We start from the raw sequence: 416,549 nt of genomic DNA, 5'->3' as shown, positions 1-416,549 counted from the left end.
AAATCTTTCTGGGCAGACTTATTCTTTAACCTTATGCACCTGTCCCTGTGATCCTGAACTTCGATGCGGAGTGCCAGAGGACCAACCAGGTTCAAGAAGAAAACGAAGTTCTGCGTCAGAAGGTTCGTTCTGAGCCAGGTTGGAAGCTGGGAAGCACTTCTGCTTCTGGGTAGCAGCGGAGAGCTGGTTAAATATAGAAAAGGTGAACTGTTCTCAGATGAAAAGTGAGTCACCAAGTGTGGGGATCTGGGGCTGTGCCAGCCCTGATAACCGGAGGTGAGAGTCATGCTTGGAATCGGGGGTGTGTGCTGCATGAGCAGTACGGCAACAAGAACCAACTTGTGAAAAGAGGACAGTGTGCGTCTTACAACCCGGCACACCTTGGCTCTTTTCATCTCTTGTTCCTTTAAATGACGTGTGTGGTGTGTGGATATGGGTGTAGGTGCCCCTGCAGGCCAGAGAGGATGTCAAATCCCTTGGCATTGGAGTTCCAAACCTGTGATCCACTGGATGTGGGTGCTCGGGTCCTCTGCAAGGTCAACACTCACTCTTAACTGCTGAGCCATCTCTCCAGTTAATCTGTCAATTATCTTCCCAGTCTTTTTCCTTATACCCACACATATACTGTTTATAACCCAGATAAAATTGTTCTGATTCAGCGACATATTTGATGAAAGACTAGCTCCAAGATGCCGGGGCTTGCCTTTACATTTTGCCTGAGGAGTCTCCCCGTCTTGAAATGAAGATCCGTGTCAGTGATTTTTTGGGAAAAGGAAGCTTTTAAGCTATTTGGGGGTTTGAGATTCTTGGATGCTGCCTCGTTGTCTCCAGGCAAGGGCTAAAGATGCTGTAATACCGTAATGTATTAAAAATATTTTTCTCTGCAAGTTTCAGAGGCCAATTTTGCAGATTCCAAACATCAAAGCAGGATCCCCGCCTCCCCCAGTGAATTCAGGAAGAAACAAGTCAAGTGATTAGAGGAAGTAAATCAAATGATAAAGAGAAGACAACACAGTGGTTTTGGGTGTCTAAGGGTGACTGCCTTTCTCAACCCTCAGAAGTCCATTATCAGCTGTGGCTCTCTCATTTTCCCACTGTTTGATGAGTAGAAGTGTTCCTTACAGCTGGGTTTGGATGTGGCGTGTCAGGGAAGCTCCCTGAGTAGAGGGGAGGTCACGTGAGGTCACTGGCTAACTGAGCTTCGCCCCTCCACAGCTTTTTGCATTGCAAGCTGAAATCCATCGGCTCAAGAAGGAAGAGCAGCAGCAGGAAGAGGAAGAGGCCTTGGTCCAACACAAACTCCCACCTTATGTCTCCAGTATGGACCGCCTTGGAGATTCGGAGCTGTGAGTGTGCTTGAGGGTTTAAGTCAGTGAGGGGAGGGGGGCTGCTGTCTCTGCTCTTCTGAACGTCACACTGACTTCCTCCCTGGCGGCCCCCTGTGTCTGCTGAGGGAGAATTGTCAGAGGGGGCTTTGGCACGCTTGGTTCCGAGTTGTATCCGTAAGGTCCCTACTCTCTAAGATTTTCCCGGGATGGAGAACTATACAGCTGTGTCAGGGTCCGTGGTGGTGGAGTCCCGCGAAGCTGCTTCATAGGGTGGAAGGACTGGTCACCACAGGTGGGGATGTTCCTCAGGAGAAGCTGCTGGGGTGTAAAGAGGAAGGCAGTGTGGGAGAGAAGTTTGACCTTTGAAAAACTGCCAGTTGAAGCAGAAGTCTGAGGTGATACAAGAGAGAGGCAGTAGCTCTGTAGCTGGAGGTCAAGTGCCCGTCAGAGATGTAATGAGAAGGTTTTCAGTAGAGAAAGTAGGAGGAGACACACAGTTCATCTTAGTGGCGTATTTTATGTAACCTTGTATTCTCAAACTAGTCCAGTGCAGAGTAAACGACAACCACAATAAATGGTTGTGTAAATGAACTCCTCTACCTTTTTTTTTTTTTCTCGTGCTAAGGCTTTGCATCCCATCCTATCTCGCCCCAGCTCATCCTCATCTGGATTAATACAGTCAGGTGCTCGGTAGAAAATTGTGGATGTGTGGCCAGCAGCCACGGACTAGGCATTCTGAGCTTTCCTGGGTCTCTCTCTAAGAGCCACAGACTGCACTTTTGGGCCAGATGAACTTCGGGTTCTTTGTTCAGGAAATGGTCCCAAAGATCGTGCCACCTTCAAGGCCAGGCCTCAGAACCTAGCCAAGGCCCCAGTCACTGACCTGGGCCAGGAGTTCTGTGTTCTTGGATCCCTCCTTGTTCCCCTCCAAGCCCTAATGCTGTGGTGTGTTTACTTGGCCAGAGCCATGGTGTGCAGCCAGAGGACTGCCTCCCTCTCCCAGTCGCCTCGAGTGGGCTTCCTGTCCTCACTGCTGCCTCAGAGTAAGAAGAGCCCTTCAAGGCTGTCACCTGCCCAAGGCCCCCCTCAGACTCAGAGCTCAGGCAAGAAAGACTCTCTCAGCAGTCAGGTGAGTGTGGGCCCTGCCTTTGTGTGCTTGTCAGGATATTTCCACCGTCTCACTTAGAACTCCTTGTCACACGTGAACTCGTGGGTCCTTTTTTCAGGGCCAAAGTTTTGGATGTGCTAGGAGATCCCAAGTTCATTTCTCCTTTTCTTTCTTCTCCCTTCCAACCTCCCGCCCAACCTTGTAGACCCATGCATTCTTTGCAGGAGTAGAACAGAGATAAAACTGTAGAGGAGGGATTGAGGGGAAAAACCAGAAAATCCACCTGATAAACCGCTTTCCCATCTCACTCTGGCTGGCAGTGAAGGGCGTGATGCTGGGATGGAGGGCAGCGTGTGTGTGGACATGCCAACAGTGGATCTCGTTGACCCTCAGGCCCTCCCTCGCTCTCGGCCTTCCAGCCCCAAGTGGCTGTGCCCCCCTGCACCGCTGTGACCGCTCTCAGTCTGCCGTGCTCCATTAGTGAAGTGACAGATGGTGGCAGAGAGGAGGTTTGGAAGGGTCCCTTCCCTTTGCTTAGGCTTCCCGTGAACTCATAAGGGGTTTTGAGTGTTTAGGTAGCTCAAGTGTGAATTCTGACAGTTAGGGAATTTTGAATTTTGAGTGATATAAAACAAGTGTCGGGCCAAAGAGTAAATCCAAGCGCTCTCCTTAAGTCCATGCCTTCATTTAAGTGTGGTATTTGCTGATTCTGCAAAGGATTTCTACCATCCTTCAATTTAATGGCATATGGTAAGAGGCCTTTGATGCCGGCTATGTCCAGAGCAGCCAAGAGTCCCACTTTAATAATCATAGAAAATGGCTTAGTCAAAAGAAGCCAAAACTATACAATGGAAAAAAGAAAGTATCTTCAACAAATGGTGCTGGCATAACCGGATGTCAACATGTAAAAGGGACCTCGATTTCTCTTTTTATGTGTTTTTACTAGTTACTGAGAGGGCAAATTGTCACAATCTATACCTTCTTCTTCCACCTCCCTTGGAGCAGTTTAGGAGTCAGCTTGTGCCCAGCATGTTGGGAGTCTGCACCAGATGGCCACAGGACTGTGTATGAGTTAATATTGTTGAGCGGGAGACACTGAGCAGGACCCTGGGGAAGACAGCATGGGCTCTGGACTCAGGCAACTTTCTTTTTACTTCTGGCTCATTAAACTCTCCCCAGTTTGCTTGGGATAATTAGTAGTGTTGACTCTTAGGGAAGGAATAGAGCCTACAGAAGTGCCCTTGGTATCAGCAGTGCCCAGCAGAGGCAGTGCCCAGCAGAGGCAGTGCCTAGCAGAGGCTAAACAGTAAAGTTTGGTAGGAGCTGGACCCCTGAAGGTCCTAGGAATCAGCTCTGAGATCTCAAGGACTGTCAATGCGGTGTGACTGCCACCTCGGCATCCCTGAGGGTGGAGACAGTCATAAATCAATCAGAGCTACCTCTGCAATTGCTTTTCTAAAAGTTCAAATCTTACGAAGTAGAACTTCGGGTCTTTCAGAATGCAGCTAGGCTGCTCTGCTGTTTGCTTTCTGGGTCTCTCTCAGCGGGCAACATTTTAGAAGCTTGATAGATGGTGGGTGGAGCCTTGAGTCTCTTGAAATCCAGCTTCATTCAGGTTGAAAGCAAACACAAAGACTGTTTTGGATAAGCCTGTGGCCATGGTTTTGATAAGTTCAGGAATTATGAGTCACATAGTTAAGCTGAATGGCATGGTGTATTTTTTTGTACAGTTTACAGCTAAAGGTGAGGGTAAAAATGTGCAGTTTTCAGGGAAGCATTGGTTAGCTTGCCTCTAAAATACAATCGCACCCAAGTTTGGTCACTGTGTTGTATATTCAGTGCACTTTCCAGATCCTTAAAGGAAACCACAGCTGTCTACAATCTGAAAAAAAATTGACTAAGTCATTTTTTTTTGCTTTAAATTTTTTAAATTATTTTATTTTATTTTTTTCTATTATCAGCTTGATACAGTGTAAATTCTTATCCTAATAGTGAAATGTTTCACTGAGGCTTACCTAGTGATTGAGTAAAACCAAAACTTATTATAAGCCACAGTTATCCTAGGGTCCCCCCTGCTGTATAGCCTCCCTGGTTCTGTGGGTTGCAGTCTGATTGTTCTTTGCTTTATATCTAGAATCCACTTATGAGTGAGTACATACCATGTTTGTCTTTCTGGGTTTGGGTTATCTCACTCAGGATGATTTTTTCTAGTTCCATCCATTTGCCTGCAAATTTCATGCTGTCATTGTTTTTCTCTGCTGAGTAGTACTCCATTGTGAATATGTACCACATTTTCTTAATCCATTCTTCAGTTGACGGACATCTAGGTTGTTTCCAGGTTTTGGCTATTACAAATAGTGCTGCTATGAACATAGTTGAGCATGTATCTTTGTGGTATGATTGAGCATTCCTTGGGTATATGCCCAAGGGTGGTATGGCTGGGTCTTGAGGTAGATTGATTCCCAATTTTCTGAGAAACCGCCATACTGATTTCCACAGTGGTTGTACAAGTTTGCACTCCCACCAACAGTGGAGGAGTGTTCCCTTTGCTCCACATCCTCTCCAACATTGACTGTCGTTAGTGTTTTTGATCATAGCCTTTCTGACAGGTGTGAGGTGGTATCTCAGAGTGGTTTTGATTTGCATTTCTCTGATGATTAAGGATGTTGAGCATTTCCTTAAATGTCTTTCAGCCATTTGAGAGTCTTCTTTTGAGAATTCTCTGTTTAACTCTATAGCTCATTTTTTAATTGGATTGTTCAGTATTTTGATGTCTAGTTTCTTGAGTTCTTTATATGCTTTGGAGATCAGTCCTCTGTCAGATGTGGGGTTGGTGAAGGTCTTTTCCCATCCTGTTGGCTGTCTTTTTGTCTTAGTGACCGTGTCTTTTGCCCGACAAAAGCTTCTCAGTTTCAAGAGGTCTCATGTATTAATTGTTGTTCTCAGTGTCTATGCTGCTGGTATTACATTTAGGAAGTGGTCTCCTGTGCCAGTGCGTTCAAGAGTACTTCCTACTTTCTGTTCTATCAAGTTCAGTGTAACTGGATTTATGTTGAGGTCTTTGATCCACTTGGACTTGAGTTTTGTGCATGGTGACGATATGGATCTGTTTGTAATCTTTTACATGTTGACATCCAGTTATGCCAGCACCATTTGTTGAAGATACTTTCTTTTTTCCATTGTATAGTTTTGGCTTCTTTTGACTAAGCCATTTTCTATTTTTATTATTTTTAATTTTTTGTATGTATGTGTCTCTTTGCAGTACACGTGTACATGACTGTGTGGGTGTATGTGTGTGTGTATTGAGGACAGAGATTTACATCAAGTGTCTGATTTTTTGAGCAGTGTCTCTTACTGAGCCTGGAGTTCACATGGGTGTCAGGGAAGCGACCCCAGGTCCTCATGCTCCCATGGGAGGCACTTTACCCTTTGAGTCGTGCCCCCAATATCCTCATTTGCTGTTTCCAATTGATGGTAGATTATTTAGGCTCAGCATTTGCTTCAATTCTAAAACTAACTTGTAGATTTGAGGTTCCAGGGAATGACAGGGTTTTAGAGCTGGAAGTAGATTTCAGGGTCACCCCTCTCCCCTGTCCTGCTGCACATCAGGCTAGAGTCTCCTGTGCTGTGGCTCTCACTGCTCTCTAAGCTGGGCATTTGCTTGCGGTGGCTCTTAGTACAAGCCCTTTAACTCACCTGTGGTGACCTTAGCTTGTCCCCCAGGCCACACAGAAGGGGGCTTCTTGTTTAGAGCTGCCCTTCTCTTTCCCAGTGTCCTGAGCTTTTCTGTCCATCCCACTGTCTGTTTACTCCGGTTGCCATGACGATACCCCTCCCATATGGAGCTCCTCCCTTGGAGGGGACGGGGTGGAGGGAGGGAGGGAGGGAGGGAGGGAGGAAGGGAGGGAGGGAGGGAAGGCCGATGACATTCTGATGTCTGTCATTTTGTCGTAAGTGATGTTCAGATAGTGTTGTAGCTGTCCCTCTCACTGCTGTCAAGTGCAGTACGTGGTGGGGCACTTCCTGTGATGTAACAGTATATCCCTGTGGACTCCGAAGGCACTGACCGGGCTCTACACCAGCTTGCTGGGCCAGTGCGTGTTAGGCTCCATCTTTCCTCACCATCCCAGAATTCTTTTTTCTTCTCTGCTGTTAAAGGACATGAGCACACAGAAAACACAAATGCTATTTATTGTTAAGTGAGCGACATATGGAGTTATTAGACTTTCCTCCTTGAAGTTTTATTTACATAGAGTGCTGTAAATTTTACGCACAGCATTTTGCCTGCACATGACAGGTCATGGAAATCATGATCACTCTTACTGAAATGGTCGTAGAATTATTGTTATTGTTGCTATTGTTATTATTAGTGAGATGGAGTCCCACACTGTATAGCTCAGGCTGGCCCCAAACTCTGGCAATCCTCCTGCCTCAGCTTTCTGAGTGCTGCGATTACAGGGCAGAGCCGTGACATCTGGCTTCATACCATTGTGGACACACACTCTGCAGGGTTTTAGTAGAAATCTGGAGGCAGAATTGGGAGTATGGGGGGTACCTATAAACCACAGTTCCCGAAGTCTTTTGGGCTCTGTAGCTGTAAGAGCCAACATTTGTCAACAGCAGTGGGTAGGCTGGGGCTTCCGCTCTGCTGCATCCTTCCAAGGATGCAGTAATTCTGGGCCTTTCACACCCGCTCCGTGAGTCAGGGGGCAGCAGGTGTGAATTACTTTATTGTGGACATAGCCCTGTTTGGCTGTCATGTAAAGAAAGAAAGCACCCACAACCTCTGCCAATTCCCTCTTCCCCACTGAGACACCAGTGCTGAGGACAGCTGGCCTGGGCCTGTGTCCATGGAGCTGGGCAGGATGGCAAAGGTGCCTGTCTACAGTGTGTGTGCTATGAGACCCTGTCTTCTGGGTGACCTTGGCCCTCAGATGAGACCTGTTTCCCACCAACGCTGGACAGCTCTCTAGGAACTGTGATTTTGGAGTCCTTCTGTATGTTCTGAGGCACTGATAAGTCACCGTGCATCTGTCTCCAGAAGGAGCAAATCACAAAAGACAGGCTACAGACACCTCTTCTGAACTGTTGGGAGCCAGGCAGGTTATGACTGGATAGAGTTTAGACCATTGGAATGTTGTGTCAGTCCACTTGTTAGGGTTTTTGTTTTTAAGGCCTATTTTATGTATGTTTGCCTACAAGTATGTATGTGCACCACATACATGCCTGGTGCCTGCAGAGGCCAGAAGAGGGTGTTGGACACCCTGGGACTGGAGTTACAGATGGTTGTGAGGCCCTTTGTGGGTGCCAGGAACTGAACCTGTGTTCTCTGCAAGAGCAGCAAGTGTTCTTAACCCCTGAGCATCCTCCAGCCCCATCCACTAGTTAGGATTTTTAGGAGGTTTGTCCTTAAAACTTCCAGTGACTAGTGATGTCACGGCAAACATTTTTTAAAGTTGCACACATTTATAGCCATATAGACACACGTTTACCTCCTTACTAAAGTTCTTCAGCAGCAGCTGCCTCCCACAGATACCTGCTGTATTGGTATCGCGTGCCCACCACAGTTAGTGTTGAAGGACACTGTCTTCTCGTCCCCAGCCACAGCTGAGAAGTCACACTTAGGCCCGTATTCTCTTGGTATCAATGACTCTTGTTGAAAGGCCCCTCTTCTTATTTTACTGTATCCCCTTTGTTAATACCCATTTGTATTTTCATTTTGGAAAATAGAAGTTTCGGGGCTCTGGTGTGGTAATATATTGGACAACCCCCATGCCTTCCTGACTTGTGAGGGAAGGATCCCTTTTTATTTCCTGCTGGTTTTTTTTTTTAAAGATAAAAATTATTATCATCATCATAATATTATATTATAAAATATAATGCATATTATGTTATATATGATGCATATGTTATATAAAATATATATTATGATATATATCTATATATTATTATTAGTGTGTGTGTATGTGTGCGCGCACGTGAACACACACATGTGTGGAGGTCAGAGGACAACTTTCAGGAACCAGTTGTCTCCTTCCACCGTGAGTTCTGGGGACTTAACTCAGGTCATTGGGGTTCTGTGACAAGTGTCTTTACACCTGAGCCACCACCTCTCTGGGTCTTCCTGCGGGGCGCTCTGCATTGACTGGGGAGGTCTTAGAGGGCTCTTGACCCAGCCAGAGAATCTGCAGCCTCCGTACTGTCTGAATTGAGCCCCTTAGCACCACACGTTGAAAGAGGGAAGGACACTGCTTACTGGGAGTAAGTGAGCAGAGCAGAGTTCCCAGTGCTCCCTCCCTGCCTTCTTGTGCAGAGGCAGGGTACCCTGTGGTCCCTGGATAACACAGACAGGGCATGAGATAGGCAGCCGTCTCTAGAGATGTGATGTGGCTGTTGGTGCCTGCCTTTTTGGCAACTGTTCTGTGGTCTCAGATCATTATCTGAAGAAGCATGTGACCACAGCAGACCTTGTCCTCAGCAGTGCCCCCCACTTGAACAGACCCCTTCCTCACGCCATTCTTCCCAAGCCCATCTTAGGAGCAGACACTTTCTCTCACTGGCACGTGTCTTCCCAGGACCCATCCACAGCTATCCATTTCTAATCCTGGGAATTCACATGGGCCGTGTCTGAGTGGTGTAGCGTTCCGTTCTTGCTCTCTAAGGTTTATAGCAGACCAGCAAGTGTCGCTCTTTTTGTCTGGAGGGGAACAGTCATGAGTACAGTTGATAAGAAATTCTCCGTGTGCGGAGAGGAGGGAAAAGCCACAGAGAAGTGCTTCAGCCTTAGCTGGTGTCAGTCGGCCACGCAATCTTAACCCTTAATAGACCCTTCCTTTCTTCTCTTCTGCTCCACACCAAGTCCCTAGCCATGTCTTCAGCTTATTATTGTCAGGGCTTCTGCACAGCCTGTGACTTAACTTACCTAGTACTTTGCTGATGTGTGTGCAGGGGTGTGTGTGTGTGTGTGTGTGTGTGTGTGTGTGTGTGTGCAGGTGTGTGTGTGTGCAGGTGTACATGTGCGTACATGGAAGCCAGAGGACAACTTTGGGTGTCAATCCTCAGGTGCCATCCACCTCTTTTTGAGACAGGGTCTCTCACCTGGCTTGGAACTCACTGAATAGGACAGGGAGCCCCAGGGGTCTCCTGTCCCTGCTGCCCCAGCGCTGGGATCATAAGCACACACTTCCACACCGGGCTTTATTGTATTTTATTTTTCAAATGTGGGTTGTAGGGCTCATCTCAGATCCTCACGCCTGTGCGGCGGAGGCCTCTCTGCAGCCCCTGTTCTCACACTTTCGGGTAGATTTGCATTACTCTTTATGACTCGAATGCACTACTCTTTCCTGTAACCGTTTGCTTTCTTCTTGGGCATCCAGTGACCAGCGTTTCTCCCCTCAGATCTGCTGTCCCACACATGGGCACCTTTTTCCTTTTAAAATCTCTTCTTTTCTTTGGATGTTCTGAGCTATGTTCCCAAAGCCACAGCCCGTGTCTCCCTGTGCTGGGATCCCGTTTCCTTCACACATCCTGGCCGAGTCACTTTTTCCTCAAGACATTTTGTCACGTGAGCGTAGCCAGCCAGCTTCTCTTGTAAGTCCGTGATGGGCCCAGTGTGGTGGATCTTTTCCTTTACTTTCTGTTAATGAAATTGTCAGCAAAATAGTTCCTCAGACGTTCTCCTTATATAGGTTAGGCCTCTCTAGTCCAGGAATGTGGAATGTGAGCTATCCAGGGTGGGGTTTGTTTTTGTTTTATTTGTTTTCCAGTACTTGGTGCCAGATCGGGGGCTGTGCACACGATAGGCAAGCACTCTACCACTAAATCCCCAGACCTTTAAAACTGTTGTGTAAAATTATCTCTCTGCTGTGTGTATAAAAAGTATACGAAGCATAAATGAGTTTCATGTTTAGATATGTGTCACATCCCCAAGATATTTCATAATGTGTCTGCAAATATTCTGAAGCCTGAAAAATGAAACCCAAAACACTTGGTGGATTGGGAACAGCCCGCCTGTCCTAGAACGAGCGTGGCTGGTGTCAGAGCTGTCCTGGCAGACACTCCCCGGCCCTGCAGCCTCACCTCACCGTCAGTGCCTGCACTCATTGTTAGCTGTGGATAGCCGGGGCCGCGGCAGGCTGCCGGCAGCTGTAGATGGGCATCATAGTCTGAGGGGAGCTTGATGGTTGAAAGAAACTCTCAGAAGGGCTGAGTGTCCTGGTGGGCAGGTGTCATGGAGTGGTACACAGTTCTTCCAGCACCTGTCTTCACTCTAGGGTCTGTCCATCCAGGGACTCCACCTCAGCCTGCAGTGTAGGAATTTGATTGGCGGTGTTAGCTTTGTACTGTGGCTTCATTCTCACTGATGTCTTAGCCGTGTTGTTCCTACCCGCTTCCTACCGACCTCACTGACCAGCTGAAAGGGTGACATAAAGAACTCCGTCTTCCCTAGCGTCTCCGTTTGGGGTTTCTCACTTCCCATCAGGAGTGGATGGGAGCTCCTGGTTCTCCAGAGCCTCACCCGCAGCGTCTGGTGCCCAACCCCGGAGCTGGTGCCAGCATGATGTGTAGAAAATGGAATCTCAGTTCAGATTAAAAAATAATTAACGTGTGTGTGTGTGTGTGTGTGTGTGTGTGTGTGTGTGTGAGAGAGAGAGAGAGAGAGAGAGAGAGAGAGAGAGAGAGAGAGAGAGAGAGAGAGAGAGGAAAAGAGAGAGACAGAGACGGACAGACATGTGCACGCGTGTATTGCAACACAGGTGTGGCCGTCAGGGGACAACTTCTGGGAGTTCCTTCTTGCCCTCTGGGTCAGGAAATAGGAGACCAGTAGTTCTGTGTGGTGAAGGTTGGCATTTCAGGACACCATGGTGTCCCAGCACTCCCAGCTGTTACCCTCACCCCCCTCTGCTAATGGGAAGGGGAGTGATGTAGTGGAGTGGGTGTGAATTACTACATTCATCCCTTTGCTATAGACTTGGACCTTATCTCTCTTGGTGTGAAAAAAAAAATGCTAGGAAAATATCATTGCCTTTCCTTTCTAATTTATCTTACACAGAAATCCTTGCGTTTCTAGATAAGTTCTATTAAAAATGCCTGGTGGTTTAGTCATTTTTAAACCAAATGATTTAGTGGTTCTGGCTTTTTTGTTTGTTTTATTTTGCTGCTTTTGAGATTGAACCCAAGTTTTCTTGCCTGCTAGGCAAATACCCTGCCACTGAGCCCGCCCCTAATCCATTTCATTATTTGTTCACAATAGCCAGCTTAGTCCTGTAGTTGGCCCCAAACAAGACTTACTGTGTTTCTTTTTCCACTGTAGAGGAGATTGGCTGGTGTGTGTGTGGGGGGGGGGGGGGGGGGCCTGGCCTACTGGTGAGTACTGGGTTCCTTCACTGTAACAAGCGTTGATAATTCCTGTTGGATAGAAGGGATTCTCTCTGCTTCTGTCCGGGTGAGAGTGCAGGCTGAGGCCAGCAGGTGACCTGGCGAGAAGGAGCTCAGTCTGGTCCTGAGAGCTGGTGGGGAGAGAAGTTGCTCCCTGGCATTTGCATCCTTCCTGGTCCAGAGTCACTGCCTGGACAACCTGGAAGAGACTTTTCACATCCTGCTTCTCGTTCTCTAGGCTTCCAAGGGCAAGGACCCAGTGCCCGGGGCCAAGGATGGGAAGAGCCTTCTGAGCGGGCCAGCGCCTGGGGAGACCAGCTGGACACATCAGCGCCAACGGCGTCTGCAGGACCATGGCAAGGAGAGGAGGGAGCTGCTGTCCACCCCCTCCTCCCAGGTATAGAGTGCCCAGGCTGCTGAGGACCCCTCGGGGTTCCTCTGAGTTCTGCTGGCAGGGAGGGCCTGCTCTGGCCTGGTTGGTTATTATCACACTGGTGTTTGGGTTCTGTTTTGCCTGCTTTTCTCCTGGTAGTATTTCCTCAAGAGGGGCCAGAAAGGTCTCTGAGTTCTGAGGACCCCACTATACCAGTCCTTCCCATGGGGGACCGGTGTGTGGTAGCATGGCATGGGGCCTGGGGCTTGATCTCCTCAGAGTCTGACACAGTGGCCCATAGTGTCTTTCTGCTCCCCCGGAGGCCCTGCTCAGTGGCTGCTGTGCTGACAGCCATGTTCTTGCTGTGTTAGATGCTATAGCCGTATCGTCCCTGTGGGGAGCTCTGGAGACAGGGGTCTCTTGCTCTGAGAATGTGAGACAGCATCTGCTCTTGCTGATAGTGTAAGCTGTTTCTGCCCAAAGCCCAAGTGACTTACCGGCTCACCCTTTTGGATGCTTTCTCCCGGTTGGTCCCTGTTGTTCATTTAAAGGATTGTGGTGAAGGACTCTTGGTGCCACAGGGAGGTAGATGCTGGATTGCTGTGGAGGTCGTCAGGCCTCTCTTCATGCCTGGCCATTGGGCTCGGTTTCCTTGGTCCCCTCATGAGGAGGAGATGCTGGCTGGCGTAGGTGCACTGCCAAGGCCCGTCAACAGATCTGGCTTCACACCCAGGTTCTCCCCTCTGCCAGCCAGTGCCCTAAGGTGCCTAGCTTCTGCCTCAGTCCAGTGTCCGCAGCTGTAAGTGGGGTGGTAACATCATCATCTGGATGTAAGTCAGGGATAAACTGAGTCACTCAGCACAGGGGCTTACCCACAGTCAACTCTGTTAAACTGTTCTCTACCTGTGCTGGTCAGTTTTATGTCAAGCCGTACCTCCCCACGGCCTCTGCATCAGCTCCTGCCTCCAGGTTCCTGCCCTGTCTGAGATGTCCTAACTTCCTTTGATGATGAACAGTGAGATGTGGAAGCCAAATAAACCCTTTTCCTCCCCAACTTGCTTTGGTTATGGTGTTTCATCACGGCAATAGTAAACTTAAGACAGACACTTGTACCAGGGTAGTGGGCTATCGCTGTGACAGACCTGGCCATATTATTTTTGGGAGGATTGTGGAAGAACTTTGGAACTTTGGGCGAGAAGATCCATCAAGTGTTCAAAGCTTGGTGAGCTGTTCTGTGGGAGCTTGGAAGACATGAATGTTGAGAGAAGTGCAGACAGTGGAGGCCTGGCTTGTGACGTTTCAGAAGGAAATTTGACAGTTACCTAACGACTGTCAGGGCCGTTGAACATTTGCTATTTTGAATTATGATTCTGTGGTTCTGCTCAGTTGGGACTAAAGAGTCAGCTGGGATTTACAAGAGACTGGCACCACTGAACAGACACCTTTGCTCAGCTCGAGCTGAGAAATTATCAGTGATTAAGAAGAGACCAGCATCACTGAGGTGAAATCTTCTGGGAAGTGTTTCCTGAGAGTCAGCACACAGAAGCTGTGTCCACAGGTGGCCATGGCTGGTAGCCAGACTTGGTAGTTAAGAGTCACCCAGGTGGTACTGGTTTGAAGACATGAAGAGGTCATGGAGAACAGCTGAGGCTTGGCACTGTGAGAGGTCAGGAGAGGTCAATGGTGAAGGTGCAGCCTCAGGAACAGTTGAAGCCCTGTGATTGAAGGGGTCACGCAGAGAAGTTGAGGCTGGGCACCAGGAAGAGAGCCCAGGAGAGGCTGTTTGTAGCAGGAGACCCCAAGAGTTTGGAGATGCCAGTACCATGGGACAACCACTAAGAAGAGCAGCGGTGGTGGAGTGGAGCCTGCCTGAGCTTAGAAGACCAGCTGTGTGTGTTGCAGAGGGCGGAGCCAGAGAAGCCCCTTGGAGAAGTCCAGAAGATCATGAGTGGATCCCAGATGTTGGACATTGAGTTATTTATACCGTTGGAGTTTGGTTTTACTTTGTTCACATTGTGACTGTGCCCTGGTTCTCCCTCTTGAAGGAAGAAAGTATTTAATTTGTTTTTGATTTTATAGCCGCTCACAGCTATGAGACTTTAAAGTTTTAAAAAAGAGATTTTGGAATTTTACAGGACTTTGGATTGTAAAAGAGACCAGATACTTTTAGAGAGACAAGTTCTAAAGTGTTTCAATTTGTAAGGCTGGGGGACTTTTGAAGTTCATGAAATGTTTTATATTGTGATGTCTTTATTAATGTGTGATCGTGGGGATAACCAAGAAAGGAAAGGTTGTGGCTTAACAGTGATGTGTTTGTCAAGTTGTCCAGGGGTCAGGTGTGCTGGTTAGTTTTGTGTGAACTTGACACAAGCTAGAGTCGTCTGAGAGGAGGGAACCTCGGTTGAGAAAATGCCTCCATAATATCATAGGGCTGTAGGCAGTGGTTCTGAACCTTCCTAATGCTGCGACCCTTTAATATAGTTCCTCATGTTATGGTGAACTCCAACCATAAAAGTATTTCATTGCTACTTCATAACTGTAATTTTGCTACTGTTATGAATTATAATGTAAATATCTGATATGAAGGATAGCTGATATGTGACCCCTGTGAGGGTCAAGACCCACAGATTGAGAACCCCTGCATTTTTTTTTTTTTCTTAATTAGTGATTGATGTGGGAGGGTCCAGCTCATTGTGGGTGGTGCCATCCCTGGGCTGGTGGTCCTAGATTCTATAAGAAAGCAGGCTGTGCAAGCCATGAGGAGCAAGCCAGTAAGTAGCACCCTACCATGACCTCTGCATCAGCTTCTGCCTCCAGAACCCTGCCCGGTTTGAGTTCCTGTCCTGACTTCTGTTGATTTTGGAAAGCGATGTGGAAGCATAAGCCAAATAAACCCTTTGCTCCTCAACTTGCTTTGGTCATGGTGTTTCATCATAGTGATAATAAACCTGACGGAGATATTACCCTCTGTCTGGACTACACCAAGACACAGTCATGCTGAGTCCCACTAGAGAGGGCAAGGCCAGCCCTCTCCCCAACCAGGGCCTTGAGGAGGTTGCAGTTTCCAGGAAGCAGGCACCCTACTCGCCCAGGGGAGCTGTGCATAGCTCTCGAAGCTCCGAGCTGACCTCAGTTGGCCGTGACCACCTGTAGTCATCTAGTGTGTTCTTGTGGTGAAGGCGACCCTTTCTAAGCTGACATGTCCCTGCTTTGCTGGACAGTGCACAGAGAAGAAGCCGGAAGGCAGTGGCCCAGAAGCTGAGCCCTGCCTGGAACTCCACACGGGGCCAGTAGAGCCGCTGGCCCGGGTGTCCACAGCAGGCTCTGAGGGAGGCCGCCCCGAGCAGCCCTTCATAGTGCTGAGCCAGGAGGAGTATGGGGAGCACCATTCATCCATCATGCACTGCAGGTGGGCCCAGGGGTGGGGGTGGGGGGCTGGGATTTTAGGCAGTGTGTGAGAACGTTGGTGGCAGGAAGTGTCCTTGAGAGGGTTAGTGGAGTCCTGCTGGACTGGACATTACTGTTTGAGTGGTCTCCCTCAGACCATTCGGTTTTATTTGCTTTATGTTAGTGTTTGTGTGGAAATTTTTAACATGTGTAAGTGTGTATTTAGGTAGGCATAGTGAAATCGTGGCCTTGAAGAACAGCCCTTAAGGCATGTGCCCTCAAGGCATAGACAGTTCATGTTTGGACAGCCTTGATCCGTGCTTGGCTCTTGGGTTGATTTGGAGCCTAATGGGGGATGCCCCAAATCTCAGATGGCAGGTGCCCTGAGGGCACACTCTGCTGCTGTTCATCTCACGTGTTCCCGGCACAGCCTTGTATGGCACAGTGTGTATCGGTATTCCATTTGTGTACTTATGTATTTCTTATTGTGCGTATGCGTGCTTGGTGTGTGTGTAAATGTATGCTTGCACATAGAGGTCAAAGACAGCTCTTGGGAATTGGTTCTTCCACACTTATATGGGCTCCAGGGATCTGAGTCAGTTCAGCGGGCTAATGCAGTATCTTACTTTTATCAGAAAGATGAGCCGTGTTTCTGGTGTCCTGTAGTGTTTCTTGGACAAATGAATGTTTCTAGAGCGGTTTACACGTATCCTTTGAGTGCAGGTGTTGAGCATTAGTTTTTAATGCGATTGGAAAGTTGAGAGAGTGATGTCAGAGGGTGAGGCCAGGACACTAACCCCACCCTTTGTCTGTCACAGAGTGGACTGCTCTGGTAGGAGAGTCGCCAGCTTAGACGTAGATGGGGTCATCAAAGTGTGGTCCTTCAACCCCATCATGCAGACCAAAGCGTCCTCCATTTCTAAGTCACCGCTGCTCTCTCTGGAGTGGGCCACCAAGCGAGACAGGCTGGTAAGTGACACTTTGCATGCAGAGCTTGCTCTGTGTTCCAAGTTCAGAAATTCTCTCTCGGAGGCTCTTGACAAGTCAAGCTTGAGGTAAGCTGAAACTCCTCCCTGGCCGCCACCAGTTGGGGCGCCAGGACCACACACCTAGAAATGTCTCAGCAGGCTCCTGTCTGGAGTGAAGTTATTCCTGGAGACTGTGGAAGACTTGATCCTGTCTGCCGGTCTGTCTCAAGAGACCCCTGGCCCTCCCCGTCCCCCAACACCCGTGTTTCCGATACAGTATTAGTATACCCTCTTCTCTTGCTGAGACCTCCCTGTCCTGGCACAAAAAGCCGCAGCTTATGTTGGTGAGAGGACTGTGGTTCCCACCACAGGCCCAGTCTCTCGGGGAATGGCCCAGGGCTCATTTTCCCGGTGGACATTCTATTTGAGAGAGGGCTTGCAGTTGAGGAGTTCAGATTGATTGCTTGCAGCCCAAGAGATAGACACTGATTTTTCCAGATGTCTGGGAAACGTAGGAAGGAATTGTCCTCATAGTACGCTCATCTCAGTGCTGTCCCTGAACTGCTGTCCACTTCCCAAATGGGTGCAGAGGCCATTACCTAGCGAATGTTCCTGGGGGTACCCCAGACCTGGGCTGCTCTGGCATTAATCTCTGTTACTCTTTTCTATACTCTTCCTCAAATGAGTCCTGAGGTCCCAGAGGCGGGGAGCGTATATACTTATATACTCTATTATTCTGGAGGCCTGGACGGAGCCGGAGCTGTAAGGCAAATAGAACAGTCACCACAGCCCAAGACTGGCCAGGGCCAGGCCTGCGGCATGGGGGAGAACATAGGAGCGGGAAGGAAGGGTTGGGACAGCTGGTATTTAAAGCTGAAAGGAGGGAGGGAAGATCAAGGGTCTCAGGTAACCAGCCAGAGTATTTCTGGATGATTCTCCTCTCCCACAGACACAATAGAAGTCTGCTTTCTGTTGCCATAACAGCATACTTGAGGCTGGATATTTTATGAAGAAAAGAAGTCTATCTAGCCCACAGTTCTGTAGGTTCAAGAACATGGTTCCAGCATCTGCTCGATCCTGGTGAAGGCTCCCTTCGTCATGACGGCGGCTTGTGTCAAAGGGAAAGATCCCATGGCGAGACAGGAAGCCAGGAAGGGAGTCAGGGGCAAAGCTCGCTTTTCAACAACCCTCAAGAGAGAGAACATACTCACTTGGAGCCCATCATTAATCTCAGCTGAGGGTGATGCCCCCAGTGGTCTAATCACCTCAACTTAGTCCCACCTCTTCAGTGCTCTGCCCCTTTCTCATCAAAATACTGGGGACCAGGCTGCCAGGACACTCACACTAGAGTTAGATTAAAGCAGATGACCTGCCATTTTGTGTCTCTTCAAGTTGGCTTTGATGTCTTCATGACATTCTTTTTTTTTTTTTTTTTTTAATTTAATCAGGTGGACGGTGGTGGCACACACCTTTAATCCCAGCACTCAGCAGGCAGATCTCTGAGTTTGAGACCAGCCTGGTCTACAGAACAAGTTCTAGGACAGCCAGGGCTACACAGAGAAACCCTGTCTCAAAAAAAAAACCAAAACAAAATCTTTATGTCTTGTCTGCGCACCACATCTGTGTTTGGTGCCTGAGGAGGCAGCAGAGGGCATCAGAGCCTGGGGCTGCAGTTGAGATGGTTGTAAAGAGCTCTCTGGGTGCTGGCAATAGACCCGACTCCTCTGGAAGAGCAGTTCTCTCAACCAGTGAGCCATCTCTCCAGCCCCTCCCTCTTCACGGCATTTTAAGTGAGGTCCAGTGTAGCCAGAGTTTCCTGGCTGCCTGGGTAAGTGGGTAAGGAGCTCGCCCAAGCAGCCTGTCCAGAGCCACACCATCCAGGAACAGTCCTGGCCCCTCTCACCATGGTGGTCCTCCCTGACCCCTGTGCTGTCCTCCTCAGCTTCCTGCCTCTTCTCCTTCCAGCTCCTGCTGGGCAGTGGTGTGGGGACGGTGCGTCTTTATGATATAGAAGCCAAGAAGAACCTCTGTGAAATCAACATCAATGATGACATGCCCAGGTGAGCAGGAGCCGCCCCGTGTTCTACACGGCCTCAGGTTGCTGCTGTTGCTCTGTGAGCCCCACCTCCTGGAGTGGGATTCACCTCAGGGCCTGTGGTAGTGACCGTCCGACCCCGGCCTGTGTGTGTTGCAGAATCCTGTCTCTTGCCTGCAGCCCCAACGGGGCTTCTTTCGTCTGTTCAGCTGCAGCTCCGAGCCTCACCTCCCAGGCGGACTCCTCGGCCCTGGATATTGGCAGCAAAGGCATGAACCAGGTTCCTGGCAAGCTGCTGCTGTGGGACACAAAAACCATGAAGCAGCAGGTACAGGACCGCCTGCGGGTCTCCTGGGGCTGGGCATGCTGCCCGGAGGGGGAGGGCACCCTGTGTGGAGGGTGCGCTGCCCACACTCGCTGTGTGTTTCTAGGGACTATTGTCTCCCTAGTGCTTTCACCTGAGGGTTTTGATTTGCGAGTACTTTCCCAGGTTTTAAATGCTGAAAAGTATCATGCCCTCGTTGGGCAGATTATGAGCAATAGTGTTGTGCCGTAGACTTAGGTTACCCAGACCCACCAGCAGGCTAGACAGCATATGTTTTAGGAGATGGCTCTAGTCTTTCTCTCACCCACTAGAGACCTAAAGCTGCATGGGGATCACAGGAGCAGCCAGAAGTACTAAGGACAGAGGTGACAGCTGGCAGGTTGACTAGTCATGGCTCACCTCCCTGGAGCTGAGGACCTGTTTCCTCCAGAATAGCAGTGCTGGCAGTTGTTACTGTAGCCCTGGAGAGAGGTGAGGTTACTTCACCTGCTTGGAGTGGTGGTGCTCCTTGGGGCGATGTGCTCCTTGGAGCGTGGTGCTCCTGGACATGGCTCGTTTCAATGCTTAGAAGTCTCGAGTGCTTACAATGCCCACCTTGCCCTGGTGTCCCCAGCACTCGAGGGTCCCTGTCTAAGAGGAACCGATTTCTAGATGCGTGGGCTGCATCTTCGTGCTTCTGCTTGTGGAAACAGGCCGTGGGCCCACTGGAGACATCTCACAGGCCTTTCAGCCTATAGACTACCCTGGATTCTTGACTTCCACTCCCTGGCAAATATGCCCCACTTAGATGTTGGGTGTTCCCCCCAGAGCCTTCCTCCCCCTCCGCTCACACAGTGCCACCTTACTTCCCGGCTGACCATTTTCCCGTGTCTCTAGGGACATATTCTAAACCTGTCCGCAGTACCCCCAGTGAGACAGCTGCAGGGCCCCTCTGGGGACTCCGCCACTGTCCTCCATACCAGTTTAGTCCTGAGTCTTCTCTACTGGCATTCTGTGGTCCTCCTCCAAAGTTCTTAGTAGGATTCATAACCCTAAGTTTACTTAGGGATTTCAGTTTTCCCTTAAATATTGAATACTTAGACAAGAATGTAGGAAAATGAGAAAACAGTGGGGTGGGCTCCCCACTTAGAGGTAGCATGTCACCAGTACTTCCTTTAGCTAAAGAACATTTAAAGTGTGTGTGTGTGTGTGTGTGTGTGTGTGTGTATGTGTGTGTGAGTGTGTGTGAGTATGTGTGAATGTGTGTGTGTGTGTGTGTGAGTGTGTGTGAATGTGTGTGTGTGTAGACCAAAAAACAACCTGTGGGAGTCAGTTCTCTTCCACCTTGTGGGTTCCAGTGATTGAACTCAGGTCCTCAGCCTTGGCGGCAAGCACCTTTTCCCACTGAGCCATCTTGTTGGCCCCAACAGTCCTTATACTCACGGGTCCTTCCGATCTTTGTTGCCTTCCCCTTTCACAGATATCTTGTCTTGAGTTTTGAGTTGCGGTCTCCTAGGAGTTTAACAGGTGCCTTGGCACATGGGTAGATACCCACACACACCATAGTTTCTGCTCCACGGGCTTTCAAGCTTTATGTGTGTGGAATCGCAGGGTACATATTTTTCTAGAATTCTGTATTCAGGTTGGAAATGGGTCTGCCCCCTCACTCTCTGGCTCTGTCTTCTCTTCTGGCAGCCCATGCTGAAACAAAGAGGCTGACTCTCAGTGCGCCTCACCCTCTCAATGGCTGTCTTAAGATCTGATCTGGGTATCTCAGTGTGGATTTTCTAAGCAAAAAAAAAAAAAAAAAAAAATGTGGTGGTGCATGTCTGTACACTTAGCACTTAGGAGGTGGAGGCAGGAGGATCAGGAATTCTAGGTTAGCCTCCAATATACTATTCCCTGCCTCAAAAAATGTTAACAATAATAAAATAAAATTTCCAACCTCAATGAAAAAATAAAATTAAAATTGCAGCTTTGGATTTGTTTCTTTTCCTGCATGAGAGGATTTGTGTCTTTGACCAGTTCTTGAAAATTCTTAGTCACGTTCTTTCCAGTGTTAACATTTCTCTGGTTCTCTCTTGTCTTCTCCTTTGCTTCCTTTGCTGTCTTCATGACATCACTTCCTCAGCTTTAACAGAGCAGGTTCTCCCCACTGTCCCCAATCTTCAAATTAGCCTGTGGGGACATTCAAGTCCTGCTTCTCATTTCCAAGAGTGCATCGCCATCCTTACACACTGGCTTGGTCATGCTACCATCTCCTCTTCCTGCACTCTCTGGCATTCTGTTAAACATATTGAAAGTTCTGCAGTGTTCTGGTAACCCCACCCAGTTGCAGCTCCCTAGATGCCTGCTTCTTCACGTTATCTTCCCGTGTCCTGTGAATTCCACTTCAGGTTCCCATCTCTGGCCCTTTCTCCTTGTGGATGCTCTGAGGCTTGTTGAGGGGAGGCATATTTCTCTGAAGGAGATTTGCCTTCACTTCTGCCAGGTGGCCGGGGGCTCCACCAACAACTGAAAACTTTGAAATCCATCCTCAGACTACATAGGGGTTGTGAGTTTGGTTGGAAACCCACACCAGCCTGTGGCTTGTACTTGGCAAAGAGGTGCATTTTCTTAGCACTTTCTGTAACGTGCACAGAGGATGTTGCTCTTTGGAGTCTTACAGCGTGTGGGAATTTTTTAACACTGGACTTGGTCAGACCATTCACTTTGGGCTCCAGGCTTCTGAGTGTTCCTTGCCTATTGGATTCACTAGTCCACAGGGCTCTTGTGCTCCCCTTGCCTTTGGTTTTGGAGGACCCCTTTGTTTACAGCTCAACACTGTGCCCGTGTGTGGATGACATCATCTAACATTGGTCTTGCGGTTTCAGTCCTAGGAGGGTTCTGTGTGTTTGGAAATGATATTCCTCATTATTATCAGATTAGTAGACCTTATTTACATCTTCTGAGGTGACTTTGTTAGGTCCTGTGGAGATGCTGGGCTCCGTAGGAAGGGCCTGGAGCAGCTTCGGGATGTGTGTGTCCTGTCACTCAGGACTGCCTATAGTGAAAGGCAGTTGATGTACTGTTAGTTCCTCATGGCATAGGAGTGTTCAGTAAGACTTAGCTTGGAGTCTGCTTGAGGAAGGGAAGCATGGGCAGCTGAGATATGGGTCACTCGTAACTGCCCTGGCCTGGATTATGCCTCAGCACAGAAACTAGAGCGTCTATAGACCAATGACGTTACCTCTCAAAAGAGCACATCAGGCGGTGAGTGTGCTGTCACAGAGGCGCAGATCACTTTCTTCAGAAACAGGCCTGCGTTGGACTAGTCTGCTCATGGTGCTCTTGCTTGTGTCCATAGCTTCAGTTCTCACTGGACCCAGAGCCCATTGCCATCAACTGCACAGCTTTCAACCACAATGGGAACCTGCTGGTCACGGGGGCAGCCGATGGTGTCATCCGGCTCTTTGGTACGTAAGTTGTGCTGGGGCAATCCTGGTCCGCTCCTTAAATGGCCCGGCTGCAGCCCAGGCCATTGCAGAAGCCCAGTTTCAAATGCATTGTATTGCTTGACTTTGCTCAGTGCTTTCAAAACTTCCACCACATACAGTCAACGTGTATGTGCTTACTGTCTGTGCACATGGGAGGGGACAGAGCTCAGTAGTCCTTTGGCCGTGAGCTGATTGACCTGAGTCCTTGTCACCTGTGTGGAATGCAAGAGGTTGCAGGAGAAGAGTGCCATCCTATTCGCTTGCTTGTCCTCTGTCCCCAGGGAGAGAGGCCTAGGTTCTAAAATGGGATAAGGTGACTCCTATGTAACAGATCCCCGAGGTGTCTTGGGGGCAGTTATGGAGGTCTGGTAGGAAAGATCCCTGTGTCTTACAGGACATATCCCCCCCAGTAAGCTCTAGCTGTCCCCAAGGACCCCCAGTCCTCCCTTTGGCCCAGTCAAGAGGCTGCTCGGAGGCAGGTGGCCTTGGCAGGGTCAGCCCTTTCTGGTCCAGGAGACCCCTGGCCTCCAGAGCGGCTGTCCTGGAGGGTGAGGGGCCTGCTGTGCACGCCCTTCGCAGGTGTGGTCGGCGGCTAAGGAGTGTCTTGCTCTCTCAGACATGCAGCAGAACGAGTGTGCCATGAGCTGGAAGGCCCACTCCGGGGAGGTCTACTCTGTGGAATTCAGCTGTGACGAGAACGCCGTGTACAGCATCGGCGAGGACGGCAAGGTAGGCACCAGCAGCACTCGGCGGTGGCCGGCCATCCGTGAGCTCTGTCGTCTGGGGCTTCTTTCTGCCTCCTTTGCATCTTCTGCAAAATAGGGATACACAGAAGTCTATCTCTGAGCGTCTTTGTGGGGTTCAGAGAGTTCAGTGGGACTCGGCTGTTCTTGTAGATGGGAGTCCCATCTCTGTTTTCCCAGTTGTGGCAAAACTGACTCGTCTCACCGTAGATGGAACCACATTTAGGGGAAGATACTCTCTGGTGAGTTGTGGTCACCGTCACAGGACAATGCATGGAGTTTGCTGGGGGCGGGGCTGCAGTCGGCATACTGGTGGGAAACAGGTCTGAGCAAAGCCCAAAGAAGTATAAAGGAAACCCCTGCCTCCTAGACAGTCCGAGACAATGCCCTTTGTAGAGTTCCTCTGCAGAAAGGATATTGTGAAGAAGGAAGACAATAGCCTTGGGCGGAGGGCGAGGTAGGCAGAGGTGGAGGAAGACGTAGCTGTCTCATACAGTCTCCTGAACCCCGTGGGGTTTTATACCGTTCGTGCTCCCCACTGAAAACAGTGACTACAAAACAAATATTTATTTATTAGATCATATCTCCCTCTACAGCCCAGGACTGGCCTCAGCCTCCTAAGTGCTGGTGTAACAGAAGTCACCCACCACACCTAACCATACTGATATATATTTACTTAAGTTATTTTGAGACCACATCTCAGTGTGCTGTCCAGCTTGATTTCAACTTCCTGGGCTCCAGGATGCTCCTGCCTCAGTCTCCCATAGGGACAGGATTACAGATGTGTACCACAGTGTCGTATTTCAATTCTTCCTTTGAAAACTCTGTGTAGGGCTTTTAAGTCAAAGCTGGACACCCTGTTGTGTGGGTCAGACTCCCAGGGGAGCCAAGTAGCCGGTCCACAGTGTAGACTGTTAATTATCCACATCACAAGGGAGACCGAGAACACACCACCCAGCATGTGATTGTACTGCTGAGAAACTGAAAATGGGTTTGGAATCTGTCCATCTGTCCTCTATACTTCGTTCCAAGGTCCGGAGAATCTAGGCATCCCCACCCCCACCCCACCCAAGAGACCAGGAGGCCCTGCAAAGCTGCTGGCTGTCCCTTGTCCTCTCTTCAACTCAGGAAAGAGGAGGGTTGAGCTTTGATGTGAAGTTGTTCATTGTTTTCTAGAACTTTTTCCCCCCTGAAAAACCTTGTATTGGTAAGGGGTGGACTGTGGTCCCCACAGCCTTGGGTTGCTTCCTGCCGTGAAAGGCTTTTTCAGGGCTCGGACTGGCAAGGGAGGCAGTTGTTCCAGCCACTCACTGCCTGGGGTCAGCCCTGGCTCTGCCTCTCAGGCCTAGGTGGTGGCCACTGTAGGGGACTCTGAGGGAGCCTGGGTAGTGGCCTCTGTGTGAATGTCTGAGGGAGCCCCTGTGGTGCTTTGTGTCTGCAGTTCATCCAGTGGAACATCCACAAGAGTGGCCTCAAGGTGTCTGAGCACAACCTCCCTTCAGATGCCACTGGCCCCTTTGTCTTGTCTGGCTACAGTGGCTACAAGCAGGTTCAAGTTCCCAGGGGCCGACTCTTCGCTTTCGACTCAGAGGGCAACTACATGCTGACATGCTCTACCACGGGAGGCATCATCTACAAGGTAACTGGGTGGCAGAGTCCTGCTGGGCAGGGGTTTCTCCTTGGGGGTCAGCTTGGGCTGTGTGTGGCCCCATGTCCTGTGACCTGCATAGCTGAGTGTGAACCCATGTCCTGTGTTCTGTTTAGCTAAGTGTGTCCTGTGTCCTGTGTCCTGCATGGCTGAGTGTGTCCTGTGTCCTGCATGGCTGAGTGTGTCCTGTGTCCTGCTCACAGCTGTCATATAGAGCGGTGCTGCTAGCGGCCATCTTGTTTCCGTTTCCCAGAGCTCTTAGCATCTGGCCCTTCACACATGTGCACATCTTAGATGAGGGTATGGTGCTGGAGGACTGCCTCGTTCACACAGTAATCAAGGCCTTCCTGTGCCAGGCCCCATTCGGGGTGTTGCAGCTGATCATGGAGGCCCTGCCCTCCCACAGTTTGCATGCCCACGGTGAGAAGGGTGTCTCAGATGAATGAATAGGTGCACAGGGCAGACTCAGCCAGTGACTGACAGCTGATGCTGTAGCAGGTGGATGCTGTGGGAACAGACAGGAGAGGTGCAGGAGCGCTTGCCCCTGTCTAGGTCAAGGCAGCAGAGGAAATACCATCTTTCGAAGAGCATCTCAGGGACTTGATGTTCACATGAGGTGGGCTGGCCACAGTCAGGAAAGTGCCAATCTAAACAGGCTTTCCAGAAAGGTGGAGGTGTCGGCCAGGCCACATTCTCAGATTGGGATGGCCACTCCAGGTTCAAGGTAGTTTGGGGACACTAAAAGTGAATGGATGTGGAGCTGGGTGGTAGTGGCGCACGCCTTTAATCCCAGCACTTGGAAGGCAGAGACAGGTGGATTTCTGTGAGTTCGAGGCCAGCCTGGTCTACAGAGCGAGATCCAGGACAGGCTCCAAAGCTACACAGAGAAACCTTGTCTCGAAAAACCAGAAAAAAAAAAAATGAATGGAAGTGTATATGTGTGTATTTGTCTGCTAATTTACCCTTCACTCCTGTCCTTTTGCAGCTGGGCAGTGATGAGAAAGTTCTAGAGAGCTGCCTGAGTCTGGGTGGCCACCGGGCCCCTGTGGTCACAGTGGACTGGAGTACTGCCATGGACTGTGGGACGTGCCTCACAGCCTCCATGGATGGCAAGATCAAGCTGACTACCCTCCTAGCCCACAAGCTCTGATGTCCTGCCGGGAGCGACACACTGGAGACAGGATTGTCCCCGGTGGGAGAGAGATGAGACAGAACGGGACGGTGCCTCTGGCTCCGCACTGTCAGCGCTGTGGATCTTCAGGGAAAGACTGCCGAGGGGCCAGCCATCCAGCTGCAGCTGCTGGAGGAGTCGTCTGCGGAGCAGGCTGCGTGTGCTTCCTAGAGACTTGACTCGTGGCTGGAGCAGGGCATGCTCCAGAGCACAGGATGAATGACGAGGAAGGGGCCATAGTGGTGCCCGCCATGTTCATGGTCCAAGAGGAACTGACAGTATTTTGTACATAACTGCTTCTTTTTTTTTTTTTTTTTTTTTTTTAAGGAAAAAAAAATGAGAGAGAGAGAGAGAGATAATGCTCTTGCAGTCACTTGGTATCTCTTTCTAGAATGTCTGAGTCACCTGGGCCTAGTGATAGCCATGGCTTCCTGCCTTGGTTCTTGTACCTCAGCTCTCACCTGCCTCCGCTGCCGTGTTGCAGGCGGAACCACATCTTTGTCAGAGTTGAGATGTGGACTACAATACCATCTTCTGGGCTCAGGCCAAGATCAGTGTGTCTTCTGCTGAACTGAAAAGCTGTTGCCTTTGGTTAAGAGGGTTCTTTAGACAAGAGCGGGGCCTGAGGTCTGGGACTCCAGCTCCCTCTCCCTCAGGGTCTTCTGGTCCCAAACTCTCATGTGGTGGCTCTCTCATTCGTCCAGCTTGAGGTCTCTGAGCTTGAGTAATACCAGCTGCCTGCACCCTCTGCCTGGTGTCGCCAACCCTGGACCAGCTCTATCTGTACGCCTGCACTCTGTCCCCTCATTTGGGAGGACCGTGAAGAGGCAGGTTCTTGCAGAGTGGGGAGGAACAAAAGTCCCCTCTGTAGTCAGTCCTACATCCTACTGCTGAGGCCAGCCTCACGAAGAAGCCACTGGAGGGTCAGTGAGCCCCGGCCTGGGACTCCCACACGTGGCAGGGGTGACCTTGTTACCTACCCAGGGAATGCCATTTCCATGAACAGTGACTGTTTGGGCTCCAGGCTAGTCGTGGCCTGTGAGGTAGAGTGGGGTAACTCCCAGGTGCCTACACTGGGAAAAGCAGCAGTATAGTGTGGCCTTGGCTCCCTTCTGGGGCTGAAGGAAGAGTAGAAAGCGATATATAGAAAGACCAGAGTAGTGGTTATCTATTTATTATTGGTGTGTGTGGGTGTGTGTGGGGGGGGATATGCCACAGCAGAGGTCAGAAGATGACTTGGTAGACTCGATTCTCTCCATCCACCTTTATGTGGGTTTAGGGATCAAACTCAGGTGGCCAGGCTGCATGGCCAGGGGCTTTACCTGCTGAGCTAGCTCCTAGTTCTCTCTTCTTACCCATTTTCACACTGTCATGAATAGATTAATTCCCTGCTATTTCTCCATTTGGGCTTGGACACAGCCTCATCTATTTGACCTAGATTCACGGTCCTGGGTTTCATTTGAGTCAAGAGCCCATATTTAACTTTTCCTCCCAAAGTTTTTCTGTCTTAGGATATGTTCTTTCCTCTCGGCATCCCCCACAGCCTGCTGAAGCAATTTTAAGGCTCAGAGACAGAGAAACACCCCAAAATCAGTCCCTCCCTTCCTTACCCCTCCCAGGAAGAGCACTCATTCTCAAAGCATTTGGAATGTACCTTTTCCTTCAAAGCGCCTTTTTTTTTTGAATCCTTAGGAGCCTTAGTAAGTAAGGCTCCCTCCTTTGCTGTCTTGGGTGAAGGCGGCGTGAAGCAACAACCACGGAGGCAGGCTACACCACAGACTCTGAGCCACTCTTCCAGGGCTTGAGAACCTGGCCCGCCAGGTGCAAATCCATATTTCCCATCCATGTGCTCAGGGACCTATCTGCTCAGCCCTAAGCCCAGTCCCCTTGGTGTTCAAATGCCCAGGAGCTCGGCATGAGGTCTGGAAGTACAGTAATAAATACATTGCAGGCTGACTAAATGAAGCTAACTGACATTTGTTACTATATCCAATAACCACATACAGTTTACCTTTCATTTTAAAAATAATAAAAAACCCATGTTGACTCCAGCACAGGCAAATCTAGCTTGGTTCCTTACTCTTTCCTGCACACTCTGTGTGCAGACACACAGGTTCCTGGTCTTAAGCCTTATTTGCTAGGTGGCCATGGAGAAGTTTTAAGAAATGTGCAGGCTTGGGGAGTTATACTAAGGATCAAAGGAAACATGCCCTTCCACCCAGCCCGTTAGACTTGGTTGCCTCACATCCGGTGTGGTTGAGGACTCTACAGTCAGTGAATGATACTTTCAAGACAGCCAGGTGCTGCCCTCCCAGAAAGGCTGAGGTCTAACCCGGTTCAAGAGCAGCTAAGCCGACCTTACCATTGGTTTATGCCATCTAAGAGACTTTAGATTTCCTGACCGGGGCTGTTGGTTTAGCATTGAAGATTAGCATTCTAGACGGCCCTGGAGAAAACAAAGGCTTCACAGGGGCGCCGTGGGTGCCCCAATCCAGAAATTGTAGTTCTAGCACCGGACAGAAACTGCTGTGTGATTAGCCAGTTTGCTGTAAATCCAATATAGTTAGTCTTCATTTCTCCGTTTGGGGGAGACAATCAGATCTGAACTTCCGTTTACTTGAGTGTGCCAGGGAAGGCCCTCCCCTGTGATGGCCTGCTCTGGTGTTTTCAGTCGTTGTCCCCAGGGTTCCTCTCCTAGTCACCTCAGGCTGCCCTAAATCATGAGTGAGTTTAGCTGAAAGCCCCCGGGGAAACCTGGGCAGCTTGGTGGCGCCTCCCGCCCTTCTGCAGGGGGCACCCTGGGCCGCCAACCTGAATGTTAAACATTAGTAAACGGGAGTTTGATTTCTCTCTGAACTGTCAGGCACTCGTCTCCTGTCTCCTGGCACGTGGTGAACTTGGTTTCCTCTTGGGGATCCTGGGGCAGGACTGTCAAAACCAGAAGCCCTTTCCTTCCCCTAGTCCCCAACTCTGGGCACTTTGACTTTCTAATAGCCAGCAGCGGCTCCTCAGCCACAGACAGCAGCGGACAGACCCCGGGGCCTGTGCATGTGGCTTGCGGTCTGCAGGGGGCACCCGGGGACCTCCGCGCCAGCCAGCGGCCGGGTCGGGAGCGCGCGGGGCCGGGAGCGCGCAGGGGCCGGAAGGGGCGGGCGGTGGGATACGTGAGGGCTCCGTGGTTCTGAATCCCTTCCCGGAACCGGCCGAGAGAACTGCTGGGCCGCCCTGCCCTGTTAGTCGCCTGTCCGGTCCTGTCCCCGGGTCCCCGCTCTGCGCCCTCTGCGGGTGGGAGGGAGTGGCGTGGCCAGCTCCCGGCTAGTGCCCCAGGCCCCGCGTGCGTTTTCTGGGTGAGATTTTTCCAGGGACCCCCGGGCCCGACACCAACAGCACTGAGCTCCAGAAACCTTGCGGTCTGTGCGAGCTGGCTGCCGGCTCGGTGGTTGATGCCCGGCTTTCTGCGACTTCATGCACGTTAACTGTAAATTGCGTCTGTTTCTCGTCTGTAAAATGGACGTAATGATACATGAATTGCCGCGTCTGATACATTTCTGTGTATTGTCACTGGCTGGTGTCCCTCTTATCAACTCCTGTGACTGGACAAGTTAGGTTGATGCCCTGCTAGTTTTTTTTTTCTTTCTTTTTTTAAATGGAGCTGTAAACAGTTATTCTGGATGAACCAAAATTTCAAGTGGTATATGTTGGCCGAGGGGATGGGGCACTAGTGGGCTAATGAAATCTGTGAATCAGAAGGCCTCAGGGTTCTAGTAACCAAATCACTGCAGAAGTCTGTCGTCAGGGATGATTGTTTGGAGTGCAAAGGAAAGGGAGACCCGAGTTTCCTGCCTTCCTTCCTCCTAGGGTGCAGAGGTGACAGGAAAGCATTTCTTGCTGCACCATCTACCTGTGTGGGCCACAGAGCAATGGAGGGGTCACAGAACTTGTTTGCAGGCCCCATAGTCCTACCTGCTGCTCTCCCTCCATTTGACACAACACAGATGACTTGGCCATCTGGGCTCTGCTCACCTCTAGCATGCCCCACGCTGACCAGTAATTGTTGCTGGTAACTGAAAGAGCTTTGACTTAGTAGAATATACTGACTTGCGCCCCCCCCCCCCGTAGGCATCAAAGATTGGCGACCATTGGGGACAGATAAGCCTGGTGTGACAAGAGAAAGTGACTTTTGGTGCTGCACCAGAGAAGCAAGTCACTGAGTGTGGGAAACTGTAGCCATGGAAACCCTAAAATCTGAGAACAAGAAAAGGGTCCTTCCCTCATGGATGACAGCCCCTGCGGACGAGAGGAGGGTGTTGTCAGCGAGGACACCCAAAAGGAAGAGGACGGCGGCTGTGCAAGCTGGGGCGGCAACGAGGTGGGAAAACCCGGGGTCAGGGTGCTTCTCAGTGGGTGTCCTGTCCTGTCCTGTGGGCAGGGCAGTGGGGTGGTGGCATCCTTCCAGCAGCGTCTGAGGTCTCAGCCCACAGAGGAGCGCCACCCGAGTCTCGGGGCTGGTGGGGTCCTGCCGTCCATAGAAGCCGTGCCCTGAGGAGCCCGCTGTCCAAAGTGCTAGTCTAGTCCCTTCATTTGTGACAAAACTTCTAAGAAGGCGAGATGAGTGGATCTGAACTCTGGTCGCCTGAGTGGGGTCTGCATTTCCTGTGGACAGTCAAGAAATCAGAAATGTGGGTGTGAGTTAGGTGAACGTTGGTGAGTGGGGGTGGAGAGTTTTAGGTCGCCGTTGTCACGTGGGAGCCAGAAGGGACGCTAGGCTTCCAGCTGCCTCTTCCTGGCCACCCACACCCTTTGTAGTTTCCGCAGCCTTTGCCTGGATGTATTCTCACCTTCAGGTACAGACTGGGCCCTGGCCTGATGGCTACATTTGCTGGGTCCATTGTTTGTTTGATTTTTTGAGACAGGGTCTGTGTAGCCTTGGCTAGCCTGGAACTCACTCTGTAGACCAGGCTGGCCTTGAACTCACAGAGATCCACCTGCCTCTGCCTCCCGAGTGCTGGGAATAGTGTGTGCCACAAGTCCTGGCTGTCCACTGTGTGTTTCGAGGAGTGACCGTCATCCTGTTCCCAGGTCCTTGTGAGGGAGTCCACGGAGGGTGGGTAGCCCTGTGCTCTGTCCTGGGCCACCAGGATGAGGAAATTCTTCAGGGAAGCGTTATCTCCCCTCCTCCCCGCTGCCCATGGAGGACACTTCTATTTCCTTCCTCCTGTGAGTCCCTCTGTCCTCAGCTGTGGCTTTGTGTCTTTATTTCAGGGCCCCGGCCACCAAGACTGTGTACTGCATGAACGAAGCCGAAATGGTAGATGTGGCTCTGGAGATCCTGATTGAGGTAACATCAACCCTGTGTCTTCTGTGACTGGAGACTATTCATGGGTTGAAACTAGCATAGGTCCTGGTGACAGAGGCGCTCCTAGGCTGCCTCAGGATCCCACCTCTTCCTCTTGCTGGCTCTTCTCAGCCACTTCCTGTGTGTGGTGTGTATCACGTGGGGTGAGCCTTTGAGATTAGCTGTGCGGGCAGGGTGTGGGTAGCCCCTGGCACACAGGTGAGGGGCACACACTGTTCACTTGTGGTCTTGGGGAGGGAGGGTACCAGTTGAGTAAGAGGGCTCCTTACCAGCCCTCCTCTCCGCAGAAGGCTGTGGAAGTTTCCTCCTGGCTTCCCGATGGAGCGAGAGCGGCACTGTGTCACGGTGCAGGGTTCTGGTTTTCCACATGCTTTAAAGCAGTGGTGCATCATCCCTTCGGGGCTCATGGTAACTAACCCAGGGCTGCAGTGATCTGGGATACTGCTGTCCCCAAGAAGCCGGAGCTGTGCCGCCAGCTAGCGGTAGTTCGGCCCACAGCAGGTTTTGTGACTGACTGGGCTCCTGGTTTCCTCTTGCCTCCCCAGACATGTTTTTCAGTTGGGTCTTGTTCCCTTTTACTCAGCTCTTCCTCTTACCTAGGCCTGCGTCGTCTTTCCCCAGTGGGTCCTGAGTGAGGTGTGGGGAGCCGTGGGGTGAAGGGTGGGTGGGTGCCCGCGAGGCGGGAGCGCGGCCTGGCCTGGTCCTCGGAGTCTGTCCACATCACTGTCAGACAGACGTGCGTCAGGGGAACAAGCTGTCGTGTTGAGCCTGCCATTTCTTACTCTGCAGGGCCGAAAACAGGAAAAGCCGTCTCTGGTGGCCGCTGATAAGCTGCAGCTCTCCCCTCCCTGCTCGGCGGCGTCTCCTCACACCAGTTCCCCTGGGAGCAGCAGTGAGGAAGAGGGCAGTGGGAACAGCTCGCCTGCTCTAGGCCTCAGCCCTTCCCAGGGGCCAGAAGCCGCCGACTCTCCCTGTAGCAGGATCCCCGAGGAGGAAAAGGAGGAGGAAGATGTGTTAAAGTATGTCAGGGAGATATTTTTCAGTTGATGCAAACTGTTCACTGGACTTTGTGCCGAGAGCAGTGGGGTCTGCTGAGAACTGTGGCCACTACCCACCCCTGGCACCCTGGAAAACCAGACTTTGCTCCCAACTTCCAGTCCCGGGGGGGCCTTCATTTTGGAGGGCCTTTCTGAATGGGGGGAGGTATTGCAGGATGCAGACCCGCACCCCATTAGTGTCATCCTGCACTGCCCTCTAGCTCGGAGGGTCTGGCACCCCAGCCCTGTGTTTTATTCAAGTACCAGCAAAAATGAGGTCATGGGCCTCATGGAAGCAAAGAAAAATATAGCTGCGGAGAACACTGGGATTCCAGGTAGGCAGCCAGATCTGGCCCTGAGGAGGAGGCCTATGAACAGTCTCCATCATGACACAGTCCAGCCGTCGGCTTCTACCCCTCTAACGGAAAAGGCTGGCAGCTGCCCACAGTTCCCTGCCAGGCTAGCAGCAGGGGGCCCTCTCCACCCCGTCACCTCTCTTCCACCTGGGGCCTCCACCTTGGTCCCTGTGCGGCTCTAAGGGAGAGTGGGACAGAAAACACTGAGGACAAAAGATCACGCCAGAGTCCGTGTTTCTTTGTGTTCATTGTGGCTTTTCAAGAGCATAGAATGAAGAACTCGTTGCCATGTAGGTTTTGTGCTATACAGACATTGAGAAATATATAATGACGCCCCAATGCATAATAAGGACCGTGTTTCTGCCTTTTCCAGTTCTGGGCAAGGTGAGGGGATGCAGTGTGTGTTTGTGTGCGACTATGAAGTCCTGTTCACCTTCAAGGCTTTGGCACATCTTGATCTGCATTCCTGGGCCACAAGAATGGTTTAACAGTCTGGGGTCAGGTCCAAGAGCCCATTCAGGGGAGCCCACAAAGCCAGCAAGGCTTCTCTTTGTACCCTGTGTTTCTTAGCTGAGTCCTTGTGAGGTTATTCCTGGACCCCCAGGGCTGGAGTTCTGGTGTGGGGCTCATCACGCTGGAGGAACAGAAACTTGCTAAGAGGACTTGATGGTAAAGCACTTTCTTCTAACCATCCATTTGTTGCCGTACACTTTCACAGAGTTCTTGTTTGACACTCTGGCAAATCTGCTTGGAAATCTGGCCTCTGACAGTCAGGCTCTCATCTGCCTGAAGCTAGCGTGAGAATTGCTCAGAGTGGCTGATTAAAGCAAGGACCCATGTGCTAATGAGCTACTTGGTTTTAGAGTCCTCCAGAGTAAGGAAGGACACTACGAAGCTGCAGGTACCCCAGCCATCCATGATGCCTCTGGGCTCCTCGACACCACAGCCCTACCACGCGGTGGGTGGGTCCCCCTGCTCGAGCTTGGGCTCAACATTAGCTGTGGAACAAGGTGGTTGAGGGGACCCGCCCAGCCACAGGTTCTCTGGCACCTTCTTGGAGCGCAGCTGGAACTGAACCCTTGTAATCCCATAAGCCTTTAGACTGGGCTAACAGTTCTCCCACTTGCCCTTGTCCTTCTTTTCCCTCGGAGGGAACATAACAGTGGCTATAAGCAAGAAGATGAGTAAGGCCTGGGCTAGGCACAGAGCTAGAAAGCCAGGCCCCAGGAAGGTGAGCCTGACCCACTTCCACACGTACAAGAGGAAGAGGCTTAGTCCACTGGCCAGCAGCACGGAGGACGCTGTCAGGAAGCCCACTGCCAGCTGCCACTCTCCTTCATCACTGTTGCACTGGGCGAGGAGGAGAGGCAGAGGGACAAACATTGTGAGGACCAGGGCCCCATACACACCAAGCCTGGCCAGGGCTAGGCCAACCCGAGGAACCCCCAGCGCCTCCAGCTCAGGGAAGTTGTAACACTGTAGGGAGCCAGTGTCCTCCTTCCACAGACAGAAGTTGTAGAAGCCGACTCTCAGGTTAGGCAGGTCCACGAGGTTGCCAGCCTTCCAGAGGAGAGCGTAGGCCATCAGGGAGAGGACCACAGCCACGAGGATCATGATGCCCACAAAGGGCAGGCAGTTGCTCCGCCATGGCCTGGGGATAGCCATTTCTTCTGCAGTTGCAGGGGGACCTGGAAAAGGTCACACCATGAGTACCTAGCCCTTCCCTCAGGCCTTTGTGTTTAGAAGCTCCTGTTCTTTCTGCCCTCCCCAGACAGGAAGTCCCACTCTCAGATCCTCAGTGGACCTCTGGTTTGAGGTCTTTCCCAGGCAGCTGTGGAGCCTGAAGCCTGAAGCCCCCATGCCAAAGGCTTTACAGCAGCATAGACAGAAGCCATCTGAAGCTCTGTGAGGGGGAATCTCATCCTCATGGAGGTGGGTTTGGATGTGTGTGGGGTGAAGGGCAAGTCTCTCTGTTAGGTGGCAGAGAACCATCTGGATCTCTGTGAGTTCAAGGCCACACTGGAAACAGAGCCAGGCAGTGGTGGCACACATCTTTAATCCCAGGACTTTGAGATCTCATGCCTTTGCTTGGGAAGGACACACACCTTTAATCCCAGGAAGAAATGGCAGGAAGCAGAAAGGTATATATGGCGTGAGGACCAGGAACTAGAGGCTTTTGAACAGTTCAATTGAGACCCTCAGGGGTAAGGAATCAGAGGCTTTCAGTCTGAGGATTCATGGAAACAGGAACTCACTCTCTTTGGCTGAGGATTTCTAGCAGTTAAGAAAGTGGCTGGCTTCTTTCTGCTTCTCTGATCTCTCAGTTTTTACCCCAATATCTGGCTCTGGGTTTTTTATTAATAAGACCATTTAGCAATTTCTGTTACATGTCTGTCCACCCTCTCCCCATAACAACAGTAACCTATTAATTCTAGAAAATTCTGGAAATAGGTTTTAAAGAAAAATTAAAACAATCCTTTTTCCTACCACCCCAGTAAAACCACTGTTCATATTCCACAAATATTTTCCCTATTGTGATTGTACTTTTTTGGGGGGGCTTTTCAAAACAGGGTTTCTCTGCATAGTTTTGGTGCCTGTCCTGGATCTTGCTCTGTAGACCAGGCTGGCCTGGAACTCACAGAGATCCACCTGGCTCTGTGTTGGGATTAAAGGCGTGTACCACCACTGCCCAGCGTGATTGTACTTTTAAAAAGCATATTGACTTTTAAAAAGCACAATGGTTGTTCATTGACTATTGTGACCATTTTTCATAGTTGTTGAAATAGTCTTCAAAATGTGATGAATGGTTACATAATTTTGATTCATAGTCTGGGTGTGGTGGTGCACACCTTTAATCCCAGCACTTGGATGCAGAGGCAGAGGCAAGCTGATCTCTGTGAGTTCCAGGCCAGCCTGGTAAGAGTGAGTTCTAGGACAACCAACCAAGTCTACACAGAGAAACCCTGTCTTTAAAAACTTAAAAAAAAAAAAAAGTGCCTATTTTCACTTCTCTTTTATTCAGAAGGGACTTTCAAATTGCTTCTAAAATAGTAGTCTGCACACTGTGCCTTTCTGTATGTACAATTTCCACTCAGGAATAAAACAAATATTTACATTAGGAATGACTAGGAATGCAGAGCTGGGAACCTTGTGAGACACAAACACAAGGCCCAGACACCAAGTCCTGTGGGCCTAATCCAGGGAGCTAGGTGCAACCTAGCATTGGTGGCTCTGGGGAAGGACCCAGAGACCCTGTGGCTCACCTTCCTAGGGGACTCCTTTGGGGACCAGCTCCTCTAACACAGTGTAGTGGAATCTCTGTGTACCACATTTGTTTTACAAGAACAGAAAGGAATTAAAAGAGGAAGAATACTTGCCAGACTTAAAAGTGTATGTGTGTGGGGCAGGGGATTTTTTTTCCAAAGGCTTCAAATATATGACACCATAGAGATTCATTGGTGGGTTTTAGCAGCTCCCTGGCAGTCGACATGTGCCTGTTAGGATATTGACTTGGGAATCCACACTGCCTTTTCCCAGCATCTGGCTGTCTGAGTAGCCTGTCCAGTTCCTGGCTCTCATGGTGGCCTCCCCTCCAGAGGAGCCCCGCAGTGACCATCTTAGAAGCAGCCTTGGCTGCTGTTCCTTGGGCTTTTGTCAAAGGCCCTGCAGGCTGCGGCCAAGGATGCCCTGTTTGAATGTACTAGAAATTCTTGAAGCAGTGATGCTTGCTATAGAAAGATTTGTCAAGACTGTAAAAAGGCAGCTTTAGTCCATATGTCACTGAGTTGGAAGGATGAATACTCCATGTAGCCATGGTATGAGGAAATTCCCAACATATTTTAAATGGTTTTACCCATTTAGCAAATTTTTGCAAGGTTTATTTGTGTGCTTTTCAAGGGGTATTTCAGGATGTGGGGTGGATTTCTGGGTGTGGGACCCCTGTTTATCCAGTGATGCCATAGGAAATAAGGCTTGCCCAGCCTGCAGTATCCAGAAACAACCAGGATGGGAACTGGGAAACTCCTGTTTGAATTGTGTGTATTTAGGTTCAAATGCTACCCTTGAAGCTCTGTCAGACATCGAACTTGGCTTCTCAGAGGAGGCTATGGTTACCTCAGCACAGCGCCTGCCAGGTACCAGGAGCCTTTGTTTGTAGCTTCATCTTCTCTCAACTGACCTTTTGGAGGTTTTGGTAGGTTACTGTTTTGTTTTGCCCTGTTCTGAAATGAGTCTCTCTATGTAGCCCAAGTTGGCCTCAAACCCTATGATCCGCCTGCCCCAGCTTCTGAAATGCCGTGATTATGGGAATGTACCACCACACCCGACATTCCAAAGGCCTGTAATGGAAAGCGGAGCAAGAGAAAACTGGAGGGAAGGAGCACAGGCCAGGCATGTGGAGAAGGCCTGTCCTGACTTTCCTCTGCTCTGCCCTCAAAGGCAGAGGTCAGTCCTAGCTCCTGTGCCTGCCCTTGAGGCTCTCTACTATCCGGTATGTCTTAGAACGTGCATTTTACTGGGGCTCAGGTCCCTTTGCCCTCTGCACTTGCTTTTTTGTGGTCAAGCTTCTCTGCTTAGGCTGTGCCTATTTCCCCCAGCCCACACTCTGCCAGTCTCCAATCTCTTTGGACGGGCCAGAAGTTGGGATGTATACTAGAATCGGTGTTCCTAAGGAAAAGTCGTCATCTCTTTTATCTTGCTAGGCTGGTAGGATTTTTTTTTGAATGAATGAATGAATGAAAATGCCCTCTGGTATCCTTAGGTATACATCATGTGTTATGGCCACATCTCAGCAAGATGGCAGAGCATCCTCAGGGGCCCTGTGTATGGCTTTCATTTTACCAGGAGGGTTGGGATGTCCATTCGGCTTCCTCCTGGAAATACAGACTTCAGAGGCTGGTAACGAGGCTTCACTCTTCATCTCCCTCGCTGAGTACCTGTGTGTTTGGTTGGAAACCGATGACACTCGTCCAGCTGCCCCAGCAGCCTATCCTGTGTTGTTTCTCTAACAACCATGGCGATCACATTCTCACCACAAAAGGACCCTAATGCCCTATAATAAGCCTGTGTGTCCTTCAAAGGGCAAGAGGCCCTAGAGCTGTGGTTCTCAATCTTCCCAATGCTGTGACCCTTTAATACAATTCCTTATGTGGTGGTGACCCCCAACCTGAAAATTCTTTGCATTGCTACTTCAAAACTGCAATTTTACTACTGTTATGAATTATAATGCAAATATCTGTGTTTTTTAATGGTCTTAGGTGACTTCCGTGAAAAGGTCATTTGCCCCCAGAGGGCCGTGACCCACAGGTTGAGAACCACTGCTCTAGAGACCGCTGAGTCATGGTGGCCATTTTTAGATAAACTCCTTCCTGTTTATAATAAAGTAATGCATGTTGGTTGCAGAAAACTATCAAAACATGTCAAAGTGTGGAGAAAGATTAAAAATCATCTACAACTTCTGGTAAAGTGACCAGCGAGCACATCTCTCCCACTCTGCAGTTGGGATCACAGAGATCTGGGTGTGCATTTCATGTATCGTTATAACATACATGTTACATATAACATTTATGTCCTACCATTGTTTCCTGTTATCCTTAAGGGCTTCCTGTCGCTCTCATAGCTTATAGTCTTTTTAAATTATTTTTATAATTTATCTCATAATCATATGAATAATGCTATGTGATGTGTTTGTAAATAAATTTATCCTTCTAGCAGCTTAACTTAAAAATTTACACTTTATATTTGTGTGTGTGTGTGTGTGTGTGTGTGTGTGCGCCATAGCACATGCAGGGAGGTTAGAGGACAGCTTGCAAGAGTCAGCTCTCTCCCTCCACCGTGTGGGTTTGGAGAATGGAACTCAGGTTGCCAGCCTTGGCAATTATCTCTTTACTCACTGAGCCATCTCAAGGCTCCACCTTGACTTTTGAACTCCACTGTATTTTAGAAATGAGGTCACTCCACTGCCCAGGCTAGTCTTGGGCTCCTGGGCAACAGTAAGCCTCCTGAGTAACTGGGGCTACAGGCATGAGCTGCTTGCTGGTGAGTGCTGATCTTACCCCATCCTCTCAAATGTTGCATATTCTTGAACCATCTAATCTTAGACATTGATGAGTCACTGTTGCTCAATGCTTCCTTCCTTCAGAGACAGGAAAGTTCAGCATTTTCAAGTGTTTACTGACCATCCATATCTTTTCTGTGGATTTCTTTGGCTTTTTAAACACAACTTTTGAACATGTGCAAGGCCTTGGGTTTGATCCCTATACTGCCCAAAAGAAACTATTCTGAATTTTAGTTTTCCGTGCAGACAAAGGCTGCCAGACTGTTAGTCCCTGGACCACAGGAAAGCAAATCTTCCTGCTGCCCCAGGCCCCCAGCACTAAGCCCTGAGCTGAGGTTCCAGTTTGTGTGGATTTGAGGGCCGCAGCATGAGAATGACCTCAGAGGGTGGTAGTTTCTGCTTGAAGGAGAGAGAATTCCTAGTTCTGGAAATAGGAAGATTAATCTGAGGTTGAAGTTGGTTGGCTGGTTGGTTTAAGCATCTTTACAATTATCCTAGCAGAGAATAGGCTAGTGACTGAAGGGGCATGACCACTAAATCATTCTACCCTGAATTATGAATTATGTTCTTGTCAGGATCATTTTTAAAGAGTGAAACAGATCTCAGATCTCTGAAGACCATTTTAACAACCCTCTGGAGGCCTGGGAACCTGCACACCAGGTAACGATGAGAAATGAATGAAGCAGAGAACTTCTCCACAGCATAGCTTTGGGTGTGTGGCCCTGGCTCTAAGATGAGCCACCTTCTGCCTATGAGGAACACTGGAGAAGGGCTGAATAACTGTTGCTTTTGACACTTGCTTCCTACTTAAGACGGCTGTTGTTTTAACCCTGGCACAGTGGCTGCACTGAAATCTACTGCTATTTCAGCCAGCAACTGCAACTCCACAGTTACCGACCGGCCTGCTTCTCTAGCAGCTGCCTGACCGCTTAGGCCACAGCCTGATGGGAATTCTATTCCCACAGGCACCAGCTCTGATGCTGCCACTAAAGGTCGCTTTAGCATTCTATTTATAAATAAGACTAGAGATTCAAAGGCTGGGGTAAAAACCAGTGAGCTCAGAGAGGCCGAGTAGCAACCAGCTAACCCTCTCTCTTTGCTGGCATCTCCAAAAGACCCGGGTTTCTGCTTTGCCAAACCAGAAAAAGCTGTACCACTCCAGATCCCTCCCTGCTACTTCCTGTGTGTCTCTCTCTCCTGGATGCCTTCTGATGCTCTATGATTACTTTCTGTCGACTAGTTTCTATCTAGTCGATAGATGCAAAGTTAACTTTAATTAATACAAATGCAAACTCGGGGTTCACAGTGATCGAATGTCCCCCAACAGACGGCTGAGTCTGTTGCTCCCTGCCCCAGGGAAGGTTCGTAGCACCAGCTTCCATTCCTAGCTATTCCTGGTACTTGTTTCCTTCCATGCAAAACTGCCTATTATCTTAAACACCACGGGACTTTCCTGATCACATACTTATAATTTCAAGTCGGTCACTGCTCCTCATCACTACTAAGCTAGCATGTTCTCATCCTGATATTCAAGAGCCTCGTAACTCCCCTTTCTCTACGTTGTCTTATGCAGAAACAAACACCCCTCACTCACAGGCTCTTCCTCCGTGTCTCATGGGATTCAGGTCTACACTTGAGAGCAGGGCTTCCTAGCTTCCCCGCTCACCAGCCCACCACCTCAATTCCCACGTCCCTAACACTGTCCGCATGAACTTTGCCTTCTCTGTCTAGGCTAGTCTTACAGAAAAACCGTCTGCTGCTCTTCTTTTTTTTTTTACATCAGATCACCCACCACCAGTGAAAATTCATTCCATTCATTTCATAAATCTTTACAGTGTGCCAAAAGGAATGAAGTTTGCATGCAGACAGTCCCCACAGTCAGTGTTCCCTCTCCAGGAATGGGCCACCTAGACGGCTAACATTTGATTTCTTCATCTGTGAACAGTGTCATATCATCTGCCTGGCAGGTGTTCATGTGCCCTGAGCAAGCTCCCAAGTAGGGTGAAGGACTGCTGCTACCCAGGAGCTCCCTTTTCTTGGGTGACATTAGAAATACTTGGACCTTCTTTCTGCTTCTTAGCAGTAAGACCCCTCCATATGTCACTCCACACCCTCCCTCCCAGACGTGCAGTACGCTTGCTCTCTCCTCCCTCCCTTACCACACTGGTTTCTCTGGTATTTTCTGGAAATCTCAGACAAGCTCAGGACTTTCATCATTGTTACCCAATCCCCTTCAGGGCTTCGCTTAAATGCCTGCCTGTATGTAGGGGCATCTTCCTTGGTTAGCACTGTGGAAACCGCAACATCCTCTTCTTCCAGGAGGCCAGCCTGGTGCTCTCATCCTTCCTCATCAGCATACGTCACCATTGACATAAAACACTTCGCTTACCCCATCCTCCAGCAGAATGGAACTCCAGGGGAACAAATGCTTGTCTGTCTGTTTGTTTGTTCTGTTTCGTTTTGTGTGTTCGTGTGTGTGTGTGTGTGTGTGTGTGTGTGTGTGTGTGTGTGTGTGTGTGTAGCTGTATCTTCATGTGCGGAGGTCTGAGAACAACCTTGGGTGTGCCATTCTTTCCTTAGGAATGCCATCTACCTTATTTTTTGAGACAAAGTCTTTCATTGGCCCAGAGATCACCCATTAGGCTAGGCTGGCTGGCCAGTGAGCCCCAGGGATCTAGCTACTCATCTCTGCCAAGTGCTGGGATTACAAACACTGGCCACCATTCTCACCTTTTTATGTGGGTGTTGAGAACCCAACTCAGGTCTTCATGCCTGCATGGCAAACACTTTACCAACGCAGCCTTCTCCTTACTATGTTCTGTTTTCCATCCATCCATCCATCCATCCATCCATCCATCCATCCATCCATCCATCCACCTACCTATCACATCTATCTACCTACCTATTTGTCCTATCTATCTATTTATCTATCTATTTTTTTTTTCTGTTCTGTCCTCAGCACCAAAGGCTGCTCCTGGCATCTAGAACACACTCAACAAACATCCCCTAGATGACAGGAGTGGTTGACTGGATGTCAGCAGTGGCACGCGTGACTTCTCATAAGCTTCTTCCTCTTTCACTTTCTTGACTTGCTCCACTGTCCTCTGGTTCAGTTAAAAAATTCTTCCCACAACCACCTGGGTTCAAGTCTCTCTCTTGTCACTATCTTCTGGTTCTGCATGGGGCTTTGGGAGGTTGAAATGAGTTGTTCTCATGAATGGACCAGTTCCTGGCACATGCTTAAGCGCATGTGTATGTGTGCTCTGATCCTGAGGCTAAAGCAGTGATTTGGGGGAAGAAAAGGAAACTGAGGTAGAGGCAGAGGGTGGGGTATGCAGTGAGTGAAGTCAGAACAGTAACTGACAAGCTTCAGGGAGAGCAAGGCTGCCCATTTCTTTGTCAGAGGAGGCCACTGGCCCTGGCTAAACATGTTTAAGATTAGCATTTGTGGCTTAGGTGTGGTCTTCACAGGAATAGAAAGGAAGGAGAATGGGAAATGGGTCATGTTTCCTTTGGCAGAAGCATGAGCCCATGTCCCAGTTTTTCAAAAATGGGCTAGGGCATTGTTATTGCTTGAGTGTGTTTAGTGGTGTAGGTGCCCTGCTCTGCCCTATAAATAAAAGTAGCTTGACCAGCAGAAATATGACTACACCAAGAGACTGTGACAAAAAGCCAGACGCATGGTCTAGGCTGAGACGTGGACGGCAAGTCATTGAAGTAGCTGACTAAATGGCTCCTTTAATATTACTTGGTATTTGTTGCTCACTAGCATAGGGCATAACCCAGCAGGGAACAAAGTTTACAGAGACCTGGGAGGTAGAAAGCCTTCCTTGCCGTGAGCACGAACCTCCACCACTTTGCACTGGCAGGTCTCTCAGCAGGTTTAGGACCGCTGACTCATGGGCTGAGGACAGGCTTCCCAGGACCTGGTTCTCATTACTGAGCCCTGCCACTCTTCCCTGCAATTCTGAGAGGTGCCACTCCCTTTCCCAGGCTAGGATTTCATCTCTTGACCCCACTAATGATGCCTTTGGGAGGTCCTTGAGCCAGGGGTCCTGAAGAATTAAAGACACACTGGCCAAGCAAAATGCCCCCCCCCCCCTCAGCTGAGCCTGTGCTCTGCTTGTAAGACATATACCACATAGATTTTTAAGGAGATCATTTTGAAAATCTTTGGGAAGGAAATGAACAGGGCAAAGTGAGGAAGAGAAACCAGCAGGAATATGTAATGTAATGGTTCCATATTAGAGTGTCGGGAAGAGCTGTATGCACTAGAGACATCAGGTTTGAGGCCTGAGAGAACCTTCCATTAACTAGCTAATGCTAAAGTGGCTGATTATTAACAAGCCCCCCCCCAAATAAAGAAAAACCCCAAACTATTTTAGGGCATCACCTCATACCATATGCTAAAATACATTTCACATGGATTCAAGAATGAATCTGTGTAAAATGAAATCTAAAAAAAATAAACTTTGGTTTATGAATGAGAAAGCACATTCTGAACTTACATCAAAACTACAAGGAAATTATAGATTTAGCTATTTAAAAATGGAGATTTCTGTGCACCTGTAATAAAAGCAATACAAAATTAAAAGACAATGAGCATAGAAAGTATCTACAATAACTATAAGGTGATTAATATGACTAATATATGGAAATGTTCATGCAAACATCAAAAAACACTGCATGATATAAAAATGAATGAGGGAATACAAATAATTCACAATAGAATGTAGCTAATATGAAAAAAATCTATCTTTCCTAGTGCCTCCAAGGTATGCTAAGTAACAACTTCTGTGTTTCCCTCTAAAAACTACAGATAACCCTCTCGGTGACATTCCAACTGGCAAGACTGACTTTCTAACACAGTGACTCTGGATTTGAAGTTTGTATGTATTTTGGCCTAATAACCCACTTTTTATAACCTTATCCCAAGACAGTATCAGGAATGTAACTCCTGATTTATTAACACAGGATGGGTTATCACAATATTGGGCAGAAAGCGGGTGGCAGCTTGAATTCCCAACATGAGAGGTTAATTATGGCACATCAAGGTGATGAACCAGCATGCAGCTTTTAGGAAGGTCACAGAAGCACATGTGGTGATAAGTCATCTGTAGAAAGAGGCATAGGAGAGGGGGACTAAGGAGTTAAAGTCCCGGTGCTGGCTAGCTATGGTATTTCTGGGTGAAGACTACATTAAAATCTTCCCGAAATTATGTGCTGTTTGTGAAAAAGTGAAATTTATAAAACAAGTCACCATAGCCTTAGTAATTTGATAATGTGGGAACCAAAGTAAGAACTGTAGAAAAGGTTGTGTGTAAAATATAGACCTGAGATTAGGAAGACCTGGTAGGGAAGAAAATACTGAAAATGTGCTCAGTTGTCTTGAAGAAAAGAAATATTGTCCCCATTTTCTCTCTCTCCTTACTGAACAACTCCTCTGATTTTACAGACTAAAGAAGTATAGTGGAAGGTACTCATCAGCCCAGATTAGAAAAAACCAAACCAACCCCCCAAACTCTCAAGATTGTTCCAAGGGACCCCCCCTCCCCCTCCCCCCATGAGTTTGCTTTGTGGGGCTGAAAGGCAGTCTGTGACGACATAGGATCTTAAAGTCTCTTAGATCCTGTACTTCTCTTTCAGCCAAGAACACAGACCTTTCCTTGGTGTTTTCTGAAGTCCTGGTATTAGTTTAGCTGCTGCTGTAGTGACCTGGTTTTGTTTGTCTATTTCTGGAGAACAGTGTGTCCTGCAGCCACAGGTATTTACTGGTACAGGCTGTGCAGAGACCCGGCTGCACGAAGTCAGCTTGTGTGTTTCTAACCATTTCCCAGTGTTACCTTTATCGTCTTTGAGGCCGAGGTACACAGAGTGATGCTTAAGAGCATGCGGGTAGGACAGAGGTAAAAGGGTGAGCACATCCCAGGGAGAGAGGAGGCCACAAACACCGAGCAAGCCTTTCCCCTTTGCTTGTTGTTAGAATGTCTCTGCTGTGGAGCTGTGAGGAGGTACTTACGAAAACCAAGGCTAGAGCCCACGAACACTCATCAAAAGGTGACACAGGAAATCGACTCCGGGAATGGATTCTCTCCTGGGCTGCTTTCTGATGTCAGGCTCCAGGAACTAGGGCAGAGGAGAGCAGCTGCAATCCCCAGCTCGGAGCGAGTGTCCTCCTGCATTCACAGCAGTGTCCAAGTAAACAACTCTGAACTTTGGTACATTTGTGCTGACTGATGTCACTATCAGCTGATTTCACTTTCGGTTTTTAACTTGCCTGTGTCTTATGACTTTTCAGAAATGAAGAGCATAAACAACTTCTTGTTGCTCACCGGAGCACATGACCCACACCTGAGCACACAAACCACCTGATCAGTGAGCCAGGTGAGGGTGCTGGTTGTACCACACTAACTTCTGAAAGTAGATGCCAGCTTCCAGAGCTCCAGGGGATGTAACCCAGATAAACACAACCTAGAATCTTTCTAGGGAGGGCTTTAGATCATGTGGCCAACCCCCCAGCCAGCGCACAGGTGGAACCTGGGTCCCCTCTACTCATTCATTCAGAAGGCAGCTATACCATGGACCCATTTTTTGGGGGGGCAGGGGAGGGGGACTGTTTTTCTGTATTGGGAACTTTGCCATCAGCAAAGTAATGCTCAACAGTTGTGGAGCAACAGGAGCAGTGTGATCCCATCTGAAACTAAAAGAGAAAGAGAGCGTTGAGTTTCAAAGTCACAAGGAGGGGACTTGTGGCCCGGAGTTTACAACTTGCCTTCACTGCTCACATGATCGCTGGAACTTAGGAATTGGGTAAGCTTGGGAAAGACAGTAGACAGCTCCCCAATAATGCTAAATTCTCGGGTTTCTCTTCCTTTCTCTAGGACACCCTGTACCCAACTGAGGTCTTACTTCTTCCTAGGGATTCTCTTTGCCTCTATGCTAGGTTCGATTTCTTATTTTTCTGGATCAGAAACTGTTCTCTTCCTTGGTTTATTCACTCGTTAGAATTAATCTCCGTGATTTCTTGAGAAAGGAGGGACACCAAAGGTTTTTTGTTTTGTTTTGTTTTAAAGTTTGCCAAACTGATAAGATCTTTATTTTATTCTTAAGCTTGTTCAAGACAGAACTTGTGGTTAAACTCATTTTCCTATACAGTGTTGAGACTGTATTCCACACTGTCCACCTTTGCTGTTATTGTTCAGAAGTTCAAAGCTTTTTGCCCTCTCAGCTTTTTGCTTTTAAAAGAAAGTGCCATTTTAGTGAGGTCTTGGGAAGAAAAAATTAAATGTGCAACCACTGTTCCATTTTCAACTGGAGTCTACGTCAGCCTGCCCCCTACAATGTTTCTGTCTTTCCTTCTTTTATTATTGTGAGGCACGGTCTGTCTCACCTTATAGCTCAGACTGGCTTCCAACTCTCAGAAATCCTCCTGCCTTTGATTCCCAAGGGCTGGGATTACAGACCATATCTGGCTCCTCCTCATTTTCCCTTTGTTTTCATTCCAACAGGGCTAGCTTGCTTGGTTGTTAACTGGTTCTCATGATCTACCTAGTCCGTGGTCGAGCTTACTGCTTTTAATAAGCAACTAACCTCTTGCTGCCAAAGCCTTCACAGTTTAGGCATCACTTTGCCCTCGAACTTCCCCACACTCTGCTAAACAAGTTTCCTTGGGAAGAGTTTCAGAACTCTTTGCTCTTATGTATGCTTTTCCCGAGACCTGATATCTGAGCTATTTCTGTGGAGCTGCTGTTTGTGACAGTGTTGCTTGTCTTGAATGACATGGCTGTTCTTAGAGTAGGTGCTGGTGAGGCAGTAGTCTGGTCTGTTCAACTTGACAGTTCCCATATGGAACTTCTACCTTATGAAGAAGCTGGTCAAAGGTGACTAGCTCCAGTACAAAGGGGAAGAGCCTTTGTACTATGGTTGGGTGGCAAAGGGATGTCTCTAATCTGCTTGCACCTGCTTGGAGCAACTTGCCTCTGTAACTTGGAGAAGGGCTGAAGGAGGAAGTCTGAAGGGAGGGAAGTGCATACAGCCAAGCAATTATTATGAGGACTCTAACTTTTCTGGAATGCAACCTTTTCATTTATTGTGTTTATTTATCGTGAGTGTGGGCACACGAGCCCACACACAGCAAGACTGTGGAAGTCAGAGGACAACTTGCAGGAACCGTTTCTCTCCTTCCATGTGGGTTCCAGTGATTCACTTCAGGTTGTGTGGCCTGGAGGGAAGCTCCTTTACTTGCTGAGCCATCTCACTGGCCCTGCAATACATTTTGGGGACAACTTCTGGAGACTTTAGTTTTTCTAAAAATCATTTTACCAGTTTTTATTTATTTTTTATTGGGGAACAGGTAAGGAAACTATCCATTCTAGGAATGGATCTCTGCCTACTTTTTATATTTCTGAAAAGAACTCCAAAATTTTAGGTTCACTGCAAAACCGAGAGAAAAGTACGTATAATCCTGACTCACTCAGTGTCATCTCGGCTTTCTCCTATATTGTCTGCTAGTGTTTCACAGCTTGGGATTTGATGATCCACTCTGAGTTAATTTGTGCTGTGAGGTCTGTGTCTGGATTCCACTTCGTTTGTTGTTTTGTGTACGCGTGTTCAGTTGTTCTAGCACTGCTCCATCACACTGCTTTGCTTTTTTCTCTAGAACTTTCCTGGGCTATTTTGTCTCACTAGTCTGATGATTCTTTTGCCAGCACTGATCACTGTAGCTTTAGAGAAAGTCTTGAAGTCAATTAATGTTAGTCCCCTGACTCAGATCTCTTGCAATGTTTTCTGTTTCATATAAACTCCAGACCCAGCTTGTTGAGATCCACAAAATATGCACTGCAGTTTTGAGACTGACCCACGGATCAAGGTGTGAAGAGCTAACATCTTGACACTACTGGGCCTTCACATCCATGAACATAAAATAGAGCTCCATTTATTGACTTCTCTGATCTCTCCAAGTTTTTAAAAATTTTCTTCATATATTTTGATGTTTTGTTAGATTTGCACCTAAGAATTTTATTGTTTGGTGTTAATGGTCTTGTGATTTTTACCTTCAAATTCTAAATGTTCATTGCTGGGGTGCTTATGGGGTGGAAATTTACTTTTGTATATTAGGTGTGTTAATTAGTTTTCTAATGCTTTGGCAAACTACCTTTGAAAATAAACTTACAAGAAGGAAAATATAATTTTCATTCTTGGTTTTGGAGGCTTTGCCCACATCAGGACACACACAAAAATCTTACAAAAATCAGAGAAACTGAAATAACTCTGAGTATTATATCCGACCACAATGCATCAATAACAAGTGAATCGCTAGTAATTACACAAATTCATGGCAATTAAAACAACATATTGCTGAGTGATGAATGGATAAAGAAGAAATCCAGAAAGAAATTTTTAAAATTCCCAGAATTAAGTGAAAATACAACATGCGGAACCTCTGGGACACTTTATAAGCAGTCCTAAGAGGAAAAAATTATAGCTCTAAGAACCTACACTAAAAAAATCAGAAAGGACTCCAAGAAATGACTTGATGCATCTCAAGAATTTGGAAAAACAAGAACAAATCCAGTAGAAGGAAAAATAATAAAAATCTGAGTAGGAATTAAAGAAAATAATTTGTAAATCAATAAATATAATAAGTCATATAATTGGACTTAAAGACAAAAATTATATGATCATCTCAACAGGTGCAGAAAAGGCATTTGACCAACTCTAACATGCGTTCATGATAAAAGTCCTAGAGAGAGTGGAACTGGAGGGAACATAGCTCAACATGTATATGACAGATTCACAGCCAACATCATCCTAAATGGAGAAAAGCCTCACTTGTACCTAACTGATGGATGAGCTCAGCATTCATTAGTGTCTTTAATTCTGAGCCATTGTTTCTTAGAGTTTACAGCTCTCCTTATTACTCAACCTTTCTCATAGTACCTACTTATTCCACTCAAAGCCTTGGCATATTAATCTAATTACTATGAATTCCTGAGAGATCTAGTGGAGGTTTTCCAGAGAAGGGAACTTTTGAGTTTAATCTTCAAGGAGAAGTAGAGGCTTTCCAGTTGAACTGCAAGGTTTACATAATAATCAGATGGAATGAATGGTCTTTATGGAAGAGTAGCATACTTAGGGAATTTAAATATTATAACATGAAGGACAAAGTGAAAATGGTCTACATGTCAGGTATTTACAGCAAATAAGAGACAAGGGGAGGGACTGTTAGACAGCTCGGTGGGTATAGGCACTTGCTGCCAAGCCTGACCATCTGAGTACCATCCCTGTAGCCATGTGGTAGGAGAATGGACTCCAGCAAATTGTCTTCTGACCTCCATGTGTACCATGTCATACGTGACCCAATGGTGCATGAGCATTCACACATCCCCCCCCACACACACATAAGTAAATAATGTAATAAGACATTAAAAAATATGGTACAGGGCAGGGGATTATAAGGGAAAAGATAAAGGCAAAATAATTAAGGAAATACCTCTGTACACCCCAGTCTTCCAAGAAACCAGTTGGTTACTTTGGTTATACTCACAAAGATGTTCAACTCTAGAGTTTGTAGTCTCAAACTTTCATATAACTGAAGTTTCAAAGAACAAATGTCAATTTAAAAATTTAGATTTCCATGAAGTTTAGCTTTCCCTGATTTATGAGAACAAGGGCAGGTTGACTTTTGAGAGCTCGTATTCTATCACGGTGTCAGTTATCAAGGTAAGAATTCCTAGCAAAGAAATTAGGGACCTGAGAACCCAGACACCAACCCCCACAACACAGTCCTTACTGAGAAAAACAGTTGTTTCCTACCATGTATAAGGATTCTTGAGGAAATTTATGCTCAGAATTCCCTACAAATAACATTTCTTCTCTTAACACTGGAGTGAGCTCTCGAGTCCTCAGTTACTAGAAACACTGACTGCAGAGCCTCTTTATCCCACTTAGACCTGTGACCTGTGTCTCCTGCTTCCTCACTCACTCACCTTCATCTTGACTGACACACTTGCTACACTTACTCCTTTGCACATGCTGCAGGAATCTCTCCTTGTACTCACTGTATTTTTATTTTTATTTTTGTGTGATACTGGGGTGTGAACTAGGGCCTCCCCACATTAGGCATGTAGTTCTCTCACTGAGCTACACCCCCAGTTTCCCTCCTTGTTTTAGTCTTTTGGTTGGATACAGGATTTTATTAGGTTGCTGAGACTGCTCTTGAACTCATGTCGTAGCTCAGGCATGCCTTGAACTTGTGATCTGAGTCAGGTTCCTAAGCAGATGGGATTATAGCTTGTACCCCCTAGCCTGACTGCTCACCACCTTATGACAAATGTGACGTGTAGGACTTGCTTCTGAAGTATCCACTTGAATAAAAGGCTGGAGGTGTGCACTCACTGACTCTAGGAGAAATGGGACTTCTAATCTTTCACAACTTTGCTTAATTATGAGATGTAAAATGACTTTGAAACCATAATATATTTCCATGTCATTTGGTTCCCTTTGGTCTGTGCAATTAGCATCTTTTAATATGTGCTATTTCACCAATTGGAGGTATACAAATTAGTGCTTTACTATGTATTCTTATTCAGTTATTATTAGTATTTATTATCTTGCTTTTTAAATGTTGCCCAGGCTAGCCTTGAATCCCTGATCCTTCTGCCTCTACCTCCCAAGTGCTGGGATTACTAGTATGCCACTATGCCCAGTTATCATATGTGTTCACAGAAACAATTATATGATGTTCTTCTAGAAGGGAGAGATACTGCTTATTTCTCCTGTGCTTTCTCTATCATACCAACTATCTAAAAGAGATGCAGGAATGATGCTGGCTGCTGATTCAATAAAGTGACTAAAATCTCTGATAGCATGTCTTTCCTTTCTTGAAGTCTTAGTTTTTTGTTGTTATATACACACATAATTTTGGAAGAAATCAACAGTTTCAAGCTCTTTCCCATGTTGATACAAATTAAATATATGTGTTTTTAACATTTCTCTATTTCCTCTGGATTTTTAAAACCTCTGAAAGATGTTTCCTTTAAGGAAGATGGGCTATGTAAAATCTGTAGTTCAGTATCCACACATGCATGTGAAGGGGGGGAGGGGGGCTGCTGACTTTTACTGTGTCATCACATCTCTATCAGCCACAGTTCTGAGTAACTGGCAGCTTAATGAACTGTTGCCGTGGAGCTTCAGATGGAAGGTGAGCGGCCATTACTCTCATTTGGTTTCTTGTTGCTTTTAGTTGGTTGAGGAACCATCTGCTCAGAGCTCTTCAGGATGGACTCTTCAAGCTGAAGACTGTTGCCGTGGACAATATTTGCATCCATTTTAGAACGTGGGCGAACAGTCTCCTGTTTGCTGCTGGGTAGCGTCATATCTTCAGTGTCTCTGGCACAGAGTTCGGAATGCTTTTTCTTCTTCTGAAGATTGCAGAGGGGTGACAAACTTTCAAATGAGCCCTGGGGCACAGACCGGAGCCATTCTGAAGCATTTGTCATAAGATTCCTTTGGGTTTTAAAAGGGACATTTCTGGTTGGTGTCCAAGGTGTGCTGTATCTTCTTATATTTATGCAAGCAGTTGGAATAAGTCTAGAAAAGAAATGAAATGTATGAGTATTTGTCTAATGTGAACCTACTTTGTGGTCTTAGGTATACTGCCATAATGCAGATTGTATATTTTCCCTTGGGTGAGCTCAATTCCCCTTAAGACTTTATCTTCATCTTTATGAAGATGAACTAAATCTTCATCTCTGGCTCTAAGTGTTTGGTTCTACTCCAATCCTGTTCTAGATATCCAGAGGATGTGGTTATACTTTGCCATTAAAACGTAGTTTATTCCAGCTAGGTGGTGGCACATGCCTTTAATCCCAGCACTTGAGAGGCAGAGCCAGGCGGATCTCTGTGAGTTCGAGGCCAGCCTGGTCTACAGAGCGAGACCTAAAACAGGCACCAAAACTACAAGGAGAAACCCTGTCTCGAAAAACAAAACAAAACAAAATTGAAAAAAATGTAGTTTATTCCATTAGACTAGATAGATTATACATGGTATAGGATATTTTTAGATAACTAAGAGTCAATGAGTTTAAGAGAGAGAAGTTTCCCTCTTGAGAGAGATTTTTAAATCATTACTTGTAGCTACTTACAGGCTATTTTTCTTTAGAATTCTATTTAACTGGGAATTTTAGCTATACTTTCATTAAACTTTTAAGTTATGAAGTAATTGTAGCATCATGTGCACTTGGAAGAAATAATAGGGACAGATTGCATATACCCTTCACCTGATCCCTCTAGATGTGACATTTTGTAAAGTCTCAGTGAAACAGCACAGTGAACATACTGCCACTGGTGTGGACAAGATACAGAACCATGCCCTCATGTTGTTCTTATGGTGCCCACGTCTCTCCTGTCTTGACTTCTCTTTAACTTGCCCTCATGTTGTTCTATGGCGCCCACGTCTCTCCTGTCTTGACTTCTCTTTAACTTGCCCTCATGTTGTTCTTATGGTGCTCACGTCTCTCCTGTCTTGACTTCTCTTTAACTCCTGGAAAACATTAACTTGCCTTCCAAATTATATCATTTTGTTGTTTCAAGAATGTTATGTAAATGTAACCATACAGTGTGCAGCCTTCTGGAATTAATTTTTCTACAACCCCAGTATAATTCTTTGGGGGTTCATTGTTGTTCTGTTTCTCCTCTGTTAATTTTTTTTAATCAATTTTCTTGAGTAGTAGTCAGTGGCATGGATATATACTACAATTTAATGATTTATCCACTGAAGGACCTGTGGATCATTACCAGTTTATGGGTATTGCAAATAAAGCTGAATAAACATTTGTGTGCAGGATTTTGTGTGAACTTTTTTTCTTCTCACTGGGATTAAATTCCAGGAAAGCAGTTGCTAGTTATATGGTAGTTATATATTTATTTTTGTTTTATTTTTGAAAGAGACTCTTGCTATGTTGTCTGGGGTGGTCTTGAACTTACAGTCCTCCTAACTCTTTCCTCTCCAAGTGCTAGGATTACAGGTATGTGCTATCACACCAGCCATGAGATACTTACTTAAGAGACTATCAATTTTTTTAGAGTTGTCATCCATTTTATGTTGCCAGCAGCGATATATAAATGACCCAGGGTCTGCATCCTCACTGGCATACGGTGTTCCAGTTGTTTCATGTTTTTGTTTAGCTATTCTGATATGTGTGCAGCAATAGCTTATTGTGTATTAACTTGTATTGCTGATGCTGATACTTCTTGTAGTTGTTCACTACCTGTGTATTGCTTAGCTAAATGCCTATTTATGTCTTTTGCCTATTTTCTAATGACATGTTTTTTTCTGAAGATTTATTTTAAATTATATGTATGCCTGTGTGTTTGTTTGTGTGCCTGTGGAGGCCAGAAGAGGGTGACTGATTTCCCTGGTGGTTATAAGCTGCCCAGTGTGGGTGCTGGGAATAAACAGGTCCTTTGCAAGAGCAATTCATGCTGTTAACAGCTGAGCCATCCCCTTAGCCCTGAAATGTTTTTCTAACTGTTGAATTGGAACATTCTCTCTGTGTCTATGTATGTACATATGTGTATATACATGTTCATGAGTGTGCATGGTTTTGGAATGTACATATACATCTGGGGGCTTGAGGTTGACATTAGGTATCTTCCTCAGGTGCTTTCCACCTTTTTTTTTTTTTCAAGACAGGAGCTCTGAAGTTGGAATCACTCTAGGACTTACCTTCTTATAGACTTAGAGGGTCTCTAGGATTTCACTTTGCTATAAAAATGCACTATATTTATTTTATTAGAGTAGTTTAATTATACAGCAAGCCCCAGACATTCCTCTGTCTTTGCCTCTCCAACACTAATTAGTATTATAGTCATGCATCAACCACTCAACTTTTTACTTGGGTGCTGGGAATTGTACTCATGTCTTTGTTTGCCCACAAGCACTTTACTGATGAACAACCTCTCTAGTCATGGAGGGTTCTTTAATTAAGATAATAATATTTTGATGTGGTTTCTAAGTAATTTTTCCTATTTCATAGTACTTAGTAAAATTTTCTTTTTAAAATTTTATGTGTATGGGTGTTTTGCCTGCACATATTTGTGTACACTTAATGTCTGGTGCTAGAAGCTTCATAAGCTAGAAGAGAGCATCCAATCCCTTAGAACTTTAATTACAGACAACTGTGAGCTGCCATGTGGCTGCTGGGAACTGAACTTGATCCTCTGGAAGAACAGGCAGTGCTCTTAACCACCGAGTCATCTCTTCAGCCCATTTTTGTAGAATTTTAAATATGCTTTTGTGTCGTTTTGTGTTTTGGAGACAGAATTATTATATAGTCCTAGCTGGACTGGCATTCAGTTGGTAGCCCAGGTTGAACTTTTACTCACAGCAATCCTCCTGCCTTACTCTCCCAAGTGTTGGGATTACAGGCATGTATTACTGTGCTTGGCTTTTTATACGGGTCTTTTTCAAAGTAAACATTTTAAGTGCAACTTACTTTTTTCTCTTTTATGAATCATATTTTTGGTATTAGGCCTAAGAAATTTTAGCTTAGCCTTAGATCTGGGTATTTTCTATGTTTTTCTAAAAGTTTTGTAGTTTGATATTGTGTATTGGACTCCATGCTCCGTTTTGAATTAACCTACATATAAATAATGGATTTAAGCATATTTTGTTTGTTGTTTAAAGGTGGTTCAGTCGATTTGTGTCAATCTACTCTATTCCACAGATGTGTCTCCTCCTCCAATACTCCATTGTACTGCTGTCACTCTATGAAAGTTCTGGAAATCCATAGGCCAATTTCTTTTGCCTAATTGTTTTTGATGTTTAGTGTTTTTGTTACATTAGCCTTAATTATGTCTATAATGAGTCTATTGAGACTTTGATGGGAATTGTGTTGAATCTGTGTATCCACAGGAAGTGCTGACATCTTGAGTTCTCCAATCCACAAACATGTTTACCTTTTCCATTCATTTACATTTGGTTTTCAACATTCTTGTTATTTTCAGCTGTAAGATCTGTACATATTTTGTAGAGTTACATATATGTACTTCATTTATTGAGAAGCTGACAATGGTTTTATATATGTAAATTTGGAGGTCACATGTTTATTTCTTATAGCTAGAAGTATAATTATGTTTATATGATTGTCTTATATTCTGAGACCTGGAAGGACTTGCTTGTTTTTCAAGAAGTTTAAAAACAAGTTCCTTGGGATAGTCTACACAGAGAATACTATTTCGCAAACAGCAGGTGCTGTGTTTTTCCTTTCTTCCTGTGGATATGCTTTTCCTTTCTTCTTGCCTAGTTGCTGTGGCAAGAACCCCTGGCACAAGGGTGATTAGAGTGTCAAAGTAGTAAAAGTAGACTCCATAAAGTGGCATGAGACCCCCATTCCTTCTCTTCTGACAGCTGGGTTTTTTAAATCACAAATATTGACATGTGTCTGTGCCAATTAATAGAGTAATGTGGATTTTCTTCTTTATCTTGCACGTATAGAGGGTTACATTGCTTTTTAAGAACATTGAGCCATTCTTGAATTTCTAAAATAAGACCTACTGCCAAGAGGTAAATCATAATTCCTTTAAAATTTAGCACTGAATTCTATTTGTTAATAGAATGAACAGGGCAGAATTTCTTGATTTTTCCATTTTTGTTTTCTCTTTGGCTGATTTTGGTATCATGCCAATAGTAACTTCATAAAATGAACTGCAGACTGTTTTCTCATTTTCTGGAAGACACTGTATAAAACTAGTGTTAATTATTCTTTAAATGTTTTATGAAACTGTGCTGTGAAACCATATGGTCCATGAGATTCCTTTGGGGGTGGTTAAAATTATGAGTTCAATTTCCTTACACATACACACACAAACATGTAACAACGATTAAAGGAGGTCATGAATTTAAGAGGGAGTGGTGTGGGACATGGGAGGATTTGGACAGGGGAGGGGTGGGAATGATGTAAATGCATTGAAAAAAACCCTTCAAAATAAAAACTGAGCTATAGGGGCATGAAGACATTCTATTCCACAGAATGTAGTTCTGTGTGGGCTGTGGGATATCATTCTGTATGCTGTGAATATGTGTTGCTCTGATTGGTTGATAAATAAAATGCTTATTGACCAGTAGCCAGGCAGGAAGCACAGGTGGGGCAAGCAGATGAGGAGAATTCTGGGAAGAGAAAGGACCGAGTTGGAAGTCACCAGCCAGACAGAGAGTAAGCAAGATGTCATGGTAGAACTGAGAAAAGGTACCAAGCCATATAGCTAAACATAGATAATAATTATAGGTTAATTTAGGTGTAAAAGCTAGTCAGTAATAAGCCTGAGCTAAGGGCCAAGCAGTTATAATTAATATAAGTGATTATTTTATAAGCGGGCCACAGGACTGCAGGGGCCTGGCAGGACTCGAGAAACTTCAGACTACATTTAGCACCCAACGTGGGGCATTGATCCACACAGACCTACGAAAGCATAAAGATTCTGAATGCAGAGAAACAGAGCCACACTAGGCTTTCTAGTCTCACAGTCTCATGCCAGTAGCAGCATAGAGACTCACCTCCCAACAGCTGCCTGTGAGATGGAGGTGGCCACCAGCCACCATAAGCTATGCAGCATGATAATTTCTGCTGCAGTACACAGTCGTGTCTCCAAGCCACACAGTGTGGTCCATGGTGGATATAGCTTTTGCTAGTACAGACAAAAAAGAAAAGAAAAAAAGAAAGAAAGAAGAGAAAAGGAGAAAAGGTTTCTGGGCTACAGGCTGCTTGATGGAGGCATGGACCCACTGCCTCCCAGAATCAGTGGAGAGCATGGCTCCCAGAGCTGGTGGTGAATTATCTCCACCATGTTGAAAAGCTGAGATGGGTGGAATAAGCAGCCAAGGCTGCTGCTTCAGTACTAACCACTGCAGTTTAAAGCAAAAGATTCACAATAAGGCAGATTCAGATGGAATAAGACTTTAAATGGTTTACAGTGTGTGTAAAAATGTATGTAGGTTTGGAAGAGAGAGGAAAATGAATATAGACAGTTGTATAAAGAAATAGTTTCAAAAAATAAAGTCTTTAAAAAGACAGTAAAAGTAATATAAAAAAATAAGCCACATAAAGATGGAAACCACACATAGAATCTGGATTATAAAAGTCTTTGGGATTTTTAACTGCAGTGAGACATTTGATTGTAAAGGCTACTAAGTTAAACCAATATGTACATGTTAAAGGTATCTTGACTTCAAAATTTGTGTCTATATGTTGCTTTGGAAAAAAGGTTCTGCTTTTGTTTCCACAGAAGGTGAGAACCTATGGATTGCTTCTAGACTTATATGGTTTGATCAAGAAAGACCCCCTGAGAGGTCTCCAGATGTTCCAACATCCAGATCAGCTTCAAGGCAACTGGCCAAATTAATTAAGGGACTATTCTATTACTAATCTCAACTCTTTGATTCTATTCTGATTCTTTAAACTTTTCTTAAAATATAAATTTTATATCAAAATTTACAAGATTAATATATATATATATATATACACATTTTAAACTTTGTTAATATATAAATGGTCATATAGAGTACTAAGTAATTCTAAAAAAAAGACTTCAATTAACTACATATATATGTCTTTATGTTCGAGTCTCTTATCAGTTTTCTACAGGAAATCACGGCCAGGCCTAACATCAACTGAAGTCTCCAGGAAAAAGATGGGGTCCCACAACAACAACAATTCCACGTAGACAATAATAATATCACTAAGCTGACAAACATTATCTACAGATCAGCTTTAAACTACAAGGTGCTCAGAGCAATTTTGAGATGACTAGCTGAGATGATCCAATCCCAAAGACTACTTAAATAAAGACTTAAGATAAACCCTGAACTTTGACATTATACACAGACTGGATAATGAAGGATATAGTTACCTTTCCTAGAATTTGACAATTAACCTAAAATTTTTCTTTCAGGATAAAGATAACTTCGCCCATACCCAACAGGAAGCAATTTTAAGAATACGATGCCCACATTCCCAAAGAAGTGGTGTGGGGCGGGTGGTTTTTTGGTCTTTTTAATGGATTTTGGGTCTGGGATAATTTTCTTTGTTTAGGGGGGTTGGATACAAGTTGTTGTCAAGGGTTAGGAAAAAGGCTAAACAAAGGAGATTAGATTTAAGGTTCTTGTTTAAAAAAAAAGAAAAAAAGAAAAAGACAATTACTAGTTTTAAATACTTTACATTGGATTGGATTGTTTTATATTGTATACAAATTATATATATTGAAATTGATATTGTTAGAAAATGCTATATGTATATTTCTAATTGTACTTATACCGTTCATTTAACAATGCAATTTCCTGATCCTTGAATGTTATTATTACCAACTATAGGATATAAAGAAATGAAAGTTAGTAGTTAGACATTACAATAGAACTTGTAGTCATATTAGATATGTTTTAAAAGTTGAGCAGATATATTTTAGACAGGTCATCTTCAAACCCTTCAGAGATCTACAGAATATGGCATTTAAAATGTTTTAATAACTTAGAAAATTTTTCTTTTTTGAGACATGTCGGCTACTGGCAGTACCAATCTACTTCAGAGAAAATATGGGCATTGAAGAAACTGCATATGGAGTTAACTTTCATTGTGGCAAGTTAGCCACTAGACAACAAAGTATCCTCAAATCAACAGGACAAAATGGACAGACAGGACATAAAACAAAGGACTACTGACTCTTGATTCTTGCCAAAACAAGTGTGGTTATGGCTTTATCAAAAGGCATCTTCTGAGGCCAGGACAATATGGCACCATCCCTGAAGTGGCCTTCGCAATTCGGAAAAGGTACAGTGCCCTTTTCTTCGAAGGCAGCTGAACAGACAGTGGGCCGATGGCTTCTGATGTGCAATGGAACAGCAGCTAAAACAGTTATTCTTGAAGAGTAACTAAGCTCACGCCTCTCAATAGCAGACTGGCATTTGATAGAGGGATGTGGAGAAGAACGGGATGCTGAGATAAAGCCATATATACACAGACAAAAAGAATGGACAGCTGAATTAAAAAACCATCAACAATTTCCAGAATTTAAAATCCTAAATCATGATATGACACTAGTGGAATTCACGTGTTTTTGGTACATGGACTGCTCTCACCAAATGTGAGGTTGAACTATTGACCTTATGTACATCCTACTTCACAAATGAGTCTGTCAGATACGCTAAGCCTATAGGCTAAAGATGATGCCCCAGCACTGCGGAGAAACCTCAGGTCACTGTCCAGGCAGCTGGCTGTTTCTGTCAACTCACAAATTTTTTGGAAATTGCTTACATGCACTTCCTGTTTTTATTTTTGTTAGCTAATATTATTTCCTTCTTGGGTCTCTGAGGGAGTTAAAGATTAGTTAGTTATAGCTAAAGGTTAGTTAGTTATAGCTGAAGATTAATTAGGATAAAAAATGAATTAGATACATTTTGGACTTAGCAAAATAGGATAGATAATAAAATTATTTTCTCTAAATTTGTCAAATACAAATGGACTAGACATTGTTTAGGTATTTATTACTTGTATATATTGTATATAGTTATTGTACTTTTATATATAGTTTTTCTTTTGTTAGTTATAACCTTTTTCTTTTTTCTTTTTATTAAAATAGAAAAGGGGAAATATGGTGGTATTTTATTTGTACTGAAATGTGATTTTAATTGTATGTTAATAAATAAAGTTCCCCGGGGGTCAGAGCTATTAGAGCCATAGCAAGAGCGTGGCGGTGGTGGTGCACGCCTTTAATCCCAGCACTTGGTAGACAGAGCTAGGTAGATCTCTGTGTGTTCAAGGATACAGCCAGCATTGGAGACACACGCCTTTAATCTCAATCCCAACCATAGAAGACCTGGAAGTCTCTACAGACAGACAGTGACGAGGCAGTCATGTGTTTGGGTTTACAACCAATGAAAAGGCAGAACAGAAAGACTATATAAAGACAAACACACAGGAAGTAGGTCTCTTTCGGAGAGGTCTCTTGGCTTAAGAGGCTAGCTGCAGGGTAAGGCTCTTAGCTCTGATCTCTTGGCTTTCTTCTTTGCATTGGTTCTGTGTTTCTTATTTAATAAGACAGTTGGTTACATCTACATTGAATAATATGTCACCTTTCATCATTTTATTTTTGGCCTGCCTACACTGTCATATTTGAAAGCATTTCATGTGAACTGCATGCCATTGAACAATGCCTTAAAATCTATTTTGTCAATTTCTTTCATTGTTTTATTTAAACATCTGGGTGTGATGATGTACACCTAATTTCAAAACCTGGGTGGCCAAGGCAGAACTGCTTGAACCCACAAGTTCAAACTGATCAAGGAAATATATATAGCAAGACTGAATCTCAAAACCATTTTGAAACTTAAGCTGTTTACACTGAAGTACTACTGGTATGTTAGACTCAAGCCTGCTTATTTTTCTTCCAATTTCAATGCCTTGAGTCTTGTCTGTGGCCTATGTCTTTTTCCCTCCTGTGTGTGTAACGTTAACTTTTTTTAAAAAAAAGTTCTTTCCTTTCTTCTCCCTGTCTCCCTCCCTTTCTCTTTCTTTCTTTGGCAATGTGTTCTCTCTATCTCAGGCTCATCTCAAAAACACACTCTTCCTGCCCCACCCCCTTGTACTAAAGGATTACTGGCATGACCCCCAGACTCAACTGCCTGCAGTGGTTTTTTTTTTTTTTTTTCCTTCGAGACAGGGTTTCTCTCTGTAGCTTTGGAGCCTGTCCTGGTCTCACTCTGTAGCCCAGGCTGGCCTCAAACTCACAGAGACCCGCCTGTCTCTGCCTCCCAAGTGCTGGGATTAAATGCATGTGCCACCACAGCCAGGTTCTGCAGTGTTTTTTTTTTTTAACGTACCTTTTTGAATAGCTTTTTGAAAGGTTTATATGTACTATGTATGCAGGATATAATTATGTAGTTCTGGTCCCGTGTTTCTTGCGAGCTTGAGGGAAACTCAGAAACCTTCCTCCTTCCTTTATGTCTGTCTCCTTATTGTCTCACATTTATAATTGCCTTAAAAGTTTCCTTTACAAACATCAGTGTTACACAATCTTTGCCTTAACAATCAAGTATAATTTAGAAAGACAATATTTACCTGTATTTCTGCTTATCATTTCTTTTTCCTGATATTCCTTTTGTAATCTATTTGTTAATGGAGAAATTCTTTTAAGGTAGTCTTGCAGTCAAGAGTCCTGAGTTTTCTTCATCCAGTTGTTTACTGATTTCTGTCTTTCACAGGACACAGCCCTTTAGTCTGACAGTTCCTTTTCCACAGCTTACAGCAGGGAGTCACTTCTTCCTGCTCACATGGTTCAGACTGCTCTTCTACAGGAAAGATGTGAATTTCCTTTGGCTGATTTCAATATTGTTTTCTGCAGCCAAGATCTGGTATATCTAGTTGCTACAGTATTTGTCAACACCTTCAGCCTTAGGCCTGTCCACACTGTGGGCATTTCTAGATTTGAAGTATGTAAGGACTCTTTCATTACAACAACTAGAAAATAGTTACCTAGGCTTTTGCTAACTCTAAGAGTCTAAATTTCTCAGGCTCTTTGCCAATATCTATTGCATTTTGTAATTATTTTTCCTGATTTGTTATTTCAAAAAACATTTTGTATGTGTTTATGTTTGCTGCCATATGCATGCCCACCATGTGTGTGCAGGTGCCCACAGAGGCCTGAGAGGGTGTTAGACTCCTGGAATTGGAGTTATAGGTAGTTGTGAGCTACCATGTGGGTGCCTGAAGTGTATATAGCTCCTCTGCAAGAGCAGCAAGCACTCTAAACTGGTGAGTCATATCTCCAGCCTTCATTTATAATCTTTAAAAAGGATTTTATTTTTTATTGCATGTGTATCTGTATGTCTGTGTGGAAATGTGCCTGTGGAGACCAGAAGATGGTTCAATCCTCTGGAGCTGGATTATGGGCAACCGGGAGCCACTATGTGGGTGCTGAGAACTAAACTTCAATCTTCTGCATGAGCAGCATGCCCTCTTGGTCACTTAGCCATTTCTTTAGCTCCCTGATACATACTTTTGCTGATATTATACTCTATATTTGGTTTGCCTGCCTAGATTCACTTTACTTTTTCATATTTTAGCTGTCTAATTGTACTCAACTCCTGTCAAGTAGGGCCTTTCCCATCTTGACTGCTACAGCATTCCACTAGAAATCACCACCAACTGCCCATTTTTATAACCTATTGATTTTGATGATTATACAGTAAAGGAATTAACATCACCAAGAGGAACATTATTCTTCACTAATACCCATTCAAAAATAATCATTCTTGAGGATACGTGCTTCTAGGATTTTTCTTCTAAATTGTATTTGAATATGTATAATGCATACATACATGTAAACATAATCATACCAAATAAAATGGGTATATAACCCATGTTACACACATATATTGTGAACATCATTTCCTATTAATATTCACTTGCAATATTGAAGTACTACATAATATTTCATAATTAATTTAAACAATTTTTTATTCTTGAACATTTACGTTCTTTAATTTTTAACTCCTATAAACAATACTGAATGAACATTACATATGTCTTATAATTCTTAGTTTTTTCCTTAAAATCAACTTCCCAAAGTGGAATTTGCTTTGTCAAGATGGGTGGTGAGATGGTGGCTCAGGAGCATGTGTGAGGCCCTGGGCACAACCCCAAACCCCACAAAGAGAGTGAGGAAGAAGGGAGAACAACGTGAATCAGGAATTTTCATTTATACTGTTGAAATGCCTTCCAGAAACTACCTACTTGTGTCCCACAGTCAGGGAACAGATTCTTCCACTGAACAGCAAAAAATTAAAGGGTGTTTCATCTCAGATTTAATATGTAGTTTTCAAATTAGCAAGACTGAACATTTCTAAATGTTTGTTGGACATGGTATTTCTTTTGTGAATTGCTTGGTTATAATTTTTGCCTATTTTCCCATTTTTAAAATCTCTACAATTTTCCTCAGTTAATTTGTAGGCATGTACTTAGGACTTTGGAATCAAAGTTTTTAAGTGTTTGAATCCAAATTCTTCTACCTATTGTGTGGCTTTGAAAAAGTTGTTTAATGTCTTTGTACCTTAATCTTGCTATATGTAAAATGTAAGGCGCTCAGTTTGTCCTCTGTACTGGGGGGTTTTGTATCTGCAGACTCAACCAAGAACACACTAGGAATATATTTAGAGCTGAGATTAGTTATATCCAGGGATAGGGAAACTGTAAATATGGGGCCCTGCTGGTCATAAGTATATAACTTATCTAGCACATGGGAAATATTTTATAAAATGTTGTTAATAATACTATTATATTTGTTATTTTCAGATTTTATTATCTTTTTTTTCTTTTTTGGTTTTTCGAGACAGGGATTCTCTGTGTAGCTTTGCGCCTTTCCTGGAACTCACTTGGTAGTCCAGGCTGGCCTCGAACTCACAGAGATCCGCCTGGCTCTGCCTCCTGAGTGCTGGGATTAAAGGTGTGCGCCACCACCGCCCGGCTCTTTATTTTTATTTATGTAGTTTTCCTTTGTGCCTTGGAGATAGTTCGGTTTGTCATCTTTGAAAGAAATAGTCTTATTATTGCTTTCTGCTGAGTATCAAATAGTTGAAGTAGCCAAGATTCATTAATTAATCCTCCTCCCCTCCCTTAGGAGTATAAAGTTTTAAAATATCAAAAAATTGTCAAGTCATTCTCTAGTTACATCTCATTTATGCATACTTACTTTATAGATACAAACTAAATTATTTTATACAAGTAATAGGTCAGATAATGCCTGATAACTTAATCCTTTACATACCTGGTATGTAATTATGACCTTGGGTTTTGTGATGTAGTGGATGCTGTTTTTAAAAGCCTATGTTTGTTTCTAAAGATAATGAACTAACAAGCTGTATAAAACCATATTAAATAGTAAGGAATGGGCTTGGGGGTGAGTTGGAGGTAGAACACTTGCATAGCAAACATAATAAGGTCCTGGGTTTGCTACCCAACAACAATACATAGCTAAGCAGGATGAACACCATTGACTTACTGATGTTGTTGGAAGTCGGCTCCTGGATTGAATAGGTCTTTGATTTGAGTCGATTTTATGTTTTTAGAGGATTCCACGATAGGGAGTAAATATTGTAATATCTCCTGAGTTTGAGCTATTCTTTTATCCCTGTAGATTCTTTTTTCATCATCTGTCCAGTTTGTACCAGTCCTCTTGCTTTGAAAAGATGTGCGTCTCTTTGCTTTCCTTTTCAATTCATGTTGTGACTCTAGGGAGCAACCACAAATATATACATATATATATCTAGACATATGAATATATTCATTCAGCAATTTTGTCTTAATTCAAATGCCACACTAAGAGTTTTATCTGTAAGTCTTTGCTATCTAAAATTTATAGTTTAATGACAATGGGTAAAAAATAAGTAAAATACATAGTATGTTAGGTAATAAAGTTTACAGTGTAAAATAAGGCTAGGGAGGGAAATGGAGAATTCTGGGGGGAAGATGGTTGACTTACATATTCAAAAAGTATTAAGAGAAGGCCTATTTATGACTCTGACATATCATAGGAGTCATGGATTAAGCTAAATCGATATCATGGGAAAGAACACCAGACAAAGGTACAGTTAAGTGCAAAGGAATATGGCAGTATGCGAGGACCCCAATATGGCATCAGTGGCTAAAGCAAGTGAATGAAAGGGAAGCTATAAATTCAGGTAGCAGCTTGAATTTAGCCAATATAGGACCTCACAGGTCAGTGGTTCTCAACCTTCCTAATGCTGTGACCCTTTTTAATACAGTTCCTCATGTTGTGGTGACCCCCAACCAAAAATTATTTCATTGCTACTACATAACTGTAATTTTGCTACTGTTATGAGTCATAATGTGAATATCTGATATGCAGGGTATCTGATATGCAACTCCTGGGAAAGGGTTGTTTGACCACCCTCAAAAGGGTTGTAACCCACAGGTTGAGAACCACTGTCATAGGCCATTGCAAGAACTGTGAGTGTTAATGCAAGGGCTTTGGACAGAGATGTGCCAGTCTGAGATTTGTTTTAATAAGATCATGCTGGTTGTTGAGTTGAGAATGGCATAAACTGGGCAAAGGTAGACAAGCAAGGAGATTGCTTGTAAGACTCCTGAAGCAATTCAAGTAGTGGAGGTGGTTAAAAGGGTGAGAAGTGGGATGGAGGTCCTGGGTATGTCTGGGACTCTCTAAAGAACTGGACTGAGGTAAAAGAACAAGACAAGAATAGTGTTTGCAAAGCTTCTGTTCTGAGGAAAGGGAAGGAGTTAGGGGACACTGTAGAAAGAACATGCTAGAAATCCTTTCTTAACATTAGATATGGAAGAAGTGTTAATTGTTATATTAGAGTGCAATAACATATATTTATCTATTTATTTATTTACTTATTTATTCGAGACAGGGTTTTTCTGTGTAGCCCTGACTCTCCTGGAACTTGCTCTGTAGACCAGACTGGCCTCAAACTCACAGAGATCCACCTGCCTCTGCCTCTGAAGTGCTAGGATTAAAGGTGTGCCCCACCATTGCCCAGTGTAGTAACATTAAAAAATGTTTATCATGCCGGGCAGTGAGGGCGCACGCCTTTAATCCCAGCACTCGGGAGGCAGAGCCAGGCGGATCTCTGTGAGTTCAAAGCCAGCCAGCTGTATGTTTAAATTACATACAGCTACCAAGTGAGTCCCAGGAAAGGCGCAAAGCTACACAGAGAAACCCTGTCTCAAAAAACCAAAAAAAAAAAAAAATGTTTATCATACCCTATAGCTTTTAGCCTATTATTAAAAAATAAATCTCTCCCAAATCAGAGAAAGTAACAAGTATTGTTAAGTATTTAGAGAATTTGGAATCCTTGTGCACTGTTGATGAGGATGTAAAATGGTGCAGCTAATGTGGAGAACAGTATAGTGTTTACTCAAAAAGCTAAAAACAGATTAATCATGTTTCCAAGTGGATTCCACCAATCCCAAAAGAACTGAAAGCATGGCATAAAGACACATCTGTCCCCCCATGTTCATAGCAGCATTATTCACAAAGTGGGAGCAATCTAAGAGCCCATGAATAGATAATAAAAATATCATTCATCAATATGAAAAAATATTGACTTAAATCTTGAAGTCGTGGTGATAGTAAAATAAATAGTCACAAAAAGACAAATACTATATCTGTTTTCTAAATATTTAACTTCACCTATATGGAATGTATAGGTACAAAAAGCAGAATAATTTCCAGGGACTGAGAGAAGGAAAAACAAAGAGCTGTTTAATGTGCATAGTTTCAGTTTTTTAAGATAAAAAGAGTTTTGAAGATTGTTTGCAGGATAATGCCAAAGAACTTAACACTACTAACCTGTACCCTTAAAAAATAGTTGAGAGTAAAATTTAAATTACATACAATTTATCACAATTAAAATAAAGTCATCATACTTAGGAAGAAAGTGGATAAGACCCGGAAGGAAGGCTGCCTATTAGTCTAGCATCTTAAAGAAAGTGGCAATATCATTTATATTATAATATGTAAATTGTTATTCAACAGCATAAGGAAAAGTAAACCACAGTTAAAATTAAGTCAAGAAAACACACAGTGCTTTGTTGTTCCTTAAAGTAATTATCCAGTTAGAGATACATACTAGATTATTTGTAGGCAAAATTATAATTTGTAGAAACTGCTTTAAAATACTCCAGGAAAATCATGGTGGGAATACAGATAAAACAAAAAAGCAGGAAGCTAATAAAGGAGGTGGTGGGCCCAGTGAGTTCATTATTCTGTACTCTACTTTTATGTTTGAAAAATTCTCCAATGAAGTGTTTTTAAAATAGAACTGTCTATTACCAAAAGGAAAGTAAACAGAATACTAAAGCACTCATGAAATTCAGTTGGATCTGAAAGATAATGACCACAATATCTGTCAATGCTGACAAATGAACTTGTATATAGAATCTCTAGAAGCCACTATTAGGCTGCTGAATAGTCACTGGACACCTACTGTGTATCTATCACTTTGGTAGTTGGTAATTAAATATGGAAAACATAGTCTTTAATTTCATTATGTTGGGTCAAGACTAGAGAGAAACTAAAGCATTAATGAAATTCTATTTTTATTTGTGTATATATATGTGTGCACATGTATATTAATGTGTGTGTGGTGCACTCACACATGTATGCATGTGTGGAGGCCAGATGTAGATTTCTGGTATCTTCTACTGCTCTCCATCTTATTTTTGAGACAAGGTTTTTCACTGAACCTGAAGCTCACTGATTCAGGCAGACTGGCTAACCAGAGAGCTCCAGGGATCTGATTGTCTCTGTGATCCTCTCATAATCCCCCCTAACCCATGTGCTGAAGTTACAGGTGCTGCCACACTTGGCTTTTTACATGGGTATTAGAGATCTGAACTCAACTCTTCAAGCTTACCAAGTGCTTTACCTACTGAGCCATTTTTCCAGCCCCAAGAATGTGTTCTTATAGGAAAAGTTAGGATATGTAAATTGTTCAGGTTATAGATAGGTACTTCCAGGGAACTTATGGATGGGAACAAAGGATAATGGATGAAGAAAGATTCCTAATGCTTATATAAATCAGCAAGGTCTTGACAGATGAGAACAAGCTAGCTAAGTATAGTAGTGATCTAGATTAAAATATTTCAAACTGGCTCGGTGGTGGTGGCGCATGCCTTTAATCCCAGCACTCGGGAGGCAGAGCCAGGCGGATCTCTGTGAGTTCGAGGCCAGCCTGAGCTACCAAGTGAGTTCCAGGAAAGGCGCAAAGCTACACAGAGAAACCCTGTCTCGAAAAACCAAAAAAAAAAAAAAAAAAAAAAAAAAAAAAAAAAAAAAATTTCAAACTGAATTATATGTAATATGGGGTCATGAAAAGTTTGGCAACAGTGTAAGATTTCTGAACATGCAATGACCAAAAATGCATTAAAAATCAGATGCAAAATGAATCTGAGGTGTTTCTGGCACCACTCACCAGTGTTACATTGTGTGACTTCACTGAACTCTTGGTTCTGAACACTGACCATGTGCACTTTGCACTGTGCATGCCAGTATGCCATGTAACACCAACAAACTCTGCCTGAAGCACTTTAGCTCAGATTCAAAACTGTTGTATGTTACAAATTAGTGTACACACAAAGTTTTCTGTTCTTATAGAAATAAAATAGTTTAATTATAAAAACGAAGACTTTTAATATTTTCCTATCATTCCTCAGCATATAAGTATCTAATATAATTTTGGGTTATATTATGTCAGGTAATCAAACACATTCATATTATTATGTAAATTTGTTTTATTGCTATTATGTGTATGTGTCAGATATACACATGTTTGTACAGGTGCATGTGTACATGTGTGCATGAATGTGCAGGTAAGAGAACAACTTTGCATGCCATTCCTCAGGCTCCAACTTTTCTTCTTCCTTTCTTCTTCTTTTTCCTCCTCCCCTCCTCCTCCCCCTCTTCTTCCTTCTTCTTTTTCTTCTTCTTCCTCCTCCTCCACCTTCACCTTCTGCTCACTCTTTGTCCTCCTCTTCTTCCTTTTCCTCCTCTTCATTTTTGAGACAAGAGTCTTTTGCTGGCTTAGAATTCACCAGGCAGCTAGGCTAGCAGGCTAGCCAGCCCTAGGAATCTGTCTTTCTTTGACTCCTCTACTAGCATTACAAATGTATACTACCATGCCTGGCTTCTTGGTACCAGCGTTCAAATTAAGGTCCTTTTCCTTGCAAAGCAAGTACTTTACTGAGCATTCTCTCCAGACAATGTTTTCTATGGCGATATTTTATTTATGCTGAAAGGTGGTGGTATTTTATTTGTATGCTAATAAATAAAGTTTGCCTGGAGATCAGAGGAAATAGAAAGCCGTTTTAAGTAAACACAAAAGTCAGGAGGTGGTAGCACATGCCCTTAATCTGATCACTTGGCAGGCAGGGTCTCTGTGTGTTCAAGGCCCTACTAGGGAACAGAGCCAAGTGTGGTGACATACGCCTTTAATTCCAGTACCAACCATAGAGACCTGGAGGTCTGTACAGACAGGAAGTGACAAGGAAGTGAGGTAGCTGGGCTAAGAGCCAATGAGGGCAGTACAGCAAGGCAATAAAAGCCTGGGTAGACAAGAAGTTGTGGCATTTTGGAAGTTGCACAGCTGGTGAGGTAAGGTTGGTTGGTGGCTCTCACTATTTCCCTGATCTCTAAAGTTTTCACTGCTATATTTGGCTCTGTATTTTTTATTCAATAAGACTGCTTACAAATTCAGCTACAGTTTTCATCTTTAATAAATGGTAAAATCATATGTATATGGAACAATTGTTTTGAAATAAATTTCATTATAATTTATTATGCATAACTTTTGAGTTGTATATCTATTTTATAAACCTTGGATCATGGAAAAGTTTATCAGGTAAAAGGGGCCATGAATGGAAAGTTTAAGAAGACCTGATCTATATAGTAGACTAACATGGCACATTCAGAACACCACAAATTTGTTTTAGAATGAAAGGCTCATATGTCAGGTGTGATAAAGTTGCTCAAAATGAGAAGCTTTGTTTGCAACAATATTTTCAGCAGCTTCTCTGAAACAGGAATGCTTTGTGATTAGAAAATGATTAATGCATATGTTTAGAATTGAATAACTCAGAACACTGAAAATTTTGCTCAAGGACGTTATATAATCAGTTTATATTTTTTACACTTGATCTTAGCCAAAAGGCCAAGAAGCGATTTTATATTTTTTTAAATCAAGCTGACAGCTGAAGGATAGGATAGGATAAAAAAATGAGATGAGAGTTGTGGGGACAAATTAGGAAGTAAATTGCTGTGGAATATTCCTTTACACTATGTAAAGGTGAAGATACGTTACTGTGATTGGTTTAATAAAAAGCTAAATGGCCAACAGCTAGGCAGGATTTTTCAGGACAGAGAGAATACTGGGAAGAAGAGGGTGGAGATGCTGAGAGACAGAGAACAAGCAAGACATGCAAAGGAGAGCTAACAGGCATGAGACATGTGGCAGCACACAGATGAATAGAAATAGGTTAAGTTATAAGAGCTAGTTAGAAACAAGCCTAAGGTTTCATAATTAATAAGAAGTCTCCGTGTGGTTATTTGGGAGCTGGCAGATGGGACAGAGAAAGACTCACTACAAACAGCGTCCAATGTGGGGGCACATATTTCCACATAAGATCTGAAAAGGCTTAACAAAAAAAAGGTTCCAAACACACAAAAATGAAGCCAAATGTGGCTTCCTAGTCCTGCAGTCTCTCATGTAGGCCACAGTACTGAGACATATCTCCTGGCCACTGCCTGAGAGCTTGAGCAGCCAGCATGCCATGAGCTAAGCTGCATGGAGGTTTATATTTTGCTCATGCAGACAGAAAAGGTTACAGATATGCAGTAAAGCAGATCCAGACAGGAAAAAACCCTCTAAACAGGTTACAGTGTGTTTAAAAAAATGTGCATAGGCTTAAAAAAAAGGAAAGGGGGTATAGACAGTCATATAGAAAATAGTTTACAAATAATATGATAAAGTCTTTAAAAAAGAAAAATAAAATAATATAAAAAGGACAAGTAGGGCTGGAGAGATGGCTCAGTGGATAAGAGCACTGATTGTTCTTCAGATGGTCCTGAGTTCAATCCCCAGCAACCACATGGTGGCTCACAACCATCTATAATGAGATCTGGTATCCTCGTCTGGCATGTAGACATACATGCAGGCAGAACGCTGTATACATAATAAATAAATAAATTAAAAAAAAAAGGACAAGTAAAGATAGAAAATACACAAAGAGTCTGGATCCTGTACGGTGTTGTATTGACTTTAAATTTTTTGATTGCTGATGAACAAACAATAGCTGCTGAGAGACACTGGATTATAAAAACTACTAAAACAAATCAACCTATATATTTTTAAAATGTCTTGACTTCAAAGTGGAATAAATATATGTTACGTTGGGGAAGAGTGATATGCTTTCGTTTCCACAGAAAATGAAAGGCTGTGGATTCATTCAAGGTTGATAGAGATCAGACTTGATTGGGGGAAACCCCCTGAAAATCCTGGCTACAGACATAAAGAAATAAACCTAGAAAAACTATAAGACAGATGATGTATATTTTACCTGCTCAAACATAAAACAAAAAAAATCATCTTTGGCTGACTTGTGTACAATGCACAGTCTATACCTGTGTTAATGCAGAAATGTATATTACTTTGAAAGTTTATGTGCTTTCAGAGCAAGGAGACCAGACACCATTGAAAATGGGTGGCCCAGGTGATCCAGCCTTTCAGAGTGCCTCTGCTGCAGTTTCTTCAGAGTTCTACATCCAGAACAGCTTCAAGGCTGCTGGCTCAAATGGTCCACCCTCACAGATTACTTCAGTCAGACTTCAGATAAGCCCTGCATTTTGCCATCACACCAAGCCTATACAACAGTTAGTTCTCCCAGGACTTGAACATTATCCTAATTTTCTCAGGATCCCCCAAAGATGCCAATGCCCCCAGATACCTGGTAGCAGTCTAGAGAATACAATGACCACATTTCCAAGAGGTGAAATTGGTGATTTTTGCTCAGTCAGTGTGTTATGGATGTTTGTCATCTTTTGGGGGAGTTGGTTACAAATTGTTATTGGTCATGGCCAGAAAAAATGAACAAAAGAGATTAGATTCAAGAGTCTCTTTCTGAAGAGAAAAAGGAGGGGATATAATATGGATAAATGGGTGGATTGCTGAGTCTACTTTTGAACAACTATTAACCCCAAATATTTTACTTTGGTATGGATTTTGATATATTGATACAAATTTAAAGTTATTTCTGTTATACTGACTGTATGTTTCTACTCTTGTTTGGGGTATTGTACTTATGCAGTTCATTTAAAAATGTAGTGTATAATTAAGAAATGTAGGTTAGTAGTTAGTTATCTATAATAATCAAACTTGTAGTCATATTAGGTATGTTTTCAAGGTTAAACAGATATATTTAGATAGATGGTCTTCAAACCATTTAAAGATCTACAGAATATGACATTTAAGATGTTTAATAACCTGAGGCTTTTCAAGATAATGAGACATATGAGCTCCTGGCAACACCAAATTACTTCAGAGAAGATGATGAGCATTGAAGAAACTCCATATGGAGTTTGCTTTCACTATAGCAAGGCTAGCCATTTGGGCAAGAAACTACTCTTACCTTGACTGCTAGTAGTATGCTGTACAAACTGGACAAGCAGGACACAAACACACACACACACACACACACACACACACACACACGCACACACACAAGACTGCTGACTTTGCTGAAATAAAGTAGGACAGTCCTTCAAAATTCCTGCTTCACAGAAAAGTCTGTGAGATATTCTAGGCCCGTAGGGTGAAGATGGGTGCCCCAATGTTGGAGAGGAACTTGGCAAGCAGATGTCCAGGCAGCGAGATGTCTCTGTTGTTTTTGGAAGTGGTTTGCACTGCACTTCCTACTTACTCAGGTAATATTATATTTATGTAAATATCCTTTACACTATGTAAAAACATGTCACAGTGACTGGTTTAATAAAAAGTTAAATAGCTAATAGCTAGGCAGGATTTTTGGGACATTGGGAAGAAGAGGGCAGAGATGCCGAGAGATGGGGAATAAGCAAGACATGCAGGAGGAGAGCTAACATGAGCCATGTGGTAACACATAAATTAATAGATATGGGTTAATTTAAGTTGTAAGTTAAATTAATGTAATGGATAGTTCCATCCTACCCTCCAATTCTCAAATAATCACTCAGAGGCTTAATGTTACTTATGAATGCACAGCCCATAGCTCAGGTTTGTTACTAGCTAACTCTTACATTTTAAGTTAACCCATATTCCTTATTTACACTCTGCCACATGGTGGTACCTTTATTAGCATGGCACATTCATCTCCTGCTCCCTCTGTGTCAGGCTGGTGACTCCTGACTCCACTTCTCCTTCCCATCATCCTTAGTTTGGTCACCCCACCTATACTTCCTGCCTGGCTATTGGCCAATCAGTGTTTTATTAAACCAATTTCAGTGACAAATCTTTACAGTGTACAAAAGAATTATCCCACAGCATATAAGAGCTAGTTAGTAACAAGCCTAAGCTATCAGCCAAGCTTTAATAATTCATAAGATGTCTTTATGTGATTATTTGGGAGCTGGCAGGTGGGACAGAGAAAGACCAAATATAGTAAATGAAGGAATTCAAGGGACAGGGACAAAGAGGATCTGAATTAAAGCAATAGTATGAAGATAGAGTGAATAGACCTGGGAGAATCCTTAGGCATAGGATGAATAAATTTTCATATGTTGATACATAACCAGGGATTCAGAAGATTAGGGTATTACTGAGATAAATGGATGATGGCAGTATACTGACTGAGATGTAGAATGCAGGAGAGAGAAATTGTCAGTATGGTAAGGTAAATAGAAATACTCAGGGACCAGGTTAACAAAATGGAGATGCTCAGTAGACAGCTAGTTAAGTATAGAACTGGGGAATGGTTGAGATTGGAGATATACAATTATAATGGTTGTTTTTTGACTGAAGACATGTACAGAGGACAGTGCTGAGAAGGAAAGTATGAGGGGAGAAGAGAGATAACGAATAGAAGACTTAATGTTTAGATAGACATAGCATCCTCTATAGGCTCTCTTTCACATATTTCATCAGGTTTAATGAGCAGTCAGAGGAACTGAAATAAAACAGTTAATGACACAGAAAATTTAAAGAGATCAATGAATCAAGAGGGAGGGAGAGAGAGTTTACAATATACTAGGAAGAATTAGGAGTAAGAAAACTAGTGTAGTAAGGACTGATGGCTGTGGATATAATCATATCATTGATATTGTGATACTGGAAACCAGACTGTAGTAAGTTGAGATGTACACACAAGATGATATGAGGATGGGGCTTATTGTTTACTGATCATAAGGAAGGTATGAAGTAGTTACTAAAACTATACCACTAAGGAAATTGCTGGGCATGGGATCAGAACATTCCTTGAAAATTAATCTTAAAAAAGGATATTCATTGATTGAGATGAACTTAATTTTTTTTAATTGTAGGAGTTGTAGAAGTTGAGGACATTTTGCCAGATCACCTCCTGGGTGTGTGTTTGCATGTGTGTGCACAATGTGAATTAAAGTCATCTATTAAGAATTAAGAACTCTTTAATCTAGTACGTGGACAGGGAAAGCCAGCTAGATTCATCTAGAATTAGAGTTGCTAACCTAAACTGAGTTAGAGAAACAGTTCTAAAGATCTTGATTGCTAAGTTCATTCCAGATATAGTCAAGTTGACAACCAAGAATATCTACCATAGTTGGTGTGCAGGCAATGAAACAATAAGGAATGAATAGAATGTGTTAAGAGATTTACATATGATTACAAGAGCTGGAATATAAATTATACCCCTTAAGTTTGGAATTGGGTCAGCATAGGTCCCCTACCTGCCCAGCTCTGCTTATGTTTACATGCCTAGATTCTGACTTCCAGTGCCATCTGATGTGACTACAAGCACTGAATAGCCTCCCACCGAGAAGATGAAGAAGAAACTGTCTACCAAAAGAAAACAGTAGGGATTATGGATTTCCACGAGTAACAAACTTGATGACATTTGTTACATATAGTGCAGATGAATCAGCTGTAACTCCCATGGGATGATTTTAAAAATCTTTCTTAAGAAAAAGCAACATGACTATTAGTAGAAAATAAAAGAACCCCAGAAACAGTCTACAAATAAACTTTAACTCATAGGTGTGAGGGCTTAAGGCAAGGATAATTTATTGGCATTTGTGGGTATATTCTTGTGGACTTCCTTTTTAAAACTTAAGTATTCCCCAATGGAGAGAGGACAAAATGAGAAATCCTTTCTTCAACCCACTGTTCAGCGGCAACCATTTGTTTCCTTTTTGCTGCTTAGGCCTCACCAATATTTACGATATATCAATGATATTAGAAAAGCAGTTATAGAGTATAAGCAGAAAATATGTGGAAGTGAAACACTGCAAAAAGGAAATGACTTCTGGGTGCCATGACTTATTTCCAGAGCTGGATAAGTAGAAGAGAGGGTAATGCTGGAGTACAGTATTTGTGTTGGTCAAGTCTAAAGAAAAGATGACTTAGACATAAAACTGTTTGCCAGTTTTTGTTATCAATTTACTTCTCCACTCTGCTTTAGTGTGGGAGCCCACAGAGGTTTCCTTGTGAGACCTGAGTTTGCTTTACAAAGCAGGGCTGCATAAGGGGATGGATTGACCATGCATGTGGTTATCAGGTGTTTGGAAGGGTCTGCACTTGGTTGTGCTAGGGGGAGTTTTTTTGCTCCACCCCTTGGCATTCCTTTAAAAAGCCCTTTAGAAGAGACAGAAGGGGCTAGTGAATTAGGATCCAGGCCCTCTGGAGGCTATCCTGTGTTTCTATCTGTTTCTCTCCCCTCTATATTTCTATCTAAATCTCTTACCCCTCACTCCTCAAAAGTACCCTGGGAGAAAAAAGTAGGAGTGGGTCTCCCACAAATGGCGCCAGAACAGGGACCCAGGGACTTGGTGAAAGGGATGTCAAGGGACATCGCAAGTGTAAGGCATGCCGATAAGGATCTGATAAAGGTGATGGTACTTTATTCTTAGAAGTGTCTGAAGTGTATATTTCTCTCTATCTAGGTTTCTTTCTCTCTATTTTAATTTCTATCTATAAAAATTAAGGAAAAATATAAGGTAGAATATTGAAATATAGTGTAGAATATAGAAATATTGGGTAAGGAATATAGTTGAAGAAAAATTTTAGGATAAGATAAGCAACAAGACAGAGAAACTATGCCCTTGATTTTCCAACTATGGAGCTATGAATGCAAAATCCTGGGGAAGAATCAGAAAAATCTATAAAAAAAAAAAAAGAGAGAGAAAAAAATGGGCAGAAAAAGATTCCTATGGAAGCTTTTGGCCTGGAGACAGCTTAGAATCAAGCCCTGAGAGGAAGAGAAAGAATTTTTCCCTGAGGTAAATGTGGATAAAATAAAACTTTTCACTCTGCTGATACTACCATTGTATGAAAACATCGTACCATCAGAATTAGTCTCTGTTTGGCCATGGAGCCAAGGAGAACAGAGGTCTTAGGAAAAATCTTATTAATCTCTCTCTAAAAACCTAAAAGCTTTTCAGACCTTTCCTTTCTCAGATTTTTTTCTCTTTCTGTAAGAGCAAAAATTTAACTCACCTGGAAGTAACATCTATCACAATGAGAAAATCACCTGTAATTGCTCTAAGAAAAAACAAAACACCTCTTGTAATATGGCAAATTCTCTCTGCTCGTCCTGTCTCCTCTTCCAGTCAATACTTAAAAAAAGCAGCTAGGGGCAGAGCATTTGAAGAGGCACAGAGGAGGCACAGCTATTGCAAGACACTTGGTTGAGCCATGCTGCAGGAGAAGAGTTGGTCCTGAGCCACAGCACGGGCATCAGGGACCCTGCATCTTGGAGGAAGGGACAAGCAGGGACAAAAGAGATCTATTGGGGAGGGGAGGGGAAATCTTTCTAAAAAAGCTGTTGTTTCAAAAACTTTCATTTTCTTTCACTAACTCGGTGAGGCAGAAGAGCAAGCCCCAAGGAGTTTTTGCTTTGGGTACCAAAACGTCTGTCTGAGTGCATGCAGATAGACATGACCCATTCTGGGAACAGTGTCAGATGAAAATTCTGATTAGAGAGGTACACCTGTCAAAAGGTAACACAAGCGTCCCAAAGCAAGCTTAAGGAGAACAGAAACCTCCTATGGCAAAAAAAAAAAAAAAAACAAAAAAAACAAAAAAAACAACTCACTTGATCTTGACTTTTAGTATGAAAACAGACTGTATGAATGGAAGTTTTCTGCCAGACACAGAAAGGCAACCTGGGAAATGTAGTTCAAAAAGCAGCTTGGGAATTATAGTAATAGCATGATGCTATAGAGAAAGGCAGTCTTGGAAATGTAGTTTTTCAGCCCAAAATGGTGATAATGCCCAAAAACTGTTTTTTCAGCTCCAGATGCAGTTTCTTTTCCAAGTGATGTTAGAAAGGTTAGTCTTACCTCCTGAGAACTAGGAACAGGAGAACAGGTTGTCTCGAAGGAGATAATTAAAGTGCTAATACTCTTTGTCAACAAGACACTTTGAAATCTTTTAGATTTCAAAACAAGGGAAAATGGCTCTTACACTAGGAAATTGCTTTGGGTGTGAAAAAAACCTACAAGATTGAGTTGTGCTTAAAATACAACAGGGAAACATTGGCATCATTAAGGGAACTCATGGTAATCTTAAAAAGCAGCTTTAAAACATTAAAAGGGGGAAAAAAAACTGTACCCTTAGTCACCAAATAAAGCTTGCTGGCTACCCACAGGAGTCTCATATCAAAGCTGACCATGAATTCTGAACTTAGAAATAAAGCGGTGTTGAGTTCACTTATAATTTTTACTATGGTGCTCATGATTTGTGTACTCTCTACCTTATTATAAGAAAATAAGTTAGTTCTGTTAAGAGATTCTTTCTAGTGTAAGTTAGTTCTGTTAAGAGATTCTTTCTAGATGTCTGTAAAATAGCTCTATAGAGTTTCCTCTTGAATATAAGTTTGATAAATAGTTCTTCTAAAAAATCTCTTCTAGATATGTGCTAAAGTTTGTAAATTAGAGTTTCCTTATGAATATAAGTTTGTAAAATAGTTCTATAGAGTTTCCTTTTGAATATGTTTGTAAGAAGTATAAATAAGTATATGTTGAATGTGAGTTTGTTCTATTTTTTAATATGAATACCCTATGGGCTGAGCTTAGCTCCTTAACCTTTTAGAAACTCTGAAATTGTCATTTCAGTAAAGGTTTATTTTTTTGTTTTTTGTTTTTAAAATTTTTTGTATGTTTTATCTGCATGTATGTATGTATATATATATATAATATATTATATATTATATATCATGCACATGTCTTGAGCCTAGAGGCCAGAACAGGATGTTGGACCTGGAATTAAAGATAACTGTGAGTTGTCATTTGGGTTCTGGGAACCGAACCTGGATCATTTGCCAGAGCAATAAGTATTCTTAACTGTTGTGTTATCTTTCCGGCCTCTAGGGATTTTCCTTTAAATAAATATATGATACCATATGATGATCAGGTTAAAAACAAAAAACACTCAAGTTCACCTAGTAAATGCAAACCCTAGGATACATTATTTCCAAGTCATTGCAACTAGTAAACAACTACAATTCTAACATTAAATAAATGGACATATTCTATCACAAATTTTCATTTCTTAAAATAGTTATAAAAAGAAATTGACTTGTTGCAGAATGTTAGGCTTTGGACAGCCATTGAAATTAATGATCCATGAATCACAATCAATCTTATTTAGAAAAATAGTTCATATAATTAGTTTATGCACACATGATTGGAATGATAAAATGCTCTGTTATATAATTGTTCATAATTAAAATATTAAGTCACTGCTCTTGTTTTTAAAATTCCAAACAAGTTGATTCATAATTACTTTGTATTTACTAGTTCAGGGTTTTATCATTAAATTTGGATCTCCTTTTCTGAGACTCAAGGAAAGAACTTGATAAAACACATATGTAAAATCCAATGTAGATGCATATAAAAATAAAATGAAGGACCTGACTCCATCCTAATAATACCCTAAAATCTAAAACAAAAAAGAAACATATCATCTTAAAAACATTACCCAAGCAGAACACAAACTTATTAGAGTTTTATTTGAATATGATTTTAAAATCTGTAATTTCCTATCATTATCTCTGACAGCCATCCCACAAATGAAGAAAGAACCTCCCAGAAGTTTACTTACTTCCTCCCTTCTCCTTAGCTGTGATGGGTGATGTCATTCTGTATACTGTAAAAATGTGTTGCTCTGATTGGTTGATAAATAAAACTGTTTGGCCAATGGTGAGGAAGAATAAGGTTAGGCAGGACATTCTAAAGAGACATAGTAAGGAAGAAGACAGAGCAGGGGAGACGCTGCTAGCTGCTGCCAGAAGAAGCAAGATGTAAAGTAACCAGTAAGCCATGAGCCACATGGCAAAGTATAGATTTATAAAAATGGGTTAATTTAAAATATAAGAACTAGATAACAAGAAGCCTGCCATGGTCATAGTTTAAAAATAATATTAGCCTGTGTAAGTTTATTTGGGTCTGAGCAGCTGTGGGACCAGTGAGTGAGAGAGATTTGTCCTGACTATGGGCCAGCCAGGACACAAAAAAACTTTCAACTACACCTATATCTGATTTTTCATTTAGCATGATTTTTAGATTCATTCAAGTAGAATGAAGGAAGTTGACTTTAGCTTTACTTTCTACAACTTAAACAAACATCTGTCACTATGATGAATCAGAATTGAGCCAATGTTCTTTGGCCTTCTGTAAGGGGTAGTTTAGTACAGACATATCTCAAGACAATAACTATGGCCTACCGTGGTTTTCAACTGGTTTTGGGCCACTTTAAGAGAAACAAAGTTAAAGAATGTTCACTATCAGAATATGGTCATAGCATTAAGACAAAGTTCCTTGGTTGTAGGGTAGTGGTAATTGAGCTATCTTAATGAATGCAATTAAATTTTTTCAAGACTATATTAAACCAAGGAATTTTTAAATGTGCTCATTCAGAGATGAAATAAGCTACTTTTCAGAGACAGGAGGGCAATGGTTATTAATTCCCTGTTTACTAATGTAGTTTCTATAATCCCGATTGGATGAGATTTATTATGATGACATAATATAAAGGATTTTTTAAAAAAAGATTTATTTATTATGTATACAGTGTTCTGCCTGCATGTATCCCTGCAGGCCAGAAGAGGGCATCAGACCTCATAAGGATGGTTGTGAGCCACCATGTGGTTGCTGGGAATTGAACTCAGGACCGCTAGGAAGAACAGCCAGTACTCTTAACCACTGAGCCATCTCTCCAGCCCATAAAGGATCTTTGTACTTATTAAAATATTAAACAATAATTTAAAAAAACCTGTTGGTATCCTTGTCTTCCCAATCCAATTTGAAGTTTGTTTGTTCATAGGACACTTCAAGGATGCCACTTTGAAACAACTTTCATACATGTTGATTTCTTTGGACTGAACTGCTTCTTGGATTGGACTCTTAGAAGTTTCTAAAGTATATGTCCGTTGGTGTTTGTTAAGACTCTGATTCATACGTCTGGAGCTGAAAGAAATTGAGTACTGTAATCTCAATGTCAACTACTGATACAAGAGTAATGCAGTTTTTCTATTTGCCTTTTATACCTTAGTATGTAATCTTTGAGCTCTCACCAGCCTGTGATATAGGCAGAAGAGCTAGTAACAGTCCTATTTTAAAAAGGAGGATAATAAAGATTAATCAATTTTCTTATGCTCATACAGGTAATAAGAGGCAGCATCAAATCTAACAGTCCTATTTTCGAATTCCAATGCTTTTCCTATTATCTTTTTAAAGATTTATTTTTATTTATGTGTATGTGTTTGTGTCTGCATGAATTTATGTGTACCACATTTTAACTGCACAGGTCCTCTGGAAGAACAGTAAATGCTTTTAACTACTGATATCTGTCTTCAGCCCTGTCTTTTCTTATCTTGGTATTTATCATTTAATTTCTTTCCATAGGATATCTTATCTTAAAATGCTTAATTCTAGGTCCAAGTATAGTTATGTTCAAAAATGCCTGTCATATTATCATTTATGTAACCAATTCTCTAGGCTTTTGAAGTAAGAGAATATACAAACAGAACCCTTTTTATTGTCATTAAACAGAAATCAGGTCCTTGAGAAAGAAGCCACGGAAGGAAGAAAAGTTACACCATCACCTCTTGTAGTGAAATTACATAGTTGTGCAAATTCAGTGAATTCTCAGATGCTTATCTGTGATTTACCTAAGTCACTGTCCAGACAGTGGTTGATATCATTCCTATGGACAGGAAAACTGGCCAAAGGTAGTAGAGAAACAGTAGTTACCAGTTCAGGCAAAGATTCAAAGCTGGCCAACATAATCTTTGACTTCCCTTTCTGTGCCTTTTCCAGGCTTTAGATGCTAGTTTTACCTCTGTGTGACCAATGGTCCATAAACTATTTTTAAAATGAGAAATCAAATAATTCAATGATAAACACATAGAAATAAATATTTAGCTAAGACTTTAAAGTATCCATTAAGGACAGTTTGGGGATAACGAAATTGTCTCAGAACCCTTCAAAACTGTCTCTGTAGGTGCTCTTACATCTTAGAGTGATCTAGACAGGTAGGATCTAAAGATAAACTTGATCAACAACTTTTTTCAAAGAGTAATCTTATTTATTGCTTTAATTCAAAATCAAAACATTCTAAGACAGAAGAAAGAGAAATATGGTTAGGAGAAATCAAGAGTAGTTCACCTACCTTGAATGCGTTTTTCGGGGATAAAAGATATGTTCAGGAATTTTCACTAAAAAGGAGAATATACCATAAAATATCTGGTTACATTTTTTTGTTGTTTTTTTTTTTGTTTTTCGAGACAGGGTTTCTCCATGTAGTTTTGGTGCCTGTCCTGGATCTTACTCTGTAGACCAGGCTGGCCTTGAACTCACAGAGATCCGCCTGGCTCTGCCTCCTGAGTGCTGGGATTAAAGGTATACGCCACCGCCGCCCGGCTGGTTACATTTTAAGATCAACAAAAGTTAATTTTTTTATTTTCTTGGCAATTACTTTATGTACACTTAATAGCTAGATAATTTAGTTCATCTTTAGTTAAATGACGTCTTGTTCATACACATGAAATATATGAGTACACATTCCTCTTGTGAGCCTTTTAATAAGACTGCTCCAAGAGAAGAATAAACAGGAAAAATATCTATATATTAACTACCAATTGGAAAGTAATCTATGGGCTGGGAATTCAACTCAGTGGCAGAGGACTTGCCTAGCATGTGAGAGGCTCTGAGTACTCTAGAAAAAAAAGAAAGTAAAAAAAGAAGAAGAAAGGAGGAGAAGGAGGAGGAGGAGGAAGAAACAACCACCATCACCAAAAATCAAAACAAAACACCCCCACAAACCTGTGAAGGACATTTACATATATACTAATATGATCAGCATTTTAGAGAGTTGATCTAGGATGCAGATGTATTAGACCAAAGTAAAGTATAATGTATAATAACTACTATGTACATATTTTAATATAAAAATTGGGGCCTAAATTATATATTATTATATATTATTTTCTTTGACATTATTTATATCTTACTATTTAAGCAAAATAACAATAGAACTAGTTAACAGTGGCAATCATAATTAATAGCAGAACAAGTTAACTAGTGGATAGTGATAAAATATACTTTTATATTTCTTCCCTCTGATATAGACTAACTCTTTTTAAAGGTATGGTCTTATATAGTTCAGGCTAGCCTCAAATTCTCCATATAAGAGATCAGCATACTTCTCATGTAATAAGCAAGTGAGTTCACCACCTACTATTTTGACTGAACATTGTTGTTTTGGAGGAAGGTGAAAATATTTTCAATTGATTCAGTTTTTGTTTGTCCAATCCCAGATACATAAGACTTAAGTCTACTTTACCTCTTTTCCTTTAGGATGACTTAACAGGCAAATGAAGGCATGCCAAATGTGTGAATGAAGGATTTATTCAATTCAAAGTGAGGATGGCCACCTGGGACATAGTCTAGCAGCCCAGAGTAAGTGCTCTAAGGTTTACAAAATTATGGCTACATTTATAGTTTTTTAAATTTTATTTTATAATTTAATTTAATTTTACATATCAGCCACAGATTCCCTTGTTCTCTCCCCTCCCGGTCCCCCCCTTCCCCCCAGCCCACCCCCCATTCCCATCTCCTCTTGGGCAAAGACTCCCCTGGGGATTGAGTTCAACCTGGTAGATCCAGTCCAGGCAGGTCCAGTCCCCTCCTCCCAGGCTGAGCCAACTGTCCCTGTATAAGCCCCAGGTTCCAAACAGCCAGCTCATGCACTGAGGACAGGTCCCGGTCCCACTGCCTGGATGTCTCCTAAACAGATCAAGCTAATCAACTGTCTCACTTATCCAGAGGGCCTGAAGCAGTTGGGGGCTCCTCAGCTATTGGTTCATAGTTCATGTGTTTCCATTCATTTGGCTATTTGTCCCTGTGCTTTTTCCAATCTTGGTCTCAACAATTCTCGCTCATACAAAGCCTTCTCTTTCTTGCCAGTTGGACTCCTGGAGCTCCACCTGGGGCTTGACCATGGATCTCTGCATCCAGATCCCTCAGTCATTGGATGAGGTTTCTAGCACCACAATTAGGGTGTTTGGCTATCCTATCACCAGAGTAGGTCAGTTCGGGCTTTCTCTCGACCATTGCCAGTAGTCTATTGTGGAGGTATCTTTGTGGATTTCTGTGGGCCTCTCTAGCACTTTGCTTCTTCCTATTCTCATGTGGTCTTCATTTATCATGGTCTCTTATTCCTTGTTCTCCCTCTCTGTTCTTGATCCAGCTGGAATCTCTCGCTCCCCTAAGCTCTCTTTCCCTCGACCTTTGCCCTTCATTACCATCACTCATGTCCAGGTTGTTCATGTACATTTCATCCATTTCTCTGTCACTGGGCGATCCCTGTGTCTTTCTTGGGGTCCTGTTTTCTAGGTAGCCTCCTTGGAGTTGTGAGTAGCAGTCTAGTCATCTTTGTTTTACATCTAGTATCCTCCTATGAGTAAGTACATACCATGTTTGTCTTTCTGAGTCTGGGTTACCTCACTCAGGATGATTTTTTCTAGATCCATCCATTTGCAAGCTGCATGAAGAGTTTGAAATGATTTGTTCTGGCTAAGTTAAACTGTCTTGTAAAAAGTATATTGGGTATGTATCACTCTCTGGGTAGTTGGGGGTGGATTCTATTGTGCAAACTTAGTAGAACTTAATAAACAATGTTTTAGGAATCTGAAGTTTGCCAGGTCCTAAGATCATCTTCATCTAGGAGGTACTTGTGTTTGAACAGAGTTCAAAGATTTAACTGTGGATATATATGAGAGTAGATCTGTCTCCCTAGTCCATTTTAAGTGTCCAAACCAATTCTACTCTAGTTTATCTTCCTTGACAATCTCAAATTAGTTTCTACATGTTGTACCTCTATTGTTTGTGTGTGCATGTGTGTGTGCCTGTGTAAGTCAGAGGTTGATATCCTGTGTCTTCCTTGTTTATTCTATTTTTGTATATGGAGACAAGGCCTCTGACCTGAACCCAGACCTTCATGATTCATCTACTCAAGCCAGCCAGCTTACTCTGGGGATCCCACTTCTGCCTTCAGAACACTGGGATTACAGTGGCTCACCATGTCCACCTGGCTCTACTTTTAGATATCTGTCTTCCTAACTAGTTAGACATGCCCTTTAATTGTCAGTAAAACAACATAGTCATTTAGCCTTCTCTCTCAAGAGATGCACAGGGCAACTGGCCTTGGGATGGTACTCATTATCTTTTCAATATCCTTCACTGAAAACTGCTTCACAATAGTTGCTTCAGTGCTGAAGCTCTTTAGCAACAGAATGAACCGTATTGCAATTTAATAAACTACTTGGATCAAGTGTAATCAAAAGTTGTATGAGCTTGATGAATTAGGTCTAATGAATTAGGGATAAGACTAGAGTACTCTCAAAGTTTTTCTATGCCTTAGGATTTGATGAGATGTAAATGCAAATAATATTCTGTTCTCTCTTTGGTAGTATAAAACTATAAGAAACAGCCGGGCGGTGGTGGCGCACCAGCCTGGTCTCCAGAGCAAGATCCAGGAAAAGGCGCAAAGCTACACAGAGAAACCCTGTCTCAAAAAACCAAAAAAGAAAACAAAACAAAAAAAAAAACCAAAACAAAACTATAAGAAACAGATCTATGTCCATAATCAGTCATGCATAGGGAGGGGCACATTGAGCCCTACCCCTCTCTGTTCAACTATTGGTTATTGATAGCTTCTGGGAGAAGGGGAGTCATTTTCTTCAGTTGTATACCCACTGTCAATCCAAACAAGCTCCAATAGATAGCTGTAAATCTAAGGCTACCAAGTCAGTTCCAGTTAAACTTAGTCACGAAACACAACAAAAGACATAAATGTAGGAAAGGGATTTGTAGAGAGGAGGGAGAATTAATGGGGCTGGAAGGGAGATAAAAGAGGGTAGGTGCTATGAGTAACTGTATTTATATGTATGTAAATATATTTCATTGTCAAATGAAAGTTAATACAAAATTAAAAACAAATTCATGTATAACCAATTTCTGTTGGCTTTTTCTATGCATTTCTAGAGCCAGAAAGAAGCAAAAAAATAAGCTCCTTAATTTCTAGTAAGGTGAACTGCTGGTTGGCAATCTGATTTTAAGATAATATTTTATTCTTTAAAGTATGTAGACCTTGATCAGTAAAAATTATTATTATTATTGCACATGTTCAGATTGTAGGTGATCACACATTTCTGAGCCCTCTCTACTCACCCAAGCCTTGATTAGGCAATGGTCTTCTGAAACACTGAGCCACATAAACATCTGGTACAGTTGGCTTTGGATCTAGAAAAGATGGTAAAGGATCATAGCAAATGGAAATGAATGACTGATTATAGTTCCTTCATATTTTGTATCTCCTTTCAAAATGAAAAGTTCAAATAATGTCTGAACAGTAGGGTTTTTTTGTTTGTTTGTTTGTTTCTTCTTTTCTTTTCTTTCTTTTTCTGTTTTCTTTTTGAGACAGGGTTTCTCTGTGTAACAGCCCTGGCTGTCCTGACCTCACTTTGTAGGCCAGACTGGCCTTGAACTCACAAAGATCCGCCTGCCTCTGCCTCCTAAGTGCTGGGATTAAAGGCACACGCTATCATACCCAGTGTGTGAATAGTAGTTTAACTCAATGAAATTAACATATGACACCTTCAAATATAATTTTTTTTTGCTATATTTCAAGTATTTATACCTCTGGGGATAACAATTCCTTCTCTAGGAATTTATTAGAAAGAATTGTACACACAAATGGATAGATTTTCATGCTGTTTACAACAGAGGAAATTTAGCAACAAAATGAAAGCTGAACAATGGGCCTAGCTATACAAATTAAGATTTACAGAATAGCCAGGCGGTGGTGGGGCATGCCTTTAATCCCAGCACTCGGGAGGCAGAGCCAGGCGGATCTCCATGAGTTCGAGGACAGTCTGGGCTACAGAGTGAGTTCCAGGAAAGGCGCAAACGCAAAGCTACACAGAGAAACCCTGTCTCGAAAAACCAAAAAAAAAAAAAAAAAAAAAAGATTTACAGAATAAAATATTTTATTGTCGTTTTTCCATGCAAAACTGTTTATAAAATGCTCTAATTTTGCCAGACAGTGGTAGCGCATGCCTTTAATCCCAGCACTTGGGAGGCAGAGGCAGGCAGATCTCTGTGAGTTTAAGGCCAGCCTGGTCTACAGAGCAAGTTCCAGGACAGCCAGGGCTGTTACACAGAGAAACCCTGTCTCAAAAAACTATTAAAAAATCCCAAAATAACAAAACCAAAAAACTTTAATTTTAAATGAAAAAGGAACATGGAAAATAACAAGATTATGCCATTTATTAAGATATGGCATCTTAGAAAAAGGTAAAAAGTATTCTAAAACATTATTTTTACTTTCTTTTATCTTTTAAAAAATCTTTGTGTGTGTGTGTGTGTGTGTGTGTGTGTGTGTGTGTGTGTGTGCACATGCATGTGGGCATGTGCATGCCATAACTACCTCAGGGTCTCTTGTTTGTTTCTGCATGTATCATGTGTCAAGATAGTTGGCATCCAAGCTTTCAGAGATTCTCCTGTATACTTCTCCTACCTTACCCTGTATATTGTGATTACAGATGCTTGCTCTTGTGTCTGAGGATCCAAACTCAGGAATTTATGCTTGTGCAGCCACCATGTTACTCAATGGAGCTGTCTTCCTAGCCCCTTTTGTGTTTATCTTTATTTCTGATTTCTGACATTTTAAACAAAAGTTATATATAAAGAATTACTGAATTCCTTGGTGATCACTATCAGAAAGAATGGGAAGTTTAAAGTTCTAGTGAAATGAATATTATCTAACCTCTCCTGTTCTTGGTATGGTTTTTATCTTCCATTATTTAGTTTCCTACTTCACAGACTGAATTTATGCACACATGTACATATACATTTTTTTTTGTTTTGTTTTCAAGACAGGGTTTCTCTGTGTAGCTTTGCGCCTTTCCTGGAACTCGCTTTGGAGACCAGGCTGGCCTCGAACTCACAAAGATCCACCTGCCTCTGCCTCCCAAGTGCTGGGATTAAAGGCGTGCGCCACCACCGCCCGGCTACATATACATTTTAATTAGGTTATTTCAACTCCTTTTGGGGGGATAACGGTGGTATAAATGTATAATAAATCAGCACACATATACATAAAATTAAATAATTATCTTTGGTAAATTATCACGATTGACATATATTACATAAAGTACACATCTACATACTTATATATTTATTATACACCTTATGACTTTTCTTCAAGGGGCTTTAAGGATAAGGTGACAGAAGTTAAATATCAGCAAAGCTAGATCAATTAAAGACATATATCAGACAGCATTTTGCAGCAGAAACAAATGAAGGTTGCAGATTTCATATCTTTCCTGGGGTCATACTTCTTTCTATTAAGTTATGAGATGACAGGAGCAGACAGTTTAAGAACATGAAATCCCTATATTCCCCTTGAGGACAACCTTCCATAACCTTCAGAGTGGGCCTCAACTATGTGGGCTCTCTGCTGTTCCGGTCACTACTGCTCCTGTCACTGGTCCCTGGACACGTGGTTCATACTACAGGCCTTGTACCTTGTACACAGTGCTTGCTTACTTGCTTTTTTTCTGGTTAAAAGAGGAGCTCCTGAAAGGAAGAACTGGTATCATATATTTCTTTTTTTTAAAAAACACATTTATTTATTATTATTGTGTCATGTGTGCATACATGAACTGAGTGTATAGGGGGAGTATACGCCACTGAGAGTATGTGGAGGTCAGAGGACAACTTTGTGGATTTAGTTTTCACCTTCCATTTTTACGTGGGTCTTAGGGATCACACTCAGGTTGCCAGGCATGTGTGGCAAGCACCTTTCCCTGCTGAGCCATCTCATCAGCCAGTATATACATCTCAGACTCTCTGGCACCAAGCACAGTGGTGACCTCAAAGTTATGGCATAAAATGAGTGTTGCTGAATAAATGAACTGTTTGTAAGAAGGTAAGACAGAAGTTTACCTTTGACATCAGAATTTGATTCTTCTTGTCTTTGGAGTAAACGTTCTTTACCATAAGCCTAATGGAACAGAGAGTTGGAAAGAAAAGATGATATAGTACAAACATGAAACTGTAGTATGCTTCTTATATGATTATGATTTGATATGTTTTCAACAAACATTTCTTATTTATTTTTATTTTATTTCTGTCTTGCATTAATAAATATCAGGAAAAATTCGTATTTTTGTTCATTACTAAAGAGAGTTTTTTTCTCATACAGAACTCATGTATCTTGACAGAGAAAAAACATTAAAATTAGAATTATTTAAATTAGAAGTTGAAAGTATGAAATAGATGAAAATATAAACAGTTATGTGAAAAATCTACCAACAAGTTTCAGAACTATGCCTGTATACAAAAGGTAAAGAATATTTTCTTGAGCTTTGTGAAGAACTCCAAAACAAAGAAAACTTCAAGTATATTGCTTTCTTTTTTGAGGGAAAATACAAATGTGACTCACTGGACTAAAAGATACATACTGAACTTTTGACTGTGAACCTTGAATAATCTACAAATCACTGACCGAAAACATTTTCAAGCTTTTGTTTCTTTGCCTAACATTATAAAGAATTTTCTAAAAGGGTCTGAGGAAGGAAAGATGAATGAAAAGCATTTTTGCCAGCATATAGCACACATAATTCAGCAACACTAGACTATGAAATAGAGTTAGTGCTAGCATTTATAATTCTAGAGCTCTGAATCCAGCCTGGGCAACAAAGTGAAACCTGTCAATAAAACAAATCAAATCATATAAAACAACACACAAACACAAAACTTGAAATAGTTAAAACACAAAATCCATTTCTTTATATATATAATTGACAACAGATACTGACATATCTATGGAAATGAGGAAAAAGATAAAAATCAAAATTGATTATGGGGTTGAAGAAATTGCTCAGTAGTTAGGAGTAGTTGCTGGAATGATGAGGGTTTTTCTGACTATATGTAGTTGTTCAACTCCCACTAACTTTTGGCTGATTGCTCTAATGTCTTTAGCCCTACCCACAGTCATAATTTGATGATCAGGTTAATTTTTTAAAATGTCCTTTGAATAGGCAGGTCTAGAAGTTGTGTATGAGGTCTGTTCTGAGTTTTGAAGGGCTCCTCCCACCTGTCTCCCCAGTTTTCTCCTGCAAAGCAGCGAGGATACAGTTTAGCATGTGTTTCTAATCAACCTACCAATCTCTGCCTAATTTCTTTTTACCATATTTGCACAGGTTTTAAGAATTTCCCAAGCTTTAGCTTTATCCATCTGTTGCAAATGAAATCAATTCTTTGGGAAGAGACTAGGATGTTTTCTGTTGTACAGCCCAGCTCTCCCTCAAGGCAAACATCCCAAGCCTTAGTTCTGGATTTGGGGCTGGAGAGAGTGACATTCTTCTGACTGGAACCCGGCTCTAGTAGCCTTAGGTCTCCACTATTGCCTCTCCAGGAACTGAACTCATACTTTACAAGCCAAGGCAAGAATGACCAGGGCCCAGTTATTCAGTGGTGCAGCACCCAAGATGAAATCTCTAGCCCCAAACCGGGGATGGAGTAGGCTTCTTTGTCCTTTTCTCTGCACTCCGCTCGATTACCAATGCCTTGTTCCTCCTGGGAAGAGATCTCTGGTAGCTGTGGGGAAAGGTGCCACCTACTTTCTTGGCTGCACTATTCTGCAGTAGCATTTCTGTCTTACTGAGCTAGGAGTGGAACAAGGACAGTTGGGATTCTCAGATTGCTATTTTCAATGAATGTGAGGATTTTGAGTAGATTATCTTTTCATTTTGATCTTATTTTTCACATATAACCTTAGCCTTTGAATGGCTGTTCTTCTTTCTTTGTTAAGCAGTGTTTGCCATTTGCTAGTGAAGGGGTTTGCCGAGGTCTTGGCTGTCATTTGTCCATCTCTCAGCGCCATTTATTTTCATTCTTTCATGTTCTTTTAGGTTTCCTTGTTTTTATATTTCTTTTTCAATGCCATAGATTCATTCTGTAAGCTTTCTCAAATAATTTTAAAATAAAATAAATACAAATGAAATTCAAACATGGCATCTTAAGACAGTAAGACCTGTCTCTCACCTGTCAAGGATCTTTTGGGTTTTTGTAAACAGCAAATAATATGACCAAAGTCCTATTTATTTTTTTCTGAAGAAAAATGAGAACACATGACTTGCTATTCTCTTGCATTCATATTTAAAATATTTTAAATCATTACAGTAATCAAGATTTACCTCTCTTGTGTTATTCTGGCGCTTTGCTAGGGTGGCATTTCTTTCCCTCTTTGTTTTCAGATACTTTTTCTTGTTTTTTACCTAGGTAAAATAGTATTTTAAATTAGTATTTAATAAATGTGTCAAAGACAGTTTGACACATTTGAGTGTCTAAATACAGGCATTTTGAGACTCACTTCCTAGAAAATGGAGTAATGACCCCTTTCTTCCCACTGCAACTGTGCACCCTAGATGCATTCAAAGCAAGCACAAGAATCTATGAAAAAGTAATGGGGCTTTAGAAATGTTTCCTAATCCCCAGAAGAGAAGATTATTCCATATCTGCAGGGTAAAAATTTGTGGTTCTTGCCTACCATGCCCAAAGCCTTGGTTTTGGTCCCCAGCACACAGTACACATGCATGCAAACTCAGAATTGTTTTGGTTCTATGACTGTTATATACTACCCATTCTTCAATTTTAATGGGATGTCTATTATAATTTCCCAACTTCTGTTCCATTATTATAGATGTACATAAGAGGGGCAGATAACTTGCCTTATTTTATAGGTTTTGGTCCAGGCCTGGTGTAGTCATGATGGAGGACTGATAACCATGCCTGGATGAGATGCTGGGTATTTTGGAAAGGGAACAAATACTAGTAAATTTAGCATTTGGGCAGGAAGTTAATAACTGTGACCTAGAGGTGAACTGTGTAATGCTAAACCACTGTTTCCACATGTTTTGCCCTCTATAATAGGATTATGCATCCCTAGTTTTCACTGTGGAGCTCTGTAGAGCCTCTCATGATAAGTGGAATATACCTCTCCATTCTGTTGAATGTTGAGCCTGGCTGGCTATATGACTTACTGTGGCTAGTGGATTGTTAGTGAATATGGTATATGAAAATAAAAGGCTGACTGTAAATTACTAAGGTTTTGAAATTGTTTGTCACACTTAAGTATCATCTTTCTTTAGTAAGCCCATGCAAACTGTGATCTCCATATAAACTCTTTAATTGTTTCTTTAGGCATCTATCCTCATCTATTAAGTCATGTTTCACTTATTTTGTTGTGTCACTCTCCCAACTAGAACATACGAAAACAGAGGGAAAGGTTTTTTTGACTCATTGTTTTCACAGTTCTGTTTCCGGCACCTAGGCAGTGCCTGGTACATAGTTTGAGCACACTATTAACAATAAATGTATAATTAAATAAATGAATATTGGGTTAATAACGAGGTGATGTATGTCAGGGTACCACATGTAACATTAACAAGTGGTGTGGAATTTGAGAATTAATTTCACTTCCTGGATCTTAATACTCTCATAGATGAAGTAAGGGGGTTGGAATAAAAATTCTACGATTTAAAATATTCACATAATCAGAAAAACAATTATTACTCCACAATAATAATAGATGCACAAACCTTTTTCCTGGCTGTTAGTAACAACAATAATCAGTGTACCTGCTTAACATATCCACACTGAAGCAAAACTTGTTAATCATACCTGAGAGGTCAACTTGAGAAGATAAGTCTGAGTGTCATTGGACTCTGAACTTTCAGAGCCTCGACTACTAAAAGAGGAAAGTAATAATAATTACAGTTTTCAGAATTTAAAATTTCAACATTGCTTTCACTTTATCATCTTATTTGAAAGGACAATTCTAATTAGAAAGAGAATGATATTTACAAAAGTTATTTATCATTTGGTGGTCCCATATAACTCAGAAATGGTATTTTTATTTTCTGAATGATAGAAACTATAAATGTTTGGAAATATGTTGCTGGGATGTAAGCCCCATGAAAGTACCATTTATATTTTTCTGTCTGGTTCATTGCTATGCCATTAGGGTGGGAATAACACCTGGTACACAGTGAGGCTCAATAGTCTTTGTTAATAAGTAAACAAATAAGCAATATATCTGTGAAGTTCCTTAACTCTTATGGGTATCATTAACTCTTAAAATTAATTTTTATGTCACTATATTTCTATATTGTTTACAGACAGTTAAGGGCCACCCAAAGCATAGTACCTTAAGAAACAAAAGGTCAAACACAAATCTATTTCTAATTATAATCACTTAATACAGTGGTAGGCAAAATTTATTTGCTTGAGCAACAACTCATGAAAGGAAATATTTCTGGGTTGTATTTCTTATATATATTTTGTTAATTAATAGATTTTTACTTTTTTTTTTTTTTTTTTTTTTGGTTTTTCGAGACAGGGTTTCTCTGTGTAGCTTTGCGCCTGTCCTGGAACTCACTTGGTAGCCCAGGCTGGCCTTGAACTCACAGAGATCTGCCTGGCTCTGCCTCCCGAGTGCTGGGATTAAAGGCGTGTGCCACCACCGCCCAGCTAGATTTTTACTTTTTAAAAGCAGTTTTATGTTTACAGAAATGCACAATAGATATTTCACAGTTCTCTTCTGCTATTAGCTTGTTACACTACATGGTAATTTGCTAACAACTGAGAGCAAATTTATTGTTTACTAGCTGACTCAACATATATTCTGTAAGCTTTGACATATTTGTTTGTTTTCTGTTGTTATTTTTTTGAGACAGGGTTTCTCTGTGTAGCTTTGGAGCCTTGCCTGAAACTCACTCTGTAGCCCAGGATAGCCTCGAACTCACAGAGATCCGCCTGCCTCTGCCTCCCGAGTGCTGGGATTAAAAGTGTGTGCCACCACTGCCTGGCTTCTTTTACAAATTTATAAAGACAGGTATTTTTCACCACTACAGTATCAAACATTGTCTCAGACATTCTGTTTGACTATCCATGACTCTGTTTCCAGGAAACTCTTGGTAACCACTGACCCTTTCCCCTTCTAGTTTCGTCTTGCCCATTGTGTCTCACAGCCTTTTCAGATTTCTTTCATTTAACAATACTGTTATCAACACTGAAGTAGGCATTTAGGGACAAACTCCTATACTGATTTACCACTCAAGTATCTTTTCCTTTATTTCAACTAAAGGTTTATGAACAAAGCTAGATACATGTAGAGGCATTTCTGTCCACCATCTTTGTGATGAAAGTAAGCATGTGTGCCACCTTTAATATGCAAACTGAGCAGTCTCAAAGTGTTCCTGTCTGCCATTTTTACCTTTTCAAATCTGCTATATGACCCTGGGCCATGAATGTATCAATGTGTCTGTCATATTTCTTTCATAAAGCATGACTTAAAACTGAGCATGTTCAAGAATCTATTCCTTTACTGAGCACGCTCAGGAAAGTGTCCACCCCTCCAATGCTTTCTTATATTAATATTTACAGGCTTTCTAAGTAAAATTCCCACACTGTCTTTGAGGAAGCCATTTGCTTTTTGCTTTCCTTACCTGTTACAGGTAACAAATCTTTCTCAGCTATTACTTCTTGGCCATGTTTGTTTTGGTTTTGTACTCATCAAGATGAAACCCACTGTATGTGGTTGCAATATAATATGGACTTAGGTTTCTGTTCTGTCATATTGTTTCATGGTTTGGCAACTCACTTATTTTTATCATTGAATAACAGTCCATTATATGGACATACTTTAAAAAAAATTCATTCATCTATTGGAGGACATCTGGTTGCTTCCAGTTTGGGCAATTATAAATAAAGCTGTTTAAATACTATGTGGACTTGTTTTCAATTTATTTGGTTTAAATCTAAGAAACAAAGATGAGCTGGGGTGTAATAGTTTCATGACCCCCATGATGGGTCATACAACTGTGGCTGATCTGCCTGAGGGCAAAGAATCTAAGGGGTAATTCTAATGTGGCTACATTTTCTACATGGTTAAGATGGTATACCTCCCTGTTGTAGTGAAAGTTACATGACTGATAAGATATGCGACCGAGGCTGAGACATCTGAGAGTGGAACAATCCCAGTGGCCATTTTCTTCTAAATGGTATGGAGTGACATGTGTCCTAGATTAATGGGGTCTATCACACAAGTATCAGGATACCCCCAAGTAGATGATGGACTAGAGGTTATAATAGCAGCCTTTGAAAGTAGCATGTGGTAGAGAGTAGGTGGTGGTAATTGGGGGTGGTGGGAGAAGGTACCCAAGCAGACCCAAAGTCTAAATTGCAGGAGAGTAAGCGAGTGCTGTGCTTTCCTGGACCACTTCTCTATGAAGCAAAGTGTGTAAAGGGCCAAAAGAACAAACAGGGAAATATTTTATACATCACAGTGGTTGGAACAGATATTGGGATGAATGGGTTCCAGAAAGCAGAGCACTTAAATACGTGAACACCAATTTGCAGAAACAGTGAGAACTTTAAGGGCCAATCAATCAGGAGCAAGGCAATCAGAGGGCAAGAGGAGAGGGGCTGCTCCCAGTAAGAAGACATCAGGCTTGCAACAGAAAAATGTGGAAGTGACAACAACAAAGAGCAGACAGAGAACTCCAGGAAATGGAGATGATGACAGTACCAGTGAGACACCTCAGCCTCCTAGGAGGAAGAGTGCCTGAGTGGATCCTACTGTGGAAAATGAGGAAACATTTGTGAACAGGGTTGAAGTTAAAGAGTCCTGAAAGCTGCCACCAGGGCTCATGGATACCCGGGACTTGATCCCCAGGCAAATGATCTCAGTAAATGTGGCGCTCCATGGACCTGAGACATGGGTGCATCAGGGTGCTCTGTGAGAATTTCAGCATACTGCAGTCTCTCAGATTTTCATGATTTCCTCAAGTACCTGGCGAAGAACTCTGCAACTGTGCTCAGTGCCAGTGATTACGAAGTGGTTCCTCCTGAGTATCATCGGAAAGCCGTGTGAGGGGCGTGCTCTCACTCGTGTTTGGATCTCTGTAAACAGAGTTTGGTTCTTAGTCCTTCTGTACAAATGATGTACTTTGAAGATGTTAGTGTATAACAGAATTGATGTTTGTTTTCTGCTGGATTTTAAACAGAGAAAATAAAGGGAGCTCCTTTTTTTTCTTTTCTTTTTTATTTCAAAGTTTCTACCAGTGTATTCAATGATGGACAATAGAGACATGCTATAGATCAGTGGTTCTCAACCTTCCTAATGCTGTGACCCTTTAATACAGTTCCTCATGTTTTGGTGACCCCTCAACCTTAAAATGATTTCATTGCTACTTCATAACTGTAATTTTGCTACTGTTATGAATCATAATGTAAATATCTGACATGCAAGATAGTGGATATGTGACCTCCAAAGGGGTTGTGACCCATAGGTTGAGAACCACTGCTTTAGAGTATTACTATCATTGCCTAGCTGAGAAAGCTGCTTTTGAATGCTGGTAGTGTTCCTTTGACACTATGCACTTTTATAACATGTGTTTCCTCTATGACAAAATGCTGATTCCTAGTGCCTAAGGTTCACTTCTGTGCATGTAACTGAACACTCATCCATTTGTGCTTCTTTTTGTTAAATGTGCTTAAAAAGCCCATCCTTTGCAAGTCATCCTTGTTGTTCCTTACACATTTTATCTTTGTTCAATTGTTGAAGAATGGAGGGTTCATGGTTTTTATTTTTTCTGTCTAATGCATGTTTTAATATGGTAGATGCAATGCATTGTGTAGGTACAATTTTATAGAAAAGTCACTACTGTAGGAGTTGTTTTCAGATCTGCAATAAATTTTCCTTTAAATTTTAAAAAATAAAGAAAGTAGCATGTATGGGGCAGGATTGTAAGGAGGCTGTGGCATCAATGGTTTAGCCTTTGCTGTGGATGATAAGACATGCAATTAAGACTGATTTGTCTGCCCATAAAGAACTTGTCCAACTAAGGGAAGGATTATAAGGAAAAGACACATGGGTGCTATTTTTCATGTCAGTCTATGATTTTGCAGGAAAAATGGAAAACAGGAGAGAATAAAGTGACATGATAGAAGATACATCTCAATCTACCTTTAATATAGAAGGAGAAAAATCCATTATTCGGCATGAAAATAAAGGCCTTAATAATAGCTTGTATAGGAAACATGACAATTAGGGAATATTCTGCATCTGAACTGCAATTGTCTGCCAATCAAATATGATGTACCTGTTCATCTGCCTTCTCTTTGTAGACAGCTTACTGATGTAGAGAGATACTTCATTATTTTGGTGTGCAATAGTTACAGTGGAGACTCACAAATGGTTAGGTTGCTGAGAATCAGTGACGACTGCTGTGGAGTAGTGACTCTATGTCATTCCCTTCAAGGGTCAGGGAACAACACGGAAGAGAAGATGGAAAGAATATAAGAGCCTGAGGAAAAAGTGGAGTCTGGACAGCTATTTCCTCTGAATGAAAACATTTCTCCTGGAAAGAGTTTCATCAGACTCAGGAAGCTAAGAAATCTTTCAAGGCCCATAAAACTTACAAGGCTCAAGAAACTTAGAAAGTTATAAGATTCACAAAACTCCTACTTCAGGTTACATAAGAAGTCAACCTCTGGGAAGGAGGAGACTTTCTTTGGGAGATATCAACAATCTGATCAGGGGTCACTATGGATGCAACTTTTGTGAGTTGCCAGGCATGCTGTGAAGGGCTTTTTGGTACTGCAGCGGCCTTTGAGTCACTAATACTTCTGTTACTAATTCCAATATCATAGGCTAACCAAGCTAAATTTAAGTGAAATTATTCCTTTGGTCTGTTATTGGTACCCTATCTGTGATGAATAGAATTTTATTTACATCTCCTCAGGAAGAGTCACATAACATAATCCCATCAAAAGAGAGGTCCTATTTTCTCACATTTTTACTAGCATTTAGTTTTGTCAGTGCTTTGAATTTTAAGAAATTCTAAAATGTTTGTCATGGTATTTCATTGTTTTAATTTGCAATTTCCGAATGACAAATGTTAAATTTTCATTAGGTTTTTTTCCTTTATTAGTTTTAAGGCTTATCCTTTTATTGTTTTATTTTTAAAATATGAATGAATAAGTGCACTTTATATTCTTATTCCTTATAAAAGATATTATTCTACCTATATAAAACTTTTCTGTACTTAAAACAGACTATCAGCATATACAGATTTTCCTTATTTCAGTATTATATTCCACAGTCTCAATGTCTGTTATTGTTGATAGGACACTGGAAAACTACCTATCCTCAATAGCAATTCTAAATCAGGGTAAGAGAAGTAAGATTGAGCATTTTAATGTACAAAGAAATCTTTTATTATCTAGCACCATAAAACACTGTACAAATAAAGTGTAATCATGTGTTGTCTAGAATGGCCCTTGGTTTTTGAGACAGGGTATCAGGATGTAGTCCAGTCTGGTCTGAAATTCATAATCCTCCTGCTTTGGCTCCCAAGTCCTGAAATTATAGTTGTATACTATCATGCCTAACTAAAACTGCTTTTTAAACAGCTTGGCTTTGTTTGAAAAATTGAGACATTACTTTGCGTTCCTAGCACCAATATGCTTATCAATAAGAATCTATAGAATGCAGAATTATTTGGTTGGTATCTTTCCTTTTGGAAACTGTTATACTATGTAATACACAATGAAGAAACTTCACTCATGAAATTCAGTAATATTCTATGTAGTAATATGCATATTTGTCTTTTTAAAAGATGAACATGAAAACTACCACATGCTTTTAATAGAAAATTGCAAAGAGTTCAGAAGAAAACTTCCAAATATTTGAGGAACTTAGTATACAAAAGGCATAGCTGTAGTTTGTGCTTAAGAAAGCAAGAACATACTAGTAGTAATAGGTAAAACTATATGAAGAAAAAGAACTCTAACAATAAGAACTAACAGTGAGAAACGTCAACAGAGCATGTAGCACTTGTGAACGACAGAATTTGACAAAAATTGCATAACCATTAACACATGGTTCTTAAGCCATGAAAAAGACTCCATTAGATTATCCAAAACCTAATGGTTACTGTGTAATTTAACAATAGATCTTAAGAAGATAAAAGATTTACATTAGGAAATAGACAGAAAACATGTACTATTATTCATTGACTCACTTTTAGAAGAATCTATATTAGACAGAAAATGGTATTCTCATAAAGCAATTATAATTCTCATCATAGACTTCCCTCCTGTCCATGTCATAAAATTAAAATTAGATTACCAAGACAAGGCTGTATTAATTATTATTAAATTAATTTTTGATATTTTTATTTGTCACACCAAGTAAGTATTGGGGAGTATTTAATGTTCTGACTATATGTGGCATTCTTCTAATTCTAGGAATTTCTATACACAAATGAGGCATTCAAGGTCTATAATGAGTCAGCCTACTTAATTATATTATGTTTTAATATCTCTGTCCTAACACAAGTAAACATCCTCTTGTCCTTCTCTCTTGAGAAGAGAATGAGCAAGGGCCAAGACAAAGACAAAGACAAATTCTTCAAAGTTGTGGTCCCAACAGTCTAATTAGGCTCTCTCTTCTATAGTTCTACCATCTCCCAACAGTCCCAAATTGAATCCATCTTTAGATTGAACTGGTGTTACAGCCCTTATGACCTAATCCTCTCTGGAAATGTCCTCTCAATTGCACCAAGGGCTGTGCTTTACTAATCTTTTAGATGTCTCTAAAGCCAATCAATTTAACAATCAGCATTAATCTCACAATTGTCAACAATATTCAACCCAGGGTACACAACAGGGAAAGGACAGACTTTTCAACAGATGGTTCTAGGAAACTGTATATCTACATTTAAAAGAATGAAACTGGACTTTTATAGTGCAAACACAAAAGTTCAAAGTGATGTGGCTACTATTAAAAACAGTATGGAGGTTTCTTAGAAAACTAAAATATAGTAACTACTAGGTAATCTGATAGTAACTCTGACTAATACTAATGATACACATGACTGGGCATCAATCCAAGAACCCAAATCTAGAGCTGACGTGATAATAGCATTAAAATGTTTTATAAAAACATTTTCAAAAGCAGTTCACAATTCAACTATATTAAGTATCTAAAACAGTCTAATCCAGAGCATCAGAGAATGGTGGTTGTTAGGAGCAGAAGCAAAAGGAATGGAAGTTACTAGTTATTAGACACAAAGGTCAGTTAAGGAAGAAGAGTAAATTCTAGAGTTCTATAATACAATATTGTGCCAATCATCAACAATGATACACTGTCAACTTAAAATTTCATTGAAGGTAGGTCTCTTTTAAGAGTTCTTAACACTTGAAATTTAATTGTAAAGAGAAAGTATTTAACACCAATGCTAAAAGGAGCAAATAAACCCAAGCCAAAACAAACCCTAAACATCTCTGAGTAAAGAAGCCCTTTCTGCATGACCTGAGTGCTTCACCATATGGCCTGAGGCAATGTACCTCTTGGAATTTTATATGTGAAACCTATAACACTATACTAGTATTGCTATAAAGGGCAAACATAGTAAGCCAATACTATAAATTATACATTTACACTGGCAATCACATTGCTTGATTTCTAATAAAAAGAGATGAAAATAAATCACAGAAGAACCTGCACACGGATGTTTACAGAAGTTTTATTTATAATGCTGACACTTGGCAGCAACGAAGATGTTCTTCAGTTGAGTGGATAATTGTGGTATATTCAGACAATGCTTACTATTCAGAGCTAAAAATAAATGTGCCATCATACCATGAAAAGACAGAGGGATTTTATAAGCAAGTTACTAATTTTCAAAAGGCAATTTGAAAAGCTAACACAATACAAATCAAATGACATTCTGAAAAAGGTAAAACTAAGTAGACAATGATAGAAATCTGTGGTTGCCAGTTAAGGAGGAGGAATGTATGGAGGTATGAGCCCATGAAGTGAAGATACTCTGTCTTATACTTTGATGGTAGGACACATGCCATTATAAATTTGTCCAGACTGGAGTATCTGTTAATGTGAACTGGACACTGGGTGACAACTGTCTGTTAATGAAATTCACTCACTGAAACCTATATATCATCCTGGGATGTTGATAACAGGAGGAGGAGAAGGCTCTGGACATACAGGAATGGGGGACATATGGGAAATTTTTCTCATGTTTACTTAGTTTTGCTATGGACATAAAATACTCTAGATGAGAAAGAGAGAGAATGCAAAAACAATTTGGTGTGTCTTTCACATATAGTAAACACACGGCACACAGCAGAGCTCACATTGAAAAAATCAAATGAGCCTTGATATATTTGACCAAAATACTGCACTTGTGAAAACTTTCCCTAATATTAGCCAGAATTTTCTGTGTGGGACTGACGGTAACATCTGAGTATTACGATAAAAGCTCAGTAAAACAATGTAACAATTACTCCAATGAACCTGACTTACCTAGATTCTACATCCAATGAAATTTCTACTAGAGAATTATCTGAATCATCAAAGACTCTTTCCAAGTTTATATGTTTTTCCATTTCTTCTAATTCTTTCAGACACTGAAAATACTAAGGAAAAATTATAAATGAATTCATTATAAGAATAATATTACTTTCTAATTAAACTAATTTAATGATTATATATATCCATAATAACAGTTATCGGGTGACTACATACACCGAAACCCAGAAAGCCATTAGGATATTAAAAGGGAAAACCTGCCATAGGACAGCAGACAGGTTATTCATCTACAGCTTGAATCTGATACTTACCAAATTGATTTGACTTACCTTGCTCCGGTCAGGATCACAGTAGTCCAATAGAGAATCACAAAAATGATATCCCATTGACTCTAAGTCTTTTGTGCTGAAATGAGTGCCTCGTTTATTGCCTAAAAGATCAAAAAAATTTATTCACCCTGGAGGATGAGTTATTCATTTTTTCTTCTCAGATAAACCTAAACTGTGAGACACTATAAATAAAACATGGGTATAATTCCACATTCTGTCCTTTGGATTTTCTTTTCTGGAGCAGGTCATTTAACAGCTTCATGCTTTTGCTCATTCCTTTCCCACAACCTGGAGCAGAGCTTATTGAACATACATTGATGTGTATTGCAAGGCAGAAGAAAAGTCAGTAAGACAGTTACAGTTATGGTCACCAGTTACTAGCAGTGATAACTACTCAGAAAAATTCCACAAGAAAATGTCTTTTGTCGTCATGAATGATGTTACCTCAGTTTCAGGTTACATAAAAAAACTAGGGGATCTCCAGACATGGTGGCATATACCTTTAGTCCCAGTGACTCAGAAACAAAGATAGGCAGATCTTTGTGAGTTTGAGGCCAGACTAGTCTACATAGTAAGTTCCAGGACTGCCAGGGCTATGTAGAGAGACTCTGTCTCAAACAAGAGCAAAAATAGCAACTAGGTAGAAATTATATATATAGATTTCCAACATTTTTCTTTTTCAAAATGGGAAAAGTTCTTTTATGTAGCCCATGCTGGCCTCAAACTCAAGATCTGCCTGCCTTTGCCTCTTGAGTGCTGAGATTACAGGCAGACACCACCATACAACCTAGATTTTATTTCCTAAGAATGTTAAAATCACTGTAATACAGCATATTCTAACTTCACTAATACATGCCAAGTATGACAAAGATATTTCTTATGTGAGACTGAAGAGCATAGCTTCATTTTTACTTGTAGAAACCAAGGGCTTCCCTTCAAATATAAACTGACAACAAAAATGAGTGAATGAACCAACCAACCAAAGAAATAAACAATGCAAACAGCCAGTCTATTTTTTGCTTGGCAAACAACAAATCAAACAAAAACATTTTAAGTAAGTGCATTGCTTTTTCTTGACATCATCAGGAATTCCCATTTTTAAAAATCCATAGGAATTCCCTTAACAGCAACATCAAATACTTGAAAATTAGTAACGAAAGAGTGCACCCCAGAACATGCTTTTATAAACAAAAGTAAATGATGACATAGAGATACCACACAGTAGAAATTTATTCATCCTGTTTATAGGACTGATGGTGTACCTTTAAGTGAGAAGAACATGTTCACTACCAAACTGTTCATATCATTAATCTTACAGTAAAGCCTAGACTGATTTACTGTTCAGGAAGAGGTCATCAAGGACAATTACCAAGAGTAGATCCGCAGAAGGTGGCCTCCAGTGTGAAGCTGTTCCTGATGCCCATCTTCCACATCACAACCCTTCCTGTGCCCTCTTTGCTCTTCTGAACATTAAACTTGCAAGCTGAGAAGGAAAACTGAGAAGCAGTGATTAAAAATGGCACGTATACTTTTTGGGAAGAGGGTAAGAAGGAACAAGCAGGCAGCCTCTTTTCCTTTATTATTATTACACACAGATACAAGCACCCTTTGGCTTAATTTTGTTACATACAGATACATATGTACAAGTATAGGGGAAATAAAGAAAGCTCAAGGGAGAGTAGCTGAGAGTGGCTGGAGGGAAAAAAGAGGGAGAAAGTGATGTAATTCTCTTTCAATTGAAATTAAGTGGACAAAAAAACAGAACAAAAAATAAAATAGCATCTCAGCAAAAACTGTAATTCTCAAAGCTGAAGATGTTACCTTCTATATCCTGGTCATTAAATATAACTATTTTTATTTTAATAGTTATATTTAATATTTAATATTTAATTAATATATTTAATATTTAATCATTTGAGACAGGATCTCCTGTAACCTAGGGTGTCCTCTAATTCACTCTGTGGTTCAGACTCAACTTATGCCACCACCGTCCAAGCTGGGAAATAATTCATTTTAAGGATGATGTATTATATTTTGAGAAATAGAAATTATAAGTCCAACAATAAATATACTTTTATCATCATCATAATTTGTCCCAAATAAGCTTATTAATTTCTGCTACTATTAGTACAGGATCTTAAACTTTTAGAAACACTTCCTGTTTTGTTGCTCACTTGCTTTTTGCTTTTTTGAGACAGTGTCTTGTTATATAGCTCATGCTAGCCCCATACTCATGACACTCATCCCTGCTGCGATTACAGATGTGTGCCACCACACATAGAATCTTGTATTTTTAGTAAGTTCTAGAAGGTCTGCACGTTTCAGAAAGAAGATTCATCCTGTGGATTTCCAGAAACAGAATGAGAAGTTTTTGCTTTCATATGAAAGACCTTGTGGAGATGTACTGAAACACTGTTTATAAAGAGATCAATATTGTTTTGGGTTCTTTTACTAAGACAAGTGTCCACCAAGAGATTGGTGGGGTTATTTTTAACATAAAGTTTATTTGTGTCCATTCTGTGATTTCTAGTGAGTGCAGAGATTAATTACCACCATCACTACCATAATCAAATACAGAACAGTTCTCTCCCTGCTCCCATGTCCTGTCTTTAACTCCCCTCATGCTGTCCCCTTGCTGTCACACTCTCCTGCCACCCCACTTTTTCCTTTGTCACTATGTTTGTGTTTTCATGACTGCTGTCTAAATGGAATGGAGTTGGCAACCTTCTGAGACTGGCTTCTTTAGTATAATACCTTTGAGATTTATCTAAGTTGTTGCATGTAGAAATATTCATTCTTTTTTATCACTGAGGGGGAATTCCATTGTGTGTCTGTACTACACAAAGTCTAGTTTGGATTGTTTAATTTTTAGAAATTAAAAGAGCTTTTAAAATATTTGTATGCACAGGTTTACATATGAATGTAATTTTTCCTTTTTTTCTATGATTCATCCCTGGGCATGGGATTGCTTGATCACATGATAACTGTACATTTACATCTGTAGGCAAACTATTCTCTAAAATGTTGTATTATTAAGCATGTCTATGAACAATGTATATGTGAATTCCCGCTGCTCCAAATTCTTCTTAGCACTGGATATAGGCAACATTTTAAAACAAATTTTAGTCATTCTATTAGGCATATAGTTGTATCTCCTCTTCATAATTTTTACTTGTAGCTCCTTGAGGGCTAATGAAGTCAAATACCTTTTTCATATGCCTATTTAGCATTATATACTATCTTGATGAAGTATTGCGGTGGTTTGAATGAAAATGGCCATCACAGACTCATAGGAAATGGCATTATTGGGGAAGTGGCCTTGCTGGAGTAGGTGTGGCCTTGTTGGAGGAAATGTGTCACAGGGGGTGGGTGTAGCAGGAATCTTAACAGGTCTTATTAATGAAATCAAACCTGAGGCCAGTTATTGGGGTGAATGCTGGAAGATCAGAGAAGCAGAACAAGCCACAGCCACCTCACCTTGCTAATTCCTCAGCTGATTCTGTTTCCTCAGACTGGAAGCCTCTCAGCTGAACTGTGCTGCTAGAAGCCTAAAAGCTTAACCAGCCAAAAGCTTCTAGTTCCTGGTCTTCATGCCTTATATACCTTTCTGCTTTCTGCCATCACTCCCTGGGATTAAAGGCTCACTTCTTGGGATTAAAGGCATATGTCACCATGCCTGGCTGTTTCCAATGTGGCCTTGAACTCACAGAGATCCATGCCTCCAGAAGGCTAGGATTAAAGGTGTGAGTGTCACCATTTTCTAGCCTCTGTATCTAGTGGCTGTTCTGTTCTTTGACCCCAGATAAGTTTATTAGGGTGCACAATATTATGGGGAACACAATACCACCACAGGTGGGTTTTGAGATTTCAGAAGCCCAAGCCAGGATCAGTGTCACTCTATCTTCCTGATGCCTGCTGATCCAGATGTAGTACTCTCACCAACTTCTCCAACATGATGTCTGCCTGAATGCTGCCATGCTTCCTGTCATGACAATAATGGACTGAACCTCTGAACCTGTAAGCCAGCCCAAATTAAATGTTCTCCTTTATAGATGCCATGGTTATGGCATCTATCCACAGCAATAAAACCCTAAGACAATATCAGTAATATCACTCCTATTTTTATGTAAATTGTTTTATCACTGAGTTATTCTAAATCTAAGTTCCATCTCAGATATGAGATGCAGATATTTCTCTATCTATAGCATCTTTGCATCCTCTTTCCAAGACCTTTCATAGAAGAAAAGAATCCATTTTGAGGAAGTCCAACTTATTTATTATGACCCAATGGGTCATGAGTTTGGTATATATCTGTATCAGTTAGTTTCCTAGTTGCTATAACAAAATACCTGACAGAAGCATCTTTAAAAAAGGAAGGGTTTATTCTGGCTCACAGCTGAGTGTACAGTCTATCATGGTGGAAAGACACGGCAGCAGGAATTTGAGGCAGCTCATTATATTGCCTCCGCAGTCAGGAAGCTGAAAAAATGATTGCCCTTGCTCAGCTCACTTTCTTCTTATTTAGTATAGGACCTCAGCCCATGGAATAGTTATGCCCATATTTAGGTTGCAATGGTCCTCTCACTCTAAGTAATCTAATCTAGTTAAACTTTCAGACACACCCAGAGGCTTGTCTCTTCAGTGATTTTAGATCCTGTCAAGTTGGCATTGTAAAGATTCTGTCCTTAATTATGTCATCAGCCTGCGAGAGCGTCCTAGCCTAAAAAGCGGGTGGGCCCTCTGTGCGTCTCCTCTCTTTCCTTTCTGCTCCTTCCTTTCGCCTGTCCTCTCTCTCCCTCTCTTTCTCTCTCTCCCCCTCTCCTAATAAAGCTCTAAAAAGGTAACCATGGCTGTGATTCTTCCAATCAGCACTCTCCTCCACCGTCATGGCCGCTGCGGGCAGCGGCCAGCCATGAGCAGCGTGCTGTTTAACCAACAGGCATAGTAATAACAATCACAATGTTCAAGAAACTTTTGCCTATCTTCATGTGACAAAAGTTTTATATATAACATTTAAAATGTAAGTTTTAGGTAGAAGATATTTTAAATGTGACTGCCCAATTGTTCCAATACCATTTACTGAAAGGTCTTCCATCAGATTTCCCATGTACAGAGGAGACACACACACACACACACACACACACACACACACACACACACACGCTCTACTACTGTACCAGACTTGCTCTTAGTATCTATGCCCCTCCCTATACTACATCATCTCAATCATGATTGATTTATGCTATCTGAAAATTTGATAGTGAGATTCCTTTAACTTTTTTTCCAAAATTGATTTGCTAGGCCCAATTTCTTTGCATTACTTACAACAATTATGTTTTGATTTTTCTTGGAATTCTGCTAACTACCCATCATTTAGGAGAGAGTGAATATCTGTGTTTATTGTCTCAGTCCATAAATATCGTATATCTCTCATTCATATGGATCTTTGTCAGTATTTTAAGGTTTTAACATATAGATTTACACATTTTGTTAGACTTATAAATACTCATTACTGTGGAATTATGACAAAATAGTATTGTCTTAAATTTTGGCTTACAGCTATTCATTTTGACTAGAAATTGTGGACTGACCTTTTACCCTACAACTTATTTTAAAAGTTTTTGTAGATACTTTGAATTTCATATGTGGGCAAACGTGCCTTCACTGCTTCTTTGCAGTGAGTCTGCCTTCTTACCATTACTTTAAAATTTTCAGAAGGGTGCATAGAAAGAGAAGTATAGGACTGAGACTGTAGCTCAGTGGAAGAGCAGTCACCACACATGTATGAGTCCCTGAGATAAGTCCCTAGTCCTGCCTTAATAAAGGAAAGAGTAAGAAGATGTATCCTTTTTTATGATTTGATGAGAAAAATATTATCTTTAAAAAAGTCTCAAAAAGTCCAATATGATGTTAAGTATAGAATTTTTAGATGTCTCTTATTAGATTGGAAAAATCTTTAATCTTTATTTAATAAATGTCATTTTAAATTTTAATTCTTTGAAATTTTCATACATGTATACAATGTATCTTGATCATATCCACTCTTCACTCCTCCCTTCCAATTCTTCCAAGACCCTTCCCATCTTCTCTCCCTCCCAACTTCATGTCCTTCTTTTATATATGTTTTTTTTTTATCTGTTTCAATGTGGGAGTCCAAAGAGGCTTCCTAGTGAGGCCGTACTCAGGTTCAGAGAATATAGGCTTGCTTTACCCAGCAGGGCTGCATAAGGAGATGACTTGGCCATGGGCGTGTTTACCAGGTGTTTTGAAGGGTCTACACTTGGCTGTACAGTGTGCTTTGATCTTGCAAGGGTGAGGTATTTTGCCTCTCCCCTTGGCATATTATAAAAAGACCTTTTGAATGAAGTTCTAGGTGGCTGAGTATTGACCCAGGGCCCTTCCAAAGCTATCCTGTGTCTCTGTCTTTCTTATTTTCTCCTTCTACCTTTCTATTGTTTCCTCATTGCTCTCTCCTCCACCCAAGAATCCTTTGAAAGGTGGAAGCAGGTTGGAGCTGGACTCTGGCAGACTCCCACATTTCAAATATCATTTTATTATTTGATAATTCCATACAATATATTTTGATAATATTCATTTCCTTGCCTCAATTTCTCCCAGATCCTCCCACCTCCCTAACCACTCAACTTCATGTTCTCACTTTCTCTTTCTCCCCAGCATCATCATCATCATCATCATCCATAACACCACCACCCATGGAGTTCAGCTTGTTTTGGTCTACTACTCCTGGGAGTGGGGTCTGTGCTGGAGTGTGGCCAATACAGTAGGTATCATCCTATTGAAGAAAACTGCCCAATAGTTCCTTAGTTAGGGGTAGGATTTCATGCCTACGTCCCCTGCTCCATGTTGGGATTTTGTCAGGCTTGTCCTTGAGCAGGTCTTATGTATGTTGTCACAGTCTCTGTGAGTTAATATGTGCATCTGCCCTGTTGTATCTAGACAATGCTGTTTCCTTGAAGTCATCTACTTCAAGACTCTTTCTGTCCCCTCTTCTACATAGATTCCTGAGCCTTGAGAGTGTGATACATACAGATATCCCATTGAAGGATGAACATTACAAAGCCTTTTATTCTCTGCATGTTGATCAGTTGTGGGTTGATTAGCATCTAATGCAAGAAGCTTTTCTGATAAGGACTGAGCAATGTAAGGATCTATGAGAATAGCTATAGCTATGACATCAGTAGTTTCATTGCTATGGCCATTTATCAGAATAATAGTAGTAGGTTTCCCCTGGAGTCCATGTCCTCAGGTCCTCGTTGGCACACGATACCATATGAGTGTGGAGGCAAGAAGATAACTTGTGTGAGTTTATTTTCTCCTTCGACCATATGGGTGCCAAGTGTCAAACTCAGATCATCAAACTTAGCAACAGGTGCCTTTACCTGCTGAGCCATCTGTTGGTCTAGGAATTTTAAATATGGAATGACTATTTCTTTCTAGAAAATTGATATAACTTCTGAGAATATGGTATGTCTCCTAAATTTATTCACTGAAATATATGTAACAATATTTCAATGTTTTATAACAATTCAGGAAAAAGTTTCATCAAATCACAAAAATCCAAGGATTCTTGAATAGAACCACTAGGATACTCTTTTATTGTGCTTGTCTGCAGAATCTGCTCAAACTAATATCCCTCTTCCATTCTCGAGTTAGTAATTTTTGTCATCTTTCTCTTTTTGGTCAGTTTTGGTAAAGTGTTATCAGTATTAATTGATCTTTCCCAGTGTAAGTTTTGTTTTATGGTTTTCTCCATTATTTCTGTTTCTAACATCACCAACCTTTTCTTTATTGTCTGCTTCATTCTGCTCATTTTCAGTTTAGTTTGTTTTCCCTTTTCTAGTTTCTTATGTAGAAACCTAGGCATTGACTTGAAATCTGATTTATTCTAATATAAACTTTTCTTATTGCAAATTTTATTCTAAGCAGTACTATATTAGCTGAATCTCAGGATATTTTTTCTTTATCTTTTTTTTCTTCTTTTTTCTTTTTTTTGGTTTTTGTTTTTTGAAGACAGGGTTTCTCTGTGTAGTTTTGGTGCCTGTCCTGGAGCTCACTCTGTAGACCAGCCTGGCCTCAAACTCATAGAGATCTGCCTAGCTCTGCCTCCCAAGTGTTGGGATTAAAGGTGTGTGCCTCCGCTGCCCGGCCAGAATTTTTTTTTTTTTAATGTAGTACATTTCTAATCTTCCTTGAAATTCTCTTTGGTCTTTTTACAAATGTGGTTTAATTTCCAAGAGTTTGGACATTTTCTTCTTTCACTGATTTCTAGCCTATTTCCCTCATGGTCACAGAAGATACTTTATGATTTGAATTCTTTTTATTTGTTAAGATTTATTTTAAGGCAGTATCTGGTTTATACTGATGACTATTCTATGTATATTTACATATATTGTATATCCTGCTCTTCAGCAGAGTTGTTCTGTAATGGTCAATCAAATCCCGTTGGTGTTGGTCAGTTCTTACCTATCTCACTGCGGGAGTCTGTGGAGTTCAGCTCCAACCTACTCCAACCTTTTGAAGGGTTCTTAGGTGGAGGACAGAGGGATAAGAAAATATCAGATAGAGAGACCTAGATGACAAGAAGAAAGACAGAAATACAAGGTAGTTTCGGGAGGGCCTGGGCAATACCCAACAATCCAGAGGTTTATTCAAAAGGGCTTTTTATAATAAGCCAAAGGGAGAAGCAAAAGACCTCGCCCTTGCAAGATCAAAGCACACTGTACAGCCAAGTGTAGACCCTACAAAACACCTGGTAGACACGCCCATGGCCAAATCATCTCCTTATGCAGCCCTGCTGGGTAAAGCAAGCCCATATTCTCTGACCCTGAGTAAGTTCTCACTAGGAAGCCTCTGTGGACTCTCATGTCTCACCTGTTTTCTACCCACCTGTTCTTGTTTACTGAGAAAAACATTTTAAATCTACACTTTTGATTGCAGATTTGCACGAATATTGTAATGAGAAAATGTTTTAGAAAGAATATAGAATTGGGGGTGTCTATATTTTAAACAATCACTGTTTTAGGTGGAACATCTGTTTAAATGCAGATCGGTTGGTTATGGTGTTCAAAAAACGGGTCCATTTCATTTAAGGCGCAACTAATTAGAAATTGAAGAAATCAAGTAACATATCAATAAACATACACTAAAACAGCTTAGAGAAATGGGATAATTTTTTAGGAGTAGTGAATTCCACCTATGAGTGCTGACATAACATAATAATAGATTTGGGTATGGGATTTCTTTCTCTGATCTTCCCAAAGGGATAAATATTCTTGGAGCAACCAACCTGTTCTTTCAATAAATAGCTATTTCTAACAGATCATCCTTTCTTTTTGGTATGTTTGAGCCCCAATTAGTCTCAGACAACAGTGTTTCCCTTAAGTTATTTATAATTAAAATGCTTGGTTAGGAACTTGAAGAACTACAGGATTTTTTTGTTACATTACTTCTTTTCTCTAAAAAAGTAAAATTACTTCAAAAATTTGGTAATTGAGCAGCTCCAATGTTTTCACCATTTGCAAAAATAAATACACTGTATTCTCTTCTAATTCTACTTTCTATGTATTTTTGAATATTGGTCATTAAATTTTTTTGAAAAGTTCTAATAAATTATTGTATATTTCTTAAGATCACAATCTTTAGTCTGTATAACTTAGACACTAAAAAAAATCTTTAAAAAATGTTAGGTCTTGAAACTGATAATACAAATGACAAATAGAGGAAACTTCAGAAGGTAAAATATTGCTGGTCTTAGAAGGTAAGAATAGGGAAGCTTTGGGTTTTTTTTTTAAATATTTTCAAATTATTGGGCATTAAACAGACTCCAATAGTTGTTTTCTCATAGTTTTGTAAAAATCAATAAAAAAAAACTAAATAAAAAAGTAGGTTAGCAAGTAGGATGGCCCACTTCACTTTCACACGAGGGGCATTTACCAAAGGAAAGTTAAACTCTTAAAGGTACTTACTTGATTTGGGCAATTTTTGCTCAGCATGAGCGGAAAGATTCGTTGCTGTAAGTATAATCCTTTTGTTTTAGATCTGTGGCTACCATCACAGCCATACATGAAAATGTTCTGTTTCCTACTATGGCCATGAAGATCACAATATAAAATAACCTCTCGTTTCTCCATTAACCTATCAAAAAGAAAAGGACGAAGTCACTAAATTTTAACCTCTGAATCTTCTTCTATAGGTACTATAGATTTACAAGTTAATAAACAAATACAATTTAATATATATCCTTTTTGACCTTTTATGCTCTAGTTTTCCATAAATACAGCAATTTTCTTCCACTCCCAAGACTCGTAGCAGACCTCTCTGCTTTGTACTTTGGTTTTCTGTTGTCCACATAAGACAGATTACCTCTTCCTTTGCCCATTACCTTAACAAATGTTCTACTTGACAGGAGAGTCAGTCTTCCTCCTTCATCTTTTAGGTTCTCAGTTTTCAGACCAAGCTTTGTGTCTTACCCTTGCCTACCCAGCCAGTTCAGTGCAGAACTGATATGGTTCTGGAACTTGGCAACACCTTAATCATACTATTTCCTTGTTACCTGTCTAGGAAATTTTCATGTTTCGTACTTAAGCTTGTTAAAGATGAGGAATGATTAAAAATCACCTAGAACAGTGCTATGTACACAAGCACCCAAATATTTGTTAAAAATTGAGTGCCTCAGAACTTGGTCCTGGAAACAATGAATAGTTAACCTCTGAGAATACCATTCTGAAAAAAATGACACTAAAATTTAAACTGAATTTTTCTAATAAAATTCTAATAAACACTTAAAAGAAATTATCATGTATTCATTAAAAGGACAACCCAACACCTGTACAATTTAGCACTTGGTTATTTTAAATTAAAAAGCAAGCTTCTCAAACTGATGATGAAGTGTATTGGCAGAAGAGGCTTTAAAAGTGGCACTATGGTGGTACTATTAGCATTTTTGTCTCTTTCGTCCAATTTTCAGGCCTTATATGCCATTTCTATACCACCTAATCAAAATTACATGTGTTATTTGTTATAGCTAGAAGGGTAAATACTAAAATGTTAACAATGGTATTACACATATATATTTATAAAAAAATCAAACATCACTTTTGTTATAAACAATGGTTATGAAATTTAAAAAATGAAATTTGATGTGCATTAATTTACTACTTTATTTGATAAAATCCATTTAACACAAAGGAATCAACACATCATTACAAGTTCTTAGATAACTAGATTTTAAAGCATGACCATTAAATATGAAATATGCCATACATTTTTAAATCTAATATTCAGAGGTTTGGTGATATTTCAACTTCCTACAAGAGCATCTTTAGAAAGCTGTACATCTATGCAAATTAGTTCCTAAAGAAATATTACCTCTGAAGTCAAGTGAGATATTAGTATTTCTTCCCTTGCATTAATTAATAGTTTGGATTTTCTTTTTGTCCACTGTTAATTAAGTCTTATAAATGTTTGAACTAAATATCCTAATATCCACTCCTATGTGAACATGCTTTAAGTATACTTAATATTGTGTAGACTTACAACCTGTTACCTTCCTATACATAAGTGCTTGTCTTCTTGGTTTTTTTGCCTGCTCTTGATTAACTGCATTAAAGGTATTTCTCTTTCTTGAAATTCTTTCAGAAATTATTAAATTGACTCCTGCCTTAACCTCTCTACAAGGCAACTTGAGAACTGAGACATTTAAATTAGCTTCCATAGAGACAAGCCAAGTTATATTGGCTTGTAATCCATCATGTGTCAGACCAGGAATTCTTAATGTCAAAGATCATTAAATAGACAACATAGATAATGTAATAGGCATTCCATCAGCTATCTTTATATATGTTTCATTTTAAAATAACAAGATTGAGCCGGGCGGTGGTGGCGCACGCCTTTAATCCCAGCACTCGGGAGGCAGAGCCAGGCGGATCTCTGTGAGTTCGAGGCCAGCCTGGACTACCAAGTGAGTCCCAGGAAAGGCGCAAAGCTACACAGAGAAACCCTGTCTCGAAAAACCAAAAAAAAAAAAAAAAAAAAAATCTTGTTTAAGATTGACACAAAAGCTTTAAAAGTAGTGCTCTAGTCTACTTCTTTTGTAGTTTCTCTTTTGTTTAGCATATTGAATAACTGTCATGCTCTCAAAAATAAAGAAGCCAGTCTTGGTACATTACTGCCATGAACTAACCTCCCAACTTTTTTTTTATTTCATTAGTTTTTCCACCAATGTCCTTAATTCTATGCCAGAATCCTGGACATATTACATGTAGTCAGCCCTTCTTACTGTTCACATCCCCAGAATAAAAGAAATTACAGGTTACTCTTTTGTTACTTAAACATTCCTCAAACAGCTACAAGGAGGCCTGGAATCCACATTTGCAAAGGCTATATAAAAAACAGGATTTCAGGTTTTTATGGGGTTTTGCACTTCTTACTTTCCAAAGCAGATAAAAAGATTTATCTGAAAGTGAAAGTTGAGGCCAGACTGTCTGAGACAATCATAGCCACACCAGAAGCCTCTACCTTCTGTCCATTTCTCTGAGGAGCTGTGAGTGACCTTTGGTTCCTCAATTCTGTAACAAGTACCTTGTGTCTGTAGCTGTGAGAAGTCCTGGTATGAAAGCTGGATAAGAAGACAGTAATTTCTATAATGGGAGTTGTTATTATAACAACTGAGTAACTCTAAATATTTACAATGAGTTTTCATATCCATATAATTTTAATAAAACTTCTTTTGCATGTGAGAAATCATAATCATATGAATACATTTGGAGCTTTCAATGTTCTGTTCCTCATTTGGGCATATTTGTAATACTTTTCTCATTTAATCCTCTCAACTTTGTGATATTAGTCCCACTCTAGAGACAACAAAACTGAGACTTGTGTTGGTTTTTAAATTGCACAAGAGTGTACAGGTAGCAAATGATGTAATGTCAACTCCAACATAGTATGTTTAAGCCCCAGGCCTATAGAATGGATGTTATGTTCCCAGCAGACTTTCTATTCCTGATTGTTATTACTTGTCTCTATCTGATAATTCACCCTTCAAAAAAACACTAAAGTACTAAGTTGATTTTACTGTCTTAGATTTAGAAATTTTAAAGGAGTTCAAATTTTTCTGGGGGCAAATGAGACTATTATTCATGAAAATTTAAATAACTACACCAACTAATAGTCTAAAGACTCACTCAGCATTGATTGATCGGCAAAATGCCAGAAGGCTTTGGTCTGTAGTTAATTTTCATGTATAAATGATAAAAAATACAGTGTACATCAAGGCTACTATAAGCTTTAGTAAGAAATCAAGTTTGTGATATGCAAACTTCACAGTTTCACAAAGCCATTGAAATGTTCTGAGTCTGTTTCATCTGTAAGGGGAAAGAGTTTGTTTACAGTTCCAGAAAGGTGTATGATCAGAATTAGAAAGACAGTAAAATTGCTTATAAGCTACCTTAAGGAGAGTTAGTGTAAAAGAAATGAATGAGATTGTACGAGCAAAGTTCTTATTACCAAATTTACTAATTAAGCAGAGATGCAATTTGAAGATTATTTTACCTATGGATCATGTTCCTTGTATACCAAACAGAAGGGAAAGATTCCTTTAGGAGAGATGTATAATTACGGTTTAAATCCCGTCCAGCTAAGGAACATCGGTAATTTCCCACAATCACACCATCTGGATTCAGCATGGGTACCACCTTGAAGATGAAAGTGTCCCGAAGCAACCGTGCATCACTTGAGTCTCCTAAAATATAATCTAGGAAGCCTTTCATGATCCAAGAGCTGTTGGTTTCTCCTGGATGGACCCTTGCGGTCAAAATCACAGCCTTGCGCTTTCTTGAGTCACTATTCTTCAAGGGAGTAGTGATTGTCAAGACATACACCATATTCCTAGCAAGTGTGTGGCACAAGACACGTATTTTACAAAACTTTGATCTTACTGGGTCACTGTTGATGCCAGAAAGGTATTCTTGAAGGTTGGTGTAAGTGTATGGATAGCAGTGAGCAAAGTAGCAAGTATCCTTGCTGTGTGGAAACTGAAATGTCCATGTAAGAGAAAAAAAATGGCGCCCATCTTGCCCAAGGTTGTTTTTATAATACTTGATTTGGTCTCCTCTTCTCTGCCAGCCAATGTTATGGGTCTTGGCCTCTTTTTCAGAATAGAACAGTGGCCTCATACCCCGATTGTAAAGACTAGCAGGCTTGGTGAAGTTGACAATAGTGAATCTGTAGACTATTTCTGCTTGAGTATTAGTGACCTGGAAATAGTACCACTGAGTATGCTTATTTGTGAAGAGGTCTGGGCGCACAGTCAACTGGTATTCATAATCTGCCCTAATACACAAAAAGGAAGGAAAAAGCACATAAGAATGATATATCAGTTTAAGTTACATTAGAAAAATAATCTTATTTTTATCTATTTTATATAGTTATAGACAGCCTTTTTGGGAAGAAACAATGTATACTTAGAATTTGATAGCAAACAACCACAAAAAATAAGTTTTGGAAGTTTTATTTCATGAGAAACTGATCATATTTAAATATGTAGCCTTTGTTTCCTTTGTAAATACAGAAATTCAATAAAATCTTGTATGTTTCAATACAATTATTTCCTATAAAATAAACAGGTAAAGAGTTATTGAAACTGAGTAAAAAAATCAGTGTTTGATTTTTTTCCCCTTCAAGCACATACTTCAATTTCTAATAATTCCAGTTCTAGGAATATAAAATAACTATCACTAAGAAAGGTCTGAAAGACATGTAAAGTAACACAATCACATAGGTTTCAAAATATGAACTTGCAGCCAAACAATCTAATAACTATCTGTACCCATACTTAGTCACTGAAGTCATTTAATGAAGGCAAAACACTTTTAACTCTAAGATTTATTTACATGCTAATCTTTTCTGATTGTGACTTTTCCTTACCAAATAGCTTTTTATAAATGTTCATATACATAGAGTTATAAATACTGACCTAGGAATGGGTTAAATAAAAATAAACCCTTAATACCCCTAATTAGTTAGCATTTATACTTCAAGAATTACAGTTAAGTAATGGAGACTAAGAACTTTAACATTCCTAATCTAAAAAACAGTAAATAGCTAATGGCCTACTTCCTCTAATAAAAATAATTAAAACCTACACTTTGACTACCTTCTGTAGATTACCACTCTCAAACCTCGCTTCAAACACCAAAGTGTTGTCACAGTTATCCACAGGTTGTTTCAAGGGTGTTCGGTTACCCCCAACTCGGGAATACACAAAACAGGGCTCTTTGTAAGCTGATGAGAGAAGACCAAATCAGTGACAGTAAGATATCCAGATAATCTCATCTATAACATGTCTCTAAAGAAAAGCATCACAGGCATAGGCAACGATATTTTAAGCAGAATGACAAATCAGACATTGCATCAACATTTGTGGGCTGGAGTAAAAGCTATAACTTAGGGAAAAGCTTACAGCTTTAAATGCTCCTAAGTTTTAAACACTACATAAGATTTAAATTGGAGGACAAATTCTGGATTCTGCGTAGGACACAGAACACTGGAAAGTGCATGGTTTTAGTCTTGTAACAAAAAAATGCTGTGAGTAAATTTACAACTATTTTTGAACTACTGAAAATTCTATTATCTATGGTTGCAGGACAAATGCCCAATTCAAAATCTAAGGCCCTCCTAAAAGAGAGATGGGTCATGAGTACTGGCTTACTTGGTGCAGACCACAGCGAGGAACATTCATCTTAAAACAATCAGTTAGGGCTGGCCAGATGGTTCAGTGGTTAAGGGGCATATGGCTCTTTAGAGAACCTGAGTTTGGTTACCAGCACTTAGACATATTAGGTGGTTCACAACTGCCTGCAACTCCAGCTTCAGGGGATCTAATGCTTGTGACCTCCACTAGTACCTGCTTTTGTGTGTCCATACTCACACAAGAGATACATGATTTAAAAATATGTCTTTTTAAAAATTATAACTAGTCATCAAAAGGTTGAGTGTGGGCCAGAAAGAGAAAGAAGATTCTCTGAGAGAATATGAGGGATATTTGGCATAAGGGAATTTTGTCCCTCCAATAGTTCTTCTCATAGACATAACCTGATATTCACAAAAAAACATTTCTGAGAAAGCATTATTTACAATGCATAAAATCCTACCTAGATCATTTTTCCCTCCTCCTTACGTGACAAAATCTTAAAACCTTGTGAAGTAAGGACAACCAACACTGTCATCTTTAGGGCACTAGTGTTCATATACTTTATCTGGGAAAAGAAAACTGTTTTCGAAAATCCCAAATCCTTTATTACTTGGGGAAAGACAGGAATTACAGGATGGAACCAGATGTTTTATTGCTGACACTGGCACACTGCAAATGCCTCATGTGTGAGAACTAGGGACAAGGTGTGTGACTAAGAATCAGAACTCTGTGGTCTCCCCAAACAGTGTAAGAGGACATGAGTGAAATATAACAAGGATTTATGAATTGGAGAATGCAGAGTTCAGAAGGATTTCCCTGTAGTGTAGTATAAAGGAAAGATATAAAGCTAAGAATGGTCCAGAACTGAGACAATACCTCTACATCATCATAAATGGTGATGTTGAGGAATCTGAATCCTGTGGTGCTATAAAGGCAAGAAGACCAAGAATAAATCTAATACTAACTTAATCCCCAAACTGGCTGAATCAATACCCCCCAATCTCATAATATATACTTAAACAGTTAGACCCTGGAATTTTTTTCAGTTTTCACACATAAAAATTATTTGCTTTTCTTTACCACCTACATAAGCTCCTCAGCTACCAAACAGAGAATTTCAACACATATGCTCATGCACGCACATACACAGAGACAATTCCACAGACCTGGGTCCAAAGGGAAAATGATATAACCAGTTTAATATAATGAAGATGTTGGGTCAATCAGGTAAAAAATTCAGAAGGAGTAAGATAAGTTAAAGAACCAAGTGTAAAAGAATATGTGAGATCAGTTGGAAATGTAAGAAAGCATCGACTAGAATATAACAAGTGAAAAGCAGTTATAAAAACTGAAACTGTCTCTGATGAATCATCAGGAGACTTTACGGCGCAAAGAAAATACTCAACAAACATGAGGATGGTGAACAGAAACAGCCCAAACTCAAGCAGGAGTTTCTAAAAACAAAAGTAACACAAAACAAACAAAACAAGAATGCTGGGTCCAAGACTTGTTGGACAGTATCAAATAACCTAACATATTCACTTTGAAATCCTAGGAGAAGAAAAGTATGAAGAAACAATACTTGAGATTCTGACATTAGTCACTGACACCAAAGTTTTAAAAAGTTCAAGGCACAACAAACATATCTATGTATGAATAAGGATTAAGAGTCTCAGAGGCTACAAGTTTGGGACATTTTTCAAGTGCTATAAGATAAAATTTGCCAAGTAGACATTTTTTTTTCTGAGACAGAGAATAAATTTTCATTACAAGAAATAGTAAAGTTTTCTAGGCAGAAGTGTTATTAGATAGAAACTTGGATCTGTACAATAAATTAGATAGATATATAGATAGATAATAGATAGATACATAGATAAAATGCTTGAAGGCCAGGGAGCTAGATAGCTCAGTCAGTACAGTGTCTGCTGAGCAAGCAGGAGGATGTGAGTTCAATCTCCAGAACCCACATTTTTAAAAGTCAGGTGCAGTGCCAGAGCCTCTAATCCAAGCACTGGGGAGGCAGAGACAGACAGATCCCTGGGGCTTGCTAGGCCAGCCAATGTAGCCTAGTCAGTGAGTTCCGGGTTAATGAGACACCCTGCTGAGAGACTCAAGGCAGACAGCATCTGAGAAATGATGCACAGGTTTATTTCTATGTTCCACACACATGCATATGTTCACATATATGTGCACGCATGCACATACAAACACACAAAAGAAGTTAGTACTAGAAATTAAAAATAAAATAGTCATTTTTCTTTTTTCTTTTTTGGTTTTTCGAGACAAGGTTTCTCTGTGTAGTTTTGCGCCTTTCCTGGAACTCACTTTGTAGACCAGGCTGGCCTTGAACTCACAGAGATCCTCCTGGCTCTGCCACCACTGCCCGGCCATTTTTCTTTTTTTAAATGATTTAAAAGATCACTAATGAAGGAAACAGTAACTTTTCTAGCACATGAAAAAGTAAAAAAAATAATTGAAACTAAGACAAAAAGAAAATTGGGAATGCATTTTTATGATTTTTGTATTATATATGAAATGACAAGATTTGAAAGTAATTTTTATATTTATTTTAAAATTACTAGTTTTAAGGATTTATTTTTATTTTCATTTTTATATGTATATTTGAGTGCCTGTATGTACGTATGTATGTGCACGCCTAGTGCCCATGGAGGCCAGAAGAGGGTGCTGTATCCCTTGGAACTGGAGTTACAGGTGGTTGTTAGCTACCCAGTGTGGGTGCTACAAACTTAACTGGGATCCTCTACAAGAGCAGAAAGTGCTCTTAACTACTGAGCCATCTTTCTATCTCCAGTTAATTTACTTTTGGGACAAGTTTCCTCTGTGTAGCTCAGTCTGGCCTTGAACTTGTGATCCTCTCACTCAGCCTCCTGAGTGCTAAGATACAGGCATGTGCCACCAACACTAAGCTGCAAGGAGAATCTTTTATAAAGATATATACTGAAAAACATAAGGCCACACAAAAACCCAAACAGGTATACATATATCAAGAGCTGTGATAAATAGGACTAAATATATGCAAATTAATTACAAAAGATGAAATGTAATAATAAAAAAGATAGGAAAAATACAACATAGCAAGATGGTAGCTATGAAATCCAATTGCATCAAAACTTATATTTACTATAGTAATTTAAAAACATATCTTCAAACTATATAAAAAGCAAAGCACGGCTATATGCTGCATGGGCCTAAATTTTAAAAAATGAAGAAAATATGTTAAAATAAAATGATGGCACCAGGCATGATGGCACATGCCTTTAATCCCAGCACTTGGGAAGCAGATGCAGATAAATCTGTGAGTTTGAGGCCAGCCTGGTCTACATAGTAAGTCCCAGGCTAGCCAACATTACACAGTGAGACCCTGCCTCACATAACCAACAACAACATCAAAAAGAAAAAAAAAAATTTAAATGATGGAAAAAGATATAGTATATAAATACTAATCAAAAGAAAGCTCAAATGGCTATTTTCGTATCAAAGTATTCTGCTATGGATAAAGCTACATCATGTGATGTTAGACAAGCATCAATACATTAGCACAGAACAAACTGTCTAGAAATAGATTCACATGTGACATGTATACTGTGAGCTGACATTTCATAAAGGTAGATAGACATTTCTGTGGAGGAAGGGATAGTCTTTTCAATGGTTCATGGTGAAATAGTTTCAGAAACAGATATGTGGGGAAATAAACCTTAACTTTTATATTCTAAGTCATGCATCAAAAATTATTCAAGCTGGGTGGCAGTGGCGCACGCCTTTAATCTCAGCACTTTGGAGGCAGAGCCAGGTGATCTCTGTCAGTTCAAGGCCAGCCTGGTCTACAGAGTGAGATCCAGGACAGGCTCCAAAACTACACAGAGAAATCCTGTCTTGAAAAACAAAAAAACAAAAAACAAAAAAAAATTATTCAAAATAGATCACGACTATAAAAAGGGAGCAAGTTGTTACATAGTTAGACAAGGATGAATTACTTGGCATATTAGAGCATCAAGTAGCACAGTGAATTTGAAGAACACAATTCTGAGCCAGAGAAGCCACACACAAAGGCATGCTTGCTATACGAGTTTATCTCCAGGAAGCTTAGGATCATTGACAGAAATCAGAACAACACTTGCTCAGGGGAACATCTGGGAATTCACCAGCAGGTAGACAAATAGGAACTTTCATATTTTCACACCAGTGTTTAGTGGAAGGATGCATTATCTTTAAAAATAATTTAAAAATTGTAAATGTAGCCTATTTCACTGTTTATACAATTTACCTTGATTAATGCCCCACCCCCACTACTCATACAACACAATGTCAGTCTTCCATAGCCTATCCTAGGGTTGCAACTTTCTATGAACCTTTAGTTTTCATGGGTATTTTATTTATATCTTACCTATTGAAACCTTTTTCTATTGTTTTTATTATTAATAAAAAAATGGAGAAATGTAAGTATTTTCAAATGATTTTTTATATGCTGGGTGAAACTCAAGTGTGGTAGAAAGTTTTCATCTTCAAATCTTATTTCCATTACTTTCCCTTCAAACCATTTAAAAGCAGATCTTCACAACTGCTAACTTTAACACTAAAATAAGATGAAGCGGTTTTGAACAGCAATGGACATTGTTTCTCCTTCAGGCCCATCCTCTACTCTTCCCACTGCAAAGTTCTCTCTATTACATGTTTCTGTGGAGCCTGATCTTCACGAGCTGTCTGGGATGGTCTTTGAGCCTCTGGTTGGGGACAGTAGTAAGCTCTGGTAGGACTTGGGAAGGCTGTCTCCCACCAGTGCCACAGGTGGCTGCTGTAGGGTTCTCTACAGAAAGCCACAGTGCTTGGGAGCTGCCTTCTCTCCCAGGTCAAGGTTCTCGAGTCTCGAAAGCATGGCACTTTCTTACTCATTCTGACCTAGAAGACAGGCCATTGTCCTACTGATAGCCTCCCATTGCTCCCGTGACTGTCTCCCTCAGCCCTACCTACTCTGTTGTAAATTCAGTAAGTTTCATTAAGCTCTCTTAAGTTACTCTATGTAAACTTGGACAGGATCCTTACTAACCTACACCACGTAATCATAGTTTAGTGATCTCATTTCAGTTGTGTGGAAGATCTAAGGTTAGTCATGTAAATATTTGAAAAAAGTTTAAAAGTTGAGAGGTACTTATCACTTAGTGTTTGTATATGTATGAATATGTGATTTCTAGGATTGTCACTGTATAGAAACAGTCACTGTGAATTTTTTTTTGGCATTTTTGCCTTCTCAATATGTATATTCCCTGGAAGCTATTTTAATATATAGAAACAATAAGACATCAAACTCTGATGATGAAATTTTATAAAAGTCCCATAATTCCTGATATTAGTGCTTCAGGGACAGATTAGGACACTGGCTCAGACTTCTGTTGGGTTATTAGCATGCACTATCATAAAGGCAGATAAGACTTTTGTATTTGTAGAGCTCTCAAAATGCCAATGCTGATTTTGTATGTTAAGAACACATTCCTGAACTATAATCTTGGATCTTATTTGCAATGTGGACTATTTTCTTTTCTTTCAAAGATAGTAACATAAAAAAAAATCACAAAACAGGGATGAAATTAACAGCGAATCATTTGAATGATTCTACAAAGGTAAACTGTACATAGAGAGGGAATAATGATTTTGCAGATACCATCACTAGATTTGTATTTGAAAACAAACAAAACATAATTCATTCTATATGGAACTCTCCATTTAATGGACAGCATATTTTAAATGTGTCTTCAAAATCATAGTCAGCACTAAACATTTGCATTAATATGTAGCCACACATTTTTAAGACATCAGGGACTTCCTAGTGCTTTGAAGTTCCCTCTATAGATAAAAAGTCTAAGACATCAAACCAGGGACCAAAGTGCATTTTACAGCAATGTGTTAGAGTGTATGCTCACCATCTTCAGCTAGATAAACCACAGTATCTTCCTTGGAGTTTGGGTAAACAGGTTCTACTTCCAGGCCTGTCGGGACATACACCGGCTCAGGAAAAAAAGGAGTCCACTCTAGAAAAAAGAGTGGGGGCATTATTTGAATATGACTTCAACATAAATTTTAATATATGCTTTCAAATTACTAATTGATATATACCTAGCTTAAAAGTCAATGTTTCATGTAGGGTTAGAGTTTTACGAAGGATTCATCACAAGAAATAACATTGTCATGCTGTAACAAAACTCATGATCGGATGTGCACCTTCTTCTAAATTACTGTACAGTTTAGCAGCAGTTATTTTGTGCTCTTAAGTGCTACAGTCCCGTTTCTACGTCTCTTGAGTCCTCCCCGCCATTTTATCCCACCTCTAAGTGTCTTGCTCATTCTTCCTATTTTCTGCTTCCTCTGTCTTCAGCCGTTTGCTTGGTCATCCCTTAAACTTCTAAACACATTTGTTTCTTCTCTCTCTAGGAAGGGTGAATATTCTTAAACTTTCACAAAAATTCCAACTGCAACTTTTTTGGGGATTACACCGAATCTATGGCTTAGTTTGAAGATAAATGATGTCTTTAAAAGAATGAGATTTCCAAAATAGTACTAAATCCTTTCCAAATACTTGTGTATTCTAACAAAGAAGAAATCTTCCTATACAACCATTAATACACCCATCAAGACCATAATTTTGGTTTGTTACTACTGTCTAATCCTAAGATCCCAATAAAGACTTTACCAGTTGTACCAGTAGTTAAAAGGAACCACTTTAAAATTGCACATTACACTTAGGTTATGACATTTCTGAAAAGTACGGTCATACTTCCAATTTCAGCTAAGAGACATATAGAAGAAAAACAGAACATCATCCTCACAATAAAAAAATCAAGCTGGATGAATCCAAATTATTTTATCAATCTACTGAAGTTGCAGGTTACCTAGGTACTTCAAAATCTGGGGACAGCTGGGCATCTAAAAGTCAAAAGTAGACCCTGAGCACCTGTCTAAGATGTTGTCAACTCCACTAACTATTAAAAGGGCACAGCCACAGACTAACATAAATCCTGAGTGTGTGAAGTCCCTTCTCAGGGAGGGGGATATAGGACACAGAGGGTTAGCACATGCTTCTGGACTTTGCCTCCATTAACTTCTAACAAAACTCCATTAAGAGCCATCTATTTTTTCCCTATAGAACAAGATACATAATCTAGAACACCCAGTACACCTGGAGAAAGGGAACAGCAGAATGCACAACCTTTGAGTAGAGGGCAACCATGTAAGCTATTTATTATTTTTGTTACATTGTTTATTTTGTGTGTATGTGGGCACACACATCCTACAGGGTACATTAGATCAGAGGTCAGTTTGTAGGAGTCAGTTCTCATCTTCCACGACATAGGTTTGGGGATTGAACTCATGTTATTGGGTATGGCAGCAAGTGCCTTTACACAGAGTCATCGTGACTGCTCTATCCATGTTATTTTGTCTTTATGTATCTTCAAATTCTCATTTCACATAAATGCACTCACACAATATTTATCCTCTTTTTCTGACTTCTCAGAAACGTTTGTAAGGTTCACCCATCTTGTTGCATGTTTTTAATACTTCATTCCTTTGTATGGTTAGTTGCTATTTCATTATATAGCTACACCACGTTTATCCATTTATCTCTTGATACAGATGTGGATTGTGTTCATATTTTGGCTATTATGAATAACACTGCTACTGACATTTGTGAGCTTTTGTTTGTACACATTTTCTTTTCTTCTGGGTGTACCCAGGAGTGAAAACACTGAGTCAAATGCTCTTTAACGTTCATGCCAAAATGTTTCCAAAGTGAATGCACAGCTTTACATTCTCTCCAGCGTATCAGGCTTCTAGTTTCTCTACATCCTCATCAACACTTACCGTGATCTGACTTTTTGGTCTTAGCCATCCTAGTTCATGTAAAGTGGTATCCCAGTGTAATATCAATTGCTTGACAGCTAAGATGTCAAACATCTTTTCAAGTGTTTATTGGCAGTCTTTTAAACTTCTATGAAGAAATGTCTTACTGGATTCTCTGCATGGACTTTTTTTTTTGTTTTTTTTGTTTTTTGTTTTTTCAAGACAGGGTTTCTCTGTGTAGCTTTGCGCCTTTCCTGGAACTCACTTGGTAGCCCAGGCTGGCCTCGAACTCACAGAGATCCGCCTGGCTCTGCCTCCCAAGTGCTGGGATTAAAGGCGTGTGCCACCACCGCCCGGCTCTCTGCATGGATTTTTAAAGAGCGTGTGCCACCACCGCCCGGCTCTCTGCATGGATTTTTAAAGAGAGGCACTGATGACAGCAGTATGTCTTTAGGAGTCATTTATTATAGGAACATTTATATGTTTCTATAGCAGAACTATAATATATTAGGTTTTCCCCTAGGACCAGGACCTATCTAGTATCAGGTTCTTGGCCACTTTAGCAGTTTCAGGTATAGGTTCCATTTCACTGAGTGGGCCTTAAATCCAATAAAAAGTAGTTGGTCATTCCCACACACATTTGTGTCATGATTGCACCAGTATTGTTGCTACATGACTGTACATGTGCTGTTCAGTAGCCAAGCAAGGGGCTTTACATCCTACATAATCCATGCACTGCGTGATCATGTAATTTGCATGCAGCATGATCACACAATCTATGTGCATACATGGCGTAGCTCTGTAAGCCCACATGCACATGTGTAGGGGAATCCATAAAAAATGGGTCACAGACTCCTCCCCTCTTCTTCTCCTTCTTCCTCTCTCTCCATGCACAACCTTCCATAGGCCTAAAGCACATTCCCCTCTGTTCCTTCTCCTAATAAATTCTTATAGTGGGTTTTGTTGTAGCTTGTGGCTTTCCTCACATAGTAAACAGTGCCACTTAATGAATAACATAGTACCGCATAAAACTAACAAGTATAGCTTGTAGGCAGGTTTCTGTTGTAGGTTGCAGGGTTTGTAGCTGGGTGATATTGATAATAATTATATTCCTCCTCTAGTAGCATGAAGAATACCTTCCAGTACTAGGAATTCTAGTGATAAAACTTCCAGTTAGGGACCAACTCAACTTCTCCATGTTCAATGATGTAAGTATTTTGTCTCAGCAACAGGGCCTTATCATCAGGTTGTGGAGAGCAACCAATAGCCTTGACAGTAGCCTGTGATGTCTGGGGAGTGCCATGGGACCCCTGTGGTCAACAACTCAACAGGATGTAACCCATTTCTGGCACTGGAAGTTTTACTTGGTGGCTTAAGTATCTAGTTGGGACATTGCCTCAATTCATATTCCTTTCATATATGTATATTAAAAAATCATCCTGAGCCGGGCGATGGTGGCGCACGCCTTTAATCCCAGCACTCGGGAGGCAGAGCCAGGCGGATCTCTGTGAGTTCGAGGCCAGCCTGGGCTACCAAGTGAGTTCCAGGAAAGGTGCAAAGCTACACAGAGAAACCCTGTCTCGAAAAACCTTAAAAAAAAAAAAAAAAAAAGTCATCCTGAAGGTAGCCCAGGCCTAAAAAGACAATTATTATATATTTCTTCTTATATGTGGATGCTAACTTTTAAGCATTTGATATGTGTGTCACAATCTAAATAAAACAGAGGTTAGGTAGCTAGTAAGGGACTGAGGAGAGGAGAGGATTTCCCAAGGTAAGGAAATAGAATATAATGTTTGGAGGAATAAAGGGGAAATCATTCAGAAAGCATTTTTACTACCTTAATAGTTTCCTTGAAAGTATAATGCTCTCAACTTGAATGAAATGTAATTTATTGTTTTTTGTCATTATTCTTATTTTGGAGTCATATCTAGAATCCATTTCAAACCCAAACTTCTGGAGTTTTTCCTTTATGTTTCCTTATACAGCTTTATAATTTTGGCTTTTATAGTATATTTAGATTTTGATACTTTTTTTATATTTGGTGTTAGGTGGTAAGGATCAAATTTTATTCTTCTGCATGTGGTTGCTTATCCAGCTGTCTCAGTACAATTGTTGAAAAGATTAATCTCTTATTGAATAGCTTTGTGACCACCAACATGTGGGTTTATTCTGTACTTTTTTTTTCTTTTTTGAGGACAAGGTTTCTCTGTGTAGCTCTGGCTGTCCTAGAATTAGCTCTGTAGACCAGGCTGGCCTCGAACTCAGGGATCTGTCTGTCTCTGCCTCCTGAGTGCTGGGGTTGAAGGCATGTGCCACCACATGTTCAGCAATTCTGTACTTTTAATTTTATCCACTTGTCTGTTATATATTCTCATGGAAAAATAGTTCCAAACTGTCTAAATAACTGTTAGTTTACAGTAAAATTTGAAAGGAGATATGAGTCCTTAATTTGGTTTTTCAATTTTTTTTTTTTAACTTTTTGCTACTCAGTGTTTCTTGAGTTTCCATATAAATCTTAGGGTTGATATGTTAAGTTTTACAAAGCAATTAGTTGGCATTCTAATGAGAATTGAGTTTTGTTCCAGTCTACTTTCTGCTGCTGTATATATATTTCAAAGCTGCACAGTCACCTCCATAGTCTAAATCCTTGAGACACTTCCAAATACTGCCGACAGTGACAATAGCTAGAGAATTAACATGGAGATTACACTTCTATGCCTCTTAAAACAAGAACCAATGCACCAAATTAAACCAACATCCTGACTCATCATAGGAAAAAGCCTTTCACTATGAAAGCTTATTTGTAAAATTAGAACAGACAATGGATTCACAGATATGTAAACATCAACACAGAAAAGAAGCAGCAAGGAACATAAAAATTGCCTAGAAACAAACTATAGTAAAGGATATTTAAAAATGCCTTAAAGCAGTGGTTCTCAACCTTCCTAATGCTATGACCCTTTCATACAGTTCCTTATACTGTGGTGACCCTCAACCATAAAATTATTTTATTGCAGCCAGGAGGTGGTGGTGTATGCCTTTAATCCTAGCACTCGAAAGGCAGAGCCAGGTGGATCTCTGTGAGTTCGAGGCCAGCCTGCAGAATGAGATCCAGGAAAGGCACCAAAACTACACAGAGAAACCCTGTCTCGAAAAACAAAATAAACAAACAAACAAATAAAACCCAAAAAAACAAAAACAAAATAAAAAAGAAAAAAGGAAAAAATTATTTTATTGCTACTTCAAAACTTAAATTTTGCTACTGTTATGAATTGTAATTTAAATATTTGATATGCAGGATATCTGATATGCGACCTCTGTGAAAGGGTCGTTTGACCCCAAAGGAGTCAGGACCCATATGTTGAGAGGAATTAAAATAATGATCCTCAGGAAATTCAATAAGATGTGAGAAAATAGACGATTCAGGAAAATGAAGAAAACAATTCATGATCTCACCAAAGAACTCAACACAATTAAGATATTAAAAAGAACCAAACAAATCTTGAAGCTAAATGACTCAAATGAAATAAATTTGACAGCCTCAACAACAAACTAGGTTAAGATGAATTTAATTTTAATTGATTTCTAGAAATAGCAAAAAGTAGAGATTTCGTTTTATTATTCCCCATGCTTGTATCTATCTATATTTATACCTGCACCTTTATTTCTATCTATACCTCCATCATCTCTATAGCTCTATCCATATTTCCAGTTTTCCAAGCACCTGTTTTTTGTTTTGTTTTGTTTTAATGAAGATCATTTTTTTCTTCGGTGTGTTCTTGGTACCTTTGTAAAAAAAAACTCAGTTAGCTGTAAGTAGATGGATTTCTGGATCACCTCTGATTCTGACTGTGCTGCCCATTAGTTTTGCAGTGCTCAAACTCAGGGCCTTGCATGGGCAAGCCAGCTACTTCCCCAGGTCTACCATGTTGTTTTGCTTACTGCAACTTTGTAGTTTATTTTGAAATCAAGTTTTGTGATGTTTCAAGCTCTGTTCTAAACTCATTAATAAGGTACCAATTAAATTATGGTTCATTTACTTAATGAAATCTAACATAACAATCATAAAATATTGGTCTATATGAGCTAATTTGGAAAGACTTTCACATTAGACAACTGTGTATACAACCGGGCTAAAGAAAAGCCTGCCTTTTTTTGTTTTGTTTATCTACATGGCACACTGGATGTCTAGCTTTGACTCTTAGCTAAGAAAAGGACAGTAACATTAGTAGATGAACTGTTTAAGGTTTTAGGCTGCTCTGGTAACCCCCAAAAGTTTATAAACTTATGGCTTTCATTTGGCAGTACATTTAAACACGCTGTTTTAACCACATTATAGGAGAGGCACAAAACTTAGTTTTGATTTGCCTTAGTTTCTGAGGCAGAGTGATTCACTGCATACATGTTGTTTTAATCAGAAGTCTCTCTCTCTCTCTCTCTCTCTCTCTCTCTCTCTCTCTCCCCCCCCCCTCTCTCTCTCTCTCTCTCTCTGTGTGTGTGTGTGTGTGTGTGTGTGTGAGAATAAAGACTCTGGGAAGCTTGTACCAGGATGTCTTCTGGGCTCCAGCATTTGCCAGAAGCCTCTTTGTTTTGCTACACCATTCTTCTAACTTTAAATAAAAGCAATCTACAAGTGGAATTGTTTAGTCTTGTATGTCCTATCAAATATTTAAACTTGTTTTAAAAAGCAATCTCAAAGGAATGTATAAGACCGTGGAAAAGACTTTCTGAAATGACAGCATGTAGCAAAAGCTGTTAAAGATACCTGGGAGCTAATTTACAATTCTTCCTACATAAAGAATGTAGTAGAAAAAAAAAAGAATGTAGTAGATGTTGCAGTTTGATAACAAGCACAACCTGCAAATATTATAGGACACAGACTGAACAAAACAACATGGCACAGCCCTTACCAAAGCTGTCATCCTGCATGATTCTACCATGGAGAGTGTGTCACTAGTAACAGTGAAACTTCCATCATGACTCTAGGGATCTTGGGAAACCAATGCTGAGAAAGGTTGCATTTGCACCTGCATTGTGGAGTGTTTGTACCTTCATTCATAGGGGAAGCTGGGTTCATGAAGCTCAAAGTCTATTTAATGTGCAAGACACCTGAAACATGGCACCAGAGAATCTAACGATTTTTGAAAACAGGAGTTTGGTAATGTAATACACACACACACACACACACACACACGCACACACACACACACACACACACAATTTGGAATTGGTACCTGCAAGCATAAAACTGGGAGTGTGTATCAAGTAATCAGGGTGTAGAGACATTCTCCATCCTGAGGCATGGATGTCAATCACTAAGGACTAAATGGAAGTTGAAAATTAAGTGCTATAAATGTAAGAACAGGATGCACCAAAGATGTGAAAGTGGGCTGTCCAGTCAGGGGGAGAGAAAGTAGCTAAATGGAATCAGCATGGGGTAGAGGCATGCTGGGAAGCAGTGATGTGCTGGGCTTTACTTTCCTCTCTCTTTGGGTCTCTTCTGCTCTCATTCTCTTCTCACTCCCACAAAAGAGAGCATAGACAGAGGCCACAGGAGAAGCAGGAAGGGCATTCCTTCTCAACTCCAATCCCTTCTCACTGACACAGCAACAAAAAGAGATCAGGAAAACAGAAGCAAGACATAAAAAGGACTTGAGGAAGAGTTAAGATTTAGTGTGTAGTGGTGTTTTTTTTTTTTTTTTTTTCCTGTTTGATTTTTGTATTTCTTTCCCTGGTAAATGAACAAAAAGAAAATAGCTTTTAGAGGAGAAGTAGGATAACAGAGCTGAAAGGACAAACAGGAGATACCCTAAACTATGAAAAATATACACTGAAGTCATCTCTCAAAATAAATGGTGCTTATTCTTTCTTTTCTTTTCTTTCTTTTTTTTTTTTGGGAGGGTGGGGGCAAAGGGTTTCTCTGTGTAGCTTTTGGAGCCTGTCCTGGAACTCACTTTGTAGATCAGGCTGGCCTTGAACTCACAGAGACCCGCGTGCTTCTGCCTCCCAAGTGCTGGGATTAAAGGCATACACCATCACCGCCCAGCAGTGGTGCTTATTCTTAATAAATTTCTAGACCTATAATTTGGAAGTTGGGGGAAATTTTGGCTTTCTTCTCTATAAGCAAAACCACTATTCTTTCTGCTTCTCTATGCCCCTATCTGTTGAGTGCCTGTCTTGCCATGATACCTATCTCTCTAAAACCAGATAATGTAAGAAGAAAATTTAGTTTTTAAGAACTCCTTGCTGGGTGGTGGTGGTGCATACTTTTACTTCCAGGACTTGGGAGGCAGAGGCAAGCAGATCTCTGTAAGTTCAAGGCCAGCCTGGTCTACAAAGTGAGTTCCAGGACAGGCTCCAAAAGCTACACAGAAAAACCCTATCCCCAAAAAATCATTCATATACTGTGAAAATGTGTTGCTCTCACTGTTAATAAAAAACTTATTGGCCAATAGCTAGGCAGGATTTTTGGGCAGAGAGAACACTGGAAAGAATTTGGGCAGAGTCTGAGGAGTCTCAAGCCAAATGAAGAACCAACATGGGAATTTCATAGATGGGGTAAATGAGCCCTGGGGTAACACACAGATTAACAGAAATGGGTTAATTTAAGTTGTTAGGCTGGAGACAAGCCTAAGCTATTGGCTGAGCATTTATAATTAATAATAAGTCTCTGAGTGATTATTTGGGAGCAGCTGCCTACACATGCCTACAAAAAACTCCACCTACAAATGGCACCCACCATTGGGCAATGTAGATTCACATAAAACCTGAGAAAGCTTTAAAAAGGTTCTAAACACACAAAAACAGAGCCAAACCTGGCTTCCTAGTCTCATGTCTCTCATGCCAGCCACAGTACAGAGATGCATCTCCTGGCAGCTGCCTCTGGGAGGAGTCAGTTGCCAGCTGCCAGGCACTAAGCTAAGCTGCACCAATGGCTGCTAACATAGCAGTTTAGGATTCACCTTAGGCAATCAAAGAACAATTCAGATGCTCAGTAAACACATCAAGATGGAAAAAAATCTCTAAATGGGTTACAATGTGTTTAAGATATACATAAGCCTGGGAGAAAGAAGAGAAAAGTATATACAGTCACAGATTAAAAAATAGTTTAAAAATAATAAAGTCCTTAAAAAGGAGTGAAGTAAAATAAAAATAAAAAATATATAATAAGCCACATAAAGATGGGAAATAAACAGAGAATCTGGATTTTGTATATTGTTGCGTTGTCTTTAGATTTTCTGATTGCTAATGAAGACACAACACATTGGATTATGAAAACTGATAGATTAAACAACCATATTTTAAAATGTCTTGACTTCAAAATGGAAGTCAGAAGATATGTTACTTTGGGGAAGAGGTTATGCGTTTATTTCCACAAGAAATGGTAAGCTGTGGATTCATTCTAGGTTGATATGGATCAGGTTTGGTCAAGGAAGACCCCCTGAAAATCCTGGCTACATAAAGAAATAAACCTAAAAGAACCACAGAACACTTAACGCATATTTTACCTACTCAAACATAAAACAAAAAATCCTCTTTGACTAACTTGTATACAATGCATAGTCTATACTTGTATTAATATAGATATATATGTTACTTTTAAAAGTTTATGTATTTTCAGAATACGGGGACCAGACACCAATGAAAACAAATGGCCCAGGTGATCCAGCATCTCAAAATACCTCCGTTGCAGTCTCCTCAGAGTTCTGCATCCAGAACAGCTTCAAGGCTGCTGGCTGAGATGGTCCAGCCTCACAGACTACTGCAGCCCAGACTTAACTATTATCCTGAATTTTCTCAGGGTCCTCCAAGGATGTTAGTACCCCCAGAAAACAGGAAGTAGTTTAGAGAAAACACCTATATTCCCAAAAGATGGGTTATGAATGTTGTTATCATTAAAGAGGGTTGGTTACAAGTTGTTAATTTGTCACAGTCAGAAAAAAAAAGCTAAACAAAAGAGTTAAATTCAAAGATCCCTTTCTAAAGGAAAAAAGGGGGATATGATATAGGAATGACAGGAAAAAAGGATAGATTATTAAATCTACTTTAATCCAAAAACAACTATTAATCTCAAAATATTTTACAGCCAGATGTCTATGTCATTAGGTATCATTACACCCTTCTGGGTCTTTGATGTAATTAAAGACTAAATAGTTAAACTTATAGTTTTCCTTAGTCTTGTTAAAAGCTAAATTAGGCATAAAACTTTAGACTTACAAAGATTAAATACAGTATTTTCTCCAATTTTGCCAAATACAAATGGGATACATATTGTAACTATGATTCTTACCTGATAACTGTTTTTGTTATAGGTTTACTATATAAAGGTTAAAACCTTCCTTTTTAATTAGACAAAAAGGGGGAAATGCTGTGGAATAATCCTTCTGTACACTGTGAAAATGTGTTGTTCTCATTGTTAATAAAAAGTTGATTGGCTGATAGCTAGGCAGGATTTTTCGGGCAGAGAGAACACTGGGAAGAAGGGCAGATCCTGGAGATGCAAGCCAGACACAAAAGAAGCAACACTGAATTTCATAGATGAGGTAAATGAGCCTTGGGGCAGTGTACAGATTAACAGAAATGGGTTAATTTAAGTTGAAAGAGCTGGCTGGAGACAAGCCTAAGCAGTTGGCTGAGCATTTATAATTAATAAATTTTTGTGTGGTTATTTGAGGAGTGGCTGCTGGGACACAGAAAAACACCACCTACAGGCAGATCTTTGAGTTCTGAGTTTTAGGCCAACCTGGTCTACAGAGTGAGTTCCAGGATGGCCAGGGCTATGCAGAGAAGCCCTGTCTTGAAAAACCAAACAAAAACAAAACAACAACAAAAAAATCAACAAACAAAAAACTTCCTGAGTGGCATTTAACTTCAGTAGGCACTGTAATAATTACAGAGAGTTTTAAATTTTATCCACCCACAAATATTTTATTAGAGTTCTACATGGTAACAGCGTATGTGGACTCTACAATCAACAAGAGAAAAATAGCAGTGGGAAGGTGCAGAGCAATGAGGATTTTTTGACTGTCTTTATTCCACTGTCTTTGACTATGGACATTAAGTCTATGAGCTCTTTCTAGGATAGTAGAAAATGAATTTGGGAATGCACACATAAAGAAAGAAACAAACAAAAAATACACTTTAAATAAGCCTACAGTCCATCCGTGTCCACTGAAGAAAAGAAACAAGAAGTGGGGAAAAAAGGCAAAGACAAAGGGGTTTAAGGAGTTAGATAATCAAAGAGGAACAGAAATGGCAACAAGAGAAAGACAAGCATCAGCAAAGACATAGCGAGAAGAAAAGAGCCTGAGGGCAAGGATGGAAGAACAAAAATGAGTGAGACTACAGTTCACGAGTATTGACACTGGTACAGGCCCAGTATGTCTGACTAGGAAGTCATATCTTTTGGAATTGTTCGGAGCTAATACAGACCTGGGACTTTTGTTTATTTGAAATAGGAACCAGTGATATACAACCTAGGGTGGCCTTGAACTTGCAATCCTCTGCCTCAGCCTCCTGTGTGCTGGAATGACAGGTATGCCTATGTTCTGGCATACATTTTAAATCCTTCTATTTAAGCACAGTGAAATGTGAAGAGTCTGAATTCTGTATGTTATTGTGTTTTCTGAACTGCAATGTCCATAAGTATAAAATGCATACGAGATTTGGATGACTCTGAGCAAAAAGATAGTGAAATATTTTTATATACTTCAATTAAATGGACTATTATTTTAAAATTAATTCCACTTTTAAAGCTGTATAGCTAGTAGGAAATTTTTATTTATACATATGGCTTATGTTATACTTCTGGAATGCAGTTGTTAGATATTAGTCTCCTCATTAACATCAAGACTGATAAAAAAAATTTGCTTATGTCTGAATTCCCCAAACTTCTAAAAACATACCAATATGCTGGACTTTTTCATCAATAACCTCACAGTGGTATGGCCACCGTGTCGGGCTCAATGGACCAGAAGAAGAGACACCATATAAATCCCTTGGTTCACGAAGGCGTGGTACCCATCTTCCTAGCCGATACTCCAATAAAATCTGTGTAGTTCGAGGGAAGAATGGGTCACCAATAGCATCAGCTGAAAAAAGATTGAAACACAATCATGAGTGACTACAAGGAAATCCCTAATTCCTACGTGTTTCACATAGTTCTTCTTTTCCTTTTAATATACTAAATTTATACATATTTATAGATATATTAACTATTTAATAATTCACGACATTCTAAATATCTAAATGAAATTTTGTGATAACTGATCTTCATAATAGCTAAAAATGTTTGTTAACGTATATAGTATCATTTTATAATGAGAACCAATACTTTAAAAATGTCTGTTTCTTGTAGCTTCCCTAGCAGATCATCTAAATTTGACTTTTAAATGTGTGTGTGAGAGCCTATGGAGTCCAGAGGACCTTTGTTTTGGTTTCATCCTCAAGAACACTGTTCACCTACACTGGGACAGGGTCTCTCACTGGCCCAGAACCCGCCAATTAGGCTGAACTGGCTTTCCAGCGAGCCTACAGATCTTTCTGTCTCATAGACCTCTCCTTTGCTGGGATTACAAGAGCAAACCACTATGCCAGACATCATTATGGTTCGAACTCTGGTCCTCATATTTGCGAGGCAAGTACTTTACCGAATGATCTATTTCTCCAAGCCCTATATTTGACTTCTTAACCATACTAATTGTCCAGTGAGTTAAATACAGTCATTGACTATAACTTCACCACTTATTGGAACTGTATTCCTAAAGGTTGCTAGTGTTCTCTTAGTCATAAGCTTTTCACTGTGTGACCCAACCTCAGGAGTGTGGTTCATACAGTTATCATGGGCCTACCCTCTCAGCAGCCAGTGCAGTGGCCCTTTCTTTCTCTGTCAGTGTGTGATTGTATGGCATCAGTTTGATGTGAAATTCTAAGTTTATTTTCCTTCTTTTATATAACTACCAAACCTGTGAACTAACCTGGACATTCCACTAGGATCCACCTAAATTCTCTGCTCCACTTTAAACAATCAAATCTTTGCTTTGCTTATGAAGTCACTCTTTAAGTCTGTCTGTAGCTTAGATAGTGTTTCTAAACCCTTCCTGGTCTTAAGCACCCAATTTGTGGACTGTTGTTGCTCAAATCATCTCGTTAAATATGTCAAAATTACATTTTAATAGGCTTTACCCAAATTGGACCACCTTAAACATATGACTGTGACTTTATTTAATATGTATCACAGATAAATATCTACACTGATCCTTCAGAATTACTTTGATATGGCTATAAGAATTCATCTGTGGCTCTTTACTATTATATCTTCACTTGTAGAAGCTTTCCTTATAGTGCATAGTACAATATATACCTTGAACACAATGTGATGTGATTTAATTAATAATTTTCCTATTGTTGGATATTCAGATTGTTTCTAACTTTTGACTCAATTAGTAAGAGAGTCAGAAGAAATACTTGTCCTAACATATACCAAAATATCATATTTAAAGCTATAATTTACAACATTAACAGAGACTCATGAGTCCAGGGATGGAAAGATGGGATTTAGTACATGATAAAGTTAACATGTCTAACATGTGGTAAAGGTGTCATTTCAAATCAATGATAAAAATTGACAAATTTCAATAAAAATTACCACAGAATACAAAATGACACTCTAGCTATTTATATATTAGAAAATAAAGCCTACTCATGTGAGAAACTAAATATCAAAATTCAGATTAACATAGACAAGTACTTAAGATTTTTTTGATGAGTATACTCATGACCCTGGAGTAGAGTATTTTGTAATTTGAATAAGATAAAAATAAAGAGCCATAGATGAATACTGATAAACACAACCACACCAAAATAATTATAAATGATGGAAGCAACATAAGCAAAAATCAAAGAATTACCATGAATGGGCAATTCATAAAAAGGAATATAGACAATTCACAATTTCTCTGACAATATACCAGTTAAAACAAGGAGTTACATCCTGTTTTCCATTAGATGGCAAAGCTAAAAAAACAAAAACAAAAACAAAATAAACAAAAAAACAAATAGGTAGCAGAGAAGCATTCACAGAATAGTGTTATACAATTTCTATTACTATAGTATATGTATATAGATACACATATACACAAACACTTTATATATGCACATATAATACACACGTATGTATATACACATATATACACTTGTAAAGAGAAAAATCTAGAAAAATACATACTATGCTGGTTGGTGTTTGTCAACTCAACATAAACCTAGACATTTGGGAAGATGGAATCCTGAGAAAATGCCTCCACGACACTGGTAAGTAGGCAAGTCTGTGGAGTATTTTCTTGATTAATGATTGATGGAAGAGGGCCCAGCTCAATGGTGGAGTTGCCATCACTGGGCAATGGTCCTGGATGGTATAAGAAAGCAAGCTCAGCAAGCCAGGAAGCAACATTCCTCCATGGCTTCTGCTTTGGTTACTGCCTCTAGCTCAGTTCCTGGAGTTCTTCCCTGACTTCCCTTAGTAATGGAGTGTGACCTGAGAGTAATAGATGAAATAAACCCTTTCCTTCCCAAGCTGCCTTTAGTCATGGTATTGTCACAGCAACAGAAACCCTAGCAATGACACATACCAACTTAAGAAGAGTAAGTAAATCTTAAAAGTGAAGATTTGTTTTAGAATGGTGGTAAAAGACAAGTGAAAAGGCTTTAACATCAGTATTGGACTGTGTTAGATATGTAAATATTTACTGGAAATATTTTACAATTTGTCAGTACAACTATAAACGTTTACATTTTAAAAAATTCAGAATAAATCAAGATGCCCACACACACATATATAAATACTTGCAACTGAATAACCTTATTTTTAAAACTACTTATCCAACTATATATTACTGAAATAAATATGTATTTCTAATACTTTGTGTTTGTTATAGCTTATGCCTTTAAAGAACAGTTCTATTTTTTGAATAAAATGAAAAGGTAACTCCTTATGTTTAACAGTCACAAATAATCACTGCTTTCATTTAATTTCATTCATTACTTTATAATATTAACCAGGGTTACTTAAAACCATCCTGAAAAGTTTAAACTCCAAAGTGGATATATTTCTTCCTCCCTACCCACCAAAATAAGCACTGTTTTACTAAATCTGGATTTTTTTTCAGTTTCCTTCTACTACTTTTTATCCACTCAAGGTTTCATGATAAAGGGAGTTTGAAAAGACAAATGAGTTCAAACCTGCTAGTATTGTACACTGATGAATATCATCACTTACAAATTTCATGAATGTATCCACATCCTGAAACAAAAGAAGTTTAAAATTGAAGAACCAATAATATCAAAATCCGGAGTTTTGTTTAACATCTACTTGAGTACTTGGGATTGTCTTTAATAAATGGAAGACTCCAACAATTATTTGGGTAACTGGCCCCAAAGCAGTAGTTCCAATTCACTGGAACCTTAAAATTTGCATCTTTATTTCTCTTCTTCCACAGGGTATGGTCATGATAATGACTGCAGAGAAGGAATAAAGTTTAAAGATCCTGGGAACCCTTGGGAAAACAACTGGAGAATGAGAACACAAAAACACAGAAAGTTATGGAGAACTATATATTATTTGAATGACTTTGGGACTTTAAATATATTATAATTTATTCTTTTAAAAGGAACTCTCTTAGAACAGGTTGTAGGACCAGACACAGGTTTTCAAACACTACACCCATTCTCCTCCTTTCTCTACTCTCCACATCCTTGCCCTCTGTTATTAGAGAGGCATATTCACACACTGTGGTGAAACACAAGACCACCGGCAGGAACACCAGTGGTTCTAGGATGGTGCATATTATGCTGTAACATAATTAGCACATAAGGGAGTTAAGTAGATATGGGTTGTAAAAATAAAATCCCTAATGATTACATACATAAATTTAATAAAATCCAGAATAATCTTACCCAAGTATTTTCTCAAGAAAAATACTTTTTTCCTATTTTAAAAAAATGTTTTTAATTGAAATAGAATTAGATCTAAAATTTTAGCCCCCTTCATCCCTCCCAACCCTTCCCATTGCCCCTCCGCACTTTCAAGAAAAATCAATTCTTTTTCTTTCTTTCTAGCTAGGGTATATCACAAAATAAGTTTTTCAGTCAAGTTATTTCCTAACTTCCATGACAATGATTTCATCTTCCATTTTATTTTTACATCACATTATTTCTACAATGTTTTAATTGGGAATATATGATTTACAACACATTTTATCTCAAATTATGTAAAGTAATAGAGAAAGACATACCGATTCATCGTCATCACTGATACTTCTGTCTGAATAGTCTTCCTCCTCTGAATCTTCTGACATGTCTTCCAATGTCTGCCTTGAACTTTCTTTTCTTATGTGGGGAGGCTGACAAAGTCCTAAGGAAATTATTTGACAGCTTTTCTTTTAAGCTAAGGTGTGTATGTCCTACATTAAATGAATACTCCAAAACATACATAATTGTATTTAATTAACAGTGACAGATCTCTAAAAACTAAACTAATGATGATACAGGAAATTAATTACAATTTCAAAGATTTGAGGAAACTATCCACTACTACAGTAAAGACAAACCCCCTAAATGGTTATCCAATACCAAATGGTCAGCTCTATAAATATATACATACAAGCAATATTCAATAGACTTCTGCAGGTTGCATTTATATATTTATTTGCACACACATGTAGCGATAATAATGAAAAAGAGGTTATGAATCTGAGAGTGTTGGAAGAGGGTAAATGATGTAATTATATTTTAATTAAATAAAAAATTAAAATGAAGACACAAAGATCAGTGCACAGGGAATGGGGAGGTGAATCTGGGAGGAGATGGAGGGGACAACTAAATTTATAACATATGTTAATATGTTTAATGAACAAAAATAAAACTGAAAAAAGTCTGTTAAAAAAGAAGACATATCATGTAAATAATTTAGTTGAAAAACTTTCACAGCACATAGCCAAACCATTTACATTTTATATCTGTAATTAAACACTACACAGCAATAGTAACCTCAGGATTATCCCCAGGCATTAAAAATTAGGCAGCAAGAAAAAGTATAATTATTCAGGCAATAAAATGTTGCAATACTTTAAAAACTTTTCTCTTCCTCCTTAACTTTCAATTGACCCAAAAGTTTCAGTGTCTACAACCTGAGTTTCTCTTTAATTTTGATCATTACTGTACAGTTAATTACATCATGAGCACTGATGTACCCGAAGGTTCTGTTGGAGATGACCACGGCTGCTTTCTAGGCAAGCTTGCTACCAAGCAACGAAATAATCAAAACTCCTTGCCAAGATTTTACGCTTTGGAGGATACCAAAGGAATTTACCAATTTAACAACTACTGGTTTATGTTACCTATAAGAACAAGAGTTTAGGAGCGTGGGCTGCACGCAACTGACAAGACTCCACAGCCCTTGGTTTACAGAAGAGCGTGTTTGGGGGGCGCTGACCGCACAGAAGGCCTCGCAAGCTTCATCATAAACAACATCTGCCACCGAGACAGCTGTTCCTAGACGACATCTCAGAGTGGACGCTGACGCTCTAGCCCCGGGGTGGAAGGAGCTTCAGCCCCGGATGACAGCTCGAAATAGGGACGACAGCCGGCCAGGCACCCGGCCGCCGTCGCCGCCTCCTTACGTGCACGGGTGAGGCGGGCTAGCGCTGGGGGCTGGAAGCTCGCGGCCGCCGGGCCACGCCGGAGGAGGACGCGAACGAGGAGCCGCGCGGCCGCGCCAAGCCTTCTCCGCGGGCCGGAGCTGGGGGCCCGCGCCGAGCCTCCTCCACGCCTACTTGGGCCCCGCGCCGCCCCGCGCTGAGGGGCGCATTTCCCGCGCTCCCCTGCCGCCCGCCTCGCTCCCTCGGCCTCTTCAAGCCAGCCAGGTCGTTCCACCCTTGCCGGGAGAGTACTTCAGGACGTCCCCCAGACTCCCGGAGACCACAGGGCCAGAGGAAACACCATCGTAATTCAGCGGCCGCAGCCACGCCCTCCATGGAGAGCGGGCCGCTTGTTGCCGGGGCGACGGCTGTACTCTCGCGAGACTTCGGGCAGCTCTAGGGATTCACTTAGCGACTGCTAGGAAGGGAGTGAGGGTTTTTTTGGCGGGAGAGGGACGCTAGGGCGATGATGGGAACTCTGGAGGTTTGGAGAGGTTTGGAGTGTTGCAGGCTGGAGAGAGGGAAGGCGGGACAGCAATTTGTTCTGAGTGACAGCACATTTGTTTGCTAGGTCCCTGCGCAGAGAAGGCCGTAGAACATACTGTTTAAGGCTTGCGTCTTGAGGCTCACTTGACTTCTAACAGCCTGACCATGGGCAAGTTAATTTTCTGGACTAAACTTTCTTCATCCAGAAAAAGAATGCAGTAATTGTACTTGGAGTTAAAAGGTTGACTTCCATTCTGCATAATTGTAATCCGTCCTTAGCCTGGAAATGAAACTTAAATGCTTGATTTGGAGGAATCATGGTTATATGAGGGCAGACTCTCAGAAAGTCTCATTACATTAGAAATTCTTTGTTAGCCAACATTTTACAAGCAAAAAATCTTTTTTTTTAAACCTTATTTAAGTCAATGAACTACCCTATAACAGACTTGAGGGGTTTTTTTTTTTTTTTTTTTTTTTGTACATCTCATCCCAATTTATTAGTCATGTTTAACTTTGGTGGGTAATAGAGTTGGAACAATTTTCCAAGTAAAGTTAAAAACCCATAAAGACAAAGAACAAATAGGTGTTTGGTGCCCTCATGGGCCACATTATATGCTCTCAGACTTGTGATATTGTAGAAACAGGGGTAATAGGCTTGAAAAGTGAAATAAAGACGAAGCACTTTTATTTAAGCATGGAAATGGGTTAGCATCTCGAGATTTGGTAAGTTTCTGAAAATGTGTTTGGGTCAGCAATACAAAAGCTTGGGACTTGGTGTTTTTTTGGACATTGATCTGAGGAAATAAAGTGTACCTTAGATCATGATCATTTGAAAATTAGTTTTCATAGTTTGGTGAGCTCGGTTTTATGCCATATGTACATCACTAAAGGTGACCTGCTCAGAAAATCTTTGCTGTGGTTTGAGGGTATCCTCAAAGGTCCAGGTGCTGAAATTTACTTGCCATTGTGAAATTGTAAGGACAGAACTTAACCCTACTTGTGTTTATATGTGGGGCCATTCAAAGGCCATCAAGGTGGGCTCCTCATAATTAATACTTAGTGGCTTTATAAGAGAGACCAGAGGAGACACGCTCCCTGTTTCTGAACTCTGCCAGCAAGACCATCACCAAATGTGTTCCCTTGACCTGCATCTCTAGAACCATAGCCAAACTAGACGGTTTCTCTTTAAACTTACACAGCCAGTGGTATTGTGCTATTAGAAACAGTAAATGGGCAAAGACAGTCTTTATATATGGAATCTCTTTCTTTCCTGTTGGACTTTAGTCGTGGGTAAAGGCCATAGACTGTCAGGTTCACAAGACGAAGCTCTGAGAAATGACCCAGCCAGGTATGGAAGAGGCAAAGATAGGAGTTAAATTGTATCTCTCTCTACATATATGTGTCCATATGTGCACATTAGCATATGTCAACAAATCTTTATAGAGAAGAATGATGTTAGTGCATCAGAGAATAACTTAGAAATTCAGCCAAACTTTGAAAATCACATTCATTCACTATGCACCCGACCTTTACTGGTTAGCTCACATCACAGACGATTGGCAGTACAAGGCTATTGCAGGGAGCAGAACAGTTTTTCATGGAATTACATTCTAGTGGGAAAAAAGCAGAGAAAACAATAGAACCATGCAGATGAAAATCGCTATGAAGAGGAGTAAAGAGCATAGCAAGTGCTGGAGGTGAGTGGCATGGCAGTGTAGTTCTTCCAGATGAGGTGGCTAGGGAAGTCCTCTGCCTAGGCGGTGTTTGAACAGGAGAATAAGCCATGGGGATGACTAGAGAAGACCTTGCTGAGGGGGAAAAGGCAGCAAGTCCAGAGGCTGTGAAAGAAGTGCTGGCTGGAGCTGGTGTCATTTGAAAGACAAGTCAGATGGATTTTCCTCTCCTCCAGTTAAATTTAAAATGGCGTTTGAAGTGTCTGCTTTAAAGGTTTAAAAAATGAGTTTTAAAAATTATTTGTATTGCATTTGTGGGGGGACATGCATGGTACAGTGTATGTGTGGAGGTCAGGGGACAACTGGAAGGAGTCTATTCTCTCCTTCTTCCATGTGGGCCCTGGGATCGAACTCAGGTTGTCTGGTGTGGTGGTAAGTGCCTTTTCCCACTGAACCGTCTCCTAGTTTTACTTTTTTTTTTTGTTTGTTTTTTGTTTTTGTTTTTGTTTTTTGTTTTTCGAGACAGGGTTTCTCTGTGTAGCTTTGCACCTCTCCTGGAACTCACTTCATAGCCCAGGCTGGCCTCGAACTCACAGAGATCCGCCTGGCTCTGCCTCCCGAGTGCTGGGATTAAAGGCATGCGCCACCACCGCCCGGCTAGTTTTACATTTTTAATTTAACATTTTTTTAAATTTGATTTCAGACAGTAGCACAGACTAGGAATTAGAGTCTTTGCTCTTAAGTTAAAATGAAAATGAGGTCTGGAATAATCTCATAAAGACTTACGGAGTTTTGTTCCCTTCTCTGTGTGTGATCTCACCACCGAAAGCTACTGGACAGACTCATACAGCCAGTGTGTACCTTTTCCAGAGGCACATGCAGCCTGAAGTAACTTCCCTGTTCTACTTCCCTATAGCAGTAGGACTCACAGCATTCAAAACAAAAAACAAAGAATAAGAAAAAAGGAAAAGAAAGCTAAAGCTGTATTACTGCAAAGGCATAATCTCCGAATGGGCATTAGGAGGAAAATTCATTTTGATGAAATGGCAAAAATGTAAGTTATGGTTAGGAATATAACTTACTTTGAATAATTTATCATTTAGAATTTACTAAACAGATCTAGATAAGAAAACAAAATGACCAGAGCAGTCATTCTTTGTGACATCATAGAAGTTAGGTATCATGGGGACTTAGAGGTCTTTTCACACAGTTTAGTTGATGAAGCCATTCTGGGAACGGGGCGCCAGAGGCTGGCCAGAATGCAGCCAGAGGTGCAGAGGCTGCCCCTTCCTTGCACTTTCTGGTTTTAGGATGACCCACTCAATGGCCAAACCTCTCAAAGTGTTCCCAAACCCAGATCTTGAGATCTGTCCCCCTCAGCAGCTAACCAAGACTCAACTTAAGGGTCATTCCATAAACTTGCCTTCATTATGTTCTCTTTTCCCTTCAAGAGTCTTGCCTCTTGTTGGTTTGGGATTAAGACATCCCGGGGCCAAAAGGACAAAGGTCTCTTTACCTGGTCAAGTCACCACGTACATGGTTGGTCTCACATGCTTGTCTGTGGACTTCCTGAGGAGAGCAACTTCTTCAGGCCTCCTCTCCCCATCTGCACACACAATGAGCTCTCCTCAAGGCACAGTTATTATCTGGCAGTAATCTCATGTGCCAGAGTGAGGAGTGTAATAATTCAGAGTGTGGGTTTAGGAATCTATTACTAGTGGTTAAGTATTCTGTGACTTAACAGCTCACTGACTGTTGGCAAGTGTTAAAAGTTCTTTATAATAGACTAGTACCTCTCTTGTAGGATTACTGAGAGGCTTTAAAGGGTGAAGCGCACGTCAAGTTCTAAGCAATTACCTCTATTTCACTCATGTAATGTGAGGGACAAGTTCCAGCTGTTACTCTCTTCTAGCATAACACAGTGGTTTTCCAGGTATCCCGGCATGGAACCAGTAGCATTAATATTATTTGCTATTTTTTTAAGATGTAAATTCTCAGGCTCCACCCCAGACTTATAGAATCAGAAACTGGAGTAGAATAGTCTGTTTCCACAAGTCTAGCAGGTGACCTGGTTGTAACCTCCATTTTGAGAACCATTGGCACAGCAGGATAGGTGTTGACTCTGAAACTATGGTACCTAGTTGGGTGGCCTAAAAGAAATTCTTTAACCTTTCTGTGCCACAGTTTCCTTGTAAACAGGAATATAATGTCACCTACCTAATAGTGTTATGAGCATTAAGTGTTGGTCCTAGTCAGTGCTCTCATTTGTCGTCACTGACAATGTTTAAGCACATTCTCACACAGACCTAAGTGGGTGGGGAAAAGAGGAGGAGGGGGAGGAGGGTGCAGTGGAGGAGGAGGGGGAGGAAGAACTGGCTTCTCAAAGCAACATCTGCAAAACAGCAGAGTCACCATAGCATCAGAATCGTTGGAAATGCACTCTCAGGGACCTGTCCAGACCTACTAAATGACGTGCATATTTTATAAAATATAGTGAGTGTTCTTTAAAACAACATACCGCAGCAAAAATTCTGCTATTAAATCTGAAGTGGAGTGAAGTAAGGGGTCAGTATTATCTGTGGAGCTGAGATTGGATGAGCTGACACACAAACTCTAAAGCTGGGAACAAGACGATGCACAAAATCCATGACTCTTCCTGCCTCCAGCCTCTGAGTACCCCAGATCACAAGCTTGTGCTGGGCACCTAGCCTTTACTTTTGTTTAGAAGGAGAATTTTTTAAATGTTCTGTCAGTTGTCCACCTCAGGGCACTTTTGAGCATTTGGTTAGAAAATTCCCTGTAGTAAGAAATACTTTAAAATCTGATCTGTGCCAAGCATGCTAACAATTACTTGTAACCTCAGCACTTGAGAGGCGGAGGCAGGAAGGTCAGGAGTTCAGGGTCATTCTTGGCTTCATAATGAGTTCCAGGGCAGCCTGGGCTACATGAAATCCTGTCTCAAAATGCTATTTTCCTTTATAGAGTGAAACCAACACTCAACGTGAAGTGCAAGCACCTTGCCATCCTCCTTATTATTATAGACACATTTCTCACAATCAATAGAGCAAAGAAAAATGCATGAGGCAGAGATATTTGGAAGAATTCCATTTATTGTGGATGCATTTCACAATATATTTTTATTGCAGCGATCAGTCATCAGTGAAAAATACCAAGTGTTTATAATGTTTTTTAACAATGGCAGATTCACAGAACACGCTAGTCAACGTGCAGTTTCCTCTCTTAAAGATAACAGAGAGCTGTAATTGAACAAGTAAATGAGGAATTTGCTTTCCCAAAGATGAAATCCGAACAGAACAAAATTCTACCCTAAAACTCATGTCATCCAAATATTGGAATAAAATTTAGGATCAAGACATTCTTTCACAACTTTGAACTTTCTTAAAAGCAACAAAAAACCAAAAAACCTAGATAATAGCTGTCAGAAGACCTTTGTTCAAAGCTCTAACACATGTTCCCTCACCATCAGCCTTAAATTGAACTTTGATCCATTTTACTCCAATGATGGAAGTCATTTCCACGTGCACCATGTGCATTCTAGTTTATCTTGTCATAGACTTATGTCTACTCTGTCATGGGTAGATGACTTGTGTAGTCTTAGTGGCTTTCCTTCCTTTGGCCCAAGTTTGCTAAAAGCTAAGGAATCCAACTAACTCTTACTAATTCATGAGAAGAACAGACTTTTCAAGGCAGCAGTTACCCCTCAAGCCAACCTTTCCCTCTTGAAGGGAAATATGTGGATTAGAAATGGTTATTTTGGAGGCTCTCCCAATGCAGAAGGAATGGAGACTAAGATAATTTGGGTTAAGTCAGCTGAGGTATGAGTTTGTACAATGACACTATATGCATAGAATGGCCTATATAAGAACATTTTGTAAGATGCTGGAGTACTTTTCATTATCTACTAGGAAGAATGAAGACATGATGTCTTAATGGTGGAGTTCCTAAAGACCCCTGAGGGGGAAAGTAACACTATTAAAATTTACATATAGTTTTGAAATTTAAAGCTATTATCAACTTAGGACAGTACCAACTGACTAATAAAGACATAAAATTTTAATTTAAAAAGTCTGAGTACATAAAGATAGAAGCCCTGCCATGCCTTTGCTCACTTTACCTGTCTGCTTCTACATGAGGTAAAGTTGGTCTTTGTTTAGGCATCTACACGAATTCTGGTTTGTGCAATACTGTCACCAAAATGCTTGGCTTTAAGTAGAGAAAGAAGAAACCTTAGATATCATGTAGGTCACTTTTTGGGGAACTTCACTGTTAACAAATAAGTAGGCTTTGAGCTTGGTCCAGATGGTAGACTTAATAAAATTCACACTGGACTTCAAGACTGCCCTCAATTATAAACTAAATACTATGTCTTATAAGAAATTTTAACTGATTTTGACACTTCTAATCTCTTTTTTCAAATACTTTTTTCTTATAAGTCATTGGGCATTGAGAACATAGCTATACTTAACTTCCATGTTTCTACTGGCAAATATGAAATATTAATATAATATTGTGATTTTAACCTCCAAAAGCTGTGATATTGGTTAGTTACAAGGACATACTACTAAATATAATAGTCTAGCACATTTAAGAGCAGTCTACCATTAGTGTGTCTGTATACATGTATGCACATACATTACATAGTTGTGTTATCTAAATGTGGTTCAGGCTACTATCACTACCAAAGAAATCCACAAAGCAATCAACCTGAAAAAAAAATCAGTACCACTGTCAGCTAAAATAATCATCCAATTAGGTCTATGAATCAGCACATAAAAAAAGCAATATCTCAACAGTACATCTTTTTTTTTTAAAAAAAGACAATCATTATTGCCCCATATCAGATCTGAAATGGGTTACTTTCAGATATTTTCGATTGCCTTCTTTGATAATTTCTTCCATGCTTTAGTCTAAAGTGCAGAAACATGATGTCTTTATTGAAACAAAACAAAACCTACGGTTCATTTCCCCCACTAGATACTGCATACATTCCTCAGATAATCTTAACCTCGAATTCCTTTTGTTGACTTCCAATGTGGTTGGTGTCACTGTACAGATGACAGTAGACAGTAGCGAGTCTATTTCACAGCATGAGTTTCTTTAGAAACAGGCTCCTCTGCAAAAGCAGTACTTTGACCATGAACATCTCTAGTTGTGATTATTAAATATGGTGAGCATATACATGGGTTTACTGGGATATTGGAAAATTAAAAAAAAAAAGGAAAATGAACCCAATTTAGTAAATCAACATAAATATAAACAGAGCAATTAGCCCCCTACAACTGAGCTGGCCCAGCAAGACGTCTTGCAGTTGGGTTCTTTCTCCGATTGTTTCAAACCTGCTGAGAGAAGAGAACTTTAAATCAGCAGCCCACAGTGTTTTAGTAGGACAGATTTTGCCAGAAAAATAAACTAAAAAGACTCATGGTGTGATAGGAGTAAATATAAACAAGAAGAAAGGGAAGGGTACTACTGGCATTCTGTTCAAATGTGACCTTTCACTCCATCTTTATACTGATTTTTTTTTTCACTTTTTCTTTCTCCTGGATGTTCCTATGTTGACCTTCATCTTTTCTCAAGACACTCAAATTCAAGATGGCTTTTAAGCTCTCCAATACGACTGGGAATTTCCAGTGTTTTACATGACTGGTTAGCTCAGTCAAGGCCACATCAACATGTAATTATGACAGAGGATATGCTTATATCTGCTTTTCTCCCATATACCCCTAGCCATCTTTTTTTTTCTTACCCCTACACTCTGATCCCTGAGACTTATCTGACCCTTAATCTATTCTTACCCATTCCTCTCCCCTTCATCCAGCTGCTAAAAGTCCCTGCTGAGGTAATAACATATTGTATGACAGATTGCATTTTCAAAGTGCAGTGTATTTTTATTTCAAGGGAATGGTCACACAATAAGTAGGGAGTTTGATGTTTTGGAGCAGGAACCCCTCACCTGCTGTTAAGGGCTCATTAAATCAGCTAGGTCTGGGGTTTTACTATAACCGCTGTAAGAGATCAGTGGGAGAGGCTAGTGAGGGAGGCATGGGGCATGAAATGCACTCCTCCACTTTGGACCACCATGCTGCACAACCCCAAGTGCACCCTCCTTGCTGTCCTGTATGTGAGAGGTGTCCTTTTAGTCCCACCATTTCAGAGTGGTTTTGCTCTACTTTCCATAGCCCGAATGTGACCACAGGGCTTCTGATACCTGTGACAGTAGATAGTCAACATCCCCTGCTCAGAAAGGAAGCTGTCATAATACTTGGACCACTACTTTGGAAGATATATCTATGCTACCAGGATTTGAGTCTTAGGCCCACAAGTTCATTCTTTGTGTTTAAAAAAAATCATACTTCCCCTGCCACCAATAGAAAATTATGAAGGGAATTTAAGAACATTACATTTTCTGCTGAATGTACATTCTAAAAAATATGGGTAATGGTTAAGAATATAGGTTCAGAAGCCAGGCATGGTGGCAAATGCCTTTAATTCCAGCACTTGTGAGGCGGAGGCAGGTTGATCTCTGTGAGTTTGAGGCCAGCCTGGTCTACAAAATGAGTTCCAGGGCATCCAGGGCTGTTACACAAAGAAACCTTGTCTCAAAAAAATAAAATAAAATAAAATAAATAAATAAATAAATAAATAAATAAATAAATAAATAAAAGAATGTAGGCTTAGAGCAGAGTGCTTGAGTATCAGTGTAGGTATTTTTTGAACATAAACATTTTTATTTTTGTTTAATGTTTGTGTTTTGACTGCATGCCTAGTGCCCTTGGAGGCTAGGAGAGAGTGCCGATCCCTGGTACTGTAGTTACAGAGGGTTGTGAGCTGCTTTGTGGGTGCTGGGAATCAAACCTGGGACATCTGCAGGAGCAGCAAATGCTCTTAACAACCGAGCTGTCTTTCCTGCCCCTCAGTGCACATTGTCTAACAAGTTCCTTTACAAAAGTTATTTAATTTCTCAATGCCTCATTTTCTTCAGCTTAAAATGGGAATAATCCTACCACTTGCCTCTCACAGTAGCTGGAGGATCACATGAGACAGTAATGGTGCCTGCCAAACAGTAGCTGTTCCCTCAGTCTTGGTGGTTGGCAGTGGTGATCATCACTGGGTCCTTTTTAGCATACTTAGCAGTCATTTGGATAATGGGAGTATTTAGAAGTCACTTTAAGTAGAGAGGCTGGGCTGGTCACTGGGTCAAAAGAGCAATCAATAACCGATGGAGGAGGTGGAGCGGCACACTTGGGCAGCTGCACCAGGTTGGAGAGAGTGCAGAATGCAGAAAAAGGGGACCTCACTCCTTACTGCAGTGGGTCGCAGTGGGTCCTCTAGCTGCCTTCAGGAAGCTCATTAGCCTGGAGTTTGCTGAGGAAGTCTCTACCCTAGGGTTCTGCAGTACTTGGAAGCAGACTATTCTCACCTTATTACTGAGCTGAGTTCTCTTTCTAAATTTTCTCCTATTGGGGGACAGGCTGGATCTGTTTCTTGAAATGGGGAAAGGCCACAATTAGGAGGGCATTACCTCCTTATACAACCAGTAGTACTGGTTATTCTCTGAGTGTATTTTAAACACCACCCAGAGTGTGTTTCTGAAAAATATGCAAACCCTTTTCCTAGAGGACCAAGCATTCTTAGCCATTAGTCTTCACTGGATAGCATATTTTGTCTATTTAACATTTTTTCCCCATAGCCGCCTGAAGTCTGAGGCTGTGGGCAATGTCTCCTGGGAGAGTTCTAGAAATGGAGCCAATGAAGGAGACACACAATTTCTCCCAAGAGATTTGTTTTCCCCTAAATAACTGTGTAGCCAATCAGGGACCCTGCCAAGAAAGATAGCCCATGCTTATCCCATATGGCCCTCTTGGCCAGCTTTTCCACAACTATGACAACTCTTCAGAAACTGTCTTACTGGAAAGCATTCCATGACTGAGCCATTGATGCTGTAAGCCTGACAAACAGGCAGTGCCAATGGCTTTGTAAATTGTCCTTTTTCTGAGCTACACACAAGACTTTTAGAAACTGATGGTCGTCCAAGCACAGATTTGTGAGTCAGCAATATTTCTCATTTGACCCCAGGACATCTTATTCCATGATTCATCAGGAAAAAAAAATCAACAGCTGACACAGGACACCCCCCCCCCCAGGATATTACCTTAGTGGGGGAAGTGACCTTGTCCACGGATTGCTTTTCCCAGAGGTTTCGCTTGCCAGATACATCCCCTGGCCTCAAGTCCTAATGAAAGACAACAGGAAAAAAAAAAAAGATGATAGGTGACCATTCATGATTTCTGGCTAGGCCTATGTAAGCTAGCTACCACATCTACTGTCCAAAATGGAAGAACCACTAGCTTCTGACTTGTGAACAGACCTTGGCCTGTTTCATGAGAATGGGCTGAAAATGCATACAGCATCTGGGTTCTTCACAATTCTCTGGCTACAGATGTCCATGTTGCCTACCCAAGAGGCAGGCTGGAAGGTTAGAGTGCTTCTCAGGCCCACTGTGGCTTAGGGAGCGCACTTGGAAGCACCTGACCTCTGTAGTGTCTGCATGGAACTAAATTCTCCTAGCCCCCATGGTTCTGTGCTAACACATTCTTTGCTAGCTCCCATCTCCCCAGCTCATTCCCTGTAGTGTTTTATTCATGCCCTAACAACTCCCTTGTACAGGATCACTGTCTTAGGGTCTGGCAACCTGAAGGAAGACACTAAAATCATTCTGTTTCTTGATGGCCAAATGTATAGTTCAGAAGTGGATTAGTAGAACCTAGTCCCACAAAAATAATCACATGTCACAAATGATAACCCTAAGAGAAGTGGGCAATTGATGATGTATGTTAAGAACATGTGTGAATCCTGGGAAGGAAACAGTAAAATATGACCCATCATAGTTATACAGCCATGGGTTCCTGTTTACTACCTCATAATTAATTTCATTTGGATAGGGATCCAAATTTCTGTTTCCACTTACTTTTCTTCCAGCCTTTGCTTATATTAGTACTTGGCACGGGTAGTTTGGAGAAAATGAATGTGTTTTACTGAAATAGGACTGCTTACTTTGGCAATGCCTTTTCTCATTAGGAAGGCAAAGCTAGCAACTGTAGTTTTTCATAGATACTGGTTTTGATGAACATACTCAGTTTCGATGAACATATTTCTGACACAGAGCACCGGCCTCTCAATACTGAACGTGCACTGTTAAATAATGCCATATGAAGATTTGTCATACTCTTATTGAGTTTATGGGCTTGTGGCATGAATTCCTGATCTTCTATTAGAAAGCGATACCTATTTAACTTGGAAACGTTAGGCAACAAATCATATTTAAAAAGAAAAAAAAAAGAATTCCACTACATTTGCCAATGTGGGTAAAAGTTGCCAAATTGTCTGGAAGACCTAAAAACATTGGCAACTATAGTAAGGAACATGCTGGCAGAGGCTCTGAAAAGTGGGTATCATCGCTTATTTATTTGATTCATAGATGACAAATATTTTTCTTTCACATGAGTGTTCCTACCTAAGAAAATAGATTGCATTTCCCTAAAGTAGTGTTGATGAATCTTTCAAGATCACTTAAAGAGTTTAAATAAGGTGTTTTAAGAAAATATCAACATCCACATTGTAAGCCAGTATTTTCAAGCCAAAGAGGAAATATAAATGGAATTACCTGACCAGCCTATATGTTAGAGAAAGACCCACTCTGGGAGAAGAGGGAGAAATGAAGGCAGGAAAGGCAGGTTTCCAGTCAACCAGAGACGAAAGAGTGAAGAAGAGAAGCCAGCTGAGAAAGACATCATTCTTTTTAAACAAAAAGAAAGACATGTTAGCACTTCAATTGCTACATGACATGCAGTTTAGAAACAAAGAACAGACAAACCAGCTAAAACATTCAGAATTGAATTCCAGTTACAAAGTTATACTGGAAGTCTATAAATTTTACTCATAAGTAGCTTGAATGTCCCAGAAAAATACACAAGGCAGGACGATGTTTAATTTTAAATATGCTCATTTTCTGGGGGATAATGATAATTTTGAGCACCTGTAATTCTTGGCATCTCTGAAAATGAGGCCATAACTATTAAGTCTTGTATGGCTTTTCTTCTGGAGTTGTAGAACTCAACACACTAGCGGTAGTCCTGTGGATTACTCTTCTACTTGTGGGGGTTTCATTATGGATAAAGACTTTTGTTGAAAAAACTCTGACTTTGTTCTCATGGCCACAAGAGAAATACTTGCAAACAAAAAGCCTAAGATTTCTTCTCTATCTACCCATGGTGAGAATAAAAAATGGGTTGAGAATTGTATCTCATCCAGAATCAGAAGTTACTATAGGATTTCTCCTACTGGATGCTGCTTGCAAATAATGCTCTGATATCCTGGGCTCAGGATCAGTCTAACCAGAGCCCCAAAGGTCAAACTTGGATGTCTTGAAGGGCCAAGATGGAACCACACATGTCGGAAGAGGCTGGTATAAGAAAAGAAAGAAGGACTGGAACCAATACATTTAAGAATGTATGTTTCTATACTTCAAAAAAGTGCCCAAATTATAACTTGAAAAATAGAAACTACCATGGTGTGGGTCAGAACTTAGCTGCAGGTCACCACTGTGACACCTCGTGGACAGGACCTAAGATCCCTGTTTGACCTATCTTTGTATCTACCTTCCTTGGATGGTTTGTCTGACAGTCTACACATCTGCAGGATTCTGGTGGCCTTTTCCACACTGAAACTTTACCTCCCTCCTGCTGGAACTACAGAATCAGTGCTTCACCATTCCTGCCTTGCTGGGTTCCGAGTCATTCTCTCCTTCCAGGAGATGGCCACACGACTAGCTGTAATTTGACATGGTGGGTGCTAGGTCTAAATTATAGGAGGGAATACTACCAGAGGAATGTGTGCAAAGCTTAAAAAGGCTTAATGAGTATAACTAAACTAGTGTTTTATTTATGACATAAAATATGTATTTCTTATTTCTAATCTGGTTCTTATTTGAGGCCACACAAATTCACCAAACCCAATGAGAAGAAGGTGATCACCAAAATCTATACTAACTGTCATATTCTTTCCTTCTTTGCTTTCTTTTTTTTGTTTGTTTGTTTTTTTTTTTTTTTGTTTTGTTTTGTTTTGTTTTTCGAGACAGGGTTTCTCTGTGTAGCTTTGCACCTTTCCTGGGACTCACTTGGTAGTCCAGGCTGGCCTCGAACTCACAGAGATCCGCCTGGCTCTGCCTCCTGAGTGCTGGGATTAAAGGCATGTGCCACCACTGCCCGGCCTTCTTTGCTTTCTTAGATAAGTCTATAAGTCACTTACTAAATAGGAAGTGAAGTAGCCATTGATTTTATAAATCCCCTGTATTACTTTTCTGTCCTGTCACTTTTTAGGAGGCCATCAATAATCCCAGGAACTGTTATTGCTAATCTTTGATGTGGGATCCTTAATACAATTACATCTATGATAATAACTCCACTTATATTTAATCTTTTAAACCCTTGCACTGGGATGGCAATATATAAGGTGGGAAGCTAGTCATGTCAGGTACTGATAACAGATTAGAGAGAAAGCACTGGACCAAACACACGAGGACAACCTGGTACAGGAAGGAGCTAGACCGCACATGCTGTAAACATGGGAGGACAGGAATGATCATCTCCTCTATAGAGGTAGGATGCCATACTCAAAGAGAAAGCATTTATCTTTGTGTCCTTCCTTTTTCTCTCATGAGAGTATCTCAAGATGGGTATGTGTCCATGAACATCCCAAATTTACAAGTTATAGAAGGGTCTTTAGTTTCATTTGGCTATCAAAGGGATCCATAATTCAAAAATTAAAAAAATAGTAATCATGGGTCTAGAGCCATAACATTGACAGAAATGATCATAATTTATTTCTATTTAAAACTAATTTATACTTTCGTGTCAAGATGGCTGGTAGTGAAACTTGAGGCTCCAAAGACACATCTGGGTGTGGTGTCTTGCCTCCTTTCTTCTTTTATTGACTCTCTCCTTTACCTACTTGGGGGAAGGGGGTATTTTTTCAACGTATAATGTTTTCACAACTGTAAATTGAGTTCACTCTGGCGCATACCTCCTGTGAAGCCTTATGCAAAGACTCTTGGGTAGAATATTAACTAAAAAGCTCAAGGTGTTGCACCCAAGAAGGGAATGTAAACACTTCCATCTCTCCTTTATAATTTGGGAAGTGCTAGGATTTAGTGACTTTGGAGATTACATGTAGAGCCAACAGATGCAGTGAAATGCTACAGGGGCTTAACTCCTTAAAGGCTTGGGATCTGGGATATTTTTCTTCTTAAAGAGTGAAAGTTATGTTCAATGCCAGCCTGGTCTATATAGTGATTTCCAGGATAGCTAGGGCTATGTAGAGAGACCCTGTCTCAAACACACACACACACACACACACACACACACACACACACACACACACACTTAAAAACAACGTGGGTTATGGCAATTCACTTTCTGCTCCCTTGATACCAATAAAACTACAGAGCCAGCTTAGCAGAGAAGGCTGAATGGGGAACACAAATGGTTTATTTATTCTAGTAACAACTCTAAGGCAATTACATATATTCAATGAAAGAGTTAAAGGAATATTTATATAACTAGCTTATACTTAGTAAATAAGAAAGTTTTAGTGGTCTAAAATAATATGAAGCCAATTTTTGTAGTTTTCATTTTTACTGGTTATGGTGTATGTGGGGGAGGAGTATTCCAATTTTCTAGTTTCAATTTTTTATGGTTTTCCTTTGCAGGTGTTGATAACAAATTATTCAATTTATATTATATATAATAGCAATTTCAAAAGCTACTAAATAACTATTTTGTGTGAAGTTTTAGAAATTAGGTAAAATTAGAAAACATGGCCTCAAAACATACAATCTTTTCTTTTTTTTTTTTTTTTTTGGTTTTGGTTTTGGTTTTTCAAGACAGAAAATTTCTCTGTGTAGTTTTGGTGCCTGTCCTGGATCTTACTCTGTAGTCCAGGCTGGCCCCCAAATCACAGAGATCCACCTGGCTCTGCCTCCCAAGTGCTGGGATTAAAGGTGTGCGCCACCACCCCCTAGCTCAAAATATACAATCTTTTGGGAATAAGTTTTGAAACTTGTAATAGAGAAGTAACCAGACTAACATAGCATTTTGATTTCACATTCCTGTGTGTGATTTACAGACTAGAAGCCAAATAAACAGATAAATAAGTAAATAAACAAAGGAAAAAGGAGAGAAATGCAGAGGGTCTTGGTTGAACGGCCCCAGCATCGTGTGTTAGGGCTAAGTTTCCCTCTCGCTCAGGCAGAGGCCAGGCTCTGTTTTATCTCGAATCATGGTGCAGCTGCTCAGGCTGCTCTAGGTCTGCACACCCACCAGTGTGTTGCTCAGCAGCGGCAGAGGTTAAGAAAGCCGTTCTTTCCAGGCAGGCAAGCTAGCTGCTCTTTTATTCTGCTGTGTAGGTTGTGAGGTCCCAGAAACTCAGAAATGCCCCCAAGCTCACTTACAGAAGGCTTTGGAGCAGGTGACTTGTTGCCATCTGGTGATTTAGTTAGCCATTCATTGATCCGGCTGGAAACTCCCACCTTCAGGCCAGCGGTTTCCTGCAAAAAAGCCAGTCATCACAAATACTAAAGAAAAAAAGTACATTTACCTAGGAAATCTTCCGAGCGACTTCAAGGCATCCTTAAATCTGCAGTGGTTGATTAACAACCTGACTGAGGGAGTAACTAGAGAAGATGAAGACATCGCTGCCCTACCCCCAGATGTGGAGAAGCGCTGCTTTGCCTGTGTGCCTCACGGCTTACTGGGGAGTGCATCTGCCCAGTGGTTTAGGTAGCCAGCCTTCCTTCGCTGACAAGAACCCAGTTTTTCACCCTTCCAATGTGGACTAAAGCCCAGTAGCTCTCCAGGTATCCCCCAGGCCTTCATCACCAGATTGGGACTGCCAAAGCACCCAGTACCGTGGGCTAAACAGCCATCTTCAGTGGGTGCTCAGCCTCTCCAGCGTGCAGCCAGCCACGGTTGACCCAGCCTCCACCACATAAGCCGATTTAATACATTCCCCTTTATAATAATGTATATTTATTGTATTGATTCTGTCCCTTTGGAAAGAATATTAAGGGGCTGGAAAGGTGGCTGAGTGGTTAAGAGCACTGGCTGCTTTTCCAGAGGACCTGGGTTCAATCCCCAACACCTACATAGTGGCTCCCAACCATTTGTAACTCCACTTCCAGAGCATCCTATGCTCTCTTCTGACCTCTGCAGGCACCTGGAATGCACACAGTGCACAGACGTACATACAGGCAAAACACCCATACACATAAAATAAAAATAAATCTTTAAAAAAAGAGGCGTATCAGTTTTTCTTCCATGTCCCCTCATCCCATCCCAACCCTAATGGCTGATAATTAAATGCAAGCACTTCATTTAGTGGTCCATGGCCACAGCTGAGTACACAGGCTAGCCCCATGAATACATTTTCTATGAGCTTGCTTTATTTTGCCTTTTTTTTTTTCAAATCAAAGTGCTGATTGTACATTCTTTATTGCATTTGTTGTGAGTGAAGGCTATTCCTAATACAAATGGAGGAAAAATCCACTTTTCAAAACTGATGATGATGAGAGCCACACTCATACCTTATTTGGTGTTCCCGAGGCTGAGGGGGATGAAAACACGTTCCCTCTTTCCCACATGCTCTTGATATTGCGGACACCTTCAGCAGGAACAGGAAGATCCGATGCTGCAGGCTTAGTAGGTTTTGAAGCTTTTGTTCCCTGAAATGTGGAAATAAGTTTTAAGACAGCGTTGAGATGCTTGTCCTCATAAAATCACAGCGAGCTGGTCTCACTCAACACAATCAACTAAAAATGCCACGGTGTAAAGTCCATTGAAAGGGATTCGTAGTGTCTGTTGTACAACTCCATTCTGATGATGTGATTCTCCACACATACCATCAGAGCTGGAGAAGATGTTCTTTCAGAAAATAAATATGCTTTTTAGGGCTCTACTTATCATTAAGGTGACAGAGAACTCCATTTCTTCAGATTTTTTTTTATTTTTTATTTTTAAAATGTGCATGCATGTTTGCATGTGTATGTGTGCATGCATGTGGAGGCCAGAGGGGTGTGTGTGTGTGTGTGTGTGTGTGTGTGTGTGTGTGTGTGTGTGTATGTGCATGTGGAAACTAGGGGTTGATGTCCAGTGTCTTCCTTGATTGCTCTCCACTTTATACACTGAGGCAGGGTCTCTCACTGAACTTGGAGGCCACTGATTCTGCTACTCTAGCTAAGCAGCTTGCTCCAGGGTCCTTGTGTCTGCTTCCTAAATGCAGGCTGCCATGCCTCCAGCTTTTAGATGGGTGCTGGGCGTCTGAACTCCAGCCTTCAGATTACAAGGCAAGTCCCATGTGATTACACAACCTGCTGAGCCATCGCCCAGCGGATTGGTTTTTAGCACCTACTATGCATGTGAACTTTGGTAGTGTGTCAAAGCCAGCCAGTTTGTCCCATAAGCCACAGTAAGCTTATATTTTGATAGGCTAAGTGACAGTAGCCACTATACTAACTAGTACTTATTTTGCATTGTAGTAAACACTATGAAAATAATGGATTGCAGTATAGCCCTAGAAGAGAACACCTAACAGGAGAATGGTATTTAGTTTGGGGACATCAGTCAGGCTAAGGATACTCTGAGGAAGTAAGATTTATAACCAGATTCTACTGGAGACTCAGGAGTGGGAAAGGGAATAGGAAGGGTCTTCATTCTATGCAGAAAAACAGCATGTGCAGATGCCCTGAAGTGGGGAAGTTCTTCAAAACTGAAAGGCTGAGGCAGGACAGCATGGAGAATACACTGGAAGGGACAAAGGATACACACAAGAAGGGTGTGTCTCTGAGAAACTTTCCCAGTAGTCAACAAAGACAAGCCCAGATGGCACAAGTTTCTCCATCAGTCCTGATCTGTGGCCAATAGTTGGGCAGGGATGAGTAACATCTTCAGTAGCCCTAAGAAAATGACCTTACACATCTGTGCCAAGTCTGAGGCCACCATCCTAGCTTCATTTGTCAGTGCCAGGACCAATCCAACCAGAGAAATGAACTGTCTGCAGTTTGTCATATTTTAGTGGACACCAATCTTGTGAATAAAAATCACATCTTGGGTGTTAGAACTTCATTAAGTGCTTGATAAATCATAAGACCCCTCTCTCAACCTCTCTCCCCATTTGTGAGCTACTTTATAGGCATCTCTGCCCTGAGTACAAAGGAGAGGCGAAGAAGCAAATGAATCCAAGCCAGTGACTTCACTGAGGATGCTCTGATACAGGTTAAAACCATCACTCAAGGCCATGCAAAGACCAGCCCAGCATCACATCTTGATCAGTGATGCTACTCTTTCAGCTTCTGATGAGAAAGACACATTATTTCCGAACATAATCAAATTCCCAGGTCAACTGAATAGAAAACAGAATTGACAGAAGCATAAAACTATGACCCTTTAAATACTAACCAACCAAGTAAAAGGGATGATGATTAAACACAAGTTGGCTCTCATCTTGATGTTATTTCACGCTACTATATTTATTAACAGGAGTGTTCTGCAAACAAAATTCAGGATGTACTTGTGACTACTTGTGATGTATACATCCATCAATCTATTCATTAGTGACTAGAGAAAAAAGGCTTAGTGATTTAGAACACTTGCTGCTCTTGCAGAGGACCCAGGTTCAGTTCCCAGCATCTACATGGTAGCTCACAACTATAATCCCAGTTCCAGGGGTGCACATATAGACATGCAGGCAAAACATTCATATACAAAAAATTAAAAAATCTAAAAGAAAAATCTATTCATTGAATCCATTCACTTCAAAGAAAACGTAGACTGTAAGTGTTAAAAACAATCTACTCAAGAGTCCCTAATGCATCTTTCTTACTGTTTCTCCACAGCTAGTTCATAGTTGTGGAGATCATTATTAATATCGTAATATTATCAAGGTGCCAGACTCATTCATCACCCTGAGTGTTTCTGTGCCCACATATGTAGTCACAGCCCGTTTCCATTTTACGGGACTGTGACCAGGGAACAGCGCTCACCTCAATTGCGTTGGTATACTGCTCCAGCCTGCTGTCAATCTTGGAGACTACTGCTGCTTGATGAGTAGATTTAACACCACTGCCAAATAAGCACAGACATGAAAATATGAGACAAAAGACATCTCTCCATGTGTTACAGCTGGTGAGTCTCAACGGAACAGTCGACTGTATTTACCTTTTCTGCACAGACTTATTCAAAAATTCTGCTCGTTCCTCTATCTAGAAATAGAAAAGAAGAAGCCTTGTGAATTTGCAGAGGGAACAGTATGTGCAAAGATCCTAACAGTGGGAAGCTCTGAAGCTTTACAGAATGAAACATGGCTAAATGGAGACTATACCGATGTGCCTTTGAAATAGCTTCAGAACACTCCTGGAAGACAAGGCATACCCAGAATGGCCCAAGTTTCTCCTTTGGTCCTGTTCTGTGGCCTGTAGCTTATTCACAGTGCCCTTCAACTACACCACTATCATTCCTGAACCTAGTAAATAAAAGCACCACAGAGCATGTGAGGGCATTACAGTGATGGGCACGGCACCCAGATGGGGAGAAAACTAGGAATAATGTATGTGACACCAGGGGAGAAAGAGTAGGATTGGAAGAGGATAAAGAATGCAGAGAGGGAGAGGGGTTGGGGGAGACATTAAGTTTTGGAAGCAAGAAACAGCTAGAAAGATGGTCTTACATAATATAGACCAATGGCAAACTATTCATATACTTAAACCCAAATCTCCTGTGATGGCATTTGGAATGGGTCCTTTGGAAGGTAATTGTGTCAGGAGGGTAGAGTCCTCATGAATGGCATTAGTGCACTGATAAAAAAAGACAAGGGAGCTTGCCTACTGTCTGGTCTCTGTCACCTGAGGAGACAGCAAGAATGTGCCCATTTGTGGAGGAGGAGGAGGAGGAGGAGGAGGAGGAGGAGGAGGAGGAGGAGGAGGAGGAGGAGGAGGAGAACCCTTTCCAGAATCAGCAGGGCTGACATACTGATGACCTTGCACTTCCCAGTCTCCAAAATTGTAGAAAACAAAGGTTTACTCGGTTTAGCTGCTTGAGGTTTTTTGTTTGTTTGTTTGTTTTTATTTTGTTTTGTTTTTGAGACAAGGTCTTACTATGTAGTGTAGGCTGTCTTTGAATTCCTGATCCTCTTGCCTCAGTGTCCTAAGTGCTGGATTGATAGGCATGTGCCATCACACCCGGCAATGATAACTACTCAGTCTGTAGTAATCTGTTCCATTTATCCAGATTGATTTGAGAGAAGCGGGCACTGAAGTCCATCGACCTAGGGCAGGTTACTATAGTAGATTCCTGGACAAGGTAGGATTTGGAGCCTTTCGGCATGTGTGTTCCTTGGCAGACTAAAAGAACAATAGGTCCTTTAAGGAGAATGCACATTTAGTAGATTAGGAGAGCATATAAATAAAACATTTAAATGTCAGTGGTAGGTACCCTATTAAAGATGGGAACATGATGCTACATCCATAAGACAAAGTGGGGTGGGGTGGGGGAGAAGGCTTTTCAGAAGTTTTGATATTTGAACTGAGTTCTGTAGTTTACAATTTCTCGAGTGAACTTATGAAAGTGAGGGGAGGCACGCATGAATTAGAGGGGAATTTTTTTTTTTTTTTTTTTTTTTTTTTTTTTAGTAACTCAAATATTTTACAGAGACTTAGGGTACGGAGGATGGCAGGAAGTACAGTGTAGTCAGTACAGAGCAGAGCTGAGGCTTGTGTTTTGTGTATGGCTCTGCCAGCATCTTAGTCATGCTGGTCATCCTGCTGTCACACCAACTCAAGCCACAGGCCCTGTCACACTCCCCTTCCTCCTGAATAGTCAATCCAGCTTGACTTCATTTTCTAATTTTGTGAGGACTCACCCTCCATTTACTGACTCTTGCTGGGAAATGCCTTAACAGTCTGCTCTAAATAATCAGTTTGTGTGTAGTTTATGAATTAAACACTGTACAATACTTAAGGAATTTAAGGAGGGACTTTGGTGCCCCTGATGACCAGGAGCTAGCAGTACTGTCTCAACAGACTTAAGGAAGAGATAATACTGCTAGTTTTAGATATTAGTTTGTGTATTTTCTTTACTTCACACTCCACTTCTCCATCAATGAACTCAAACACAAACAACATCAAAGACCTTTAGATTTAATCTACTTAAAATTTATTCTTTGCGTATGTTATCATTCGTTGCTACCATAATCAAGCAATGAGAACTCATGTTTAGAATTTTCCAGACGGTGGAAATCATAAGTAATACAAAAATATACCATTCAGTATTATTTTGAGGTCAAAATTCAAATGTCCCCCTCCCATTGGCATTATACAGTACCACCTGTGTTAGAACGGTTATAACCAAAGCTGCAGTCTAGAGAGCATGGCTAGCTATTGGGTTCCATTATAGGATAAGCTGCATTTAGGAAAATCCCAGGAAGTTCCTTAAGGAGCATGCCATCAAGACAAGTGGCACATAGTATATTCCTACATGCTCATCTCTATTATGTAGAAATTAAAAACGCTCTGGTCCTTTCTATGCATTGACTTTAAATGGCTGTTGACATGTGCAGTTCTATGAGAGAGAACACAGAAAGGGGCTTTCTAGGAAGTTCAGAGGAAAAGAATGTAGCTGAAGGATAGACATAAGAAATGAGGACACTGAGGGGCTTGGTAGAAAGGTGATGATTAAAGAGTGAAAAGGGGAGGAAGCCCAGTCTCTCCAGAAATCAGAGTAGATAGGATCTAGAAGTCTCAGTGACTGCTCTCGTGTTATCAGGACTGTTCAAGGAAAGCTCAACTTGGGAGAGATGTTAAGGAAGGAAGAGAGAACATTGTTTTCTTTATTTGTTGATCCAGGAACAAGAGAGCAGACCTGGGGACAGGCTGCACCCTGTGACTGCTCAGAGATAACCAGAGTGGAGGGAGGGTTCTTCTGGTTGGTTGATCAGTGATTCTCAAGCCACGGTTGAGACTGGGTTTGCCATGAAGCTCCCAAACGATCAAAGGAAAACATTTTTTATTGTTTTGCATTTGTTTGTTGAGACAGGGTTTTGCTCTGTACCTCAGGTTGGCTTGGAACTCACTAGGTAGGTAGTCCAGGCTGGCCATAAACTGATGATCCCCTTGCATTAGCCTCCCAGTGCTGGGATCAAAGGAGTGTGTTACCATGTCCAGCCTTAAGCACTCTTTTTGAGGTTTATTTTTTTGTCATTTTATATGTATTGATGTTTTGCATGCATGTATGTATGTCTGCATGCATTGCCCATGGAGGCCAGAAGAGGTGTTAGGGTTCTCTGGAACTGGAGTTACAGATGGTTGCTAGCTGCGGAGTGGGTGCTGGGACCTGAACCCAGGCCCTCTGCAAGAGCAACAAGTGTTCTTAACTCCTGGCCATCTCTCCAGCCCCCACTTTTAACAAAAATTTACATTATTAAGAGGTTGAAAAACTATTTCATGACATAAAACAATTACATGAAATTCAAATTTCAGTGTTCAGAGATGGAGCTGGCTTACTGGAGGCCTTGTGCTGTGCTCTGAGGGCTCACTGGCTTGGATGTTGTTCCCTTTGTGAGTCCTGAATCATTTCCGTGAGGCAGTCAACTCGATTCCCATCAAGGGGCAGCAACCTCACTTTGCACTTTTCTTTCTCACAGTATGCAGCACGGATTAGTTATGTTATAAATATCAGATATTAAAAAATAAACTCCTACTCTGGCTTAGATTGGTGTGCTGGCTAGTTGTATGTCAACTTGACACAAGATATAGTCATCTGGGAGGAAGGAGCCTCAGTTGAGAAAATACCTCCACATAAGATCAGGCTGTAGGCAAGCCTGTAGGACACTTTCCTAACTAGTGATTGATGTGGGAGGGCCCAGCCCATTGTGAGTGTGCCATCCCTGGGCTGGTGATCCTGGGTTCTATAAGAAAGCAAGCTGAGCAAACCATGAGGAGCAAGCTGGTAAGCAGCATCCCTTCATGTCCTCTGCATCAGCTCCTGCCTCCAGGTTCCTGCCCTGTTTGAGCTCCTGTCCCGACTTTCTGCAATGAAGAACAATGATGTAGAAGTATAAGCCAAATGGATTTTTGTTAAGTGTAGGTCTTGGATTTTCCCACAGCAGACCCTGAGATGACTGTCCAAGTACAAAAGTCACGGATTTCCTTGCAACAAGGATACATTGTCCATTGGGTGATTTCATTGTGTGAGCATCATGCTTTGTTCCTACTTATAGAAACTAAGACACCTACAATGTCATTATGTACCAGTATTGTGCATGTGGTCTGTGATTAACCAAATATTACCCAATTCACAATGGTACTTTGGGAAGTATTAGAATTGTAACCAAGCTGGGTATGGTGGTACATGCCTTTAATTCTAGCACTTAGGAGACAGAGGCAGGTGGGTTTCTGTGAATTTGAGACCAGCCTGTTCTACATAACAAGTTCTAGGACAGCCAGGGCTACATAGTGAGGCACTGTCTCCAAATGAACGAACCAACCTGTGACTAGCATCCACACCATCATAAAAACTAAGTGAAATTATTTGAATTCTGAGGGCAGCTGAAACAGCTCATTTGGTAAAATATGTGTCCCAGAATCCTGAGGACCTCAGTTCAAACCCCAGTCTCAATGTAAAAAGCCAACTGAGGTTGCATTTGTTTATAATTACAGCTCTGGAGACAGGCAATTATAGGCTAAGAGGAGAACCTGACTCAAAAAAATAAAGATGGATGGCTTCTGAGGAACAACACTTGAGGTTTACCTCTGGCCTCTACAGGTATGTACATTCATGCATACATGTCCCCTCACACATGTGTACCCCCACATACACATAAAAAACATTCTGACAAAGAGGCCATAACTGTAAAGTGGAGGTGACTGGCTTTTGTTTACTTTCATACACCCATGTACATGTAGCCATGGGAGCCTAGTTGAGACTCAACACTGGCTTTCCCCGTTATTGATGGTTGTAGTCTAGTTAGGCTAATGGTAGATGAAGACAGGATATGAATGTTAAAGGTTCGCTGAGGCTTCACTCACTTACTTCAGTATTCATCTGCAAATATTTCTCAAATACCTTCAGTACATAAGGTAGTGAGTGTACTGGGTGTTCAAAGCCAAGGAGAGACTTGGTAATAAATGACCGATGGAGTCTGTTGCCTTTCCTCCCACATCTCAAGCACTCCCTGGTCTCCCTGGCTTCAGCTCCTTTTGCTCCTTCTCTCTTCTCTGGACAAGAACTTCCGTCCTAAGCGTTAGAGGCTGTTCCATGAAGGCAGTAGTAAGACCTACCTCTCCTGGAAAAAGGACCCTATCCACGTTGCAGCTCATCTCCTACAGTAATAGCTTTGCAGTTTGCACTGGACTAATTCCAGTTGTGCTTTTAGTAATCACAACATTAACATGAAAAGCATCTGAAAGAGTCAGTGGTCAAATGTCTGTAGCCCTCTAAAATTCATATGGTGCTAGCCAGTCCCCAAAGTGCTCTATAAAAGGGTAGACTCCTCATGAATGGGATTAGTGCACTTCTTAAAGAGGCCAGAGGGAGCTTGCTGGCCCCTTCTTCTCCCTCCTGCTGGATGAGAATAGCAAGAAAGTGGTGTCATCTACAAAGAACCAGATACTGAAATTGCTAGTGCCTTGATCTTGGACTTTTCAGCCTTTAGAACTGTAGGCAATACATGTCTGTTATTTATAAGTTACCAAGTCAAAAAGGTGTTTTGATATAGTAGCCTGAACAGATTAACATAGGACAGCAAAGAGTTAAATGAAGCAAAGGAAGTCTTGGATGATCAAAAACAAAGGGGCTCCAATCACATTACTGTGATACCGGAAGAGAAGTTTAATAAGAATTTCTGGGACAAAAATACCTTGAGAGAAGAGCCTTTAGGAGTGAAACACTTGAACGGCTTCTTGTCCTCGGACAAGCCATCTTCTGGCATCTTCTGGCGTTTCTCAGCAGCTTCTGCCCTTCTCTTTTCAATCTCTTCCTTTAGCCTCCTCTTCTCTTCCTGAGACAAACAGAGCAAATAGCAACACATCACAATCTGCTTCTAGTGCTGTGGGCGCAAGAGCAGCAGTCAGAGGCGGCTTAACTCTACCATGTATGTTATCCAATCTTCTGGGGTGCTCAGAAGAGAGGACCCCTGAGCACTGGAGTCCACTGCCTGGGTTTGCACTCTGGAGGGGTACTTTCCATCAGTGTGACCTTAATCTTACTCACTACCTGCCTCCGTTTCCTCATTTATAAAACAGAACCACAAGCAATCACCTAAGTTCATGACACCTAATTTAGAAAAATTGTGAGAATAGTTTAGACTGTCATCCTGCTGGACAAGTCTCCTTTAAAGGTGATATGTTACCATCTTGTAAGTCACTTAACAAAACCTTCCTCTTTTGAATATGTAAATGAATATGAAGGCTCCCCCTGCCTGTTTCCAGGAAGGGTGGTCAAGATGGAAGGAATCCTTTGTGTTACTGTCCTGATATCCCCTTGTAAGCAACCAATGTAGCATGACAGTTCCTGCTTTTTGAGTGCCTGTGATGTGTCAGTCACTGTGAATACAGCCATCTACTTAGTCATCAAAAAAATCCTGCAAAATAGATACTATTTCACAGACAAGGAAAATAAGACAGGGTAGCTCAGGGTGTCCCAAGGTCCCAGCTTGTCAGAGGCAGAGTCAAGACACAATTCCAGGTCTGTCAGCTTATAAACTTCTACTATCACAGTCACTTTTCAGTTAGAGGTCATGGCCTCATTGGAAATGGGAGTTGGAAGAGACATTGGAATAATTCATCCAGACTTTCCATACAACTTAGGGAAACTGTATACCATCCATTTCAGAAAAAGAAAGAGTGAAAATCTTGTCATATATTTGGAGGGAATAGGAGCTTGAGGCCTGGAAAGTTCTAGGCTCAGGAGTTGGAAAAGCAGGGTCCTCACGCTTATCCCATCACTTATCCATCAAACATCTTCAACCAAGTCACTCTAAGTATTAGATTCCTGGTTTCTTTCCCCGTAAAGTAAGAACAAACCCTAGGATGAAAGGAAAGGATGCACTTTATAAACTGTAGTGATCTACTTTGTAGCTGACCTAGCTGGTTTTTCATGTGCTGAGGTCAAGCTTTCCCCCTTGTAACCTGATCTGTTCTGTGTTAAGAATGAGACAAATGCTTTTGCCAGCAGTGGCAGGGCTCTGGTGGCCCAGCAAGCCACTGTTGGTCCTGGGATACCGTAGCGAACAAAGCAGATACCGTCTCAGCCTCTGTACATTCTAATCTGCTTGGAGAAACTTGAGGGCCAGGGAGATGGCTCAGCAGATAAAGGTGCTTGTGGTAGAAGCCTGGAGACCTGAGACTGATCCTTGGAACCCATGTGCAAGGAGAGACTCAACTCCACAAAGTTGTGCTCTGACCACCACACACAGATACACCACATGCATGCATATTACATACACACACATACACACACAGCAGCAATAATAATCTATAAACATCTCTACAAAGACTCTCCAAATATTAGATACCATGCAACAGCTATGTTTTTCTTTCCTTTCTCTTTTTGTTGTATTTTGTTTGCAGGCAGAATTTCTATGTGTAACCAGGGCTGTGTTGGAACATACTATAGAGCCCAAACTGGCCTTGAACTCAACATTCTACTGTCTCAGCCTTCCAGTGCTAGGATTCCAGGCATGAAGCCACCCATCCACTCTGCTTCCTGGCTTGGTTCTGTGACGGGTGGCAGACCTTTCATCTCTCTCAGATTCCCCACTGTTCCTCATTGAGAGGCTCTATAGGACAAGAGGCTCAGTGAGACAAGTATGCACACTCCTCTGTGCTTCCGTTTCTTCATCTAGAAAATGGAGACACAAGTATTCCAGGTTCAGAAACATGCCGGTTTACCATCATAATAAATGACTGTTATTATTACTGTGAGACAGGGTCTCCTATAATCTAGGCTAGCCTTGAACTTGATATGTAGTGAAGGAGGATGACCTGGAACTTTTGATTCTTCTCCACCTCCTGAGTGCTAGGATTATAGGGGTGCTCCACTATGTGGGTATATGTACTCCTAAGGATTGAATCTAGGGCCTTGTGCATGTTGAGCAAGCACTCTGTTGACTGAGCTACCAGGCTTGTTATCGATACACTATATGTTCAAGAGTGCACACTCAGAAGAGCAGCAGGGGACTTCACGGGACTGTTCCTCTCTGGGTTACAAGGTCATGGGCCATGCACTTAAGGACTTGGGGACATCCAGGTTTCCCCTGGCTGGGCCAGGCAGCCCTCACCTCCTCTCTGGCTTTGCGATCAGCTTCCTCCTGCTTCCTTTTCTGCTCCTCTTCCTCCAGGACCTTCCTTCTCTCTTCCCTCTTTTTCTTCAGCTCTTCCAGCTCCAAGGCTGCCTCCTGTTGTTTTTGTTTGAGTTTTTCGAACTCTTCGCTCTCAGTCTCCCCGCGGCGCCGGCGCAGCTCCTCCAGCCTCTTGCCAGCTTCCACTTGTGGGGCACCTTCAGCTTCCTTGTCCCCACTGGCCCGGCCTCCTGGGCGGCTGGGGCGGAGGGAGGAGAAAGGGCAACATAGTTACCTGGTTCTGTCTTGCAGCCCCCGTTGGAGGGAAGAGGATATCTGTCTGCAGGCACTATAACCAGGCACCTGATCCTTACACCAGCCCTGGGGTTGGTTGGGGATCTACATGGAATATAAGGACTTCATGAGAGCCTCTACTAGGGCAAGGTAAAAATGGTGCACCTAGTGTGGAGAGTCCAGTGCAATCCTGAAAATAATAATATCATATATATGATCTGGACAGACCACTTGGCACATAGTCAAAAGAATTGAAAGCAAGGTCTTGAGATGGTGGAACACCTACATTCATAACATTATCCACAAGAGCCAGGAGGTGGGAGCAATCTGAGTCCATTGTGGGATGAATGAATTAGCACAACGTGGTATATCCACACCATGGATATACTATTCAGCCTTCAAAAGAAATACCAACACATGCTACAATGTGGATAAACTTGAAGCTATTACGTGAAATGAGACAAGCCAGTTATAAAAGGACAAATACCTCAAAATTCTACTTGTATGAGGAATCTATGGTAATATCAAATTCATAGAAACAGAAAAGGAATGGTGATTCTCTGGGGCGTAGGAGGTGGCCAAGGAGGAGCTGTGTGTGAGTGTGGAATCCCAGTTCTGCAGGATGAAATGATTGTGGAGCTCTGTTGCAGGATGTTGAGAACACAGTTAGCACTACCAAACTGTAGGGTTTTTTTTGTTGTTGTTGTTGTTGTTGTTGTTTGTTTTTTGAGACAGGATCTCTCTACAGCTGGCCTCTAGCTCAAACTCATAATCCCTCTCCCTCAGCCTCCTAAATGCTGGATTACAGCTGTTTACCACTATTTGGGCCCTATTGTTTCTTGGATGAGTTAAACCCAGTAAGGTATGTCTGTTTTGACAGAGCCTCTGGGAAAATTTTCTTATCCAAAATGTGTATTTCTACCCTCTCTGACCCCAACACAACTGGAGTATCCTTTGTCAGGATTTAAAACTCTAAATTATTACAGATGTGGTGTGATCAGGGTGGTTGCTGAAGATCAAAGGGGTCGTTCATTATATCTTATGAATGTTTTCAAATGTATTATCGCATTAAATAGTCATGATAACTGGGGAGGTGGTGGTATTCATAAAAGCCTTATCTTATGAGTAAAGTGAGAGAGAATAAACAGTTTGTCCAAACTGTAGAGCATGGTTGAGGGCTGGGGAGATGGCTCACTCAGTAAAGTGTTTGCCATACACACATGGGGACCTGACTCAATCCCCAGAACCCATGTGGAAAAAACAAACAAACAAACAAACCTGGGTGTGATGAGAAGCAGAGACAGGCAGCCAGCTTGGAAAGCCAGCCCCGCCTACTCCAGATCAGCGAGAGACCCTGCCTTAAAACCAAGATGGATGGCCAATGAGGAACAACAGAATATACTCTGTTTTGCTAGTGACATCACACAAGCTGGATCCTCCCAGAACTGGACTGGGGGGAGAATTTAGTGGTGTTCTTGAAGGTCTTGATACAGGGAGTCTTTTGCTTAGAGACAGAGATGTAGAGTAGCTTCTATTTAAATACTTATTAACACACAGTGAGGTCATTACTAACTAGATCCAAGCACAGGAATCCCACACCTGACACCTTTGTATTCAGGAACAATGAATCACACTGTTTAATATTTATTCTGTGTAATGGATGGCACAATGCTTCCAGCTATGGAGTAAGAGAATGAAGGAAACAAGGAGTGATTGAGGATATGCAGTGCACAATACTGATCTTCTTTCTTTCTTTTTCTTTTCTTTTTTTTTTTTTTTTTGGCTTTTCGAGACAGGGTTTCTCTGTGTAGTTTGTAGACTCACTCTGTAGACCAGGCTGGCCCCGAACTCACAGAGATCCACCTGGCTCTGCCTCTCCAGTGCTGGGATTAAAGGCATGTGCCACTGCCGCCTGGCTTACTGATCTTATTTTATATACCTTATGCTTTTGAACACAGAGGTAGTTCAGAACATATTGTTTCCTCTAGGACAATGTTTTCAGGCTTCAGGTTAAAAAATAAAATCAATTTAGTAAATTGGTCTCAACATTTTAAAAAGTGAAAGAGAAAAACATCGAAGTGCATTGTGTAGAGGTAAAGACAGCACCATGTTTTGAAACAACTTATTTTAGCTCTAAACATGTATGTTTGGGGGTGGGTTATGATATCAAATTTGTTGCTGCGGGCTGAGATTATAAAGTATAACAGGTTCTTGATGGTTAAAGATGAACTCTCAAACAAGGTTAAAGAGTTTCTTACAACCTTACATTGCTCTTTCAGTGTTACAGAGTCACAAGCTTCTGACTCCTCTCTCAGGAAGGTCTTTGCATTTTTGGAAACTGGTTTATTCTCTCGGATCTTGTGGTGTGGATGAGAAGACGCTGGCCTATGGAATCTTCTCTGGGTTCCACTAGGTGTCGCTCAGTCTTTATTTTGTGTAATCAAAGGGCCGGTTGGTGTGAGGCTCTGGTTCAACAGTCATCTTGCAGAGCATGCGCTCACATCACTAAGTGCAAACTTAGATTTACTGGCACAGAAAGCTGGTTCTGTAGCACTGTCATTCACGGTACCAGACCCATTTAAAATACACCTTTCTGATTGCATTCACTCATATGCATATTGTACGGTCCTGTGTGCGTGTGTGTGTGTGTGTGTGTGTGTGTGTGTGTGTGTGTGTGTCTTAACTATTGTAAACATAGAGGAATGTCTGGGATAAATGTTTGTTACTGGTGGCTGAATTAAAAAAAAAATCTAACCTTAAAAATGAAGAATCAAGTCAACTTTCACCAAAACGGGAGTAAGACCTTGGCTATACTGCCTCTGTCTAAACATGCTGGTAGGCTTGTAGCACCAGGGTGGTATATGGGAATACCTTCCAGAAAGTTCTGTCTTGTCTTTGGCTTTTTTGGGTTTAAGGAAAATCAGATACCAGGCTTTTGCCCATGAAGAACACAGCTTGCTTTTAGCTCAGCTGGTAAATAAGCATCTAGCTAGAGACTCTTACTGTATTCCTCACTGTGTGAGTATATGGAGTATATCATTCTCTGCTTGTATGGGTATTAACTCCTAGCAGACACTGACAAAAACAAATTACATTGTAGTAACCTATTTCTCTCTCTCTCTCTCCTCTTTCATGTATATATATATATATATATATATATATATATATATATATATTATATCTCATATACATAGATTCCTCTCGTGTGTGTGTGTGTGTGTGTGTGTGTGTGTGTGTGTGTGTGTTTCTAAAATGGGAAAATGAAGGCAAATTTACACAGAGGGCTCTTAAAGTCCTATAGTAAAGGGCTGTGATTTGGTTTAACCTAATGTGCCCCAAGTTTTTGGACCACAGAATAATCTGAGCTTCACAAAACACTTATTTACAACTTTTACAATAATGAACTCTTAAAAATGGTACCGAGAAAGATTTGTAGAAAGTTGTTTGGACCACCTAAAGCATGAACCACTGATATTAATCTCAGTCATAGTATTTCTTAATACACTGATACAATATGAGCATATTGTCAAAACATGGAGACTCAGCATTACATGCTTGCTATTGAAAAAAGAAGAACTAGAAGAGGATGAAGCTATGGTTGAGCAATGATTGCTGGTCTGTTAGTGACAGGGAGACGGGATCTGCTGACTATGTATCTTTAAGACAATGGGAAGAATGTTGCCTGGTCAGATCCTTTCTGTCTGGAGGCGCAGGACAAAGAGACCCAGTCTCCCTCCCACATATGGGAAGACAGCGACTGTTAAATAGTCACAACTTACCTGAAAGCATTCTCAGTTTGTTTAAGTTTGTGAGTCATGAATTCTCCATTCTGCGCCTTCACTTCAGTAAATCCTTTCTTTCGATCCAAGAAGCTCTTGACTTCTTCTTTGGGTTCTTTGTCCTTTTTAATCTTCTCATCTTTGATCTAACCAAGGATACATATCAGGAAGATAAATAACTATAAACACCTTACTAGGTTTGGGCAGGCTATTACCAACACCCCAACTTTTAAAGAAGTCTTTGGACTTGACACAGAGCAACCATCCAGAACATAATGTAGAAAGGAAATCAAGAACATTATTAGAGAGGAAGCCATGTTTCTTTGGCCTGTGAGCCAACACCTGAACCTTAATTTTATGAAGTCAAGAGCTATCGCTGATCTCACTGGGGTTTTTATTTGGGGAAGCAGTATTGTTGTTAGTTTTGGAAACTATCAAGTTCTAGGAATTCTACCTAAGAGTAGTTGCTTGCAGTTCCCACTAAGAAAAGAAATTTCAGGTGTGGTTTGGATGGAAGAGTGGCCGTGTAGCTTGGCCAAGTTTCTTCTTGGCTAAAGGGAGCATCTTTGATAAGGGCCCAATAAGGAGGAAATAAGGGAAAAGCCAGCAGGTGACACAGATCTGCCAGTTCTGGGGGCTATGATCCAGGCATTTCAGTCAAATGATTGAGGGGACCCAAGGAGGGAACACATAACCTACCTTTAGGGGAAGGACTTAGAACCATGCATGACTGAAGCCACGTAAACAGTTCCAGGGTGCATGTTGATTTCCACTGGAGGAAAGATTTAGACCTCCAGATGTGGGTTTGTGATTGTTGTGTAACACAGAAGGGAAGGATATGCGGAGCAATTGGGAGCTTTAGTATTGTTGTGTAACACAGAGGGGAAAGATATGCAGAGCAATTGGGACCTTTAGTATTTTTGTGTAACACAGAAGGGAAGATTATGTGGAGAGCAACTGGGAGCTTTAGTATTTTTGTGTAACACAGAGGGGAAGGATATGCAGAGCAATTGGAAGCTTTAGTTTTTTTTGTGGGGGTTGTGTTGTGAAGTCCTCATGGTAGATGGAACAGATTATTTCAAAGTGGCTTCTGAGGTGGGCAAAGAGTTCACATTACTATCTCATCCATTCTTAAAATGTGAACAGGAGAAAGTGGCGTCCATTGTTCTTTTCAAGACAGTTGCAAAGAACTAGTGCTCTGCAGAAACACTTGGAAGAGAAAGGTAGAGCATAAGAATGTAGGGATTCCTGACTGCCGAGAACTCTCTCCCTTTACCTGACCACTAACTGCTTTCCAGCGATTTTTGACACCCTCTCAATATTTACCACTAAAAGGCATGTTTTACAAGGTAGAACGTGGTGTTACGGGTTACCTTTTATAGTCCTTTGCCTGATAATCTTCCTTAAACGGTACTAAATCACCCTGGATGGACTATTCACTGACATTGCTCTAGTTAAGACTTTGATTTTCCTCTAAGGTGGGGTATATCTGGGTGTCCCTTAGTGATGCTAAAGAGGGAACCTGTAACATTGCTGCAATGTCCTCTCTGGGAGATTTGTCTGCAGCTAAGGAGAGTGTTTGAGTCTAGAGCTGTTTGTCACCCAGTTTCTCTGGGAAGCTCATCAAGACATAGCTGGATGAAATGATCCCTTTCCAAATCCCACCCTGCCATTGCCCTCTTGGCCCCTGATGGGGTATGAGCAAAGAGCAGGAAGCTCAGGGCCTGTATACCAGTGTGATCATGGCTGCTTGGCGGCTGTCCCTACCTCTTAGAACAAACACATCAGTATTCATTGAATAGGTAGGAAGAGACAGTATAGTTTCATTTTGGCCTGTCACTGTTGAATAGAGCCCCAGAAACCATGGGCTAGAGTACACATCCTGGTTAATATGTCTGGGAATACACACACAGAGGTGAAGGGTGCTATTTCCGGGGTACCCATGTGATAAATTCTGAGTCAAATCTCATGGCTTATGGGGGCAACAACATAGGTAAATTTCTTTTAACTCATTTCTTCTATTTTGCAGTCCAAAATACTTTAAAGTATTACCAGATTTCCTGGCAAAAAAATTACTTCAAATAGATTTGTAAAAGAATGGATGTCTATCAGAAGAACAGCCTCCCACCCCTATTTCTCCAAGCTGTGCCTCTGTTGGGAAGGGTTATGGTGGGTGGTCTACTCATGTTCTCAGTGGGAAACTTTCTTAGAAACATTCTTAATCTAATAATGATGGCTTGAGTTTGACTGAGAATTATTTTCTCCTGAGAAATGAATACAACAGCTCTACAGGATCTTCAATTTTTAGTTTAAAGAATACAATGGATTAGATTCTTTGGCAAGGTCATGGCAAGCCCACAGCCTTGTGAGCCCCTAGGAAAAGAACTAGATTTTTTAGGTTGCAGTGTTACCACAGAAAAAGAGCTCCACTAAAGGGTTACTCAGTGGTCATGAACGCTGAAAGAGTAAGCCTGCTTCGTTCACAGGTAACACGGGTGTGCTTCTAAGACCGCCTCCAGACATTTTTTGGATGAGACTCCATACAGCTGGGTTACTTAGTGGGGGAAAACATGAGCATGTAGGGGTGCAGGTATTTACAAGGCATAGCCTTAAGCTAGACACAACCCCAAAGACCAAGGGAACAGGTGGACCTTCCTGAGCTAGGAGTCTCTGTCATGCTCCTCTGCATGATAAAGTTCCAGAGTAGCAAGAATTGGGTATCAGTTACAGGCTTTCCGACCACATTTAGCACATTTTTGTTAGCTTCAGACCCTAAATCCTCATCCGGCTCCCTCTTCCACACTATGGATGTTCTCCTGACTCTTTGCTCCTGAAATCTGGTTCCCAGACAACTCAGACCTTCAGCAGAGAGCTTAGACCCTGGCTTGGAGTAGCTGAATCATCTTTAACCAAATTGCAGGGTGCATCTGCACACTAAGGTTCAGGACACAAGGGCCTGGGTGACAGGAATATCAGGGTTCAACAAAAAACTCTCTGCTGGAAACGTTTTTTCTGTTAAAGGCCAAGGGAAAAACCAAATCGATACAGAGTAAAGAACTAAAGAGAGACAGCTTCTAATTGAGGAGGAGAGACAGAAAAGTTAATGTTCAAGATTGGAGAGCATCTGCACTCCAGGGCTGCCACAGAGTTCAACTGCAGTGAAGGAAGACAGGGGATTGGTTTGTTTGTGTTTTAAAGCACGGGAGGGACTTTGGGAAATGTTTCCCCTGGAAGGTCAGCGGAATGTTTGTGTTTACTTGTGGTTGAACTATCCTGCTTATGCTGTGTGGATTCCTGCCAGGGAAGGTTTCTGTTTGCTTTTATGTGACCAAAAAAAAAAAAAAGAAGGAAGGGGTTATTTAAAATGACTGAATCTTGCAAAAAAATGATCCAGCTAGTTGGGAAGGGGAAGCTCTATCCATAGACAGCAGTTTATCTATACAATATTAAAATTGATCTTCTGAAAAGCCTGGTTGGAGGAGATTATCTAGACTGGTGTAAAAATGAAGTCAGAAGTTATGAGAGCTGGAATGTGCTGTGGGGCAAACCGGGAAAGGGATAATGGCAGGTCTGAAACCAGCCATTCCCTGGAGTGTTTGACTGATACCATGGACTTTGCCTTATCTGAAAAGACGCAGATGGATGACTGAGGATGAGCCTCTTCTGACTCAGACACCATCCACAGGCATGGGATGCTTTGGCCATTAAAAGTAAAATCATTATCTTGGCGAAATGAATTAACTTTCACACCACCAGAGGGTGTTTACTACAGCCTGCCCCTCCCCACATTTCACCAGAGTTGCAAACTTCACACCCTCTTCCCCTGAAGGAAGATGTTCCTGTGTGTCCAGCTGTCTCCTTAGCTGCCTGGTAGAGCTAAAGTCAGTTTCTGGGTCACCAGCATTTACCCTCTCTCCCTCCTTTAGCTAGCCAGAGCTCATGTTCAAACCACCAGTTCTAATAGAAGCAGAGAGAAGCAAAAGTCTTTAAGTATAACATGCTGTATGAATGATAGGGTCTTCCTTCCTATGTGAATTTTACAAAGCCGCTGAAGAAAACCACCCTCCTGCGACTACTACAGCCATCTATTTTCTACACATGGAATTTTCTTTACAGTTCTGGATTTTCTTAATGGATGCTCTAACAGAGAAATGTAGCAAGAATCCATTTGGGCCAGTATCCAATGGCTACAGATCACTTCATCAGTCTCTTGGGCAACATAACTCAGGCATTTCTACCTCTGGTGGTTCTGTTTTCCATATCCAAACTCCTTGAACTGACTGGAGAGCATGGCGATTTGTAGTGTCATCTGAGGCTAGCATGGCCGGGATGGATAGAACAAGACAGGCTTTCTGCACGGCACCATATGCTGGAGTGCCGTGGCACTCAGTGTGCAGAAGCCTCATTTACTTACCTACAAACACCCTGGCGTCTGCTCCCCTGTGTGTGTGCCTCATGAATGAAATGCAGGGTATTTGGCCAAACTTTTCTTTTGAAAATCGTTTATCATCTTCAGCTTGTCAATTGTCTACTGCGATTTAGGTTGGGGGAGGGTGCATTTTCTTGAAAAAGTTAAAGCATTAATCAAAGCCAGCTGGAAATATTTCATGATTGAAATGCAAGCAGAGAGAGGCTCATGGAAACGAAAGTCGCACTGCAGAGGCCGGAAGCTGGAAAGACTGGGGAGCAAGGCTGTCTGCGTGCTTGACTATGACACACTAAGAAAGACAATTTGTATGAGAATGCTGTACTACTGTCTACATGCCCACAGATGCTTTCAATTCCATGTCTTTTTCTTTCTTTTGAACTACTGATTATCAAGTATACACATGTGTGTGGTGTTTGAGTGTGTAGGAATGTGTGTGCACATGTGTGCATGTATGTGGAGTATGAGTGTGTATGAATGTGTGTTCAAGTGTGTGTGTATGTGTTTGTATGTGTGCAAGACACAGGCTGATTTGGGGTGTGTGCAAGGCACAAGTTGATTTGGGGTTTGTGCAAGGTACAGGTTGATTTGGGGTATATGCAAGGCACAGGTTGATTTTGGGGGTGTGCATGGCACAAGTTGATTCTGGATGTTGTCTATGGCTCTCTACCTTAATTTTTGAGACAAGGTCCCTTGCTGAAGCTAGAGCTCACTAGTTGGCTAGCATGGCTGCCAGTGAGTCCCTAGGGTCCCCTAGTGATCCTTCTGTCTTTGCTACCCAAAACTGGAATTATAGATATCCCCCTACACCATGCCCAGTTTTTTTTTTTTTTTTTTTTTTTATGTGCATGCTGGGATCCAACGCAAGTACTCTTGCTTGAATGACCAGCACTTTACTCACTGGGCCACGTCTCCAGCCAGATTAAGTAGTTATGAGACACTCTACACTATCACATCATTCCATGACCCATGAGCCGTTGACTGAAAACCACGGGAGAGGGGTTACAGTTAGCCCCGGGATGCCGCTCTGGGTGTGGCTTTAGGTCTGAGAACTGACAGCATTTACCTCTTCCTTTTTGAAGGCAGGCTTGTCGTCTTGGGATTTTTGTCTTTGAGCTTGTCCTTTAGCTCCCTTTTCTTCCTCCTTTTCCTTGTCAAGAATGGTGAAGGTCACTCAGGTGAATAGAAGCCCTTGCTAGCTTGCAAGAGTGAGAGGGTGCTCGGATCACTCCGCGTGGACTGTGATGTCTCTGTGGCTGTCTTAATGCTGTACTCAGACCCCTTGGTGCCGGTGGTACCTGGTGCTAGTGCTCCTATCAGCATGTGCGGTGTGTCCCACCCCACCTTATTTTTTTCTCCTGCGCCTCCCATTGTGCTCACTGAAATCCGACACGGCACTGTGTTCCAGGTGTGTGTACAGCCTGCCCATGACCTTCTCAGCTACAACCATGTGCATGAGCCCTTGGTAGAGAAGCAGGGGTGAAAAACAACATGAGCACAGTGCAGGGATGAAGGGTTCACTCCGGAAAGGTGAACGTGCAAGCATTTCTGTTTTCTTTCATAGCTCTTAGAAGGGGTTTTTAATGCAGTCTTGCAGATAGAGAAGAAAAGAAGACTCCCAAAACTTTTGTAGTTTACATTTCCTGACCCAACTACTATTCCTATCCTTCCTAGAGCCACATGAACTTGGGCTACCCTCATGGCAAACAGGAGCAAACTGCATGTTCCTAACTGTCCATCAATTGTTAACTAGCACTACCCCCGCTGAATGACTTCCTGCAAGTCTACATTAAACCCAGGTCTACATGACGGCAAGTCAGGCTTTTGAAGGTATTTTTTGTTTTTTCGGGGTGGGGGGGGAGAGGTTCCAACAGTCTCCTTTCCCTCCTTTATTCCAGCTGACTTCAAAGGATATTTTTGTCTTGCTAATATAGTTCTTTATTAATTCTCACCCCTAATTTTATAATTAAAAAAATTACTATCAAACACTAGAGTGAGGTGAGAAGTATAGGCCTCTTGCCTCATGTACCCCCAGGAAAGACGTCAGAAAGAGGGGGTTCAGATGCAGACGCAGAGACAAGCCAACACAGCCCCTACCACATTCATCATCTTTGGGTTAATTCATTTTTTTTTTTATAGCCATAACACCCAAGCACAGAGCAATTAATTTCTCTCTGGTTGTCCCATGAATTTGGCTAATTGCATACTTAGCCATAGTTGGATTGCTTCAGGCTTGGGTATTGCTATGGCCTGAAAAAAAAAAAATGAACAGCTTGCCAAATGATCAAGCACGTGAGGTGATGTGCACGAGGCCTCAGCCCCCAGTTTGGTGTGCATTGCATGTCTCCTGAGTCCCAGGCATCACACAGTAGGTACCCAGGCATCACACAGTAGGTGCGCAGTGCTTACTGTACCTGCTTCTTTAGGACAGCTGTCTGGAGTCTGTCTTCTTGGGCTTTCCTTTCGTTCACTCCTTTCCTTTCCGTTTTCTCCACTCCCTTCTCCCCCTTGTCCTTGGTTTCTTGCTCCTCTAGTTGTTTTTTTCGCCTTTGCTCTTCTAGCCTAGCCTTCTCCTCCTCCGCCGCCCTGGCCCTCTGCTGCTCCTCAGCCACTCTTCTCTGCTCCTCCTCAGCCCTTGCCCGCTCCTCTGCCTCCCTCCTTTCCCTCTCCTCCGCAGCAGCCTTTTGCTCAGCTTCAATTCTTGCCCTCTCCTCTGCTAGCTTCCTGTCCTGCTCAGCCTGGGCTCTTTCTCTTTCTTCCGCTTCCAACCTCAGCCTCTCTGCCTCGGCTCTCTCTCTCTCTTCCTCCTCCATCCTTTGCCGACGGGCTTTCTCCTCTGGGTCTTGTTCCACCTCCCCCTCTATTTTGGACTCTTCTGCACTGACTTGCCCATTTTCCAATACCATTACCACGGCTTCCTCTTGGGGTTCTGGTGTTTTCTCTTCTACCGTCTCCTCTACCTGATTTTCGCCAAGGCTCCCTCCCTTCAGCTTCTCTTCCTCCTCCTCCTGTTCTTCTTTCTTTTTGTCTTCAGCATCCCGATAGCTGTTCTTCTGGTAGGACTTGGTGACTACTTCTGTTTCCTCCACCTCATATCGTCCTGGGCGACTCTCTCTTTTTTCTTCCTTCTCTGCTGTTTCATTTTCTGCCGTGTCATTTTGCGTTCTTCTGCTTGGGACGGACAGACTGGCATCTGTGATAGTTGGATCAAACTCCTTCTGACGCTCGAGGGCTTCCTGGAGGCGTTTTTGACGTCTCTCTTCTCGCCTAGCCAGGCGCTCCAGTAAGGCAGCCTCCTCATCACCTTCTACCTGAGTGTTCGTGGTGGCTGGCTTAGACTCTTCATCAGGGACACTGGATGACAGAAGGAACAACACCAAAGACAGCTTGTTGGTTAACCAGTCATCTAGAGTCACCCATAACCAGAGCAGAGCTAGCAGTATCCAGCTCACATGTCCCTAGATGTTACCACTCTATGCCTGCTTGTCTGGCTTCCAACTGCACCTAACCAAATCTTTCTCAGGTCACTGTGTCTCCTCAACCTGCTGTAGGAGCTTTGAGTATTAATGTCATCCAACAAAAGCTAAGGAGTGTCATCATATAAACACTTTGGTCTTTCTCTGTTTTGAAGGATAATTCTACAGTCATGGTTCTTACCAGAGTTATGTTCCAGATAACCACAGTGGCCACTTATGCCAAAAAGCAACCTTCACTTAGTTGCCTTGCCCGCCCTGTCTCACTTACCTACAGCCCTACCATTTTTCCTTGGATTACCTTACAAACTATTTGTGCTTAAACTGTGATTTCAGAATCTGGGTCACTGTGCATCCCAAGTATGACAAGGCTCAAATCAGAATAATGAGTGAATTCTGTGAGCATCATGGTTTCATATTCACGCCACCTAGGCATTCCTGATCTGGATTGGTGGGACCTGAGGTATTTAGAGGAGGAAGAGTATGTACAGTGTGGAGATTCGACATTTATGCCAGCAGTCTTCACTTTGGAGATATCTAAATGTCCTCCACAATTCATAGGGTAATGATTGCCAGTCAAGGATGGCATTTTCTACCCTCTGCCCTTCTTTGTACTTAGACAGGACCAGGTGACCAATGAAATGTGAACATAAATGATGTGTTCAGACCAAAGCAATTGAACAAGTGTATATTCTCTTTGCTTTGCCAGCTCTCTTGGTGTTCAGCAGGCTCTGGATCCTTAGGGGTAACAGAGTCATGGGGGAAAGAAAGACAGATGAATCCCGGGACTCACTGACCAGCCAGTCTAGCTGAATCAGTGAACTCCAGGTTGGGTGAAAGACCCTGTCTTCAAAAAAAAGTGGACATCCAGGTGTGATGGTGCACACCTTTAATCCCAGGATTTGGAAGACAGAGGCAGATGTATCACTGTGAGTTTGAGGCCTACCTGGTTTACATAGTAAGTTCCAGGACAGCCAGGGATACACAGTGAGACTCTGTTGTTGTTTATTTTTGCTCTTTTGGGAGGCCTGCCATCTAGCTCCCATATAAATCACACACAGAGGCTTATTCTTACTTATAAATGCCCGACCTTAGCTTGGCTTGTTGCTTGCCAGCTTTCCTTAACTTAAATTATCCCATCTACCTTTTGCCTCTGGCTTTTCCCATCCTCTTACTTCTGTAAATCTTACTCTTACTCAGGGGCTTGCTGTGTAGCTGGGTGGCTGGCCCCTAGAGTCCTCCTCCTTCTCTGGCTACTTCCTCTTTTCCTCCCAGATTTCTCCTTCTATTTATCCTCTCTGCTTACCAGCCCCACCTATTTCTCTCTCCTGCCTCACTATTGGCCATTCAGCTCTTTATTAGATCATCAGGTGTTTTAGACAGGCACAGTAACACAGCTTCACAGAGGTAAACAAATGCAACATAAACAAAAGTAACACACCTTAAAATAATATTCTATAACACCTGGTCTCAAACAAATAATAATAAAAAATGAAAGTATTAAAATAAAAATAAGGTAGAGAGCACCTGATCTAGTAAACAAGAATTTACACAATGCATTAGTACACTGTGTTAAAATACTGAAATTGCTATAGCAACATTACCATAACTAATCGAGCTCATCTAACTTCTTTGTCTAGGTTTCCAAGAATAAAGAACTTTTTCTCCTTCTTTCAAATTGGTAAAGACTAGCTAAATCCAATGTTTACTTAAAAAGAAAAGAAATGTAAAATCCAAACTGTAGCATGTCTATCATCTCCTCACTCTTCCAGTGCTGGACACTGCCCAGACCAAGGGCGTTGGCTACTCCTGGCTGGAATTACCAGTCATGTGAGACCAGAACTGTGACCAGAGCTGGAAGCGTACGTCTTGCAATGTTTAGAAACTCCATCAAATTTCATGGTTCATACCAAACTTGGCTCTTCTGATGTTCAAGTTCACTTGGTTTTGGAAAAATACATTTCATATTTAACAACAAAATATGGCCAAGGAAATCCTAGATTTTAAGCCTTTTGGCCTCTGCTGTTGCTGCGGGACACTGTCTCTGTGAATTAGTCACATACGGATGACATGTCCACAGAAATACAAAGAACTGGGAGTTCAAGGGAAAAGGTCTATGCACAGGATGCTTGGATCAACTGAGTTCTGATGTTGTAAAAAGGTACCACAAATTCCAAAGTGCTAGCCTGACAAAAATACTAAGAAATCAACAGACTCTACTGAGCCTTTCTTTGCCTTTTTTTTTTTTTTTTTTTTTTTTTTTTTATAGATCATGGTAACAATCATCAGTAGATGGTTAAGTGCCAATTAGAGCTGTTTAGCCCCAAGAAGGGGCTTTATACTTGTAGATAATTAATAGGTCTGTAAGAAATCACTTGTTTAGACCTCGATACATTTCATTAAAAAAAAAAACTTTTTTTTTTAGTTCTTTTGATACAGGGTCTCATGTAGCCCAGGCTAGCCTTGCACTCACTAAAAAGCCAAGTTGACCATGAACTCCTTCCTGCTCCTCCTGCTTCGACCTTTTGAATGCTAGGATGATAAGTGTGCACCATCATGCTTGGCAAAAGAATCTGCAAATTTAGGTAGTCTCATAAAATAGCTAATAATAAAATTAAAGCAGAAATGAAATATAAGTAGAAACAAGACCTATGTATGAGCTGTTGACTTTTTTATTGGGCCGAAGCTCAAACCCAGGGCCTTACATGCTAGACCTGCACAGCACTGTTATCTCAGTCCAGAAGCAAGGTTTTCAGAAGCAAGCAGAACAAAACAACCAGTTGTAACTTTTAAAACCATTGCTGAACACTCACTGATAACCAGATTCAGGAAAGGCCTCAAAATGTCATTTTGAAAACTATTTTTGCCCCCCTCTTCAGCTTGGAAACAAAAAAGGCAGCGAATGGCCCTTCTGTCCCCTTTCTGTGAGACTCTGCCAAGAGCACACTGTGCAGGGCATTGGGTGTTTTCCATATACTCTCATCTTTCTGCAGCTGAGCAGTAGTCTTCAAAGGGAGCTATGGTTGTACTTAGTACAGTGAAGGAACACACTTTGTTAAGTTGGGGTTCAAAGAAAGGGTGTGAAACCCAGTGATCATACCTGCTCCTCCATTCTCTTGACAACACTTCCTCCCCAATTAGGAACTAATTACCAAAGACCAAGGTTGCTATCTTCTACCTAAACATTAAATTTCTTGTTAAACTTGACTTGCGCTTCAGCATTTGCAAGACCACTCTGGGAAATGAGCGGAAGAGGCCATGACACTTCCCTTTAAGATTTTTTTTTTTTTTAAAAATAGACCAAGTTAATGGAGCTATTAGCAACCTCCTCTGAACATACACTAAATAAAAGAAACAAAGCAAAACCACATATAACCCGGGCTACACAGTGAGTTCCAGCTTGGGATACCCAATCAGACCCCTCTCAACACAACCAAAACCAACCAACCAATCATGGTTGAGTTGGTCTGAGAAGGCAATGATTTGCTAGCAAATTCTATTCAACAGGGCAGGCTAAGACCCACGCAGAGATGCCCCACTGAGAAGAGGACAGTACCTGTTCTGGGCATGGGCTTCCACCTGGTCTGTCACCTGTCCCAAGGCCTCTTCCTCCTGCTTCTGACGCAGCCTTTCCTGCCGGGCTCGGCGGCGCCGTTCCCTGGCGGCCTCCTCTTCGTCATCATCATTCCTCTGATAGGCGATTCTGCAACATCATAAAGACAGCTTCCTGAGCACGCCAGCTGACAAGTGGTGTCATTAATGTCCTGGCCCAACAGCCTTGAAGGGGTACTAGTGAGCCAGGTTCTAAAAGTACGGTCCACATTCTCAAGTTTGGAAACCCGACCCATTTGTTTTCCAACTTTTTAGTATTTGAAAAGCACTAAGCCAATGACTCAGGGAATGATTTACATTGATCCAACAAACCAGAACATCTACACCAAAGCAGGCTGCCTTTGGAGGCTGTAGGTTAGCATATCTGGACTTCCATGCTGAGCTGATTATCACATGCAAGATTTAGAAGTGGAAAGAGCAAGTATTGAACCCAAATAATCAACACACGTATTAAAAAGGACTCAGGACATTGTGTGAACTAGAGATGGCGCTGTCACAAAGATTAGAAAAGAATCTAGTTACCATTACTATTAAACCAAGACTCTGCTGCTAATAAGCCCAAGTTGTTCCCTAAAACTGAAAACACTGAACCTCTTCTTTGGTCAGATTTTGTTATTCCAGGATGTGTGTATCATTGGTAGGTGGCTTCACAGTGTGTGCATTGTGAGAGCATGTCAACCACCTTTTGTTCACTAAAACATGTATTAGTTCTTGCTTCATGAAAACGTCTTGTTCACTAAACCATGTATTACATCCCACCACCTGCATGCTGTGCTGTGTGTGCATGTGTGTTTGCATGTGTATATGTGTGCACATACACATGTGTGCACATGTCTGTGCACAGCCCTGAGGCTGATGTTAGGAATGTTTCTTGATTGCTTTCCACCTATTCGTTGAAGCAGGGCCTCTTGGTTGAACCAGAGTCTGCTGATGGCCAGCTAGCTAACTTGCTCCAGGTTGGAATTACAGGTGGGCCACCGTGTCCACCTGTACTTATGTAGGATCTGAACCTCGGTCCTCCTTATTCAGTGGGAGCTTTAACCCCTGAGCAATCTCTTCAACTCCAAAGCAAGAGATGTCCCTAAGTGGCACAAACTTTTAATTTGTACATAATTATAAAGATAAATTCATTTTCAAATGAAAGAAAACCAAACATCAGAACCGTATGTAAATAGTCCATCACATGTGACTGGTGGTAGATTGTTCATTTTAGATCTACAAACCAGGCATGTTTGGGCTTAGATCTAGTACTTCTATCTGTGTCCTCTTTTTACTTCAATAGTACTATGAATGTTAAAACTTCTGAAGGTTTGTTTATTTGCTTTTTGTTACTTCAGAAAAATCTGACTTTATGCTCACTAAAATCTGCTAGTGTGTCAAATGTCAATATAAATAAAGTATGTATATGTTCCATCTATATATCTAGTATATATTCTATTAAACTGGTAATTTTCCACAAATATGGAGGGAAGAGTAACATGGTAGAATTAACATATGACTAATAGTCAGAAAACTTGTTTTTAAGACTGATCTCTTAGGAATACGGGGCCCTTTGATCAACCTATCCTAAGTTTCCTTGTCCCTAAGAGTGGCAATCAATTAGAAATCATGGCTGTTAGGATAGAGCACGGTAAAGTGTGGCATCTTCTTGTTTGTTGTTAGTAGAGTTCAGCTAAGGAGCGGCCTTGTGAGCAAAGATGAGTTCGGTTTTAGACGTGTTGAGTGTGAAGGGACAACATGACATGATACAAATGTTCCCTTCTAATTCAGGTATGATGCAGGAGAGAGCCCTTCCCAGTGGCTTGGCTTTCCAATTCTTGGCCTAATATTTCCTTGGCTTATTTCTTAGTAGCCCGCTCCAACCACAGCAGAGAGAAGAGTACTTAACAACTGCTTCTCAAGCTAATCAAAGAGGAATTTTTTATTTGGTCGCTCCATCTCGGGATCAGTCATGAAAGCACCGTCTGTTTTGAAGCCTTCTTCTGAGACAAGCAGGAGACGTGAAAGGTACATACAGGGCATCTCCATGCTAAAAGCAAAGCTCTCCCTCTTGCAAAGCCATCAGATTCAAGCCAGAGTTTTCCAGGATATTTGAGATGTCACTCTCTTTCTCCTACCAACTCTGGGAGCTTCATGGGTGCTGACAGCATTTAGCTGGGAGATAAACTTGTTTGGTTTCCATGGCCGGGTCATGGCCAGCCTTCCATCCTCTTGTATTTCTCATTGGAGGAGTGGCCTGAGCAAATGTACCATCTCCACTGTCTCTTCTAACTCTTCCTGCTTATTGTAACTGAAGATCTGTGGGGAACCCACTCGCTGCTTATAGCCCTTCTTCTGGGACACAGTTCCCGGAGATTGCTTGGGAATAATCTTTTATTGTTGCTAAGAAAACGAGGAATTAAAGTTGTTTACCACATTAAAACAACAACAGAAGCACCGTCATGGTTTCGGGCTATTTTCAATCCTAACGGGCCCAGTCTCTGGATGAAGAACGTATCAGGTCGGACAAGGCAGGTGGTACACAAGCATCTGCCACACAAGTGTAAGCACTGGTGTTACAATCCTCAGCACCACGTAAATACTGAGACAGGGGAATGCCCAGAGCAAGCTAACTAGAGTAGCTGGATCGGTGAGCTCTAAGTTCAACGGAGAGACCTTGCCTCAGTTTACAAGGTGGAGAGTGACTGAAGAAAACACTCGACATCAATCTGGTCTCCTTGTACACACAAACCTGTACACACACATGAGCACACACACACACACACACACACACACACACACACACACACACACACACACCACATACACATGAAGCCAAAAAAGAATGTATCAGTTGACTTTATAAGTAAAATTGTGTGGATGACAAACTCCTCAACTGTGAGACTCCTACACTGGCCCTCTAAAATCAGCCTGTCTTTTATGCTTCCACCACTGATTTATTTCTTCTTTTCTTTTCTTTTTTTTTTTTTGAGTGGGTGGGTGGGGGAAGCTTGGGGGTTCAGAGATAGTGTCTCTGACTGTCCTGGAACTCACTCTGTAGACCAGACTGGCTTCAAACTCAACACAGATCCAACTGCTTTCAATTCCCAAGTGCTGGGAATAAAGGTATGTGCTATAACACCCAGCTAGGATTTTTTTTTCTCATTGGAAAAAAAAAAAAAACCATCTTAGTGGTTTGCTCTTCTGATTCTGAAAGTAATGGACTCTTGTGTTTTAAAACTAGACTGTTACCTAATGTATAAAGATAAAAGTGAAAATCAGCTGCTTAGGATCATGTCAACTAAGCTCTGACATGATGCTAATTTGATGTATTCTATACATATGTTCTTGGGTATGGAAATAATACATTTTTAATAAAGTGGGGCCATGGTATATGTATTATTTCATGAACAGTTCCTTTAATTAAACTTAGTCATGGCTACATTTTAACACATCAACAAACTACGTCAATGAAAACAGTATTTTATATCTACATACACCAGATGGTAATTTTGTAGATATACTATACCCTAATACTTTTCCTGCTGGTTATTAAATGTTTCTCTAACTTTATGCCCCTATAAGCAAGCAGTGGTACAAGGACTTAAAAACTTCTCAGAAGTTAGAAGTTCTGTGTTTATGAAGTTGAGGACACTTTCTTCGGAGGCTTTTGAAGCACTGATAAACTGGCCTCCAGAAAGTTAACATAATTTCAATGATATGTGGACATGCCCACTTCACCATCACACAGAATTTGTCCAAAAAGACAGACAAGGACGCAGGATCCTTACTTCATCTGCAATAGCAGTAGCTCTGTTCTACATTAAAGACAGAGTGTTAGCAGCTCCGATTTTCCACACATCAGCCTTAACCTTGTTTGAAATGCTGCTGACTGAGAAAATTCCTATCTAACCAGATGGTCAGAGAGGCATACCAACCCGTTTTTACTTCCATGAAATTTCAGCAGATTCCAGTATTAACCAATCCACTGTGTCCACGGCACACAAGCAACCACCTTTCCCAGATTTGGGAGCCTTGTGGGATCCTGAGGTCCTCTGAACCAACTGAGAAGGACTCAACTACATTTTATACAGTTTTAATCAAATGCTTTTCATTGTGACTTTTAAAAACCTGGCAATCCCCAAGTCCACCAAGCAACACTCTGTTAAATAAAACATCTGGGGGTCCATGAGCTCCTGAGCCATGTGAGAGGGTTTACAGTGGAGTGTTGTGCTTTGTCTCTTGGCAACTGCCTCTGCTCATCTCTCATCACAAACACCTGGAGATTTGATGGACCTTTCCAGTGGAAGGTCAGTGTTGCTAAGAGCAAAATGACTCAGCAGATATTTGGGACAAAGGGAGGGAATCTACCACGTACTCGCATGTAATACTTACAAACTAGTGCAAACAATCCCCAAAGCTCACAATAATTACATGCTACTTGACATGTGTGTCCATAGCATGAAAAAGTAAAGGGCTGGTGTTTCTTCCATTCTCAGAACCATTGCTTAAAGGCCCTGCTGTCAGGGCCTTGATAAGAAAACTAAGATCTCCACGCCAGGAAAACTCTTTCATAACACCTGGCTGTTCCAAGAGTCTCTAACACCGGAACTCCGCTACCTCCGTATATGACCTTGTTAAATTCCGGGCTTTTCAGATGGAAAGGTTCGAACAAATAAAATCATTGCAAACACAATGAGCAGGGAAATCATGGAGGATTCAGCTTCTTTGTATCAGTCCGTCAAGAACTAAATCTACACCAGACGAGAGAAAGGGACATACTCTCTGTCTCTTGCTCCTGTGTCTCCTCCTTCCATAGTCACCATTGACTTTTGCTCATGACTTACACAACATGGAGGAAATTCTTATCACAGTATCTACAGGATAGTCTGGGTATAGTGCTACACATTGTACTCCCAGGTACTTGGGAGGCTGAGGTGGTTTTATATAATCAAGTCCAGACAACCAATTCAAATGTGGTCTTGAAATAAAAATTGAAGAAAAATGGCTAGGGATATAGCTCAGTGGTAGAGTGCTTAACCTAGCATATGTAAGGTTTAGCTCCCAGTACCACCACCACCAGTAGCAGCCCCACTAGCACTAACCCCACCACCATACTACCACCACCACCACCACACTACACCACCATCACCACTACCACCACCACCACACTACACCATCACCACCACCACACTACACCACCATCACCACCACCACCACACTACACCACCCTCACCACCACCACCACCATACTACACCACCATTACCACCACCACCACACTACACCACCACCACACTACACCACCATCACCACACTACACCACCCTCACCACCACCACCACCACACTACACCATCACCACCACACCACACCATTACCACCACACTACACCACCATCACCACCACCACCACACTATACCACCACCACACTACACCACCATCACCACCACCACCATACTACACCACCATCACCACCACCACCACCATACTACACCACCATCACCACCACCACCATACTACACCATCACCACACTACACCACCATCACCACCATCACACTACACCACCATCACCACCACCACACTACACCACCATCACCACCACCACACTAACCACCACACTACACCACCACTGAAGAAACAAAGAAACAAAGAAAGGGAGGGAGGAAGGAAAGGGATGAAGGAGAAAATATATCTAAAGTATGTTTTTTTAAATGCCCCTCTTCCCTTTGTTTTTGTTTTTGTTTTTAGAATTTAACTCTTGATTCCCTTTGTTTTTTCCAGTTTGCTGATTTTCTGACTTGAGACTACAGGACGGTATCATTAAAGTTCCAATGAAATGCTGGCAATAGCATTTTATGAACAACAACAATAGTAAAAACAAACCCTGACCTGTTAGCAGGGAAATATACCTACAATTTCTCCTGGAGACTGACAGTGTGCACAAGACCTGCACAGGGTCAAAAGAACAAAAGCCCAGCACTGGGAAGGGAAGTGGACACCACACCTCACCCCTAGCCAAGAAGCTGTTTGCAACTGATACCTGCTGAGAAAGGGAAAATCCGTTTTCTCCAGTGCAGTGTCACTGGGGACATAAACCACACTCCAGGACAGGCCCCTTGCCCAGGAGGGGTTGGCCAATACAAAAAGGAATCCATATTTTTTGTGCATTTTTGTTTTGGTTTCTGTATTTTTTTGTCTTATTGATTTTCTTATTTTTAATTTGTCTGATTTCTTTTCCCTTTTCCCTTCCTTCCTTCCTTCCTTCCTCTCTCTCTCTCTCTCTCTCTCTCTCTCTCTCTCTCTCTCTCTCTCTCTCCTTCTCTCCCTCCCTCCCTCTCTTTCTTTCTTTCTTTCTTTCTTCCTTCATTTCTTTCTTTTAGAGAGAGAAAGAACATAAATTTGGATGGGTAAGGAAGTGGGAGGAGAGGAGGGAAGGGAAAGAATATCATCAAAACATATTGTATTAACTTTATTTTTAAAAAAAGAAAAATTAGTTACCACTTTTGTTGGAGGCAGGGAGCCAATTTCCTCACATGTTTAAGAGCATTAAAATCCACAGGTTCAATGAGAAAAGCCTCAGAAAATGAGAGGCTCAAGGTATTATAATGAGATCAGTTATAAATACTTCACTCAGATCAAAATTTGTAATCTGTTTTTCTTAATCGCTCCTGCCATGTTCCCATATCTTAAAAACAATGCACCTAAAATGCCAACAGACTGAATAATTTCCTCACTGGTGACAATAAATCTTATGGAAATCTATCATTTGTGAATTCTCAGTGATTTGAAAGGCCGGCAGAGAGTTGATGGAGCCCAAGATCAACTCTGACATTTCTGCATCTCACTGAACCTCCACTTTCATGTGAGTCGTCTGAGAGAAAGTGATACTGCTTAAAAGAGATTTCAGCTTTGTCACAGAGATGCCACTGCCCTGTTCCCAGCTTCCTACAGCTGTAGACTTCCTATGCAGGCTACATCTAGTAGAAGGAGACCCGGGCCTCACAACTTCCAAGAAGGTTATTATTATTAATTACTGTTTCTGCCAAAGTCCTTGTCTTAATGAGGTTCTTATGACAGGATCTGATTTAAAGAGTTAAAACTTTCTGTGGGTTGAAAATATGCTCATCAACTATTTGGAGGCAACATGACTCATGTACATCCGTTATTGTTTTTTGGGGTTTTTTTTGTACCAAAACCCCAGGGATTTTCTTTCATAATATGAAATGTAAGCAGATTCTCCATGCACATCTCACCAGCACTGTAAATGGCTTATTTGCTCTCCGAGAGTCTGAGGTCAGGCTGTGATCAAGAGGAGAAAATCCTGAGCCTTTGAAAAGAGTCCTATGTGTTCAGTAGCCTTAGTGCACCTTTGGAAGTTAAAAGAAGTTTATCAAAACATTCCAGGATCTTAAATATATTTTTGTTTATATGTGGTGTTGGCAAAATATTGTGGTTTGAATGCAAATAAAGTCAAATTCTGAAGTTTTTCCTTAGCATCCTTAAAAGGAAAGAAATTAAAAGTTATAATGGGAGAAAATAAAACCCAAGAAAATAAAAATATTTTCAGTCAGAATATGGGAAAGAAAACAGGTTTGTGTGTAAAAATAAAGGAGTGGGAAAAAAGCCTCTTTGAATGAAAGGATTTTTTTTGGTGGGTTAGAAAAGTAACATGTGCTATATATATTCATTATAGAGTTTATTGACCTATCATATCACTGTTGAGCCATATTTACTGGTGTCAAGGCACATGAGGAGATAGGTTACTTTGAAGACAATTAATTATCCAGGAAGAGAAGTACATCGCAATTCATCTCTTCCTTTCATCCCATGTCCCTTGAATATATCTGAGTCACTAAAGTTTGTATACCAACCATATTTACTTGGGTTTCCATAATATTTGCAAACTTTCACGTTCACGTTCTTATGTATGTCCTCATCAGTTGTCACCATCAGCCCATCATTTACTTTATACAAAGATGGTATTCCCTAGTTACACAAATCTCTCTAACCATGGACCATGATGAGGCTATGTGCTACAGAGCAGCAGACAGTGGGAAGGAAAAACAAGATCTTCTTCTTGTCTCTATATACACCTATATACCTCTATATACAACCAGAAGGCTGGTTCTTAACATCATTACATCAGCATTATGGGTAAACTGACCAACAGATTGGGTTTGGTTAGAAGAAATCAAGGGCACCAGATTTGAGAACATTCTAAAATGGTCCTACCCTAGGACAAACAGATTCTCAAACTATTTATGAATCAATGCATATAGTCACTAGAACATTTAAATAAAATATTCTAATAGATTGAAATTAGTTTTTAGATTAAAAACTTTTACCATAAATTGTGCTGTACCTGCAAATGAATATAGTATAACTGCACTTTAAAGAGTAATAATAGAACTGACAAACTGACATGTACATGCCTATCAACTCAGATACGGCCAGAGTCTAATTAGAGGCTTATGCTCGTCTCTTAAATACTATTCCTCTCTCTTTTGTCACCTGCCTGAATTTTCCAGTGTTTGTATTGCCCTCTTGCTTTTGTTTTGTAGTTTTAGCACCATGGTGTGCATTCCCAAATAATGCATTTTAAAAGTATTGCCTGTTAAAAACTTCATATAATAACTTCATGATTGATGACTTTCACACAGCATCATGCCTTGGTGTTTATAGGAATCCATGTAGTTTATAAAGATAGATGGGCCCCAAGCATGCTTTCCAAACCTTTCTTGAGGTTGGAGCTTTGGATGGGATAAATGACTATGATCTTATTCAACTAATGCCACTTTCTTTAATTAAAAAAAAAAACCCTAAATGGCTTATGATATTAAGTAGAAAATAAAATGGATAAAAACCTGGATGTATATTATCATGGAGTTGTTATTTTTCCCATGTTTCTTTTAAAAAGAAAGAATGTGTATCATTAAATTCAGATTTGGGAGGGCCATTCCATAACAGTTTCCTGAGATAAACTGAAATCTATTCATGTTCTCATGGAGAGGAATGAATTTGTTCCACTCCATCTAACCTACCATATCCAAACAATAAGTTTGTTCAGGCACAAACATTCACATTTTAATTTGTAAAGTTTACAAAGGGTTAGTAGGAGGACTGGAGAGATGGCTCCATGGTTAAGAGCATGTGCTGCTCTTGTAGAAGACCCAAGTTCAGTTCCCAGCACCCATTTCTGGTATCTTGCAATACCCTGCAACACCAGAAGTATCCATCACCTCTGGCCTCTGTAGGTATTGCACAAATGTACACACACACACACACACACACACACACACACACACACACACACACTTAAAGTCTTTAAAAAACAAAATGAAAAAAGGCAGGTGTGGTAGTTTGAATGTAATTGATCCCCATAAGCTCATATGGAGTGGCACTCTTAGGAGGCGTGGCCTTGTTGGAGGAAATGTGTCACTGTGGGGTTGGGCTTTGAGGTCTCCTATGCTCAAGCCACAACTAGCTCAGACCACTTCCTCTTAACTGTATGTCAAGATGTAGGACTCCAAAATGGACTAAACCTCTGGAAATGTAAGCTACCCCAATTAAAAGTTTTTCCTTTATAAGTGCTGCCATGGTCATGGTGTCTCTTCACAGCAATAAAGCCCTAACTAAGACAGTAGGTATAGGAAGAGAGGGTTGATGATGGAAAAGATCTACAAGACTGTTTAGTTGGTGCCTGAGCTAAACTTTGGTCAAAATGAATTACAAGGAGAAAGGGAAATGATTAAGTGGATGAGAAGGTAATTAAAAGGAAATTAGCCACACTCACTTTCCACTTTAACATTCAACCAAAATAAATGTAGCTAATACCAACTACTACCTGTGTTTTCATAAGCATTAGCTTGTCTTACATCCCAACCTAGGATTCTCTAATAAGCATCATGAATAATAAATACAAATATCATAAATATGAACATATGAATTATGAAAACATGGATCTTAATGTTCTTTGACTTTTAAAAAAGGCAATCAAAAGTAAAACTAGGGAGAGGGGTAGAATGAGACTGGAAATGCTCTCTGGCTATCATACCTATCAAAGGATCTTGCTTCAATGTATATAGTGTGTGGACAATAAGGCTAACTGTAGACAATTTTTAAAGTCAAACATGAGAAAACAACTAAAACCCAGGTGCCTATGACTAGCAATACCATATTTATCCTCTCTCTCTTTCCTGCAGAAAAGGCTAGATATACAGCTGACCAACACCTGTTAAACGAAGGCTGAAGGGAGATTCCCACAGTTCCATGAGCCCACGTGGCTGCATCCACAACTGACCACAGGTGTATCAATAAGAAAATTCTTGTCAAACACGCATTTCCATCCTCCCGTGTAAAAGGCATGAAGTCATCTTAGATGAATCTTAGAGTGATCTAAAAACTTCAGTCATTCTCCCAGACTTGAAGAATTCATGTGATGCAACACACAGGTCCATAATTGCATATGGTTTTGCTTCCAATTATGGTACCATTATCACGTGGGTAAACATTTGACAAAAGAAACAAAGGAACTGGAAAAAACGAAGACAAGATATCCTTAAATGGAGATTCCAAGGCTGTGAGTAATTGGAGGGAATCCCTGCAAAGGAAAGTGGTACTGCAGACACGGAGGAAATGGTGCACAGCAGGCGGAGGCCGTCCTGTCCTTACAGACCCTCTGTCAGCATCCTCCCCAGACAGACAGGCGGTGCTTAATGTGGGGGAATTTATGGATAATGGATTTTCATAACAGACCTTTTATGATCTTTCCCTCCCTGAAAAGTGCCCTCCAGAGCTTTTCTGCTTCCACTCTCAGTTTTAATTGGAAAAAGATTTACTATTCATTTCCTCCTTCCCAAGTCGTCCTTTTCACTCGGGTGGCACAGCCTCCCTTCTTGATTCCCTCCCTGTGTGTCCCTCAGCTCCTCTCAGGAACCAGACGGTTCTGATACACTGGTACATGAGACCAGGGCCCCAGTTCCTAGCGTCACCAGTGAAAGGCGTGATTGTCATTCAAACAAGAAAGCATATTGGGGTGGTTCCTACTCCCTGACTCCAGAGCTCCCACACAAACTCATCTAGAATCCACTGGCTTGCATCTACCCTCCACATGCTAGCATTTCAAAGGTTTGTTTACAAGTGAAGGTAAACCTTGAGGGGAGACAGGAAATGGAAAATGAAGGACCACATCCTGGACACTTGGCCCAAAGGAAAGGACATGTATCTTTGCAGGGGACTTGGCAGCCACCTCTGGGTCTAGCCTCCCTGCTGTTGGGAAAGGAAGTCAATGATTCTTCTCTGCTCTTGGTGGGTTATGGTCCTGTCAGGGGAAACTTTACTTAAGACAGGGCCTGCTCAAAATAGAGATGAGCTGACCCTCATTTATGCTTGGTAAAAAGCCAAACCAAAGACAACCTGTTTCCATATTTGAAGATGCCCTCCTTTCAAGGTGAAAATGTCCTCATTTTAACAGATGAGGTATCATTCAAAATCAAGCATCGTCTTTGTGAATATGATTAAATTAGCAGCATTGACAGCTGAAGGGCCAGAGAACTACTAAGCTTCTGAGAGGGCAATATGGGCCTTAGAGAAATTCTTGTATGGCACTTAAAGTATCTTGAAGAGTCCTCATCTGGACTTGTAGATCTATATTCCAAGAGATGACTAGCCCGGAAGGCTTATGCTGTTTTGTGACTAGACACGAAAGCAACCACTGCTGTAGCAATGGAGACAACAGACTATTAAACTGTCACATAGTTTAATTACAAATGACCATTTGCAAGAGCAGCATCAGCATATGGGTTTCTAATCTTGTGTACATTCCTCTCTCTAGCCAAACCACTGGCCATCTGGATCCTGACTCTGAAGGAAGGCAGTTCGGTTTAGTTGAGTGAGCAGAGCAATGAACCGTGGGCAGGATAGGGTAGGTAGACACCTAGAATGTGAGGCGGAGGCAGGGGATAAGGCAGATACCAAGGTGAAGTTTTGGCTTGTGGCATGGGATGCTGGCTGAGACTGCCTATGCATTATACCAGGTGGCTAGAATAAACCTATCCTTAAGAAGACGCTGATGGAACAGTTGTTCTGTTCAAGCAATGGAGGAAGGAAGCCAAGAGGAACAAAGCCTTAAAATGGAATTATAATTTGGTAGGTGAGCCAAAAATGTGCAAAGATGTAATGGAACTTCAAATGTGTTAAGTATTAAAGGAGACAGTTACAGAGATTGAATTGGATGGATAATACAGTTTTAACTGTGGGGTCAGAGAAGGCTTCATGGAGAAAGTGGTACTTGAGCCAGATCTAGGACTGGGTGTCTGTAAGGGGGAAAAGGCCCTTTCTTCATTCATAGAGCGCAAATGAAAGGTTGTAGAGTCAGGAAATATGGACATGGAAAGGCAAACAACTCTGTCTGGCCAGGGCTCACAGGGCATGACGGGCATTAGTGAAGCTCTGGTGTGTATGCTACAAACCCAAGCATGACTTCTAGTAAGAGAAAGAGCAGGCCAGACATTCTGCAGATCTTGAGAAAGGATCCCTTTAAAGGGTACAGCCCTGTGGAAACGTAGCCTAAATGGTTGGCAGCATATATGGAGGAGAATTTTCTAGTTCTGTCTCCACTCCAGGTGTTTCAACTCATTCTGCAGCTTTCTTGAGGAAATAAAAGAAACAGGGCCAGCTACGCAATATTAAGAGCTCCATAAATCTCAGCAGCAAGAGGGGCCTTCAGCTCAACAAATCCTTGGGTCATTCAGAACAGTAGTTTGTGGCAGACTTCTCAAGAGCAGTAAGCTAGGCCTTCCGTTCTTTGTGAATGGAATTGCTGGTCTCTTTCTTGTTGGTGTGCCCTCCGCTGCCTCATTCCCACCCTAGGTACCCACGGAACAGACTTTCATTTCACTCCTTCCCTAGCAGACTCCCGACTGAACCTCCACTTCTGTGTTAAGGTGTTAAAAGCTTAGGGGCTCAGACGGATACAACTGGATGGAACTGAGGAGGTTATTTTAATTTAAGCACCCCTTTGCACATGGTAGCCTGGGATCTGGGTGGGGCAGTGACTCACAGCACTCATTACAGTACCAGCACTGGCCCAGGTCTCCAGTTCCCATCCTTGGTGTCTTCCTAGCCTAGGGATTTTCTCAAGGTGTTCTGCCAGTTAACAAAGGCCTTCCATCATGGAAGCCAGGGACTGACAAACAGTGGCCTGCAGGTCAAACCCAGTCCATAAGGAGGGGTGGGGGGGTGGGGGGGGTGGGGAGTAGGGGGTGGTGGTGAGGGGGACCGGGACACACGACAGGACGACTAACAATTATCTTGTCTGTGATCCATCTGGGACTTCAATTTCAGAGCTGAGTTTAAGGGTAGAAGTTGCATAGCACCCAAATTTGAATGTAAACACTATTTTAAAAAACATGTTAATCAGACATGGTTATTTGCTGGTCATCGATCTATATCAATGGTTTTAAATCAAATTTTTATAGTATATTCCTATCAAAAATTAAACAGAGTTAGGTTTGGTAGCATACGTCTTTATTCCCAGTATTCAGGAGTCAGAGGCAGGTGGACCTCCATAAGCCTGGTCTACATAGCAAATTCTAGGCCAGCCAGAGCTACATAGTAAGACTTTGTCTCAAAAACAAACAAACAAACACACAAACACAATAACTACAAAAAACCAGGTGCCACTAATTACCTCTCTTGACTTATATCTATTCAGTTACTTACAAACTAAGCACATATAGTGCTATTGAAATAGTATTCAATAGCACATATAGTGCTATTGAAATAGTATAATATTGTTATAATATTACAAAATACAAAAAGAAATGCAAAAGAATAATACCGAAACAGATTTATTAAAGTGAATTGTGATTGGTCAATGTTCATAAAGCTTCTATTACTTCTTTAATCTTGGTTTTAACACACTATGGCCAGTTATTTGAAGGTCCAGCTAACACGAGGTTCAATTTACTCTTGCATTCAACTTTCAATGACAGTTGCAGACTAGTTTATTTATATGATTATTATTTCTTTTAGATTTTTTTAAATTTTATGTATGAGTGTTTGATTGAATTTATATTTGAACACCATTGTACATGCCCGGTGCCAGAGGAAGTCAGAACAGGGTGTTAGATCCTCTGGAACTGCAGTCATGGATGGTTATGAGGCACAGTGTGGGTGCTGGGAATTGAAGCGAGGTCCTCTGCAAGAGCAACTGCTCTTAAAGGCTAAGCTGTCTCTCCAGCCCCTTAGTTTTACCTTTAAGCCTATGAAAACTGTATGTGTACAACTGGAAGAAATAAACACTTGGTATGTTGAAGCATGGCATTAACACACTAAATCTCCCCAGTACCTGTGTGTATCTGTACTAATGTCTGCCATTTCTCCTTTCAAAGCCATGCAAAAGTGTTTACTATTTTAAATAACTTGCTTCAACATCAACTGAATGATTTCCTTGAGAGATTTGAAATAGTTTTTCAAGGTTAAGTATGAAGACATGATTGTTTAGTAGATCACATTTACATATTTTTCAATAACAAAATCAGAAATGAAAGGGCTATTTTCAACATAATTTTCCACCATGAGAGTTTCTTCTGATGATGAACACCATCTGCAGTGACTATGGCGATGGGCGTGCAATGGGACTACAAACCATGGGCTTGCACATGTGAAGTGTGTGAACTGTGTCCTGTAGCAATTGGGTTTCAGTAAAGCTTACGAACTTCAGGAAAAAGCTGTTAGAGCCTCACATGGCCTGCTGACAGGAGTGGGTGAGGGGCCGGGGAAGTGCTCCTCCACGTTCACTCCACAGGGCGGCCATTCTCTCCCTGTGTGTATCCTTTCTTGTATTTTGAGCAAATTCCCTTCTGCTTGTAGCCTCTGCACAAACATTTGTAAGTACAATTTATAAGCCTCTTTCACAAATGTAGTTTAAACTAGAAAGCCCTACTGCATGTAAACCCTCTGACCCAGCTAAGAGTAAAGGGCCGTGTGTCACTATGTGCTGCACATCCTAACCCCTGATCTTCCCTCTGGGGATGGAGCACATGCTCCTCCCTGAGGACGACACATGGCTAGAAAAAGGGACGGAGGCAAGATATCAGGGCCAGAAAGTATGACAACACCAGAAAAGCTTTAATTCTTTGCCCCTTAACTCCATTTTCTATTCCTTGTCTTACTCCTTCTACTTCAACGTATCCCTTAATATAAATGGGTTAATTTAAGTTAATGAAAGCTAGTGGAGCAAGCTTAAGCTAAGGCTGAGTTTCCGTAATTAATAATAAGTCTCTGTGTCGTCTTTTGAGGCTGGTGGTGGAAAAGAAAGTCTGATGACAAATGGCACACATGTACCCATATAAGGCCTGAGAAAGCTTTCTGGTGATCAGGGTCTCTCAGGTAGGCTCAATGCTAGCGGTATAGAGGCAAGGTTCTTTTAAGAGGCCCTGCTACTGAGCACTTGAATGGGGTTTGTGAGCAGCAGGAAGTGCACTACTCGGTGGTGGGAGACTAGGTAGAAATGCCTACTACAACGTGGACCCAGAAACTTCCCGGAGCAGGGGCAGTAAACATGGTTCCTGCCAGTACCGCTGGCATGAGCCTAGGCTCTCAGGAAACCGAGGTGGGCAAAGCCAATCACCAGAGTTGTGTGGCAGTAGCCTAGCCACTTAAGGTTGTCTCCCATAGTCAGAGAACACAGCAGACTTACAGAAAGCCATGTCCAGACACAGAAAACCTCTAAAAAGGTATGGTATGTTTAAAAACATGCTTAGGTGAAAGAAAGAAAGAAAGAAAGAAAGAAAGAAAGAAAGAAAGAAAGAAAGAAAGAAAGAAAGGAAGAAAGAAAGAAAGAAGGAAAGAAAAGAAAAAAGAAAAGAAAATAAGTATAGACAGTCATTTCAAAAGTTTAAAAATAATAAAGTCTTTAAAGAGAGTGTAAACTAATATAAAAGGAAAAGGAAAAAGCTACATAAAGATGGGAAATACACAGGATCCTGTATGGTGCTTTGTTGACTTTGACTTTTGTAAATGCAAATGTACAAAAAACAATAGCTGCTGAGAGACACTGGATTACGGAAAACTGATAGATTAAACCAACTTATATATTTTAAAAATGTCTTAACTTCAAAATGGAAGTCAGAAAATATGTTGCGTTGGAGGAGAGATTATGCCTTTGTTTCCACAGGAAACAAAAAGTTATGGTTCTCTTCAAAATTAATGAAGATCAGGTTTGATTGGGGGAGAACTCCTGAAAATCTTGGCTACAGACATGAAAAAAAAAAAGAAACTAAGAAAGACTACAGGACAGGGATATATGCTGATCCCTCTACTATGGGAACAGCTCTGAGACTGAATGAAACATGATAAATCTTGTTGGCTACAGAGTCCTTGTGACTTATTAGTACATGCCATCCTTTCATATAGCATGAATAGAGGTTTAGTTATATAGTCCAAACAAACTTAAAAATTTAACAGATGCCTTTTAGCTGCTCAAACATAAAACAAAAAATCTTTAGCTGACTTATGCACACTGTACATTCCATACTTGTGTTAATGCAGATATGTATGTTACCTTTAAAAGTTTGTGTGATTTCAGAACAAAATGACCAGAAATTAATAAAGACAAGACAAGACAAGGTGATCCAGCCTCCCAAAATGCTTCTGCTGCAGTTTCCTCCAAATTCTACATCCAAAACAACTTCAAAGCTGCTGGGTGAGATGGTCCAGTCCCACAGACTACTCCAGCCAAGACTTCAGATAAGCTCTACACCTTCCTGTAACACAAAGACTAAATAATAATAATAATAATAATAATAATAATAATAATAATAATAATAATACAGCTAGCTCTCCTAGGACTTGACCATTATCTCAATTTTCTTAGGCTTCCTTAAAGGTGTTGGTGCTCTCAGACAACAGGAAACAGTCTAGAGAACATGATGCCAACATTCCCTAGAGGTGGAATGGATGGTTTTTGGTCATTTGGTGAGTTATGGATGTTTGTTGTCATTTAGGGGAATTGGTTACAAGTTGTTATTGTTCATGGTCAGGAAGAAAGCAAAGGAGATTAGGTTCAAGGATCTCTTTCTGAAAAAAAGGGGGATATGAGAATAAAAGTATAAAAGAGTATATTATTGATTCTACTTTAAACTGAAAAGCAACTATTAATCTCAAATATTTTACATTGGTATTGATTTTTATATATTGATTAAGGTTATTTTTTGTTAGAACATATTCTACATATGTTTCTACTCTTGTTTAAAATATTTTTCTATATTGATACAAATTTAAAGTTACTTTTGTTATACTGTCTATATGTTTCTACTTTTGTTTAAGGTATTGCACCTATGCAGCTCATTTAAAAATATAATGTATAATTAAGAAATACAGGTTAGTAGTTAGTCATCTATAATAATCAAACTTGTAGTCATGTTAGGTATGTTTTCAAGGTTAAACAGAGATACATTTTAGATAGATATGTGGTCTTCAAACACTTCAGAGACCTACAGAATATGAAATTTAAGATGTTTTAATAACCTAAAACTTTTCATGACAGTGAGACATGTCTGCTCCTGGAAGCATCAATCTACTTTAAAAAAGGATGATGGACATCAAAAAACTTCCATATGGAGTTTGCTTTCATTTGTGACAAATTTAGCCATTGGACAAAAAACTGCTCTTGCCTCAACTGCTGACAGTATGCTATCCAAATTGGACAAACAGGACACAAAAGAAGGTGACTGATGAACTTTATCAAGACAAGGTAGGACAGTCCTTCAAAAATTTCTGCTTCACAGAAAAGTCTGTCAGATATAATAGGCCTGTAGGCTGAAGATGGATGCCCCAACATTGCAGAGGAAACTTGAGTGATTGTCCAGGCAGCCAGCTATTTCTGTCATTTTTACAGTTCTGGAAGTTATTTGCTCTGCATTTCCTGTTTACTCAGCTAATATTATATCCTTCTCAAGTCTTTTATGGGGGTTAAAGACTAGATAGTTATAGTTACAGTTTTCCTTATTACTAAATTTTTAAAAAACTTACAAGGAAGTGTAAAATATATAAGGTTGAAAGACATAAAAGCTTAAGTTGTTTAACCTAAGAAAATGTATTAAGGTTTAAAAAGATATTTTTAGGTTGGTAATAAAAGTTATGATAGAAAATAGTTTAGGTATAAAACTTTGGACTTATCAAGATAACACAGATAATAGAGTGATTTCTCCAAGTTTGCAAAATACAAATGGACTGGACATTGTAAATATAATTCTTAGTTGACAATTCTTACTTGATTGTTCTTATTGTATATAACTTTTATTTAGACAAAAAGGGGGAAATGCTGTGGGATATTTGTACACTGTATGAAGATGTATTGCTGTGATTGGTGTAATAAAAAGCTGAACAGCCAATAGCTAGACTGGAGGTATAGGTGGGACTTCTGGGCATAGAGAGGACTCTGGGAAGAAGAGAGGTGTAGAGTTACCAGCCAGACACAGAGAAAGCAGGATTGGCAGTACAGAGAAAGGTAACATGGCAGAACATAGATTAAATGGGTTAATTAAAGTTATAAGAGCTACTGGTACAAGCTTAAGCTAAGGTTGAGCTTTCATAATTAATAAGTCTGTGTGTCATTATTTGGGGCTAGTAGTGGAAAAGAAAGTCCAACTACAGTTGTCACATGTTTTTTGAAAGCTAGAGTGAAGTTCTATGTTTAGCTCCCCACCATGCACTTTTCCATACTACATTCATTTATTTAGAATGCATAAGTGCATTAAAGAAAAGCGTAGGGCATTTAAACAATGATTGATGGCACCTAGCGAGGCAACTGAAGAGTCCTGGAATGTGAGAAATTTCACTGAGGGGAGAAATATCTTTCAAGTTTCAATGTCATGACTCTGAGGTGACAGAGCAGAATCATGTTAAACCAAAACAGAGTGACAGCAGCAGCTTCAAAGCCAGGCTTGATGACCAGGAGACATCAACAACAAATACAAGAGCTTCCCCTCTATGTCACATTCTCTCAGACTCTCTTCTCTAAATGTTGAAAGCGAGAACCCCAACACATCACACTTCTTTCATATCCTTCCCTCTAAAGGTTGATAGCATTATGGCCACAAACTTTCTTTCCAGTGTTTGCTTGGATAAATGGCTGGTACATTTTGCAGACTGGTCTAGAATGCAAATATTTTAATGGATTTATCATAAATATGTTTGTCATTTTTATGCTTCTTTCTCTGCAGGGGTCGTTATTCAAATGCCCTTGGAGCTCAGAACTGGAAAAGGTCCAAAACACCCCTACCAAACCAAACCAAAACAAACCAAACCAAACCAAACCAAAACAAACAACAACAACAACAACAAAAGAACAGGTGGTGGTAGACTGAAAAAAATATCAGATTTGACTCTAGTCAATAATTAGAGCTAAGGCAAACTGGGTCAACGGGTGTTTTCCAACTGTGGACTCTGGTCCACTTCAAGGGCTTATCTTCCTGTGTGTTTGTATACGAATGTGTATGAGCCACCCACCTGTCTCTCTCTTTGTCATGTGATGGGTTATGACTTGGCTCATGAATACTGAGCAGTACTTCACTTTCTTGATGCTTTGGGCCATGTCATTCCTCTCCATGGAAGAGGAAGACCCTACACCATTATCCTCCCTTGCTGATTTCTTATATTCTCTATACTCTCTCTTCTCGCTAGCAAGCCTGGCATTGGTTTGGTTTTTTGTGTTGTCTTAGAAAGCAAAAAATAATTCAGGGTGACAGTGTATTTGACTTAGCCAAACCTTTAGAAATATTTAATGGGCCCTAGCCAAAACTGAATCTGTAATCCAATGGATGTTGTAAGAAACACAAAGATGGCTAGTTCCATCGTATCATGGGCTATCTTATAATTTTTACATTTTATTTCAGGGCTATGTTTTTAACTTAGTATAATCTACTTTGCAGGTTTACTTTAGGATGCATCAATGTGAGGCCAGAGATTTTGTTCAGTTCCATTCATTTTAACTACTTGTCTGGCCAATCTAAATATTAAAAGAACAGTTCAGACTGACTATTAAGTATCTTAGAACACTGTACTGACTATATGTGGTATCCTCAACCCAGGTATTAGTAGTCATAACTCCAAAGAAAGACTGTACACTGGCTTGTACTCTTTATAGCTATACTTTGGAGCAAAGTATATAATGTTGTGCTTTATATACTTATTCCCTCTCATCTGTGGGGATGGGGGTCTAAGGCCTCCCACTGATGGTTGATACTACATATAGCATGAGACCCTCTATGTATTTACTTATGTTGAAATTTAATTTAAATTAGGCACAAGTAAGAGATAAATTACCATAGTCAATAACAAAACACAACTAGAATGATATACTATAATAAATGTCATATAAAATGTATAAACTATGTCTAGAATTTTCAATTTAATACTTTTGAAGCAAAGGAGATCAGGGGTAATTAAAAATCAGTGTAGTGAAGCCCTAAGTCAGGGATACCTCCTGAGTACCTTTTTAGTGGACTTTACATAGAACCTTTCATTTAATGAGATCTTCTGTATTATTTATTTTCCTAACACATGTGACAACATATCCTGGAAGAAGCCCCTTCTGGGAAGAAAGATCTACTTTGGCTCTCAGTTTGAAAAGTTACAGTGAGGCTTTTGCAGAGAACCTGGGTTCAGTTCCCAGCACCTGCACTGGGTGACACACAACAGACTGTAACTTCAGTGTCAGGATATCTGATGCCCTCTTCTGGCCTTCATAGACACTGCACACATGCCGTACACATACAGATAAACAGACATATGCATGCACATAAATTTAAAAAAAATAATAAGTTATTTTTTAAAAATAATTATTCATTTAAAAAGAAAGAAAAGAAAAAAAGAAAGAAAGAAAAGGTCCAGTTCATTATGGTGGGAAGGTCCTGGCAGAGTTAATGGCAAGGGGAGAGCAGCTGAGTCTTGTCACAAGTCACCAACTAAGCAGACAGAGAACTCAGGAAGGAGGTAGGACCAGGCACTAACTCTCAGTGTCTTCCTCACCAGCATCCCACTTCCTCCAGCTTGCCCTACCTCCCAAGACATGACCGTTAGCTGGAGAAGAAGTGTTCAAAATGTGAGGTTGTAATGTGGACTTTACATTTAAAGCATCATACATTCCTTTATGACATTCTCTGCCAACCATTTGCTTTATAATTTCCTTTGTATCATGTAACAGGTTTCTTTCTCTACTCTCTTCTAGCTCAACACACTTTCCCTGGGTAATGTCACTGTGCCTTTAACCTGCTTGTCTACTTTTGCTGATAATTGTCCAATCTATATTCCCAGCTTAGTCTGCTGGGCCAAGTTTCCAAATGTCCCGTCTTCCTTGAGAATGGGCTACCCAGCCAGGCAGTGGAGAGTAAAGCATTACTTCAGACACCTGACTCATCCATGAGTTTACAAAGTTTTAACTCTTCCCAAGGCTATATTGTATTCTCATAACCTATTAGTTTTGAAGGATAAGTGGCCTTTATTTAAAAAAAAAAAAATCCCTTGGTTGTATCGTTTCATCTTTGCTAGATACAGCAATTTTACAATTTCACAATATGAAGTTGGCTTACTATTAGAGGAAAATCAAAGAGGTGTGTATTAATTAAATTGGATCTCAAGAGATCTATAACTTACGGGACAACAGAGAAACCTTGAAAAATCTAACTACATTACTTACAGCTTTGAGATGAATACACCGTTTTCAACTGTTTGGCAGAAAGTTTTACTCCTTCTGGGTGTGGAAAACAGTGTTTAAACAACACCCATGTGTCTAGAAGCTGATTTTGATTTCAACTACAAGTCTCTATTGTTGAGTTTAAAACAATTGGACTTGAACCTACTGGCCCAAGAAGAAACCTGTCTAACTCGTTCCCTGTACATACTGTATTTTCTTTAAAGGTTTCAAAATGTCAGAAAGAGTCTGGCCCTTGAGGGAAGCAGATGACACAATACAAGGGGCATTTGGGGACTTGGATCTCAAGGTCACCAACCTTAGCTAGACAATAGAATCACCTGGGGCAGCTCTTAAAAGTTCCTGATACCAGTTGTGCCCCAGCCCAGTTCAAGCAGAGCTGCTGCCCGGGCATAAGAACATTTCAAAGCTGCTTTAGCCATTCCAGTCTGCAGGCAGGTTGAGAAACACTAATTCTTACCGAGCGAGTGCCACAGGAAGAGTGTGGAACTGACGCAGCTATGATGGATGGCAGCACAGAGTCATTCAGAAAATAGAACTGAGAGGGGGTACAGGCAGCCACTCAAGTGATCAGAGGGGACACAGATAATCCCTGTTTCTTTATAAGCCTAATGCCAAGCTTCTTGTTTCCTCCATTCCATTTTAAATTGAGTTATATCAATATTTAAAAGCAATTGTAGGTCTTAATACCACTGCATGGATAGATTCTTAAAAACCTAAAAACGTTGGTTGAACAAACCAAATAGCAGGTCTCTTGTTCTTTCCATAACCAAATTTGACATCATTATCATCTATTCTGATGACCCAGGGGATTTAACCTATAACCGCAAATCTTTTTTTTTCCAATCATAGATAAACTGTGTCAGGATGGTATTCTCCAAGCTCAGCTGAAGAGCTGCGGAAGGACAAGTCTTAAAGTTTGTTTTACAGCATTTGAACTGTCAAAAGAAGAAACCAAGTCAGGAGCCAGCCAAACCAACAGAGATACCTGCCAAACCACACCTTATCCTCCTTGATCAGCAAAAATACCATCCACCGCCTGGTTCCCCTTACCTCACCCACAGGAGCTTGTGCATTGCCTTATTAGGACACGGGCAGGGCAGAGGCTGCTCCTGTCTGAGGGCCCAGGAGTGGCTTCAACAACATGTGTAGCTCATAAGAATGAAGCCAGAGTAATCGGCACAGAGAAGGGGGAGGGCGGCTGGAAACATTAAATCCTCACTCTATGGAGGACAATCCATTTCGAGAAGGCCACAATTATGGCTTTGGAAAACAAAACTTTCTTTAAAGGCCAAACCAAAATTAAAACACAATCCTGATTTTTTTTTAATAAAAAAAAAAATGCATTCTTAGGAAGGGTGTTTTTGAAACTTAGAAATGCAATTAAGAGAACTGTAATCTGAAGGATTCTAGGGAGCTGAGCACACATTTGTGAGCACCCATTCTTTGCTCTCAGTAAGGGGTGGGCTCGGGAGGTCCGCACACACTGGTCTGTCTCAATTCTAAGCCAGAGAATATTACCTAGAGACGTCATTCTCATTCCCTTTCTCTCTCTCCTCTTCCCTCCCTCTGTCACACACACACACACACACACACACACACACACACACACACACACACTCCCCTGAAGTGGGACACAGGCTCCGTCTCTTCTGTCTTTCAGACTGTCACCTGCTTACACCGTGACCTTCTCTTGGCCCTGACCCTAGCCTTGGCTGATAACCTCTTCCTCATCTCACAGTGAACCACTATTCACGCCAGACTTTTCTCCTACACAGTATTAACACAGCTGAGAGTTGCTTCCAAGTCAGAATGAGACATCTCCTTGTTAAGATCTATGTCAGCAGGGCTGCCTGTTAATCCCATCCTGTTTGGTGGCTAAACTGTTTCTGGGGCCAATTCTTGAATTCAGGGCCATCCAAGCTGTCACAGAGCACAACTATTTTACAAAGCACTTTCATCACATACAGGATGGAATCCTATCTTCATAACACCAGAGAGATGGATGCTCTTACCATGTCTGCTTCACAACTGAGAAGACGGGCTTTGAAGGGCCAAGGGACTGAGATTGAGAGCTAGGCTTCAACACCATTTTGAGTGTTGCTGATCAGTGCTCTCTTTTATAACCGAGATGTCCAAATTCTGGGTTCTGTTCAAGTAAAGAGTCTGGAAGCTGGCATCTAGCTGACCTCAACGTACTTGATGTTACTTACTCACTTCTTTCTGGGTGTCCCTTCTCTAACAATGACAGTAGAGGGTTTAGAGGTTAAGATCTGGGCAAATTCAAAGTCAAGAGAAGAATTCATTTTAATTGGCATAACAAAAGTTTTGTGGTGTGGCTAGCAGTTAAACTAAAGGAACTACTCATACAGCGGGGGTCTAGGTCTCCCACTTGGGGAAAGGGGCATGCTTATGATCACTTTTTAGGCCCTTCGGGGCAGTGTATTGTCCCCCGGGTTGGTAATCTTAGATTGAATCCAGGAAGATCAAAGGTCCTGGATTCATTTTCTTCCATCCGCTCCAGCCTTGCCCCTCCTGGAGAAGAAGCTTGCTCATCGAGTCAGGAAGTGATGTAATGATACAATTACTGCCAGAGTTACCACGCAAAGGCCAGAGGCCAGAGCTGTGGAAACACACAGGGAGCAGCACTCATTCAGCACAAAGCTCTAATGCTCAGGGCAGTCACCAGCAGCCATACTTTACCTACTCCCAGGCTGGGGAGAGATGGGCAAGAGAAGTAACCTCTCTGTCCTTATTGTCCTCTTCTGTAAAATGGAGACAATCCTGCTCACCATGCAGTGGTGCTGATAATCAAATGAACTAGTATTTTCAAAGTCCTTGAACAGTGCTTGGCATACAGAGATACTATATGAGTGTTAGCCGTTTTTTATGTTATCATCATCATCATCATCATCATCATCATCAAATGGGCTCTGTGCCTACAGGGAGGGTTTCCATGCTGTTGCTTCCCAATGAGAAGGGAAGGGTTGTCCAGGAAGGATTTTTAAAAATTGATTCTTATTTTATTTACTTGTGTGTGTGGTATGCGTGTGTGGATATATGTATTGGTACATGCACCCCTGTGTATGTGTGTACAAAGAGCAGAGGAGGACACAGTCCCTCTCTCTCTCTCTCTCTCTCTCTCTCTCTCTCTCTCTCTCTCTCTCCATCTTTACTCCTTCAGTGCTGGGGTTATAGGCACAAGCAGACATGCCTGGATTTTCATCTGGGTGTTGGAAGTTTGAACTCAGGTACTCCTGTTTGCACAGCAAACTCTTACCTACTGAGCCACCTCATCAGAGCCCCAGGAAGGAATTTTCCAACTCGGAGACCTCAAACTCCTTTTAAATGATAACATTAATATCAGAGAAATTGGGAAACTACAGTTTTAACATAGAATAAATGTAAGGGGGTGGGTCTTATCTCCTGTGTGTGTGCTCAAGTTTCCCATCACGGTTTCCTGTTTTGTTTTTTGGAGGGTGGAAAGGAGACAGGGAAAACTGCTTTTTTACTTGTTTGTTTTTGTTTTTGTTTTTTAAAAATCTACTAAATGGAATGCTTTTTCATCTCTTCTTTTCTCTGTCTCTCCCTTACACGCCACTTTTCATTAACATGTTGACAGGAATTTAACAACAGAGAGAGCTTTGCCTTCCCCAAAAGGGGAGAGGCTAATCCCTTCCTCTGAGCCTCTTTGCAGCTGGCACAGTACCAGGCCTCATGGAGGGGCGATGGATCAGAGCTCCAGGGTGCCTGGTCCTAACTCTCCCTGGAATGATTTTTAGACAGTGGGCTGCCAGGGAAAGCTCCAGCTATCCCTACTGCCTCAACATCCTCCAGCTAGCTGACATTTTAAATAGACTCAATAATTACCCCACTTATAGCTGAAGAATTAAGCTATGAAATGTCATGTTAAAATTTTACAATCTTCCAGTGTTTGTCATGCATGGTGACCTCCAAAAAACCTGATGTTGACAACTTAACTACCAGTACCTTGGAATGTGACCTTATTTGGAAATTAGGCCTTAGGACGAAGTCATTAGGGTGGGTTCTAATCCAGCACGAAATCTGGACAGGGAGTAAACTATGGGAAGAGATGGGACAGGAAGGCCACTGAAGGCAGAGGGTCAGAGTGACGCTTTTGCAAGCAGAAGGAATGTTGGAGACTGCTGGCAGAATGATAGACGTTGGGAAGCAGCCCTCCATAGGAGCTAACCGTGCTTGGAACTCACTTATTTTAAACACTGAACTTTTGAAAGCAGTTTTAGGTTTCAAGAAAAACTCAGAAGAAGGTAGAGCTTTCCCAGACACCCCTGTTCCCCCAGACTCATAGCCTACCCCACCTGAGACAGTCCCCACTAGAAGAGTATTTGTTACAATGGATGGACCCAGGTGGGACTCACTCTTTCATCAACCTGAAACTAGGTCTTGAGTGCATATTATCTTTTCCTGAGCACCGTTCTGTCCCTTAATGCTTGGGTTTAAATATGTATGGAAACAGTTTCTTAATAAATTCCACCTTGACTTCAAAACCAAAAACAAGTGGTGAGCCTGAATGGACAGACACAGCAGGACCGTCCAGTTCTTAGTTCATGTCAGGCTTCGGTCTCGGTGCTGTATGTTCTGTGAATTTGAGCAAGGCGTCACTACAGTGACAGTATACACCCTGCTTACTCACCCCTCCTAAATCTCTGGCTCTTTTTTTCTCCCCCTAATCTCTGGCAATCACTGATCTCTCTGCTGTCTCCATTCATCCTGACTTTTACAGAGTGAAGTACGGTTGAAATCGTGTGCTGCTTTTTCAGACCAGTTTCTTTCACTTCCTAGGATTGCTTCTAAGTTTCTGACATGTTTTCTTCATGACTTAGCCCCCCCTCCTTTTCAGTAGTGAATAATATTTCAATGTCTGGCTGTATCCTTCGCTCACTCACTGAGGGGCACTTACCCACCCACTCACCCGGGGAAGGACTGCTTGCCTATTATTTTAAGCCATTCAGTGGGTGGCGCTTTGTTAGGGAGGTCCCCAGGAAGCCAATGCAGAACCCAGTTTAAGGACTGAGCACTTCTGCTTTGTTAATGAACAATTGTAACATGATTAAGACAAAGATTAGTTACATTGTATTGGTACTCAGTCTACCTGATTCTTAAAATGCTGCCTCTCCTAACTTCTACTGTATCTTTTCACATGCTCGCTTTCCAGTTCTGCTGTGTTCTGGTAGTCTTCCCAAACGTGAGGGTGTTAGGAGTTTAACCTGAAGTTCTGAGCAGAGCTCACAATCCTTAGCCTTCCAGGCCTCCTGGGAGAAGTTGGGTAACAGAAAAATACTCTACTCTCTGGGGAAGGGGTTTCTCCATGGTCTCCTCCTAATTCACCAATCCTGAGACCCAGGCTCCTCATAGCTCATGGATCAAAGTGCATATTTAAGTGAGGTCAGACATTTAAAATATATGCAGGGAAAGTGAGGAGAGTGTGAGCTCACACAGACCTAAGCTTTATCTGTGTCTGCTTTGCTTTTTGCCTTGAAGATAACAGAGGTGACAAATACTTCCTGGGTGTCCTTCTTTCTAAGAGAAAAGTCCCTTCCTGTGTTTAGGTCAGGGAACTTTGGTGGTTAGGAAACACTTTTCAAAAGGTTATCTAAAGGCCCCTTCCAGGATGCAGGAGGTTTGCCCATTTTGTGGAGACATTAGCAAACTTTCAAAGTATGACTGGGCCTTTTGAGTGTCATGTAATTCTAGGAGGTCTACACACTCTCTGATGAGCTGAACTGCATTCCTCACAGAGGTATGTTGATATCCTAAACCCACAGTGTCTCCCATGACTTAGATGGAAGGTCTTTGCAGATGTAATGAGGTGGTGATGAGGTCATCTGAGTGGCATGCAATCTATTACGACCGGTATCGTTTGGACACAAACACAGACATGCACAGAGGGAGGACTGTGTGAAGAGATAGAAGAATGGCATGTGAATCTCTCTGAGCCATGAAGCCATGAGCTAAGGAATATCTGCAGCCATCAGAAGCTGGGAGAGACCAGGACAGACCCTTCCCTAAAGGTCTCCAGAGAGAGTCCTCATTGACATGTTGATTTCAGACTTCCAACCTCCAGAATGATATGTTTCTGTTGTTGGAAGTCACCCATTGGCCTCTGTACTTTGCCCCGCCAGTCCTAGGAAACTAACTCACCTCATCAGAGTTGGCCCTGCTTTGGGGATTACCTAGCAGTCCAGTTCTTCCATTCATCCCCTGTGTACAGACTCCTGAAAATGGATCTCATTGTAAGCCACCAACCCTCCCCCGCAACCCCTATCCGGGCCTTTGGAACTCTTGCTAAACACCAGGAGCTGTGCTAACTACAGTCATTTTCCTCTTTTTGTAGATGAATGTAGTAAGAAATTCGCAGACATTAAGTGCCTCACTCTGGGGCATACTGCTAATAAACAGATGGGACTGAGCCCCAAGAGTTTCAGGATGTTGAAGTCAGGATTTTTAACTTATACTCTCCTCACGTGTCAAGAATACTTGAGAACTGGCAGCATTTGACAGCCAACAAATCTTACCATATTCTCCTTCCCAGAGTATTCCGTCCAGGACAAGAAAAATAGAAACTCTATGGGTTGTTGTTGTTGTTTGTTTTACCTAAAAAGCCAGTTTTTAACAAATATACTTAAGACTAGACTTGCCCTGAGGATGGCTGTAAGGAATCTCCTTTCCAATAGTGAGTAAACAACCAAGTAAAATCAGAGAGACAAAGAACTCTGAGTTTCTGGACAGTAGAATATTATAATGAGCACAGGTTAACCATAAACTGAATTGTGTGGCATTTGCCCCAACCTCAGTAACTCTGGGGTCTCTGGGGAGTGGAATGCTCAGAGAGAAAAGCAGTGGTGTGGTGCAATGCCAGGCTGATTTAAGCTTCCACTGGAGCTCATGTGCTCTGGGAGCTGGTCCCTCTAACTTTTGCTAGCCTGTAAGGCAGGGAATGCATGTTATTTTCCATAGACAGAGAAGTCAGGCCACAGTGAAATTAACACCTTATTTGCTGTTGTTAATTTTCTTGTGGCTGTGACCAAAACTCCCGAGAAAATACCTTCAGGGAAGAATTGCAACTTTTGATTCACATAGGATTCTGTGCATGGTTGCTTGGCTCTGTGAGCTCAAGCAAAACATCATGGCCGTGAAAGCGTGTAATGGAGGATGTTCTTCACTTTGCCTCATGGCAGACAGGAAGCAGAGATCAACAGGCAACTGCCAGGACAAGATACCCATCCCCCAAACCTCCCCTTATCCCCACCCTCTCTGCCCAATGAACTTCTTCCATTTAGGCTCCACCTCCTCAAGTTTCCACAACCCATCAAAACAGCAATCACCAGCTGGGTAAGTGTACAACCATATGATGGTGGAGACACATCATACCAATCATAGACTCACTGCTTAACAGTGTTCATTTTATTCTCTTCCCTTGGAAACTTCACAGGGTGTTGTGGAATATGACTTTAACTGTGTAAAGATGTGTTACATTTGTTTATGCTGCATTTATTTAATTATGTAAAGGTATGTTGCTGTTCTGCCTTGCCTGTCTAAAGTACCTGATTGGTCTAATAAAAAGCTGAACGGCCAATAGCTAGGCAGTAGAGGGATAGGTGAGGCTGGTGAGCAGAGAGAATCAATAAGAGGAGGCATCTAGGCTAGAGAGGAAGAGAATGAGGGAGAAAGAGAGGGAGACGCCTGGGGCCAGCCACCCAGGCAGCTACCAGACAGCCAGACATGGAGGAAGCAGAAAAGCAGGACATACAGAATGAAAGAAAGGTAAAAAGCCCCAAGGCAAAGCGTAGATGAAGAAAAACAGGTTAAAAAGTTTTAAGAGCTAGTGGGACAAGCTAAGCTAAGGCCCAGCATTTATAATTAACAAGTCACCATGTCATGATTTGGGAGCTGGTTGGTGGCCCAAAAGACAGCATTCTACAACAGGGTTGTGATGAGCTGCCTTTGGTAAAGTTCATTGCTCTATGTGAACAGTGCTCCACTTTCTAAAATGCAAAAGGGGTCATTGCTTGTTCTTCTCCTAGGGATGGGGAGACAGTGTTTATTTGGTTGTTACCTTATCTTCTGTCTCCAACTCCCAAAGTGAAAGACAGAGCAATGTATAAGATGAAATTCTAGAAAAGATGACTGAAGGTGTTCCACTCAACAGCCATGGGTTACAGGCTTGGTCCCAGTCTGTAGGTGGGAGGTGGTGGTACTACTGTTAGTGGGTGGGACCTACTTGGAGGAAGTTAGCAGGGGAATGTCTATGTCCTAGTCCTTTCACGTCTTTCTGCTTCCCAGCAGCTAAGTTTGCAGACTTTCTCCTACCACGCACTTGTGCTGTGATGCACCACACCACCAACAGGCCCAAAGTCACCAGGCCAAATGATCATGGACTAACACCTCTGAAGCCATGAACCAACACAGACCTTTGCATACTTAAAGTTCATTAGCTCAGGGGTTTTTGTCACAGAGCATGAAAAGCTGAGGAACACAATCAGCAAGCAGCTGTGGAAAGGGAAAACAGAGACAGAGAATGAAATGGAGCAGGCAGAGGTAGCTTGTGACGGGGAAATGTCCAAAATGATTCCAACTCTAAGGAGGGACTGAGCACAAGTTGAGAGACACATTCATTTTACTCAGCATCTGCATGAGATGAGGTTTAGAATAAATTAGAAAGGAAATGTGAAAGACCAATGAGAAAAAAATGCCATATTTTATCTACAAGTTTATTGTTTTAAACTTTCCCTACCAGACAGTTTTGCTTAACATTAGTTGCCTTTAATAAAAAAGTGGCCTTAAACACAGTGGAAACAAATGTTGATCTACCTTGTGGGGTAAAACATAACATCAGGCAGAGTGTGCCTTGCACAAATTGGCTCAGAACTTAGAACGCACCGACCACCTAGTTACTTCTTTGATTTTTATAACCAGCAGAAGTATTGAAGGGCAGAGGGGTGAGGTGACCTAGCCGTGAAGCTAGTCACAACATCACAACCAAATGCCACCCTGAGATTTTCACTTATGAGGTTGTGCCATGGTGCAACCAGTTTCAGAAATCTTGCTGAGCTCTATTGAGAACACATGCTCTCCCCAAGTGTTCCTCTGATATTAAATGTTCATCGGGAAAGCAAGGTTATTGAGCAACAACTTTGCTGGTTTTGTACTTAATGCTTTTCTGTGTACTTCCATGGATACCTTGATGTTGGATGTCCCTGCTCACCCTTGAGCTGGGCACAGCAGGCGATAGCATTTCCTTTATAGTAGCCTAGCCATGTCACAGCACGTGCAAGTGACTTTTTGGAGATTATGGTGCCAATTACAGGAGTTAGTCCAGAATCGAGGCTTTTTGACTCCCATCTCAAATCTCTTTTCTTCCATCTTCAGGCTGATCCCAGGGTCCTACAGCCTGGGTGGACAGAGGTTCACCTGCTGCTATGAAATGTAGGGATCAGAGCAAAGATGTTCGTTCAGTATGCTCCATGCTTCACCCTTCAGGATGCGACCTGTTTGCAGCTTATGAAAGCTCTCTAGTGGGTCAGGACCAACATTTTAATGTGAAATAGAGTGGTATAGAAAATATCAAAGGCTATTATACATTGCAAAAGTTAACACTGCTGACATATTTATATTATACATAGAGATAATATGTCCATTCATATATATGGCTATAAAGAAAAGTGAATTTCTTTCTAGAGGTCATGAGAAAAGAAAGCTGAGATCCTTGGTGTAGACAATGCTGACTATGGGCCTGTGCTACTCTAACTGAAGCCACAGCCCTAAATGAGTGTGTGTGTGTGTGTGTGTGTGTGTGTGTGTGTGTGTGTGTGTGTGTATTTGATGGTAGATGTAGGGGGATGGCTAAACAAACACTTATGAAGTGTTTGGGAGGTTACAAAATGACATAAGCTTGGGGACATAGCCTGTGCTTTATTCTTTTTAATGTTCTTGGTGCCCAATACAACAAGACTAACTAGTACAGGAAATTCTCAGTGAATATTTGTTGAATGAATAGATGGAAATGAGGGAGGTTTACAGATTTTAAAAGACTCCTCTTAAAAATTCAATTAGGGTTGGAAATAAATCCAGCCAGTGCTACATTTATAGGAAGGCCTTTCCAAAACTTTCATTTGTAAATTGTGTTCTGGAGCTTCAAACACCATTCCACATGGTAGCTGAGATCTCAGGCCAGAGAGTCCAAAGCCACCTTTTCAGCCCAAGATACGTGGGCAGATACTAGGGCAGAGAAGGGCAGCTATGTGCCCGGGGGAAACCCAACCTCACCACCCTGTGAGGAAGTTAGCGTCCTGAGGGGAGCTGAGCTCTGTGCCTGTACCCTCTCTGCCTGCTGCACCAGTTTCTGCAGAACCACTTTTGATGGGTGAGGAGGGATGTGATAAGCAGCATAACATAAAGGGACGGCTTATCCCCCAACCAAGGCAGGGAAAAGAAAAGAGACCTACAGAAACAGCATCCACTGTGGCGACCAGGCACCTAGACGGTGAACTGGCCATTCCCAGGGCAGACACATGCAGAGAATCAAGAGTGTCTCCATGGTGGCTTGCAGGAACCCCACAACCACATTTCAGCAACAGTCTTGACGGAGGGATCAAAGCAAAATTATCCATTTTTATGCCCTTCTTTCCTATGCTTCATAAATAGTGTCATTTTACTGTGAACCAAAGAAGAGGCCCGGAAAACTCAACCACTTAAAACCTATCTTTGGGGATAGAGAGATGGCCCAGCTGGCAAAAGTGCCTGTCACACAAGCCAGAGGACCCGAGTTTGGTCCCTGGAGCCCACAGAAGGCTAGACGCGGTGACTTACATCTGTGATCCTGGCACTCCTATGGCAAGATGAGACTTAGAGACAGAGTAGGCCGGAAGTTCACAGGCCAGCTAGCCTGGAGTGCACAGGGCAGTGGAAACAAGAGAGACCTGCCTCAGCGAGGTGGAAGGAGAGAACTGACTCCCGAAGGTTGTCCTCTGACCTCCATGTATACACCTGGACTTACACACATCACATATCACTCTCTCTCACACACACACACTCCAAATAAAAGTTTTTTTTAAAGATAAGATATATATATATATATATCATGTGATATATATGATATATGTGATATGATACACACACACATACATATACGTATTAAAATCTAGTTTGCAATACAAAGCAACCGTCACAAATTGTACATGCCCTTTCTTTGTAAGAGAAAAGGCCACTGCTATTGGACTGTTAACTTTCACTCTGGTCTCTTTAACCTATGGTTTTCCTCATACCCCGGGCTCCTGCAGAGCAGACTGGGACATGAGAAGCAAGTGGACCGCCAGCTACTAGAAAAGGCACCAACGGTAATCCAGAGTGGTGGAGGGCACATTTGGGGGTGGGCATCACTGTTTTACCAACAGTGATCCAGAGTGGTGGAGGGCACATTTGGGGGTGGGCATCACTGTTTTACAGCATGTCTAAGAATGACGCCGATGATGACGATGCCCAGAAATTGGAAATTATTTTCAATGTACTGTAATATTGTTTATAAGAGGGGGAAGAAATAGTTTCTGTTATTATTAGGAAAGCCATACTATTGGGAAATCAAAATGTTACATTCCCAGGACACAGTGGGTTCTTATCCTTTTTTTTATTTCTTTATTTAATTTTTTAATGTATACAGGTATTTTGCCTGCAAGCAGGTCTGTGCACCATGTGCGTCCTGGTGCCCAGGAGAGGCGAGGACTTTGAATCCCGTGGAAGTGGAGCTACAGACCTCTGTGAGCTAGCATGTGGGTGCTGGGAATCAAACCTGGGTCCTCTGAAAGAGCGGCCAGTGCTTTTAACCATGGAGCCATCTCCCCAGCCCCCCAGTACTATTAACAATGACATTTGTGGTACAATTTGTTCTGTCATTTCTAAAAAGTCTTATAAAATGATGCCGGTCATTTACTAATTCACTGCAATGTTTTCAGATGATTTCCCTCAGACAGCAGTAGGATGGACTACAGCATTTCCCCATGTCTCTGGTTCCATGGCTTTAAGTCCGTCTGTCCACATTTGTCACACAAAAACCAAACTTTGAACTTTCATCCTGAAAGTCAATACGAAATACAACTCTTATTGGACTAAAATCAATACTTCTGGGAAACCCCCACTCTTGACTGAAGTACATTTCATGAACTTTGGGAACATGATCAGAGTCAGCAGGGGAGAGACGGAGCTGAAAGAGACAGAATGTGTCACTAAGCTTCCGGGGACAAGTTCAACACAGCGCAGAATCTGAAGAACTGGATAACATTCACACCTGCTCCAGAAAATACCACGGCCCTTGCGTAGTTCTGGTCTTCAGGAATTTTAATGCACCTCTTAAAAAAAAAAAGATCAGTGCTAATCTTGCACCATAGGTGATGGAACTGAGATAAATGAGCTGATAGAAATGGACAGGAATTTCTAGTTCATTGGGTTGGGCACCTGCTTTAGCATTTAGTCTAATAATTCTTACAAAGCAAAATGTCCGGAGGCCTTATACACATTCAAATGATGGAAATAAAAAGTGGAGTAGTTGAATTTCTTCCATAATGGAAAACTTAAAGGATATGTTTATCTATGAATCCATATCTGTGTGTGTGTGTGTGTGTGTGTGTGTGTGTGTGTGTGTGTGTGTGGTGTGTGTGTGTGTGTGTGTGTGTGTGTGGTGTGTGTGTGGTGTGTGTGTGTGTGTGTGTGTGTGGTGTGTGTGTGTGTGGTGTGTATATGTGTGGTGTGTGTGTGTGTGTGTGGTGTGGTGTGTGTTGTGGTGTGTATATGTGTGGTGTGTGTGTGGTGTGTGTGTATGTGGTGTGTGCATGCATGTGTGTGTGTGTGTGGTGTGTGTGTGTGTATGTGGTGTGTGTATGTGGTGTGTGTGTGTGTGTGTGTGTGTGTGTGTGTGTATGTGTGTAAATCAGTATTAGCACCATCCTGGATGCTGGAGATTCAAAATAGTTCCTACCATCAAATGAATTACTATCAGAACACCGACATGTTGTCCACTGCCTTGGATACCAGACTAACAATAGAAGGATGCACATGGGTTGTTAGAGTGGAGAGAATAGAGGAAGGAGGGATGTTTAGTGGGGACAGCAGCAAATGTGTGGCGAGACAGGGGCAGCAGGTCAGCACTGGTTTAGGAGGCAACAAGCAATCTACTTTGGAGCAGGAGCGCTCCCAGTGAGAAGGAAAACTTCGCTGTGTTAAGGAAAGTGGACTCCAGCAGCCTCCCCGATGAAGATGGGCTAGGATGGGGCCTGGATGGGCAGAGGAGAGCGAGATGGACGGAAATCCCCATCATCCAGGTGCAAGACCAGGAAGTCAGGAAGTGACAGAGTAGAAGAGAGAGAAGCATGGAGAAAGTAAATTGCTAGAACCACAGGCATGCTGGAGGGGTGCGGGGCAGACCAGGTGTGAAAGGGAGAGTGGTGGGGCAGGGGAAGGAGGGAGGAAGCCTTCCCATAGCACCCCAGACTCTGCTGCCGACCAGCTGTGGGGGCTGGATGAGGCCTCCACCTCCATGTGCCTTTGGTTCGTCATCTGTAATCAAGGCATCGGGAAGGATTGGTGGTTCCTGAGCCTTTCTAGGGACTCCTAGAATACCAAGGAAGCTTTAAGAGAGATGCTTGGACCTGGGTAGGAGGCAGGAAGGAGAGTGGGGTAGAGATGCCCAATGGGCTGTGACGGGACAACGTAATGGGGATTCAGGATTCAGATCACACTCACTTTTCGAGAACACCATTATTACATAATAGGACTCTTTAAAAGATTCTTTTTTTTTTAAGTTTAACAAGCACTGAACTGTAGAGACAACCTCCCAGGTCCCTCTGAACTCTTCCATTTGAGTGACCAACTTACAAAAACTGGTTAACCAAGGAACCTGCAAAACTGTGGGTGTGTGTGGGGGGTCTCATTTTTAAGGACCCCACCAAGCTCTTCTATTTATCTGACCAACGGTTGCAAACTCTGGGACAACTGGAATGGTGATCGTGATCCTGAACGGGGCCCAAACTCTCAGAAACAGGGAAAACTCATCGCAAGGCCATTGGGTGCCCTTACTCTTCCACACTCCCTCTTCCCAAGACTCACAGAAGGCAGTGTGAAAAGGGCCTGGCTTGGGTAAGCTGAGTTATCTCTCTGGGCTCCTTGTCTGTAGAAAGGCAGCATCACCCAGAAGGATCCCAGAGGCCCCTTCTCACTTTCACATTCCAGGATTTCATACTCCTAAAGGCTCGGAGCCCCCATGTTATCTGAACAGTGCCCTGATCAATAGCATATGCTCTGGCCCAGTCTGACGGTCCGGTCCGTGTGCTGAGGGCTCTGGGCTGTTTACTTTAGGGATTGGGCAACCCTGGCTTAGGGAGATCTGGGAGTTCTGTAAATGATAACTCTGGGGTGGAGGGCTCAGGTCTAAATCAACAGCAGATCTTTAGCAGCACAATGCCCCGTGGCCTGGGTTTGGAAGAGAGAAACCCATGTCCTAGGTAAAACCCCGGCTAAGGCACCATGAACATGGAAATGAAGAAAACCAGAAGACCAGTGACTCCAAACCACTCCCGCAGCAGTTGAAATTACAAAGTTTTTACACACTCCCCGCCTTCCTCTCCCTCTCTCTCCTCGGTCTCTCTTTTCCCCACTCCCACAATTTAAAAAAAAAAAAAAATTCTTTTGTTGGAGGAAAAAAAATAAAAGAAAGAAAGAAAAGAGAAGCTGAAGAAGCAGAGTGCAGAACTCACTGAGAGAGTGTGGCCAGGCAGCGCCTTCCCTGGGACCCGGATCCGCTAAGCATGTCCGCAGCTGGTCAGAGCAGGAGTGGCTGAGGAAGGGGACCTGGCCTGGAGGTCAGAGCATGGGCTGGGCCAGAGCACAGGCCATATTATCTGTGGCCGAAATGCGCTGTGCAGGATGCTCCTGTCTTCCCTTTGTGTTAACACTTGGGTCTGTCCCTGTGACGAAAGTCTGGGCTTGTCCTCAGCCAAATCTACTCCTCCCCACCCTTCCCCTCCACACAGGATCATCTGAGAGCTGATTGTTATTTTTTACTGTAATCTCTCTAATAGAAGCCCATCAAATTTAGACCTGGAGGATACAGAGTGCTTGGAAAGTTGCAGACTCTAAATTGCTGGCCCGTAGGGGCCAGGTTTGACTTGGAGCTTTCTTAATGAAGACTTTATATGCTTAACTCTTAGAAGTAAATAACTAATTTGTGCTAGGTAGCCAGTCAAAGGGAAAACCTGCTGCTGTGCACAGCCTTTGGGAAACAGTGTTTCCTGCTATTATGGCATGTACTCACAGCCCAGTTCTGACAAGATGAACAGAAATCAGCCCACCAAAAAGTTCATCCAGTGCCATTCTCAGACCCTCATTCTGAGCTCTGTTCTCAATTAGCATTGGCGTAGGTGGCTTCCAAAGCAAACAGTTCCCACTGAGAAATCAAATCTGAAGACCCGCCCCCCATCTCTTTTATCCAGGCAAAGATGCATGACAGAAAAATGAAGCCACACACAAAGGAGGAAGAGTCAGGGTCTCACTCAGCGATGGGCGGACCTTACAGGGTGTCCCGTGTTTGCACTCTCCTGAGAGAGGAGGGCAGTAGTCGGCCTGGGAGCATGCCAGAACAGCAGGCCCTTCTGCATCGGTGGCACTCTGATGGTGATCTCATCACCAAGTCTGGCAGAGGAGGCTGGTCAGGGACAGCTTGGAAAGCTGCCAAACTCCAGCTCCTGAGGAGAGGGTGGTGTTGACTGTATCTGGAGATGACACCCCATCTTGGCTTGCAGTATGCATACATTTCCTCATCTCCGATAGCAGCGAAGGTACTGGGGTTGGAGGACAACTGTCTCAAAGGGCTCCCTTACTCTTGGGGCAAATAGCAGAAGCAATTGTCCTTGAGGGGCTTTGTAGAGATCTCTGATGGACGGTTTCACGTCGCACACAGACAAGAACACTGGCAAACGGAGTCAGAGACAGAGCTACCTCACTTCTCTCATGAGCATCTCACCGCAGTTTTAATTCAATTAAGCTAAATCTCCTCCTCATTCCAACTAGCTAGAGCACGCTTTCCTGCTTTCTCCCTAGGCTGTCACCAGTGCCACAGTTGGTAAGTGTAATTCAGTAAACTTCAAAGTTAATTACTCCTATACATGTATTTTGCCAACCATACCTTTTATCACTCAACATATTAACTAAAGGGCAGACACTCACACAAACTGTGACATGTGTCTACCTTTACATGAGATGGTTGGCATTACAGGCTTGTCACATCGTCTCTCCAGAGCCGGCATGTAAATGTGTGTTGAGGTATTCTGCTGCTCTCCTTCCTACCCTAATTTTGTTCATTTATTCTCTTTTCCTGCTTATAGAACTCAGGGACTTGCTGTCATAGGCGGAACAGTTCCCCCTTCCCCCGCCCCCACAGATGTCCACACCTCACTCTCTAATTTCCAGAACCTGACAATAGGTTATCTTTCATATTTGCATCTTACAAAGTTAGTTTACAGATGTGATTCAAGGGTGGGTGCGGAAAAGGGACGGTTACTCTGATATATCAAGATGTGCTCAATCTCATCACACGGGGCTTAAAAACAGAGAAGGCTTTCTGCTTGAGCTCCCAGGGATCTAGGACTGTAGGAGAAAGGGGACGAGGAGCCCGGATGTTGGCTTTGGAGGAAGGAGGGAAAAAGGCTAGGAATGTGATAGCCTCTGGGCATGCGCAGAGGCAGGAAATGGATTCTCCCTGCAGCCTCCAGAAAGAATGCTGTGAGCCAACACCTAGATTTAGCCTACTGGGATCTGTGTCAAATGTCTATAGGCCTGAGGATGGTGAGTCCTAGGTGCTTAAAGCCAGCACACCTGTAGCTATGTGTCACAGCAGTAATACAGAGAACTAGTCTATTCGCGGATAAGATACATTTATTTAATCTTGGAAGTCCATTTTAGCTCTTGATTCCTCCCATCCCTACACATTCCAGTTCTGTGGAGTGGCAAGTATAGTTTTGACACCTCCACAATAGGCTTAGAGATTTAAAAGAAAATTGTGATTTTTTTTAATAAGCTAATAATCTCAGTCTCTGTTTGTCTGTCTCTCCTTACCATTACTGGGGGTTGGGAAGCTAGAATGTAGTCATTCTTTTGCTCATGTGCCAACATTTATGTATTGAAGGTCTGCTAACGAACAATTGTAGAAAGAATATCCACCCAATTATTTCCGCAGTTGTAGAGACAGGGAAAGGAAAACCATGTGAATAGTCTCAAGCTGGCCTCCTGCTTTTAACATGGAGGGAATGTCTGTCTGTCTTAAGTACCCAATGGTGAAACTCACTGGTGTCATATCGTGCTACCCCATGAGGCATAGAAATGGGAATAGTGAAGAGAAAAGAGAGTCTGGAACCTGGATGAGACACCGGCAAGGACCAAAAAGAGCACAGAGGTCAATCATGGGCAGACAGAAGGCAGAAAGATAAGACAGTAGGAAACTCAAAGCAGAGATGGGGTGGGCATTAGTCTCCAGTGGTCATCAGAGAGTCAGTGGCTGGGGCGGAGGGGGCAAAGTTGCAGAATCAGCTGGGAGGGTGGGCACATGTTCTGTGCAGGCATGTGTGCTTTGGTAGGTACCAGAAAGGGTCCAGCCTACAGAACTGGTATGGCTGAGAGCTGACCTAAGGACCATCCACCTCCACCATTAACTCCACTAGTCATCATTCAGCAGGACAGTAGGCATCACACATAAGATGATATGTCAGGACCCCAACTAGAGGGAACTAATCTTCAGATTGCTCATAGCTCCTTTCCTGTTTGCACATTCTATTGTTTAATGTTTCATCAAAGAGAAACGTTTGGGCTGGGAAGGTCAGCATGGTCAAAAGGAACAGCTCCCACCACAGGGTGGTCCTTTATTAATAAAATATGATTTACAAAATAACTTTACTTCACGGAGGTAGGAGCCTGGGCCATATGATCTGTTCCAGACTTCCTAGTCTGCAATGGTTGTTTAGGAACAGCTTCTATGTTGAAACAATTCCCCAGGGAAAAGAGGTATGTGGGAGTGTTGTGTCCATTGCTTTAATGCATGGAATACACACACATACTTGTGCATGTGCATGCCTTCTCATGAACACAGTTGTACCCCGCCCCCACATACTCATACATATACATACATGTGCATACACACGGATGCACACGGATCTGCTCATTTTATACAGAAATCTACCCACTTGAGAGGCAACAATAACAATTTAAGAAACTCAGTTTTGTGATAGTCCTGGGGATTGAACCCAGGGCCTTGCAAAGCATTCTATCACTGAGCTACATCTCCAGTTTTCTTTTCACTCTCTTTGGCCTTATCACAGCCCCAATGCAGCATGTCTGTGCCCAAAGAATGGTGACTGCAGAATTGTTTGCACGACATGTGTCTGAGTGTAGGCCAGGTTTGGATGCCTAGGTGACACCAAGCTGCTATCCCTAATTCTGTTTCCACTTGGATGGTTTTAGAATTCAGGAGGACCAAGAAGAACTCAGGGCTTCTTTGGTGCCTCCAAAGGTTGTATATAACACAGGGCATGAGTTCCAGCTTTTGGTCTAGAGGCTCTGGGTGGGCTCTGTGATCATGGAGAATCCTCTGCAAGTGACTTTCTGGAAGAGGGAGACAAGGACCATCAACAGGATCCATAGTGATGACTCACAGTAGTCCCACATGGCATTCATGAGCTTGTGTGAACCAGTCCACCACAGACTCCAGAGAACAGAGAGACTTTTTTTTTTTTAAATTGTAGGTAAGGCAGATTTCCTGCATCAGCAAGAGATACTAAGAGTTATATTATTTAAAACGACTCTATTCCTCTATGAGCAGACTCTCTAGAGGAGACGAGAATAGCAACTCTAAGAACTCTTTACTTTTTTTTTCTTTAAAAAATAATGTATTTATTTTTATTTTATGTACATTGGTGTTTTGTCTGCATGTAGGTCTGTGTGAGGGGGTCAAATCTTGGAGTTACAGACAGTTCTTAGCTGCCATGTGGATGGGGGGAATTGAATCTGGATCTTCTGGAAGAGTAGTCAGTGCTCTTAACCACTGAGTCATCTCTCCAGCCCCCCTTTACCTTCTAATTCACATCTTATTCTGAGGTTAGACAAGCTAACAAGAATTAAGAACACTGTAACAAGCATTCACAGTGTGAGTGATGTAACTTCAGAGACTTGTTTCAAAAACTTAGTGCCCTTGTGAGTCCCTCATACAATACCTTGATCCTTCCCACCCAGAGCCACCTCTTCTCCCGGATCTGGTGGTTTCCTGCCACCTTTGCCAGAGCTAGTCTCTTTCCCTTCTTGGGTACCTATCTCTTGCCCCACCCCATAGGGTCACCATGAGAACCACCAGAGGGTACAGCTAGAGGTTGAAATGGGATAATTTCCTGCCCACACCCCCATAATCACAGAGGCATCCCATCTAGAACAGCACATTCCTCAGCCACCATTTCTCTGTGTTCTAGCAATCTTCGAAGAAGCAGTATCTGGCTGTCTGCTCCATGAAGTCTTCCTGGGTTGGACTTCATTTCTTTGTCACTGCTCACCCTAGTAGGAGAGAGCTTGAAGCTTGGGACCACTCCTGTTTGTATGTCCTTGAGAAATACTTATGTGGCAATATATGAATCAGCCTTTCATGTTAACTTGCTTCAAGGCTCTGATTTTCTGTTTAAACTCTTTTGCACCAATTAAGTTTCTCACTAAGGCTGGTTTGTTGTTGTTTTAAATCTGGAGGTTTTAACCAGTTACATTGCTTTCCTTTTGTAATTGAAATTTTATTTATTTTCACTTAAATTTTCCTTACAGGTATATATTGCATGTTAGGCATAATTTCCTTTGACTCTCCCTTCCCCTTTCTTACTCTTTCCCACTTTGAAGAGAAAAGTTTCTATCTTAAAAGGACCACTGGTCTGGACAGATGGCTCAGTGGATAAACGTGCCTGTCACCTGACATCCTGAGTTCTATCCCTGGAATCCATGCAATGGAAAGAGAGAACCAACTCTTACAAGCTATTCTCTGACCTCAACACACACACAACACTAAATAAAAAAGGAACGTACTTCTAGCACACCCCTCCCCAGTTTGGAACACATCTTTTAAAACAGTGGAAATGGTAGGGCCCAAAGTATTTTCTTGAATGAATGGTTGTTACAAAGCCCTGGTTCTGATCCCAGTGAAAATCATCATCATCATCATCATCATCATCATCATCATCATCATCATCTCGTAGTCATCTACTTTGTATGATTCTAGGAAAGGAGAGTTTATAGGGCTTTCATACACAGGAAATTGATTCCAAGTCATAGTGATATATTGTAGATTATTGTACATTGTAGATTTATTGTATATAGCTGCAACTAAATGGTGAAAGAAATCATGAGCTAATCACAGGGATGCCAAGGATATATTACAATGCAGGAGAAAGGGCCATATCTTCGAAGAAGCCGCAGCATTATTGGTGAGGACTACTTTTATTTAAAGTATATAGATATTCCCATAACCACAAGTGCTTTTTCTGGTGGCCAGTTTATACATCTGGATATTAAATTGACACATGATTTTTATAGCTCTAATCAAATCCAGATTTTTTTCCACTGATACTATATAAGGTCTTGAAAAACATTGATTTCTTTTTATGGAAATCAGACCTGGATTAAAGCATATTAGTTTCTAGAGAAATAGGCTACTGTGTGTTTTGAATACTACAGTTGGTGTGGTATTCAAATAAATATGACATTTCGTTTAATTGTATGTGTTAGGTGTTGTCCTATTTCACGATATCATATCATATGGCCAATATATGATTATGGCACCTTTAGAAATAAATATGTACCTATATGCAACCTTGCTTATTTATTCACCTTCTCTACATAGTTTTTCTTACCAAATAACTTCTTTGCTTTCAGAGATATAGCCTAAGAGTTTTTGGCACCTGATACAGGTTACAATGGTATCAAGTATACAGCAGATAGGCAATAAGTATTTGACACTTGCTCCCTGGGTTGAAAAGGGACAAAAATATAGTCACTGCATCAAAAAGGCCAGTTGACCACAAGCTTTAGCATTTTATAGTGCCTAGAAACTCTGCTGCTTCAGGAACTGAATCTTAGGAGTTCCAGAGTGTACAGGTCTCAGGGAGGATGGTTGATGGCATGTGAGGGAGATGGCCGTGTGTATCATGTGAGGGAAATGGCTGTGTGTATCATGTGAGGGAAATGGCTGTGTGTATCATATGAGGGAGATGGCCGTGTGTATCATATGAGGGAGATGGCTGTATGTATCATATGAGGGAGATGGCCGTGTGTATCATGTGAGGGAAATGGCCGTGTGTATCATATGAGGGAGATGGCTGTGTGTATCATGTGAGGGAAATGACCGTGTGTATCATATGAGGGAGATGGCTGTGTGTATCATGTGAGGGAAATGGCCGTGTGTATCATATGAGGGAGATGGCCGTGTGTATCATATGAGGGAGATGGCCGTGTGTATCATGTGAGGGAAATGGCCGTGTGTATCATATGAGGGAGATGGCCGTGTGTATCATATGAGGGAGATGGCCGTGTGTATCATGTGAGGGAAATGGCTGTGTGTATCATGTGAGGGAAATGGCCGTGTGTATCATATGAGGGAGATGGCCGTGTGTATCATGTGAGGGAAATGGCTGTGTGTATCATGTGAGGGAAATGGCCGTGTGTATCATATGAGGGAGATGGCTGTGTGTATCATGTGAGGGAGATGTCCGTGTGTATCATATGAGGGAGATGGCCATGTGTATCATGTGAGGGAAATGGCCGTGTGTATCATATGAGGGAGATGGCTGTGTGTATCATATGAGGGAGATGGCTGTGTGTATCATGTGAGGGAGATGGCTGCGTGTATCACATGAAGGAGATGGAGATGACCGTGTGTATCATGATGTCAATAATGAAGGCAGAAGAAAAGCTCTGGCTTTTCAGTACCTGCAGAGCTCATTCGCTGGCCACATCATCTCTTGTTTCCCAACCCATAATGCCAGGAAGCTGCAGAAAGACTTCTCCCTCAATATGGAATCAGAACAGGGACAAAAGTGAGCCCAAAGGATACTGCACCCCATGCAAAGAGAGACAAGCCAACACATCTCACAGTGAGTGATGGCTTCTGATGTCACCAGAATGAGAAAATCCTGGGACTCACAGTCTGTCATCTGGGTACCCTGACATATCCAGTGCCAACCCTAGCTTTGGTTGGTAGCTCCTTCTCATCCCCTCTTTAGATTTGCTAAATTACAACTGGATTCTACTCGCTTCAGGCTGGGCCGTCAGTATCATTGGAACTTCACATGTTAGGATTCATCAAAAACTCTTTTTTGCAGAATTTCTAGGTGCCTTTTTGGGGCCCCCCCACAGCAGGAGATTAGAAAGAGACTAGGAGAAGAAAGATTTTCAACATTAGAATGCATTTTTTTCTTGGAATTACTCAGCAATAAAATCAAACTCTTATTATTATTAAAGAAGGAAACGCAAATGAGAACTTTCTTTGTTCATTTATTTGTTTTTACTTTTACAGACTGCATTTTTACTTTTAATTGTGTGTGTGTATGTGTGTGTGTGTGTGTGTGTGTGTGTGTGTGTGTGTGTACAGGACTGTACTGAACCTGGAGTTAAAGGCAGTTATCAGCGGCCCAGTGTGGGTGCTGGGAACTCAATTAGGGTCCTATGTAAGAGCAGTACACACTCTTAACTGCTGAGCATCTGTCCAGAGCCTATTCTTTCATTTATAGACTAGGACCAGGAAGGTGCTCTTGTCTTGTTTTGTTTTGTTGGACCCAGGCAGGGGTAGGGTGGAGTGTTGGATACAAAGTCGTATTCATTATTTTTTCTCATTTATAAGCCAGAACTCACATGAAAAGCTTTTCAATTTAAAGAAAATAAAATGGAGATACTTTTTAAAAGCATGCACTAACTTTAAATTTGAGAGCCAATGACATGGAGTCCGAACACAGTGTTTTAAAATATGGTTCAAAGAGGAGAGAACTGGAGTAACCTGAGATTCTCCTGGGTATTGCAGAATCCCGAACCTTTCTAGGACACCTCCAAATTATCTTTCCTTCTGACTCTTTCCCAGCAGATCTAAGAATCAAAAATTAAATTAAAAATTAACAGACACAATTCTGAGGCTCTTCAAATTGTGCTCCAAGGCCCACATTGCCTTAGTGTTCTAGCTCATTAACTTTAATTACAGGTTTTGTGTTAAAGAATTAAACAAGGTATACTTTTGTAATGAAGAAACTCAATTTAGACAACACCCTCCCTTTAGTGCAAGCAGAACTATTTATGAAAAGAAGAAAAAAAAAGTTCCTTACTAAGAAGAAAGTCTGCACAATTTGATTGTTTTTTAAAGTTTTAGTTCTAGTGTATTGCTTTTCCTCTGGTTCTTTTCTTCCTCGGTCCATCCTAATTTCCCAAGACTAGAAAACAGTGCACCATTTAGAGTCTAAACTGTAGAGCCGATTCGCACGTTAGACGTTCTGTATTTCCGAGAGAGTTGGTAAGGACTAGCATGAGGTCATACTCTGCTGCTCCCTGTGCTCCTGGGATTAGCCGAAGCACTCTGCTGCTCCTGCCGCATGCTTGGCCTTTCATTAGAGAAAGCTCTGATTATACAGTTTGCTCACTGTTGGACTCCTGAGGCGTGGGTCTGAACCCTGCAATTTGATGATTATCTGATTTTACAATGCGTAGACCAATTGCAAATGGCACTCTGGGCTTAAGTACTACAGCCGAACAAGGAAATAGACTCTTCCTTTATTCTTATAGTTGTGCTCCCACAATGCAACTAACTGAGTGCAAATGCTCAAAATTACAAGATACAGAAGTCCAACAATAACCCGAGGAATGAGTGCTGCCCATCTCCTCATACATCCAGAGAAAAAGGTAGGGAATTCAAAGCCGGTGGTTCCTGACGGAACTTCAGGAAAGACCCTGATGGTTACTCCTCTGAGGATACTCCAAAGGTTGCTAACATTTCTGCCTCTTCTTAAGTAACTCAGCAAATCTAACTAAGTTCTGCCCGTACACAGATACGAATATGGAATATTTGTACTCATTCAGTGTCCTGTGCTAGGCTTGAGGAAGTTGTAGTTTGTGATCTAGGGTCTATTTTCTATTTGGTCTGCGGATAAACATGAAAACTGAATGAAAAAATGAGGACATGACTACTCCCAGGTATGGTAGAGGAGAAGGCTTATTGTAGAGATGAGGGAGAGCATTAGCCAGAGGCATATGGAAAGGTCTAGATTAAACCCGGCCAAGAGAGGAGGGGGTAGGGGAGGGTAGGTTAGGAAGAGAAGAGACCAAGAGACCAAAAGGACCAACATGGCTGAGTTATATAGGGAAGATTGGGGAAGGGAAGTCAAACTCAGTAGGGACCTAGGGAGACTGGCAGCCAGAGTATGCTTTGATATGCTGAATAGACATCCCAGTTAACCATTGTCCTGGCTTTCTTTCTTTCTTTCTTTCTTTCTTTCTTTCTTTCTTTCTTTCTTTCTTTCTTTCTTTCTTTCTTTCTCTCTCTCTCTCTTTCTTTCTTTCTTTCTTTTTCTTTTTTCTTTTTTCTGTTTTCTGTTTTTGTTTTTGTTTTTGAGACAGGGTTTCTCTGTGTAATAGCCTGGGCTGTCTTGGAATTCACTTTGTAGACCAGGTTAGCCTCGCACTCACAGAGCTCCACCTGCCTCTGCCTGGGATTAAAGGTGTGTGCCACCACAGCAGGCTTGTTCTGGGTTTCTTTGAGACCTAATAAATACAAAATTGTCAGTAATAATTCGCATGAGTTAAAAGTGTTATGTGAGGCCCAGGGAGAGAAATCAGTCCCTCTGTGTCTGTCTGAACCTACAAGGTGACCGAGAATTTGCAGTTACGAGAGGCCTGGGCAGGAGATTCGTGGTACGGACAAGCACGAACCCCTCCTCACTGCTGCTGTCTGCTCAGACAGACAGATAACTATGAAGAGCACCACTATATCCCTCGCTGTTTCAAGGCTCTTTAATTTGCTCCTCCATTCCAAACTTCAGGGAAGGGAAGACAAAATGGCTTTTGGGCCCTAAGCTCTTTGGAGAAGTAAGGAGCTCCAGGGGCAGTGACATTTGATAGCATTTTCTCTGTTCCCAACCTGGAATGCCTGAGGGCCCGTGAGATGGATGAAGAAAACAGGCTGAGAAGTACTAGTTTCCTTTAAACACAGTAAACGACCAGAACACAATCTGCAGCTCTCCACACAGTTAAACAGAAAGGAATCTGATGGAAGTGAATCACCGAGCCTCTTCGGCACAACGCAGGTCTGCCTGTATCACCCTTCAACAACTAAAAAAACCTCTTATTTAAAAAAAATTGCAAAAAACAAAACAAAACAAAACAAAATACCACATGTTGCAATTAACTAGACTCCAAAACAACATAATTCAGTGAACTTATATATGGTTATAGTAGCCATTCAGAATGGAAGTTGAGGAGTTTTACATTGGATTTCACACTTTCTTTATCAAATATATTTTATACACTTACCCACCACTGAAAATGAAAAAAATCTATGACAGTTAGAACTAAAAAAAAAGAGAGAAAAAAATTAGCTCGATATCATCTTTCATAACTATGTGTATTCAGTCCTTCCTCATCCCCAATATTTAGCTTTCCTTGTTATCTTTTCTTCATGTTATTCTACACCCATGTGTGATTTGTTTACATACGAACATATATTATTGACTAGATTCCACACATAAGGGGGAAACTGTATTTTTTCCCTGAGATTGTGTGACCTCTATAACATTCTAATTCAATCCATTTCCGGTAAGTTTTGTGATTTCATTTTTCTTTAGAGCTGGATAGTATTGCATTGTATATATAATTTTTATTATCCATTCATCTTTTGATGGACAATTAGGTTTATTCTAATTCTTTGCTGTAGGAAATAAAGTAGCAATAAACACGGGTTTGTAAATATGTCTATGGGAGGGTATGAAGTTCTCTGGGTATAAGCTTTGAGGAGAAACAGCTGGGTCATATGGTACCATTTACACGTTAGGTGGTATTTTTTCACATCATCAGCCACCCAAAAGATGTTAATTGTGTAAATGAGAAAGCTCAGGTCTTCTAAAGCTATATCCACTCTCTTTTGTGTCATCCTTGACCTAAAGGTTATTTTCATACACTTCATATACATAAAACAACACATTTTAGTTATGTGTATGCATGTATGTCTGTGTGTGGGTATATGCATATATGTGGGTGCAGCTACTTACAGAGGCCAGAAGAGGGCGTCAGATCCCTTGGAGCTGGAGTTATGCATGGTAACTAAAAGTCACTTTCTTTAGTAAGAGTTGGAGAACATGAGTTCTATGATTAAGGCTAAGAGCCCTACACAGCTCCTGGCCGCTCTTAGGTTTATTGCTTCCTAAGTCTGTGCCCAGTGTTTTGAACCTCCAGCCCCTTCTCAGAGATTGCTAGCAAGAGTATGCTCATTTCTGACCCAATAACCAGTAGAACACCAGAATCAGTCCTTATCAGTAATCCTGAGACAGTTCTCATGGGAAACTGGCCCCTTACATCCCTTAGTCCAGCTCTGCCATAGTGCTGCAATGACGCCATTGTTATCTAGCTGCCCATGATGTGAGGTGCTTAAGATCTGGGAATTTCCACCGTGCTGCAGTCTTTAATTTTACAAAATCTCCATTTTGTTCAGTTCAGGAGCCACCGAGCAGCTGTAGTGATGACAGTCCCCAAGCAGCCAGGGTATATAGACCATGCAGATACTGGCTCAGAGAAAACACATTTCATTGGTATGGCTAGCTTTCATGGAAAGACAGGAGGGCTGAAGGCTATTAAAAGCTTATGTCAACTCTGTCTATATCATTATTTAAAAAAAAAAAAACAAAGCTGAGTCCCCTCAACAGTAGTCCTTTTCTTATTCATCAAGGAAAGAGGAATAAGGAGGAAACATTACATCTCCCCAAGTGAGGCCTCCACTTAAAAAAATAAAGGTTTACACAACAGCTATGATTATAGAAACAGAGGAACCGTTCAAGGAAGGAGTGGGCAGAGGTTCACATCTGCTGGAGCTGCCAATAGCGCCTTGGGAAAGGTGCTGTGTAATTAGACCCGATGATGCCCCTGGTCTTGGAACCAGTTTGATAACCTCTCATCCCATGCCGCCTGCGTGCTCACTCACTTCCTGCTCAGTCAGTTCCCATGTTAGTCTCTCGAGTTCCCCAGAAAGACCTGCCAACGGCACAAGGTTTGCTGTGGGAGTCTAAGATGGAGTTGACTGTGGGTATTCTCAGCGGGCCCACTAGTGAGCTTCCACCTCTAGAAGGAAAGGCCTCCTTCGTTAGCAGCTGAAGATTCTGTTCTGTGAGTTCTCAGAGGTGTCATTTGCAGAGCCCCAAGATGTACGTGAAATTCCCGAGGCACCCATAGAAAAATCTGAAGCATATACTTAGCCATCTTCTAGAATCTACTAATTGGATTCCTTAGTGGCACAGGGAGATGGGAGCCAGGGAAGATGTGTGACATGGGACAATCCATGTCACCCACGATGGAAAATATGAACACCAGAAGTATTTCCTATTCTAAACAATGTGGGTTTAAAAATGTACTCTCTGGGGACTCTCCCGAATGCACAGGCTTACAGTGCTATTTATGGTGGCTGGTGTGTACTTTATCAAGATTTTTATTCCAACAAAGGAACTGTATGTAAGGTAAGGAGGCGCTGGGATGGAAATTAGACTTCTGTATTTTAAACTAGTTATTCAGTACTAACCTTCAATGTAATATCAGAGACCTCACTAATCTAGACTATCTGGAGGAAGAGGCCAGAATAAATGATGAGGCATGTTAATGGAAATACTGCCTTGAAAAATATGCAAGCCTATCTGGTAACTTTCACCAGACTAACATAGAAACAGTTGTGTGTTGAAAGAAATGAACAAGGGAAAAATCGACTTCTGATCAGGATGACAGCTTTTCAATAAAAGTGAATGTTTCTAGAGGTATTTTAAAACATTTACAAGGCTGTGCTCTCAGACATTTAAAAACAAAGCCTTGGAATGCAGCTTACATATTTCACATGTTAATCAAATCCTTTATTTACATATAGTTCCAAGTCACACTTTCCTACAGTCCTGCTATAAATAATTAAGAACTCAAAACCAGAGGTGTCGGAATTAATGCAGAGTTATGACAAGCTAAAGCACGTCTTTAAGACTGCCAAAGAACACTGTTCATGGCACAGGCAGCCAGAGCCGGGCTCTGATGTTACTCACAAAGCATGCTTACGGCTCTTTCACCTTCTTCCCAGATGAATGGGAACCCACTTCTACAGCTGCATCCTTCCAGCTCACCAGGGTTTCAAGCCCCAGGGTGAGAAGCAGCACTGTTCTGGACTTCAGAGATGATAATAAGGTCAAGAACCTCCTAGAACATTCTCAAGTAATTGAGTGAGAATTCCCTTAATGAACATTCTAGAATATTCTACAATCATTCCTGCCTGCTGTGTCCACCTGGCCAAATGACAGTCACCAATGTAGATCTCTCAGATGTACTGGTCAGTGAGAAAATTCAAAGTAAGAGACTTGATAAAAGAACTTGATAGTAAAAAAAAAAAAGGAGAAAAAAGATCTTGATAGTCTTTGTTACATTTTTTTTCTGCCTTTGGATGAGAATTTTTTGTTTATGGGACTGCATGCTTACCTTATGTTCCCAGCTGGGGATAACACGTGAATCCCTTGCTTCTATGCATTCAGAAAGGCAAATCTCCAAGCCCTCTCAAGCAAGTGGACAGTCATTAACATATTTATCTGGGAGCCTCCAGGCAATCTTTCTGAATGCCTCACAACAAGGCTCTCAAAGCCATCACTTAAGTAAAGTGACCTCATTCAGAAGGTTGTTTTAACTTGATGGATTATTCAGGACTCTGGGGAGAGCAGTCAAAAGAAGGCATTGGAGAAGAGCCTTCTTTAGGGGGTTCAGCAGCATCACAAATGTTCTGACTCTAAAGTGAAGTTATGAAGTCCCAGGGGTGTGCATTACAATGAGTTAGAACCCCTCCATCTCTATCATATCCTATTATTTTGGGTATGTCAACTTTTTCATCATTAAAGTAGGTAAAAAGGGTTATTTGGAATAAAAAGATTCAAAATTAATTGTAAAAATCAGACACATAACTTTATTAGTATAATATATACACATATGTAGATATATATATATAATATATATAGTTACTGCTGAGAAATTTCTAATTGTTGCTTTGATAGTACTGAAGCCACAAATTATATAATGTGAAAAAGCAAATTATGATTTTGTAAGGCAAAATTTATTTGAAACACATAAAGAAAATACATGAAAATAAACAAAGATTCATTTACTGGAGATAAATCCTAATGTGTTAGGGACTACACTATTTTTTACTATTGCCTTAACTTCAAACCACTGAACAATGTGAAGACTCTTAACAAAAAGGTACATTTTCTTTCACGTACATGGTTCTCTAGCTACTTTCAAGCAGGCTAAAACAGACTTGAACCAAGTAGCAATCAGATACTAGGTTAACAACACAGGGACAATGCCTGGTTCAGTGACACCCCGGAGGGCAACTGTCAATCGGCCCAGTTTCCTGGAAGATATTAATTTAGTCTATGGAGAAAACAATCAGAGCAAGTGCTGACTGTGTACTCTATGTCAGGGGCATTGTTACCTCCATGACACTGTGGGAGAAGACCATTAGGAAGCTGTTTTCCAGGTGATAACATGGGGTCATGGAGGATGAGTGGACTTCAACTTGGTAACCTTGCCAGGATTTGAACCTGAGTCCATGTAATTATATTCCTACGCTCTGGATGGTGTCTGTTTCTGCCCCACATTAGCTCTTCCCTCCTCCAAAGACAGTAACAACAGAGGTGAAAGATAAATTTACTGGTGAGGAATCCAATTAGCTCTTACCTTTTACATATTTAGAGAAACAAGCCCCTTGGAGGGTTTGACTTGTTGCTGTGAAACAGGTAAGGACGGAGCACTCTGGCAACTTAGTTCTGTAATGGAGGACTGTTTAAAAAAAATCACGCCAAGCAACAGACTTGAAAATCGGTGAAAAGAGAGTTCCAACTGCAAACTCTGTTTCTTTTCCCTCTTCTTCACTCAAGCTTGATTCTCGGTTTCTAGCAGCTGGCTGCTCCCATTTGGCCTGTCCTCTTACCTTAACAGAATTATGCATTTATGTATTTGTGTGTGTGTGTGTGTGTGTGTGTGTGTGTGTGTGTGTGTGTGTTGTCTTGTCTATATGAACACCATATGTGTGCAATGCCTGTGGTGGCCAGAAGAGAGCATCAGAGCCCCTGGAACTGGAGTTTTGGGTGGCTGAGGGCCACCTGATGTGCATGCTGGGAACTGGACCAAGAGCTCTTAACCACTGAGCCATTTATCCAGCACCTATTTTACCTTAATTTTTTTTGCTCATTATTATATGACCTAATATAATTTTATTTAGAAATACTATCTGTAAGTTGTTTTTAAATGTAAAAAGGCTATATGAAATAAATTAGTATAAATTCTTCCCCAGAGTATGCCCCGTTTTCCTGAGCAACAGCCTCTTACAGACAGAAAAGTCAAGGTGCCATCAGCTATCCATACTGTGTTATCAGGCTCTGCCACAGTGTAGACAGGTGAGATCTTGAGGGGCCCAGTCTCCTTAAACTCAAGTTTTTTCACATGTAAAATGAAGTTTTGCCCCAATTCCCTAGATTATAGATTCTTGGTATTGACTTGATAGGGCCAGGAGGTCTGTGGACAGAGCTCCACAGTACCATGAAAAGTAGGCAGCCATGATTTCTGGGTACGGATAGGCATTTCTCTTAGAGCAGGGTCTATAGTATTTGTCAGAGTCTCCAAGTAATCTGTGGCCCCCTAATGAAATTGTAACATTCCACTGTAGTAGATGGTCCACAAGGCCAAGGATCGCCTGATACTTTTGTGAGTGATGTGACGGAGTCTCTGTTTTGAACACAGTCAAATAGAAAAAAGTCAGTGGCATTCTAAGACAGTCAACAGCCTTGGTTAGCTGGGGGAAGAAAACTTACCTCCTCTGTCTCCATTTCTGTGACATGGTAATCACACAGGAGGTTTTTTGTTTTTGTTTTTGTTTTCGTTTTAGGGCAAGGAGGACAATGACTGAGTCTACACAGTTAAGCAGTTTATCCAAGGGACCACGAAGAACAGTTCATTCAGCCTGTCAACACACAAGTGTCTTGAATGATTTCTCCATTGCATGAAGCTATTTGGCAATGATGGAGCGGTGATGGACCTTTAGCTACAATAACCTTTCAAAACATGAAAATATCCACTGCCACATTTGTTATAGAGGAAGGTTCTAAACTCTGGGGTGGGCAGGCAGAACTGCACCCCTGATGAATGAAGTAGAAATGCTATTTGAACTTTCAGACCCAGAGAACACTGCCTGGAGTCTAGGGCTGCTTTGACAATTATTGAAGACAATGTAGCTGAGGTCTGTGATTCAGAATCTGGCACATGATTGATTGTAAACAAATGGCAGTTTCCTTTTTCCAAAAATTAAATGAAATTTTTGGCTGGTGCTTATTTCCGCTTAAGAACAATTTTTTGCTGAGCTGAGTTTTTAAAGTGACTTTCTGAACAATGTGATGGATATTATACTGAAAATAAAGCATGTATCATGAAAGCATTTGAAAATTAACCACAGCTACAACACATGATTTTGAAATTCTCGTATAGCAAGCTTAGACATGGACAGCCAAAAGGCTTAGCTCTTCCCACCCCAATAGACACATCTTAGTGGACATCAAGCTCATTGAAGGGAGGAAGTTTTGCTGGGAAGATGCAGTGAGCAAAGCCACAATATTCAAATTCCAAAATAATTTACTTCATTATCAAAGCATCAATGTAATTTTAGTAACATTGGACATTTATGTCTGTCATCGGGTTGATTTCTCTACATGGATGAATAAACCTGTCATGACTGAGAGAGATTTTATTATTCTCACTTATTGTTAAAGACAGAAGAGCAAGAGACATTGACCTAGTTTTTTAAGATAAATAGTAGTAGCTATCAGGTCTGTTGGACTTTAGCGCCTGAATACCCAAGCATCACACCATTCCGTCTTTCCCCAGATGATCCAGGCCTGGTTCCTTACAAGCATCATTTATAGAAACCGTAGATAAAAATTCACTAGTGTTTTAAGGCTTTTTGACTGATATGCCCGATTTTTTTTTTTTTTTCAGATGAGAATCAAGTTATGGACCAGCATGTCGGGCTCTTAAGAATTTCAATTCCTTTATACCAAGAGTTCTGGTGTTACGGCTTAACACGTGCTGCTTAGGTAAAGCCTCACTATCTGATGCTTCACTGAGCTAGCTACAGTGTAGGGTACTCTCCAGGACCAAAGGAATTAGTAAGTTAGTACCGATTGGTTTAGACAGGTCACATGACTTAGGAAATGACAGGAGTAAAGGTACTGTCAATCTATAAAAAGGGGAGGGGAATGAAAGACAGGAATTCGGCATGAGCATGTGAACTTCATTCGTTTGTGGCTAGATACAAATAGAGTGCCTGGCCAAAGTAACAAGAGAAGAGGGTTTATTCCGGCTTATGGTTTAGGGAATTCGAGCCATCATGGCGGAAAAGGCGAGATGGTGGAACCAGATCCTATCTGTGGTAGTGGGAGTGTGAGCCTGCCTGCTCGTCTCATGGGGTCAGAAAGCAAAAGGTGGAGCTGGTCTGTCATTCTCAAGCCCTGCTCTGTCTCTGCTTCCGCCAGCTAGGCTCCATGTCCAAAACGGTTCTACAATGTCTCCAAACAGCTCCTCCGGCCAGAGACTAAGTGATCAAATGCACAAGCCTGAAGGAGAGAGTTTGCACTCAAATCACAACTGGAAATTATCCTTTTTGCCCATTTCCCTACACTCAGGTTGGACTGAAACTAAACAATATGCATAAAAGGAGACTGGAGAGATGCCCCAACCGTTAGGATGGCTCAACTTCTTGTCTTTCAAGAGTACCTCTGTTTTCTTCCCAGGAACCTAGTTGGGTGGCTCACAAGCTCGTATAACTCCAGCTCTGGGGGATCCAACATCCTCTTCTGGCCTCTGAGGGCACTCCTCTCCCTCAACACACATGTGTGTGTGTCATACACACACGGACACACCACATAAATAAAAAAAAATCATAAGACATATGCATAAAACTCTACAGAAATGTTTTAAAAATAGCTTTCAATCTAATTACTAAAAGAACTTTGATTTAAAATGCAGAAACAGAATTTGACACCAAAGGTTAGCCTCCCCTCCCCCGCTTCTTTCTGGAGTAATCAGTCTTCTAAGAGAACATTTTTGGGCAAATGTAACTATGTTAATGATTTATACAGTTTCAAAAGAATGTTTCGTTTAACTTCCTAATGGAAAATAACTTTCTGTTCAGACATTTTAAAACGTATTTTAAAAGACTTGTACTTGAGACTCAAGGTCATGATCTAAACATTCTGAATAAGTGTTTTTATGTGTACTTGTCTGTAGTTTAATTGTCGATTGGCCTTGGTTTTAAATCTTGGGAAAAAAATGTCAATGATCCGTTCTAGAAGGGGATTTTTGTGGATCAAATGGATTTTTAAAAATTGCTTGTTTTTCTAGAGCAGTAAAAATATTTACTTTCAAATGTCTAATCATCGGGATATTTCAGAAGCCCATAAAAATGTATGAATGATGAAAACAGCTAAGCGTGTTTTCCTTCCCTTTATTTATGTCTCTGAGCCTTGGAATCTGATAACAATTCTACAATGAAGGCCTTTCTTCTGATGGAGAGAGGAGCTGGCGCTGGGTGTGGAAAGCGTATGCCGGGAATGTAGTGAGTTCATGACTTGAAAAGTGAGAGCATTGCCCTCTGCTTGGAGGAAAGGAGGCCAGACACAGACAGAGTGAGGCCACCAAAGATCTCCACACAGATAAAAGTATCACGGCAGGTTGTTTCTCGGGATACATCAAAGCTCAGAACCCTGTCCTCTGTATGTGAAGGAAGAGCTCAGTTTGAGCTCTTAACTCCTCTGTCTGATGGAACCCATCACACCCACTCACAGTTATCACAAAAGAGCAAATTCTGGCTTTCTAGTAGGGTGCTTGCATTCTCTGAGATGTAAAAAAATAACAATTAAAAAAACAATTATAGTTTTATTTTTGTTTTTTTTTAATGTGTGTGTGTTTCAGAGAATCAAATTAATAGTGATCTCTATTGATGTAAAATGGTAAGCATTGTGTGAATGCTTTCGTATATTATCTCTTCTCATACAATAAAAATCTATGAAGTGGATACTTTCAATGTCCTCATTTTACACGGGGACAAGCAGAAAAATTGGAAAGACTGTTCATCTTGATAGTGGGCAGCCAATAAGGGAAAGGCCTGGGATTGGCACCACAGGACCTAAGGTCAAAGCCCATGACTATAACTGCTTAAGCCTACCTCGTCGATCACGATGCCTCTGGACGTTCTTTCATTTATACCGAGCATACATATTTATCTACATATCTCTGATGATATTTTGGGTATGCGCTAACAAATAAAGCTTGCCTGAAAATCTGAGGGCAAAGCCAGCCACTAGTCAGTCATAGAGGCCAGGCAGTGGTGGCACACACCTTTAGTTCCGGCACTTGGGATCTCATGTCTTTGCTCCCAGTACTTGGGAGGTACATACACCTCTAATCCCAGCACTGGGAAAGTTGAGACAGGAAGTGATATGACTGAGCAGAGAAAAGGAATATAAGGCGGGAGGAGACAGGAGCTCAGTCTCCTTTCCGCTTAGAAGTTGGTGAGTTGAAGGTGGCTATGGCTTGTTCCTCTGATCTTTCAGCATTTACCCCGATATCTGGCTCTGGGTTTTTGTTACAAGACCAATTAGGATTCGTGCAACATATATCTGTATTTATAATCTACCTATGCCTTTCAGCTGTGTCTGCTCATGTGTTATCATTGGTCCATATTTACTGGCTACATTTTAAAAGCCCAGAGCTTCTCTGTACTTGAGTAGGAAAGAGTGGGCTCTGAAAATGTATAGCTCCTTCCCTGATGTACGCATTCCTCCGTGACATAAATGTCTGTACATCCACAATCCGCACAGAGAAAGAGATACAGAAGCACGGCGGGCCTGAAGAAGATACAAGGAAGTGCCCCGAGAAAGCCGGAGTCGCCGCCGGCAGAACTGGGGTGTGGGAAGTAAAACCCGGAAAGAGCAGAACAGAGCTGGGTAGCTTTATTCCCGTGAGGCTAGTGGAGAGTAAAAGAAGCAAAAGTGAATTCTGACTGATTTACTCATTCATTTGTTCAAATAGGTAATTGATTAAAAAAAAGTAATTGAATGTGAAATGTGTACAAATAATGTCTTTTGCTTAGAAACAGTACATTAAGAATTTTCCTCTGATGATGCACAGATTCCCTTCTGCCAACTGAAAAGTCTTTCTTCTGTTTTGGTTAAGAGTTCTCTACTCAACCTCAGATATGAGCTTCATGACCCCTGGCACACTACCCCTGCAGGTGACTGTTGGTCTCTACAATTCCGAATTTTTGCACTTTATAGATACTCGCTGTATATGTATATGTGTATTTATTATAACATTTCATTTATCTATCATCTGTCTATCTATCTGTCTATCTATCTATCCATCCATCCATCCATCTATTTTTGTGGTACTGGGTCTTGAACCTAGAGCCTAGAGGATGCTGGTCAAGTACTCTACTGTGAGGAACATACCCAGTCCTCTCTTTACGTTTATTTTGAAACAGGATCTTACTAAGTTGCCCACACTGGCCTTGAACTCATAATGTTCCTGCTTCAGCATTCCAGGTAGCTCGGATTACAGGCCTATATATTGAATGCGGTGTCTCCTTTCTAGCAAATCTAATGTCATCATCACAAAAAGTTAGAGTGAGAAAGACAAGGATCACCAGCAAAAAAAAAGCTTCCTAGAGTCCCAGGTGGGACAAAGTGCAGAGAGCTTTGGATAAACTCAGTTTAGAGTCTATGTTAGGGAAAGCTGGATTAGATCAAAGGTGGGTGTATGGCTGAGTTTCTGGGCAGCCAGGACACAGGGAGAGCATTCCAGTTCAGGAGCAGGAAAGATAATATGGTCCAAAATGTGCAGTTAGCTTTACATTTATTTAAATTTTATTTTATTTATGTGTGTACATCTGTGTGCATATGTCTGTGTGAGGCTTTGTTCACGAATATGTACGGGTACCACAGAGGCCAGAAGATGGTGTCGGATCCCTTGGATAGGCTTTGGTGACCTGCTCGACATGGGTGCCAGAAGCCCTGGTCTTCACAATTAATCAGCAAGTGCTTAGCTGTCCCTCTAGCCTTGCTGCTGCCTTGTAAAATGATCATTTAAAAACTCTTTTTCTGAGGAACGAAGTGCTTAGGAATCTGGCTTAGTTTAATTTGTGGTTGTGACACTCAATGAGAATACAAGTTTTTAATTATTTATCATGGAAAATCAGAATTTTATCTTCTAACCAAAGTCAGTAAGACCAAACTAAAACAAAGTATTTTATTTGCCAAGTCTTAGTGGGTAAGGAGAACCAATAGATTCTTTTTTTGTTCTGCTATGTTACTTTCTCTATGGGGGTTCAGGGGTGAAGTATACAAAGGTCATATGCTATTTTTAGTGAACAAACCAATGTGAGGGTACATATTATGTTTAGGGTGACGAAAACACAATTTTCTGGTCATCGCTTAGTTTTACATAGGTTGAAAAGCATGCCCCATGCTCTTCCTAATTCTGCATTCTTCTGTTCCATCCTCCCCTCAGTACCCCAAATAGAGCCTGAAACAGAAGAGATGCCTGATAAAAATGTGTTGGGAACGGATGGATGCATCTGTAGCTCTGACACTTGGAACCACTCTGTTTTAGGCTAAGTCACTCTACTGCCGTTCAATCTGGGATGAATTCCTTTTGTTCCCCGTATCCAATGGAAAGTTAAGTCTTCCCCAGCCTGGCCCTAGGTGAATCATGCAGGGCCTTAGAATTACTTTTAAAAAATGTATGATTTCGTATTATTTGTTTGATTTCAAATCAAGCAATATATGACCTATTGCATACAATAGACAATACCAAAAGCCAAAGTAAATGAACCCTAATTCCCCTGGGAAAACACCCAGTGCTGTGGCAAGAGGAAGCCAAGGTCTAGAGTCAAAGGAAGAGGGACTTGTCCAGGGTCTCATATGCCCTTTGTCCTCAGATCTGGACTGTGATTTTGGATAGCCCTTGATTCCTGGGTTGACCATGTGTTTCCTGGACACACCCTGCTCTTGCCCATGAAAGCTGGCTGCACCATAAAGCCTAACTTTCACTACTGCTATAAATGACCAGCTTTTACCAAATGCTGAAGGGGTTTACCTAATTCCAGCATAGCAGAACTACATAGTACACTTTGAAACACAGACAGGGAGATTCAGTACAAATATAAGGCCGTAGTTAAACACAAGCAGAAATACAGACAGAAATGTTAGCTAAACAATATTTGAATGAATTTGTATACATTTGTTCTAGGCTATTAAGGAACCTAATCAAGCCTTGGTGCGTAGGTTTTTTACAGCTGACATTAACAGAAGATAAATCCTTGTTCACACAGCATCACCACCACCACCCTGGAAGGAAGGACTCAAGCAGCTGTATGGTCAATGCTTAAGTAGTGTTCTGGCAGTAAGAAAATTAGGCTTATTCACTCTAAATCACAGTATGGCTCAAACCACTGTGAGCAACTTCTCTCTTCCCATCGGTTTCCTAACTGCCCATTGAGGTGGTTAGCAAAGAAACGGAAGAGCTCCATGTAAAGCCACACTTACTCCACTCTTTGCCGAGTACTTCCAGCCCCAGCTTTCCTCAGGCTGCTCCGCTGCTCCCCTATTCTCTGTACTCTTGTTTCCTACAATCCTTTGAGGCACAGAAGTGTCTGTCTGCTGATCATCATCTTTTCTGCTGTCTCTGCTCAGACGCTACAACCTGATTGGTTCTCAACAGACATTTGTTGGGTAAAGAGAGAGCCCAATAGAAACCAAGGCCAGCTAGCACTACATTAGACAGAGTAAGAGGTGTGCTCCCCCTGTCTAGATGGTGCTCACACACCTCTAATGTCCACTCAATTTCTGGTCTAATCTATCCCTGGGCTTCCTCCATCTCTCTGCTAATTAGCTTCCTGTGATAGTTTCCATTATGCCCTTATGACCTCTTACTCTTTGATATTGGCTTTTGGGGGGATATGACTTCAGCTTTTATATCGCCACAACACTAGGTTTGCCCCCAATGGACCTTTCTTACAAGAGTTTCTCTTCCTTTCTAAATAAAAATCCAAATTCCTATCTTCAAACATCTGGAGAAAATCCCCATGCTGATGTAGTTTCTACCTGAAATTCGACACTAGTCCCATGACCACCAAGAATGGAGTCTTCTCACCTTTCCCCACTGGGGACAAGGCAGAGACTTTTCTTGGCAATGCCTGATAAAAATGTGTTGGGAATGGATGAACGCGTCCGTAGCCCTGACTCTTGGAACTACTCTATTTCAGGCTAAGTTACTCTACCACCATTCAAAATCTAGGACTTAGAGTCTTCGGATTTTCTCTGAGTTTCCCCCTCTCCTGATAAGTTTGCTAATTACCACACAGGATCTCTTCCCTCCCAGTCACTGCTCTGATTTCTGGCTCTCATGACCGAATACTTGATACCAACTCTCCTGGTATCAGTGTCTCTGTATCTCAGTCCTCTGTATCCGACTTTTATCACCACACTCTCCTCCCACACAGCTCCCTTGTTAAGGCCCCAAGATGCCTAGGTCCTTTCTCTCAAGACCTCCAGAGCCTCCCTGCAGTAGATCCTTCCCCGTCTGAGCTTCATGTGTCTCATTTTCTCACCTAATCAGCCTCCTCTGCCCGCCTCTTTTTTTCTATTGATAAACTGCATTTCTCATGGTAATTTTAGGTTCACAGAAAAGATATGTGGAAATGACAGAATTCCATATTCCCTTTATCCCCTCCCCACGCACAGCCTCGACCATTATCTACATCCCACACACAGTGTTATACTTGTCACAGTGGATGACTATAGCGATATATAAATTCATATGTCATTTCACCCTGACCCCACAATTTGCATTAAGTTCAAGCACAACAGCATGCATCTGCCATCACAGCATCTCACAGATGGTTTTGCTGGTCTGAAATGGCATGTTCCATCTACGCATTCCTCCCTCTCTCCTCTCCAGCTCCTGGTAAACCGCTGGTCCTTTTGCTATTTCCTTAGTTTTGTGTGTTTTAAAATTTTACATATTAACTGTTATTTTTTAATTTGGATAGATACATCTTGCATGGTGGACACTTCCCTCCATCTCCCCTTCCTCCTTTTCTCATACTCCCTCTCCTGATTTGGATAGCTTCCATTTTTCTCATCGCTATCTTTGCTTCTTCCACAGGGTACCACTCCCTGCCAAAGTATTCTGGGACTAGTTTCATCTCAGGATGACAACTGTCTTTCCTTCTCTTGGCATTGGTATTTAGTTCCAGTTATGTAGCTGCTGGTTATTACTTAACTAGTAGTGATGGTTAAGAATATCATTAACAACAATAATGGCAGCTACTAGCTGTGCATACTGTATGTCAGCTATGGGGTGAGGCCATTCGTAAAGCTCAACAATCTTCACAACAACCACAGAAGCTGTGTAGCTGTTATGCTGATTTTATGTAAGACAGCTGTGACTTAGAGGTCACTTGCTCAGAGCAATGTGGCTAAGTGGCAGAGCCACGATGTGCCCCCAGTCCACAGTGCAATGAGTATGTGCATAGACATACATTGCCATGAGTAGCCAAGTTCATCCAAGGCCAGACTTTCCACTTCCTTTGGGATTCTTCATACAGGTGGGTAGAATGAGCATGAGCCCCAGGTACTTTCTGTTACAGGTTTCGGTTTTCAGTGTTGTACTACAAGATTGTAAGGGGGTCATGCTTTGCATCTGTGCACTGGAATTATTGGCATGCAAAACCATGGAGCAATTTTCTTCCTGTGAACGGTTGGTTTGCTTTCCTTGAACATTTGATTTAAGGCACGTTAGATGCCACTGTCCTTTGGTCTGAGGCCTGGATGTTAAGATACACATTTCCACCCTGTGTGTCACATATCAGTGCTTAATTTTTCCAACCTGCCCTCCAGGTCACCACCTGAAAGACCTTATATATTATGACAGCTTCCAACTGCACCCTCCCCAATAACTCAGACCATCAGTAGTAGCCTTTCTGATGCAGATGACCAGGCACAGATGCTTTTTCTAATAAGAATAAAATCTGAAATAAGACTCACCTGGGGCTTGCTAGACTGCTTCCAATAGTCAATATTCAGAGTTTTTATTATTTCAGTATTACTAGTGGTTTTAAGCCTTTGCCCATGCATTGCCTTTTACCATTATAAACTCTATAATGCACAGCCTGGGTAAAAATGCAATTATTTGATTCTTCTCTAATCTCCTTTTTTTTTTTCTTGAAAATTGTTTATTTTCTTTTTTGTGAATGCAAAATTTAGACTTTGAACAGAAAATTGCTTCACATCCATAATTATTTTTACAAATCATTTGATGTACAATATGGCCACATTTGGCCCTTTGGAGGGAAGAACCACTGTGACTGGGAACCACCATTGCTGATCATGTCTGTCAGTGTGGACCTTACCTCTCTGCTTCCAGCCGCATCTCCTCCCTCTTTTGCCTCCTTAGTTCTCTGCGACGCTCAAAATCGTCCATAGTGAGGTTGCAAGTTGAGGGAGCCCAGACAGTATCTGGATCTATGAGGAAAGAGGCGGAGTCAGGATCATCGAGGAGTCACGAGCCCCTGTGTCAGCCCCTCCCATTTTTGCCCCTTCGTCTTTTCTTGATTTTTAAGAAAAAAAAATATCGTGGAATACTGATACAGCCGCCAGTGGTCAATTCTCATTCTTAAACTATTAAAGATAAGGAAGAGCCCAGGATTACACTTAGAAAGTAAGAAGTACTCTCCGGAGACAGAAATATTGACAGAGTGACTTCAGAATTACTGCATGGTCTCGTCCTTTGTCACTTGCTGAACCCCAGACAACACTTGCACAAAAAATGAACAAAGAGGAAAGCAGGAGGGGAATGAACAAGGAAAAGCAAACTAGCAAGGAAGGAAAGATGTGAGAGCAGGCATCATTTGCAGATTCTGAAAGTGTTAGCGTCGGGATTTGTTTTAAACGTCTGCAGAAATCACAGGAGAAAAAAGTATCTCCAGGAAGCAGCAGTTTAGAAGGCAGCTAAATTGTGATCAAGCCGTCTTCGGAGCTCAAAAATCCCAGCTCTCTCCAGATGTAATCCAACCTTTTTACCCTTTCCTACCTCCTCCGAGATGGTTCTGGTTCTAGGAAGAATTTCCAGCTCTGCAAAGGCCGAGCCGTCTTCCCCTGGGTATCTGCAGGATGCAGTCAAATGTTCCAGAATTCCCCCACAGCCCCCAAACCCAAAATGACTCCCAGGAAAGGGGAAGCGGGCTCCTGTCCTCGCTTTGTTTACAGAGCTGTCAGTGGTTAGTTAAACTAGCCTGGAATCTGGCATTTAAGGCCTGCTGGAAGATGGTTTCCTGTGTGAGGCAGGAGGCCTCCACTTCCTCTGGATTCCTAGGCGCTCGGGCTGCACTCAGATCACAAAAATATTTTCCAGTGCCTTCTATGTAGATGAGATGAGCTACTTGTCCTGCGCAAGAAAATCGGGGTGGGAAAACCCAGGGCCGTCACAGGATGGCAGCTTTGTTTGAAAATGAGTTCAGGAAAACAAAAACAAAAACAAAAAAACCTGAAATAAATTGGCATAAAAGTTTTTTACCCTCACCACTTGTATAGTTCATAAAAACAAAAATCGAATCTCAGCTAACAAAAACAAAACCATGCGATGTTTGGATTTTTTCTCACTTTCTGCATCCTCTAAGGTATTAAACTGTTTATGGATCTCTAGAAACTTGAATTTGGGTTTTTATTGGATTTTATTTTAAAATCTCAATTGTTTTGTTTCACTCTGACAAGAGGGTTCCCAATACCTTCCAGTCATGAAGGAAACATGGTTTTCTTTCCACATTTCACCAACCAGAAAGGTATTTCTCAGACCACATGTGGTGGAGCACACAAGTAATCACAGGACTTGGGAGACTGAGGCAAGAAGATTGTAAGTTCCAATCCAGTTTGGGCTAAAGAGTAGGACCCTGTCTTGGAGAGGAAAATAAAGAACCCTCTTCCTACCAAGCCCCCTACAATTTTACACGTTTTCTAGTCTGAACTCTCTATAATTATTAGAATAAAAAATCAAAGTGATCGGAGGTCTCTGTGAGGCCATCTGAAAACGTCTCCTGACCAAGCGTAGGTATATGAAGCAGCCACGGGGACAGCAGACCCAGAATGCTGATTCGGTAACACAGGGGGACTCTGCTTTCTTCCTTTAATACAGTCTTCGATTGTGTAAAACCCCCTCTTGAATAACTATAGAAACAGCAGACAGGCCTGGCAGAAAGAGGTCTGCCTGTAAGCTTTGCAAGCTTTCAGTCGCGGGGAGAGGCCCCTCTAGATGGTTGGTGCTCCTGCCTACCAAATCTAAGCAAGCATCTTGGCAGTCCCAGCGCTATACTTATACCTGTGTCTTGGAAATGTCAAAGAACAGTGAACAAGGAGCCCTGGGTCCCGAGAAGACCAGGAAGGAGCAGTTTGCAGGGACAGCTGACACAGGTCAACAACCCCGTGTGGTTGCTGTGGTGCCCCCCCCCCCCCCCCCGCAGTTCTTTCTCCAGTTCTGCCCTTCTACTCCCCACCTTTTATTACTTACTTGAATGCCAGTTTTCTTTCCTAGCCATAGAACAACTTAGGATTTGGGTATAGGCTGAGTATGTACCTGTGGGCACAGAGGGGGAGGAAGAGACCACAGAAGAGTGTTCTCTCATGTAACTCTGTGGACCAATGCCTTTGTGGACTATGTTCTGTGGCTATCTGGTGGAAAAACAAAAACACATCTGTGCACCGTGTGGTGGTGTGACTTTTGGTGGCTCTGTGTGTGTGTGTGTGTGTGTGTGTGTGTGTGTGTGTGTGTGTTGTATGGTAGAGAGGTGCACTTATGAAAATGGATCTTGGCTGGTCTTAATGCAGGACACCCTCACATCACTCTACTCCTGTGTAGGAGAAGCCATGTCTGAGTAGAATTTTGAGTGATTCCCCCTTCTTTGGGTAGCAGCTGCACACAAGTCCCTGGATAGTAATGCCTCATTTCCTCTCCTCCCCCAGCTAGTAGAGTGATGAAATGTCCAGGCAGAGAGAGCTTAGCAACAACAAAGCTCTTCAGTGTCACAAGAGAGAAAGGCAAGCAAAAGGAGGTATCCATGAATGTGGCAGAAATTCCTGACAAACTTTAGGGAAATCTAAATGTGGGACAGCGATTACTGTCATGCTGTTAAAAAAACAAAAACAAACAAACAAACAAAAACGAAAAACAAACAAACAAAAAAAACTGTGATGTGACTGCTTTGGTTAACAAGTGAACAGTCATTGTCAAGACAGATATGTTCTTACCTAGGACTGTGTTTGTCTTTCCAATATGGTTTCTCACACTGGGTTTTTTAAAGGCTGGCCTGCTCTATGATTAAGGAGTAGGTGGGTGCTGCAGGTTTCAGAAAGCATGGACACGCTGTCTTTTCCTTGGCTAAAGACTCTGCAGAGCTCACAGTCCAGGTGAGAGGCAGGATGGGACCCAAGTCCTTTCCTGCACACCTCACCAGCACCTCAGGGTCTCCTGAGCGTCCCTTTCATAAAGGGGTGAGAGGATAGTACTTTTTATGTATGCCCCGCCCCCGGAGCTATGGTTGACCTGGAACTCATAGAGATCCTTCTGCCTCTGCCTGACTTAGTTTCTTCTCCATCTCCCTCCCTAGATTAGGATCTGAAGTCAGGTCCTCTTACCTGTGTGGCAAGCATTATACCAACAGATCATCTCCTCAGCCCTAAGAAATCTAGTATTTTTATTTATTTATTTATTTATTTATTTATTTATTTATTTATTTATTCATTTTGGTTTTTCGAGACAGGGTTTCTCTGTGTAGCTTTGCGCCTTTCCTGGAACTCGCTTTGGAGACCAGGCTGGCCTCGAACTCACAGAGATCCGCCTGCCTCTGCCTCCCGAGTGCTGGGATTAAAGGCGTGCGCCACCACCGCCCGGCTAGTATTTTGTTTTACACTCATAAGATTGTTATTGTTTTCCTCCATGGGCATATGGCCTTACTGTGTATATTTCCTGAAACTCTTCTAAAAGAGTGAATCTGATTCTGCTTTTGTATAGATTAAGATATGTGGCAAGCACAAGCCACCTTAGACATGTGTGTGTGTTCACACATATATGCCAGCACACATGCACAAATGTACTAAAGCAGAAAAAGATCACGGATAGGTGAGTTTCCAACCTAGCACCCAATTGTTAGGGAATGAGGCCTTTGTAGAGAGTTAGGCCCTATCAATTTCCAAAACATCTGAAATCAAATAATGGACAGGAATAGAGGAAGTCCTCAGGATGTGGGGGCCATTTCCTGAGCTGTCTTAGAATAAAACCTGCTGCTTCAGGGACACTGGAGGGACTAGTGGCAGCCTCCACAAGGAGCACTGGCTAGATCTATTCTATGTGATATGGTGGGCCTTTTTTTTTGTCTCTTTAAACTTTTGATCAATAAATTTCATTTCTCAGAGCATAGAATAAGTAGAAAAAAAGAGCAGAGTTTTTATTACATCCCCCCTCTCTCTTTGCTCACACTTTTCTTCTACATTTAGGTTGAATTGTACCACTGAAGCAAGAGGAAACACATACACACACAGAGAGAGAGAGAGAGAGAGAGAGAGAGAGAGAGAGAGACAGACAGACAGACAGACAGACAGACAGACAGAGACAGACAAAGAGAATGTTAAAAGTTCTAGTCTCCAATACCTCAAAATGTGTCCTTATTTAGAATAGAGTCTTTGCAGATGTAGTTAAGGTAAGGTGATTAAGACAGACCCTGTTCTAATACAAGGGTATCCTCATTAAAAAAGAGAGAATTTGGTATAAAGGGAAACACATACAAAGGGAAGATGATTTGAAGACACAGAGAGAAAGCACACCATGAGAAGATGGAAAGTAAGGAGTGACACAAATCCTTCCTTCGTATCTTCAGAGAGAATATGGCCTTGCCTATCACTTGACTTCCAACCTCAAACCTCCCACACTGTGGGGCTTTTGTTTCTAACATCTTGCGGGACTATAGTACGTGTGCTACAGTTGACACCTGATGCTAGTATATACTCAAGTCCATAGAGAACACGCTCTTCGGTTTTGTGCCATGCTTATTATCATATATTCACCATCACAGCACCATACAGGTTAGCTTCCTTGCCACAAAAATCCCCAATGCTCCATCTATCTCCGTCTTCCTCACACCTAACCCTGGTCTATGATCTTTTTATGCCTCTGTAACTTTGGCTTTTCCAGAATGTCATATTCTCAAATACTCACTATTTGGATGACCTCTTCAGACTGGTTTCTTTCACTAACAATAAGAATTCACATTTCTTCTGTGTCTCTTTATTTTTTTGAGACCGAGTCTCATATAGCTCAGACCCTCAGACTTACTGTGTAGCCCAACCTGGCCTGAACGGACCCCTTTGCCTTAACTCCTCAAGTGCTGGGACTACAGGCATGCACCACTGTGTTCAACCTCTTCCAAGTCTTTCCATAACTGGATAGCTCTGTTATGTTAAAAAAAAAAAGGCAATTTATGAGGTAGCCATTATAACCATCCCCATCGTATAGATTGTCCAACTATGTACTCAATCATTGTACTGTTCTGGGGCTAACCTGGTAGCTGTTTCTCATTTCAGAGAATGATTAGGAGTTCCCCTGAACAGTTCTGAGATGACGTCTGTCAGAGTCCTCCAATTTACTTCTTGGACTGTAGAGCTGAGATCAGAACGCTCTTTAAAGCCAGCCTTACAAGTCACAAAGGATCTCTTGTAGGTGCTTTGTGTGGATCATTATGGGATAGTAAGGTATTTGACACCACAGTGGTATATTTTAAAGTGTCATATGTTTGATATCTTGAAGTTTCTTCTCTGGTATCACACCTTCTTTATCACGTCTGTCTTCTCCATCTAACTTGATATGTCCTTGTCCTCAGTGTAACCATCTCTCTACCATTGCAAGGAATTCTGGTCTTCCAACGCTTATGACCATCATTAGATAAGATCTTTTTAAGCTAGCGTTTTTTTTAAGACTTATTTTATTTTTAATTAAAAAGGGTATGAGTGTCTGTCTGTGTGTGGGTATGTGCACTTGAGTGTCAAGTACTGGAAAAGGCCGGAAGAGGGTATTGGATTACAGACATTTGCAAGCCTCTAATGTGGGTGCTGGGAACCAAACTTGGGTCTTCTGTCAGAGCAGCAAGCACTCTTAGGTGCTGATCCATCTCTAACCCCCAAACCAGCTTTGCATCCAATGGAGCCCCCAAAAGCACTTACATAAACAATATTCAATAAACAATTTACATGCCATTACCATGGTGTACTCAAAATTGGAGCACTAGAATCCAACAATAATGTGAAGAAGTATTTGCCTTCCTGGATGCTCTATTTCTTTACATTTCTCTCAGTCCCATATTTCAAGCTTGTCTGGCTCTAGTTGCTATGGTTTGGTAAAGTTTGGTCCCTGATATGGTGGCATTAAGAGGTGGTGTCATTTAAGAGGGGGACCTTAGTAGAAGGTTAGATGGTCTCTGAGACCCTGAAGTTGGAAAAGAACTAAGGTCATTCTCAAAGGGCCCTGGCTGTTCTCTCACCCGAGCAGCTATGAGAGTGTGATTGGTGTCTTCCTGCTCTCTGGTTTCCTGTCTTACCATGAGAAGATCTCTACCTACAGGTACTCTGGCCGTTGTGACGCCATCCACCATGACGTCTTCACAAGAATGACTGGGCAGAAGCCACTTCCTTCTTTATAAACATTCAGCCCCAGGCATTCTGTTATGGCAGAAGAAAATAGACTAATATACAGGTAGATCTTCTATCTGTCGACCTTGGGTCATGCCTGTCACTGACTTCTGCTCTCGGAATACAGGGCTTCATGGGAGAAAGTTGGGGGCGTATTTTGTCTGTTCCAATTTGTTTTACTATCAGCAGTGCCATTGCTGTGACTCAGTAATACTTTTCTTTATCAGACAGATATTGGGTGATTTCTGGTTACAACACATCCCAGTAGATTCTCCATAATTGTTCTCCAAAGTATCTTTACTTACTTCAGTTATTAACTGTCGCCCTTTATGAGCCTCTACCAAACAAATCCCGAACTTAGACTTTGGATACTGAAGTAAAAAAAAAAAAAAACAACTCTCTGAGTTTTTCTTTTCTGTAAGTGAGATAATTGGACCAGATGACATTCGAAGACTAAACCCATAGAATGCTGTGGCTTTATTCCTGGTCTACTGTCTAGTAAGGATGAAGAGCTAAGCATTGCATACCCATATTTTCTCTAAGTATAAATGATTTAAATACAAAGTGGGTTCTTTTAAAAATCTTATGATTTAGAAAACATTCTTCTTTCAAGCTGACAGTGCCATGGCATCTGAGATTAATATACATATACATATGTCTATATATATGATTAGCTTTCAAATGTGTTTTACAATTTTCTCATACTGTGTTTTTATTTATTCTGTCCCATCCATCTGGAATGAGCTCCCTTTCTCTCTTCACTATCCAGATTCTATCCAGTCATTAATTCCTGATTGAAATTTCATCTCCTCCATGATGCCCAATGAAGACCTTCCTTAAAAGTAACATCCCCCCCTCCTTGGATCCATAACTCATTTTGACAATTGATAATTTCATCATTGCTATAGCTCATCAGTTATTTTCTTTAAGCAGCATTTAGCACTTTATTGATATTTTACTTTGCATGTGTTTTCACCCCTGAGGCCACTTAAGAATAGACATAGTCACATAAAAACAATCCCTTTGTGATTGGGCCATAGCAGGCACTCAGGAATTGCACCTCATTTGAGTCAATGCATTTTTATACTAGATTTCATTATTTTGAGTGTATCAATATAATTCCTATACTCAATTTATCTCTTTGCACTTTATTAACTGTAGCATTTATAAAGTAAATCAAAGACCTTGGTACTAGATTATATATGAATATCAGAAGTTATATAAATGCACATTTGCATTAGTTCCACAGTAAATCTGCAATGTTTGCTTTATGGCTTTAGAAAATGGACTTGTTGGTCTTAAAAAAAATCAATATATCAACTTGCTTTGCTCCTTTCCAAACCAAATAGTTCTTTGGGGACTTAAAAAAACTCAAATAAACAAATGGGTTATAATGAACAATTTGGACTTAACTTTAGCTCAACCTTTACTGTCTTGTTCTAAAAATCTGTGCTACTTGAAAAATACAGTCATCACCAGACCACATTTCTCATGACCTGCAACATGGCTTTAAGAATTGAAACAGTCAGGCCAAGGAATCTTGCTTTCTCATTTTTGTTTCTTCTCTCTAACCATTGGGCATCATTGTACAAAGCCCTCTAAGAGAAGCTTAACAGGCTATGGCCTGCTCTTCCCTTTCTCACTGTTCAGTCTACTCCAAGCCCCTTTTCTCCATTTGCATTTCTCTATCTGTGAAGCAGGAGACTCGTTGGCCATCACACTACTCATGGTAATATTTCTGAGACCTCTCTTTCACCTTCTGGAAGTTGGCCTAATGTGGGATTGTATACTGATGCTGTTTATATTCTGTTTATATGCTGTTCCCCCCTTGGAAAGACAATGTGGTTAATGGCTAAGTGGATGCTTTCTATGTTTCTCAAAACTCTGGGATTAAAATTATTTGATCTGCCCAAGTATGAAGAGGAAATTCATCCCCATTTCAAGAAACGACACTGAGAAATAGGTAACTTTGGCACTAGCTTCTGAACCATAGCACATAAGTAGGAAATCAGGACTGATATTGGACTAATCCCTGGACCAACCTGAAAGTTGCTTAGAATGATGAGAAGGGAAAACATAGAAAACTATGCTTCTGTCCCTTGTTTAAAAGTTGAGTTGTTTGTCCTTAATATACTCAAGCAGAGTTAGACTGAAAGGGGAAGGTCAACACCAAATAAGACTCAGCACATGGATACTGATATTTTCTTGGACCTCAGAAAAAAGTCAATGTCGGAAGTGAGCCCTAAGGCAAAGATAGAGGTTCTCTACTAATGTGATTTAAATTAATATCCAGATTTGCTAAAAAAGGAGAAAAAGGTCTGAATGTACCCTCTAAATGTATATGTTAATAACAGAAGCACAGACACAATTATTAGACACAATCCAGATGTCAAGGGAGAGCTGGCACAAAATAGAATTAATTATATAAGGGTTCTCACTGATTAGGTACTTGTAACTGAGAGAGTGAAATACTACTGAGATGCGAATGCCCATCCCTAGAAAGAGTAGGGTAGAAGTGGGCTGTGGTTTGAATGTGAAATGTCCCACTAGGCTCATGCATTTGAACACGTCTCCCCAGCTGGTAGGGCTGTTTTGGGAAGTTGTGGAACCTTTAGGGGGTGGAGCCTTGCTGGAGGACATAGTCACTGGGGGCAGGTCTTGAGGCTTTATAGGCAGCTCCACTGCAGTCCACTCGGCTTCCTGACTGTGGACACAATGTGATCAGCCACCTGCTTCTTCATGATTTCCCTGTCACAATGGATGACATCCCTCCTTAAACTGAGTCAATATAAATTCTTCCTTCTGTAAGTTGCTTTTGTCATAACAATGAGAAAAATAACTGATACAAGGTGATATGGCCATTTGTGTAGAGTTAAAGTCAAGAAGATTTTTAACCATGTAAGTCTGTGCTGTCCAGTCAGTTTATTTAAATGTAAATAAATCAAAATTCATTGAAATTAAAAATTAAGTTCCTCAGTGTCACATTTTCCTCATTTTAAGTGCTCAGAAATCACATATGTTCAGAGGTGGCATAGAAATTAAGAAAATGAAGCCAGGTATAGGGACACACACTTTAATCGAAGTACTTGGGAGGCAGAGGCAGGTACATCTCTGTGAGTTTGAGGCCAGCCTGGTCTATATAGTAAGTTCCAGAACAGCCAGGGCTACATAGTGAGACCCTGTCTTCAAACAAACAAACAAACAAACAAACAAACAAATAAAAAACTAGGGCTGAGAGGTAACTTATTCCATGAGCACTTGAGTTTTAAAAAAAAAAAGGCCAGTGATCAATCATATATAATTCTAGTGCTCAGGAGGCAGCAGAGGCAGATTCCCGAGGCTTCCTGCCAGACAACTTAGCTTGATCAGATCCCAGTGAGAGGCTCTGCCTCAAAAACACCAAGGTAGCAAACTCCAGAAAAATGATACCTGAGGTTGTCTCTGGCCTTCAAGAAGACATGGACCCCTATATGCACATGCAGTAACACAAATACACATATATGGAAGAATTAATCAAATGTGAGGTGTGAGAACAGATCCTCACCAGAAGCACCAAGTATTCTCTCGATTTTCCCTCTGGTATCCTCTCTGTAGTCCTGTAGAGGGTCTTTTCGGTGGGTCATTATTGTTTGATAAGGTACTTGCAATTGAGAAAGTGAAATGATTGGCGAATTCAAAAGAGGCTAGGGTGTTGCTGAATAAAGATCATTCTTCCAAATGAGTGGCAAGGTCCCAGAGTGGGTTATTTGGAAATAAAGAGCAGAAGGTTCTGAGCCCCGCATGTCATATGTGATCATTTTACTTGCCCACTTACTCACATGTGCCTGCTCTTTGTGCTTGTTTTATTCCATAACGCTACCAGTTTGGTGACCAAATATCGGATTCATAGCCAGAGACGGAGATGGAACAGAGAGAGAATGGAGATGGAAGGATGCAGACCCGTTTATGTTACCAGGAACAACTCCAAGGTGTATCCCAGGGCCGTTTTGTTTAGGGCAATGTTTTTGTGAAGGGCTGATAGTCTATTAATCACACATAATTTGTGCCTTAGTACATGTTTCAACTTCTGCTTGTCTTGATCATCAAATGCATCTCTACAATTTATGAACCCAGTTAGAAACTGTCTTCGAGAAATTTATAATCTACAATGAAAAGCGCTGAAACCAAACCAACAGACATGATCCATTAAGTCTTCTGGACACAATAGTTACATAAGTCAAGCATACAAGCTGACAGATGAGATGAATTAGAAAGTGCTTTCTTCTTTCCACATGAGCCCCTCAAACAGCAGGTCCGACTACTTTGTTAGTGGGGAATATCTAGACTTTTCTTTATAAAAGAAATGGCTCAAGTTGGCTTACAACCAACACACTCACTGACTTGAGTCCAACACTGAACCAGTAACATATTCCTACCATGCACTTCATGTACAGCTTACATGTGACTTACTGGGTCCATGTCTATCTCCCCTGGAAGATGATGGCTTCCTTCAGGTGATATCTTTTGTTACTCTTTGTGCTTAGTAGATTGCAATATATTACAGGGCACTGCTTAGTCACGGAAACTAACTGGTACACAGACGAACAGTGAAGACGTTTTCTAAAGGCCACATCTCCAATGTAACCCCTAGTGACCTTGGGGTTGGTGTTGGTGGTCGAGTGGAGCTCTGTTTTATTCTTTGATTACAGTGGTGTGTTTTTTTCCTCTGTAGAGGAATAACCTTGTGCTAGATAGAAGAGCATCCTAGATTCGGGAAGGAGGGTATAGACAGACATCTGTATCAGGGGGAAGAGGATAAAAAGAAAAAGAAGACATCCATCTATAAGAAAAGACAAGAGTCAGGCTTGAACTGAAAAGCTTCAAATTTCCATGGCCTTTGGAAATGCCACCTTCCATCATAACTAGAAAACACTAACATTGAGAGCGCATTTAAATGCTTCCATCAGTATGGAAAAAAAAAGTGTAGCCTGATTTCGCTCTCTAACCATGCTCAGTAATTAGAAACAGAAGGCATGGTTCTGAATGTTTGCTTATGAGCCTCCCATTTCTAGGCCAGGCTTCACTACCCAGTGGCCACACAGGACTTAACCAGTGGTCACAGAATTCTTATCTTCACCGGAAGAGTGTGAGGTTGCCCTGGGCATTCCCAGAAAGAAAATGGAGACCTTGGGTACCGTGGAGACTTTAAAATACAGGGAAGAGTGCCTTTGTGCCTGCCTGTTTCCTCCCAGGCTGTAAAGCTGTTCTGCATTTAAAACGTAAGTCATTTCCCAGATGGCAAGATCCACATTCAACCCAAGACAGTTGAAAGTGGGGTCTCTGTGACACCCAGCTCACAGTAACATACTGATTTGTCTCTGAGCACACGAAAGCTCTTTGCTCAGGACTGATGCTTGATTTTTCTATCCTCTTGCTAGAAAACCCAGGCTTTGCAAAATGTAGGAGCAGAACATAACCTAAGCAGCCACAGGCAGCAGGTTTGGCTTCTGACAAAAGCCACAAAGGAAAGAGGAAAAAGGAACTTGTAATTAAGGACCTCGATTTGACAGGTACCTCGTTTGTCAAATTAAAACATGTGGCCACCACTTGCTAAAGGATTTTGAAAAAAAATTTTTTTTAAAGATCATTTCTTGTTTTTCTACCTGACCTCAAACTTTTTTTCGGATCTCATTTGCATTTTTCAATTATTCACACTTAAACAAAAGCTGTCCACACTATGTAAAAAGATGACTAAGCAATTTTGTATTAAGTAATCAAAGAGAGTCCTGCCAATTTTAGAATAATTAAATTTCAGCAGCTTAATATAAACAGTTCCAAGAACTACATGTGGCCTACCAAAAGTATAGATTACAAGTAGTCAGCCCCATGGCCAGCTGGCAGTCAGCTCGACCTATTAAAATAGAATTGGTCAGAATTTGGAGTATTATTTTTCTTTTCTCCCCCCAATATTTTTCCTGCATCCACATTTGTTTCTTTGGGAATGTTTTCAAATATACAAATAATAATAACAATAATAAAACTATTGTGGAATTTCACCTCTTGTAAACAAACCAGCATTTCTCCTGGGAACTGTCAGAACTCACAAATCATTCCAATGTCAACCCTGTCTACATAAGCAGAGAAAATGAAATGGAGGGAATGAACTACCCTGTTCCCATTCAAAGTGAAGTGTGACCACTGAACGAGTGGATGCGGACGTTAAGTCATCTGCCCATCAGTTGCCAAAATATCTTACTGATTGCCTTTACCAGGTTGGCTGCTAGGCCAGGATTTCTTGATAATAAAGATAAAGTTTCATATATCCAATTCCACTGGAATGAGTTAATTGTTTGAGAGATTAAAAACAATCTGAAGCTGGAGCTGAAGAGATGGCTCAGCAGTTAAGAGCACTGGTTGCTCTTGTAGAGGACCCTTGTTTGGTTCCCTAGCCCATATGGTAGCTAACCACAGCCTGTGGCACTAGTTTCAGGGGATCCAACGACCTCTCCTGACTTCTTCATGCACTGAACACACATATGGTGCATGTACATACATACATGTAGGTGAAACTCTCACAAATATAATAAATAATGTTTTTAAGCAGTCTGAAACTACTGATATCTTATAACATTAGTTATAGCCTGTATGGCATATACAACCTGACAAGTTTAGGTTGAGAAAATACAGATAGCTTTGACTAACTCATCCTACCATGATTTTCAGTAGGCGTTTGTAATGGAAGGAATGTATGGTTAGATGAATATGAATATGTCATCATACAAAAAGTCCTTATATGTTCAGTTCCATTATAAGCTCCATTGTCTTCCTCACTGGGTTTGAACCAAGCTATAATCAAGAGTGGTTGAGGGTCTACAGTTGTCACCACAGGGAAAGTGTCAGCAAAAGGCAGTCAACAAATATTTATGAAGTGTCAGCCATGTTCTAGACACTTTGTGTGGTATGCTGTGGGTTTTTGTTTTGTTTTGTTTTGTTTTGTTTTGTTTTGTTTTGTCAACTTGACATAATATGGAGCCATCTGGGAAGAGAGAACCACAGTTTAGAAAATGCCTCCATGAGATCAGCCTTAGTCAAGTCTCTGGGGGCATTGTCTCAACTAATTACTGATGTGAGAGGGTCCAGCCCACTGTGGGTGATGCCAGCCCTGGGCAGGTGGTTTTTGGAGGTAGCTGAAAGTGAGCCTGAGAGCAAGCTAGTGAGCATTTCTCCATAGTTTCTGCTTTATTTCCTGTTTCCATGTTCCTGTCTCCAGGTTCCTGTCTTGAGTTCCTGCTCAGACTTTCCTTAATGATGGACTATGACCTGGGATGTATAAGCCAAATAAACCCTTTCCTCCCCAGGTTTCTTTGGTCATGGTGTTTCATTGAAGTTATACAAAACAAACTATGGTGTGGATGTGAGGTGTGAATGTAGCTACCCCACCTGCCCCCACCATGCTTACAGCTGATGGTGGAGAGAGGCAATGAGCAAAACAAAAACTGAGTTAAGTACAAGCTGCCATGAGAGTGAGCTGTGGGAAGGGCTTAATGGTTTCTTTGGTGTTAGAATGAATTTTGGGTATAGCTGCTTTTCAAACATGGGTAATATCCATCCATACCCAAGACGGCACTCATAAAGGGAATGTAAACACTAGAGTTGGCATTCATTTATCAAATATAAATTGGCACGTGTTACATGCTAGACATGACCCTCTAAGTGCAGATAAACACAAATTCTTTCTATTCCTCTCTTCAAAAGAAGTGGATGGGGGAGGGGTCAACTGTTTGGGATGGTGATCTGCTCTCATCTCCTTTCCCACTTCAGGTCCTAAGACATACAAAAATAATGACCCACAGAACGCTGTCTGCTAGAATTTATGCAGACAAGAGGAATCCATGTAAGATATCAATTAGGGTAAGAGGCAGGAAAGAGGGGCCAGCTCTCTATTCCATCCAAGTCAATGACCTTCTGACAATTACAAGCATGTTTCTCACCTACCAGCAAGAAGAAATTTGCTGATTGAGACAAAGCTGGTCCATCATGCTTTCAAAGTTTGCTTCTCAATTCCAGCAAAAGAACAGCTCATAAGAAATTTATCCATGTGGCAGGATATCTCACAAGCAGCTTTCCCACTCTGAATACTACAAACAGATCTTTTATTTGTTGACACACAGGCCCTGGACATTCATGAAAACAAGATGTTCTCTTGCTGTTTTTTGAGTTAAACGGATTTAAGTCAGGGTCTCAGACAAATTTTAAAAACAGATGTTACATAGCAAAAAAAACCAAAACCAAAAACAAAAAAACTGACCCTAGCAAGGAGAGGCTGTCTCACTTTAACTTGGCTATCCTTTGGTAGCAGGAGGAGTGATCAAAACACACCTTAAAACAGGAAGCAGGGGCAACTTGAGGATCACTACTGTCCCCATTTAGCGAAGCCTCATAGGTCAGGGGAGCTGTGGGGCACCTAGAACTCCTGGTTTGGAGAGTGCGTATCACTGAGAGGGCTAGTGACTGGGAGGTCTAGGTGTCCTCCCCCCCCCCCAGGAGGTGGCTGAGAACAGATAACCTCCCTCACATGGGCCACCATCCTCTGAAGACAGTAGCCTCCCCATGGCTGCTTCTCGTGTTCCACCCTCACAGACAAACACAACTCTCAGGCCAAACTCATGAGTCTTGGAACAATTTATTCTCATTTCAACCTCTGGGCCCTGTTCTTGCTCTCCTGTGTCCTGAAGTGCCCAATGCTCTTTTGTCCCCCAACATCTCATAATTCCCTCCCCCAGGATCTGGCTCAACTCTTATATTAACACAGAACACCCTTCCCTCTCTCCCCACTGATATGTCAGCCCTGTGTAGACCAGGAACTTGTAGCGATCTTCCTGCCTCTGCCTCCCAAATGCGAGTGTTATAGGCAGGACCACAGTTGCCAATGATGCTCTTAATATTTAATACTACACAGCTTGGCTGTTCAAGTATTTCCTAATTTCTCTTTGCTTTGACCGTATCTGAGGCTGTTCAATGTTAGGGTTTGATATCCCCTTTCAGTCTTGAGTATTTGCTAGGTGATTGTAGATGCATGGAAATATTTGCTGAGTTGGATTTATTGAAAAACATCAAATAATGCGCTTCTTTGCTTCCACGCAAGTACGTATTCCACTCCTCTAGTTCCCATTTGCTTCCTGTAGCTTCTAGTATAGAAGTGGGGCAGGCGGGTTCATCGGAACACCGCAGTTAGAGCACTGGGGGAAGTTCCCCAGAGTTCACTTCTCATCCAGCTCACCTCCTTACTCCGATGAGCCGGAAAACTGCCACTCATCCTAGCAGTACTTGCTTATCATGGGATCATTCATTTCTACAGGCATGACAAACCAAATGCTTTCAAAGAAGTAAATATTTTAGAAGGGATGGCTTTGGGAGAAATAGAAAATATATGCATTCCCAAGAACATTCCAATTCAAAATGTAAACAAACAAACAAAGTAACAACAACAACCAAAACCAAAACCAACCAACCAACCAAAAAAAACATGAAAAACACACTATGCAAGGAAGCACATTTTCAGGGCACCATGGGCTTCCAGTTGCTCATTTGTGACCCTTATGCAGTTTTTCATCTAACCATAGGCCAGTCCCACCTCAGTACGAAGCTCCAAGAGCAGACTCTTAATGATGTGTTCATATGAACTCAATATAATCCCATACAAGCTTAACTTAGGCCAAAACATTGATTTAGCTAATAGATGAAGTTTATAAATGCCAGTGTTAGGTTCTTGTACCAATCTTCACTGTCTTCATGTCTTATACAGAGATATCAAAACTCAGAGAAAGTGAGTTAGTTACAAAAGGTCATAGAGCTAGTTAGTGGTAGACTCGGGATTAATAATCAGGTAACCTGGTCCCACAGTGTGTGTTTTCAGCCGTACCACTCAGCTCCACAAGTCCTGCAAATGGATGAAAGAAGAGAGACAGGAGCAAGGACTTAAGTGATGAAATGATCATATGACAGTCTGGAAGGGTTTAGATGCGCCTACAAAATCTTCCCAGGAGCCGTTTCCTGTCAGAGGGTTTTGGCTTGCTTGCTATTAGGTAAGTTCATACTTGATGTTTATTAATGAAGTAAAAATGAATCTCTTGTTTGTGTTCATCTGTGCTTTGGCAAGCTGATTTATTATTTCACTTAAGTGGGAGACACTTGAGAAAATAAGCTGAATGCGTTCTAAAACCTTAAGAAAACAAACCACCACACTTCACACTTCGGCCACGTCTTTGCTATGCTCACGTAATTAGCTTTTGACATGAATCCAAATCACAGGAGTTCATCTGTGTCCATTTCTGGGGAGATCTAGGGTTTTTGGGTTATTTTGGAGATCTCATTTAAGAGACAGGATATGACATTAATTGGAAGAAATTAGATCTGGAGTTGGGGCTGGGCCCTATCCCAATGAGAGGACTCACCGCCTTCACAAGAGGCCGCTTCTGGTCCCTCGCCTCTGATTTTTATGAACATTTGACTCAAATGCCAAGGCAGCCTTCCTCTCCTTTTTATTTCAGTTCATTAGAAATGATTATTATGGTCCTCTTCTTTCCTTTAAATGCCATTTAAATATCAGAATTATGGGAACAAATAATATAGGGACAATTAGATGTCACTTTAAAAAATGACTTCAGAAAAAGAATGACACACATAGATGACACATTGCAATGTTTTGTCTACAACCACACAACGATGTATTATAAGTGGATGAGGGGACATGGAAATTTAAGGTATTGTGACCCTTTGCCAAGATGAGGCTGATGAAAACTATGTAAAGAATATCAGACACCACAATTTACATCAGTGAGAATATTATTGGATTCACCAAGTTCTCCCTTGCATTGAGTTTTTAAAAGGGTTCATTTCATAGAGAAGAATACCAGAATTGCTAGCCCAGACTTAAAATAGCACTTGAGGTGGAGCTGATCCCATTCAATGTATGTCTGTAGGATGAATGACTCAATAAGCAAGATGAATGCCGGAGGAAACTTCAGCTAATGGTAACCACAGCCTTCCTCACCACCCTCAACTTACAATTACGTCTTTAATTTACAAACTACTGGCCATTTATCTGGGAGAGGCAGTTTAAAAGGTCCCCAGAGTCTCCCTTTGTGACAAATGTCTTTAGATAAACTCTCCTTGATTTACATTATCCTGATAAAGCTGTTGTAACTTGAGGATGTATTTACTTCTCCTGGTCTACCAAGCATCGGTGTTTCAGTCCATTCATGCATCAATTGTTGGATCTCATGATGGGCAGGTGGGACTGGAGCTGTGGTACGCAGCATTGCTAGAGTATCAGACTGCATATTGCAGCCTGGGAACAGATCCAAGCACAAAACTGGAAACACAATTTCTAATCAATGCATGTGGCGTTTGCACCATTGGAAAGGTAAGAAATCCTAAATGCAGCCATTGTAAGTCAGGGACCACCTGCATTTATGAATTTTGAAAATCTGTAATAAAATCAAGTTAAAGATCGTGGTTATAAATACTTATGGGTGTTAGTCTTTGAAGATTTCAAGGAAAATGCTCTTAGCATGGTTCCTTCCTTCAAGCCCAGCGCTTTGGCATCTGCTCCTATTCTGCGTTCTCTGGATTTGAGGAACACACTCTCCTCCAGTCTTCGGATGCCCCCATCCACAATATATCATTTTTAGTTATTAAATAACAGGACTCGATATTAATGTTGGCCTTCTCCATCCTTTAAGAAAGTGTTTTCAGCCAAAGATATTAAACCACTCTTTCTCCCTGTCAGCGGAGCAGCCAACATCCTGGGATCACAGCTCATTTATACCACACTGGCGTGAATATTCAGACTCCATTTGTCTCCAGCTCTTAAAGGCTGGTGTTAGAATGAATGATGGACTTTTTGTTTAAAATTAGGAAAAGGGGGGAGGGAATCTCCCTCCAAGTAATAACTTTAGCCTAAAATATCCGTTTCAGGGAATGCAACTCTGCCCTTTCCTCTCAGAAAACTCAATGGAATTAAGATTTAATTTGGCATTGTTGGACTTAGGGTATGGAGAATAGTAGGAAGGAAACTGTCTCAACTCGCTACCCCCATCCAAGCCGAGCATTTGTTCTTTTACTGGAGGGCTGTGGCGCGGAGTCAGGACAGAGGTAAGAAAAGTGTAGGAGTCCATGGAGTCAGAGCTTACCATTTTGGAACTTCAGGTGAGACTCCCGACGGTTATGTTTCAGATATAAATAGCTCAATCATTCCTTTCTCTTTGCTGAATATTCACTGTGTATATGGGAACCGGGGCCGGAAAGGAACTGTAGACAGGGCTCCTGGCACCATCCTCTGCCTTGGCCCTGCTGCTTGTGCCCGCTCTGCCCATAAACCCTGGCATTCTCTTCCATTAGAAGCTGTGCTGGGCAAGGGTGTGAGCTCTCATGGAAGTCCCTCCGAAGGCCAAGTATGATTGCTTGGCTGGGGAAACACCATCATTTAGCCAAGTTTACAAGTGTCCATGTGAGAAGCTAGAATTTCTTCTTATTCTCCTAACCAACCAGGTGGGAAGACCCTGAGAACCCATGTTCCGGTGTCTCCTCAATCCCTAGCCAAATATGGCTACGTCCAGGCTCATTCTGGACCTGCTTTGATTCTCATGGTAAAGACCAGAAGCAGCCTCCTGTAGGGGAGACTCCTAGATAGACAAGGGGTTCCAGGCCTCCTCCCACAAGTCTCATTCTACAACCACTCCCAGAAAGTCATAAGGAAACACTATATTTTACATTTAAATCCTATTATATATAACACATTGGAGCAAATCTGAGCTAAGAGACCAAACACTTTGTTAGGCGTGTCCCGGGGAACTCATTCTGCAAAATTCGAAGAAAATGAAAGAAAACAAATTCCCAAACTTCTCTTTCCATCTGAAGCCTCAACTGTTTCTTAACATACTGGCCCACGGTGGTTATAAAGTCTGGCATTCATGATGTTCGGAAACAAGAGCAAAGGCTTCTGGGTGCTTACAACTCAAAGCCCGTCTTTCACATGCTCACAGGAAAGTGGTCTGTTCCTTCAAGCCTGTCAGGTGACTGGACTTAATGGGGCACAGTTGGGAGACACCTATGCTGGCCACCAGCCACCATTCACTGCAAGGCCCCAGCACAGCTCTTTCTTTCAAATTTTCCTCTTTTATAGAAATAGAAATTTGTGTAAAATTCCAGAACCAAGTGTCAGTGGCATTTTGTGGTACCTCCCCAGCAATGGGCATCTACTTCCTGGCTACTTTAGGACCATAAGGAAGGAAGTGTGGGAGTAAGTACTTGAAGAAAGCTGGCATTGAAAGGGTGGGGGTGTACAGCGAAGGTGCTGTAGACCTCAGATAGCCTTTCCTGCCAATAGTCACACACACACACACACACACACACACACACACACACACACACCCCACCCCTCAAGAGAGGTTCTGCTAAAAGAGAACCAAGGACATAAGGAAGAAAGAAGGAAGAGGAATAGGGGACAATTGATATAATCCTGAAGCAATAATTGCCCGAGAACGGTGCTAAATTACTGAAAAAGTCTTCTTTCAATTAAGGCCACCTCCCTCCCTCCCTCCGTTTCCTCTGCCTTCTCTATCCTGTCTAAGGAAGCGCCTCTTTGCACTCCTCCAGTGCTTTGGCTGGTAGTCTTGTGGCGATTTAAATAGGAAACGTGCCCCCCCCCCCCGCCCCTGCTAGTCACATGTATTTAAAACTTGGTCCCTGATTGGAGGTGCTGTTTGGGGAGGTTATGGAACTTTTAGGACATGGAACCTTGCTGGAGGAAGTATATCACTGGGGGCGGGGTTTAGCATGACCCCACTTCCAGCTCACTCTCTGTTTCCTGTTTACCTTTGAAATGTGATCTTTCAGCTTCCTGCTTCTGCCTCGCTGCCATGTGTCCCTGCGTGATGGACTCTCACCCCTCTGGAGCAAAGAGCCGAAACAAACACTTCTGTCTCCAAGCTGCTTTTGGCTGAGGTGTTTTATCACAACCACAGAAAAGTAGCTGGTACACTTGTTGAAAGAGTTTGCTGCGTATTGCTCTGGAAATCACTAGCCCTTTTGCAACAGGGAGCTTGTGGGCTCCATGTGGCTCAGTTATCCTCTTTATCGCCTCAAGGTGATAGTATTAGTCATAGGGAGTAAAGAGTCCATTACTGAAAAAAGAGAAATAAGACAGAAAGTCATTGCAAAACAGGAAAACATTCCTTAAAACCTTGATAGCATCTACCCGATCTACTGAGTGCTAACTAAACGACCAGGGCTGTAGCAGGCAGGCTGGTTTTTCATGATGTACCTTTACATGCAAAAATTTAGCAAGAGGTTGTACAGCTCCTGTAAGCAGAGCCCAAAGAAACAAACTCTACTCACAGGGAAGCAGTCAGATGCCTACTTCTGAGTCTTTGAACACCAACTCTCGTGGGTTGAACTGGATGATCTTGAAATCTGTTATTGATTATCTGGAATAAAAGGGAAGATTGGAAGATAAGTAGAATAACCTATAGTTAGTGTAGAGTACATATTCATTCTTGTGCCTTTATTTATTTATTTATTTATTTATTTATTTATTTATTTTGTGAGTGTGTGGGCACATGTGTGCCACAGCGTATGAATGGAGGTCAGATGACAACTTGGACCACCCTGAGGGTTCTGGGGATTGAATGTGGGTCATCGGGCTTGGTATTTTACCCACTGAGCCATCTCTCCAGCTCTAGAGTATGTGTATTTAAAATACCTGTTCTCTCTCAGGTACCATTGGTAGTTGGACACTGAGGAGAGAACACAGGCCTGATATAAATGCTTATTGTGACTGGGGAGATAGCTGGGCTGGTAAAAGTGCTTGCTGTGAAAACCTGACCACCTGAGTGTGGACCGTCAGAACCCAAGTAAAGGTAGAAGCAGTCATCCAAGGGACTGTAATCCCAGGGGAGATAGGAGTTGGGGACACGAGAATCTTCAGAAGCTGTCTGTCCAGCTAGCTTGTCAAAGAAACCCTGGTCAAAGATGGTGGAAAGGTGAGAACTGGCAGGAAGGTTGTCCACCGACTTCCACAGATGCATCACATATACACGAAGAAGCCATATGCACTCGCACTTGTGTGTGTGTGTGTGTGTGTGTGTGTGTGTGTGTGTGCGCGCGCACACACATATACACACGAGGAAGGGATTATCGTACATTTTCACTTTAAATAAAATAAATGTAATAATTACAGAATCAAACCCTGAATTTTTCTAAATGATGAGGCATAAGAGGATGCATGGCTGTATATCTGCTCTGACAGGACCAATGTTATTTGTCTAGCTTCTGTTTCTCTGCTCCTAATACCTTTGGTATTTTAATTTTTTTAAAAACAGAGTTAGTAAAGAGAAGAAAATGCTATATGTAGGTGGAAAGCCCATTTTTGGTCTAGTGGGTATGTGTATGTGTGATCTGTCCTGTGAGTGAGACAGAAAAACAAAGTAAATAACAAAGGAACTAAAAGAGAGTCAAGAGAGTGTTATGCTCATATTGCGCGTCTAAAAATGAGTAGATGGATTTTCTGCTCTGTTTCAGGGTAATCTGTTGTCAGTGGGAACCAGCCCTCACCTTATCCCTTCTAGCCACAGCTGACGGTGCAGTGCCCAGCACAGACATTCTGGCTGACCTTCCTCTGAAGCACTTGCCAAGCTCTCTACAGGCCAAGCTGAGTTTAGACCAGACGTAGTTAAGGAAGGAAAAGGCTAAGGTAAAGGGAGGGAGGGAGGGAGCTAGACACACGTCCAATGAGCCTGTCTTCCTTCCCCAGTCCCTAGTGAACTGGTGGCAAACAGCCAGGCACTATTTATCTATCCTTTGACATTACCATCTACCCAGGAGTGGGGAGACATGGGTTTTACATGAAAACATTCATTATGGGGAACAGAGATGTAATGAAAGCAAAGAAGAGATTGTCTCCTTCGCATCAGATTTTAAGCTCTCCTAAAACAGTGATTTTCTTGGGCCCTGAAGAAGTGGCTAAGTGAACTCTTTGGTGACACAAGAAGTAGCAATTAGCGCTTTTCTTGGTAAAAATTGGTTAAAACCATATGCAGGGGTCTCTATAATCATATGTGAATTTTCTCTTATTAAGAATGTTCTTAGGTATGATTTTCAAAACGGATGCCAAGGGAGAGTTTCAGATAATGACTTACTGTAACCAGGGATCATTGCAAAAGTTAAATTAGGAATTTAATAAAAAATAGATGATGTTTTCGCCATCATAAAGAAAGAGTTGAAGAATGAATGTAACATGGTACCTTCCACAGCTGAATTAGGGTCCCTTGGTGTCAGCATTATTATTTCTATCAAATAACTGTGATTGTGAAACTCATCCACAATGTTCAGTCCCCCAGGGATTCAGGGAGAGTCACTCAGAAGGGGTCTTCGGAAGTGTTATCTTTGCTGGTAAACACGAGGGTATGGGTGGCTGGTGACATTGTCCCACCCATAAGAGGGTTCCATTTAGTGCCCAGAAGGATGACAAATACTTTGTGTTGTAGATTATGTTGGGAGGCATTTTTCCACACTTGGGAAACAAGAAGAGTGCTTCGTGTGGTTTTACACGAATTCTATTGAGTCTTCCACTCTAGATAATAAGATGGAACATTATTTAATGACACGGGGTGAGAGCTACGGGACACAATGCTTGAAATGGAAAGGAATGGGAGGCAGCTATTTCAGTCTCAGTTGGCAGGAAGTCAAGTACCTTGTGGAGATGGATATTAAAATAAGATATTTAAAAATAGATCTGTGGAGTTCAGTCCAAATGAGCCAGTGGCAATAAAACATTAATATTTGTCTCTTCCTCACATTTATAATTGAGTATGGAAGTTAGAAGTCTGTTAGAATAGAGGGAATTCTAGGGAATTCTAGGGCATTCGGGCCATTTAAATAAACACCGATGAGTAGATGGATATTGAACAAGTCACTTAACCACTCCTGGTCTCTCAGTTCCTCAGCTCAATATGAAGTATTTGGAGTGTGTTTTTAAGAGATCTTCAATTCAGATGCTTTATATATGATCATATGATCTTTTAAGGAAAGAGCTGTGTTATGTATCTCAACACATGTGAAAGACCCTGTAGTTATAAATAAAAAGCCAACTGCACTCCTTTCCCAGACCACCTGGTCCTATCCCATCCCAGCCATTTCTAAGAGATGAGTGTGTGTGTGTGTGTGTGTGTGTGTGTGTGTGTGTGTGTGTGTGTGTGTGTGTTTTCTGAGACAGGGTTTCTCTGTGTAGCCCTGGCTGTCCTGGTACTCACTTTGTAGACCAGGCTGGCCTCGAACTCAGAGATCCTTCTGCCTCTGCCTCCCAAGTGCTGGGATTGATTGAACTGCTGTGCCTGGCCTAGGATACATGTTTCTGAAGTTGAATTTCATTTTCTTTTTCTTTCTTTCTTTTTGGTTTTTTTGAGACAGGGTTTCTCTGTGTAACAGCCCAGATGTCCTGAAATTCACTTTGTAGACCAGGTTGGCCTCAAACACATAGAGATCCACCTGCCTCTGCCTCCCAAATGCTGGACTTAAAGTAAGATGATTATATTTTATATCTCCTTGAGAAATAAAAACATTCCATATAATAATCTTGAGAACTTTGTGAGTGTGTACTATGTACAAGGAACGTGGTATGTGTTCTCTTGTTTAATTTTTGCCATCTGAAAGTAAAGAAACGGATTCAAGCTCATTGTTGCACAGTTAATAAATGATAGAGTTGAAATGAAACCCATAATGCCTTACTCCAAAGCTTTCTCCCTGACTGAACCCCTGGAGTTTTCATAGCTTCCAAGGCTTTTCTAAGATCGGTTACAAAAACTGTCGTGAAGCAGGCTTTTAATGAGTTTGTTTTGAGTGCAGATCGACTGACTGAGATACCGAGAGTAGATCAGCATGGAGCAGTCCAATGTTATTATCGGAAATAACTGAAAAACTGGGACAAAATATAAGAAGGTCATTCCTACGGCATCGGAAAGCTGCTGCAGTAACCGGAACTTCAAAGTGCAACATCCAAGGCTTGAAGGGGGAAACAGCAGTTTCTACTGAGACAGCTGTGGTCCTCAAAATGCCAAAGACAAGATGACATAAGAGAATTACAAACACACAAGGCAGGGCAGTACATGTCTGTAATCCTAGCACTGGGGAGACTGAGGGCTACAATATTAAGTTCAAGGTCAGCCTGGCTTATGTAGCGAGAGCCTGCCTCAGAACAACAGAACACAAACAGAAACCAAGGAGCACGTTTCTGAGAAGCTGTCCCACAGAGGCGAGCAGCAGAAACTTAAAGTTCACAAAGAGAATTACACCTTGGGGCTCTTGCAGATTTTATTTGTGGTAGTTATTAACTACTATAAAAAAATTTCAGAACTCAACACTTAAAAATAAATCCATTTTACTATGTGGTCAACTATACTTTGAGAAAACAAATAAAGAAAAGAGGAAGAGGAGGGATGAGAGGAGGAGGAGGAAGTCTCTTCAGACCCTTGGAATGCTCACCCATAGAGACGAGGCAGAGTAGAGGTTCGTGAAGAGTTGCTATCAAAACTTATCTCAGGTGGGCTTCGTGATGATGACTATTACCTCAGCCCAATTCAACTGCAATAAGCTTTTCCAACTCTCTCTAACAGAAGGTAAGAAAAATTCATATTGGGAAGAAAGTAACATCATCCAGCACCCACTGGCGGTTAGATTTTAGTTGTCCTTCTCTGGAGCAGGTTTTTGTTGCTTGGTTTTAAAATTTATTGTATGTTTATAGGTGTTTTGCCTGCTTTTATGTCTGGGTACCATGTGCATGTCTGATACCACCACGTAGGTGCTGGGAACTGAACCCAGGTCCTCTGGAAGAGCAGCCAGGCTCTTAATCTCTGAGCCATTTTTCCATCCTCCTTGATGGTTAGTTTTGATTGTTGATTTGACACAACGTAGAATTACCTGTGAAGGAAGCCTCACTAAGGAATTGTGTAGATTAAGTTGGCCTGCCCTCATGCCTATCTGTGAGGAAGTCTCTCAGTTGGGTTTATTGAGGTTAGAAGACCCATGATGAACTCAGTCAGCACTGTCTCATGGGCTGGGCCTTGGACTACATGAAAAGGAGACAGTGAACTGAGCATAGTCATGCATGCATTTATTTATTGTTCTCTGCTCCTGTCTGTGGGTACAATGAGACTAACTATTGCCTTGATTTCCTTGCAACAATGGACTGCATCCTAGAATTGTGAGGCAAATAAGCCCTTTCTCCCTTAAATTGCTTTTGCCATGGAACTATATCACAGCAGTAGGAAAAGCAATCCCAATTTGATGTCTATTTGGAAAAGCAACAACAACAATAACAACAACTAAATCTGACCTCTAATTATCATGATGCTACTTCCTCCAATTCTTTTATGTTGGTTGTTAAACTAAATGTGAAACAGATTACTGTTATTTTGGGGGTGAGTGGGTTGTGAGAAAGAGTGGACAACATCTGCACATAAGAATTTTGTAACTAGGACATAAAAATACTACTATGCCTCCCTCTATCGCTGGTCCTGTTTAGACCATCTTCCCTGAGGCTATTGGCTGAAGCATGTTCTTTCCTTTCTCCTCTATGGGACACAGGGGGATCAGCAACTATTTTGAGATCCTTGATCCATTTGGAGTTAGGTTTTGTGTAGTCCGGGAGAGAGAAGGATTTAGTTTCCTTCTACATGTAGCTCTCCAGTTTGCCCATCACTGTTTGCTAGACATACCTTCTTTTCAACAGTGTGTGTGTGTGTGTGTGTGTGTGTGTGTGTGTGTGTGTGTATGTGCGTGTGTTTCTCTTAGTCAAAGGTCAGGTGGATGTAGGTGTGTGCACTTATATCTGGGCCCTCAATTCTATTTCTATGGTCAATGTGTCTGTCTAAATGCCAGTACCATGCTGGTTTATTACTATAGCTCTATAGTGTAACTTGAACCAACTCCTAACAATTTATTTCCCGTCGCTTAGTGTATCACTCAACCCTTGCCAAAGAAGCTGCTTATAGAAGGAGATGGTGTTAACACAGACCTGGGCTGGTCAACATGCAGAGAATGAGAGACCACTAAGTGCTCAGCCCTAACCAGGATGTCTATATCACACCTCCTCCTTCTCTTGAGGCTCAGAGATTTTTGGGGAAAAGGAGAGTAGAAAGATTGTAAGAATCAGAAGCTGTGGGTGACTATAAGGAAACCTTATTTCAGGATGCAGCAGAGCAGTTACACAGAAACTCACAATGGTTGTGACAGCATGCACAAGATCAGGCCAGGTAAAGTCCCAGCATGGAATGGGGAGGTGGTCACAAACTCCTACCCCTGGCTGAGGAGCTATTAGCAATTGATGACTGCCAGGAGAGGGGGTTTTCTTCAAGGACACACCTCCTTAGAGCAGTGGTTCTCAGCCCTCCTGATGCTTTGAATTTTTTAATACAATTCCTCATGTTGTGGTGACCTCAACCATAAAATTATTTTCATTGCTACTTCACAACTGTAATTTTGCTATTGTTATGAATCATAATGTAAATATCTGTGTCTTAGGTAACCCCCATGAAAGGCTCCCAAAAGGGTTGTGAACCACAAATTGAGAAACACTGGTTTAGAGGCTACCCTTGTCCCAGTAGTTGGCCCTCAACCCCCTCACACACAGGCATCACTGAGCAGACTCAGCGGGAAACAAACAAATACCTCATGATGTTGAGAAATACAGTCGAGAAGAGATGAGAGAGGAATGGGAACAGAGGAAAGTGCCATGGACTTGATCAAAACACACTGGATACATACAAGTACATCTCAACCAATTAAAAGAAGATACCCAGCCAGCAAGATGGCTTAGTAGGTAAAGGCACTTGCTGCCAAGTCTGACAACCTGAGTTTAATCCTCAGGACCCACATGGCAGAAAGAGAGGATCAAATCTCACAAGTTGTCACACTTCCCATCAAACAAATAGATGTAAAAATAAGTAAAAAAAAAAAATTAATGCCAGTATGTATGAAGGAAAAAAATACTACATCAAAATTAAGAACCACAGAGACAAACAAAGGTCTGTGCATAGATTAATAAACATCTGGCTAATAGCTGGGCCTGGTGGCATGTGCCTTTAATCCCAACACTCAGGGGGCAGAGATAGGCAGATCTCTGTGAGTTTGAGGCCAGCCTGGTCTACACAGCAAGTTCTGGGACAGCCAGAGCTACATAGTGAGAACCTTGACTCAAAAAAAAAATATATATATGGCAAACTACATGAATCCAGAATATATAAAGAATTTCTGAAAATCAATAAGAAATAGAAAATCCAATAGGAAAATGGATAAACTTCCAATTGGTGCTTCACAAAAGAGGATATTAAAATGGACAGTAAGCACCTAAAGAAGCATTCAGCCCTATCTTTTAAGACAGTGCACTAAGATCATATGCCTCTAGAGTAGAAAAAAATAAAACTGAAGACCAGTCCCTCAGTGTTGGTGAACAACTGGAACTTCCATTCATTGCTGTGAGGTTGCAAACCACCAAAATGACTCAGGAGAAATGTTGGGCAGCATTTGCAGAAGACAGAAATCTTGCTCTTAGGTCTACAAGCAAAAGGCCCATACATAAAGATATTTGTCAGACAACATGAACTAGAATCTTCATAGCATCACTTTTCATCATAGTCACAGTGAAAATAACCTTAATGTCCATCAACCACGAAGCAGAGGAACCTTGTTAAGCAAAGAATGAAACACAATATGGCACTGAGAATGTTCTCTGCAGGCCTCAGGCTCTCGCTTATCTGAAAGACATGCAGTTGGACGAGACACCAAAAATCACCATAGTCCATCAATCCAAATTCAAATGTGAACACTGGGCATTAGAGATCAGAAGGAGGTGATAATGGGGTAGCAATGATGGCAGGGAAGACGTGACTTTCTCAGGGCATGAAGAGAGCTCCTGGGTGCTAGTGGTACTGTAGATGCTGACTGCATAGGCATAGCTATTCTGTGAAAAGTCATCACACCATACAGTTACGGGCTGTGTGCTTTTCTGCATTTATATGTCATTTCAGGGTTCTTTATGTTGCATGAGCCTAGGCCAAAAGGAAGCCTCAGTCTTCGACGATGACAAACAGAGGGAGTTTGTGAGCTCAAAGCATATGAAGTCACCAAGGTTCCGTGTCAGCCATCTATTACATCAGTAGTAAAATAACAGAGTAAAAAGAAGGTCTAACAATGAGAGAAAACTTCAAGGCAATGCCAATCAATGCCACAAAAGGAAGGCTGGGATCAATTAGGTCAGTTATTTCTAAATTAAAAGTCGACACTGGGTTATTTACCAATGACTTGGTGAACTTTCCATATATGTATTTTGGCTTGCCACATCTTAGAAGGGGAATACTGGCTATCTTTGCAACTGGTCCATTCCAGAACAATTCAAATACGGGACTACTTCTTATCTTAAGATGCTCCAGAATTTCCCAGGCTTCACAGCCAATGCTCACTGTCTACCACGTCTTCTCTTCATAGTCACCGACACCTTCCCAAACCAGTTTCCAGCAGCCGACATGTGTGTCAAAACCTTAAACAAGATATTCTCTGTGCTTTGAAAAGTGTGCATGCATGTTTAGCTTTTGCTGGTGTATTTTGGGTAAACTCCATCTGTTGTAGACTTGTATTTCATCACATGTTTTACAATTCACTTGTGGTTATCTGTCCTACGATGGGTGAGTGTGTTTGTCTGTGCGAGCTTGTGTGCATCATTTGCATGCAGGAGCCTGCGGAGGTCAGAAGAGAGTGTTGGGTCCCCCGGAACTGGAGTGACAGGGGTTTGTGAGATGCCATGTGGGTGCTGGGAAGCAAACTTGGGTCCTTAGCAAGAGCAGTTAAGTGCTACTAACCACTGGACCATCTCAACAGCCCCTCAGCATAGGTTTTTAGGCCTGAATGAGAATCTCTTGTTTTTCATGGAACACATTTTTAGTGTTACTATGGAATTACGTACATGAGAATATTCGTATAAATGAGTAGAAAAGAGGCTTAGTTGTATTAACAGGGTAATTAATATAGGAAACTCAGCTACCAAGAAAGTTAGTGCAGCGAGAAATTATGGAAATTATTTTCATAAAGAAAAATAGTTATTTAATAAAAATGAGAATTCTCATGGCCTTTTGCATTGAATATATTCTTCAAAGTGTTCAGCTGGATTGGGCATAGATCTTTCCCTAAGAAGCATCATGGGATTGTGGAAGAATGCAGGCTGTAGGGTCATATAGACTGCACTTAACAGAACTGTGGTTTTAGGGAAATTCGTTTTGTGTATCAGTTACTTCAGTATCAAATTATTACTGAAAACTGTAACAGTCACCTTGAGTGTTTCCTCCCTCTGCCTCTGTAGCATTTTGTTAATGCCTCAGTGGAAGAAACGACCACCAAGTATGACACTGTAAAAGTACTGCTCTCCTCTCCCTTCCTTCCCCCACCACATCTCTCTCTGTCTCCCTCCCTCCCTCCTCTCTCTCTCTCTCTCTCTCTCTCTCTCTCTCTCTCTCTCTCTCTCTCTCTCTCTGTGTGTGTTCATGTGTCTTTACACATGAATGTGTCGGGGGAGGCTAGAAGTCAGTCAAAGTCAGATTCTGCCAATGTCATTCACTCTCCACTTTATTATTTGGAGACAGTCTGTCACTGAACCTAGAGCGCACCAATTCAGCTAGACTGGTTGGCCAGCCAGCCCCAAGGTCCTCCTACCTTTGCCTCACTAGGCACCTCCGTAGCATCCAGCTTCTTACATGGATGCTGGAAATCAGAAGTCAGGCCCTCATGCTTGCCTGACAAACACTTTACCCACTGAGCCATCTGCCCGCCCCCAGGCACCAGCTTCTGCTCCTCCTTTTTCATTCTATTTTATTTTTTTGAGACAAGGCTTCACTGTGTTAACAGCCTTGGCTGTCCTGGAACTTGCTTTGTAGACCAAGCTGGCCTCGACCTCACAGAGATCCACCTGCTTCTGCCTCCTGAGTGCTGGGATTAAAGGTGTGTGCCACTACCACCTGGCCAGGTAGCAGCTTCTTGATGGCAAGGTAGTTAGCACATTTCCTGGTCTATAGCACATGCTTCACAAAAGCCTGTTGGGTACATGGGTGAGTCAATGGACAAGGTGACAGGGAAAGAGCCTAGCATGGAGCTTAGCACACTGTGAACCTCCCCGCCTCGTGAGTATCAGCTTCTTTCTTTTCACTCTTCATTGTTTTTCTGCATCTGGAAAACAGAACAGCTGCCCCCTCCCCCAGTCTATTTCTGTGTCCTCACATGACTGTAATAAGTGGTATAAGCTAAGGAAACTTGGCCAAATTCTTAAAATTTCAAGGAAGGCAAAGGATGGATTTTAGATCTAGGTTTTCAGAGGAGCCTATTTGTAAAGTGTGAAGAAATGGGAACTCTTTCCTTTTCGGAATAAAATAAGATCGCATAACAATGCGGAGAAAGGGCTTTGATGTCTTAGAAGGAGGCTCTTTGCTGCACCCCTTTCTATTTTTCCACTGACTGGGAATAATTCATGCTGTTCTTTCTTCAGCCAAGGTCTTTCCATTTTTAACAGAAGAACGAGGGTAGATTTTTCTAGGCAAGATGATTTCTGATTGGAGAAGCAGTAAGAATGCATCCAGAGCTGGGTGAATGAAGGTCAGATGTTTATTTTTAAAGCCCTATGAAGAGTTCTCTACTTGTTGGAAGCAAACAGGGAAGAAAGAGTCGTTTATGCAACGATGAAATTTCTAGATTTCTCATGGGAAAGTGGCTGATGCCAGTGCTTGATAAGTGTCTTGTGGATACAAGCAGGCAAGATGCAGACTTCTGAGAAAACGCCATCCTTCAATTCAGAGTCACTGTTTACCTGAGGCTGGCATTTAGCACACCATGCGAGGGATGAAGTGAGGATGTGGAGAAGCCCAAGGGCTGTGGAGACACCCTGGTGGGGATTTCCTACACAATTGATCACCTTTGCCATCATCAATCTCAGTGAGTGCTGAGCCTTCATGGGTCATTTGTGTGATGTTAACTGCCCGGTGCCAATGTGCTAAGAAATAATGAACTTCATTTTTAAATTTATTATTGTATGTGTAGGTACGGTGTGTGTTGGGGAGCGCGGGGGGGGGGGGGGGTGCACCCATGCCACTGTGTGCATGTGGAGGTCAGAGGACAACTTTTCCTGTGTTCTCACCTTCCACTTTAACAAATTTTTATGTATTCTTCAAGAATTTCATATATGTACCCAATGTGCTTGGGTCTTCTCCACTCTCCACGCCCCTCCAGCCCCTACCGGATCCCCTCCATTTTTCTGCCAACTTTATGTCATCTTCTTTTTCCTTTTATAACCCAGTAAGTCCAAAATTAATGCTACCCAAACTTTCACCTGGGTCCCAAACTCCGGTTGTCAGAATTTCAATGGCAAATTCCTTCACTCACTGAGTCATCTTACCAGTTCTTAACCATTTGGTTCTTTTTAAAACTGATTTTTATTTAAAATTTTTTCATATTCTTTCCCCTCTCTAAATGCCTCCCAACTTCCTCACCCACTCAACTTCATTCTCTCTCTCTCTCTCTCTCTCTCTCTCTCTCTCTCTCTCAAACAACACCCCAAAGCAACAAAAACAGAAAACCTAACACAAAGACCATATATACATACATACATACATACATACATACATACATACATACATACATATATATATACCAGCACAAAACAAAGTACACAAGAAAACATGGAGTCCATTTTGTGTTGGCTGACGACTCCTGGATACGGGGCCTGCCATGGAGTGTGGTGGGTACACCCAGAGACACTCCCTTGGAGAAAACTGGTTTTCTCTTTCCCAGTAGGTATTAATTACGAACAGCTTCTTGGGTTAGAGGTGGGACTTTGTCCACTTCTCCTTCTCCATGCTGGGATTTTGTCTGGTTTGAACCTGTGAGGTCTTGAATGTCACTTGCCCTTTTGCCCTTATTTTATATATATTAGAAGAACTAGAGAGATAGCTCAGTAGTTAAGAAAGCTTAATGGTCTTCCAGAGGACCTGAGTTCCCACCATCCAAATGGATGGCTCACTACTACCCGTTACTCCTGTTCCAATGGATCCAGTGCCCTCTTCTGGCCTGCATGGGACCCTGCACATATGTGGCATGTGCGCGTGTACACACACACACACACACACACACACACACACACCACTCATGCACCACAAATAAAAAAAAAATTTAATGTATACAATCCTCCTTGCTCCTCTGTCCTATCTTCTCTGTGCGGTGTCCTAAATTAACAGAGGCAATTCAGAGGAAGAACTGTGAAGCTGAGAAAATGCAAAGCAAGAAAATATGCCTGGCATCTAGGAAAACCAAGCACTATATGTATCATGGATACTTTATCTGCTGTATTTGGCACAATCGGAAGCCAATAAGAGACATTTAGTAACTAGCAGTATAACTAAATTGGACTCTTTATTTATATAAGACTCCCAATGTACTTACAATCTTAAAGATGAAGCTGGCATTGAGGACTTTTGGATATTTACAAAGAAGCAGTGTGCTGCCTTATTATTATTATTGTTTATTTATTTATTTATTTATTTATTTATTTATTTATTTATTTGGTTTTTCGAGACAGGGTTTCTCTGTGTAGCTTTGCGCTTTTTCCTGGAACTCACTTGGTAGCCCAGGCTGGCCTCGAACTCACAGAGATCCGCCTGGCTCTGCCTTCCAAGTACTGGGATTAAAGGCGTGCACCACCACCGCCCGGCGCTACCTTATTATTTTACAGATATATGTGATCAAAGCACTTGGATAATTCATTCATTTCACTCAACGTCGTGAAGAGTTTAGGCACACTTTGAATTTCTGTGTAGATTTTTTATGTTCCTAGAATGTTTCTGTCTAAAATATTCATGGGCTAGGCATGATGGTGAACTCCTACAATCCCAACAGTGAGGACCCTGAGGCAAGAGGATTGCCATGAGTTCAAGGCTGGCTTAGGCCTCGTAGCAAAGGCCTACCTCCAAAAATAAAAACACAGAGTCTGGAGAGATGGCTTAGTCAGGAAAGTGCTCGCTCACAGTATGAGGACTGAGTCTGGATCCCAGCACCCATGTAAAAGATCAGACCAAACAGAGCCTGTCTATAATTCTGGCATTTAGAGGACAGACAGACAGATCTCTGGAGCTCACTGGCCAGCCAGTCTAGCTGAATTGAGGAGCTTCAGGCTCAGTGAGAGACCCTGATCTCAAAAGCTAAGATGGGAAGAGTCTGAGGACAAGTATTAATACAACCTCTGGCTACCACAAGCATGTATACAAACTGGCATACACACCTACACACATGCACATACAGACACATACAATATACACATACATCACATATACACACAAAATAACATCACATAGACACACACAATGAAAAAGAAAATAACAAAACATTCTTTTTTATTTTATGTGTATGCGTGTTTTATCTACACACACACACACACACACACACACACACACACACACACACACACATCCCCCGTATGCATGCAGTGCCCACACAGGCCAGAATAGGGTGTTGGATTCCTTGGAACTGGGGTTACAGATAGCTGGGCGGCATCATGTAGGTGCTGGGAACCAAACCCGGGTCTATTGCAAGAACAGCAAATGCTCTTCACCACCCAGCCGTCTCTCCAGCTCACAAAGCAAAGTCTTCACTCTTTTTCCAGTAATGGTTTTGACTCACGGGATCAAATGTCAATACCTGAGGACAGAACTAGATATTTTGATCTCTTTGATGTCCGGTTGCTTAAAGCAAGCCAAAAGCCAAGCTAAATATCACCCAGAGTACAGCAATCTTATTCAACTTCAACCAGATGGTAGGGCCTTCCCAGCGTCACCATCCACTACAGAACTGTGTACTAAAGTGTCCCAGGCTAAGCACAGCTCTGTACATAAGCATTCTGGTCTGCTATAAGACTCAAGGCTTAGGTCAGAAGCTAGTGTCACCTTGTCCTATAACACAAGATGAAGCCACCAGTGTGGAGCACTGAGAAAGTTCACTAGTAGATGTCACTCAGCTCATCTGAGAGAATGACCGCCCAGCGCTGTTTGCATTTACAGTTTAAAGAGTACCCAGTGGAGGCTGTAGTCTCATAGATGAGATACACGACCTTTGCACTAGAAAACTAGTTAGCATTACACTCGCTGCCCATTCACTATCACCCAGACATGCATTTGCTCTCCTCCGGGAAGCTGTAGACATCAGCAACCACAGTAAAATAACAAGGCACAGGGGGCCATTTTGTGCACAGGGCCCTGGGAACGGCCAGTGGAATTCCTCTGACAGGTCTCCTTTTGACTTTTCCCATAGACCCTGTTCCTGCACTAAAATGTCTGGAATGCTTGGTGGGGATGAAGCAGCTGGTCATTAGGCAATTATGCTTCTGTCACATATGACAACAACCCTTTGTGGACTGATTTCCAAGCAACACTTGGGGCATCACAAACGAGTTAAGAATGTAACAACACAGCTATGATGAACAGAACTTTTGAGTCCCTTGTGTCTTAGTTTTCTATTTCTGTGATAAAACAGCATGACAAAAGGAAAGCTGGGGAGGAGAGGGTTTATTCATCTTAGAGTTTATAGTCTGTCATCCAGGGAAGTCAGGGCAGGAACTCAAGGCAGGAGCCTGGAGGAGGGAAACCGATACAGGATCAAGGAGGAACCCTGCTTACTGGCTTGCCCTCCATGGCTTATTCAGCCTGCTTTCTTATAGCACCCAGGACCACCAGCCCAGGGGTGGCACTGCCCACAGTGAGCTGGGTCCTCCTCCCATTTATATTATCAATCAAGAAAATGCACCACAGGCCAATATGGTGTGGTCATTTCTCAATTGAGGTTCCCTCTTCTCAAATGACTCTAGCTTGTATCAAGTTGACATAAAACTAGGCAGCACACCCTTTCTCAAGGGATTTTAATGGCAACCCCAGAGGTCAGTAAGACAAATATTACTGGAAGCGTTTTATGATGGGGTCTAGGAAGGTCAACAGAGACTAAATGATTTGCCCAAGTCTTCTCAGCTGGCAGTAGGAAGAGTTGCATTATGAATTTGTTCCCGCGCCTTGTGTGTGTGTGTGAGGGGGTGTGGGGTGTGGGTAGGATGGGGATGTACATGTGCAGAGGCCAGAGGTTGATACTGCTTTCCTCAGTCTCCCTGAACCTTGTTTTGAGGCAGGGTCTATCACCTATCTTAGAGCTCGCTGATCTGGATAGCCTGACTGGCTAGCAAGCTCGAAGGATTTACTTGTCTCAGCTTCTCCAGCATTGATTTTTTTTTTCCCCGGGGGGGCATAGATGCTGAGGATCCAAACTCAGGTTCTCTCATGCTTATATGGAAAATGTTTTACCAACTGAGCCATCTCTCCAGCTCCTAAATCTGTTCTTTTATAGAATGTCATTCTGCCTAACTACTTGTCAACCAAGTTCATTTAGCAAAAGCTGGCTGCCTGATGTTTGGGGACAGATCACAACCTCTGTTTCTAGTTACTGGATCAATTCATTTCTCGATTCCTAACCACTATCACCATCTAAATATTTTCAAAATAACTAAGAGTTAAATGCTCTGTGATTTCTCAAGTTTGGCTTGCCTTTGCAGTAATCACACGGGGGGGGGGGGGGGGAGTGGACCAAGTGGTGGGTACTCTCCACACCTGCCCTGGCCTCAAGGCACTCAATGCCAGAACAGGTCTCCAGTGAGGTGTTTTCCATATGAAATCCCCAGCAGAAGTCACATGTGACACATGCCATCAGAAATGCAAGATTTCACGTGATTGAAAGACTCAGAGTTATCCTATAAACTCGACTTTCACTTGATTGCATCATTGTTTTCTGTGTGGAGGAAAAATGCCTGACTCTGGGTCTTATACCTGAAGACTGATCCTTGGAATAAACTATTTAACAACAGACCTTTTACTATCCCTATCTTATGAGACAGAGTCAAGTCTTGCTTGGACTGGACTTCCAGCCACTAAATGGAACTTGCTAAAGACAACAAGGGTGGAGAGAGGTGAGCGCCCGGCTCTCACATAGCTAATGTTGACTTCCACAGGGAAATAAGTATTAACCTACTTACGTCACATTCGTTTCTGTATTCCCCAGAGCCGTGCATGACTCTGAGCACATATTAGTTGCTCAATGTGTATCCGATGAAGTCTCCAGATGCTGATCCTTGTCCCTTTTTAGATCCAGATGAAAACATCATTATCCAGTATCCTTCCTACAACCAGAATGAAGCTGATTCCAAGTGTCCAGCCATCTCTCACTGAGGTCTGGTGCTAATCTTTTTTATTGGCAATTCCACTAGCTAAGTGATAAGATGTGAACAGTATCCAAGCTTTAATCTCTTATAGTCCCAACTTAAAACCAAACAGCTATCTTTCTTTAAAATGTAAATGGTTTTTAAAATAAATAAATAAATAATTATTGTTATTATTATTAATAATATTGCTATTATTATTGCTGGAGAGATGGCTCAGTGGTTAAGGATATATACTGCTTTTGAAGAAGACCCAAATTCTGTTCCTAGCACCCAGATGAGGTGACTCGCAACTGCCTGTAATTCCAGCTTTGAGGAATCCAGTGCCCTCTTCTGGCCTCTGTGGGCACTGCACATACATGAGCAAACCCACACACATAAACATATAATTAAAAAAAATAAATTCTAAAGTATATGCATGTGTGTGTGTGTGTGTGTGTGTGTGTGTGTGTGTGTGTGTGTGTGATGTGAATGTGAGCATGCTTGTGCAGTGGCACATGTGTGGATGTCAGAATACAGCTTTCAGGAGGAAGTTCTCTCCTTTACTATGGTTCCAGAAATTGAATTCAGGTCACCAGGGGTGCATGGTAAGCTGTAAGCATTTTTACCCATTGAGCCATCTTGCTGACCCCAAAATATGTTTTTAACCAAGTGAAAGATGGCATGCAGATATAGATGAGCCAATGAAACCCATTTCTACATTAGTGTCTAAAATGAACACCTCATAGTATCTCCAATGGATAGCATTTTGAAATGTAATGGTTTCCTTATTCCTTTGCCAACAAAACACCAATAGACTCTCATTAGGTTCAAAATTTAGACTTGAGTTGATTAAATTAAATGAAAAAGATCAACTAATTAATAAAAAGCATTTTGCAATGGACCCCATGACAGACGCAGACGCAGCCTGAAGAGAAGTGGACATAACAATAGCCTGAATGGAACTGGTATATGAGACTGAAGTCATGGCTCACACCCCACAAGGAAAACTTCTAGAGACAAGATCATGGTTCTTATATATTTAAACCATAATGTAATTGTGATAGATTACTGGAAAAACAAAAGGATTGTGAATACCTTAAGAAAACTGAGCTCAAATACAAATTCTATCCCAGAACCTGAGTAGAGCTATGGATGCTTGATGTGGAATATGCTAGAAGAGTGTGGGAGGGGTAAGAAGGAGGAAACACTGAGTTCTCTCCAAATTTAAGTGATTGAGTTCGCACAGGCACTTTGGTTATTCTAGAGTATTTTCTCTTCCTCTCTGGTTTTTGTACTTCCATGTCCTAACATGTTTCAAAAGAAAAAAATGCAGAGCTGAAAATCAAAGTTGTCCTGACAAGGCTTTGGGCTGTTTGCTCCCAGAGAAGGGAAATCCAGGGAGGCAGGAATTTGATCATAAAGTTCATGCATGACTAATCACATCTGCATGCAGCTTTATATCTCCAGGTAACTCACACAGTAGTTAATAATTAATTGGTTTTTTTTTTTGTTTGTTTGGGTTTTTTTTGTGGGGGATTGGTTTTTCGAGACAGGGTTTCTTTGTGTAGTTTCGGTGCCTGTCCTGGATCTCACTTTGTAGACCAGGCTGGCCTCGAACTCACAGAGATCTGCCTGCCTCTGCCTCCTGAGTGCTGGGATTAAAGGCGTGTGCCACCACCACCTGGCAATTTTTTTTTGAGACAGTGTCTCATATAGCACAGGCTAGCTTTGGACTTTTGGACTAGGATGGCCTCGAATTCAAGACGCTTCACTGTAGTTTTTTTTTTTTTAACTCTTTTACTCTTTGGCTCTTTTGGGCATGAGGGGGGCATCACCCAGCTCCCAAATAAATACACATGGAGGCTTATTCTTACTATAAATGCCTGGCCTTAGCTTGGCTTGTTTCTAGCCAGCTTTCCTTACTTAAATTAGCCTGTCTACCTTTTGCCTCTAGGATTTTATCTTTCTCTATTTATGTATACCTTTCTTTATGTCTTTCTCCGTGGCTTGCTGTGTAGCTGAGTAGCTGGCCCCTGGAGTCTTCCTCTCCTCTTTCTCGATCCCTGATGCTCTCTTCCCAGATTTTTCTCCTCCTTATTCTTTTCCTGCCAGCCTCACCTATCCTTTTTCCTGCCTTGCTGTTGTCTGTTCAGCTCTTTATTAACCCATTAGGTGTTTTAGAGAGCCACAGTAACACAGCTTCACAGAGTGAAACAAATGCAACATGAGAGAATGCAACACAACTGTAGATCATTAAACCAATGCTCCACAGCATAAACAAATGGAACACATCTTAAAATGCTATTCCACAACACTTCGGTTCCGCTTTCTGAGTGCTGGGATTGTAGGTGTAGACCATCACCTCATGTTCACAGAGCACTGGAGATGGAACCCAAGGCTTCATGCATCAAGCACGCTACCAGTTGAGTTACATGCCTAGCTCAGGGATTCACTCTTGATGGAATAAATAACTGACATTCTTTCAAGACTCATTTTTATTTCACTACTAAAAAAAAGGTTGCAAGAATCAGATCTGTATGGTCCTATCTATCTCTGAATATGACAAAGGTATATAGTTTACTATAGAAAATATACAAATATGCATCTCATTATGGAAAACTCACAATGTGCAGGCCTATGTGTAGGAAGCAATTCTATTTAAAGTCAAATTTTACATGTTCTATATTAAGCTCTTCAGCTCTCCTCATAGATGTTTTTCCTAGGCCATTCACTAGCATGTTTAACACATTCATGCTTCATGTCCCCTTTCTTCTACTGCTAGGCACTGAGAATATCTCAGGCTTAGGCTACTGTAGTAATGTTTTATGCATTTCTTTATATATAAATCTTTATTAGTAAATCTGTTGCTTTTTGGGTGGTTAAACATGGCAGTGTGTTCTAACAGCGATTCTCTTGAGGTTCTAACTGATCATGTTTCTTTCTGTAAATTCTTTCTATTTCCAAATAGACAACTGGAGGGGGTTAGAACATTAATTGTGATGCCTCCCAAACCTTTGGCATTGAGTTAGAACAAGTAATAGCAAGACAAAACAGCAAAGGCTTCTGGTATCATTCATTCACTAACAAGAATATGGAAGTTTCAAGGGGGTATGGGAGAGGATAGGGGGTAAGTTGCCTTTAAAAACTTGCCTTTAAAAAAAATCTTCATTCTTTTAACTTAATAGGTTTATTTCAGAATTTTTCTTTCATTGACTATACCTACATCTATTCCTTTACTCTTGTGTTAACGGTCTTGTTCTCAGGATCTATGTTTTCGTACTTTTTCATTGAGATATCATATTTACACACATGTATAGTACAAAGTATGATAATTTGATATACACAGTATATAATCATATAATCAGGTACCAAGCTCTTCCAGCTCCTGAAACATCAATCATTTCCATGTGTTGGAGTTTTTGCTCTCTCTAGTTACTTTGAAAAATATCCAACTTGTTGTAAACAATAGTTATTATCCCGTGCTATAGATAGCCAAAACAAAAAGACTCAGTTCTTAAAACTGAGATGATTTTAAAATGTAGCAGATTAAGTGATTAAAGCCAAGCACCCTGTGTGTAGGCACACAGAGGGGAGAGGGCAGAGAGTCAGTTTTGGGAGTGCAATGGTTCAGAGCATCACAGCAGAGCCCCTGTTTTGAAAGCCTCTTAAGAAAGTGTCAACGGGCTGGCAGTGGTGGCGCACACCTTTAATCCCAGCACTTGGGAAGCAGAGGCAGGCAGATCTCTGTGAGTTGGAGGCCAGCCTGGTCTACAGAAGGAGTTCCAGGACAGGCTCCAAAGCTACACAGAAAAGCCCTGTCTCGGAAAACAACAACAACAACAAATCCAAACAAACAGAAGAAAGTGTCAGCGGGGGTTTTAAACCAAAAGACAAAGATCAGGCTTTATATGCCTGCTTCTTCTCTGCGACTCACAACCCTCCATCATGGCCCCCTCTTCTCGAAGGAAGTAGAATACAACTGAACATGGTCCCATGTTCTTCTCATCTTGGTGAACGGCACCGACATTCATGTGGCTGCTCAGGCTCTGGACATGGGAGCCTTCCCAGACAATTCCTCCTTCCTCGCCACCCTGTCCCCAGCACGCCTCCTACAGCGAACGACTAAAGGTTCATGATTCTCCTTTTAGGATATTAGCTTGAAATGGTCCATTTATCTTCATCACCATTGCATCCACTGTAATCCAAGCCACCATCATTCTCTATTACCCATTCCAGGAGCCTCCTAACAGGTCTCTGTTCTAATTTTCTGACCATCTGTAAACAATTACCTTTGTAAAAAACATTCACCCAGTCACATCAACTGCTCTGCTTAAAACATTTCACTCGTTTCACAGTGCATGCAGACTTCAGCTCTGAACCTTCCCTGTGACCTATGACCTGTTAGGTTAGTTATTACCTAGCTCTGCCTACCTATCTGCTTCCTCAGGTGCTGTTCAGTTGTGACCTAGTTGCATTAGCTCCCTCAATGTCTTGCATGGATCCACCTCTTTTAGGCCACACAGCTTGGGGCATGGTGTCCTTTAAGATAGAAACCATCTCCCCAACACTACCTGATGAGAATCACATGCATATTATTTGTATAATCTTAACCTTTAGATCCACAAGGTCCACAAGTCTACTAATAACCTTTGAATAGGAAATGTAACACCCAGAAAATACTAATTTTTGTGTTTAAGCACTGTCACAAGACCAGTGATAAAGGTTTAAGAATCCTATACACCTATCACCAGAACATAGTAAACTAAATATTGTAGCCATAGATATACGGATTCTTAAGGTTTAATCTCAGTATTATTCTCTCTTCCAGGACTCATCACTTGTCCTCATGGATAATCAAAAATGACAGTGATGCTCATGTTTGCCATTGCTTTTCTCATTGTTGGGACAAACACCTGCAGAAGGAACTTGAAAGGGAAGGCTATAGTTTGGTTCATGGTTTGAGGTGACATGTACCAGCGTGGCGCAGAAAGGCTGGTGGAGCACCTTGGCCCAAGGTGGAGAGCTTGCAGCTGTTACTTCTCACATCTTGAGCAAATCAGGAAGCAGAGAGAGGACCAGAATGATGGCTGAGCTGACAGCCCTCCAAGGTGCCCCTGGTGATCTACATCTACTAGTTAGGTCTTCTGTCCCAAGGCCTCCACCACTTCTGTTATTCGAACACATAAGCCTGTATGGGACATTTCAAACCATACTTGCTTTTTGTTTTGTTTTGTTTTGTTTTTCCACAAGACTGAAAGCTCTAAAGGATGTGTCTGGTTTACTTATTACTGATTCTTCAGTGTTTTGCAGATGCCTGCCATATAACTATTCATAGTAGTCATTCACAAAATGCACATATATGGAATGAATGAATAAATGGCTATTGTCAACTTATTTCTAAAGACTTTCTGATAAGACAATGGGAGACTTCATGGGTTGATCATCTATGTGCAAACAAGATATTCATTAAGATCCTGGCACTTGCTTGTAAGTAGTCAACACACGGTGTAGACGGATGAATATTTATTAGCTGTCAAAGCAGAATGTGGAAAGTAGGAAAGGCAGCTAGGGTAAAACCTGAAAGCTATTTTCTCTGCTGTTACAACTTGTAGCTTGGACAGGACGGGATGGGAGGCATGTCAACATGCTGTCACTGAAATTGTTGAAACCAGGCACTATCTCCTTTGCTTCTCAGAAGAACCCAGCAAGAGATGGTGCATGACCCCCTGGACAGACAATGAGGTTAGTTGCAGTCTAATCCCTGGTTAGTGGGTCTCCAGTCACTCAGAATGTCTCGGATGCAGAACTCACACTGGTTGTCTAGCCCTGGAGACTAGGTAATAAGAGAATTTTGAGCTTAGTGGGTGTGATCTTTTCCTAATTTCCTCTCTTCTAACCATACTAGGTTTGGCTAAGCTTCTAATACATTGTTCCATCCTTTCCATAGGAGACAAATATATCCACATTTCTCCATGCCTCTCATCTTAAAAAATCGGATACCGCTCTCAGCTGCTCCATCTAATTCTTTTCACATCAGAGAGTTTTCATTTCCAGCCACATTTCAAGATCTGCTCTGAGCCACATTTGTCTCCATTCCTTTTCAACCAGTAAAAAAAAAAGTTCTAAAAAAAAAGTCAGAAGTCCTACGCATACATCAGCCACGATGTTGGCTTATGTCCATATAACCTAATATGGCTAAGAAAATGTTTGGCTGGAGCAGAGCAAGGATTGCCACACTTAACAACTTTTGAGCAAGAAAAGTGCCACACAGTCCTCTGTTTAGATGTGATGTGATCTTAGTTCACACTCAGCATTTCTTCCTCCACATGAGTGAAGGCGTAATGGCTCTTCTACCCTGTAACAAAAACCAGACACCTGCCCCCATGCCCACGCATGGGCAAGAGGAATAAATAAAAGCTTCCAGAAAGCTCTCAGTGAGAGTCTAAGGAACACGTTGCCCTTCTTGGGTTATAAAAACCAGTGACTGGAGGATGCCCAGCTCGCTTAGGTGGGAGCGTCCTTGGAGTTTATGTAAAAGTCGCATAGCTTTGAGCAGTAGAGATGAAAGGAAAGTCTCACACCCATTCAGGACCTCGGCCCATCATCCGAGGCCATCCCTTCCCACTAGCCCCTTGGTGTCTCTCCTTGACAGTTCTTACAGCCATGCTCTAGGGGGTTTGAAACCTCGGTGTGCTCTGAAATATCACCTCTCTCACCACTGGTACAACCGAGTATCCCCAAGTAGGAGGATTCTATCTGGGCTGCATTGGTTAGAGGCTGTGGCTGCTTTCCCATGTTATTTCTGTCTTTCTTCAATATTCTTCTACAAAGACCATTGGCGTGGTCATCTAGCTAGGCACTTCAGGGACCTTAGGGTCAGAGCGTTCTAAGTTTGAATTCTGGATCGGCCACTTGCCAGCTGAGAGACTAAAAGAAAAGTAAAAAAGATCTACCTGGCACAGCTGTGGGGAGAATTAAGTGACGTTAACGGCCAGAGTGGTGCCTGACAGGAAAAGGGTCAGCCATGCCATCGATGCCCATTTTCTGTTTCTACCCTTTTCCTAACTTCAAGCCATTCTGCACAGTGATGCTGTATTAATTTTCAAAGTGAAAAATGTACAGTAAACACATTGACCTTATGCTGGGCTGTGAGGATGCGTGGCTCCAGCTACCCCACCAATCACCTTGGAAAGAAGTAAGGTGAGGAGCTGAAGTAACAATTTTAAGCTGTGATCCAGCCTGGGCTGCATTGCTCTGTCCCTTGATCACCCCAAGCCATCCATCAAAATCTGTCAACAGCAGTGGCTTTGTAGGAATGAAGGAAAAAGTACTTTTCTAGTCTTAGGATAAAACTGAGACTGCGAGGAAAGTGACAGAAATTTGGAACAGGAAGTGACAGGAAGACATGAGGCATCTCATTACTTTTTCTTCCTTGGGTACTTAGAAATACTAGGTGGAGATCCTGCCGCCATTTTTATTTGCATCTGAAAGGAAAGAGCCATCCAGGAGTAACTCAGGCATTTCTGGGTTGAATATTTATGAATATTATCACAGGAAAAATGTCTGCTACTTGGATGATTTAGAAAACAGTTGCTATGTATGGAAAGTATGTGAGTTACAAGACCTCAATTTTAAGTCTTGGTGACACTACTAACCTAACATGTGACCTTGGGCAAGTTATGAACTCTTTAGGTTGCTTGAGCCTCTTCAAATGTTAAGGGCTGCAGAGTGGGTCCGCAATCTCAGCTCCTTTTGATTATGTAGAATAGAGTACTTAGGAAAGCCTCAAAAGGAAGACTGAGGCTTAGCAAGCTAAAATCCAGGTGATGATCGGAGAGGAGTGAGGCTATTTTAGACACGTGGAAGAGCAAAGCCAACTGAAGAGAAACATGGCCAAGTTCAGGTGAGCTGTAGTCAGGAAATGCCTGGGAGTCAGGGCTGGGAGGAGAGGGGTACTGACTGTGTCCTTGGATGTCACTTTTGCACTCTACTCTGGAGCAGATAATAGGGACTGAGTGCTTGGGGATACAGAATGCAATGACGTTCAACCAGAGGTGCAGAGTTTAGTGTGGAGCTGTTTGGAACCTGAGTCAGGATGCTAACAGTGAACCCATGGAGAAGGAGGTAGCAGAGCGTGTGCGGGATCTAGAACTGTGCGTTTATTTCTCCCCAGCATACCTCAGCCTCCTCAGTTCATTCAGGAGAGGGCTCCTCTCTTGGTTGCGGCACCCTGACCTCTGACCTCTGTCTAAGCATTGAGTTATTAATGACCAATAAATCACTTCAGAGATTAATCTATGGGAAGGGCCAAGGCAATTTTTTATTTTGAGTATAAAATGACCTTGGGTTGTTGTGTGGTCAGTAGCCTGTACATTCATTGTATAACCAAATACAATTTTATAAATTGTACACACCAACAGTCAGCCCTAAATGACTTCAATGGAAAGGAAATCTTCATATTTTCCCAAAACAATATCTATCTATATCTCTATCTATATCTATATCTATATATCTATCTATCTCTGTCTCTATCTCTATCTATCTATCTATTTATCTATCTATCTATCTATCTATCTATCTATCTATCTATCTATCTATTTGTATATATATCTCCTGTAAACATGAATGTTAGATTATGAATATACCTTTACACAGAGGGAAAATATGAATTTCCATATCTCTCTTTAATTGTTAGATATTCTGTAGTCACCAAAGACCCCAGTCACTATAGTCACTTATTAGAATAAACATTCTGAAGGAATAGATGCAAACTGAAGCTTCTCGCAAACTTAACAATTTAACAAAGCAGATCTGCTTCAACATAAGCAAGGAATCTCTCCAGAACAATGGTAAATTCTAGAAGGAGAGAGCTGGAGCTCAAGTTCGGGTCTCCCGGAAGTGTTTTAGTTCATCCACTTCCTCTCTTAAGCTTGTCTCTTGAATACTTGCTCCTCCCCACTTCCCTTAAATCTCCGTGTTTCGAAGTGATAGCTTCAAGTCAAACAACAGTAGAACATTTTTCACACTGTGGGGTTTAAACACTCAGGCTAAGTTGCTTTAAACGCTGGTACCAGGCTTAAAATACACAAAGTTCTGGGAGAATCTAGAGGCATTTGTGGGGGTGGGGTGGGGGTGGGGGGGGTGGGGGGGATGGGCTGGGGTGGTCACAGGAAATGGAAAGAAATGGGGCTTTAGGATCTCAGGGACAAATAAACACCAGTTCCAGCCAGTCTCTTCATCATGGCTTCAGATCTGACCCAGGGAAGCATCCCTCTCGTGTTTTCAAGGAGGAGTGGCCACTGCAGAGAAAGAGAAAGAAGCAAAGACCCGAGACTAGAAATTCACAGTTACCATGGGCCAAGGGTGCCTGAGTCACAGATCTCCTACTTAGTTTTCCAACGAGTCACGGGGTGAGTGGGGTTTTCTTTTTCCCCTCCACTTTGTAGATGAAGAAATCGAATTTGGAGAAGTTAAGAAACTGGGTAAGCATCAGATAAACATTAGGGTTACGACTAGAATTTAAATCTTAATCTTCTTTTCTGTCCCTCCAAGGGGGAATTCTCACCTAAAAAAAAAGAAGGTTGCTCAGTTCTATAATTTCATTCATTGTTGTTTGAACAGAAACAAGCGATGTCTTTTTAAAAACCCATCAACTGAAAAAACCTGGTTTATACTTTAAAGAGAAAAAAAGGATTTGATTGAAAAATCCTTTGTGTCAATGGTCTTGTGTAGACCTGGACTTAATGAATGGCTACCTTTCAGTCCCCTAGCTGGAAGAGTACGGAAGAGCCCAGGGGCAAGTCAACGGCAAATTGCCACTCCAAACAAATTGCCGTCTGGGAGCTCTCAAACTTGAATTAGCCTTCCAAGATTCAGGTTTGAGACTGTGAAAAATTAAAAATGTTGCCTAACCTAGGAAATAGCATATGAATCAAAAATATCATTAGGAAGCTTAACTGCCGTCCTAATCTTCCACTTTCGTGACATTTAAACCGTTTTGTTATCTTTAATGGACCAAATCCCTCTTCTGGTAATGTTGTGGAGATTCTATTTTTGTGGTAATTTTAAAAAAAGTCACATGGCATGTTCTTTATATTTGGTTTATGTAGGAGTTAAGACCACTTCAAGCATACTTTTCTCTCCTAGTCAGATGGCTATTTAATATCATGTCATTCACTGGTTGAAATAAAATGAGTTACTCTGCACAAAAGAAATATCTGAACACCCAAAAAGGATTGAAATGTATCTTTGAGAAATGATTTTTTTCAGAGTCAGACATCAAAGGCTGCCTGTTGAAGACAGTTTATTTTGAGAGGCTTCAGTCAAAACAGTGTGGAAACTATGAAATGAGTCACTTTTTCTTAAAGAAATGTAACTTTGTCTATTCCCATTGCATTTTGGGTTTGGTAGGGACATCTTTATTCCACGGGATTTTATAAAGCATGTTTAAGATTCCATAGGGTTAGTATAACATCACTAATGGTTTTTAATGAGATCCAGGCAAGAGCGAGGGGCGAAAAGGAACAGCACAAAAGCTGAAGTCTACAACACCAGGCACCATGTAAAACGTGGGAAAGTCTCCACGCTTTATCTGTTGCTGAGGCCATCTGGAATAAAAGGCGGCAAGTTCAGAGTCAATCAACCAGACGTGTGGATGACACGACACCCAGTATTTGGCTCTTCAGAATCAGACATCCAAATGGCTGGATTTCTGATGCTGCCTGCACGTTTGCTGCCCTGTGGTGAAAATGAACCAGTAGGGCATGTCAGTATCTAGATATTTCAGTGGTCCTATTGAGCTCTTAGGGCTTCAGTTACTTGCTTGGTTTTGGTCTTGTAGACACCTTTCTCTGGGGACGATGTCTATGTATCTATCAGAGAAGGATGCTAAAACAACATTTCTTCAAGCTTCCAGCAGCTCTGGCGTTTGAAGGACAGTAGAAGAGGGGACAGTTGGAGTGGGCAGAATAATGTATGGAGAAATCAGTTTTCTACGGACTCACCCATCAATTTCATCGCAAGGCAGTCCTACAAGGGTTGAGTTCAGAGCACCCACGGATGGAGTACTATAGTCAGCAGAGAGAGGCAGGGAAACAAAGGGAAATTAAGGCATAATCTCTGCCTCCAATAAAACATACCATCCATATTAGTAACGGACAAACAGGCAAGTATCTTACAGCAGGGATAGCAAAGCATGGGAAATGCAAAAGTCTACCTACATCTTTCCAAATGAAGTAGAACAAATTGTTTTGGGACTTGGAGTAGGGAAATTTGAAAAGGAAATGCTCAAATGAGATGTCTTAGAAACCTGGAATATTTTTACAAGGAAGTCTCAACATCTTAGATTATTTACGGTGAGTGTTACCCACACATACAACAAGTACTGAACTAGCATACGACACTCTGGGGCTCTGCTAGGCAACTTAATATTTCCACGTTATTTTAACACAATTTTTACAGAACTTTACATTTTGTCAGATTTCTTCTGAAAAACCACTCTGTTTTGACTTTTAACTGCATAATAAAACTTGGGTTAGTTTACCAACTGTGTTACTTATACTCCAATGGGCAATAGGTTTGACAATTTAGCTAATCAATTCATGTTCAGAGACATGATCCAAAAAATTCTAGAAAGTCTCTCTCATCCTATTTTCCCATCATAATTTACCAAGCAAGCTGGTTGCCACCATAAAGCAAAGAGAACTCTATTTCCTGGTATAAGTAAATCCCATCTGAGGCTGAGCCACTGGCATAAGAGAGCTATTGGTACCTTGTCAAAGAGAAAATTCTAAAATCTAAACCTTTCTAACTTTCTTTTAGCATAGAACTTTAATTTAGCAGGAACTATGCTCTAAGTAATAAAGTGTTGACCGAAGACCAGCAATGTTTCCAACAAGAATCAGTGAGTGCCACACAGTTAGTTTTGAGGCATGGTCTGCATTGTTCAATTGATACCTTAAGGTATAGTCTATAATTCCCATTTGACCAACAGGAGAGTTTAGTGTGCTGCAATTTCCCAGTTCCTTTACAAGAATTAATTGCTAAAATAAGCATCCATCTCTTCTACAAAAATATATGGGCACATCTAAAGAATACAAAGACCATTTATAAAATTACTTATATCCATGTTCATAGGGAATTTTTGTTAATATTTGGTGAGTGAAATTCTGAATATATAGAATAGATGGGCAGATGAAAATAGCTTAATTGGGAACTATTAGTTACAATTATATAACAAAGAGCTTAGAAGTTACAAAACTTGGCTGGATGGTGGTAGTGCACACCTTTAATCCCAGCACTTGGGAGGCAGAGCTAGGTGGATTTCTGTGAGTTCGAGGCCAGCCTGATCTACAGAGTGAGATCCAGGACAGGCACCAAAACTACACAGAGAAACCCTGTCTCGAAAAACCAAAAAAAAAAAAAAAAAAAAAAAAAAAGAAGTTACAAAACTTAAGATAGGTGTTTCTTTACAACAAGAAATTTTTTTAGGTTAAAATTATGAAAAATTTTAAAGATGTTTTGCTGATATATTAGTTGCAGATATTGCCTTTAGATATTATCTGAATTCCTTCTATAACTTACAGGGATATGGGTGCACATGTTTTTCCTACTATTCCTGTCTTCCTTATTTAAAACTCATGTTACTAATATTTTATACTGTCAAAGAATATGCTATAGCATTTACATTTACAGTCAGAAGTATAGCAGTTGCTTAAGTTTTATATTTAAATCAATTAATTATAAAACAAGTCTAAATTTAATGGAAAACAACTGTATCCTGGCCACAAAACAATGAATAAAGAGTTTTGCATCTCATCTCTCCCCTTCCATGGGCTACTGTAGCTCCTCATTTCCACTTAATTTTTCCCCCTGAGAAACGCAGCCCAGTGTCCACATGGGTACATTAATTAGCCTTCTTTCAAAAATTTGCAAATAGTGAAACTATGAATGTCTATTTTGAATTCAGCACTTTCTGAAATTCTTCCCCATCCATTGGCATGGCCTGCTCCCCACCCCAGGCAAAATCTTTGGCTGGTGTTTCAAACAAACACATAGAACCTTTTTCTAATTGGGCAACTCTGGGCTCCTTGTGTTTATGAGGGGAATCTCATTTTAAATGAGATTTCTAAAGTTCAGTGCTGTGGATTATTGATTGATAAATAAAACACTGATTGGCCAGTAGCCAGGCAGGAAGTATAGGCGGGACTAGCAGAGAGGAGAATTGAGAGAACAGGAAGGCGGAGAGGAGGAGACAGACACTGAGTCTACACCACGTCCAGCTGTCCCTTGGACACAGCTGCCACCTGACCTGTTTCTGTGGTGACCCACAGCCCTGGCACAATGGTGGGTCATTGAGTTACATTTTCCAGAGCTTAGTGATAATTGCAAGATTTTTACTGAGCAGAGAAATATGACCCATTGAATTCAGTCTAAAAATAATTTTTTTCTCTGAAAAAGAAAATCTAATTACCTTGTTCTTCTCTACAAAAAAAAATTGGCTTCATCTGGGGAGAGAGACGTGGAGCTTCCTTTGAAGTAGACCACGCATTCCAGAATATCACTGGCAGTCTGGGGCCTGCTTCTGATTACATAATTGATGGAGACCTCCCCCAAATAAACACTGAACCCTCCAAAAACAGAGAAGCACAGGAATAAAAATGCATCTTTGCTTTAAGGAGAAGGTTTTCTGAAAGGCTCCATTATCAGAAATGAGTCCCTCCTTCTTTGGTTGGCCAGCATCGAGACTTACAAGGCACAAAGTGTGTCGGTTTGAAACTGACACTCCAGTTGAAACTTCACATTAGTCTTAAATCTATTCTAGATGTTAGCTACAAAGTTCATTTTGTCTTGAGGGGAGTGAGTGCTTCCACATTTACGGTGTACATCTTAGCCTAGGCTAAGTTCACTGTGAAGGAAAGGTGAATCTTGATAAGTAAAATATTCTCTTTCCTTTATAATAATAATTTTGCTTTGTAGTCAGAACACTGTAAGAAAAAAAGAATAATATAACAAGGTATATGTGTGTGTGTTGTATGTTTGTCTTGCCTCTTACTTTGAGGAATATGAAATATGGATATGTAATTCAAAAGAGTTAGCCAAGAAAACAGAGGAAAAAGTTTCAGTCTGGGTTCATTATAGATGAGCGGATACCTATGTGGGTTGAAGCTGAGTATCAAAAACCACAACACACGTGTGACTGTTCAGGCTCCTCCCATATGGGGGGAAAAAAACCCAATATTTTCTGTCCCTTCGCTACAGAATGAGCATGAAATTTCTGCTCACTAAGCTTTCAAACACTTTGTGTCACCAGACCTCTGCCCCCAGAGTAGAGGGTTTCATCCCCCAGCTTTTGTGTACCTCTTCAAGCAGAACAGTGGCTTTGATCTGTCTGCAACAGGTCTGGATTTATGAGGATAATTTTGTTTGCCTCTGCAAAGTGTGCAGAATAAGCAACAAACAAGCAGGTATTTTCCCACTAAAGTGGCAAGTCCTAGTGAGAGGCTGTGGCATCTGAGTAAGGTTCTAGACCGTACTGATTGGAATCTCCTGAGCCTTGATATTGTGCTACAGTTATGTAAGATGTGGTCACTGGAGACAACTTGGACATGAGTACTTGGGACCTTTCTGTGCTATTTTTGAAACTTCCTGTTAATCTACAATTATTTCAAAATAAGACATCAAAAATGAAAAAAAAAAGTCAGTGATGAAGAACAAATAAAGAAAAAGATCATTTTTTAACTTGCTCAAGAAGGTGAATGTCTACATAGTGACATAGTGAGACCACAAGATAGGGTATGTACATACTGTGTATGGATATATGTATGTATGCCTTTACATACGGCCTTATAGGAACCTTCTAGCAAACCTGTCTACCTTGTATTTCTCCTGAAATACTCATGACAATTCTGACTCTGCTTGAGAGCATTAGAGGTGATGTACATTTACACACACACACATTCATGCACACACACAGAGAGACAGGTGCGCACGTACTTCTATTTTTCCAGAAAAAAGAAATTTAGGGCTAAAGAATAGTTCCCACCACAAGAAGATTATATAACCAACTAAACTAGTGGGTAGGCTGAGGGAAAACAGACAGTAATGAACAAAACTAACACTCTGGATGGCGTCAAGGGGTGGTAAGTTCAGAACCAAGTCACCCCGGCTAAAACAATCACCATGGTAAAGGAAAGATCCTTGGTAATTAACATTGTACACAAGGAATACACGTCAGTTTTTAAAAGTAATAGAGTTAGGGGATAGAGAGAGGGCTCAGGGGTTTAGAGCACTTGCTATCCTTGCAGAGGACCCTGTTTGGTTCTAAGCACCCACATAATGGCTCACAACCATCTCTAACTCTTCTTCTGGGGGATCTGATGCCCTTTTCTGAGCTCTAAAGGCACTGCACACACACGGTGCACATACATACATGCAGACAAAACACTCATGCACATAAAATAAAGATAAGCCTTAATAAAATAAAAATTAATAGAATGTTTATGGGAAGATGCATTTAAAATGTTTTATTTGGTAATGGGTTCTTTTGAAGTACCATATACGTGTGAATTGTGATGAGTAGTCTACTTGTATTTTCATTTCTCCTATACATTTAGTTGAAACATCTGACTAGATTTAGCTACACAGCCCGTTAACCCAGTGGTTCTCAACCTGTGGGTCATGACTCCTTTGGGCCAAACAACCCTTTCAAGGGGGTCACCTAAGACCATCCAAAAACACAGGTATTTATATTACATTTCATAACAGTAGCAAAATTACAGTTATAAAGTAGCAACAAAAATACTTTTATGGTTGGGGTTCACCACAACATAAAGAGCTGTGTTGAAGGGTCACAGCATCAGAAAGGTTGAGAACCACTACTTTAACCCTCAGATGTCTAGGAAATGGTGATGCTTATGCCTCCAATCCAGTAAGATCTATGAAGACATTACCTAGCTGCTCATTCTAAAATCATTGCTGGTGGTTATAAGCTTACTACAACACCTAATGCTCAATAGTGAGACTTCAGAAAGGTGATTAGCATCATAGTGTGCATACATATATGCATAGTATGTATACAGACAAAGCTATGCTTAGTAAATATTCATAAGTCAAGAATGGTGTGTACTAAAATCCCAGTGAGAATGTTTCTTGCCTAGAAACAATGACAGGAAACTCCTCTGAGAGTAACATTAGCACTGGGAAAGGAAGAGAAGTTCTACTTGAGAACCATCTAAAGAGACAACATATATAATTTGCTCCAGTCTCATTCCTTCATGCTTGTTCTGTCTCACACACATAGAAGCAAACTGATGTTGGCTTCACAGACACTATGCAGTCTAAACACCAACCATAACTATGTGTGTTAGAATCTGATCCCTTCATTCACGGACACCAGCAAAAGTTACAGCCCAAAGGCCAAGGATTCTATGCATTACATGCCTAGACACAGTATGGATATAGCTAAGGGGCACTGATCTGCCCCAAGTACTCCAGCTAACCCACGTTCACCACAAGGTCATGACCATTTCTTTCTGCGGAAAAAGAAATGAAAAGTAAAGCCAAGAAAGAACTGAAGATAAAGTATAAAGGCCAGGAGCAGTCATAGGGCAAACTGAAGAACCATGAAGAGTTAAAGACTTCAGATTTGGGAACCTAGGTGTTATCTACTTCAGTTCTCTCTGCTTAGCTCAAGATGTGACTGTCTGGCCAACAGTAATTTCCACCATTGCCATCTGCCATTGACCATGGAGACATTTCCAGAACTGAGCTATGAAGACACCATGCCCTTGAGTCTCTGAAATGACTCTGTCTCTGCAGTAGCCTGGGTCAGTCTTTGCATTACGATAATGAAAAGCTGACTGACACACTCTTACAGCACTGTTGGCATTTAGAACAAATGCCTTCATCCAAATATGTTTATCCTCTTCTGTGTTTACCTCATTTTCAAGGTCTAGCTAAAACTCCATGACCTCCAATAAGTTCTACAGCTTCCATTTAATGCTCTCTATCTTTTGTCACTTAATGATGTATCTTCTTTTTATCATTTTATGCATGGACATCTATGTCCATTCAGATTCAAACACTCAGTTACCAGCTTTTCTCTGCTCTATAATCTCTTAGGCCACCGCAACATAATCAATCAATCAATCAATCAATAAATCAATAGCATTCTAAAAAGACCAATATTTAACATATAAAACTTAAACCTTTTATAAATCTCAGGTGTCAGCCATATCAAATTCCTAAATTTGGCTGGCCATCTTATTCTGTTCTGAAGATCTCAAGTTGAGGGTAATTGGAATACTATTCTCTTACAAGATACTGTAGCTAGCTAAATGTATCTAAAGGTTAACAATGATGATGAGCACTGATTGCCTCAGGTGGAAGAGAAGAAGCAGGAAATATTTTTGATCACCAATATGCTCCCTGGGTAATAGCTCACCAGAGCTTGTTCTGAAAACAACCAGTGGGAGGCAAAGCTTTCATGTAATCTCTGGTCTCTCAAAGTTGAGTGAATAGTGAGGTGTCCCAGCTCTGAAGGCTTAGACACTGCAGTCACCTCTCCTTGTCAGTCAGAAAAACAGAAGACAAAAGGTTGGTGTGAGGCAGTAGGTAGGAGTCAAGAATTCAGAAAGACTAGGTGGAGTGACTTATAACTATAATCTTACCGCTTAGGAGCAGAGGCAGGAGAATCAGGAATTCAAGGCATCCCTGACTATAGAGCAAGTTCAAGGACATCCTGAAATACATGAGACCCTGTCTTAAGGAAAGAAAGAGAGAGAGAGAGAGAGAGAGAGAGAGAGAGAGAGAGAGAGAGAGAGAGAGAAAGGAAGGAAGGAAGGAAGGAAGGAAGGAAGGAAGGAAGGAAGGAAGGGAGAGAAGGAAGGGAAGGGGGGGAAGGAGAGAGGGAGGGAGGAAGGAAAAAAGGAGGGAAAGTACAAGAGGCAATAGAGAGAAGTCTGCTGGGAAGGGACCTGAATGGGGGCAGAAGCAGTTTCTTGTGTTCCTAATTCATCACCCCCCCCCCCCCGCGCCAATGCTTGGGGGGTTTTTATTCACCTGAACCTTGATTAATTCATTCACTCATTCCTGTTGGCATATTCCAAAGACCAGAAGAATGCCAGAATGAGAGACATAGACCTGAGCAAAGTGAACTTCAACTTGTGTTAAGTAAGACTGAAAAACAATGACAAGGCAAGTCTGGAAAGGGAGCGATTATCACAAAGGAATGAGGGGTGCTTTCAGTAAACAACTCTTTCACAGTCCTCAGGGGAATGGGACGGGACAGGAGGGGGGGGTCGGGCGGGGGAGCCCCAGCAGGCTGTGCTCTAAAAAGAATTTTTTTTATTTCTTCCTTCTTTTGCATCTGTGCAAGTCTCACTGCCATGGTCAGACGGATGGAGAGGCCATCAGGACTGTCTACATGGGTGTTTCTCAATCCTCCTGATGCTGGGACCCTTTAATACAGTTCCTCGTGTTGTGGTGACTCCTAACCATGAAACTGTTTTTATTGCTACTTCATAATTGTAATTTTGCTGCTGTTATGAATCATAATCTGATATGCAGATTGTCTTAGGGGACCCCTATGGGGTCACAACCCATGGGTTGAGAACCACTGGTCCACATGGCACTCTGGGTCTTTCGGGACTCCAAAGAGTACCTGTTTGCAGTACCTGTTTACCCCTGCCTAAGAGGATCTGTATGCCCTTCCTGGCTGCCCTGGGAGGCAGCCATCAGGCAAGTCCTGGATTTCAAACTCTTGTTTGACTCTTCCCGTCATGCTTTGCTTTTCCCCTCAGAAGCCCTTCTGACATCATAGACTTTGCATCCGAGCTGGCTTGGTGGTGGAGGAAGCATCCTCCTCGTTCCCCAGCTGCCCTTTTCATCCATCACTCCTCCCTAGCAAGACTGTTCACTGTTCCTCCTTGCTTCAGCCACTTGCCCATACCGGAATTACTTTCCTTCATTTCTACAGTCTTGGCCTCTGCTTGTAACTATTTTGAGATTATTTCTGCCATAATTCTCAATAATTCAGTATTCCTCTGCGTGATCCTCCTGGCCTCTTTGTTTCTTAAGCTCTGTGATGTTATCTTCCAACATACCTCAGCCACCCACCCTCCTTTCCCAACTGACATCCCATGATTCACCACGATGAATTCAGTGCTCTGTGTAGCCACAAGCAAAGCAAACATATCCATTGACTGCTGTTACTTCAACTTCATTACCTCTAATGTTAGGATTACCTGGCATTTTTGTTCTGGTGTCCAAATTCAAACTTCCTCTGCTCTCTTAAAACTCTCTAAATATCAGCTTCTTTCCTTCCCAGATAACGAATTTCTTTCCCCTTTTCCCTAGAAAATGGAGGCAGTCACCCCCTCACTCCCCAGTCTCCCTCCGCTGAATCCTGACAATTTGCCTTCCTGAAATAAGGCCTACTTTGTTCTCTGCTCTCCGAAGTCAACGCCTCCTCTTAAGTTCTAGGCTTCCTCTCTCACGTCCCCAAGGCCATTGCTCTTTCAATCCCCACTTCTCCTTAATATTGTGAATTCATCTTTCTCTACTGGACTATTCCCATCATTGTATGGGCATGCCAAAATCGGTTTCATCTTAAGAAAAGAGAAGAAGATCTGCATGAGGCCATGTGACTTCTAGCTGTTTTTACAAGCCTCCATTCTTTCAACAGAAGTTCTCAAAGGGTTGTCTGTCTCAGTTTCTTCCCTGCCTACTACCTCTTCATCCCAGGCTAGTTACGCCTTTTCTTCATTATCTCAAGATTATCCCTATTCTGCATGGTCAAACTCAGTGATCAATTCTCATCTCTTGTCTTATCTAATCTATTAGCTTCTTATACAATTCAGTTCCTCCTTTGGGCAGTTTTTCTTCATGTGGCTTCTAGGACACCATACTGTCTTGATTTTCTTCCTACCTACAGTGGTTCTTGGTTTCTTTTGCTAGTTTCTAATCTTTACACTGATGTGGAGGACCTTAAAAATGACCCCAAAACAGGACTCATCCATCAACCCATTACTTTGAGCCCATCTTAAGTCTTGGCATGTATCTTTATCAGAACTTCTCTCCAAAATGCCTTTTTAGAGATGTCTAAATGTCACATCAAATATAGTGTTTAAAACTAAGCTGGTTGTGGTGGCGCACACCAGTAGGATTTACTGAAGGAGGCAGAGGCAGAAGGATCACAAGTTTGAGGCCAGCCTGGGCTACACATTTAAAAAATAATAATAAAACTAAACTAGACAACCATTGTCCATCCTATATTTTTCTTGAGTTTAGTTCATTGAAACTTTATTCTTCCATTCTATTAGACCAAAAACCTTAAGCTCATTTTTGATACTTTCCAGTGGTGTGATGGTAGATTATACAACAAACAGTAAGCTCTCAACTCTGGTGGAAGAAGAGGAGGAAGGAAGGTCAGATTTCCCCGTGTAAACACTTCCACCATGGTTCCTTTCTAGTCGTAAACAAGGGGCCCTTCAGGAGTCCCAGAGAACTACAGCACACACATAATCAACTGACTCTCCCCTTGCACTGGGCTCACACGCTCTGTGTCGTTCCTACTCCAGGAAAATCCACTATGAGAACTGGGGCTGCTTTCTTCTTCCTTCGCGGAAAAGAAAACAATGGCTTCTGACCACACCAAGCCAGATTGCTGGAGATAATCCCAAGAATCGGAAGAGGAAGGATGGCATGGTGCACATCAGAAACACAGCCCCATGGCATTCTTGGTCACAGTTCGGGCTCAGAAAAATAGCTAATTTCAAATATTTGCTCAGCGCTTAAAAGTTTTCCCAAAGCTCTAAATCCAGGAGGAAGATAGAGCGTTCCCAGGCCAGACTAAAACCTTTTAACCTTAAGTCTCTTAAACATAAATATGTTGCCAAGATGCCGAGTGGATATTTAAATCATCCACTTCCTGTTTCAGTGCTATCTCTCTGTTTTGGAGAGGGACCAAAAATGCTTCATTCCTTCTGGCCCTGCTTTCTTCATTTAAAAAGGATTTATACTGCAGGGGTTTTGACTTCAAGAAGAAAAAAAAGGCACATATTTTGGATGTCAGATTCTGAATGTTTTGACCCTTTCAAACAAAAACACACTTCTCTGTTACCAGTGGGTAAGAGAAATCGGGTCTAGAACATATCCCAAAGACTCCCAGAGTGATGAACAAGGAGGGGAAACTAGACCCACCAACTATAACTTGTTTGGAAGCATCCAGAGCAGTCTATCTGACTAGATTTTCTCTGGACCCCTTGTAAATAGTTTTGTTTAAATGTAATTTATGATCATCTAGGTATTTCTAATGTGCTGGAATTAGCAGTCTGCTCATCTTTAAATGGGATAAAAACATGAGCTTTGTGAAGTTTTCAGAAAAACAATGAGGAAATAGAAGATTGTGAATGATGTACACTGGGCAGAAAGAGTTCTCTGGGAGTCCCCACCAGGATAAGCATTGGTGAGGAGTGAGCTGTGACACTTTGGACTGGGGATTCTTAAACAGTGTCTATTTGTGACCGCTTTTCACTCAAGAAATTTCATACAACCCTTGGTACATAGTTATATAAAATAGCTAAAAAGAGCAAACATTCATGGATAATAAATCATAAAAAATGTATTTTAAAGTGAGATTAATTTGGGACATACATATAATTTCACTTTTGATTAATCATCAAAGACAATTTGCATATGAATGGGATGGATATGTTTGTTAATTTTTACATAAAGAATTAGATCTTGGCTGAATATTTGCTGGTACAGACATAGGGCATCTTCAACATTTTTCAGAGTTGACCAATACTCTCATTTTACAGTTGCCAGTGTTGAGAATGCTGCTTCATATCAATATACAAAACAAAATGATATTATTATGTTGAGGGAGATTGCAGAAATTGTTGGAAACTTGGTCCTAATTTCAAGTCAAAATCCATCAGATGATTTTTATGAAAATCAAGACAGAAACTTAAGATAACCCAAAGATATACTAATTTAATGTTCACACGCTGAGGAATGGTAGCAGGAAAATATTGGAAGACATTGTTTTCTGTAATTGTGCCATTAAGCTTCACCCTATGTACAAAACCCACAGTTCATAACGTGCAGTAGCCTGGAATCTGAGCTGAGGTGTTTCCGACAGCGTTCACTGTTACAGCCCGATTTGAAGGCGTGTGTGGTACAAAGCACACACCCCGTATGTTTAGAGTCAAGGCTGCAGTGAGGGGCAGCATCGCCTCGTGTTGCCAGAAACAGCTTGGATTCTTTACATGTTATGTTTGGTTTTGAATTAATTTGTTTGTTTCCATCAATCGGCATTCTCCATCTTTGTCGTTTGGAAAAACTCAATGGATTCTGATTGCTCTCCTGGGCCTTCTCCCCAATCCATATTCCCAGGGATGCTGGGCATCACACAAATGTCAGGGAACATTCTCGACTTCAACCCATCGAACTGACTTGCATTAGGCACTGTTGAGCATTTTGTGCTCCATGTTGTACTTGACACAGGAATTGAAAGTGGGTTATACTCAAATACCAGTGGAAAAAAAATGTTCTGCTTTCTGGTAAGGTGGAGAGAAGAGAGTAATAAATCCTGTCAGCAGTAAATGCAGCAACAAGGTGTAGTCTATGAAATAAATTATAAATAGATTTTTCAATCAATAGAGGGCGAGGAAAAAGCATCCAAGACCAAGGAAACCTTAGTTGACAGCACATGTTGATTGATGTGTGCTTAGGAAAATCTGTGGGCAACCTGGGTGGTTAGGCATTCCTCTACAGCCCAGGGGTTGCCAAGAGGCTTGCCCATACACAACACACACTTGGGCTGTCAGCTAAAAGGCAATGGGGGTGGGGGGGGCATTCTTAGACTGAAAAGAGAGACAGAATGAAGGCCCAAGCAGAGCTCACAAGAAAGCTTCAGGCTTCATGAAATTCTCCATGCTTCAAAAACTGCATTAGCTTCCCCTTACTATAAAAAACACCTAAAATAATTTATACTTCTTATAGTGCATGCCTTTCATCCCAGCACTTGGGAGGCCAAGGCAGGCAGATCTCTGAGTTCAAAGCCAGCCTGGTCTACAAAGTGAGTTCTAGGACAGCCAGGGCTACACAGAGAAACCCTGTCTCGGGGTAAAAAGGAAAGTAAAAGTTCATGTGAGCTTACAGTTTTAGAAATTTCTTTCCACAATCCACTCGTCCCATTGTGGTGGTGTCACAGGGCCAGAGTACAGAGTGGAACAAAACCACTCATTTCCAAGCCGGGATGTCACAGACAGAGAAAAGGGCTTGCTTTCCACCAGCTCCTCATCCCATCCATGACCTGAAGACTTCTTTCTAGGGTCTACCCCTCGCAAAGTAGCTCCACCACCCTCAAGTAGCACTATCAGACTACAAGCTTTAGGGACACTTAACAGTAACACTGGCACGCACTTTGTGGATGTAAGACACCATCAGCCACTCTGGGGGTGGCACTCATGAAGGCAATGGTTTTGTCTCCTCATTAAGCAGTTCAGTCCCTGCTGAGGCTCCCCCACTGAGGAGCTATCTCAAAGGGCACTCAAAGGGCGGGTGTTATCCTGGGGCACTGGAAACACGGACTATCACAGCCTATATTCTTGTAAATAAATCATGGTATAATTACAATCAATGGAAAAGTAGGGACTAGATCCCCCACCAGGCCTAATCTGGCAGTTCAAAGGCTCGTCAGACACAGGGAGGATTTAGGAAACACTGATTAAGACAGCTGAGAGTAACTTGGAAGATTTGCTTTCTCCAACCATTTGACTTACTTCATATGGATAGGATTTAAATCTAGTCCCTGGAAAGGCAGGATTGGGCCAATTGAGTTGATTAGACACTCAGTCACCGGCAGCTAGTCATAATATGCTCACCTCTGGTGAGCATTTATGATGCTAACGTTTATTCTACCTTAGAGAATAATATTAATCAATTTAAATACCTTTATAAAAATTCAATATCTACTAAGTGTTTTGGTGACCTTCCTATTTCTGTAAGCCATCCAAGATTCCTTTTTACAAGTTTATAGTCTCTGGTTTTCTAAACATTGTCCAAAGAAGGAGGGGAGAAAAAAAAACTAAACTCAAGGGTGTTCTTGCGGAATTTGGCTCCCATGTCCCATTCTGTCTGTATAGTTTAATTTTTTTTCTAGCAGTGAGAGTAAGTTCTCATCACCTCTGTAACACAAAGCTCCAAGCTGGCTCAGAGCCTTCGGTGCTTGGGAGGAAGCTGTCCAGGCATTGCTATCTAAGAGGCTCCAAAGTTGATCTGAGGGAATTTTAATCTTATTTTCTTTGTTTTCCAAGGAGACTGCCCTAAACTTTTCTTTTCATGCTGGAAAATAAAAATTGACAGACATGACCAAAACTGACATGTCAAAATATAGACAACAATAAAACATACATTTTGTTCTAGACGGAGTTCTCCTAGGAAAGACAAGTTGAAGGCAACCCAGCTTGAAAGGAAAAAAAAAAAAAAAACTTATAAGAAGGAACTAAAGCTTTTTGAGCCCCAATAGGCCCAGGGCTAAGTTATTTATTTTATTTCACTTCATCTTCCTCCCATGTTCTACAGAGGGGGAAATGGGAGCACAGAGCTTCACTCTCTGCCTGGACTCTCCTGGGCTTTTCACACCACATGAACATTCTCTCCTACGTTCTCGTCCGTCAGCTGCAGATGTTCAGACTGCGTCACTGAGGTGTTCTGAAGCCATGAGGAAGAATACTGTGATCCAAGAGACTAGAGCAAGCTACGGATGTCTGCTGTTCTATGCGATTTGTATGTCCAGTATTATAGGAAGCTGACTCCCAGAAAATGTATTTGTGACTTTAGCTTGAAATTTGGGGGTAAGAAGGAAAAAAAAAAATCCTCAAAGGTTTTAGCCTGCACTTTCTTTCCTCAGTAAATACAGATTTTCTCCCCTTTTGAGTTATAGTGTTTCTACTGATTGTATTCTTTTCTTACAATTGTTCAGTTCTCATTAAAAAATCTTAAGCCACATTAGTTTTAAGATAGGGCTTCCCTTCTGTAGTTTAGGCTTACCACAAACTCATACTCAACCTCTCTTCCTCCTGAGCACCAGGATTACAGGGGTACGTCACCAGGCTCTAACTACTTTTTAAAGTCACTCTTTTTTTTTTTTTTTTTTTTTTTTTTTTGTTTTTCGAGACAAGGTTTCTTTGTGTAGCTTTGCGCCTCTCCTGGAACTCACTTGGTAGTCCAGGCTGGCCTCGAACTCACAGAGATCCGCCTGGCTCTGCCTCCCGAGTGCTGGGATTAAAGGCGTGCGCCACCATTGCCCGGCAAAATCACTCTTTTTTTTTTAATCACTTACATTCAGAGTTAGGATTAGTATTATAACCAGGGTTGTTTGGAGTTGATTTTTAAATACTCCAGTGTACACAGTGTAATCTATGCATGTGTGCAGAATTAACTGTAGTCTAATTCTGGGGAGTGTTGTTAGTAGCTGAAGGACCCACTCAAGAGTACACACTTCAGAAAATAGTAGACTGGTGTTTTAAATACCACTGTCTGAATCCATACCCCAAAGTCTATAATTGGCCTAAAGGATGCAGAAACTTTTCACTAGGCAAATTAATGGGTATTGAACTTATGTGATTGGTTTGGCTAGAAAGTTTGTTTCAGACCTTCTCATCCTGGTGTTTATGGGGTCTGAGGATCTGATGAATTCATCATGGGGATGTGCTGTAGATCTGGGATTTGGTTTAAGGCCTCTTGTCTATTTAATGAAAGACTGTGGCCTTGCTAGAACAGTGAGCTGACCCCACCATCAGAACACGGTAATGTTTTGCAGGAAGTACTTACCAGATCACTTACAAGGACAGAGTAGGGAAGTTACCACCAGTCAAAGAGCAGTCTTGTGGCTGTTTTGTGCCTCCTTGCTGATAAATATTTGTATATGTGGCAGAACTTAATCTCTGAGACCTGTTTCTGTTTTAACTAATCAACTGGTATTGAGGTGGAGTGTAGGGCACACATTTAAAAATTGGAGATTATTGGCATCCACCGTAAGGAGCCAATATTCAGGAGAACGCATGGAGAGTTAGCTTGGGCTAACTCTCATTCTGTCATCCTGTAACAGGCAATTGTCTTAAGCCTAAAAGGGTCTTTTCCTTCTGCAACTCTCCTACTTACCCAGCCCCACCCCCCAACAACTTCACAATAATTCCAGAGAAAGAGAAGCAGAACGTGGGAAATGAGATTAGTGAATGAAAGAAGTATCAAAATGAGATGAGAGAGCAGAGTGCCATAGTCACCAAAATAACAAACATTTTTTACCCTAAAGCTACATGTTGGATTTTTGTAGAACGAATAAGCCCATGAAGAGCTCATCAGGGTGAATACGAGTTTCAAGGATACTAGTGAATGAAAAATGAAATCAAAGGAGGCGGATGCGACTCCTCCTGAAGTATGGAGAAGACTTTTATTGTAGCTATAAGGGAGAAAGCAGGCAGAGGGGAGAGTCCAGGCTGAACACAGTCAGCAGACTAAACTGGACCATGAGAGGACAGAGGGGGAGGGAGAGCAAGAGAGGAGCGGCTGACCAAGAAAGGCAGCCTAGACCAAGAGGCCAAGAGACCGCATAGCCAAAATGGCTGACTCAGCGAGGGATCAGGCTGGGAGGGAGAGGCTTAGGGTGGGTGGGGGGGGGGGAGTGAGGAGTGCTGGGAGGGGCCACAGGTGCCTGAGACTTGCCCCAGGTTTGAGATCTAACAACTAGGTCATACTATGAGAAAGTTTTGAAATACTTAAGTTAAAAGGAAGAGAAGGGGGAAAAAAATCAGGCACCATACAAATACTCAGTAATCAAGATGGCGTCAGACTCTTTAGGATCAACACTGGAACTAGGAGGTAACGAAATAATACAGGTAATGTCTTGAGAATTTTTAGGGGTAGTATTTATAGTCTAGAATCCTATACCCAGGCAAATAATTATTTAAGTATATGGTATAGATAAATACAGATAAAGATATAGATACAGTCAATACATAGCAAGTGCATTTGCTAAAAACCACTGACTCCTTGTTTGGACCTACAAGATAACTAAAAGCAGGATAAAATCCTGGCATCCATGTCTTCGTGCTGTATCTGTCTCCTTTACTTTGGGTCCAGCTCCTACTGAACATACATGTAGACGCATTGATCACTCCAGGAGTGTATGTCTATAAACTGTTGAGACACCACTCATTTCCTCTTCCTTCAAGGTCAGAGTAACTGAAGAACCTTACTGTCAGCTTTTATATCTCCTGTTCCAAACCTGCACAATGTCTCTATTCACTGTCCTAAACCTGCAGTCACCTTGGAATCCAAGACACAGCATTTCTCAGGCAGACCACCCAGGATGAAATCACTCCCAAGCAGAAGCAATCATCTCACGGTAACTGGATTGTCACCTCAGGCAATAAGGACTTCTTCTAACCATCTTGCAGAACCAGAACTGAGATAATGATCAACCAGACCACACCTTGACCAAGACTACTTATAAAGCATTCCTCTTGCCCTCTGCCCCAGTTCCTCCTAAAGCTCAAGTCAATACCCAGAGGATGTGCTGAGATGCTTAATCTCATTTCTATTGTGCAAAATAAAATCCTTCCTGCCTCTTTACCATCACATCCACATGCTTTCTTTGGGATCCAGTGGCCACACTTGCCATGTTGGGACCCCCACCACTGGCCTTGGAATTCCATTACATTAGGACAATTAATTAAGTTCTTAAAAATGATATCTTCACTGAAGGCTTGCTTATCCACTGAATCTTCCGGGTGATCTTCTCCATCAAAACAGAGTTTAAAGAGAGAGGGAGAGTGGGGACCAGGAAATGGAGGATTCAAATTTCCACCCACATACAAAGGAAATTCCTCTCACTCTCAGAAAGGAAATTCCTGAGATGATTGAGAAGTGAAGACGTATAATGGAGAGCTGTGCAACAAACCTAGAAAATTTCCAGAAGTTTTCAGAAAAGATAGCTGTAGACAGATAATTATTGACAAATTTCTCTATATGTTTAGCTGTAATAGCAATAAAAAAAAAACACCCATCAGGTACTCTTGGGGGAATTTCAGTAACAACAAAAAACCAATCTAGTAAGAGAAGGGCGGTGATTATGAAATCGTGGGGGAAGTAAGAGGTAGTAATAAAAGCAATTAAAAGTAATCGGATGTGGTCATCTAGGAGCAATACTCATGTGTTGGAATGACGTTTGAAGGATAAGGAGGACGGTGTGTCGAAGGGAGAGATTGTATTAAAGTACTAAAGCCTTATCTCCCAAACAAAGGTGGTGTGAGACATTACCCACCAAACAAAGGTGGTGTGAGACATTACCCACCAAACAAAGGTGGTATGAGACATTACCCACCAAACAAAGCTACAGTCCACCAAGACAGTGTGATTTCCGCACGAGAACAGACAGCAGGCGGAAGAACTACAGAAGTCAGAGTACACCTATACAGGAGGCAACATTTTCATTTTCAACAGAAGAGTCTATGCAGTTCAGAAAGAATGCAGTTAACTGTCCTGAAACAGTTGAGAGCTAATGGAAAAATTCCATTCAGTGGCTACCTGGTATTATGTCCCAATATTAATCCTCTCTAGGATATAGACCTAAACATAAACACCAAAATAATGAAACTTCTTAGAAAACAGGAGACTTTCTGCCTCCTGGGCACATACATATATTTCTCAAAGAGAAAAGAAAAGACACTAGTCACATTTAAAAGAATGATGCATTGCATCTCATGAAAATATAAAGCTTTAGTTTATCAAAAGAAAACATTGAAAAGTGGAAAGGCAAGTTACTGTCTTAAAGAAAATATGCATAATACATAATTTTGACTTATATCTAAAAGTATAATTAAATATATTCCCTCAAAATAACTAAGTCAAAATTAAGCCAGGCAGGGTGACATACACCTGTAATGCTGGCACTGAAAAACTGAGGTAGGAGGACCACTGTGAGTTGAAAGTCAGACATGTACTACATAGTAGGTTTGAGATCAACCTGGGCTACATGGTAGAACTCTGTCTTCTTCAAAGTTCCATTTAAAAATTGTGCAAATAACTTGATTATAACCTTCTTCATAAAGTCAATCAGAACAAACCTCCACATGCATACCGTGGCATGCGGGCACGCACACACACACACACACACACACACACACACAAACACACAAGCAATAGTATTAATACAATAATAATAATTTAAAATTGATAATTTTTCATTAGACATATGCAAAGCAAAACCACAAGAGAAAACCATGGTTTAAATATAAGAGACTAAATATCTCAAATATCATAAAAAGCATGAAACTAATTTATTACTTCTAAAAGTTGAAAATGGCATGAATATATTTTGGCAATGTCTTACTAACTTAAACATGTATATAATCTTAGACACAAAAAATTCATTTCTAAGTTTTTGTTCAAGATAAATAAAAATGTATGTTTGTACACACACACCCTTCACATGAATAAAAGTACTTAAATGTTACAGTATTTTTATTTACACTATCCCAAAGTGAAAATGTAAGTGACCCTTAACAGGACAATGGAAAATAGACTATGCATATTGTTTTTTTCATCAGTTAAGCAAGAAGAACTTGGTATACATGCAACAATGTGGATGAATCATAAAATCACTGTGTGAAATAGACTATGCCAAAGTCAATATATGGTTTAATTTTATTTATATGAATTTCAAGAGTAGGTATATTTAATTTATGACAACAGCAAGTTAAGCAGTGATGGAGAAAGAAATAGGGTAAACAATAAGAGACTAGGGAATTCTCAGAACCTAATCTTGTGTGTATGTGTACGTGAGTACTGGGCCTAAGGTTAGGTATAAGTTTACTCTTGTGAAAAAAATTGTCAAATTGTTCTCCAAAGTGAGTGTGTCATTTTTAACTTTTGCAAGGTAGGCAATTGGGATTTCCCAATACAATATAAATATAGTGTATTTAAATTCTAAATATTTTCCATGGGAAAATTTTATTTTCAGTGTGCATGCACATAATGACATTTTAGTCAATGATGAACTATGTATACAATGGTGCTTGAGATTATATCGCTCAGTGACATCATGGCCATATTAGTTTAAATATGTTCTAAGATGTTCACACAATAAGAAAATTGCCCAATATCACATTTCTTAGAATATGTCTCCCAAGTGACACTTTCCCCCAAATGATACTTGATAGCTTTCAACCTGGGAAAAATAAAACACAACACAACAAAAACCTACAAGAGAGAAAACAAAAATTTTATCGGTAGTGAAGAGAATAACAGCCAACTTCTCTTAAATAATAATACTAATTAAAAGAAAGTGAAATGTCTTCAGTCACAAGCAAAATATTTTATACCCAGATGAACTAATATTCACATGTATGCACTAAATAGAAAGCAAAACATCCATTTTTTTGAAGGTCAAATAATTTACTGCCCCAAATTGTGTTTTAAGGAGTTTCGAAAGAATAAATAAGAACTTGTATGCAGGGGTTGTAGCTCAGTAGAAGAGCATTTGCCCAGCAAGTGAAAAGCCTTGGTTTGGTACCCAGCTCTGGGGTGGGGTGGGGTGTGGAGCTTATACCCAGAAAAGATTAGTGGTATGCTGGAAGCAAAGATAAGCCATTTACATCAATAAAAATGTATTGGTAGGTTATTGTAAGTATTGGTTGTTTTACATAGATGGATGGGTGGATGGGTGGATAGATGGATGGATGGATGGATGGATGGATGGATGGGTGGGTAGATAGATAAGACAGCAACTAACCTCTTAGATTTAAAAACAAAGCAAAGAGATTATTAAACAATGATCATTTGCACATGAATAGGACATATTAAAAAGTTAGTAAAGCCTGGACTTTGTCATATTTGCTTGTTAAATTTTTTAAGAGGAACAAAGCTGGGTATGGTGATACATGTCTATCATTCTAGTCCTCGAAGGGTGAAGCAGGAGGATCTAAAGTTGGAGGCAAGGATGGGAAGTACTGCAAGTTCCAGCCCAGCCTAGCCAAGAACTACTTAGTGAGACCATGTCTCTAAACAAACAAGCCTTTAAAGAAAAACAGGAATGAAATGTTTACACCCCCAAAGAGTTCAAGGGAGTAAATAAAACTAAGGAAAGAAGAAAACAGGGGATCAAAGAATATCCATGGATAGGAAAATCTAAAATATTAGAAATAAGACTAAATTCCTTTGTATCCAAAATATTTGAAAGTATTAGAAAAGTATTCTGATACCATTTTGTTTTCAGAAATTAGTGAAGAAAGAAATTCAAAGTTAACAGGAATAGATTTGCATAATAGTTAACCTAATTGAAAGGGCTTAAACAAATTATAAATCCTCAAGTGAAAGTATTCATTTTTTTATTTATTGTAAAAATCTAGTATTAAAAATAGCAAGCTTAAAAAAACACAACACATTTGTATTAACCGTTTTATTGATATAGTATTTATTAGCCAGCAACATCTTTACTCTGTCCAGATTTTCAAAATTCTCTTTTTATGTGTAATTGTAGAAAGCCTCTTAGCTGGGTGTTAGTGGCGCACGCCTTCAATCCCAGCAGAGCCAGGCGGATGTCTATGAGTTTGAGGCCAGCCTGGTCTATAAAGTGAGATCCAGGACAGGCACCAAACTACACAGATAAACCCTGTCTCGAAGAAAAAAAAAGAAAAGAAAGAAAGCCTCTGCCATTTAACAAAGGGATCTTCCTCCTCCTCCTCCTCCTTCTTGCCCTAATTCTGTACCATCTAAGAAACTTTTCCTCATTAGTGTGCCTTTGTTCTTGTGTTCTGCTTTTTGTTGTTGTTGGTTTTGATGTGATTATTATTGTCCTCAGTCCTGACCCTTTTCTGTCAGATATCAAGAGACTTCAAAAATATTTACCAAGTATTCCTTGCTTTTCTTAATGGAGAAAGATACATAAAAGTGGCATCTATCAAATCACCAGCATATCCCCTCTGTCCCCAAGCTGGAACAACCTTGCTTGATCACGGCTGTGGCACTCTTTACTAAGTTTCTTTTATACATATTGAATGGTACATTTTTTCACATAGACCCCAGGTGAATCAAGGTCTCTTTATATGCCAGAAGGCCAACCCAAATGGCACATGTTTGCTTTACCAACCTCTGTAAAGTCGGGTGGTAATTTATATTGATTACATAAGAAGAAACTCCATCCCTGGTACAACATGTTCTTTCAGCTGCAGAACCACACCTGTAGAAATGCTAACGCACATCTGGTTCCATAAATCTGTCCTTTCTGATTCTCTGGGGAGATACTTTTATGTAAACTATATAGCTACATGTGGAACAGAAAAGACCAAAACAGATGTGCCAAACCCAGTAACCATTTCCACCTGAGCCCTGAGCTCTTATTTTCTTCCCTGACTTGGAGGGTTTGGCTTCCTATTTAGGGTTGACACAATCCTCCTCTTAGGAAAGGGGTCTCTTAGCAGGTTTACTAATGCTGAACTAGTCATTTCAGCATCCTGATATTGTTACTATCAGATTTTAAGAAACTTCTTCTCGTAAAGAATATTGTTTGACTTACTGATAAGTAGACCTCCCCCACCCAGTTAAATTTTTGATACAGAGACACATTTCCTCATTATAGTATAGGTTCATCTTTATTCAGGTGCATATACACGCTAGCTTGCATCTCGACACAGTATCAATTTAGGTATAACAAATGAAGTAACTGCTTCCCTGAAGGCAGATCATTTGTATTCAATATCTGAACTACACTGTTTTTTTTCTTCTCCCGGAAGTCATCTGCCAGTGAGAGCAAACAGGAAAGAAGCAACCTTGGAGAAAAGCACAACAGTGAGATTATGCGGGAGGCTGGAAACCCTGAACCAAACACCTTTCAAGATGAGAGAGACGTCTAGTCTAAGTCTTCCACTATATGAGCTAACGTCATGGAAAGGTCAGTCACCCACCTGATGCCATCAACTTGCTCAAAGGTATAAATAGAATTCAGCGGCTTGTTTCTGTTGTCGCCTGTTGTCAATGCACAGTCCAAAAATAATTTAGAAGATCAGCAGATGGATGACTAACATTGAAATAATTTCTAGAAAGCAGGGCCTTCTATAGCCTATTTGATAGTAATAGGTACTTTTTCATGAAGCCTTGATTTCAAGATGTGAGGGAACATGGATCTCCACTCCCCTCGCCCTACACTACCGCCCCTGCCTCTTCCTCTTTCCTCTCCCCTTTTCTTCTGTTACTAACCAGGGTACAACACGATGTGAACTTTCAGGGTAAAGTTTAAGCTGCTCAGCCACGTACACCTTTTCATGCTGATGCTTTGGTTTCCAACTGTGAAGTGGTGAGGAGGAAGATGTCGGGGTCTGTGTGTGGTATTGGGATGGCTAGCCTCAGTTACTGAAGGAGTCCTAGTGTCTAGCATCAGAATGGAGCAGGAAGAAGAATCTGCTGGTGGTCTCAAGGTAACCAAAGACCAGAGGAGACCTAGAGCATTTCAGGTGGAAATTCCTCAAGAAAATGGCTTGTCCAGCAAACATCTGTTCAAGAAATGGGTTGTCTTATATGATTTTTCACTTGTGTAGTAGAGTTCCAGCAATAGTTCCACAGTGTACATTTAAAAAATTTCCCATAAAAAGACATTGATCTAAGGTTCTTGAAAAACAAAGGACACTGAACAAAAACTAAGGAGATCCATGTAAAACATGGTGTTTCATTAATAATACTGTAATAATATCATTTCATTATTTGTTATAAATATAGTATACTAAAGTTAAAAATGGATAGAATTCAGTGCAGGGTATGGGAATTCTGTAATATCCTTGCAACTGTAAACCTAAAAGTATTTCAAAATAAAATTTTATTTAAAGAATTAAAAAAAAGACCCACCCATATGATTGCTTATGCAAACTTAACTCCAAACATGTTTGTATTTTATTCTTTTAGAGTATTTTAAAACTTGAATGTATTCAGCTATAAGATATTAAAGTCACAGCAATTGCCAAGCATAAGAATATTCACATATGTGATTTCACGTTTCAGAACTTCAAAGGCAGACAAAAGACATATTAACAAATCCGAGTACAACAAGACTCTGAAGATCTTACAGCTGTTCACTACCTATGCTGGATTTATACAAAGCTTAAAAAGATACACACTGACGTGTTTGTTGGGGGAAAAGCTTGGATCTGATGGTAACTGGTCTTAACCGTCCCTTTGCAGTACTGAAGTACTTTGGAGGTACTTTCAGAGTACCTCCAAAAATGATTGTCAATATTGATTTGATTTGATTTTTTACACATGTATGTGTTTGTGGTGTCCATGTGTTGTTTGTCCCGGGAGATCCCAGTCTCCCCATCCTGAGCACTAGCACTCCTGTCAGAAGGCATATGTTCAGCTGCCCAGCATGTATGTGGGTCCCGGGGATCCAAACTCTGATCTTCATGCTGTCACGACAAGTAGGTACCTGCTGTCCACTGCACTCTCTCTCTGGCCCACACCTGTTAATACTGACTTTTAAAGACCAGGGTAAAACCAGAACCCTAATGTTATATATGCATTGAATTATGCGCTTTGAATCAGCATATGGGAGGCCGTAAACACATGCAAATCACGTGCCAACAAAAGGAATTAAGTATGTGGAGGAAACAGTCTAAGATAGTATCAGTAGTGACAGTGTAACCCTCTATGTTTTCTGAGTCTCTGTAGTAAACATACATTGCATCTTTTACAAATTTTTGATCCTGGGATTGGGGCACCCTAGACAACGGCGTCCTCTGAAGCTGTCACATGTGGGATGATGGCTGGAAACCCCAAATCTGTACCTTTCAGTCTAAACTGAATATTCGACTTATTTTCACCCCTCAAACCAACCAGCAAGAGTCTTCAGATTTCAAAGGGGAAGGGGAAGAAAACCATGTCTGGGCTTGAAGACACCTTACTGCTTGAAGATTTTTTTATGAAAGCTCTCTGCTCCCTACCTGGGCATTATAGGGAAGAGCTAGGCTAAGTAAGGAGAGTTCACAGTCAGGCAGAAAGAGACAGTTAGAGTCACACAGGTCGCTACTTGTGGTAAGGAGGAAAGACCTGGAGTCCTTACCCCACAGGCTACTACCTGGAACCCAAGGCCCTACAAAATGTGAATTCAGGTGTCAAAAGCTTGACCCTGACCAGGGACACCTTGAAAAGGAATTATCAGGGTGTAACCCACTCCCAGTGGAAAGAATAACTGTTGTATTTTTAACAGCACACGTAAAAGCCAAAATATGGAGTATGAAAGTTTAATGAAATGGAAAAAATAATAATAAAACAACCGTCAAACTCCTACAGTCCTTGCTTCTTATTTATACAAACACAGATGGGCCAGCAGCTCCAGGCCAGCTGATCCTAACTACGTCATCAAGTCTCAGGATGATGGGTAGATATTTCCATCTCACCATTTCCATAACTGCATACCTACCCTGAAGAGTATGGGGAAGAGCTTTGCATCATCAACCTCTGCAAAAAGATATATGTAAACAAGAGAGTCACCAGCCATCAGGACTAAAGCAGAAGGCACCCTGATGGTCACAGGACATTTGCAACCATAAAAATCTCAATGGGGGAAGAAATAGAAACCAGAAGGGGGCGCACCAAGGAGGAGCAGGAAGGAGTGAGGAAGAAAGACAATTTCAGTAGAACCTATTTCCTTCCTAAAATATCTTACTTTGCTGTCTCCTTAATTCATTAATTTTAAGGATGCTTGAAAAAGAAGAGGAGGAGGAGGAGGAGGAGGAGGAGGAGGAGGAGGAGGAGGAACAGGAGGAAGGAGGTTATTTGGTCAAAACTCCAAAGTAAGTACATAATAGAAGAAAATGGCCCCTTGTAGCTGACATGGTTCTGCACCACTGAGTACTTCAGACAGCTATAGACCGACTTTCAAAGGGATCACGCTCTTGTTTTGTTTCTCCCCTTGGAGCTATGGGGGAGCTGAGAATGTCCCTGGGCCACCCAAAGCCTAACAGAATCTATCTTGACAGCTAAAAGGATTTTTCAGAATGAAATAGAAATTGCACATGGCTAGATCATAGAAAGAATCACGTTTGAGGGGCTAGGAAAGTGGTTCAGTCAGTAAACTGCTCTCTGTGTAAGCGTGAGGGATGAAATTTGGATCCCTGGTACCTGTGTGAAGAGTCAGGCGTGGCACTGCACACCTGTAATGTCAGCCCTGAGGAGGCAGAGACAGGTGGATTGCTAGAGCTCCCCAGTCAGCCAACATAGTTGAATCAGGGGGCTCCATCTTTAAGCCATATATTTCTGTCATTTTCAACTCTAGTGTCCACATATGTACACATACAGAAAGTGTGTCCCGTGGGAGCCAAGACACATATGCACAATAACTCTGCGTGACAGTTTTAGGCACTTTTGGGGTGTAGGGACTGTTCCAACCTCTGAGCAGAGGTGCTGAGATGGTGGATAGACCAGTTGGAGTTCACCTGAGACCCCAAGTAACTTGTAACATTCCTGCTTCACCCTGAAGTGGTATACATAGCATGCCTTTGATTAAAAAAACAAAACAAAACAAAAAACAAAACAAAACAAAACAAAAAGCCGAGAGACAAAATGACATTCAACAAACCAAAACAAAAAGCTGTACCACAAAGCAGGGGTGTGGGAACCAGCGAAGGGTGCGAAGAAGAAAATGAGTGAGGAGTTCAGTGCGCAGTTTCTTAGAATGGAAATGGGAAAAAAATCAGAATATAAGTGCTTTTTAAAGAAAGATACAGAAAGTGGGTGGTGACTAGAAGAGGAGAGAGATTTAGGGAGAAGAGAGACTAAACTATGGGGAGGATGGACATCCCTCCCCGTATGCCGGGGGCACTCCCAGCCTATGGTTGCTATTCTAGGGAAGCTATTAATAGCTTTTCCTGTCCCTTCCCAGAGTCCCCCAGTTTGGACGATAACTGGCCCAGTCCCCTTCTCGATAGCTCTGTTCTGAGCCACAGGACTGATGAACAGGACTGAAACTGAGACACACACGGAGAAGGAAGGGAAAGAGAGGCACAACCCTGCAGGAAACGAACCGGAAACGGAGACAGGACACAAGCGAAGAGCAAATGCAGATAAAGTCAGGACGGCCGGCGAGAGCAGAGCGTGCGAGCGAGCGAGCGAGCATGCAAAAGCTTGAAGCCTGAATAGAGAAGAGACAGAAGAAACAAAGACGAATGATTCATAGCACAAATATGTGTAGGCTCCTAATATCCCCCCCCCCTCCCCCGTATTGACAGGATTACTGGCCGAGATCAACCTTTGTAAAACTGACTGAAAATGGCCACCGGCTCCTTCTAGCCCTTGCAGACGCCCACACAGCCCCGTGGTGACTGTCTCCTAGGCTGCTCCAGGGAAGCTCACCTCTCTCCTAGACCATGCCTTGGCTCAGCCTTCCCAGCAGCCCCTCCCCCACTCCTGATGGCCGCATACCAGACTGTCTGCACTGTGGTTTCCCAGCCTTCCACAGATAGGCCACAGCAAGCAAAGCTGTGCCTCAGTGCGTCATTTCAGAGACCTCTTTTGACTTTTCACTAGATCAGAATTTCATATTGTGAAAGGCTGAAAGTAAATATCACGGGCAAGTTCAAAAGGTCATGCGACTTCTAGCAAAGCTGTACCCTCGACCTAGAGAGAAGATAGAATCCAGTCAGCATGGGGTCTTCTGGAACTGGAGTTTCAGAAAATAGGCCTCGTGGGTTTCTAGCCCAATTTTGAATTGGGACATATTCTGGGTTGAATTCATCTGTTGGAGCGCTAACCCCTTCTCAAAATAGGGTCTTTCAGGTTCTTACAGGAACTATTAGGTTAAAAAGAGGTCATGAGCATGGGCTGCAATATAGTAAGATAGCTTTCGATGAAAGGTGATGGGAACACATGCTCATACAGAGACAGTGCCACAGGAGCATGGATACAACCGTCTTGCTGTGAGGAAACAGCACAGCCTTCCTCACAGCCCTGGAAGGAACCAACCCTGAGGATGCCCTGGCCTTGGCCTTCTAGCCTCGTAACTGTGACAAAATTGGCTTCTGTTTGCAGTGCTCTGTTAGGGTAGGTCTTGGAGATGAGTATTCAGGGGCAATGTGGCCAAGGACGCATGTTAGGAGGAGCTGGATGGACAGTTCAATCCCCCACCCCAACTTTCCCTGAAGAGGCCATGTGTCATCTTAAAATTATTGGAAAGAGTGAGCATTCCTTGCAGCAAGATTAGACTGGTTAATCTTGAACGGATACTTCTAATTGTTTGTGCCTCAGTTTCTCCAGTGAAATTGGCTATGGACTTGTAGTCTTAGGTGCTGACTGTGACTGGTTATAAAGTTGAAGAGGGATCACACAAATGCCCTGAGTCAGGGAAGGGCTTCTAACTTAAACTAGAGTGACTGGTAAACATCCTTCTGAGAGCGGATGGCAAGGCAAGCGAACTCCAGCTTCCTCATCTGGGTGGAGGCAGAGCCCTCGCACTCCATCCAGTTCCCACACAATCGGCTCTGTCTTTTGAATATCTGAATCTGACACAATGGAACACCCAAACAGCTGAAATGTGTGTCCAAGCCATTTAATCCTCCAGTACCTAATTCCATGATGTCTCCCTTTGGTCAGGCATGGAACCCACTTGCTGACATCTTTGGGCTACCAAGAAAAGAAAACACAAGCTCATTTCTGCAGCCCTCAATTTTTGTTTCTTCCTAGTCGCTACCAGCCAAAATTCTTATCTGCCTCCAACCAGAGCTACTGACTTGAGTCAGTAGTGTAAGGAATGGTGTTTAGTTCTGCTTCCTTATATGGCAGGGAGTGACAGTGTGCTTGTCTGTCTAGCTGAACTGCAGTATGGCTCAATGACAAGTTCTAATGATTGGTTATGGAAACCTTCTGCTCTGGCTTCCATCACTTTCTGGAGGGAAGACACAGAACAGACAGCCGTAGGGTTGGCGTCAGGGAGGGGCGTTGACTCCTGCTCTGCCATCTGCCATTTATGTCACTTTGGGCCAGCCAGTTGGTTTACTTTGCTGTTCTTGGATGGTAGTCCTCTGCTCAGAAAGTGCTGACACACAGTGGGCATCCCAGAAGGGTAGCTGGCTGAAATAGTTCATCTCTGCAGCCATCCTGGACCTGAAGGGTCCAAGATAACCAGCAGCTCAGTGCCAGTCCTCTCTCTAGCTTGTTCTCAATTTCAGGAGGTTTTTTTTCCCCCAGTATCTTTATCTCTCTCACCCATCCTAGCCCACTTCATTTTCCTCCTCTCTCTCCTTGCCTTCCTCCTTCCCCTTCTTCCTGTTTTCCATTTCCCATTCTAAGTCTAAAACATTGAAAAATCTGTCTATCTATCTATCTATCTATCTATCTATCTATCTATCTATCTATGACTATCTATCTATCACCTATCTATCTATCATCTGTCTATTTATCATCTATCACCTATCATCTATATCTATCATCTATCTATTTTTCATCTATTACCTATCTATCATCTATCTCTATCATCTGTCTATCTATCTATCATCTATCTATCTATCTATCTATCTATCTATCTATCATCTATCTATCTATCTATCTATCATCTATCTATCTATCATCTATCTATCTATCTATCTATCTATCTATCTATCTATCTATCTATCTATCTATCTAGCTATCTATCTATCTATCTAGCTATCATCTATCTAAACCCTAGCCCTACGGATAATAAAATCCTTTAGACATACTACATAAGAATTCTGAGACTGTAAAAGGCAGCTCCAGACCCATTCATAAGGGTGAACGTAGCCGTGCAGGAGACAGCGACAGTGGAGGCTGTCTTTTGCAGAGCAGGGAGACCTATGCTTCCGAGACAGCCCTGGTTAGAACGGGCTCTTGACAGCCTGAATCAGGGTGACCTAGAACTTGTATCTGTTGGTCTTTGTCTTCCTTCCTGGGAAGCCCAAACATTAAAGAAATCAACTCTGCTTCTTCCATCTATATGATGGCCAAGGAGGAAGCAATATAGGAAAGTGTGTGGCAAAGGGTGGGGAGTGTAAAGGGAGTCACGTGCCTCTAGAGAGCCTTTCTACGCAGTCACAGTAGATAACTTATAATGTGTAGTTTAGTATTAATCATGTTCAAGGCAGTTTAGAGTTATTACTTCTAAACATTAGAATGAAGGGGTGATTATCCTGATTTATATTCAAGTGAAGAAATAGCCCGAAAGTGGTAAGTTTGGAATTTAAACTCAAGTCTGTCTGACTCCAAAGTTCATTCTCAAATAGTCACACCTCCAGTCACCTGCAAAAATAGAGTCCCTATCTCCTGGATTTACTTAATCTACACAAAAGAGCACAGCTATTAAACCTGTGGACTATGGAGACAGATTATCCAGGTTGGAATCCTTTTTCTTCCACATAGTGGTGACCTGAGATATCACTTCATCCAGTCGGCACTGGGTCTCTTCCTTTGTAGAATTATTTGGTGAGACTACTCTTTATTTTTACCTAACAAATACACTCTTTATTTTTTACCCAACAAATAATCTCTATAGACTGGTTGGCACGTGCCACACACTATTCGAAGCACTGAACAACTGGCTTTCTCTTGTGCAAAGGCTAATCTTAACATTCCATGCCCTAGGGTCAATGGTGTGCCAGGAAATGTTTAATTATAATCTCTGTGGTGTGTGTGTGTGTGTGTGTGTGTGTGTGTGTGTGTGTGTGTGTGTGTGAGAGAGAGAGAGAGAGAGAGAGAGAGAGAGAGAGAGAGTGAATTTTAGTATGTGCCAGTTTCTTTGCTGCGTAACTCATCGTGATAAATTTCATGACATCACTGAACAGGGAACTGGGAAGAGAAGCTTCATAGCATTACATCATACGCATTTTCATCATATAGACTCGGTAGATATAATTGATCTCGAGAGGACAGACAAAGCCAAATATAGTAGACTAATCAGGAAGGGATAAGTTTTGAGTGTTTGCTACTTATCTTTCAATATTATGTACAGAATGATGAGCTTATGTGGTCAATTTTAGAAGACTAGTCATGTTTCACAGCTAGATCCCAAAATTCTTGAAAGTTTAACTTTCAGATTTGGGGAGGCACTCTGAATTTAGGGTACATAAAAAGAGAGGACAATGACAGAGAGGGGATGGTGGTGTAAAACTGTGGGAGATAGTTCCTTTTTAGCTTCTCTTCTACAGTTCTGCCCCCATGCACACCCTGAAAGCACCTGCTCTTGTAAAGCAAACAGCATTTGTGCAAAAACAGAACCAATCTTGGCCTTCTCTTCATTTTCTCAATTACGTATTTATTTATTTGTATTGAAATGGGGCACTTGCCATGGCACACATGTAGAGTTCAGAGGACAACTTTCAGGAGTTGGTTTGCTCCACCAGGCAAGTTACAGGAATTGAACTCAGGTTGTCAGACTTGGAGGCAAGCGCCTTTACCTTCTGTACCGTCTCACGGGCTCAGTCCTGACCCTCTTATTGGACCAGGCCAATCACATGAGACATTAAGCTGTAAAATCTCTAGTGGATGTTGAATGTGTATTCTGTGTTCTGAATATGGTACATTCTTCTGAGCAATACCATAGTCCAAGCTGCTGAGTACCAGAAACCCTTTGTGGTGAACTTTCTGCCCTGCCAAAGCAAACTTGTTCCTTGTGGCCCAACTGCTTCTGCAAGGGCCTCCAAAGAGAGCATCTAAACCAGGGGGTGTGCTGGTCCCAGATTTGGGGGGTCTAGGGACATAGGTACAGGATGAGTTTCATTCGGGATTTGTTATCCTTACTACAAAAAGGAAAGGAAGAAAAACATGGAGAGAGGTGGGAGGGAAGAAGGGAGGGAGGGAGAGAGAGAGAGAGAGAGAGAGAGAGAGAGAGAGAGAGAGAGAGAGAGAAGGTGTAAGGGAACTATCTGAAGTAATTGATCTTTAAAGTTGCTCGAAGACATAAATACTTATAAAGAAAAAATTTCTTGGAATCACCTCCCCCAAAGCCTAAATTCCACATAGTAACAGTGGCTGGAATAAGACGTGGAAACACCATGAGAAATTTTATTCTTGCCGTATTTCCAGTGCTTCACAAAGGCAAGCACTGGAAATCTCATCAGCAAGCTGGACCTTATGGGACTGATAGTCTTGCGCTTAGACAAAAAAGGATAGAGGAAGACAGAGGAGTTCAGAGAAATACTTCAGCGCTTCCAAAGAGGCTTGGCGAAACAGATTATTTGGGATCCACAGCTGTAACTTTTAGGGGGAAAACCATCTAAACAAAAATAAGTTTCTGAGGAATAATGACCTCCATCATGTGCCATAAATTGCTGTAAACACCAGTGACCAGAATTATTTCTGAGGCAGGATGTTTCATCAGAGCCTGGAAGGAGCTTTTACAAACTGCAGATGCCTGGAGCCCACTCCAGCAAGACCTACTGAATTGGAACCTCCAGGGTTGAGTCCCAGAGATGTATTTTTCAAAAGGCTCTGAAGTTGATTCTGGTTATGATGCTGCCTAAGGACCACTGATACAGACAGGCTGAATCTGTGAATTGCTAAAGTGGAGCATCCTCTTTTAGCCAAAACTGCCCGGAACTTCAAAGCTGTGCGTTCCAGAATTATTTCTGCCACTAACAAAGGACATGGCCTTGATCAACTCACTTGGGTTGTTCCTCCATTCAACAAGTATTTATTGGGATTATGCTATATGTCAGGCAACTAAACATCTACTAATAAAGTGCTGTGGCCTGCTCTTTCCATCTTGTCAGCTAACAGAACAGGTAAACATTACTCAAAGGCACCACCAGTACATATACAATTTTACTTGGTGTGTATTGCTAGACTTTGGTCTCTCATCTAGAAAATGAAAAGTAGATTAATGATATTTATTTGTTTATCTTTCTGTGCTAGGGATCAAACTCAAGGCCTTCTGCATTCCAGGCAAGTGACCTACCACAGAACTACATCCACAAGCCTAGTTCCTTTATGTTTAAAAAAATCTTTTTCTTCTTAAGACCTCCCAAACTTCTTGATGATCTTTGCTATGCACAGTAGTAGTACATATCACAGGTCCAGTGTTTGGGAAAATACAAAAACCAGAAGTGACTATGAATTCAATTACTCCTTAATAATTTAGCATCTCATCATCATAATGTAGCTCTATAATTAGAAAAATGTGTTGAGGAGAGATACATTATGTACTCAGTTTGCCAAAATTACTCCTCATGTATATAGATGTGTTTAGCTTTTTGCAACAACTTGTGGACTTCCAAGGATCAGGCCCGGGGCTGGGCACCTACAGATTGTATTGAAAACGTGCCAAGCGTGGTTCTTCAGCAGCCAAGCCTCTTCCTGTGACCTCTATCAGCGGGAGTATTTTTCACCTCTGTGAACTTGGACACAGCATAGGAAATCTTCTTAACAATTGGGTAGCCCAAGTATGCACTCCCTGGGCTAAATAATATCCCAAAGTACCGGCAGCTTAAAAATTCCATGAACTTATACTCTCTTGAGGCAGGTGTTTTCTCCTATCCCTCTACAAAGGCACTCCGAATACCAGAATGTGTACATGTATGCACATCCATTTCCTTGTGCATACCGACCTTCAGATTTCCTAGCTGGTCCTTGTTTGTTTGGTTCGCCTGATCTGGCCTTTGATGCTCATTCCTTACTGTATACTTGTTGATGCTTATCTGAAGAGGGGCCCAGAATAGAGCATGGTGCTGCCAGTGTGGTCAGAACTGGGAGAATGTAGAGCATCTGTTCCCCTGCCTGATAGACATCATGAGAGTGTTTAGTGAATGAGAGACAGAAGGGTAAGCATCACCTAGACCGCTGATTAAGAATACACTACCTTAATGCATTTGGTTTACTGAAGAACTGTGACTTACAGTGAGATAAGTGAGGTTTTGTGTTATATGTGAGTAGTATGTGTGCAGGAGTGTGTGTGTGTGTGTGTGTGTGGTGTGTGTGTGTGTGCGCGTGTGTTGTGGGTGGGGTGGTGCACACCCCTGCAAAGAACAAAGGGGCATATCAAGTATTCTTCTCTCTTATTCTCTGCTTTATTCCGTTGAGACAAGGTGTCTCTCTGGATCTGTAGTTAGAATGGCAGTTCGCAAGCCCCAGAGATGCCCGTCTCTGCCTTCCGTGGTACCTGGCCATGCTGAGAATTTAAATCAAGTCCTCAGGCTTGTACAGCAAGCCCTCAGATCCACGGAGCCATCTCCCAAGACCCTCAAGTTTTCTTTATTAAAACTGTTCGGTTGTTAATTTACTGGCTTTGAAAGATTGCCTTCATTTAGGGGAGGAGTCGTATTATACAAAGATACAGAGCTTTTTGCCAACAACAAGTCTCTCAATGGCCTTTTTCTCTAGAGTTTTTCTAAAAGGGATGATGTTTTGTTTTTCAGCTACTAGTGGTGTCAACTTCAAGACAGCCTCTCTTAAGATTGGCTCACCATGCCATGTGAAGATGGCCGGTGAGAACTCTATGGTGCTGCCATGTGAAGATGGCCGGTGAGAACTCTATGGTGCTGCCATGTGAAGATGGCCGGTGAGAACTCTGTGATGTTGGCACTGTGTGTTTACCTATCCACAAACTCATTCACATGAAAAATTCAAGTGGCAGCCATTGAGAGCTGTTGATTAGTCCGGCTGTTTACCTCCTCACCCAACTTCCTTTTCAACTGAAATTAGTCCTCCTGAGCTTTTCTTTACCCAAGGATGATCCCTCCTAAGAGGGGGAGGGTGGCTGCCAGACCCATTGAGTAACACGCCGAGATACGCCAGAGCCTCTGACCATCTGCTCTGCTAAGGGACCTGAACCAATCCAATGTCCGCTCTCAGGATCTGACCTGAAGCACACAAGGAATTCTCCAGGTGCTGGAACAGCTGCCTTGAGCAGCTGAGTTTACAATGACGGGAACACAGCGTTGAGAGCCACAGTTCCCTGCTGGCTTCCTTGACCCATCTGGATCTTAGCCCCATCCCTGTTGACTATGCCCTGTTTGACTTCTGAATCCCCTACCCCTTTATTATTCCATCTGTATTTTATAACCCCACCCCTTCGCTTGAGCTACTGAAGCTTAGTAACAGAAGGACCCACTGGTCCTTGATTTTGAGTCCAATTGTCTCTGTATTTCACTATATCTCTCAGGGCCCTGTCTTGCTGAGAGAGATCTTGGTTTGGAGAAGTTTGCTTGACCTCTGGCTTTTACTATTTCTTCTCTACTCTCCCAGCTGTAAGTCATGACATAGCTTATTTTGAATTCTCTATCCATCCTGGCCAAGGCTGGCACACTCTCCATTCCAGCTCTGAAACAACTGGCCCTCGTCCCTGTTGCTACTTAACCTTGGCCCTGCCAGTCTTTGCCCATAGGTGAGGACTATATAGCTCCCCAGCAAAATGTCTCAGGGGACAGGAGAGGGAATGTCCCATGTGGGCTTAAAAGGAACTAATTATGTACTCCTACTTAATATGTTCCTCTCCAAGTAAAATGATTTCCTGGTGGTCAAGTGCTTTCATCCGCATAGTCACAACACAATGCCAGAAGCCTCAGGAAACAAGAAGTAAACAGTCACCAAGCTATCATCATTGCTGTGTATGTGTAATATGTGTGTGTGTGCGCGCGCGTGCATGTGTGTGTGTGTGTGTGTATGTGTGCACATGCACGTGTATGATATATATATATATATATATATATATATATATATATATATATATATAAACACTCATGAAGATGAGCACTTACAAAGAACACCCAATTTGCTTAAAATATTTTTTAAAGTCCAACCATTTCTCACTGCTCCATAGCAATCCTTTTATTAATTTCTCGGTGCTCTCTTGGGATACACTTGCAAGTAGCTATTTCTGAATTTCTCTAATCCCAACAAACTTCCTACTGAAAGGCACTTCTTCCCTTTTCTTTGGAATGGGGGCTGTATGAGGCACACTTCTCCTACATATCTGTATATTCACACCCATTCCCCCCCTACACACCAGATCTTAAAAACAAAAAAGACGCCCCTGAGCTGGGTATGGAGGCCCACATCTCTACCCCCAGTGCTCATTTGGAAAGCTGAGGCAGGTGGTTAGTGAGTTCCTAAGCAGACTAGATTAGCTAGCAAGAGACACTATCTGAAGTTACCTAAAACTTTTCTCTCTTGGCTAGAAGACATGGCTGTGCCCTATCCAAGGCTATCTGGGTTTGACACTCGCTGTCATCTGGGTCCCAGCCCACAGCTAAGCTCCCATTGACTTCCAAGTCTGGAAACGCAGGAACGCTCATGTCTGGCTAGGAGGTGGGGGAGCTGGTCAGTTGGACATGTAAGGGGTAAGGGTGAGAGGGTAGCGCTGGGCTTTCAAGTTGGAGATACTGAACGGTGAAGTCAACGTAGGTAAGAGACAGCTCCTAGAGAAATCTGCTCTCAATAAGGGCAGGAACCCCAGCCAGGTGCTGCTGGTTACCTCATCCTGCCTACAAGGCCCAGGCATGACAAGCTGGGATTAATCCCATCCTTTTTGGCTGGAGGCAGAGAAGCCACCTCATTTACTAAGGCCTGACTGTTGTCAGCACTTTGTCACTGGTCTGTTCGCCTGGCTCTGCGCGTTTCCTGGTTCCGGGATATTGCTATACGCCATGGGGAGCCTTCTCTTACCCTCTCTCTGCTCCTGGGCTCTGAGCCTCAAAGCCAAATTTCAGATAACATTGGGGTAGACTAGTTTCTTAAGGCTCTAGGATCAGGGTTCTACAAAGTACCACGCAAGATTCTCAAATAGGAGAAAGGAGGAGAGATCTTCAGGGAAACAAGATAAATGGTGGCTACCACCCAGAGCTAGCTAGTAGAATACCCTGAAGATTCAAATTTAGCCTCTATGGGCCTCCAGGGAAAGGAGACAAAATCTCTCATCTCATTTGGACATCTTAACACCTACAGGATGGAAGAATGGCATGCTGACGGCCGTGCCAGGGGAGGCCAAAGAGTCGAGTTCCTTCCTTAAAGGTCAGGGTTATTGAAACAAAGGAACCAAAACCAGAAGCAAGCCCTCATCTTGGAGCTCTTGCGTTAAGAATAAGCTAAGAGTATCTCTTTAAACGAGCCAGCTCCCCAGAGCCTATGAGTGTCTAGATGGGCTGAACAGATGAAGGACTTTCCGTTAAGAAGCAAATGGTGCTATTTTGGGGCGTCCTAAGATTTACCCAGAGAACGCCTTCTTAAGGTTTGGAAACCCTTCTGGCAGCGCCTCCCTAGCCTCCTCCCCAGGCCTACCATGCTATTTGCATTCCACTTCGTCAGCGTTTTCCCCACCCCCACCTCCCTCAGCCCACCACATTTCCAAGCCACGTGACAGACACCCAGGCCATGGGGAGCTGGTGGAAACCCTTCTCAGGTCCATCTCTAAGTCATGTCTTGTCTCATTGGAGAATGACTAACCAGGAGTCATGCTACCGTGAATGACAAATGGACATAACTGTATGCACCTTTAAGAAAAGGCCTATAGAACAGAGACTACCCAAGCTAGATTCTGGAACTTTCTATGACACACCTCCAAACCAACCTATTCTACCTGCAGAGAACAGGAAAGGACTGGGACCAGTCCCAGGAACCAGTGAGAACTGGGAATAGCCCCACTGTCAGGAAGTACATTCGCAGGTCTTTTTAAACCCTTCAATCTGAGATGGGAACCTTCATCTTCTCTCTTTGATGCGAAAATGAAATGATTAGGGCAATCTTTTGATTTGAATGTTTTAAAATACACATTCTATTGACTTTCAAATATGGAAACAACCCCAAACTTAACCTGTAAACCAGTCAAGTACACTCTTCATGTGTTCTAAGATCTATTCTGCATTTTCTCTTTTTACCCAGAACTTTGCCTTTATGTTTTTCATTAAATGATTTTAATAGAATAAAAGTTTCCAGCCCGTGGCTTCATTGAGCTTTATTTACCTCCCTATTTGGGGAAATGTATCCCAGCTCATTCTCCACAGGAAGGAAATGGCACCAAGAATTGCCTAAAGTTCACAGTGAACTAAACTCCCTCACTCTGTGTGTAGAGAACACATACGGTGTTATTTTAGAAAATGTGTTTTTGTAGTGATTGGGTGTGGGGAGCACACGAGGGGGATGGGAGAAACTGCACTTTTGGGGGCTCCGGGGGATGCTGGTTTCAAAATGGAATTTATCCTCACATCCAAGATTATAGATTTTCTTCTGAACTGCATTCCCTACATGGTTTAGAGAACACTTAAAAAAGGAAATTGCTCTTCATGTTTTGATTGACACTAAAAACCCTGTGAAAAGTTTGGAACTTGATGTCTCCCAGGGAAGGACAATAGTCAAATAGAGAGTTGGCCTGCACCCTTTCTCACTCTTACCCAGAGCTGTTCCAGGGAAGGAAATTCACAGGGCACTCCGTTCTCATGTATCACTTCTCAAGAAATTAGCCCAAAACTTATAAACACAGGGACTGCTTAGTCCAAACCATCATAGTCTACGGCATAGCATAAAATGGAAGCAGTCATCTGGAGCTCCTAGTCCTTAATATGATATTATTTTTTAAATGATCAGACTCATTCTTCCTTTTGCAGGGCCCCTTGTCTTCAGTGAGTGCTAGCCACGAGTGTCTGGTTTTTGCCTAACGCTAAGGGGCTGCACTGTTTCCGTTTACAACTCCATATACACAGCCTTAGTACCAGAAGGGCTCTGCGAATGCCAAGCACTTTGTTCTCTGCTTTTTTGACCATGTATTGCCACAGCACTGGAACTCCCCCGCCCTTTACAACCAGCTCTTTCTAAAAGGAATTACCGACTAATACAAACTTGCACTAGTGTTTGAGATGCCCAAATACGTCTGTCTGGAAATAAAAGCCCCACTTCTTCCTTTCTGGAACGTTCTCCCCACTTACATCTTTTTTTGAGCCTTTGGGCATACCTTCCTACAGAAATGAAGATTTCTCAAGAAATATTTTGGTAGGAAGTTGACCATGATTTCTCCATACACACCCACACATGCATGCATTCTCTTGCTGCTCAGTTTTATAGAAGACAGACTCAGTCAGCATCTTCTGCCTCCGTCGGTGCTAGTGTAGAACTCTGATCTTATTTCTTTAAATCTCTGAAAGCCCAGTTCTAAAATCCTGGTAGCAAAGTAACAGAAATGCATTTAGCTAAGAAAAAAAAAAATCACTCTTTGTCTTAACAATATCAAAAATTGTTGCTGTTATTTTTTAAGCGAAACCTGAAACCTATTTAAATGTCTGCTAGTAGAAGATGGAGAAGAAACTGCCCGAGGGGCAGACCAGCAGAGCCCGCTCGCTGGCACTAGCCTGAGGACACCAGGTATACAGTCAAGGTCCCTCTTGAAAACAAAATCGCATCCTAGGCAAAGTCACGCATGCTCCCTGAACATGTCACTGTAAGATGTTTCCTCTTGTCCCATTTCTAGAAACAAAACTTGAAGTTTCATCACATTGACCTTCTGGGAACATCCGCAGGTCAGGGAAGTCCAGGCTGGCTTTGGGAATTTACACGGTCTGTTGCCTGCCTGGAAAGGTTTTGCATATCCCCTTTCCCTGGAATGTTGCCTGAAACCTGCGGAGCGGCTCCCGCTTCCCTGAAGGCGGAAAAAGAAAGACCCTGTGTCCTACCTCTCAGGCAGCAGCTTCTTCCCAAGGAGGAGGACGTCGAGCCCGCCGCCGTCAGAAAGGAAGCAGAGGTCCCTTTAAGCAACACAGCAAGAGAGCAAGCAGCCAGGCAGGCAGACCGCCTAATGCACACTGCTCTATTCAATAAAACTGCAGACCGCCCTTCCTTGGCCCCTCCCAGAAGTCCATGCTAAGTGAACACATATCCCCTATGTTTACAGTCAGCAGGGGTGGTATGCATTGTGCTGTAGTTTTTCTAATAGGCAGCCAATGACGACACCCCGGCCAAGGTGATGCTGTCTGCCCGTGCAGATGCCTGTCATTCCCTAGGCATGCTCAGGACATCACTCATCAGAAAAACCAAGTCCTAAAAAGCTTGAAACTGTGAGCAGGCTGCCAAAACCAGCCCGCTCTATGCCCTTTTTTGGTGATCCTAAGCAGGGCCTCCTGGAAGTGAATCCATTGTCAGGAACAATCATAAGAAACGTTAATCTTGGAGAAGAAGGATGTCTCGTAGAACACAAATAGAGCTTTAAAAAGAAAGTACAGTTCATGAAACAAGAAGTGGACAGTCAGTCGTACTTATGGGGGTGAGGTTGGGGGTGGAGTCGGGGGGAGACGGTTGTAGTTGAGGAAGCTGTAATAGCATATTTCTTTTCAAAGTAGTTGCATTACAAAATGAATTTAAATCATTCTGCAAGTTAAAAACCTGAAGCGGATAAGACTCAGGTCTGCTGTCCAGGCTAAGTTCTAGCCAAGAATATGTCTGTGTTAGGAAAACAACTGACAGAAAATATAGATAAAATGTATCAGTTGTTTTAGTAGATAATGCTGGCCAGAATAAAGGGAGGGTGAGCAGTTTGGCCAGATGGGATCCTAAGGTTTACATAGCTCTGTTGGTTTTCCCCATCAACACCCACCTTCCTCTGGTTCCTCAGTCTTAGCAATGGGGAGAGTGTACTAGAAATGAAGGTGCATGGGGAGACCAACACCTGCTTTGGGGCAGCCATAGCCTGGCGCATATGCGCTCACAGGTGATACAGATGTTCTGGTGAGTTCTAGAAAGCCTGTGCTAGGGGAGAGTCAGCATTCAGAGCTGCTGAGCTACAATGCAGGTCACTGGCCCACACATGCATCCAATTGTGGTCTTGTATTTTTTGGAATTCAGTCAGTACTTACTTTTTAAAAAAAAAATTGGAATACTTACTGTTTGTCAGGCCTGGGGCTAAGCACAAAATCCATGTTTCATTATTGGTATGTGTTTAGACCCTGTCTCATCATCGACCAAGAAGCATTAAATATTTTCCCTGGCTAATTACAAATCCAGAAGCTTAATCAACACACACAGTCTTACTGAAAAGCCCTTCTCTATTCATGAAGCTCTGACATAGAAGGTACCTCTATTTAGGAAACAGCTCCTGCCCTTCCTGCTTCATTGGGAACACTTGGGCAGCAGCTGGTCCACACCAGTAAGTTTCTTCTTCAGCCCTGAGTTGTTAACCAGTCGCCCAGAAGTATCTACATGGATTCCCTGTGCTATAGGAAGGCAACATAGCTCCTCTGCTCTTCCTGCTTTCTTCTACTATACAGCCCCAAAAAGCTACAGCAGAGACTGCTGGGCCCAGGGAGATGTGGGCTTCAAGCGTTCTGAATCATAACTCAGAATGTACTTTCCCAGACACAAAATAAATAACTGTTTGGTGGGAATCGTGCTGTCGGTATTGCATTTCAAGTTCACAGTAGCTCAACCAGGCATCACTGAACACAACTGTTTACAAAATTGTTCTTTTGGGAAAATCTTTTCGGATCCCAGATAAATGATTTGAAAATAAACCTTTTTTTTTTTTTTTTTTTTTTTTTTTTTTTTTTTTTTAACATAGCCAGTTTTGCAGCTAGGGAAGTTCTGTATCTGGTATCTGGCGCAACAGGTTGAAAAGACAGAATAATACTTCTTAGTCTGGCAAAAGGCTGAACTTGAAGACAACAGCAGACAGACATCAGGTCCTTCAGACATCTCAGTCACATCAATATGTCCTCTGCCCAGAGATTTTCCTGGATGCATGACATTAAGCCCGGATCATAGAGGGCTGTGTGAAAGGGCTATTTTCCATCACTGGTGCAGATGACAACCTAAGTAACATATTCCCCACTTATGCCAGGAATGCACCTTGGGTGACGAGCAGCAGGGCAAAATTCTGTAGTTTGTGAGTTTTTTTCATTTTTAATTAATGTATTTATTTAGTACTAGCTTTCCAGAGGAAAGAGAAGTTGTGCTACAAAAGGGAAAAATATTATCAACAGGAAACATGGAAGGGATGTGCATTTTATATGGCTTGTAGAAGATAAGTAGCTGGATATTTTGGGTTATGCCTTTTGGGGGAAAGAAGTATGCTTCCTTAGATAAGTCCTAGATATTTCATCTATGGAGTATAGCACATGGAGAGCCATAATGTCCATTCTATATATCTGAAGGAGAGCTCCTGTGGAAGAACTATAGATTGGAAGAATAATTCAACACATGTCATGTAACAGAAAACAAATCTTTCTTTGTCTCTAAAAAAAAGCAGAAGTGTTTAAAAAGAATAAAAAAAATCATGTTTGCATATTGCCCAATCTCTGCCATGGGAATCTCACTTTCATAATATTTATTTTTTCCAAAGGTCATTTGTAAACAGCACTAAAAATACTTTAAAAAATATATATATAAATATAGGATTTATGTAGGAAATTTCTGTGGAATATATTTCCACCAGGATCATCCCAGATAAAGAACAGCTTGTCTATCACAGGACCTGGTCAACCATAATGGATATAAAGAGGCCTTTAAAAACATTTCCATGACTCTTTACATGTTTTTTCTTCTTTGGTTCCTAGAACTTGTTGTCATATTGATCAGTAGCTAGCAACTATATTTTGTTCATTGTTTGACTTTGAAAAGTAAAAACAAGCATGATTTTTCATTCAAAACAGAAATCTGCTTCCTTTATTTCATGAAAAATAGACATCATTCCAACTTTTGAGAAATCTACTTTATTGAACAGACAAGATTTTTTTTAGTGCTAAATACCCCTTCCCACATTCATTTAGTCAAATGAAATCTTTCCAAATGCCCAAGCTTATAAACTCATAAAATTAGAATCTTGGTGTCAAAATTAGACTACAAATTATACACACAAAGTACACATACATGCATACCCACAAACAGACTGAGTGAGTGAGAGTTTAGACTATCTGTACTTATGAAATTAAAGTTTAAAAATTAGCAAATTTTATCCAACAGTATAAAAAATAATCAATGTAGAGATGGTCCAAAATCTGAAAATCTATTGATATAATATACATTAGCAGTTTAAATGTTTAAGAAAGAAAAAAAAATCATCTTATAAGATAAAGGATAGTATTTAGTAAAAATTATTAATTATTTGTAGAGAAACTCCTAGAAAACTTACAAGATCTTTATAAACATGTTGAGAGACTTAGCAGTGATCTATAAAGCACGCCATGTTTCCTGAGGACATGTTAAAAGTGATTCCATTATAACCACTAAAAAGACAAGAATCACTACTGCCCCTTTTATGAAAGAAAGATGAGCCACGGGGGTAGGGAAGGAAAGGAAATGTCTCTATTTGCTATGATAATATTATTTGTTTAGAAAATGGAAGAGAATTGCTCTAGTTTGTGTTCTGTTGCCTTGGTAAAACATTGAACAAGACCAACTTGGGGAGGAGAAGGTTTATTTACTTTAGAGTTTACAGGCCACCATACAAGGAAGGCAGGCAGGATAGGGCAGGAACTTGGAAACAGGAAATGAAGTGGGGACCATAGAGGAACGCTGCTTATCTGCTTGTTCAGCCTCCTTGCTTACACAGCCCAGGTTCACCTGCCTAGGGATGGCACCACCCACAGTGGACTGGCCCCAACCTCCATCAATCAGCAACCAAGAAAATGTCCACAATGTGCCTTCAGGTCAGTCTGATGGAGGCAATTCTTCTATTGAGAGTTCCTCTTCCCAGGTATATCAAATTGACAGCCAAGATTAGCCACCACAAGATCTTCAAACTTATTGAAGCTGAGAAAAAGACCTTAGCAAAATTCAATGCACAAGAATCTAGAGCACCTGTAACCAGCCATCTCTAATTTTTAAAATGGGAGCATATGCTGTTTGTGATTGCAACAAAAAGTATATATTATCCTGAATTAATGTAGTTAAATGCATAAAAAGTTCCCAAACCTAATTTAAGGCCATCAAACACCCAAATAAAGCTGAGCACTTCACGTCCAGCACTTGGGAGGCAGAGGCAGGTAATCTTTGTGAATTCAAGACCAGTCCGGTCTACATAGTGAGTCCCAGGCCAGCTAAGGGTACATAGTAAGACCTTGTCTCAAAAACAACAAATGGTAATACATACCACTTTTACAAATGACAACCCTCAAAGTTGTAATGATAGAAAAGCAGTCTGCACATTAACTTTGCCAGTTAAATTCCCAGAGGACACAGTTGGTAAAACATAACAAAATAATAGCAAACCCGAAAAGCAGAGATCTCAGAACAGGTAATGTAATAGTCATAGAGCAGTCTGGGTTTAAGCAAGTGCTCCCTGCATAAAAATAAATGAAAAAAAAATCAACATAATAAAGTAGGAAACCCACAAGCAAACCCAAAGACATACACAAAAATAGTAATAGAAGTATTGAAATTAGATGAAAAAAATGACTGTTCTATGAATGGTAAGGTCACAATTACGCAGAAACAATAAATTTGGTTTCAAAATTCTTACCCCAGACTGCAATAAACTGGGTGAACTGGAAATGATGATGAGAAATTATAGGTGAATATTTTTAATAGGATATGAAACATAGAAACATAAAAATGTAGTGATGTATTGTATACCCTAATAATTTTACCTGAAGATCCAAGAACAGAACGAGCTACTAGATTAAACATAGAAGCCAGGCAGTGGTGGCACACACCTTTAAGCCTAGCACTCGAGAGGCAGAGATCTGTCTAGATCTCTGTAAGTTTAAAGCCACCCTGGACTACATGAAATTGATTCAGTCTAGGAGAGAAACAGAGACAGGCAGTGGTGGCACACACCTTTAATCCCAGCACTAGGAAGGTTGAGACAGGAAATGACATGGCTGGGCAGAGAAAGGTTTATAAGGCGTAAGGAGACAGAAAGGAAAGCCTTTTCATCTGAGGAAGCTCATTCGGCTAGAGGCCTGTCGGCTGAGGCTTTTTCAGGCTGAGGAGTTGGTGAGGTAAGAGGTGGTGGCTGTGGCTTGTTCCTTTGCCTCTCTGATCTTTCGGCATTTACTCCAATATTCTGGCTCTGGGATTTTTTATTAAAAGACCGTTTAGAATTCGTGTTACATACATACGAAAATATTGATATACTGGAGGATATATGGCTAGACCTGGCAAACTGAAGGAGCAACACTTAACTGTTTCTGTTCCTTCTCTCAGCTTGATGAAATGATAGCAAAGAGCTAAAGAACAGAAATAAACCCTACAAGGCAAAGGGCCCCGGAAAGGAACCAGCAGAAGTCCAGATTCCAGCCAAAGTTTGGAATATGGAAAATGGACAGATGGTTGGTAATTGACTTAACAGCCTAGAAGCTGAAATCTGGCCCTGTGGATTGGTAGGCTAATGAAAAGATGCCAATTCGAGCTTCAGAACCAGGATTGTGAAGTTCTGGGAATCTCTCAAAGTGTGAGTGGAGCAGAGAAGATGTTTGGTAAAACCCAATGGCCTTCCCTCCCCAGGCACAACCAGGTGAATGTCCTCTCAGAAACAGCCTGAAAACAGGAAGCTGGTTTTGTTTATTCTCTGAAGAGAAGTGACAGAGTCCAGGGTAGCAGACAGGGTGAGCAAGCATTCCAGCGAAAACCAACTCCCAGAACCCTTGAAACATCCCCAGACCCCCACCCACCCTCACCCTGCAGGGTTCTCAGCACCGTACCAGCTAGGCTTGTCCTCTGCAGAGGAAAAGAATCCAGAAGATTCCACTCCAGGGAAACTGGCATGTCACGGGGGCGGGTATACCTAAAAGGACAGACATTTCAGGAACTGACATTTCTGGCTCGCAATTGGAGGCCTTTAGTGAAATACATACAGAAACTTCCCATCAACTGCTTAAAACCTCACACTTAAATATGAACATCACATGAAGAGAAGGCTGTGTGCAGAAAACAAAAAGCCATCAGAACGGAAATTCAGCTGATGGTGGCTCAGTGGATCAAGGCCCCCAAGTTCTACCCTTTAAACACCTCCACTCACGCAGTCCTGAGACTTTTATATTATGAATCACAGTGTCTTAATGGTACATACAATTTTTGTCTCCTTTTTTTTTTCAGCTCTCACACTCGGTTGTAGAGCCTACGTATGCATCATGATCCCCCACTGCGTCAGAAGCTAGATCCATAGTAAACTGAGATGACCATGGTTGACAACAATGAACTGACTATTTCAAAGTAGCCAATAGTCAACACTTCCAACATTCCCAACACAAAAACATGACAAATGTCTGATGTGGTATATGTGCCAGTTACCATTATGATATCACACATTATGTATGTGCTTGTGTGTTGAAAGGTTAGTCTGGATCCAATAAATATGTACGATTATTATGCGTCCATTAACAATATGAATATACTTTAAAAATAAAATCAAGAGGTCCTTTTCAGAGAATAAGAACAATCTTTTGTAAATAAAAAAACATTATGGTAGAAAATTTTAAAAATTCAATTCAAAAAGTAAAAAATAAAGTTTACAAAAAATAATCCTGCAGATAAATAGAAGAAAAAAAGCAAGATGAGAAAAAAGATTAAAAATAAAGAAACAGTTGGATGAAGAGCTGGCTCAGTGGCTAAGACGGTTTACTGGGTTCAGTTCCCAGCACCCACACCAGAGGCTCACAGCCACCTGTAACCCCAGTCCCAGGGAATCCAACTCCCTCCTCTGGTATCTACAGGCAACAAAACATACATGGTAACATACATACATGCAAGTACACATATAAACATACACATAAAATAAAAACTTAAAAAGATAACTTAAAAATTCAATACCTAGTAGGGAGAGAGAGAGAGAGAGAGAGAGAGAGAGAGAGAGAGAGAGAGAGAGAGAGAGAGAGAGAATAGAGGGAAGGAAATAGTGACCATGATTTCCTAAAGCCACTAACACCATCTTAAAGGCCTCACCCTCATGGTTTCATCTAACCCTAGTTACCTCCCAGAGCCCCAGCCTTCAAGTCCCCTTAACACAGGAACTGGAGGATCATGTTTCCAACACCGGAACCTTGGGGCACATATTGAGACCACAGCTTTCTGAATCCAGAAATGTGTAGCCCTTAACTTTAGGAAGCCCATGGCTGGAGCTCCATCAGGAAGCTGGGGGCAGGAACTGGAGCAAAAGCCGCCGTGGGGTGCTGTTTACTAGTTTGCTCCCCATGGTTTGCTCAGGCTGCTTTCTTATAGAACCCAGGACTACCTACCCAGAGGTGGTGCTGCCCTCGGTGGGCTATGCCTTTCCACATCAAGAGAATGGCCTCACAGATGTAACTAAAGGCCATTCTGATGGAAGCAATTTCTCAATTGACATTTCCTTTTCCCAGATGTCCTTACCTTGTGTCAGGTTCACACAACAGCAACAACAACAGTAACCAACAGAAAGACAGACATTTGTGTAAGAAAGGAACAGTAACCATTTGACAGTGTAGCTCGACAATGAGGAAGGTTTAGAGTCATAGTTATTGACTTCACCCAAACAATGATGATGTAATGAGCTTGGAGGACTTACCAACAAGAAGGTGCCCACAGCAGTTGGGTGGGTAGGAGTGCTAAAGTTTTGTTTAATAAGGAGTCAATAGGTAGTCAGTCTACTATTGAGAATTTGGAAACGTAGTAAAGAGTCAGGGTATTATTCAAGAATATGAAGCTAAATCTGTAAGAGAATAACAAAATAGTTCACTTTCTATTTACTTACTGGACAAATATTTATTGAGTTTCTATCACATGCCAAGGCCTGTTCTAGATGCTATGAACTAAATACACTGTGATGGTGAGGAACACTGACTAATCCGTAACAATAAAACATCACTCAGTGGTAAGTACTATAAAGAAAAAAAACACGAGATAGGTTAAAAGTCAAGAGATAAATGGAAGTTTTCTCTTAAGAACTTTCAAAATAGAGGCATAAATAAAGCAGAGAGCTAGGGAAATGGCTAAGGGGTAAGGCTCCTTTTGCTCAGCAAACATCAGGATGTGATTTTGTAACCAAGTGCCCACATAAAAAGTCAGGTATGACTGAGCGTGCCTGTCACCCCAGCACTGACAGGTGGAGGCAGGAGGATTCTGAGAGTTCATTGGTCAGCCAGCCTAGCCAAAACTTGACCTTCAGCTTCACTGAGAGACTGTGACAAGGTAATAGTGCAGAGATCAACAGAAGACAAGAAACTGCTCTGGTCTCTGTATACACGTAACACACACACACACACACACACACACACACACACACACGCACGCACACACAGAAGCGAACAAGCAGCCAGCAGTGAGACTATACAAAGTAGACAGATCTCCCAACCGAGAAAGGCAGATGCATAGACTATATTAAAATAAAAGCCAAGTCCAGGTTACCAGGGAGGAGTGATAGCCCATGGGTGATCAAATTATCCGAAGCTTCCAAGTGCTGAAAGGACTTTGGGTTTTGTTCTAAGTAGGATGGAGAGCCACTGGATGATTTTGAGCTCAAGGGGAAGAAGTTATTTTCCTGCCCTGTGTACAGTACCTGACAAGATGGGAATGATGGAGACAGGAGAGAACTATTGTTTCCTCCAGGCCAAGAGGCACTGCTTTGAACCGAGCGTTAGAACTTAGAGCCAACAACTACGTATCCAACAGGAGAATAGTAGCTAAGACTTATAAAGAACTCCCAAAGTTAAACACCCAAGCCCCTAAATCATCCAATCAATAATTCACAAAAGAGGAAATACGAACGACCAATAAATACTTGGGGGAAAAAGTGTTTAACATCCTTAGTTATCAGAGAAATGCTAATTAAAACTGCCTTGAGAGTCCATCGCGCTGTATCCAGAAGGACTAATTATTAACCCGACAAACGTCAACAATGGCTGGAGAGAGTGCAGGGATCCTTTTCAGCACTGGTGGAAGAGTAAACTGCTCTAGCCACATGAGGTCAGTATGGTGGTTTCTCAACTGAATGTAGAACCGCCTCATGACCTAGCTATTCCACTCCCGGGTGAATATCCTAATGAACCTCAATCAGCACACACAGAGATGCCTGCATATCTGTGTTTATTGCTTCACTATTCATAACAGCTAGGAAACGGAACCAGCCAAGATATCCATCACAAATGAGTGGATACGGAAGACATATGCATCCACGCACAATTTTGTTCGGTGGTAAAGGAGAAAGCATGACATTTGCAGAAAAATGGGTCGGGCTCGAGATCATCATGGTAAGGGCAATAAACCAGAGTCGGCACAAAGGTAGCATGCCTTCTCTCAGATATGGAACCTAGATTTAGATTTAGAAATAAAGTTTTTTTTAGGTCTAAAGAGACTCAGGAGAAGATAACATTGGGTCATGAAGGCAGGCTCTAATCCAACAAGGACAGCCTCCTTTTTCTTTGTTCAATTGTTTGAGACAAAGCCAGTTAAACCTGGACTAGAACTTGCTCTATAACTCATACTGCTTTGAACTCACACCCTCCTGAGTGCTGCAATACAGAGGACCTTTCTGTCTGAAGCCAGGATCCTTACAAGGAAAGCAGAGACAGAGCGGGATTCGAGAGGGACAAGTCAGGGGAGAAGGAATGTTCCGCAATCATCCAGAAGCGAAGACAGAGTCATGGAATGGATTCTCCCTTAGGGCCTCCAGAAAAAGCCACAACCCTGCCCAAGCTTTGATTTTGGAGTCCTTCCCTCCAGAACTCGGGGAGAGTAAATGTCTGCTTTTTGAAGCCACCCAGTCTGTGCTAATTTGTGACAGCAGCTCGGGAAATGAACACACCCCGGCTAGTAGCCGCTCTTCAGCTCTGTTGCCACCATGAGAAGATGAGACGCATGGAACCGGGTTGGGTCTGAGAGGCTGCCAAGCCCAGCAGAGAGCTCTGTGCCCAGGCTTCCTGGGAAAGGCGCAAGAGACAAACTGCTCTAGCTGTAGGCCACCAAGATGTTGGAGTCTTTTTTTTTTTTTAACAACAACAACAAAAATGGCTAATATTTATAAGTATGCTTTAAGAACTGAATGAGAAAAGATACTTGGTTGCATGAAGTTATAAAAATATCTGTTTCCAAAAGCCACCATATGTTAAGTAAAAAGACCAACTGAGAGGGAATAACTTAATAGATAGACAAGAGATTAGCTATACCTAGGATGTTAAACACATCTTTAACCCAGCAGAGGCAAGCAGATCTCTGGGTTCGAGGCCCGCTTGGTCTACAGAGTGAGTTTCCGAATAGCCAGGGCTATGCAGACAACCCTTGTCTCAAAAAGACAAAACAATTTAAAAAGAAAAAAGAAGTGCCTAGAATATAAAAAGATATATGTCAGTTGAAGGAGACAGGGATGGGGAGATGGAGGGGAAAGGGAGAGGCCGATAGAAGGGGAAAGGGGAGGAGAGAGGAAGAAGGGAGGAGAGGGGAGGAGAGCAGAGAAGAGGGGGGAAGAGCAGAAGAGAGGGAGAGAGAGGAGAGGAGAAGAAGGGAGGGGAAGGGGGGGAGGGGAAAGGAGAGGAGGGGAGCAGAGAGAAAAATAAGAGACAGAGAGTCCAAAAGAGAAAGGAGAGGAAGGAAAGAAGGATAACATTGTCCACTTTAGCAGCCAATCCCTCAATCAGTCAGCCACCTTGTTCCCATAGTCCACATTAGAAAGCACAAAAGCTGGTCGCAAACTGATTCCACTTTGTCCGTAATCAGGAAAACTCAAGTTCTAGATGAAACTGTCTCACATCCAACAAATGGGTAAAGAAATAAGTTTGAATCATACTAAACTAAATGGCCTGGATGGTACAGAGCAATACATTCTTACACGTTTCAGATAAAGAAATCAACTGGTGCGTTCAGTTCCTAGAGTGAGCTGGCAATATCTCATGACAATTGGCATGTGCTTTCTTTCTCCAGGGATGCCACTGTCAGTCCGTCCTCTTGGGAAATTGTCATAGTTAGCAAAGGTTGCTCATTCCAGGGCTGTCTGCAATCGTGAGGACGACTGCATCCCAAGAGCATCCCGCGGGTCTCCCCTCGGCGGTGTGAATAGTGCATAGGATGTAATAACACACATCAGCTAAAATGCGCGAACTGTGTGTGCTTAGATCTTGAATGCATACCAGTTGAAAGATAACAGGGCAGCAAGTGCAGCTGAAATGGTCCTTTTTGTATGAATTATTTATGGATGGGTGCATCAGAGAACTGGAACCAAGTTCAAGATGGTGGCTGGTGGTGTAAGGATGGAGAACAGTACTGATCACAGAATTAAGAAATCTGGGACTGGGGAGACAGCTTCGTGGGCAAGAACACTTGGTTAGCAGACATGAGGACCTGAAGTCTAAATCCCCAGCACTCAGTAAAACATCAGCCATGGCTACAGGTGCCTGGACCCTAGTGCTGGGAGGCAGAGACAGGAAGATCCTGCAGTTTCCCTGGCCAGACAGCCTAGCTGAACTTGTGGGATCCAAGATCTGTGAGAGATCCCGACTTGAGGGAATGAGGGAGAGTGTGAGAGAGGAGAACAGCCGACGTCCCATTCTGGCCTCTGCATGTATGTGCAGACATGGAAATGCGCACACACACACACACACACACACACACACACACACACACACAGTGTAGCTACCATGTATAAAAGAAGATTAAGTAACTATAACAAAACTATCACATTTATTAATCTTGTAGGCCATGTATACAGGTGTTTGCTGTATTATCTTTAACTTCTGGGTTTTTGTTTGTTTGTTTTTGAGAGGAAAAAAAACTACTACCTAGGCAAGGAATTCTCTCTTCAGGGTACTAGTATCTGGTCACTTTCGTGGCACTGGGAAAGACCACTATCCTTTCTCCTCAGACCAGAAGCAGAACCTGACCAGCAGGAGTGCACCTGCGCTGCCTGAAGTCCTCAACATGGCCACTCATGTACACCAAGACTTTGACCTCACACAGTGAGAGTCACTCTGGGAGGACTGCTAAACAATAGCTTTCTGAGGAAAAAGTGCAGCTGGAATGAGGCTGCATAGACCCAGTCAAGAGGTCCGGTGTCTTGGGTAAGAAGAGCCCAGGGTTTCTGGAATAAGGACGACAATCTGACACAATAGAGAGAACGTGTAAACAGAAAATATCCCCTGGCCTGGGGGCAGCTGGGACAAATGGCGCACCCCTACCCCCATCACAGAGCAGGACTAGCCAATTCCTTGACCTCCCTGTGGGAAACTTCTGCCCCTTACTTTTGATCTGGATGGTCATGGGTGTCTCTACAGTCTCCACTCTTTCTGTCAACTCCTGAATTTATACAACCCTCAGAAAATACAGAAATGAGACATTTCTTTCCAGTGAGCATCTGAGGCACTCTACACTAAGCTGGACTTTTCTCAGTTCGTTCGTTCGTTCGTTTATTCATTCATTCATTCATTCATTCATCCATCTTTTCGACCATCCGAGCATGTGTTAGCTGCAAGGTGTAGTGTTAGGCTCCGTGCCTTTAATCATCTTCTAAAAACTCATGCCTGCTTTTAAAGAACTGCTTTGCTAATGGAGAAGCTCGGACTGCTGTAAAATGGCATCAGGACCAGAAGTCTTGAGAGACTCCCCCGTGCTCTGCATGCACGTATTTACCCAGCTGGGCACGTTGTGTCTTCCTGCCCAGGCTTAATGTCTGAACTCCAACCAAGACCATGTGGCAGAGCCTGGCCTCACCTCCTAACCAGAAAAAACACATCCTTCACTCTTTCCGAGGGGAGAAAAGCCAATCTTATAATTGGCTTTGCATTGCAGGCATACTTGTAAGGGTGCAAAGGAGAAAACATTTAAAATATTTGATCTATTTTGGGTGAGGTTCTGTGGCCTTGGCCTCACAGGCTGTCATTGGGGAGGGGAAGTAAGAAAGCAGTTAGTTCTCTTGGGGGGCAGACTGTTTCCAAGATCCAAAAATGAGGAGAGAAAACATATTTTCAAAGAGATCAGAGCCCAGCAACAGTAGAAAGATGGCTGCGTGGACCCAACAGACTAACCACGTGACATGTGTGTGTCTAACCACTGGTGGGGCCGTGCAGGGACTCTGATCATTTTATATCAGGCTGGGAAGCGGGGAGAAATGATACACCTTTGCAGCCTCCCCACTTTCCACATGCCGTGCACCTTCATCTTACTCTTTTTCCACTGACTCCCTCTTTTTCCACTGACCTCTCCCCTCGGCCTATACCCACGTCCAAATCTAAAGGGAAAACGCCCTCTGCCTGACTTTTGTTTCTTTTAGATTCACTCTTTTCTTTAGTGTCAAATTTCTCCACGTTATTTTATGCTGTAGACCTGCCTCCCCACCTTCCTTGACCTCCCTTCTTGGTCCCTGACCATTCTGTCTTCAGGCCTCTTCTTATGGGTGATCTCTATATGGCTGACCTGTCCCATACCCCCAAGCCTCCTTGGTTCTCTCTATCTTTGATGTTTCCTGACACTCATTTTTGCTATATTTGTGCTTTTGTTCCCCTAAATGCAGACACACCCCAGTGTCCACACCTGATCTCTTCCTTAGAGACCAATACGGTGTGGCAACTGTTTACCTCACAGGGCTGATGTAATATGGTCAAATATCTATGAAATCCACCTGTTTATTTGAGTGACAGCTATGAATTGAAATGACTTCCTAGGAAAATTTTCTCAGTCCTGACAGTGATAATGGTTGTGGTACAAATGATGACTATCTAGTTAGTCTCAGCCCTTTGGCTAAGATTAGGCATGATAGAACAAACAATATGCATATTACCCTGTTGTGGAATATTAATTTAACTAGGCAAAGATGTGTTATATCTGTTTAGGTGGCATTTGTTCAATGATGTAAAGATGTGAGGCTTTGCCTGCCTAAGGCACCTGATTGGTCTAAGAAAAAAAAGCTGACTGGCCAATAGCTAGACAGTAGAGGGATGAGTGTGACTGGTGGACAGAGAGAATAAGAGGAGGAATCTAGGCTCAAGAGGAAAGAGAGAAGAGAATGAAGGAGAAAGAGAGAGACACTTCAGGCAGCCACCAGCCAGACACTGAGTAGGACATACAGAATGAAAAAAAAGGTAAAAAGCCCCGAGGCAACGCCAGGCAGTGGTGGCACATGCCTTTAATCCCAGCACTCGGGAGGCAGAGCCAGGTGGATCTCTGTGAGTTCTAGGCCAGTTTGGTCTACAGAGCGAAATCCAGGACAGGCTCCAAAACTACACAGAGAAACCTTGTCTCAAACAAAACAAAACAAAACAAAACAAAACAAAACAAAACAAAACAAAAGCCCTGAGGCAAAATGTAGATGAAGACAAACAGGTTAAAATAAGTTATAAGAGCTAGTGGGACAAGCATAAACAAGGCCGAGCATTCATAACTAGTACTGAGCTTCTGTGTCATGATTTGAGAGCTGGTTGGTGGCCCAAAAGAAAGACTGTCACATTACCCCTATTTGCTTGCTCTCATCGTGAATTCACAGCCTTGCCCAAGTCTCCGATATCACCTTTTAACCAACAGGATGAAGCCAAAGGTCGGCTGTGCTCCTTAGGTGGTCTATAATACCCATTCTGTCTGCCTCTCTCACGGTTCCCAGCACAGACCCTCTCCCTTCTTCCACTTTGATCTGCTTAGTCCCCCTTTCCCCTCATCACAGAGTGCTCCTCCTGCCTCCATGACCCATGTCTTGGGGCTTCTATCCCTTCATATTCATTTAAACCCTTCCCAGCTGTCACCATTATGTCCAGGCACCCTCCTCCAATCCCTCCAATTCCAGGGCTCAACTCTTAATCCTTGGACTCCCTGTGACCTTAGGAATACTGTCAGCGCCTTTATCATCTGCTGACTTGAATGATTTGCTTTGATTCAAGGATGTCTCATCCATGTCTCTATACAGGTTAATTAAGTAATAGCTTGCTAATTAATAGTTGATTGAATGATGCCTAATTAATACATATTTCTGAGTGTTGTTAATTCTATTCATTTCTGGTGAATTGTAGCTGGCAAAGTAGAACACAGAACTTTTAAAAACAGGCACCACATTATGTAATCACTGCTGATGTACCCATTTACATTTCTCTCCCTTTCTACCACCGTTTTGAGCTATAATTTAGCAATGCAAAAAAATACTGATATTTTGACAGATTGTGTATATTCAACTGTATGTAAACTTGGTACCAGAACTTAGCATTCAAGTCAGCACTTTGAGAATGATGAGTGTTGAGTTTGGGTGCAGGCCAGGAACCCTGGAGTTTCATTGTCGATACCCTAATTAAGAGGTGCAGGTGGCTGGAGGAGGGTAGCCAATGATTTGGTCCTCCTACATGCTCATGAATACCAGGCATACCTCAGATGGAACAGTCCGTGTATGGACTTCTGGAGACACATTGTTCTCAGAACTCTTCTGGAAGGTAGGAGAGGAATAACCATGATAACGATAGTCATAGTAATAGAAAGCACGTAAGTGTGGCCAGGGCTTGATGTGGACACTTGAGGGCCAATTAACCAATAAAGTGGGAGTTGCATTGTGAGAGAGGAGACTGAGGTGGATGGCCAGACTCCTGCCCAATAGTGGCTCCCCTCCAGACACATGTGAAGCATGGTAACAGCCTTGACCCAGAGTCAAGGAGGTGGTGGATGTAGAGGAAGAGGTCTAGCAACCTGGGGTAGCTGATGACCTTTCCCTCCTTGTGATATTTCTGTCTAATGAACTAGACCCCAAACTTTGGAAAAAATCTCTTTTCCCGAAAATGATACTGGAGAAGTGCTAGTTTGCTCTTCCCAAAGTTCTAAAATGGCTGCCTCTTCTTTGCTTGCCATTTCTATTGGCCTTTTTTTCTAATTATAGATCCTGCATTTCTGTATCATTTTCAATTGATCTGGGGTTCTATGCAAATCTATCCTTTTAAGTCTTATCTCTAAGTCAGTCTGTGGAATGGAGAAGTTCTGGGAAATTCAACAACTCAGTTGTTGACTCGCAGTCTCTGACTCTCTAGTAGACATGATGGTAGAGATTCACACACAGACACAGACATGGGTAAGAATGGAAACAGATGAGTAAGTGTTAGTCTCTGCAGCTCAGTGTCTGACTAGCACAGAATATCATGGAATGAGAGAATTTTCAAATAATTTTGCCTTCTTTATCTCCTTTTCAGATTAAATGATCCTTCTTACTTTGGGCATTATTAGCTAGGGAGCTCCAAGGAATTCTTGCAATCTAGCATTCTAATATTTTTTCCCCTTCCCTGAAGAATATGGAACTAGAGATTGGCTAAATTCGAGAATACTGGTCTCTACCTTCTTGGAAGCAGGGTCCTAAGCCTGAGCATATCTGTCTGAAGTCAGATGCAAATGCAGATATTTGCAAGGCACAAGTAATAAGGAGCTCTGCGGCTACCCTCAGAAGAAAGACCAGCCCTTCCTACTGTCCACACTGGTGTCATACAAAGACTTTTGCTGGGATGGGCTTTGGAATGGACTTTCTCAGTGGAATGAGAAGATTCAAGATTCAACTCTAGCTCAGTCAAACTCATTGGGACATTTCTTGGGTTTAGACCAAGGCTCAGTCTAATAGATAAAGGATCTTTCTCTGAGCACTGGCCTTTCTATGTATCTCTTCTGTTGGGAAGGTGCCTGAGAACAGGGAGCCAGTTTCAGTGTTCCTAGCTCCATACAAAATACTGTTTCTTTAAGGTAGTTGTAAGCTACAATGATCTGCTTACAAATGTTTCAAAATATTAAAAACAAAAATGTATCTTATCTCTTTCGGTATTTAATTAACTTATTAGCATCTTTGAAAATAAGAAGCTGGGCCATCTATATTATTAATACTTTTCTCTTACATGAAGTCAGTAGGCAAATGATATGAGAAACAAAGACAGTTGAAGAACTTAACCCTAGGACATAGAAAATTGTAGAACACAGAAAGCATGAACACTACAAGTTAAGCAACTTGAGTAAGTACTCTGCATTTTAGTTTCCTCTTTTGTAAGAAAGTTTTAGAGCCATCTCACAGACTTGACAAGAATGACAAACATTAATAAATGCAAGCATACTTTGTGAATAGGACTGCTCAGCTATGAGTGATTGCATTAATACAAAGCTGAAGATACAAATCCAACTCACTTTCTGAGTTTTGTTATTTTAAACTTTAATAACTGCCAATTCCCTGGCTATGGGACCTTGACCCTCAGTAGACTACGGAACATTGGTTTCGCAGCCACAGAGCTTTTGCTGATATTTGTCATTCCAAAGAAATTGGTGAAATTCCACTGAGCACTGAGAGGAAAACATGAAGTTTTTCTTAACTATCAGAATAGACTATCTTTTGGAAGTGCTTGTCAGGGGATTTGGGGTGGAAAGAAATAAAAATAAAAATGTGTTTAGAACCAGCTTTAAATAGAATGTGCTAATGCTCTAAAGAGTTTGTCCTGATTGATTGCATGTACACCCCTCTCCTGGCATTCTTTGTCTGACCTCCCACCCTCTACCAGTCACTGACAGAACCTAATGGTCCCACCACTTGTTTTCTCAGAACTGTGCCAAACTACACCGATGGATTACTACGGTTGCTGAAGCTCAATCATGTCTGGTATTTTTCTCTGTCTACAAAAATCCTTGTGTTCTAGAATTTTGTTGTTTTGTTTTATAACAACCCCTTATCTTACCTCACCCACTGTCAGCAACCGTCCTCTTCTGTGCAAGTTCTATTTTGCATGTTCCCTTTCAAGATTTTTAGTAGTGTTGTTCAAGCAAGCCTTTTAATGTGTGCAAATGGTATTGCTGTGTTTCATTCTGATTCTTAATTTTGTCTCCAACTGCTATGCCTTTATGATCCCCCCCCCAAAAAAAAAAACCAAAAACACAACAACAGCAGAATTTGACTTATTGTGATTCCCCAGTTTAAACTCAAAAGGCAGGGGAGCTCTCACCCAACAAAGTCCTGTCACCTCTCTAGTGGGGACTGTCCTCTGGGTCTCCATCACATTTAGAGTGAATGTCCTTCCCCCACCCAGGCTTCATCCCTTTCGACCACTGACCCCTTTCCTCCAGAGTGAGTGCTGTGTTGCCATTATGACTGCTTTTACTCTGTCTAGAATGTTCTTCCCCTTTCCTTGTCTGCCTGGCTTCTCCCTGCACTTTCTCAGATCTCTGCGGAATACGATGATGTCAATCAGACCTTATTGCCCCTACCTATTAAACAAAGAAAAAAAAAAGAAAAAGAAAACATTGAAGACATTGCTTCTCCTACCTTGAGTTAGTTTCTACCCCTTTACATAGCATATATCTAATTGGATTGCTTACCTATGGGCTTCCCTCTACCCTTCATGAGAACAAAAGCTCCCTAAAGCCATGGTCTTTGGTTTACTCCTTGATGTATCCTCTGCACTGGTTCTCGGTGCATGGTTATATAAATAGATGGATGAATAAATGATTGATTTATGAATAAAGGTTATTCATCTAAAGAGAACTTCACCATCTGCCTCCTAGTCATCTTCACAGCAGCACCCTGGCCTTCCTCTACCCCACCCACTCCTGCATGCCCATGCACACATTCAGTATTCACTCCAAGCTCTAGCCACATGAAAGCCTTTTCCATGCTCTTGAATGTATCTTGCTTCCTCTGGTCTTCAGGTTTCCACACATATAATTCTGTCTGCACTGGGCACTGTTCTTGCACGTCTGTGTCCAGCTGGCCCCTCAGGTCTTCCTCTAGGAAGCCTTTCTGGCTGCCTCCATCTGAGCTAAGTAACTTCCTACTCCACAGCACTGTGAGTATCTAAAATCGTGTTTAAACTGCCACTTGATTTTTTCAGCATCGATTCTGTACTTTGTGGCTTCTTGAAGACAGGGGAGGCTCTGTCTTTTTTAAATCATCGTTTTCTGCAGTGTCTGGTACAGGCCTCAGCCTCTCACTGACATAGCTGTTAGCTCTTGCAGTGCTGGAGCTCAGATGACAGAATCAGCTTGCTGAGTGGCTCTTCATGAGTATGATGTCCAAGTACTTTGGGGGAATTACACATGGAGATCATATTGCACTAGTTAGAAGGAGCCATAGAATCTCCCCAAAGCTGTTTTTAGCATTCAGAAATATCCACACAGAGATAATGCCTAATCAGTCCCTCATGGGGATTCATAAACGACGCTGGCTGTGGGGACTTTCCGCGTGACGTCATTTGCATCGGTGTGAAGGGTAAGAGGAGGAGGGCTGGATGAGCCTGCTGAGCTCAGCGACAGGGAGCCCACTGGCCTCCTGGGTTATTTTAAGTGTCTGTTCCCAGGAAGAGCATGACAAGCTCTCTGTGAACTCAGCTTTCTCCCATGTTACCATGAGCACTGCAGCAAAGGCCATCCTTTCCCGAGTCCCTTGGAGGAATAATAAATAAATGTGATAAGAAACTGTTTCACAAAATAAAACAGACCCCAGAGTCAAGAACAGCCAGCTAGAATCCCACATGTAGCTGGGAAATGTTTCCCATTTAAACCATTCCCATCGTTCTAATGGGCAGTAACCTCCCAGCCTGCAATCTTTAAAATACACACACTCACATACACGCACACGTATAACCCTGGGAGTTGTCCCATTCATGCCTTAGGAAGAAAGTTACCACTCACTAGTCAAATTAGCCGACACCACTCAGAAAGACCAGCATGTGGTATATACTTGTGGATAGTTTTGGGGGGTAAATATAGACTACGCTTGTTACACTGACTAAATAGAAATCACTACTCCCAGTTACGTCCCAAGTTTGACTCAAGACATGAACCTGGTCCTGTCATCAAGTAGGCAGACTCATACAGCCGAAAGAACTGTGTCTCATACAAGTGAGCGGGCCATCATCCTGTGCAGCCGTCCTAAAGCCAACTTTCACACAGTCACACAGAAGGCCCCTCTCGAGCTCCCGGAAGACAAATTCCCATAAGAACAGAGGGCTGGGAAGTGCTCAAAGACGTCGAGCTAGTTATGTGAGTCACCTCGGCTGTGGACAGAGGTCTTCAAAGACCACAGACCTGCGGGGCAGAGACACTGAACACTGGACACTACACACAGCAGGGCAAGGAGAGCTGGGTAGCTCTTCCCAACTAGGGAAATATGCACAGAACGGAAGTGCGGTGAGGGAAGGCGCGGCTCTTCACTGCACAACTGTGGAGGCTGGTCTTTCACATTCTATCCTCTCTGGGAGGGAAGGAGAACAAAGGCAGCCCGATTTTCACTGAATTGGAACACATGGAAAGCCAATCTGGAGAATAATAGGCTTCCTTTTGTTTTTATAACCAATAACTTAACAATAAACAAACCATAAACTTAGTCTAAGTCTTAAGTTTAAATAAAGGCCAGAGAGAAGAATGAAATGAACTCAGTTTTCTGGCTATGAAGGCCAAATTCATGCCAAGTTCTAAGACCATGTCTTCAAAATGGGGCAAACAGAACAGATACTCTGGATGAAGCAAACCGCTAAAGAGTGTAGAAGGAAGAAAGAAAACGTGTTTGTAAAGTTGCGTCTTAGCCTACGTTATTTCAGATGCCAAGTCAATCTGTTTAGCCACTATCTATGGTCTGTCAGGCTGTGCCATGGGTTGGCATTCTGACGGCACCTGGAAAAGCTCTCGTTTGTAATACATTTAGACTATTGTTCCAAACAATCTCTTCACCAAAACGTAAAGGCGATATTATGGAAAGGCTCATGTTTGTAATATCTCTGGACTGTTGTTCCCAACAATCTCTCCACTGAAAGGTAAAAGCTATAGTAATTACGTGTATGAACTCGTTGTGAATATAGTTAAATCAAGTAAAGGGTTTTTAAGTTAGGTGTAGCATTTAGAGAGAAATAAAAACAAGTCAGCCATTTCTATGGACACCACGATCTTGTGTCTTTCTCATCTTTTGCTCATGACTGTTCAAGGTGGGAAGACTGGGTGAAAGGAACAGGAAGCTGTTGGTCCACTCTCTTTTCAGTCAGGAAGCCATGGTGAATGCTCAGGCTTGGTTACCTCACTCCTTGAATGTAGTCCAGGATACCAGCTCACAGAATGGTGCCTCCCACCATTAAAGGAGAGTCTTTCTACTTCAATGAACCTAATTTAAATAATTCTTCACCTACATGTGCAGAGGTTTGTTTCCTAGATCCTCTCAAGCTGACAATCAACATTAACCGTTATAGTATGATAAGCACTCAGAGGCCAAGCCATGAGGGGCAGGGCTGTCCGGCATGAAAAGAACCAGAGCCACTGCCAGGGATATTCCCTGAAGCAGAGTAGGAAGCAAGGGAGGGAGGGGATGGGGGAGTGATAACCTTCTTTCTTTCCCACCCCATACTTCATGTTGGGCAGCTCTCTCTAGAAGCTGGAAGGCAAGGAATCTGGAAGCCACAGCTTCCTGCATAGAGCAGTGTAGAGGGAGGGTGAGGAGCAGACCTGGAGGTGGGATAATATCTCATAAATATTGGATAACTATAAGCAACAAAAAGAGCTAACGGCACAGATTGCTATTGTTCAGATGCAGTGAAACACCGTATGGTTACTCTGGTTAAATATGTGTGTTGAAGCTGGGTGGTGGGGTGGAAATCGTGTGAGGGCTCACGAGGCTCACAGTACATTTACAGCCACACCTAGGAAGCAGTCTCTAATATGGGGCTTTATAATGATGACAATGGATTATTGGTGTTGACTGATCTTCTTTCAGATGGAAGAATTCTGTGTAACACAGAATACACAACCTAATATAAACAGCTAGTTGTAGACTCTAAGTTGAAGTCAAGGCAGAGAAGATTTGTATTTCCATCTCAACCTTTAACTTGCTGAGTAGTAAGGGATAACCCCTGATGAGTATGAGGCTAAATAAGCAAGTTCTCCAAATATCCTTTGAGCTGTGAGAACAGAAAGCAGAGCTCCAAAATGGAACCCTGGGTACAAGTGAAAACATTCTAGTGAAGGAGGTTCAGGTAAAGGGAATGAGCTCTATCCAGGCCACTGCCTCTCCACTTGGATAAAAAGAATGTCGAGACCACTATTGCACATCATGCACCTCTATTTTTCATGTGGACTAAAATAATAAGCACAAAAGTAAAGCTATAAAAGTGATCAGAAGAAATGTAGGAGACTGTTTTATTACTTTGAGTAGGAATGACTGAAACAAGACTGAGGATGAAATAGCACAAGGAAAGACTAATAAATGTGACTACAATAAATGATTTCATGAGCCAGTGAGATGGCTCAGAGCATCAAGAACCTTCCATAAAACCTACATAGTAGAAGGAAAGAGAGAGCTCTAACTCCTGAAAGTTGTCCTCTGACCTCAGTGGCACACACATATAAAAAAATAAATAGATGATAGATAAATAGATAGATAGATAGATAGATAGATAAAGCAAAAAATAACTTCTCCACTATGAAGAATACCATAAGATAGTTAAAAGACAAGAGACAAAATACAGATAAAATATTTATGCATTCATCACAAAAGATTAACTATTTCTAGAACTATAGCTACAGGCTATATACTGCCCACCACCAGGGGGAGCGATTTGGGTAAACAACAATGTAAACCACGTGCCAAAGTTTCTCTGACTAAAATTTACACATATCAATAAAAGGAAAGGCTAAACAATCCATCCACTAGGAAAACGGACAAAGGATGTGAAACGTAGATTCATTATAGGGAAAATCCAACTAACAATAAGCAATGTCCAATCTCACCTGAATGCAAATTCAAACAAGGAAGTATATTTTTATCACACCGATAATGAAAGATATTTAAGAGCATAAAAAGGGAATATTTTAGAATAAAATGTTAATCTTTAGCAGGTGAGATGATATTTTCTCACATTCTTGAGTAAATTTGACAATACCGATTTAAATAAACCACGCATATACCCTATTGCCTAATAATTTGACTTCTGATCTTTCCTAAAGAAAAACTTCCAGGCATACATACAAGCCATTCATTGCAAAATTGTTTGTTATCACATAAACTGGAAACAGTTTAACTCTCTATAGTTAAGAGTTTGATATTTTAGTAGAATGGAGAATGGGGTCCATATGCGGTGGGTCTTATGTGCTGTTATATGAGAGAAGTTTAAAAAGCTATATGTAGGATACCTTTTATATAAAACATACATAAAGCATGCTTACATCTCTCACAATACACATATACGTGTATGTAAAACAAGGAGTACACATCCCTTAGCAGAAGTAGCTCTTGGATCCAAAGGAGTTAATTTTAGGGGTCAATGGTGTGTTTTTAGTTTAAATTGTTGGAAGTGAGAATATATGCATGGTTTTATTCATTTTTTCTTTTTTGTCTTTGGTGGAGTCTTTTGTTTAGTTTAGTTAGTTTGTTTGTTTTTAAGACAGGGTCTCACTATGTAGCTCTAGCTCTAGTTGTCCTGGAACTCACTCTGTACACGAGGCTGGCCTTGAACTCACAGAGATCTGCCTGCCTCTGCCTCCTGAGTGCTGGGATTAAAGATATGAGTCACTATGCCTGGCTCATTTATTTTTTTCAATTTATGCATCTATTCTGTACTTTAACCTTAGACAAGGTTCTATAAACCTTGGTCATGAACAAGACGTGCTGCAGCCCTGAAGTTCACAGCCAAAAAAGAAGATATGATAAAGAGTCTTCAAACTGGCAACAGCAGTTGTTTATGCCACAGTAGCTCACACTAACATTTACAATACACAGCTGGCTTTACCTAAAGGAGATTTGAACCCATGGATCCTTCTCCCCCTTCCTTTTTATGTTCCTCCTTGCCATAACTCAAGCCCTTACTTTCTAACTACCTGGTCTCTTTCCTTTTCCCTCTGTTGAGGTCACTCAACCTATTATTCAAGCCAAGTTAGTCTCATCCAGAGGTTCTCTGGGCTACCCCCTATGACAAGAAGGCTGCTGTTAGAATGGACAGACCGGGAACTTTGTCCCATCTCACAGCTGCCAATGCAAAGGGAGGGACCTGAAGGCAGAGCCCAACTGGGAAGGCCAACCCAGAAGCCTGCCTCATATCAATGCAACTAAAGAAGTTTGCAATGCTGGTGAGAAATCTGGAGGTCACCAGTACAACCGAGTGGACACAGACAATTCAGAAAGACAGAACTGTGGAGTCTGAGCAGTGCAGTGAGGAACAGGCACCCTATCGTCCAGCACAAAATTATAGGTTAGCAGACATGGGGCAATCCACAGTGGAGAGCTAATGCTGGGCTGCTAATACGGCTCAGTTGGTAAAGTACTTGCCATGTGAACATGATGATTGGAGTTCAATGCCCAGGACCCACACACTGTGTGTGAGAGTGTGTGTGTGTGTGTGTGTGTGTGTAAAATCCCAGCACTGGGGAAGCAGAGACAAGTACATCTTTTGGGGCTTGCTGGCGAGTCATACTGGCCTAATTGATGAGCCTCAAGTCCCAGTGAAAGACCCTGTCTCAAAAAGCAAGGGGGATGGTTCCTGAGGATGACACCAACAGTTGACCACTGGTGTATACACACACACACACACACACATGCACACACATGAATATGCACCCCAACATATGCATACACGCACATGCACACACACTCACATGCATCTCTACCCCCAGAGCGAATGCTGTCAAGTAGAAAACTAAGGAGCATGGAGAAGAACAGAACAGAACAAGGAGATCAACACCGCACCTATGGCTCTGTCTGCACCCCTGCAGATGTCCTTGCATAGCAGGGGCTACTTCTGGGACAGGTGGGCGGGGTCAGTGCTTCTAGAAATGCCGGGCTGCATCCCAACCAGTGAAACTAACATATTTTAGATGGAGCCAAACATTGAGGTTTTCCAAAGCTCCCCTAGATATTCTCCAGGACTGAGATGCCCTGCCAAGAACCTGAAAATCTGGATCGGGCAATGGCCACTCTTAGAACATGTTGCCTCCATACACGATGGAATCCATTTCCTCAGAATAATTTTACCTTTTTACTTTAATAACTGAGATGATTTGCCCACCCACCCCAGAAGAATCAAGGTGTTCACTTTCTCTGTTTTCTTACAGGAGATTTCTGGCTCACTGTTCACAAAGTCCTCACCATGTCGGTATGCTCAGTTCTAAGATGTGTCTTCTCAAGAGACACTCTGTCCCACCCTAAGCCCTGAGAGTTTTCAGCACAGATCCAACTCACATCTCATCTCTCTGAAAGCAATATACGCAAGACTGTAAAGTATACTTTTGATAATTGGTGCAAAGAATGGATTTATAGTCCGATCTGACATAAATCAGCCTCAGCATTTATGGGCAGAAATATAAGTTGCGTAATTAGTCAGCAGCAATTGCACATTCTTGACACGTTTATCTTTGGAAGCCTGAACTCTGCGCATGCATGGACACATGTGAAATTCCCCACTCATGATACCTCTTCTCTGCCTCTTAGGAATGAATTTATGAGGCCACCACTGTACAGAATATAGTTTTCCTTTTCTAATTTGAATGGTTTGGGATAACCCACATGAAAGCCAAATCTTTGTATGCTAAAGTAATCATTTATTCCCCCATAGTCTTGAGCTGTATAAACAAAGGTGGACACAAAGAATGCAAAGCAACTTGCTTGGGAATTATTTTTTTTCTAATATATTTCTCTGGCCTAGTGCAGACAGCTGGCAGGCTCCACACTCCCCTTTTTAGCCTATATGAAATAAGCATTCTGTTTTTAAGTTGCTGACCCAAGGCAGATCACCAGGCTCTTGAGAGCTCATGAAGTCCTTAGGTCTGTTCCTGTTGAAGCAACTGCTACTTAAGGGTCCCCATTGACTTGCTCCCTGCTCTCTTCTGCTGGCACATTTTGAGTTCAAAATGCCACATGAATGATACTGTTTGAAAAGAAGTGATCAAGGAATTGAAGGACTCACCCTACAGATGATAGACCGATAACGTTCTCAACAGACAGTGGAGACTTGGGAGGGAAGGAAGAGCCAGGAGTTGAATATTCAGTCAAAGAGATGATTATGAAATATACAATTTAGAAGCTAAAGCCATGGTTTGAAATATAAACAATAGTAGACTCTTGGCCAGAAAAAGCCAGAGACTAGTAGAGGTGATGGGAAAACATTAAAGGGGGCAGAAGACCACCACTTTGATAAACGTTTGGTAGTGGTCCCTGCAGAAGCCAGCTAATCTCAGTTGTGCCAGTGAGTGAGAATATGGGAGGTACCTGGGAATGTGTACCCCAGTAATATTTGAAAGAAGATGGAAATGATACAGCCTCCAAATCTTTATACTAATAATAACTCTCTTTCACGTAGGGTTTGAACCCCCCATGTCCTTGCACATCCTAGACATTCTCTAACTCTTAGACCTATCCTCAGCCCTGGAGTATCTCTTTAATCTTAGAAATAGTACTGTCAAACAGGTACTATTAGTGTTTCTATTTTGCAGATTCAAGAAATGAAGCTGATAGAAGTTAAGCCACTTGCATCGGAACACATATGGATGATCAGAAGAAAGACAGGGACTTCGACATAGTCAATCAAGTCCAAAGCCTGTGTTATTCCACAGTATCTCCCTAACCTGGCAAGTGTGCATGCTAAAGTTCAGCATAAGCTCGAGAGCGCAGCAGTATGTGTTTTCAAAGAGATGATGGGAAGGAACTCCAAAGGGATGGAAGAGCATGCCTTGTTCTCAAGCAACAGGTAAGGCTGGATGGCCCTGCGCATCAGGAAGGTTTCCTCATGTGTAACCTGGCGATGGGAATACCACAGTAGTGGATAGTTAGACAAGAGCACAAGTGACTTTCGGTCAGAGGGAGAAAATCAGTCACACTTTTCCAAGAGTTGACAAAGTAGTACAGAAGTAAGACTTATAACTGCTCATAGATATGAATCACAGGTGGCGAGAATTTTCAACACTGTGTCTTGTCTTCAGAAGAAAGTAGAAGTAGGCTAGTTTTTACCAGCTAGGAATGTAAAGTATAAGGACATCACACAAGCGCCTTGGACTTTCAGATGACAGATTTTTTTTTTTTTTAAATATTAAGAAGCATAGGTATGACGCTCCCTTCTGAGAGAAGGTGCTTGGAAATAGCTTGAATACTGTGCTAGCTGTAATCACTGAAACATGGTTCTAACACAGAGAACCAGCTTTTCCAAGGAGTTATGAGGAGACATTGCAGTTATTCAGCTGATAGCTTTCATTCAATCCTGGTGTCTATATTCTGTTCTATGATGCTCTACTGGTCACTATCCTAACAGGAGACACTCTTTTTGTTTTTGGCTTGGGCCCCAGGACTCAACTTTGAAATCTAGGTAGAAGTACTCACACCTCCATGCCTTTTCTGACCACAAGGCCTATCACACCATATCCTTTTGAGGCAGATCTGGTGTGGCCAAGAGATATGGTGATGGAGAGTGACATCAATGAGTGGCATACTGGATGTGAGGGCGCACGGGGCAGCAGAGGCCCTCTGCTGACAAGGCTGTGTAAGGTAGGCCTTGGCACTTCCGAACAATCTCTGAATGCCTTCTGGCCGATGCTTCCATTGCCTTGGATTACAGGTCCTGGCTAGTTTCCCAGTCATCTACAACCATTGTGATGATCATCCATACTAATCCTGGTTCTAGTTTCCTTTCTGTTCCTGTGGTGAAATTCTCTGACCAAAACAACCTGGGGAGGAAAGGGTTTATTTCATCTTATAATTCCACATTACAGTTCATCACTGAGGGAAGTCAAGGCAGGAACTTGAAGGCAGGCCTGCTTGTTATTCCAAACAGCATTACCTTCATCCAAAGAATTAATTTCACAGCTCAAGAAGTGTGGCAGGAACCACAAAGAATACTGTTTGCTAGCTGGCTTGCAGGGGTTTTATACACAGTTAGCTGTTGTAGAATATTATTTTAAGGTACGTTCCTTTTTGGCGGGGGGTTCAAGACAGAGTTTCTCTGTGTAGCCCTGGCTGTTCTGGAACTCACCCTGTAGGCCAGGTTGACCTTGAACTTGGAGATCTGCCTGCCTCTGCCTCCCAAGAGCTAAAATTAAAGGCATGCTCCACCACCTACCTTTGTTTATGTTGCATTTGTTTAACTCTGTGTAGCTGTGTTACTGTGCCTGTGTAAAACACCTGATAGTCTAATAAAGAGCCAAACAGCCAATATGGAGGCAGGAAAGAGAAATAGGTGGGGCTGGCAGGCAGAGAGGATAAACAGAAGGAGAAAACTGGGAGGAAGGGAGAAGACCAAAGAAGAAGCAAGAGAAGGAGGAGGATGCAAGGGACCAGCCACAGAGTAAGAAAGAAAAGTGTACAGGAATAGAAAAAAGCAAAAGCCCAGAGGTAAAAGGTAGTTGGGACAATTTAAAGTTAAGCTAGCTAGCAACAAGCTAAGGCTGAGCATTCATAATTAAGAATAAGCCTTTGTGTGTAATTTATTTGGGAGCTGGGTGGCAGGCCCCTCAAAAGAGCAAAAGAATTAAAAAACAAACAACAGTTAGCTTCCTTAAATAGTTCGGGACTATTATCCCAGGGTGCAGGGCTCCCCTACATCAATTAACAATCAAGATAACTCCCCATAGACTACCCACAGACCAAGCCAATCTAGGCAATTCTCCCATTAAGGCTCTCCTTTTCTTAATGTAAATAGACGGATAATTTTTTTGAGTTATGATGTTCTGCTCGCCTATTAATTAATAAATCCATCTTTATGTCTCCTATTGCTTCTGGTAATTTACCATAGACAGATAAGAGACACCAAAGTACACTTTCAACACTGTCCTTAGAGTTGCCTCAGCTAAATATCCAGTCTCATGATTTATAAGTTCTACCTTCAACAAAACTCTAGGATGAAGATGCCAACAGCCCACTTCTCCACACTTTGCCACAAGGACTGACTCTCCTGTTCCCAGCATTTCCTTGTGTGAAACGTCAGTCATAAGAATGGCCATAACTATCTATATTTCTGTCAAGCTCTGTTCTAGACCATGAGGCATTCTCTGAGAAGACTGAAGCTTGCCTAGAGTTCCCACCGGCACCAACTGTCCACACATAACAATTTAGGCATCTTTTCTTTTTTTAGTGTGATTATCCAAATGTTACTAGCTCCTGCCCATTAGCACCCAGAATCACGTTGGTATTTTAGGTCTGTGTTAAAGCAGTACATTGACTTCTTAGCACCACATTGCTTTTATTAGTTCACTTGAACTGCTATAACAAAATACCATGAGCAGTGAGGTTTATAAACAACAAAAATTTACATCTCATAGTTCTGGAGGCTGGGAAGACTAAGATCAAGGTGGATTTGGGGCCTGGTGAGGGCTCTTTTGCTGGGTGTGTCCTAATGTGGTAGAAATAGTAAGGGGTCATTTTCTAACCTATGAAAATAAAGACATGAATCCCATTCATGAGGCTCTGCCCCACGACCTTAACCACTTCCCCAAGGTCTCATCTTTCAACACCATCCACCTTGGGGAATAGGATTTCAGCATATGAGTTTTAAGAGAATGTAAACATTCAGACAGTGGCATGGAGAAACACCCAATAACAAACATCAATGCTGTTCATATGAATACAAGGTTTGAACCCCAAAAGTACTATTTCCAGAGATATATCCACCCCAGTTCAACTCTTCACATTGACTCTCCAGCCAACCCAAAATAACCAAAGCTTCTTCATCAAACCCCAAGAGCATAATAGATAGCTACTGTCATCCCTATAATGAAAAGGTTTCTACAACCTTCCAAGTCTTGGACACTGAGCAGAAGAAAGCAGGAGTTGTTTGCATATTGTGATCACATCAACAGTCAGCACACAGGAGGCGGGACTTAAAAGCACCCACACACAAAAAGCAGATCCGTGTTTTAAGTTTCTACTTCTGCAGATTGGCAAAATGACACCTCCCCTTCTTATCTGTCTGTCCGTTCGACCATCTGTCCATCTATCTATCTATTTATTTAACAAAAGCATGGAAATTTTATCAGAGAAGAATGTGATGGCTGAGAGCTGAGTTGTAACAGCCCCTTGGAATCCGAGGTAAATGCACCCCTCTGGCACTCTGGCAGATGTTTTGATTTAAAACGTTACCTTTTGTTCAGATTAGTCTCAGCCCCCAAATCTCTCTGCTTTCAATTCTTCAGGAAGACATCTCTGAATTCAGTGCGAGGGAGGCATCCGGAGCTTGGTATTTTTCAACTAAACCCAGTAGCGGAATGCAGGCTTAACTCACCCCACCCAATTTCTCCCAACCCAGATTTTTTTTTTCTTTTTGTCCAGCAAAGCTTCATTTGTTCCAAAAGAAGAGGGAAAAAAATGAAAGAAAAAGAAAATGTTTACTTAAACTATTAAACTCTAAACTACTCAATCAATTCTGACCAGACATAAAATGTTTGATTCCAAATTGTGGCAGAGGGAAAACGAGGTGTTTGTTTGACTAATTGAGAATATAGTGGTTTTTGTTGTTAGTTTTCTAGGGTCTCACTCTGTAGCTCAGGCTGGTATGGAACTGGGAACCTTCCTCCTGCCTCAGTCTCCCAAGTACTGGGATTCCTGTTGTGAATGACTATGTTTAGCTGCCAACATGGAGTTTTAATCATTTTCTATTCTTTTTTGTAAAAGGTTACAGGCTATTGTTATAGAGCTGGCTTCAGATGCATTTAATTTATTGATGAAACATGAACTTGCAATATGCCTACAAAGTACCAGGCTCTAAAAATAGCAAAGATATGCAGTCTACAACATATCAGAAAGCTTCATCTGAAGGCTTGCAAATCACCAAGAGAAACAAGATGCAAACGCGAATCTCTGTGCTAGATGCTTGGGTGACATAGACGTCAGAAGAGGCGCAAGTCAGATTCTGTGGGTCTGCAGAGAAGTCCAGGGAAGTAGGTGTTCCTACAAGAAGAGACATTCCAACTGCCCTTACAAGAGCAAAGAGAGAAAGCATCTGCCACCCCAAAGCAGAGCAGGGACATAAGATTTTATCAAAGAAAAGATGAGACCCCCTTCAGGGAAGCACTCACAGACAGTATTACAGTACTAGACAGATCCATGTGTGGTAAAGCATCTTGTTCTATTGAAATGGCTTTGATTAGCTTGCCGTGGTCATTTCAGACTGATTCCAATAATGCCTGTGTACTCCAGTGTACCTGTGCTTTCAATATGCTCCTCTCTGTCTCTGTCTCTCTGTCTCTCTCTGTCTCTCTCTCTGTCTCTCTCTCTGTCTCTCTCTGTCTCTCTCTCTGTCTCTCTCTGTCTCTCTCTCTGCCTCTCTCTCTCTTTCTCTCTCTCTCTCACACACACAATTATGAAATTGCTCTCTCAAGCTCTTTCCACCCACCCCTCTCTGCATCACCCCCACCCCTCACACTAGGAATATTGCCTGAGAGAAAAGTATCCATCCTCCCAACCATCTAAAGAGGCAGAGTCCCCAGTTTTTTCTGTTAAGTAGCTAGCATGATGTGCCCCACACATTAGGAAACATCTGGAGGCAGACCTTAGTTTTGCATCCTGGGAATAAAAGCAAAAGATTTCATTCCCAAATGCCGACTTGAATAGTTTCTTGGCCACTTTTCTTGTTCTAGAAAAGTAATAGTTGTGTGTAACAGCACCATTGTCTGCTTGAATAACCGAGTTTCTTCTGACTTTGAAGAACAATGATGTGCTACTGGAGAAAGTCCCACCAGCCAAGGGGCTCACCATGGGGATTTGTTCTTGTACCTTCTTTTCTTGACCTCACTTTCAACCGTGGCTGCTGTAGAAGAAAAAGGGGGTCCAGCTCCATCTAGACTTGAACACTAAACAGTGGATCCAACTGACTTTTTTTTTCCTTTCTGAATTTACCTGAAGACTGTAGTGAGGAAATTAATCAACTGCTTTAAGATCATATGCAAATATTCCTTGTTTTTATGAATGTTAACACTTCTGTACAGGAAACCAGTGATCTCTGCCAAATCAGGTAAATCTTACATTCCTGAGAAACTACACGAATGAAGCCATGCAAATCCTGAAAGGTAAATTCAGCGAGAGTGAAGTGAGGCTACAGCATCGCCACATGTTAAGATGCAGGTAACGGGTTTGGAGGTGGGGAGATGGCTTCTCTGGGAAGGTGCTTGCTGTGGGGTCAAGAAGACCTTAGCTCAAATCCCCAACACTCATATGAAAAGACTCATCTGTAATCCCAGGGCTGGGGGACAGAGTTGGAGGACTCCTAGAGCTCAGTGGCCGGTCAACCTAGGCAACTGGTGAGCCTCAGGTTCAGTGAGATGCTCCATCCAAAAAATAATAAGGTGGGGAGCAGTAGACTTCCGTTGTTGACCTCTGACTTATGCACACACATGTGCACATACAAACACATACACATATCATACACACACACACACACACACACACCACGTGAGATACAGGTAGTTTAATGGCCACTGCTTTAAAAATTAGAAGAGAGGGTGAGATAGTTCAGTGGGTAAAGGTGCTTGCTGCCAAGCCTGATGATTTAAATTCAATTCCCAGAACCCACACAGTGGAAGAAGAGAACTGACTCCTGCAGGTTGTCCTCTGGTCTCCACATGTGTGCCTAGTGGCACACAGCTCCTCTACACACACACAAAATTGTTGTGGAATAATCGTTTTGTACACTGTGAAGATGTTTCAACTGGGTTGGTTTAATAAAAAGCTGAACAGCCAATAGCTAGGCAGGATTTTCAGGGCAGAAAGGACTCTGGGAAGAAGAGTGGAGTCATGAGGAGACACCAGGGATGCAGAGGAAGTAGCATGAGCTTTATAAAGTAAAGATAACCTAGCCATGTAAAAGAACATAGATTAAAAGATATGGGTTAATTTAAGTTACAAGAACTCATTAGAAACAAGCCTAAGCTATCGGCTGAGCTTTCATAATTAATAAGAAATCTCTGTGTTGTGATTTGGGAGCTGGCTGGTGGGACGAGAAAGCTACACACACACACACACACACACACACACACAGACACACACACACACACAAAATATGAATAGTTTTTTTTTTTAACATTATAGGCTGTCATAGTTTGGGACTAAGCTTCTTGTATATACACCAGAATAAAAACTTTTAAAAATGGAGTTTTAAAAATGGAGTCTAAACTGAACTGTTAATCTAACCTTCTAAGACACAACAGTTTCAATTGCTATGATAATCAAGATCTCTCTGCCTAAAACCTTACACAAGAAGCATAACCAAATGTTAACCAATTAGTTATTTTTCCACATTTTTCTCTCTCTTCCGCATCCTTCACTTATCGACCAAGGAAAATGACTTGGAAATAACTAGCCTGTTTCTTGCTTTTTGTTTCTGCTTCTTTCTGTTCTTCTCTACAAACCAACCTCCTTTGCTGGACACAGCAGACAACTTAATCTCTCCCATGGAATGAAGTGTTGCCCAATTCTAGACTTGAAAATAAAACCAATTAAAGTCTTTACACAATGGTAATCATGTCCTTTGACACTATTAAAGCATGGTCGGCTGGCTCCACACTAATGTTTTCTAGTGGTGGCTGCATGTTGCCTATTCATTGACAAAATGCTAAGCTGAATGGCTGTGTGTTGCTTATTCATTGACAAAATGCTAAGCTGAGTCATTGTGGACAGAAGTCATCTGTTTGGAGAGAAATGGCCGACAATCAACCAGATTGCTTTGCCGGGAGTTAGATGGGGGAGAAGTCAGTGTTATCTGAGTTCTCAGAGGAAGAAGTGAACCCCAAGCCCCTGACCCTCTCAGACTTGCCTGAGATTGTCAAGAGCCGAAAGGCTTCAAAGTTTTAGAAATATCCATTTTGGAAATGGGATGCACTTGAAGTACTAATCTGGCTAAATATTTATATCTTGGTACATAGTTGAACTACTTATCAGACCTTCAGGAATTCTTTGTTGTTCATTTTTGTGCTTTTATTTCCTCTCCGATCTCCTCCTTCTCTCACTAGGAGCAAAACCTTCTCCGGCACTTAAAGCTGAAGATGCTGCCCTGTAGAGGAAGCGGGCCATGCCAGGGAGCTAAACCCCAAGACTACCTGCTGACCCACACAGTTGTCTTTCCTCCCCGAGTCTGCTCTTAGATGCTTGAGAAGGCTGCAAATGTAATTTGGTTGGTGGTGTGCTTGTCTAGCGCAGTCAAGACCCTGAGTTTGATTCCTAGCTCCTCATAAACCAAGCGTGCTACCACATACCTGTCACCTGAGCACTCAGGAGGTGGAGGCAGGAGGATCAGAAATTCAAGGTCATCTTCAGTCACATAGTGAGTTCGAGGTCATTCTGGGCTAAATGAAACTCCCTCTCAAAAACAAACAAAAAAGAATTTCCAAGTAATATGCAAGTGACTATGGTCTCCAAGGAGGCAGGAGAAATCTTTACTAAGCTTATCAGACCTTTCTTGGGAGATTTTTATACTAACCTGTGCGCGTGTGTGTGTGTGTGTGTGTGTGTGTGTGTGTGTGTGTGAACTGACCAGGTCACAGCTATATAAGGGTAAGCAAAACGAAGGGGAAAAAGGGGGGACAGGGAGAAGCTGCAGCAGTTCCAGAGGTGGGGGAGCCCTGCTCTGCCTGTCTTCCCACTGTTGACTCTCATCAGGCTCCACGGCCCAGCTCTCTCTGCAGTCCTAACCTTAGAGAAATGCTCATTTACAGGTGTGGCGGTGACACACCCACTCTGCCTTTCAGAAGAGAAAGGGTCTGGGAGGTCACTTGGAATGGCCTTTACTGGCAATTAAGCAGAGATGGCAGATATCTGTAAGAAAGGCAGAGAAATCCGTGCCTGCTTTATGTCTCCAGCTGATCCCTGCTCCCAGGAACCAGCAATGTCAACGTCTACGCTTCTAATTATTCTTTAGGAAAGTTTTATTATGTTTATTTATGGTGTGTGTGTGTGTGTGTGTGTGTGTGTGTGTGTGTGTGTGTGTGTGAGTATGTGTGTAGCACATGTGTGCCACAGCATGCATGTAGAGGTCAGAGGACAATTTGCAAGAGTTGGTTCTCTCCTTCTACTATATTGGTGCTAGGGATTAAACTCAGGTCATCAGCCTTGGTGGAAAAGGCCCTTACTCACTCAGCCACCTTGCTGACTATTTAAACTCTTTGTCTCCTAGGCCTGGGCCTGCTAAGCCACATCAGAGATCCTGGACAGGTCCCACCTAGCTCCTGCTGGCAAGGGCCTATTGTTCCCCTGCTTACAGCACTCTGGGATCCAAACACTTTCTGAGACATTCTACAGCTGGGGAAGCTGGAATCCTGGAGTGCCTGGAGCCCACAGAGGGAAAATGTCTCCCTACAACCCCCCATACCAATTACATTTCCCCAAAGATACAAAGCTTTCTCCAAGAGTGATCTCATTATTTCTATATTTATCTCTTTTGTTAGCAATGACCTTCTTTTGCATGAATGTCACGTTGAATTTTTTTTTTCACACAGCCTATCAGCTAAGAGAACATCACAATAAGCACCAAGACCTCAGTTACTAATTATTCAAACACTAAATACTATTCCAACTCCTTCACAGCACACTAGTGCTTAAAATCTAGCCGTGAGGCAGTAAGGGCAGACTACTTCAATTCTACCCCTTCTAGAAATATGTGCAATGGGTCCTGGACATGTCACATATGTGTGTGTGGCCATGAACATCAATAGCCATTTCCATACATTGATGTCAGCGCTAACACAGTATGCAGTGCTCCCATTATTTGTTTGTTTTGTATTTGTTTGTTTGGTTGGTTTATTATTACCTGTGGAAGGGAAATAGCACTTTATACTGTGTGTGTGATCTTTGCATATTCCCTGAAACAAAATAGAGAGTAAATATTTATTGAATAATAGGTAAGTGGGTGAATAAATGTAACATTTCTGGGCTTATTTCATCATCTCAAACTTTGCTATGCTGAGTTCACAAGGCAATTTGAAGGATTACAGGATATCAGGGTTTGTTTTTTTTTTAAATGTCAAATGTAAGCTAACTGTGAAGAAGAATCAGATTCTTCTTGCTGATATGACTGTGAGTATAGATGTCTAGGTGTGTCAAAACCATGTGTGTACCTTTTCTGTTACACAGTGGGCACTAGTCAAGTACCCACACCATTCAGGAAGTAGCCTGCCTCTCTTTACTTTTTTCTGTGACTTGGTTTCTATAGGCTACATGTGTCTTCCATTAAAATGATTGTATGTGAGTTGAGCGCTTGAGGCTGGAGAGTTTCTGAGCTTCATTGAACATTCAAATAGCATTTGGATAAAGAATGCTGATGGTAGAGGCCAAGTTGCCTGAATCTGTGTCTGACCTCATAATTTATTAAGAAACTTCATCTTGTAGACCTCAGTTTATTCAGAGAAATCCGTAGAGTCTGTTTCATGAAACTGCAGTGGAATGAAATAATACATACAAAACATTTAGAGAAGTGCCTTATATCTTGTAAAGACCCAATGAATGTAACCGTTAAGCATCTGGTGATAAAATCATTAACCCTTTGTTAATAGAGGGTGGTATCTAGTGTGGCACAATGCTGGAGGAGTGTGACATGTACTGAAAGGTCACCATCAGCATACTTGGGACCAGAGTCAGAAGACATCTGTATTTACCATCCCCAATGCCTCCATTATATAGTCTCTGTTTGTTACCCTTCCAACATCATAGGATTTAAACATAGCTTCCAGATTCCATCTGAAGAGTTTAGAGCCTGGTGTTTCTCACAATCACCAAACCATGCTCCTGCTAATGCAGTCGAAGTTCATGGAACACTGCTGTGGATATCACTCTGTATGCTGTGAATGCTGATCGGCCAGTAGCCAGGCAAGAAGTATAGGTTAGATAAGCAAACAAAGAGAATTGTGGGAAGGCCAGAAGGCTGGAAGGCTGAGTCAAGAGATGCCAGCCCACCATCCAGGGAGCAGCACATAACGGCACACAGGTAAAGCCATGGAACACATGGCAACATATAGATCAACAGAAATGGGCTGAGTTTAAATGTAAGAGCTAGTCAGTGGTAGGCCTGAGCTAATGGCTGAGCAGTTTTAATTAATATAAGCTTCTGTGTGTCTATTTGGGTCTGAGTGGCTGTGGAACTAGCGGGTGAGAGAGATTTGTCCTGACTGTGGGCCAGGTGGGACACAGGAAAACTAGCTACAGAGCCCTATCACAGTATTGGCTCAAATCAAGCTTTTTGGGTCAAATAAGACCCTTGGGGCCTTTTTACATCAATGGCTACCAAGTTACATGATCTTTATCCTGTGTTCTTATGATTTATTGTTGGACCTAAAACCAAGACTTTGCATTTATTCTTACTACATTTAATGTTGTTAGTATTGGCCCAGCATATCTATATGTCAAGATGGTTTCGAATCTTGATTCTGTCACCTATCTGATAGCTCCTTTAAAGCCCTCCAGACTGTGTCCTCAGTATATTCCATCAGCATGCCCACTATATCTTCGTTGGAGAAGCCGTCAAAAATTTTGATCAAAACAAGGCTGAAAACTAGCCCAGCAGTTCAGTTGAAGAACCTTCTGCATACTTAAATATATTCACTAATCCTTTTGGTGAGACTTTCCAAACAGCTTTGAACTCATTGAGTGGTACTCTGATTTTACTATTGTACTAACAATACCTAGTTTAATAACTTACTGATGTCAAGATACACCGGGTCTATGAGATTGTTGAATGTCAGTGAATTTTTACTTTTTCTGAGGTTCTAGTATTTCTTTTAATATTGAAGAGGATTTCAATTTCTACATACAAGTCATCCATAAGGAACCTAAGTGACATCATTTAACAGGGGACTTAAGAATAAAATGAGTTCTTCCTATGTTTTGGGGTTGTTTTGAGACAGTGGCTCATGTAGCCCAGGCTACAAACTTGTTACACAGCTGAGGCTAGCCTAAGAACTCCTGATTCTTCTGCATCTATCTCTCAAGAGCTGATATTACTATTATTAGGGGTGTCACCATGCCCAGCTAAAATTATACCATTTGATAACTTGATTGTCATTTTTTGTTTATTTGTTTGGTTTGTTTGTTTGTTTGCTTGTTTTTTTGAGGCAGAGTTTCTCTATGTAGCCCTGGTTATCCTAGAACTAACCTTGTAGAACAAGCTGGTCTCAAACTCAGAGATCTGCCTGCCTCTGCCTCCCAAGTGCTGGGATACAAGGCATGCACCACCACCACCCAGCTTTGATTGTCTTTCTTACAATCTCATTTTAGGATTCAACATCAAGGATGCACTTGGCAGGTTATTTATCTGCTTCAACAAAGAGCCTCCCCAATTTCTGAATACGATAGAAGTGTGTTCCCCATTCACACAAAAGTCACATTAAGTGTTCATGATTGACAGGCTTCCTTCCATGTGTTCCTTGGCATATCTAAGCTTTTATGCTGTGTGATAGCTTATGTACTATCAAAAAGAGGGCATGGCTGGCAAGTTAGTGTGTGTATGTATGTTGTATGTATGTGTTTGTGCATGTGGGTATGTCTGTGAGTTTTCACACGTGCACATGTACACATGGAGGCCAGAGACTGACAGTGGATGACTTCTATGACGGTTTCTCCACCACATTGCTTTGAGACAGGGTCACTCAGTGAACCTAGACCTGACCAACTGACTAGACTGGCTGGTCAGCAAGCCTCAGGGAGCCAGCTCTCTGAGCCTCCCAGCACTGAGGCTACAGATGTGTGCCATTATAGCCAGCTCTCTGTGCCCCCCAGCACTGAGGCTACAGATGTGTGCCGTTATAGCCAGCTCTTTGCATATGCTCTGGGTGCCTGACCTCAAGTGGTCACCCTTGTAGGCCGAGCTCTTTACTGACGGAGGCATTTCCCCAGCCCCATGACCATCCTTTTTAATTATAATGTTAGAATGTGCCCTTTCTACTCATAAAATGCTTTGGTAAAGTAGTGTGCTGTGTTACCCTGTTGGCAGTTTCACACATCTCATGTATATTTGTCTTGATTGCCTTGTTTCCTCATGTGTTTGCTTTAATCTTGTATTGCTTTATTTATCAAGGCTCTGCAGACAAATGCTACACTATACTACTGCCCAAATACTCATTCTACAACCAGGTCTAAAGGAAGGTATTGTCATCAGGTACATGCCTGCTTTATTCATACCTAGAGTTCTGTTTGTAACTATTTGTGTTACAATCTATGGACTGATCTTTTCAACATAGTTTTATTTATTACAGATTATAGAAAACAGTCAAGCTTCTCAAATTATTCAAGATGAATTTCTACCTCACGTGTGAGACATCCATGACCTCAAATCTAGTGACTTATATCCCATTTATAATTAAATTCGAAAAGTAGTCATTGTAGTAGGGCATGGTAGTACATGCCTGTAATACCAACAATTGAACGGGTGCAGAAGAATCAGAGTTCATGAAAGTCTGGAATGCATAGACTGTCTTAAAATGGGTAAGGAAACAAGTAGTGGTCAAGTGACTGTTGGGATCAGGGCATGTGTTAAGACTTAGGGCAATGCAAGGCTTGATATAATCCATTCGAAAATAGAAAAAAAAAAGTAGTACTTAAATTAAGGATCCATCTGGCCATTTTATGTATGCTTAGTTTGTTAATAGAGGAAAAAATCACTCAAATTAACAGAAAATATATTTATTTGGAGTCTGGGTATAGTCTACCTTAAATGCAAGAACACAGGCTCTAGACTTGATTCCACGGGTAACATGGGGCTCACTGAGAACTCTACACTAGCAAATTACATGGCTAAAGTGGTATTTGAGAAAGACCCACCCGAGAGATGTTATCGTAGGTTATTTGAAGGAAGGTATTTCAGAGGACTATGATAGAAGTCTTAACATGAAGTCATAAGATCCTAATCTAATAGTATACAGATAAAACCCGCAAAGTACAGCCCAGAATCTATGAATTATGGCAGTATGGCAGGCTGACATAACTTGAAAACTTTCCCTTCAGCTATGACTAGTATTGCGGGATAAAAATGTAAAAAAACAAAACAAAAAACTAAATCAAAACTCAGATGACAAGAGAGCAAAGGAAATCACAGGAGATGGGATGAATGAAGTAAGGAAGCCTGAGTTGATGCTTCATCTTTCCCTGGAATTGGAGCAGGTCACACATCTTCACAACACATAGAATTTGAATTTGAATGACCGTAGGACACAAGGCTTTGGGCCTGCATAGATGAAGTTAAAAATGAGATTCCTACCAAAAGTGAGAGCTTCATAGTCCTGAACTGTCAGGGAGTCTATGAATTGTCAGAGAGTCTATGCACCAGCGAAGGAAATGGCCACAACTAGCACAAGATGGAGTGGAAACTCATTTGTGGGAAAAAAAAGCATTTGCTGGGAATTCAAAAATCTGGGTCTTCACACAAATTTAGTTTTAGAAACTACTCTACTGAAATAGCCTAGAAACTTTTAAGCCAAGAAATTAATGTAAAAACTGGTCCCTGGTTAATAATATTTTGGAATGTCTGGCAAAAGGAGTTATAAAAACACTCTAGAGAGACATTCTACAACTCAAACTACAAGGTAACGTCAGAGGAACACTCCAGCCCCACATGAGATGAGCTCACAATAAAAGACATTACAAATGCCGAAGGAAACAATCCATCAAGAGCCAGTGGATGCCACAGACGGCAGAATTCATCAACACCAGTTCCTTCCTCATGAGAAGCTGAAGTAGCAGGGTAATCCGAAAGAGAGTCACAAAAGCAAAGGAAAACACAGGGCACCATGACCAAAAGACAGATGTTTAAAAGAACCAAACAGAAAGCCTAAAAACAAAATGCACAGGGGAAAATCCATCAGCTAGACTAAACAGAAGAGTAGAGAGAGCTGGAAAGGAATTGCTGAAGGAGGACTGCTAAAACGACAGAGGAGAATTGAGCCCATAGAGTAAGGAGACAGAAAACTTAGAAGTTAAAATAGAAAAGAAAATACGACAAGATTCGATCAAATCTAAAGGGATTTCTAAAAGTGAAGGAGAAAGAATGGGGAGTAGGAGAGGGTTCAAAAAGCTGGAGGCCAGAAATTTCTCATTTGATGAAGACAGTGATTCTTCAGAGTGAAGAGGTTGTGAAACCCGAGGAACATACCTAAAAATGTATCGAGGACCACTTTCTCTGTAAAGTACCTACCGACAAAGTATGACCAGTCTCAGTTTTGTGGGGATTAAAGGCCATGGTTAAATTCATCTCGACATCACCATCAGTCAGTCCAGACGCCATCAACCATTGGCATCATTTAGCTTTCATTAGGAGATGGGGAAAGGAAGTCATTTTGTTTACCTTTGGGGTCTCTGTGACTCAAAATGAAAGGGAGGACAACATTTGCCTTCAGTTCCCCTCTGCCGTTAGATACTAGGAGAAGGTTTATTTTCCCGTTTCCTGAGGAAGGTTCTGTGAGCCAGCAGCTTTGGAGCTACAAGTCCCTGGTAAAGGATGTTTCCTTTCAAGCGAGATCCCATCTTGGCTCCCTTTTCTGTCCTCCATAAAGACTCTTACTTTGTGTTTTATCAGTGTCTTGTTGGGATTTTTTTTTCTTGGATAAGTATCCCTCAACCAATGTCACCACAAAAACATGACATGCATCAGCACCCATGAGGTATTTTGTATAGGATACTGTTCAAGACTCCATCAGACCCCTTGTAGCAAGTACCCCAGCTAGGCTTACAGGAACCCCAGAAGTAATACCTTTATCAGAGGATTAAAAAACAAAGACCTAAGTTTTTATGCAGCACTATTCCCTCCACTTGGAGGCTGTTTCGTGTAAGTACCACCCTGTGAAACAAGAGATGCAGTCACATCCTTGGGAATATTGCCATGCTTTTGATGACATACCCATTTGATTCAAGAGTTTCTTCTGAGGGACTCCCTTCTCTACTTCCCAGCACTGTCTAGTACCAGATGGTACAAAGGTTTATCATAAGTTCCAAATTCAACATTAATGTCTGTTAGAGAAATAACACAATGGTAAACTGAGTCCCTGGAGCAGTATTTGGCAATCCCATGTCAATTGTATGTCAATCTGCTTCACTAAGAAGAAGCTTCCTCCAGGGCTGTGCACATATATGCAGAAGGTGGAGCACACACATGCAGAGGATGGAGGGCTGGTGGGGGGGAGAATTACACCACTCCCTTAGGAACATTTGTGCATTATCCAAATAAGTGTGCTGCATGATATACACATACACTCACCAGATCACATGCACGTGTGGTCATCACCACTCAAGTATAAGTTTTAAGGTTTACATAGTAGTACACCCATCTAAACTCAGTTATTCAAATAGACAGAATGGTGTTTGTTAATGTGCAGTGAGTTTTTCCATCGAGATCCCTTCAAATACACTAACATGTCTAAACTGAGAATCACGTGCTGTCCGAGGTGATGTGTCAGTACCCAGGCACTTCAAAGACAGACGCGTGGGCTGCATCTACTTGACACCACACATCTTCATGAAAACTGAAAACAGTCATCTCAAACACATCTCCAGATGGTTGGCATTAAACAGAGTCCTGGGTGGTACGATGTGGTGCATGCTTGAAAAACAAGATGGATGGATTTCCTCGTGGATATTGGAAATAAAATGAAAGAAGCAAAAATCCGGCATGTTGAGTATGATCTGAAGAACTGGTTCTTCATAGGACACATTTTAATATAATGATGGCCTTTGCTGACCCTTTTCTCTTCCACCAATTTCCTTGTGTTCCATATGTTCCAGTAGAGTCTTTCTGTGTGATAGCCCCAGCCATTGTATACTAATATATCAAATTTATAATATGTATCATATATTCTGTCTTAGATATCAAAATGATGAGTTAAATATACTAATTATATGATTATGATAATATTTAACTGATGTCATTAAGCTTCTTTCTTCAGAAACAGGCTTATCAATAATAAAATCCATTATGTGTTTCACTGAAGAGGGGTGAAAAATGTTGTATATCTTGACAAAGGGACTAGTGGGTAAGAGATGCTTGTACACAGTCCTGATGGCCTGAGTTTAATCCCTGGATCCCACAAGGTAGCAGAAGAGAACTGATTCCTGAAAGCAGTCCTCTGACCTTCACATGCACATTGTAGTATAAGTGTGCTGTACAAATACACACACACAATTAATAATAATAATAATAATAATAATAATAATAATAATAATAAAGTATAGGTATCCTAAATAGAGTGTCTGACTTCAGTAAGTGAACAGTTTTGACAGAGTATTTGAGGGTCAGGAAACACTTCTTTGGTTTCCAAGAGAAAATATTTTGCTGCAAAGACACTTGAGCTGAGTTACCTGGATGTAACTCAGACAGGAAGTGATTCTCTGCACTACTGAGCCTCAGAGTCACCCCTTTTGCCCTTGGGTAGAAACAGACACACCTCTGCCTCTTCATTCCGAGCTTTCCTCTCTCTCAGGAGCAGGTCTAGAGAGGCCAGGTCTGTGGTGTCCAACACGACAAGGCCTTCAGGGGAGTCTTTCAAATGTGGGGCTTCAAAGCCTGGTATCAACACCAGGAACCTTCTTTCTTATCAATAATTATGTGTTAGTTTGCTCTGACTGCCATTCCTCCCGTCTGAACTTCCATTGGTCAGGACTCGGGTAGAAAGGCAAAGGGTGTCATTCACTGGAGCCCTGTAATCCCCTGCGACTGAGCTGGGACAGGTAGGATGGGCCCTAAGGTGCTGATGTCTCTACTCTGGGTTGACAGTGGCAGAGACTCACAGTCACGGCACACACCCATGCTGGGGCCCCTTCAAATATCTGTGGTCAGTGCTGTCTGAATATATCAAAAGAAATTTCTAGAATAAACAATCTCTACATTATTAGATTGTTTGCTACTCTGTGTGGTGTGTAATGAAATCTCATGCTCTGCCATTCCACCAAGGACATAAACTAATTGTCCCTTCCATGGTGTCCACACAGTATACACTATTTGCCCACTAGTCACTTTGTGGCCATTTGATGATCAGATTGACTGTCTTAGTATCTGTGGTAGTTTGAAAGAAAATGGCCCCCATAGGGAGTGGCACTATTTGGAGGTGTGGCTTTGTTGGAGGAAGTGTGGCTTTGCTGGAGGAAGCCCACTGTGGGGGTGGGCTTTGAGGTCCCCTATGCTTAAACTATGCCCACTTCCTGTTGCCTGTGGATTAAGATGTAGAACTCTCAGCTCCTTCTCCAGCACCATGTCTGCCTGCATGCCACCATGTCACACCATGATGATAATGGACTAAACCTCTGAAACTGTAAGCCACCCCAATTCAATGTTTTCCTTTATAAGAGTTGTCATGGTTATGGTATCTCTTCACAGCAATAAAACCCTAACTAAGACAGTATCTTAGTCCTTCTGTTAAATAGCCTTCTTTTATTTAATACCAACTAAAGGGAAAGTAGTGATGTTGACAAAGAGAAACTATAAACTTTAAGTGAAGCGACGAAAATACAGGAAGTTTTTTGAGAGAGAACTTAGTTCTTGCTTCGTCCAGCTGCTGGTAACATCTAGTGTTCCTTGGGCATGTGACTCCAGTCTCTGCTTCTGTCTTCACAGCTCCCTGTCCCGTTGTGGGCCTCATATCTTTCTGCCTGCCTCTTAGGAAGACATCCAAGATGGTATTCTAGATAAACAACCAAGATAACCCAGGATGAGCTCATCTCGATTCTTAAGACCATTATACCCACTGGGGGTGAGGGATAACATTTACAGGTTCCGGGGATTAGGATTCGATACCCTTTGCTCTTGGAAACAGGTTGACCCTGTCATTTTTGTTGTAGAATTTTGTTGGATGAGACCAGAGCACAGAGGATCGACATGCATAGGGCACCAACTGTTAGAAACGGGAGCACTGCACAACCTAGGAGTGTGTGTGTGTGTGTGTGTGTGTGTGTGTGTGTGTGTGTGTGTGTGTGTTGGGGGGGTTACTAATATCATGCCTGGTCAGGAAACAGGAATAATGCAATTCATCTGTATCCTTAAACTGCTAGTTTCAGGAGAGTGACTGAAACTGCAGAAAGAAGGAAGAAGACACAGATGCCAGAAGCCTGGGTGACCGTAAGACCCTGATTGTGCACATACTGATACCTCCCTCCACCTGTAGTGGCTGATTAATGTTCTCAGAGTCAGCCTCCGGGGCAGAAGAGGGAGAAAGGCTGAAAGGCCTGCATGTTGAGCGCCCCCTGCAGGCACAACTTCACACCGACGCATCTTTGATTTTTTTTTTTTTTTTCAATTTTCTTTCCTTACCCTCCTTTGGTATCTAGCTATGTCCATTTAACAAGAAAGAAAACTGAGGCACAGAGGGGCTGAGGATCTGGGAAGGTAGTATTGTAGAGAGGAAAATCATGGTCCCTGGAGATGGACGAGGCTGAGTTAGCTAGCTGCTGACAGCATGATTTAACCGAGTCACTTCAACACATTATTGTAAAAACAAAGCAAACTCATTCTGCATATGCAGCACTAACACGAACTCAGGCCTGCAGTAGGTGCTCAGTCATTCCGGTTATTTTCCTTTCTTTGTGCAAGGTCACAGAGTCACTGCGCAGCTCTGGAGAGCTGGAGGCCAGACCTTCATCTTGCTGAGCCCAAACCCCATGTGTCTACATTCCTAACTTCCTGAGTGTACACCCCGGGTTCCTTTCTGAACGGCCTTTCCCAGCAATGCTAGTTAATCTCCAAGAAAAGAGCAGCCGGTTCCTCAACAAGGCCTTTTTAGGGCTAGAGTGCTCCCTTCCCTGCAGCCTCTTTACTCACACCCTGGGGGAAAATGTAAACATGCTATGGCGAGCAGCTGGAACTCAGGGGCTGGCTAGCCCCGCTATTTCCCAGTGATTTTTCAGGCTCACAAGGGAAACCCTTGAAGGGAATCCCTCTGGCAGCAAAGTCCATCCCTTTTATGGACACATTCTCCGCTACTGCAGAGCAAGCCCTGTGCGTATTTTTGGCATTTAAGAGGCTACAGATCTTTTGTTTTTGTTCAAAAGGCAAACATGATCCTCTGAATTCATAACAGCAGCTTAATGTTAAAAGGTTTGCAGATCCCATCAAAAGCGTCCTCTTCCAAGGCTTTTCTCAGACTTAACAACCAGTAGGACATGGACACTGAGAGGATCTTTCTGGTTCCTCAATGATTTTGCTACCTCTAAACTGGGCTTGTCCAACATCAGCATGGTTGTCATTTGGTACAGGAGCATCCTGTGCACTGTTGAATGCCCAGCAACAGCTCTAACCTCCACCCATCATGTCCCAATAACATGGTCCTACTCCCCACCCCCAAGGTTGGGGCTTTCAAATATGTCTCCAGATATGCCACATGTCACCTAGGAGGCCATGCTGCCCCCTTCTAAGGGGCTTAACACAGACCAGGTGTGAGGTTTAGTACTGGCTTGAGTTTGCAGTTTTCTGAACCTTTAGCCTTGACAACCTACGTTGTTAGTCAATCAGATGGGAATGGGGGTGGTTTGTTGGTTAGTTTTATGTCAACTTGACACAAGCTAGAGTCATTAGGGGAGAGGGACTCTTAATATAGAAAATGTCTTCACAAAATTGGCCTGTAGGCAAGTCTGTCTAGCATTTTATTGATTATTAATTATTAATGATTGATATGGGAGGTCCTGGCTCACCATGGGTGGGGCCATCTCTGGGCAGGTGGTCCTGAGTTGTATAAGAAAGCAGGCTGAGCAAGCCATGGGGAGCTAGCCAGTAAGCAAAACTCCTCCATGACTTCTGCTTCAGTTCCTGCCTCCAAGTTCCTGTCTTGAGTGCCTGCCCTGACTTCCTGTCATGATGGACACAACTGTAAACTGAAATACACCCTTCCTTACCCAAGTTGCTTTTGGCCATAATGTTTTGACATAGCAATGGGAAGCTAACTAAGACAGAGGGTACCAAGTATGGCTGGTTTTGAGAGCTCACCATCTTACTTCTAACTCAAATTTAGTACAAGAGGTCTAGGGGAAGACCCTAAGTCCTACTGACCCTTAAATGACCATAAGATAAAATTTCCCTAAAATATTAAAAGCTCAGGCCTGGATACAGAAACGCCACATGTCCTAGATGCATTTTACATATGTGATCTCACTTAGTCCCTGTTATAATTATGCAAATGCTTTGGTTTGGATCTTAAATGTTACCCATGTGTTAAAGGCTTGATTGTCAACCTATATTGGTACTGAGGGGTGGTGAGACCTTTAAGATTTGGGGTTTGTCTAGTAAGGAAGTTAGGTCCCTGGGGTTGTACTCTTATAAGGGATATTGAAACTTGTTTCTCTCTCCCTCTTTCTCTCTTTCCTGCCATCACGATGTACTGCCTTGCCAAAGGCAGCAGAGGTAAAAATCATGGATCAAAACTTCTGAAGCCATGAACAACAACAACAAAAAAAATCTATCTCTTGAGTCAACTTTCTTCTCTTCTGCAGTTAACACCTATCCTTTGCTTTGGTTGCATTTCTATTGCTGGGAAGAGACACCATGACCAAGACAGATTGTAAAAGAAATCATGGAGGGCTTGCTTATAGTTTCAGAGGGTGAGTCTAAGACCATGGTGGGAAGCATGGCAGGAGACAAATAGGCATGGCACTGGAGCAGTAGCTAAGAGTTTACATCTTATCTGAAGTTGGAGGCAGAGAGAAGCTACTGGAATAGCATGGGCTTTTAAAACCTCAAAACTTACCCCAGTAACACACCTCCTTCAACACAGTCATACCTCCTCCAATAAGGCCACACCTCCTAATCCTTACCAAACAGTTCCACCAACTGGGAACCAAGCATTTAAATATATGAGCCTATTGGGTAGGGGGGCATTCTTGTTTGAACCACCACATCCTTCTAGTCCACAGTCCCTCTGACTCCCTCTTCCCTTGTATGGTAGCTCCTGGATCACCATGACCACAGGCAATTGTTAGATCTCAGTCTGATAGATCTAAACCCAAAACAGCTGGGTTCTCAGACATAGGCTCCCTTTGGAAATTTCGTTTTGAAAGTTCAATCTTCCTGTATTCAAAAAAGAATAAGAAGGAAGGATGGATGGAAGGAAGGAAGGAAGAGCATGCCCATTTGTCCAAGATTGCTTTCCCAAAAGGGCTCCCAGCACAAAGGAAACAAACAGGGACGGGACATGAGCAGCAGGGAGGAGGAATGAGAAGTGAAAGGGTTAGAACAGCGACACACTGCCGAGCACACAGCACAGTGCTGGAAAGAAGATGATGCTAAGACCAGAAGATCAGAAGGAAGAAAGGAGAGAGAAATGAAAACTCAAGAGAGGAAGAAGGACGCAAAGGAAAGAGTGTCCTCTCTTCCAGTTGGCTTCCAATTGCAATGCTCCATGGGAAACCCTCCTGTGTCTACAGGAATCACACAGGAAAGCTTCCCCTTCCTAAGAGCCATTGCCTTGGACTACTCACAGCTGTCTTAACTATACTGTATGTCTAAGGGAAAGGGGGAAACTATTACAGTGGAAGGCTAGTTCAAAAGGAAGAGCCACCAGTGGATCTTTAGTGCCAGCTCACATTCATGGTCCAGTGGAAACCCCATCACAGAGCACTGAGGCTGCTGCCAGGAACGCCACTGGAGAAGAAACTCTGCCACTCTAGCATCCTGCCTGTATGGTGGGAAATGTTGAGGTATTAGCCTTCAGTCGGCTAAGAGAGAATAGTTACTGGCTGTTAAACCCTGTAGTTACCCCTACAGCAATGCTATCAGGTAAATGTCATTGTCCTCATGGGTATGAAGACACATAGCCAAGGAAGACTGAGTAACTTTCCCAAAAACGCACAGCTAGTCCCTGGGGTTGCTTCTAGATCCTTCAGCTTTCCCCTGAGCCACACCCATCTCTCACTACACACAGAGACACAGAGAGACACAGACACACAGACACACACACACAGACACACACACACATACACACACACACACACACACACACACACACCAGTTGTATTCAATGCATAGTTTTTGTTATAGTAAAATAGTAAGTCCAGAAGTTACAAGCTCTTTAGTCAAAGGGCTGAAACAAATCATATAGCATGCTCAAGTCATAGAGCTATACAATTCTAGGGCCGGCAGGGATACAAGGAATGCTCTCTCTCTCTCTCTCTCTCTCTCTCTCTCTCTCTCTCTCTCTCTCCCCCCAACTCCTCCCCCTCCCTCCCTCTCTATATGAGCTGAACTAGGGTCATTGTGTGCAAAGGTCTCAAGTCACATCAGAAAATTAACTTAATTTAAAATCTCCATTCTTAAACTAGCCCATCCCCAGGGTTTCCTTGCACCCCAATGGCACATTCTTCTCTTCTGAAGGCTGTTTCATTGCTCTTGCCCCAACCACAGGGAAGATGGGAAAGGCCACAGAGGCTTCTGTGTGCACCCAGGACCTCTTCGACACTCCAGAAAGAGTCCTCGGCGTCAGGCAGAAGGCAGGAGGACGATGCAGATGTCTTGTTGGCAGAGCACAGCTTTGCAAGAAGTTATGCAGCAAAGACCAAACCAGCGGTTCTCAACCCTTTGTTTGATACTATTACTTTTATAATCTACAGCTCCCTTTAAACCTGATGTAACATAACAAGCCTATAATTCAGAACACATTTGTGCAAAATGTAAAATACATTCTGTACAAGCCCTTGAATATAAGAAGCTGAGTTCCCTTCAGGCCTCCCACAGAAAGAAGACAATGCTTTGTCAAATAATCTGACTTTTTTTTTTTTTTTTTTTTTTTTTTTGGTCTGCTTGCTGCAGTCCCTGCTTTCCATTCACGGACGTTTTCCTATCCATTAACTGCTCAGTTTCATACGGGTCCTCTCGCTGGTATGTGAGCACACACTAAGCATTTGTTTTCCTTGAGGACAGACATTCCCCGCTGTGCTCTTCCTGGATTTGGACTATTTTTATTATTTACTTTATGTTGCCATGGAGACGGGGAGATCACAGATGTTAAGAGTTGGAATCTAGGGCCACAGGAGACATTTATCATTGTGTGTAGTATGAAGTGGCCTCTTGTTCCCTGTGGCTGTGGAGTCCAGTGTTTATTTGATAAAGAAGTAACTAATGAGGACTCAAGCCTAATGAATAACATGAAACTCTGCTTCACCTCCATGCACCGTGACAGTGAGTGATCTACTGGAGGGGAAGGTGAGCTCGTGAAAACAGATTAGCAGCTGTCTGTCCGGGTGGTTCTTTTACACCTCCTCCCCATAGGAAACAGAGCCATGCATCAGAATAAGAGACCCATTCATCATTGTTTGCAGCCCCCCCTCCCCGAAGTGAAACTTCCCCAAATTATTTCACTCCCGCTCTGCCAGGAAACAAAACATCTGAGAGCTACCCAGGACTCCACCCGCCATCATCATTAGTGGGCATCTGAATATTGCTGGGAAAGGTGTGAGTCTGGACGAAAAAGAACGCAATGGGTCGCGCCTGCAAAGGCTGCATGCTAAAAACTACTGCGCATGTGCTGTAACACACATATCATCCAACATGGAAGTTAAAAATTCAACTCTTATGGTTTCCGAGGCTCCACACAACTCAAAGTTTGCCAAATCAAGACAGGTGAGGAAATACAAAGCCATTGCAGGAGCTGTTGGTGATTGGTTCTGAGTATCTCAGGTTATGAACAGGTAACTCTTCAAATTCACTCTCTGAAGAGCTGGTCAAGGTAGCTGGTGGTCACTCCTCTGGAAGTTCTCTTAAGGTCAAAGGCAAGGCTAATGGTGGCCACATAGAACAAAGCGAGCACACTTGGTGGTGTCCAAAGGCTGCAGCCGTTAGACAATTCTGGTGCTTCGAAGAATGGCTCCTTCCTGTTCACCCTTTGGAACTTTTTAGAACCCCTCCTCTGTTATCCTTCTAGGGGACTCTGTTTCCTTGACTCTTGTTACTTGATGGTTGGAGTGACACTCTATTTAGATTGGCTGTTTGCCTCCTCTTAGTCTTTGCCCTGAGAATCCTATTTGAAATCCTCACGAACTGCCTTGAATTCCTCCAGTCCCACGGCCCTGCCTGCTCCCAAGCTTGCTTTTAGGAATTTTCTCCATTTGCCCTGTGAGGGTATAAGGACTTTCCCCCTCTGCCTCTCCTCTCTCTTCATTCTTTCTCTACCTCGCTTGTCTTATTTTTTTGTCCAAAGCTCACATTTTCTCTTTAAAATTGATTTTCATTTCCTAATGTCTTTTCATATTTGGTTAGAAAATTAAGATTATAGTAATCCAAAGAAATGGTGGCAGAAAGAACACTGGACTGCTCCAGACCTTAGCTCTAACATTTACTAGCTGTACAGGATTGGGGAAAATATTAATGTCTCTGATCCTAATTTGCCAAACCAGGATAATACTATGCGCTACAGAAAGCAGCTGTAAAGGTGTGAGAAAGTCTACTAGGTTCTCAGCAAAAGTGACCCAAACTTCCTTCCTTCCCTCCCTCCCTCCCTCCCTCCCTCCCTCCCTCCCTCCCTCCCTCCCTCCCTTTCCTCCCTCCCTCCCTCCCTTTCCCCCCTCTCTCCCTCCCTTCCTTCCTTCCTTCCTTCCTTCCTTCCTTCCTTCCTTCCTTCTTTTTTCATTCTTTCACTTTCTTTTTGCAATATAAAGACTTGAATCTAGGACCTTGTGCATGCTAGGCAAGTATTTCCCACTGAGTCGTACACCTAGATTATTTTAAAAATTGTTTGAAACATAGTCTCGTTAAGTTACCCAGGTTAGTCTTGGCCTCGCTGTATAGCCTAGACGGACTTTGACCTTTCAATCCTCTTGCCTCTAACTCCCAAGTATCTGGGATTACCGACTTGTGCCTCCAGGCCCAATGAGTCTTTCCTTTAATGGGACCCATTTGGGAAGTGTTGTCCATGTAGGTCTGACATCTACGTAATGGTGACAAAATGTTCAGAAAAGAAATTAAAAATCCACACAGTTGTCAAGAACTTCTGAGGACCTGCGATTTCATCCTTGCAAACCAGCAAATTAAACGTGGTGGTGTGTGAATACTGGAAGAAGACATAAGATTCCTGGGTCATGAAGGACTTTGCTCTTCATAGTCATAGCAATAGCCAAAGTCATCTGATTGCAAGCATTCCAAACAGTGACCCACTTCAATTTAAAAAACAACTAGGCTGTGGTTCGCGCATTTCTAAACCTAGACCAAGTCCCTAACAGACCTTTTTTATTTGGCAACTAGTTTCTGCTCCCATTTTAGATACATGGTATTATAAAAATGTCTTTCCTTTCTCATTAAATAAACAGGTTGACATAAATACAAATATACAGCTTACAGCAGTATAGTTTAGTGGTTGAGAACCAGGGAGCGGGAGTCAGCCAGCTCAGGCTTAGGTCCCAGATGGAACATGGACAGGCTACTTCGTGTCTCCCTGCTTTACTTTCCATGTCTATAAAATGGAGATAATAATAGTATTTACTTCATAAGATGGATGAGTGGATAGAAGGTCGTAATCCATGTGAAGTGCTTAGGACCCAAAGCTTAAAGTGAATGTTAGTTGCTATTAACTGTCTATGTTTACATGGTCCTTTGGATGTGCTGTTCTTTTGCAGTGGAGGACTGTTAAAAATGTTTTCAATACAGAACCTAGGGCTTCAGAATCCGTAGGCATTTATGATTGCTCTTTGGCTTTTATGCTCTTTACTGTGGACCAACTTTAGAATGGTCCCACTAGGTTAGCAAAAAAGAGTGCACCTTCTGGGAGCATCTTCATAATTACTAACAAGCTTGCTTTCTGTCACAAGAAAAATGTCCGCTTAGAATCTATACATGCATTGAAGGGAACTGAAGATAATTGTGTTCTGGGCTATTAACTATGAATAATCTTTATGATTACTTTTTTATTTTAGCCATTGCCTAAGCATATTATTTCCTGATTAAGTCTGTAACCACACAAAGTATAAAATTCTATATTTATGTTCTCTTTGCCTACTTTTTAAAAATCAGTGGAATCTACACATGCGGTCAGCATTAAAAAAAAATCCAGCCGGGCAGTGGTGGCACATGCCTTTAATCCCAGCACTCGGGAGGCAGAGCCAGGTGGATCTCTGTGAGTTCGAGGCCAGCCTGGGCTACAGAGTGAGTTCCAGGAAAGGCGCAAAACTACACAGAGAAACCCTGTCTCAAAACAAAAACAAACAAACAAACAAAAATCCCTGGGGCTCAAGTAAATGTTTTCCAATCTTCTGAACACACATCAGACCCACTTGTAATCTCTATGCCTTCCTTCAGATGGAGCTGGAATTGTTCTGCCGTTATGAGGTCCTAACCTTTCCCTCTGTTGATCAAGAATCTGAGATGGGAGGGGGTGAGTGATGAGCTGCGTTCAAGGTGTAGTCATGGCTGATGCACTGCATCACAACCTTCTTACCCACTTTCACTTCCTACCCACATCCTCTTCCTACCCACTTCCAACCTACTTCTGCTTCCTACCCTACCCACTTCCCTGTTATCCTCCAGATCAGAGCAGAAACATGAAACTCATCGAACAATGTGTCGGATGGAAGGAATGTGTGCTCTGAGTTCATTGCTGGTTCTTCATTTGCCCCTGTGAGCAAAGGGTTATGGATTTCCCAGTTCTCCTGTTGGGATTTTCCAGATCACTAAAATGTCAGTGATCTTGTGGCCAATGATTCCATTCTGTAGGTCATTGCGACATGCACGTATGCCATTATAGACACTTGTCAAAGTCTATAGAACATACACAGAATGAGCCTTAAGACAAACTATGGGCATTAATAAATGGTAGTATGAACTAATTATAAATCTCAGTTTATCAGTTGTAACAAATGTACCACACTAGTGCAAGATGCTGATGTGAGGGGACACTGAGGGGGAAGGGAAGGGCACATGGAGCTTGCTGCACTTTCTGCCAACACTGTTCCATGAAATTAAGTATAGGACATGTATTCAATAATTTAGAATGTACAATAGACTTAATCTAGAGAGCAACAAGAACTTTTTATTTCTTAAAGATTGATTTTATTACTTTATGTGCATGAGTGTTTTGTCTGCATGTGTGTCTGTACACCACATGTGTAACTGAAGCCAGATGCCCCAGAGGACAGCATTCAATCCTGTGGGACTAAAGTTAGAGATGGTTGTGAGCTGCCATGTAGGGGCTGGGAACCAAACTGGGTCCTCTGAAAGTGCAGCAAGTGCTCTCAACTGTTGAGCCATCTCTCTGGCCCAGTTTAATTTTAATAGATAATATTTATACACATATTTATACATATACATAAGGCTAGAGTATTATGGTGGTTTGAAAGTAGCCCCCAATAGAAAATGGCACTATTAGAAGGTGTGGCTTTGATGAAGTGGGTGTGGCCTTGTTGGAGGAAGTGTGTCACTGTGGTAGGTGGGCTTTGAGGTCTCCTATGCTGGAGCTATGCTCAGTGTGGGACACAGACTCCTGCTGCCTGCAGATTAAGATGCACAACTCTCAGCTCCTTCTCTAGTACCCTGTCTGCCTGCATACCACCCGCCATGACAACAATGAACTAAAACTCTGACTTGTAAGCTAGCCCCAATTAAATGTTTTCCTTTATAAGAGTTGCTGTGGTCATGGTGTCTCTTCACAGCAATAGAAACTCTAAGAGAGTTATATATATATATATATATCTAGTATCCACTTAGGAGTGAGTACATACCATGTTTGCCTTCTGAGTCTGGTTTACTTCACTCAGGATGATATTTTCTAGTTCCATCCATTTGCCTGCAAACCTCATGATGTCATTATTTTTCTCTGCTGAGTAGTACTCCATTGTGTATATGTGCCACATTTTCTTTATCCATTCTTCAGTTGAGGGGCATCTAGGTTGTTTCCAGGTTCTGGCTATTACAAATAATGCTGCTAAGAACATAGTTGAGCATGTATCCTTGTGGTATGATTGAGCATTCCTTGAGTATATGCCCAAGAATGGTATAGCTGGGTCTTGAGGAAGGTTGATTCCCAATTTTCTGAGAAATCACCATACTGATTTCCAAAGTGGCTGTACAAATATGCATTCCCACCAACAGTGTAGGAGTGTTCCCCTTGCTCCACATCCTCTCCAACATAAGCTGTCTTCAGTGTTTTCAATCTTAGCCGTTCTGACAGGATACTAGATATAAAGCAAAGGATAGCCAGACTGAAACCCACAGCTCCAGGGAGGCTAGCTAGTAAGGAGGACCCTAGGAAGGACATATGGATCAGCCCCCAGTGATGGAGAAATGGATGAGATCTACATGAACAAACTGGGGGTGAGGGGAGTAATGAAGGGCAAAGGACAGGGGATGAGAGCTTAGGGGAGTGGGAGGTTCAAGCTGGAATGGGAACAGAGTGGGAGAGCAAGGAAAGAGATACCATGATGAATGAAGACATCATGGGAATAGGGAGAAGCAGAGTGCTAGGGAGGTTCCGAAGAATCCATAAGGATAACTCCACTATAGACTACTGGCAATGGTCGAGAGGGTGCCTGAACTGACCTACTCTGGTGATTGGATGGCTGAATACCCTAACTGTCATCATAGAACTCTCATCCAGTGACTAATGGAAGCAGATGCAGAGATCCATGGCTGGGTCCCAGGCGAAGCTCCAGGAGCCCAATCAATGAGAGAGAGGAGGGATTCTATGAGCAAGAGATATCTAGACCATGATTGGAAAAATTACAGAGACAACTAGCCAAACTAGTGGAAACACATGAACTGTGGACGACTAGCTGAGGAGTCCCCATGGTACTGGACTAGGCCTTCTGGATAAGCAAGACAGTTGTTTAGCTTGAACTGTTTAGGGGGCCCCCAGGCAGTGGAATTGGGACCTGTTCCTAGTGCATGAACCGGCTTTTTAGAGCATAGTGCTTATGGTGAGACACTTTGCACAGCCTTGGTGCAGGGAGGAGGGGCTTGGACCTGCCTCAACTGAATGTACCAGGCTCTGCTGACTCCCCATGGGAGACCTTGCCTTGGAGGAGGTGGGAATAGGGGGTGCATTTGGGGGAAGGCTGGGGGGCAGGTGGAGGGAGGACAGGGGAATCTGTGGTTGATATGTAAAATGAATAGAAAATCTCTTAATAAAAAAAAACTTATAAAAAAGAGAGAGTTACACAACACACACACACACACACACACACACACACACAACTTCACTGCTCCAACTTGTTATAACTAAGAGACAGTGTAGTGTGTTTTTTATACTGACAAATAAATAAATGAGAACAGTTAATTCTTGTCTTATTTGGTGTTGATCTTTGCTGTGAAAATGTAAATTCTATGGTTCATCATTCATCTTGAACATCAAAGCTCATAGTGTGTCTCAGTTAGGGTTTCTATTGCTGTGATGAAATACCATGTCCAAAAGCAAGTTGGGGAGGAAAGGGTTTATTTGGCTTGTACTTCAATGTCTTAGTTCTTCACTGAAGGAAGTCAGGACAGGATCTCAAGCAGGGCAGGAATCTGTAGGCAGGAGCTGATGCACAGGCCATGGAGGAATGCTGCTTACTGGTTTGCTTCCTATGGCTTTCTCAGTCTGCTTTCTTATAGAACCCAGGACCACCTGCCCAGGGATGGTACCACCCACAATGGGCTGGGCCTTTCTCCATCAATAACTAATTAAGAAAATGCCTAACAGCTGGATCTTATGGAGGCATTTTCTCAACTGAAGCTCCCCCCTCTCCAGTGACTCTAGTTTGTGTCAAGTTGACATAAAACTAGCTAGCCAGTACACAGTGTAAGGCTGGCAAGATGGCTCAGCTGGTAAAGGCATTTGCTGAGTGAGCTTGGTGACCTGAGGGGGAAAAAATAGGAGAAAAGTGACTCCACAGAGTTGCCCTTGGGCCACCACATATGCACTATGGCATGCTTGCACACACACACACACATACACACATACACACACACAAATAATAAAAATAAATAAATAAATAAATAAATAAATAAATAAATAAATAAATATAATTTAAAGCTCACAGTGTTGTTACTGTCCCTTCCTAAACTCAGTTTGAAACCAGTTTTGAAAGGCACAGTCATTCTGTCAATAGCCGAGGATAGCCACTCACCCAAGGAGACTATGTAGGCTCAGATGATATTGGCTTTGGTGTGACCGCCTCCATTGGAGGCTTTTCTATGCTAGCGTTTTCATGGTGCTTGTTCAGCTGGCTTATATTTTTTGCCAATTTATTTGACGATATAATAAAACCTCATCTAAACACCTAAAAACGTCTTCTTCTGTTGTGCATATGTCAAGAGTTTTACAAGGTAATAAATCTTTCCCATGTTTGCTTGTGTGGATTTATGATACCAAAGAAAATCGAAATGTCACATGCTGGAGCTATACAGATGTCACGGAAGTGAGATCTCCAGGTGAACACTTCTGAATTTCATGCTGCACTCCTGTTGGGGGATGGTAGTGGTTGAATTTTCACAGCTGTCAGTGGCATGATTAATTAACAGTTAGCAAAGCTTTCCCCAGGGAAAGCTCCATTTTTTTCTGAGAGCATCCACTCTGACTTGGAATATGGATTTTGATGGTCAGTTGTAACTGGGGTTCATAGTCTGTTGTCCAGGAACAATAAGCCCCAGCAACACTGCAGGATGCCAGTAATCTCATTATATTCTGTGTCCAAAGACTACAGCAGGCCTTCCCTTGGCAGGCACAGAAAACAATTTGCACATTTTCCCTACGTGAAGTATGTCCAGAGACTTTGAGAACATGAAAGGTGACCCCAAATGAGAAATAACTGTAATGGTCAGCTTGTCTTTATGTGACCACTTTTTCCCACAAATGGCTTTCAGTTTCTAGTCAGATGTGTCATTTTAATCTTGATTCTTTTTCTGTTATAAAATATAATGTAGAAAGGAGTCAAATATAAAAATAAATAAACTGCTGCACACGTTGACATATTTATGTATAATGCTTATGAAGGCACAAAAGGGGGACAATGTGATTCATTAAACCACTATACATGCTACCATCACAGTGCAATGTGCTACATGTCCTCTTGTTAAGCAGCTGATTTTTCACCCCTTGAGAGAACACAGTACTAAACATATGAATCCAAGCTTTCCTAGGATATAATGGAGTGTGGCCACTCCTGTGTTAATGAAGAGTGTACTCTTGGAATAATTTACCTGAGGGGACATGGACAGACATGAATTTAGGAACAGATCAGGATAGAAATACAAACTCTATTCAAAGACACATCAATAAAACATTCAAATATGTACACAGATGTCAAGAGAAATGCTGTTTCTGGGGTTTGAACTAAGCCAAGCTTGCCCGGCAGTAAAACCACTGTAATGGTGGTCTCCAGGATGCTAAGGCCTGGTGTGTGTCAAATAGGAGTGTGTGTTTCTCATCATAGTTTCTTTTTTAAATAGTTGAAGTACACACATATAATCTTAAAATGAAGCTAACCTTCCATCCTGCTGGAATCTTGGAAACAAAGTATAGCCGTGCTCTGTGGCTAACATATGACAACGCGTATCAAGGAAAAGGCACCCAGCCAAGCAATCAAAAAAAAACGAGCCCCCTCTCTCGGTGTGCGAAAGTGAAACCACGGCTTGTGCCAGCACCAAGGAACCTGGCCTGGAAAGAGCAACACGGGCAGAGAAGGGTCTCCTTGATGGAATCCTGAGTGAAAAGGGGGCAGACATCGGAAGAGGAGGTGTAGGCTTGGGGGAAACTTGCCGAAGGATAGGCAAGTTGGCTAGAAGTGAAGGAGGATGCTGGATGTCCTGTCCACCCTATGAGGCATCAAGGTACCACTGAATCAGTGGTGAATCTCTTCCTTGATAAGATAAAAAGGTAGGTTATTGAATCTACTTTTAAAAAGGAACTACTTATCTTGAATAGGATAAGTAATGAAATTTTTTGTCTGAATTTATCAAATGTTAATGGACTGGATATTGTTAATGTATATAATGGAGTTTTTTGTCTAAATCTGTCAAATGTTAATGGACTAGACGTTAACGTAATTCTTGACTGTATCTATTGTATATACTTACTGTATATAGTTTTTCTTATATTAGTTATAACTTTTTTATTTTAGACAAAAAAGGGGAAATATGGTTGATATATTATGTATCCTAATAAACTTATCTCAGGGTCAGAGAACAGAATAGCCACTAGATTAGATGTAGAGGCCAGAAAATGGTGGCACACACACCTTTAATCCTAGCATTCTGGAGGCAGATATCCATCCAGATCTCTGTGAGTTCAAGGTCACACTGGAAACAACCAGGCATGGTGGTACATGCCTTTAATCCCAGGAAGTGATGGCAGGAAACAGAAAGGTGTATAAGGTGTGAAAAACAGGAACTAGAAGCCTTTTAAGCTTTTAGGATTTTGAGCAGCAGTTCAGCTGAGATCCATTTGGGTGAGGACTCAGAGGCTTCCAGTTTGAGGAAATAAGATCAGCTGAGAAGTTGGCGAGGTGAGGTTGGCTGTGGCTTGTTCTGTTTCTCTGATCTTTTAGCGTTCACCCCAATACCTGGCCCCTGAGTTTTTTATTATTAAGACCTTTTAAGGTTCTTGCTACACTTCCTCCCCTTAAAACCAGCCCTCTCAATCCAAGATGTTTCTCTCTGCTTTCCCAAGTCATTTGAAATATCAGTTTCTACTTATTTTCTTAAATTCATTAAAACAGGTGTGTATTTCCCAAGCTGCTGGCCTATAGGACCATGTTTCCATAAAGGGTCAAAGAGTCCCCTGTGGGATTACTATGAAACAATACCAAAACTTAATTAGTTTCTTCACTGTAGGGAATTAAGTCTTTTCCATGCTAAACTGGGATAGGAGAGATTCCCCAGGAAAGGTGTGTCGTACTTTCTACATTCCTATAAGTTCAGGCTTTGTTTTGGTTTTGCTTTTATAGTGTACCTGTTCACATCTCCTGAGACTCTTGTCCCATAAAACCTGTATCCTTAGAAATACGGTATGGCCCAACACTCTGCAGCCCTCAAAGCCCTCTGCCATATGTGTATGCAAATATGCCTATGTATATATTCTGTGTACTTTATTATATATATGCATAATACACATGCACATTTATAATTTACCATCATTTGTCAGTCAGAAGGGTCAGACTTTGGGGAGACAGCTGCATTGCCAACTAAACTTCTTAAAAGGACATTGTCCTTGAGGGTTACTTCCCAGTGATGAGGATTAGGACCATGGTGGGTGAATCTGCATTGCAATGGGAATTGACTGTTAAGAATAGACCTCAGGTAGACAGAAACAGAACTAGCAAAGGAGCAGTTAGGAAACGTGGAAGAGAGAGAGAGAGAGAGAGAGAGAGAGAGAGAGAGAGAGAGAGAGAGAGAGAAGAGAGAGAGAGAGAGAGAGAGAGAGAGAGAGAGAGAGAGAGAGAGAGAGAGAGGAGGCTGGATGTAGTACCACTTATCTCTCAGTGCTGTCTTGTTTGGAAATAATCCTAGGTGATTTCTAGAACTTCATTTATCAACAGAAAGAGAGTTTAAAGCTCCTTTCACATTTTTCTGCCCTTTTCCTTAATGGCACATACTTGATCATCTTGCTTATTTTAGGCTTAACAAATACTCAACTGAATTGCATGAGTGAGGGAGTGAGAAGGATCCTAGAAAAAACATGATCCACAAAGCAATGTGTTTTCCTCACCCTCGGGTCTCAATGCCTTTCCGATGCTCATTGTCTCCATTGTGTAAACCCCACACTCGACATGCCTGCTTCCATGGGAAAGTGCCCCCCATCCCCACCCCAGGGGTAGTTATTTCAGTTCAGGTCCTATCTTAGCCAAAATATTGCCTCTCTGACTAGAAGGCAAGAAGAGTCTGAGCATCAAGCTCCCTAGATTGCTACAATGTCATCGTAAGAGAAATCCATCCTGGGGTTCTGAAGAGGATCCGAGCTAACCCTGAGTTGCCAGCTTGGCCCTTTCTGTTTCTACTTTCACTCCAGCGGACCTTCTTAGGACTGTCCTTAGGGGGATGTTCTCTTGGGGACATATCCTCGGGACCCTGCGCAAGAATGTGGCTGTGTCACGGGTGATGATGGTGCATACTAGGGACAGAAAGCAATGTGTCTAATCAAGTGAAGGCTTGAAGGGAGTCCTGGTGGTCAGGATGGAGCTGCCTAGCAATCTGGGCATTAATCTTCCTATTTCTACCTCTTTACCTAATCCATAATCATCAACACATTAGGGAAATGCCAAGGCAGAGTCTAGGCTTAGTCATTTCAAAAGAAGATCTCATTGTCCAGGTATCAAAGTGGCGGAGATGAGAAAGGTGTCTAATGGAGTGAAGAAGTTGGAAGACATTGAAAGTTACCCGTGTTTGTTGCTCATTAATGTATGCTGAAAGGGAACACTGCGTTACTTCAAGAACTAGAAAAAGAAAGTGACAACCAGGACAGAGTCTTGCCTCAGAACTCTGGAAAATGCCTTCTCTTGCCTATGTCCTCTTTCTTTCCTTCCCTTCCCCTTTCAGTGGGCACTCACACACCAGCAACTGTATTTGAGCTACAAAGAACATCAAAGTTGAGTCCCTACTCTGGCTGTATCCGACAATCCCCTTCTCTCCCTTCTTTTCTTTCCCCCACAGACTTCAATAAAACATTCCTTTTCCTCATTTGACCTGTCTACTTTTTTCAGTCAGGGGTCTCCAGAGACTCAGATCAATAGGAAATAGCAGTTATCTATCTATCTATCTATCTATCTATCTATCTATCTGTCTGTCTGTCTGTCTGTCTGTCTGTCTGTCTGCCTGTCTGCCTGCCTATTTGCCTACCTGAGACTGAGATTTCTTCTCAGGAATTGGGCCATGTGATTGTGGGCGTTGCCAAGTTCAATATCAGTAGGGCAGGCAGTCTGGAATCCCCGGAGTTGATATCACGGCTCAAAGTCCGAAGTTAGTGTGATGGTGGAATGTATTCCCCTTGGAAGGGCGTCACCCCCGCCCCTCCCCCATCAGCCTTCCACTGACTGAATGAAGCTTACTCACACCTTGGAGGACAATCTACTCAAAGTCTAATAACTGAAATGTTAGGCATCTAGGAACTATATCATGCTATCTAGACTTGTTTAGCCAAATATCTTAGAACTGCTGCCTATTCTAGTCAACACGGCAAACAGAAAACTGCACCTCCCACCAGGGTCTGCTCTACAGACTCGGTTTCTTCCTGTGACTCTTCTCAGACCACCTTGTTCCTTCATTAAACTTTCCTCCCCACTCAGATAATGAGGTAACAACGATCCTAGCTCACATTTACTGGTCTCTGCCTATTTGTCAGACATCATCAAAACATTTTGTCTGCGTTTCTTAGTCAATTACCACAGAAACTCTATGAAATAGACACTCCTGCTACTATCTCACCTCAGCTGGTGAGGGTAAGAGCTTTGCCCAAGATTCAGTGGCTGGTCTGTGATAGGACAGCTGTTAAAATCCAGTCAGCCCGACCTCGGAGCCTCTGATGTTAACTCCTGGACTAGGCTATCTCTCTTCATATGCAGGATAACCTCAACCCAAAACAGTCTCCCTGACCCCTCTTGAAGAGGTCATTTGAGACTGTAAAGGTCCTCAGTCATGACACCCTGCAACTGCTCATGGATTCCATGGAACTCATGGGGTAGCCCAGGAGCAGGACAGTGGGGACAGCAGAGCATGCCAGCCCTCCATGGGATGCCCTCTCCTGAACATACATTCTCCAGAGCACAGAGTGGGCAGCCAAGTGTGGACTCGGTGTGACTGGCTGAGGGCTTCTTGAACTCCTGAGAGAGAGAGCAGCAGAACTCAGTGTGAAGGAGTATTCTACAGCCACTAGAGGAAGACTATCAAAGACCTGGAGAAATGCTTATGATCTACATTAAATAAATAGTTCCAGGCTGCAGAGACAGCTCAGTAGATAAGGCACATGTCATGAAAATGTGAGGATAGGAGTCTGGATCCCCAGCATCCACATCCAAAGCTGAGTGGGCATGCCAACCTATCTGTCACTCCAGCCTTCAGGAGGTGGAGACTGGATCTCTGGGGGAAAGCCAGCTAGCTAGACTAGCCAAGTCTATAAGTTTGAGGTTCAGTGATAGACCCTGACTAAATAAATAAAGTGGAGAATACCACTAAACACACCCATCATCAACCTTGAACCTCCACATACATACAAATACATGTATGTATACCATACACATACACATGCAAAAAAGATCATCCCTAGCCATTTGTAAGTATAAGCTTATTAAAAGTGTATATTACATTTTACATATATAAATACATATAAAAGGCCTACAAGGTAAGTTTAAAATAGAGTATGATTATGGATAATTTTTATTTTGTGCTTTATGCTTTTCTTCATTCAAGTTTTCTATAAATAAACATACAAACATATTTTTAGAAAAGCGTACCATGATTCTTTTGCAATTAAACATGTAAACATATTTTAATTAAACATGCATGTATTATACAAAAATGCACAAAATCTTATACTTTTGTAACTAAAACACAAGCTGAATATGAAGGCATTTAAGGTTGTTTGTGGGCAGTTTAATCCTAACCTAGTCTAGTTTTTAATTTGACTCCCATACTGAGGTCACTGGCTGCAGGTGTCAGTCACCAGAGAGAAGAGATGCTAAGACAAGATCAAGCTTCGACTCCTCTGAGGAAGTTAATTTAGTAAAGGTGTTTGGCCTCACGACAAGACTTTTCATTGCAAAAGTATTTTCCATTCTTTAATCGGAGATTAATCCTAAAGAAACTTCAGATGCCTGTCACGGTACTTTCCATTTTAAATCTGCACCTCCCGTTTATTTCAGCCCAGTAGCATTCCTGTGTTTGCAAATGGTAAAGAAACAGCTAAAAGGTCTTTGTCAAGTTGCCAGCATTTCTATGTTGTAATAGTGTGATTGAGTTTTTTTTTTTTGCTAGTATTTCAAGACAAATAAGAGCTGCTTGCTTTGTGAAGACAAAAAAATTTATTCCAACTTACATTCATGAGCCCAAACATGTTTAGAAATCTTTACTTGATCAGTCTATACATATCACTTGAAATATCAATAATACCCCCACCACACCATGTATCGCAATGCTTATACATTATCTCACTCCTCACTAGAAACCCCTCAGAGATCCATATGACTTCCAAAGCACAAAGTAACCAAAGCCCTGAGGTGGTACTTACCCAAAACACATAGCTGACAAAAAAAAAAAAGGGATAAAAGAAAGGAAAGAAGAAAAGAAAGAATGGGGTCTTTTATTCACCCCACAATATCTACTTCATATTTGAAGATAGTTTGAGTTATAGAGAAAGCTATATCATTTGGACAAAAGTCTTATATAGTGGAAGGGTCATTCAACCAATAGCAGAATCATTGAAAAAGTACTGAATGGACTATGTCCATGTATGATATGTATTCTGTAGGTGGAGTTTTTCTGTGTCTCAGCAGCAGCTCCCAAATAACCATTCAGAGACTTACTACTATTATTATTTTTTTTTGGTTTTTCGAGACAGGGTTTCTCTGTGTAGCTTTGCGCCTTTCCTGGGACTCACTTGGTAGCCCAGGCTGGCCTCGAACTCGCAGAGATCCGCCTGCCTCTGCCTCCCGAGTGCTGGGATTAAAGGCGTGCGCCACCACTGCCCGGCCGACTTATTATTTATAAATGCTCAGCTAATAGCTCAGGCTGCTTACTAGCTAACTCTTACATTTTAAATTAACCAATATTTCTTATCTACCTTTTGCCATGTGGTGATACCTTCTTTCAACATGGCATGTTCATCTTGCTTCCCTCTGCATCTTTTGAGACTCCCAAGACTCTGCCCTTCTTCTTCCCAGAATTCCTCTGCCCTGAAAATCCTGCCTAGCTATGGACATGTGAGCTCTTTATTAACCAATGAGAGTAATATGTATTTATATTGTACAAAAAGATGGTTGCACAGCAGTATTCCTTAGGGAGGTTATCAGATTAATAACTAGTAATCCATATTATCCTCAAATTAAATTGATATCCTTGGGGTGGGTATTTGTTTTTACAAAAAGAAGAGTCACTTTTAATGTAATAAGACTCTCTCTCTGTGTGTGTGTGTGTGTGTGTGTGTGTGTGTGTTGTAAACCTTCTCTGAGGACCTATCCCTCCAAAGATACCAAAAACTTTCTAAATGTTAGACAATGCATGAACCCTAATAAATTCATTGGTTCTCCAGGGGGAACTTAGGTGGAATTTTACTTTTCTTTGTTTGGGGAACCTTATGAGAAGGAATTTTCACAACAGATGACTTGGCAAAACGAGGTGACACCAACTTTTTGTTAGCCTCCACATTCCTCAAGTTATTCTGGCTCATAGATTCTGGAAGTCTAGGGTCCCTGACTTATAGACACTCAAATGTTGAGAGCTGTTTTGAGGGGATCTAGTTACTCACTCCATAGAAGTGGGTGGTACAATGTTTGGCACCAGGCACTCTGAAATTGCAAACTGTTTTGTTTTGTATTCCTTTCTAAAGAACTCCAACAGCAGCATAAGTCTAAGAGGACCAAGAATAACACCCCCCCTTGATGCTTCCCTCTTTTTGTTGACTGTTAGGAACAATCACATCTTTCTAACAGTAGTTCTGCTAAGAGGGAATAAATGTGTTATAAGCAAGTGGACAGCACCAGCATTTAACATCAAACATCACTATTTCTGTAAAACCATATCTGCAGGAGCTTTCCTAGTAACATAGCTGTGTTTAGGGGAAAATTCAGCAGTGGAGGAAGCTGTTCTACTCAAAGCCCTTCAGCTGTGCTGCTGTCCTCTGCAATCCTGGACACTCTACTGTGGTCTTCTTCTGTCATCCCAAATTGACTGCAATCTCTCCAACACCAGATGTGCTGCTCTGTGAGGGGCAGAACTCCCCCTGGCCCAGGATGCTTACAACTTGTTAAACAAAGGATGGGTTCTCATTCTGGCCTTGGCAAGTTGGCAAATGTATTTTTTTCCAGCTCCTTATTGTTTGTGTTCCCAGCTCTACAGACTGCTTGACTATTCCAAACAGTACATCACTATCTGGTCTCTTGCAACCACCCCTTGAATATGATTCTTCACATTGGTCAGTAGGTTTAAAGAGCTGTCAGGTCTCAGTGGGAGAAGTTGGTATTTATTTTCAGTTCCCAAATTGTACCTGGAAGTTTTCCTGTGTCTCGCTCGGCACTGAGGTCCTGCAGCCACTTATAAAATAACCACTCAGAGGCTTATATAAATTACCAACTGTATGGCCTATGGCAGGCTTCTTGCTAGCTAGCTATTTCATCTTAAATTAACCCATTTCTATTAATCTATGTTTTGCCACGTGACTGTGGCATTACCAGTCTGTTGGCATCTTGCTGCTTCTTGGGCGGCTGACTCTCCTGTCTCCCCTTACTCTCCTTTCTCCTTTTACTATCTCTTTTGGATTTTCCTGCCTGGCTCCATCCTGTCCTGCCATAGGTCAATGTAGCTTTATTTATAAACCAATCAGAGCAAAACATATTCATAGCATACAAAAAGACATCCCACAACACCAAAGCTTATTGATTTTTTTTTCTTGTGTTAGGATCCCCCACCCTTTCTCTGTACTCTTCAACTAACCCAGCTCTTTGTTCCCACTCTAACAGTAAAAATCATAACTGTTGAGTGTTAAAAGTCTTCTAGAGTCAAGAAACAACGTTGGGAACTCAATGCACTTGTTATCTCACTCAGTTCTAATCTGGATGCTGTGAGTGGATGTTATTAGCCCTGCCTTACAGATAAGGGATCTGAGGCTCAGCAAAGCATTCTTCAATAGTCAAAAGCATCATATTACTTTCATAATTGCTCAAAGATGTTCCACTTGGCGCTTATCATCTATCATCTACTACAGCATGGCTTTGGGGGTTTGGGAGGCATCCATCTGATCTCTAGCCCTGACAGTTGCTTAATTCTCCTAGGCCTGTGTGCCAGGAGAGGCTAAGCACTCTCACTGGTGAGTACTGGGACAAAAGGATTTGGGGCAGTTATTGTGGTGTACTTAGTTATCAGTCAGCTCTTCCTCAACCCAGGGTACACTGGCAAGGTCAAGTTCTCAATCTCACCAAAGTCCCAAAGAAACATTTCGTTAGTCAGCTTTTTATCACTCTTAACAAAATTGTGTGTGTGTGTGTGTGTGTGTATGTGTGTGTGTGTGTGTGTGTATGTGTGTGTGTGTGTGTGTGTGTTGGGGGGGTAATATGTGGAAGGCAAAGACCAATATTAGATGTCTTTCTCAGTCACTCTCCATTTTTCACTTTTTGAGACAGGCTCTCTCACTGAACCAGCTCACGATTCAGCTAGACTGACTGGCAAGAAAGCCCACGGGATCCTCTTGTCTCCATTTCCCCACGCACTGGGGTTATAGGCACATGCAACTGCCCAGCTTTTTACTCCAATGCTGATGATCCAAAACCAGGAAGCCATGCTTGCTCCACAAGCACTTTACCCACTGACACACCCCTCTAGCCCAGAGACAATCCATTTATCGGGGCGCGAGGGGTGGGTCACAGTTTTGAAGTTTTCAGTCCGTGACCTATTGGCCCATGGGTTGGCCTGTGGTAAGACAGCATGTCATGATTTTAACATGGTAGAGAAAAATTGCTAACCTCATAACTAGGAATCAAAAAGAAGATCAGAGTTCCACATGTCCTGAGTAACCTAAGGAATTCCTACTGCACCCCACTTCTCAAAGGTTCTATCATACTATCTCGAGGACAAAATGTTTGACATATGGTCCTTTGGGATACAGTCAATGTACTAACTAGAGAAAAGTTCTTACTGGGAGCTGGGGTATCTTGGACTTTTTTTTAAGGATATGAATGTTTCATAGTTCCCAAAATAATACCACATTTTCTGGACTTTCAAGAAGGGCTCTCCAGCATCCACCTCAAACAAAGTACTCTGGAGAGTGTAAAATTGCAATAGGTTGGGTCATGTCTGCTTTGCTGAGCAAAGAGACCTCTTTACTGGGTAGTTACCACTGGGTTCTGGGTGTAGCCTAAGCGCCTGAAAACATTCAAAATGTTGCCATCCAGCGTTTCCTAAGTTACCTAGGAAAATCTAGCCAACATTTGTTAGACAGAGTGTGGAATGGCATCACAGAAAGGCTTAGCAAAGGGCTCTTTGAAGTTCATGCTGCAGAAGTGTCTAGAGAAAGGTCACTCCTGAAGGTTCTCGGTTGTAAATATTTGAAGATCTGAGCACATAGAACGCCAAATTTGTCTATCCACTCTGCTAACAAATCGACCTATTATTTTGCCCGTCTAGTGCTACACATTTCCTAATTTGTGCGTGCCCAAAATCAAGCCGGCCATGCTGTAGACTGTGCTTTGACTACTCCCAGGGTACCTGGAGTAAGCCAGCTACAGAGTAGCTGGTGCTTTTATTTGCAATTCATTCTTAGCCCTTGACTTCTAAGGAAGGCTGTCTGGAGAGTCTGGGCCTCTGCTGGCCAGAGCCTGAAGATGCAGCTGCTTCTGGTAACCAAGCTGTTTATCATCACCCTCGGGGGCAGAGGGACCTTTTGTCCTAAGGCACAGGGCCTGTGAGGAGTGAGGGCCCTTCCTCTGGATGTCTTCTTCTTCTTTTCCTACCACCGGAGTGTTTGTTCACACCAGCATTAATGCAAGCGGTAAAAGGAAAGCAGACCTGCTTTGCTTGAAACCCGGAACACATCCTAGCCATCGCTCCATAGTCCGCTCTCTGCTGACTTCCTGTCTCCATAGTCTACTCTCTGCTGACTTCCTGTCTCCATAGTCTACTCTCTGCTGGCTTCCTGTCTCCATAGTCTTCTCTCTACTGACTTCCTGTCTCCCTGAGATGGCGCCTTACCAGAGGGAGTGATCTCTTTCTCTACAGCGAACAAGTCCAGCATGGAAAGAAATCAAGGAGAGCTGGTCCTCATTGTAAGCAAGAGGTTCCTGGGACCGTAGATTCTAAAACTCTTCTGAAGTGATGATTAAGACCTACACCCCTTGGTCCTTCCCCAGTGACTTAAGTTCCTGAATTCAAATGGCTTCCAAACTAGTATTGAAGTGACCTTGGTCATTACTGAGGCCACCCCAGCTGATGCAGCCCGAGGTTTCAGACTTTGCTGGTCTCACTGTTCCTGGTTTGATATGAGTCTCTTTATCAAATCCATAGCCAGTGACTGCTCCATTGATGCTTGAGGGAACCTGGGCTGTGGCCAAATTCTCATCCACTTTGTCTTCCTTAAAAGCAGCAATTCAATGTCCTTGTGTTCCCCTCCCTCTCCCTCTGTAGTTCGGCAGCCTGAAGCAAGGCCAAGAGAAACAAGAGGATCTGGTTTGTAGTTGAGAGGAAAGGCTTTTAATGACTTTCCCCACCACCATCTGTGTATGGGGATCTGGTTTATTTTCTTTAATATTCATATATAGTAAACTTATAAGAGAGGTGAAGAAACTTGTCCAAAGCCACACAGCCAACAGTGACTGTGGTAGGGCCAGGCACCTTTACTCTGTCCCCAGCTCTCATACCTGTAACTAGAATGCCTTATAGCCATAGATTTAATGGGAAGGCCAAACATAGAATGTGGAGGATAGATTATAGAACAATGTCCGGAAGACAGATGTCCAGATGGGGGTCAAAGTACACCTTATGCTCTTCTTGTAATTTAGTCCTACAAAATCATCAGCATTGGGGTCGAAAAGGAGGCAAAGCCTAAGTGCTGTCTTGATGATTTGTAAGCCCCAGTTACATCACAGAGAGGATTAAAGTCCCGGCTGTGGGATCACTTGGCATCTATCACTTCATTCCAGCCCATAACTCAAAAGCAGAGACAGGCAGTGAAGGGCGGAGAGCAACGCCCATCAACCCAGCGGCCTTTCTCAGCTCCCTTGCTCCCCACCTGGGCGGGGCACGTCACTTCCCTTTTCTGGGTATTAGTGCTTTGTCCACTGGGGAGAAGATTTTAACTGTGATTGCTAAGAGTGATTGCCAGCATGTGAGTGTGGAGGAGGGTATTTATGTGGCTTTTTATGTTCCTGAGGGTGATGAGGAATGGCTTGGTTACTTGTGTCAACACAGGATAGTCTTGGGTTGACGCACATGTCCACTATTAGAAATGGAGAGTCCTTGTCACTCTCCTAAGCATCCACAGCAGTGTTCTGCTGGCTGTATGTGGGGCCAGAGCCACCTGGGGTCACCCCCAGAGTATTGATAAGGCATCCTTCTGGGAGTTTCTCCTCTTCTCTCCAAGAAGTCACTCAGAATTCAACAGACAGAGCTCAGTGGCCCTGTGACCCTGTCATCTGACAGTGACTGGCCAGAAGACAGTCTCTTTTCCTGACCCTTAGAGGCTGCTCCTCCTGGCCCTTATAGATACCTGGCTGGAGGCAAACTATCAGTCATTTTGTTTGTCACTGGGGTTGTCTGGTGCCCCCTCTGAGTTTTCTTGACTAAACAGAATGTTCACTCTTAAAATACCTTCAGTCCCTATTTGTGATAGTAGGGACCTTGTAACTAACAGTCTGCTCATGTCTTCCATGGTTCTGTATTTTCGTCCTAGAGGGGTTTATCCTCCCAAGGGTCAAATCTGGCCTCATATAGCTGCAGAATGACTCCAGGAGGACAGCCTGTGACAACCACATGAGGAAATGGGAAAGATTTCTGACCAGAGGGCTCATCTTTCCAGGGAGGTGTCATTACATCCAGGCTCGTGAAAGCAAAATAGCCATCCTTCAGGAACCTTCTGGAGGCTTTGCTACTCAATGGCACAGCATGATTTCAATCCAGTTTCAGAGCTCTGGAATTTTATTCATTAAGAATTCACTGAGATTGGAAAGGTGGCTCAGTTAGCAAAATGTTTCAGACAACCTGAGTTAGATCCCTGGGACCCATCAAAAAAAAAAGATAGGAAAAGGAAGAGAGAGAGAGAGAGAGAGAGAGAAGCAAATGTGATCAGCCAACTTAATCTACTTGGTGAGGTCCAGATCAGTGAAAGATCCTGCTTTTTGAAAAAAGGAAGGAAGGAGGGAATGATGAGAGAGAGAAAGAGACAGAAAGAAGGGTCCACTCCTCTCTGAGAAGCTCTACTAGCAGTTGATGACTGCTGGGGAAGGAAAAGTCATTTTCTTCAGGGGTCCCAGCTAAGCTACCCATGCTCCAGGGGAAGGCCCTACATGCCTACACACAGCACTAATGGAATTCAGTGAGTTATTTAAAAACAAAAGAGAAAAGGGGGACATGAAGGCAGTAGATGGTGGGGAGTGTGGGTGGTGATGGGGTGGTGGGTTGAGATGGGTGGTTGGTGGTGGGGTAGGTTGGGTGGGTGGGTGGTGGTGGGGTGGGGTGGGGTGGGGTGGGTGGTTGGTAGTGGGGTAGGTTGGGGTGGGTGGTTGGTGGTGGGGTAGGTTGGGGTGGGTGGTTGGTGGTGGGGTGGGTTGGGGTGGGTGGTTGGTGGTGGGGTGGGTTGGGGTGGATGGTTGGTGGTGGGGTGGGGTGGGGTGGGTGGTTGGTGGTGGGGTGGGTTGGGGTGGATGGTTGGTGGTGGGGTAGGTTGGGGTGGGTGGTTGGTGGTGGGGTGGGTTGGGGTGGGTGGTTGGTGGTGGGGTGGGTTGGGGTGGATGGTTGGTGGTGGGGTGGGTTGGGGTGGATGGTTGGTGGTGGGGTGGGTTGGGGTGGATGGTTGGTGGTGGGGTGGGTTGGGGTGGGTGGTTGGTGGTGGGGTGGGTTGGGGTGGGTGGTTGGTGGTGGGGTGGGTTGGGGTGGATGGTTGGTGGTGGGGTAGTTTGGGGTGGGTGGTTGGTGGTGGGAGAGGTGGTACTGTAGTGAGTTCTGGAAAGAGAGAGCAGGAGTGGGGATGTGTGGCCATGATACATTGTATACATGTATGAAATTGTCAAAGATAAAATTTTTAAAAATCGTTAAGGTGGACTATGTCAGAGAAAGAACACCTGAGATTGTTTTCTCGCCTCTGTACACATGCACCAGCACACACACACACACACACACACACACACACACACACACACACACACGCTCACTGAACCTTAGTCCTTTCCTAAAGAAAGATTGGGAGAGAGACTACAGACAGATGAGACAGAAGTTGGCTGAAGCCATGAGGACAGGCAGAGAACCGACTAGCCAGCAAAGAGCATACATTCCACTGTTTCTAAAGTAACAGTTTCTACACTTACTGAGCACCTGGGTTCCACATGTGCGTGGAGATGTTTTGGTGCAGTCAGGTTGCCTTAAATTTTAGAGACTCCCATGTAAATATCAAACTTTAAGGCAATAGGATTAAGATATTGAAGAGGGGACTTAGTGTGACATAAAGCACATATAATAAAGAGCATTTCTATTTCAAGAGGGATTTTCCAAAATCTTTAGACTCTTTGGGGATTGGATTAAGTCCCTGGGATTTCTAAACCCTTAGGAGTCTTCAAACTATTTCCAGTAGTTTTTTTAAAGGTGTCCTGAAGTCCCAGGCTCTGCCTGCTAAGCCTGCATAGGCTCATGAAAACGCCAACTGGTGTTTGCCTGGAGCTGGCATTCCATTAGCCCAGGGTAATGGTGCTGGCGCGCCCTGACGCTCCGTTTCTCTAATTGGTAAGATGAGTATCTTTGAACAACTGTCTTTAGACATGGAAACATGGATCACTTGATTAGCAAATCGTTCGATGGAGAATTCTTCTGAAACAAGGAGGGCTCAAGACAAGGGGCGAGGCAATGAAAGGGGGTTCTGATGAAGGGAAAGTGGGGCGCCCCACACTGGTTGGGGAGGAGGAGCCTCTTCTCCGTCAATGAGCTTGGAAGAACTAATGCAACACTGTTTCACTGCAAGACTAGTGGCGGCTGGCCGAATGACAACAGCCTGTAACTACTTCTGTGCCTAGACTGCAGCTCACTCACAGTGACCTACGACCCACAGGGAGAGGTTTGGGAAGCTGCCCCAGCAAGCCAGTGCACCCAGGTGAGAGACCTTCTGCAGGGACAGCCACTGTAGCCGTGCTGCTCATACACTTGACCTGGGAGGGGCGGGGGACCCAGTCCTAGCCCAGATGGCCTAGATTTGAGTGCCAGCCCTGACCTTCATGATGCTTCTGACATCCTTGGGCCTCAGTTTCCTTGTGATGAAAATAATAACTGTGTCCTTAGGCTTCCTATAAAGATAAAATAATTTAACACATAATCAACTAGAACCATGGTAGGAGCAGAGGAAGGAGCCAGGCACATGGGCTCCTGATATATGCCAGCATCTTGTACGTACCTCTTGCTGTTCTTTTTTTTTTTTTTTTTTTTTTTTTTGGCTTTTTGAGACAGGGTTTCTCTGTGCAGCTTTGGCACCTTTCCTGGAACTCACTCTGTAGCCCAGGCTGGTCTCGAACTCACAGAGATCCATCTGCCTCTGCCTCCCACGTGCTGGGATTAAAGGCATACGCCACCACCACCTGGCCGTCTTGCTGTTCTGGGAACAATCCCTCCAGGTAAGTACTGTCTTTAATTCCATTGTTCAGATAAGACCCATGCTCTGAGAGTTTAAGGAACTTGGCCTGCATCATTCAGCTCACCAACGACAGAAGCTAAATTCAAACAAAGCTTTGACATTACCAACCACATCTCATCTACCCTAATGGGGTGAAAGATGTGTCCCTGGAGATCACCAAATGCTGTCACTCATTTGTAAGACTTTGGGCAAGTTCTCAGCCGTTCTGAATGTTTCTTTTAATCTATAACTCTAGAAGAATTTTAAAGTTTTGACACTTTCCCATGGTTCTGCATGATCCTCACTGGAGGAAAATTGAGGTGGAGGACCATGCAGAGCAACCCTGGGCATGAATTTCAGCAATTCTCTTGAACTCAGAAAATTATTTCAGAGTAGAAAGTTTAAAAACCACCATGGAGATCCGTTACTTGGCAATTTCCCTGGCATAAGGCAGATAAGTGATGTTCTATAAATACTTTAAAATTTTTGTGTGTATGCATTCTTGGCCTGCGTGTACATTTGTGCACTGTGTGAATGCCTGGTGCCTGCAGATGTCAGAAGGGGGCACTGGATCCCCTGGGACTGGAGTTACAGATGGTTGTGAGCTGCCGTGGGGGTGCTGGGGAGTGAATCTGGTCCCCTGCAAGAACAGTCAGTGCTCTTAACTGCTGAACTATCTATCCAGCTTCAATAAATAGGTCTTGAAGTGGTTTGAGTTTTAGATGATTGGAAATGTGACCAGCACTGAGAAGACTGTTTAGTGTGACAGAGAAAACTCACTATAGTCTCTCAGTTTAAGTACCCAAACGAAATAACTGAAAATAATGGTAACATTTTACTCTCAAAAATAACACAAAGGGGCCGGGGATGTATGTAGTTCAGTGGGTGGGGTGCTTGTCTAGCCTGCACGAGTCCCTGATTTTGATAACCAGCACCTCATAAACTGGACATGTGGTGCTGCACACTTAGAATCACACTGTTTGCAGGTGGAGCCAGTAGGATTAGAAGTCCAAGGTCACCTCAACCACACAGTGAGTTCAAGACCAGCCTGGAATACTTGAGATCATCTCTTAAAACGAAGAAATAAAAATAACACAAAGACAGGAGAAATGATGTCTAGTCTGGGCTACACTGTGAGACCCTCTCTCAGAGAGAAAAATAAAGTCATAGCATCAAATTTTTATATTAAAAGAAAAAATTCAAGGTTGGATTTATGGTCTGGTTCAGAGCCATTATGGGCTATGGAAAAAGTAGCTTCTATGAGACTCCACCCAGCAGAGGCTGGGGAGCTATTTATGTCCTGCTCAGAGCCTTGGGCTGCTGGTCATATTTCCAGGTTCCTTTCAGATTAGACACTACCTTCCTCATAAACATACCTTCTTGGGAAACTGGTTCCAAGACTCTCTACAGATACCAAAACCTTGGGATGCTCAAATCCCATATCTGAAAGGGTAACACTTACCTATAACCTACACACCTCTTGGAAATATGTAGTAGGTTATTTCTAACCCAATACAATGGTAACACTGAAGGAACAGGTGTTGTGCTCTGTGTTTAAGGAAAGGGGGTATGAAAAGTCTGGTTATAGTCAGCTTAAACACAGTTTTTCTGCACATACATGTACTCTGAGGCTGTTTGAATCAGTGGCTTTGGATCCCATGAGATGGAAGGCTGACCATGCTCTTACAGCCAGTTTGCCACCTAGAAATAACTGTTGAGCCATCAGGAGCATCTGGGGACCCTTCCTACCAGAGTGTTCTGTCTGGTCATGTCTGATCAATGTGAAGGTGAGCAGAGAGCTAGGATAGCTTCTGTGTTAGATGAGTCCAAATCTGGGCAGGAAGCTCCCAGCAGCTTTTCTAGAAATAGCCACAAAAGGATTTCTTCAAAATTATTTTTGTTGTTGTTGTTATTAAAAGGCCTGGGATTCTTTTGGTTTAACACTCCTATAGCTACCTGGGCTTTTGCTTCGAGCAGAGAGATCTATGACCAATCCAGGACACACAAGCCAAACTCTGTAGCTCAGTTTACCCATCTGCTCTAAGCCTCTACTCTGTGGGAAAGACATTTTATATACTGGGGAGGGAGGGATGGGAAGGAGGCAGGGTAGCTATAAAGGGCTTCTTTCTCCTTATTTTAATCTGTGGCTAAAATGCAAAGCAGTTCATTTTTAAAACTCAACTGGCAGGAGCCAGCCGGGGCTGGTGGGGCCCGGGACCAGGCTGAATAGAAAGGAATGACGTGATTCTAATGTGGTCCCTTCATAAACAGCTCTCACTGGGAGCTGCTCCTCAAGGCCAGGCCTCCTGGGTCGTCCTGGGCAGCAGATGGAAATGATTTGGGCATATCCGGTATGGCCTGAATTTGATCCTTAGGGTAAGATCTGAAAAAAAGAAAAAGAAAGAAGGCAAACCATTTCCCTTAAGGAGAAAAGAAAAAAAAAAAAAAACTACACATGCTGAGCGCGTGATTTTTAATGCTCACCCCTTAGAGCTGTATTCTTAACTCTGGGTTTGTAAGACACAACATGTTTTCCCCCTAATCCTTTCCAAAAACGCATTCCATAAATTGTTAGCATCCCTGCCAATGGCCCCAGTAAATTCACATACCAGCTTTAAAGTCAGCCCCTTTTAAACCAATGCCATTAGTCCCCTGAGTTAGGGGATATTATTTCCAGATTCCTATAGCGTGTGCTCTCTCTCTCCCTCCCTCCTTCCCTCTCTCTCCTTCTTCTTTCTCTGACTTTAGTTGCAAATGTTCATATTTCTTTGTAGCTGTTAATTTTAAGTGAGAAATAGACACAGTGTCAGCAGTTCATGTAAACAGTGGCTATGAGCCTCTGAGCACACTCTAAGGAAACTTAACAGCAGCACACCACCCATCTCCTTGTTGGTGTCTCTCTCCTAAGGGCTCCAGACTCCTCATTCAGAATGTCTGAGAAATTCCTATGTGTGTTACTGAGCCTCTGCTGTTATTATTTGTATAATTAACACAGAATTGGTGAAGCATAGTGTTTATGGGACCCAGAGCCACACTACCTAGATTTGAAGCTAAGCTATATCATGGTGTGACTGCTTTGTGCCTTAGTTTCCCCACTTATAAAGTGGCATTAATAATAGCACATACTCTATACACTAATATATATACGTGTGTGTGTGTGTGTGTGTGTGTGTGTGTGTGTGTGTGTGATTATTAAAGCCGGACTCTCCTTCAAGAACAAAAAGGGCTGAAGGAGAGAAAAGAATCATGGACTGTTCGGGTCAGGGGATCCAGACCATATGGCTGTGCACCCATCTAGAAACTGCCGACAGGTTGAGAGCCAACTAGCGCTGGCCCCTGGGCCTCCCAGCCAGTCCTCAGCCCCAGTCCTTCCCATTCCTTATGGCTGTCTCTCCTAGAAAAGGCTGCAAGGCCTGGGCCAGATCCACATCATGGCCTGTGTGTCTGGGTAATAGAACACACAGGGAGTTTGGGGCCTTCTCCTCCTTTACCTGTCTTTGAAGAAATCCTTTTGCTCAAAACCAACTTTGTCTCACCCACTCTGGCATTTGAAGGTCTTCAGGCTTCTTTCTTATGCATGATGTGGCTTTGCATGACTGATTTTCACAAGGCAACAAGAAGAAGAAAAAGTTTTGTTAGGTCTCATTTTATGTCACTTACCCCCTCTGGTGATTAATAAGCAGCCTTCCCAAAGGGTAGGTTTGCAATAAATGCTTATTGCCAACAGAGAGGGCAGGAACACAGCAAGGTTGATTGACACATCCAAAATTATCTCCAAAACTGAGCCATCAAGTAGCCTCAAGGTTGAGAGACATTCCCCTCTCCATTCTCTGTACGGCAGGAGTAGGCTGAGAAGGGATGACACCTCTATCAGGTGATCCAGGAGGTGGCTTTATTCCGATACTTGAGCCAACTGTGACACACAGTAGGAACATCAGAGGCTGTATTTATTGTCTAAGTTCCATGAGATGGTAGAGGGAGAAAGGGACCTGAGGTCACCTAGGGTAGCAAAAAAGGTCTGATTAAGAAGTCAGGAAATTGTGTGTTTGTAATGAATACAAGCTATTCCTACTCAAAGAACTCTTAATGGAGATGCCCGAGTTCCTGTGCCCTCTGGCATCTTGTGTAGCCAGGAGAGAAATTCATTGTTTGATGAGCCCAAGGTCCTCTGGCATCAGCGTGCCCTGGATCCTGTGCATGGGACTTGGGCCTGCTCTACAGTACACTAGGAGCCCCGAAGCCTATGGGATACCCTTGTTGCCAGTGCTGGAGGAAACAGAGGGGATATTCGGATTTTTGCCTTCTGCATGAGGGTGGAGTTCTGGAATCCTCTAGCCTACTTTTTAAGAAAGTGCCACAATTTGGGAAGGAAAAACAAAACAAACCAAAACAAAACAGCATCTAGGGCCACTGCTTGGTGTGTGTGTGTGTGTGTGTGTGTGTGTGTGTGTGTGTGTGTGTGTGTTATAGTTCTGAGGACTGAATGAGGGCCTAGACATACTAGCCAAGCTTTCTGCCACTGAGCTATCTCCTTGTCCTCTTTTTACTTATTTTTTAAATCTTGAGACAGGGTCTCACTAAGTTGCTTAGGTTGGCCTTGAACCCACTCCGGAGCTGGGGCATGCCTTGAACTTGTGACCTTCCTGCCTCAGCCTTCTAAAAAGCTAGAATTGTAGACCTGTGCCACCAGGCCCAGCTAGAGCCACTACTTTTGAGGCATTAAGTCTCAGAGACAAAGCAACTGGCCAAGAGTCCCTCAGTGGCAGAGCCCAGACAGAACCCAGATCCAGGGTTCCTTGTATCCAGGCACATTTCACCTCGTTTTACTGTCCTGTAAACTGCCTCAGAAACATATATCTCTCAACTCATGATGCCATGGGGGCATGCTGGGGCGGGGGAAGGTATTGGAAAAGAAAGCACCAAAATGCCCACAAGAGTGAACACGATTATCTGTCCCCAACAGCCCAGGAGACAAAGGAGACAGACACACCCAGCTCGGCAATATCTTGTTCTGTCTTTTCCACCCCACATGAAGATAAACAGGGCCAAGCCCTTGTAAAATCCACTAGTCAACAACTTTGTTTCCAGGTCTTTCTTCAGCAGCAACCGCTCCTCATCAGCATCCTTCTCTGTCACAAGAAGGAGGAATCTGTGGCTAGTAATTCTCCTGTGCTTCAGCTGGCTCCCTATTCCTCTGCATTTGCTGTTCAGACTTTATCTCTAGGAGTTGGAGAGATGGTTCTGTGGTTAAAGGCACTTGCTGCTTTTGCTGAGGACCAGGGTTCAGTTCCCAACACCCATATGACAGCTTGTGGCCTCTATAATTCCAGTTTCAGCAGATGCAACTCCTTCCCCAACCTCTGCAGGCCCCATATGCATTTGTGCATATACATACATCCTGGTACACACACCAAATAGATAAGTAAATAAATAAATACCATTACAAAATTTTATCTCTAATGATTTCAGAAAGATTTTTGTACTGATTAACACAATTTCAGGTGTCTTCGATGGTGACAGGGAAAATGGTTTCCCTAAGGTAGCGGAAAATCTCAAGATGATATCAGGTGTTAAATCAAAGCATCCTCAGGTAGTTCTAGGACTGAATCCCATTCTGACATTTTAAAGGCAGAAATCTCTCCCTCTTAATCTGGACCTATGAGTAAAACTTGAAGCATTCTTGGTTGATTGTTTTGGTGGGGGCAAGGTTGTCTTTCCCAGGCTGGACTTGAAGTTGCTGTAATCCTTCTGCCTCAACCTCCCTGGTGCTGGAATTATAGGACTGAGTCACCAAGGCCAGCTCTCAAAATCCCCTCGGTGCATTTTACTGGAATTCTGCTTGGTTGAAGGGACATGCAGGTGGGATGCCACCTTCCACTCCACCCTCTTCCTGTGAGACTCTGAATCTTAACTTGCCCAGTTTCTGCCAACTCCCCTGTGGTCTTGAGACTCCTCCCTGTGGGAGCTGAGGGGTGAGCTCAGAACACTGTAGGGGTGGTGGGATCGGGGGAGACTTAACTAGAACCTATAGTTCTCATTCTCTCCCTCCCCCTCAGCATGGCTCAGAGCCAGCCAGGACCAGCCAGGAGCCTGCCTCAACATGCCAGAGCATCTCAGCACCATCCCTCCTCCCCCTTCCCTCCTCCCCTTCCCTCCTCCCCCTTCCTTCCAGTGCTCCCTGTACATCTCTGCCCTCTCCTTCCTCCCTGCTTCCATCCTGTGCTCCCTGCACATTTCTGCCCTCTTTACCTTGTTTCTCCTTCCATCCAGGGCTCCTGTATTCCTTCTATCTTCTGGGGTGTGTGTGTGTGTGTGTGTGAGAGAGAGAGAGAGAGAGAGAGAGAGAGAGAGAGAGAGAGAGAGAGGATGGGAGGGAGCTTATTCCATATTTAATAATCTTCTTTCTCTAAAATGGCCTCGCACCTGCATCCTATAGTCCCTTTTGGTATGAAAACTTGCAACAAGCCTTGCTTCTGGGTTAATTGCTTTTCCTTAACTTCATACTTCTTAATTGTTATAAATTATTCATCTGTACAAGAAACAATTCTACCCTGCTTCCTAAATTTCCTAGTGTTCACTTGTGGCTGGAAGCTGGAAGCCTTGGATTGCCGGTGCTTGGGGCTGAGGCTCCTGACTTAATGAGCAGGGTCTGGCTTTGGAGACTGAGGGGAGGCGATCATCCTCGCTCTTTAGACTTCAAAGCACAGATTCGCGTTTTGGGGCCAAATACAACCTGAATTTCACATTCTAAGCCATAGACTGTTCTGAAGCCCAGCCTTCAAACCTATAAACCAGAATTTAAAAGACAGAAAGGCAAGATGTATGTGTTTAATAATAAGTTTACTTTAAAAGTCAGTTTTGGAAAAACCTATATTTCTTATAATGAATAGGGTTTCCAAAGCAAGAGAGGAGGAAAAAATCATACTCGCCAAAATAGAGCGGCAAAATAAATCCCAATGGAAAGTGTGTGTCTCTCTGCGGCTAGATTCATTTGGTCAAGAAATGATGAAATTACAGATTTCTGAAAAGGGTGTGTGTTTTGGAGTTACTGAGGTCCAGGTCTCAGCATGAGCCTTGGGCAAGGCCGGCCTTGAAGTCGGAATCGGAATAAAGTGAAGGAAGTGAGCAGGGCCAGCAGTTTTTCCACCACAGCATTGCCTCTGAGGTCGAAGCTTGTCCATGAGCAAATTCATCTCACCAGTTTGGGAACAAGCACCCTCGGCAGCCTGCATTGCCCAGGATCTCTTGCTATGGAGTTTACCTTTCAACGTTGTAGAAGAAAGTAGCTGGAAGAAGTGAATGGCAGCTGGGAGCTTGGGGGACCCCTGAGCAGTCAGACTTTGGACAAAGGACCTGTGTGTGCGGCAGACCAATAGGTGGCCCTCACGGTCTTCGTCTTCTGTCCTCGCTCACAACCCTGCTATTGGCTTCAGCACAGGCCTTTCAGTAACTGGTACTGGCCTTAAACTAACATGCAGATGGAGAGAAAGAAGGTGCCTCTGTGTCTGAGTCCCATGTCATCTGAGAAAACAAAGTTCCACGAGAAGGGAGAATGGATGGGCACAGGAGAAAGGAATGTGTGGCCATTTCTGTAATCACTGCTAAGTGAATAGCAACAGTAAATTTCAAGAGCAAGTGCCCAGCACGGCCAGCAGGAGGGCAGTGTCTGTGCTTGATGCCCTTGTCCAGCACGGCCAGCAGGAGGGCAGTGTCTGTGCTTGATGCCCTTGTCCAGCACGGCCAGCAGGAGGGCAGTGTCTGTGCTTGATGCCCTTGTCCAGCACGGCCAGCAGGAGGGCAGTGTCTGTGCCTGGCACCCTTGTCCATCATGGCCAGCAGGAGGGCTGCATCTGTGCCTGGCACCCAGTTCCCAGCACAGCCAGCAGGAGGGCAGCATATGTACCTGGCACTTGGGGCACCGAGCAATCCTATGGTGTTATTCAGTCAGCTCTCAGCTGTGTGTCCTTCTAGGCATCGCTCTGTGCCCATCCCCAGGGGTCTGTGAGCCTCCTAATGTCTTTGTCAATTTAGAGCAGTTAGGGCAGTGGCTGCCATTTCTCAGTGTCCTGACACTGGTGGTTTCCTGAGGCTGGAGCTTACTGCCTTACAACCTCCATGCCAAAAAACAAAAAACAAAAAACAAAAAAAAACAAAAAAAAAACAAAACGTGGTTTCGCTTTGTTTTGTTTCCCTTTTGGAATATCGAACACTTTGTACATCTACTTCTACCTATTTCTATACTTCGCTCAGACGTTAACACACATGCTCTGGATTCTCCAGATATCAAAACAGATAATCTGAGAAAAGAACGAAAGCAAACTTGTAGCCACTCAGGAAAGCATCGACTTCAATTTCATTAGAGGAAATCTCAGCTCTCTGGCTCCACACAGTGTCCCCAGGACTGAAGGGGCACTGGGCTGGTGTGTAAGCGAACGAAAAAGGAGCTGCTCACGGTAGCTTCACGGGGCAGCCTTAGTCTTCGACCAGTCGTGGGTGGATCTCTTTTTTTTCTTTCCCCACTAAAACCAGTACAGAGGGGCTGGTGAGATGGTTCAGCCAGGAAAGGTGCTTGCCACCAAGCCTAAAACTCTGAGGACCCCCAGGACCCACATACATGAAGATGTGTGTGTGGATGTGTGAGTGCATCTGCCAAGGCACACACTGTGGAGATCAGAGAACAACTTTGCGGAGCAAATTTTCTCCTTTCTTCTTTATGTGGATTCCAGGAATTGAACTTAGGCCATTAGGCTTGTGTGGCAAGGGCTTTTACTCCAGGAGCCATCTCTCTGGACTCTGTTTTCTGTTTTTATTTTTTCGTTTTGCTGTTGTAATGTTAGGGATTGAATGCTCAGAGTTATTTCGTTCTTAAACACTCTTTCTGCCTTGGAGTTACTGCCGATGCCATTTCTTCAGCCGAGTGTACTCACAGGCACACATAAAGATCACATAAGGCTTAGTGTGTACAAACCCTCTGCAGAGAAGACCATCATTGTTGATGCTTTGTGATTTACAGTCATATAAAATGGCCTTACACATCTTAAAATCTTACTATGAAGGTGTATCTTTTAAGATATATATCTATTAATATGTATATATATATAATTTAACAGTATGTTTGCTTAATTGACATTCTTAAATGTTATTATTATAGAAAAATTGAAAGTACTGCCTCCAGGACATTTTAAATTCTATTCAAAAAATAGAAGAGTATTCAGTGTACTTCGTTTGGATAAAGCCTCTGAAACACGGAGAGATGCTTATGATAAATAAAAGAATGCAATATGGAATATGAGTTAAGTATGGATCCACATGAAATGTGTATAATGAAATAAATGACAAACCTAGGGAATCCCTTCCACTCACCAAATAGTCATACTGTTATGTAACTCTGTAATTTGAATGACAACATGGCAGACCTCTGCAAATACCCTGTTTCGCGGGTGTTATAGCAGCTGCCTGAGGGGAAATCCTCTGAGCTGATGATATGTTAGGGCTCCCTTGCTCCTGGTTCACCAGCAGCAAGGGGATCATTTCTGCATAGAGGGTAGCTAACCAGAGTCTAGACAGGTTAAAGATCGAGGGCTGGTTATAAGAAATGCCTTAAAACCCACACTGACACTGCAGGGGAATAAATGGAGAATTCTAGAGGGCAAGCGTGCGTGGCTTTGCTACCCAGACATGAATCCACTCACTTGCCTGGCCAGGCAGGCAAAGAGACAAGCGTACAAATGAACTTGTGTGAGAGTGAACTGCAGGGTTGCCCTGCCCCATGGTATCCTATGAGTCCTGAAGGATGAGCAGACATGAGGCAGCACATGAGATGGGGAGAGCTGGGAAGTGGAGGGAAGAGCCTGCAAGGGTACTAGCCTTTCTGGGAGTCTGCATGAGGCTGTGAAGGGCAAGGTTTGGCAAGTGTGACTCTGACACCTGTCTGGAGAGGAGGGGAAAAGTTGAGGCAAAGAATTGACAAGAAAGCTGCTGAAATACTTCTGGGGAGGAGATGAAGACTTTATTCAAGCAGGAGCAATGGGTATGGAGAAGTGATAAAATTGTAAGTGGGGATGACACCACACTTAATCAGAGAAAAGTAGGGTGGTGGCTGGGATGCTGGCTGAACATCCTGAGATGGCCAGTGTTGCCAGACAAGTCTCCAGAAACCGGAAGGACTTGGTATTAGCTGCCTCTTTCCCAGGCTAAAATCTCATGGGGATCCAGTGTTTGTATTTGTGTTTATGGTTACATAGGCGGAGCTCTCTAGTTAGATGACCACAGAAAGAAATCCCACAGAGGAATTCCAGGCCTCCCTGTACATGACCAGTTGTAGTAGATTACCAGAGGTAGGGTTGGAGCCAAATACAGGAGCATTTGTGAATAAATACTGACCCCCAGTGTCCATGTGCAGAAATAAAAATGATTCAATTCTCCTCTGGCTGCATATACACTGTGCTATCGGAGTCAGGATCCAGAACACTTCAGAAACAAAGACTCCAGTAGTGAAGCTATGGCTAGAGGCCACCTGGGGGACTCTGTCTGAATGGCTCAAGGCCTCAGTTACAGGTATAGAGCTCTGTGCTAGCTTTTGCCTTCTGGTGCAGTGCTTACATTTGCCAAGGCCTCAGCTGCTTCCTGGTCTTAACATCTTGGAGCAGTAGATTCTATGCAGTTTCTTTCACTGATACAAATCTCAGCTCCATCTGACAGCCCACCTAGTTCAATAAGCCTTCCAGTGATGTTTCTTTTTAAGTAGAGACCAAGCAAGGCGACTGGGCACATGTGCCCTGTGGTGATGCATTGTGCCCCCCAATATATTGTGTACCCTAATAAAACTTATCTGGGGCAGAGAACCAGAACAGCCACTAGATTAGACATAGAGGCCAGACAGTGGTGGCACATACCTTTAATCCCAGGACTTGAGATCTCATGTCTTTGCTTGGGAAGCACACATGCCTTTAATCCCAGGAAGCAATATGGCAAGACACAGAGTATATAAGGTGTGAGGAAACAGGAACTCATGCTCTGGAGGCTGAGGACCAGGAACTAGATACTTTTTAGCAGTAGTTCAGCTGAGATCCAATCCAGTGAGGACTCAAGCTTTCAGTCTGAGGAAACAAGA

At 42.0% G+C, this 416,549-nt stretch overlaps 5 protein-coding genes and 1 pseudogene across 20 annotated transcripts in view; 2 read left to right on the top strand and 4 right to left on the bottom strand.

Moving 5' to 3' along the window:
- Wdr91 (WD repeat domain 91) overlaps window positions 1–26,210 on the top strand; it is a 30,072-nt gene extending 3,862 nt beyond the window's left edge. Inside the window, exons 4-15 of the mRNA XM_059257564.1 lie at window positions 40–122; window positions 1,216–1,346; window positions 2,292–2,457; window positions 12,053–12,211; window positions 15,409–15,596; window positions 16,393–16,543; window positions 18,508–18,602; window positions 18,737–18,905; window positions 22,228–22,336; window positions 22,974–23,086; window positions 24,542–24,739; window positions 25,734–26,210. Of these exons, the coding sequence (XP_059113547.1) occupies window positions 40–122; window positions 1,216–1,346; window positions 2,292–2,457; window positions 12,053–12,211; window positions 15,409–15,596; window positions 16,393–16,543; window positions 18,508–18,602; window positions 18,737–18,905; window positions 22,228–22,336; window positions 22,974–23,086; window positions 24,542–24,739; window positions 25,734–25,898 (1,727 nt within the window). The 3' untranslated portion in view covers window positions 25,899–26,210. The remainder of the gene's footprint in view (window positions 1–39; window positions 123–1,215; window positions 1,347–2,291; window positions 2,458–12,052; window positions 12,212–15,408; window positions 15,597–16,392; window positions 16,544–18,507; window positions 18,603–18,736; window positions 18,906–22,227; window positions 22,337–22,973; window positions 23,087–24,541; window positions 24,740–25,733) is intronic.
- Window positions 26,211–29,108: 2,898 nt separating this feature from the next.
- On the top strand, window positions 29,109–35,357 carry Cyren (cell cycle regulator of NHEJ). The gene is made up of 4 exons (XM_059257563.1): window positions 29,109–29,204; window positions 30,039–30,288; window positions 31,182–31,257; window positions 32,065–35,357. The coding sequence occupies exons 2-4, from the start codon at window positions 30,149–30,151 to the stop codon at window positions 32,320–32,322; spliced, it is 474 nt and encodes a 157-aa protein (XP_059113546.1). The 5' UTR covers window positions 29,109–29,204; window positions 30,039–30,148; the 3' UTR covers window positions 32,323–35,357.
- Tmem140 (transmembrane protein 140) lies at window positions 32,891–45,214 on the bottom strand. The gene is made up of 2 exons (XM_059257562.1): window positions 44,743–45,214; window positions 32,891–34,356 (listed from the first exon to the last, which is right to left on the bottom strand). Exon 2 carries the CDS (start codon window positions 34,331–34,333, stop codon window positions 33,776–33,778), a length of 558 nt encoding a protein of 185 aa, XP_059113545.1. The 5' UTR covers window positions 34,334–34,356; window positions 44,743–45,214; the 3' UTR covers window positions 32,891–33,775.
- Window positions 45,215–48,815: 3,601 nt separating this feature from the next.
- On the bottom strand, window positions 48,816–143,835 carry Agbl3 (AGBL carboxypeptidase 3). Of its 13 annotated transcripts, XR_009378199.1 has the most exons (20): window positions 139,722–139,835; window positions 138,618–138,736; window positions 137,566–137,626; window positions 134,235–134,420; window positions 122,415–122,522; window positions 115,931–116,069; window positions 114,339–115,118; window positions 110,756–110,924; window positions 102,139–102,265; window positions 100,770–100,870; window positions 100,435–100,547; window positions 91,725–91,791; window positions 90,239–90,319; window positions 87,984–88,041; window positions 85,206–85,277; window positions 81,145–81,190; window positions 79,747–79,940; window positions 63,771–63,999; window positions 60,833–61,062; window positions 51,202–51,314 (listed from the first exon to the last, which is right to left on the bottom strand). XR_009378199.1 is itself a non-coding variant. In XM_059257551.1 (19 exons), exons 2-19 carry the CDS (start codon window positions 138,678–138,680, stop codon window positions 50,915–50,917), a joined length of 2,994 nt encoding a protein of 997 aa, XP_059113534.1. In that variant the 5' UTR covers window positions 138,681–138,736; window positions 143,697–143,835; the 3' UTR covers window positions 48,816–50,914. The 13 variants fall into 13 exon arrangements, 11 of the variants coding, with proteins under 11 accessions (XP_059113534.1, XP_059113535.1, XP_059113533.1 ...); XM_059257551.1 differs by lacking the exons at window positions 60,833–61,062; window positions 139,722–139,835 and adding an exon at window positions 143,697–143,835 and having other exon boundaries at window positions 48,816–51,314; XM_059257552.1 differs by lacking the exons at window positions 60,833–61,062; window positions 139,722–139,835 and adding an exon at window positions 142,967–143,269 and having other exon boundaries at window positions 48,816–51,314.
- Window positions 69,343–69,474, bottom strand: LOC131907591 (U2 spliceosomal RNA; annotated as a pseudogene).
- A 1,435-nt stretch (window positions 143,836–145,270) lies between the features above and the next one.
- Cald1 (caldesmon 1) lies at window positions 145,271–332,127 on the bottom strand. Of its 4 annotated transcripts, none has more exons than XM_059257548.1 (15): window positions 331,945–332,095; window positions 266,377–266,465; window positions 245,682–245,793; window positions 183,110–183,256; window positions 178,495–179,434; window positions 177,147–177,224; window positions 171,655–171,800; window positions 167,582–167,840; window positions 165,161–165,301; window positions 159,469–159,512; window positions 159,294–159,372; window positions 156,840–156,977; window positions 155,709–155,804; window positions 150,354–150,434; window positions 145,271–147,540 (listed from the first exon to the last, which is right to left on the bottom strand). In XM_059257548.1, exons 3-15 carry the CDS (start codon window positions 245,750–245,752, stop codon window positions 147,532–147,534), a joined length of 2,229 nt encoding a protein of 742 aa, XP_059113531.1. In that variant the 5' UTR covers window positions 245,753–245,793; window positions 266,377–266,465; window positions 331,945–332,095; the 3' UTR covers window positions 145,271–147,531. The 4 variants fall into 4 exon arrangements, with proteins under 4 accessions (XP_059113531.1, XP_059113528.1, XP_059113529.1 ...); XM_059257545.1 differs by having other exon boundaries at window positions 177,147–177,230; window positions 331,945–332,085; XM_059257546.1 differs by having other exon boundaries at window positions 145,271–147,537; window positions 177,147–177,230; window positions 331,945–332,084.
- Window positions 332,128–416,549: the final 84,422 nt, after the last annotated feature.

Source organism: Peromyscus eremicus, chromosome 3 (assembly GCF_949786415.1).
Source record: "Peromyscus eremicus chromosome 3, PerEre_H2_v1, whole genome shotgun sequence".
Classification (NCBI taxonomy): domain Eukaryota; kingdom Metazoa; phylum Chordata; class Mammalia; order Rodentia; family Cricetidae; genus Peromyscus; species Peromyscus eremicus.
This window is presented reverse-complemented; position numbering and strand designations above follow the sequence as displayed.

Bases quoted from the DNA above. Each gene is read 5' to 3' on its own strand.
- Tmem140 (XM_059257562.1), bottom strand. From the start codon at position 34,333: ATGGCTATCCCCAGGCCATGGCGGAGCAACTGCCTGCCCTTTGTGGGC.
- Cyren (XM_059257563.1), top strand. From the start codon at position 30,149: ATGGAAACCCTAAAATCTGAGAACAAGAAAAGGGTCCTTCCCTCATGG. The intron at 30,289-31,181 runs GTGGGAAAACCC...TCTTTATTTCAG, and splicing joins CAAGCTGGGGCGGCAACGAG to GGCCCCGGCCACCAAGACTG. The intron at 31,258-32,064 runs GTAACATCAACC...CTTACTCTGCAG, and splicing joins CTCTGGAGATCCTGATTGAG to GGCCGAAAACAGGAAAAGCC.
- Agbl3 (XM_059257551.1), bottom strand. From the start codon at position 138,680: ATGTCAGAAGATTCAGAGGAGGAAGACTATTCAGACAGAAGTATCAGT. The intron at 116,070-122,414 runs GTGAGCATACAC...TTCTCTCATCAG, and splicing joins GGTTTATCTAGCTGAAGATG to CTTACAAAGAGCCCTGTTTT. The intron at 90,320-91,724 runs GTATGATTAACA...TATTTTACCTAG, and splicing joins TTCTCAAGTTGACCTCTCAG to GTAAAAAACAAGAAAAAGTA.
- Cald1 (XM_059257545.1), bottom strand. From the start codon at position 245,752: ATGGACGATTTTGAGCGTCGCAGAGAACTAAGGAGGCAAAAGAGGGAG. The intron at 165,302-167,581 runs GTGAGGGCTGCC...TGTTTGTCTCAG, and splicing joins ATCGCAAAGCCAGAGAGGAG to GAAGAGAAGAGGAGGCTAAA. The intron at 159,373-159,468 runs GTAAATACAGTC...CTTATTTGGCAG, and splicing joins AATAAGTCTGTGCAGAAAAG to TGGTGTTAAATCTACTCATC.